At 44.0% G+C, this 457,200-nt stretch overlaps 2 protein-coding genes and 3 pseudogenes across 6 annotated transcripts; 3 read left to right on the plus strand and 2 right to left on the minus strand.

The window, feature by feature from the left end:
- Positions 1-73,690: 73,690 nt before the first annotated feature.
- Positions 73,691-414,318, plus strand: Bach2 (BTB domain and CNC homolog 2). Of its 5 annotated transcripts, none has more exons than XM_051161111.1 (7): positions 73,691-73,869; positions 152,340-152,449; positions 251,870-252,018; positions 333,070-333,324; positions 398,002-399,591; positions 410,493-410,699; positions 413,788-414,318. In XM_051161111.1, the coding sequence occupies exons 4-7, from the start codon at positions 333,082-333,084 to the stop codon at positions 414,265-414,267; spliced, it is 2,520 nt and encodes an 839-aa protein (XP_051017068.1). In that variant the 5' UTR covers positions 73,691-73,869; positions 152,340-152,449; positions 251,870-252,018; positions 333,070-333,081; the 3' UTR covers positions 414,268-414,318. The 5 variants fall into 5 exon arrangements, with proteins under 5 accessions (XP_051017068.1, XP_051017083.1, XP_051017075.1 ...); XM_051161126.1 differs by lacking the exon at positions 73,691-73,869 and adding an exon at positions 82,223-82,362; XM_051161118.1 differs by lacking the exon at positions 73,691-73,869 and adding an exon at positions 143,924-144,074.
- LOC127202514 (60S ribosomal protein L19-like) lies at positions 369,719-370,261 on the plus strand (annotated as a pseudogene).
- On the minus strand, positions 395,837-396,097 carry LOC127202525 (non-histone chromosomal protein HMG-17-like; annotated as a pseudogene).
- A 14,210-nt stretch (positions 414,319-428,528) lies between the features above and the next one.
- Positions 428,529-435,131, minus strand: Gja10 (gap junction protein alpha 10). Its single transcript, XM_051166209.1, has 2 exons — positions 433,692-435,131; positions 428,529-428,567 (listed from the first exon to the last, which is right to left on the minus strand). The coding sequence occupies exons 1-2, from the start codon at positions 435,129-435,131 to the stop codon at positions 428,529-428,531; spliced, it is 1,479 nt and encodes a 492-aa protein (XP_051022166.1).
- A 1,400-nt stretch (positions 435,132-436,531) lies between these two features.
- Positions 436,532-437,111, plus strand: LOC127198276 (60S ribosomal protein L17-like; annotated as a pseudogene).
- The last annotated feature ends 20,089 nt before the right edge of the window (positions 437,112-457,200 follow it).

Below are 457,200 nucleotides of genomic sequence, written 5' to 3' on the forward strand. Positions count from 1 at the left end.
TTTGAAAAATGTTTTAGAAGGAAAATGGTAGGTGGTGATGAAAAAATAGAATGGGTTTCCATGTGTGGTCCAGGAAGCAGCCTTGCTAGAATGAAAAAAAAAAAAAAAAAAGAGTTTTGGTTGTATGAGCAGTTAAAGATTAGAAGCTGGGAAGCTTGTTTTGGAGTAGGACAGGGTAGGGTGTAAGAGCACAACTTGGAAAAGTATGGGACAGAATGAGTCCATCCACTCACTTTGGGGTACCCCACTACTTCCCTGGGCTTTCCCATAGGACATCTAGAGCGTTCTTGACTTGCCTGTTAAGCAGAAGGAAACAGGGGGAAATGGCGTTGATGATGCTGAGATAGCAACCATGACTGTATAAAACACTGTGACAAAAAGAAATTATAGAAGTGGTTTATGTTGTCCCGTGGCTTCAGAGTGAAAGTCTACAACGCCAGGGGAGGCACGGCAGCAGGCAGTTGGAGCAGGAAGCTGAAAGAGCTCGTCTTCAGCTGCAAACACAAAGCAGGCAGAGCAAAGTAGAGGTGGGGTGAGAGTATAAACTTCGCCTTCAATGACATGCTTCCTCCAACGAGGCTCCGCCCCTTAAAGGTTTCAATAACCACCACCACCACCCCGTCCGCTGCACCCCCAAACAGCGCCACCAAGTGGGAACAAAGTGGTCAAACCTGAGCCTATGGGGAGACATTCACGTTCAAACTACCAGTGGCTAACCTCCACCAATTACAGCGCGTTCGGGATTCCCCACACCTGGGCGTTGGTATTCTAGCTCCAGGATCTATTGGTGCAGGTTCGTTAGGGTGGAGAAGGGGAACCGACACACACTACACGGTGGAGAATGATGGGGAGTAACCCACAGAAGACACTTGGTTTTGCCGTGGGAAAATTGTCCTTCCCGTAACTATACGGCTTGTGTGGACTTTCCCAGCGGGTTGAAGTGGAGTTCCCTCTGGCTTTTGGGAGGTCCCTTGGCCATCTGTCAGCGTGTGGTCAGTGTGGACAATGGGCATTACAGCAGATTCGACTGCGACTCCTGCCTTGGGTTCTTTATGTTATCCTTTGCCTTGCGTGATCTTTTTTTTTTTTTTTTTCTTTCTTTCTTTCTTTCCTTTTTTTTTAATGCTCGCCCTTGCTGCTGAATTGGATGTTACAGTTTCCCAGACAAAGATCTCTATCCTTCACATGCCAGACTTGACTTCATTTACAAAGAACTGGGTTCAAAGCAAAGCAAAGTGAAGCGCTCGCACACTCCTTCCTTGTCACGAACAGTAGCAATAATAGCTGAGATTTCTTGAATTTCTGGCACAGGTATTACCACAGGCATTTGTTAGGTTTGACCTCACTTAACCCTCATGACCACCCTGGGAATGGCTTCCATGCTTTCGCAGACGAGGAAACTGGCCTGAGAACTTTTCCTCAGAGATGCCGTGTTAGTAACTGGCAGGACAAAAAATGCCAAGCACGGTTTGATGCCCACACTCTCAACCACAACACAAGTTATTTTCTTAGGCTTCCTACCTGGGTGTTTTGACTGTGAAAAGCGGGCTGGAAGGAAGCAGCTGTTTTCTGTCTTGCTCAGGCTCTACCTAACTGCCCTTGACGCCTTTGCATTTTATCCAGGCAGAACAGAGCAGTTGGTGTACGCGCCGTGTGAATAAGGTTTAGCTGACTCTGGCAAAATACTGAAATCCAGTTATGTCCCGGATGGCATGTAAAGTTCCTTCCTGCGGCGGCAGAAGCCGAGAGCGTGTAGGACTCGTTTCTAAGTGTTCCCTTACACACGGCCTCTCCAACTCCACCCTCTATGGCCACCAGCTGGAGCCAGCTATATCCACACAGGGGACTATGGAACATGAGGGCTGTGTACGGAAAAATGGGTTGTATTTAAGAAACAAAACCAAAGCTGGAGAGGTGGTTCAGTGGTTAAGAGCGCTGTCTACTCTTCCAGAGGTCCTGAGTGAAATTCCCAGCAACCACATGGTGGCTCACAACCATCGGTAATGTGATCTAATGCCCTCTTCCTCTGGCATACAGATGTACATGCAAATAGAGCACTCGTATACAATAAATAAATAAAATCTTTTTAAAAAAAAAATCAAAATAAAACAGCAGAAATGTAAGGCATCTGGAATTATCTGGGACTCCGAGAAACTTTAAGCAGCTTATATGGTTGCTCTGCGTTCTTTTGTTTGTTTGTTTTGTTTTGTTTTACTCTTTGAAATGATAATATGCAGGGTGCCTCTGCCTACTTCATATAGAAGACTTAAGACTCCATGAAGAGCTGGGTGGTTGTGGCACCTGCCTTTAATCCCAGTACTCGGGAGGCTCGAGACCAGCCTGGTCTACAAAGCGAGTCCAGGACAACCAGGGCTACACAGAGAAACCCTGTTTATAAAAAAAAACAAAAAACAAAAAACAACAAAAAAAAAAAAAACAAAAACCTCCATGAAGAGTGTAGGAAGGTGAGAGCGAAGAGGCAGGGTACCAGGGATCCAGGCACTACCTGGCTTTTGTTCCCTCGCTTTAGTCCTGGCGGTAACCTCACACATACCATCTATTCCAATTCCTCTTTTCTTTTGTTTTTTTGTTTTGTTTTGTTTTTCAAGGCAAGGTCTCTCTGTGCAGCCTTGGCTGTCCTGGACTTGATTTGTAGACCAGGCTGGCCTCGAACTCACAGTGATCCGCCTGCCTCTGCCTGCCAAGTGCTAGTATTAAAGGTGTGCACCACCACACCTGGCTCCAATTCCTCTTTATAGGACACAAAACTAAAGCAAAGAGAGGTCAGATGGCCTCTGCAGGGCTTGTTTCCTGACCCCTGTTCTCACACCCTTTCTTTCCCCGAGTTCTCCAAGTAGCTTCCTATCACAGGAGCTGCCTCGGAGTGGGATGGACACAACTTCAGACACCTAGCACCTTTCACCAGGGTTCTGTGTCTGTGTTGGGGAGACCAGTCTTGCTTAGATGCCAGCCAGAACTTGGAAAACCTAGCCCCTCAACCATTAAGTACTCAGTGCACACCCCAGTGAGTAAATATAGTCATCCACAGACAAATGAGAAGGAAGGAAACAACAGGTGCTTTGAGAGTCTTACAGAATGTCTTTGTACCTGCGCCATGGAAAAGCCACTTCTAGGGCAACAGGAAGGACATTTATTGTTTTCACTTAACATTTATTAAGTAAACTGTGCCGCAAAGCAGGCTTTTCCATCCAAACCCTTTCTGGCTGTGTTGTAGAAGCTTTTCAGGTGCCTCCCATTTCTTCCTCTTACTTACAAAGATGCTTATTGAACCACAAGAGGTAAGTAAACATAGGCAAAGCGCTCAGAAAAGACCCAGTCAATAGTCCAAGGGCTGGCTCTGATAGAAGGGATCAAATGCCCGACCTTCAGAGGATCACAGAAGATTCCAGTACAAGGCTTAACTCAGGACCAGATAGAAAAGGAGAGACAAAGGCTCCAGAGTAACAAGAAATTATTTTTCCAGTGGTGCATGTTTATGTGTGTGTATACTGACAGAGGCACCCGATCCTCCTGGAGTTGGAGTTCCAGGCAGCGGTAAGCCACCAGACCCTCTGCTAGAGCAGGCCTCCCTCCTAATGGCTGAGTAATCTCTCCAGTCACAAGAGTTACAAGAAATACGTTGGTGTGGTCCAGATGCCTGGGGATCTTACAAGAACACAGATTCCACCACCAGTCTTTGAATGGGTGTGACAGTTTTCATTTCTGACAAGCTTTTGGGTGATGCTTATTCCAGGCTGAGGACCACACTTTTGAGTAGCAACTGCATTCCTCACGCATTCATCTTTAGCTGATGTGGAGTTAGGTGGGCTGGGCTAGAACAAAGGAAAAGAAAATGTGGCTGAAATTTGCTCCTCAGTGAAGAAGTTACTAGTGTTACCTCAGTCACTAAAAAAAGAGACACCTGGAAATCCTAACTAACATTAAAGTCTTAAGTGCTGGGACTACAGGTGGGAGTCAGCATGCCCAGCTTCTTCTCACTGTCAGGTGGGGTGAGGCACCATGCCCAGCTTCCCACTGTCAGGTGGGGTGAGGCACCATGCCCAGCTTCCCACTGTCAGGTGAGGTGAGGCACCATGCCCAGCTTCTCATTGTCCATTTGAAGGGACAGCTCCGGTTTTAAGATGTCGGGTTAAAAAATAATTCGAACCACTAACTTTTATATTGCACTTTGGACCAAGTGAAGAGGGCTGAATTCAAAGGAACTTATTAGTTCTAGACCCAAAACACCATAATTATCTCAGATGCAACCCAGTCACAAAGACAGCGGACACGTAATTGTTTTCTTTTTATTGAAGTTCAGTTTACCGTGTGCAGTTCAATGAGTTTTGACAAACACATAGTCATGTAACGGCCAAAATGAAGAACAATTCCGGACTTCCAAGTGTTTCTTTCATGTTTTTCTTAAAGGCACTCAAAGCATAAAGCAAATAAGTGCATGTGTGCAGGTAAGGGGCCCTCTGCATCTCAATACCAGCTGTAGCTTGCAGGATGATGTCCCCCCTTCTAATCATACACCCTCAGGAAGCCAAATAATGGCTTTAAGCCACCATGACTTTGCTATCTCCAAATCCTCATATAAATGGTATTTATATACTGTTTATTTGATTTTTTGTTGTTGTTTTAGTGTTTTTCATGTTAACTGCTATGTTTGAAACTCATCCATCTTGTTGTATCTTTAAGTTTGTTTTTACCACAAGGAAATACTCTATTGTTCGCCTATATAACAACTAGTTTATCCGTTTGCCAGCCAGTATACGTTGGGGTTGTATCCAAGTTGGGACAATTACAAAGAAAACTCCTGGGAGCATCCATAGGACTTGGGAGTCAAGTGTTAAGTATATACCAAACTCATACAAAAATGCCAAACTGGTTTTCTGAAACTACCTGCATCACTTTACACTGCCACCAGCAATGGAGCGTTTGGATTTCCTTACACTTTCTCCAGCACTTTGTATTGTCAGTTACTTTAATTTTAGCTCATCTCTCTCTCTCTGTCTCTCTCTCTCTCTCTCTCTCTCTCTCTCTCTCTCTCTCTCTCTCTCTCTCTGTGTGTGTGTGTGTGTGTGTTCTTATTTAATCTACATTAGTGGCTAATTGTTTTGCCTATACTTTTTATACAACCTGTCGGCCAATTGTATGTCTTCTTTGACTCAGAATTATTTGCAAAGGTATACTTTAAAGATTGGTGAAGTAAAGTCAAGGAAATGAAGAAAGAAGTCCCCTGTGTTTCTTCCACAGGGCCCCTGAAGTAATGTGTTTCCAAGGACAGACTAAGAGGTGTTATTACAAAGTCAGAAAGACTTATGCAGGGCCAGTGAGATGTTCAGCAGGCGGAGGTGCTCGCTGCATGCTTGGCTACCTGGGTTCGATTCCAGGCCCCATGTGGTAAAAGAAAAACCATCTTCTACAATGTGCCTTTGAACCTCTGCACACATGCTGCAGCATGTGAATTCCACCTCCAGAAAATGTGGAAACATTGTAGATGGAAGAGCAAAGGCTATGAATTTCTATAGTTTTGTGCATTTGGTATGATGGATGAACTAAGTCCTAAATATTTTAAAAATCCTTTAAATTAATTTATAATAAAAAAAAATATAAATGTGGAGCCACACACTCATTATGAAGAGGATTTGGTACTGTAGTCAGGAGTGCTAGCTGGGTCTAGTGTTACTGGAGAAAAATAATAGTGAAATACCATCACCTATGAGAGTTTTGAGATCAGTACATTGTGACTTTCTGAAGGAAGTGGAACTGAAGGCATTTAGAAACCCCAATGTGTCTGCCCTGTCGCTCAGGTGATGCACACACAGACTCACACTCTGTCTCTGTCACATGTAGGAACACAATTGAGCTCTTTGAGTGTCAATATCATCCTATATAACATTAAAATGATAACAGCCACCAGAAGAGCTTGTTGATGTAGCACATGAGTGGTACCTGGGATATGCAAAGTGCTCAGTAAACACATCATCACTATGTAGACACATAACCCCAAGTTAAATTAATGCTGAGCATTGAAAAATATACATATAATAAAAGCAAAATATTGCATGCATACATGTGAAAGATTCTGATTTTTTTAAAAAAAATAAGTGTGCTAGCATGAAAGCCCAGTTCTGTTATCCTGCGCACACACACACACACACACACACACACACACACACGCACACACACGGGGGGGGGGGGGGAGACAGACAGACAGACACAGAGACACAGAGACAGAGACATGGAGAAACACAGGGACAATACTAATAATTGTAATAAGGTCTAACTTCTTTCTCAAAACATGCTCACAAGGACTTACTTCTACAAAAGCACCCCATATATATTCTCCGTGACTTGTCCTCTTTTCTAAAGGGGACCTTTCACCTCCTCCAGGACCAAGAAAACAAGCCTGAAGATGTCCCCTGGCTTATTCATGCTCAGTCCAGCTAGCGGGTCAGGTGTCCCTAGGCACAGCCCTGGAAGGCCCTGGATTTCCTGGGGGTCCTGTCCATGTTGCTCACGGAGACATCTTTTTCCACTAAGGGCATAACCTTTTCCCCAAAGAGGTATGCTCATCACAGGAAGCAGTTACAGACGTGTGTGTAACCTACAGATGTCACCGTCAAGATGCTCAAGAGCCAAGAGGCTGCCCAGTTCCCTCAAGTATGTAACTCCTCTTTCTTGATTTTACATTCCCCCACCCTGGCTTCTTCCTTCTGATTCTGTTGGGGTCCTCTCTCTGCCCAATCCCACTGTTCCCCATAGAGGATGCAGACTAGAAAGCTACCCCTTATTCAGTGAGATGCCTCAAGCCCTGGGATTTTGGCAATGACAGGAGATCACAGGTGCATGTGTGCAGGTGTGAGCCACCCTAAAGCTCTAAGAGCAGCTGTGGCCTTCAGGGTGAGGTCCCCATTCCTCCTACAACTGTGAGAAGCCAATAACAGACACAGGGGTGAGTCAGTGCGCAATTATTCCTAAACAGCAAACACCAACTTTTCAGTGAATTCCAAAAATCTGGAGTCATATGAGTCCAAAGGGGAAGGTTGTGAGAGTCAGGAGAGGGGGTAGGAGGCAGTGAAAGAAAAAAAAAAAAAATAGAAGCAACAGAAATAGGCCTGCAGTGTTCTGCCTGCTCATTAGACCAGGACTGAGCTGGTGCTCATATGGCCTGAATAACTGATACTTTTTATAAGTAACTGAAGAGCTATAAAAAGCTTACCATTTAAGAAAACAACAAACAGCTGTGGTGAATGAGCAAGAGAAATCCAAAAGAGCAAGCAAGCTTTGTCTGGGTGGTGGTGGTGGGGGGGTGGTCAAGCTGTCTCATGAGGAAGTGCTAAAGCATTGCCGCTGCAGGGCCACACCTCTCCCTCCACTCACCCCCTCCCTTACCAAAGTGAAAGAACAAATGCTCATCAATAGAATGCTCAGCTGATATTTCCTGAAAACAGCACTTGTTAACACAGGAGACCTAACCATGTGTTAAGCCATGTACGCTTGAGGTCTTCCAGTGCAGTGCAGACTAAACCCCGTTCCCTCCTCTTCCCCCCCCCCCCACCCCCAGGCCAGCTTCCACAGCATTCTGGATGAGCCTCACTGACCTGGGACCTCTGGGATTAGTTTATGTGTACCCTGAGACGTCCCCCAGTTGCCCTTTCCTTTAACAGGAAGTGCCATCTGCAGGGACCACAGCTGGCAATGTGGGTAGCGCTAACCCTTCCACCGCCCTCAGTTAGTCATTGGTGAATTCGATGATGAGGAAACTATCAGTGAGAAGGAGCATAGTAAAGGGATCCAATACTTCAGCTCTGACCTCTAATGTCAACTCCAGGGCTTACTGTTCACGACCTGAGTGTTAATCCCTCTGCACCTCAGCTTCCTCAGTAGTAAATTTAGAAAGTCAGTGTTTCCTTCCTCTGGCCTTCAGCTGAATCTCAGCTTAGCTTGAGGACAATCTTGAGTGGCCCACAGACATCTCCTCTCATTTCTAACCTTTGGGTAACACATCATAAATACCAGTTGGGATAGAAAGTGAGCAAGAAAATGACAGGTCTGTTGTTACCGAGCAAAGGCTTCTTGGTTATTGATTAAGAGCCATAGGAAAAGAAAGGACAGGACACTGCAGAGAGAGAGAATGGAATGGGGAGGGTCGGTAGCATATTCACAAAGGTGACTCTTCTTCCAAATAATTTTGGACTTGATCTTTTACTTTTTTATTATTATTAGTCTTTCATATATTACATTCTGACTGCAGTTTCCCCTCCCCCACTCACTCACTCCCCATCCATTCTCTGTTTCCCTTCAGAAAAGAGCAGGCCTCCCAGGGATATAAACCAAGCATGGCATAGCAAGTTACAACAAGACTAGTCACACACCCTCTTACCAAGGCTCGACAAGGCACCCCAACAGGAGGAAAAGGCTCCCAAGAGCAGGCAAAAGAGTCAGAGACACTCCCTCTCCCACTGTTAAGAGTCCAACATGAACACCAAGCTACACACAACCATAACACCTATGCAGAGGGCCCAGCTCAGCCTCATTCAAGATCGCTGACTGTTGCCTCAGTTTCTGGAGCCCCTATGAGCCCCATTCTGTCTACCCTGTGAGCCATGTTCTTGTGGGGTTCTCCAGTCCCTCTGACTCCTACAATCCTTCCTCCCCTTCTTCCGCAGGACTCCCTGAGCTTAGCCAAATGTTTGGCTGTGGGTCTCTGCATCTGCTCCTATCAGTGCTGGGCGAAGCATCTCAGATAACGTTTGGGCTATCCTTTCAAATGCATTTCTTCCCATAATTCCCTTGAACATTCCTCAAGGGGGTGGGGCTCAAAACAACAGTACACACCATTATAATGAAGCCTGGGTCTTTTGAAAGTGCTGACTGTTCATAAACTCACAGGCATGGTAGTTGGAAAGCACTCTGGCAAGCCTCTGATACAGTAAGAATCCAACTGCAGCTTCAAGATATTTAATCACAAACGGATGCTCTGGCCAGTCCCAGTTGATACATCTACAACACAATTCCTAAGGGAACACTGTGGCAGACAAGATGAAAAGAGTGTTAGAGACAGAGGACCAGGCTGTCTGCTGCAAGACTGTGTCTTCTCTTTATGACAGAAAAGCTGCACCCAACAACATGGCTGCCTAAACAGGACACCACCAGTTGACAAATCAACATGGACAGGGGAAATCTCACAAGGCCCCACCCTAGATGAAGAACTACAGGAAATGACAGCTGAGAAAGAGATAATCTTACCCCAGGAGGAGCCCCTAATTGCTTATTCAGTACCAAGTGGGCTATCCTAAAAACATACACACAAAGAAAACTAAATGAATTCAGCAGGTTCTAACTATATATTTATATTATGTGTGTGTGTGTGTGTCTGTGTATGTGTTATGCCAACTTGACACAAGCTAAAGTCATCTGAGAGGAGGGGACCTCAATTAAGAAAAGATCTGGCTGTAGGCAAGGCTGTAAAGCATGATCTTAATCAGTGATTGGTGTGGGAGGGCCCAGCCCATTGTGGGTGGTGTCACCCCTGCGCTGGTGGACCTGGGTCTATAAGAAAGCAGGCTGAGCAAGCCATGGGAAGCAAGCCAGTAAGCAGCACCCCTCTATGGCCTCTGCATCAGCTCCTGCCTCCAGCTTCCTGCCCTGACTTCCTTCAATGGTGTAAGTATAAGTCAAATAAACCCTTTCCTTCCCAACTTCATCATAGTAAAGTAACCCTAATTAGAGAGAGAGAGAGAGAGAGAGAGAGAGAGAGAGAGAGAGAGAGAGAGAGAGAACGTGTAACTGATAATTAAAGATCTCAGTCCAACCAAGTACAGTCGAGATTAACCATCATGATGAGAGATCAGGTTGATTGTTTGCATGGCTGTGTGGCTACACCACAGCATTCCATTCGTGTCACCTCTGGGCAAAGATACGTGTTATAGAAAGGCCTTCTTATCCCAGGTGAATTGGGTAAGCCTTCCAGTGGATTCCACACACTGTCATCGCTGAACACAAACCTTCTTTGTGCTATGCGGCCATCCTCTCAACCCTTGTCATAATTGAGCCATAGATGGAGACCAGACAAAGGTCTGAGGACTGTGGATTTGGGCACAAGGAAACTTTTGAACATTTTTTTTAACAGTCCTGGCTTAAATGTACAGCCCTGCTCCACTCAGACACAGAGGGAACCACCAAAAGATCCTGACACTGATGAAGGCAGAGAGACCATTCTGAGTTGTGAGCATTTCCGGTCCCAAGATGCCCTCCATGCCCAAGAATGTTACTCCAAGAGGGAAGATCACTACTCCTCAAACCCATTCTCTTCTGGTTTCTGCAGCAGTTCTGTGTTCTCTCCTTCAGCATTTCTAGCACATTCCTCCCAAGCCTAACCTGATACAGGAGACTTGGCCTTTGATAATTAAATATTTCCCCTCCAGGACCTTGATTCTTCCTCTGTACATATACTTTGTTTCAAAAGGAACACAATTAGAATCTTCCCCCTTTCCAGCAGAGCCTTGTTCTTTGCTGACCCAACGGGTGGCTCGTTCCATGATTTATTCTCTCCCCCTCCATCCCCCACCCCCAGCGCGTTCGAAGGGCAAATAGGTGAGGAACAAGAGGGAAGTGCTTCCGTGAGGACATTTTTTACTGGAACCTCTCCTATTGCAAAGCTCTTCTGCCAGATTCCATTAGGAAATTGCAAGCAGATGCATACATCCAAGTGCTCTCTCCTCTGCTACTCATCACATGCAGACATCAGACTGCAGAGAAGGGCTGGGCTGACGGCCTGCCATGGTTTCGGTGCACAGCAGACATGCAGGCCAGTATGCATCTCCAGCGTGCAGCTTGCGTGCACACGGACACCACGTATCACATATCCTCCCTCACCTATGCCACTACCAGACAGCGGAGAGCGGAGTGACAATCGATATGTTGTGTGTGCTTCCAAACGTCAAGTGAAGGCTGTGACAAGATGGGCAGGCTGCCCCAAGAATATGAAAAGGACAGAAATACCTAAGGATTGATTAAGGGGCCAGGCCAAATTCCAGGCTTGAACTCAATCACAAATTATGCTAAGAGCTCCCAAGGGAGAGCTCCAATTGGCTTTTTTTTTTTTTTTTTTTTTTTTTTTTTTAGCCATACGTTTTATTCTTCTGATCCGGGATATCATGCTTGCCTGAAAGATGACGGGAGACTTAAAACCAAAGCAAGAAGTGAAATCTGGAAGGCCTGCTTTCCCATCTGAACGCTTTCAATTTTTTCCGAGATATCTCCCACCATCTTTAAAATGAGTCGACTTTATTATTCCACTTTGTCATTCTAACCCCTAATGAAGAAAATCCAGGTCGGAAGATAGACTTGTCTAAGGCGAGCCCAAAGGGAGGTGTGGCCAGTCTTTAAGACGGTGTCCTTTAAGGTGTTTTCCTGTTCTTCCCCGCCCCCCCCCGCCCCTTCGTGTGTGTGTGTGTGTGTGTGTGTGTGTGTGTGTGTGTGTGTGTGTGTGTACAAAGACATATCCTTAATCACTAGCATATTGTATAAAAGAAAACATATAGACCTTCAAGACCTCAGAATATATAGCCACAGCTCCAATCTTCATTACCAGAAATAACCAGAGGAAATGAGAAACAGGTGCGGGAAGGCTTTCCTGAGCCATGCCAGGACTTCGTTTTAACTCAGTGTATGCATGGCCCTGCTCCTGCCTCCCTGTCTCACTGACCATATATTCAGAGGTCAAACCACTAAAATCAAGCAAATACACTCAGTTTTCTTTTGATTTAACCTCTGCAGTAGGAAATCACGTTTCTCTTGAAATGACATGAGCTTCAGGGGTCCGACTTAATCAAAGACAATGTTAAGACTATCAGGATGGGCAGAGGAAACCTGAAAGGGGTTCTTTATTTCTTCAATGGATATATTGTATCTTACAGAGAAGGGCATACACAGTCTGATGGCTTTGGGGTGAGCCGGTAGTGTCTGACCATATCTTTTGTTAATGACTGGGAACTGGAGAGAGGTAGACCTTTCCACATCCGGGTAGACCTAAGGACACAGCTCTTCTCCCTTCCGTAAACAACCCACATTGCTTCTCTTAAGTTCTTTAGGCAGCTGTTTTAATCCTTTGAAATTTTAGAACTGCCCAGGAATTTAAAAGTGATCATTAGCATATGCTTTGAATATATGCCAGAGACTACTGGTCACACAGGAAGAGGAAGACCCGTTCATGACAGAGCATTCTACTTGAAGCAGGGTCTCTCTTGGTTAGTTTACGGCCTGTCTTTAGGAGTATCACACGTGCTTTGCGTAGATGGGGGGGGGGGGGGGAGTGGGAGGACGGGAAGGGAGTGGGGGGGGTGGGGGTGTCAGGAAATGAGTTTAAGCCCTGCTTCTGCCTCTTCCTGGTTGCTAACCTTTGACAAGTCATTTAACCTCTGGATAACTCAATTTCCCTATCTGTGAAACGAAGCATTGAAATAGATCATTTCCAAGGTCACTTTCTGCTATAAAACTTTATGATGTCTAAGTCTCTGGATCTGCTGGAAAGGGCTGTGCTACTATGGATTTGTTGCACTTAGCTCCCCAGGGAGCTAGAAAGACTTTAAAGTGATACATAATTACGACAGAAAAGTAAGAGGATAGCCATGTTCCTAATGAATGAACTTGCTCAAAATTAATTTCTGTGCAAGGAAATCTTTGGCTATGGTGGATCCCCATAAAAGCTGCTCCCACACAGAAAAACCAGAGCTATCATTTTAGAATTTCAGCTCACTTCCTCCCATCAGTTTACCATGTGGATGCTCCAAGAACACAGCCTTTCTCTTACTGAACCTCTGTTCTAATCAGGAGACAGGAACAATGCCTCTGACAATTTGTGTAAGTTTGATTTTGCTCCCACTAACTACACACATACACATACACATACATACACACACACACACACACACACACACACTACAATACAACACACTACACACACCCTCACACACCACACACACTCATACACCACACATACATACCACACCACACACACACACACACACACACACACACACACACACACAGGACACACATATATAAGCCTCAACATACACACACTACACATGTACACCAAACACACACCACACTACACACACACCATACTACACACACACTCACACACCACACATACCACACACAGCACACACATAAACAAGCCATAACAAACACACACACACCATACAAAACGCGTACACACACCATGTTGGCAGCAGCTCCCACACTAACACACAGATCTCGTGGATAGATGAGGCATGGGTCCTTACTGAAAGGGTGGGTTATTGCACTTGCTGCTCAGATATTTCCAGTGCCAAATGTTCCGTTGTGTCCAGAGTCAAGGATAAAGAGTTTCAACTACAGGCCGGACACCTTCCTAAGGCCCAGAACTCCATTCATTGTTGCCTGCTTTCTGCCGTTCTGTCTTCTTGACCGTGCTGCCCCAAGTGTCTTTTGACTGTTAGTGCTCACCCCGGTTTATATAATGGACTCTACCTGCAGGAGCTGTGCTGACATCCACACTCATTCACTCTGCTACCCTGGGAGTGTGGGGCACGTGGCCGTGCTTGGCTTCTCTCAAAAAATAACTGAAATAACTCATGTTGCCAATCATTTCCCACCCCACCTGTGTTGCTAATTTCCCAGTGCCCTGTCTGCATCACTGATCTCAGTGTGGCATTTTCTTGCATTCATGCCATTGTGTTGACATGGCATCTACCCAGATGATGTAAAAATACATTTGCTGGGTCGAATTCTCTGTTTGAGGTTATTAACATTCTCTCTCTCTCTCTCTCTCTCTCTCTCTCTCTCTCTCTCTCTCTCTCTCTCTCTCTCTCGTGGGCTGAAAAACAAGACAGACTTTCAAGGGGATTGCTTGAATTGCTTGGATACTCTTCACTGTTTCTAGCTAACGGTACTGTTATGTCCAGTCTTCTTCCCCCACTACATGCAGACTCTGAAGTCCCAACCCTTGTACCTGAGAGCATGCCTTCATTTAGAAACAGGCATGCTAAAGATGTGTTGGGTTAAGATAGGAAGATCATGCTAAAGTGGCGAGCCCCTCGCCCAGTGCGGTTGGTGTCCTTGTTAAAAGAGAACACTCAGAGATGCACACAAGAAGGAAAATATCATGGGCCAAAGCAGCCACTACCATGCTCCTAGAAGCCAAGAAGCACAGAACCCAGCCAGCATCCCATCAGAGGAAGAGAGAGCCCACCCAGACTCCTCAGCTCCAGAGTTCTGAGTCAAGAAGTCTCTGTGGGGGCACCCGTGACAGACCTAGTCACATCATACAATGGCCACATTTGGAAACTTTCTTCTAGGCTTTTCTTTAAATAACTAAGAACAGGACGACGGAGATGGCTTACGGACTAAACATACTTGCCACGTGCACATGGACACACCAAAAACAACAACAATGCCTCCCACTCCCCACAAACATATGTCCAAATCCAGACACAGAGCTTTGTGTGGAGTTGGTCCTACTGGACAGCTGTTAGGAATGCCCCATAGGCCATGCTGTCATAGTCAACGTCAGCAAGGCCGGTGTTTTCTTACACTCCATTTTGAGTTAGTGAAAGACATAGGGAGGGGGGAAAAGCACACTTACACACTCATTGGTTTAGGCGCTGTCATGATTCCTTTCAAGCAGCTGCCAATAGATTTTAGTCATGTTCTGGCAAAGGGTTCTTCCCTCCCCCCGCCCCCCAGACCACAAACACTACATAGTTGCTGACTGACTCACCACCTTGAGTAATCTAATTCCTTGACCAGTACACGCCTGCTGCTGGCTCACAGCACAGCGTCTGCTTGTGGGTTTTGTTTTGATGGCTTCCCCGGGTCTCCTTAAATACTTTCTAAGGGTCGAGTTAAAGACTTACTATGAATCCTTTGGGAGTCAGTGGCGTGTGAACTGGCTAGTCATCAAGAACCAAAATGCTAAGTTTCATTAAGCCTTCTCATGCGTTAAGCAAGGCTCGATGTGCCCTTAATGCTGGGGCAGGGGGCAGGAGTGGGGATCAAATGTAAACTAGAAACTTTGCCCTCTGGAGATGTAAGCCTCTTTGCTGAAGAATCCAAGAGGGGGGAAAAAAGGAGAGAAACAGAATGGGGTTCTGGGGAAAGATGTCAGTGGAGCAGAGCCTGCCCATGTCTCCAGACAGACTCTGGGAACTGAGCATGTGCACCAGACATCTGGGTGCCTGAAGGAAGAGCAGAACAAAGCTACAACCAAATGGTTACTTCTATCAAAGACTAAATAAAGCAAATAGACCTTTGAGCTTACTTTTGCATGTATGTGTGACTAAGACACATTCCCTATTGACATATTAGAATCACAAGATTTCTTATTGGTCTGTCTGTCTGTCTGTCTGTCTGTCTGTCTGTCTGTCTCTCTCTCTCTCTCTCTCTCTCTCTCTCTCTCTCTCGTGTGTGTGTGTGTGTGTGTGTGTGTGTGTGTGTGTGTCTGTGTCTCTGTGTGTATCTATGTGTCTGTGTGTCTGTGTGAGTGCACCTGTGTGTACATGCATGTGGAGACCAGAGATCAATCTTTGCTGCTGCTCCCCACTGTGATAAAATACCATGGCCAAAAGCAGCTTATAGACTACAGTATTTATTTTGGTCCCAGAGGGTAAGACACCATTGTGATGGGGCAGTCACCGCAGGAAGCTGAAAAATCACATTTCCATCCACATACATGAAGCAAAGAGAGTGAGCTATGAGTGGGGCAGAGCTACAAATTCTCACAGCCCTTCCCTAATCTCTACTTCCTCCAGCAAGACTCTACTTCCGAAAGGCCCCATCACTTCCTCAAGCAGCACCACCAATGGGGTCCAAGTGTTCAAACATGTGACTCCAGAGGGGACATTTCTGTTAAAGCACCACACACAAGAGCCATCAACCATGAGTTTTGACAGTGTCTATCACTAAAATGGAAACTCATCAAGTAGGCTAGGCTGGTGTTGTGGGACAAGACTTTTTCTGGGGAGACAGAACACACACACTACTCCCCTCCCCATGTAGGAAGCCTGCCACAGACCAAACTACAGAGATCACCGAAGTCCAATTTAGTGAGTCATGAGTTTTATTGGGATTACTTAAAGGAACACGGGTGAGAGGTTACTTACAAGAACAGAAATAACTCAAAGACAGCTGTGTCACCAAAGCTCACCCTAGCATGGGTGACAAACTTACAAAATCTGGGACCAAGAACACATTGCCTAGCCTGCAGGCATCTCAACAGGTTGAGCAATGTCCTTTCCAAGTGACTCTGTTGGTCTCTGTTTCTTCAAGGAAGCTGGTCTGATCTCAGTCTCTTCTTTAAGCCACCATGTGCTTGCTGGAAATCGAACTCAGGATCTCTGGAAGAACAGTCACTGCTCTTAAGTACTGAGCCATTTCTTCAGGCCTCAGTCTTTTTTTTGTAGCTTGTCTTGTGTGAGAGTCTTTGCTTAGTCTTGGGAGTGAGGGACCTAGTTAGTGGACTTGATTAGTTTTAAGGAACTTCCTGAAGCCATTTTGAATTATATTCTGGCTAAGGAATTATATTCTGGCTATAGGATGGAATATTCCAGTCTTGGAGGGAAGGGATACACAACAGCTGGCTAGCAAGGGAGCTTCAGGATCCACCTGTATCCATCTTCCCAGAACTGGGGTTATAAGAGCATAACAGCATTCCATCATACCCAACTTTTTGTTGTTGTTGTTTTTGAGACAGAGTCTGGCCTAGAGGTTGACATGCAGACCTCCAACTCACCACCATCTGTCTGCCCCTGTACCCTGAGTGCTGGAATTAAAGGCCTGAGTCACCACATATATACCTGACTAAATGTGGATTCTAGAGATCAGATTCAGGTCTTCACACTTTATACACACTTCCCAAGCTGAGTATCTCCCAGCCAGATTCCTTGTTCTTTAACCAGGAAATGCATTATTCCTTAGGGATGGTAGATGGAGGCATTTTGTATATTGCATCATTTTCTTATAATGACAATTTCATTAGTGTCTGGCCAGCTTTCTCTGAGTTCCTCTCTTTCTTGTAGCCACTTTCTGATTTTCTTTCTTCCACGAGTAGATGCTAAATACTGTCATGACAGTTAATCTTGGTTGTCAAACGAACAAATCTAGAACCAACTAAAAGGCAGGGTGCTGGGCATTTTCAAGAATCATCTTAGATTATCTGAAGTGGGAAAACCACTCCTAAATGCGGGGAGCCCCTCCTGGTGGCCGACCAGATGCAAAGAATGTGGAGAAGGAAATACTACTATTTATTTATTTATTTATTTATTTATTTTTGCCTGCTTGCCTTCATTCTTGCTGGCAAGTCCATATATCCTGTTGCTGCCCTTGTTCTGATCCATCACTGATATTAGAAGCAGATTCTGCAGGGTTCCCAGGTAAAATGAAGATCAGCAGTCTTTCAGGATCCCTCAAAGCCTTCAGCACCAGACTGTGACCACTGTGCCATCCAGTCTCATGGACTAAGCAATGATAGGGTTCTTGGCTTCTCCAGTGTGAGGCAGCCATTGCTGGACTATCAGACCATGTCGTGTAAGCCAGTCTACTAAATCCAATTTTAATAAATGTTCCTTCTGTCCATTCCGTTTCCTTTAGAGAGCTATGGCTAACACAGTATGGAAACAGGAAAGGGAGAAATGGAAGAAAAGTTCTAAGAATTCATTTCGACCATGTGATCCTATCCTCTAACCTTACTGAATAATAATGTTAGGTCTTAAGCTTCTGCCCTGGATGGGGAGCCCTCCACAGAGGCTGAGGAGTGGCCATTTAATCACATTATTCATGATTTACATCTTTAAGGCAATATGCAACTCTCATTAAAAACAGCTCCATTTTCAAAACAGCTCTAAGAACAGACATGCCAAAACTATAAAGATGAAAGACCCCAGGTGATTTGATACAGTGCTAGAAGACCAAAGGCTCTTCACTCTGTCCTCTTTGTTCACTCTATCTACCAAGGCAGCTCACACTGAAGAAGCCATCTGCACAGAAAACGCTGCCTTTAACTCAGACCAGACCCCTCCCTACTTCCCCATCTGCAGAGCAAGGTTAATGCCACCAATGAAGAGAGGGAAGCCAAGACCACAGGTACAACACACACATCAGACATCCTCGCCTTCAAGAAAGAGGTCCACAGTGAGTCCAACACCTTCAAATAACCAGAGCAATCTTGAGAAAGAAGGACAAAGGCATCATATTTTGTGATTTCAATTTATATCTGAAAGTTGTAGTAGTCAAAGCATTTTACTGGCATAAAAATAGATACATATGTTAATGGAACTATATAAAATCCCAACTATATAAAGTTGATGGATCATCAACAAGGCCATCAAGAATATACAACAGAGAAAGGATTCCGCCCCCCCCCTTCTTTCTCTTTCTTATAACCCAGAATGTGTTCAAACTCACGATCCTCTTTCCTTTTACTAAGATAACAGGTGTGAGCTGGGTGTGATGGCAGAGGCAGGCAGATCTCTGAGTTCAAGGCCATCCTAGTCTACAAAGCAAGTCTAGGACAGCTAGAGCTACCCAGAGAAAGCTGTCTCAAAAAAAAAAAAAAAAAAAAAAAGGATTCAAGTGTGTGCTGCCACTCCTGGATGAAACAGAACCACTCCCAATAGACCTTCTGCACTACTGCAAAGGAGACAGGCAACACCAATGGACATGCAGCTTGTGGACTGAAAGGAAATGTTTGCAAAGTTAAAGTAGTGAGCATAAACTACATGAAAAATGTGCATGATTCAAATAACAACAGTAACAACAACAAAAAATTCTCCAAGTAACCCAACTAGAAATAAGCAAATCATCTATCTGAAGAGAGATTTTTAAAAAAATGAACTGAAAAGCATCCAACAGGTATATAAAAATGCTCATTAATATTAACCACAGGGGCTGCGTCTCAAAGCCAAGTGTCCACCTCACATCCATTAAGACAGCTCTTACAACAGGTGAGCAGTGCTGGACAAGGGGAAGATGAGAGGGACCTTTGTGCTGCTAGGAGGAATGGAGATTGGTTCAGTCATTGTGGGAAACCCCATGGAGGCAGAACCACCATACAACCAAGCTCTTCCAGATACACACCTAAAGGAATCCCTTTCCTGGGATACGGCCAAAAGAAATTAAATAAGCACATGATAGAGATCTCCATGTTCCACGTTCATTACAGCCATCTCTTCAGTGTCCATGAAAGGATAAATAGATGAGGAAACTGTGGTGTGGGGGTAGGATAGATCTCAGTGGGAGAGCTCTGCCTAGCATCCCAACACATGCAAGAGCCTCAGGCCAAGCCATAGTACCACACATAGAACTATGGCATTTTCTACATGTCAGATGTTATAATATATACTCCAATGCTATTCAGCCTTAAAAGGGGAGGTTTTGTTATTCATAACACCATTAACGGACTTGAACTGGGAGGGTCTATACAAAGTGAATTAAGTTAGACATACTTAACTGCAAGATCTCATACATGGTACCTAAAAACATCAAATATACAATGACAGAGAGAGTAGGACAGTAGGTTACAAGGGGTGCAGAAGGGTGGGAGAAAAGGTGGGGAAAATGAAGATCAAAGGATATAAAGTTAAATATAAATAGAAAATATAAGATGAATTCATTTAGGGATCTAATGCACAGTGTAAGGGCCATGGATAATAATATCATAGATGGGAAATTTGCTGTGAGAGTATATTATTGATGATCCTGCCACAAAAATAGCAACATAAGGTGCCAGGTCAGAAGTCTGCTTGACTATGGTAATGGAATTACTGTGCACATCAACACATCACGTCCACTGTAAATGCATACAATAGAAAAGAAACTGTGTTGCCGGAGAAGAGCACTTAATCGGGATTTGATCCAGGCAAATGACTGTAGTTCTAAGGCCCACTTTCCTTATTTGTCAAGTGAGATGATGCTAAAACCTTGCCTATATGATTCTTATTGAAGAAAAGCAAACGAGTTCACTCATGCTGAGAGCTTCACTCTGGCCTCTGCTTGAGTGTTGGCTCTCCTCAGCCAAGCCTTCTGCCAGCATGGGTGAGAGCAAACCAGCACAGATGTCTAGGGAGCCACACTGCCATGGGGTCTGCCTAGGCTCCTGGTTCCAATGGCATTTTCAACTCCACACTCTCAAAAGATTCAGTTTCAGGAATAGATGGCTTCCATTTTGTTTTGCAAAATCTATGGTCTAGATCCACAGCAAATATTATGTCGTTGAAAACAGGTCACTCTCCTTGTATTCCTACTGTGCTGAACTGCATGGTTGGAAATCATCCCCTCCCAGTCTGGGGACTCTGGGAAGAGAGCTAACCACTTAACACCTCCTGTCTCTCTCCAGAGAGAGGCACTATAACAACAGTGCTCCACAGGGTAATTGGAAGTTACAGAGGCAAGTCTTGTGAACATACCCAAGACGAAATCATCATATAAACTAAGAAAAAGCCAACTCCAGCTCAACTTGTGAGCAAGGAACAAGCAGCAAAGCATCTGGCAAGTCATTGGTGTTTACAACAAGCTGGGGTGAAAGAGACAAGTAGTGTGTCAGTGTGTCATCCTGGTGGAAAGAGTGTCTGATGGAGCCTTGGAAGAATATCTCACAAGAAAAGGAAGAAACAGCAGCAAGAACTAATCTCGGAGTCTCATCTGTCTCGGGCTGGGCATGCCAGTTCTTAATCACTAACTACATTTTCCTGTAATTTACATCATCTGAGTATGTTCACTTTTGTATATTGCCAGAGGGTTAGATAAATCACACACATCTACACTCACGTGATGAGAAATGCTTTTACCTGTTTCAAGGCATCCAGGTTAGTTAGTTCCTCAGACGGGCCTTCAGAGAATGTTGAAGCTCTGTGGGTTTTAGAAATGTATATTTGGAAGATGAACTTAGAGAAATGCATCCTGAATTGCCACACTGTCTTCACCAAGGTAACATTCCAGAAATAATTTTGTTCACCATTCAGAAACATTTTATTTTCCTCTCGGAAGGTCTGGCGGGACCCGTTATTAAGACCTTAAACTTTCTATCCTGCCTGCTTGGTTTTTTCAGAACTTAAAATTTTGAACACGTGACTTGCTGCCCAGAGTCTTTATTCATCTAGGGAACACTTACTAAGTGCCTCTATCTCAAAGCCTTGTGCAGAGAGGGGCTGATTCGGCTGGCGTCTATTCATCTGCAAACAACATTAAGGGCCAGCCAAACACCAAACACTGAAGCAGCCAATTAAAATAAAGCAGAGCCCAATTATGGACAAGCCAAGGAGCCAGGCAAAGGAACTAAGGCAAAGTGAGAACTGCAGCACGCTACAGGAGTGCAGAGCTGACCCCTCCTTCTGACATGTGCCGCAAAGGCAGAGGCAAGATCACATTACCTCCTGGGAAAGATGGTCCTGGGACGCTGGCCCAGTGTGACATCACAAGAGCTGAGCTCCTGTGCCCAGCACAAAACAGCCCAGCAAGAGCTTACCTACACTCCCGTGGACCTCTCTTTTTTGTTCCCCTAAGAACTTCAGACTTCTTTTAGCTCTGGAGAGAAAGGCCTTTGTCTGCAGCTGGCCACATTTCCTTTATTATTCTTCTCATTTCATTTCCTTTTTGTTTTTTCCATGTCTGCTGGTGTCTGAGACTTTCTTTTCTGCCTCTGCTCTGAGGTTTCTGTCCCTTCATCCCAGAGGAGTGGGTGGGGGGTGGCTGCTCCAAGTGACACCTCACAAGCCACCACCCACCTTCACAGTGTGAAGAGTGGCAACATATTTACAATTGGTATTTTTAACCGTAGCAAAAGACTCCATTTAAAGACAGACTCCATTTAAAGACAGCCGGCTGAAAGTGTTCCTGCCCCTTCTTTTTGGTTTAGTGTTTAAACAAATCTTCCTGTGTCTACCAGGGCGCCTCAAACTCCCAAACTCAACTGATCTCCTGCCTCAGCCTCCTGAGAGCTGAGACTAAGGCTTGAGCCTCTCACCTGCCTTTATCTCTTTCTATTCACACATGCAATGCAAATGAAAGGAGTAAGACAATCATATGATCATAAGTGGCTCCTGCCTCCAAATGCCTGTGTTTCTAGGGAATTGAGGAGACAGACAGATATGCTGGAGAGGGCGCATGTCAATGGGACACATTGCTCATGAACATCTCCCATGGGTGCTGTGGCTTTGGGACAGTTTGTCTCTGATGAGGTGAGACAAGGATGCCATTGCTAGAACTCTTCCCACAGGTCTGGGAATGGAACCTAGCCATGTCCGATAGTTTATACTCCAGTGTAATCTTTTTATTGAACACCTGTATTTCAGAAGGTCTCAATGTGGAGTGTGGGCCTTGGAGATCAGGAGGGTGGGCTCAGATGAGATTGTATTGCTCCAACTATGCGCTGTGTGGACACTCTGAGCCCTGGACTGGGGTGTGGAGCAGAAAAGCACAAACTGGAGTCTGACAGACAGCACGCAAACTCAGGCTCTAGTCTTTGAGCCAGCCACTTGACTGTTCTGTGCCTTGCTCCTGTCTGTGATGGAAGACATGGCAGAAGCTGTCTCATGGAAGTCTGGTGGTAGACCGAGTCAGTTTTTTTTTTCCCCTCAGAGCTCTTTGTACTGTGTTTGGCAGGCAATAAGCACTGCTATGTCTATTTACCAGTATGGCTCCCAAGAATCTAGAGAATTTCCAGTTAAAGGCAGAATGGTATTTTTGGTCTGTATTTGATTGATGAAACACTGGCATATCTGGGGATGCGAATGTAGCTCATTTGCTAAAATGCTTACCTACCATACATGAAGCCCTGAGTTTGGTCCTCAGCACCCCATATGTCTGGGCATGGTATTGTGTGTCTACACTGGTACTTGTGAGGTAGATGCAGGAGGAAGTTCAAGATCACCTTCAGCTACATAGCAAGTTCAAAGCCAGCCTAGGTCTCAGGTGACTCTGTCTGAAACTAACAACAAACAAAACAACCAGCATTTATTTTAATACATACATAATGCCGCATCCAGGAGACCTGTCTGGGAAAAGTCATCATCTCATGGTAACGCTGCCAGCCTAGGATGTGTGCAGTGAGGAGGGAGCCGGTGGGCTACTACAAGGCGGAAATAGAGTTGTCCCGATAGTAGTGGAGCTGCTTTGTGATCTGTGCCTTTCAGGACTTGGGTGTCTGAGCTTCAAAAGGCAGCTCTTTGCAAACAGACAGACTTTCCCCCCAGATTCCGGGGTTCACAGAAATCCACAGTTCACCAAGGCAGTTTGCTCAACTCTAATTAGGAAGCTGATTGCTGGTTGGCCCTGCACAAAGGACTTTTAATTAGAGCTGAGAACGCTTAGAAAAATCCACTTGGCAAGTCAACTCCCTCCCTCTATCTCTTTTTTAACATCTCGCCAAGATCACAAGGAAAGGGGGGAGCTTAATTACAGTTGGTGTGTATATCTTTAAGAAAAAAAATACATTAAGTGCTTTAAAATAGGCTCTCTTGGCTCTGTGATCACAAGGATTTTACTCACTTCTTATCCCTGATTGGTCTCATTCTCAGTTACAGATGAATCAGACACATTTTGAGCAGCTTTAAGATATGCTTTTCATCCGAAGCCAAGTAGGCAAATGGCAGTGAATTCCCAAGCTCTTCCAGATGATCTCATAGGTTCCTCTGGCTCCACTTTGGGCCGTTTTCACTCTAGGATGCTGTTATCTTCAGCGCTCCCCTCCTGCTGGAGTCCAAGGGGAGGCTGCAGCGCAGGCCAGGCAAGGCTTTCCATTGTCTAGACAGCAAGTGGAAGCCCTGAAGTATGTGCATATGGCAGCTGTCAATCAACAAAGACTAGGTAGAGCCTTATAAAATGGAGCGAGCCAGGATAGTGGGCCTGGGCACTGTGGCAGCAAGGAGAGAGCCCGGGAGATGGATGCTGCTCTTAGGACCCTCATGAGAGCACACTCATTGCCTAAGGCACTGCCAACCTCTCATTAAGTCTCCTGGCCTGACAACAGGAGGCCCGGATGGCCCAGAAAGCCATTTGAACTTGGCATTGGCAGCTAAGGACTTTTAAATTATGTATGTGAAATATCTGATAGTACACGGGGCAGCTGAACTCAGTGTCGTGTATGATGAGGGTGATTCTAGAAAGCTCCAGCCAGCCACTTGGTTGTGCGAGCTCTCCCAGAAAAGACAAGCTTTTTCTGCCCCCTTCACCACTAACTTCCCTCTTCCCCAATGCTGCACCCCCAGTGCTAAAAATTCTTTTGTCTAATCTCAGGGACATGAGGCTCTGCTACTCAATTGCCTTCTTTATTTCCCCCTCCTCCTTCTCCTCCTCTTTCTCTTCCTCCTCCTCTTCCTCCCCCTCTTCTTCCTCTTCAGCTTACTATTATGTTTGAGGCAAAAAAAAAAAAAAAAAAAAAAAAATTAGAAGAAGTTGTCACTTCCTTCAGAAAGGAGTATGTCAATCATTCTTGAACCGGGTCCAGCTCTTTCACACATCTTAGGCGCAGCGCTTCTGTGCAAACTCTTGGGCTTGGCTCTGTGGAATGAGGTTACAATGCAGGACCATCTCTCCCATGGTCCACAGAGATGTTAAAGTCCTCTGCCACCTGATGGAGGGCAGCTGACTGAGGCCTCAGGTGTCTGGCTTTTTGAAAGAGTTCCCACTACACTGGATTCTCTGTGGCATGGTTTTTTGCTCTGCAAGCACCTTCCTCGGGTCACTCTGCTTCAGTAGCAGCAGCACAACAAACAGAGGGAATTACTCTGTGGTGACAGTCACTAGACTGAAAACCTCTTAAGAGTAAAGACAATATTGGAGGGAGAGCAGCAGTCTAATTCAAGCCAGGTGACTGTCCCAGATCCGTGGCTGATTTACTGCAGTGTGTGTGTGTGTTTCTCCTTTACATGGTTCTTGCCCCCATCTTAAGAGAGGTCAAACATCTATTTATCATGTATGGTTCTTTGTGCTATTAAGAATAATAAGGTTTATGAGCTCTTCCCTCCCAACTGCCAACGATGAACCCCAGAATTCAGCAGCCGCTCCTCGGATGCTCTGGAAAGGAAGTATCATTACCCCTTTACAGATGGAGAACTGCAGAAGCCCAGGGAGAGTCTGTTTTGCCTAAAGGTGAAAGTGTTTTAATCCTAGACTTTTATTTTTATCTCTTTAAATGTCTTCCTGAGGGTGGTAATGAGCTTGGAGAACTCATCAGGAGAAAATCCTGTCTGAAGCCTTGTTTATAAAAACTATTTCAATAAAATCCACCATCAGATTGTCTGGGGTGGGTCTTTAAACCAAGTGGCTTCCTTAATGAGCACACTCATCAGGATGGCAGGGCCTCGTTACCGCCTTCTCCCACACGTGGTCCAGGCAGGCGGTAAGGCTGGTACAAATTCATTAGTGCTAAAGACCATAGCACTAGAACGTTTGGGGCTAGAATCTGGTTCATTTCTCATTTGTTTAATTACCTTAAAGGTTAGGTGGAGACGTGTTTGTGGCAACTAACAATGTGACTTCAGAGAGCAAAGGCTATAGAGTAGCCCCTTGTTACCGCAGAGGCCACTGGGAGTTGACAGCTCATCCGATGTAGCCTCCTAATTGGCTGTTCTTGCGCCTCTGCTACCCTGCTCCAGATGCCTCTCTCCCACACTTAAGCTGCACAGAGCACTGAACTTTGAAAGAAGGAAATCCGAGAGGAGCGTTATTATCCAGAGCCCTGGCCACAGTATCCTTCATGAATCCTGTTACCATCATGTGTCCAACACTCTCTGTAACACAGCACTTTGGTTACTAACAACAGATGAATTATGGGTGCCTGACCAAACTGGAGCCACAGTATGGCTAGGTAGTCAAAATGTTGCCTCAATCAAAGGTGGTAAAGTTCTTCTCAGTCATAAAGACCCAACATTGTGTACACCCCTGCCCAGGTGTTTGTGCTCAGGAACGCGCGCGCATGCATGCATGCATGCACACACATATACGCACATGCGCGCGCACACACACACACACACGCGTGCACGCGCGCGTGCACGCGCAGACACGCAGGCATGCACTGGTTCAGCTGTCCCTGTGCTTTTGCAGAACCGGAAGAGTGTAAAGAATACGGGCCTCACTGTTGCCTACATTGCCTCAGGGTCAAGACCACACTACACCTTTTTCTTTCCTCTGTGAAATTGCACGGGACATAGGAAGCATTGAGAAAAAAAATGACGCCATCCATGATACGCTCACTGGGATGTAGGTGTAAGGGCCTAGGCCTTCAGTTACATGTGGTTTTCCATTAGAGAGCGCATATTCAATTAGATGCTACATTTCTCTTCCATTTGAGGTTATTTCTTGAGCCTCCTCCCATGTCACAGAGTGGTCTTCAAGACCGTGGCTCCCGTCAAGTGCATGGATTTCATTGTATGACTGTACTATGACATCACATCCTCTTCCTGTTGGGCTTCAGGTAACATTCTGCTTCATGGTTGTCATAGGAGAATTCTACAGTGTGCACTCTTCCACTTTGCCAACCTGGGTATTTTTGGAGGGATAGAGTTTTCAAATGAAACTAAGTTTCTTAAAGTTTTGAGAATTTTCTGTATATTTGCAAAAAGTGCAGCACCGAGTTATATCCTGAAAGCTATGTTCCACAAATCCATCAGACTGAATCTCTGCTACACTGAACTTCAAAAATTTAGAGTTTCGGGATTATCATCAAGTTTGGAACAGTTTTAAAGCACCTTAATTTTAGAACAGTTTCTAATGTCCCACAAGTTCCCTTCTATTTATTCATTTTAGTCATTTCCCACTCATATACTTGTCTCTAAAAGCTTTTCTACCTGAATTTACCTTTTCTGGAGTTTTTTATTTTATTTTATTTTTTATTTTATGAGACAGGGTCTCAATATGCAGTACTCGCTATGGAACTCACTATATCGACCAGGCTGGTCTCAAACTAACAGAAATCCCCCTGCCTGTGCCTCCTGAGTGCTAGGATTAAAGGCGTGTGTCACCCTCCTGATTTTGCTATAGATTTCATAGACATGAACGAATATATTCTGTAGCTAGTTTCTTTTCACTTACTATAGTGTTTCTGATGGTTATCTACATCTTAGCCTGCATCCATATGAGATTTGTTTGTTATTGCTAAAAGGTCTTCCTTAGTACAGGTGTGTTGAAGTTTGTTATCTCTGGATTGTCTGGAGGGTAAAGTCATTATGAACATCACTGCTCTGCTGTGATAGCAGCATAATGCACTGCATTTCACAGGGCAGGTCACACTCAGTAGTGTCACATGTGTTACCCTGCTGCATTCTCAAGGTTTTGAAATGTCTGTCAACCCCTGACATGGCCCAGAAAACATCTTCAACAAAATCACAGAAGAAAACTTCCCCAACCTAAAGAAAAACATGCTCATGAACATACAAGAAGCCTACAGAATGCCAAATGGTTTGGACCAGAAAAGAAAATCCTCCAGCCCCATAATAAGGAAAACACTAAATGTACAGAACAAAGAAAGAATATTAAAAGCTGCAAGAGAAAAAGGCCAAGTTATATATAAAGGCAAATCTATCAGAATTACACCTGACTTCTCAACAGAGACTATGAAAGTTAGGAGGGCCTGGATGGATGTCATGCAAACACTAAGAAACCACAGATGTCAACCCAGACTGCTATACTCAGAAAAACTTTCAATCACCATAGATGGAGAAAACAAGATTTTCTATGACAAAACCATGTTTAAACAGAAGATACTAGAAGGAAAACTACAACCCAAAGAGGCTAACTACACCCAGAAAAACACAGGAAATAAATAACCCACATCTACAAAACCAAAAGAAAGGAAGCATGCACATGCTCTCTCTCGCTCTCTCTCTCTCTCTCTCTCTCTCTCTCTCTCTCTCTCTCTCTCTGTGTGTGTGTGTCTCTCTCTCTGTCTCTCTCTCTCTCTCTCTCTCTCTCTCTCTCTCTCTCTCTGTCTGTCTCTGTCTCTCTCTCTCTCTCTGTCTCTCTCTCTCTCTCTCTCTCTCTCTCTCTCTCTCTCTCTCTCTCTCTCTCTCTGTCTCTCTCTCTCTCCCTCCCTCTCCTACCGCCAAACAAACAAACAAACAAAAAATAAGAACTAACAACCACTGGTCATTAATATCTCTCAACATCAATAGCCTCAACTCCCCAATGCAGAGGCACAGACTAACAGAATAGATATGAAAACAGGACCCATCATTCTGCTGCATACAAGAAACACACCTCAGCAATAAAGATAGACATTACCTCAGAGTAAAGGGCTGGCAAAAGGTATTCCAAGCAAATGGACCCAAGAAACAAGATGGAGTAGCCATTCTAGTATCTAATAAAGTAGATTTATTAGTTTAATAGTTTAACCAAAACTAATCAAAAGAGACAGGGAAGGGCACTTCATACTCATCAAAGGAAAAACATATCAAGAAGATGTCTCAACCCTGAACATCTCTGTCCCAAACTCAAGAGCACCCACATTCATAAATGAAACATTAGTAAAGCTTAACTCACATATTGAACCCCACACAATAATAGTGGCAGACTTCAGTACCCCATTCTCATCAATAGATAGATCACCAAGACAGAAACTAAATGAAGAAATAATGAAACCAATAGACATCATGAATTAAATGGACTTAACAGATATCTACAGAACGTTTCACCTGAACACAAAAGAATATACCTTCTTCTCAGCACCTCATGGAACCTTCTCCAAAATTGACCATATACTGGGTCACAAAGCAAACAGCAACAGATACAAGAAGATTGAAATAACCCCTTGAATCCTATCACATCACTATGGACTAAACCTGGAACTCAACAACAACAGAAACAACAGAAAGCTTAAAAACTCATGGAAACCAAACATCTCCCTACTCTATGACCTCTGGGTTAGGGACAGAATAAAAAAAGAAATTAAAGACTTGCTATAATCCAGTGAAAATGAAGGCACAACATATCAAAACTTAGGAGACACAACAAAAACAGTCCTAAGAAGAAAGTTCATAGTACTAAGTGCCTTCATAAAGAAATTGGGGAGATCTCATACTAGTAACTTAACAGCACACCTGAAAGCTCTAGAACAAAAAGGAAGCAGACACACCCAAGAGAAGTAGATGGCTGGAAATCACCAAACTCAGGGCTGAAATCAATAAATTAGAAATAAAGAGAACAATTCAAAGAATCAACAAAACCAAGAGCTGGTTCTTTGAGAAAATAAACAAGATAGACAAACTCGTAGCCAAACAAACTAAAGGCAGAGGGAGAGTACTCAAATCAATAAAATCAGAAATGAAAAGGGAGACATAATGACAAAACCCAAAGAATCATTAGGTATTGCTTCAAAAGCCAATAGGCCACAAAATTTGAAAATCTAAATGAAATGGGCAATTATCTTAATAGTTACCAACTACCAAAATTGAATCAAGATCAGGTAAACAAATAAATAGTCCTATATCTCCTAAGGAAATAGAAGCAGTCATCAAAAGTCTCCAAAACAAAACAAAAAACAAACAAACAAACAAAAAAAAAAAAAAAAAACAAAACCCAGGGTTGGAAGGATTAAGCACAGAATTCTGCCAGACCTTCAAAGAAGAGCTAATACCAATTCTCTTCAAACTATTCCACAAACTAGAAACAGAAGGAACATTACCAAACTCATTCTATGAGGCCACAATCACTTTACAAAGCAAGGCACACAAAGACCCAACAAAGAAAGAAAACTTTGGACTAATTTTCCTTATGAACATTGATGCAAAAATACTCAATAAAATACTAGCAAACCAAATCCAAGAACACATCAAAAATATTATTCACCATGACCAAGTAGACTTCATCCCAGGAATGCAGGATGGTTCAATAGACAGACATCCATCAATGTAGTCCATCATATAAACAAACTGAAAGAAAAAACACATGATCACCTCCTTAGATGCTAAAAAAGCATCTGACAGAATCCAACACCCATTCATGCTAAAAGTCTTGGAGAAAGGCAATATACAGTATGCCTATAGCCAACATAAAACTAAATGGAGAGAAACTTAAATCAATTCCACTAAAATCACAGAAATGACAAGGCTGCCCATTTTCTCCATATCTCTTCAATTTACTACTTGAAGTCCTAGCTGGAGCAATAAGACAACTAAAGGAGATCAAAAGGATACAAATTGGAAAGGAAGAAGTCAAAGTATCACTATTCACAGATGATATTATAGAATACATAAATGACCCCCAAGAATTCTACCAAGGAACTCCTACAGCTGATAAACACCTTCGGCAAAACGGCTGAATACAAAATCAATTTTAAAAAGTCAATAGTGCTCCTTTATACAATAGACAAACAGGCTGAGAAAGAAATCTGAGAAACAATACCCTTCACAATAGCCATAAAAAACATAAAGTATCTTGGTGTAACTCAAACCAAGTAAGTGAAAGACCTGTAAGAAAAAAAAAAAAACTTCAAGTCTCTGAAGAAAGAAATTGAAGAAGATATCAGAAGATGGAAAGATCTCCCATGCTTATGGATTGGTAGAATTAACATAATAAGATGGCCATCTTACCAAAAGCAATCTATAGATTCAATGCAGTTCCCATCAAAATATTAACACACTTCTTTATACACCTTGAAAGAACAATTCTCAACTTCATTTGGAAAACAAAAACCCTGAATAACTAAGACAATTTTATACAATGAAAGATCTTCTGGAGATATCTCCATTCTTAATCTCAAGTTGTACTATAGAACAACAGTAATAAAAACAGCATGGTACTGGCATGAAAACAGATAGGTGAATCAATGGAATCTAACCAAAGACCCAGAAATAAACCCATACATCTACAGACAATTGATTTTTTGATGATGAAGCCAAAACCATACAATAGAAAAAAGATAGTATCTTCAACAAATGGTGCTGGTCTAATTGGATGTCTACTTGTAGAAAAATGCAAATAGACCCTTATTTATCACTCTGCACAAAACTAAAGCCCAGTGGTTTAAATATTTCAACATAAACCAGACACACTAAATCTGCTAGAAGAAAAAGTGGGGAAGAACCTTGAACTCATTGGCACAGGAGACAACTTCTTGAACAGGACACTAATAGCCCAGGCTCTAAGATCAACAATTAAAAAATGGCACCTCATGCAACTGAAAAGCATCTGTAAGGCAAAGGAAACAGTCAACAAAATAAAATGACAGCCTACAGACTGAGTAAAGATCTTCACTAACTCTACATCTGACGTAGGGCTGATATCCGAAATATGTAAAGAGCTCAAGAAATTGGCTGGGTGGTGGTGGTACACTCCTTTAATCCCAGCACTTGGGAGGCAGAGGCAGGTGGATCACTGTGAGTTCAAGGCCAGACTGGTCCACAAAAACAAGTTCAGGACAGTCAAGCAGTCAAGGCTACACAGAGAAAACTTGTCTCGAAAAACAAACAAAAGAAAGAAAGAAAGAAATTAGATACTACCAAACCAAATAGTCCTATTAAAAAATGGGGTACAGAAGTAAACAGAAAATTCTCAACAGAGGCATATCAAATGGTTGAGAAACACTTAAAGAAATGCTCAACATCCCTAGTCATCAGTGAAATGCAAATCAAAACGCCTCTGAGATTCCATCTTACACCTATCAAAATGGCTAAGATCAAAAATTCAAAGTGACAGCACATTCTGGGGAGGATGTGGGGAAAAGGGAACACTCCTCCATTGAGGGTGGGAACTCAAACTTGTACAACCACTTTGGAAATCAATCTGGTGCTTTCTCACAAAATTGGGAATAATTCTACCTCAAGGGCCAGCCATACCACTCCTGGGCATATACCCTAAAAATGGTCCACCATACAACAAGGACGTTTGCTCAATTATATTCAGAGCAGCGTTATTCATTATAGCCAGAATCCGAAAACAACCTAGATGTCTCTTAACTGAAAACTGGATAAAGAAACTGTGGTACATTTATACAATGGAATACTACTCAGCTATTAAAAACAAGGAAATCTTGAAATATGCAGGCAAATAGTTGGAACTAGAAATGATAATCCTAAGTGAGATAATCCAGACCCAGAAAGACACCACTCATGGCTTATACTCACTTACAAGCAGATGTTAGCCACAGAGTACAGGATAACCACACTACAATATACAGACCTAAAGAAACTAATTAACAAAGAAGACCCTAAGGAGAATGTGTAATTCTCATTTCAGAAGGACAAATAGAACAGACATTGGAAGTTACTGAAGAGAAGGAACAGGATGGGAGCCTACCATAGAGATCCTCTGAAAGACTCCACCTAGTAGGAGATCCAAGCAGATGCTGAGACTCACAGCCAACCTTCAGGGGAGAGCACAGGGAGTCTTATGGAAGAGTTGAGGAATAAAAGGACCTGAAGGGCTCAGGAGCTCCACAAGGAGACTAATGGAGCCAACAAATCTGAGCAGGGGAGGAGGTACTGCAGAGACCGATGCACCAACCAAGGACTCTGCATGGTGCGGACCAAACCCTCTGCTCAGATGTAGTCGATAGGCAGCCCAGTCTCCTTGTGGGTCCCATATATGGGGAGTAGGAGCTACTTCTGACATGGACACTGGTCGCTACATGGTGATCACTTCCCTCTGGCAGAGCAACCTTGCAAGGCCACAGAGGAAGAGGATACAGGCAACTCCAGATGAGACTTGATAGGCTGAGGTCAGATATTAGGGGAGGAGGGCTCCCTCTTTTTCAGGACTAGGGGAGGGAGGGGTATGATGGAGAGAGGGTAAGGCCAGTAGGTGATGAGGGAGGGCAGAATGTAAAGTGAACAAATTAAAAATATAGAACATTTTTTAAAAATGTATGCACTTTACATGCCAACTGTAGCCCCCCTCCCTTCCTCTCTTTTTCTCCTTATTCCCCTCCCCTAGTCCTCAGAGAGGGGGATTTCTTATCCCCTGCCAATTGGCCCCAGCTTATCAAGTCTCATCAGGACTGCCTGCATCCTCTTCCTCTGTGGCCCTGGTAAGGCTGCCCCTCCAGAGGGAAGTGACCAAAGAGGGGGCATCAGAGTCCATGGCAGAGACAGCCCCTGCTTTTCTTACTAGGGGACCCCTATGGAGACTGAGCTGGCTATGGGCTACACCTGAGCTGGGGAGCCCAGGTCCTTGGTTGGTACATTGGTCTCTGCCAGCACCCTTGGGCCCAGATTTGTTGGCTCCATTGATCTTCTTGTGGCGCTCCTGTCCCCTGTGGGTGGGTCCTTCTATCCTCTCACTCTTCTGTAAGACTCCCTGTCCTCCACCTGAGTCTTAGCATCTGCTTTGATTCCTGCTGGGTGGAGTCCTTCTGTTCATATTGTCTCTTTCTTCAACTTTCCCACTTTTCTTTGGTGTTAAATTTGTAAATATTTGCCTTTACCAACTATACTTAATTTTCTAATTCACAAATTGCTACATTAATATTTACCTTCACTTGTGCTTGTTTTTTGTGTATTTGTTGCTCAGTCATACAGTTATTGGTTTTCAATTCCTTTGCCTTAATAAAGAGCATATAGGTGACTCTCTGCATACTACCTAGTGTTGGTATGAACAAATTCCAAGAATGCTCACACATAATATCCTGAGTTGTATACTTTTCTTAAATGCATACTTTTTTTTAATTAAAAAATTTAAAGGCCTTAAATTTTCCAAGTGGTTTGTGATATTTTGTTCAAGCTTTTATAATTTGATCCTAACTTTGTTGCAGTTTGGACAAAAGCTTCATCTCTGGCCTTATATATTATTTATTTTGCAAGAGTTTTACATTATACTTCAAGAAAAGCTTGTTGCTGTTGTTGCTGCTGCTGCTGCTGCTGCTGCTGCTGCTGTTGCTGCTTGGGAATGCAATTCACCATTTGCCTTGTAATCACCTCTAATAATTGCAAATTGTCATGTCTTTTTCCTATGTATTGATTGTCAAAGTCTGGTGCTTGTGTCTCCAGAATTGTTTTTCTGTTGATTTCTCATGCCAGTTCTTGTTCTAAAGCTCAGGGCTTTTCTTTCACTGCTTGACGCCCATCACTATATGATCTTCTTTCTGCATTTATCTGCTGTCAACATTGATAAAATGGCTTCTTTATCTTAAGTACTGCTTTATAAGGAATCATACTTTTTCTAAATTGTAGTACAATTCTTTTTTTCTTTTTCTTTTTTACTTATATTTGCTTGAAAATAATGTTTGGCCATCATCGTATTCTTTTAACAACTTAGCATTAATTTCAACATTTGCTGGCATTTAAAAATATTTATTTTTATGAGTATGTCTATATGTGTGTGTCTATTTGCACCATGTGTCTATTTGCACCGAGTTCAAGGAGGTCAACAGAAGGCATTGGCTCCCCTGGAACAGAAGGTACTAGTGGTTATGAGCCACCATATGGGTGTTGGGAACTAGAGCCAGGTCTTCTGCAAGAGCAGTAAGTGCCCTTACCCACTAAGCCATCTCTCCAGCACCTGGCTTTTTTTTTTTTTTTTTTTTTTTTTTTTTCTGATTTCTCCTGGAATTCATGTTCACTGTACCATTCTAGCAACTATAGTGAACACACACAAAACCATCCCGCATTCGGTACCAGACTTGCATATCATTTTTTCTGTTTGTTTCTAATTTCTCCCGGTCCCCGCCCCCAGCCCACACCCTTTAAATTTATTGGATGTGTTCAAAGAAACCTGGAAGCGCCTCTAAGGGCCAGCAGGCCACAGAGCAATTAAGCCGGAAACCCCTCATTCCCCACACCAGAGAAGACGAGACAGAGCCATCACAAAACAGCTCACAGCTCTGTTTCTTTTCTTGGAACCAAAAACAGCAAATCACATCTCACATTCCCATCTTGTCCACTGTGGGAACTCAGAAATTAGATCACCAGGACTCAAAGCAGGGCGCTAGAGCTGCCTGGGGGCGGGGCACAAACCCTGTGTCAGGAGTTCAGAGAAAGTGAGAGCAGTAGTTGTCACAAAAGAGGTGGGGTGGGGTGGGTGGGGGGGGGGGGAGGAGGAGGAGGAGGAGGAGGAGGAGGAGGAGAGAGAGAGAGAGAGAGAGAGAGAGAGAGAGAGAGAGAGAGAGAGAGAGAGAGAGAGAGAGAAGTGAGCCAAGAAACCAGACAGGGCTTGGCTGCAGCCCAAGGTCCCAGCCAAAACAGCTGAGTCCTTCCAGACTTCCCTGGAGGTCGGAGAAAGGCTGAGCCTGAGGGAGGTCTCCAGTCAAGTTCTGCCTGAAAAGTAAAGTCCAGAGTTCAAGCGAAACTGCGCACTAGGTCAAAGGGTCTGAAATTAGGCTCCGCCTGGAAAGGTTAAGAGAAAGGTTTCACCTGGAGGGAGGAAAAGGGCTAGCAGGCACTGGATCGCCACTATCAAGTGCAAGCTAGTTTAAAGAGAGTTGCTCCCGGTTTCCTATCTTTGCTACAAGACAAAGGGTGAAATTCGATCTCTTGAAGCATTGGAAAGATCAAGGAGACTTTCCTAACACTGGACTTGTGCAACAGGGAACAGTCTGCAGGGCAAGGTGTCGAATTTCCACCCCTCAGTGATCCCTGTAGAGAGAAGCAGGCTTGGGGTGGGGGTTGAGGGGGGGCGGGGGAGGGCCAGCCCTGGCAGACCCAGACCACAGCAAACCAGGAGTTCCGGGGAGCATACCAAGCCACTGCTGGAACTCCCTGAAGAGCAGTGGTCTTTTCTGGGCTTGATGCTGGAAAGCCAAGAGGAGCACAGCCTTTTCACAGGCACACCAGGCTGCTTTACGAAAGTCCGCAGTGGCCAGCAGGGCTGATTCTGAAAATAGTAAGTCTGCTCAAAGTAGCCAAGCTTTTCAGGTGTGTGATTATACAAGCCCTCCTTTTTGTTTAGGCTGGCCTGCATGGGGTTTGCTGTGTATCGGTATACGCTCTGCCATACATATAGTAATAACTGAGAAAGAGACGGATGTATCGTAAGTCAGAATGATAACCATACAGAGGAAAAGTATCTGTCCAGTAATATTTATCTAGTGCTCACTAAATGCTCAACACCTGCAAGAAGCTTTGCACGTGTCTTATTTAATCTGTTTGGATGGAAGCAGCATCTGACTTTGAACTTGGGAGATGGGCAGAAAGAGAACAAACAGGACGGGGACCTGGAAGAAGAAAAGAGGCAGGAAACCCAGGGACAGCAGGAAGTGTCACTCTTGTCCACTGGAGTGCTGAGGGCACAGGGGACATGCTGGGCATAATTCTGGACTAGCAGGTTGACACTAATTTACTGTGACTTTGGACTTCTCAGACAAGGAATTTGCACTAGTGACAACAAGGTCTTCTAAGCAAAGAAATAAGTGACCCCCAAATCTATTGTGAGGTGGCTTATACTTTTCTGGAAGAAAATATTGCTTTTGCAAAATATTGTAAAGCGGCAAAGAATATTTCAAAGATCAGTATAAAAAGAGGAGGAAAAATGTTTTCCATTTCTTCTGTGTGTAAGAAACCTTGCTTGTATGTATGTGTGCATGCCTGGTGTACAAGGAGGCCAGAGAAGGTGTTGGAGTCTGTGGAACTCGGATTACAAAGAGCCGCGAGCTGTTCTGTGGATGCTGGGAATCGAACTTGTGTCTGTCCCACTGGAAGACCAGCCAGTGTTCTAACCTTACTGTCTTTCCAGCTCTGACCATTCTTAAGTTTAATAGGAAAACCCCTTTGGGTCAGAGTCCAGGTGATTATGTAGAGTAAAGACAATAGAGAAACAAACAAACAAACAATCATCATCATCACTATCATGTAATAGGATAATACAAATTCTATAATACTTAACTGATGAGAAGAGGGAAATGGCAAGATGGCTGTATTCAGAGGCGTCTGGGACTGCAATTGATAAGAAACGGATAGAGATCCATCAGAATGCTTGCCAGCCATGTAGAGCAAACTAAGATTGGCTTGGAGAAAAGCGAGCCCAGAATATGGTGCTGTATTTTCTGGGGGAGGGGGCAGGGCAAAGCCTTGGGGCATGACTTTGCAGTTACTTTGTCAGGTCTGGGACTTCAATCTGGGAGAAGAGTGTGAGCTGATGCAGGCAGGGGGACAGTGATACGTGATCAGCTTGCATGAAGGACAAGAAAGACACCGAGAGATGGACCACCTTGACCACAGACACTGAGAGGAAGAAGAAGCAGAGGGCTGTCAAAGCCATGGGCTGGGGTTCTCCAGAAGCCAAGTGCACAACTACCAGGTGATCCAGCAAGTGTCTTGTAGCTTAAAGAGGAGACTTCCTGACCAGTGTTTGTAACAGCATTGATGTGACGGCCTAAAGACAAAGAGAAACCAAATGATGAATGAACAAAACATGATAGAACAGAATATTTTTCTACCTCAAAAATGAACTTCTGATCCATGCTGTAATGTGGTTGAGAATTGAAAGATTCGTCTGAGTGAAAATAAGGCAAACAAAGGCAAATACTGTATATGTGTGTGCATTACAACTGTGTGGGTTCACTACCATAGCAAGGGTGCACTAACACTGTGCAGATGCACTAACACTGTGGGTGTGCACTAACACTGTGTGGGTACACTAACACTGTGTGGGTGCACTTCTGTCAAGATGCCAGAAACAGGCAAAATCACAGCGCCAGGGTTGTGTTGGGGATTACCAAGGCCACAGGGGATGGAAGAGTACAGAGTTTAATGTTTGTAACAGAGGAGATGAGTGCATAGCATCCTGAAGGTGCTTAATGCTGCTATGTTGAGCACTGAGATTGGTAAACGCTAGCTTTCACAGTAGGAATTTTTACCATGATTTTTTTTTTAAAACCACGCACTTGATGCCAAGTCCTCGGTACAGACTTGCTCCCAGACAAGGCCTTGTCAGAAGAAGGCTAGCATGATGTTCTAAGACCTGTGAGCAGACGGGTTTGCCTAGAACCAACTAGGATGTCAACCTTGAAGACGGGAATGAGTTAGCTAGGAGAGCTGAGGAGAAGAGAGAGGCAGAGGGATTTCTGGCTGCTAGATTAAGAAAGAAGAGGTCTTGGGAAACTGAGTAGTTCCCGAATCTTAGCCTCTCTCCCTTCACAAAGCACAGCATCAGCTACAGTAGTTTCCACGTTCTAACAAATCGGGTAGTTTCTTTTTAGCACACCCTGACATTACCTTTCTCCACTCCTGTGGTAAACAGAGCCAACCACTCACAAACTCAGCCACCACGTGCTTCTCCACTACAGAAACAAGTGGGCAGGCGTGACCCAGGGGTGACTCTGCTTATCTGAGGGAAAGGACAGTCATGTTTGATCTTTGCCAGCAATGTTACTGAATACAATTGTAAGGTCTGTAAAAAAAGAAAAAAAACAACAACTTTTTTTTTGTTATTGCAGTGTTTCCTGTTGCATCACTATATGTTTTGACAAAGAGGCAAATGTCAACCTCCCAGTTGATCAATATAAAAGCCAATTTCCAACCTGTTTTTCAGGATCTTCTGAGTCACCTCCTATGTTTTCATAACCTTTCTATTCCAACAGCAGTTCTCAATTTCAACTTATTTTAAATCTTTATACAAAATACGAAAGGAAATACTTATATCAAGATTAAAAATTCCTACCATCCCTTGTTGCTCTCCATAGCCCTTCAATGCAGCTTAGGTGTGCTTGCTGTCAAGGGGAACATCCTAACCTCAAATGGCATTAAAATAGTGAACCTCATTGTCACAGTGCACAGCATCTTTTCTAAGAACTGAGAGAAGAGGCCCTGTTTACCCAGGAGGAAAAAATGTCTCATGCCAGACTTGTGCTATCTCGAAGAGCTGTCTTGGTTACCTGCTGTAGTGAGGCTCCCAGCAGCCCAGGAGAAGCAGCCCTGACAAAGGTAGTTGGCGCTGAACACAGCTGAAGTTTATGAGTGCCACCTCTGCCTTCGTCGGCCCCAAGAAAATCCTTGCTGTGTTGAATCAGTCTAGATCCACCTGGCAGCTAAAGATTGGTAATATCCCTTCCCAAGGCTAACATACATAGAACTTTAGGGATCCTATAGGAAATTTACTTCAACTTTGCACACTTCAGGTACATGCAGGCTTGGACAATCATCCCACAAATATTTACTGAGAAGTTCATACTGTGCTAGACACTGTAGAAAATGTTAAAGAAAGCTATAAAGTCTGAAGTCAGGAGCCCCTCCCGATTTAGAAGCTCATGATTTTAACAAGAAAAAAAAAAGCAAGATAAGTTAATGATTGGAGTAAAATAAAGAGAAAGAAAAGAGTAGGTCAGGCAATTTTTCTGTTGGTGTGAAAAAAAAAATACTTGAGAAAAAAAAAAAAAAGAAAGGCTTTTTTTCTGTTCGTAGTTTCTGAGGTTTCAACCCACTCTTAGCTGGATTCATTACTCCACAGAGATGCTGTTCTCCATTTGCCAAGGGGTAGGAGCATATTATGGACCAACTGGCATCTGAGTCTTGTCAAAATCTGAGGCCAGAGCTGATGTGTTCAGGAAGGACAGACTCTCTCATCCAGAAAAGTCCATGGTGGTGTCCGTAATGCCTCTTGTCTCTTTTTGCTGACTACCCTGGTCAAAAACTTACCAGTGCACCTCTGCCTCTCCTATGTGCTCAGTTCTTCCTTGTCAGATGCGCAGCCATCGTTCCTTGCTCTTTCCTTAAATGTTCTTTTCCATTTTTTTCAGTGACTTTAATAAGAACTTTGTATGTCTCTGGTCCATGCAAAATTATCACTGTTATATTGTTAACAAGTCCCATTGATGGAGCAATTTTGGTGGAATCTGAGACTAGCCCCAGCCTTTGCTCAATGCTATAGGTTCTTACCAGTGTACAGGGTTTCAACTACATGCTGACAACATAGAGATTTTAAATTTCATCTCTGCCACTTAGCGCTGGGAAACCCCCACCACTTCTATGCCTTAGTTTTGACCTCTATAAAGTAGGATTTGCCACTCATAGGGTTACTGTTAGAAATGATTAATGCAAAAGATATGTCAGACATTTTTAAAAAGCAAGAACTATCATTGCTATGTGAGCTAATAGGATTCAGTCATAAGCTGTCTGACATATAAATACTGTGTGCATGTAGCCAGATTATGTATGCTATTTTTAAATAAAAAGCAAGAACTTAAAATGGCCACCACTTACAAAGCTGAATTGTGGCATTTCTTTTTAATGACATCGCAGAATCCATTATGGGAGTTGAGTGACTCTCTTCTGTTATTCGTGAGGTCACACTCACAGGCATTAAAAACGACACCCAAACCAGTCATGATATGCTTGCATTCCTAACTCCAGGAATGGCAGCACGCCCTCCTTAATCAAGGCACTGCTCTGTATGCTGGTACTCCAGATAGGATGAAGATGTGAGTGTGTGAGCCCTCGGGAGATTATGACACGGTTCCTCCCACCAAGCCTTGTTCTTTTTATGATCAATCACGGATCTATTGGTCTATGTCTTACCTTCCATCTAGGCCCAGGGTTTTATACCCTGGGCATGAAGCTTCCTTTCAGGTAACCAAAAGCTTAAAAAAGATACGTCTGCAAGAAAAAAAAATTAGCAAATACTATGGTGGTTTTTTTTCCCTACTACACGCTAAGATAACTCAGGTTAGAATTCAGTGAACCAAAGCATTTCCCCCAGAATAGTCACTGACAAACAAAGATCAGGCCCCTGACAGCACCAAGAAAGCAAACAGCCACAGAAACAAACAGTCTGGGACAAGACCAACACAAGCACACATAGAAACCAGAAAGGGCTAGCTCTCCTCCTGTGGTCCTACAAAAGAGACTGGCCTGCCCTCAGAGGCTATTCTCTTTGGACAAAAGGCAAGTTCAAACTTTTCACCAACTCCTTTGATCTTCATAGAAGTTCCGGGATAAACACTTTAGGTTGTTGGTGTCTGTCTTCCTTACTTTGCCTGTTTGTGTGATAAAATATGCTGACAAAGTCAACTGACTGGAGAAAGGGCTATCCTGGCTCACAGCGCCAAATACAACCCATGCCAGCAGGGATGCCACGGAGCAGGAGCTCAGAGTGGCTAGTCCTATCACATCCACAGTCAGGAAACAGATGCGATGAGTGAGTGCATGCAGCTGCTCAGCTCCCCCAGCACAGGGTCCAATCCAGTAATGGTACCACCCGTGCGGGGGTGGGGGGGATGGAGTCTTCCTATTAATCCCTGTGGTGGCAATGTACCTACAGGCACACTCGGAGGCCTGCCTGCTAGGTGATTTTAAATTTTGCTGAGATGACAATTGACACTAACCATCACACATCTATGTATATGTGGGCACAAAGGACTCTAGTGATGTTCCCAGAGCTTGGAGCAAAGCAAGCAAAACAGGCACGCCAACTGCTCCAACCACAAGGAACCTCTGAGATGATTGCCTCTCTGTATGTTACACAGCACAAGAGCATATCATGATATGTGACTTGTGGGCCTTTTCAGGCTGGTCAGCACATAGGTGACATTTTGAGCACAAGAACCTTCAGTCATCCTGAGCTAGTCAGTCTGGAGAAGAAAGAGAAGTCTTCTGTACATCTTGGTGTTCCTCGTTTCTCCTGGCTTGAGTCTGTTTGTTTAACGGGCTCTCAGATGGGGATCTTCCAGGAACCTCCATATTTGTTTCTCCCTTGGCATTTCACTGAAGAATATACAAATTGCAACACTGTTTCCTCTCAGGACCATATCTTTCCTGAAAATAAATAACTTTTTCTAAGTTAGATAAGGTTTTAATGGAAAAAGAAGAAAGGAGAGAGAGGGAGAGGGAGAGGGAGAGGGAGAGAGAGAGAGAGAGAGAGAGAGAGAGAGAGAGTAGGAGAGGGAGAGAGAGAGAGAGAGAGAGAGAGAGAGAGAGAGAGAGAGAGAGAGAGAGAGAGAGAAAAGAAGACACAAAAACAGAGACAAAAGAACAGAGACAAGAACACACACAAATATTTAAGAAACTTGGCTCATGCAATCCTAGATGGCAAAAAAAGTTACATGATCTGTGCAACCCACAGATCAGGGAAAGCCAGTCGTGTGATTCAGATCACACGCACAGCCTGATAACCAGTGATAATATCCCGGGGCAAACAGAGATGGTCATGTCGGCTCCAGAAGAAAGCTTGAGTCCCCCGTCCTTACTTTTTCTTTTCTTTTTTTTTTTTTTCAGGCTACCTGCTAGACTGGATGGTGCCCACCCACATTGGAGAGGTTGGTTGCCTTTGCTCTGTCCATCAATTCAAATGCTAGTCACGTCTGGAAACACCCTCAACAGACACCAGGAGGAATGTTTCAGCAGCTGGTTAGGCATCACTTGCCCACGCAAGTTGATACTATCACAGATTCACCCTTTGTCAACTTGGCACCTGTACGTTTCTTCTTAAGCCACACTTAATCTCAGAATAATGACAGTAATTCCACCTAGTGTGATCCAACTATCCTGAATACAGGGAAAATGCCCTAATCTTCCCCCAGAAAAGATGAGGTCCTTGACTGATGCTTACTTTTGTCTTGATAGCTCATAATTTAAACACTGTTGCACCAAGTTAACAATACATAAATACTGATTGGTATAAAGCCAATCTACTTTATGTTGCATGATAAGGCATTAAGAGAGGGAAATGAACAAAATCATTTGCTTGTGGTAGGTGTTCACACGCGTGTAATTATAGCAAAATAAGGAGGAAATATTCTTGATCACCAACAGTAGATAGAATTCACTATCTTCTACTACTCAGTCTGTATTTCCTTTGCCTTAAGCTAGTGTCTCTGCTGAATGTGGTTCTTTGGTAGGGTAAGTCAAGTCTTCGTTTGTGCAGGATCTGCGCCATGGCTGGTATTCCCTAGATTAGGGTGCAGTTTCCCATTGGCCCGAATCACAGGGCATGACCATATGAAGAGCCACAGTTAAGGAGCTTCTTGTACTCTTCTTTTGTCTCCACTGTAGAACAGTAGTCCAACTTCCCCTTAAGCAGTTCGGCTAATTCACCCCAGCAGTGCTGTAGCCCTCCTCTTCTGTTGACACAGAGACATAAGGAGCCCAAAGCATCTGGGTGCAGGCCTGACTTCCAGTTTAGTAGATTTGTTGTTGTTGTTGTTGCTGTTGTTGTTGTTAAGTCTTATGGTAGAAGCATTCTTCAGTCTAAAACAGAGTCCTGTCTAGGCTAGAGGAATGTAAAATGTCAGCAGCTCGAACAAGAATTCTGTTAGTGGTCACTAGGGAACAGGGACATTTAACCTTGTATTTTCAGGAACATTTTACCTTATATTTTCAGGAGATCATGGCTAATAAACAGTACCATTTATGGATGGACACTGATTCAGAACACATACGGCCTTCTGGAGAACCTTGTGCCAGACGTAATAGGTACTGTACTGTGACTGAATCCTTAAAACACCATTCAGTAATGTCATCAAGTCAGCTGCTTCAGTCTGAAGAGTGTGGGAAAGCTGGTCAGTTCCATAGCCCTTTGCTGCCCTTCCTTGGTCATGAAGTGAGTTGCTTAATAAGAAGCAATGCTATATGGAATATTCTAACAAGACAATTCTGTAACTCATGGGTACTTGTTTTGGCTGAAAGTAGGAAACCAATTCCATTTTAAATGAGAAACAGCTCTAACTCACAAAGACTCATCAGAATTTAAAATTTAGATGTCTCTAGTTTCATTAAGTTTTTTTTTTCACACATATCTCCACCACAACTGGTGGGACCCCACTATTTTCCAACCAGTGCCCCACTTTTACAGAGACACCTATGAGACCTAGAGTTTCATTTCCTTTATAACTACCCAGTCACAGGATAAGATTCTATGTCTGCTTTTCAGCCATTTAAGTCCTCCAGATATAAGATAAGAGTCTCCTTCAGAACACACATGGAAACTTCCAGATGTTTTATGAAGCACTTTACCTGAAAAAACTAAACCTGGATTAATTCACTAAGCTTTTCAGGCACAGACAGTAGGTACAACCAACAAACATTGTCATAGTCCCTAAAATCTAAGAATGTTCAAAGATATTATGTTAGTAACTATTGTCAATTTGACAGTATCTAGGAGGCTCAACTAGGAGGCAAGCCTCTGGTATATCTGTAAGGGGTGGCAGCACAGCATGGGAGAGGATGCGGAGATGACTCAGTCAGTAAAGCACCCATTTCACAAGCACAAAACAGAAGCAGGAGATGATGGAATAGAGAAACGCATTACCTAGAGTGGGTGAAGAATAGATTGGAGTTACTTGCAAATAATTAGAATTTTATTTGGAAACCTATAATATTCATACAGGAAAGCACATTCCTGTATAAGCAGGAACATGTCTGAATGTGTCACCTATTCAAAGACCAAAGACGTTGACACATTCTTCCGGTGCTCCGTTTAAAATCACATGTTTGCAAAGGAAAGATGTCACAGTAGTAGTGCACACATATCCCTAGCACTTGGGGAGCTGGAGCAGGATAGCAGATTTAAGGTGAGCTTGGGCTACATAGGAAAATCTGTCTCAAAAATAACAAAGGAAAGCAAAAGAAGATGATGGGCAAAGTGCATCTGGGCATGCTCTGTTCTATACTGTAGGGTTCTTACCATGTAGTATTTAGAAGAGAAGAATGGGTCTAAGAGGTTCAGTGACCTTGAAAGATTCTTTGCAAGTTTTTCCAAAGAGTTTTAGCCAAAAGGAAAAGTGCAGCTTTGAGGATGCACTGATCCAAGTAATGACCCCAATGGTGCTTGCCTCACTCTGTGACCACCATCTCCTACATAGCAGTGATTAGGAGTGTCCTATGGAGATGCACCCTACATGCCACAGGCTATCTGCTACAGGAAACACATGCTCACTCTCATCTTTGAATGATGAGATTAGATTCAAGAGCCAATTCCAGAAACTGCAAAAGCAACTGAGGAAAAAACATTCTTAAAGTTCTGGTATGTTAGAACCACTCCCCGTACCGAAACTTTTATCAGTCAGGACTCTCCAGAATTACAGAAATGTGTGTGTGTGTGTGTGTGTGTGTGTGTGTGTGTGTGTGTATGTCTGTGTCTATGTCTGTGTGTGTGTGTGTGTATGTCTGTGTGTGTGTGTGTGTGTGTGTCTGGGTGTCTGTGTGTGTGTCTGTATGTCTGTGTCTATGTCTGTGTGTGTGTGTGTGTGTGTGTGTGTGTGTCTGGGTGTCTGTGTGTGTGTCTGTATGTCTGTGTCTATGTCTGTGTGTCTGTGTGTGTGTCTGTCTGTGTGTGTCTGTGTCTGTGTGTGTCTGTGTGTGTGAGAGAGAGACAGAGACAGAGACAGAGTCTGAAGGCCTGAGAACTAGAAGCGCTGACATCTAAGGGCAGGAAGAGGTGCATGGTCATCCCCAGACAGAGCAAGTCCACCATTCTTGACCTCATCTCATTTCTGGTGCTCACTCACTCTGCCTAGGAACATCTTCTTTTCCTGGTTTTCGAATGTTCATTTCTTTTGTGAACCTCCTCAGAGACACACCCTCAAAACAGTGCTTTACCAGCTTTCTGGGCAAGCTATAGCTCCGTCAAGTTGGGGTATAGAACTAGCCCATGCTGCCCTTCCCTGGGATGATGGTTGGAAATACCATGCCTCTATTGATGCAGGATTCCCTGCAGTTCCTATGTGGTCCCCTCAACTCAGACATCATAAGGTTGATGAAGATATGTGCAAAGATGTCTTTTTCAAAGTGCCAAATTACAGAAATCTGAACAAGACTATGGCCATGGGGATGCTCTCCTAGGCCCAGGCCTGACTCTGCCACACTTAGTCCCACTGTGTCTAAAATTGTGGTACATTTGCAAAAACACTCTGGGAAGTTAAGCATTTGGTAAATGATTTTTTCCCCCAATGTGTGAAAGCTGAAGATCTGAGAACTGAAACTTTCTCTGAAATAAAGGGTGAGTGAACTCACCTTTCAGCATCATGGCTTGGCTAGCAAGGCTCATTCTATGCTTCTCAGCATACAGGGAAGCAAACAGTAAACATGAACACAGGACTAGGCACATAGGACCAGGGCCAGAGCACCATACTCCTCAGTGCCAAGATGTCTCTACTATATAAAAAGGAAACCAGTAAGATCCTAACTTCTAAAGCCAAGAATCACATTGAGAAGGTACTAACCAACACAAAGACCTAGGAACTCAGGAAGTGGAGTCAGACTCCCTTAGACCCCAAACTGTGGAGCTGGTGCTTAATTAAAAAACGTTAATTAGCAAGCCAAACACAGGCTCAGTAGCAGCGCTCTTAGGAAAGTGGAGAAGGATGGAGAGGTTAAAGATGGGGTAAAAGTCAGACCATTTCCTTAGTAGAATGATGGGAGACTTGCTTGCCTGTGGGCTGATTGTGTGGAAAATTGTGATTCATTGCTAAGAGAGGAAGGGCTTTCCAAAGCGTGAATGGAGCAGTTAGAGAACATGAGGATCTGTAGGGGTTGGGAGTCGATCTGCGCGCACCAGGAGATGAAAATGTGGAGCTGAGCGCTGACCCAATGGTGTGACTGTTCTCCAGAAGCGGCTGCTGGTTTGCTTAGCTGATACTGGCGCCTTGCCTGCGCAGCTCTCCCTTCCAAACTGGCTCTCAAGAAAGTCTGCACACTTCCGCACAAGAGTCAGGAGCCTCCAGAAGTCAAGTCATGGTGATCCCAGCCCACCCTCTTCTCCAATCAACAGGGGTGCAGTTGCCAAGGTTCTCCCGGACACATCTGGTGACTTAGTCACAGCTCATAGAATGTGTGATAGCCCCACTGCCCTTACCACTACTACCAACCTAAAAGAAAATGCAAAGGCAAGCCAGAAAATTATGTAAAATGCAGGACCCTGCAGAGCAACGGGCTTGCTCTTGGTTCAGGCGTCATGAAACCTCATCAACTGGTTGGTAAGGCAGGAGAGTAGAGATGGGTACTGAGTCACGAAGGCATCTTTTACAAAGATGTCCGGCCGATTGCACTGCACATTAAAAAGGAACTTAGATGCATGAAAAATTAATAGAAAGTTGTATGAATAATGAATACGTGGTGCTGTGCAAAACAACCATACATTAAGCCCAAGTTAGAGAATGCATTGCTGAAATGGGTGCTACAGGTTATGCGACTTTAGTCTTCTCTGAGGAGAGAGCAGGAGCGAGAGAGACGGCAAATCAAACTTGGGCCAAGGCAGGACACCGAGCAGTACGGCTGCCTGTGCCGACAGAGCTCTGCGCATAGGGACTGCTCCAACTGCTTTGTCCTCAGGACCTGTTGTGTGGCCCTGAACCTCTGGACTTAGACTACAGCCGATTCAAATCCTCTGGACCAACCCGGCTTCCCGAGAGCAGCAGATCCCTCGGGATGCCACCCAAACTAGTTCTGCTCAGCCCCTGTGGAACCCTGCTGTCAAGGATCCCCCACAGAGGGTCAAATGTGTGGGGGATCAAGAATAAGACAGTGTTTATCCAACCTCTACCTCCAACTCCTTCCTCATTTTTCTCGCCAAGCTTGCTTTTAATGTCCAAAGAAAAAGTTTGTATTCCGGCCCTCTCTACGCTCCTGAGGCTGTGTCCTGTGTTTTCTTTCTCATCCTGTAACTGGTCCAATACTCAGTTCACACACACACACACACACACACACACACACACACAGAGAGAGAGAGAGAGAGAGAGAGAGAGAGAGGAGGAGAGAGGGAGAGAGAGAGGGAGAGAGGAGAGAGAGGAGAGGAGAGGCGGAGAGAGGAGAGGAGGAGAGAGAGAGGAGAGAGAGAGAGAGGTGCCACATATCTTTGACTTGGAAAGTTGTATTATGATATTTTGTTTCTGCAAAAGAAACAAAAATAACAAAGACCATCCCCTGGCAGAGACAGAGCCTGGTAGGTAGCACAGGAGATGGTGCAAGCATTCCCAGCCTGCTTCCCTGTTTGGCTTCTTTGATGCAGTTCAGTTTTGCTCTAAAGAATGGTAATGAAATCTGTACTCACAAACCAAGCCTTCCTGCGTAGCACTACCTCGGGACTTTTCTGTGTAGTGTAGCTGTGTGTGGCACGACCTGTTTCTGAGTGTGTGCGAGCATGTGTGCTAGAAGGAAGGCATGCTACCCTCGGCGTGCTTGCAAAGCTGATCCCAAAGGATAAAAGAAGACATGGCTCTAATTAAAAGAGACACTACAATCTTCAGGCCGCCTTATCTAACAGCCCCGTGCTTGTTCCCAGTATAAGAGCTGGGGTAATAACTTTATTTAGTGCTTTGATTTTTCTCTCCCCCTGGATTGCCAGTGGAAAGTCAAAGATGCTGATTTACAAACAGAGGTTTCTTTAGGACTATTTTTAGAACAATGCTGTACCAGATTTATGGGAGGGGGCCTGGAGTCACTTTTGAGCAGAGTAGCATTTCACTGCATAATAATGAAGTACTAATTGCTCTTTGTCATCACTTTTTATGCAAATTGCCCTGGAGCATTTGCCCAATATGCATTTTACATTTTAACAAAGAAAGTGGAGTCTTGATGAACAAGAATCCTATACCCAAGCAAAAATTAAAAAAAAAAAAAAAAATCAGCTATAAAATAGACTACTTGAGGTACAGTCTAAGACAGACATTGTTCTAACTTACCATTCTTCTACAGTCTATTTGACCGATAGGAATCCTTTGAACCCCAAATAATAGTTTATGTATCAAGCAAAAATAAAATTTGTGCACAAAACTTGCACACTTTGCTTCCCAAACAGTATTGTCTTCCTAGCAGAACTTAAATGGACCAGGTGAACGTATAGATGGCGGAGGAATCCAAGTGTGTTGAACCTGTTAAAGGCTCCCACAATCTAAGCCTAACTTCAGGATTCGAAACACACCTTGGATAGCGTGTCCAGACTCCAGTCTGCTTACCACCACTGGCCACCCTCGAGTTGGCAGTGAGAGAAATGTGACATAAACGTGGGGATCTACAGAGGGAAGCTAAGCTTCAAGCCCAGCCTTGGAGGTTATCAGGAAGATACATTTGTCAAGGTAAGAGGCTAGGACATATTTTATTTAACAGTCTGTTAGCTTAATCTATACCATGTAAATATTTAAACATAAGCTGTGTGGCCCTCCGTTTGCACAACGCCCTAGGCCTCACTGAAGCTAGTGAGCTCCTCAAAAGCAGCCCCCCCCCCCCACTTCTGACTCACAAGTGTCAGTGGCATGTTTCTTCTGAAAACAAGGTAAAATGCAAAGACCAGGGCCTCTGCTTTTCAGTATCTCCACACTTTGAAAACAGAAACATCCAGCGTGTGATTTCTTTTTCTTTTTCTTTCTTTCTTTCTTTTCTTTTCTTTTCTTTTTTTTTTTTTTTTTTTTTTTTTTTGAGTTGGCACCACTCAGAAGAGCAGTGAAGACTTCTGCCCAGATGCGCAGCAATGGACCATCACCTTGTGGAAATGACCTTTCTAAGGTGCTGTTTCCAAAGACAGATAAACCCCAGGATGACAATTACCGTGGGAGAGAAGCCCGCATAGCTCGACTTCAAAGCCATTTACAGCTTTAAAGTAGCTGTTCAGGCTCCCTTCTTCAAGGTTGGATTGTAAGGTGTTACCTACCTGCTCCTCGAGAGCGCACCTCCCACTGCAGAATAGGAATAGCTTTTACCTCGGGAGTTGTTGGATCAGTGTGGGCTGGGAGATTGGCACTCCTGGTCCCAGACTCCCTCCATTAGACAGCCTGGTTAGGAGATGAAATCGTGGCAACCATGAGCTTCTGGGCCCAGGAAATGTACTGTGAAGGGCGTAATGAATTACTTATGCCGTGTAGTGTATGTATAAATCATATTAAGGCATGCTGAATAGTACATTATCATGCTTCTATTTTGCATTATAAAAGTAACTAATGTAAGCTGCAAAGTGTACTTTTAATCCATTATTCATTTCTAAAAGTAGTCGGACCACGATTCAAGTACCGTAAAAAGCTACCGGTATAAGCAACTACGCTTTTCACTTCACGAGGCTGAAATAGCACGTTCTTCAAGTCGATTTTAAATTGTGAAGTATTTATCAAAACTTACATGAAATCTTTGCATTCCTAGTTCAGGAGCAGGGGTCTTGATAAACCATAACTTTTTTCCTTCAAGGAGATTATTGTTTTCAAATCTAGAAAGCCATGCTCTCCCTTTCATTCCGTGAAGAGTCTCTGTTTGTTTTATCTCACTCTTAGTGTTTACACTGGATCAAATATCTATTTTTAGTGACCTTTCTCCTTCAGGCTCAGCTCTGTATCTTCTGATTTTCCACCATGTCTGCACCAGGGTGCTCAGTTCCTCTCCCAACAATGTTTGCCTGGTGCACAAGCAAGGACTGGGAGCAAGGTTCCCCAAATTACCCCACAGACACTGTCCTTTAGAGGCCCTGGCAGTCATAGCTTAACAGGGGAGGCTCATAGTAGAGAGGCCAAAATAAACTGACACAAAAGCCCCATAGACTACAAGTGACAAGCCAAACAAACGTTGCAGCCTCAGTTGCAAAGGGTTGAACTCCTTAATGTCTGTCATTAAAAAAACATTGAGAAAAGTCCGACAACCTCACAAAGATATATGCAGAAAATTTGTGAGAATAGGAACAGACCCAAAACCTAAAACAGGCATGTCGACTCACTCAGACGAGAGCAATTCAAATTAAGGATATGTGGTACTGCCCATATATCAAAACTGGCAAAAAAAAAAAAAAAAAAAAAAAAAAGTCAAAGCTCGATAACATAGTTGCTGGCAAGGTTGTAGGGTTAATATCTCTTGAACATTCTATCAGGGCTATTGCTGAGAACTTAGCCTTCTCCCATGGATGGCAGTAGGACACTCCCTATCCGTGTTAGTGCTTTGACCAATATAACACCATTTGGGGGACACACTGCGCTTATGAAATGATGTCTGCACTAACTTGTTATGGTGTGACTGTGGAAGGTCCCCTGCAAGTCATGCTGATGGCTTGGATACTAGTTAGTGGTCATCTCAGGAGACAGTAGAAACTTGAAGGGAAACATTGTCGCTGGCTTCTCTTTTCTCTCCCACGGGAAGAACATCTTTTTGCTGGGTCTTACTACAGGCCCACAGAGATGCCCTAGGCTACCCTGCGCTGAGGCTTCTGAAGCCCTGGGCCAGAATGAACCCTCCTTTCCTGTGAGTTGTTCTCTCAGGTGCTTGTCACAGTGACGAAAACATAAAAGTTACCCACAACAGAACTATGTGTAATAACAAGAGTTTGAATACCACTCAGGTACCTATTAACAGGTATAAAGTTTAACGTCATGTTGCCTACACTTGACTAAGCTTCATTGAATATTTGGCTGAATGTTTTCCTGGGTGTTTGCAGACCAGGCAAACATTTAAATAGGTCAAATTTTGAATACATCAAGCTGGCCTTCGTTGTGGGGCTAGGGAGTGGGGGCTACATCCAGTCAGTTGAAGGCCTGAACAAAAAGATAGACTCTTTCCCAAAAAGGAAAGGATTTCTCCTGCCTGAGCTCTGCAAACTAGGACATTCAAGTTTTTTTTTTCTTGCCTTCTGATCTGACCCAAATCACCGGGTCTTCCTTGTTTCCATGCATGCTGGCCTCTAGAACAGAGCTGCACCGTCTCCAGAGCATAGACACACTCAGCATATCGTAGAAGTCAGTCATGGTGTTCCTTACCGGAAAGCTGTTCCCAGTGTGTTCCGTTCGTTCCCACTGTGTGTTCATCCCATTGACTTGGTCTCTAAAGAACTCTGACTAACACAACAGGGAGCCGATAAGTCAACACAATATGCACACAATGAATAGTACTTAGCTACAGGAAAGCAGATGGAGGAGATTTTTGACCACTGATGTGGAAAGATCTTCAGGATGCAATAGCTGTAAGGTACAGGGCAGGACATGCTGTTTGCTAACCTTTGCATAAAGGGGAAAGAGGATAAAGTCATATATTTGTAATTGAATTTATCTGCCCTAAGAGACATTTTTACTTATTTCTATTTTTGAAATTCAAATATAATTACATTGTTTCTCCCCCTTCCTATTCCTCCTTCAAACCTTTCCCATGCGCTCTCTCTCAGATTTATAACCCTTATCTTTAAATTGTTATTATATATATTCATAAATATATAAATATAGCCTGTTCAGTCTGTATAATGCTACTTGTGTGTATATAATTATAGGGATGGCCATTTGGGATTCAATAACAATTGAAGGCTCTTTCCTCAGGAAGACTATTTCTCCCACTCTGGGCATCCTAGTTGCCTGCGGTTCTTCTTCTAGGGTTCCCCTCCATGTTAGCATGTCTATTGGTGTTGTCCTTGTTCAGGGCTTGTTAGGCAGCCATGTTGATGAGACTTCGCAGGTGTAGCTTCTCTGACATTTCTCAACCTCACAGCCAAGCCCTTGTTCCTCTGATGCTTACAGTCTTTCTGCCCCCTCTTCCACTATGATTCTTGAGCCTTAGGCACAGAAGTTGTATTGCAGATGTACCAGTTAGGATGGACACTACGTCGTCATTTGGTCTTTGCATCTTGATCAGTTATGATTTCCTGTAGAGATCTTTGTCTGCTGCAAGGAGATCTTTCTTCGCAGAGGGATGAGACATATAAGAACACTATGGTAGAGTGCTTGCTTAGCACGCCAGACCCTGGGTTCCATCCCCAGTGCCGAAACAAAACAAAAATCAAACCAGGCACCTGGAGTGTCCGTAGCCCTTTAGGCAACTGTACCCATATCTTTCTAATCTGAAGATAGCAATTTTACATGTCCTCCAGAAAGAGGGAAATGCCTTCTACCTCAAGCTAGGTTTTTTATTCTCTGAAACTAAAGAATCTGTATTTCTCATTTTAAGACAACAGTTCCTATGGGAACAAAGTATCAGTTTCTCTTAGCAACCAACCGCTGCAGCTATTGCAACACTGATAAACTCGGTTTCAACAGGAAACTCCTTTCAGTAAGCTTCATTGCTACCATCATAGAAATAAAAACTGAAAGTCCTAAGCAGGATATAAAATTGCATCACACAAATTATGAAAACGGCAGCAGTAGCCTATGAACAAAACAAAAAGACTTCAAAGCAACAATTAAAAACAGTAACTCGCCATCTTTGTTTTCTAAATTTTTGTTTTGTGAGTAACTGACAGTGCAGAGAAAGAAAATACTAGACTGCAGTTAAGTGTAGGAGAATGAGTGTACTATGCATTGCGGGAAAGGCAGGTTTTGAAAGCCCTTGTATGCCCAGCACCAGCTTCATACCCATCTCTCTAAGGGCCAAACACTTCCCATTGGGTTGCAACTCTTCCCAAGAAAAAGTGAAGTTTAAAGTTTAAATTCACTTAAACAACACATTCCACAACCGATAATTTTAGTTCCCCATTATCATATGCAATGTGTTGACTCAATATTTAAATCAACCACTGGAAACTGTGGGGAAAAAAAAAAAGCACCACACAGACTTTTCAAAACCAGGTGTCTGGAACACTCTACACAAAAAGGCTCAGGGAACATCACGGAAGAACAGGTGGAAAGTCTGTAAGAGTCAGAGGACAAGGACATGAGCTTTGAGACAGACTCTTCTAGAAAACGAAAGAGAACAAGAAGTGGGAGGAGAGGCAAGAAGGGGTAGATCCAGGAGGAGTTTGGGGAAGGAGTGGGGAGTAACTGTGATCCAGACACACTGTGTGAAACTCTCAAAGAACCAAGGAAAACATTATATTTCTGAGAGAAAAGGTTTGGGTCACAGTCTCATCTGCCCATTAGTGTTAAAGTTGCTTCCCCTGGGTCTATATTTTTCTCCACAGTTGAGTGCTCCTGAGATGCCACCTTCTATATTCATGTGTTGGCGTCTTAGGAAGCATTTAGCACAAGGTGTAGAACCTTCGCCAAGATCACCGGTGCCAAGTGGTAAAACTGGGATTTGGACAGTTTTTGTCCTCCACAGTCTACCTCGCTCATTTCACACCGCTCACCTCGTTATGTTAACCTTTGCTGTGGGTCCCATCCGTATTTTTCACATCTTTAGACGTCATTCTGTGCCATCTGTGCCACCCTATGTGACTCATCTCTGCAGCAAAGCTCACTCCCCTCACGTGCGCAGGCTGATTCTCTCAGAACGTGCTTGTCTCCCATCCCTCTGGAGGCTTGCCTCTCATTCCCTGACAGAAGCGATGCTTGCTTTGGCGTGTGCCATGGTGGCAGATCTTCCTCTGATGGTGGGAAAGCTGTCACTAACACAGGAAGACAGACAAAGAACAATTCCTGAGTTACTATGTTTCATAGTCGTATTCAAAAGTCAATACGCCTAGGCAGATGTGGTGCATGTCTGCAATCTTAGCCCCTACAAGGCTGAGGTAGAAAGGTCACAGTATGGAAAAGTACACACACACACACACACATCATCATCATCATCATCATCATCATCATCATCATTATCCCATGTGTTGACAAATCAAAGGAGAAAACCAGCAGGCTTTGGCTGAGACTGTCCTTCTTTGGTGAAAATGAATTCTGATCAATGATCAAATGAACTCTGGTAAGCAAATGTGAAAAGACATCATTGAGACATTGCTTCTTAATGACAAACAGAATTTCACAATTTGTGACAGCAATGTCTTTTCAAGAGGGTCATTATTAAAACCATATATTAATTTATTATCAGGAGAAGGCAGCCCAGTGATTGTAGGATGCTGAGTTCTGATGTGAGCTTCAAGTGGGAGAGGTATTCATATTATGGTGGATTCTTCAACCACGCCTTTCTTTAGACATATTTAATGGGTTAAGAAAACAGGTATAGCCGGGCGGTGGTGGCACACGCCTTTAGTCCCAGCACTTGGGAGGCAGAGGCAGGTGGATCACTGTGAGTTCGAGGCCAGCCTGGTCTACAAAGTTAGTCCAGGACAGCCAAGGCTACACAGAGAAACCCTGTCTCGAAAAACCAACAAACAACAACAACAAAGAAAACAGGTATAAACAAATCAGGATGCAGAAAGCTTGAAGTGGAGCATAACGGAGTATGTTTCAAAGGTGTTTTCACTTTTCAAATGATCACTTATGTAAATAGACTTTATTTGTTTTGTTGTTGTTGTTGTTGGGTTTTTTGTTTGTTTGTTTTGGTTTTGGTTTTGGTTTTTCGAGACAGAATTTCTCTGTTTAGTCATGGCTGTCCTGGACTAGCTTTGTGGACCAGGCTGGCCTCAAACTGGCAGCGATCCGCCTGCCTCTGCCTCCCAAGTGCTGGGATTAAAAGTGTGTGCCACTACGCCTAGCCTGTAAATAGACTTTAAAGTAACATTCCAGCCACATTGTGGATGTCACTGGCTCTGACACTGATGTTCTCACTCCTGGTCTGGGTGTTGGTGTGTTCACCTTGAGAACATTCACTGAGCCGTGAATTTCTGACCTGTACTCTTTATATACATTGTATTTGGGGGTTTGGGGAAAGCCTCCCTAAATACTATATTCATAATCTACTGTGTATACAAATTTCTGTAAATATTAGGCTGCTATGTCTTTTGATGGCATGTTATAAAACTGAGATGAAGGAGAGAAAAAGAACAAGACAGGGCCTACCTCTGAAACCTCAGGAACAAGCGCAACATATGGAGCAGGAATGAAGAACTGAGCCAGGGAAGATGAAACAGCACTTTGCCAATAAAAAGTTGTGACGCCATGTTTAGGGTAAGGTCAGAAATGTCTATTATAATTAGTCTTCTTCTAAAAGAAGGATTCATGACATGAAGCAAGGTCGTTTTCCCCTCAAGACTGGCTTTCCACTGCTAAGGGCAGTAGTGTAAAGTCATAAATGCCAGTTTTAAATACTGAATGGGCCAATTTTAGCTACACAGCACTAGGCATATTAACCTATCTGAACCTTAATTTGTTCATCTGTACAAGAGAGATATTAAGATCTACCCTGTGGAGTTGTTATGAAAATTAAGCAAACAACACACTTGACGTTCCAGGCTACTGCCCAGATCAATGGTAAGAGCAGCCATCATTATTATTCCAAAATATGAGGGGTGTGTGTGTGTGTGTGTGTGTGTGTGTATGTATGTGTGTGTGTGTGTGTGTGTGTGTGTGTGTGTGTGTGTGTGTGTGTGTGTGTGTGTGTGTGTGTGTCATTTGGAATCACTTAAATTGTCTAAAAGCAAAATTTAATGTTTTGGTGAAACTTTTTTTTTCTGCAGGTTGCACAAAAATCCTTCAGGAGCAGTAGTGATGTCTGCATGTGAGAGACTGAGACTGCTGAACCTTCTAGACTTTAGTACAATGGGAAGCTTGGCGATAAAAGCTCCTAAGTGATATTGTGTGTTAATGTGTAAATGCTAAGTAGTTAATACAACCCCTGTCTCACCCTTGGCCGACTCAGCCTTCAATTTCTTTCGCCACAGTTGCCTGAGTAGGCTTTATCGCCTTTGACCTGGGGAATAGAGCAGGCCAACAGAGCAGCCCATTGGGCAGATTGGTTTCACTTGAAAGTGTTTCTAAAAGCAAGCACTAGCATTACTTTCCCATCCAAATCAAAATGCAGTGATCTAGCTGTATTTAGACAGGGCTCGGGTCTAGATTTTGATTTCTGGATGTCTAAGTATGAGGTTTAGCCCACTCTGCATCTTGCTTAGCATCCATTAGATCTGCATCTACAGAACGCTTTGTTAATATGAAACTTATCCATATAAAAACTCCTTTTTCAAATAACCTGGAACCCACAAGCCCAAAGACGCTCAGAGTGGAGCCACCACAGGCATCCCCGTGCGCCCGGCTGCTTTCATAGCTGAAACTGTTGAACTGGAACCAAATTCACCACTGCCAAGCTTGCTGTGGCAAGTCTGGTAAATGAAACTGGTCTTGTTTTTAATTTCATTTCCTTTTTTATTGAAAAAAAAATCTGTTATTTGCTTTTCTAAATTACACTAAAAGGTAAGTTCACTGCCTCGATGCCAACTCTTACCTGTTTGCACAGGGTAAAACAGGATGTATTGTTAAAACTAGTGTGGTACAGGTGCCCAGTGTGACCATTCGAGCTGCCCAAGGAGGACCGGAGGACCATCAGAATGAGCCATCTGGAATTCACTTACCCAGAGCTGAAGAAAGCTTTTAGATGCTTACACACCTGTCTGCTTCCAGGCAGGAAGAGAACAGTGGGAATTCTGTTTGCACCTAAAAGAGGAAATCGTTGAGAAGCTGACTTAGCCTTTGATTCCAGCGAATACTCAATGCTAACATTTTCTGGTTTCTAACCTTGACTCTATTGTGGATGCTCATTTTCATCCCCAGGAAGCCTTTGTGCCTCAATTTCACCATCACGGAATAGGAATAATGCAAGCATGCTTTGTTTCCCATAGTCGATGTATCCTTGAGCACTTCTGTGAATTGAAAATTGGAAAATAAAATTGCAAACTTTGAATATAATAGAAAAGTATTTTCAGAAGTTTCCAGATGAATCTTTTTGTCAAAGAAAGAATTCTCTCTCTCTCTCTCTCTCTCTCTCTCTCTCTCTCTCTCTCTCTCTTTTAAGTTTTAGGCTTAGCAGTTAAGAGTTCTTACTGCTCTTGCAGAGGACCAGAATTCATTCCCCAAAATCTAGGTCAGACTCACCAGTATCTGTAGCTCTATCTCTAGGACATCTGACACCATCTTCTGGCCTCCAAGAAGGGTACCTGCACTAACATGCACAAAGCTACACACACACACACACACACACACACACACACACACACACACACACACGATTAAAATAAATCTTAACATATAAATTCAGTTTTTTGTAATGTTATGATGGCAAATGTTATCAAACAGACAAGCTTTGAAACCATTTAGGATTCACACCTCCAAGGGTGGCTGTGAGAGGGTTTCCAGAAGAGGCTAAAGTGGAAAAGGAAGAAGCATCCTGAATGTGGGTGTGCCATCCCGAAGGACTGAATAAGGAGAGAGCTGCTGTGTACCTGCATTCATCTTGCTGTGCTTCCTGACTTCGGACAGGATGCAACCAGTTATCGGAGGCGCTGCCGGGATGCCATGATGTCTGTCTCCCCTCAGATCGTGGGTCAACCCTCCCCATCTTTAAGTCACTTTTGTCACTTATTTTGTCACACCACTGAGACAATGGGTGGCACGAGTCTATCCTTTTAAATTGGGACACATTTAAAGAGAGAGTGTATGTTGACTTTGCACGTGTAAGCTGGGCCCAGGCTCCTGAGTCTTGCTGCAGTGTTAAGGTAGGGGAGTGAGGGTGGGCGGCAGGGCTGAGTTGTTGCAGGATGATTCTTGAGACATTACAATCACTTTCAGTTGTTGAGGGGACCTGGGGAAGGAAGAGCAGCAGCCTAAGCTGGAGAGATGGGAGGCCAGAGAGGAAGAAGAGCTTGGGTAGGAAGAAAGTTCAGTTTTCAAACGGATGCAGAAATTGCCATGGCCACGAGGCTACATGAAAAGCGTGATGGGCACATGGTGAATGAAGGGGGTGTGACAAACAGCTGAGAAAGGCCTGAGAGGGGGGCAAGGCAGGTGTCTGTGCTGTGAGGCCTTCCTACTTGGGAATGTGATGCTGGAGTTTTAGGGTTTTTTTCTGAGCATGAGCCAGTAAGAAGGTTTTTTAATAGAGGGATGAGTGTCACTATTCAACCCTTTGAGAAAAACCTTCCTTCTGCAGTGTGAGGACAGATCTGGGTGGCAGGAATGGAGGCACAGACTGAAACATCCAGGAAGTGAACGCACAGACTGCATCAAGGTAAGGACGGTAGGAGTGTGTGTGCAGGGAGGAGGGGGGCGCAGGGTAGAAAATGGTGGCAGTGGCGAGATTCAAGCTAATGTGTGCAGCTGAAATAGTAGGTAAGGTTGAAAGATGGAATGTGGAGGAGGGAAGGAAGTAGAGAACCGGGGTCCACCCCTAAGCATTAGCGTGAGGACAGAACACCTTTCTCTCCTCCTGGAAGGACAGAATCTCAGTGTTATGGTGTTTTTGATGTACCTTAGTTCACACTTCTCCCTCCCCAGCTCCTCCCTACCACCTGACTTCTAGAGTTCCCATTTTAAAGTCCTGTAATGGAGTGAACCCAGGCCTCCCCTTCTTGCTCACTTCTGAAGTTCAAGGGCTGGAAATTTTAAGGATCCCTTGTCTCCCTTTCTGTTGGATCCCATCATCAAATCATTTCCCAAGTGCTGAGGGGATGCCCCTGCCAGGTGAGCCATCTGTCCTCCTTCTTTTCCACCCTGACCACCTTCGTTAGTAAGCCCACCTGGCCAGACCCTACCAGCATCTCCTGTCTTGTTTCCTGATCTCTCCACCCATCCTGTGCCTACCTGAAGATTCATTCTCCTGAAATGAGAAGTCCCAGCATTCCATACCACTGTTCAGACACTGTCAATGTTAGTGAAGAAGACATCAGGTATAAACACGATATCTGGTGTTCAAGGTTGTCTGTCCCTGAACATTGGCCTACTCAAGGAGTATGGTCTACAGAAGCAGCAAGATGCCCTGGCCACTGGGAAGAGCAGGAGGAAGAGAATGGATACTGCTTGGATATGGGCACACTGAAACAGGGAACGTGGGGCCTTCTCCAGAATGCCTCCACAGAACTCCCATCCAGATTCAGATCCAGGATACAGCATGAGGGTGAACATGGGATGTTTTGCCTGATTAAACACTCCCCTTCCTTTAAGATGGATCTCTGTCAGTCTTGAATTCCCTTCCCTTTACCCAGTAATGAGTCCATGGCATAGAATATAACCCAGTGGTACCAAGCTGAGATCTTCTGGGGCAGGGGTGGGATGGGGGTTTAGCTATGAGCTCTGTAGAAGAAATAGCATCTCCCTCGAGGGTATGGAGAGCCCATAGATGCCTGCAGCCACCTTGTTTGGGCATACCAGGCATGTCCTTGAACACAGCAGTAACAAAGAGGAAAAATGAAACAACACCAACACAGAGCTCTGGACATTGCTGGTCATAGCCCATGGCAAGGGCTACACTCGCCATCTCTATCACCCTGAGCCAATGCTTCATTTCAGCCAAACCTGACATTTGTCCAAGAAGCAGTCTGTGTCCAGCACCATCCAACCTAGCCCCATGCCTCTACTCAAGCCAGAGAGGACCAGCTGTGGTTTGCTTATACCCCCTTCTTCAGAGAGGGTCCTGGGGTCTTGGCTCCTCTCTGTGCCCTGAGCTCTGGGAAGCACCATGACAATGTCACTATCCTGTCATTTTAGTAATCACACTGCCACCCAGTTTTCCAGTGGATTACTTCAGCCCTATGTAGACCTATCTGGAGAGAGAGAGAGAGAGAGAGAGAGAGAGAGAGAGAGAGAGAGAGAGAGAGAGTGTGTTCAGAGGTCAGTGTCAGGCTCTGTTCCTCAGGAGACATCCACCTTCTTTTCTGCATGTGGAATCTCTCATTAGGACTGGAAGGTTCCACATTATACTAGACCAGCTGGCCAGGAAGTTCCGGGTATCCTCCTCTCTTTACCCCCCTCCCCAGTACTGAGGTTATAAACGTATCATCACACCAGTGTATGGATACTGAGGATCAAAGTCAGATCCCCAAGCTGTGTGGTAAGTAGTTTAGTGACTGACCTACCTCCCCAGCCACCATAAAACATTTTGAAACTTCATCAGAACAAAATGTGACACCACTCTACCACAGAGGTGGACACAAAGGCTATAAAGTGTCACCTCATTTATTCAGATCACAAGCAGGAACGCTGTGCTGCATAGGCACCACTTCACAAGGCTTGAGTTAGTAAGGTTTGGATTATCTGATATTTCCACAATGGAATGATAAGGACTAGCCATTCATCAGGAGAGTTGTAACTGCCTTGAGCCGTGCATGGTTTTGAATAAACTAATAATAGACTGAATGATTTTGTTACATTCTACTCTACATCTGGCCAGCTTCTCTCTACGCCTTCCTTGAGAGAACACAGGATGCCTTTGGATACGCTGCCTCTCTCCTGCCATTATTACTACTGTTTTAGAATACTAAACGTGACACTCATGGCCTAGTGGCATTAATGCACCTTTCAAAAGAGCCCAGTTTTTTCCTTGGAAGTAATTTCAGCAGTGATAGGCTACAACTGGGCAATTTCTGATAAGCAATTAGCACATATCAAATCAAGCCGTATTATCCAAGGCTTTGTGCTGCCGCCACAGATCTAGCAGGGGTTAGCCATTAAAAACACCATTGAAAACTTCTGCTATTATTATGGAAGCAGTGGGCAATATTCAAATGGCGACAACTGAACCGTTTAAACAAATGTATTTTTAATCACAAAATGTCACTCTTTTCAGACCCGTGTTTCCTATTAATGTGCTGGAGATAATATTAATAAGATTGGGGTAGTGTCCTAAGAGGAGCTGACGTCTTATTCTGAAGGACAGCTGTGGAGACCTCAGCAATGCTGAAGCTGTGGATCGAGCATCTCTGGTGTGGTGGATCCTGGCCCTGCCTAAGTCAGTCAGCAAACCATCAAACAGAGACACACGCTGAGATGACAGTGCAAATGGCTCCTCCTCTCCCACTCTACCTTTCATATTCTGAAATGAAAAGAAGAAAGAGAATGCGCTTCTGGATTTGTAGTGGTGGGTGTGTTGGGGGGGGGGTCCCAGTTCATATTTCACAGACTAGCTCATTTGTGAAGTATGGATAGATTTGAAGTATCACTGTGTTTGCCCACCATAGCACTCCAGAAGATAAAATACTCACACGGTAAGTGCTAAGGGAAAAGATTTACAACACAGCCACAATGCGCTCCCACCATCACCAGCAACAACAACTTGGTGACAGTTGGCTGCACTTCCAACCCATCCAAGGCAGCCAGTCACTGCCTGAGTAACCAGCTATGCTGGACAACAACTGACCATCAAAACTATTCTTTTTTAAACTGAACCGGAGAGGATATAATGATTTAGATATAGCAAATAAACAATAGAGACTGACACTGAAAAGGTGTATGGAGCCAACATGACAAGTCAGCCTTAAAAAAGGGCCATGGTCACCACTAGAGTCTTTAGGAAACAAAAATTACAGGAGTCTCTTTATTTGTCCCAAGAGAATGCTTCAGGTTAGCTTCCACAGGGAGTGCATGAGATGGCCATACTCTCAGATCACACTCTAGTTTCCCTGGGGTTCCAGGGAACAAGCTCATCTGTGTGTATGTGTGTGTGTGTGTGTGTGTGTGTGTGAGAGAGAGAGAGAGAGAGAGAGAGAGAGAGAGAGAGAGAGAGAGAGAGAGAGAGAGAGAGAGAGAGAGAGAGAGAGAGAGAGAGAGAGAATTCCTGAGGGGAAACAGCCATAAGCTGACAAGATATCCAAGAGAGAGCCTTTGAAAAAAACCACGTAAGCTTAGAGCTTGAGAGAGAAGGATAGTTTGGTAGTTTGAACTGTCCCTGGAAGCTATGCGCCTTCTTTTTCAGTCACTACCCCTGGGAAGAGCAAATAGCTCTTCTCTTGGTAATAGGCGTCTCTTTCAGTCACATGTCTACTGGGAGTGAACAGATGACCTGGGGTGCATCAGAGGTCGGGGCTTCTAAGCACCACAAAGGAGAAGCCTCTGCAAATGTCCCCCAGGGCTGGGGTGGCAACCAGAATCACAAATGCCAAAGACAAAGAAGATGGAAGACCAACCTCCTCCATACACCCTGAGATGGGCCAGAGGTAAGGTCCAGCAGGTGGAGGCTGCTAATCTACTGATCTGGAGACAAATCCCACAGGGCGACTTACCCAGGAGTGCCAGCTCATGGGACAGTGGACATCAGGACTTCCTGCATAGTCATACAAGCTCGCCTCTGTGAGAAGAGTGGAACAGGGACACTCAGAGAAAAGCAAAGGCTACACTGTCCCCAGGAGACAGGCCAGGATTATCATCAGCTTTCAAATCTGGTTCCAATTGAGCCCACTGGCTTCTTTGCAGTAATCCCATCACACATGTCTTGCAGTGTCTTGAGTAAGCATCCCATTCTTGAAGCAGAAACATGAACTAATTAAACACCAAAAGACAAAACAAAACAAACAAACCCAACAACAACAACAGCAACACCCAAGGCAGAAATAAACCCATCATACTTTGACGTCCAGCAAGCTAACAGGTTGATGGAGTTTTCTGTTTTGTGTCCCAACCTCCAGTCCTGCCCGTGAGCCTGTCCTGGTAACTGAAAGGCTTACGCTAGAGAGAATGGTGTGTGCTGGACTGCTCACCTCCAGTTTGCATTTTATGAATGGGCTATGGATTAAGAAAAGTCAATTTAATTAAACATCTACAATGCTCCAGAGGCTTTGCTGGTCGCTGTTGCACTTGTCATCTCATTGGCTCACTTATGAATGACTTCCCATTATAGAGTTCTAATGGCAATTTTATCAATGAAGAAACTGAAGCTCGGAGAAGTGACATGACAGTCACTGGAAATTGCAGGCGGAGATTGGAACGCGGGTTTTTAATGAAGGCACGGCTGCTGTGAGCTACACCAGGCCACCCCTAACTCAAGAGAGAAGAATTCTCACTTAATTATCTTGTACTTAGACATGACTTGAGGTAAACTTTAAGGAGAAACACCAAGGGAATGCTCCTGGGACTGGAAGAGAAGAGATAAAAGGTTTAAAAAAAAAAAAAAAAAAAAAAAAAGGCTTGTCCGTGAGTAGAGTACCAACCCAGCATTTCTGAGGCCTCTGGTCTGTGTTTGACCCCATCAGGGCATCCACGCCGCCACTCCCACGCATTCAAAGGTGAACAGAGCAGAAGCTCACACAAAGCAGAGGGAGCCATAGAAGATTCACCAAGGTGGAGAACAAGAGTTGCTTGCTGCGTCTCCTTGCCTGTGCTCTCTACCATGGAAGCCAATCTGTTTCTTACTTACCAACACACTGCATAGCATAGTAATAATAATAAAAAGAAAGGCACAGTCCCAAACAGAAAGAAGTGGGCCACCAAGTCTGTCAACTCTGGAAAGTGGTTCGGCATTTTGTCAGCCTACAGCAAAGCTTCTTTTCTTAGTTTTAGGAACCTTCACATGGCACAATTTACTATTTTCCTCACAGCCACCAGTGCCATTTGCATCCATTTAGTATTGTGGACCAGGACTAGGCATTTGTGGGCAGAGGATGGCTTTACTGGTCTGGACAGCACTGCATGCTGGTTCTGAGCATGGGATCTGGAACTCGACTTCGTGAGTTCAAATCCTGCTTCTGATACTTGATGGGGTACCTGTAGGGAAACATTTCTTTCCATGACACCAGCTTTCCTATTTCTCAGGTTGATTACAGTGACTATGCCTCCTGGTTTGCTTCTGCCCGGGTTTGAAAGGACCTCTCAAAGCTCAGTGCTTCGACGTTTAGGGATGTAAGCCCTGTAAGAAGAAAGTGATTTGTGATTAAGGAAATTAAGACTGGAATAGTTTTGTTATCATGTGCTTGCTCCCTCTCCCTCCTACTTTGCTTTGCCTTATCAGCATTCCACCGCAGGGTGACCCAGCACTAAGACCGCCACCAGGTCCAGCTCCTGGTCTTGAACTTCGCAGCCCCCCAGAACACGGTGAGGTGAGATTCTGTTCCTAAGCAACTACCAAGGAGGTCTACAAAAGCAGCACAGAAGGGGGACGATTGCCCCGGAAGCACCTGCTGTCTGCTGCATGAGACCCAGTGCTGCGGGCACCAGCAACCCACTTAAACAGGAACGTGGTGGAGCATAGTCAGCCCCACAAAGGAAGATACTGCAGAAAAAGCAGCTAGAAGAATGAGCTCGTGAACCTGTTCCTAGTGACTCTGTGCACATGCTCTCGCCTTTGACCTGTAGGGCCTGGGTGCTGAACTCAGGTTGCCAGGTTTTTATAGTTAGCGCTTTCACCCATCCAGCCACCTCAGTGTCCCTAGCATTCATGGATTTAGAAGACCTAATAATTGTTGAATCTAGACTGGCTTATAGACTTTATATATCCTCTGTTAAAACCCCAAAGGCATTTTTGTGAGAAATGAAAAAAAAAAAAAATCATGCTGAAATTCATATGGCACACCATGTAGCTAATAAAATCTTGAAAACAAGACAAATTTGGAGGCCCTGGTCTTTCTGATTTCAAATTTATTGCAAAAACAATAGTAACCCAAACAGTATTGTGCTGGTGAAAATATAGACATGTCTAAACCAGGACTACCTAGGGATTAGCTCTCACAAATGGCGGCAATTTTTTTTTTTTTTTTTTTTTGACCAGCTTGGTAGTGCCATTTAATGTGGGCAGAGCTGTCTTTTCAACAAATGTCACTGGGAAAACACATATAAAAGAAGGAAGTAGGACCTTTACCTTACATTGTACACAAAAAAATAACTAAAATTAAAAGAGAAAACCCTAAATATAAGCGCTAAAGCTAACATAACATAAAAGAAAACTTCCTTGGTGTAGAAGTGGGCAGTGTGATTTTTCTTGGGTGTGACTCCAAAAGTATAGTAAAAATAGATACGTGAAATAGATAGATGAGGCTACACCTAAACTTTAAACTTCCATTTAAAGATGCAGTCGACATATAGTGGAAAGGAAAGCTATAGGGTGGCAGAAATACTTGCAAGTCATGGCAAGAATTGGCATCTGGAGCATAAAGAACTTCTGCAGTTCAGCAACACAGCCCCCTATTCAATATGTGAGGAAAGGGCTCGAAAAGATGTTTCTCCAAGGAAAGCACAGGAGCAGCCTGCAAGTTCATAAAAGATGTTCACTGTCACTGACACCAGGGAAGTTCAAATCAAAGCCACGGCACAGTACGGCCTGTTCTAGCTTCATTTCTGTTGCTGTAGTAAGATATCCAGACAAGAAGAAAATGAGGAGACCAAGGCTTGACTTCAGTTTACAAATCTGGATTCTAGACCACTGTGCGAGGGAAGCCACAGTAGGAGAACTTGGGGCTGTTGGCTGTGTGACATCCACAATCAGGAACAGAGAGAAATGAATGCATGCTTGCTAACTTGCTCGCTTGCTTTCTCGCTTGCTTATGCTCAATTCAGTTTCTCTACCCTTAGCCAGTTCAGGACACCTTGCCTCATGAATGGCGCCATCCACAGTGGGTTGAGTCTTCCCACATCAATTAACGCAAGTCAACCTCCCGGATATGTTCGTAGGCCAACCTGAATTAGACTATCTCTCAGTGAGATTTTCACAGGTGATTCAAAGTGTGTCAAACTGACAAAGTTAACCACCGCAGCACCTGATAACCATAGGATGGCTACATACACACACACACACACACACACACACACACACACACACACACACACATACTGCCGTTCAGCAGCAGTGTGGGCTCTAGACTCAACGGATATGACAGCTAATTGCAACCTCTATATTTGTTTGTTTGTTTGTTTGTTTGTTTGTTTTACTTCTTTGACCCCAAGGCTTCATGTGTACTTGGTGCATCATACCAATTAAGCTAATCCTAAGCCCTGATCTTGATCTTGTTCCAGTAAGAGGCAGCTGGGGCAGTTGGTGAAGATCAATAGGGTATCTGTATTGGATGGCAGTGGTACAGCAATGCCAGCTTTTTTATTTATCAGGTGGTTGTGTATGTAGTGTTGTTGCTTGAACAAATGTGCACTGGTGCACTTAGGAGTTGGTGGGGACATCAATGTTGATAACATTCAACAAAGGCCACTAAAGGCCCGATTCTGGGCAAGCCACAAGGCCTTGGATCTCTCCTATACACGAACCTTGATGCCAAAGATGGCACTCCGTTGGCCGGTGGGAGTGGGTGGGCCTACCTTGAGGTGAAACATTAGGAAAATACAGAAGAAGGCCAGCTCTCATTCTCTGAGTATGTAGCACACAGCTACAATCCAGGCCCTGGAGAGTTGGAGGCAGGAGGATCACTATTTTGACCCTGCGCTCTGTGCTAACACCCTGCTTCTCTCTTCTACTCACTCTGGGATGAAAGCTGCAGGTGGCCACACGTCAGCTGTGCTGCCCAGCACATGGCTGTTAGCACTGTTAGGGTTGGGTGCTCTTGTGTAATTATATCACATAAACAATTCTTAAAAATAGATTAGAAACTGTAAGTGTGTTCTCACTGACTCTTTGGGGGAAATTGCTATAGGGCCAGTGAACTCAACTTTCGGTATCCTGTAAGAAGTCCGAAGCTGGGTTGGGAAAATAGTTCAATTTCAAGTGTCTTTTTATTACAGAAAATCAGTAAGGCTTTCTTCTCTATCATAGACTTGAAAAATGTCGGACACTTCTGTCTATGACCAAACCCTTACATATTTCTTTAAAGACATCATGTAATGAGCCTTAAAGCCAGTCAGTTGGTGGAAATCATCTTTTTAAGGTGGACAGCATGAGGAGATGAACACTTGGTTAACTTATTGTATGAAAGATCCGGGCATCACAAGTGGAGAAGGAATAAAATTGTCACTGCTTTTAAACTGGAACAAAAGGAAACTGGTCTGTTGCTGTCATTATTTTGTTTGCCTTAATTTGAACCCAGCACCTCCTTTCCTGTTTGGTCGGTAGAAAGCAAACGAGCTCTCACTCTGTCTCTCGCATATGTCCTGCGTTGTTTTTGTTTTTGTTTTTTTGATTGACCCTGTGACCCAGTCAGTGCTCAAGCCCCACTTTGCACAGTGGGTAGTGGGTGAGTTGGATGACTCTGTTGCATGCTAACAGTACGTTCAGTGTTCACACTCTTCGAGCCTTCCTCCTACCCCGGACCACTTCGTAATACAGGGTTCTCAACCAGCTCCCTACGTCCTCCTCAATCCACAAGGCTGCTGCTGTTTCCGGCTCTATTCTCTCACCCGCGCCCCTCTTCCCCTGCTCAGGAGCCCCCTTCAGTTCCAGGCCTCAGCAATCCCGGCCTCTTCTCCCATGCGCACCTCCACTCTACACAAGGGCATCTTACTGAGCGGCTCCTCCTGTTGGATCTTCTTTTCTCCTGGATGTTCTTCCCAGGCCTTCTCCATCCAAACGCCCTCCTCCCGGCCTTCCTCAGCTTTCCAGTTCTGCCCTCCTGCTTGCCCTGCTCACACGAGTCTCATCGATATCTTGTCCTTTACACCCGTTCCTTCACGTCCAGATTTTCCTTCAAGTTCCAGATTTGAATTCTCAACATGGTTTCTTCATTATTATTTTATACGTATGCATATGATGTGTGTATGTATGCCCGTGAGCGTACGCATGCCATAGTGTGTGTAGGTAGATCAACTGCCGGGAGTCGGTCCTCTCCTACTTTGTCAAGGCAGGTCTGCCTCACTGGTTCTGCCATGCTTTGTACTCCAGGCTAAGTGGTTCTGGAACTTCTGGTTGGCTGATCCTCCTGTGTCTACCTCCCATCTCAATTTAGGAGAGCTGGGATTACAGGTGCGTACCACCACATCTTCCTTTTTTTTAAGATGAGGGTTCTGTGGACCAAGTCCCGTCATCAGGCTTGCACAGCTGTTGCTTTTGTTCACTGAGTCGAAGTCCCACTTCTGATCCTTGTTCCCTGACTCTACTCTCTGATGAATGGCCTTTACCCTCCTCCCACATCCTGGTTGAGAGTCTTCTAGTTATGTCTCCTGTCCTTCTGCCTTCCTGTTTTTCCTTCCTTCCACATGCAAGTGAGCCCCCAACCATAGCCCTCTCCCATCTGCCTGCCCTGGCTCTTTGCCCTGATAACTACTTTGGTTTACGTTCCGGAGCGCCAGATGTCATCTCTTCCAGCTCCCTGCCATTATGAACACTTCTTTGGGAAAAAAAATGTAAGGAGAATATTATGCTATGAATGAAAGTAAGTCTTAAAACGGCTAGTCCATGCCTACCTCCAGGTCTGCATCCTGGTAGGATATGACTTCTAATAATCACAATCCATGATTTCAGCTCTAACGGGGGAGCCTTCTGACATCTTTGACAAATCCTCCCGTCTTTTAAAAACCAGCTCTGTTATCACCACCCATCCCAAACTCTCCAAAGCAGGATCAGGAAACAGCTGCCTTTTGTCCAATTCAGACCTTGCCATGGTGTGCTGTTCACTGCTGTCTTCCCACTGGTCCATTAGACAAGAGACAAGAGGCTACCAGCCAAATCTCACAAGAACCAGAAGTCAAATTTGTGTTTTATCTTAATGACACCAGAAAATACAGTGTTCTGTAATTTGGAGTGTACACATTATTGGTCACAGTGCTGGGGAAACAGAACAGTGAGAAGTCACTCTCCTAGACTGCACTGTGTCCATAAAGACCCATTAAAGACCCTTCAACCGCAGACGCCCTGTCACATTTCTTGGCACTATGTCTCTCTTTCCCTCAACTGTAACACCCTACCTTCCTCCATTGTCTGCTGGCAGAGCCCACTTCTTATCCGCTGTGGAAACAGATGCACTCAGACAAGGGCTTGCCAGACTTTGGAGAACCACATTCCTTACTCCTTCCAAGCCGATTGTAATTGTCTTCCCACCTCGCCAGGGATGTACTGCTTTTATATTTATGTGAGGTCCACTCTGACTCAAGAATTTTGCCCCAAAAATTATCCCTCTGTCTTGACAACCACAGTTTCCACCACCACCACTACCACCACCACTCAAGGGTTTATTGGCCCATAATAAGCTCTGATTTCTCCCCTAGCTGTGTCCAAGTTTTCCTATCTCCTTTCACAACAAAATGTCCTAACACTGTTCTTCACTCTTCCACTCAAGCCAGGCTTGGTCCTTACTTCCTACCCCTCTGCTGAAGATGCAAAGGATTCCACAGTGACATATACACCACAGCCCACATCAGCAGCATCGCTCAGCTGGTCGTGCCATATTTTCTAAATTGTGCTTGGTTAGTAGGATACTGGACTCCTCTCGCCCTATGGCTGCTGCTCCTCAGTCTCATTGGTTGGATCTTCCTCATTGTCTTTATCTTTACAACCTCCAAATAGTGGATTGCTCCAGAACCTAATCCTCAAGCCCCCCCCCACCACACCGCCTCCTCCCTCCCTCTCTCTCCCTCTGTCTCTCCCTTCCCCCCCTCTCACACACACACACACACACACACACACACACACACACACACACACAGACAGATATAATTAAGACATCTCTCTTCAATTTTAATGCTCATATCTTATTACTTTCTCAACTTTTCCACTGAGCTGCCTGGTAGGTATCCCAAACCACCTGTACCCACTCACTCCAGTAGCATCCCTCACTAAATGGAATCTCCACCGACTAAGCTGCAAATCCAGAATTCCCTGAGTCCTTTTCTTTCACACTCCACAGTTGGATCCCCAGGAGATCCTGTGCAATTCCTTTGTAAATAAATCTAGATTCCAACTGTGGCCATTACTCTAGTCCCTTCTCCAGCCCAACCACCTCCTGCCTGCTCTCTCTGCTTCCATTGCCGACTTCCCTTTGCTCAGCAAACAGAGTGGCTCTCTAGAGTCAAGGCCACGTAGTGTTTGTTCCCTACAGAAGCTCTTGTACATGTTTTTGCATTTTGCTTCCAGCATGCCAGGATCCATACTCAGCCCTTGCCAGGAGGTTGGGTAGGCACTTCCCCAAAGAGTGTTTGCCACAAAGGGGACGGCAATCAGATAAGAGACCAAAGGCTTGTCCCAGCTCTGAGACTTTGCCTCATCGTGCTCCTCCTGGCTCTCACGCCTGCTACTCTCCTCTCTGTTCTCAGGCACCGTAGCTTCTTAGGTGCCTTTATTCTATGGAAGCGCGCCAAGTCTACTGTAGGACTTCGCATCACTCTTGAGAGCCGAGAAGCTTTTCTCCCAAGACAGTGGTAGGGGTTGCCCTCTTGTGTAGTTCATGCCTCCACTTGAAAGTTCCTTCATTCAGGAGCCTTGTCTGACACAGCCGTCTAACCCAAGAAGAGCACCAACGCCATCACTACCCCAGCCATTGTATCATACAACCTGACTACACAGCATGGAGTCTGGCTCCTTGTCTTTCTCTGTCCCCATCCCAGTCTTATCACAAAGCTTGGTGGCTCAACAACTGCTGAACAAATCACATCCTCACCTCCTCAAATGCCACCATTCTCCCAAGCGTCACCTGTGCATTGCTGAGGTAAGGTTTTACAGCTTGGATACACTGCATACTAACATCTGGTTTTGAGATAAGCAGAGTAAGGAATTGTCTCAGTGGGAGTTGAGCTCCTCTCAGCAGAGCTCCCTTAGGTAACTTGGCTCCTCCTGGCTTCGGATATGGTGCTGGGTTCCTAGCTCCCACCTCTTTCAGTGTTGACAGATGACCCTGGTGTGCCTTATTCAAGGTATAGCATTTAAAATACTGCCTCCTGTTTTGCCTTAGGGGAACCCACCCTAATGTCTTAACGCCATCAAGCCCCTCGGAGTGCCTTCTTCAGTCCTTTGCTTGCTACTTTTCTTACTTTTTCCTTTTTAAAGCATATCGTATCATGCTTAGAAAAAGTTCATTTTCAGGGTCAAACACACAGGTAATTGTGGAGGGAGAAGAAAAGTTTATCCAAAATGGTTGAATGGTCTAGGCATGGAAAATAAATTGACCTCTACTCAGGTTACTGGCAGACATACACAGGGAGAAAATCTTGCATCTGTTTCCCATTGTAAATGGCTAAAGGGCACAACCCAGAGATTGGCCCGCCGGCAGGATGAAGGTGCTGAGGTTGCTGACAGCCTGACCTCGGTTAGCAGTCTTGGGGGAAACTCATCCAGTTCTTGGCTTACCGTTACTATTTTATGCCAATTTCTGAGTATGGCTTCTGGAGTTTAATTCAAAGAACTTACTTATAGCCACTGAAAATAAGAATAGAACAACTAACTCCTTTCTTCTTCTGTCTCCCTGAAATACAAAGATTTTGTCTTCTTCACAGCCATAGAAGATAAAAAGATATAAGATTGCAGAACTGGACAGAACTCTGAAGATGCCTTCTGATAAATGAGTTACCACTGCAACCTCTTGCCTGTGTGTGTGTGTGTGTGTGTGTGTGTGTGTGTGTGTGTGTGTTTAATTTTCCATCTTTCGGCAGGTAGACTAAACAAAAGCACCTATTAGCTGCTGTCCTAACTCTCGGAAACCTGAAAGGAGGGGATAAGATCAGTTTGCAGCAGTAACCCCCTGCTCGCCTTCCTAACACTAGTGCCCCAGTCACACTTATCCCGCAGCAGACATGGCCACTTGGAGAGAAATGCCTTTAAATATTCTCGCCGGGAAGGTTTGGCTTGGCTCGTGGAAGGAAATATTTATTGATGCTATTAAAATGCATAACGCTTTTTAACGAATAGGTGTTTGAAAGAAAGAGGAGCGTCAGCAAACTACCCATGGCTGTATGAAACCGGCAGGTTGGGCACGAACTTCCCGTCCAGACCGATTGTTTCTTGGGGCACAAGCTCAGAAACCGAGAGACCAAAAGCTCTGAGACTTCGCCACATCTGAAAGCCAGGTTAGCACATAAAGTCAGAGTCCGGGTACCCATGAAGGCGGGACAGCAGTTGGAAAAATAAAATAATAACTCACGCATCGCCATCCTGCAACTGGCCCTTGCTAAGTTTTACACAGAGACATTGCAAATGGAGGCTTTCAAAAGCAAGCACTCAAGCGAGGGCGGGCGGCTGGAGCAACACTTTTGGATGATATCACAAGACTCCCAGGGCGAGGCTTCCTCACCATATACCAGTGCCCATTTTACAGGGGGATTTATGATCCTTCTCTCAGTAGAGCCAGCCAAAGTTTTATAATCGTCATTAAAAACCAGCACCACGTGTAATAATATGAAACACTGCCCTACACAGTGGGGCAAGTTATTAGTGTTTAGGGAAACATGGCACTTTCCTGGCCTTGGCTAGGGGTAAAGTTGCAGGTACCAGCACCAACACAACTGTATTGTACTGCAAATGTACGTTCAGCCTAAGTCCTAATTACTGTCTTTAAATGTTCAACTACCACCACCAAAGCCTCTGACATCAAACCCACGATGGCTTAAGGGACAACAGCACCCTGACTGCATTCAGAGGGACAAGCAAGGGGCAGCTTCTGGGACACAGCGGGAGATTAAGTTAAGGATGGAAGGCGGCTCTTCTTTTAGACCAGGAAATAGATAGTTTGTGGGGGTTGGAGGCCCCCCTCACTGGGGTAGGCCTTTAAAAGACACTTGGGTGGGGAGCCGCTCTGTCAAGGCCCATTTCCCGTAAAAGGGAGCCGGTTCAGCTTTCCAAGGGATCCTTGGTTCATCTTGTCCTGCTCCTTCAGGGAGGCTGTTGTCAGGCCCGGAATGTCAGGTTCCAAGTTGGCTTCTCCCTTTAATGAAGTGCCCACCGCTCTGGCGACCTCTCCACGTGCCCCAGTGAGCTGCTCCGCTAGTAGTAATCCCACTAGCCCCGCAAACCCTGACTTCGAAGGCTGGCGCAGAGCTAGGCGGAGCAAGGCAATCGTCCGGGTGGGGAAGACTGGGCTCCGCGGGCCGCGCGGCCCGCACAAAGCCGGGAGACCGGCGTCCGCGGCGGCGAGAGGCGCGCCCCCCTCCCCGAGCCAGTCGGCGAAGCGCGCGCGCGCCCGCCCAGGCCCGAGCCCCGGGAGCGCCATTCGCGGAACGGCTTACGCCAGTCACCCGTCGTACGGCGCCCCAGCGGCCGGGGAGGTGCGCTGCCCCGCTCCCGTAAAGTTATTGTGAATGGGGAGCGGGTGACGTCAGCGCCGAATGTCAACAATGTAGCGATTGAGAGTGTGGGCGTTCCGGGAGAGCGCGAGCCGCGCGGCGCAGCCAGCAGCCCCGCCGCCGCCTCAGCAGCAGCCCCGCGGCCGCCGCGCACCGGGCTGCGGTCGACCCTGCGCCCCGCTTCGCCCGCCGCCCCTCCCTCGCGGCCCGCCCCCGTCGTCGCCCCCGTCGCGCGCGCCGCTCCCCTCCCCTCCCCCCTTCCCGGACTCGGGGGGCTGCGAGCGAGCTGCCATGTGATGCGCATCCCCTCAGCCTGCTCTCGGTGACCCCAGGACCGCCCACCACGCCGGCGGCCGGGAGGGGGCTGCGGGCTGGGAAGACGCAGGCTAGACCGGCTCAGGAGGACGAAAGTTCCCGGGAAGGTGAGTGCCTGACCGGGCCGCGAGCCGCAGCGACGCAGCCGGGGCAAGTTTGCGCGGGGAGCGGGCGCGCGGGGCAGCGGGCGGCGTGGGGCCGCGGCGGGCAGCGAGTCCGGAGGGCGTACGGCCGCTCCCCGCCCACGGCCGCCTTATGGCATTTTCTAGGAACGGGAAGGGGGTGGGAGCCGAGCGGAGGACGCGGCGGCGGGGCGCGCTCTCCCGCCTGCCTGTTTACGGCGGGCGAGGCGGCATTGTATTTTGCTCGCGTCGCCGGGTGTTTTGGAACAGCAGGGGGAGGAGGAGCCGAGGGTAATAAGTCAGTCGGAGGGCGGGAGGGCGGGTGGAGAGAGGAGCGCAGCCCGAGCCTCAGCAGCTGTCAGACCCACGGCCCTGCCTCCGGCCCCAGCCGGCGCTCGGGCCAGCCGGGGTGGTCGGGTCCCAGCCCACCGCTCCGGCGCGCGGCAGCTTCGGGAAGACGGCAGCTCCGCGACCCTGTGCCCAGCTGTCAGCCGCCGCCGGGTGGCTCGGACGACCGCGCTGGGCGCTAGAAAGAGGCAACCGGGGTTCTTGGGCGCAGACGTGCCCAGTGGAGTTCATGGCTTCCGAGAAGGCACCTTGCACCCCCTCCCCTCTCTCTCTCTCAAACACACGTCCACACCTGTACGCTAGTCTCCGAATCCTTAGGGCTCCACCCAAGAGGCGAGTTTAAGGAAGGGACAACTCGCTGCACCTCCCCGCGCCGCGGCCCTCGGAGGTTCTCGCAGTTCGCTCACCCACAGGGTGTTCGGGAGACGAGCGGCACGGAGAGGGCAGCGGGCGGCGCTCATGGACTACCCCAGGTGCCCGCGAGAGAGGGGACTCGACCCAGCATCTGGGCGACCTCAGGCTGGGCGAGGATTTGCAGGAACTTAGAGGAAGCCGGCAGAGTGGTGTGTATCTGAAGGGCACACTCGCCCCTGGGGTCCTGGGTACATTAGCGTCTCCCCAACGTGTTCTTGCACACATGTAAGTTTGGCAACTTGGGCGAAGTTCCCGCCAGGCTGTGTCCAGGTGGTTTTACGTGTGACCAAACTAGGCTCTCCTTGCATTCCGCGTGTCCAGTCACTGCTGTCACTGCTTGAGCGTCCCACCCCCTCCCTACCTGCCCCCCCCCCCGACCCAGCTGCGACTTGCGGCGGGCTCGTGGGCGGCCAGGCGATGTGTTCCTGGATTTTCACCTTCGCTGTCTAGTGTTGTAGTCTCTCACTCTGTTAATTTCATCTGCTGAGTGTATTTAACTAAAAAGGGTAATTACTTTAGATAAAAACCCTTCCCTGCCTAGTGGGAATCTTGGCGGAGATGATGCCTAATGAGATTTTTTTCTTTTCTTTTTGCTTTTGTCTGTTTAAGAGTAAAATTAGAGATGTTAACGCTGATAACGGTTTTCTCAGATCATTAAAATGTAACATGTAGGAAATTGTCGTGCTGCGCCGCTAAAGCTAGAGCTGACTGGAAAAGCTGGGCTTGAGCCGCCCTTTGCCACACCTCTAGTAGAGATGGCTATTTCCGCAAGTCAGCGGGGCGGCTTGCTTAAAATGTGAGGTCATACCATCCTGAGTCTCCAGCAGCTCACCAGTGGACCGCCCTTTCCATTCTTGCAGGTAATAAACGTGGTGGTGGGGGGAAAAGACATCTTGTTAGTCTTGCTAACTCAGTGTTCCAACCAAAATACTCAGGTGAAAGATCTGTCAGTGCCCCTGCTGTAATTCAGTTTTCCAGGTGCTTACACTCACCACAAAACTTTGAATGGCTTCTGGTGTTCTGCTCTTTAAAATTATTGATTACCCACGTTGGCGCTATTTGCCATTTTTGAAACGCAGAGTCATTCAAATGAAGGCGGGTAGGTACCAGAAATGGGATATGCAACCACAAAATGAAGTAGTTGGGTTGCTATTTACATTTTGTATTTTACTAGGCTTCGGGTATGCCGCGTGGTAATGTAAACGCTTCGGTGGTGCATCCTCCTGAGGTCTGTTTGTTCTGCAAGTGGGTTGAAATGTCAGTTCATAGGGATGGGTTTTCCTCAGGCATGTGAGGTCTAAGTCCTAGCTAGATTGTAAGCACTCCTGTTAGTTCTTCGGGCTTTGTATGTTGTAGCTCAGAATCTGCCAGGGAAGAGGAGGGAGGCAGAGTGTGTCGGAGGGAATAAAATATCCCTTTACTTTCACTGCTACCAGTGCCTGGGAGGAAGCCATGTATTCTCTTTCTATTGAATTATGCCCTTTGACTCAGAGTCTTCAGGCAATTCCCTTCCAGCCACTCACCTCTGGCTGCTGTGTGAGGGGCTTAATTATTTGCAACCTGCCTTGAAATCCCAGGATGAAAGGCACTGAATAAGTGCAAAGTATTGTTATTCAGATATGAAATTTAATGATCCATTACAGTTCATCAGGAAAATGCACTTTGCCGTGATGGGAGGAAGCGTTTCCACCTGATGGAGGATAATAATAAGTGCTTAAAAGTAGGTTCGGATTACAGATGAGACAATTAACTCCAGCCATGTGCTCTTCAATTTGTTGCAATTCATTTTGTGATCAAAGTGAGTTACAGAGAGCCAGATGGTCAGGTTCAAATCTCTCTCAAGCCAGCCCTGCACTTCTGTGCCCACCGTCAGCACAGCCGATGAGACTTAGTAATTCATTAGTGATTGTGAACTATCCCTCAGAATTTGTAATCAAGGCTCCTTCGATGCCAACAGAAGGGCCCGGGCCAATCAGTTTTGTTGGGAGCAGTTTAATTTTCCTTGGATTAGCTCCTGCTTAGCATCTCTGCTATGGGCCCGGCCTTAACAAGGAAGAAAGGGACCCTTGATCTCTCAAGCTCTGCTTTGGGGCTCCACTGCTCTGGGTTTTAAACCTTAAGGTGTCTGGTTTGCTTCAAATGCTGGCATGGCCCTTGAATGAGTGAGCCAATGCTCACAGCACCTTGTTGTCTCTCTGAGGGGGAGGGAGGTGTGGTAGGATGGTGCAGGTACCGTGAAGAGCAGCCTCAGAGGCAGGCAGCAGAGGATCAGGGCATTTACACACTGCTCTGCCCTGCTTTGCTCAGACTTTCTCACACCTGCTTTAGAACCCTGTCTCTGCCGTCTCCAAATCTTGCATCATAAACAAAGGGGCTTCGTTTCCACTTTCCACTGCCTCCCTTAAACTGTGTATCATCTGGTCCTGATGCTGAGAGGGCATAGTGTAGGAGTGTGGGGTGCCAGTTGCCTGGAAGTCCTTGTCTGCTGTTGCCAGCAGGAGTGGGAATGCTGCGGCTGGCTTTGCACTGCCAGGTCTTTTGCCTGGTCCAGATTGTTATGTGTGGGATTCCCTATTCTAAAGTGTTGATGAGAATGGCTGTAAAAACCTGGGCTGGGTCAGAGAGATGGCTTGGTGGAGAAAGAAGGGCTCTAGGCCACCAAGTCTGACCAGCCTGAGTAGCTTGAGTTTGGCGAGAACCGATTTCTGAAAGTTGTACTGCGTGTGTGTGTGTGTGTGTGTGTGTGTGTGTGTGTGTGTGTGAGAGAGAGAGAGAGAGAGAGAGAGAAAGAGAGAGAGAGAGAGAATGAATAAACATGATCTTTTTTTTTAAGCTGCAGGTGGCCTATTTCACACCCCGAAGTATACTAAAACATCTTACTGTTTAATATTTTTCAGACTTACTTATTCTCTGAAGTCTGATCTGACACATAGTAGATAACTTGTACATGTGTACCAAATGCGTAGTACAATGGTCAAGAAACCAGAAAGGCTAGCGAAAAATAAAGGTGTAAATTAGCCTCGGATCTCAGTCAGGGACTACTACCCCCCCCCCTTTTTTTTTTAATGGAAAACTCAATCTGAAAGGTTAAGTGCTTCGTTCAGGGCACAGTGTTACCCATTGTTTTGAGCTGCCCAGCTTCTTCCTGTTGTTGCTGACCAAAGTAGAGCTGCTTGTTGTTGAGTGCCTGGAGACGTCCATACATGCTTGCGCTGAGACCACCGAGCAAAGCAATAGGTCTGCTTTGCTGATGGCTCATGGTACACTAGGTAGTACTAAGCTCTTTACATGTGACATAGGTGTGGTGCTGGTTCCTTGGGGTTGGCAAGTTCCCATCCGAACTTTATCTGGAGAATGCCTGCTTGTAGAGCCTTAACCTGCTGCTCACGGCTGCAGGGAGCTAAGGGTAGCTGTGAGTGCAGCCCAACACTTCACTGTAAAGTTACTTACAACCGTGGGAGCATGTTGTTGTTGTTGTTGTTGTTAGAACTCCACTGTGAGGTTCTCAGTGGTGAACAGGGTGAACAGTGTGGTGTTGGGATGTCAAGAGGTGAGACTTGGCCTGGAGATCCTTTCCGCATCTGAAATACACAGTCCTGCCCCAAGTCAGTGACTAGATTGCACTGTGGCAAGATGAGCAGCTGCAGCCTAGAGAGGACTTCGCTTCATCTACATGGACCAGAGATGAAACGTGTCGAACTCCCTCAGTATAGGCAGCAAACCCTCTTGCTTTCCATCCGAGTGGTGCAGTCAGTGACATCAGGCCCTACCAGAGGCAAAGTTCAGAAAGGAGTCAGGGCTGATGGCAAACACTGGAATGTCTGTGAGGGGACTGGAGTTGCTTTAGGGAAAGCAATATTTGAGAGAGAAAATTCTGTCCTCTCAGTGATAGCACATGGCAGGATATTTAATACATATTAAAATTCTATGTAAATGTTTATTAAAAAATTGGAAACAATGTGAACTAAATATTTTGTAAACTCAGTAAGGTTGCTCAGAATATTGCTAACTCATTTTTCTTTTCTTTTTTTTTTTTTTTTTCTTCTTGGTTTTGTCTAGGAAATATTTAAAAGAAAAGTTATTTGTCAATATTTTCCTCTGAGTTTTCAAAATTAAAAGAAATTTTGTTCTTTTCACATGTCAGTCTACTTAAAGCTGAATTTTAGCCTTATGATGAATGGACTGCTCCCTTAAAGAGGAAAATAGTCTCAGAGTCTTTATGCCACTGTCTTTTCAAGGGCCACTTCATCTCTAAAGAATATATAGATGGATCTCACTAGTGGTACCACTTCAAGACTCTGGCAAAGTTTCTCTTTGTTTGTCTTTGAGCCTCACCCCCACCTTTTTTTTTTTTTCACCAAAATAATGAATGTCCCCAATCAGAAAGCATTTCACGTACTAGTTCATTCTAGTCCCTGGAATTACAGCCAAGATGCCTCTCGGTCTTCCCCAGTGACTTCATAATCACTGCTTTTCCAGAATATTCCCCCGGCTAACGCCTCCTTTGTTCCTTAGCCTGATCCCGAATTGTCATTTGGTTTCAAGACGTGTCATTTTTTTCCCTGACTTTTTGTTTCCTTCCTGAGGACTTCAGGGACACATCGACACTGTACAGCGAGCCATTGCTCCTGGCCAGCTCCCTTGTGGCCCTGTGTCAGCTTTCATCTCCTTTCCCAAGCATTAGCCCAACCCTCCACCTCGCCTTATTCTTCTTGAGGCTGCAGCTAATATAGGCCGACTTCAGGTCATTTCAGAAGGAGGCGTTGGCATGTGCACATCTCTCTCACTGTGGTCCACTTCCCCTGTGTCTTCTTTCTCTCTCTCTCCTGCCACTTCAAGCAGGTACTTCAGGAGTTTGCTGAGGACTCAACTGAGTCTAAGCTGTGGGAGGATGGGGCCTTCATGGCTCCAGTAGTGATTTCCATTCCACCAATATGAGAATCGAGTGAACAAATGAACATGCGTGTTCACTAATTTTCCAAGTGTCCCAGAAGCCATAGATTTTCCGCCCCTCTTTAGTGTTTTGAGACAGGGGTTCTCTGTGTAGTTCTGGCTGTCCTGGAACTCATTCTGTACCCGGGACCAGCCCCAAACTCAGAAACCCACCCATACACAGTTAAGTGTCTCTCACTGTGGCTGGTGACCCAGTCCTGGTCCTGGCCCTTAAGAAGCACGCGATGTAGTTGGAAGGATGCCCTTACCTAGTTGGTGCAGATAGCTCATTTTAACTTGTGTAAAGGGAAGGATACAGAGTGCGGATTTCACTTAGCCAGGTTAGAGATGTTCCCCATCTCCAGATAGGAGTTTTAGACAAGGCCATTTTAAAAGTGGGGCTTGCTATTTTTCTCCAGCCTCCTAATGCTTTTAATTCACAACTGTCTTTGGCCCTTTGGAGTATTGTGTAACCCATGATATAACCCCTGGGGCCATCTTGGCAAATGATAGTCTTGTCTACAGAGTCCAGAATTGATTTATTTACCCGTGTCTTTAGAACTGGACAAAAAAACAGAATTGCTAATTGCCCAAAGTACATTCATGTTCATACTTGGAAAAGAAATACAAGGTAGCATGGTTACTTTGAGCATTTTAACATCGTTTGACAATCTTTGAATGATCAGAAGCTACTCGGACATTTCCTTCCAGGCGAATGTCTTGTGTTAGACCTATGCAAAGATGGCTAGTGAAAATGTGCACCCAGCATCTGATGAGAAAGCCCTGATCTCCAGTGCAGTAGAGAAGGGAGGGGGAGGTAGGATTTGCAACCAAATATGATTTTAAACCTTCCTTGGAAGCTCAACTTAATAGGAATGTTAAGTACCTATTTAAGACAGATCAACTATCATGCATGATAAAACTCCTCTTTTTCTCCATGTGTGTATGTGTGTGTGTGTATTTGTGTGTGTGTGTGTGTGTGTGTGTGTGTGTGTGTGTGTGTGTGTGTGTGTGAATTGTGTTGGCTCAATCATTCTAGCAACCCAGAGCAGAATCCCAGCTGGCACCAGGAACTGAGTAGGAAGGCAGGCACTGGACACTACATACCTGATGCAATCAGGGGCCACCATGCTGTGTCCACCTCTCCACTTCTTCATCTATGGTGGGACCTCCGTAGCTGGTATCAGGATGGACATGTGGGCAACTCACTGTGAAGCACTGGCTGTTTTCCTGACATCTGTCCAAGAGATAAACTTGGGAAAGAGCTTCGCTGGGAACCTGAATGTGTATCTGCAGTCACGCTCACGGTTCCCTTTCTAATGGCTGTGTTCCTTAGATCTTACTTAGTAAGCATTTAAGGACCAGAAAGCCAAAGTGATGACTTGGGAAGCCAGAGATAAAGAGGAAGAGCAGGAATCCTGTCTCTCCATCCCCAGGGTTTATCTGTGTTCCTCCCATCCTCTTGATAGGTGAAGAATTTGCCATTTGAGGTTTTTGAAAAGGGAAGGGAAAAAAACCCCACACAATAAAAGCAATGATTCTTTTAATCCTGGGAACACTCCTCCCTGGAGGAGGAATTGCATTCACAACCAGTTCCATTAGCCTTCCTGATTGGGAATGTTAGCTAGCAGTGACAGAGAAAGTAGTAACCTTTGTCCTCATTCTAAGCAGCTTCAGGAAAAGATTATCTTGCCAGATTAGCATGTTGCAACTTTCAACTGGAGATCTGAATGGGTCTGAAGGACTCTGCTTGGCAGGCGTCCCAATTACCTGGTGTTTACGAGGGTCATTGCTCAGAATGCTTACTCAACCCCACTCTGCCTGGGCTGGACACCAGAGTGGCATTTCAGTCAAGAGGCATTCTTGGGGCTGCTTGAACAAGAAGCGCTTGGGTAAGGCTCAGTTTGGGAAGTGATAAAGCCTATGAATGTACCGTGCTCATTTCTTTTAGCATTCAGTTCAAAATTTGGAGCTAGCTAAATGCGGAGATGCTCAGCGTGTCAGTGTTGGAGGTTTTAAGTGATTAAAAAAATCAAGCAGATGAGTGCAGAAAGATTTCTATGCAAACAATGATGAGCTTAAATTAAAGCTGCTGATTTAGTGTGAGAATTACTTGCATTGATTTGTAGAATATCTATATGGGTTCAAGATTCCATATTATGCAAATGAAAAAACCCTGAAGAGTCAAACTGAAGGAAAAAAAAAAAAAAAAGAAATTATCTGTGAAAGATATTATTACCATTCAGTGAGAGGGAAATGTAGACACATTTCACATTAACCCTTCCTTTCCACACATCCCCTGAGATGACAAGAATCAGGGAATCTGACAGTCCTTGTCAGAATTCTAAGGAGGCTAGGCAGGCTTGCTGTCAGTGCAGCCACCTCCATGTCACACTGTTGCCTTTTGGCCACCTGGTGTGTTAGCTAGCTCCTGCCCTCTGACCTTAAGCCAATATCAGAAAAAGGCTGTATAAATAGAATTTTATGAGGCAATGTCTAACCCAACACACCTAGTGCATTACTTTTCTGAGATGGCAGCATTTGAGCAGGCGACAGACAAGCAAGATAGAAGCATGGAACCTGCCGCAGTGGCGACCCGCTGATGGGAGTGCCCGGGTGAGCAGGAGCGGTCTCTCTATGGGCCCAGCACCGGGGCAGGACGTAGAGACAGCAGACTAGAGGACATGAAACTACAGTAAAATGAAGATATAAAACACAGATGATTTTTCACGATACATTTGTCTGTGAGTGTCACTGGATTCCAACACTTTCAGCCTGCCACAGGTATGTCGTGTGGCATTTAAACTGCTCTTCAGGGGAAAACAACATGGTCAGGGATTTTGGATTTCTGTCAGCTAGTGGCAAAAATCCTGTGAAATTATCCCTGAAATCTTGAATATTATGGTGTGGGGAGGCAGCAAAGCCAACCTCTTCTGTCTTCCTATACACCCCCCTGCTGCCAGCCCTGTTTCATTGATAAAAATGGGCTGAGGAATTTATTTCACAATTAGTTCACCCCATATTGTTAGTACAGTGGTTTTGTCTGGACATTAGGAGAGGCTGTTGGGCTAAGAGAACCATGCTTATCTTGGATAAAGTCATTGCCTGGTAAACAACTCCTGGGGGATGACATCTGAACAGCTTTCCACCCCTCCAGCAACCATGCTATGTTGGGTTGGTGGCGCCATCTAGTGCCAGCGTCTGGAACTGTGCTGGACTCTGTCTTCCTCATCCTTGAGGTGGGACTCTTCAGAGCTGGGTGTGCAGTGGTTTTTCTGCGGAAGGGCACCATCCAGCGGAGGGTGCTCTCTTGTTCTTACCTTCTTCTGTTTCTCAGTATAAATAGATCTCCATGCCATCCTTTCCGAAGACTCCATAGCTCTCGGCACCCTTCCTTCTCTTTCTTTCCTCCACCCTCACCTCCACCTCCACTTCCCTTTCCTCCTCCCTCCCCCCTCCCCCTTTCCTCAACCTCCTTTTAGTCACCAGCTTTTCTCTTCTTTGTTCTCCTCCCTTTGTCCTCTTCCTCCTGAGACTAAAAGTGTTTGAGAAGCTCTAGTAGGCATAACCGGCAATGCCTTTCTTGCCCTTTTTGAAAGTTTTCATATTTATTCTGCCCAGAAATCTCTTGGAAGACTTTGTCCTTCGTTCTCTGCTAATTAGGCATTTTCCCAGAGTCTGTCAGGAGTGGGGGCTGGGGACTCTCTTGATGAGTTTTGGAACTGTTGTTGTATCACCTCCCACTTTTAAGGTACAAATGGGCTGAGCACACATACTTTAAGCTGTAAGTGTTCTCACGGGCTACCCTGCGATGCTCCGTCACGGACACGGACATGTTGCACTTCGCACTGAGACACTGTGCTCTGAGTTCCAGACGCCAGGTTTTCCCACACGGACTCTGTGTTAAATGAGTAGGGCAGAATTGAAGGCACGTGGGTCAGATTAGGGTGGGGGGTCTCGGTCTCCCCATCAACCCTTCAATTCCCACACAGGTCAAACAGCTCACAGTGTGCCTTTGACTGCAAGTCTCTTCGGAAAAAACAGGAACTGTGCTTCGGTTACCAGTTCTTGTGGTCGATATGGCAGCTATTTTGATTTGTCAGAGCAGAGGAAAAGCAGTTAAATCTAGTTAAAATTAAAGCCAGTTAAAATTAACTGGCTCATGAGATTTGAATGCAGCTGTTCCACACATTGAAACACTGAGAGTGAGTTGTTTTTTTAATTTTTTTATTACCACTACTGATTATTATTGGTCATTACTTCTTTTTGAGCCAGGGTGTAGATTATCTGTTTGTTTGTTTGTGTCTAATGTAGGAAAATAATAACTGGGTGGCGGCAGGTGGGGTGTGGAGGGGTTAGGGGTGGTAGAGATTCTCCTGTGCCCCAGTTTTGCTTTGCCCTGTAGTGTGTGTATCTCTGCATGCAGGAGTATTGAGCAGTCAGCAGTTGCCACCAGCGGCTTGCTGACTCATGTGCCCTGGCTCTAGTGCTCTTTTGGCCTCTCTGCAGTGTTCAGGCCCCAGGTGGCCTGGCCAGGGTGGAGGCGGCCGCCTTTGGGTCTCTGCTCACTGTGTGCCGGTTGGGATTCTTCTTCCCTGTACCCAACACAGCCTTCTGGAGGATAGGAAAGTAGGTAAATGTCTGCCTTTGCAGGGACAGCATAGAGAACAACAGCGTTTCTGGAAATGCAGAAGAAAAAAAAAAATCAATTTTTTTTTTTTTTTTTTTTTTTTTACTTTCTTGTTTTGGGAATCTTCAAGCCCAGACCTTAGAGAGCTGACAAAAGAGAAAGGAGCGCTGCGGCTATTTCCTTCATAGCACCCCAAGGACTGTTCATAAAACTGAGGTCGGCTCTCTTGGCATCACCGAGACCTGGCCCACTTGTCCCTTGTGGGCAGCAGAGTGCAGAAGCAAGGGGTAGGGCAGAAAGGGGTGTGACTAGCAAGCCTCCCTTCCCTAGGTGACCACAGCCTTTGTTTTCATTTGTTGCTGGCTAGTGACATAAAAACAAAAGCAGAGCACCTAGCCTCGGGTCAGGAGGATGCTGCGGGACGCTGACTCGTTTGTTTATGTAGCTTAGTTTGGGTGCTTCAACGGAAAGTGTGAAATGCTGTTTTTCTGAGGGCTCTACATAAACTTCCTTCTGTGGACAGGAGTTGATCAGAATATCCTAGACTCCCAGACAATGAGGCGAACTGAGCTGAGCTGGCACAAGGAAAGCTTTGCAGGGCCTGAGACAGACAGCCTTGTAGGTGGCTTGGCAAAGGTTCCTGAGGGCTCTCCTACCCATAATGAGGAAAAGCCACCAGTGACTGTAGCTGTGGTGTTGATGAACGTTGACGGACGTTCTTGGCTTCCGCCGATAAGGGTGACTCAACAGTATCAATAGGATTGTGACTTCTAATAATAACACAGTGTGAGCCCTTCAAAACATGTGGCTTTAGCCTTGCTCTCAGTGAAAGGTTGGAAAATGTTAGTTTGAGCTTTTTCCCCTGACCTCTTTATGTCACCAGAGTATGAAATTGTGTTTTCGTAGGTGAGATGATGACCCCATTGTTTTTTCATCTTACTGTTTTTAGTTTCATTATGACTAAGAAACCAAAGTAGATTATTTCATCGCTCAGAAATCTGTGCACTAAGCATCGCCTCCAGGGCTGTGTTTTGAGGGAAATGTGGCTGAAAAGCAAATCCTCCCAGAATGCAGAAAGGAAAAAACTGAACAGACCACAGGCCGGGAGCTGGTCGCCTCCTACACAGTCTATTGTGAAGGGCCGTGGGCTCGCTGAGTAGCATGATTGCCCTGTGAGTCATTGTCAAAGGATTCCAACAAGGGGGGCTGGCCGGGGGGGGGGGGGTCACAGAAAATGACACTCAGCCACCCTAGAGAGGAAGCACGCTGCTTGTTTCCATGGCCAGGGGCAGCCACCATGCCCTGCTGGGTTGGTCTGTCTGTGAGACATCCCTGTTTCTCCCGTTGGTTTGGTTTGGTCTCCTGCAGGCTGTCAGGGGAGCGCCAAGACTTGTCCTTTCTGGAGTTAGCACCATGGTCTCTGGGCTCAGGAAGAGCCTGCCTGCTCACAGTCCTGCACCTTTCGGTGCTCTAAACATCCCTCCTTCAGAGTGCTGCCGCCCTTTGACACGAACCCTCCCGCACAGCACTCATTCCGCACAGCACTCATCGTAGGAGTTTTAAAAGAAGTAAATAAATAAATAACTGTGTGGGTGTGCGCATGTGAGATGGTTGTGACCCCGCCTGGCCTGGCAGGGGTACTGGGCCCTGTCTTCTACAGACTTGCTCTTAATCTCTGAGCCATCTCACCAGCTCTTCACAGTGTTGTTGTTGTTTTTAAATCACTAAATAAAGTTTGGTGTCAGGCTTGCCCCTTTCAAACTTCTTTTACAATAGCTCTTTTGTCTTACACTGTCTTGTTGGTATTTTGGAGTTGTATTTTATACTCTTAGCTCTTCTCTGTGTTGCCCTAATAGGGATGTTCAGTAAACGCCAGAGTGGATGAATAGACTCACTGGGTCTCCAGCTCTGAATCTCACCTGCTGTGCTTTTCTGTCCATAGAAAAAGCACAGACTCCTCAGCAAGATATTTAAAGCTCTTAAAAACCTGTCCCTAGCACGAGACTTCAGGCATATTCTTATTTTGCATGGCTTCCCAATAGCAAGTTATATCTTGGTTCTGAAATTTTAAGAATTTATTCTAAAAACTACATTTTGAGCAAATAAATCCTGATAACGCTGCAGGCCCACTCTTCTTGCCGGGCTCTGTCAGGCAGGACTCTGTGTAAATGGCACTCTGCCTAGAGAAGGTTGTGACTTGTGTTGAGGATGACATATGTGTCCCATGACAGCAGTGTGTGAGCCTGGTGAACCAGAGTGGCTAGAAGAGATCAGTGTGGTGGGAGCTGGACAGAGAGAGGGCTCAGCAAAGGCTGAAGGGAAGGAACACGTTAAAAAGTAGAGCTGGAAAGCAACTCCTCAAGATGGTGTGGTGTTTGCTGGCTGGTGCTAATTCTGTGTTTGTCTTTATGTTCCAGCTTCGGGTTCACACCCTGCTGTTCCTTGTTGACAGTTGGCACCACCCTGTCCTTGCCTTTTTTTTCCTTCCTTCCTTCCTTCCTTCCTTCCTTCCTTCCTTCCTTCCTTCCTTCATTCCTTCCTTAAGAAAAGGACTCACTCTGTAGCCATGGCCTGCCTGAAACTTGCTATGTGAACTAACTTGGTCTAGAAGGTACAGAGATCTTCCTGGTCCTCCCTCCTGAGCATTGGGGTTAAAGGCATCAATCACCATACCCAGCATGTGTTTTTCTTGACTAGTCATAAATTAGGCCTTTCCAAAGTACAGTGCTTAGAAGGATATGGAGGATTCTAAGTGTAAACCTAGGCTTCTTTCTTTCTTTCTTTCCTTTGGTTTCTCAAGACAGAGTTTCTCTATGTAGCCCTGGCTATCCTGGAACTAGCGCTGTAGACCATGCTGGCCTTGAACTCAGAGATCTATCTACCTCTGCCTTCCTAGTGCTGGGATTAAAGGTCTGTGTCATCACTGCCTGGCTGCTAATTCTTATAACAGTACCAAAAGTTAAAGATATACAAGGAGTCTTTCAAATTATTATTTGGAAAAAAAAGTGAATGCTCACTTGTGACAATATGAAGAATGAGAAAACAAACCCAAAACACTAGACAATACTGTGCCATTGTATTGGATAGGCCTAGCATATGTAAAAAGCAAACACATGAAGAAGAGATAAACCTGTTTTTTAGGATCCCAAGCGGGACAGGAATGGTCTTGTGAGAGAACAGGTGAGGTTAATCCACTAGAAGACCAACCACCTCGTGCGGGAGCTTGATTGTTGCCAGCTGAAAAGATCCCGTGAACAGACTCTGGGAGGAGATATATAAATGAGCCCAGAACTAGAGGTGGGGCTTTTTGGAGACTTCGGATAGTTTTGGCTGTTCATCTGCTCCACTTCGAGGCTTCAGGGCTCTGGGCTCCTGCTGAGGTTCCAGGTTCTGGTTACTCCAGGTTCCAGCAGAAGAAATCCTGCTGATAACACCAGGAGACTCATTCCTTGGAATTCTTACGGTTTTGTTATTGTGTCCATTAATCCTCTTTTACTATTGTTTTGGTTAGTCGGGTTATAAGTGACGTACACTTGGTTAATAAGTTGTAATAAAATATATTGGTTAAGAAAATTGAGCCTACAAACACATGAATTAATAAGAAAAAGACTGATAATCCAGTATCATTTCACAAAATAAAAAAGCTAAATGGCTAGTAAATGAATAAAGAGATGCTTGGCCTTATTGATAGTCAGGCACATGCAAATTAAATACATAATAGCGTATCATTACATGCTGTCTGGATTGGCAGACATTTAAAAATCAAATGGTACCATGTGTTGGTGGGGCTGTGGGTGGGGCTCTTGAATGTAGTTGGTAAGAGTATATAACTTGGCACAATTATGCTGGGCAAATAACTTACAACTCAGCAGTCTCACTCCTACATGTGCAGCCAAGGGAAAACTCTTAACCCCTGCGCTTGAGGAGGCATCGACAAGCATGTTCTCACTGAAATTAGACTGGATTTCTACATTTGCTGTGTCTGTGTATTGATGTACTGTTTGGAGCAGGAAGTGAACGAATGGGTCTGGAGGTTGTGTAGGAACAGCATTGCCTTGTGGAGAACAGCAAGGTCAGACTTGCGCTGTGCTACTCCTTAGTGCTCAGTGTCCTCATCGATAGGTCAGAAAAATGGCAGCCACAGGGTGGTGGGATGGTCAAGTGGTTTGTGCTGTTCCGAGGAGGCATGTACTATGGTCTCTGTGTTCATTGAACTAATAAAAATGCGTGATTGGGTGAATCCCAGGAACATACTGTTGAATGAAAAGAACAAGGAAGAGAGTAGTATGTGTAGCACGGGTCTATCCATGGGGAGTCCAGCGCAACGGAAACTAAGTGCAGCATTTTTGGATACATGAGTGGGCAAAACTGTAACAGGAATCACCATTGTCATCCGCACATACATACACACTCAGACACACTGGCATTCACACTCACACACACATTCACATACTCAAACACATATTCTCACACACTCATACACACATACTTGCACACACACTCACATTCTCTCTCTCTCTCTCTCGTCTGTCTGTCTCTCTCTGTCTCTCTCTCTCTCTCGTGTCTGTCTGTCTCTCTGTCTCTCTCTCTCGTGTCTGTCTGTCTCTCTCTCTGTCTCTGTCTGTCTGTCTGTCTGTCTCTCTCTCTCTCTCTCTCTCTCACACACACACACACTCAACACTCACGTTCATACACCCCAGAAGTGATAGCAAGCTATGATGCAGTGAAGTCTTATCAAGGATGTTATTTTTTAAATGTGTATATTTTTGTGCATATTTTATAATGTGTATATCTGTATGCATGTAACCTTCTAGATAATAAAATTTTGAAGTCTTTGTGAATTGTTATTTTCTGAAATTATTTTAGGTCTAGTCTGTTGTTTCAAACTTGAAGACAGCGAGATGACCTCAGCTGCAATGACTGTAACTCTTACATTTGGGTTATAACAATGTATTCAAGTACAAATTAGGGGCACTTCTGTGGTTCCTCCACAGCATCAGAGAGTATCAGTGAAACCGGGCTTTTACATAAGGCAGTGTCCCCTTAGGGCCACAGAAGAGCGTTGTCCCATTTGGACCAGAGTGGTCAGTGTTCCCAGATCCACGTGTCCTCTGATGGCATTACCTGGCGCTCTCAGACATGCTGCCTCAGCCCCGTAGTCTTCATTTGGTCTCTGTGGTGATCACATCTTTGTTACCACTGGAGAAAGGAACTGTGTCTAGGATGGCTTCTAACTCTTAAGGCTTTTATTTATTAAGCTACATGTGTAACTGAAAATACCAGTTCCCATGGTGACAGTATCATTTTAGTATTAGTGCTGCCAAATGGATTACTTCTGTATGGATTTCCTCCCTTTTCCCCCCACATAAAAGTTAGGTTCCTTATGTGGGCAGCTGTTGGAATTAAAATGTGTGCAGTGCCACTGTATTGCCTTCTTTTTAATATGTAGGATCAAATTTTTGCATTAAGGCTTAATGTCTGTCAAGTGTTTCTCCTGTATTTACTAGAAATCCCAAAGTAGACTAGTGCTCCACATATATATATCTTAATACTCAAGAAAAACACGTAAACCATAAAACATCTCAGCCCTGTGTGGTAGCACACACTTGATCCTGGGACATGGAAGGCTGAGGCGGGTGGATTGCTGTAAGTTCAAGGCTAGCCTGGGCTGCAGAGCGAGTCACTGCCTCAAACAAGCAAGCAAACAAATCTCCTGCTCCACTGATGTCATAGCCCTGTCAGCACAGGGAGAGGCGGAGTCAGAGTGTCTTACAGTGGTTACCCACGTTCTTCTGATTCTGCCGGTTGCAGAGCAGGCGATTGAAATAGCCATTTCCTCCCCTTCAGAAGGTCATCTCCCTCCTTAAATATTCCGCCAGCTCTCCATTGGACTGACGAAGTTCAGTCAGAATCCATGACTCATTTCATCTTTCCCCTTGGTATGATTAGTCACTTACTCCTTTGATGTCCACAGCAATGTGATAGTCATAAAATTCCAAAATAAAACGTTTCTTAAATGACTTAAAATTACATCTACAGTGTGCTTTACTGTATGGCTAAAGCGGAGCCAATGTCTCAAGCACACATGTGCACTGGGGATAGATAATCACGAGCTCTTTGTTTGAACGCATTTCCACGTGGGTTTTACGCCTTTGAAGTTGGCTTCGATAATGTTTTGTGTGTGTGTATGGATGCGATAAAGGGCTTTGTAAGGTGGCAAGGAGCCACAGACATTTTAATAATATTTATGAATCATAAACATGTTTTAAAAACATTCTTTTAGCGTTAGAAACAGAGCTTTATTTTTAAACTCTGATCTACCAAGTTAGCGTTTTCCACCTACTTGGGGAGCAGAGACCTTCGCAGGCTTCACAATTAGGTGCGCGAGGGCCTCAGCAGCAGCATTGCTGTCTTCTTTGATGCCTGCTTAGCCTGTTTTGCTTCCTTGGCAGCCCTGGTAGCCTGCTCTCGCCGAGCTTTCCTAACTTCTGGTTTCTGATGCACCTTCGCCCATCACATCAGCAAGGGACGCACCAGTGATGGCCCGCTGGAATTTGACTGCACGACGGGTTCTTTTCTTTTGAATTTCTTCCGACTGTCCCTTCTTGTGTTTTCTTCTGTAGAGGACAGTCCAATTTATCTAACGAGGATTCCTCTTGGAAAGGAATGCCGACTCGTAATTTTACATTAAGAAACTGGAAAACTTTCGGTCCTAGCGTAGCGCCGCTGGTTTCTGGGGTAGATCTTGTAGCCGCTGAAACTGCCGAGCTAGGCTTTAGCTGCAGGCCCGCCTGAGGGAAGATGGCCTAGGAGCTTAAAAACATACTTTAGTTGAGTTTTTTTTTCCAAACAATGTATTTTGATCTTGTTTTCCCCTCCCCCAATTCCTCCCAGATCTACCTTACTTACCTACCCACCCAATTTTGTGTTCTTTCTTACTCTTAAAAAATTAAAAATTAAAAAAAAAAAAAAGAAATACACACAATGAAGGCCACAAAATAAAAATCAAGTAAACAAATAAACAAAAAAAAAATCAAGTAAACAAAGAATTAAGACAAAAAAAAAAAAAAAAGCGCAAATTGAGACAGAAAGTTCTACAAGAATACAATTGAGTTCTCTTTGGGTTGGCCCTCCACTCCTAGGCATAGGGCCTGCCCTGAGGTGTGGTTAATACACCCAGTGAGGCTCCATTGGAGAAGACTGATTTTTTCCCCTTTGCCTATGGTGTCAGTTTGTAGATAGCTTCCTGGTTAGGGGTCAGGCCATGTCCAAGTCCCGTCTCAGTGCTGGGACCCTGTCTGCTTGAACCTATGTAGACCCTCTGCACGATGCCACAGTCTCTGAAGTTTATACGTGCACCAGTCCTGTTGTGTCTAGAAGACAGTTCCCTTGGACTCATCCACACCTCTGGCCCTTACAAACAATTACATTTAATTTTAGATGATTTAATTTTTTTTTTTTAAATCAAATGTTGTTGGTAGAGAGGGAGGGCCTGGAGGTAGTAAGGACATATGTATAGACATATGACAGTTTCAAAGAGCGAATCTTTTAAAATTCCTAAAATCTAATTTCTACATCAACAAGAGTCTTCAGTTTAGATTGCTAAGTCTCACCACTCCCTGCCATACTTGTAACTGGCTACAAGATGGAAGGCTAGACTTTGTCAGATTCGTACTTGTTCATTCTGTTTATCCTGTGTGCAGAACTCTAGGCTAAGTACCCTGGGAAGGACACACATGATGACAAACACAATCCCAGTTGCCACGGGGTTTGTAGCTCTATGGCTTCCTAGGTGACTTTGACTCTGATAAAATAAGTTTATAGTTTATATATTTATCTTTGGAAAGTACATCATCTTATCAGGTTTTGGATGACTAAGTCACATGGAATACTGGGTGGCCTTATGAGATTAAAGTTGAACTTGAAAGATGTTAGAAAGACAGACACCTTAATGGACGAGGCCATCATGCCTATCAACTGTGGTGAGTTACACTAACTGGAGAGAATGTGACATTAGCTTAGGACATTCCCTTAACCAACGATATGCTTGTGCTTGTACGCAGTGCAGTTCCCTGTGTTGGAGGTGATGTGTCTCTACCGTGGTTTTAGACACTGGGGATACTGGTTACAGCTCAGACCACACTTTTAATATCCATTGGTCGTTTTTGGTTTTGTTTTTCATTCTAAGTTGTGGTAAGAATTTTAACTATCTCATTTTTTTTTTTTTTAAGTATAAAAATGAGAGTGCCCTGGGAGGTAAAAACAGTTCTCAAGTCACGTTTGAAGAGCAGGTGTGCTCTCCCACGATTTACATTGCAGGTGCATTTGAATTTGGTTGTTTAAAGGGACAATACCACTACATATTTAAGTAGAGCAAAGGAAACCTTAAAGGGCACCTGTAAAGCAGCCATTTGCTCCCTCTCTTCACTTACAGGACTCCTGAGTCTACGGTCACTTCCTCAGAAGACTCGGGCTGCTGTTCACCCAGCCTTGTTCTGTGTAGGGCGCTGTGCTGCTGACACAGGGCTGCTGGCCTTATCTTGGGTCCATACTGAGTGTAGGGGTTAGGAGGGGCACCCCTGCTTTTGGACCTGCCGACAGACATGAAATGGACATGTCAGGCAAGACTGGCAGCTCCCAGGAATCCCACTTGGCCACAGCCCTCTCCCTAAGCATGGCTGCCTCACCCCAGCCTGAAGAAGTTGACGCCAGAGCCAGGCACTTGCGTGGCTGTGTGGGTGTATTTAGAGGGGTCTCCCTTTAGCTCAGCCTCAGGGCTTAGTGATAGAATCTGAATTGCACAGGTTGTTCATCACGAGTTGAAGATTTTCCCCCTTCACACCGATGATGCTTCTGATAGAACCTTGGCTCTGTCAGAGGACGCCTGCGTAGTTTGTGGCAGGCTGAGCTGCAGCTGGGGATGTGCGGGGGTTGCCTGCTTCCTCCTTGGCTGCCGCAGGTGGTCAGGCGGGGGTGGGATAAGGGTACAGCGCCCACTTCCGCCAGCCTGTCCTGTGAGCCCTGGTACCCGTGCCTGAACCCGGGCACATCCACCAGATTCTCTATTGCCTCGTTATCTTTCACTGTTTTTGATCTGCCTGTTACAGGTCTATGACTAAGGTTGTGGTTAAAAATTCCCTTTTTAGGTATAAAAAAATCTTAACAAATTCTCTGTGTGGCAAGCTTTTCTTCTTTTTTTCTTCTTCTTTTGTTCTTTTGTGTTGACTTTTTTTGGATTTTGCAAAAACAAATCTTAAACAAAAACCTTAGTATCCTATAAAAGTTAGGTAAAGGTTAGGTTGATAATGTGTCCTTTCATTAGAACAGTGACAGTCAGGGCAAGACTGTGTGTGATGGAGGTAGAAGCCGTTATTTAAAGTAGACGTAGGAAAACCCATTTCAGAACACTCACAGTCATTAGCTTTAGTGGCCCTCTAGCCATAGCCCTGCCTCTCATCCACACAGTTGTGGCTGGAGGGCAGCAAATAATCGAGCCAGCGGCCTGGGAGGGTTTATGGTACCTGGAAGGGCCTGCATGCTTAAGCCTCCCTGTGTGGTTGGCACTTTCCAGGTTGCCTCATGGTCCCTGAGGACCTGGACAAAGCTGCCAGGCCTCTGAGACATCACGCACCTACTGGTGCTTCGTTGTGCGCCAGTAATGAATGAAGCGCAGGCCTCCCAGCCTTGCTCTCGTTGGCACTTTGGTTGCTTGCCACACTTGACAATCTAAAGATGAGCTTGGGTCAGGAATAGGCAGTAAGTGTTTTAAGGAAGTTCAGAGTCAGGAGAAAGCCAGCATGGTTTGATTAATCAGAGGAGAGCCCCAGGTTGGTTATGGATTGGATGGAGCTATGGCCGTGGTTAGGATTTGGATGTGGTTGCCAAGCGAAGGGTTTCTGTACTGGGCAGGCCACCTGGGGAGGGCTGGTGACAAAGGGAGGATGGGCTCAAAGGTTCAAGAGACCTGCACTGGCCAGCCTTGTTGGAGTTGTCTTAAGTGTGACACCCAGCGCTCAACATGCTGGCATGGCTCCAGGTTCTTTGCACATTATTACTGACCTTCTCTTCACAGAAACCTTAAGAGGAGACTACTACAGAGTGTGCTGCTCATTCTGAGGAGGCCATGGCACACAGCAGTCAGCGCTGGCGTTGTGGTTCAAAGCAGGGCCATTAGGTTCCAAAGCCAGAGCTCGTAGCCACTCTGCCATCTTTCTCCTAGATGCTAGGCCGTGCGAGTTGCTGGCTCAGAGCTGCGGATGGTGGGAAGGCTGGAGTGACAGTAGTAGTGATGGCCGAGCACACTGGGCAGCTGGAGAAGAGGAGGCATCAGACAGAAGAGGGCACTGGGTATTTTGAGCTGGTGGGTAGTGAGAGCCAGGGAATCAGTAGGTTTCAGTGAATGATTGGGATTGAACATGTGGAAGACAGACAGACAGACAGACACAGAGAGAGAGAGAGAGAGCACAGAGAATGCCTGGGATTTTGGTGCCTGAGTGCCTGGGTGGACTCTGATGCCGTGGAAATGAATGTGGTCTATAGAGAAGCTCTTTCTTCTGGGATGGCAGCACCTCAGCAGGAAATGAAAGCTTTGGAATGTGTTAAGTGTCAAGTCAGATACTCAACGCAGGAACAGTGCTTTGTTGGACAGTTGGGATTAAAGGGGAGGGGTTAGGGTGCAGATGCTTTGGTGGTTCTCTATGAAGCCAGAATGGGTGGTCCAGGAACAGATGATGGTGAGTGGGAGTAAGAGAGGAAATGATAATGTATACATTTCTAGATACCACAAAGTACCATGGAGAACATGGAGTGAACAGGGCATGAGACTTGGCAGTGGGGCAGGCCACTTGTGCCCTACACAGTAAGCCTGAATAGAACGAGGAGACTGGAATATTAAGTTTTTCCTTGTTGTAGCTGGCCCCTTCCCAGGTACTAGCCGTACAGGTAGTTCAAGGTCACAGGTAAGGATCTGGGAGCACGCTGCTTAGTTGCCTGGTCTGGCAGTTTGTTGCACCAACCCAACTCACCTAATACCCTTTGGTCTTCTAATGCAAAGTTGAACGGCCCGTCTTACACCTGTGGGGTTCCTAGTTTCTGACAGTTGTTGCTAGCTAGTTTTATGTCAACCTGACCCAAACTCGAGTCATTTTGAAAGAGGGAACCTCAATTGAGAAAAATGTCCCTGCCAGATTGACCTGTGGGCAAGCTTTTGATGAGTTTTCTTAATGGACTATTGATACAGGCTGGCCTAGCTTTCTGTGGGCGGTGCCATTCCTGAGCTATAGGAAAGCAGGCCAGGCAAGTCATGAGGAGCAAGCCAGTAAACAGCATTCCTCCATGGCCTCTGCATCTGTTTCTGCTTCCAGGTTCCTCCGGTTATTTCCTGCCCTGACCTCCCTGGATGGCAGACACAGGCTGTGAGATATTAATAAACCCTTTTCTCCCCAAGTTGCTTTTGGTCATGGCGTTGTATCACAGCAGTAAGAGACCTTGAAGCACCTTGGAAATGTTTAAGTTACTGCCACCTACTGAAGGCATCATTTGCAACCAAGTTGATACTGATGTAGGTGAAGGAAGCCAGGTGAAGCCCACACCATCCCGGGGAACTGTGCTCACAGGGTCCCGTGCTCACTCACCCAGTAACCCTTCTTGGCTATAGTTCAATTGTGTGTCTTAGGCACACACTAGTTGTTAACGGAATCTAAACTGTACTGCAGCGCCCCACACACAGGGGGCTTCTCTTCCTTCAGGGGCTCATTTCTCATGTACGAACGAGATGATTGAATATGCCGCAGACCTTTTAGAGCCCTGCTGCTGCTGCTGCTGCTGCTGCTGCAAGAATGCAAGGTTCCCTTTCTTTAGTGTCACAACCGACTTATACAGCATCACACACTGTTACACGGACTTCTATTTAAGCTGCCAGAACTGGAAATCCATCTTCCTTTATCATTAGTTATAGTTGATGGATTGTCTGTGTTTACTAATAATCATTTTTTAAAAACCAAGTTTTTTTAAAAAAGTTGTTCCCTTTAGTATTGTTTGCTATAAAATTTTTTTTTTTTAATTTGAGGTTATAATAACATAATTTCTGCCTTCCTTCTACCTCCAAAACCTCCCACATACCCCTCCTTGCTCTCTTTTAAAATCATGGCCTCCTTTTTCATTAATTGTGGTTGGTGGTTGGTGTGTGTGTGTGTGTGTGTGTGTGTGTGTGTGTGTGTGCACATAAACACACCCTGCTTAGTCTCTATAATGTTACTTACATGTCTCTTTTCAGGGCTTTAAGTTTTTTTTGGAGAATTTCATACATGAGTACTTACCATTTTCATCCTTTCTTTCCTGCCTTCAGCCTATAAGCCCCCACCTCCTCACCCCCCCCACTTCCTCCACTTCCCCACTCCCCCACCCCCTACCGCCCTACCCTAACCCCAACCCTTGCTTCATGACCTCTTCTTTAATTAGTCTTTCAGGTACACACACGCACATGCGCACACACGCACACACAGAATGCTGTGCATTTGGTGCTGCTCATATGTATACATGTTTAGGGCTGAGCACTTGGGAATGGGTAGCCCATCAGGGGCGTGTCCCTGGAGAAGACCGAGTCTCTCAGAAGCCATTACTTACCTTTAAGGCTTCATCGAGCTGCGGGACTGAGATGGTATCTGTTCACAGGGTAGAGAAGCTGCACCCAGAAGAATTGTAGTCTCCTGAATAAGGCCTGTACATTGACAACTGGTTTTTTATTTGTTTGTTTGTTTTGTTTTTATTAAGAGATTGTTTCATCTAGAATAACCCAGCCTCTCCTCAAACTTAGTATATGGTCAAAGATGATCTTGAGCTTCCTGTCTTTCTTTCTCTATCTCTGAAACACTAGGACTGTAGGCCTGTGCCGCTGCACAGAGTTCACGCAGTGCCAAAGCGCAAACCCAGGGCTTCATGTGTGCTAGGCCAACACTCTGTGTCTGAGCTACATCCTCACCTTAACTTTTGACTATTGGCATATTTGGTTCTCTATTGCCCCAGCTAGTTAGTGTTCCTGGTAACTAGCTTGTAATATTCTGCTTCTGGGAGACATGTCCCCACCTAAGAAAACTTGGGAGATCGCAGTTGCCTTCCCCCTGCATTGAAGAAGCTCACAGTCTAGTTTTCACCCTGTCTCACAGAGCCTCACATGCTGTTCCTGCCGCTTGTCTTCTGTCCGTGTTAGCTCCTTTCCCGTGAAGAAAACCTGCGATGATTTGTTTCTGCGGTTCCAGCAGCCCGTGGCCCCTCTATTGGCAGCTGCTCTGCTCTCAGGGAGGGCTAGGCGTAGGCACTCTCCTGCCCTTCCACTCTTTAACTGTGCATACAGTTTGTTGCTCCTCACAGTTTCGTCGTTCATCTCAAATGGCTAGAAATCTTTTCAGATTACCAGACTCGCTTTCTAATCTGCTTAGTATATTTTAAAATAACTCCTTAAACATTCTCCAAGGGTATTGAACAGCATTCAGTCTTCTATTAAAAAGCTTCTGAGCCTTGCTGTCATCAACATTGACTTTCATTGTTTAGAGTTGTTGCATTGCTCTGTCTGGGGTTAGGGATCCAGCCATTTTGTTTTGTATTTCCAGCGTGCCACAGACTTAATAAAATTACAAAGTGTAACAATGAAATCCTAGTAAAATGAAATTGAAAAAAACATTAAGGGGCCAAAGAGATGGCTCACTGAAAAGTGTTTTGTGTATAGTGTGAGGACTGCCCACCATCCATGTCGAAAATCCAGATGCAGTGCTGTGCACTGCAACCCAACAACGTGAGCGATGGAGGCTAGCCAGCCAGGCCAGCTGCGTGAGAATCTAGTGAGAGACTCTGTCCCCTAGAAGAAGATGGAGAGCCAGCCACATGTCTCAGGAGTAAAGGGGCCTGCTGCCAAGCCTGGTGACCTGAGTTTAGTCCCGGGAAACCTACATGACAGGAAAAGCAAAACAAACAAAAAAACCCAACAGGTTCCAGAAAGTGGCACATGTAACAGCTTCCTCCCCCTGTACACAAAATAAACACATATGCAATAAAAATTTGAAAACATAAGGCGGAGAGTCATTGCGAAGACAAACGATGTTGATTTCTGGTCTCCACAGGTACACATCTATGTGCATATGCATGCATTCAGCATCGTTACAACATAAATCTAATTAGGATTTTATTAGTGTATTGAGCAGACATCAAGCACCTCTAGGAAACTGCCAGAATAGCCTGAGAATGCTGGCTCCCAGCACCGGTGCTTGTAGGGCAGAGAGGGTTTGCACACCGTGTGTGTGTGTGTGTGTGTGTGTGTGTGTGTGTGTGCGTGTGCGTGTGCGCGTGCGCGTGCGCGTGCGCGTGCGTGTGCGTGTGTGTGTGTGTGTGTGTGTGTGTGTGTGTGTGTGTGTAAGGCACTTTGTCTGGATAGAAGACAGGCAGTCCAGGAGCCTGAAGGTGATATTGTCAACTTCAGAATCTACCTGCAAAGCAGGTTTTGAGTGAACTCTTGCCTTTCTGTTTCTTACATATGTGAAAGTTAAGTGCAGAAAAAAAAATCCTGTGTGCTTAAAGTTGGTATTTAAATGACAAGACAAGCATATATGTGGTGTAGTATTTGAAGGAACGCAGAGAGGCGCCCTGCCCCCTGCTTCCCTGTCGTTTCTTTCCCATTCTTGATAGATACGGATATGGATGTGAGGTAATTTCTTTCTTCTGAGATGCCATTTTAAACAATACAATTTTTTTACTTAGTCTTTTGTCACATTTTCTTTTTCAACAGATACAAATCTGTTGCAAGAGCTGCATAACATCCTGTATTACAATTATGTCATAATTTACTGCTCCCAGTGTATGGGCTGAGGGGCATTCCTAGCAACGCTGCTGTCATTCATATACATATATGTATGTATGTATGTATGTGCATGTATATATGTGTGTATGTATGTATTGGAAATCCTTAGAGTATTTCCCACTCTGAGAGGCAGAGTGGTCTCATTATTTTGATTAGAATTTCCTAGCCCGTCCACTCTGCTGTACCTCTTTGTCTCCTTCCAGGTCTTTTGTATCTTTCTGTCTGCTGTTGCGGGACAAACCATGACAAGTCTCACTTCGTTAGCACAAGACTTCGTGTGTGGTGTATTTAGTGATTGGAGTATGCATGGTTAGATACTTCGAGTGGGGTGGGGGAGACTGGAAGAGAGTGAAGAGAGTGGGGAGATTATTCTGCTTGAGATGGTTTAGTGTTCTCTCTCTCTCTCTCTCTCTCTCTCTCTCTCTCTCTCTCTCTCTCTCTCTCTCTCTCCCTCTCCCTAACCATTTTTTCTTTAAATCAGCTTACTTACAGGAAATCTGCCTCTATTTGTGTGTAATGTAGAAAGCCCAGAGGGCGGGGCCTCTGCCTGGCTGCTGTGGCGTGTTCTGTAACTAACAATCAACACTGATGAAAACCTGTGTGCTCACACTGGTATATGTTTTTTGTTTGTTTGTTTTTTAAATTGGGGTGAAGCCGTATGCCATGTAAGTGACCCTCTTTAAGTGTGTGATTCAGTGGCATTTAGTACACTCACAATTTGGTGTGACTATCACCTTTATCTGGTTTCAAAACATTTTTATTGTATCGATGGAAACCCCATACTGGTAAGCCTTCACCCGCCCACCCCCATTTCCCTCATGGTCCAAGTTCCGAAAGCTGCTTTCTGCTTCTATGATTTGACCTTTTCTGGATATTTCATATAAATAAAATCTTACAGCTTGTGACTCTATGGGCCTAGCTTCTTTCCTTTCCTTTTATTTTTAAGAGAGGGTCGCATACTCAGTGTATGGCCAGGGCTGGTCTTGAACCTAGAGTTACGGTTGCGCTAGCTTAGTACTTCTGAAGTTCGCCCATACCAAGTACTTCAGTTTTTTGTATTGATGGATAATATTCTATTATATATTGGTTTACTTAGCCCCAGTTAGTGGGTATTTGTGTTGTTTCTACCTTTGGCCTGTTGTATAATTGTGTATGTATATTTAGTCCTAGGGTTAGTTGTATAGATGAAATCTGAGAGATGAGACAAAAGGAAGCTGAGAAGAGCTTACCAACAAACAGGTTCTGGGGACTTCTAGATTTTTCCTCCCTGTAACTGCCTACTTTATATGTTGTAATAAATAGAAGGAGGTGTTATGCACTTGGGGGCTCTCAGCATTCTCTATAGACAGGGAGGCCCCCTTACACTCCAGTATCACTGCTTCTCATTGGGAAAATGCTGGAAAGTTGGCCGCAAACTAAGCTGCTTTGGGTAGTAAAGATTTTCATCTTGTTCTTTTGACGTCTTGGATTTATCAGTATAGACACATCCCAGTAGTTAACAGATGGCATGGAAGTTAGGAGGTTGCATCCCCAGGAAGTGTCTACAGCGTAGAATCCTTTCTGTGGAGCTGGACCCTGGAGATGACCCTTTCACGCCTCTTCTGCATGCTTTTGGGCGCTGTCTCTCTGGGTTCCTGTGTTGAGGACATGGGGAGTGTTGAGGGGAAAGCATGAGAGAAGCAGCTCTTTTCCTCTCAGCATTTCCACTGTGCAGTCTACTCTGAGGCTGAAGTGGGTCCTTTGAGGAAAGGCTAAGAGTTGTGCTGGGTGAGGGTGCTGGTGTCCATGATGAAAAGAGCCTGTTTAGTCAGAAGCAGAGCATGGACTTGGCTAGCCTTTGTGTCTCAGCCTGTGTCTGTGCATCCTGAAAACAACTGCAGGTTGCTTGTGTAAAGTTTGTGCACAAATGTTCAGTAAAGCATTGCCATCAGCTGAGTTATAAAAGCATTTAAGAATGTTTGTAGCACTTAAAATTTAAACTTGTAGGTCAAACACATAGTTATTTATTTGGCGAATTAATTCCATGAGTGCCATTTAAATGGAACTCCCACCTCCTGCTTGGTCTCCCAGGAGTCACTGGTCAGCAGTTGGAGAGGCAGTGACTAAGCCAGGGTCTAACCAGGCAGGGACCAGGAAACCCCCAGGGCCAGTTCTCTGGGGCCTTTGGAAAGAGGTGTCTGAATTCTGAGTGTGTACACCTCATGCCTCTTCACCTTCCTTGCAGACTCAAAACATAGCCACTCCAGAATTTGTGAGAACAGAGTCAACATCGGGTTGGAAACAACAATACAAGGCTGCCTTTGTTGGTCTGGATATGTATCCGGGAGGGGGGCTCACATTTTAGGTTTTCAATGCTAGAGAAATGCATTTACAATCTGAAAACCTGATGCTTATCAAAGAAAGCCACTCTTTTAAAATGCTTCCTTTTTCCTTCTTAAACAAGTTCAACTGTGGAGGAAACATGGAGGACTAGTGTAAGACACTTACATGTTCACCAGTTGCTAACATTCATTATGTCGTGTCATTATGCAAAGGTTTACACTTTACATGCACATGGTGGCTAGAGAAGAGCCCTTCAAGACACAATCTGCAGCTAAGTTGCAGATGCATTAAATTTTTGCTTTAAATACTTCAGAATAATACATTTCATATATTACCATAATGCTATTATGAAATAGGTCCAGGTCAGAAGGAAAAAGTAAAAAAAAATGCTATAATTAAACTAAAAAAAAGTGTGGGGATTATAGTGAGGTCATTAGCCCTCCCATTCATTCCCAAAAGGGTTAAGTTTTTTATCTGTCAATGAACTACTCAACTGATAAAGATTTTTATCAAATATTTACCTCACGTGAGGAACTTTTCCTGGTGTCGTGGCATCATTCAGTACTTTGGTCAGGATTCTTATAATTCATTTTGTAAATATTTTCCTTCAGGGTCCTCGGTCTTGAATGGTACAGGTCCATTCCACCGAGATGAGACAGATGCCTGCGAGCAAATGATCAGGGTACCTTGCTGCAGCCATCTTACCAAGAAGAGGTGGCAGTCAGATATGGCAGTCCAAGTCTTATTAATGGGGCCACTGGAGGAAACTTGGGGACCTAGCCTGTCATTGTTTTTTAGGTTGGCTCATATACCTGGACAATATTTTGAGAAATAATTTTAATAACTTGCTAAATGTTAAGCTTGGTGTCATCACCTACTTTTTTTTTTTTTCAGACTTAAGCTTCAGGAAGGATTACTGTTGTTTTAAAGCTGACATCAAGGATAAAGTAAAGTGAATGGTATATTTAAGAATCACTAATTTGTGTAGTTTATAACAAAGGCATACATTTCCCCCAAACTCCTTATCTCATAGAACACTGGGCAAATTAAAAGCTTTCTTTGGACCTTTTCTATGAAAACATCCATCTTTGATCGGATTTGATACTTTATGAAAAGAACTTTAAGAATTCATATTTCAAGCCAAGTGGTGGTGATGCACACCTTTAATCCCAGCACTCAGGAGGCAGAGGCAAGCAGATCTCTGAGTTTGAGGCCAGCCTGGCCTAGAGAGTGAGTCCAGGATAGCCAGCGCTACACAGAGAAACCCTGTCTCAAAACAAAACAAAAGACTTTATCTTCCAAATCTGGGAAAAAACCATTTTCACTAACCTTTGGGATGGCAGGCATACAAGGTGCCACTATGAATAATCACATCTTTCATCATGTCAAGAAGCAGAGAATGTTTTTCATCATCTGACTGAAATGAGAAGGTTCCTTTTAGTCAGTGGTTGTGTATGCTAGTGCAATAAAGTGGGCCAGCTGGCCAGACACTCATCAGTAGTGAGGTGTATCCCAGAGTCTGAAACTCTATTTTATTTTTATTTCCTTCATCTTTTTTTTTTCTTTCAGAATTCAGTGGCCGTGGACATTTCTAATTTTAAATTCCTGTTTTGCACATCAAGTTTACAAGCTATGACATTTAGGATAATTTTTGTCCTCTGCTCTATAAACAAATTCAAAAATCATTGAATGTAAAATGCACGTGTAGTTTCTTGTGCATCAAAGGCACGCCTTTTCCTTTTCCCTGGCTTAATTGGCTCCTGTTTCTAATTTGTGTTAGAGCTCTGTGTGAAACGTGAACTCTAGTTTATGCAAGTCCTAAGAGCGAGTGCAAGTGCCTGCGATAATAGCCCTTGAGCTGTCTTTGTGGCGATCCTCTGTTGAGTTCTGGAAATATTCTCCAGCAATGCCAAGTGCTCACTTTTCACATGTAAATCGCAGATGTCACTACTTGAACTTGGCCACCAGTGTATGCATGTAATGTGTATTGGCGGCATAATAGTTTTTGGCTACTCCGTGAAAAACACCCCACCACCACCACCATCCCCTCTGTTCTGTCTGTTTCAGTGCTGGGGGTTGAGACCCAGAGCTTTGCACATTCAGGTAACAGCGCTGTTACTGAGAGCCCCAGCCCCTGATCTGAAGTTCTGTGTGTAAGAAACAAATTTTCTCATGTTAACCTCAAGGTGGGAGGTTGGGTTTGTTCATCATTTATTCTGTCAGTAAGTAAACATTAAGTGCCTACTTTCTGTCAGTGTTGTTCAGAGAGGGACAAAAGAAGACTGCTACTCTGGAATTGTGTGGAAGATTCCATGAACAGGCACAGACAGAGGGAAAAAAAAATCCTTCGATATCCTAGGGTACCCAGTGTGCGGTGTGAGGATAAGAAGCTCAGGACGACATCACTGAGCAAATAAAGCCCAAGTGAGCAGTGAAAGGATGTAAAGGAGAGTCACCCAGCCAGCAGCACAGAGCTGATAGAAAAAGAATTCAAGGCAAAAGGCACACAGAGCCACAGAAGCAGAAAACAACCAGGTGTCACAGTGTGTGAGTTCTGGAGGGGTGTATGACTAGAGCTTGGGGCCGCAGAATAGTGGAGAGACATGACATAATTCCAGGGAAGTTGTCCTTTATGTTTTATTCAGTGGCAGGCTATTTCAGGAATTTTCTTTAATAAAACATTTACTTACATGCTTTTTTTTAAAATCATAATCAGGTAATTTATATATTGACACAACATCTACATGAAATGTGTGCTTGAAGATCAGATTGCAAGTTAGAAATCATTGTAAGTTAAAGCTCTTTCCGTCTTTGATAGTTTGGTAAGCAGGAGACAAAGCTGTGTTCTTTATTTCAGGACCTTGAGCTAAGAAGTTCCATAATTAAACTTGTGGCTTAGGAATAGTGTAATTGCAGCGGGATGGTGATGCCATGAAGGGCCAGAGGAGCAGCCACTGTGCCTCCTTTGCAGGTACACGGAGCAGCAATAGTCAGTGGCCATGACAATTGTTCTGAGGCCCAGCTGAACAGAATCCTCAAACCTTATGGGCCGAACACAGACACAGAGAGAGGAAATAACTGAGAACAGCGACCAGGGTCTCTGGTTTAGGCAATTTGGTGGGTGATGTCATCAGGATATGGGTGTGCAATAGGTCGTGAGACTGATGTGGGTGGCGGAACAGAACAGAGGTCAGTGATAAAAGCGTTAGGAAATGGACATTTAATGACAAGGCAGATGCAGAGAAGCCTTAGAAGGAGTGATGTGAAGGGGAAGAGGAAAAATCCAGTCAAATGTTGATAAAAGAAACCGAAGAAGGTACAGGTAAATACAAATATCCAATGCTCATATATCCCACGAATTGATATTGTTAAAATATCAGCACTATCCAGAGTAATATGTGGATTCCGTACAACTCCTATCAAAATCCTAATAATACTCTTCACTGAATTAGAAACAATTCTAAGATTCCTATGAAAGTACAAAAGACATCAAATTGCTAAACCAATTCCAAGAAAGATGAAGTTGGAGACGCCACATTCCCACATGTGGTCAACTGATACTTGATAAGGATGTCAAGAGCACACAGCGGGGGTGAGGGTTGGGGATGGGGATAGGGAGGGTGTCTCCTCACCAAATGGTTCTGAGGAGAGTGGTATTCTATAGCAACATGACTTTTATCATTCTCTGTACACAGAACTCAACCGGAAACACATTAAAGACCAACACATTAAAGACCAGAAACTTAGGCAACAAACAAAAGCAAGCAGACAACACACACATGCGTGCACACACACATGTGCACATATACACATGTACACACACACACACACACACACACACACACACACACACACACACACACACACACACCACTAATCCACTGTTGAGAATATTTTGCCATGCTGGTCATTGTTATGGTTCATAGGCGTCATGCCTGGGTAGCACTACTGATTGTTTTCTTCCTTGGAAACCTGCATAGCACTCTCAGATATGATGAGCGCTGGTCTTCTGGGAGGAGGCATCTAGGTCAGTTCCAGTGTGATCCCTCAAGTTTTGTGTCTGAAGCATGTGGTGTTTACAGCAACAGACTAGTTATATGTCAACTTGACATAAGCAAGAGTCGTATGAGAAGAGAGAGAATTAATTGAAAAAAATACCTCCACGTGATTGATGTGAGAGGGCCCAGCTCACTGTGGGCACTGCCACCCCAGGGTTGGTTCCGGGCCCTATCAGAAAGCAGCCATAGCAGGCCATGAGATGCAAGCCTGTAAGCATCACCCCTCTATGACCTCTGCTCCTGCTTCCAGGTTCCTGCCCTCTGGGAGCTCCTGTCCTGACTTCCTTCAGTGATGAACAGTGATGTGGAAGTGTAAAGCCAAATAAAATCTTCCCTCCCCAACTTGCTTTGGTCATGGTGTTTTATCGCAGCAACGTAACAGTTAATACCAGTACCATGCTGTTTTTATTATTATTATTATAGCTCTGTAACATAGTTTGAAATCTAGAATGGTAATCCTTCCAACATCATTGTTTTTGCTTAGGATTGCTTTGGCTATTTTAAGTCTTTTGTTCTTCCACGTGAATTAAATTTTTTTTCTTCAGAGATTTAAAGTTTTTATTGTAGAGGTCTTTCACTTCCTCAATTAGGTTTATTCCTAGATTTTTTTTTTTTTAAGTTATTGTATCGGACTGTTCCCATGGTCTCTTTCTCAGCATGCTTGTAATTGGCTTTTGTAAGTTTATGTGCTGGTTAGAATGTCAATCTGACAGATGAGTGTCACCTGGGAAAAGGGAACCTCAGTCAAATAATTGCTGTCCTCTTTTTGGCCTATGGACATGTGTGTGGAGGTATTTTCTTAATTGCTTATTGATGCAGGAGGGCTACTGTGGGCAGTGCCAGCTCGTGGCAGATGGGCCCGGACTGCATAAGAAAAGGAGCCAAGCGAGACATGCGCAGCCTCCTCCTGGTTCCTGCAGCTGCCTGTGCTTGCCATCCTTCCCCCACTCCCCTTGGTGATGGTTTTGGTCAGTACTTTATAACAGGAACAGAAACCCAACTGTTGATTTGTATCCTGCCACATGGCTAAAAGAGGTTGATGATTTCTAGAAGTTTTGGGGTCTCTTATGTATTACGTATCACCTGCAAATAGGGATGTTGGCTTGTTCGTTTTCTACCTATATCCCTGTAATTTACCTCTCTTGTCTTGTTGGTCTAGCTAGAGCTTCAGACACAGTATTGAAGAGGAGTGGGAACAGCACACAGCCCTGTCTCAGTCCTGGTTTTAGTAGGATTATTTTGAGTTTTTCTCCATTTAGGATAGCAGTTCTCAACCTGTGGATCATGACCTCTTTGGGGATTACGTATCAGATATTTACGTTATGATTCATAACAGTAGCAAACTACAGTTATGAAGTAGCAACAGTAATTTTATGGATGGAGGTCACCACAACATGAGGAACTGTATTAAAGAAAGGGTCCTGGTTTTAGGAAGATCGAGAACCACTGATTTAGGATGATATTGGCTGTGGTTACCCTCCAGGCCTGTTCTCTCCAGGACTTTGATCATGAAAGCATTTTGGATTTTGCCAAAGGACCTTTCTGTATCTATTGAGTTGATCAGGTGATTTTTGTCTTTAAGCCCATTTATATAATTTATTACATTTTTTGACTTATGTATATTGAACCATTACTATATCTCTGGGAAAAAGCCAATTTGATCCCGGTGGATGATCTGTCTGGCATATGCCTATATTTGGTGCAAGCATTTTATTGAGAATTTGTCCAGCTGTGTCCACTAAGGACCCTGGCCTCCAGTGTCTGTTGTTGTTGTATCTTTACCTGGTTTTGGAATTTAGAGTAATGCCAGCTTTGCAGAAGGCTCCTTCTGTTTCTGTTATTTGGAAATGTAATTTAAGAAGAGTTGGTTGTAGATTTTCTTTGAAGGTTTGGTAGAAGTCTGTGAGTCCATCCAGGCCTGGGCTGATTATTGTTTATTATTATTTTATCATTGCTTCAGTCATCTTGCTATGGCTCTGTTTAAATTGTTGGTCTCGTCTTTGTTTAACTCCAGTGGCTTGAATGAATTTAGAAAGTTATCCATCTCTTTTAGGTTTTCCAACTTAATGGAGTCTAAGTTTTTTTAAAAAAAATAGTTACTTATAGTATCCTGATTTTCTTTGTTATCTACTGTAATTTTTACCTGTTCATCCCAGACTCTGTTAATTTTGGGTCTCTTCTTTCTTTTTATTGTTTAAGTGGCCTAAAGGTCTGTTGATCCTGTTAACCTGTTCAAAGGCTCAGCTCTTCAATCATTGAATCATTGTATTATTTCTTTGTTTCTATTTAATTAATTACTGTTCTGATTTCTATTATTTCTCGTTATCTACTAGGTTTGGGTTTGGTTTATTCTTGTTTTTCCAAATCTTTGAGTTGCATCATTAAGCCATTTATTTGTGTTCTTTATGATTTTTAATGTAGGCACTTAGAGCTATACATTTTCCTATACAACTCTTTGAGTATGTCCCAGAAGTTTTGTTGTGCTATGTTTTTAATTTCACTTAATTCTGTGATTTTTTTTAACTTCTTTCATGATTTCTTCTCTTTGACCTATTCATCATTCAGTAGTGTGTCATTTAAGATCCATGAATTTGTGTAATTTCTAGAGATCCCCTTCTATTGACTTTAAGCTTTATTTAATCGTGGTCAAATAGGATACACAGAATTATTTCACTGTTTCTGTATTTGTTTTGTGTGTGTCCCTGTATATGATCTATTTTAGAGACTTACATGGTATAATAATGAAACATACATTCTTTGGTGTTTGGGTGGAATATTCTGTGGATAATTTGTTAGGCCCATTTGATGTGATGTCATTTAATTCTGTTGCTTATTTTTTGTCCAGAAAACCTATTAGGGAAAGTTGAAATTTGAAATCACCTACTATTGCTGAATTAGGGTTAGTTTACATCTTGAAATCCAGTGGTCCAGTTTTTGTGAGGTTGGGTGCATCAGAGTTTGTGCATATGTGTCTAGTAATGTCTTCCTGGGTAACTGTTTGCTTTGTTGGGATGAAGTGTCCCTTCCTCTCTCCTGATAAGTTTGGTTTGGAGTCTATTGTGTCAGGTGTTAAGGTAGTGATGCCTGCTTGTTTCCTGGTTCCATTTGCTCAGGTACTTTTTTCATCCTTTCACTCTAACGTGGTACCTCTGAGGTAAGGTGAGTTTCCTGATGTTTTGATTATGAGCCTAGCCTTTAATGGCTGAACCACCTCTCCAGCACAAAATGAGTTTCTTACAGACATCAAAAGATGAATTTTATTTTTTAATTCAGTTCAACTGTGTCTTTGATAGGGAATTGAGGCCATTAATATTTAAAGTTATTATTGGAAGGTGTGCCTTGATTGATGGTACTCTTTTCTCTCTGTGCTCTTGGCCCTACTTTGTGTTTCTTTAATTACTAACTCACTTGCTTACTCTCTGTGGACGTTTGGCTATGCTTATTCCTCTCTTCACTCTGAAGTGTGACTTTCGGTGTTCACTATAGGGATGGCTCAGTAAACATTAATTCTTTTAGCTTATTTATACCACAGGAAGTTTTTCTTTCATCTTTTATTATAGTGGACAGTTTTTTTCTGGATAAGGTCATCTGGGTTAGCAACTGCAGACTTTTAGAACTCGGAGTTCCATTGCTCCAGGATTTCTGATTTTGAATTTGCATTGAGAAGTGAGCTGTTATGGTGATGGGCTTTTCTGCGTATGTTCCTTCTGGTTTTCTTGCAGCTTTCTGGAACCTCTCTTCCTTCTCTGTACCCCGTGCTTCTGTGCTGTAAGGGGGTTCTTTTCTGGTCCTGCCTGGTGGTCTATGTGCTTCTTGTTCTGCACAGATTTGTCTTCCCTTATCTGGAGTCAGCTTTCTTCTGTGAACCTGAAGAGCTAATCTGTGCCATTCCCCTGGTGCTCTTCTTCCTCTATACTCACAATTTACAGATTTTTCATGGTGTTCCCATGTTTCCTGCATAATTCCTTGGTATGATTTAAACTTGTTTTTGTATTCTTTGCTCATGAGGTTCCTGTAATTTCAAGGCAGGATACTTCTGTGTCCTACTTTGTTCCGTTCTACTGGTGAGACTTTCCCCCAAGTTTTCTACTTAAGTTGCTGAGTTTTTCAATTCCATCTTCATTTCAGATTGATTTTCTTTAGTTAGCTAAATAATCCTTACTAGAAAGCATCTCTGTAGGACTAGTGGGTTGGCAAGAGGTGGATTGTCTTGGCCTATCTTACTGTTTGCGTTTTGGAGACATGACCTGGTCGTATGGACTTCTTTCATTGGTTATGTGTCTCATATGAGAGTCCAGTCTGGCATTATTGAGTGGAAGTTTGCCTCTTTCCCTCACTAGGCTAAGGCTGATACACAGGCTGAAGTGGGTCCCTGACAGTATGGGGAGTGCAGGGGCCAATGCAAATCTAAGGCAGTGTACTGCCTGGGTGGGTGTAGAAGCTGTCTGGCTGTGGCTAGGCCTGGGGTGTGGTGATGGTGTGGGCAGGGAAAGTTCTGAGGAACTCTCTAAGCAGGGTAGTGCATAGGCTGGGCACACTTAGCTGAACCTAGGTATGTGGGGACAGTGCAGGTGAGCGAGGTTCTGAGGAACTTACCAGACTGGACTGCTGTGTGACCTGCCCACACCATGCATTTTTTTTTTTAATGAATAAATCGAAATGAAAATAAATAAATCCTGATGGCTGCGGAAAGGCAGTAGCAGACAGAATGAAGTCCAATTTGAAAAGAAAGTGTTGTGTGGCCACTGATCATAAGAAAAATATAAAATAATGAAAATCTAAGAAGATAGAAAAACTCCATAGTGACTGTTGCACCACTCACTGTCCTAGAGAAGTACTTTGTACATCTATGGGGAAACACACGAGAGGACGTGCTAGGAGCTGGAGTGTCACTGCTCCCAGTACTGGAGTGTCAAGAGTCTGAGATCCCTCATCTTCACAGTCTTGACATATTAATGGAGTCAAATGGAAACATGGGTTGGTTATGGAGTATATGCTATATACATCCTCAGGAGACTACTTTGAGCTTGAAGTATAATAGCTCCTTGGCTTTCTAAAGACGTATGCAAAATACATGTAAATGGGGGATAATGAACTGACAGGAGGGCTCTGCACACGGTTAGACTCTGTCACACAGTTCTTACCTTCCTTCAAATCCTCTAAGATGTTGGGTTTAATGGCATTGCTTTATTATTAATATCATATTTGTGGTTATAGTTTTTATTGATCGGCAAAAGTCTAAGAGGACATATTTCTAAAATACAGGTTGAGCATCTTTATTCCATTTTTTTTTTAATTTCCAAGAATTTCAATCTTTCTGAAAGCTGGCATGATGCTGCAAGTGGGAAGTTCCACACTTGACACCATGTGGCAGGTCGAAATGCAGTTAGAGAAGACACACACGCACACACACACACACACGCACACGCACACACACACACACGCACACACACACGCACACATGCACACACACGTACACACACACACACACAAATGTGTGTATATATATATGCACATATATAATGTGTGTGTATGACCCTTTCCTTTTAAGAAATGTGTGTTATTTCTTAATATATTATATATTAATAGATATATTGTTTATTTTAAAGGATCATATATGTATACACACATACATATATTAAGAAAGAATATTATATAATATATGGTTGGAACAAAAAGTATATGTATGCAAATAACTCTCTCTAATGCAATTTAAAAAGAAAATCTCAAATACAAAATACTGTGATGGGGGCTAGAGAGATAGCTCAGTAGTTAAGAGCAAATACTGCTCTTTCAGAGGACTTGGGTGTGGTTCCCAGCACCCTTGTTGTGTGAGTCACAAATGCCTGTAAGTCTAACATCCTCTTCTGGCCTCCTCAGGCACCAACACACATGCAGCACCCACACACTCAGACACATAAATAAAAATAAATCATATATGCAGCAACAAACAAAACCATGTACCTGGTTTCTCGGGCATTTCACATGATGCGGTGGTTCTCAGCTTTCCTAGTGCTGCAGCCCATTAATGCAGTCCCTCATGTGGTGGTAATCCCCCTCAACCACAAATCATTTCATTGCTATTTTAGAACTTTAATTTTCTACTGTTATAATTCATAATGTAAACACCTGATATGCAACCCCTATGGAGGTCGCTCCCCACGGGTTGAGAACTACTGGAGGGGTACTCAGCTCAAGTAAGCTACACATTGAAAATACAACATACAGAAAGGAGGATATAAGACAATGCTTTTCCCCCTTGTTTTGAGCTCTTCACTTTCTTGCAGCCATTTAAATGCAAAGACATGCCAAGTGATCATGGCAAGAGATTAAAGCCCTCGAAAGTCTCCTTCTCTGCCTGAGTTTGAAGGGTGCCATACCAGCCCTACACAGATTGCCTTAGCACTATGCCCTCAGAGCCAGCAGCCTTCCTTGTCTTTTTAGCACACTCTATCACTTAATGTTTAGTGACTAGTTCAGAATAATTTTTCGAAGGTCTGGGAAGGCTCACACCCATTATTTTTCATGAACAAATTATTCTGTATACTTGCGTCTCTCTGCTAGGAGCATTTGCTTCTAGTCACAACTGGTAGTCATCAACAGTTTGCCAAGATCTGTATAAAATATTGGCATTAGAATCTGTTGGTTTCTTTCTATGTATCTTTCTAGCACGCATTGATTTTTTTGTTTAATTTTTAATCTCCATTTGTTCTGTTTGTTAAGATGTTAGCTGGTCAAGATTTGCCACTAAATTATCTGAATTCCGATTTTTATAAGGGAATGAAAATATCTTGAAAGCTGCTTTTAAGATACTAACCAGATAAGAGCCACCTTGTGTAACCTTTACAGAAGGCCTTTTGTAAAGAAGATATCTTTGTGCAGAAATTACTTTTAAAAATCATGGAGTAGGACTGGTGACACAGCAGGGTGCAGAGGTGCTTGCCACAAAGCTTGACACTCTGAGTTCAGTCCCCAGGACCCATGTGGTGAAAGGGCTGATTCCCACACGTTGCCCTTTGACTTCCATATACATGCATGTGTGTGCATGCACATATACACAATAAATAGATTTATTTTACAATTTAACAAAATTGGTACAGCAGTGGTATACTTACTTATGTCTATGTGTATAAATCCATATATATATACATATATATATGATATATTTGACCATAAAGAAATCCTTTTTTAATGACTAAGGTTTCCATGTTAAGCAATTTCAGGTCAAATCAGAAACATACCTGGTACTTAACTGATTTACCTCTATTTTGCATACACTTGGATGCTTCAAAACATCTGAGGGGGCCTTTAACTTAGTAGCTTGGATAAAAAGACAAACTTAAATACATAAAGAAGAAAATCCTAGAGACAGCCAGAGGCCAGAACTTAGTATTTAATTTCGTGAGGAGTGTTGCACTTTACATCCTGGAAGTATTTGAGTTGAGCAGGACCTTAGGCAGCCTCAGGCTCAACACCCATCAATCACAGATCCCTCCTCTTAGGTTTCTTACTCCCTATATAGGAAATACATGTAATAGATGACATTATCATTTCAGATGACAAAGGTGCACTCATTTAAATAAAAAGTAGCTCCTCCCCCCAGTTGTTTATACTCTGTTCCCCTTGTTTCCTGTAGAGGACTTTGTTACCCACTCCTCTCTGCTCTGTCCAGTTTAATTGAAGGAGCATCAGGTTATGAAGTTGTTCTCCGGGAGCTTTTGACTAAAGCCTCATGTGATGAGACCTTGGCTAGCTTGGCCCTAGGAAAATGATTTGGCTGGTCTTTAGCAGCCCTGTACTTAGCATCTATTGAATTCGTAAGCTGGTGATCCATGGTGGGCAGAGGGAATAGCACCTCACATTTAAACATAGCCAATGTGACTGTATTAGTTTGGACCCATTCTTGACCTTGTAAGAACTACTAGAAGTCTGTTTCCAGCATCCATCGTTTTCGTTTTAAACCACTATGTTTTGAGGTTCATTTTTTTATTATAATTTTTTATTAATTCATTTATATTACATCTTAATTGTTATCCCATCCCTTGTATCCTCCCTCCCATTCCTCCCTCCCACTTTCACCCTATTCCCCTCCCCTATGACTGTAACTGAGGGGGACCTCCTCCCCCAGAATAGGGAATCATTGTTTTAATCATCGCGAATACAGACCTGTGCGGTTGTAGTCACTGACTTTTGCATTTCAGAGTCTGACTTGTTTGTTTGCCTAGGGAAGATGTATGACACCTTTTTTCTGATTGCTGCAATGTTGTTGTTGTTGTTTCAAGGCAGGGCTTCTCTGTGTAGCCTTTGCCGCCTTAGAACTTGCTTTGTAGACCAGCCTTGAACTCACAGAGATCTGCACACCTCTGCCTCCCTCAGTGCTGGGACTAGAGGCGTGCACCACCATGACCGACTGTAAATTTTAGTTTTAAGGAAAGAAATAAAAGGGGAAATTAAGATGAGTAGGAAGTTTAGGTTTTACTAAGATCTTACATATCTTTCCACACTTGGAGGAATTTTGATAAGGAGACTGGAGCTGTCCTATGTCAGGTTTGCTTTAAAAGGAAGAGCTGACTAGAAGCACAGTGGATGACTCTGTATTGTTCAGTAGAATGAGCACACCTGGCCACTCTCAAGTTGGTTCCTCATGTTTCGATGTCATTCTTATGTGTTCAGACCTGTTTTAGTTTTGCTGCTAGGACCATGGCTGAAAGCTTGATGCTCAGCCAGGACCCTTGAGCACACAAGTGGATTCTAAATACTTACTTTGTTCCCGGGCTCACCTCTTCCCTCCTTTCCGCTCCCCTGACCTCTTTCCTCCTTTCCTGCTCCCACCCTTTCTTCCCCCTTCCCTCATTTCTCTATGGATTGAACTTTCCCAACGTGTGAGACACCTCTCTCTCTCAGAGTCTATCCTGTGTCTCCATCGTCATTTTCCAAATGTTCACTTCCAGGTCATTTTGGAGAAGTTCACAAGTGATAGAACCAAGTTAGCTTTCTTTCTAAAGGCTCCTGCTTGAGGAGGTTTACCACGTTACAGGAGCAGGTAACAAAGGAAAAAGCTGGAACTTTGTTAGCTCTACTTGGGACTGAGCCCCTTGTGAGTCTAAAGGGGCCCAGTTCTAGAACTGAAAGGTTCTCTCCTTTTTATATGACTAGCAAAGTTGCATTGATTAAGATGTGTCAAACAGGTGCTGGGCATGTGCAGAGCTATTTCATGATTTTCAGAGAACTGAATGGCTATTTTTAAGTGTTTCTATATTATGCTCAGCCAGGCTACTGGATAAAAAAGTACAAAGGACTAAAAATACTTACAGTTTCTGTCTGTAATGTCTGTTTTAAAAGAAACCAGCTTCTGTAATTCCTTCCCATTCGTAAGAAAAGAATACCATAGCTTTGGCGTGACTGAAAGTGGTTTCCCAGTGCCTACGACAGATCACCATCAAAAGGGCGTTAACTGGATTGTAAGTCATCAACATCTGAAGAGCAAACTGAAGAATGCAAGCAGGTGATTACAATTGGACCACTACTGTATCATTGCGACTGTTCAACGCTTGGGTTTTGTTTGTTTCATTGGTTTGTTTTGGTTTGTGTTTGGGTTGGTTGGTTTGAGGCAGGGTCTCTTTATGAAGTCATGTCAGTCCAGGAACTCACTAAGCAGACCAAGCTATGTCTCTCCCAGGTGTGTTGTTCAAACCCATGATCCCGCCAAGTTGTTTACCTTTCTGATCTCTGTGTTCCCATTTGGGACACTGAGGAAATAAATAGTAGCGCCTGCCTCCTAAGGCAGCTCTGAGGTTTAGCTTGGAGTAGAGCCAATACATGGTAGATACCCAGTGTAGATACCCATTTTTATGTTTTAAATTTATTTTACTTTTTGAAAATTCTGGTTAAATAAGCACAATATGTATTCTCTTTTTAAGTGTATCATTCAGTAGTGGTAGTTACATTTAAATTGTTGTGTAATGGATCTGTAGAATTTCCATTTTACATCCCTGAAATGTTTCTTATTGTTATTATTTTAAATATCATTTTCTGCCACAGTCAGTTATGCAGTTCTCTGGAGGTGGACTCCACTGAGCAGGGTTTTTAACTGCTCAGTGATGTTTGAAGGAGCCAACAGCAGCCCTCCCTCATTTCTTGAATGAATGAATAAGAACAATGACATAGTGAATGTGCTTTTGAGAAATTATTTCTTACTTAACAAGTAAATCTATTTTTAAACAGTTGTAAGTGGAATAGTTTAAGTGGAAGACTGACTGCCTTCATAAGTCACTTCATAAGTGATTTCTGTTTTGATTTGAAACAGCTTTACTATGTAGACAAGGCTAGCATCAAAGTTCACAATCCTCCTGCTTCAGCCCTTTGAGTGTGGGTTTTGCAGCTGTGGTCCACATCTGGCCAGGGTGGTCCATAGGCAACTGTTTCTTTTCTTTTTCTTAGATTCGTTTTTATTTAGGTGTATGTATGTGCGCATGAGCGCGCACATGTGTGTGTGTGTGTGTGTGTGTGTGTATGCCATGTGTGAGGTGCCTGAGGAGGCCAGAAGAGGGTGTTGGATCTCCTGGAGCTGGAGTTAAAGGTGGTTGTGAGTCACAAGATACGGGTGACAGGAATTGAACTTGAGTCCTGCACAAGAGCCAAAAGCACCCTTGAACTGCTGAGCAATCTCACCATCCACCAACCCCCATTTGCTGTTAAAATATTTATGTGTGCTATTTCTTAATTATTATAAAATCTTGCTTTTCTAGTTCAAATTTTCTTTATCTGGAGAGAGAACGTATAGTGTGGATGGCAAAAGGAAAGAGAAGATGCCAGCCAAAATGCCCAGAATTTGGAAAATGTTCGCTTGAGGTTCAAACCTTGTTCTGCTCAGTCAGCCCTGGCCCCCAGACTTCTATTTTCATAGTGAACACATGAATCATCTTGTTCTTCCACTTAGATCAGAAGTTCAGGTATTCATCTGCACTTGCTAGAATTAATGGAACACTAGTTTCCTCATGGAGATCTGATCTGATCCGGCCCAGCCAAGCTCGGTCTAGGTATGGGTCTGGGTCTAAGTCTAGGTGTAGATCTAGGTGTAGGTCTGGGTGTGGGTCTGGGTGTAGGTCTGGGTTTGGGTCTGGGTGTAGGTCTGGTCTGGGTCTGGGTGTAGGTCTAGGTCTAGTCAGACAGGTCTGGTCCTCTGCTGTCCAGTCCTGTCTGGCCCAGTCTGGTCTGGCCTGGTCCCTTTGTGGGTCTTTTTAAAATTGTGTCTTTGACTTAAAAACCTCCCATCTGTAATAAATTACTATCAAGTTCTGTGGGTTTTTAAAAATGTTAAATTTTTGATAGGGTTTATTTTGCTCATGGGCAGAGTACTTAAATAGTTTTTGTTTGTTTGATTGATATTTATTTGTTTTTTGTTTTGTTTTGTTTTTTGCTAAACCTTAGGTTTTATTTTATGACAAATTAGTGTGGTAAACGGAGCTTCTTTCTTTTTGTTTAAATATTACCATTAGGAAGTAAGCGTAGACTGTGGGCTTTGCATAGACTCACTTCCTTCTGCAGGGAAAAGGGCGGGTGGGACCTTGGAGGGTGTGCTGGAGACAGGAAGCCTGTGGCCTGCCAGAGTCTCAACGGGCCCACACAGCACGGTGCCTGGCAGTCGTGGCGGGCCAGCCTGCAGCACTCCTTTCACTGGATGGTTGGCAAACCCTTGCTCAGCTCCGTGGCCTATAGTTACTCATCCTCTGACCGTGTTGCTTTCACCTTTTCCACTGCGACTTCTGGAAAGAGTGACTGTACCTACTCATTTGTTCCTGAGCCTCACGATGGGGCTTATCAGTGAACAAGAGACACCATAATCTTTTGAAAGATCGCTCTTGTGTTCTGAGATTGTTCCTGGGCCAGTGAGATGGTCGGTGGTAAGGCCAATGACCTGTGTTGGATCACCAGGTCTTACATGGCGGATGGAGAGAACCAGCTTCCTCAAGTTGTCCTCTCACCTCCATAGCCATGTGCACACATGTACACAGCGACATACATGAATATAAATACATAGTGAGAATTTAAAAATATTTTTACATTTAGACTCTAATAGCAAGAAGATACATGTTTACAAAATACTTAAATATTGCACATAAAATATAAAATGTATGTATTTTTATGTACAAGTATAAACGTCTCTAATGTTTCAACTCTCCTGTTTGATTCTGTATCTAAAGAGGAATAGAAACCAAAGAACTGGCATGGCCTGGGCCCTGAGGCCTGGGTCCTGCTGAAGTTGCCACCACCTGCCCCAGGTGATCCCTGCTGCACAGAGAAGACAGCCCCCTCCTCGGGGGCGTATTGGAGTTGATGACGTGGCTCCAGGCCAGGCTCCGTGGTCTTACTTAGCCACTACCTTCCTTTCATAGACCAGGAGCCCAGAGCTTCACATTGCTGTCTTTCTTTTGTTGTTGTTGTTTTCTGTGATGCCACACTGCTCCCACCCTCCTTTTTCACTTGTCTGATTCTTGCTCATCCCTCACTTCCTCTGAGGAGCCCTTCCCATGATCCCCACCCTCAGCGGGCACCACCCTGCTGTTCAGGCTTTCTCTTCTCCTTTCTCTTCTAGTTCTTCTCAGAATGTTAAGTTTATTCTCACCAGTGAGTTTGTTTCTGTAATGGTTTTCTCCCATGATGCTGTGAGCTGTGTCAGGGAGCATGCCTGGCTAGTCTGGGTACACAGTATCAGTTTCTAGCAAAGAGAAGACACTCAAGGAAAAGGAATGATGTGGGAACTCTTCATGCTCTTCATTGGGTGAAAAGTGCAACCGGTCAGTTACAACAGTGTAGAAATCTTTGTCTTGTTTTGGGCTAGGATCCTGCTACATAGCCCAGGATGGCCTCCAACTTATTTTTCTGTTTCTGTGCTACCATGCATGGCTAGGATTTCTGATCTTTATCAGGAGTTTTAGATACTTAAAACTGTAGTAGATCATATAAATATTTATTCAGAGTTGGGCGAGCATTGTGGTGCGGTATTTTAGGTGCACAGGAGGATCTTGGCTTTGCAGACATCTCAAGTGCAGACTATGTCACTTGTGGCTTTGTTTTTCTCAATTGGCAAATGAACAGTCTGACCAGATCTAACTCGCATAGGCTTCTTGGTTATAAACCCAGTGCTGGATATTGCTGTGGGGTGCAAAGAAGAATAGAGTTAGCTCTTGTCTCTTATGTAGCCATTCATGTAACAATGTTTACTGAATAACAGTATGTGCCTGCTCTGGGACCTAGAATATGTCTATAACATACTCTAGCCTTAACTCTAAGAAAAATGTGTCTTATGTGTAATGAGGATAGGAGAAAACCCCCAAAGTATGGTACAGAATGCTGTAGAGGTGAAAACTTAAGTAATGCTGACATTGGAAAGTATCTCAGATAAAATAGTTAAATGTTCCCAAATAATGGGGAGAACTTTGACAGTTGGAGCTCTGAAAGAAATTCTGGGTCTGGGAACCACTTGAGGGAAGGCACGGAACTTGCCAAATACTTCGAACAGCAGCAGCCTCTTTCCTGGCAGCACAGGGAAGTGGTGGTGCATGGGAAGCATCGACTGAGAATAGGCTATTGGCCGTTAGGGTGAGTCAACCCCTAAGTTTGGATAACGATGCTTTTGATTACCTTTAAAAAATGAAGTGTGTGTGTGTATGTGTGTGTGTGTGTGTGTGTGTGTTGTCATCTGCAAATGGGATTATTTGACTTCTTCCTTTTCTCTTTGTATCCCTTTACTTTCCTCCCCTTGCCTTTATCCTTCAGCGAGTGCTTTGAGCAGTATACTGAAGACAGGTGGGAATAGTGAGCAGCCCTGTCTCATTCCTGATTTTAATGGGGCTGCTTTGGGCTTTTCTCTATTTAGGATGATGGTGGCTGTGGGTTTGGCACATACAGCCTTTAGTCTTGAAGTGCACTGTCCTCAGTCTTATTGTCTCTGGAACTTCTGTCATGAAGACACGGTGGACTTTTTTCAAGAGCATTTTCTGTGACTAGTGAGGTAATCATGTGACTTTTGCCTTCAAAAATCCATTTATGCATTTATTACATTTATTGACTTATGTGCATTGAACCATCCTTGTATCTTCACAGGATAAAGACAACTTGGTCAATGTGGATAATCTTTTTGATGTATGTCTGTATTCTGTTTGCAAGTATTTTATTAAGAAGTTTTAGGTCTCTGTTCATTAGGGATATTGACCTTAGTTTTCTCTTGTTGTTGTCATGTCTTTACCTGGTTTTGTTATTAGAGTAAACAGGCTTCATAGAAGTTTGGGGATGCTCCTTCTGTTGTATTGCACAATTTAAGAAGTATTTGCTACAAATCTTTGAAAGTCTGGTAGAATTCTGTCCTGACTCTTACCTAGTTGGGGAGAAGTCAGTCGGCAGGCCCAGTATGGTTCCAGACAGTGGCATCTATGGCACAGACAGCTTCTGTGAGGCTCACCTTACAGCTTATGCACATGGAATGTATGTGTGTAAATGTGTATGTAACAGGAAAGTGTGTGTGTGTGTGTGTGTGTGTGTGTATGAGTGAATGTTTATACATGAGTATATATGCACGAGCATGTGTATGTGTATATGAAGTATGTGTTTGCACATGGGCGTATGTATGAACACAGGTATATATGTATACATGTGTCTGCCTAGGCATGTGTGTGTACACATGGATGTGTATGTGTACATGTGTTCACATGTGTGTACATGAGTGTGGTGTGGCTGTTCTAGTAGATGGGCAGTATACGCAAATAGAGGCTAAGATAATACTTTATTTTCCTGGAACAAGACTTGTGGTCTCAAGCTAGAATACCACCAAAACCTAACACAATCATCCAAGAGATTTTTGCTACTGTCATTATTGACTGTTGACTTTTTTCCCAGTCTGTTGAGATTTCATTGAGTCATGCCAAATTATTGTTTAGAAGTCAAGTGGAATTATTGACACCACAGAGACCATAACTACTTAGTTAAGAATCGACTATTAATGACCTGTGGAGATAGCTCAGTGGGTAAAGGTGCCCACACCAAGCCTGATTATCTGAGTTCCATTCTAGAATCCATATGGTGGAAGGAGAGAACCAACTCCTGTAAGTTGTCCTCTGAGCTACACACACGCACACACACACACACACACACACACACACACACACACACACACGTGAGGGGGGGGGGAGAGAGGGAGAGAGAGAATAAATAAATATAGTACAATTTTAAAAGAGAATTGAATAGAATAGAATTTAATAACCGTAAAAACATTTTAAAGACCTCTTCATTTATGTGTATGTATACGTCTGTGTCTGTGTGAGTTTATATGTACCATGTGAGTGCATGTACCTGCAAAGTCCAGAAGGCATGCGATCCTCTGAGAGCAGAGTTACAGGTAGTTGTAAGTCACCTGACATTGGTGCTGAGGATTTAATCTCAGTCTTCTTCAAGAGCAGTAAGTGCTCTTAACTGCTGACCTACCTCTCCAGTCCCAACTATGGAGAATTCTAAAGATAATCCTTATGCCCAGTTCTACTCTTTGAAACCATAAGACTCTTAAATGTTAGGCAGATTAAGTGTTTATTTAGACTCTGAAAATTAGGTCCCACATAATCTACTGGTAATGTTTCCTGGTTATTTGTTTAGATCCAATTGGTGAGTTCGCAATTATATCTAAATACAATGCTCATGGTGCTGGAGAATCACCCAGGGCTTGGCACACAGTAGGCCAACAGACCAGTCCTGAGCTACATCCCAGCCCCATGTGGATTTTTAAGTACTAAAAAGGATTTCTTGGTACAGCCACGTTTTGAAAGACAGTTTGAGCACTTTTTACATAGTTTAACATGGGTAGAACACAGGGCTAGGGTCATGAGATGATTCGATATGTTACTGTAGTGATGATGCAATGACGTGCTGTCTTTGGTACAATCTGTAGACCTATGAAACACAGAAAACAGACCCCAGTGTTAACTGTAGAATATAACTAATAATTGTATGCTAGTATAGGCTCATTAGTTATAACAAAGGTATTATACTCACACAAGATGTTATTTAAATGGGAAAGCCAAAAGACGAGGAACTTTCTGACCATTTTTTTCTATAAGCCTAAAACTAGACTGAAATCAAGGTTTATTACTTGAAAATTTAAAAAATAAACCCCTAAAATTAAACAGAAGTAAGATAACTCAAAACATGTGGCTCAAAAATGAAAGAACATCCCCAAACACAATAAAAACCTAAGATAGCTCCCATGGTATATAACATCCATAATTTGTATTTCAGTTTAACATTTTTTTTGTCTATCCTACATCTATTTCGTCATTATCTAATAACTAACACAGGATTGGCAATTCCCTGCAGTACATTTTGAGTGGTAAGTAGAAGAGCTTCCTTCTACATGCTACATGCTACCTCTGTCCCACCCACCTGGCCTCCAGGGCTAGGCCCTGCCTTGCTTTCCATATAGCAGGCCTTGGTACTAGTAGCCACCATGATAAACATTTTATTTTCTAATGTATCTTGTATCTAGTGTATATTTGCTAGAAAGGAAATGAAATCCCACGGGAAGGAGGAGATTCCTATGTTATAGTCTGACTTCAGCCTGCCTATTGACAACCAGGCTATCATGAATGTGCACAATTGCCTGTCCCCACCTGCCCCCACCTGCCTGCGTGAGGTGATAGTTGGTGCCACTCTGTGCCACTGAAGTGGTTTTATCTGTTGTAGATGCCACTAACCCAGCAGAACAGTGGCTGCCATGGAGAAGAATTACCTCACTGTTTTAATCCCTGAAATGATACACTGTCGTCATAGCATTGTTACTGTATACATAATGTTACATTGTGTGTCCATTATATGGGAAGCATGGGTTCATATAGTTAGTGTCTAGTTCTTTATGGAGGTGTGATAGGATTCAACCACATTAAGCCCTTGGCTTTGGAAATAGTGTATTTTAGTGGTTTCCCAAATAGCTTCTCACGTATGTTTGATGGAAGGCAGTATTGACTTTTGGCTTCTGTCTTTTCGCCTGAAGATATTTGTGGTGCAGGAGAGAGGCACATAGTTCCTTGCAGGGCAAAGTTCATATGGTGACTGGTCACTCCAACTCCTTTACAAAGCCAGCGCCTGCACGCTAAGAAGCAAGAACCGTTCTGTATGCCATGGCTTTGACAGGCAGTACTTGCTTACTTTGTGATGAAACTGAAGATATTTGAAGTTACATTTTCTCTTATTTAGCTCAACAATCTCGTATAGTTCTGTTACAATTATTTATCTGTGTGTGTTCCCTTAATATAATAAATCAGACAGCTGGGTACTTAGATATTAATATAATATTATGGACTTAATCCTTTGCCAAACCAAAATATGTTTAGCATTTGGAAGTTAATTATCACATAAATATTTTTTAATTCTTATTTAAGTTAGCACATAGTGAAAGTATAAAATGTAATATGAATCTGTACAGCTTCACAATGCCTTTCTACCTGTGTAGAAGTTCGTTGAAATGTATAGAGTTTGGGTCTGGTTAATTTGAGTCTGTTATATGTATTTTCAAGTTTTTATAGTAAAGCTAATTATATACTTTAAATTAAAATTTTTGATTACAACTAGTTTACCTCTTTAGGGCATAGAATATACTACATGTGGTTAGAATTGCTCTACAACCTACTTCATATTCTTTTGTGAGGCAAAATAAATTCTCAAAACACACAGTATCTTTTGATTGACTCCAACATAATATTAAACTATTTTGGACTTAGGCCATAATTAGTATATTCTGAATTTTTTAAGTGATTGTATACTTGTGACCTATAAGTTGAATTTTTTGAAAGTATTTAACTCGGTATATTATATTTATTCACACTTATTTCCAGATTTCCTATAGAATTTTGAAAATACTTCCTCTGCTTTTTTCATTTTCTGTACTGTTTGCATTTGTCGTTACTTTGCTTAGCAGGACTGAAACAGCGGTAAAGGTTTGCTCTGCCGTTTGTATCCACGTGCCCCATACCCCCTGATACTGCTTATTGACAACGTTTGGGAAAAGTATATCCGTACTGAACACATACAGGCTTTGTGGTCGTTCCTTGGACAGGACGGCACAACTACTCATGTTGTTTTTACATTATATTAGTGTTATAAGGACTCTGCAGAGCATTTAAAGTACACAGGAGGATTTGTGGGCTACATGCAGTTGCTGTGCCATTTTATATAAGGGATTTGAGCCTTCTTGCATCCAGACATTCACGAGTCTCCGCAGACACTCAAGGACCACTATATTTGTTTTTCTAGTGCCACTGTTTGACTAATTAACATACCATAGTTTCAATTAAAAAAAAAAAACTCTGTGTGTGTGTGTGTACACTTATCTTCCTTTCTCTAAGAGATCATGAGTGCCAGTGCTGAGGCTGGGGAATATATAAAAACAAACACGACCTTTGATCTTTCCAGAGATAACCATCATCTCTTAGTCATATAGATAAAATGTCTTACTCATATCTAACCATAGATATAAACATGTGTACTTTGCCAGAAATTGTTGAAATACTTATACACAAACACATATCATTTTAGAGCAAGCCCCCCCCCCCCCCCGCAAAAAGAGCCATATAATGCTTCCAAGTGGTACATGTGTTCCTTTGATTCTTCATGAGGACCTGTCAGTCACTCTAGAACCAGCCCCTGGCTCAGGCTCTGCCATGACATTTCCAGTTGATCCTTTCTTGTTTTCTTTTCTAGTTGCCCTTTACACAGAAAGTTCATCATGTCTCCTCAGCTGCTAATGTGATTTACTTTGTGTGTCTAGGAAGTCAAGATTGTTGCTGATTTTATTGTTTAGAGGGGACTGACTTCTTGGTCTGAAGCCAGGTGTGTTCCCAGCTGATAGAAAACCAAATCCACCAAACCCCATTGCAAAGATTGCCGGGTTTATGGCTCAGAGGCATTTTATAGGTCAGCTTAAGTAGTTGTTAGGCCTCTCCAGGCACACCTCAGATGTTCTGATTGTCTATTGATTGTAATCCAAAGATTACTTTAGCATTGATCTACAAACACAGATGCCTTTTGGTCAGAAGATTTTGTTACAGCAACCAATCTGCTGCCTGTGCTTGAAAATCAGCATCTGAATTAGTGATTACGGTTCTGATTCTATGTTAGAATGTGTAATCCTTCTTAATTTTCAAAGTAGGGAAGTACAGCATGTGCTTTTTTGACTCAGGCCCACAATGAGTAGTTATTAAACACAAATGAGAAGGCGATACCGTATGAGCTCCTTGCATGGCAATGTTACAATGCTTCTTCCAAGATGAAATATGTCACCATTTCTTACAGGTGAGAAGAGGCTACCTTGTCATAGACAAATGAGATCTAAATAATAATGTGTTGACAACAAGTAAGCAGTTGTCCAGCTAGCCTGGAAGATTTTAGCACCACTGGTTGGCAAGCTGTCAGGAGCCTCTCAAGACCAAGGCTTAATTTCTTAGGTTCCTGTCTAGTGCCTGACCTCTTTTATGCCTGTACCACACTTGCTCCAGCTTTTATTCAATGTGAAATACCCAGACCAGAGGAAGAGAGAACTTCAGCAATCACCTTATCAAGATGAATTATTTTCTTGTAGATAATTGATAAAAGTAGAACTCATTCAAGTAGTTTTAAAGCAATTTAGTTGGACATCAGCAGTTATGCTATTGTGTCTATGTATAAGTGTGTAAATACTCCAAGAAACTTAATATTTTATCAAAAGGCACAACTCTAAAAATGAAACCTACTGACTAGTTTCTATGGCAACCACTCCTGAAATGTATCTGGCTGGTGTGTGTCTTTCCATAATTTTCTTTGCATGTCTTATGGAGTTCCTTGAATTTTTCTTTCCTATGATGGATAGATGGGTAGATAATTAAGTGACAGAGAGATAGAGATATATTTTCCTTAGGAAGAATTTAAGACTATTATAAAATTTCCTATAGGTTCATATAGAATATTATTTTCTTCTTAACATAAGTAAATTTGACTAAGGAATATATCCATTGTTTTCATTTGGTTTGAACTAGTAATAAGGCCTGTTAAGTATTATTTTATAAAACAGCAAAACATGGTTTTGTTTTATGAGAGTTATATGTGAGGTATGTTGACCTCTAGAGTGACCAATGGCTTTTTAAATTCAGACTCGTTTGCTGTCCCTACAGGACCTTGTTTAGTGTTCCACTTTAGCCCCTGTCCATGGTCATCTTTCTTCCCCTCTCTCTCCCAGTGTTTGAGTCTCTGTTTCAATGGAGCTCTAATCTGGACTTAAATAACCTTCTTTGTAGCCTGTCTTCCTTGTCAGAGGGTATGTGGCCAGAACACACAGTAGAAGTCACAACCATTTATTCATAGATCTTGATGTTTCCTAACAGGTTCATTCAGAAAAGTTGTCAACATAACCACTAGCAAGAAGGGACTGTGTTTATATTTTGTTGTTGTTGTTTTTTTTTTTTCCTTTAATGAATTTTGGGGTTGTTCTGAGAAACATGTCTGCTCTCTCAAACTCTGTCATGTTACAAAACTAATAGATATGGCCAGATGTTCTTGCGATGTGAAACACATGTTCAGTGAGAGTAGTGGTGTCACAGCAAGCTTACAGCATTAATCTGGTTAAATCCAGAGGGAACCATTCTATAAGGTATATAATGTGGCAGAAAATAGAGATATCCTAAGGAAATAAACCATAGTGGGTCCAACAGCCGGGGAATTTCGTGCAGCCTACAGAGATGACAGAGAAGCCAGGATGTCTCTGAGCCTGTTAGAGACACCTGGTCATAACAACACGTTGTGGGAATGAATATGTAACTTTGGAGCCCCCTTTTGTATGTACTTTCAACTCCTATTAGGCCTTAAAAACAAGATCCTTGATGCTCCTGAGTGAGGGAGAGTAGCTTTGCGTAGTCTCCTCGCGCCCTCTTATTAGGCCACGTCGTCTCCAGTTTTAATAGTTGGCCCCAATCCCTTCAAGTGACAATTTTTTTTTTTCCGTCCAGTGAGCTGACCCTGGTGATTTGCTTAGCCTGGCTATCCAGGAGTGCATCCTTCGGCACCTGCCCACCAGGCCTGGGATGGCAGCTGTGCAGTATTGAACTGCCTTTTCGCATGTGGGTTCTGGGGGCGCACGCTCTGATCCTAATGCTTATACAGCAAGCACTTTCCCAACCATGCCTTCTCTCCAGCCCTTTTGTGTCTTCTCTGGGTGACTTAATGATCATGGCCACTTTTATAAATCAACTGTATTAACTAAGACTTTTTCAATTGAAAAAAAAAAAAAAAAAAGGTCTTAAGCACAAACTGCTTAAGAATTTGTTATAATACTTGTCGCTGAGCCAAGCAGCTGCCTGTAGCCATGGTTGTCCTCTTTGGTGGATAGGAGCAGTATTTCACAAAGCAAGCAAGCCAATGATAAACAAACAGAGATCAGAGGAGGCAGTGGAAGTTTTGGAAGGTGAAGTCACTGGCCCAAGGTCACTTAGCCAGCAAGTGGCAAAGTCAGGCCAGCTTCCAAGGCCATTCCGAGTCTGCCATGAATGACATGACCTCTGTGTAAATGTGCATGGGGCTTCTGGCACCTGACAGCATCAGGCTGTGGGACTGTTGGCCAAGATGGGTTCCTTCATTGCTTCTAGTCCTCAGCACCTACCGGGATCACCTTCAGCAAGCCTGGCTTGCGATGAACTAAATGTACCTTGCTGTCTTTCTTCCTAGACTGTTAAGAATGTCCTATGAACAGCTTCATTCATCTGACATTTTTATTGCCTTCTACTTCAAAGAGTGACCTTTTTCTGACCTGGCCTCTAATTCTGGAGAAATCTTGACTAGAGTCCTGTGAACAGACAAGAGCGTTTCCAGGCTGTTTTGTGCACAGCTCTGACCTTCCCAGAAATGTTTCTTGATGGTGGCGGTGAGCAAGTTCGCGCGCTGGTCATCAGTGCAGGCAGCAGGCAGTAGACATAGATGCATCTGTGCTCTCACTGTCACCTCTGAGTCTTGCTGTGTGAACTCTCAGGGAGCGTGCTGTATGGGTGACAGCCTAGACTCTGCTCTCGATCTGTTTATGAGGAAATTACAGTGTTTTTCAGCACTCACAGAACCGGTGACTGAAGCTCTGACCCTTGATGTGTTTAGTCTTTACATGTGCTCATCTCTACATCAAAAACAGAGGAAGCCACAGGAAATGGCTGCCTGTATTTCCAGGAAACTGAACTACATCACCAGCTGCCGATCTGCACAGCCCAGAATACCCTGGTGCAGGCATCGGGTGGCTGATGAAGATGGAGATAAGGGGCGGGACTGTTCTCATCCTGTCACTCAGCCGCTGGTGAAAGCAAGCCCTCTGGCTTAAGGAAAACGCACATAAGCCACTTTGAGCACTCAGTGTTTGAATGTATAAATGCTGTGTAAAATGTGTGTGTCCTTTGCCTGGCCCACACAGCTCTGGTAGCACTGTCCCATCACATGGGATGGAAGTGACCCAGGAAGAATTCTCACATGAACCTGTGGGTGGAGTTGGGACCTCTATAAACAATAAGCTTACACTGACCACCACCATTTTAAAAATTGTCTATGTTAATAGCGGTGACGGTAACTGCTGGTCTCTATTAAATGTTGACTGTGGCATTCAAGGATTTGCTAAGGACCCTATGAGCCTTCATTAATCACACAAACTCTCCCAAAGACTTGCTTTGTCATTCCAATATTCAGATTTAATACTTGAAACTCTTAGAGCTTAAATACTTTGTCCAGAATCCCATGGGCATTGCAAACCCCAAATTTAAACCTAAATATATGCTGTTCCCAGCCAGCAGTCTCAGTGGTCTATGTATGCACAGGCAGATAGAGGCCCACAGAGCTCTCAGGGGCAGGCTGAGGAGACATAGAGAAGAGGTTCTGGGGCAGGTCTCACCTCATCAGTTCAAAATAGGAATAAAAGAAAAAAAATAAGAGAATTTCACATTGCTCTGTAAGCGGAACCAAATGTTTCTTACAAGCATACAATTCCCCATGCTTCAGACCAAAGCGAGGCAACGGAACAGCAGTGAACAGAAACACTTGAGGCTCCGTGATAGCTATCTAGTGACTAATAATCTCTCGGCAAAATGGTTTCATTTGGATCCAGAAATACAGCCTGTTAAATAGGCAGCAAGAAGAAAAGTGTGTCTAAGAATTAGAGACAACAAAAGGACAGTTAAGGATTTGGTAGAGACTGGGTTTGAACTTTCTGGCAGCTGTTGTGAAGCATAGACATGTGGAAATTGACCTTTGTTTTTGTTTTAGAGACAGGGCCTTCCTACACAGCTCAGGCTGAGCTCCAGCTTGCTAGAGGCCCCATTGCAGTCTCAGGCTCACACACTCCGGTCTTAGCCTCCGCAATGCTATGATTACAGGTTTATGCCATCATGCCTGGCTGATTTGCAGGTTTTAAAGGAAAAAGAAACTGTTAAAATTTTGGGAAAATAGCATGCATACTGGCATAGATATTGTAGGTATTCAAGTTGGTTTGAAGTTGTTGGCTTGAAGCTGTTGGGTGTACTTCTTATAACACTCTTATTTTCAGGATTAAAAAAAAAATCTCACATAGCGTAAAAAAAAAAAACATATGTCTTATAGATTGGTTATTTGGTTCCTATATGTTGGTTTTTTTTTTTTTTCCAAGACAGGGTTTCTCTGTGTAGCCTTGGCTGTCCTGGACCCTCTTTGTAGACCAGGCTGGCCTCAGACTCACAGCGATCCACCTGCCTCTGCCTCCCTAGTACTGGGATTATAGGCATGCACCACCACACCCGGCTCCTACATATTGTTTTAATTTCCCTGTCACCCTAGGCTTGGTGTTTATCTCACGGACATTTTCCCAATAACATTTCTACTAATTGAGAAACAGGGAAGATAAATTACACAAGGGCGTTTTAGTCCGTCCCCCCCCACAGTAGATGGGAATTGCTCAAAGGAGCCCTGCGCACTGGCCTACACAGCCGTGCTGTCCCTGGGTCACAGGTTACAGTAGGAGATGAGGGACATCTTCAGGGATGGACTCTAGGAAACTGGTACCTTGTGAGGATGGGGGAGCTGATGACTAAAGCACACTGCTCTGATTGTTTGGAGTTCAGCCTTAATCAGTGTTTCCCTCTCCTTCAATGGTAAAGAGTTGAAATTCTTAGAAGGTATACTTGTTTATTTGTGCCCTTGGAAGGATTATGTTATAGTTAGATTCCCCCTACCCCGCACCCCCCCTCCAGTTTGAATCTGTGTCTGCTGAAGGCTGGAAGATCAGTTTATTTCCTCCTGTTGAGAAAATAATAATGTCTGGTTTTCACTAGAATTCTCTTCATCACCAAGGCTCTCTTAAATATGGTCTAATTAGCTAAAAGGGAGGAAATCTGGCAAAATAACCTCTCTTTGAAAACTAGACTTAGAATATATGGTGATTTGCTGTATTTTTGGAACAGAAGCAACTAGAAGCCTTTTATTATTGGCTGTAATAGCAAGTGGCATCTCTTATTATGTTTGGCTGCTGACATATCAAATTGCGCTTCAGTTGGTTGTTGTAACATGAAATAGTAGAATATGAGTAGACTCAAAATGAGACTTGCAGCCCTGGGACATGAAATAGTTGACATTAAGGGGTTGCCATGGCAACCTGTCAGGATGTAGCTTTATAATCTTTTGGATTAGGTTCTGGCCCAGGGTCACTGTGTTGGAATTGGATGGTGGGGAGGGGGGTTGGTAGCAGGATGCAAACGTTGTATCTTTACTTGATAGCATTTAAATTTGCTGTTTGGTCATGTTGCCAAGGTCAAGCAGAAATGACACTGAAAGAACATTTAAATTACCGCAGAGCCGAGACAAGGTCACATCTGCCAGTGAAAAGACTCAGAGTGTCTGAGGTTTGGGAGCTGAAAGACAGGATTTCCTGTCCTTGGCCAGTGGACAAAAAGTACATATGTGAGTATATATGTATCTGTGAAAGGTTATAGCTAATGAAAAACTGAGAAATTAAGCCCTTTTATAATTGCCTTATAGAAACAGGACTGAACATCCTTAAGCAAACTGTTTGGCCACAAAGCTGTTTTCTGAGGCTCAGCTGAAAACGCCCTGCTCTGCTGGGTGGGGAATTTGGATGAGAGCAACACTTGGGCAGATTAGGCACCATCACATACCTCACTTCTCACACTGGCCTTGTCCAGGAGGGCTGCATCTTGGTATAGTCATGCACCTCTGAGTGTGACCTCACCAGGGACAGGGGCCATGTGGAGGAGGGAAAGTTCTGATTCTAAGCTGGACCCCAGTTCTGCCAGTAACAGTGTGATCTTGAAGAAAACACAGTTCTACTCTGGGTGTCACCTAGGAAATAAAGGGACTGCATTTCCTTTGGGACTACTGGTATTATTTATTAGTTTGTAGGCATAACCGAGTGTCCACATTCTCTTTTGCTCACTGGCAGCACTGTCTTTCATGGTTGGTGGGACCTCCTGATAACTAAATGAAAGAGCAAAAGATTTCCTCCCCACCCCTGTCATGTTTCAGGTTTTTAAAGTGTGGTTTCTAAGGCAAAAGTTGCTGTATGGTGAGGCTAAGGATAAAATCCACACTGGAAATGGCCTGGAACAGTAACTGACCTCCTACTGTCAGCATACTCACTCTAGTTCCTCTATGGAGACAGTGCTTTGTACACATGATGCCATCTCTTCCTTACCCCATGGTCACATGCACGCATGGCATGCATAGAATTGGGCACTTGCCCTTTACTAGATGTGATCCCACATTGCATGCGTGACCCCCAGAGCACCTTCTCATGACCTCTCTGCCGCTGGTGTGATGCAGCAGTCAGTCATTTGGACAGTAGTGACCAAGGGCCCCACTCCAGCCCAGTCAGGATCGAAGAAGCTGCTGCGTAGACTTGGGCTTGCAAACCAGCAGCCAGAAGCATTAACTAGAAGCCAGGTTCTGTGGCTGCACAGTTGGCTGTAGCCCCTTAGCCAGCACAAGACGGATGGTTGCTTTCATACTTCTGGAGTGACAATCCGATTGTTCTTCTTTGCCAGGCCCATATCTACCATCACACCTAGTTTCCTTGCCCTGATGTAAGTCTCTAAGCCGTGAGTTCACTTAAAGGCCTTTTAAAGATCTGGTAAGAGCAGATTATGAAGATGAGAACAGATTTGTTATTTTCAAGCTCATACAGGGATTTCCCATTCCCAAGTGTCCCAGTTAAGATTTGCTGAGCAAGATCACTAACCTCAAGGTAAACTAGCACACTCTTTCCTCTGTGAGCTAGCCTGCACTACGACAGCCTGGAGCATGATTCCATAGCTGCGTGCACATTGTGACCACCTGGGTTATCTTTAAAACCACAGGGACCTGTCTCTGACTTCAGACCCCCGGAAGTTTTCGTGTGACATACACAGTAGGCACTTTAAAGATCTCCAGGTGATTCTCCTGAGCCACCAAGTTTGGAGCAGTGGTTTGAGAATTTGGCATGGAAAGTTTACCGCTGTTTCCACCTGAGGCGGTACTGGAGTTGCTCTGTGGACAGGCCTTGGTTTGCACTCTGATGGAGTGTTGCCACCACCCCTCCCTTGTGTGTTTGAGGCCGCATGAATAATCTGCACTTAATTCTGCTCATTTCACTGTGTCTCTAAACTCCACCTCAAGTGATGGTTTCAAACCAGTAGCAGTCTTGGGGAGATATCGATGGCATGTCTGTGAATCACAGAGTCAGAATTCTCATCCTAGTTTGACTTATTTTCTCTATGATGTACGTTTCTGTATCAGTTGTTTCGCCCTTGACCCATTGCTATGTCGTTATTATACGCTGTGGTGTTTTTCTAAGGGCAAAGCAAAACCTTTTCCATATAACTTGTGGTTCTTTTCCACAAATATTAGATCGCCATACCCGCTGTTGGATGGCAACAGTTGTTGTGTACTGGTGCCCAAAAGTTGATGATATCTTACAGGTAACAACATGGTCAAGAGTTGGAAACGAGGTAAGAAATAAGTAAGTCAGTTTATCCTCAGGAGATTAGCGCATTCCAGTTAACGTGATCAACTGGAAAATATAGTTGCGTTATGAAGCCATACTAAAGCAGAGGGTACATTTCTTGCGTCTCCCGCAGATGGCCTTGGTTAGCTTAGAACTCCTTATTGCCCTGGGTGGATCTGAAATGGAAAGAGGTGTCTGCTGAGTACAGGTGGAACTTGTGGTGAAGGCTGGGGAGGTAAAGGGAGCATTGCAGCTACTGGGCTAGGAGATTGAGATCGCAGATAATAAGGAAGGATTTCTGAGGTGCAGAGGTGGTTACTAAGTCAGGTTTAACACCACCAATATCTTGGAAGACATAAAAATGGGAGGCATATGAAGAGTTTCCACTTTTCTTTGTGCAACTGCTGATGTCCATTGTCTGTAGCTGTCCTGGTGTTGATGTCCAGTTGTCTGTAGCTGTCCTGGTGTTGATGTCCAGTTGTCTGTAGCTGTACTGATGCTGATGTCCAGTTGTCTGTACCTGTACTGGTGTTGATGTCTAGTTGTCTATAGCTGTACTGGCACTGATGTCCAGTTGTCTGTAGTTGTACTGGTGTTGATGTCCAGTTGTCTGTAGCTGTACAGGTGTTGATGTCCAGTTGTCTGTAGCTGTACTGGTGTTGATGTCTAGTTGTCTGTAGCTGTACTGGTGTTGATGTCTAGTTGTCTGTAGCTGTACTGGCGCTTATGTCCAGTTGTCTGTAGCTATACTGATGCTGATGTCCAGCTGTCTGTAGCTATACTGGCGCCAATGTCCAGTTGTCAGTTGTCTGTAGCTTCATTGATACTGATGTCCAGTTGTCTGTAACTGTACTGGTGTTTTGGACCACAGAACAAGGCTGTAGTGTAGGGCTGCTGATTAGGATTTATCTTGAGGCTAAGCTTTTAAAAATGAACTCTGCTCCTAAGTTTTGAATTGTTCTCATCCTGATGTCTGTGGCTCGGTGCCGCAATACCTGGGGAAAAGGAAGGGAAGGAAGTTTGAAGCTTCCCCTTTGAAAAGAAGAGTCAGAGCCAGCAGGGAGCTGTCATGGTCATGGTTGTTCTCTTTGTTCAAGGAATTAGAACTTGTGAGCAAACGGCTCCACCCCTCGTTTTGTGAGCTGTTTTCCTCCCATATTTCCTAATTTTTCCCATGACGTTTTTGCCTGTTTCTTCACAAGATTATGAGGCCTCAAAGACCCCATTGTTTCCCAGGAGTGTGAGCTAGAGTGCATGGCTGGTCTGGCTGCCTAGGGTCTGAATGTGGGTGGTGCACCCCGCTGGGCCACACTGAGTGGAGAATGAGTCAAGCATACTTCTGGTGGGAGCAAAACACTGTTCACCCTGATAGAAGATGCTGCTTCCTTGCTGTCATTCATAAACTGCAATCTGATAGGCAGGGACAGTTCCTTAATGAAAAAAATCAAATGGATAAAGGCTTATGCAAACTTTGCTTTGCCTCCAAATACATTGAAGTTTTCATTCCTGTAATGCACTCAACACTATTGATAGCCTGCCTGGATTCAAGTGAGTTCTTGGGGAGGCAGACCGTAATCTGTGTGACCAGTCCCACTTTATGTTAAATTCTAAGGACTTGGGTATGTATTTAATGAACAGTAATATATCTGTGGAAGACACTGCATTTATAGGACTGATGGAATCTTGTTGCCATTTTCAGCCCACCTTACAGACCCCTCACTGTTCTTACCGTTAGCAATGGAGCACCTGCAGTCAGTGTGGAGTCTGCCGTGCCCCTCTCTCTTTGCAACTCCACATCCGGTGAGGTGTGGCGCATCTTGTGTGGAGCATCTCGTGTGGAGCACCTCCAGGCAGCTCCACGGGGGTCACGGAGGTAGAAGAGTTACACTGTGGGAATTGGCAAACACAAGTCAGAGGCCTCTGTCCTCAGAGCTGACTTCAAATGTCTAGAAGCGTACCACTGCCTGAAGTGAAATTAGAAAGAGAATTAAGAGGGTGTCTCCAGGGAGAGTACTTATGATGCTTCTACTCAGAACAACACGAGCATTTTACAAAATGAGTCCAACCCTGTGGCCCTTTCTGCCTGAAACTCTCTGGCTGTTCCTCACTTAGAGTAAGAGCCTCACTGAGACCTTAAGGCTGCCAGTGACCTGCAGTCCCTTGGCTTTCTTTCCTTATTGCCGCCCCTCTCCTCAAGGTTCTCATCTCCAAACACGCCTGGTCTCATCACAGTTTCTGTGGACCGCATAGACGTGTTCCTCTTTTTGGAGGAAGGAGGGCCTGAGACTGCTGGGACTTCCTGGGATGTACTTCCTGGTCTAGGCTGGCCTTGAACTCACAATCATGCTCTTTTGTGTTCTGGGCACTTGCATTGTAGATATGCATAACCACACCCAGCCCAACATGTTCTCGTAAGTCCTTTTCTTGAAGCCAGTGCTACTCACATCTCAGGGTCCGTTAGAATTACCTGGAGGGCCCAGACTGGTGCTTCTGACCGGGGACAGGTTTCCTGGTCATGATGGTTGGTGATCCTTGGGAGACTGTGCTCTACGTGATAGCTTCTTGGTTTACCCATCTTGTGCCTCCTCAACGAGGCCCACTCTGGTTATCCTATTTGAAACTGCAGCCACCTCCCACACACTTCTAGTTCCTCTGACTCCAGTGTGTTTTTTCATTGCTCTTGTCACCTAGTAACAAAACAGGAGCTATTGTGAACCTTATCTGTGTTTATTGTCTGTCCTCGGTAGGCTACAAATTCCCTAAAGATAGGAATTTTGTCCATTTCTTCGACGATGTGTCCCAAGTTTCTCAGAGTATGCCTGGTACATAATGAGTAAGTAGATGGTTAACGAATTAACCAATGAGAAACGCCAAGACGTGAATAATATATCTCACATGTTGGCCCCAGCTCCTTTCAGCCTAAGTCATTGGTTGCTCTCCAGATGCTGCCCGGAGCATCATTTCTCAGCTTCTCTGCTTCTGTGGCATGAGAATTGGTTTTTCCTCTTGTCTGATGGTTGGGCCTAACCTGCTGATCCTCATGTAGTGGTCCACCAACGGCTCTTCTTAAATTTGTATTTTAACTTCAAAGTGCTCACTAAGCCAATGGCCTTCAACCTCTGGCCTGCTTTAGCTCCCCGCAGAGATTTGAAAGGCTCTGTAAAGGTTTAATTTGCATTTCACCTCAGTGCTTTAAAAAATGCCTTTGTGACTGTAACTTTAAAACCACACACTTAATGCATTGCCAAATTTGAAATGCAATGAAACTACCAATACATTGAATTAGATGGAATTAGATGATCAAGTCAACTTGAAAATAGTGCTTTTCTGCTAATTTGATGTTTATATCTGCACTTCTTACAAGTTGTTCTAGGTTGGGGCGGGAAGAGTTTATTTCATCTTACAGTCCACCACTGAAGGGAATCAAGGGAGACACTCAAGACAAGAACCTGGAGGAGAGACCACATAGGACCGCTGCTTATAGGCCATCTGGAAGCATCTACACAGCTAGCTTCCTTCGGTAATTCACAACTGCCTGCCCAGGGGTGGCATTGTTCACAGTGGCCTAGACCCTTCTCCATCAATTAGCAATCAACAAGATGCCTCACAGAAACACCCACTGGCCAGTGTGAAGGGTACAATTCCTCAATGGGGAGTTCCTCTTCCAGGGTGTGTCAAGTTGACAGCTAGGATTAGCTAGCACATGAGTTGCCATTGATGAGGAAGTTCCATGGCCATGTTTTTTAGACTCTAGCCTGATCATGTTTATAAACTGAGCGCCTGAGTTGTTCAGGCCACACGTACTCAGCAAGCGGGTTACCTGGCACAGACTTCAGGGCCTCTGTGGGCTGCAGTCTCCTGTGTGGGTCATCAATGCACATGTTGTTCCGGGGTCAGTGTAGTCATTCCACGTTTCCAACATTCCTTGTTTTAAGGATAAAAAGTAGTTGTCGGAATACACATTCAATTGATTACACTAGTTATTATACTTTGAAATAAGATCTGACTTGATTTTTCAAAAAAAGCTTTTGGACGAGCTTGAAGCAGATTATCAAATTATAATAAAGTGAAAGGCTACAAAACCATTATAGTTACCAGTGCAGCTTGCTGCTCACATCCATTCATCTCCAGACTACAGGTGCAGGCATTTCTCACCGTGTTTGAAATAGCAAGGCATTCGGTTCTCTTTGTGTCAAGTTGGATTCTGAGCAAGCAGTAAGAGAGCAGAGAGCTGGGGCTCCATCTGGAATTTTCTCTCAAGCTTTTATCATATGGTTCAGATAGTGAATGGTCTCTGTAGTTTCCTGTACTTGGAATTTTCTTAATTCAGCATAGCTGAATACAAATGTGAAATCAATTCCTGGATCACTTCGAAGCCATTTGATGTGGACTCTGCTGCCTCAAAGATCTACTCCTAACCAAAGCAGGGGTCTACTGAATACTCTGTGGGGAAAAAAATCTAAGCCCTATTTTAGGGAGCATCTCTTAGACATTGTAAACATGCTGTTTAGCTCCCACCTCATATTTGAGCCCCTGAGAAGTAATTGTTATGGCCACGTGTTGTGTGTACACCTGTAACCTCAGCACTTGGGAAGCAGAAACAGGGAGATTATGGGTTTGAAGCCAGGCTGAGCTTCATAGTGGTATTTAAGTCAGTGTAGATCCACAGAGTAGAGACCCTGTCTCAAAAAAACAGCACAAGGTGCAGATGTGTCCCAAAGCTTTGCTTCCTCTGGTGCCTAGCACTGCCTAACCAGTGAGCAATACGCAGCATGCGTTTAATAAAGAGCAGTGCTTTTTTTTCAACTGCACAGGTATGCAAAACTCACCTTAAGCACATATTCAGTGACATTTCACTGCAAGCACACTTTCTAGCATTAAAACATGCACACACAAATAACAATAACAACAGCAACAACAACCATATTGGACAACTCTGTGAGCCCTTTCATCTCTAAGTGACTAATCCTCTTTTTTTTTTTTTTTTTTTTTTTCCTGTTCTTTCTAGAAATTCCCTTTGGCTCTGACTCTTTTCATTCTGCCCTGTTTTTCCTGCTCTGACTGTAAGCTCTGTCCTCTTTATCTTTGGCATGGATTGTGCCAGCAGCTTAGCGCCGTTCCCCAGACCCGTGCGCCCTCTCCTTCACCTGGCTCTTGTGCTGTCAGTTTATGAGAAAGCATGTGTATCCTTTCACCTGTACTCTCTACAAGAGCTGTGTCTGTGCTGCCCAGTACAGTCACCACTGTACTGTCTAGGTGGCTCTAAAGCCTTTGAATTATGACTAGTTCACACCGGAAGATGCTATATGTGAACAGTCTACACTGTTTCAAGTGCCGGTGTAAAATGTAAAATATCTCACTAGTAATTTGAATGTGAAGAACATGTTAAAATAACATTTTATATGTGTTGGGCTCATCTTCTGGATAATTCCCTAAAGCTTTCTGAATTAAAAGATTTTTTTTTCTGCCATTCTCTAAAAACTGTTTGAAACAGAATTTTAATGTTTATTAGCTACTGCAACATATATTTAAGATCATGAAAGTGGGGATCAGCAAGGGAGTGGGTTCAAGAAGTTTGCACAGGTAGTGGCCTTGCTGACACCCTTGTTAGACTGAATTCAGAACTCCCCTGGAGGATCCTCTCTAGCCCACTATGTGATAAAAATCTGACATTCTGGTTAGTCACCCTTTAATGACAGCCTTCCCTTTGTTCTTGGTATGTAAAAACCAGCTTTTTAAATAAGATGTGACAAGTAATAATCCCTAGCTAATGATCTTTGAATGCAGCAAAATGGGCTGCAATTCTTAGAGAAATAGGTAGTTTTTCTGTGTATCAGATATCCCAGTATACAGCTCAAAGATTATAGAGTACTTCAAGCCCTATAAAGGAGAAAGTCTAGGAAAATCCTGTAAATTCCAACAGCATGTGCCATTTTCTCATGCTGTTGAAGCACAGGGCTGGGGAGTAGCCATGTTGGCAGAGTACTGTCTAGCACAAACAAAGCTCTAGCCTTGATCTGCAGCACCACATAAGCTGGGTATAGTAGCACATTCTTGTATCGGCTGCCTCAGTGGTGCACGCGAGAGGAGAAGACTGTCCTTCCTGTATAGTGAGTTGGAGGCCAGCCTGAGAGCTGTCTCCACTCACCCTGAAAAAAATTGCCGAAGGAAGAAAGCATCATTCTGTCAATTCTCAGTTGCCCAAAAATGGCTGCATGTTCTTATTCTAAAGTGCCATCTCTGTCTCCCTGTTTCGTCTCTATAGGGAGCAAGAGCCACCAGGAAACTAAACAATAGATGTTGACTGCCTAAGAGCAGGAGAGATTGCATCCTGCAGTGAGTCAGGGGTATGTCATCCTGTGTGAGACTGACGTCGAGCAGATTGAATGCTGAGACAAGCACACGTTCGCTTGTGCATGTGTGTGTGTGTGTATGTGCGTGTGCACACATGTGCGATTTAAAGCCTTGCAGTTAGTATGTGAAGTGACTATGAAGGGCAGCACAGCAAACCCTGGATCTGTCAAGAATGTACCTATTTTTAACATGCTGGATCAAATGTCAGCACTCAGAGGAGATGGGGAAGGGGGTAGAGGATGTGGGGGGTAAGACTGACTTGTAGAGATTCTGACGATGTAAAGGAGCCTCTGGCGTGTTTACAGTTCAGCTGTGCATTCTTAATGGCTCCACCGCTGCCAGGCCAGGTAACATTTTCTTTGCATGTGATGAATGACAGAGAATTCTTTTTGCAAGGGAACTAAACGAGCTGGGGGGGGAGGGGGGAGGAAGAGAAGACGACTGGGAAAGAGAGGAAAAGAAACACACAGCTCCGGAGGGATACAGCCCTTGCTTTGCAGTTGCCTATGTGGATAGAAACCAGATGGCATGCTGGAACACCCGCTTGGCTATCTGAGGAGCCAAACATATGGCTAATGGTGGGGAGAGAGCGCCTCAGCGCCAGAGCTTTGCTGATGTTTCATATTACAGATTGTAACAGTGTGTCATTACATTGCAAACCTAAGTGCTTAATACCCACTGCAGGCGCTGGCCATACACTTACAAGAAGGACTTTTAACTCTTTGCTGGCTCTGAGTGGAGAAGTGACATCATAGATAAGGCTGAAAATGTCTGGTGTGGAGAATTATGCAGTGGAAACAACATTGTTACAAAAAGTGGGGAGCCTTTGCTCCACTGAATTCAGCTATTTTGTACAAGTCTCTATAACCCTCTCTCCCTGTTTGTGATACACACACACACACACACACACACACACACACACACTCATACACACGAGAGAGAGAGAGAGAGAGAGAGAGAGAGAGAGAGAGAGAGAGAGAGAGAGAGAGAGAGAGAAACTAGAGTTGAAATCCAGGCTGTGTCACCCACTCTGGTAGGTTAAACAGCTCCTTCACCTGGAAGCCACACCACTGCACTTAGAGGTGGCACATTTCAAGTTTCTGTTTGGGAAGCTTTGGGCAACAGCAGGTCTGTGTTATCTGAGGAGCTGCTGAGCCCATTCATCTGCTTTTCACAGCCCGCTTCCTTTTATTTTTAGCCAGATCCGTCAGGCCTGACAGGCGGGTAATTCGAGCCAGAGGAAGGGCAGCGCTCCAGGTCCTTTCCACAAAGCAATTCTTCTCCTCCCTCCTGGGAGGGCTCCAGACTTGGCCTGCTCCAGGCAGATGGATTTGTTGAGTCATGTGAGATCATTTACACAAAAACACAGTGAGTGGGGCAGTGGAAATAGGGAGAAAGAAAGAAAGAAAGGGGGGAAGGAAGAAAGAAAGAAAGAGAGAGAGAGAAAGAAAGAAAGAAAGAAAGAAAGAAAGAAAGAAAGAAAGAAAGAAAGCCAGGCAAGCCAAAGTAGAAAGGAGGGAGAGCCCGGGGACGCTCTGGGCCTGCAGTATGCTGCCCAGTGCAGGAATTCTGCAGCAGGCAGCTGGACTGAGGAATGCCTTAGAGTCACTTGTATATAAGGTAATGTCTAGTTTACAGCTTGGGCGGAGCCAGACTAGACACTCTCCTCTTTTCAGCAGAGGAAAGGAGTCCGGGAAACTTACTGTTTTTAAAAGCAGCACTCAGTAACAAAGACCACACTGTGGCTGCGCTGGTTCCAGTAGCGGTAACTGGCCATTGGGCTGGTTTAGAGAAAATGAGTTTGCTCTGTGATGTAATACAAGTTTGCTTTGTCCTGACGCCAGCATGACTGAGGAAGCAGAGGAGGGAGAAGAGGAAAATTGGAACAGGACTTTTGGTTAATGGTTTCCAGAGATCATTGAGAGCACTTGAGTGGTGGGAGGAAAGTGGATATTGTGGAGAATTGCTGCGAGGTATACCATAATTACGGTAGGTGAAACCGAGTCATTACTATGGTTTCCATGCTCACGCTGACTTGAACAACACATCTGAAATGCCGAGGAAGGCATCATTTTCACTGCCGTGGCATTTGCTTTCCTTTAGCATTTGGACAGTAAGAAAAGCCGGATTCTTGATTGTGGGAAACAGTTAGCGTCACGAATCAGTTTTGCTTACTATTTGTACCACAAGCCTTTAAAACTGTCCATTTAAACTGTCCCTGTTCGTTCATAAAGTCTGAGCTCCCTTATATACAATAGTGCAGGAATTTTCCTTGTTCTGCAGAGTTGGCTTCATAAGAGGAATATGTACATCCTGTAAAAAAAGCTCTCTTTGAGGAGAATAGGAAACACACAGAAGCCTGAAAAGGAAAATTAGAAATGAGGGGCATTTCATAGAAAGTATCCCTAGCCCTGCAGTGTTGACTCCACTGTGTAGCTACCCCTTCTTTTTAGCCACCCTAGAATTATAGGTCAACTTCACCGTGGTTGCTCATATTTTGTTCACATTTTAAAAGTTGGAACATTTTGCCAGTGTTTTGAGATGGAAATACATTTAAGTTGCCTGTGTGGCTTTAGTAATTCTGGGAACGGCGCTCATGCGTTCCTGCTGCTACCCATCACCAGTGAGCTGGAGTAGTCAGCGTTCAGATACAACCTCACCTTGAATAAACACAGCACTCAGAATGTTGCTGATCAAACGCTCTGTGGTTCACACCCCCTCCCCCTGCCTTCAAGCTGCTTCAGGGATCTCACTGTGATGAGTTACAGGCCAACTTTGGATATTTTGCTTAAAAAAAAAAAAAAAGCTAGTACATTTTTTTTTTGTGGTTAAAATGCATTTTGGGAAATTGAGATGTAATATGAATAAATTAATAAAATATAAAAAAATCAAAAATCAAAACAAACAAACAAAAATATGCATTTTGGGAATCCCAAACTACATACAGAAACATTATCATTATCATTATTTTGAAGTGGCTTTGTTTTGACCCTACTTTTTAATCTCTGAGTCTTCCCTCTATATGATAGCACCTGTTTCAGCGTCACTGTTCGTTTGGACGAGGTATGTTATGGAGTCTGTTCTATAGGTGGGAGAGTAGGGATCTGAGCAGCATATCAGTCTTCCACACATTCATAAATATCCCCAATGGGGCCAAGTCAACCCTGTCACCCTGGCAGAGAAATACTGTTGTGTGCCCCCACCACCATGTGTGTGTAAGTATGTGTGTGTGTGTGTGTGTATATGTATGTATAGGTGTTTGTGTGTGTATAGGTGTGTGTGTGTATGTGTGTGTATGTGTGTGTATGTGTGTGTGTGCAGGTGTGTGTAGGTGTGTGTGTAGGTGTGTATGTGTATGTAGGCGTGTGCTCTGCTGAAGGCCAACCCCAGATCCTCATACATACTATATCAGTAACTTTTCTTTGGCTGTGATTAAATACCATGACCAAGGCAACTTATACTAGAGTTTATTTTGGCTCATGTTTCCAAGGTGTTAGAGTCTGTAATGACAAGGATGGCATGGCAGCAGGAGCAGGAAACTGAGACCTTATACCTTGAACCCCAAGCATGAAGCAGTGAGATCTAACCGGAAGTGATGGAGGCTTTTTAATTTCAAAGCCTGCCCCAGTGATGTACTTCCTCCAGCAAGGCTGCACTGCCTAAATGTCTCTAAAACAGTGCAACAGACTGGGGACCAAGTGTCCAAATGCTTAAGACCGTGGGAGCCATTTCTTGTTCATACCACAGTACATGTCTGATGTATGCTTCACCACTGAGCTTGCAAGGCAAGGCAAAGGGGCAAGAAACAGAGCCAAGGCATAGTCACACCACTGTGTCACCAGTCCCACTGCGGGGCTGACTGCATCCTCCAACAACTGCTCAAGGGACTGGCGGGTGCCTGCTTCTCCTGTGGGAAGCTACACATTCCTTCCTAAGGGAACCTTTGCCTCTTATCCCAGCAGCATTAGCCTTCTATCATCCAGTTGTAAATCATAGCAAAGTAAATATAAGACTGTTTCCTTTCCACAGAACAGAGAGTGGGCACAGAGATGACTTGCTTCATTGGAATAGTCGCCTGGAAGGCTGGTGCGAAGAGTGGGTTGACAGCCAGCCCCTAGCTATCTGTCAGCTCTTCTTCACCTGACATTGTCATTAGGAGGAAGAGTTAAAGAGGAATATAGCTGATACGACAAAGAGTATATTTCTGGGTCTGTCCTGAACAGCAGCCAAGTAGGCACATGTGGGACATAAAGTATGGCAGAATTGAGTTTTAGGAAACCCTCGAACTGGACATTTCCAGCAGATGAGTATATACTCAGTAGACACGAGCTGACCCAGTGTTTGATGACCTTTCTCATCACATGCACATAAATCTTAGGTATGTTCAATAAAGTAAAAAAAAAATTGAGTATATGAGCTCTCGAGGTGCTGAAAGACCCTGATGCCACTGGCTGTCGTGTATAGGGACTGCTGTCAGTGCTCGATTCTGGTGCTCAGCAGTGGAGTCGTGTGCTAAGGGCAAGAATTTCCTCTAAAGAAGCATGTCTGGATAAATCTGTGATTCCATTGCCAGCATGGTTGGTGACAAACTATTTTGATTTTGAAAGTGGTTCAGACCCTGAAAGCACTTGGGCTGTGGTCAAACCAAACCTTATCTTTGTGGAATAGTTTAACAAGCCAGCATGAGGTGTTGACTCAGAGAGGACAGGCCATGCTAAGATGGAACAGGTAATGAAAAAGCATAGAACCTGCGCCCCAGGAAAACTGAGCTGAGCTAACAACAGATCATCTCTGAGGTTGCCTTGCACCCAAGCCCATCATGCTGGGTAGAGGAGCCTTTTCTGGGAATCCCAGAGGCACAAGACAGTAGAACCATTCTAGGCTTCCAAGGCGGGCAGATTTAAGCTGTACATACCACCTCCTGTTAAGGCGACTGCCTCTCTGTACAACTTGTTTTCCAGGTCTGCTTGAGAGGAAAATGGGTCCTGTACTTGTGACCTTTGATGGAAGAGTGAGCTGGCTTCTCTGAAGAGGTGCTTCCTAATAATTTTTCTTGACAGCACTCCCTCTTTAGTGGGGCCTTTGGAAGTAACCCACTAGGCTGCTACTCCAGATGCCCACCAAGGCGCAGATAATGGACTTGCCGGAAATAGTCAATCCCCCGAGAGAGAAGGAAGCACTAGCATTCTACCATCACACGTTGGTTGACGTTTCCTGGGGAGACACGAACACGAGTCACTGACAGTAGACTAGAGGATGACTCCACCCACGTCTAGCTTTGTGAGTAGTGAGCTGATTGAGGTCACTCACATGAGTGTAGGTGAAGGGTTGTGTGGTGGTTTGAATGAGAATGGCCCCCATAGGCTTGTACATGTGAGTGCTTGTTGGTTGAACTGCTTGGGAAGGATTAGGAAATGTGGCCTGTTCTGTTTTCATTTCTCTGTCTCTGTCTGTCTCTCTGTCTCTGTCTCTGTGTCCTTGTCTATCTGTCTTTCTGTCTGTTTCTCTCTCTCTCTCTCTCTCTCTCTCTCTCTCTCTCTCTCTCTCTCTCTCTCTCTCTCTCTCTCTCTCCCTCCTCCTCCTCTCTCCGCTCTCTCTCTCTCTCTCTCTCGCGCTCTCTCCTCCTCTCCCTCTCTCCTCCGCTCGCTCCTCTCTCCTCCTCTCTCTCTCTCCTCTCTCTCTCTCTCTCTCTCCCCCTGGTGCCTGGGATCACGATGTGAGGTCCCAGCTACCATTCCAGTGCTGTCCTTACCTGCCAACTACCATGCACCCACCTCGATGGCCATGGGCTCTAACCCTCTGAAATCATAAGCCCCAAGTAAACTTTCTTCTATCCATTGCCTTAGTCATGATGTCTCTTCACAGCAACAGAAAAGTAACTAAGACAGGTTAATTACAGAAGCATGGATGTCTCAAACATACCTGCATCACCAGAAAGCCCACCCAGCTTGAGCGCTGACTAACGGAAGCTTCATCCTGGAGCTCCCTGCATGACTTAACTGTTGCTCAGCCTGCCCGAAAGTCTCCTCTCCCAGAAGTTGTTACTGCTTATGTAGCCTCTGAGAAGACCCTTGTGACTCTTGTGAGTTTTAGGAACTTCCTAAGACCTAGGAGTTTTGTTTCTTCTTGAGTCTTGTAAGTGTCATTTACCTACTGAGTCCGTAAGGAGCCTCCTCTCAGATAGCAGTAATGCAATCTGAAGGAAATTGCTAGATAACACACCTGGTAATCTGGGTGTGGTTGGTAAACCTTCATCTTAGATGAGTGAAATTCAGATTTCCCATCCAAAATAGTCACATGGAGAGTTTCTTAGTATGTCTGACAGCCACCAGTGACACACTTTTCAGTGGCATGTGCCATTGACAAACAAATAATTAAATCCCAACTCCCGTGTATCAATAGGGTGATGGGATCTCTTTCATTCATAAAAAGCACTATGTTCCAAGTAGTATGAGAACAGTGCTCTACTGGCTGACATGGCACCATTCTTCTTAGGCGGAGACGCTTTGGTAGTTTATTCTTATTTTTCATGTAGTCTCAAAATATATTCTGGCCAAATGAGAAATAAATATAGATGTTAACATTATAACATTAGAAGATGACAGAATGAAGGAAAATGAGCTCAGCTGATGCCAGATAAGAGAAAAACTGGCTTAAGCATTGTGATTAAATTTAACTCAACTATTTAGTGTCTATTGTACGAGGTAGTGTCAGCAAGTGCTGGGGGTTTGACAGCTACACAGACCAGACAAGTTATTTTCTCTTGAAATGCTTATAATCCAATAGGATGATTGAAAGTGATTGCCTATTTGCAATTTTATGCGGAATACAGTTGTGCCAAGCAGGGGATGGGGGACAGAAGAGAGAAGAGCTACCTTAACGCCAGTGCTGTTTATCAGGCACTTTTCCCTCATGTTATGGCATTTGGTTCTTAGGACAGTCGTGAGCAGTATGAGAACTTACCCCATTTTTGAGGAAGATGGAACTAAGATTTAATCTCATATTCCACTCACATTTCAAAAGATAGCTGAAGGTCAGATCAACTGTATTGTCCACAGCTCTAATTTTCTTTGTTGCTGTGAGGAAATACTGTAGCCAAACACAGCGTGAGGGAGAAAAAGGGTTGTTCACCTTACAGTTCTGTGTCCCAGTTCATCATGGAGGGAAGTTTGCTATTCCACATAATATTACTTCCAACCAAAGAACTCACCTTACCGCCAAGGAAATACAGCAGAACCATGAAGGAAGTTGCTCGCTCGCTGGCTCACAGGCTAGCTGATACACAGATAGATTTCTTACACAGTCTGACATCAATTAACAATAGAAACAGTCCCCCAACAAACGCCCTCAGTCTTAGCTAGGCAATCCCTCAATCAAGCGCTCTTTTCAGGTGACCCTAACCTATGCCACGTTGATTGTTAAAGCTCACCGGGACACCACCAAGCCCTACTTCCGTTGCTCCCCTCAGAGACTTCTACACCCCACAAAGCCACAGCAGCACAGCCCTGGAAAAGCAAGCAGGCAGGCTAAGCATGTCCACCCCGGAAATGTAAAGGGATGGAGTAGCCTCCAGCTGACCTCAAAGGTGGTGGGTGGGAGATGATGTACGCTAGCCCTCTGTATCCCACTCCTAAATCTCAAAGTGTAGCACACGTCTCTAACATTGAGTGGGGAAGATGTGTTATACGAGCCATTTCCTGACTTTCTTGAAGCTTATGAGCTTTGGGCACATGTGCCATGCTCCTTCTTGGCTGGGATGAGCACCAAGTGGCAGACTCGGTAGATCATCACTGTCTTCATGGCCTGGCCATTCGTTCATATCATTCCTTCTATATTCTCATTTTAGCAGTCACTAAATCATGAGAAGCAGTTGGGACAGGCAACCTCTTTAGAGGCAGATCGGCTTTTGGTAGTGGAAATGTTGAGTCTAAACATTGGTTATCTGGCAGTTTTACCTTCCAGTTACCTGGATGTCTCCAGCATATGTACCAGGAAAGATTATGTGAAAGTACTGTTCCTCTCTCTGCCCAGTGGCATCCAGACCAGATCCTTCGTTACTCTCAGGCATCCCTTCATTGTAACTATTGTTTCCTTGTCTATGTGACAGCTTTCTAGTTAAAACCCAGAATATTAATTTCTAATCACATCCCTTACCCCTGGGGGGAAAAGGCCATGGTAACAGTTGTGGGGAGGTGCTCCTGTCTTTGTGGCTTTGCATGAGTGCAGGGATGGACACTGTTCAGCCAGAGCTGTGGTACTGTGTGCTTGCTGCCTCAGTATGAGCTCAGTGAGGACACTGCCACTCCAAAGAACCAGAGCTTCACACCCAGAAGCACCTGCAGAGTCCTCAGGCAGCCCAGCCTTGCCTCTCTGCCTCTTCAGGAACATTGTAATAAGCATCCTCAGAAGAAGAGTGGTGGGGAAGGGTCTTTGTTTTATCCTCTGGGTACTTAGTCCCAGCACCATGTTCCTTAGAGTGGAAGGGAAATTGGAGAATTTATGAAATGCATTGGCTTCACGTTCATTTAGTCTTGGGCAATGGTTCCAGATGAAGGCTGTCAGGATTTGACTGAAGAAACATTTGAATTACTCTGATGCTAAAAACAGAACTCAGGAAACTAGGGTTTTTACTCATCTGTTCTTCTGATTGTCCAAGCTCCTAAGTCTGGTTTTTGTTATGTTTTGTTGTTGTTGTTGTTGGTGGTGGTGGTGTTGGTGGTGGTGGTGGTGGTTTTGTTTTGGTTTGTTTTAGCATTTCTCCCAGACTCCGCTCTGTCTTTTCTCTCTGAAGTCTGTTCATCTTTTTACTTCTTCAGCTACTCTTACCTAAAAGTCCTTGGTCTGTCTTACGCCTAGTCCATTGTTTGCACGCAGCTGACCATAGTGTAAGGAATAGCATGGCCAGAGTGTAGTGTAGGGATAAGGATGGGCAAGAGAACCCATGCTGGTGTCAGAGCACATGCCTTTGAAAGCCAGTGAGTGACGACAGCCTTAGCATCGTGAAGAGTGGAATGCTTGCTTGTTTTAGCCTATATCCCTTTGGAGTTCCTCAGCTACCCAGCCTTGAGATAAGGCTTCTAGAATAAACAAATGGGGAGGGAGAGAAGCACTGGAGAGGGGAGAAAAGCCCAAGTCAGCATATTCCATTCAGGGCTGTATCAGCAGCATTTTCAAGGGCCAAGACATGGCACACAAAAACACAGCCCTTGACACCCTTAAACTCCCCTTAGAGTTAGGAGAGTGGAATCAAGCTGGCTTATTCTGTTCTTGTCATACCTCAAAGAACCTTAGCAGTGATCCAGGGAAAACAGATGTCTCACTGTAGGTGGAGGTTGTTGGTCAATAGTGGTGAAACAGGTAGACCCAGTCTTCACCTTTCTCCAACTCCCACTTGCTGATGCTCAAGACGCCCAAACCATGAGAATACATAACCCTAGAAATGCCATGGGATGTGGGATTCTCATCAGGAACCCAAGTCTCCTAGTCTCCAACTTGGCTGGTGGGGGGCAATTTGGCCATATCGCCAGTGCTATGTTATTTGCTTACCTGATCCTTAGTTTTCACTTAATTTGGATCTTTCAACCCTACCTCTACCTGTATACCTCCTTCATTCCTACCCTCACCCATTCCCTCCTTCCTTTTCTCTCTCCCTCCCTGAAACTGGGGCTTAAACATAGTGCTTTTAGCATCCTGAGCAGGCTCTCTACTCCTCCCTCGACCCCCGAGCTACAGCCCTGTCCCCTGCTTTCTTCTTTTATTTTCCATGTCCCCAGTCCTGCATGCTTATCATACCTCCTTCTACTCACCTTGAGTGATTACACTTCATTAGCCTTTTAGCTGTGTAAGGTTGAACACAGACTTTATTACCCACAGGATCAATTCTGTTAGATCAGCTGAATAGTTAAACACATGACATAGGGGATTGGTTTGCTCAAAGCACCCTTTAAAACTATACTTAGTTTTGTTCAATACTAGAGGATTTCAACTTCTTAAAAGATAAAAAGAAAATATTTAGAACTTGAGAGACGACACCCTTGAATCTGCTGTGATAATCTGTGGCAGCTTCTGTCTTAATGCTTTGTACTTAAGAAGGGCAGGTTGTGTTTTCACGCTGTAGGTTTTTCTGTGCTGCTTCCTAGCCATGTTGGTTGCAGGACAGCCGGATTTTTCCATGTTTCAAAGGAGGTGGGAAATATTTGATAGAACAAGGCGGTGTTTCTGCTTGCTGCCCACAAGTGAACTGACCCAGTTTCTAAAAGTGTCGTCTATTCTCCAAGGTATTTTTTGGTTAAGAGTGGTCATTGACCAGTGTACACCTGTGCATGTATTTTATTGACAGACGTTGGTTTTGTTTTTTAATCTATGATTTTTGTGCAGGCTTTAATTCCGTAGTATCTCAAAATGAAGTCACTTATAGCCTAGAATCTACTGCTTATTATAACATGACCAAAAAGAGTTTTTACAGCCTTATATCTAGGTAGGTACACTATCTCTTAGATTAAATATCAAAAAGCTCAGTGTACCCTGTAGCGACTAAAAAGCTTTGTGGCATTCCCAATAACAGCTTAAACAAATCTGTAGCCCTGGGGCTGCAGGGACATCTCAGTGCTTACAGCGCTTGTTGTACAAGCATGAAAATCTCAGTTCGAACCCCATAACTCATGTTAAGAGCTAGGCATGGCAGCGCTTGACAGTGCACACCTTGAACCTCAGCTGTGGACAGCAGAAATAGGAGGACCCAGGGGACGGGGAGCTGGCCAGCCAGTCTAGCCCATAGGTGAGCTACAGGTTCAGTTACAAAGAACAAAAACAAAAACAAAAACAAAAAACCTGTCTCAATAATAAGGTGGAGAATACTTTAAGACGCCAAATCCACATGTACATGCATGGGCAGGAGCACCTATGTGTACACACATGTCCTCAATTCTTCCCACCCAACACACACACACAAACTAAAAAAAATTTAAACCCTGCTATTACAATATTTCTTTTTTTTTTTTTTAATTAAAACCATCAAAGACATTGTGTAACAATTACCCAAGTTGTTTTTCAGATGGCGTGTACCATCCTTGACTCCCTGAGTGAGAGTAAAGACCTCTCTGTCATTAGTATTTCCCTCAAAGAAGTGTTAGCCTGGCTCGGCTGGGAATGGTGTGCATGTGAAGGACATAAGAACCCTGGGGTAGGGACAAGGAGGGACAGGACAGTTAGCTTACTGAGAATTGTGTGTTCAGGTTCTAGGGGATCAGGGGCCATAAAAGCTGGGTTAGTTAGGTAGCTGGCCAAACATCTTTGTCTTCCGGTTAGGACCTTGTGCTTATTTCCTGTGTACCAGTGTGAATAATAAAGTGGCATCTCTGCAAGGCACAGGGACAAGCTTTCCAGGTATGTGATAAGCTGGTGTATTATGTACATGTATTAAGTAAGAAACGACATATATAGAATTTCTACTGTAAAGCTCAGAAATCCATGAACCACTGCTTCTGGTAATTCAATTATTTCTCACAACTTTCATTCACTTTTTACTCAATTAGATACTGAAATTCTATGCCTTTGAAGCCACTGTTTTCCAGACGTTGTAACATTGTATACCTGTGAGATGTCTGTGTAGACACACCCCGCAGAGCTGGGATGCTGGGATCCATCCTGCACTATTGCTAAGGTGTTTTACTACTGAGGCTGATGTGACACTTCCTTTGGCATCTCTGTGATGGCAGTCGCATCACCTTCTTTCCTGATTTATAAAACAAACAAAAAAACAAAACAAAAGTAACATGATGTTCACTGAATAGTAATGTGTGTGGATTAAGAATTTATCCTTTGAAAACAGGTCATTTTTATAGCAATAGATAGTGTCAGTATGGGGACTGCAGCATTGCACTTCGAATCTGGCCTCAGCAAATGTGATGTTCTCCAGGAGACTAAGACTGAGGACTAAGAGCAGAAGGTGGCTCTGGCAGGCCATTGAAATATGAGGACTTCTTGCTTTCCATGTACGTTGTTCTAGTTTTAAATATTGTGATGTTCATTGTGGAATCACTGTGGCTCTAGTGAAGTCTCTAATTCCATTTTTCATAGAAAGATTCAAACATAGGCTGGGAAAAATGATGCACTGTAGATGAGTGTAAGGAACCTTACAGTGTGCTTCTGTCCTCTCCTAGCTCCGAATGAGACTCTTTTTTAAAATATATTTTATTAATTTATTCATATTACATCTCAATTGTTCTCCCATCCCTTGTAACCTCCCATTCCTCCCTCCCTCCCATTTCCCCCTTACTCCCCTCCCCTATGACTGTGACTGAGGGGAACCTCCTCCCCCTGTATATGCTCATAGGGTATCAAGTCTCTTCTTGGTAGCCTGCTATCCTTCCTCTGAGTGCTGCCAGGTCTCTCCATCCAGAGGATATGGTCAAATATGGGGCACCAGAGTTCGTGTGAAAGTCAGTCCCTACTCTCCACTCAACTGTGGAGAATGTCCTGTTCATTGGCTAGATCTGGGTTTGAAGTTTATTGCACATATTGTCCTTGGCTAGTGCCATAGTTTGAGCAGAACCCCTGGGCCCAGATCCGCCCATCATAATGTTCTTCTTGTAGGTTTCTAGGACCCTCTGGTTCCTTCTATTTCCCCATTCTCCCTTGCTTCTCTCACCTAGAGTCCCAATAGGAAGGGAAAAGCCACATATCTACAAGGGCAGAAGCATTTTACTCTTGTTTTTATTAAACATTTGACAAACCAAAAGCCCAGCTGTATTCCAAAATTTAACTAAAGTAATTTAAAAACTCTGTAAAGAACCAATAGTACAATACAAAACACAGATATTTATTCAGTGTTTTGCGATGCTAGGGCCAGAGGTACTGGGTACCTTTATCCATTTGGCTGATGGCAAACTGACTTCTTAAAATCCTCGATGCAGTGTTATCCGCCAAGGAGGTTCTACATTGCAATCCTGGTGATGACGCAGTAGACTCTGACCTCTGCCCACCGGCTCCTCTGTTCCTCAGAGGCGGTGGGGAAAGGCGATAAGGCCTGGTACACAATACTGCTCTCACTCACCAGTTTCTCACCTTCCTTAAAGATATCCAAGTACCAGCTAGAAATTCCTAAGTCAGTGGCTTTGCTCACCAGTGTCTCAGGTCCTATCACTTAGTAAATGTTCATAATTCCGTTATTTCAAAGACTATCCTTGTCCCTATGGCTCTGCACACCCCACGCCTCAAGACAGGATGACCTAGACTTGCATTATTCAATATGGTAGCCGTTAACCATGTTAGCTTCAAAAACAGTCCCCGTTCTCGCTAGTTGTTTCTTGCTTTATGCCTTTACCTCTGTGACAATGCTATGAAGCCAGAATGTAAGCCGCAGCTCTGTGTGCTGCCTTCATTGCTTTCCCTGTTGCCCTGAGCACTGAGTGCGCAGTTGGCACACGTGGCTGCCCTTTGGAGTAGTGTGAGAGACTATAGTTATGACAGAGAGTTCTACTGGATGCAGGGCTTCACTGAGCTTCCCTGGGCCTAATGGGTTTCTTGCTTGTGTTTACAATGCAGCTGTTGTCTGCTTCAGGAAGTGAGGATTCTGGAACAAGAAGGACTTTCAGGAGCTGCTTCACACTGTGACATGTCTGATCCCTTGTGCCTGTCCCTGCAGCATGAACAAGGTAAGGGATACTTTGAATATGCTTTTGAAATTTTCTGTATCATGATTTTCTTGAACATATATGTCGGTTTATGACCTGAGGAGGTTGCTTTTCCTGCCACTAAAGTTTCAGGCGTTGGGTAGTCCTATAATGCCCACAAGCCATCTTTTAGGCAGGGTGCAGGAGCTACTGGCCACTACATGACTTATGGTCCTCTAGAGTATCCCTTGCAGTTCTCAGTGGTATTTGAGAGGAGAAAGATTGACTGTTTGTATGACTATGCTGACATGTATGTTGAAGAATTAGGCTGTGGTGCCAAACTTTCTGAGATGACTGTCAGTTTTGCCAGACCTCAGGCAAATGACCTAACTTCTTGATGCCTCTTTTTCCCATGTGAAAAATGCTAATAATTGTGGATGAAATGTGCTATCTCCTGCCACTTGCCTTGAATAGTGTCTGTCTATATTATAGGCCTCTTAGAAACATTTGCCTTTGTTTTGATGTTGGGATACTGTTAGCCCATAGACATAGCTGCAAGAGAGTCTAGCAAGTATGGACAATATTTCCACTTGTTCTGATTGATTTGCTGAACAATGATTGATTTACTAGATGGACATGTTAGGAATAAGTGATAAGTAAGGTTTGGATTGAGCTTCTAGCAGGTGGCTGACTATTTCAGGTTTGAGCTTTCTAATGAGGTATGTACCAGATGCCCCCAGACGTACAGAAGAAACTTCCAGATCTGTGATTGTCTTAGGTTTCTATTGCCGGGATAAACACTGTGACCAAAAGCAACTCGGGGAAGAGAATGTTTATTTGGCTTATAGGTTATGATCCATCATCAGGGGAAGCCAAGGCAGGAACTGAACCAGAAACCACAGAGGAATGCTGTTTCCTGGCTTGCTTTCATGGCTTGCTCAGCTCGCTTGCTTATACAACCCAGAACCACCTGCTCATGTACTGCCCACAGTGGTCTGGACCCTCCCAAGCCAACCATTGATCAAGAAAGTGCCCTACCGACTAGCATATAGGCAATCTGATCCAGGCAGTTCCTCAACTGAGATTCTTCTTCCCAGATACCTGTAGCTTGTATTCAAGTTAGTTGACAAAACCGAACCAAGCCAAACCAGGATAGGGACCTAGGAAGGACAGTACAGAGGAAGTCAAATTCTGAGATGGAACCAGGATGGTAAATGGCAGTTCCCTGGTTAGATAGTGTAGAACTAGGAACTACAGGTAGAGGGAAAAGCCTGTGCTTGGGCACAAAGGCAAATGAGAAAGTCTGGTATGTTTGGCATGCCTGCAGGAAAGTCATCTTTCCAGGACACTTGGCACTCTGGCAAGGGAGCTCTGCAGTGGGTGACTGTCTTCTGCATTTTAGGATTTTTGGTGGTATCCCTTTCCTCCCATTCAAGAGACAACAACAAAAGTTGTTCTCTGGTATTTATTTCCCCATGACCATTGGCAAAAATCACCTCCGGTTGACAACTATAGCAGTAGTGGCCAGTGGCCATGTCTGAGCTCGGTGATGGAGGGAAGGCCAGCTCTTGAGCCACAAACCCATGTGAAACAAAAGAGAGAGGCTTAAAACAAAAAACAAAAGCAAAAGGCAGATGTGTCATGACATAATCTATGGGTTGTGGCAGAGTTATACAACACTTAGGTGTGTTTTGGTCTTAACCACAGAGAGGCTGTGTAACCTGCTGAGTTCCCAGTCTAAAACTATCCCCTGGTGATTTTTCTCAGGCCAGTCTTTGGACCTTTTTAAGTGTGGAAGCGCTAAGGCCCTTCAGTGTTTGTACCCTAATAGGAGGCTGTGGCTGAAGAGGCCAGAAAAATAGAACAAAACACCACCAACAACAGAACCAAGCAATTATGTTGAACAACTTTACACTTGACTGAGCTGAGTCAAAGAAAGAGGAAGCCTTCTGTCAGATGCCAACTGCTGCTCCCACAGGTCCCTGTCTGGGTTTAAATACTTACCTCAGGCTAAGAAGTCAGCTTTGGGAATTGAAAGATAGACAGTGGTTCTGTCCCACAGTCATGGCTGGGGACAGAAGTCTAACACCACAAACCTCGGCTTCTGTTATTTTGAGGCTGGTATACCAGAAAGTCAAAACAGTGCTTGGGAAACTTCTGATCCATATGCGCAGTGCCATCAGCCAGCTCCAAGTCGCCTCCAGCGCCTCTCAGCTACTGATGTCATTGTCTTGCTCTTAGCGCACACTTAAGAAGCAGACTCTTGGGAACCAGTAGGTGTGTCTGTGCTTGGGAAGTTACTGTGTCACTCAGGGAATGCTTTATTTTATATCATTTTAATTGGAAGTAATGATTCAGCTGGGTGTGTCACTTTTGTTGGTCAGCATTTATTTCTTTCTTTCTTTCCTTCTTTTTTTTTTTTATGGCTTTCTTGGCATAAGACAAAGAATGGGTTGTTCTCTAGGGGAGGAACAGCTCTTCTCAGTACAATAAAACTAGAGTCATTGCTTCATGAGGCATGTACCGATGCTGGGAGCGTGGTCATGGGTGTGGCCGCCGTTCTAAATGGATTTGTTCCTAGAAAGCTGGGAGCCATTTCAACTGCACCTCCCTATTCTCTAGTACTGTCCTTCCTTCCTAAGTACCAGCTGGGGAGATTTCGGTTGGAGAGAGGCTAGGCGGCAGCAGGGAGCCACAGACCTCTAGGTTCTTACTCCTTTTGAGGCATGAGGGGGAGACTAGTTGACAGATTTCTTTGTGGCCTCTCAGGGCTAGTCCGTCTAGAGCATAGTAATGGCTCCCATGGCACAAAGGGATTGCTGGTTTGTTTTAGTAATTTAGCCTAATAGCCAATGAGTTAGCATCTACCAAGAAGGGCTGTCGTTTTTCAGTCCCCCCACCCACCTTCTTACCTGTGGCCTTGCTAGTTCCTCAATGCATTAGTGAGGGCAGGAAGGGGAGCGAACGAGGTATTTCTAGGTGCCAGGCTCATTGTGAGTAAACTGCCATTTCCTGGGGTTCGTGTGCGTGGCCTATGTGCACTGGATACACATTCTGCAAGGTTTGCCTCATACTGGCTCACCTTCCCAGCGTTGCGAACAGGCTTTAGTGGCTGCACAACCTGAGCCGTATGCATTACACACGTTGTGAGGTGCACATTTTCTGGGGCACCCATTCTACACCCCACCCCTGTCCCTTAGACCAGAAGACCATCTTGCCAACTTCTTTATGCATTTGTGCAAAACTGGCTTTCCAATCTTTATGATGACTGGCAAACTTCACAAGTGGGGATTAGCTTTTTAATTTTGTGGAAAGCCTTTATCCTTTCTACTTTCTGGAATCATTCTTATTGATATTTATAAACATGTACTGCATCTAACATTATATACTTATTCAGTCGCACGAATGAATGTTTGGATTTATTTATAATTCTGTGTATGCTGCTATGCTATAAAGAAGGAAATGTGGTTTGCAATATAACAAAACAAACAAGCCGGGGGCGGGGCAGAAACACACCAGAAAAAATGCAGGGGAAATCAGGGTCCTCAGAGGAGAGTAGTGCAGGGTGCTGCCTGTCACTGTTCTGGGCCTTGGAAGATCATAAAACACACCCACAGTGATAGGGTCTGCTCTTGTGGCAATCTCAGGATGATGGCTTACCACTCTCTCACAGTTACCACTTTCATGAAGGTATGCCACGTGGTTTCTTCTATGGTTTTATGAGTACATCCCATCCAGTTGTTTTTCCTGATGTGTCACACACACACACACACACACACACACACACACACACACACACACACACACACACTGACCTTTTCCGTTCTGCACTCTACCGGTGATACAGTCTTCTTCCAGACCCTCGGTCATGTTCCAGGAAGGCCAGATTTGCTTTGATGGCTTTGCAGAGTGCAGAGTACCATAGCATGCCAAGCAGTTTAGGATCTGATCTCTATTGTGTGTAAGTGCCATTGCTGGGTGGATTAACTCCCCTCCCCCTCCTCGAGTTCTTCACTGAATGTTCTTAGCCCGCCTCTTCTGTACCAGCAGTACAGGCAGTTTCACACGGACACTCAGGCCAATATCTCTACAATTAACTAAAACAAAAAATCTGCTTCATTTCTGCCTTTACTTATAGTCTTTCTTTCTTTGCACGTACTGTGAAGCAGTGAAGTCTAGGTCTCCCCCCCGCCCCCCCCCCCCCCCGGTTTATCCACCCAGCCCTTAGTGTAGACGTGGCTCCAATTTATCAATTATGACCATCAGCTCCTCCTGCACTCACCAGATCCTCACACACATCCTGAGCACCGTGTACTGTACTTGCAATAAATCAATCAGAAAAAAAGAACACGGTGTCTGAACTTCCACTCTGCCAGAGGTGAAGGAAGAGAACCATCCCATCCAGGGCTTCAAACAGGAACCTGGTGTTAAATGCTTTTCCAGATTAACCGTCTCCCACTGGAGGAGCAAACGAACAAGCTCCTGGGTGCAGCACACAGAGTGGGGCAGTAGTAAAGCACTGTCCTCCTTCCCCTTTTAGGACAGTCTCAGCGCTCACCAATGCCCAACCTCTATTTAATCAGCACTAACTGTCATTTTCCTGAAGGCAGTGGCTAATCCTCAGTGGGTCAAAAACTGAAGGACTAATAGCTTTAAAAAATGCTAGTGACGTGAAAGAAAAGCTAAGTAGACATTAAGTGATCTTGAAATAATGAAGGCATTAATTCCTGGCACAGAAATTAAAAGCAGAAATGTTCATCTATGTAAAGCCTCAGATTTTCTTTACATCAAAAGATACTATGAACTATGAGCTAGTACAAAAGAGATGCTGAAGGGCTGTGTGTGTGCGCGCATGTGTGTGTGCATGTGTGTGTGTGCGTGTGTGTGTGCATGTATGTCTGTGTGTGTGTGTGTGTATATGTGTGTGAATGTGTGAGTATGGGTGAATGTTTGTGTGTCGGTGTCTGTTTGTGTGCTTATGTAGTGTGCACGTATGTGATAGATAGTTTATTGGTTAAGAGCGCTTACAAATCAGAAAAACAAATGATAAGATGAAACAGTTGCTTTAATAGAAAGTAAGAAAAAAGTGAGCAGAAATATAAAATACATAAAGGAAAAAAAATTTAAATGTAAACAATTTTAATCTTAACAGTAATTGAGGAAAAATGCAAATAAATTACAATTGATAAGAATGTGAAGTTTTACTCACTAGACGTAAGGAATTAAGGATACATACTGAAAGAACTTATTTTTTTCCCAGGGAATTATTGTGTGCTGAAGACTAAATCACATACCTTCTGACTCAGAAATCCTATTTATACAATATTAATTCAAAGAAAACTGCTTTGGATGTATGTAATAATTTTGCCATGATATTCAACAAAATATTAATATTTTCTAAGGTAGTAAATATGGTGCAGCCATACAATAAAACTTCCACAAAGCCATAGAGGAGTACTTAATGACCTAAAAATGTAACTTGAGAAGAAGGCAAGTTGCATAACACTATGGATTTTGTCATAATTGCACTTTTTAGAACATGTATACTTGCCCACAAGAAAGGCTTCTGGTGTATGTCAGCATGTTATAGCAGGATGCTTTCACATGTGTATTTTACATTTTTCCAGCAATGTGTGTTTCCTTATGCTAAAATAATATTTTTAAAAATGCTAAATTATGTTTAAGATATAATTTACATTTTAAAAATATACATGATAAAAGACAGGAAGATACTGCCCAGAACTCTGACAAAGTAGAGTTCATGACATATATCTATTTTTTCTCTTTTTTTTTTTTTCCTTTTCCAGATTGTCTGTATTTCCAACTTTTCTGTAAGTATTTGTACATTTCATTACTGGCCAGAAAAAAATGGCCGATATTTAAAAAGAAACACTGTTTAAATTTAAATCGAGGTCTGATGGGAAAAGGACATTTAGAGGGCACATAAAAAAGGGGAAAGTAGTTGTTCAGCTTTGAGTTGGGCATTGCCCACTTGGCACACTACTACTGCTCCTGTGCTGGTTTGGGATTAATTCTAAGTGAGAGGTAGATGCCCTTGGTCGAGATGAGGTCCTATGGTTCAGTGACTCGTTTTTTTGAAAGTAGATGTTACAGCTTTAGTGTCATGTAATTTCTTCATTAACCTCTTCAAAGACACTGCTGATAAGGTTTTCACACTGAGATTTGAGAACTCTTGGGGAGACTCTGAGACACCTTCAACCCTTTCAAAAAAACAAAAATTAAAGCAAAAGATCAATTTAAAAAAATAACAAAATGAAACAAAAAAAATCCACAGAAAAAGCAGGAACTTTGTTTTGTGTTGGCTAACTACTCTTGGGCATAGGGCTGCCCTAGAGTGTGGTTGATATACCCAGAGACTGGTTTTCCCTTTGCCTTTAGACATCAATTGCAAATATCTTCTTCTTTTTTAGATGTGGGACCCTGTGTCCACTTCCCCTGTCAGTGCTAGGATCCTAGCTAGGTTTGAACCAGGTCTTGTATGTTCTTCCTCAGTCTCTGTAAGTTTGTATGTGCATTAGTCCTCTTGCTTCTGGAAGACAGTCTCTCCTTAGAGTCACCACTTCTGGCTCTTACAGTCTTTCTACTTCCTTATCTACATAGATCCCTGAGCTTTGAAGAGGGTAGGTTGATGAATACATAGTATTTAGGACTAAGTGCTCCCAAGTCTCCTGACTCTCTGCTCATTGCACAGTTCTGGGTTTCTGTGTTAATTCTCATCATTGCAAGAAGAAGCTTCTCTGATGAGAGTTGAGCAAGGCACTTATCTATTAGTATAACAGAATGTCATTAGAGATTATTTTATGTCTTGTTACTTTAGCAGAATAATAGTATTAGACATTCCCTATGCCTGTGGCCCAGCTAGTCTCAGGTTCCTGACCACTTTAGCAGTGTTAGGAATGGGTTCCATCTCATGGAGTAAGCTAAAAGCCAATTTTAAAAGTAATTGGTTACTCTCATAGCATCTGTGCCACCATTGCATCAGTGTATCTTGTAGGCAGGTCAGTATTGTAGGTCACAGGGTTTGTAGCTGGGCTATTTTGATGCGTAATTTTCTTTTGGTACTGTACAGAGTACTGGTCAGTAGAGGTGAAGTCTCTAGATAGGCACCAGATTGCCTTTTCTATATTTGATGACATAATAAGTGAGGTCCAGGCAAAAAGGCCTTATCATCAGGTTGTGGAAAGTAACCATTAGCCTTGGCAATCGCCTTTGATGTTTGGGGTGGAGGTGGGGTAGGGCAGGGGTTCTGTTGGGCTCCTTTAGCCAATGACTCTGGAGGATGTAACTCATTCCTGGTACTGGAGGTTTTATTTGGTGGCATAAGATGTCTGACGCATTGTTAAAAAAAAAAAAAAGAAGAACTGTGTCTAGATAATAATTGGCTTTAAGCTGCATGCAGATGACTCTAGAATATGTTCATTTTAGAGGATTGTTTGCTACATTTTATAGTATTGTCTCTCCATGTTTGCTCCTTCCCTCTTTTCTGTGGAGCCAGAGTGAGTAGTACTTGTGCATCCTTGAGTGTGCAGTTCTCCTCTGACTCCCGGAGCAGCCACAGTAGTACAGTCGCTGCTGCTTTGTCTGAGTGGCAGTCTGCAGGTCTTGGGGTAGATACCGAAAGCCTGAACTGGTTGGACTTCTGAAGAGTGACTGTGATGGTGTGGCCTGCTGACTCTGAGGCACCGATGCGCTGCCTGCAGTGTCGCACGGACCCAGGAAAGCCTTAGTGAGGGAATCATGTGCCTGACTTAATAGTGCCAGTGAGGATGAAAGAGCATCCTGATAGGCAGGAGGCACAGTGTGGTTTCAGATTAGCAAAGCGGCTGGAGACAAGAAGAGCAATGTGTTGACATAATAGTGATGAGAGGACTCAGGGTGAATTGGGATAGATCTTTGACTCACGTCTTCAGGTCTCACTGGAAGGCAAGAGGAGCTCCATCACGTCTTTATTCAGCCAAGTGGTGCTTTTACACACGTCGTAATAGCTCGTCTGGGGAGCTTGTTCTGCTTTCCATATTTCTTGAGGATTAAGAGCAGTGCCTAGAATGTTCTTCATTAGAAACAGGCTTTGCTACCCCAGTAGTAACCAGTTGTTCTGTGCCAGTCTCATGTGGTAATTGAATGCTAACTGGGTAGTTTCTTACCTGCACCCCTATCTGTACCCCCAGCTATGTGCAGAGGCCCTTTGGAAGCTTGCTGTGTGCAACAATCACTTTTGTCAGGACATGGGCTACTGAACCTGTAACAAAGGCCAATAATCTCGGCTCTTACAAATAAAAAAACAAAAAACAAAACATCTGCTTCTGTCTCCTGTCCTCAGTCCTGGGTCCTGCCCTTTTCTTCTCAATTACTCAGCGGTAATGGACATGATTGGATTACATCCTATTTAGTTAATTGGAGATTGGGAACATCATTGTTTAGTTGCTTAGTTATTATGTAGATGTCCATCTTTAGAACATTGGCTCACTTGTCTGGTTGTGCAAACAGTATCATCTCTAACTGTGGGATAGTTTATATGAAGGGAAACACCTAACAAAGAGATTGCTTCCAATGCTGGTTTTGAACCCCAGACCCTAGCGCTTTAGACCTTCTCTTTCCTCTCCCTTTCTGGCCATTGGGGCCTTAACACTTTGTGGCCATCAGGGACTTACAGTGTGCCGCCATTAGCTGTCATTCTTCCTGGAGTTGTCGTCCTTATGTGTCTTAGTTCTGTTAGGGTTGCTCTCACAGAACTCTGCTTTGGAGCAAGTATATATCACTGACTCCGTTTTTAAAACCCTCATACTGTGTGATTAGATTAATACATGCACTGTACTAGAATGAGAGGTGCCTCATTAGAATACATAGACTGTGTTTTGTTAAAAAAAAAAAAAAAAAAAACTTCAGTGTTTAGAAGACATTTGTAAACAAACATAAGTGGCAATGCCAACCCATAAATGAAAACATTTAGACTTGATTCATCATGGCTTCTGTCCTCCTCTCGTTTGTCTGTCTGGGTTTTTCTTCTTTAAAATGTAACAGCACCGTAACTTCTTTCTACTTAAATGCAGAAGCATTATCTTGAGAGTCCAGGCCCAATTAGGCAGAAATCTAAGCAATTAATTAAAAGATCCAACCTAGCCAGGGAGGGAAGGTGTCAACACATGTCATAGTGGTCAGGAACACCGGTTAATTAGAGCAAGGGGAAATTGTGGTAAATTATGGAGGGGGTAGTGCATGGCAAAACTCACAGTGTGTGCCTCTGTTAATCTTCAGCCTAACCCATAAACAATTTGTTGTGACAGCTCTGGGATGAGATTATGGCATTTTGGGTGAGGTCTGATTATGGCCAAAAATAGGCAATGGTGTAGTGAAGAAAAAGAGTATTTAACAGTTGAAATTTTGTGAGAGACTGATGCCGTTTCATTGTACTAATTCCCCTAAAGGCACATTAGTGACGCTGCTAACTACAGACCTTAATAGACTTTAATAATGTGTATTTTAGAGGCCTGATACACAACGGGATAATGCATAAAACATTCATTATGGAAAATTGCTACCTTTTTATTTAATGAGAAAGCTGCTGAAACAAAACTGCGTCTGCTGCCACAGCACCAGGCTCCTGGGCATGAGGGTGCTGAAGAGTGGCTACCACCTACCTACATTTCCTGTGTTCTAGTCAAGTTGCAATCTTCTGTACTTACTCATGCCATGGATGGAAAGGGGCTTTTAAAACATTCCTATTTGAGATCAAACCCTGGATCAAATCATGGCTCCATTTGTCATTGCCTGGGCAACTTGTGCAAGTTACTCAACGTGAAGCTGCATGAAGTGTGGTCTGTCCCACAGGCTGTGGGGCTAAGTTAAAGGCCAGCATGACAGACAGAGGCCACTATGACGACTTTCTACCATCGTCTCTTTGTATACCTCTTGTTTCTGTGCTTGGCTGTTGCGGGGAAGTAGGAAGGGTGCCGAGACGAAAGCACAACTGAAGAGGCTGTGATGAGCAGCAGGAAGTCGACCGTTGAGTTGGATTTCAGTGGGATTTTAACGCACAGCAGCTGAGGGTTGTGCTGCTGAAGGACGGAGAGGAGCCCAGAGCGTATGCTTGGAGAACAGTGGGGCACTTATCTCTTGTAATGCGATGACACCATCAGAATGGCAAAGTGCAAAGAGTCAGCACATGAACTGGCCTGGCAGTACCTGTTAATAGTGCAGGACTGTTAGACCACAGCCCAGCATCCACTGGATCATGATTCTGTCTTACCCGATATCAGGGCTACTGGCCTCAGCCTCCCAGAATAGATCCAGACCTTGGGAACCCCCACAGAAACAGGGAGAGGAGCTAATTGGGCGAATGAGGGGAAACCTAGTGTGCTTTTAATAAGCTGCCCTTCAATCAAGGGGTCTCTCAGAAAGGAGCAAGGCCTTCTTTTTCCCTTTTGCTCCTTGAAAAGGCTGTGCATCCTAACTCCCTTAGTCTCCATCCACACTCCTGGCTCTCTGTCTGCCTCTGGTGTAATGTCACAGACACTAATCATGTCAGACTGTGTGACACTGACAGCCCTGACATTCACAACAAAGAGAGAAGAAAGGAAGAGAAGAGAGATCATGAGGGGGAAGGGAGAGAAAACAGCAGGGGGATTTTTTTTTTTAAAAAACACGTAAAACCCACAGCTGCAGAATCACCACCATTCTGGGCAGATCACATCCAGAGAAAATGAAGGAAGGTTTAAGGTGAATCCTGGTGGAGATTTGTTTATATTGGGCCACACTGATTTTGAGTTACTATTTCCCCTCTTCTGATTTCAGTTCATAGCCTGTATTATAATTGCTGTGGCTATGATATTCTTCCCTTCACTTAAAAAAGGAAGCATTTAAATTTCTCTCCCATCTTTACCCAGTTTTCCCTTATGGCGAAGTAGACCTAAAGGAGACCTGTAGTAGGGAGTGTAAGCTCTCTGAACTGTTTAATTTTCTTACCAGATTCTGTAGTTTAATCTGAACAATAATCACCTCAGGAAAGAAGTCTGGCTGACAAAGGTGAATGAATGAGGACCTCCAGTGTCATCCTCAGTGGCCTCTCAGCACTTGCTGATATGGTTATTCAAGAGCTGCCAAGGCTACTGCTCCCTGGCTGCTGGGAGTGCCCCCCACCCCCTCCCTCTGCCCCTGTGCACCTCTCCATTTGGAATCTTGTTGGCTGGCAAGGGGGCTCCAGTCTTTGCTTTGCAACAGTCATGACCTGGAAACCTGGGGCTGTGTGTGTTAAATCCAGATGCTGTGATCTAAATTGAGCTCTGAGCTCAGGCAGAACCAGCCCTGGTTTCCTATAAACAGAGAATCCAGCTGCCAACTCAGCTTTTCAGGGATTTTGAACCAATATCGCTTAGCCAGAATGTCTGTCCTTTCCTGTTTTTATGCAAGAGAGAGAAAATAATAATAGAAAGCACACCCACAGCCCGTGGCAGTTACTTTGTTATAAATAGTGTGCATTTCAATCTATGCTTAAGGACCAAGTCACTTTTTTCAGGTTGCTTTAAATGTGTTTACAACCCTATTCTTATCCTTAGCACCCAATCAAAACCTTTCAGAGTGAGGCAGCTTAGAAGAAATGCTCCTTACTATGCAGTAGAAAGGTTTATTTACAGTTCTTGGGGAAAATGTACTTCTGCAATCAGAAGAGTATGAATTTGTATTCTAGTGAGAATTTGGGGAAATTACCCCCAAAATATCTTTCCTGTAACGTTAAGTTTTCTTTGGAGTTTATTTTGCTCTGAGATGTCACATTGGTGGCATTTGCACTGTTCTCTGATGTGTCCCTGTTTGCTTTCACTTACATGCAGTTAAAGGACTTTCAATCCTATACAGGGTAACGCTTGCTGCAATAACCAATAGCTGTGAATTTGGAAGACCTGACAGAATAAAAGCTTCCTTTCTGGTCCAGTATTAGGGAGGTACCGGATCAGTAGTGAACTTTTATTCTGAAGTGATGGTCTGCTCAGACTGTGGTAATAGAGCACCCCAGGCTGGGTGGCTTGAATATAACTGTGTTATCACTCTTTTGGAGAGATTAGAAGTTCAAGGCTGAGATGTGGGCAGGGGCTGTTTACTTCGGAGGGTCCTGAGCCAGGGGTATAGCCCAGGCTTCTCTCTCTGCTGCCTCTGATTTGATCCTCAATTCATCTTTTCAAGTATCTGCCCCACACTCCTGTCTTTTTTTTTTTTTTTTTTAAGACAGGATCTCACTGTGTAGTTCTGGCTGGCCTGGAACTTGGAACTTGCTGTGTAGATCAGGCTGGCCTTGAATTCACGAAGATCTCCCTGCCTCTGTCCCCTGAGTGCTGGACTTACAAGAGTGTGCCAACATACCAAGTCCTAGATTTCACCTTTATGAGACCACCAGTCATACTTGATTAAGGAGCCTTCTCTATTCCAGTTGATGGCAGTCCCACTTTCAAAGAGGTCACACTGTGGTTTAGGATTTGACATATGAATTTGGAGCAGAAAGGGATGATAATTCAACCCATGACACCATCGCTGATTGAGGCATGTAATTATCTTTATCTTAATGATGGGCAGAGATGAGGAGAACGAATGAGCCTTCGATTCTTAATCCTGAGAGATCAAAGCACAGCAACATCTTTTCTTCTCATTCCTTGGTCAGAGATAATCCCCCAGCTCTACCCAAAGGCAAGGCAGCCTGGGAAATGTAGTGTAATGGCTGGCCGAAGGGTGGTTATGCTAGATGGCTGCAGATACATCCCCCATGCAATCTAGTTGCCTCATCTTCCTAGGAAAATATGTCTGTGCTTCCTTTGCTCCTGAGCACACTGTCAAAGAGCACTGTAAGGGTATGAAAACCTCCAAGCTTGGGAGTGCCATTGGGCATGTATACCTAAAGATGACTCCAGTCATCAGTATGCAAATGAGTATGTACATTTGCTTATGGATTTGTTCCTTTTAGAGTCTGACATGTTCTGAAGGGAATTTCATCCATACTATGGATGAGATTCTCTCCTTATGAAACTAGTAAAATGCAAGTTAATGGAGCTTTATTCTTTGCTTTAAAATGTAGCTTGTAAACTAATTTCTTATAGTACATTAACCCTTTAACTTCATGTTCAGTTATTACTGAAAACTGACATATGTCCAAGAGGGAAAGAAGGACACTGTGACTACAGAGGAAAACTGTAATTTGTTGTGCTTATCTTGAATGGCTGGACTTTAGTATTTCATGACAAGAGTCTGGTCTCTCCTGTCAGGTTAGTCAGTATTTTGAAAGTGGAACGTTGATTTTATCCATGACTAAGTACTTGCTTTGGATGTTCCTTTTCAATTACAGAAAGAAGTCACAAATTCTCTGCATTTAGAATTGCGAACCATTATTTAGATTTGCCAATTGAATAGGGTTTATTCTAAAAAATAAAAATGCAAACTTAAGACTCAAGAACAGTTTCCACTGCAAATTTTTGGTTTCTCAAAGTAATTTACTTATGAAACATTTCCCTGAAGAAAAAGGGTGAGCAATTTGATAAAGATAAGCAGGTGACATCTGAAAACTCAGTAGTTAGTGTGAAAACGCTAACACTAAACCATGCTGTTTAAGATTTTAGTCATGAACTTTCATGTCAAGAAACCGCGATCTTGCTGTGTTATTGTTCTATTAAAAACACGACTTTAATGACTTCTAACCCACCAATGTACTATAGATTTTCTTTTGGGAATGAGTGAATGAATGAATGAATGAATGATGATTGTGGAGAGTAGCCTAAGGTAAACTTGGCTTTTGTAGATATTTAATAAACAACATTATTTGGGGGGGGGGGGTTGGAGACAGAGTTTCTCTGTGTAGCCTTGGCTGTCCTAGTCTCACTTTTGTAGACTAGGCTGGCCTCGAACTCACAGTGATCCACCTGCCTCTGCCTCTTGAGTGCCGGGATCAAAGGCATGCACCACCACACCCAGCTAAACAGCATTATTTTAAGAGTTGTGAAGTGGATGCTATTATTCTTGCTTTCAAATGAAACGGCCTCAGAGATTCTGGTATAATAAGCTTAATATCCCAAGTCTACATAAAACAGATCCAGAATTAACCCCCAAACCTATAAATTCTTTTCTGCCACACCAACTCTAAAGAATATCTGTTAAATTGAATTTAAAGTATATTTGCTAGTGGAAGAGTCCAGGACATGTCAGTTCTTAAAAGACTAATCCACCTACATTGATGTAGCCAGTTGATGGAATAGTGTCCATCCATTGGTCTCTAGGACGCCTGCTTGCTGACTTCAGTAGACTCTTCCATGTGCATAGACAGTCACTGGTTCAGAATACTCATTAGCTAACCATCACATAACTCAGTCACAGCTCTTTAGAATTCTAGTTAGAGTTTTGTAAGATGGAGTCTCGCTCATTCCTTTTCTGAAAGTACCCAGGTTAAGTAGGTTTTTACATATTTGCTGAAACAACACGGACAAGGCAGCCTGAGTCACAGTGGGTCCTGGACCAAGAACAAGATAAAGACAACCTGCTGGCTTTCCAGTGAGGAGCTCAGCTAGCACCAGGGGATAGAAGTGCATTCCTTTCCAGTATTCTCCTTTCACCCTCCCTAGCAGCATGATAACCCTGGATTCTGATGGTCGTTGCTGGCTGTAGGTGTCTTTCGGTTTCAACCAGGTTACTCTACTCATGGCTTCTACTGAGTGGCTGTGGGCAAGTCATATCCTGTGTTGGAAATGTGATGTCTCCAGATGGAAAATGAAGCAGTGGAATTAGATCAGAGTCCTTAGCCTCATGTTTAAAATGGCAAGATGCAAAGCACTTACTGTTGGTAGGCATTTGGAGAGAGAAGGGCTCATAGATCATATCAGATTGTCCACAGAGCTTCTACACACAAAGAATTCAATAAGTCAGGTCAACCCTGAAGTCTATGGGGGTCTATCATTCTACCTGTCCTTTAACTGTGTCTTTTCTGTTGCTGTGAGGAGATGAAGGCAACTTAGAGAAGAGATTATAGGGAGCTCACCATTTCAGAGGGTGGTCCCTGATCATCACAGTGGGAAGCATGGCAGCAGGCAGGCATAGTGCTGGAGCTGAGAGAGAGAGAGACCCTGGGAATAGTGTGGGCTTTTCAAACTTCAGAGCCCAACCCCAGTGACACACCTCTTCAAAGGTCGCACCCTTAATCCTTTTCAAACAGATCCACCAACAGAGCTCAAAACCCTTCAGATCTATGAACCTAGGGGTGCCTTTCTCATTTGGGCCACTACCTACTGCATTAAGCACAGAGTTTCATACTCAGGAGGTGAGGAAATATTGTGTTCAGTCTTCTTTCTGCAGTGACACGGAACGATGCTTAGAGTGTTTTTAGTGTAGACCTCTGCCTCTTTCTGCCCTAAAATGAGTGTCCCCTATAGTTAATGTTCAGTAAATGCTTTCAGATAATAGTAAGTCAGTTAGAATCAAGTCACATTTGGGTGATGAATGAACAGGTTTTCAGACCTGAAGGCTTTTTGTAGTTACATGCAATGGCAGTACAGGTCCACTTAAAAAAAAAAAAAAAAAAAAAGCAGTGTCTTAGGGGTATCAGACACTGGAAGATCAGTGCTAGTGTTAACAGCATTTCCTACCCTGCAGTAGTCAGGGCCTCCATGTGAAGAGGCTTCAGTGGTGAGGTGAGGTGTCTTAGTTGACATCCCTGCCTTTCCTACGGTGTAGTATGCATGCTGTCCTGCATGAGAGCCTTCTCACGTGTCATACGTCAGCAGTTCAGCCGACCTGGAGCAAGAGCCCAATTGCTCAGCAAATGAATACACAGGATGGGTGAAGAGAAGCCCTCTAGTGTGCTCTACCCCTTGTGAGGGAAGAATAAGAATTAAGTAGCACACCTTCCCAGTGTTCAGCTTGATGCTCAGGAGCCCACTCAAGGTGACACTCACATATTCACTTTACTGAAGCATTCTACTGTTCTCTAGAAAACTGCAGCTTAAACTCAAACGGACACAGCATCCCTTGGCTGTTTAGATGCACCTTTAAGAAAAGTGGTGTTAGCCTGTACTGATATCTCCAAGAAGTGCATTTTTTTATGTTTTTTTTTCTTCCTGTTGGCAGTGTTTGAAAAAGTTTGCTCTCATCTCCTTCATAGAAATTCTTTGTGTGTGTTCTATACCTGTTTGTCTTTGCAACTTCTACTTAAAATCTCAGCACCTTGGCTTAGTCTTCCTAGGAAAGTGTAAGAGAAAACCATGTAGACCACAGTGACGTCATTTGTGCTGCACAAACACCATCAAAATCATTCTTGAGGCAGGAATGCTGTCTTTATAGTTATTTAATATGAACTCATGATCATTATTAACTTTTCAGGGTTCTCTGAGGCAGTCTGGTAGTTAGAAGCACTTACATCAAGATTTTCAGTAGGAATAGAAAAAAGCATCTCCTATTACTAACTATATCCTAGGATCCCACTTACTAGAGTAAGTTTGCAAATCACCAGTGTCTGTTTTGATTATGCTTGAGTATACAATATGGCATGTCTTTTTTTTTACCATGTGTATTTACATATGTACTTTTAATAGACACAAATAAATCAATGCCTAGGTACCAAATCCTTAACACCCTCAAAATTTGAATCACAAGGAAAAGCACAGAAAATGTCCTCTGAAACTGAAAGTACCATGATAACATAAAATGGCTGACATAGCTGTCTATGTAAAAAGTGCCAGAAGTTAGGGAATCATACTTAGATAAATCCATGCATAGAAAAATAAAAATACATATAAATTAAATGACATTTTACAAGTTGCAGCATGTTAATAGTGTCATTAGCAAACAGTTGGCTTCTGTTGTGTGTGCCAGTCACCAAAAGGAGCTTGGGGGATGGGCTACTGAAAATTTTAAGGTTATCCCAGATAATTACAGACCTATCATCATAGATCGTTATAGGCTTAATGGTACTAACCTATGACCTATGGGAGTCCTTGTCAGCATCTCCTGAGGTGATGTTTTCTAGACTCCTGACGTCAGCCAGGAGCTTCCTTGCACTTCTAAGTACAGGATCTCAGCAAGCCCTCCACCCCAACCTCAGTTTTCAGTGTACACAAACAACACCTCAAAGATCTACTGTGAGAATTAATTGTGAAAATGCCTGGATAGATCCTGAGTGAGCTGTAGTGGGCAGGTGCTCAGCAAATGGCCTAATTTATAGAGCACAACTGAGCCCAGCACTATATCTGCATGGGCGAGTGTATTTCTTAGTACAGTTTGATCCCCAACATTTTACTTTACCCGCCATTCTGGCATCTGTTTTGGCAAAATGGCCTATACCCATGTGAACACATACGAATGACTCTGTGTGTGCAAGACTGAACCCTCAGGTTACGGTTGCCCAGCCTCCCCCAGAGCCTGATGGGAGCCCCTCAGCCAGTTTTTCTGCTTTACTCCAGCTGCTCCCAGTCCTTGTTAGAGATTTACACTTTGAGTGAAAATGCTTTAATTTCTTTTTTAGATCAAACAACAAAGACAATGTGTGTGTGCATGTGTGCGTGTGTGTGTGTTTGTGTGTGTGTGATACACAAGTGCTACTGCTAGTGAGATGAATATGAATCCCACTCATGTATTTCTCAGATGCTGTTGACCCCGGTCTATTTTTACTTTGACAGATTCTTCCGGTTAGGAGGTGCTTTCCACAGACAGATTCTATTGTGCAATCGAAAATTAAGTATATTTGCCTCTAGGTTTCTCCACATCTCTCAAGTGGCCACACCCAAGCCTTCAGACTCTGTGCTCTCCACAGACTTGAGGTGATATTTAAGTAAAGGGTCTCAGCTCCCCTCCAATGGTGATTTTCTTCCCTCCAGAAGAACTGGCAGGTTTTGTTTGTTCTTAATGTAAAAGTAGGCCAACTATGTATATATGGAGCCAACTCAAGTTAAAAATGGTGTAACTGTATCTATTGCCTTGATGTCACACTTAATTACCACCACCCCCTTCCGCCAGCAGGCCATTAGTGGGGACAGTTTGCATCACGAGAGTTACACAGGTCTAGGTGCTCATCTCAGCTTCACCACAGAGGTCCCTAAGCTGCCCCTTAGCCCATCATCCCCAAAATACCGACAGCGACACCATGCACCGAACCCGCAGCACCCTGCTGCTCTCAGGCAGAGCACTGGGTAAGGTAGCAGCTGGAGTCGGGAGGAGTGGACAGAGGACTGGGTGGGGTCATAGTTCTGAAAAACTTGGTTCTGTGTTTCAGTGTAATGAGCAACTGGGATTGCACGTTTGCCCTCCTGCCTACTTTGTGACAGCCTTGAAAAGGACTATTAATTTCTGCCATTTTCGGTATATCTTAAGTTTCTAGTAAGAAAACTACCTCTCAGTTGTCATTTCTATCCTTTTATAACCATTATACTAAAGCAAATCAAAAGCTGTTGTGTGTAGATAACAAAGTAAGTTGAGAGTAAGTTCAAAAAGTAGAGTAAGTATTCCGTCAGAGGGCTGTCAGGCCTTGGGCACCTGGAGAAGACGGTGGACGGGAGCCCGGCTGGTTATGGCTTTGGGGCTGTGTGCTTCCTTAGAGCCGAGTTTGCTTATGCCTTCTTTATTTTACTTTCTGTTCTAGGGGTAAGACAGCCATGAGTCCAATGGTTACATTAAGTAAACTGTACTGCTAGCTCGTGTTTCAAGCACTGAGGTGGGCTAGTGTAGCAGTCTTTTCCTTTCTGTTTTAAATATAACAGAGCAGCAATCTCCGGAGATATTTGTTGCTAAAAAAGAAGAAGAAGAAGAAAAAAAGGCCATTAATACATCATGGTTTAAAAGGTGGAGGGAAGGATGTGTCATACAAGGAATTTTCAAAGTTGGTTACCACAGTGACAAAGAGCCAAGTGCATTTGTGTAGTTGTCAAAATAATAGTGTTCTGTCTGCATTTTTAACATTGAGCCACACGGTGCACAGGCTCCGCTTTTGCTTACAGGAAGTTTACAGTGCAAGCCAGAAGATACTAATGCTTACAGACATGAAGACAAGTACATTGTAATATTTACAAACATGAGTGGTCTTACCTCATGCCAGGTAATCCATCAGCAGATAACACTTCATTTATGGACATTTTTAAAATTTAAATAACTTCATTCTTTCTTTTGCCATCAAAGTAGTATATGTTTATTTTAGAAAAAGAGGAAAGTGAAATTTATGTTAAAAAAAAAAAAGAGTGGGGGAAATCACATAATTTTATCACCTAGAGAAAATTATATAGTGTTATAATTTTTGGCATATTTAATGTGTCTTTTAAAATATATTTTATGTAATTGAGATCTATATGCATAATTCCGCTGTGTGCTTTCTTCACAGCATGTTTCTGTGTTGAGAATTTTTAGAACACCATTCTCGTGGTTTTATACGTTAGAATAATTTAAAGGTTGACATCTAGCTTTCAGTTCCCTGTAACAATCATGTACTGTACAGACGTCAAAGGATCATTCTGAGCGTGTGCAAGCCCTTCAGACCTGCTTCCGATACAGAGCTATTGTTCACCTAAAGTGGAAGCTCAGTCCTCGGCATATTTCCTCAGGCTGGGTGGCTGCACCGCTTTCTCTGCCCCCATTGGCTTATCAGGCCCGGAGCACACACACACTTGTTTATAGCAGTCTTCCTGATAGGCAGTCTCGGCATGGGCCTTGGAAAATTGCCCAGCTGCATACCATTCATACCCGCACTTCCAGCTTCTGGTAACTAATCAGGTGCTCTTAACTCCTTCAGGCTCTACAAAAATCACTGTATAGGACCCTGACCACTGGGATAGCCACTGGCTATTTGCCTGCGTGTTTATGTTCATGCACACAACTGAAAGGAGCTACAATGACTCTAGTATATGAAAGCATCTTATAGAGGCTCCCATCCTCTTGACCCTCTTAGCCTTACCATAAGTTCCAGCTTCTTCTTTCTACTCCTTCAAGCTTCAGGTCTGTGTCCTGCAGCTCCTCAGCAGCCTTCCATGGAATGGTAGAGACCATTCCTGGTCTCCTGCAGAATGGGTGTGCCCTGGCTAGGACTTAAAAAAAAAAAAAAAAAAAGGTCAGTTGGAGGAAAGAAAGCCTCAGCTTCCCAAAGCTTCACCTGCTTGTGTGCTCCTCCCGAGCGCATGCGCCTCTAATTGCTGCTTCTGTCTTATGCCTGGTCTAAGTCATAGGGAACAGGGAATGGGGAGGGGAGGGGAGTTACAGAGCAGTGGGGGCAGTCTCAGATTGTGTAGGAATCTTGGGTGAGATCCAGAACCCTTTCCAGAATTCTGTTTCCTTGCCAGAGGCTGCCTTATTTTCTTCAAAGCACTAAACAACAGCCCCTGTGCCCAGGAATCTAAAGAGGAAATTTGCACACGCATGGTCATGGCACTTTAGGAAGGAGGAGCAACTGAGGAAGAGCAAATGTCTTGTGCACCTCACCTGTTTATAACTCCAAGCAGGAGTTAATCAGGCTATCCCGCTTGGCACTTTCTGAAATATTATCTTGTTCACTCTGAATACCGCAGCTGTGGGTCATGGTATTTGGGTTCATGTAACACATCCTATGAGCTGCTTAGAACACCAGAAAGGCAGCAGTGAGGACAAGAAATAGTGGGACAGCCTATGAGAGTAAAGAATGAGTTGGCAGCCTTCATCGTGGGCCTGAGAAGCACAGAGAGATCTCTTCTGTCACCCTTGTGGCTAAGGATGCTTATTCATTTCCCCTCAGACCACCCTGAATTTAGTCTCTCATGAGCACCATAGGAACTCCCATGGGGCACCATAAAGTATGTGCCTGCTGGCTGCATGCAGGATGTGAGGCTTGGGGTATGAGAGCCAGCCAGCACTCATTAACTAGCTTGGCTTATTAAATCTTGACAGTTAACAGAACTCAATCAAACATCCTGGATTATAGACAGCTCTCAGAGCCCCAGAGCAGTCTCCGGCAGTGATGGAGTATTCCGAGTTGACCATCACAGTAGCCCTTTCTGGACTCACCTCCTGCATGCACTGGGGCTTGCCAGGTGCAACGCACTGCTTTTCCCAGTGACAATAGAGAGAGTGAGCATTTCTCACCTGGAGTTCACTGTTCCTGTCAGGAACAGGCTGTTGTTATTGTTAAAACTTCTTGTTCCATTAAGTATATGCATGATAAGAAGAGATCTGTATGTTATTAGGAGTGTCAGAATTTCACAGACCGTGATTCACATAGTAGGTGCATAGTCAACAACTTTTGGGAAAGCAGAGTTAAGGCACAAAGTCCAGTGAGTGACTTTACAGAATTATATAGCCGCAAACATAAATGTCAACATCAGCCATTAAAATTCGCTATAAGCAATCTCACGTAGCCATGTGGGGCTGAGCACCCATCTGATGCTCGTACTGAAGAGGCCGGAAGCTTGTAAGTTCAAGGCCAGTTAGGGCTGCATAGCAAGACTCCACCTTAATACAATAAAATGGAGCAGATGATAGGGAATAAATGTTCCTCTGAATTAGTGAATGTGTGCACGCCTCCTGCGTGACTGCTGCCTTGGGGAAGATTAGCCACCCGTGTGAGATATGTCACCTTTCCTGGCAGCGGTTTAATTACATGCTATGTAAAGGCGGGGGCTTCTTGGCCTGGTCCTTCTAGGGCCGTGTGTTTGTCTGAGTCTTAGAACTACTGTTTAATTTACCCTCTGCATTAAAACACTTTCAAATTTTCAGTCCCATCTCTGTGTGGAACCTGGAGCCCAATGGGGAAGTCAGTGTCTTAGCCCCAGTCAAAGCCAAGATAAGGCGTGATGAGAGAAAATTACTGTGTGATCAAGCAGAGGCTGAAGCAGGTCAGCAAGGAAAGCTCTACAGAGAGGCTGTCATTTGAGCTTTGCCTTCAAGAATACAGAGGACTTTTCCAAGCAGAGACAAGAGAGACAGCGTTAGACAATGGAGAAAGCAAGCCATATTCAGGGACTGACAAGACATTCATGTTTCTACCTGACTTCAGAGAGAAAAAAAAAAGGTGTTTGGTTCAGAGATGAGCACATGAGTGAGAGTTGTAGAGCAGTGAGCTTCATCTGTAGAACAGAGGGATGTGCTCAGTGTTGGCCCAAGAGGCTCCTTAAGTGAGCTCTGCCTCAGTACCCACTGGCCACCCATCACGTTCCCATCCTCAAGGAAGCTCTTTGAAGGACAGCTTGTTGGTTTAACAAGAGCCCCCACGGTTCATGAGTGCTGGTCCAAAGCTCCAGCCTGGAGATGCCAATTTTGGGAGAGGCATATCTGATACTACTAGTTGGACCTTTGGCCACTGCGGACCACAAGAGCTGTGAGACCTGCGGGAAATTTGTTGTTCTTCTGCCATTTATTCACTAAGGACTTCAGGCAAAGTGTTTTGTTTTGTTTTGTTTTGTTTTGTTTTGTTAATGATCATTAAAAGTAAATTACCAAAAAAATCATTTTTCATATGTGTGATACTACTGTGTATACTTTTAAATTCCCATTCAAGAAACAAAGCATAAGCTGGCCACAGGGCCTGGTACCTTAGGGTCCTGATGTTTGGGAGGCAAAGACAAGAGGGTTACTTGAACCTAAAAGATGGAGGGCAGCTTGGAGAATCAGCTGGACACCATCTGAAAATAACAACAAAAGCCCTACTTTCCCCTGGACCACTGTCTTCCTTGTCCATTCCTCCTCCCACCTTAGCTGCCCCTATAGCCTTCTGCATTTTCCTTGCATGCACACAATGAGGTGTTGTGTGAGTCAAAACATATCCCCGGCAGTCAGAGGCCGGCAGCTCACGCGCAACACTCGCTGATGTCCCCGCGCACAGGCAGCATAAGGTCACCAGTACTTATTTGTTTTTACCAAAGTGGAAATGTATTCCATAAGATGTTCTCAAGGTACAGTCCCAAGGTTATACCTCGAGGGAAGTGGAATTGCTCTAATGGTACAAAAGATACATGTGAATATTTACATTTTATGCTTCCTTTGTGAAATTCGAATACATTTTGCTCTTACATTTTTGTGTGTAATTCTGCCGGTTGTGGTACATTTTAATAAGAATCATCAGCATCATAAAATGTTGAACTTAACATTTCAGAGGTTGTTTCGATAAAAGCATGTAGTTTTTGTACCTTAGAAATTATTAAAGTTTAAGGTGCAGTAAGACTTTTGACAGCTCCTGTTATATTCTTTTAAAAAAAATTTCTTTTTATAAAAAAAGTAATGACGGTGGAGGATGGATCTCAGTGTGGAGCCCTTGTCTAATATTCATAGGACCGCCCCCCCCCAATACTGCAAGAAGCACAAAGCAGACAGCATAGCATTGCCACCTCTTCAGCTGGTAAAGCTTGGCAACATCCTTTTTGATGACTGCATAGTGTTCTGTAGAGTGCGTGTTAGTTTGTGCTTACCATTGTTCTACTGGTGGGTGTGTACCTTGGCGCAGGCATTTTAGCCACTGCCAACATGGAAATCATACCCATGTGGGTCCATGTCTTTATATACGGCATTATTGTTTGTATGCCATACGTTGCTAGGATAGGATTGCAGGATTGGAAAATTTAATGAGATTTTAATCTCAAAAAATGACGCTACAGATGGATTTGCCTGGATAATAAGAATATCTTATTAGATTTTAGAGAATTGCATTGAAAAGCTTTCACATACACTGATCCTAACAGGGTCTTTGAGGTAGGTAGAGCAGATGCCACTATTCCCGTATTGGTGATGAAAAAATGGAAGCACAGGATGCTGAATGGACCTTCCAGATACTGGCTAGACAGTGCTTGACTCAACCCTGAGCCAAGTGTCCTCCAGAAGCCACCCCTTGTCGTCTTTCTCTGCCTACATGTTTGCTTTGTTAGGTTGGTCAGAGAAAAGTCTAGAACCCATTAAGAAAAGGGTTTGGGTTCTTCCACCAGGAGGAGGCAGTAGTCAAAATACATTTGTTGCCTTAAATGTCAACAGGTAACATACACACACACACACACACACACACACACACACACACCAGCCTCTTCTAAGTGGCAGGCCTGAGTTTCTTTCATTTGTGGTACCCCAGTTGTAGTTCTGGTTGGTTGGTTGGTTGGTTGGTTGATATTGATATTGGTTTGATATTGAAATATTTACTAAGATTTGACATATGCACTTCAGTGGTAGATTTCCTTGCGTGTGTGTCTGTGAGAGAGGAATAGACTTATGGGAATACTAGAGTGAGTTCCAGTAGTTGGGCAATAATATACATTATTGCTTTAGCTCCCTCAAAGAACTTCCCATGTTCCAAGCTCAGCCTACTCTTACCCTGTCTGTGCAAGTTGGAGCCATTCATGTAGTCCTGTAGCCCGGGGTTTCCTCGTCTGTAAAGCAGGGATAACATGTCTACCTATTGAGGGCGCCTTAAGGAGTTATAATTGAAATCAATTAGCCTGGCATGTATCTCTCAGACTATGCCAGAGTCCAATGGCTACAGGAACACATAGCATAAAAGCATACTTTTAAAAAATGTCTTCATCTGTACCACTGACAGAATGGCACTGGGAAGCTCTGCATTTTGTACCCAAAGAAAGTAGCTCCTTAAATAGTTAAGCTGTAGAAATTCTCAGGCAGTTTTTGAGTGACACGTATTTAAACCACAGTGAATGCTTTGGCTTCTGCAAGGGTTTGCTTGAGAGGAACAGTGAAAAGAATTTTAGTTTCTCTTCCTCCACATGAGCATTCTTTGCTTAGCTGTTTCTTTAGGAGGTGGGATGAAGTGGGCACTTGAAACCAATGGTGTAAGGGGAGCGGCAGGAAGCATCAGCATTTACTCACAGTTGCTAAAACCCATCCTGATAAATGGGGCTCAGGAGACATCTGTGAACTAACACTTCTCGCTCAAAATGTTAAGAATCAGGGATTCGGCCCTCTGCTTGTGACCTGATGCCGAGTGCAGGGTGATGTGTGATGTGTGGATGGAGCTATGTTACTACCCACAGTGCCATTTTAAATAATGGTAAGGATTCAGGTGAGTGGTTCAAGCCAGATGGCACTTCACTCTTCCTGGAGTTTGTAACAAGGTGCAGCTAGCTTTGCATTTCCCCAGGAAGAAGGGGGAGGAGTTTGGGGTTGGTGTCACACCCTGCACATAATGTAAACACAGATTGTACGTTTTCCCTCCTGTGAAGAGCAGTGACAGAGAGTTTGACTTTGATTGACTAAATCCACTACCATCCTGGCCTACAAGCATGTGGAGAAGAGGGCCATCCAGGAACTGTCATGAACAAAAGTGGAAATTTCCTGACACACACTCCACACCCTCCCCCCAGCACCCCTCAATGCCTTTGGCCTTCCTTCAGATTTTCAGGAAAGGAGGAGATGTCTCGAGGCAGCTAACTAAAATGACTAGAAACTTACGGTTCACGAGACTCTGCAGAGTCACGAGCCAGGATGCGGCACAGAACGACAGGTATGAGCCCTCATAGTGCTGAAAGTGAGGGCAGAAAAGGCCTGAGGCAGTTGAGCATGGCCTCCACTGTACTCTATACAACGCCACAACCTGTGTTGGATGGCTGGGCCTTCAGTGACCTTATTTCCATTATTGTTTAACACGTCGCCAGAGGCATCAGGAGCTACCCCAGGGTGTAGTCAGAGGCCCCGAGCCCTAACGAGAACCCCATCCCCTCCTGCATAAGCATCTGGTAATGTTAACCCTTGGAATCTGGTGTCCTTATTTATATAAATAGGGAGTGGTAACTTGTTCCCGGGGTTGTGGGTCCCAGTGTGGTGGTGTGGAAAGCCCAGGGAAGATTTGCAGTAGATGCTCAAAACGATAGCTGTGCTACACCATCTCTGCACTCGGGTGGCCTGCTACGCTGTTGAAAAGACAGACGTACATAAGATAACAGTGTGTGTATAAAATGTAATGACTGCAGTGGGTGGATGAGGAGTGCAGACCAGTTTGTGAGTCCTTGGGATTCACAGGTTTTTTAAAAGAAATAATTTTTAGGTAGGCAACAATTTTTTTTTCCAAGGAGAAAAGCAGCATAAAATATGCTTCTTCCAATACTGAAATGCTAATATACTAATAATGTAGAGATTCAGTCTGCTCAGGGCCCGTGGCCAGGCAGAAAGCATGGTGTCAGGACAGCATCTAAGGGGGAGGAGGCCGTCCATGAGCCATGGGTCAGCCCTGAAGATGCGCATGCTGGAAAGAATGCAGTTGCTTTTGTGCTCTGCCCGCTACACACATTTAATACATAGATGGCATATCATTTCTTAAGTTAAATATTTATAGTTTGTGTGGTTGGTCTATGGGTTTTTTTCAATTGTTATAAATCTAAAAAAAAAAAAAGGCAAGGAAGGAAGGAAGAAACTCTCCTGTTTGTATAATAGCACAACTCAAACCCACACTCAGAGTCAGCTGTGTTATCAACACCCATTTCATGGAGAGTTCGTGGCTACGCAGCACAGAAACCCTTTGAGGGCAGGGCCACTATCACAATAGTTTGGTTTTAGACTTTGTGTAGATAATTTTAACCTTTGGACTGTCAGGAACCAAATCCCGCCCCCCACCTCTCTGTCTGTCTCTCTGTCTGTCTCTGTCTCTGTCTCTCTGTTTCTGTTTCTGTTTCTGTCTCTGTCTGTCTGTCTGTCTGTCTGTCTGTCTCTCTCTCTCTCTCTCTCTGTGTGTGTGTGTGTGTGTGTGTGTGTGTGTGTGCTGTGTCATTTAAGGCACGGTCTCTCTATAACCCACACTTGCATAAAGTTCACTCTGTACCCCAGCCTATTCTCCAGCTCACAGCATTCCCTCTGCCTCAACCTCCTAAACCCTGGGGCCACAGGCGAGCCTCCATGCTCAGCCTGGGAAGCAAACTCTGGAGGAGGAACTTTTGGTCATTCTTACAGTTTTTATATAGCAACAGTTACAATGTATCTGAGAAGACAGCAAAGAGTTTCACTCTCTCCAGCATAGGTCAGCCCATCTGTTCTGTTCAAAAATAAAGAAAACTCTTTTTCAAAAGAAGAGAGTATTTTTTCTCAGTTAAATGTTTTTAATGTAAGAGTTCAAGTCTTTTAAACATTTGTTATGAGTATTTTTCTGTATCATTTAACCATCCAGTTGCCTTTCTTTAATGTGCAGACAAGAACACAATAATTCTGCTATCTGCTTCTACATCCTATTGACAGTTTCTTATTTATTCTAGTGTGTTAGAAAAATCATTGTATGAAAGAGGACTTAAGGAGTAAGAAAAATGCAAATATTCATTTCAAAGTTTAGATACAAGGATAGTACTTCCTAGATGGCCTGTTGTCCAGTGCAAAGCAATGTAGTACTGTAATGTGCATGTAAGAGGGATAGAACAGGCAGGAAGGTCCCCGGCGTGTCTTCAGAAACCCCAGTGCCTTTCTCCTACTGTGTGTGTGTGTGTGTGTGTGTGTGTGTGTGTGTGTGTGTGTGTGTTTGTGTGTGTACACCTCTAAGTGACACTGTGTACTTCGGCACGTTTTCCTTTCTTTCTACATCATTATATGTGTGTTGCTATTTCAACACTTGTATGAGTAGAGTCCTGTTAGTTATATTGTGGCCTAGTCACTATAAAATGTTCTATTCTGAGTGTCAATACATTGACCTGTGTGATTTTTAGTTCATTCCGTATACCATACGGTCTATCCATTTCCATATGGCATTTTTTATTATACTCTATTTATACTATAATTGCATGGCTGAATGAGTATGTTTTATAATGTATATGTTAACCCTACTGGCCTCTTTATAATAAAAAGAAATTATAGATCATTTGGGGGTTTTCTGTTTAAATCATGTCATTTACAAGTTTGGGTAGACTCGTCTTTCTAATTCCTGTAGGTTTTGGCTCCTTTTTATTGTCTTATTTAGCTTGCGGGAGCATCTAGACTTTAACAACGTTTCATTGGCTTTAGAGGCAGTGGTCTAAGTTTTACCCTGGAGTAAGATGCTTCTGACAGAATCCTGTCAAGATCCCTTTATCCAATTAAATATTTCTTTCTATTTCTTTTTTATTGTTTGATTTACAAACACGTATTGTATTGAACATATTATCTATATCTTGTGATATAGAAATGATTCATATGGAAATAATTTTAACTTGGGCATGTTTTTCCTTTCTTTGCAAATCATTAGTTTTAAATTACTAATATTTTGTTTGGGAGTTTGTATTTATGTTCACCTAAGTCTGTCCTGTGCTCAGTTTTCCCTGAAGCCCTGTGAACTTTGGATTTTATATATTTTGAAGATAATTTACTAGGAACATACTATTGTTATGTTTCCTGAGGAATTAAATGTTGTTATTGGCATCTCATTATCTTTTAAAAATCTTTCTCAAAATTAATTTTGTATTCATCTGACTTAGCTAATCTAGATTTGCAGGTTAATATTTGTTATTTGTCCTTCCCTTTTGTAAGTTATGTGATTGGATTTTGTGATTTTTTTTTAAACTAGCTTTGTTACAGTATAATTTTTATGTAATGAAACTCACACATTCTAAGCATACAGTTTGATGACTTTTCACTAGTATGTACCCATCATGCAGCCATAACCACAATAAAGATACACATCATTTCCATAACAGCCAACTGTTCCTCATGCCCTTTAGCCGTTCGCTTCCTTCCTTTCACCCTGATCTGTTTTTGTCTCTGTAGTTTCATGTTTTCTTGAACGTCATATAAATGGATTCGTACAGTATGTAGACTGTGCTGTGTGCCTTGCACTTAGCACCATGCTTTTGAGTCATCCGTGCTGCTAGATTTTCAGTATTTCGTTTGGCCACATGGTTATGGTTCTGTTGTATGTGTGCACAAGGATTTGTTCATCTAGCACTGGCTGGACATTTCAGTCATTCCCTTAGGGTGTTGTAAGTCAAGCTACTGTGAATATGGACTTTTGGCTCTTTGTGTGAACATAGCTCATTTTTAAAATTTAACCAAAACTGCAGTTGATCTCTATTGCTGAGTGGACCTCACTGACAGCACTCAACATGTGCCCTCCTTCTGGCTGGCTGGCTTCCCTCCCTCCCTCCCTCCCTCCCTCCCTCCCTCCCTCCCTCCCTCCCTCCTTCTTCCTGATTCCTATCTTGGTTTTCTTTGGATACTTTATGTTTCTTTCCTGTTTCATTTAGGTTGGGTTGGATTTTCTTGGTTTTGTTCTCATAAGTCTGTGCCCTTTCTTTTAGGACTTACCCTAAGATACACTGGCATCCTGTTTAACTTACGCCTCACACTAAGTGTGTCTTCACTCCCCCCTCCCCCCACCAACAGTTCAGGAATCTTAGACTTCCTTAGTTGTGATTACTTGCTTTGGTTGTGTAATTTTTAGCTTTGTCGATTGCTTAGACGTTGCTCAGTGTTCTTCTTCACCACCTGTGGCTGTGTAGGGTCAGACATACATTGACTTGTCGTCCCTACTCTCAGCACAGCTCATTGCTGTTGGCTGTCCATCCTATAGAAGTTCCTTGGGTGACAATGCTCTTTGATTAGATTTTCTCATATTTTGTTTGCTCTCAAATACGTTTCTATTTGGTGTTGGTTGTGAAAGCTATCTTTGCCAGCTATAGGTGTAGATAGGATGATTTGCTCCCAGTTACTTAAAGACATTTCCCCAGAGTTTCTCTTCTTTCCTGAAATCAGCCATCAGCCCGACACCACTCCACTCACTTGTGGCTAATCTGCCTTTTTCCTCTGGCAAGTGACATCTCAAGTGCTAGCATTCTAAGTTCCAGCAGCTTCTGTCTGGGTGAGGCTTTCTTTTATTTAGTAGCCATTTGGCTTCCCAGATTTAGAGATTCTGGAAATTTAGAGAAAAGATCGCCTGTCACACTGTCCTCTCACAGGTTCCAGCCTCAGTCTCTCTCAGCCTTTCTTTCATATAGTGTCTCTTTGCTGTTTGTTTACAGGTTTATGTATACTGTCTCCATATCTATCAAATCACCAACTCCATTTTCAAGCACATTTAATTTGGTATCAAACTCACTCACTGATTGTCCTATAATTATTACATTGTTTTAATGTCTAGATTTATTTTACTTTATAAAAATAAGACTAGCCTTATTTTTTTTTTTTTTTACATTTGAAGTCTTTTTCCTAACCTGTGTGTTTTTCACTTTGCCCCCGAGTCTGTCTAATATCCTCAGCCTTTGAGAAGCTGAGTCCACAGTTTGTTCTGCCTCCCTCCTACTCAGAGTAGCTAGCTTCTTGTATGTCTTTTGTGCGATTTTTTTTTTTAATTGTGAGCCGAATTACTGGGACCTCTGTGAATGACAACCACTTGGGATTTGGAAAAGCTCATTATTCTGGGGACACATTGCACCTGCTTCTGCTAGACACTCCTCAGCCTCCTCCTGTTCATAAATTATATTTGTCCATATATCTATTCTCATCTCAAGGGAGGTGAGTATGAGTTCGAGTTTTCTAAGTGTACTTTTTTTCCTCCTCGTTCTTCCATCCTTTGCCATTGTGTATGGTCCAAGGGAGATTTTTCTAATTTAATTCACGTTTTGCTTACCTACTATAGGTATTGGTTTTGCTCTGACAGCCAGGTGTAGACGTTAAGCTGTCTTTGAATGCACAGCTGCCTTCTCTGTTATCTGCCTCGCCACCAGCAGCCATTAGCTTCTGCCTCCTGGCTTCAGGACTAAACTTAGGCCTGTGCTCTAGCTCTCTTGCCCTTTCTGACAGTAGTTATTTTCTTACGGTCTAGCCATGGTGTGCAGTATGTTCACTCCGGCATTTTGGGGTGTCTTCATGAGCTTAGCACATTCTGACAACCAGAAGTCCTCTTTACTTCAGAACTGAAGCTATCCAAACGGGAAGTAACAATGAGTTAGATCGTGTTTGCTGTTACACTTTACTACACTGAAGAAGGTGGCTTGACACCACAGGAGAATAATATGTACTTAAGGGAAACCAACGCTGCCCTGACTGGAAATCTGAATTCCGAACTGTCTCACAACCTGCAGTTCAGCCACTCAGAAAGTTTCAGCTTTTACAGCATTTTGGGTCTGGGATTTCTCCAATTAGAGATGCTTAAATGTCCAAGATGACGCAGATGTCCCCAAGCCTGAAAAGCTCCAAAATCTGATACACTCCTGGTCTCAGGCATTTGAAATTGGTTCCATAAATATTAATATTTACTTTCAGAGGACTTTGTCTTCTTTTTTGATCCACTGAAGTAGGTTTTTTTTTTTTTTTTTTTTTTTTTAATCCTTAAGAGCTGGAGAGCTGGCTCAGCAGCTAAGAGCACTTGTTCTTCCAGAGGACCAGGGTTTGGTTCCCAGAACCCACAGGGCAGCCACAACTATCTGTACCTCTGGTTTCAGGGGAACTGATGCCCTCTTCTGACCTTGAGTGTGCACAGACATATATCCAGGCAAAACACCCATGTACATAAAATAAAAAAGTAAGTGTTACTAAATTCGTTAAGAGTAAGCCACTCACTCATTCACTTGCTTTCCAAGAAGTGCTGATCAAGTCCCTTATCTTTGGGTGGTGGGGAGCAGATAAATCACTGACTAATGATGTTGACCCTTGTTGAGCTTAGTTCTAGGTAAGGAGATAGCTAACAAGAGTATGCCACATGTAATGGATTCAGTTGGGAGAAGTTGAACACTTAGGAAGACTGGGAGTTATTCTCTTCACGTTTTAAAGAGCATCTCTAAGACTTTTTGGAGCTCTGTTTATTATTAAAGGTTCATCCACACTATTACGTAAACATTGCATCTCTACACCATAGTTAACTCTCATTTGAGGGTAGAGATTAATGTGTCCATTTGTAGAAATTAATAGATTGAAATGATGAGTGGTTTTTATAGCTCTTTGGGCATCTCTACTCAAAATGCCATAAGGTGCTGAGAAGATGGCTCCGTGGGCAAACTGTTCGCTACACATGCATGAGGGCCGAAATTTAGCTTCCCAGAACGCAGTAAAAAAAGTAGGCATGTCCAATCTACCCCTGAGGGCTGAAGTTCATTATTTAGCCAGCCTAGACAAGCTGAGAAGCTTCAGGCTCAATGGGTGACCCTGTCTCAGAAAGAGGGTAGAAAGAGATTGAGAAAAGACACCCAATATTGACTTCAAGTACACTACACACACACACACACACACACACACACACACACACACACACACACACACACACACACACACTGAATAAATTTTGATTACATTAAAACTCCAACTGATAACAAAATTAAAGGTTTCTTAGGTTTCAACATCTAGCATTAAATAGGAAAATACTCATTTCTACCCACCAACCCCCATAAATAAACCCAGAGACAAACAAAACATTCACCAACAACTAAATACCGTAAGGGACTAATTGTTACACTCCACTCACTAGATTGGGTCTGGAAGTCCCCACTGGTGAAGAAATAATAGGCTATTCATTCCTTTAGTACAAAAACTGACCAACAGGTCAGAAGTAAGCAATGGAGAACAAAGGGAGCAGCGGGTCCTTTACAGACTGCGGCAGCGGACACTGCGGTGACGAGCAGCAGGCATGGTTTCTAAAGCAGCACCGTTAACCTGGAGACCACAGCCCTGCAGGCCAGTAGCAAAGGACTGTTTATAGCCCAGTTCTCATGAGAGCACAACTGTGCTCTGTAGGGCACATCAGCTGAGGGGACAGAGGGTTTATTGTTGAACAATGGCAGTGGCTGCCCGCAGGAAGTAGGGTGAATGTCTGGGTTAGTGACACTAGTGACTTCATCGATCTGACCTGAGTAAAGTATCTGACAAGACCCTGAATGAGAAGAGTTACTGAAGGTCGTTCATGAGAGCGGAGCTTCTGCTGCTTTTTTTTTTTTTTTTCAGTATGAAAGCATTGCCCTAGACATTTCCATGTTTAATGCCTATACTGAGATTTTTTTGCTCCGGGGAGCAAACTTGACAGGGGCAAAATATCCACCTTCCTGTAAGGACAAAGGGCTTCCGAGAAACCGCCAGTCCCTGCAGAGGATTTTAATTGTAAAAACTAACACATGCTTGTTTGGAAAAGGTTCAGAAAACCTTTTTGTTGTTGTTGTTTTTATATTACGGATAGTCTGAGAGAAAGCAGCTGTTAGCGTTTGTGTTATTTATCTGTGTTTCCCAACCTGTGTGCCAAGGTGCTCTGGGACAGCACATTAGGCCTAAGAGCGGCTCTGGGCTTGGCAGCAGGCATTTCCATTATAGGGGAACGCCTTACAACAGCACAGCAGTAGTAGTTGGAAGCAGTTATGCTTTAATACCAAACCACACACATTCCTTTTGATGACCTCATTTGCTGCTAAAGTGAGTTTTTCAAGGCGCTTGTTGAACAGGAAGCGAGGGTGTTAGGGTCTAAGCTGATGCCATAGTCTGAAGTTCTTCAATACTAACAGATTAATACAAGGTTACTTAATAGGAAAATAAAAATAGTACTTTTTGCTATATGCGTTTCCAACAGCAACTAAGTCATTAGTACATAAATGGTTATTGTATTGTTTGGGTTCAAACAACATAGCAAACAAATACCACCATTAAGGATTTGTATTTGTCTGTAGACGCTGTCAGATAATCACAAGGCCTTGAAGAGCTTCAAGCATTATTTTTGCGAACTTGTAATATATGTCCCACCCCCATGAACTTCCACATAGCAGTTTTAAGTTTATTGTTTGTTTTGCTTAACATACTATGGAATTATCTTTGCATTCCAGTAGTATAGATTATTATTTAAACTTTGTAATAAACAGTTTTCTGTTGTTTGAATTTCCATATTTTTAAGCCAGTCCTCTAAGGACATAGATTTGTCACAACTTTCCTTTCACCAGAGGTCTGGTCAGTCTCTCTGCACAGCCTGCTTGTTTTTCTAGTCAGTAGCTATGATTCCCAGGATCAATGAGCAGGAACTTCCTAATGCCTGTAGTATCCATGTGGAGGGTGAGAGAGCCAAGCTGCCCCTGACAAGAGATTATGTTGATTTCTTTCCCTTGACAGTATTTGAGACTACCTCAGCAAGAAGAAGGAATGCATTTGGGGAATTCAGTCATTGGAACTCAGAGCTGTGAACCAGCCAAGGGTGTTCCTCTTTCCCAACCTTGGAGCAAATCCAACTCCAGTGAGAAATCTGGCTAAGCCTTGGCTGGCCAGAAGTGCCTGGGAGGCTCCACTGTAGAAACTGCAGCAGAAGCTAGGGTTTGCTGAGTGATGCTACATAGGGAAGAGGAAAGCCGTTGCTAGGAAACTTCCTGAGCTTTTGGCTCACTACAAGGCATTTCAAACATTATCCTCCTCAACAGGTTACACTGTGGAGAGTAGGGATGTAGCTCAGTTGGCACAGTGCTGGCCCAGCACGCACAAAGCTCTTCATTTGCCCCCAGTGCCAAATGATCTAAGAGGAACATGCCTGTAATCAGAGGCAGCGGGATCAGAAAGCCATGATCTGGGCCCTAGGGGGTAGCTTAGCTGTATGTTGCTAGCCATCCATGTAACTGTGAGAACTGAGTTCAGGTGTCCATGGCCCTTGTTAAAAGCTGGGCACGACAGCATGAGTCTATAGCTTCCGTACCAAGGGCAGAGAAAGGTAGACCCCTGGAGCTTACTGTCCGGGTGGTGTAGCTAACTCGGCAAGCAGCAGATTTACTAAGAGACCTTGTCTTTACACAGAAAACTACAAAAGCAAAGCAACTGAGGAAGTCACTTGACATTATTAAACTCTCGCTTTCACACACACACACACACACACACACACACACACACACACACACACGCACACAGCCATGGGTACACACACATACATATGCACAGAGAGAGAGACACACAGAGGCATACACACAGAGACACATACATTCTGAGAGACAGATGGACAAGCATAGACAAACACATATATACAGACAGACAGACAGACAGAGGAGGAGTATCCAAGGTCATTTTCAAGGCCAACCTGGGCTATAGAAGACCCTGCCCCACTATACAAGCAAATGTGGCGTTTTAAAATATCATCTCAGAGAAGTTGACCTCATAGGTGGAGGAGGTTGTATCCCACCTCTTTCTGTGACTTGTACTCAGGGGAAAACAGCACAACTTTTCTGGGGCTTTGAAGAATATGAAAGTTATGTCAGGTTTTGTCACGTGACTGGCGTAATTTTCTTTGTTATTATTAAAACTCCAGGTGTTCTAACAGAACACTAGTTTGTGTTTAGATTTCTGAGGTGACTGGCTGCAGTTACAAGAATTTCATGTGACATGGCCAGAGCATGCCTCCTTCAAGACAAAGGAATGGGTGGCATTTTGGATATGTGGCTAGTTCCTTTACCACCTTGGGTTGTAAGCACAGAAAACCACGGTTGTTCTTGGCTCTCTCTTCCTTAGGAAATAAAAGCGCACACATATGCAACGATCTCTGATCGCTGCTTTTTTATTTTGTTGTTGTTGTTGTTGAGATAAGTAGGAACTTGTTTTCTTTTAACTTTCATTGTTATTTTCAGACTGTTGTCCAATTAACACATAATCTGATAGATAAGAACATTGTAAATTAAGTAAATCCAACACTAATGTTCACTCAATCACTCAGCCAGCATTAAGGAGCTGTGCCAGCTTATAAACATTTACAGGGCTGCAGAGATGAACAAAACATGTGTAGTCACTGCCCATAAGAACTTTAGAAGCCTGCAATAGAGTCCAGGAAATCAGCAGAGTGCTTTATTGGAGGGTGAGCAGGTGCCTGGGAGCAGTCGCCAGCCTGGGGCTCAGAAGACATCGGAGCACTTCCAGCCTAGAAGGCCACGTAGGATACATCCCTTTGGCCAGACGTTCCATTTCTTCCAATGCATCATTTTCATTTTGTAACTGCCACCCCAGGGTGGTCGGTCCCATTGCTGAGTGTGTGGTACTGTCACAGGGCTCCAGTGTGCTCCATCATGTCTGTGCTTGGAACTGTGGTCCACTGCCTGCTGTCTGCTGTGGGTGGTGAGGGGAAAGTGAGATGTCAAACACTCTCACTCACTCCCCCAACACAGTTACAACTGATAGGACTCAGTGTACCTTACCTGGACTTGACTTAATTAAATTGAAAATTCCTTATTGTTTAACAGTTGCATATCTCTTGTCTTTCATCCCTCCTGCTGCTGGAATCTTCAGTAAATCCTCTCCCTACTTTTATGTCTTTTTTTTTTCTTGGTGTTTGTGCACAAGTGTGTACACATGTATGTGTGCATGCGTGTGTGTGTGTGTGTGTGTGTGTGTGTGTGTGTTTTGAGCCAGAATTTGGATGCCCTTTCTCAATTATTTAGCTATACCCAGTCATGATATGTCACATACTCACATATTCAGACACATGCAAATATCATTGTTTATATTTACTTAAATTCCTGCATTAATTATACTTGATTCTTGGAAAATCATGCGTAGTGATACCAGTTTTCTTGTTTGCAAGATGTGGTTAAAAATAAGTCTAATTTCCCTAATGGATTAAATACAATGTGAAATGTTTGTGTTTTGTTAGAAATAGTAACATTATTATAGTCATTGATTGGAGTTGAAAATACATGTTACTGGTCATGGTCATTATATCTGCAAAAGACTAAAATTTTCATAGCAGTGACATCTTAGGTGGCATTCCACCTAAGATCCAAACTTTCATTGCAATGATTTTGATGTTGCAGTCCTTAAAAAAAAAAAAAAAGACTATTTTGTTCTTCCAGGTTTGGCTCATCCTATTGTAAAAGGGCTACATGATAGCTTGGCTTCTTCTGAAGAAAGTGTGAGAGCAAAAATTCTTTTTTAATAGCCAACAAAAGTGTCAAGATGGCAGCCCCCTGCTGTCTGCATAGCGTTCATGTGTCTCTGGAGCAAGAGTGCAGCATTGAGGTCTGACCAAAACTGCATGGCTTCTGGACGCCACACAGAAGTTTCTAATAAAAAGGCTGTGTTTGTCTTAGGTATACTGAGACTCTGTTTTTGAAAACTCTACACTACAAAATTCCCATTGAATTTATTTTTGGCTTGAGTCTGCTCTACTAGTAAAAATAAAACTATTTTTGAAATGTCACTTCTAGTACTTATAGCCACAGTTGAGAGGGATTCATGGAAAACAGTTCACAGTGGTAACTGCATTGAATGCCCAGATCACTGCAGAACTGTGCTTTAAATAAAGCTTTGCAAGAAGGCTGAATTTCAGCTATGTCACAGGGTCAGGATCACATGGTTCTTTCCCGCAACCCCCCACACTCATACACAAAGGGGCTCATCCCCACTTGCTTGTATATAGTAAGCACTTGGCTTCTCTAATCTGGGCATTTGCCCAGTGTGTGTGCACTGGTTGCCCTTTGTGAATTGTCTGTGGCCTCCTGTGCACCCATAGGCACTGCATAAGTGTCTGTATGAAGGGTTCTCAAGAGACAATGGACTGTTCTTTTAGGGAGTTGTATGGTTCCATGGCAACTCCCTTTCTAACACTTTGAATATTATCCACGTATATTTTTCAGAAACTGAAAACAAGCTTATGTTTAATTTAGAGAATCTTTACGTTTTGAAGAAGCAATAGTTGGCCATCAGATGCCAAAAACCAAGGTGTTTTGAAAAACAATGATGGTTTCTTCCGTGCTTGGCACTAAAGACCAGCATTCCATTCAGTTCACCTTTTATTGTCAATTTAAGTTTTACTCTGAGTTTTAGATTTCTCTTTTTAATGTTTTTTGAATTTTTCTTTATCTATTTGCTTTACATCCTTGTCTTCGCCCTGTCCCTCCTACCTCTCAGTTCCACCCTCTCTCAACAATTTCTTATGCTGCTTAGGATAAAAGAGATAAATCTATACACACTTTTAGAAAACTATAAATGTTGGGTGTGTTTTCCTTGCCTGTCAGTTTTGTACTGTTGGCTCACTCAATCAAATTTGCTTTCATTATCCACTCTCTTTTTTTTTTCTCCATATGACTACAAGATCCGTGGCTCTCAGCCAGTTACGATAGTAGACACGAGAGTTATGCACCTATCTTGAAGGGAGGATGGTCTCCACACTCGGTGCCCTGGCTTTGTAATAGCTGAGGTTTGGGAAGAGACATAGGCTTCCTTCCTGAGTTCGAAAGACAATGGCCACTTCCTAATTCTCTAGGGTGACTCGGGCTAAGTCTATGTGCTCTCTGAAGTCTGTGACGTTGAGCGTTTTGCCTTGTTACAGTTGTCTATTTTATCTTACCACGCCTTTCTCTCTTTTTAAATATCCTTATGCGCATTTTTACTGTTTCTGAAACCCAGATTCGGTGTTCTTAGGACCAGATCAACTGTGTGCCGTCCTGCCTATTCCTTGCACATGGGCCAGTAGTCCTGAGCCTTGACCTGATTTGCCATGGTCCATGCCTTGCATTCTGCTAGACTGCATTCTTGATTTCCCAGTGGGGACAACGCTCTGCCTTCTCACTGGGTAATTAGTTATCTCATTTCAAAAGGGAAGTGTCTGAGATGACTTTGTCACATGTGCACGTCTGCTTTGGAGGATGTGAGCCCACTTAGTTACTTGTTTATCCATGTGTTAAATGCATGGTTAGTCACAATGGAAAGTCTTAAGTATTTGAAGGGCAGAACATGGCTAATTTGACCATTTATACTCAGCCAGTGAGATGATGAGTTATCTTATTAGCGATAAAAAGCTAGAATAGAGGTGATTGTGTTTGGCTCCATGAAGCGGTGGTGGTGTTCTCTCTTCCCAGGGCACATCGCTGTGCGTTTCTGGGGCCTCTGTGGCACTTTTCCTTGCAGCGTTCTTAGCTAAGTCTCTTGCTGAGTGAGCAGAGCTCCTCCCAGCCACAGAGAGCAGAGACTCACTGTTGTCACAGCCCAGACCGGAGAAGGGCAAGTGTCAGGCAGTGCTCTTCACTGTGGGGCTGGAATCATGTCCCTCAGCAGCACCCTTCGTGTCTTATTGCACTACCATTTCCCACGCCCAGCCCTGGGCAAAGCCACACCTCCTTGGCCTCCTAAATGACTTCCTTTTGCTACTGGCTCCCAGAGCTCCTAGGGTCCCTGCCTCCCATCTCTTTCCTCAGCCTTCTTCTTCTCTATGGGGTGAGTTCAATGACGTCACTACACGTGTCCAAACGAAACGGTCTTTTAATATCTATCATGCACATATGTACAAAGGTGCTGTAGAACATGTCTATGTCTAAACCTTTATATGAACGAAGCAGTATGTCGTATTTTAAAATTAAAGGAAGTACATGTTCTGGGCCTGGCGGTAAGGCCCGGGAGATCGAGGCAGGAAGATTGCATGTTTAAAGCTTTTCTGGTCTACAGAGTGAGTTCAAGGCCAGCCTGATCATCTTGCCAGACCCTGCCTCAAAATAAAAAAATGAAGAGAAGGCTGGACATGTAGCTTAGTGGTAGACACTTAGCCAGCATGCATGAGACTGCAGGTTTGGTCCCTGGTACTGAATTTAAAAAAAAAGGGGGGGGCAGCAAAGACAAATATTCCTATCTGGTTAAGATGGTGGTGGTCCAAAACAAACTAAAAAAAAATGTAGGCCTTATGGGAAGATGCTTTTAAATAGTGGTCTCTTGGAATTGGGGGTAATTGGGGGAAGATGGCTGAACAAAGCAATGAAGAAGGGGGAAGGACTAGAGATGCGGCTGTGGCAGACAAAGGAGCATGCCATTGAGGAGGGCCAGCCTGAGACATGGAGCCGCTGCTGCCGCCACAGCAAGCACGATGGCCGTGCCCAAGGTACCTGTGGGGCAGTCAGCACCAAGGGCAGGGTGGCATGCAGCAGCCTGGAGCTCTTATAGGAACTGCCCCAGGACTCATGGCCCAGCCACCCGACCACCCTGACCCTGGGCAACAGCAGGATATCTGAGAGGCGTCTCAGTGATCTTCCAGGGCTTTTGAACCAGGTGAAGGACTGGTTGCACTAAGTATTTGCCTGTAAAGCTGTTTGGACAAAATAGTAATATTGTGTGGCACACGGCAGATTCTAACACCACTTTAATAAATGAAATTGCAATAGAGAGATGGGAGAGGTGGTGGAAGGAGTGGTACTCGATGCAGAGAGGAGCAGAGCGAGAGATGTTTTGGTGGAACATGGTGGTGGAGAAGGGAGTGAGCGTGCTGTTGCCAAGTAAGGCTGGTCCTCAGGCTACTGGGAGGCAGCCATCAGCCCGCATCATCCAGTTGCCACCAGATAGGCCAGGGCTGCCCTCAGCCCACAAAGACACCTGGGGTGGAGAATGGTTAATTTTCTAGATTAAGCCTCCTTGAAAGACTTCGGTGGTCCATGCTGCCACTGGAGGCTGTGTTGGTGTCCATGGTCCGTGCTGCCACAGAAGCTGTGTCTATGTCCATGGTCTGTGATGTCCATGATCCAAACTGCTCATATTAATGACCATGACCTATGGGCAAAGAAGCTTCTTTTTGCAGTGGCATCCATGATGGCAGACTCATAAATAAGAATGAGAGACACTGAAGGCTTCTGTAACTACCCTACCCCCACCCAAAAACAGAAGTGGTCCAGACAGGGTGCTATTGAAGAGAGTCCTTAAAATTGTGATAAAATTGATGACTTCTGGTGGGGGTGGGGATGGAAAAAGACTCTCCTTTCTTTAAGGTGCTGGCCACTGTGACTTTGACCATGCTCCAGGGAGTATATGGACTTGGTGTTTTTAGCTTTTTTTGGGGGGGAGAGGCAGGGGGAGCAAAAGTGTGAGCGTGGACCTGGGAGGAATGGGAGGTGAGCGCAATCAGGTTGCCTTCCATGAAATCCCCAAATAATTGATAAAAATATTATGTTGGGGGAGGGGGAAGAGGAAAGGTAGAAAGATAAAATCAAGTATTAATTTATCCTGGCATAATCCCCCAGTCCTGGATAAAAAAGAGGGGTAGGGAGGAAAAGAGGAAGGGAGCAAGAGGTGGTGAGGGGTGTTGTTCGTTTGAGTTGGCTCTTGTCTAGTGCTTTAGATTCACCTCCTGTCTCTTCTCCAGTGGGGCAGCTACGAACGGGCTGTCCTGCTTGTCCGGTACATGCTCCCTTCCTGCCTACTCCCTTCCCCAGAGGCTACGAGGCCCTTTCGTAAGGCCTCCCCGCGCCTCGTCTAGCCTAGGTGCCCTGCTTGCTTTCATGACATCACATACCTATGCAGTCTGATGCTTGTTAGAGTTTGGTTTCAATTGAATGGATATGGCATTAACATCCCTCCCACAATTAATCTCTACGTCCTTTAGACCAGCGGATCCTTGTCTGTTTTTCCAGTGGCTAGTACGGAAGTACCCAAGGAGGAAGTGTTGTTCAATGTGTAGCTGTCGGGTGGTCTTCTCCACATGTGTCTGGGGCCACAGGATGGCCAGGAGGGACTTCCTACTAGGACAGTCCTCTAAATGACCCTGGCCATTGATCCCTGCAGGTGAATTTGCAGTTATTCTCAGCAAACAGAGAGCCAAAAGATAGAAAACCTCGGGCCTCGCCAGTGCTGTTGAGCTGCTAAATAAGCCGGTCATGGGATGGTTCTGCCCCCTGACACCACCACTCAGGGAAATAATAAAGCCTCCTGTTTGGTCAGGTCAGGTTTGGAGTCTTCTCTCATAATAACGTTCTCTGGTGCAGACTGTCACACGTGAATGACAAATGAGTAAATGAGTAACTTCATCTCACTTGGCCAGTTTCCGGATTCCTCAAGTCCCCGTGTGATATAGTTTTCTCTTACTTTCTACAAAGTTGGGCCTTGGTGAGCATGACGCTCAGCACTGAACCCGTCTACTTTGAGAGTCACTTCCTTCACTAAATGCCCTGTAACCCGAAGCTGAACTCCTATTCTTCACCTCTCGCCCTTTGGCTCTGCACTTAGTTCATAACTTCTTGGGGGCAAGTTCCTCTGTAAGGAGCTTTGAGAGTCAGGTGAAGTCATGCCAGCAGTTTCCTGTTTGTGAGCCTCTGAGCTGGTGACAAGTGCAGTCAGCTTTGACAGGTCTGTAGGTGTTGCCAGATGTGGCTCTGATTCACCCCCTCTGCTAGTTAATTCCCCGGAGCTCTTCCTCTCCCCAGCCACCATCCCTCGCCTTCTCCTTGGGGATGAGGAGAAGCCGTGCCACCTCTCCTTGTGAGGGAATGAGCTGCTCACAGCTCGCCCACTTCAGGCCCCACCTGTTTTTCCAGGGCTTAGGTGGAATGCATTTTGGTGCCTTTTTTTTTTTTTTTTTTTTTTTTTTTTTTTTTTTTTTCTTTCTCCATTAGTATGGAATAGCTGATGCTATATAGGAGAACTAATTTGTTTCTGAGCATTTTCTCTGTGAAAGACTTTGATGTTCTCCTGTTTATTGCTTCTATGGATATCCCCACAGCTCAGTATAACATAACCTAAGAAATGCAGGCCTTTCAGCAAATACCACATGAAATACAAAGGCTTCAGCCTTCCCTCTCTACTTACTTGATTTCCAAGCCCTTTGGCAATTGGAACTAGAGACAACCACCTCCTTTTACAAAATGCTCGCTTGGTGATTAACCCTGGAGGCAATCAGGTGGGTATCAAATCCATGGTGGTGATGAGGGCCCTGGAGGCAATCAGGTGGGTATCAAATCCATGGTGGTGATGGGGGGGGTTGCTTTTGCCCATGCCACGTGGAACAAACACTAAATTTGTAATGTAAAAATTAAAGTTATTAAACCAAAATAGGACCATGCTTTTGGCCCACCATCTTGCACCATTTACAGGCTCTCTGAGATCCGGATTTGAGCCTTGCTACCTCGGAAGGTGGGTAGGACACAGATGCAGTAAAAGTGCCAAGCAAAACTGTTAGTGTTAGAAGGCACCAAACAAGTTCTCATTCACACTACTTGGTCCCCCACATCTCAAAAGAAAATGCAGGGGATGATTATTGGTTTGGCCTCACAGATACCAGGATGTGTTATTCTGCTATATCTTAAATGTTTAAAAATATTCCTTCCCTGACCTCTAAATTGTCACTTTTTAAGAAATACTGTGGTTGTTCCCATTCGGGGAACTTTGTTGGAGTCCAGGAAAGGGGTTTTACACCGCTCTCAAATCTCGTCCACAGCTATAGTTTATGGAATGGGAATCTACTTATCAAGTTCATCTGTGAATGGAACAGACAAAAAACTTCTACTTCACGGGGCTTATACTCAGTTGGGGGTGGCAATCACAAGATAAGCAAGAAACAAACAAATGATGGCATCTTAACACTTGACCATTGCTATGGCGAGAAAGGAGAAAACATGGCATGCAGGAAGAGGGCCAGGGTGGAGACGTGCAGAGGCTCATTCTGCACCAGCCGTCCTGGGTTTCCTGGCTCATCGCTGTCAGTTTGACAGACTCCTGTGCTAGCTTCTTATTGTATATATGAATCTGACTAAATGAAAGGGGGTCTGCAAGAGACTGGTCCTGACGGCTGGATGCTTGCAGAGCAGCACAGAGACGCTCCAGCCTTTCTCTGGCATTCCCAGGTTATCTGTTCACTGAGTTTCCTTTTCTGGAAGCCATGTTTATTGAATAGCAGAGGAGCTGGTCCCTGACACCTCCTGACAAGTGTTCACAGTTAAACACAACCAGCTTCCTTTCTTACAAGACCGAGAGATTCGTCTGGAATGTTTCTTTTTAAAAGTTCTAAGAAGGCTCCCTTCATTGGCTCTCCAGCGCACATCAGTGATGGATTTTGTAGTTCTGCTGTTGGGCCAACCATATGGGAGAACCTCTCATTGTGTGTACTTCGCCCCTCTTAAACATGTGCTGTGTTTTGGGGGTAGTGGCTTAGGCTGTTATGTGTTAGGCACGGAGCTTATTAGACACACATAAATTGCAGATCACTGACAGTCTGCTTTTTGAATAGCATTGTGTTTGTGAAACCAGCTTTATTGCGCAGTGCCCCTTCCTTTGTGTTTACCATGTGTTGGGACGTGTGAATGATCCTCTCCTATACTGTGGAATTCTGTGTATTGTGTCTTCTCCCTGGCAGCTTGTCCACCCTCTCCTCCTCCTCCTCCTCCTCCTCCTCCTCCTCCTCCTCCTCCTCCTCCTCCTCCTCCTCCTCCTCTTCCTCCTCTGCACTCCACTTTGGTTTTCTTCTGGCTCTCTGTAGACTGGAGGATTGCCACAGGCCTCTCTGCATTGTCAGGGCCCTGTCTAGATGACTTCATACCTCTGGTGAATTACTGACGGATTAAGTGCCACTCAGAAGGTAGAGCTGGAGGAAGACCATCTGAAGAAACACGTGGCTGCGGACACATGCTTCTCCAGCAGTGGCCAGTTGCTCTCATTACCCAATAGATAGAGAAGGTGGGTTGGCGCATGGAGAGGCTGCAATACCTAGGGAGAGCATGCTCAGAGGGAATGGGTGTCTGTCTTGGCTCATTGCAAGCTCCTCAGACTGAGCCTGCCCCTCATTGTTCTAAATTGTGCAATATACGTCTCTCACACTCTGGCATTAGACCATGTTAGTCAGCTGCTACAACAAAGCTTATGAAGAGAAAATGTACACTCTGACTCACAGTTTTAGTCCATTGTCAGTGTGGACCTGCTAGCGTGTCATAATATGAGCACGTGGTAGGGGGAAAACCACTCACCACTGGCTGCAGGCCAAGCGGAGAAGATAGAGGCCAGGGCCCTGCAGTGCCCTTCAAAGGGGCATCCCAGTAACCTAAAAGCTTTCCACCAGGTCCTACTTCCTAAAGGTCTACTGCCCTCCCAGTGATGCCTCCCTGGGAGACAAGGGAGCTCAGAGGAACACTTGAGACCCAAATCGCAGCAGTGAGGTTGAAAATGCCACCTACACTCTTTAGGTCTCAGTTTCTCTCATCTGTACTGGCTGAGTCTTCAGATGGCCTACAAGGCTGCCTCCTGATTTGATGTTCTTAGAGTCCCATGGGATGCCTTCCTAGAGCAGTTTGTTTAACATGAGTGGTCCCTTCCACATCTTTGCCTTTTGCCTTTCTAATTCTCTCCATGAATTAGTTCTCATCGCTTAACTATCACCTTCCCAGCATGCTTTGTAGCCCCCATTTGCCTACTGGGGGTCATCCTGTCGGCGGAGCCCGTGACTCCACACCGCCAAAGGCAAATGCATTCCACCCTTGAGCCCGACTGAAATCTCTCTTGGGACTTGGGAAAAGTAGAGCACGTTATGAAATCCTCATTCTTAAAAGCAACAGAGAATGATACGGTCCTGGTAAGCTGTGTAAGCTTTAGTGGCCAAAACTGAATTAGATGTGTACCCGTGCAGCCAACAGAAAGTGCGCGGTTGTTTTTCTCAGACGCTTATCCTCGCTCAGATGCAGCCATTTGACTTTCCGCGTAAATTGCACAGTCGGCACTATGATTTTCCCCAAAAGTTGTCAAGTGAAGCATGAGAAGAAAAGCATTGTTTTCTCTGGATTCTACAACACAGGAGGACAGTGACATTTTCTCAGTGCCTGGGAATTCTTAACAACCATGGTATACTGACACAGACCCAGCATGGAATGTCAGCTCAAACAGTTTGGACCCGCACAAGGAAGATCTGGATCTTGAAGATCAGTCCTGAAGTTATCACAATCTTAAGTGTGTCTGTTAGTATTTTCTTTCCAACTGTTACCGGTTACTTTCTAAACAGTGTAACTTAGTTATGACAACAACTGGGGATACAGTAATAGAATGACTTGAAACTGAGGGAATCGGGCATTGCATTGCTTATTGATAGAGAATAAAATGTAGCCAAGGCGGTCCGATGTATTTTGAAGACTAAGTACTTAGAAGCAGGATTATTCCTATTGGGAAAGAATCTGTTGGGTGTAAAATGCCTTGCCCAAAGTCACATAGTAAGTGAAACACTGGATAAGTGTTGCATGATGTGTGAGTCATGTCCATCACTGTAACTGACACCTGCATTTTATATGAAATGTCCATAATCTGGAAACTATACTATTTAGAATAATCTTGGTAAGTATGAATATACTCTTAGTAAATAGAATATGGAAGTAATTTCTCCTTTGTCTTTCTCAGTGGCATTTTAAATCATGTATGTATATAATCATGAGATTCCATTCATTCTTAAAGTCGTCCAAGAAAGAGTATTTCCTGTCTTCCCTTGTTAATGTATCTTAGTGTTTAAGTAGAGTTGATGTGTGAACCCTTACTTATCTAATTTAAATCTCAGGTGTTGTAGCTTGCTACTTTCTTCCACTTTCTATAGGATATTAAAGGCAGCTGATTGTCGTTATCCATGATGCTAGTCACCAAGTTCTCTGTGTATTTGAAATGTTGGCATTATAACGGACAGCAAGCATACTTCCAGCTATCAGTGGATTTCCCTGTAGAGAAGCAGGACCAGCTTGTGCTGACTATAAATGTCATGGCGACACTTGACTTTGATGAATGAACGGTACTAATGTGATTCAGGTGGACTGAATGGAAAGCATTCATGTGTCGCTTCACTCAGCGTTTATTAGGGGTCCACTTTGTGATGCCGGGCCACATTCCCAGGTGCAAATGTGCCCACTGTGGAGTCCTTTTATTTCCAGGTGAAGAACTCCGAAGAGTGAATCTTGGGTACCTTCGTTAGGCATGTAAAGGCACTGTTCTGATCTTCAGAGGCGCCTGTGACATTTCCCATCTCTGAATATGAGGCATTTCTTCAGCTTTCCCCTTACTAGCATCTGTAGTTGGCAACAAAACTCAACAACCCACGAGACTGGGCCCTGTGTCAGCACTGTGCGGCATTACCCGTGTCTCTCTGGGTACATTTAGACATGAGCGAGGATGCGCTCAGTGTAGGACTGCAAGAGGCTTATCACAAGAAATAAATTACAAAGCCTTGCAGCGTGAAAATGATCTGCCAGCATCCTCTGGCTCCTTTCTTTATCCTGGGTAGCAGAGACAGAAAAGAGAAAGAGATTTATTCTGAAGCTATTTGAAGCTGACCAAGCAATTTACAATAGATGGAATGCTGATTTATTACTGCAAAGAACATAATAGTGTTCTTGTTTTTTTTTTTTTTTTTAATGTCATTAGTAGGTTTATTGTTTAAAGTGTAAATTGTATTCTGTAATTTGGTTGAGATGTTGAAGTCGCCCAGTAGAGATTTAGCACAAAAAAAGGAACAAAGTAGCCAGAAAAATATGAGGTTAATTGAACAAGATTGGCTGATCAGTGATTTGTCAGAGCTCTAAAGACAGGAAAAAAAATACAAGAGGGTGCAGATGTTTGCTTAAAATAGAAACTGGACAAGAATGAGAAGAATCAAGAATGTGTTCTGCCTCTGACGTGAGTAGGGCATGGCGCTAGTTACCTGGGGAAAGTAACAGAAAATAACGCCTTGTCCCAGGACTCTCACAACACAGTGTAAATAAGGTAGTACAAAAATTTATTAAATAGATAGCAGGATCGGATCCAGGTTGCCAAAGGGGCCTCTGAAGGAGGAAAAGATGACAGTTACAGCCTGTTTGTCAGTTTTTGTTGTAAATAGTGTATTTTATTTAATAGAAAGAGGGATATGAAGGAGAGATAAACATGTTTTTTGTTTAGATCACAAGTGGGGCATGGGGAAAGGACTTGTGAGAGAACAGGTGATGTTTATCCCCTTAGAAGTCAAACCACCATGTAGGGGAGATTGGTTATTAACCAGCTGAAAAACATCCTTGAACAAATTCTGAGAGGAGGTATAAATGTGAGCCAAAAACAAGAGGTGGGGCCTTTGGAGACTGGGGATAGTTTTGGCTGTTCACCACTCCACTTTGAGACACTCCTGGAGAGAACCACTCAAAGGAAGGCTTCAGGGATCCGGCTCCTGCTGAGGTTCTGGGTTCTGGTTGCTCCAGGTTCCAGCAGAAGAAATCCTGCTGATTACGCCAGGAGAATCATTCCTCAGAACTGATATCCTTACGGTTTTGTTATTGTGTTCTTTAATCCTCTTTTCCTATTGTTTTGGTTAGTCAGGTTATAAGTGAGGTACTCTCGGTTAATAAGTTCATAATAAAATACATTTGCTGAGAAAATTGAGCCTACAAGTTTTCAAAGATGCCCAAGAGACAAGAGCACTGGTGTGGACCTATAATGCCAGGCACTTGGGATGCTGCGGCACGGGCATTACAAGTTCGCAGCCAGCCCAGACTACATAGCAAGACTCTGTCTCAAACAAAATAAAAACGCCTTAGGTTCCTGTGGCCACAGTTAAAATGATAAAGCAATTCCAAGTGGGTGGAATGCCAAAAGATGGAAATATCTGTCTTGCACAGGGGACTGGATAGACCCTTTGATGTAGCTGCTGCAGCGAGGGGACCTTAGCTACTTGCCTTGTTGCTCTGGGGTGATTGTTGAAGAACATCCTGCTTCTTTGTTTGCTTCCCTCTGTTTTGCTTGAGACAGTCTTGATGTCTTGGTTGGTCTCATGTGGGCCACCCTCTTATCCCACCCCCTCTTGTGCTGGCATTACAGGTGTGTGTCACTGTCCCCGCTGCCCTCCTACTCTTAAAAGTACCACGGATGAGATATGATAGATATTGAATTACGTTCAGAATTTTAGACTCACCAAGATAGGAAAATGTTTTCTTCAAGGTTGCCAAATACAAAAAGCCAAAACACTATGAAAGTAACATGAATATAATTCCTGATTGTTCTGTGGTTCCTCTTGTTGTATGTAGCTTATTTTATATATGTGTAATAATATAAATGTATACATAAAAAGGTAGTAAATTAAAAAAAAAAAGACTCTGGAAGTTACAGGGATCAGAAAGGAAATCCCACGAAGCACCCAAAACTTAGAAAATTCACAAGGCTCAGCCAAGATTATACAAACAATAACAATGGCTGCGGGTGTGGACTCTCCCATCTGCCCATCTGTCTCCAAAGCATGCGGGGAGCTCAGGGGTGCAGCTTCTGTGACTTGTCACCTGGGCTGGGGGTGGGATTTTTCAGAGATATAGCTGTTATTACATTGCCCATGCTCCTGTGAGTAGCCCCGATAAATGCACTGGTTCACACACACAAGTACTTCAGTTCAATAGTAAATTATAGATCTACTGTGGTTGCCATGCAAACAAGCTACTCCGCTTTCCTGCTTTCAGAAAATTGACTGCCACCCCAGCACCCACTGCTTTGGCACTTAGGTCCTGGTTCCTGAGGTCTGACCCCATTGAAGGCTGCACACAGTGGTGGTGCTTAGCATGTGTGCTCCAGTACTCCACACTGGTACAGACGAACCTTCTTAGCACCATACGGGGTGTTATGTCTTGTGCTCCCACCTTTCCAAGGTCCAGAGCTACATCTTAATATAACGGTTTTTTCTGTGTCTCCCACTCACTTTTCCAAGGAGGGCTCCATGTTAGCGTCTGCCCCTCAGTAGATCTAAACTGATGCAGTCATCCTAGTAACAGAGCAGTGCCCCATAGTGGCTGAAGAGACTAGAGGGGAAATTGGGGTTATATTGTAGACAACTTTGAAAACTGCATCAAGGGATTTGGCCTTGAATTCTGGAGGGGGTGAGGCTCTGTTGGGGGTTTGTTTGATGTAAAATAAACAGCGTTTGGTTTTTCTGGTAGTGGATTAAGGTAATCAAAGCAAGGACACCAGATAGGAAGACGTAGCTGTCCAGTAAAGGTGTAAAGTAGAGCAGTGTGTGCATGCTCATCAGCACTGGTTGGGTATAAGAGACTGGTGAGGAAGGTGTGGCCCACTGCAGGGGGCCAATTGGAAAAGCCTCTGCCTCTGGCTGACACTGACATGGTCCAAGTGATGAGAGAGGGAGAGAAGACCTTGCAACGGGAAAAAGTATTTCAGTGCTTGGCAGACAATGCCCATGTCTTGGTGTCTGTGAGTTGCTCATAGGTGGTGAGACTATCTTCTCTAAAGTGGCCTAGACCCGTTTTTGTCTAATTCCATACCAGGAGAGAGGCTGTGGCGCAGACCCTACCATCATGTGTTCCTCCACATCCTAACCCAGACAGTGTTTCCAGGGCAGGACTGAGAGCCTGGTGAGGGCTGTGTGCTAAAAAGAAACATGTGTGGCTTGGTATCTGACAGGGTAGGATAACCAGACACGCGGCTATGCACGCCCTTTAGTACATGTCCTTAAATACAGGCTGGGACAGGGGACGCTAACTAGGCTTTTCAGTTAGCTTCATGAATGCATTGTCTTCATTGTCTTTACTCATCCAGCGCTGCCAGGACCCCTTCAGTGTCCAGAGTCATCTTGCTGGCCGTCTCAGAGGTGAGGACCCCTAGACAACCCACTCTGGGAGCACTCGAGTATTTGTGTGTAAAGTGAGGAAAAACGACTCAGAGATCTCGACGGCCGTCCCAGCCTAGAATTTCATAGACTTCAGTACACAAACTATAATCTGGTTGCATTCTTTTAAGCAAGTTATTGACTTCTTTATCAAAAAGCAATGCTTATTAAATATTTTAAAGAACCAGGTGGTGAAAAATTAAAATTATTTTTGTGTGTTTTGAGACAAGGTCTCACCCTGTATCCCACAGAGATCTGGGACTCATGGGTAGCCCACGTGGGCTTCATACACGTGGCAATCCATTTGCCCCAGCCTCCCGTGTGCTAGGGTTACAGCTGTGTGCCACTATACTTGGCTTTAAAACATTCCCATTTCTCCAACCCAGTTAACTACTGTATACACCCCACATTCATCTCACAATCTAGAAAGATCCTGGAACAAAGGCTGGCCTACTGCATCCCCATATTCTGCTGGTGTCTTTTGCGAGCAGTTTTCCATGTCACTTGCTATCCTTGCAGAACACTGTGGCAGGTATTTGGCAGGTACCTGTTTGAAACATCACGTGTGGCTGCACCATGATCTCATATGGGGCATCCAGGTGTTTCAACTTACTCCTCTACTATGAACAGCAAATGTCATGAAGCCACTGTGGATAGCATCTTCCTGCACCTTCTCCTCCCCCCGCCCCCCACATATCCTGCAGATGGAATGTCTGCACCAAAAGGCATATATATTGTTAAGGCATTTGGTAGTATACTACGAAACTTCCAAGGTGGATCTGTTGATCTCCTCCCCTCAAGGCTCATGAGGCTTTGACAGCTTGCTTCCTGATGGGACCAGCTGTCCTTCCTTCTCGGGTGACAAATGAAATGGGGCTAGAGGGCAGGCAGTTCTTCTCCCAGTCAGGTGGATCTGGCTTTATTGTTATCCTTGAATGTAATATCTCCCTGGGAGGGCATGGTGCCTCTCAGTTCTTGGCTGCTGGATGCCCTGCTCCCACTGAACTGGTAAGCCTTAAATGTCTGAGCTGCTCCTTGAAGTGTGGGCCCCTCAGAAGTAGCCTGTCTGCGCTTGTGTCTTAAATTGGGCAATCTCACGCATCTGCCTCTCATCCGATTTTGCAACAAGATGTCACCATTACCTCTGTCACTGATTTAATGCATTAATTTGGCACACAGGTGGCAATATCATTGCAGATGAAAATTCATGCTGCTTTAATGGGGGTGTTCTGTACATTTTTTTTGAAGCCTCGTTTTATGAAAGGTGTCTTAGAGATTCAAACTTTGCAGCAGCAGAACCTGGATAAAAAGCTGTGCCATCGTGATGACCTCACAGCCTCCTACCTCGAGCTGCAAGTGCCGAGGAGAAAGCCGCCTGTACTTTTTAGCAAGATGAGTACTGTCTTTTCTCAAAGCAACTGTCTGGGCCATGGTTTGTTGCTGAGGCAGGTTGATCTAGCCACGTGTTGCTGTTTCCAGGGATGGAGAGGCGTAGACCCCTTACAGCAGTGGTTCTCAACCTGAGGGTCGCGACTCCTTTTAGGGGTCATATATCCGGTATCCTGCATATCAGATATATATGGTTCATAGCAGTAGCAAGACTACAGTTAGGAAGTAGTAATGAAATACTTTTATGGTTGGGGGGGTGGTCAACCATAATATGAGAAATTGAATCAGAGGGTTGCAGCGTTAGGGCAGTTGAAAAATGCCGGCTTCCAGGGAGGTTGTGGGTTGTTCTGGCGCCTCTGGCCATGAAGTTACCTTTGCAGCACCCTCCCCCCCCCCCAACCTCACCCCACCCCCACTTTGACTGGGATCTGGACACAGAGCTCACTGCCGGCAAGTGCGGAAGGAGCGGCTGCTGCAGTGTGCAATGTGCAGCGTGTGGGGAGGCTTATGGTGTCGTGATGTGACAAGCTGCAAACAGCAGATCAGCGAAGAATGTGAGATAATTTAATTGAGGGGCTTGGGAGAGAGGACCGCTGAAGAACAGAGCAGGGACATGGCAGGGAGAGGGCATCTGAGCAGGGATAAATCACAAGATGGCATTCGGGACAGTGTAAGAAGCCTGCTTCCTCACTTCTCTGGCAGTTAAGGCCAAGTTCCTACCCCCACGTGCTTTACAAAAAGGGAAATAATTTATTTTTATTACAGCCCGGTTCTTCTTACAGCATTTTTTTAATATCGCATAGAACAAGTCACTCATTTCTATGTGAGAAACTAACTTCCTCTTTTCTCTGGGTTTGGTATTTACTATTTCTGCTGTATTCTACCCTTTCGGGAAAATTCTTTCTCCTTCTCCCCCCACCCTCCTGCCCTCAGAAGGAGAAATCAAGCAGGGGTGTGGCCTATGAGTTACCTGTTGGAGCTGTTAAAAACATTTTAATCTTTTTTCTTCTGTTGTTATTGGCTCTGTGGTAAAGTGAACAACTTTTTTCAGTTGTTTACCTTTTGAGTCAGTTTTATACATATTCCTTTTTGTTCACTCCTAGGCTGTGGGACAGGTGGTGCCTAGCCTCGGTATCTTTCCTAGGTGCTTGAACTCAAAAACGTCTCTAGTTTGTCTAGAAATATTAAGATACTTGTTTATTCAGTTTGAAATAATTTACCTATTATTCACTTCTCAGTTTTCTATCTATTTCTATGTTGAGACCACCCACCCCTACTGTATGTGGGGGAGGGTATGGAGTATGTGAGTAGGGTGTGGACTCTTTGGGAATGCTAGGCTAGCCACGACCCCCCGCCCCAGCCACATCCCCAGCTTCTGTACCCTTATGTGTGTGTCATCGCCTTGCTACAAAGTGCAAATCCAAAGTTCTAGGTCCTGGAGCAGCGGAAGCCATCCAACTCTTCTTTCTTCATATGTTATTCTACAGACGTTTCATTACATCTCAAAAGCAGCCTATTGCTCCATGTAAACAATCAGCTTAATCCTGGGGGCAGACGTGTAACCTAGAGCTGCCCCTGGTGCCACAGCATTAACTCTGTCTTGTCATGGGTCTTCTTTGATCACACACGACGGCCTAAGAGTGATGCCTCAGCTAGTGATACCAGACATTACCATTCTCTCAGTGTCTCTCGCCTCTGTCATTTCTTCTTCCTCAGATCTGTGTGTCTCTGTGCAGAGCCACTAGTGTATTTTGGTAGGATGCCATCTTGTTTTCTTGAAGTCACCATTCCTTGCCACTGAGCCTGCCTGAAGATCCTAATCAGTCCGTATATTCTGTGCCACTGTGTGTTGGAAATATGTGTAATTTGCTTTTTATTTTACAGGAGGTCACAGTTAAGAGATTGCTTTCAGAGTTTGAACTTTCAAGCAGTACTGAGACTGTTAAAGGCTACAGGGACTTTTGAAAGTACATTAAATGCATTTTGCATTATGATGTGGCCATGAGCCTGCAGAGGCCATGGGGCCAAGTGTGGTGGTTTGAATGAAAAATATTCTCATGTTCCCAGTTGGGGCTTGGAGAGGTAATGGAACTTTTAGGATGTGGAGCCACTGAGGCCAGGCAACCAGGCCGATGTTGCAAGTCCCTGTAAAAAGGTACACAGCAAGAGGCTGTTGTAAGAATCTGAGCAGTGACAGGCAACTCCAGCAGGCATCCTTCAATTATTCTGAGAAGGCATTGCTCTTCTTTTCGCTTCTGTACTTCAAAAGTTCTTTGTGTGAGCTAGTTTGCAAGACACTAACAGTACACTAGTTTTATAAACACTTCCCTCCCCCAACTTCCCAGCCCCCACACCTTCCTAAGCTTGTCTCCAAATGCTTTGTATCACCCAAGCACTTACACAAGATTGCAGACATTTTCATCTAAGCTGGTAGCAGTTAATTACCCATCTTTGTCTGTGTTTCAGCACTTAATACTATTTTGACAGAGGTTGAATTCTCTGTCTTTCTGGAATTTTTAAAGTGCTCTTATGAGTAATTTGAGAAATTCCAAGTATAGATCAGATGAGCTGTTCTTTCCTATGCTGAAAAATAAAAAACCTTTGAGAGAGGACCCACTGTGTGTCAGCCAGTGAGCTCTCATCTCTCCCACACATAGTGTCGGCTTTCGTCTCTTTTGAGTCTGTACCTTAAGTCATGCTATAGCTCCAGGGTATGTGTGTGGGGTTTTGGGGGGTTGGTTGGGGGGACAGGGTCCATATAATGCTTCGAGGAAGAAAGTTGTGATGTTTGTGTGTGTGAGAGAGAGAGAGGGAGAAGGAGGGGAGAGAGAGAGAGAGAGAGAGAGAGAGAGAGAGAGAGAGAGAGAGAGAGAGAGACTCTCTTAAGCTACAAGGTCACGGTATCTGTGAGGTAAAAATCCTGTCTGGTATTAGAAGAGTCTCTTTGCAATCCAGGAGGGTCTTACAGAGATGCTTCAACTTGAGTTTCTTTCTGTCTCTTTTCAAAAACTCAGGTGAATGAGCAAGTAGGGTGTGTTGGGAGCTACTGACTTACGCTCACTTGGGGTGCGCGGAAGAAAGAGGTTTTAGGTTCTCTTCAGTGGGGGGCCCCCTACTCACCCAGAGCAGCCATACTCTGGAAGGGGTTCCCAGACTCCACAGCCTGGACCTGCCGGGGGCAGTCACGCCTCCTGCTCCCACCCCTTTCTGTAGCAGTCCTGCCTCAGCTTCTCTGGCCCCAGGGACAGCTGTCTCTCACTTTCCAGGTTTCTCTTGGCACCCCAAGGTTCCTTTTCCCCCTTCCCTCTTCTTCTCTCCTTGCATTCTTCTCACAAGCGTCGAGCTCCTGCCAAGTATACAGCGCTGTATAAATTCCCAGAACTGGAATTACATAAGTAGATCCTATCTGTGATGTGCAGTTGACAGCTGTGGCTTTCCCTACAGGCAAGTCAAAGGTGCATTTTTTTTCTTCTTATACAAAGGTAAAGGTTACTTCTAGATGACTCATTCTTTTATTCCTATCTGGATGGCCTACAAAGTAGTAGGGCCTGTCTGCCATGAAGAGTTTTCAGGACAGATTTTACCCAGCAACTGTTTGTTAAGAGCTTCATGTGACAAGCTGTTTTTTGTGTTGTTGTTGTTTTTTGGTTTTTTGTTGTTGTTGTTGTTGTTGTTGTTTGTTTTTCCTGGCAACCAGAAATTTAATAAAAAAAAAAGCAGGTGAGGCAGGGTCCCTGTGACCTTCTGACAGGGTGGAGTCCTGTGCAGTGTGTGCCAATGCCATAGCCAGCCTCCACCACCAGATGCTGAGACATCAGAGATGATAAATGCTGGGGAAAGCAGTCTTGAGCAACAGACAGGCCTTGGTTCGTAGTAGGTGTTTAACAGCTATTTCTTGGATGCAACCCTTGAGTGGGGCCTGTTCAAATCCCCAAAGAGACAAGGAAAGCAGTGGCCCAGAGGAGAGCCACATCTGCGTATGAGAAAGTACAGAGAGTAGAGGAAGTGTAGTTCATCAGAGCGGCCTCTGGAGACTCAGAGGGAAATTCTAGAGACATCCTTCCAGAAAGGCTGCAAAGGGGGGGGGGGGTGAGAGTGGGAACACTAAGGGCATGAAGGCTCTGGCCTCCTCCTGTTGGCTGGTCAACAGAGTAGGAAGCTTGGTTCATTTCTAAGCAGGGAGCTATATAGGGCCTCTGCCTTCCTGTTAGGCCTCTTGTTAGGAGGAGGGAAGTCGCTAGAAGCCTGAGGGGGAGTTGCACAGGACTCGGAATGTAGCAGCTGTGACAGTAGCTATGAAAGGAGGGAAGAGGTTAGAGAGGCATGGCACTGAGGGAGCGTATCCGTGTCAAGGGACAGGCTGCTTGGTAAAGGATTCACACTTGGCCATTTTGCTAGTTACGCCAGCTTCAGCAAGTACCTTATATACCCCAGGCTGTGCATCTGTAAGGCAGACATAGTCGTACTGGCCTGTTAGGCCTTCTCTGAGAATTCTGGGAGATGATTGTCGTCAAGCCCTTGTCATGTGGCAACACATGGCGTCTATTAGAAGTACAGCACAAGCAGATCTTTACACACAACCCATTACAACGTTATGGAGGGGGGAGGGGGAAGCTGTCATCATCCCTATTTCAAGAAAAGAAACCAAGGCACGCAGACGGGAAATAACTTTTCCAAAGTGGAAGAGAAGATTTGACCAAGGGTTCAGGAAGCTCCCAGGTGCCTTCTTAACTGCACGCTGTCCTGCATCTGCTGTTTTCAGTGAGTGTTAGTGTTTCTTTATTGTACTATCACCTTGTTCCTGATCTGCGTCAGGTACTACAGTGAACGGGATACCTGAGTCTGCAACAAAAGAGCACAGGGCTATAGATAAGTGAGCTGCCCCCACACAAACTCATATCTACATTTTTAACTAATCAGCAACTAGCTGTCCGACAGAGGAATGAGAAGTTTCAAATGGGTAACTTTTTAAGTAAGAATATCTTAAGTTGTGCACTGTGGGTGTCTGATTATATTTCTTATGTCGGTGGCATGGCTTCTTGGCCTGTTGTTTTTTTTATTCTCGGTGTTCTTCCTTATTATCACAGCCACTCTGGCTTTTTGAAATTGCAGAAAATAAAAGAGAAAAAGGCAAAAGAAAAGGCAAATCCCTTACCAAACACTGACCACTGTTGGCTTTACTGCTTGCTTTTTCCCCCTCTGTGTATCAGGAAAATGCATGTGAATATAATCAGGGAGGTCTGCCTGACTGACCAACATTACCATCCATAAGGATGGGCACCATCCCATAGTTAGGTCTGCGGAAGGTTCTCTAGCCATGTGCACTCTCTCCCTCTCCATTTCTTTCAACCAGCCAAGTGCCATCTGGAAAAAGACTTGCTATCCTAGAACCAGCACTGTCAGTGAGAGTTGGGTTCTTGCGGAGATTACGGGACAAAATTACTATGAAATGTGCATGATATAATCCAACAGAACTGTAGCCGTTAGGCCTTGGATGAAGCCATGAGAAGCAATTTTTATAAGTGTGCTTTTCAGAGCACTACAGGGAGTGGTTAAGTAGTGGCGATGCATGCATATCAAAGGATAACACCAGATTTTTGTGTGTAAGTCACATGGATGTTTCTCACACTGGATCAGATATTCGGTGACAGCGTCATATGCTAAGTCACAGGTTCTGTCTCGGATGGGGAGAAGTGTTAAGTGATTGAGAGTGTTGTCATGGTGATGAATTTGAGGATGAACACAAAACATTCAAAAATTTTCTCTACTCCAAAAGCATTTACTAATCAATTACTTTGAGCAAAATGTAATTTTAAATATATATAAATATAACTAAATTGATTAATTAGGTATGCTAATTTAATTACAGTACTAAGAGTTTACAAACTAAAGTCATAAGAGGTTTTGTGTTTCTTTCTTCTGTTTGTTTTGTTTGATTTTGGGTCATTACCCACCCGGGACAAGGTTTCTTTGTGTAGCCCTGGCTGTCCTAGAACTAGCTCTGTAGACCAGGCTGGGCTGGCCTCAATCTCACAGAGACCCATCTGCCTCTGCCTTCTGGGTGCTGGGACTAAAAGCATGTGCCACCACTGCTGGGTTTTTTGTGTTTCTATTTTTTTTTTTTTTTTGCCTTTGTTTTCTTATTAGTAAAAATGGCAGACACAACATTTTTCTTATATTAAATGTCTACAAATAGAACTGATGAATCAAGAGCTTGCAGAATTTTGAGGTCTTTAGTATAAATTGCCAGGTCATATCAACCAGGAGTACTTTCATTACATGTTGGGAAATTATTCAATTATCATCCTCTTGTGACTGACTCTTAATTAATTCTGAGGGACTCTTCAGCACGATCATTCTATTGCCATCTGGGATGTTTGCTCTCTCCCCGTCCTTCCCTCTTCCCTCCTCACGCCCTCTGTCAGTGTGAAACACAAGATAGAAGATGTAATGTTTATTCCATGGCTCAAACCTACTGAAGGGCCTGGTCTCCGTGAAGCTGCCCTTGGACGTGTTACGCTGTGAGCCCCTGTGAGTGGCACTGAGTCTTCAGAAAGCATCACTAAGTCTTGTGAGATAGAGAATCCACAGAACCTCGTAACTGCAGTTGCCTGGAGCTGTGCCCTTTTCTTTTTTAAGTTGGTTTCCGCGCTGATCATCACGTCCTACAGCTTTACAAGTGAGGAGACTTGCGAAGGCTTCACTGGCTAAGAGACTGCTGGTTGTCTACAAGTCACCTTCTCCAGATGGAATTTCTCTCATGGTTGAGTTAGTGATCAGAAGACCATGCTGTTGCTAACTATAAGGCATTTGCTATGTCTTGTCTGTCGTCTGTCTGAGTTATGACTGATAAGCTGTACAGAGGAGTGTTTATGGCAGTTCTAGAAAGTCTTAAGAGGGAGAGGCCACGTTGTCCTTCACTGTTTATATTAGTCAGTGCTCTAGAGGAGCAGAATGGATAGAAAGAATATGAATACATACATACATACATACATACATATATATATATATATATATATATATATATACACATATACATGAGAGAGAGAGGGAAAGAGAGAGAGAGAGAGAGAGAGAGAGAGAGAGAGAGAGAGAGAGAGAGAGAGAGAGATTGGTTTGCAGGCTGTGGTCCAGCTAATCTAACGATGGCTGTCACCAACAGAAATTCCAATGACTCAGTAGTTGTTTGGCCCATGAGGCTGGATGTTTCTTCCGGTGTTCAGTGTGTCCGAAGAAATAGGCTCTAATGCCAGTGAAGTGAGAGCGAGAGCAAGCAGGCAGAGAGCAAAAGCTTTCTCGTTTGTCCTTCACGTAGGCTGCCACAAGAAGGTGTGGCCCAGATTAAGGTAGGTCTTCTTACCCCAAATGATGCGGTTAGCTAAACTCCCCCACAGGTGTGCCTGGTACCTTAGGGTTTTAGTGAATTCTGAGAATGGCCATCACACTGCCTCCTCCCCCTTACTCCTCCCACATATGATGCTGCTGAAGGACCAGGACCATTTTGATCTTGGAGAAGACTATATCCTAGGGCTAGTAGAAGGAAAAGTAGGAAGAATGTGGAGGCCCCCCCTCCCCCCAGTAGATGAGGAGGCCTCTGGCTCTCTTGTCTTATTTAAACTTCAGTCTGGGGAGTAGGTGGAGCCTGTCTTACTCCATCTGAAGCCATGATCTTAGTGCTGTTTTGTAGCCTTCTGTTTTCAAGCTTCCTTTTCTATATTCATTGTCTTTCTCTCACCTCATTAGCTGTCAGCTACTTCTTAGCAGAGTTAAAAGATGCCTTGCCCCACTCATGGAAACACAGCTGGTAGTGATGGAAACGAAGATGGGGAAGCCAGGTGAACACAGCCTGAGACCTTAAGGTGTGTCAGCCTCACTTGCAAATTCCTTGGGAGGCCTTCATTTGGTGAATACCCCACCCCCGCCCTGCTCCTTTCTAGAAAACACAGTAAGTGGGGTTAAATGAAGAACTGCAAATGATTGCGCAGGGGGCTGATAGTGCAGCAGTGTGTCTTCCAAAACCTAGAACAAGGGTCAACGCTTTCACCACAACAAAGGGCTATATGTGCTTAAGGACATAGGTATGCTCGCTGTGATTTAAACGAGATGTAGCGTACACATGCATTGAAGTGCATTGAAGGAGTCGCCTGGTACTCAGTATGTACTGTCCTGATATATAAGTTCAAACAATAACTTGAAAATAAGCTCACCTCCCCTTGGTGGGGAGGCCTGGTGGCACTCAAAGAAAGAATAAGCAGGCTACCAAGATAAGACTCGGTAGCCTATGACCATAGAGTGGGGAGGTGGTCCCCCTCGGTCATAAACCTAGGGGGAGGGGAATAGGGCGAAAGTGGGAGGGAGGGAGGAACCGGAGGATAGAAATGATGGGATAACAATTGAGTTGTAATCTGAATAAATTAATAAAATTAAAATAAAAATTTTTAAATAAAAAAAAGAAAATAAGCCAATAATTTTTTTATTTTTATGTTTTTATTTGTTTATTAAAAGTTTTGTACAAAGTATTATGGTCATATCCCTTTGCCTTCCCCAACTACTCCCCGGCCCTCTCCTACCTTCCTACAGATCCAACTTCATGTCCTTTCTCTTTATTAAAAAAAACAAAAGAAGAGAAAATACTCACACACACAGACACACACACACACAAACATGGACAAATTATCTTGGACAACTACTTCTGAGCATGGGCCTGCCCTGGAGTATGGCTGACTATTAATTCCTAATTCAAAAATCATTAATTCTTAATGTGAAAAACACCAATAATATTATGTATTCTGTGAGTAAGCAGGTTTGGCAGCATGTCCTGAGCTGTGAGGGAAGCCTTAGTGCTAAGGACAGGCCCACATGCAGGCCTGTTCAGCCTGGAGGACTCTGTCACCATGGGTAGCAACAGGCAGCGGTAGCACTGATCTTTCCTCACCGAAGGCATTTCTGATCACATATTAAGTTTTTCCTCTTTTCTTTTCCCTGGACATGCGGAGAGACGATGCCCAGTGAACAGACTCTTTTGACCTGGTACCCAGTCAGGCCTCCACAGCTGCACCTCAGTGAAGTCATCTTAAGAGGAAGCAAAAAAGCAGAGCGGGCATATCCTGTTCACTCACCTTGCTGCTGTCCGTGTATGAGTAGAAGAGGAGGATGAAGTACAAAGAATGGAATTCCTTCCAGAATGTTCTTCTCTAGGCTAGCCTCCTGGAAACCTGCAGATGAGTCTCCCCATCCCCAGTTCCATTGTTTTGGTGCTTGGCCCTGAGCTGACATTGTGGTCAGTTACACACATGCTCTTCACTGTGCCCTGCTCAGGTGTGTGTGTGCCTCATTTCTTGATATGATGAGGAGAGCTGGTTTGGTTTTTTCTGGGACAGAAGTGGATTTGGGGGAGCAGGGACCATAGGGAGCCTTCTCAGTTGGATCTGCTCTGGCTTCCTAGAAAGTATTCTTCAGAATGTTGAACACAGTCACCTCAGTAACAAATGTCAGCCCTTCTCCAAGCTATGGTAGGGAATATTCAAGGACTTCAAGGAGATTGGCTTTTGGTTCATATTTTTCTTCCTACAGTGGAAGTTGTTCCTACACTTCTGGTGATTTAGACTGACTCTCACTGTCTGTTCCTGTTTCTTCCATTTGCCTTTTTTGAATAAACCTAGACTGAGCATTTAGGTATGAGAGAGCACACCCAGGACTTCCAGTGTCCATTCATGTGTGTGTGTGTGTGTGTGTGTGTGTGTGTGTGTGTGTGTGTGTGTGTGTGTGTACAGAGAAGTCCTAGCACTGGAGAGCATTGAGGCTGGGGGAACTTAGAAAAGCCAGCACCACCCTTACGTTTTACAGTTGCAAACTTGGGGGTCTCACAGAGCTGAAACTACTTCCTTGTCAACACCTCCAAAGGTCTGAGCCTAGACCCACCCTCTGCAGCTGCCCCCACCTTGCCAGGCTTCCCTCTCCAGCAGGCAAAGCTTATTAGGAGTCTGGACATCAAGACCTTCATCATTTAAAAGTGTCTTGGAATAAATCATCCTGGTTGGAAAGAGCACCAGAGAATTGGAGAAGCCCACTGGCTTCTCAGAGGTAATTCACTTTAAACTGTTCTCAGTAAAAGGCCACATGAAAATGTCCAACAAATCATAGGGAAATGAGTTCATGGAGTTATTTAACCACTACCTTGAAGAGGAAACTATCTGCCCAGAGATAGAAGCATGGAGAAGATGTATAGCAAATAGTTAAAGACTTGGAAAAGAGAGTCTGGAGCTTGTTTTTGGCTCTCGTCGTCTTTTCTGGGAAAGAACACAGAAATGGTCTGATTTTCAATTTTCATAGAATTTGCCTCTGTGGAGCTCCAGCTAACCAATTTATGGCATCTTTGAACAGATGAAAACCATTGCATCTCACTCAAGCACACTTGCTCTTCTAGTCCTCGCTCCACTAGAAGCCGCGCAGAGCCCTGCTTGGGTTTGCAAAGAGCTTGCTGACCTGGTGCTCAACAGTTGGCTGCTGTCGCAATGCTAGCTTTGCCTGCCTGCCGCAGAGCGAGTATTCCTCAGGCGGCCAGTCTTGGCAAGATGGCAGATGGGACCAAGGCGAGCCGTCCCTCGTTCTGTCAGTGGCACATGTTCTCTTCCTGGCTTCTCTTGAGAGGGTATTTTGTACACTGGTGCCATATAATGACTCAGCATTCAAGAAGCAGTTCACTTGTAAAATAGGCTCTGTTCCTCTTAAACTCCCTCTCTTGGTGGAGATCTGTTCTAGATGCTAGCACATTAGCACATGTGTTAACTCTATTTGAGGCCTACGGCTTATTGCTCATTATTTTAGGTCTTGACTGTTGTTGCCCACTATTATTTCTTCTTCTTCTTCTTCTTCTTCTTCTTCTTCTTCTTCTTCTTCTTCTTCTTCTTTTTCTGTTCTCCTGGTGCCTTTTTTAAAAAATGTCAAACTATAGGTTATTACAATAGAGCATCCCTGTTAAGATTAGATGGCAGGTATATATCATATGTTAATTGTTAATGTTACTAGCATGACCTTCTCCTTCCCTGATATTTCTTCTTTTTCTTTTCTTTTTTTTTTTGAGACAGAATTTTTTCTGTGAAGCCTTGGCTGTCCTGAACTGAATTTTTAGACCAGGCTGGCCTCGACCTCACAAAGATCTGCCTGCCTTTGCCTCCCAAGTGGTAAGATTACAGGCGTGTGCCACTGCACCGGGCTCCCTGGTATTTCTTGTATCATGTATGTAATGCATTTAATAGTAATGGAAAGAAGGAATTAAGGGGGAGACATTTCTAGAATGCCTTCTAATGCAAGGGATGCTGTGTATTACAAATATCAGTGAACAATATTGAAAACACAGGAGGTTATAAGCTGGTATTCCCATGTGGTAGATGTGGTGGTCAAGGTTGAAAAGAATCTGATCTCTTGTTACGGGTACTACTGCTACTGCTGCAGTTGGCCTAGAACTTGGTACTTGACTCCAAAGCCAGGCCCTTTCCACACTATTTATGTGTAGAAGAAGGCACCCTCAAAGTTTGCAAAAAGAAGCCTTAGCCCTCAGCATCAGCAAGCAGCAGGCCAGAACTCCAGCCCAGGATGATACCAGCAAAGCTGGCTGCTCTCAGGAAGGAGACCCTGGTTAGTGAGTAACTTCTGTTTCTGACCTTGGAGACCTTCAGGAAGCTTGGACAAAGCGTTGAAAGAAAGAGCAGGAAAGAGACAGTAGAAAGCAAGGAGTGGCTGAGCTGCATAGGAATTGTGTGCTGGCAAAAGCAGCAGTGAGAGGCCACAGCGGAGGAGGACCACAGACTCAGGGGCAAGGAAAAGAGAGGGAGTGGCAGAAACCCTCACTATCAGCAGCCCGCTCACCACGAGGCATGACTGAGTGCACCATGTGTGGCCAGAAAATGCTTGGTAGGTTGGGGAAAGCATGAGAAGACGGCTGATGGAGACACCGTCTGGCTCCATGTAATCTTGATGATAGGCTATAATGATCTATTTGGAAGGTTGTTTGGGATCAGAAGCCTGATTAACATCGAGCATGCAGTAAATCTTGGAGGGTGGAGACTACCCTGAGGTCCTTGATGCAGAAGTGTCATCCCCTAGACGCCTAGTACAGATGGAAGGATGGATAGACGTGCAGAGGTGACGGAGAAGGAGTGGCTTCTCTGTGTTTATGAAGGATGCAGAGAGAATGCTTTGGTTAGCTCTGTTAGGTGGGAGGACTGTGATAGCAACAGGCAAGGAGTGTTTGTCAGCTGGAACTGATGTACTGCTTAGAAGAAGAAAGAAGGGATGGTCTTAGTAGCCTTTAAAGATGGCTACAGCATGCTGCCACGGAGGGGATACAGCTGCTCTACACTGGGGGAGGAGTCGAGGCGCTGTTGTGGAAACCTCAGGACCACAGTTAAGCTCTGGATCCACTCATTCCATATTCCACACTATTTCTCCATGTCTCTGTCTACCACGTGTCTCAGCAACCAGTTGTTAAAATACCCAGGGCCCCAGAGATGTGGGAGCCTGCTCCTGCTAAGTCAATGAGAAGGAGCTGCCCCCAGGCCTCTTCCCATTGTCTGCCTGGACCAAAGCATGTGTGTCAGTTACTTGCAGCAGCTTTGGCTTATCCAGACCATGTGTCTAAGCTCACCCTGTAGGCCACTGGTAGGGAAATGGTTCCTGTACAGGCTGTGTACTCTCCCAGGCAGCGCCTGCCCCTGCTGCAGCATTATTAATCATCTCAGCCAAGCAACCTCAGATCCCTGACCACCTGAACTTGACATCCCATGAGCCCAGTTTTTCCTGCCCTATTCAATCCTGCCCATCCATCATTTTGTAAGGTGTCTGATTATCTCTTTCAGGCCCAGGCTATGACCCCCAAGTAGGGGTCACAGCACATTGTATTTAGGAGACAGTGACAGGTGGATCATTGCAAGTTTGAAGCCAGCCTGGTCTATGGAATGGCTTCTAGGCAAGCCAGCACTACACAGTGAGACACTCTCTCAAAATCTAATAAATAAATATACAAATATCAAGAATTCATCCTTAAATAGGACACTCTTATGCATCAACATAAAGTATCTGCTTTATATTATAGAAATATTTCTAATTAACTCGAATTTAAAAGAGAAAGCATATGGTGATTCATTTCTGTGGAGGAATTATTTTCTTGCTCCCCTCCCTTTTCATGTACTGAATTACTTCCCAAATCCAGAGTTTACCCAGAGTTTGTGGCTGAACATTGGGAGGGTGTTTGGCAGTGTTATAAACTTCCGGGCAGCAGATGGCCTCAGTTCTGGGTTTATTCAATTCCAGTGTGTCTGTATCTAGAGGGACCATTTACCTCCTTGTTTAGTTTACTCTTGCACTTCCTTTAGGCTCCCTCCCTATTTAGGGAAGGACACAGATTGAACAGAAATCTTTATTCACTGTAGCTGCTCTAGTAGTCATGGTGCACAGGGATGACACAATCTTTAAGGAGCCATGAAACATTTAGTTGAGAAGACAAGACGTTTAACAAACTTGCCCTTGAACGGCCATCAGAGCACAGAGTGCAGTGAGCGGGGGTCCTAGGGAGCAGCACTTCCTGTTTTCCAAGGGTGAGCAGAACAGCCTTCCTCCTGGAAATACGACTCGATGACTGTGGAAGGCTACTGGACAGTGGGAAGGGCTGCAGGCTGTGTGCGTAGTGGAAGGTTGTGAGCACACTGTGTTGTTAGCTCTGGAAAGCCACTGTGTCCTGAAAGGTTGATGAGGGGTACCAGAGAACTACAGGCAGCCTGAACCCATGATGTAACCGTAGGTAGCATGGAGGGAAAACCTGCACAGAAATGGCAGCTGTGCAGATGGAGTTGGAGGTAGACTTCGAGCGTGTATTCAAGGGAGTAATCTGTGGGACCTTGGTGAAAACAGAATGTGAAGATTGGTGTGTCCAAGACACAAGAACTAGAGCGAGAAGTCAGAAAGCACCCACCCAACCCCCACGGCACCTCATCTGTGTATCTGAAGAGATGGGTGCTGCCAGAAGGGAGCAAGTATGGCCGATATATAACCACCTAGTCTAGTCCGTCTGTCAGATTGGGAAACTCTGTTTAGGAGCCCTGGACAACTCTGTAGCATGCATTGTTGGGGGGGGGGGGCGGGAAATGGATGAAAAACAGGTCAGGTTGACCTACATAACATTACACTTACACACACACACATATACACTGCTGCCTGCCCCCCCTGCAAACAAGGCTACCCAGAAGAAGAGCATGGTTTATTTTCTTTGACTAGGTGATGTGTCTTTCCACCTGCCACTTCCGTGCATTCATTCATTCCTGCTGCCCGATTCCCACTGCCACATGTTTTCCTTTCCTTTGCATTAGCTAGCACCATCATAAACAAAACGAGGCTGGATGTGCTGATGCACAGCATTGGCTAGGGCAGTGGCCTCTCAGCACGACTACATTGGCAGGAGGGAGAAAGCCGTCTTTTCATGCAGTTTTGGAGAGCAATCACTTTCCTTGGCTGGCATACCAGTGATGGGCTTGAGGTTTTTAGTTGCAAGCAAAGGCAGCTGGCTCTGTGTATGTGCCCTTGACATTTTCTTTCCGTGGCAGCTGGCCCATTGACCTCATCATGTGAGTTTCTTGTTCCTTCAGTGGAGCCAGGACCACAAACGCTGTTTTCCGTAGTCACACTGCAGATGATCTTTGTTTTTAAGAGTTACATAATGTTTTAAACTTTAGTTTAATCTTCAAGAATGGCCATCAATTTGAAAGGTGGGTCCATGTGAAGAAAAGAGGACTGAATTCCCCATTAAAAAAAAAAAAAGTGCAGGTTAAAAGCCACCTTCACTTCTACAGGAACTTATCTGCCCATGCCGAAGTATTCACTGAGGCTCAGGCAGGCCTGGGGGCACAGGCAGACGAGCTCCTTGGGTACCTATGGACCATGGCTAAGAGGGGAGTGCCTAGGAAGTAGGGGAGGCCAGTGAAATGCCTGGTCAGTGTCTCTTGGGGTGAGCTCTAAATCCACTTTACTGTCAATCATGAACAAATCTTGCACTGGCCAGATTTGCAGGGAGTGGCGGGCTCCGACCAGGAAGCACATTTGCTGTGTTTAATGAAAGTCTGAGTTGCCTAGGCCTTTTACTCCTTCCTGGGGAGGAGGACACTGCCCAGTGGGAACTGTTGAAGGCCACAACCTCCACCACACAGCCAGCAGCTGAGCTGTGCCACGGGGCTGGCCGTAAAACGTCTTCCACATAAGGCCGAAGTTGCCATCCGCCTGCCTTCCTCTTTTACTCTAATTATCTCAAGTGACTTGAGTTAGTTAAATCACACTGCATTCTTTCTGGTGATTTTTTTTTTTTAAACTGTAAATCATTTCTGAGCAAGCAAGTCCTATCTCCCCAGACTCCCTGAAGCCATTGTCAGGAATGGATTGCTGCTTCTGAAAGGAAGAGGGAAATGAGTTATGTTGGGGGGCAGGGCCTGTTGTGGTGGCACCGTGTCTGCTGAGGAGGTTTAACAGCCAACACTTCTCCTCTTTATTCACACCTGCTGCCTGAGGCTTGCCAGGGGGAGAAGTGCTGTTGAAGGGAAAATGGCTGCCCTGACCTCAAAATGAGGCTGGAGAGAATTTCAGCCTTTTTTTCCACCCCCAAAAGTGAGGTCCACACTCTTCTGATGCCTGAAGCCACGAACCCCCAGCACCAGAAATAGACACTTACAGGATGGCATTTGCAAGTCAGACAGCATGCGTGCTCCTTCTTTGGAGCAACTCTGGTGTATATGGGCTGGAAAAGAGGGAAAGTGTGTTACTTTTTTTAATCCAACAACTTACAACTGTGTCAACACATAAGACGGTCTGTCAAAGCTTTCCTCCGCTGTTGCTGCTATGAATTAATTTTTGAGAGCCACTTGTGAGCAGTAAACACTTTTGCAGCATGAACAACCCCGTACAGTAGAAGTTGTCAACAGCTTGCTGTCCCCCCCACCTCCCCATGGGGGGGATCAAAGCAGAGCAACACACACACACACACACACACACACACACACACACACACACACACACACACACACACACACACGGGAAGCTGGCTGAAATACAAGGAACAGAAAGCCGCCGCCACTCCCACTGCTTATCTCTTGACCGTTTCCTTTCTTCCCTTGACCACTGAGGCTGTTTTACTTGCAGGGAAACTAGAGGATCCAGAATTTGTGGACCGAGTCCGCCTGTGCCTCTAGACATTGGGCCCCTTCTTGCTGTTTTAGAATTGGCTCTCAAATTTGTGGGCCACCTCACTTTTGTCCTTAATCGATTAAAGGGCCACCGCATGGAGCAAGATTACAGAGACACTTAATGTGTGCCCAGCACTAACTTGAAAGCCCACAGGATCTTCTACATTCTGTTGCTGTGGCGTTGAATGCCTTGCTGAACTTCCCCTCCGGAGTTAAAACAGTCGCTCACCTGCCTTAACACCCGATACAGCTCTGTGTGTGTGTGTTGGTGTGTGTGTGTGTTTAAGTAGATTTGTGTGTCTTTTTGTTTAAGGCTCCCCATTCTTTCTCCCCTCTCCACCCACCATCTGGATGTTGAGGTGAATAGCCAGACCATTCCAACGCTGTCCCTCTAGCCTGTTCTGTGAATGGCAGCAGCTCCCAGAGCACAGCCATGATGAGCATCCATGACTGTGACCCACATTTTAAGATCTGTCCAGAGTTGCCCATCCCTTGCAAACCTCTAAATCCCTTTCATATATAGCACACCATTCTAGAAGCTATGGTAGGTGTGTTAGATAGCACAGCTCCCAAAGTATATGTTTCCTGTGTTTATGTTAAACCTGCTAGATACGTCACCCTTGTGGTTTTTGTCCTAAAATTCCTTTCTTCAGGTTTCACACCAGGGGCCACTTCTTCAAGTGCTGTAACATGTATTGTACGAGACATGTTCACCCTGTCTGTGTCTCACAAATCACAAAGCAGAGCCTAGTGACTGCCTCTCTCATTGTGTCCTTGTCGCCTCCTCACTCAGCACAGTGCACTCATTGTGCACACAAAATGCTCCAGAAACAGGAGGGGTCTGAGAGGTGTGAGGACCCAGGGGTTAGAAGGTCTTCACACCTTCAGCATCACTTTAGAAGAAATACATTTCCAGGAGCCCTCAGTGAATGCTCCCCAACACTCGCTGGTGACACACGGTGTGTGTGCCAGATGTGAGCCTGTAGCAGGTGACTCTGTGACGTAGCAGGATTGGCTTCTCTGAGGGCAATAAGGCCTGAGTACGTGGGCTACATGTGCTACTGGTGTCAAACCAGCACACAACACCTGGCTCTTGTTTTTGTCAAATGATGTTGGCAGGGGACCAGTTCAATATGCAATGGAAGCCGAGCAAGATGACGCACACCTGTAATCCCAGCACTCAGAGAGGCAAAGGCAGGTGGATCTCTGTGAGTTCAAGGCCAGCCTGGTCTACAAATCAAGTCCATGACAGCCAAGGCTACATAGAGAAACCGTGTCTTGACAAACCAAACCAAACAAAACCAAAAACAAATGAACAAACAAACCCTGCAGTGGAAGGTTAGGTCTGTCCACTTTTCTAAAAGGTGAGCATCTGGAGGGGTGTGGTCTTCAGAGGCAACTGTCTGTTCCTCCTCTGTGTCTGACTTAGTTCACTCCGTTCCTGCCTATAGAGGAGGGAAGAAGGTGGAGACATGTTAGAGCCTTCAGAGAGTTAACTGAGAGTGTTTCAAAGTAAGAACCATCCTGAAGTGTGTGCACCATAAAAGACAAATGCCGACTGCTTGCATGACAGGCAGCATCCTCTGAGAAGGATGTGGGGGCTGATCCCAGCACTGTGAGCATTCACAGCTGCATTAATTTGCCTAATCACTGGATTGCTCTACCCGCTGTCTATAAATAAACACACCAACTAATCTTTTGATTATCCTCTTTTAAAAAAAACATTTAATTTTCCCTTCCCCCTTCTTTTCCCATCTCATGGCTTTTCATTGTGATTAAGCTGAATTTATAAATTTTGAGTTTTCACAGCTTCTACAGTAACTAGTACATTAAACAACTTAAAAGTCACAGTTCACAAGTGGAGAAATGCAGGTGGCCAATAGCTGTATAAAAAGGATATTGGGCTTTGTGCTTATTTATAGGAAATTTGAGGTGAAAAATCAATTAGTTGTCATTTTTCAAGTATCACATAATCACAGATTAAAATTATTGGGAAAGCTCCAGCAATTGCAGAGGTGTAAGAAAACCCATACTACGGTGAAGCCAGTTAGAATTTATGTTGAATATTCTGATATCATATAGCAAAATGGTGTGTGTGTGTGTGTGTGTGTGTGTGTGTGTTGTTGTGCATAGCCTGATTCCTCAAACCCCCAAGTGGTGGTGGGGAGTAGTCACCACCAAGCACAGACAGTTACAGGCAGATTACAGAAGGCGGTGTGCTTACAGCTCCAGGAGACAGGCCCTCCTCAAGTTTTCATGCAAGAGACAGACTCTGCGCAACAGAGCCTGTTGACAAGCATGTTGACAAGCTCCCTGGTGTTGTTCATAATGCTGGTCCACAAATCATACTCGACTCCCAAGATTAAACTGTGCTCATGTGTGTAGACAGATGCTTAGAAGTGTGTGTACAAAGGTTCCCTAAAGATGGCTTTCTTTTTGTGTGTGTCAAGGGGCGGGGGTGGTGAGGGAGGTGGGGTAAGCCTCTCAACTGTGTGGCCTAGTTTGGTGGTGCCCATGTCGTCCTCACCCTCCTCCCCAATCCCCTTCCTCTTCTTCATTCTCTGTGCTGAAAATACAGGCACAGCGTTTTTAAAATAATGAGTACCCTAACTAAAATAGCCTTATTTGAGCAGGAAAAATAATACAGTATTATGAAAATACTATAATGAAATCTATTACTTTGTTTGATAACTTAAAAACTAAGAAAAAAATCACAAATGTAAACAAAACACAGTTTTGGAAGTTGACCTCAGTTGTATTCCTTGTTGTTGTTGTCGTTGTTGTTTTGTTTGTTTGTTTGTTTGTTTTCCTCAATTCACTGATAGTTTCAAAGTTTATTCTGATTATTTTCGTTCTCTACCCCAGAGCCACCCAGATCCCCCTACCTCGGTACCCACCCAAGTTCCTTCTCATTTCACTGTCTCTCTCTCTCTCCTCCTCCTCCTCCTCTCTCTGTCTCCTCCCTCCAAACCCATGGAGTCCAACCTGTGTCAAGTAAACATTAAGGGGTCACTTCTATAGTTTGTTACAGGTCTACTTCTTAAACATTGCATGGAGGGCAGAGCACCTAGACCTGTCATTGTTATGGACATCAGAATTACACAGATTACCAAGCCTGGCCTCAGAAATTCTGATTTGATCATCCTTACATGAAGAAGTAAGGCTTTTCCAAACAGTCCCTTGGGTGATTCTAACACACACTAATCCAGCCTACAGATTCTTCGCCCATCAGCTTTGGGATAGGCATGTCATTAGAGGCTTTCCTCCCTCACGGTGCACACTCTCCCGTCATCATCCTCCGGAGGAAGGGGTGGGTGGTGGATTTTGACCTGTCTGCAGATGCTCTGTCCAATTGTGATGCACTCATTTCCCCGAGCTGTTGTAACAAATCATGAACTTGGTGTCTTGAAACAGCATGTTCACTCCATTCTGAAGGCCAGAGATCTAAAACTAAGGAGTAAACAGGATGCTGTCTCTAGAGGCTTCAGAGCAGACTCTTTCCTCGTCTCTTCCAGCTTTGGGGTGGGTAGGCTCTGGGCATTTACTGGCCATGGCGACCTGATTCACATACCCGACTCCATCTTCACATGACCTTGTCGTCTCAGGGCATTTGTAATTGGATTTAGGCCACACAGGTAAGCCAGGACAATTTGCTCTTGAGATCCACAGTTACATCTTCAGCTCCCCCACCCCACCCCCATTTTCAGATGAGGCCACAATCACATATTCTAGCAGTTAAGACACAGACGCATAGTCTCGCTAAGGGGAACACGGCCCAGTTCCACCCACTTCACCTTGCGGCTCAGCAACCCTGAACAATGCAGTGCAGATTCCACGCCTCATATCTTTCTTAGGTAAGGTTTGGGGATTTTGTTTCCCTTTTTGGAGATGTAGCTATAAAAGATTCTCCATGAGGAGAGTATCAACTCCATGAGTTGGTATCCGAGTTTCTGTCTTACTAACATCACTCTCTTGTGGAGGCTGAGGTGCCTGGGCAGCTTGATGCAGGGTCCTCTGACCACCAGCTGACCTACCCAGCACCCAGATGTGCCGCACTTTTGCCAGTGCTCTGCAGAGGATGGGATCCACCATTCCTTTCTCACCTAAGCTCTTTCCTGAAGTGAGGAAATTATAGATGTGTTTACAGAGCTTCAAATTAATGCTTTAGTGGACATTTTAGAAAAAGTATCCCCATAAAGTTAATTGGCTGTGTTCGCCTGGACTTTTGAGCAAGGTCAGAGCCATCGAGATGAAAGAAAAAAGGTTCATAGAAGCCTTGTCATGCATCCATCTTACTTCTGTAGACCTTTAGAGGTGAGTGCGCTGCACTGGACAATGAGAGCAGCACAGTCTGCCCCTCTGGGGTCTGGGGTGAGGAGTATTTTACTGCCAACATCCATGTGCCAGTACAAGCCCCAAGTTTCTCACCCGAGGTCTTTACAGTCGAGGATAAGGTTTCTCAAAAGTACTTTGCCAGTGTCTAGTCATGCACAACCCTGGGCATTCCCCAGGGAAGTGCTGTGAGTCACAGCGCCACAAAGATAATGCAGTGGGCCATAGGATGCTTGGCCAAGACTTGAGTCACTTCGCAGAATATACAAAGGAGAACTAAGCTAGAGAAAGGAAACCCTCTTCATACGTGACAGGTGTCTGCTGCTTCCCCGTAATTCACCTTACAATGCACAGGTCTAGCCTTTGTTACTTGGAAGGTCTGTGTAAACTGAGCTCCAGCCAAAGTTATCTCAATAATATGTAGGTAGCCTCATGCCAAAAGAGAAATAGTTAACTATTAACATGTCATGTGAGTGAAAATATTTGATCTCTTCTTTTCTGAAAATATGTAAACCTGCTTAATTCAGGGTATGTGAAACATGTGTGTGTGTGCTTTTAATTAAAAACATTTTAATGAAATAAGAAAGTAATGACTGCCGAGCATGGTTGTACATGCCTTTAATACCAGCACTCGAGAGGCAGAGGCAGGTGGATCACTGTGAATTCGAGGCCAGCCTGGTCTACAAAGTGAGTCCAGGACAACAGAGAAGCCCTGTCTCAAAAAAAAAAAAAGAAAAAAGAAAAAAGAAAAAGAAAGAAAGAAAGGAATGACTATTGAGAAGAATTTAGAAAAATTTTAAAAACAGAAAAAAAAAAAAAAAAACCCAAGAGGAAGAAATTCCAGTTCACTTGCAGTCCCAGTGATGTGAAGGCAGAGCCTTTCTATACTGACCTGACTGGGGCTCAGTTGTTTGCTTGGTAGTAGGAAGACATCTTTTAAAACACTCATGTTACATAGTCTATATAATGTGCTGCATTTAAAGGTACGAGCAAACAGTTATCTGACAGCCTAGTTACTGGGCCCAAAGCCTCATCTTAGACTTGGGGTCTGCTGATTGGAAGCCTGGGTCACTTGTCACACACATTAGCAGAGATTCCTACTTTCAGTCTTTTTAAGTGGAAGACTTTTTTGTTTTTGTTTTTCGAGACAGGGCTTCTCTGTGTAGCCTTGGCTTTGTAGGCCAGGCTGGACTTGAACTCACATCGATCCACCTGCCTCTGCCTCCCGAACGCTGGGGTTAAAGGTATGCACCACCACATCCAGCTTAAATGGAAGACTTTTAAAAACCCTTGCAACATAATATGACTGCAAAATCATTTTTTAATGATTTCTTAATCTTTCACAGTTGCCTTGTTTCTAATTCAGTAGCAGGTTTCTTTCAATTAATTACTTATGTCGTTCATATCCTTTACTTCACTACATTTTCATTAAAAATTACTCTCACACTCATATTGTCCTGGCCCACATAATAATTCATCAAACTCTGAAATTATAATAACAAGTAAAGCTGACATTTTTAAGTGTGTGGCTCACCCATAGGCAGCCGGTGGCCAGCCTGAGGGCAGCCTGCAGCATCCATCCATGGAGCAAGTCCATGTAAGTGTGTTCCATGTGGTGCGGAGAGCACTGAGTCATGCTGGAGAAGTTTGACATGGGAGTGTCGGCTAAGAGACTTTCCACTCCACGAAGCTCACAACCGAGAGCCTATTTCAGAGGCAAACAGTCATCTCATGGAAGAAGGGCTCTGCTGAACACAGGAGCCTACTTTAGGACAGTAAGATCTGCAGCGAGGGCCCACTTCTCTAAGGAGGCTAACAGGCAAACGTTTAGCATCTTCAGAAGAGCCAGCAAATGTGAATTGCAGACTTTGTGTTTGGTGTTCTGTTTTGCTAGGGATAAATAGTTGATAGTGTGATTCCTTTGGCTTCTTCGGACATTGTGTTGTTGCTTCACCTCACTCTTTCTTCCAATTTTACCCCCTTCCCCCCCCCCGTTCTGTTTTCCCCCATCAGATCACTTGCGTCTTGCTCTTACACTCTTACCCACATTCTGTGTCTGCTTCCTTCTTTCTTCCTAAAGCCCATCCGCGCCCCCGTCTGTACAGCATACCACTGGATGCGCTCACAGTTTGGAGCAAAGGAGGCAGGCGGTTCTGTTCCTGTTCTGGGGATAACAGAACAGATCCAAAGCTCTTTGCTGCCTGAGAGTGTAGGTCACTGTGGCCGTATTATTGTGGCTTTCATGTTAAATCACGGCTGTCTTCCTGGTCCCCTCTCCGTTCTGAGGGTGGGTGAGGCCTTTTTGGATAACCAGAGTGATGGCATCCTTCCTGTTCATCTCAGTATCTGGCAAGTGAGGAGTCAGTGAGGCAGGCCATACAGCTACCAGAGGTGTTACCGTGTCAGAATCAGCCTGTGTTCCTGTCACTCCAGAATCTCCAAGCATCTCTGTGTTCAGTGTCTCCAGGCCAGAGAAAACATCACTTATCTAGTCAGACACAGATTGCAGTAAAATAGCACAAAGGAAGATGAGCATCTGATTCTGACACATTTACTGTTTGATGAGCACAGCATATTTTTTTTTCTCACACGCAAGTGTGCAAGTTTTAAGCACAGGCTTCAAAATCATCTGGATATGCCCCAGCCAGTAGTTTTGAAAGTGAACATTATATGCTAAGAGATTGTTAGTGCTGGTTAACTAAGAAGTGTAAATGTTTATTCCACTTAAAATATTTTCAAAGAGCCGTCAGTAAATGTCAATTCCATCTTTGCATCAACTGTTTGCAGTTGTCATGTGACATCAAATTCTGAACACTTTCTCTAAATAACCAGCCATTTTAGAAATACTAGTATACGTATAGATAGTTGTTTCTGCAGCTAATTTCTCTTCTACTATATTCAAATTTCAGGATCTTAAATTTAAATTGACTCAGTAAACTGGCATCACATATCAAATGGAAAGTTGAGCTGTTGTTAAATGTTTCTCTGTAATGTGCATGCATGGTAGCTTAAATAATGAGACGTTGGACATTATTGTTTAAATTGCTTTGGAGAATGTATGAATCATTCTCATTGTTGGGTCTTATTAAATCTCTATATCTTGCTTGTTGATTGAAACTAACATAATTGGGGAAAGGCAGTCCAGACAGGATCTACTGGAGGCCCGAAGAATCATGATGCAATTGTCAAAACTGAATGGAGCCAAATGTGCATGGCAGGTAAAAATACAGACATTTCCCACAGCATGTAGAGAAAAGTTCCCACTTGGGAGTGTCACAGCAAATCTTATATACAGATGAGTGTGGGTAAGGAGAAAGCCCTGGCTGAGTGTGTGTGCTGACATGAGCTGGCCACTTCAAGGACCCAGAGTCTTAGACCGTGGAGGAAAGCTTTCCCCCGGGAGTGAGGTCCAGAGGGCAAAGCCTTCCTCTGGAGTACGCTTTTGACAATGTGTGTAGAATATGCTCATTGTAGATTTCTCCCCTTGGGTGTTTTGGGCCTGAAAAAGACTACTCCCCTACAGAGACTGTTCCTACCAAGATTAACTAAGCCTGCTTCTTTGGTCCCGCTGTCTGTAAAGATCCTGCTTCCTTCTTGATCTGTATGTAATAACCCCATCTCCTTGTCCGGCTGTATACAGTAACCCCCTGCCTCTCCACTCGCCTCTATACAATAAACATGCTCAGCTTCCTTTTGGGATGCTGAGGTTTCTTCAGCAGAGTGTTCAGCCCACTGACTCCCAGTGTGTCTGTCTTTTCTTCGCTCTGTGACTGATGCAGGCAGGCAGGTCCGTTCTGAAGCCATGCTGGATGTGGCTGATGAAGCTCTTCCACTGTATTGAAATCATATTACATATATTAAATGTTAGTATATTTGAGACATTTGCTATGTATCTGAGACTAGACTCTCATACTTTGTATGTATTATTTCTTTTAATCTTTATAAAACTCTCCTTGCTAACCTGTGCCCACTTTATAGTACTTGATTCAAGTTTGTTAGGCAAAGTTTTCTAGAGATCTTAGAGGCTGCAGAGGGCTGAACTTAGAGCAAACAGTTTAGGCTCCAGCACCCACACTATTTGCTGTGCTCAGCAGCTCCTGTTTGCTCTGCTATGAAGAGCGCGTTCTGGCTTCACTCTGCTTTATTTCAGGTATTTAGAGTCACTGTTGGCTTCGCAGCAGCTTTTCCTAAGAAGCCTCTCGGTCTTCCTATAACTAAGGCTTTTTCATTCACCAAGTGCACGACTGAATTAATGATAGCTTATGGCCATTAATGGGTTAATTGTTGGTCTTGTGCACTCATCAGTGTCTGCCATATGGGACAGTGGGTATATATGGATTGAAGGAAAGTATTGATCAAAATTCTTACCTGTGAGGCTAGATCTTTCAAAGAAATAACTTCTCCCCGTGGGCCCAGTGATGCACCTGGAGATATTAACAGGGACTACTGAAAAGCCACTTTAATCACAGATTAAATATTCACACTTGTTCTTAAAGGAATTGTCTACACGTGGAATATCATGATTCTTTTATCTCTGTGTAATTCACAGAGCAAAGGCGAATCATCCATGTGAGACCGCTGCCCCATCCCTCAGCAACCCTCAGTATCCCTCACTGACACTCCTGAGAATGTTCACGGGAGGCGGCTCCACTTTACAGCGTAAGAGCCTACATGTGAACTGCTTTAGGAATTTTAACTTTTAGCAGCTTTCCGCACTGTTGGGTTGAAGTGTACTTAAACACGTCTACCCCCAAAATGAAATCACGATGAATCCTAAAAGAACCCTGATAGAAAATAATAAACTAAACGCTGCAGAGTACGTTAATGTACAAACAGCAACAACAACAAAAAAGCAAAGAGGAGAAAAACTAAACAATAAAAGATAAAATTTATTCTTGCTTCCCTTGGGGAAAATGGGGAGATATGTGTGGATACAAAATTCAGGTAAAGCTTAGGAAGCTAAGCTAAGAAGGCAGCAGTCAGCTCAATGCTTACACCTGAAGGGGGGCTGGCCAGGGCACAGAAAAGCAGTGAGTGAATCTCAAGAACAAAGAACAGTGCTCTCATAAGAACTGGGTTCCAGGGGAGGAATGCCATAGGCAGGCTAGAGACAGAGCAGGCCTCCCATCCGCAGCACCCTTGGAAGCCACGTTAGAAGTGAGGGGGGGGGTGAAGAAAATTTAAAAAAAAAAGAAGAAGAAGAAGTGATGGGGGCAGTTGCTCAGTGAAAAAGTTACTACATGACTTAAGGTTTCCTGGAGACCCACGGGTTGCGAGCCACTGCTTATAGAAAGAGAAGGAATGGAATAGTACAGTATCCGTGAGGAGAGGGGCCGAAACGAAGACCTTGGGGACTTTAAGCAGTGGGAATTTAGTAAGGGTTTCAAGTAAGACAGAAACAGAAGCTGAAGGACATTTTAAAGATGACTGTACTGTTCTGTGAGAAGGGCTTTTTATAGAGACAAAGCAAAAGAGAGAGACTCTTGGGGGAATTGTGCAGGAGTCTGGGGCATGAGTGGTGGTGGCCAAGATGGATATTGGGCGAATGCCATTATTCCCATAGTGTGGTTTGTGGGTTCACTGTATCCATCCCCCAGACCTTTCAAGGAAGAATACAAAGCCAGATGACTTTCCTGGCTAGCCCAGATGTGGTTTGCCTTCTCCACAGTCCTGCCACATGCCTTCTTATGTGCATGCTGCGGAGGATGAGAAGTCTGGTGTCTCAGCATGAGTCAGGCAGCGGCACCTGGCTGTGATGCTCACTACCGCACACTGACAGTGCAGCAGATACCAGTGTCACTTCAGAATGTCTTTTTATGAAGCAGCAACAATTGTACTATTTTGGTTAAATTTCCACCCTTGGGCTGGTGTCTTTTTATATTCAGTGAGACCAAATGGAAAGTACCCATGACGCTCTTCTGCCACATCTAGAAGATGATCGCTGTCTCAAGAGCATGGCTCGCACATGCAGTGAGTTGTTTGCATCAGCAGGAAGATAGATTGCCTTTACACCGAGCATCTTGGCTCATGAGAACAAACATAGACAAGCGCTGCTCGTGTAGACTTAGGTACTGGCTTGACAAATCCTTATTAATGAGTTTACAAAATGAATGAAGTAATTTTGATGCTTGAAGGCAAACAACTTACAGAATGTGCTGGCAATGGGAGGACTCAAGATTAAAACAAAAACTGAGATTTTGGAAAACATGCCACTGGCACAGTGAACTTGACAATTTCCTAATTCATAAAGTCAGCTTTCTGACAAAATTGCTGGTGCTGTTAATTAATGCGGATCATCTAAGGCTGGCGATGTGATACGTAAACATTTGGAAGCTATGCAAATGACCAGTAATGTATATTGTGCAGAGGTAACCATCTACTCCGTGTGCAAAACATACCAAAAGATTGTAATCTAATAGAAACACAAATACAGGATGTCTTGTTCCACATTTTAGAACCATCACCGGTTGCCTTCTAGATCAGAATCAAAGATATATTGAAGTATTATTTAAGCATGTCTAACTTCTCCTATCTGAAACATTAGTTGTCAAAGGTAGCAAATATTTTAGCTATTTCTAAATATATATCTGTGAAAAACTAAATTTTCTTCATATCCTTGAATCAAATCATTATGTAGCCGCAAACTGAGTGCAGTAGCAGGCACAAGAGTCCAGCAATTCTCTAATAAGACAGGTGGCAAAGAGGTTTCTAGAACTACAAATCAAAGTCACTTGTCTTATCTAGTTGGATACAGTTGTTTTTCATAAAATGTTACATTTACCTAGAATAGTGTATTCCAAATGCAGTGGGTCCTATTTTTAAATTTTTCTGTTTTAATTCTAATTGTGGGTAAGTACCACCCTATATGACTCACAAAGTTAAGAACTGTTTTGTGCCTTCATTGGTTTGCAAAAATATGAAAGTTTTATTAGGCAGAAGTGTTCTAGAAATGTTGAACTAAGAAGTGGCTCAGCTTGTGATGTGTTACAGAGGTGGAGCTGGTGAAAGTATGTTATTGCCCTGTTTGTTTGGTCTTCACATATGTCTCCCAAGGAGCTATGATTAAAATGAAAAACAAACAAACAAATAAGTCAATTTGAGAGAAGCAGGTTTGGGTGGAAGGAGTGGAAAAAATAATTTGTAGACCATGTTGTACTTGAGATGCGAGATGAGTATAGTAGATCATAAGCTAAGTAGAAACTTGGATTTTGAAGTTTCTATTTAATTCCTGATATCGCTAAGTTGCCAGTAGATAAACCTCATAAAACTAAGAACTGTTTGGGATAAGGGAAAGAGGTCAGATGAGACCTAGTAAACATGGCAGTCCTTAGCATCCAGGTGATAAAAGCCAGGAGCCTGCCTTGAGTATGGCTGAAGATGAAGGACTCTAAGACACAAAGACAAGCAGAGGAGGACCAGCAAGCCACAGAGCGTGGAAAGGAGTGCAGGCGTGGCACATGACACGTGGCACCACTGACAGGAGTGGGAAGCTCAGCCAAGGATGAGAAGCTACATCCGAAGAGAAAACTTGAGCATGGACTTGTCAAGGCAGAGCCCTTGGGAGACCCTGACACAAAGCAGGTTTTCTGATGACAAAAATCCTGCCTAAGCAGGTCAGGCAGGGAAGAAGGAAACAAGCATATACATAGTCTTTTGAAAATTTTCCTTCAGAGCAAGAAGAAGGGAGCACTGAGCATCTGGGGGAAACTGGGAGGGAGGGACAGAGACTGAAGGTATATTTAGGAAGAAATTGCCTAACTGAGGGAGCAAGGGTAGGATATAGAGCTCTGTGCTCAGTAGTTAATTCTAGAGAGACACAGGAGGGGGAGCATCGGAGAGGCCCAGGAATGGACGGGTCATTTCCACACCCCCAGTGAAAGAGCCAACTACAGCTGACAGAGCGCAGAAGGCTCTTAACTCGTTGCCTGTTGTCAGCAACACAGTTTGCAGACCAAAGGAGAAAGGTTTGGTTTAGCTCATAGTTCGGATTCAAGGTCTCAGGGCAATATCTTCATGATAGTACCGGAAGTCACTCAGCAGGGGTAATGTCACTCAGCAGGGGTGGCATCACTCAGCAGGGGCGAATGTGAAGAATCCAGCCAATTGGCTCTGCCAAGATAACAGTAAATCCATCGGCTCACAACCCATCTCATCCATTCATGAGGGTGGGATTTGATTACCAAAGAGCCTACCCGATTCTCGCCCCTCCCCCTTCAATGTTGCACATAAGGATTATTCCAATCTGAGCTTCAGTTCAATCAGGAGAACAGCCAGAGCCTAAATTCTAGGCTTGTTTGCTGCTCAGTTTTTACTTGCTTGGGCCTGGTGAGGTGACAGATGACATCCCTTCCTCTTAGCGGTGCAGGAGAGCCCGCTGATAGCCAGTTTGTGCCTTGGCCTCCTCTCTCTGATCCTGTCAGGCTGCTTCCCAAATACCTGAAGGGAAACGGAGGTTAGACACAAAGGGCCTTGGGTTTTTTTTTTTGTTTTTGTTTTTGGTTGTTCCCTTTTAGCAATAAGTCTCTGATCAACACTTCCCACCTTCCCTTATATGTCTGTCAAGAGAAGAGATTGCTCTGGAGTTTGAGTGTCTAAATTTTCCACAGATGACCCTAGGGATTAGCGGTTGTATGCGCTATGTTTCATTCTTAGAAAATAATGTTCATCTGAAATATTATTATCAATGATAACGAGTACCAACCATGCCATTCCGTGCTGGCTAGTTTTATGTCAGCTTGACACAAGCTAGAGTCATCAAAGAAGAGGGAACTGCAGTTGAGAAAATGTATGCGTAAGATCAGGCTGTAAGAAGACAAGTTGGTAGGGCATTTTCTTAATTACTGATTGACGGGGGAGGGCCCAGCCCATTGTAAGTGCTGCTATCCCTGGACTGATGGTCCCAGGTTGTATAAGAAAGCAGGCTGAGCCAGCCATGAGGAGCAAGCCATTAAGCAGCACCCCTCCATGGCCTCAGCATCACTTCCTGCCTCCAGGTTCCTGTCCTGCTGAGTTCCTGTCCTAGCTTCCTTCAGTGATGAACAGTGATGTGGAAGTTGCTTTTGGTCCTGATGTTTAATCACAGCAGTAGTAGCCCTGACTAAGACACCTTCTGTAGCTCAGGTTAGTGATACATGACTACCTCTGCGTCATCTCAAGACATGTCCCAGGTGAGGGGGTGGTTTAAGAAAAAAAGGAAGTGAACTGTGTCTGGTTTCATTATGAGCAGGACTTGTGCACATCCTCGGGTCCCATGGACAGGACATTGCGTAGGACCGAGATCCTGAAGTCAGCTCCCTCATTAAACACCCTTCAGGTTTAGAGACCTCTCAGTAGGAGAGAGAAGTAAAAAACAATAAATATTTATCCGGCGTTTTCCTCTCAGAACGTGCTGAGCAGATTCCCACAGTGTACACACGGAGCCAGCTCCTAAAGGGTATTGTTTCCTGAGTTCATTTTCACCCTGACTGCCCACTGCTTTGTAAGCCTAGTGTGGCTTCCTCACAGAAAGTTAGGTCCTTTGAGTAAAATTCTCTTTCATGTGCTCCTTTGCCAGTGAGTGGTAAACAGAGAAAGAAAGAGAAACAAAAAAACAAAAAACAAGGGCTTAGACCTGAGCAAGTTGACATTTGGTGATAGAAATGTGTCCAGACATTCTGTTTATCATGCAGCTCTTCCAGAAAGAAAGGCACAGATAGCATGTGGGAAATGGAGAGAAATAGCTTTGAGTGGAAGGGCTTTGGAGGGTCTCACATCCTCAAGGGCAATCCACACCAGTGTTGTGATGGAGCCACCCAATACGCTGAGATTGTGGTCAGTGTTTAAAAATGGAGGCTCTGATGGACCATTCTGTCTGCTCCTCAGTGTTAAGGTTACTCTGTGTTAATATCACATTTTGATGTATACATTGCTTATAATGTGATACTAAATTGTAACTATTTGTTTTATTTTAAAGCTTAAACTTTTCCAAAGACAATAGCCTGATACAATAGTAGCAAAATGACTCAACGTGTCTTGAGTGACATTTGAAGAAACTCACACACAGGAGACATGGGTAGAAAGAAAACATGTTGCCATGCTTGGTCACTCCTGCATATGGAATACTGTAGGTGTCACTCTTGTTGTCTCTTCCCCGGAGGAAAAAACAGTGTTTTTAGGCTAGCACAAGGCAGATTTGCCTCTGAGAAAACTCTATAATGATGTATGCAAGACATTGTATATAAAGGCTTCCAAGATGAACTTGGCTGTCTGGGAGGTAGTATCACTCTACACATTGGGAATGCTCAGTCAGAGCCAACCATTTGCTGTTCAGTTCTTAATAAAGAGTGTACCAGACAGCTCCCCGATGCTCTGGTTTTGGGTAGGATTTATTCTTGGAAGTACAGGCTTCCTTTTCATTAACTGGGGCATCCATGTCTTGCTGCTTGTGCCTCTCAAGGATAATTTTGTGGGATAAATATCATTCAGCCACTTTAGCCATTTGATGAAACTTCAGCTTCAAACCAGAGCTCTTCTCAAGTCCTGTCTTTGTCTCAGGAAGGGAGAGGAAAATGCGTGAGCATTGGCGGAGGCCACAAGCCCCCGTCTGTTTACTTTTCCTTTCTGAAATCTGTTGTTCCAGTAGGGAACAGTGAGAGGAACAGAAAGCATAAAGGTTGTTGCAGAGGCTGTTAACCCTGGGAGAAACTGTCACTGTGGTCCAGGGGACAACCTGAGGTAGGCTGGAGCTAATTACTTCAAAGCTTTGAGTCCCAGATTTAGGATGTAAAGTCTAAATGTAGGGCTTCCAAAGCATGTTTTGATGACTAAAGTTAGGAAAATTGCCCTTTCCGTGTCTTCTGTCCTTAGTCAATGGTATAACAGTAGAACTGCCACCCTCTATAAATAGATAAAAGAATTGCAAAGCAGGAAGCAACAAATGTTTGAAATCACTTTGGGAAATTCCACAAAGTGGGTGTGTCACGTGGGTTTTAAGATGGATCCCTTATGCCCAGCTACTTAATTACTGCTTGTGGGTCAGCCTTAGCATTGATGTTCTGTTTTCATGCCTGCTTTGCCCTTTGCTCACCATGCACAGCTGCTCTTGGTTCGGTCCCCGCTGGTCCCGTCAAGTTGTTAGAGGAGCTGCCGCCGAATGTGTTAGTGTGTATGGAGGGGAAGAACCCAGGCACGAAGGCAGCAGCGGTTTTAAGCTTGAACTTTGCTTCTGTGGCCCATAGCAAGACACTGATACATTTGGCCACCAGCACCACCAAACAGGCAGAGGTCTGGATCAGCCCCGTTCAGCATAGCGTTCACCGTGAAGGAGGCTTTGCTGGCTAAGCATCTTACTGCTTTGAGAGGGTCAGTGTCTGTAGCCTGTCATAGCCTGCCCACTGGTGTCCACCCTTGTCCGCCCCTGCCCCAGCCCTTGTGCACATGGCCTTGTACATGTCTGCTTCTAACGTCTGTAGGCCTTGGGCACAAACCCAGTTGATTGGCCCCTGTGTCACATGATTAAATATTAAAATGTTACAAATAACTCTAACAAACCGATTATCTGAGATATGTCTATCTATACTACTCATGCATTTTGAGTTCTAACTGGAGACATGGTGGCATGGGAACCAATATACAACAGCTCTTCCTCCCCTCCTTTCTTTCCCGTTCCCACAGCCAGCTGTCCTGCGTGCCGGAGGACTCCCAGGCTACTCACCCGTCACATCTCTGGTGGCAGATGCTTGCCCTAGGGGAAGGACTTTGGAGGAAGGTATCTACAGACCTTTGAGTCTTTCTTAAGACCCCTGGGAGAAAATTCTGGGTGGAGAGGAGTCAAGATTCAAGGAGGGCAAAGGACAAGGGACCGTCTGGTCTCGCTGAAGTAGAGCGAGGCCCTTCTTGCCTGGGCATAGGGGCCTTGCTACTTGTGGCCATTTCTCTGAGTCTCCTCTTCCACCAGGGCAGCACTTGTACAGCTTTTTGCCTTCACTTGAAAGACCAGAGTGAATTGGCCCATCTTGCAAGAAGGCAACCGGGCCCTAAGATAGGTGTCGGTGCTGTGGGGGGCTGCAGAAACAGGTGAGGCCAGTGTGTTTGTAAATTTTCTTGCCCAGAGACCTCATGTGCCTATCCTTCAGGCTTTGCCACGTTCTCTGCTGCACGGGCCACCTGTCCCACATCTCTGACACAAGGCCTGGATGAGGAACCTGACAGTTCAGTGACTGCCACCCAGCTTCTCCTTTGTCTCCTCCAGACCAAGAAATCTCACAAAAGCATGAGGAAATAATATCAGCAGACCTTTGAGAGCCAGGAGTTTTTGTAGGTGCCGAGGAAAGGTCAGAATGCAGTTCTCTCCCCGCTACCGTCCCATTGACACAGCACTCAGCCCATTTACCTACTCCCGTCTGGAAGAGTGGAAACTAATTCATGCCTGCTTCGGTTAATAGTTACTGGAGCTGAATGTTTTCGGAACAGGGTTTTAGATACCTACGTAGAAAGCAATCACACTTCGCCATCAAGCGCCCTGCCAATAGAAGTTCACTTAACTCTCCAAGAACTCTGAAAGGGATATTACCAAGAAATGCGATTCAGATTTCCCCAAGTTGACAGAGAAGCATGAAATCTGTTTCTGACAGATGTTCCCTCTGATCCCCAAGTGTAAGCATATTTGCACGAAGGTGGTGAGGCAGCCTGTTTACACAATGAAGTACTGAAAAAAGCAAACAAGAAAAGCATCACCCAGAGTAGTCATTGTGATCAAAGAGCCGACGATTATTAGGGTGTAAGGGGAACTGATGACTCAACCTAGCACCACCGCGGTCTCCAGATTTCAGTTTCGTAACAGACTTTCTTTTCAGGAATATTCTTCATTTACACACAAATCCGATTTTCTTTCTAAAATGTTTTTTCGATTTTCGTCACACCGAAATTCTAGGATCCCTTCAAAAGATGACTCTGATACCCAGATTACACTCAAATGAGCATCCTGTGGATGGATGCATCTTAGCAGGGAGAGTGCGCTGGGGTTTATTCCTGGGATGCTGTGCCTGAGGGAAGAGATGGTCTCCCAAGTGCAGCCCGTGGCTTGATCGGCTCCTACCCAGCCCCAATTAGTCAGAGACAGCTCAGAAACTCTCAGGCTGAGTGTGGTAGAAATAACTCTCTGAATCAATCAAACTGTGATATTTTGATCCTTTCATATGCCTGGGTATTCTGGGCAGCTGCTTTCTCAAGTCGGTGACTCACAGATCAAAGATGCAAAGCAGCTCTCAATGGTGGCTGGCTGGAGCAGAGTGTGTCTGCTATGAAGTAATTACCATTTGTATCAGGCTTAGTCGGTGTCTGTGAAAATAACCACCATTGCCCTTCAAAATAAGGTGCTTTGGGACAGAACCCCAGGTTTCTGGGAAGAGGAAGTAGCTCAGCAGAAGCACACACGGAGTCTCTGGGACAAATCTGGATGGCTCTACCTGGAGTCCAGAGTACATTTTCTCAAGGAAGGAAACTGAAATTCTTTCACCTGAGAATGATAAGGCCAGACCTCTGGTTCCCTCACCTGTGGGTGCCCATATAAACAGACAAGTGAACTGTGACCTCAGCTCTCCCTATAACAGCATTCTTTGGGAAAGAGGCTCCTGTCTCCCTGTGATTCACCCCTCTAGTCACCATGGGAGCTGTCAGCAGAGAGGAATGCTTCCTGACCTGTGTCTAGAGGAGGGGCACCACCTGCTGAGGGGAGGGACCAGCGGTATGAGCCCTTTGTATTTATTTACAGTGCAGCTTAAAGCTCTGGGTTACTGGACTAGAGTTGTCCTGTGCTTCAGAATACTAAAAATTACTTAAGACTCTAACCCACCCCCCGAAATTGTACATGTGACAAACTGTTTGAACAGCCAAGATCAGCAAATGTATAGGGTCAAACGACACCTTGCGTGAGCCAAAGGAGTGCTCAGACAGTGAATGTGTTTGCTGCCCAAGCCTAAAGACCTCAGCCCCATCCCTGGAGCCCATGGAAGGAGAGAACTGACTCCAAGAAATTGTCCTTCGATCTCCACGCACATGCCTACACTTACATACAGACGCATGCCCTCCCACAAGCATGCACTAGCTGAAAAGTTAGCATCCAACCATTAATTTTATTTCTATATATTAACAATGAAATACTGAAAGTGAAATTTTCATTTACAATAGCATCAGAAGTAATAAGATACTTAGGAACGAATTTAGGAGGAAAAAAAAAAAAAAAAAAAGCCAGGCATAATGGGGACACTTACTCTCAGGGATCGGGAGGCAGAGGCAGGTAGACCTCAAGTCTGAGTGCACATTAGAGAGATTCAGACCAGATTGAGGAATATAGTGAGGCCCCCATGCCCAAGAATAAATAAACAAAAATATAAGGGAAAGAACACAACATATTAACACCAAAATCTATAGCAACACCATGGAAATTATGAAAACTTAAATAAATGGAAAAGCATCTACTATTCATACATCAGAAGACACACCAAGATAACAGTGCTACCCAAACTGTACATATTCAAAGCAGTCACCATCAAAATTTCAGTTGGCTTTTTTGCAGCAATTGACAGGCTGGTTTTAGAATCCATATGGAAATGCAAAGGGCCCAGAATAGCTCGATCTTAAAGAACAAAGTTGGAGGGCTTGTTCTTCCTTATTTTAGTACACACTACAGAGCCACTTCAACAGACAGCACAGTACTCTGCCTTACTCCACACACAACTGCTAACCCAGTACAGCCAAGTGCAGAAACTCTAGCTCTCCTAGAAGAAAACAGACTATCTGGGCGGGGTGTATATGTAGAGAAAGGATGGTCTCAAGCTACAGGCCAGCTACATAGCAAGCAAGTTCTGGGTCAGTCTGGGCATGAAACACCGTCTTCAAAACCAACAGGAGAAAAGAAAAACAAATAAGTAAGGGGTATTATATAAAAATTTAAAACTTCTGTGCTTTTAAAGAAAACCATTAAGAAAGAAAAAAAAAGACAAATCCAATGAATGAGATAACAAAGGCTTAGTATCTAGAGTGCGTGAATAATTTTTATAATTCAACACAAATAATTCAATTAAATAACAAAGAATTAAAATGGTTCTCAAAAATACATGCAGATACCAATACATGCATGAAAAGACACTCAGCATTGTTAACAATTAGGAAAATATAAATCAAAAACACAATGAGATATCACATTACCCCCAGTGAGATAGATAGTCCAGAAAATACCACAATGCTCGTGGGGGTGTGGAGACCCTACCGATGGGGCTCTAAGAGAGTGCAATCCTATGGAAAACAGTTTGAAAGTTACTCACAATGATACAGAAACAGTGTATGTCCCAGTAAATTAGTCAAGGGAAATAGAAGGGTAAATTAGTCAAGATTTTCCAGGGAAATAGAAGGGGTATGCATGCATACATGTGTAAGGAAGAATAAAGAGTACATGTGTTTTTAAAGAGCTGGCTTGCATGGTTAATGTGGAGGGTAATGTTATTAACATGTCAGAGTCTAGGATCACTTAGGAGACAAGCCTGTGGGGATGCCTCTGGGAGCTTTGCTAGATTAGGTTAGCCATAGTAGGCATCTGAAGAATTAGCTTAATAGGTTAATTGAGGTAGGAAGACACCCACCTCCTCAGGTAGGAGCTGCACATTCCCTGGGCTTGGTGTCCCAGACTGCATAAAATGGAAAAAGCTATCTGAATACCAACAGTCATCATCTGTTTCCTGACTGCAAACTCAGTGCGACCAGCTGCCTCAAGCTTCCGTCCCTAGGCTCTGCCTATCATGATAGGCTGTAGCCTTGACCTTTGAACCAAAGGAAACCCTTTGAGCCTTACGTTGCTTTTATAGGAATATTTTTTTAATCACGGGAACAGGAAAAGTAGCTAGGAAATTAAGACAATTATGGAAGCTAGCAAGTCTAAGCTATGGGGTTGGACCAGGGAAAGTTGCTGTAGCACTTCGAGTGTAAAGACAGTCTGCTGTCCCTCTTCCTCAGAAAGATCAGCTTTTGTTTTCCTTTAAGGCTTTCAGCTGATTGAATGAGTCCAAATTCTAGATGGCAATATGCTTTACCTAAAGACTGCATTAGCAATGTCCAGATCATTTGAAGAATGTGTCCTCACCGCTCTCAGAATATGTTCACCCTCTACGTTGTGGCTTAGCAAGCTAACACAACAAAGTAGCCACTGACCTCAACAACCCTACTCTTGACCATACATTAGAGAATCTGAAACACATGTCCAGTTTGTGATTATGTATAAATGTTCACAGCAATGTTATTCACCTAGGCAAAGAGCAGAAACAACACAAATGTTCATTGATTGATAGTATTCACATAGGCAAACCATGGAAACCACACCAATATCCATTCTGTTAGCTTTTAGTTACTCTGCCAAATACTTAGAAAAACTTAGAGAGAGATTTATTTTGGCCACTTGTTGCTTCTGGGCCTGTGGTTAGGCAGAACATTGTGGTGAAAAGACATTATGGGAGAAAGAGAGAAAGAGGTCACGCATGGTTCTGGCAATCTGTTCCCTCTGTGGCCCTGCTCCTACAGTTTCTACTAACCCCTAGTGATCCATCCCTTCAGCTGTAAACCCATCGATGAGTCAATCCACTGATGAGGTTAGAACCCTCATGATCCAATCACCTCTGAACAGTGCTACACTGGAGACCATCCCTTCAACACATGAACCTTTGGGGGGGTGGCAATCTAGACCTAAACTATAATACACTGTATTAGGTACTTTTCTATTTCTGTGATAATACACTATGACCAAGGAAACTTATAGAAGGAGTTTATTTGGACTTACGGCTCCAGAGGGTTAAGAGTCCATCATGGCAAAGAAGCGGGGAAGCAAGCAGTACACATAGCAGCTGGAGCAGGAAGCTGAGTGCTCACACCTTGACCAGCAAGCACAAAGCAGAGAGAGCGAACTAGAAATAGCTCACCTCAGTGACATACTCCTCCAATGCTTTCTAAGCCTCCATAAGTAGCATGGATCAAGCATTCAAATGCTTAAGGGTATAGGGTTGTTTCTAATTTAAACGAGAATGATATGCCATCACACCTGCGTTCAGCAGATTCTCAGTTGTCTATCAAAGGTGATGAAGGATTGCCACACGCTGCACCCTAAGTGAACTTTGAAAGCACCATGATAAGTAAAAGTAAGCCAAGCACAAGAGGCCACATAGCATATGGCCCCATTTATATGAAAGGGGCAGGATAGGCAAGCATGTAGGGACAGAAACTAGCTTACTGTTTGCTAAAGGCTGGGCAAGGGGTAAGAAAAGATAACTTGTGGCTATAGAGTTCATTTTAGGTGTTATAGATATTAGATATTTGATATTAAGTAATAGTAAGGATTTCACACTCCGGATATGCTTTAAAAAACGAATGGATCATATATGTCACCATTGTGAATTTTACAGCACACAAATTGTATCTCAATAAACCTATTGAAAAACACAGAAAACTGGACATAAATAGGCTTGGCTTTCTGGAGTAGTAGGGCTTTTCTTCTAAAAGGCATGAGATTCATCTGTGGAGAACTGAAAAGGAAATAAGTGGGCAGCACCATTGACTGGCCGCCCTCCGATCTTAGAAGCTTGGGTGTATGTCCTGCAAGTTGACATTGGCTTCCTTGCTTCTTTTCATCTCCAGAAATTGAGCTTTCATTGATTACCTGGCCAGCTGGGTCACTGGTCTCCCAGTTGGCTGGTCCTCTGTCTGCTTCACCACCTTGCTTCTAGAGAAGAAACCCTAGCCTAGACTGAACAGAGATAGCCATACTTGGTGGTCACAGGGAGCAGGTGGCCTACTCTCAAGGAGCAGCCTGTGAAAGGCTAAATGATATTTTAGAGCAGAGAACACAAGAATTGAACTCAAAGAGGGAGGTTGTTAACTATTTTTTTCTCAATTCAGTTTAGGTTTTTTTGTTTGTTTGGTTGGTTGGTTTTTTTTTTTTTTTTTTTTACGGTGAAAAGATCAACAAGGAAAGTAACAGGAGGTTGGGTAGGACCTAAGATGGTGTTGGCGAGGCGGAACCTAAGACTATCAGGCAGACCAGGACACCACAGACTGTCCAGAGGAGCAGGTGTTGCCAAAGCTGTCACCTTGGTGCAGCCATGTTAACAAAATATGCTTGATCAGAAGCCAGATGATGCTCCTTAGGCCAAACCAGTGCTGAGGAAACAGGTACCACAGGAAATCACCACGGGCTGCCCCGGGGACTTAGGTCCAGCGCTGGGCCCTGGAACAATGTGCACTCTTGTTCTTTTACGGGAGATTTTAATCTGGAGTTCACAGCTGCATAGAGGAGCCCTAATAGACCTGAAAAGGTCCTTGAACCTTTGATTACCACATGGAGAGGTTTTGTGTGTGTTAATTTTTTTTTTCAGAGGAAGAAGTCATCAGGTTGTAAAAGGACCTTTGAAAGGAGAAATGTTAAACATTATTTAGAGTGCCAGGCTAATTTTCTGGCTGTGTGATACATTACACTGAGTGGTCTGGCACTCCCAATTTTTGGAATAAAAATGAATTCTTAGTGCATGATCTCACTGCCTGCGGGCAGCTTGATTCTGCCCTGGCATTTGATAGGACTTGTTAGAGGATTAGGTAAGGCAGGATGTTGGTACATTGAGGTCATTAAACCAAGAAAGGAAGAAAAATAGTCTACTTGCTAAGTACATTGTGGAGTTGAAGTAAACGCTGAGTGGCTGAGAGATACTCTTTATGTTCTTTGTCAACACTTTGAAACCCTGCTCAGAAACAAATGAGTGACAAAAACAGCCCCGTCTAGATGCAGCATGTTGGGGAAACAAGTTGTCTTTCCCAAAAAATGCCCTTTCAGTCATCCTTTGCTAGCGGAAACCTGGAAAGCTGGGATGTCCTGGGCTCCTTGTTGCTTGTGTATGTGGCCATAACCAATATATGACCTAGGGAAATACCCAAAGCTCCTCTTCCACATGGAGACCAGCATTCCCACAGCCCTGGTGTCAAACATGAATAAAACAGCAAAGAATGTGGCACTGAGAACCTGATCTCTAGGGAAGATTGTGTATAAAAGGAAGCACAACCATCAAAGTGTCTTTTCCTTCATGTTCTCGCCCTAAGGCTTTGGTCTTATTTTTTGGTTTTGATCGCTATAAAATATTCATTCCCTTGCATTATATCAGATAGACAGTAGTGATGGTTACACAACCCAAAAACATGTTCCTATTACCACTAAAGCGTTTATCTAAAGTGTTTAAAGTGGTAAAACTTAAGCTATAGACACCTTGTTATAACAAAGCTTAGATAGGATAGTACAAAGGGAAGATCTACTTACCTTATGTGAAAAAGAAGTCTATGCATGAGAACTACACATTCAGAATCTCTCTAACCCAGAGAGACCCCGAGGACCCTACAAGCCAGAGGAGAAGCAGAAAAGGACAGGCCAGTTTCAGTGGCAATGGTAGGGAGCCGGGTGAGAAATCACAGGGGATAAAATAGAGGCAAGGAGGAGTAGGTGGATGCAAGATGCAATTGGAAGGTAGAATAGACAGCCTTCATTGAGGGCCTCGATGTTAGTAAGGAGCAAAGGTAACTCATGGGTTTTCTGCGGGAGCCCTTGGGTCCAAGTAATGTCTTCCGTTGCAGTGGTGCATCACGTGTCCTTGAGATGCCACGTGCCTCACTTGCCTTTAAGACTCTTGGCAAGACTTCTTACAGCCCTCCATGCTTCAGCTGCCATACTTGTGTGCACCCAGCAGCTTCTCACAGGCTCCGCCCAGGAGCACACTGACTTGTGATTGTGGGAGCAGCACCCGCACCCGAGTAGCCTGGGTGGCCCAAAGGCGGCTCAAACGCTGCAGGTGAAGCTGAGAGACATGTGCAGCTCTGTAGAAAGGGACAGGACTTTGCAGGGTTTGGATGGCTTCTAGAAGAAAGAGGGCAGAGACCTTAGTAGACTACAGATCTTAAAAAGAGGCAGAAAGATCTCCACAAGTACTGGTCAGGAGGAAGTTAAGACATCATTGCTGTCCACCCAAGATCCAAGAAAGCTTTCTCCACTAAGTTAACAGAAGCCCCCAAGAGGCATGCCCACTTGCAGCGCACAATGCCCTTGGCCTCTGGCTATGTGACCCTTGAAGTCACTTGAGCACTAGTACCCCATAATGCCTTTTGAGAACTGACTGCAGACATTTTCTGCATGGGCATTGTTGGGGCTGCCTTTCAGACACTGGGTCTCAGGATGAGATGGCTCCTAGGGATTTTTCACTGTGATATCCAGAAACCATGGGCCAACACCATATGCTTACAGTCACTCCTAGAGAGAACTCTCATAAGATGAGATTGCTTCTTTAAAAGAAGCTGCAGTGGCATGGGGTGGCATCTATCCGTTGTCATGCTTGGCAATGCATGAGCCTGACAAACTAAGCAATCGGTTGTGTGCAGACTCCCACAGCACCTGCCGCTTTGCCACCTTGCTTTCCTGTTTTACTGCTAATGCACAGGGGAAGTAAACATCCTTCCTTTGAGGAGAAGAATGTACTCTCCCCAAGTGGTAATGGAGATCAGGGTTGTATAGGAAAGGGGTGGCTGCTTCCTTGGGCAAGCCTGGATAGGCTCCTTGTCCAGCAATGGGAACCTTAGGTAAGGCACGTTGGCTATCTGAGCCAGGCCTCTTTCGTCCTCCAAATGTGCTAATAACACCTGTAAAATTCCCAGCTTGGTCTCCAATAGAAGTTTTCAGTAAAGGGAAATCACGGTGGTAATGCTGATGCCGTGCCCTCAAGCTGGGGTCTGTTAGTTACAGAGCCCTTGGAAGGCTAGAATTTAGTTCAAGTTAGGTAGTTTTGACACATTTCTTCTTAGTTATTTCTCTTTTCTAATAATTCTCTATTCCAAATTGCTAGTGACAGGTAATTCAGGTTGCAGCTTCTTTTATGATAGAATGGATAAGATCTGAATTTTTCTGTATCTGGAAACATAAGCCCAATCCCTGGTTGTTAGCCGGTGTAAATTCAGGCTCGGCAAGAGGTAGACTGATGTTCCAAATACTGTGTCCCAGCACCTGACATGTGTAAGTGGCAGCCCCTAGGGATATGTGCCTGTGTGTGAGTCTGTGTGTGTGTGTGTGCGTGTGCCTATGGTTGTCCGTGTTGTACATGTGTCTGTCTACATGACTCTGTCATGGGTGTGTGTGTGTGTGCCTGTGGCTGTCCGTGTTGTACATGTGTCTGTCTACATGACTGTCGTGTGTGTGTGTGTGTGTGTGTATGCCTGTGGTTGTCCGTGTTGTACATGTGTCTGTCTATATGACTCTGTCTCCTGTGTGTGTGTTGTGTGTGTGTGTGTGTGTGTGTGTGTATGCACCTGTGGTTGTTCGTATTGTACATGTGTCTGTCTATATGACTCTGTCTCCTCTCTGTGTGTGTGTGTGTGTGTGTGTGTGTGTGTATGCCTGTGGTTGTCCATGTTGTACATGTGTCTGTTTATATGACTCTGTTTTGTGTGTGTGTGTGTGTATGCACCTGTGGTTATCCGTGTTGTACATGTGTCTGTCTATATGACTCTGTCTCGTGTGTGTGTGTGTGTGTGTGTGTGTGTGTGTGTGTGTGTGTGTATGCCTGTGGTTGTCTGTGTTGTACATGTGCCTGTCTGTATGACTCTGTCTCCTGTGTGTGTGTGTGTTTGTGTATGCGCCTATGGTTGTCCATGTTATACATGTGTCTGTCTATATGACTCTGTCTCCTGTGTGTGTGTGTGTGTGTAATTTTACTTCATTTTTTTCCCCATCCTACTGAAATAGCTTTATTTCCTCCCCTTTTTTTTCTGTGTGGCAGCACAGAGCACATTTCCTTGTGTTGCCTTCCCAGGCTAGTAGAAGAAGACCCAAAAGCCACAAGATCTGTAATCCAGCCATCTTCTCCCAAGCAGATGTTTAAATTCTGTTTGAAAATTAACTTCTAAATTCATATCTCTAGTTTCCAAAATTTAGCACCAAGTTGACACATCACTTTTTAAAGCTTTTCTGGCTTCAAAATGGTAGCCTCATTCAGTCTTTCTTGATCTAAGGATGGGCGGGCTCTGGGAACACTCTAAGCATGTTTGCCAGTGAACCTGTAACTAACACGTTAGCAGAAACATTCTGATATAGGACCTGTATATAATCTGAGACTTGACCTTGCATAGTAGAAAGGAGTCTTTACATGTAACCTTTCTCTTTGGAATTAATCTTTGAACTTTGGTTTTCTGACCACTATCCATTCCCTTGGCACTTGATCCAGTAGCAGGAAATGTGTCGGCCTGCCCCTGTGGAAATGGGGGTGAGTCTTGGTATTAGCCCTAAAAAAAAATCAGTAAACTGATTTTGGACACAAAGTGGTATCCTGAAACCAGAAAACTCACCTTGGCCTACTAGAACCTTCCATGTAGTATCTCTGGTGAGGAAGCTCCTGCTGTCTAAAGTAGTGAATCCTTCCCTTCATAAGATAACTTTGGTAGGGCTGGAGAGATGGCTCAGTGGTTAAGAGCACTGCCTGCTCTTCCAGAGGTCCTGAGTTCCGTTCCCAGCAACTGCATGGTGGCTCAGAACCATCTAATGTGATCTGATGCCCTCTTCTGCCCTGCAGGTGTGCGTGCAGGCAGAACACTGTATACATAATAATAAATAAATTTTTTTTAAAAAAAGATAACTTTGGTAAAGGGGAGAAAATGGACTTGAAAACAATTATTCCCAAAGCGTGGTGCTGCCATACTTGGTTGTTAGCCACTGTGCATTCCGGCTCTGCGCGAGCCTGAACTGATGCTCTGAGCACTCCATTTTCTGCTCCTTGTGTGACCCTGCATCCTAGGAAGGTGGGAAAAGGCCATTAGGGGAGGAGATTAACAGCAGGAGGACATTAGAGGAGCAGGGCTGTAAGTGAGCACCGAGCTACCTTTCTGTTTGGAAGAAATGGTTCTGCTAGTATGCAATCTGTGGTGTGGGTGAGAGTGCCCCACCTGTAGCCTCCTGGGGAAAGTAACTCATCACATCCTATTAAAGCCACTAAGATGCTCTTAGCTAAGAGTTGAGCTGTCCAGGATAAGGAATGTAGTCAGCCTCACCCATACAACTTTCCAGAAAAACCAAATTGTTTCACAGCTAATTGGTACAAATGTTCCCTTGCCCACTGTTTAGAGCTGGAGACCCACTTGAACATTTCCATGACTGTTTATGTAATTAAATGCCCTTTACTTTTCCCACCTTAAGAATGCAGGTCCTGCAGAGCCTTTCTTTTAAGTAAATTTAAGATTGTGCAAGAGGGAATTATGTACAGATAATTTCCCACACTTGTAGTATGCCACTTTATTTGGAAATGAATGACTAGAAACCATTCACATATCTACTTCTAAACTTCCCCCCAGCTTCCCTTAACAGTAAGTATGAAGAAATGAAAAAGGACGGCTGTCATGCTTGGCGTAGCTGTACCATTGCACATCACCCACTTTTTCCTAAGAACCGTCCAGCGAGCCACGCCATGTGTGAGGTCCTCAGAAATCAGTCTAGCTAGAAAATGCCATCAAGACAGGAAGCCCTCATGGTTCTCTGATCCACCACAGAAGAGTTTACAGAGCTTACTGGCTGCATAGGGGTGTTACGTGTTATTGTGTTGGTCCCTGGGCCTGAAAGACTCCCCAAAAATTGCAGTGTCCTATAGCTGCATTGTCCACTAGCCACATCCAGCTATTTAACTTAATTTAAAATCAGTTCCTTAGCCTTACCAGCTAGACTCCAGCTACCTGGTAGCCACACTGAGGCTGCTGTGCTGTGCTGTGCTGTGTTGTGCTGTGCTGTGCTGTGCTAATGCTGAGGTTTCTGTCATCATAGAGAACTAAAGAAGTGGCCCCAGGACTTTTAAGAAGATCCTTTGTGACCATAGCATATACTTAACACAAAAGCCCTTTACATATCTGCTTGAGACTGGTACTCAAATACTAGTCAGACTGTTAGCAAAATACCACTCAGCCATATACACATGTTTGGTTATACCAGTTGTTAAAGTAGTAAAGTGTCTAAGTTAACAAAAACTCTGGCTCTCCACTGTTCTGACTGAGGCTTTAGAGGCACAGGTCATTTCCCTAAGGTTCCTAGCCCCTTCTTCAGCCCAAGAAAATGAGTAAGCTAATGTCTGTCCCATCCTGAAGGGTGACAGGGCCCTCAGGGTGTTGCCCCAGCACTGTGGGCACCAGATTGGTGGCTGGTACTTTCGGTTTCTTGGTGCCTTGAATTTGAGGAGGGGCCACTTCCTAAGACTCGTTCTAAAGGCTCATGTGTCACTGTCATGGCTATGTATCCAATGATAGAACCATCAGCCTCAAGAAGACCTTAAAAATCATTTCATGTCCTCCAAGAATTCAGGACCCAAAGAGTCACTCAGTTAATTCGTGGCAAACTGAGAAATACAACTTAACCTGGTATGTATGTATGTATGTATGTATGTATGTATGTATGTATGTGTGTATGATGTATGTATGTATGTATGCATGCATGCATTCACTCATTTATTATCTCCCTCTTTCTGTGTCTTTCCTTCACTGTAAAATGGGGATTAATAATCTAATGCCTGTCAACATTGTTAATAAAAAGTAAGATGATCTTTAACATTAAATGTATATCTTATAACTTATAAAACTAAAAATCCAATCCACATATATGTGTATATTCACATATATACAAATGTATTTTCCACCTCATTTAATCCTAAGTAGAACCCTTTGTGAAGAGTTAGGCTCAGAGGCTGAGCACCTGACCCACGTAGCAAAGCCACTGTGACACAGAGGGCTATGTCTCTCAGGACTTAGGAACTATGAACTCTTGTAAATGTATGGTAACAGAACCATGTGGCATTGCTAGTTTTTGGCCTGTGGCATTTTGCAGTTCAGAAGTTAGTGATACTGAAAGTTATTGCTTTACCCAAGTGATGCAATTTTTTTACACTTTGATAATCTGCCAGTTGCACAGACTTTGGTTCAGCATGGGCGGCTTTGAAGTATATTTTTAAAATGAGAGAATCCAGATTTGTAATTAGCTTTGCAAATGCTAGTTGTACAGTTTCAGTGTCTGAAGAGCTTCTGCTAAGTGTTCCTGTTACAAGTGGCAATTTTGTTTCTTATTCCCTCCCTGTCCCCAAGCAATTAGGAGAAACAAAGTCTGCTCTTTGCGGATCATTTCCTCACCACTTTATTTTTTTTTATACCCTATAAATTTGGTGAACTCACAAAATTAACTATATACCTGATCATGGCAAAAGAAATGTTTTATAAGCCATTCTATTCACTTAGACTCCTAAGTATCAGGAGAATGCTTCCCAGATTAGAAAGGAAGTCACAATGAACAAATAGTCCACTTCTTGATACGACTTTGCTCTTTTGGTCCTTTTTTGTTTTAATTGTTGTAATAGGACAGCTAGGACTTTGATGGAAGATTACTAAAAGAGATGACTTTAGTTCACTCTCAAAATACAATAAAAAGTGCTCACACCTGATTTCTCAAATCTTAGCTATGTTAATTGTATATGCTGAACGCAGAGGTTGATTTTATGGATAAGACTACTGTTGTGCCCTTCCAGAAACAGTGGGGGGAGGAAGAGAGGTGGTCCTCCCCAGGGAGGAGCACACCAGTTGGTTTTCAAGTGCCATATGGACAACCCTGAAAACTTATGTACAGGTAGCATTAGACAGACTGAACGGGTTATATTTAGGAATATATGTATATATACACATGTACACATGCAATAACATTTAGTGAAAAAAGAGGCCATGCATTTGAAGGAGTTTTAGAGTGTGCCTGGAGGGAGGAAAGAGAAGGAAGAAATGTTTTCATTAAATTATAATCTCAAAAATAAAAGATAAAATTAATGATTTTTTTTTTTTTTAGAAAAAAAATTAAAAGGAGCATGGGCTGTGCCTCCAAAGGACCCAGTTTCCAGCACCTACTTGGTGGCTCACAGTTATCTGTACTCCAGTCTCAGGGGATCTGACACCATCTTTTGGCTTCCATAAGCAATTCACACAACTGGAATACATGCACATGATATATAGATATATATTCAATAAAGCACTTAAAAACATAAAATAAAAATATATAAAACCTCAAAAAATTAAAGAAAAAACTTTTCAGGACACCTTTGAAATTCATATCACCAACCTGGTCATTGTTTTTCTAGGATCCCAAGGAACGGTCAGAAACTGAGACAACCTGATACTCCCGTGACCCTTCAGCGTCACCTCCAGTGAAAGTGGAGGGAAACACCAATAATTCCTTATTTAAAGTATTATAACATTACAGAGATCTTTGAAAGTATGTTTTTAATAACTGTAGCAACTTGGGGAAATGCTCACTCTCGAGCAACTCACATTTTATTTCACAATTAAATAAAAAATTATGAAAAAAATCTCCAAATATATTTGTATATCTGATCATAATACTTACTGGTCCATAATACAGGGGTGTGTGTGTGTGTGTGTGTGTGTGTGTGTGTGTGTGTGTGTGTGTGTGTAAGCTTCTTTGATAGAAAATCCTGGCCTGAATTAATGTGAGGTATTATTTTGTCCCAATTAATGAGTGACCCTCTATTTTTGCATAAAAACATAGCACTTCCTTAGCTGTGGGGTACTTAACTTAGATAATAAGAGTAGTTGTGTGCCTATAAGAATAATATAGTGACAGTTACATCCTATACTCCCAAATCAAAAATAAATCAGAATGGCGCATTATATCTAACCCCAGGAATTACACTGAAGGGGCTAGGAGCCTAAACAGCAGACCACCCCTAGTCATTTATTGGTCAAGATTATCATTGCTCATTGTTGGTTGTTTTTTTTTTCCCCTTATGCTCTACCTATGTTCTGCAGCAAACATTAGCTCGTCATCAGAGAAGAGAAAACAAATAGTTCTGAAAATCTGCTATGAGGATACAAGGTTGGGCTAGAGCCAACCAAATCAGACTGCTTTGAAAATGAACACATTTGAAGCATCACTGTCACTCAGAATCCACAAGTTTGTCATTTTCTTCTAGAATCCCTGCTAGTTAGGACAACCCCTTACTGAGTTTGTTGAAGAAAGCCTTCTGAGATGGAGCAGGAGATAATGGGATGGTTGGATACTGGCCGCCTCCAAGATGTCTGCTCAAGATGACACCTGATAAGGAGAGCTTGTCCACCTGAGTAGAGCCCAGATACTGGCACCCAGGGGATTTGTCATGCTCTGTCTGTATGGTTCGGTTGAGAAGAACACCAGAACCACAGTGGAGTACTGTATCATTCGTTCATGGGTTGGAGTAGAGGTTGTGAGGCACAGGCAGGGGAAACAGCACGTGCAACACTTACTCCAGTAATGCGCTTTTCCTTTGGGTCTAGGTGAACACTCACTGATCTATCACAAGGCTGCCTCACCGAGCTTTGGGGTCCATGTCTGAATGGATTGCTGTAGCCTCCTCATCTCTTCCTCTGCCCAGCTACCGGCATCCTAAGACTCGAAGCCAGGACAGGATCTGGGGAAATTATATGTAAGTTTTTACTAAGATTTCTTTGCTTTAACTGAACAAGGGTAAGTGTGAAATGACAATACCAATAACCAAAACACACAAAAGCTACCTTTCTTTTAACGAAACATCACAAGAATTGTAACTGATACAAGAAACAAGGCCTGGGGCCCTCGTTAATAGTGCCTCCCTAGCTCGGTAGTTCTCAAGCATTAGCTTGCATGGAATCACACCGGCTGTTCTGAGCCAGTAGATCTGGTGCCAAGCCAGCAATCTGTTTTACTAGCAGTTTCCAAGTGACAATGATGTAGTTGCTCCAAGGCCCTCACTTTGAGAATCACTGCTTTAACTCAAGTGTGTTGGCGGGGTGGGGGCGGGGGGACGACAGGGGAGGGGTGAATGGTGAAGGGAGGACACTCTATGCTTTAATATAAAGTACAATGAGGTATAGAACCTGTACTTACCATACTGACGTGTGTCTCAGAAGACAGCTTTGGGGTCTGCCCCGGCAGCTTCATCTCAAAAGTTCCGCCATTATCACATGCTGGCTTTCCTCCTATAATGCTGCCCGTTCTTTGCCCTTGGTCTTTAGGTCAGAATAATGGTGCAGCTATTAACTTGGAGCAGTGGTCACAGTCCCTTGGCAGGTGTGCGTATCAGGATTGATACGTCAAAAGGGAAAGTCCTCCCCAGACCCCCAACCCCTGGGTTGGAGAATCTGTTGCTCCTTTTCAAAGTGAATCTTCATAGTACCATCGCTCCCTGCTACACCAGATGCAACTGGATTTACAAAAGACACAAGGTGGGAGGCACATCTCCAGTAAATAACCCGTCAACAACACTCAGGTTTTATGGGTTTCCAAGGACTGCCTTACTTTGGGGTCAGCTCATTACTGTGTTAGCTTCCAAAAGGCTAACTATGTCAATGCCAAAAGCAAAGACAGTTTACTCTATATTGATTAAAAATAAAAGCAAGAGTTTGGCTAAAGACAGTTGGGTATGAGTAAGTGGACGTCTGTGAGCGTGTTGTGTGTTGCTGAGCTTTCGATGTAGACATGTTAAGTATTTTTTTTCTTTTATTTCATTAAATAAATGTAAAGATAAAATTGTAATGATGGTACCATCCTGTCCGGGAAACATCTGAGAAATTGCTGAGCCTTTTAAATTCGTGGTAAAGCACCATGATTTATAACGTTTTACTTGGGTGTGGCACATGTCGCCACTCACTTGAGATTTGCAGTTATTTTATTCTTGCTCATCAGAATTGAGAATGGTTACTGTTAATAAGATAATTGCCACCCGACTGTGTCATGCTAAATGAAATAGGTTGGTGTTGTTGCTCATGCGAGGTGCCTGGCGTTGTCAAATCATACAATTCATAAGTAGAACCGTGGTTGCCGTCAGTGGGGGCAGAGGGCTGGGGTTTGTTGTTTAATGGGTACAGCATATGGATTGGAAAGGTTATGCTTTGGTAGCTGATGTTGTTCTCTGTACAGTGATGTCTGTGCTCTCAATATCACCAAGCTGCGCATTTGAAAATGAGCACACCTGTATTTTCTGTTGTATTTTAACATGATTTTTAAAGTCAACTCAACAGCAGAGCTCACTCCTCCTTCCAAGAATGCTGACTCTTGAAAGCAAAGCTACGGTTTGGGGGTGTGCAGTGGCACCTTACACTGCCCTCTCGTCGTGCTACTTTTTTCTCTTCCCCCAAACATAGTCGGCAGGAATGGGGGGGGCAGGAGAGGGGTTGGGGGGGTGGAGGCTCAGCTGCAGGGATGGAATCCTTGGTGGAGTGAAACATGTGACTAACTGAAGCCATCAAAGGAGTTTGCCATTGACCTGTGACAGTGTCTACCAAACTCTGTGTGGCGTAGTGGATGTTGTTGCCTTGCTGGGGTGAAAGGAGGGGTGCAGCGAGGCTGCTCCAGATCCCAGGGAGGTTGCTGGGCCAGTGCAGCCCAGAGCAGTATCATGGGGTTGTATGTCTGACTGTTGCTCCTAATGGGTCTGTCTTGACTGGCGGAGGTGGGCATGTAGGACAAGCCAGGGAAGACAGACCTGCCTCCACCCAGTCACTGTACTGTGAAGAGAAGGCTGGGCATTATTAGACCCATCAGTCACAGAACAGGTCAGGGAGTGACCAGCCTGTAGTCCCATGGGAAGCACTGGATTTGTCCACCCAACTCTGCTTTTCTTGTATCTTCTTGTTTCTAGAAAGCTGGCCTGGGAGCGCAGCTAGCAGATTCTCATTAGAACTAGCAGCGTGCTTTTTTTTTTCAGATCCGTGGTTGTCTTTAGACTTTATCCCTGGTACTGACCATACATAAAGACCCATGGACAGATACAGCTGGACAGTTTCTAGTTTTGTTAAAGGCAAGTACAAGTGGGGGAGGGGGATGGCTCAAAAGCCAATGTTCTAAATTACCGAATGATCCCCCTAAGCTGCTATGGTTATTTGTGTGTATGCACACATGCCCATACACGTGGAACTTTGGCTTAAGGAAATGGTATAACCAGAATAAAGACTCAATGAAACCCTTGGGATTCAAGGACAGCACATACCAGTCAGTCCCTGATTCTCACACCACATTTTCTTCAAACCTTCTTGGAAATCAACTCTATGTTTCACTTAGGCCATGGCAAATCGACAAAGGGTTTTGACTCAAATGCTATTGGGGAGACAGGGGTGGGGTGGGGGAACAACAAAACCAAAGTTTTATCATAGAAAGGAAAACCCAGCAACTCTAAGGGAGAAGAAACCAAGGGTGAATTCAGTTCTGAGATCCACGTGGACCTGCAGCACCTGACCTTGAGTGAGGTGGTGTGATGTCATGCCCCCCATGAGTGCTGGTGACGTCATTGCAGGGGCACATTGACACACTTCCCCAGAAGAGACCAGCAAACAGGATACTAGACAAAATGACACAGAGAAAAACTTCTGGAGCTCTCCTTGTTGGCCCTCCTGTTTCTTAGGGTCAGGTGTGCCTCATTCCCGATGCTGGCGTGTTTACTGAAGGCTTTGCTACCTGGAAGGTCCCTCAATGAGCTAGCCTTCCAGCTCCCCACCCCAGCCCTTACACACAAGCACACATGCACGCACACATGCGTGTACACACACACACTCGTGCCCCAACATCCCACTTCCCTTTTCAGAGATCAAGGCTCGGAAAACAAGGTAGATCTGGTTTTCTGTGAGGGTAGGGTGGACCCTGGAGGGTGTTGGCAACTTTGGCCTCTTATGTGCTGAATCTCTGAGAATAGTTAAATGTGTTATGGTTCAATGTGGAAACTGCTTTGGAGGGACCTTCAGAAAAAAGGCACCTGCTGCTTGTCATTAACCAGAACACTGAAGCAAGCATATCCTTGTCCTCTGGCCCAAGGTCTCCCTGCACCATCATAGACATGGGCATAGGATAGAGAACAGCAGCATGTGCTTTCACTCACATTCTTGAGGAACTGTGTCACTTCCGGAATCAAGGGTGAGATGTTTTAGGAATAATCTGTCAGCTGTGATAGCATGGCTTTCAGGAGTGACTCCACGGACCTGTGTGTTTGGCTTCCGCGGTCATCGGGGACCATCACACAGGTTTGGAGCCAGTACTGTGGGTTTGTTTTTAGAAGAATGTTTGATTTGATCATTTTAGAGCAGACTCTGTCCACAATTACATTCTATTCACAAGACGATCGAAACCAATTTTTTTTTTTTTGCATGCATGCTAATAGTAAGGGGAGGTGATATTGCAAACATGGGAATATGGGTTAATACATTAATCAGAACCTCCGGAGTCTTTCCTCTGGGTCTCCAACTAGGCTGAGCTGTATTGCAGTGCACAGTCCCCTACCAAGTCATAGCCTTAGCCACATAAATGCTTTATCGGCTTTTATTCCAATGGCCTCCGGCCTGCTGAGCGCTAAAGAAGTGACTTTGTGGGTGCACCTGTCACTAGTGAAATGACACTTCTCCCTACTGTAGGGGAATTCATGGTTCCTTTTTGTGGGTTCTTAGTCTCATTAATAAAAGATGTTTAAAGTGGACTCAGAGGCCAGCAAGGTGGCTCAGCAGTAGAAGACACTTGCCACCCGGCGGCCTCAGTTTGATCACTGGGACCTGTGTGGAAGGAAAGAGCTGACTCCTGAAAGCTGCCCTCTGACCACCACACCTGTACTACGGCACGCGCGCACAGCACACACACACACACATGCACACAGACACACACACACACACACACACACACCCCAAATAAATGAATAGGACTTTTTTTTAAAAAAACAGACTCAGAAGGAAGCCCAAGGACCATTTTACTAGAATTGAGAGAAAAACTGGGTGGGCAAGCTACAACTCTGTGAAACCACTGGGAGGGGACGATGGGGAAGAGAGAAGTCCTTGTTCAGCCATTGGCATTGCATGGCAGTGGGGTACAGAGGATGTCAGAGAAAGTAGGCCGGGCTAGAGGGTCAGTGAAAGCATCCTCCAGACAGCTAAACAACGAGCAGGCCAAAGGGCTGGGGGAAAGCCCCCAGGGTGTTGGGCCACAAGGTACATAGCCTTTTGTAGGGCATTTTCTTAGCACTCGCCTGCCATTGCCACATTTGTATCTCACAGGCTTTTGGGGGGGGTGGGGGGTGGGGGCACTTGTTTTCTTTCTGAGATGAAACCCAGGTGAGGAAGGGCTTCCAGTCTTTCTGCATCACCTGACTCCATTCATATGTTAATCTCGGTGTAACTATCTTATCACACCGGCTCCTACCAGCTCACTGAGCCCCGGAAGGGCAGCTTGCCCTTCTAGGAACCCCATTCAGCCAATCACAAGAGGGCCTGGTGTCTACAGCAGTCCTGGCAGAAAGTGCAAAGAAAGGGTATGTTGAGTTGTGTTGCTGCTCTTCTTCCCCAGGCCATTCTCCGTGAGGCTCTACAAGCTAGCTGGGTTATTGAAGCCCTCAGCTGCTGATTGGAAACTGTTGTGTCTAGAAGATTTTCCCGTGTTCTATACCTGATTGGCACCAAGTCAGATAATTATGTGAGCCCTGTGTATTAACTATTCTAGTTTCTAGAAAAAGTCAGACTCCAGAGAATTGTTTTCTTGTGGCAAAGCAGAGGTAACTTTGTATCCCCTCTTGCAAAAGTAAAGTCATGGTTCACTAAATAGCCGATACACACTGAAAAGCATGGCAGCCAGTTTTATCACTCGGGTCTCAGTGAGTACTTCCACAGCTTGGACACACTGAACATGTGCTCCATCACGGATGGAATTGTCTATAAAATCACATAAAAGACCAATACTGGGGAGGCAGAGGCAGGTGGACCTCTGTGAGTTTGAAGCCAGGACAACCAAGCTACACACGGAAACCCTGCCTGGAAAAAACAAAAAGAAAAGTCACATAAAAGAATAAAAACAAATGTCCCTTCTAATCTAGCTACAAAGATACAACTTAGCTATACTATATGTCCTGTGTATTTTTCCAAATTGTTTTCAACCAACAACTCTAAATTCATGAGGAACACTTTGCAGGGACTATACTGCGAAGCTTGGTGTCAGTTGAAAATAGCATCACTATATATATCATTTTATAGGACGAAGATCTCCTTTTTTGTTTCCCTCCAAGTTCTATTGCTCAGTCTGACACAGACACATGTGTGGGCGTACAAATACCTTTATCAGGTAGAAGCTTCTTTCAACTATCATTCTCTTTCCTACATCTTAATTAAAATTTAAAAAAGAAATGCATAGGATGGACTTGCAAAGCCTTTGCAGCTCCTAGGATCATAAAAGAAAGATTGGCTTCCGTACAATGATCTTAGTGTTATGCCCATCGACAGCATCTGCTTGCTTTAAAAGTGTAGTACACAGTAAGCCAAGTAGATGGGGGAACAGGAAGGCTGACCTACTAGCCTCTTGCCCCACTCCTCATCCACAACCCAAACAACATGTGCTCCAGTAAAGCTCCAGTTCCATCCAAGTGTCTGCCTTCTCCTCTTCTGAACCAGCCTCCCTGCCACCCCACACCCAAAGCAATGTCTGTCCAAACCGCTGGGCTCTGATGCATGGCTCTTGGTGTCTGTTAGTCCTTACCACCCTATAGGGTGGGCTCCTTCTTAGGGTTGGGGTGACTCCTCACTTAGCCAGTATTAGGGAGAGACTAAAACACCGAGAAGACCCAGGTGAGACACGAGGGGTTGCTTAAGGCTCGTGAGTAGTGCCATCCACGTTCCTCGTCTTAGAGTAGGAAATGCTTAGTTAGGAGCCGCTGGGAGCGATTTGGCTTACAAAATGGGTCTTTGGAGATTTTTATCATTCCCTGTATACGACGATAAGTTCCTTGAAAAGGCTGACTTCTTTGCATCCCCTCAGATCCTCTATGTCCTTTGTGGAACAAAGACTCTCTATGGGTTGGTGTGGATTTTTCTGTGGCTGTCGGTGGTAGGGGAACGAATGCGTGCATTCCACTTGATCTGTTGTGCCACCTACACCCGCAGTTGATGGCACTTCTGTAAATATCCTCAATTGTGTTTGACATCCGATTGGGTACAGGTGCGGGGAAGTGGCATACAGTATCTTGCTCCCCTCGGGGTGGAGGAGATGCGAATACTGATAATGAGAATTTGCCTCCTTCATTTTCGATTTGGTCACTTTGCTTCACTGAGTCAGAGCACCTGCTGCTAGGATGGGCACACCGCGACACCTGAAACAGTCCCTCAGATCGCCGCTGACAGTGTATATGAGTTTCTCATTACATTAACAGCTGCTATTTGTCGTATAATTTCAGGAGCATACTAAAGGTGCGTTAGCTTTGTCATTGACATTGAGATTAACTTTCTCTAACCCAGACTAGTGAAAACTAAAATGTTCCTCACCACATACAAGTTTTGCTTTCACTGTGCTCAGACCCTCCCATCTGTCACAGCACAGTCATTTGGTGTCTGATTTGGGGGCGGTGTGGTTGTTTCTCAGTGGTGTATGACCCACTTTTTCATAATACTTAATTGCCTGTGTTTTTACTATACAAGTCAGAATCTGACAAGAGTGGACTAAGGCCCCAAAAGGATTTTCTGAGACTTCTCGTCAGCTCTAGGGGCACCGTTATCAGAAGAAGGTCTTATCCCCGCAGGGTGTGCGTTCACTACCATAGAGCGATGAGCTGGCTCCTCTGGTTTCTGGATAATGAGCAAGTGCACAGGTAATGACAGCTTCCTCGTGGTTGGTTCCTTTTGTGTGTGAGTTGTTTTGCTGAGCTAGACTTTTAAAATATTAATACCAGCAATGCTTCTCTGCCGTGGTCGGGGAAGGGCTCAGAAAGGTCAGCATCTTCATGGGTACTTTGGGACCTTAACAACTTTTCCTTTAAAATCTGAAGAGATCGGAACCAAAAACATACCTGTATTTTTTCCGTACCCCCAGCAGACATCTCTATGGTTGTCGGTTGTTTTGTTTTTACGCTATCGAGATAGCGTCTCTGTAAGCACTGGAGACCTCAGTCTGCGGTGACAGCCGTGTGATTGTTCAAGCTTCATCGGCTTCTGGCTGGGGAGTGACAACCTGTGGTGAAAGCGGACAGAAAACGCATAGGAGAGCAGGGCCGGGGAGGGAGTAGTGTGTCTTGCTAGCCACTGGCCACTGAGGACTAAAAGCAGATGGAAGCCAAGTGCTGTTGGCTGAAGTTTGGCAAAAGCCATTCCTCAAAGACTGGTGTATAACTGTTTATCCTTCTGACATGACGGTTGTTAAGTGGAAGATTTTTTTTTTAATATCGTTGTTTCAAAACAAAATTTTGAAGGTGTCACTTGTCCCGATGTCACCTATCCTGATTCACAGGAGATGTTTTGGCGAACATTTATTTACCAGAGTCTGTCTGACATGTGGCTCGTGGAAGACTCGTCTGCACACATACCACCTTTGAGCATGCCCAGAGATAAGTCAACCTTGTTTTCCATGAAAGTCCTGATACAGAAAAAGAACTAAAGTACAAACAGTAACTGGAAAAAGTGTCACACATGTTAGCCACTTTGCATCCCTTGTTAGGACAAACCCTGGGCTGGGTTTTTTTACATTCGTGAAGTTGTGCGGTAGGTGGAGCAGTGTGGGTGGTTCAGAAAAAGTAGCGGTTAGAATAAGATTTTCCATTGATTGCCCTTTGTGCATGGCTAAAAATAAGATTCATACAAATCAGAATGTGTAGTGCAAGCAGAATCACTCTGTTAATTCTGATGACTGGCTTGCCCACATCTTTGCATCCGTCTGGTAAGTGGTATATTAGGAAATAAATGTCTCCATTTAAATAGCAAAGGCAACCAGGTTTTTTTTTTTCTATTTGCCTGCACATGATAGTTTGTCATTTTCCTCTTCTAAAGGAAGAAAAGCATAATTCACACTTGTGCGAATTGTGTTGGTGACGGGAGTGGTGAGATCCGTGAATATCTCTAAAGAGTACTGACTGGCCTTGTTTGCCAGGTTGTTTTGCGGTGTCCATCTTCAAGGCTTATTGCTAGAAAGTTATTTCTTGTTAGCTCACAGAATACTGAAGAAAGAGTCACTTAGAGTGGACACTGAATGTGGTAGGGAGCAAGGAACAATGTACAAATGTTTATGGGGTGGTGCTCCCCGTAAACACAGGTGCTGGAGAAGCAGTTGGCCAAGTAAAAACTCCCCTTCATCTGGCCTCAGAAGTCTCCTGCAACCACAGTAAGTGATAACGTCTTAGTTTGTGGCTAGACGAAACACCAAAGAGAAGTGGCGTCAGTGTTCACAGGGAAATTTGTACCTTAGTGATCCCAGAGCTGGTGCTGTCCCAATCCACCGACTGAAGAGCTGTGGCATTTCCAGAGAAGGAGTGTCTGCAGGCGCGCAGAGCCTCTTGGTTTGATGCAGTCTGTGAAACAGATGAGTCAAGAGGGCAGTCTTGTTCAGAAGCCTCAGCAACGAAAGCGGCAAAGCGCGCGCCCCCTCCACTGTGGCAGCCCTCCCCGTCCTCAGGCTGAAGGGAGATAAGAGCTCTGGGAGAAGACAGACCCCTGCCCAAAGCTTAGCCGGGAGACCTGTGTTTGACCTGGACCTGTCTGCTTCACCTCCCTAGACCTGAGCATCTCTATCTGAAAATGGGAGAAGGTGCCGGACCTGCCCCATCGGGTGCCTGTAGGATTTGATGAGGTAATGATGTAAGAGGCAGAGCCAGAGCTGTGTGCAGTGGGTGCTGCTGCTGTCATTCTCACTCCTGCTCCTGCATCTCAAGGATGTGCTGGAGCATGTCGGGGCATTTGAGGTTCTCCTGTATGCTTGTAGTAGAAACTTTAGGATTTAACTCACAAAGGGTCAACCTCTGGCTCCGTGTATCTCATTCAGAGAGTGAGGGCATTTATAGAGCAGTTTGGATTTTGATAGTCTACTCAGGCTGCCCGTCAGGCTGTTTTATTTTGTAATGACGTGGACACGGTGCGCACTCCTTCCTTTGTAGATTAGCACTGGCATACCTAGTTATTTTTATCCTCACAGTATGCTTTTTATTTAAACATGGATATTCCAGTGCTAACATCTGTGCTTGTTGGTTGTAGAACCTGCTGGTATACAACAGGAAAGTGGCTGCAGTAATGTGGTAATCAGTGAAGCTTTTAGATATTTCAGGTAGGAACTAGCAAAACTTTAGGGGCAATTAGCTTCCCTGGTGGTGCCACTTCCTAGAGAAGACATCTCATATACAGTGATGTTGGTTACTGATCAATCATTAAGATGACCAAACGCTACCAGGCAGAAGACAGTTGGTGTTGAGTTTATTTTTATCCATTTTTGTTAATTATTTTCTGTTTCGTGTAATGTATACTTGCCCTTCTCGGTCATTTTCTTCCCAACAAAGTTTTCTATTACAAGTTAAATATATTAAATATTTCATAATACAAGGGTAGAGCTAAAAGCACCAGCAAACTTATTGGCTAACCTTTAGAAGCCTTGGAATTTGGACAGCAAGGGTTCCGATCAGACTTTCCCTCAGCATCCTCTATGACCTTCTGGGATCCTGGTTCTCATTTATCAAATTAAAAGAGAAATTGTGACAGTGCCTTGACTTTGTCTCACCTGGGACCTGACAAAAGTGATGAATGACACCAATAAGCTCAGAAATTACAACCCAGCCCAGAAGCCGCAGCAATGGTCTGCTGTTAGCAGTGGCTGGGTTGTTTTTTGTTTGATGTTGTTGTTGTTGTTGTTTTGTTTTGTTTTTCTTTAACTTCAGAATCCGTTTTCATGTTCATTCTACCATCCCAGGTACCAAGGGTGATTGTCGTATCAGCAGATTTTCTGGGGCTTAGTGTTGGTACCTGGCAGTCTGTGGTAGAGACATTCCTCGGGATGACGACCAGGACCATTTGCTTGTTCTTATAGCCACACCCTGTGTCTCACAGCATATTCAGGCTGATTTGCATGTTTGTTTTGTTTTGTTGGGGTTGGGGTTTGTTGTTGTTGTTGGTGGTGGTGGTGGTGGTGGTGGTGGTAGTGTTTTCTTGAGTAAAATGGAAGAATCCTTTTCCTCAGAGCAAATCCTTCCAGGTGACTTTCAGAGTACCTGGTACCACAATATAGCTTCAGCATGCACACACACACACACACACACACACACACACACACATAAGTACACCATTATCTTCGCCAGCCTCATTGCACTTTGCCACTGAAGCTTCTATGAAAACCACAGACAGGAAAAGGTAATGAATTAGGCTCTGGTTGTGATTTCTTCCCACACCTTTGTGAGGCATGACATCGATGATGAAATTCCTCCCATGCACCCACTGTGCTTCTTCCTACATAACAGTCATTGTAACCTGTCCTTCATGTGCAATTTGAGGGTAGTGGCCAGCCTGGGCTCATTATTCCTTTGCTTGAATAATATAAAGCACTTGCAATGGAGATTTACTCTAATGATGTATTTTAAGTGCATGTCCGCATTGCTAGTTTAATGCACTCAGTCATGAAATGCTTTAGAGTTTACGGCTAATGGATAAATCCTCAGAAAAACTGAAATTTTCAATAAGATTGACATTTGGAGTGCGAAATATAAATCTAATGAGAGCATTTCAAGCAAGGTTTGTAATTAGGGCTGAATAGAGTAAATTTGCACATGCTCACTGCAGAAGGGCACAGTGGAAGGTGAAATTGCATGTTCCGCAGTGCATGAGCGATGAAGGCCAATGTAGCAGTGTCAGGCCGTGACACCCGAGTATAAATGATACTGTCACCAAGTGCTGCGCAGGGTACCAAGGGAATTCCACTCTAGTAAATTACATTACTTAGACAGACCTGAAGGCATTGTGTTGGAATGAGGGGGAGAAAAGGAGAAGGCTGTCAGCACAAAGCAGAAGACATTGCCGTATAACCCACCGCAGGACTGACGTCACTGGCCTGTGTGGGACCTGGAAAGGTGAACGTTCTGGTCTCTTAATTAGCTTACAGAAGTGACAGACACACACAGTTGACTGTAAGGGAATGAGTATAGGTTGGTTTCTGTGACATGGTCAGTGTTGGTTTTCCTTACTATTTACAGTTCGGTGGTAATAGGAGATCAATGTACATTTGCTTTTATTTTATCTTCTCTATTGTGAGAATCTAACCCTTGGGCCTCAGTAATATAATACGGAGATGTAACAAGAATAAATTAATAATAAAAAAAAAAAAAGAAAGAAAAAAAAAAAAGAAGTGCCTGCCCATCTTCTGGACAGATGGAATTTAAAAAAAAAAAAAAAAAAAAAAAATACGGTTCTTCAAACCCCACGGTAATGAAAACATGTGGCAGCCATGGTCAGGTGGAAGGCGCCTGTCATCCCAGCTACTGGAGAGACCGAGGCAGGAGGATTGCAGTTAAGAACTCTTTTTCCTCACACTCATTTCCTTTTGTCCCCCTGCAGTGAAATGGGACAGATTGATCGGTTTGCTCTGTCTTAGCAGTTGTAGGCAGGAACTGGAGAAGAACATAAGCAACCATTATGATGCTGCTGCCCTTTTATCTGGCTGGATTCCGGATGCCAGCCCTTGAAGGAGCCAATCCCAGGCACTCAGGGATCCATCACTCACTTCTTAGCTACAAAGGGAATGCCTCAGAAAGAAATAGTCTGGAACATCAGGGTTGACTTTATTTGTTTGTTTGTTTATTTATTTATTTATTTTGAGACAGGGTTTCTCTGTGTAGCCTTGGCTGTCCTGGACTCACTTTGTAGACCAGGCTGGCGTCAAACTCACATTGATCCACCTGCCTCTGCCTCCCAAGTGCTGGGATTAAAGGCGTGCGCCACCACCACCCAGCCAGGGTTGGCTTTCTTTTTTTTTTTTTTTTTTTTTTTTTTTTTTATTAATTTATTCTTGTTACATCTCAATGTTTATCCCATCCCTTGTATCCTCCCATTCCTCCCCCCCCCCCATTTTCCCATTATTCCCCTCCCCTATGACTGTTCCTGAGGGGGCAGGGTTGGCTTTCTTAAGCATGTGTCACACCTCGTCCTTCTCGAAAATACTCCTGAGCAGCCTCCTGAAGACAAGCTGCCTGAAGAACACCCAAGGCTCTGCTGGGCATCTCCTCACAGCTTACGTGGCAGCTTTTCAGCCATCTTCCTAAAACAAGGCATCTTAGACATCAGAATTGGTACTTAGATTTGGGTCTTAGTCTTTCCGAAATAGAACCGTATCCTCGTCAGCATCATAATTTCATCTGTGTCTTGTATCTGTAGTTGTAGACTTTACTCATTTAATCACACGACTTAGTAAAGCCAGCGTGCTTGGAAAACTCGGCTTGAGGGTGGAAAGGAGAGAAACTCAATTAAATGCAAGATGGCATTTTCTATTTTATTCAGGTATATCCACCTTAAATGTATCCCAAGGGGCTCTGATGCAGCTCAGTGGTAGACCGCTCACACAGGCCAGGTAAGGCCTGCGATCCAAGACTCCCACAAAATGCCGTGTGAAGGCCAAGCTCACAGACTGCGTTCTCATTAAGTGTACGGGAACTCAGTCTCGCCTGCACAGGCACGTCCCCGCTCCCATCGTGTTTCACGTCAGCTCGTATTCCTTCCATCCATTACATCAGCAGGGAACTGTGTGTACGCTGATGTTTACTACATCATTACATACGGGGCTTTTTTCCCCCGCTTCCTGGCTTCTGCTATCAGACTCCCAACCCTGAGCTCTTGTGAGCTGAACCCTGGTGAAAGAGCTTTGGCAGCCCCGGAGACGTTTTAGCTTCCCTCCATTCTGAAGAGCTTCCTTTGTTCCTACTGCCCTACCCATGTCTTGACTCTTCTCTCTTCTTTTTTTCTTGCATTAAAATTGGGAAGAGAGCAGGGGGAGCTCCTGAGGAGGAGTAGGTCTGTGGAGGATTGAGAGCACTCATTCAGAAGCTATTCTTAGTTCCCAGAAACATAATGAAGCTGGGTTTTGCGCCCTGCAGAAGCTCCCATTAGTGGTCGCACTACCTGCCGCCTGATTCTGTTCTCCCCAAGGACGCCTGCTGGTTTCTTCCTAATGTTCTGAATGGACCATCTTCTAAGTCAGGCACAGCTATGAGTCCTGTCGCAGGGATGGTTCAAGAATCCTCCGTTGTCCTCTGAAGTCCACCTTAGCAGACACTTACTGTTAGACCTGGATTTATCACCGGAAGTCAACCCGTTGGCATCAGCATGGTACCCACGTTGTCATAACAGTGTTTGCAGCTGATACCTGCTGCCTTGCCCTGCTCTGTCCTGGATTCTCAGTGCTGCAGATGGGGGGGGGGGGGGGAGTGCAGACAACAGAATCCCAGCACCAGAGATCCCATAGACTCATCCCGGGAGATGATGAAGTCATTGTTCACATGTGACATAAGGACATAAGCACTTAAACAATAAGACCTCTTGTGAAGTGTGGTAAATACGCGCTGCAAACATCATGAAGTTCTCTGTCTCCTGGCAGCAGTTTTTGCACGGGTCCCAATTCCTGTTACCTTCTTAACAGCCCTTTAGGAAAGGAAAACCACTTGTCTCACCCTAGCATTCAAGCTATTTGTGTTGTAAGGAAGCCTAAAGAGCAGTCCTTTATATAATGCACACACTACAATGTATAGAAATCACAGTGTTCCACTGAGAGCTGCACACACACACACACACACACACACACACACACACACACACACACACACACACACACACACACACACACACACACACACCTGAAGTGGAAACTCCATCTGTTTGGTGGAAAAGGCCTTCTTTCTTTGAAACTTATTTTTGCAGTGTGTGTGTGTGTGTGTGTGTGTGTGTATGTGTGTGTGTGTTGTGCACACACATACACATGTCACTGAACACATGTACAGAAATCAGAGGACAACTTGCAGGAACCAGCTCCTGCAGGAGTCAGTTCTGTCCTTCTCCCATTTAGGTTCGTGGGGATTGAACTCGGGTTGTTAGGGTCCCTTATTGAGCCATCTCACCTACCCCTCTTCTTTCTCTTAATAATATGTATTTCTTCCCAATGAAAAGGGAGTCCTTTAGGTTGCTTAGATTCATAATGATGTTTTAAGGCTTGGTGGTAATTCTCTGAATGCTCTGGCACCGCTGGCACATGGGAAGAGAAGAGTCCTGCTTTGAATTTACTTTAGTGTGAACCCATTTTTTTGCTTTAGTTTTTGCTTATGTCTTTGCACTGAGCTTTTAAGGGAAGCTTGGTCTATAGACACATTCCCTGTTAGCGCATGCCAGGACCTGTGGCAGAACCCTGGGATTGTCTCAGTTTGGATGCTTAGCATATGACTTTCTGTGACAGTAGCGGGTACATAAGCTGAGTGGCCAGAGGTGTCCTGTAGCAGTATTAAATGTAGAACTGAACTGTAAAAATTGCCGAGTGTTTGTAGATGGCTATATACAGCAACATTGCCGAATCCTCCTAATTGAAGAAATGTTTCATCTCTATCTCTGTTGACAGGAAAGATTGCCTCCTGATAATTGCTTTGCTTTAGTGTCTGATAATATGCCAGGAATGAGCGCATTCTGTGTTAGGTCATCTTTAATTATGCATGTACCACCTGTCAGCTCTAAATCAGTTATCAGTTAGATCCTTGTGGAGTCGCTCTGGGGAGGGTCGGAGGGGAGCCAAGGTGATCTCTTCGAGAACCAACAAAAAATAGTAGTAAACATCTCTCATCACCTGCAGCTCCCTGAAAGCGCCTCAGGGGCATGGTTCTTGAGGAGAAACAAGCCGCTGGTACATCTGAGAAAATCCCAAGTCTTACCCAAGCAAGATAAATTACAGCGAAGACAAATGACAGGAGAGGATGGAAGTGCCTACCCCCTGTCGCCATCTGTTGCATTTCCTTTTTACTCCTTCTCATCGTTGTAAACGAGCCAGGGAAAAAGGCTCAGAAACATTTTTATAAGCTATGTGAGGACAGGAAATATGTTAATGATGTTAGATTTCATACATTTGGGGGATTTTTTTTTCAGTAGTTGGTTGGCTTTTTTTAGAAGGACAAATGTGGGTTGGAAGAAATGCTTGTTACCCTCTGTCAGCTTTTGGTAGTTTTATTCTCACTTTTCAGGGTTGTTTGGGACTTTCTGGTGGGATGTTTAGGGTTCTTTACTGAAAGTTCTAGTCTCTCTCCGAAAGGATGGGCTTTGATGAGGTGTTTTCCTTTGTTCACCTTTCAGAGGCTTAAAGGAAAACTGCGCCATACTCCTTCACATAGCTGGGCTGGATGGATGGCAGAGTGGCAGGCAGAGACGGGGCAGGTGCGAGGAGACAGCTGAATGGGCTTTCTCCCGCAGGGCAGCGCTCAGCGTGCAAAGGGAAGGCTCCAAGCCTGTCTCCTCTCCAAGCTGAAAACAAAATGGTCCCAAGATGGGTTTGCCCTAGACACGCTTTTCGAAGATCCTACAGTGCTCCATTTCAAACACAGCTGAGTGCGAGCACAGGGAAGTAAACCAGGTCAGTGAATGGAGAGAGAAAATTGTCCCCTGGTTCCCCCAGAACACCAGGTCATGACCCTGAGTACCTTTTCACCAAGGTACATGACCAAGTACCTTGGATGCTTTTTTTTTTTCCCTGATCAGAAGGTTCACTGAAGTGGGCATGCATCCAGGAAATGCAGAGCAGCTCTAGAACTGCTTACTGTCACGTCCAGTGTTTGCCACTTTGCATGCGATTGAGTGACTAAAGGTTACACAGGACTGCCAGCTCCTCTGCACGATGCACACTGCTTTTACAAGTGACTGCCGTGTGCCAGTCCCAGACAGAAGAAGATCACAAAGTTAAGTCCAGGAGAACTGAAGGAAAGAACCAAGAAGCAAAAACGGTGCCACCATATTTTCTCCTCCCCACTCATCTTTGCCAAACCCTTTCCATCTGCCTGGGGAAATCATGTGCTCTCTCCACCTGCCTGACTCCTATTTTGAATGTTATCTCCTCTAAGAAGCATCTTTGGATGTATTCTTTTATAATCTCATACATGTGTATAATTCTCCTTTGATCAAAGTCCCCCTATCATCCTCTCTTGCTGCCTTCTCCCATCACCAAATCCCTTCTTCTCAAGGCCCCCTCCTACTCTCACGCTTTTGTGTGCGCGTGTGAGACCCACTGCATTTAGCAGTGAATGAAAGTGGGATCGTTTGCTTGCACAGGAACAATGTACCAGTGGTTACCCACGGCTGAGTGTGATTGCCACCTCCCTGTAACCTTTAACATAACTATTTGGAGCAGTCTGACACTTTGTCCACTTAGAAAAGCAACAGTAGCAAATTTCCCCATGGAGACTATGACCTTCATAGCCATGGAATTTGACCAGGTTTATAGAACTAAGTAGGAACTCCTCCTGTCGGGAAGGCCTCAAATCCACTCAGAAACTAGTTAGCTATTCCCATAACAATTATGGCGTTATTGCAGTAGGGGGCACATCTTGCCCAGCATGCTGGTAATACAGTTCACAGGTTCATAGCTAGCTAAGACCATTAATTTTCCTCCCCTAGCTATTGCTAGCCAGCAAAGGGGAAGCTTCCAGTTCATCTCCAGCTGATTTCCCGTGTGTGTGTGTGTGTGTGTGTGTGTGTGTGTGTGTGTGTGTGTGTGAGATATCAAAATGCATGGCATCTTCAGCATAGGGTCTTAACATTAAGTTCTGGTGGGCACCCAAGAGGAATGGCAAGACCCTGTATTGTTCTGGGCACCTGTGGGATCTCTGACTAACAAGCCATAAGAAGATATCCCACACCTCCCGCTGGGGTTTTGTTTAATAACCACTGTCTTGATCAGCATATTTTTTTTCTCTTCCTTTCTGGGAAATCTGCTGCCCACACCAAGCCCCTAGCCGACTGCCTGCCTCCTTCAGTGTTCATCATAGTATTCTGCAAGGTCTCTTTTATGTAGGTAGCATCATAATTGTGGCCAGAGGAGCTCCAGAGACAGAGCAGTAATGATTTCGGTGGGGGCCGCGGTACTCAGATCGCATTAAGGATATTATGACCATACATTAGAGAAGGGCATTTACACACGTGAGAGCTGCATGCGGTGCACACTGAAAGAGCGATGGGATGTTAGCCTGGAGAGGAGAGGAAGGAGGGAGGCCATGATGGCTGCATTTAACTGGGCGAAAGACTGTTGCTCAGGAAGCCGTAGAGATGGGCATTTTACAGGGGAGATTTTGGTTCAATACAAGAGCCGGTTACCAAGAAGAGACTTGATACCCTATGAGCATATACAGGGGGAGGTAATCCCCCTCAGGAACAGTTATAGGGGAGGAGAACAGTGGGAAAATGGGAGGGAGGGAAGAATGGGAGGATACAAGGGATGGGATAACCACTGAGATGTAACAAGAATAAATTAATTTAAAAAAATTTTAAAAAAGATTGTTTTGGGCATAAAGCTAGTCTACTCTGGAACCTGTGACTTTCTTTGGTAACAGTGGCTTCTACTGCTAGAAAAGGAGTTATCTTTTAGCATTGTTTATGTGCTCTGAGAATATAATATTAAAATTACTGCACTGTGGTGAGAGAGGCACAGATCAGATAACTCTGGCATTGTTAGGACTGAGAGCCCCTGTTCCATGCAACCTCACACCCTCTGTGGGGAGACACTCCTGACTTCCATGTGGTACCTGGTTGGTCCAGTGTTTGAGATGGGATAGAAGACTTTCTTTGCTGGAGAGGCTGTACAGTGAGACACAATAGCACCTGATCCAGCCCCAGTGCACATGCCTCCTGGCCTCTTGCTTGCTGTACCCAGGAGTGGCTCCTCAACACTTGAAAAAATACCTAATATTTTTCACCTCTTGGGAGTTGCCATGAGGTTTAATAAAGGTTAAGGAGCCACCTCAAAACTGATCTGTCCCTGGTACGGTAGACGGAATCCCCGCTTTGCGGGTTGCTGTGATCCGGATGATAAAGTAGAAAATGATATAGAAAAATTCTCAGCTTGGACATGGATATCGCTCTATGGGAAGCATACGGCCGGCCCTGGTTCAGTCCTCAGCCCTATAGAAAAAGAACAAGAGGCTCCCGGCACCACACCTGCTGCGGAGTAGGGGACTGGAAGTGGTGGCTCCTCCTCTGCTGGGAGCTGAGGAGCTGGTGCCAATGTACCGCCCCACCCACCAGTCCAGATGTGCCCTGGTTTTTGTCTTAGACCTGCAGCAGGTCACCTCGCCTTTCTCCCATCTTCTCAGCAGGGCACGCTCACTACTTTTCTTCCCCCACAACCCTCCTAGTTCGAGCTCATCCTAATCCTTCTCTCCTGGCCTCATCATCTTTCCCTGTAAGATTGTTCTGATGAGCCCAGCATGTCCAGGGATGTTCTCAGTAATACTTTCATCCTATTATATTAATTTTTAAACTGTGTGTGTAATCAAAGGCGGGTCCTCTAGAAGAGCAGCAAATGCTCTTCACCACTGAGCCATCTCTTCTACACCTACATTTTTGTCTTATTTTGTGTTTCTGTGTGTGTCCTTCTCTCTCTCTCTCTCTCTTCCTCCCTCCCTCCTTCTACCTCCCCCTCTCTCGGTGGGGTGTGTGTGGGTGTGGGTGTACATGTGGAGGTCACAGGACAACTCGTAGGAGTTGGTTTTCTCTGGGACTGTGTGGGACCTGGGGCTAGAACTAAGGTCACAAGAGTTAGCATCAGGCGTCTTTCCACACTGAGCCATCTTACAGCTAACCTTTTTATTCTAAGCAAGGGTTTGTTTTTTTGTTTTGTTTTGTTTTCTTTCTTTCTTTCTTTCTTTTTCTTTTTCTTTTTTTTTTTTTGTAGCTTTGGGAGGAGGGGAAAAATGAATCTTTTTGTGTTCCTCCAGACTTTCTTAAAGTTCTTTTTTCCTATATTGACATTTTCCCCTCCTCTCATCCCTTGAGCTTGTAGTCATTAATTGCCAGACAGTCAGCAACTGATTGTCTTTATGACGTTGCTGAAGTTAGGAGAGTGTCATTCACAGAGAGCCTAACCCATATATTAACTCAGACACAGCAAATTGCTAAATATATGCCTTTAAACAAAGGGCTTCCAAATGACAGTTTGACTTTCTTGTTCACAACCCCTCCTGTCGAAAAGGGATGACTGAAACAAAAAGGCAATGGGCAAGGGCGGATGAGTATCTACCACAGAACTGAGCTGAAGTAGAGCGCTGCCCTCCCAGTGCACACAGCCACTCCAGCTAACGTCCACAGCCTTTACCTGGGCCTGGTGGGGAGGTCCGGGACTAATAGGAAGGCGGTGGGCTTCTGCGAGGCTCCAGGCTCAGTCAGTCCACAACCTGAGTATCCACACCATGGTTCATTCATCTTCGTATTCCCACCAGACCCTTGTTCCTCCCAGGGTCTAGTTCAGTGAACGCCAGAGTAGATGTAAAAGTGGGAGTGACAGAAGGGAGGAGCAAAGAAGGAAAGATGATGGCTGTGTTAGATACAGCGCCCGGTGTCTAAGTGAGACCAAGTCCACGGGGCTTGAGGACTTGTGCAAGCCTTGAGGAGCGTCAGTACGTGTTGAAGTATGAACAGCATCTAGGGGAGACAGTGATGACTGCGCCCCCCCCCCCGTCCGTGTACAGGTGGAAGAGAAGCCACACACCCTGAAGTGCATCTGTAGAGAGGCCGCTCTCCAAAGCTTTCAGTACTAGTCTTGTGTTGCTTTTTATTTAGCAGAACGTTACTTTATGCTGACAGTCATTTCTAAATTTTGAATTAGAAGGTAACATTTGTTCCCTTCCTAGGGAAGAAAGACAGCGAGCTATTTCTCTGAATCTTGGAACATGATACTCTTTCGGGAGACATTGACCTGATAGGAAGACGGTGGCTCTCAATCCTGGCATCGTTATCCCCCTTTTACAACTTAGTGTCCCCATCCCCCAGTTAGAACACCTCTGTGAATGGTGCAGGACAGATTCCTGCCTTCCCTATAGACTTGGCTTTCCCAACAACCTCATGAGATGTCTGCAGAAGCTCCCTGCAAACAAGGATGCCAAATATATATGGAATTTTACTACAAAATGTAAAGACATTAGCTTTGTTTTTCTCACAACATTTGCATGTTTGTAAAGCCTCCAGGCAACACTTGAGGTCAGTTGCTATGTGCAGTTTAGCCAATGAGCAAATCCATGTGAGAGAAGCTTCTGGCCTCCTCAAAAGAAAAGGAACTCCTCTTTTTATTTTTTCAAAATGTTCTAGCCTTTGTCTTGTTCATAGATAGGCATTTGTTTGGGTTTTGTTTGTTTGTTTGTGTTTGCTTTTGTTTTTGTTTTTCATAAGCTGATGCAAAGATGTTTGAACTTCCGACTCACTCTCCTGTTTCCCCAGTATTCTGTTCTGGCCCTTGGTCACCACGCTCCTTACCCAGGGCTTGGGGAATTCAGTCCCCACCCACAGAGTCCATCTAGCAGAGGACCTCAGACAGATTCCAATAGGTGTGACATGGATGCAAATGGTAGGTACCAGGATTTGATAGGCAGAGCGGGGAGTATGGATGTACTTGGTAGAAGTAGCCAACATTTTAGACAGAACAATAAGGTGGCACTGGTGTAATAGTCCTGTATCTGCCTTACTTTTCCTAATCATTTCCAGGGCCCTTGAAGGCAGGGCCTCTCTGATTAACCACTGTGTTCTGTGGAGTCTTAGTAAATGGTTGCCTAACCAATTATGTTCTCTACCATGCTTGAGTTTTTGTTTTGTTTCGTTTTATGTTTTCGAGACAAGTTTCTCTGTGTAGGCTTGGCTGTCCTGGAACTCTCTTTGTAGACCAGGCTGGCCTCGCACTCACAGAGATCCTACCTCCCTCTGCCTCCACAGTACTGGGATTAAAGGCGTGCGCCACCATCGCCTGCCTTCCATGCTTGATTTTATCTTAAAATTATTATGACTTTTTAATATATTTAAATGGAGTCTGGCTAGTTTTCAGTATTTTTTTTAACTCATGGCAGGGGGAAATGCTAACTTGGGGGAAGTTCTCAAGCACCGTAAAGAAAATGAAGTGATTTTGCTTATGCTTTGCACAAGATCAGCATAGAGTTGTCCGAGAGCCTTGCAGATTCCTTGCTTACATCCTCCTATGTGGCCCTAGTGCCAAGAATTAAGCCTAACATTTAAAGGGTGCTTAATAGATAGTTGTTGGGTGCTAGTGAGAGGGCTCAGAGGGCAACAGTCTGAGTTCAGTGCCTGTCCATACCCGGAAGAAGGGAAGGATTGATTCCCTCAAGGTGCCCTTTGACCTCCATACATCTGCCGTGGTATTGGTATATAAAATGCAGTGGTAAATTTTAATACCCTTGTTGAATGCCTCAATAAACACTTCCTGAGCTTCTCCTTTGTGCTAAGTCCATGTTAGATTCTGGAGACTGGCGATGATAAGTAACAGATCTGCACCTCCTCCGAGTACTTCCTTCTACAAGAACCAATGTGGAAGACTAGGGACCCATCCTCTAGTCACCATGCAGTGTGGGAAGGCAATGCAGAAAACTCATGTTCATTGTGTCAGTGTTGTTAACCAGACATCAGAGCATATACTTATAATCCCATAAGGAGGCTGAGACAGAAGGGTTACAAGTTTAAGGCTAGCCTTGGCTACATAGCAAGACCATGTTTCAAAAATCCAGTGGCTGTGGGGCTATCTCAGTGTTAGAGGACTTGTCTCCCAATTGCAAACTACTGAGTTTGATCCTCAGCAATTGTCCAAAGAAAGAGGGGAAAGGAGAGAAGGAAGAAGGGAAATGTTACATTATGTCTCTGAAACAAGAAGAAACAATCAGCTTTGGTCACTCTACTGTTAGCCTTTGCCTGAGTTTTTTCATTATCTGGGCAATAGGGGAGCCTGATAGTCGCCAAGATACAAATGGTGCTAAAGTTAGCATTAAAAAGCTACACATCAGACTTCAGGTCAAAGGAGTTCCCATGTGCATTAGTCAGGTTCTCTAGAAAAAACAAAGTTAATAGAATAAGTGTATATCACAGGGGATTTATTAGATCAGCTTACACAAGATGGATTGGGTAGTATATGCTTTCTAGAGAGCCTAAGGAACCAACTGGTAGCTGCTCACCCCAGCCTGGATGCCTGGAGGATCCTTGGTCCATGGGAAAGGCTGAAGAAACCAGGTGATGACAGCATTAGTAACAGGAGTGGCCGAAGTGCACTGACCGTCAAGAAGCAAAGGCAGGCAGGCAAGCAGCATGGATCTTTCCTCAGACCTCTTTGCATCTGAGGTGCTGCCACTCCAGAGGGATGGTCGCTATCCCTTAAATAATCATTCCTGGAAGTGCCATCTCTGAACTCCCGAGAGGCATGTCTCTTAGTTCATTTCAGACCAATTTGTCAGTCATGACTAACCATCAAACTGTGTAAGAAAGAAAGATTGCTACCTTAAAATTGTCCTTGCTAGTACATGTCCAGTTCCCTGGGCAGTTTCTCTCCTTCCTCCTTACACAGTGATGTTCATGAGCTACTAGCAACTGTCACCTACATGCTGAGCACTTGCCTGTGTTTTATCTCCAGACTCTGTTCTGTAACACCTGTACCAAAATGTCATTTGTAACCTATACTGACTTGTTACTGCACCCCACATTCCTCCTAGTAACACTCTCTCCCAATACTCATTCACCAAATGAACTCAGAATCATCCCATCCTCAGTGCTGTACAACCCAGGTAGTGTCCAAAGCGTCAGTGTGGGTGCTCCCTGGTCTCAGGATAGGATTCCCTGTAGATACATGTGACCTACACACATCTTCCTGTGTGCCACCTGTGATACCAGCACAGTGCAAAACACTACATAAAGATTATTTAGGGAATGATAACAAGGAGGAAAGGCTGCATGGGTTCAGTATAGACACAGGCCCTTTGGGAATTTGGGGTCTGCACTTAGCTGGATGCAGAACCTGCAGACCCGGATCTACCACTTTAAGTCTCATAGCCTCATCTCCTCAGAGGTCCACAGCTCAGTGCCCATAGAGACACATAGCCGGTCTCGTCTCTGCTCCCATTCTCCTGTCTGTTCTTCACGATGGTGTTAATGTGGACTTTCTAACACACAATTAAGAGCTTACACATTCAGAGGTCCTTAGTGTAGCTTGTAATCTTTACAATTCCCCACCCCCCACAACCCACCAGCATCCAGACCCTGCTCATCTCTACTTTCATCTGCCAACGCACCTTCACTCATTTCTCTGTTCTGCAACCTGGCGTGTTTGCTGCCTGGACTCATACATGTGTTTATTAAGTGAGCCAATAAACCAGAGCTTGGGGTGGGAGGGGACCTGCACAGGAAACGCATGAGAAAAGGCTGAGCTGGGGAAAGCACATGTGGTCAAGGGAGCAGAACACAGTCCAGTCAGGTAGTTTAGTCTTAGGAGTGAAAGAAAGAACCGGACCTCCCTCTGCCTCCCTAACCCAGGGAGGAAGGGCGCTTCCCTTTGGCCTTACTAGATGCTTCCCTGAGGTTTCACCCTGCAGCCTGTGGTTTGCCGGCTTCATTCCCTGGCTGCTCTCAGTGCCATCTCTTGGCCCTTGCAGCTCGGCCACCTGGCACACTTGGCAGGCTGCCTGTCCTGTAGGTCTTCCCTAACCTGCCCCCTTGCGCACAGTCTTTCTGAAAATGTAATAATTTTAGCCACGTGCTCGTGCTCCTTGTTCTCAGATTACACACCCTCCCTTAATGCACAAGAGCTCTTATTTTCTGGTGCCTTTCCCCAGGGCCACCACTCCAAGCATCGTGTGTGTGTGTGTGTGTGTGTGTGTGTGTGTGTGTGTGTGTGTGTGTGTAAAATACCTTTCCAGAACCATAGTATGCGTAGTGTGTGCCTGTCACGAGAGCATACAGCAGAATGTGTAAGCTCAATGCAACCGAACAAAGGAGCTGACCGCGGCTTCACAGTGAACTTCAGCCTGGCTATCCTCTCCTGCCTTGCATCGCCCCTCACAGCAGCCAGTACAGTCACCATCCCTGGTTCAGGTGGGCATTACCTCAGTCCTGCCCTCCTGGCATCAACCTCCCCGCCCTCCACATGCTCCACATGCCACCGTGGTGTGATCTGGTGGACATGTCACTTTGATCAAGTCATCTGCTGTCATTAGTGAGTCCTTGCCCTGGTGTGGAAGTTGCTCCCTCTCTGCTTCTCAGCAGGTTCAGTCCCGTGGAACTGTACAGATGACTCCGCCCTCCATCTCTGCTACCCAGCAATGAGCACTTCCTTTCTGGAGTGGCCTGCCTTTCTTTCCTCCATTCCACTCTCACGTCCACTGTGACTGTTTTCCCTGGGCTGAGGGTGCATACACAGAAAAGCAGACAGCAGAAAGGAGTAGAGCTGTTTTTGGAGAGATTACCATAATCTACCTGTTCTTTGTAACCTACCTGAGTCTGGTTTATATTCCCAAGACAACAATACTTGGCTCGTAAAATTCTGATCATTCTACACGATGCATTCGGACATAAAGTCACATATTGCCTTGTGTTGTCATACAGATGCTTCCTACACATGTGACCTGCCACCGCAGTCTATCCTGCGTGTTTGATACCAGCATTATCAGTTACTGTTCGTTGTCTAGCAAAATACCCCCACACTCTGTGGCCTAAAACAAAGGCTATCTATTATTTCTTACAGTTTCAGTGGTTCATTGGACAGTTCTTCTGGTTTGCACAAACTTGAGTTAAGCTGAATAATCCAGGATTGGTGTAGGCGAGCAATGACTCACAGCTCTACCACCTGTTTTGGTGTTTAAAAAAAAAAATACTGGAACATAGCCATGCCACATTGACTATGGAGCCTTTATCTTGTGACAACAGAATCAAGTCACTGTAATGACAATGACCACATGGCCTACAGCTTAACATATACACTATTTGGTCCCTTAAGAAAACATTCGCTAAGAAAGAAAACATTGCTGAGCCCTGCTCTGGTATGGGTAGATGGAAGACGCCTTACCTGGGGTGGCTTACCTGTCCCTGTGGTGTCTCAGCTCTAGGAGACTAGCCTGGTAGTTTTTATATGGCATAGCCAGAGAGAGCAAGTACCTAATATGCCCATATCTCCAAGTTTACTTGTTAGCATATAGGCGGGAAGCCTCTAGGTTGCTTAGCAACCTGAAATCATCACCTAATAAGACAAGCCAAATATCTTCTCTCTCTCTCTCTCTCTCTCTCTCTCTCTCTCTCTCTCTCTCTCTCTCTCTCTCTCTCTCTTCCTTCCTGGGTTCGTTTCCTCTGTACCCCTGGGTTACCCTCCTCCTTCCTCCCCCCCCTTACACAATAAATCTTATACACCATACATGTTGCATAGTATCTATATTTTTCAATATTACAACACTACTTCCATCACATTTTCTATTATTCTTGGTAAAAGTAAGTTCCATGGCCAGCCCCAGAATCAGTGTTGGGGGCACTGCCCTCCAGCTTGTCTTACAAGGGGAATAATTGCATCTGTTTTAGGAAGCCGACTACAAAGCTGAACCATTTCCCAGCCACCATGACTCACCACCTCCATGCCCATTTCCTAGAGTGAAACAAATTGACAAACCCACCAAACATACTTGCAGAACTGAATTCAAGACACTGATAGGGCTTAGAAGTACAGCGCTCGCCTCATAGTAGCAAGACCCTGGACTTGGTTCCTAGTACCAATAGAAACATGCATGTACACATGATGTGGAGCCCAGAAGAAGCCCTGGGTGTGTGAGGTCCTATGTGAATCTATGTTGTTGATGTGGACATGGGGGTATGTCAAGAACCCTAACCTGAGACACAGGCGTAAATGGTCAAATCTTCCCTTCTGGTCCACATGAGAATGTTGATAGTGTGTGCAGAAAACTTCCATGACAGTTTTCTCCTCTCCAGATGTTTACAGCTTGAAGGCTACTTCCCTGCCAAGTCTGCTCCTACCCAGACTACCCAAACCTGTCTCCTTGATCTAGCTGTACACCATAACCCCTGCCTTCTTGTTTATCTATATGTGATAAAGTTGACTCTTTGGCTGTATGCAACAAACCAGACGCCTGTGTTCACCCTTACATAATAAACATGCTGAGCTTCTAGGGTGCTTCCATTTCTCCATCAAAGGGCCCAGACCACTTGAACCCAGCTTTTCTCATTGTCTGCCTGCCTGGCTGCCTGCCTGCCTGTCTGTCTGTCTGTCTGCCTGCCTGCCTGCCTGCCTGCCTGTCTACCTGTCTGTCTGTCTGCCTGCCTGCCTATCTGTCTGTCGTTTGTCTATTTTCTTACCACCCCAGTCAGGTCCAACCCTAGAACTGTGCTAGCATGGCATGGAATTTGGAGGGAAGCAGCACAGGTATAGTTATTGTGTGACCGTTATGTGTCAAGGACAGCCATAGGCTGCAGATGCAGGCACAGACAGAGCACATGTTCCCATCCTTCTGGTACCTGTAGCCCAACTGAGCTTTGTGTCTTGGTCATCCAGTTGTGAAGTGAGATTTCTCTAGGATTCTCTCAAGCAATCCCACAAGGAGTTTCACCACTCACCTATATAACTCATCCATCCATAATGATGTGTGACGGTTGATTGTCAAGTTGATTAGATTAAAATAAACACATGAGAGGTTAGTAAAGTGGGCCTCTGGGTGTATCTTTGAAGATGTTTATAGAGATGGATGAGGTCTCCGACCTAATCAGTGGTTTTATCCATTGATACAGTCTTAAGTTTAAGGAGATTAATGGAAATTTGTGGCCCTTCCTTGCCAGTTAGAGGAAGCAGGTCACTAAGCGAATGCTCTTTGGAACTCTGTCTTGTCCTAGTCCCTTTCTGAGTTCCCTCTGTTTTCTGGATGCCGTGGCGTAAGCTGTACCGCCATGCCCTCTCCTCAGTGATGGACTAGAGCTTCTGAACCTGTGAGCTGAAATAGACCTTTCCTGCTCTAAGTCGTTTCTGTCAGACATTTTGGTACAGTGTAGTCACATAACTAATCCAGTCTGCCATATTCATGCTATCCTACCACACACAATTACCTGGACTTTTCAGATGCTGTGTCATGAGGCTCTTCCTTGCCAGTCACCTTACATGTTATCAGCCAGATTATGCTTTCAGCAGGGTACCACTAGCTCAGATGTTTTTCTAGATGAGTTTCCCTTGTGGGGGCACACTCTACACTGTGCATCCGTATGTACCTGCCTTCCTCACCATGTGGGTTTTCTCCAAATAGCTGGTAAGATGCTACCCCTCTGATGAAACAGACCCAAATACCACTCCCCGTGCTGGTTCCCTGGTTGTCCCTCCTGCACGCTCTTTCTTCCTCTGCAGTCACAGGCCTCAGGGTTCAGAGTGCAGTGCACTGGGCTGTAGCGTGTACTATTTGCTATTGGATTGATCCTCACTCATCTCTTTTACGAGTTGTACTCTGCTTGAGATTACAGGCCAGGCCGTCGTTCATTTTGACTTCCTTCGTAATTCCTTGAACAAGGAAGACTTCTAGTAAAGTCTTGGCTTCATTGCTAAGGATAGAGCTCGGGACATAAGTAGCAAGCACTTTCCTGCTGATCTACATCTCAGTTCCATTTCATGAGTGATGAACAACACTTGCATGGCATGTTTCCCATTTCTAAACTTTTATTTGCCTTGCTTAAAAGAGTTAATTGAGTTAAGTGTATTTCCTATTCATTCATAAAGAAAAATCCATTATCTATAATAAGCTATCAATTATATACTTTATCTGAAACGACGTTTCCTAAAAGCAATAAGATATAGGATATTAAATCTAATTCAGATAGCTGTAGGTGTCTCTTTATACATTTATAAAACATCTAAATACATCTGTCATTAGAATCTCAAAACAGCTGTATTGAGAGGTTGGGTAGATGATAATATCTTCATCTTACAAGAAAATAGTTAATGTAAAATACCCTATAATATTTACACATGAACAAATATATATACATGTTTATATATATTAAGTTAATAAATTATGTATATAATATATATTCTAAAGTATTGGCTTCACTGCTAAGGATAGAGCTCTGGACATGGGAATCAAGCACTTTACTGCTGATCTACACCTCAGTTCCATTTTATGAATAATGAATAACTGACATTTGCATGGCATGTTTGCCATTTCTAAAACTGTATTTGTCATATTTCTGAGCTCATTGAGTTAAATGTAATATATATATATACATATATATTCAAATATATATTCAAAATGTAGGGCTCCAATCTTATAGTCGAGACATAGCTTCCTTCCTAAAACCACCTGTGGGTATCAAAACACCTGTCAGCTCTAAGACTAATATCAACATGAACCTTATTTCTATAGTGATATGAACATGAACTGGACCTTCAGTTTGTTCTCCTGGCTGCTCATCCAATTGCTTATTTACTATAATGTGATATGGTATTGCATGCAGATGAAGAGAGATTAGAATGATTGTTAGGTACAGATGTTTTCTGGGGGGGGTAGTTAGGCAAATTCTCACACCATTATCAAGTGATTTCCCCACCATCATTAACTTCAAAGTAATAGAAGGCTTTCCATATCTAACATTGTGCTTAACTCAATGCCTGCTTGAGGATTTGTAGACACATTCTCTAAAGTGGACACTTAGGGAACAAAGCTTTGTGTTAAGTTTAGGTATTTCTTATACTTCAAAAATGAATGTGCACACTTTGGCTTATGTAACTATTAGGCTAATGTTCAGGGACAGGCCTATGTACCATTAGTTGTATTTTTGTTTTACACAGTTTTCTGGGTGAAAGAAGGGGTTTTCAAGTGGAGGAGGTTCCCCAAGCTGTAGGATCTAGAATACGCAGATGCCTAGAAAGAACCATTTAAAGAAGAAAAGATCTGCTTTTTAGCTTCTGGCTGTGGAGATTTTCCTGCAGAGACCATGGTGACATGGAGCATCCTGGCAGTGCAGCAGCAGGTTCCAGAGATGTCATACCTCATGGCAGACAGGAAGTGGGCTGGGCGTGGGAGGCAGGAATAAGCCACAGCACCTAAGAGCACACGTCCAGCGATCCACTTCTTCCTGCTGGTTTCATATGCTGAAGTCTCCTAACCTCCCAAAGTAGTACCACCAGTTGAGACCCAAACCCTTACTGTCACAACTACTCTTCTGTTGCTGGGCTATGATACTATGACCAGGGTAACTTAGAAGAAACAGTTTATTCGGGGTTTACAGTTTTAGATAGTCAGCCCATGACTGTCATGGCAGGGAGCATGAAATGGTGCTAGGATAGTAGCTTATATCTTGTCCTACAAACATGAGGCAGGAATGGTGCTAGGATAGTAGCTTATATCTTGTCCTACAAACATGAGGCAGAGAGAGACAGCCATCTGGCAATAGTGTTGGTTTCTGAAGCCTGAAAGCCAGCCTCCAGTGACACATACCCTATAACAAAGCTGCAACTCCCAGGCTTTCCTGAACAGTTCCACCAACTATGGACTGAGTATTCAATGTACAAACCAATGAGGCTCATTCTCATCCAAAGAACCACACTTACCTTCTTCCAAAACGCCCAGACAACTTTCGGATCATGCTCATATACATTCCTAAACCACTGTTTGCTGTGATGTGTGTAATTTGAAACTGTTATATTAGCCCTCATGAGATTTAGCTAACTGGTCCTTGCATAATATGAGTGCTCTGGCCTCATTATTATTATGGATGGCATGGCATACACATATTCTGTTACTTTCTTTTACAATATTTTTCATTTATTCTTTGACAATTTTATACATGGATACATTGTATCTTGATCATAACCAATGAAAATCCCCCTTCCCGCTCACTTCAGAACCCCCAAATATGGCTCCCTTCTACCTCCATGTCCTCTTTTTGAGTTTTAAGTATTTTATTAGGGTTTTTCTGAGAGTTTTATACAATGAGTTTTGACTGTATTCACCCTCCCTCCCTCCCCTAACTCTTCCTGGACCCATCCCCCCCTTCTCTTCTTATCACTTTTTGTCCTCTCCCCCACCCTCCTCCCCACACCCCCCAAGCCTCCCACACCCCCCACCTCCCGTCAGGGCCAATTTGTGCTGCCCAAATATTCCTGGATGTGTGGCCTTCCACTAGAGCACAGTCATCTTATTAGAGGCTACATTCCTAGAGAAAACTGACCCTGCCTCTTTCGGCTTGTCATGGAACCTGGTGCACACGTACCCTCTCCATGCTGGGATGTGGGCTAGCTTGGGCTTGCGCAGGGCTTGCACATGACCTCCCAACCACTGTGAATTCATCTGTGCAGTTTTTCTGCTGTTTCAAAGAAGACACCTGATTCCCTGTACTCATCCCCATCACCTGTGACTCTAAGTCTTTTTGTCCCTTCTTCGGCAATAATTGCTAAGTCTTTGGAGAAGTAGGTGCAGTATATCACATCCACTCAGGGCCATACGCTCTTCAGTCTCTGTACTTTGGACAGTTGTTGGTCACCATCTACTGTAATCAACAGCTTCTCTGATGAAGGGTGACATACTCCTTAATCTGTGGGAATAATAAGTCACTGGGATTTGATTTAACACTTTTTCCACTTAGCAGGATAATTGTAGATGGTTTTCTCCTAGAGTCTATGATCTTGTCTAGCCCCAGGTCCTTGTCCCCAATAATGGTGTCAGGTATGGGTTTCATCTGGTGGAGCAGGCCCCCAAAAGAAAAGAGTTGGTTAACTCCCACAGCACTTATGCTGCTACTTCATGCGTGGGCATGTCTTTGCAGTCCAGTCATTACTGTAGTTCACAGGGCTCACGGCCAGGTACAAATGAGACTTGTCTTCCTCAGTAGTATGCTGCGTACCTTCCGGCACTGTGAAAGCTACCCGTAGGGATGGAGATTTCAGGGAGGCGCCAGCTTCATCTTCCTATGTCTGTTGTTCAAAAATGTGGAATGTTCTGCAATGGGCTCTTAACATCACCTTCAGGATGGTAATCAAAGAGCATTGGCATTAGCCTATACTGTGGGGGTCTTTGAGACCTCACCAGCCAACTCCAAAATAAGTAACTATTTCTGGCACCTAGCTTTTTCTTTGTTTTTAATCTCGTGTTTAGTGGGAGCATCATCGCCCCATTGTATAATAGCTCCATCTTAGCTCTTTTTAGCTATGTGCAGAGATATATTTTAGGGAGCTTCTAAATTGGTTTCCATATAACCTTTTTTTTTTTTTTTTTAAGTCCTTATTGTTGTTTATTCCTTCCAGTTTCCCTCTTCCACCATGCCATCTCCACCCCAATTCATCCCTTCCTGCTGCGTAATTCCTGTTTAACCCTTTCTGGCCTTCTGACCTCTCCAGACGCTCCAAGTTAAACACACATATCTAAAACTTCAAAGCTAGGATCCACATTTGAGAGAGAAAATGTGCTGTTTGTTTTTCTGGGCCTGGGTTGTTTCATTTAGTAAATATTTTATAGTCTATTCATTTTCTTACAGATCTTAGAAGTTCATAATTTTTTGAGCAGCTGAATGGAATTCCATTCTATAAGCATAGCACATTTCCGTTATCTCTTCATTTCTAACTGTTGTGGAAAGAGTAGCAAAGAACACAAAGGTGCAAGTACCTCTGTGGTGAGAGATGGAGCACTGTGACCACATGCCCAGAAGTGCTGTGTTTCTCTGTTTTTCAGGAGCATTCACTGCTGATTTCCACAGTAGATGCACCAATTACACTCTCAGCAAAAGTGGATACAGGTTCTCCGTTCTCCACATCCTCACCAGCAGTTGTTACCTGTGTTCTCAGCCATCAGTGTTCTCACTAGAGTAAAACAAAGTCTCAAAGAAATTTTAATTTGCTTCCTTGATGGTTAATAATATTGAAAACTTTCTAAACTGCTTATAGGCCATCCGTATTTCTTCTGTTGAAAGCTCTGTTTTGTTCCATAGCCTATTTTTTTTTTTTTTTTTTAGTTGTTTGGTTTTTTGATGCTTAATTTCTTGACTTCTTCTTATATTCCAGTTTACTAATCCTCTGCTGGATGTATAGTTGGCAACGATTTTCTCCCGTTCTATAAGCCTTTTCTTCACTTCACTGACAATTTATTTTGCTGTACAAATGGTTTTCTTTTTTTTTTTTTTTTTTTTTTTTTTTTAATATCCATGAGATCCTATTTTTCAATTATCGGTCTTTTCTTGAATTAATGGAGTTTTTTGTTTTTTTGTTTTTTTGTTTTTTTTTAATCCTAGCCAGGCAGTGGTGGTGGTGGCATATACCTTTAATCCCAGAAGACAGAGCCAGGTGAATATCTGAGTTCAAGGCCAGCCTGGTCTACAGAGCAAGTTCCAGGACAGCCAGGGCTACACAGAGAAACCTTGACTTGAAAAACAAAACAAACAAAAATCCTAACCTATGCCCATATCTTCAACTGTGTTCCTTCCATTTTTCCCCTGGCCATTTCAGAGTTTCAGGTCTCATGTTGAACTTCTTAATCTTTCAGAGATTGGTTTGTGTTCAGGGTGAGGGGTAAGGATCTAATTTCATTCTCCTACATGTAGATATCGGTTTCCCAAATCCCATTTGTTTTTGTTTGTTTGTTTGTTTGTTTGTTCTTCAGTTCTCTCACACATTATATCCCAATAGCAGTTTCCCTCATAGACTGGGTACTAGGTATCCTTTTTCCTTAGGCTGCTATGAATGTGGTACCCCTGACTGCTTCCTCAGTACATTTCCAAGTGGCTACTGATTTTTGTTGTTGTTTTTTGTTTTTTTGTTTTGTTTTGGTTTGGTTTTTTTGTTTGTTTGTTTGTTTGTTTTGTTTTTTGTATATTCATCTTGTGTCCTCTATTTGCTGAACTGATTCATCAGTCCTAAGAGTTCTCTGGTAGACTCATTTCGGTCTCTCACATATAGAACTGTTATCATTTGCAAATAGACATGTGCTGGCTTTCCTATCTGTTTCCCTTTTTATTACTATAGCTAAGACTTCAGGTTATATATTGAATAAGAGTGGAGAAGGCTAGCGCCCTTGTCTTGTACATGATTTTAGTAGCACTGCCTTTACCTCTCACTCCATTTAAAATAATGCCGCCTGCTGGTCTGTCCGGTATAGCTTTTATTATGTTGAGGTATGGTCCTCCAGGTCTGAGTTTCTTCAGGACTTTGAACATGAAAAGACGCTGAGTGTGGTCAAAGTCTGTGTGTCAGTTGAGCTGACCAAGTGAATTCTGTCCCTGAGTCCATTTGTGAAATCTATAGCATTTATTGATTGACATATATTGAACCAACTCTGAATCTGGAACGAGGCCAGCCCGATCATGGTGAATGACCTTTTTGCTGTGTTCTGGAGCAGGCTTTGCAATGTTTTGTTGAGGATATTTGTATCTATGTTCATCAGGGAAACTGGCTGTGACTTTCTTTTTGTAGCATCTTCACCTGGTTTTGGATACTATCTTTGAAAAAGAGTTTGAAAGCCTTCCTTCCTCTTCTGTTTAATGGTTTGATAAGCATTAGTGTTAGGTCTTAACATCAATTAATCCGTCTGGGCCTAGACTTTTTAGTTGGGATGTTTTTAATTTATTCCTTCAATCTCATTGCTGTTGTAGATTTGTTTATATTGTTTGTTTTATTTTCATAGGTTATATGCGTCTAGGAATCTGCCTGTTTCTTTTAGAATTTTTGATTTAGTGGAATGTCTGTTTTCAACGTAAGGCAAAATGATTTTCTGAATTTCACTGGTATGTGTTATAATGGATTCCTTTATGTATCTTACCTAGACTCCCATTGTGTGTGTGTGTGTGTGTGTGTGTGTGTGTGTGTGTGTGTATCTGTGTCTGTGTCTGTGTGTTTGGTATCTTTATTTTTTAATTTTTATATACTGCATTTTGCTCATATTCTTCCTCTCCCCCAAGTCTTGCTATAGCTTACCCACCCAACTTCATGTTCTTTCTCTCTCTCTCTCTCCCTTCCTCTCTCCCCACTCTCTCTCAAAAGAGAGAGAAGGGGGGGGAGAAAGAAAAGAAAACAAGAACAAAAAAGACAGAAAGGGCCAAACAAAACCCCACACATATTTTTTTTAAAAAGAAAAAGACCAGCGAAACCAATTTGTGCTGCCTGTTTACTCTTGGGTGTTGGGTCTTCTACTGGTGCATGGTGAACCTATCAGGGCTCCACCCTTAAGGAGAACTACCTCTCCAGCTCAGAAGCCATCTGCTGAAGCTCCTTGGCTAGGGGCGGGAACTCATGCCCTACTAGCTGATGCTGCTTCGAGTTGAGCACTCTGGTCCTGAAGACACTGGCTCTTCAGACCATCCAACTTCTGGCTCTTATAAAGATGTCCCATTCTCTTTTTTTTTTTTTGATTCTAGTACTTTTTTAAAAAATCATTTAGAGAGAGAGAGAGAGAGAGACAGAGTGAGTCAGTCAAGGGGACATCTTCTGGAGATGGCTCTCTCTTTCCACCATGTAAGTCCCAGGGGTAGAACTCGGGTCATCAGGTTTGTTTGCATACCTCGTCTGTTGAGCCACTTCAGTGCCCACTAGGATGTGTTTTTCTATGGGATGGTGAAAAGGATGTGTATCTTGCCCATGTTTGGTGGAATGTTCTAAGATGTCTGTTTTGTTCCATTTAATTCCTGTTTCTTTCTAATTTTTTCCAGGAAGACCTGTTGTTTGGTGAAAGTAAAGTATTGAAGCCACCCACTACTGGTGTACTAGTTAAACTTTACATCTAAGAGTATTTGTTTTTATGAAATAGGGTATACTAGTGCTCAGCACATCTGTGTTTAGATTTGTAATGCGTTATTGATGCGTTGTCCCCTAAATCAGTATCAAGTTTATCTTTTCTCCATAGTTTTGGTTTGAAGTCTTTTGTGTCAGGTATTAGAACAATGGCACCTGCTTGTTTCCAGGTATGTCTACTTGGAATACTTTTTTTTTTTTTATCTTCTCACCCTAGTGTCTGACTTTTCTGGTGAGATGCATAGAAGCAGCAAATGGATGGATCTTGCTTTTGCATTCAGTTGACTGGCCTGTATCTTTTGTCTAGAGAATTGAGACCACTAATAAGAGTTGTTTTAGAAAGGTGTGTACTTACTTTTGTCGTTTTGTTGATTTTTTTTTTAAATGTTGGGCTTTCTTTTCTTATTCCTCTCCTGTTTAACTACTATTCTACCATTGGTTATTTGGTCCCATGAGCTCATGGATAGATTTGTCTTTCTATTTAGTTTGAAGAATTCCTTTGAGTATCTTCTGTGGAGCTGACATATTGGTTATAAGTTCCTTTCATCTGTTTTTATTATTGAAAGTTTTTACTTTCTATCATAGCCTCCTCTTGATAGATATCTTTGCTGGGTATAATAATCTGGTTGATACCTTTTAGAACTTGAAAAACACCATTCCAAGCCTTCTGACCCATAGAATCTCAGCTGAATGCTGTGCTGTTATTCTTGTGGCCTGCATTCATGTGTTACTCAACATTTCTTGCTGTTTTCAATGCACTTACTTTGTTCTCTATCCTTACGGTTTTAATTATAATATGACTAGGGTGGTTCTTTTCTGGTTGTCTCTGTTTGGTCCTAATGCCTCCCTTATCAGGTTAACATCTTTTTCTAACTGTGGGAATTTTTTATGATTCTGTTGAAAATGTTTTTATGTCTTTAGAACAATGTTATTCTTGTATGCTTATAACTATAGACTCATTATTTTCAGAGTGCTGCATATACCATGAAACTCTCATGTGCACCTTCTTATCATTTGATGTTTTTTCTTACTTAATTGTATCATCACTCCACCTTGTTGTCAAGCTCAGATGGTCTGTAATTTCCTTGATCCATTTTATTAGTGAGACTTTCCACAGTTTTCATTCGACTTACTATGCTTTTAATTTCCATCGTTTCAGGATAGTTTTTCCTCAGTATCTTTGTTCTGTGTGTTCAACTCCTCTTGCATATCTCGCACTGCCACCCTTATTGCATTCAGTTGTTTATATACTCATTCAGGAGCTTGTCTTCTTTCGTTTCTTTGACAATCATTCTTAAGAGTTGTCTGTCTAGAGTTTCCTCTAATTCTCTCACTAGGTCTGTTATTGAAGAATTAGTTGGTTTTGAGGAGTTATGTTGCTGTGATTTTGTGTGTGTGTGTGTGTGTGTGTGTGTGTGTGTGTGTGTGTGTGTTTCTTATTACTGTTTTGGGAGTCATACATCTGAGGTTATTTTGTTGCTTGAGGTTTTTTCCCTATTAGATATTTTCTTTCAGATGTAGTATTATCAGAATTTAGGTGGGACTTGAATTGGTACAGTGACGTGTGTAGTTCAGAAATTAGTTCCTCCATTCAAGGGCTCATGGATCTGGCACAACTTCTGTGTAGACTCTGGGAGAGTATTAGCTGCAAGAACAACCGTGTATGCTGGGTGTTACTGCTAAATATAAATGCCGTATTAGCCAGTTAACAACAGTAACTCCTTTAGAAACTGTTGGAAAATGAACAACAGTCTGGAGTACAGTGCGGTTTTAGTTAATAAGCCTGGAATTGAGAGGGCAGTAGAGTGGATGAGGACAGAGACCAGATCAAAATGGCAGTGGCAGAAATATCAAGGTGAATGAAGTACCTGGGAGGGACAGTTGAAATGGTACCAGAGGCCACAGACTTTAGAGGTTGTTAAAGCTATGGAGGGCCCATCCTGGTCTATGAAGCAAGCTCTAGAACAGCAAAGACTAACAGAGAAACCCTGTCAAAAAAATAAAACAAAACAAAACAAAAAGTTAAAAAAAAAAGCTATGGAAGGCTATAATTAAGAGGTACAAAGAGGAAACAAGTGATAGAAAGAAATAAGTTGTAGAAATAAGAGAGGAAGAACATGAGCTATGAGTGGCTGTAAAGAAGGTCTGTCAGCCTGAGTGAAGAGACATACGTGCAGTGTGAAAACCTAACTGAGCAATATACACACAAAATCAAAACCACCGTGAGATGTATGTGCAAGGGTAAAGGGTAAGCAATATAAAATAAGAAAGAGGGGCTAGGGTGCTAGTTCAGTGGTTAAGAGCACTGGGTGCTCTTCCAGAAGACCAGGCTTCAATTCCAGCATCCACCATGACAGCCCCCAACCAGCTGTAATTCCAGTTCCAGGAGATCCAATGATCTCTTTTGGCCTCTATGGGCACCATGCGCATACATAATGCATAGACACACATGGAGCCAAATCATCCTTGCACATAAAATAAAACTAAATTGTAGGAGCCAAAGGAGTCAAGGGCACCAGGAGAACACAACCCACAGAATCAACTAAGCAGGGCTCCTGGGGGCTCACAGAGATGGAAGTGATAATTGTAGACCCTGCTTGGGTCTGTGCTAGGACCTCTGCCTTTGTTACGATTGTTAGCTTGGTGTTTTGTGGGGAAATAGTGGGAGTGGGGCTGTCTCTGACTCTTTTGCCTGCTCTTGGGACCCTTCTCCTCCTACTGGGTTGCCTCACCTAGCCTTGCTGTGAGCGTTTGTGCCTAGTCCCACTGTACCTTGTTAGGCTGTGTTGGGTTGCTGCCCTTGGGAGGCATGCTCTTTTCTGAAGGGAAATGAAGAAGGAGTGAATCTGGGAGAGCAGGGTGGTGGGAAGTAAACTGGGAGGAGTGGAGGAAGAGGAAGCTGCAATTGGGATGTATTGTCTGAGAGAAGAATAAGTACATAATAGATAAATCTTTTAAAAAGCAAAATTAAAAATAACAGAATACTTAGGGAGTGAGTTGCTGACCCATCTATGCAGAAAGGTGAGGATCTCTGATCACTGTGGCTCTGGCAGGTTGCAAATGGTGCAGGGGGGGAGGGGAGTGGGGGGGGTGTTGCACAAGAGTAGTGTGAACCATTGCTCTCTACAGCTCTTTTGTTCTGTGAGGTTCTAGCACTGGTGATGGGAGGCGTAGGTCCTTTCCTGGTAGCTCTGCAGTCCTCTGCAGGCTCTGTCGGTCCTGCAGGCTGCCTGGGTGAGAAGCAGTTTCTCCTACTCTCCCTCAGCAGCCTGATTCAGCAATGTGGTGCCAATCAAGAGGGCTTGAAGATGGGTTTCTGTGTCACTTCTTGAAGACCAGAATGTTTGGCGTTTCAAAGATATTGGGCCTGAAAATACCCATGTCTTTCCTACATGATCACTTTTTCTCTTTGTACGAAGTCTTTCCTACTTTCATAGAAAATTTTTTCTTTTTTTTTTTTTTTTTTTTTTGTTGATATTATAATTATAACATTTCTCCATTCCCTTCCCACTCTTTCTTTACATTTATGGTCTCTTTTTCACTAATTATTATTACATATATTTCTAAATATATGTATTGCTAAATATAACCTGTTTGGTCTGTATAATGTTACTTGTATGTATATTTCCAGGCCTGACCATAAGGCACTGAACAACCAACTAGTGTGCTCTTCCCTAGGGCCCCTCTCCTACTCCCAGTTTTTGTCAGTTCCCTATAGTTCTTTGTGTAGGGTTGAGACCTTATAGGCTTTTCCCTGTCCACTTTAGCATGTTTGTTGGTGTTGGGCAGTCATGCTGGCGAGACTTTATGAGTGTAGCTTCTGTCATGGCTAGGAGGCACAGCTTCTGCCACATGATATTCTACCTTATTCAGACTAGAAACAGTTGGCCTCACAATTATGGATTGAAACCAACCATATATGCCAAAATATATCTTTCTTTCTTTAATCATTCCTCTCAGGAAATTTCCACAGTCTGATCATCACTAATTTAGTTTCATTTGTACCCTAAACTGCTACCTTACCCCTCCCTGGCCCTGTACTTCCATTGTTTCCTCTCTGCAGTTTTGTCCTCAACACAGTAGCTAATGTGAGTTTTCCCCAAGCAACAATGAGATTTCACTCCCTTGGGTGCTACAGAGCCACCCAGGGTCCTAAACTGGCTGCACCATATGGTTCCAACTGATGCAAAGAAAATGTCATCTTCTGGGGTGTTTCACTGGTTAACCTTTGGACTCTCAAACAAAGGCCATCAAATATCAAAATGAACTGCCATGAGTCAAAATCAGCAAAAACAACTGATGACATATTGATTACCCCTTACCTTCTGAGGGATACTACGTCCTTGAATTAAAAGATTAAGATATAGAATGGTTCTGCATTAACAAAATAAGTTTAAGATGGAATAAAAAAAAAAAAACAGGAAGCAGTGAACCATCAATCACGAGGCATCATTCGATATCAAGGAAAACTTTGAATAATGAAAATAATAATCATCAATAAATATAGTGGGTGTGCTTGCTTGTAGTGCATAAATTAGTAAACTGGAGGAAATCTCTGAGATATGGTAGGCAAAGTCTAATGCCTGGGCAAGCCCAGTCGTACCCCCACATACAAAACAATGAGGTGTGGAATCAATGTTGGGACAGATTTTTGCCGAGACTTTTCTAAGGTGTGGAAAGTTGATCCACAGGCACAAGAAGTAAGTGGACGCATTTTTTTTTTTTAAATGGAATTTACAACCTTGTGTTCTGTGGTCAAACTGAAGGCTGAGTTCTCTCAATCAGAGCTACAAAGGAAGAAAAAAAGGGGGAGCCGCACATACAGAGCAACCAACAGAGAACCCAAAGGCAAACTCCTGAGCACTGACAATTAGCTGGAAGATAATAAAACATTTACAGCGTTCCAAGAGAAATAATGTTAACCTGCAAGTGTGTGTGTGTGTGTGTGTGTGTGTGTGTGTGTGTGTGTGTGTGAAAACTAACCTTCAAAAAATTAGAGTGAAATGTTCCTTTCAGAAAACCAAAGCCTAAGCATGTTTGTCACCCATAGACCCATCGTGAAGAACCTCAGACAGTACATTTCAGAAAGACAAAGGGAGAGTAAAGAAAGGGCTGAAAAACAGAAATATATAAGTAAAGAAAACTGCAAACATGTAGATACCTATTTAAAAAGTTTGCCTAAAATAGTATAGTACAGGGATTTTTATCAGTAAGCTAAAATATCCAGCAAAACTCCAAATGCACAAGGAAGGAGCTGATTAGATGTCCCTGGAGATGTTCAGAGTGGCATGGTAGAGATGACCGAGATAATCAGAGCAAACACTCAAAAGTCCTTTTAGTATTGTGTGGGAATTAAAATTCTGATCTTAAATGTCAACAGTCACTGCTAAAATTAAGAGTAATATCTAACTTCCAAACCATTTTTTAAATTTATTTTATTTATGTGTGTGAGTGTTCTGTTTGTCTGTCTGTCTGTATGCATGCCTGGTGCTGGCAGAGGCCAGAAGAGGGCATTGGATTACCTGGAACTAAAGATACAGATGATTGTGAGCCCAGGGTCCTCCGCAAGAGCAGCAAGTGCTGTTAACCAAGACGTCTCACCCGCTCCTCAAGGCATACTTTTAAAGTTAAGAACAGGAGAGGTAGCATCATCTTGTTTTTAATCAGAGGAAATAAGAAGCAAAAGCACAATTGTAGAAAACAAAAGCAAATATATAAGCAATCACAACATATATAAATAAATTAAGCTTTCTGACTAAAACAAATGCGGTGAGATTAGCAGGGTTTCTTCCTTATTTTTAGAAAGAAACTTTGGTTGAATGTAGTATCACATGGTAGCAAGCTAAACAGGAAGTAGTTAGGATTTCTAAGACCCTGTTAGCTTCTTAGCTGGGCGTGTTAGAGACAGGACTTTTCTAACATGGACAAAGTCAAATCAGAAGTAGAGGGCTGGGAAACAATTCCAACAAAGACTAATCAAAAGGAATCTATAATTTCTTTATTGATACAAGTCATAATAGACTCAAAGACACAAAACATTGTAAGGCTAGAGCTCTTACATATGGCTGGAAATACATAAAATGTATAAAACTACATATATCTTTGGAAACGTATGCTATTTCTAAAATGGCCTCAAATATGAAAAAAAAATTCAATACAGCTTTAGTGAAATTTCATGTTTTTCTTCAAGATACTACTTGATAGGTCAAACTAGTACAAGTGGATGAAATTAAGGTGGTGGAACTAGACAGTTCACAGACACAGGAAACTTTGCACCAAGCACCTAAAACATGTGAATCAATTTTGCAAGGAAGAAATTTTTTTTAAAGTTGGCTTCATACAAAGTGAAAAACAAGTCTCTACATATTTCCAAGAATCACAATTAAGACAATCATAGTCAATGACAATTAAGTTACAATTCAATAGCTAAACAATCAGCCCCCCAAATTCCCCTTAAATGTGGAAATTTTCAAATATTTCTGAATAACTCATTACATGGAATTTTTTAAATACTAAGAATTGAATGATGGTGAAAATATTACATTTCAAAACTTGTAGGATACAGTAAAAGTTAGACTTGACAAGCTCTGAGGTGGTAAAGGAGAGAACAGTGAAATTACCAATTAAGATGTTGTATCAAGTGAGTCTACAGAGCCCAAAAGATGGTTCTATGAACAAGTTCATAATACAGGGATCAATCAGACTATTTTTGTAAAAAATAATAAGAAGAATAATTTTGGCTTTGTAGGTCATAATTTCACCACTGATCAGCTCTGCCATGACAGTAAACATGGTGCAGCCACAGTGATATGTAAATGACAGGGCATGGTTCTGTTCTAATGGTTCCAAATACAAAAACTAGTGATGGGTCATACTTTGTATTCAGACTATAATTTTCTAGTAATTGAACTAGTTATATGACTGAGAGAAAATAGTGAGAAAGTTGAATAAAGTTGCTGGATATAAGATCAATATAGAAAAAGAATTGCCTTTTCATTTGTCAGTAACATAGAAAAGTAACTTTTCCAAAAGTGGTTCATTAAGGCACACAAGATGATAACCTACCTGAAATTCTACCACTGTGGAGGCAAGAGGGTCACAGTGGTATCAAGGCCAGCCTGGGCTACATAAAAAGAATCTACCTCTAAAAAATATTTAGCAATGATAGTCACAACAAAAATAAGTAACAATATTCAGGCAGAGTCTAAAGAAACTAAACATATTACTTGATCTGCCCCGAGCCAATTGTTCTCAAAAGCTTGATTTCCAGATCCTTTTATGCTCTAAAAATAGCTAAGGACTCCAAAGAGCTTTTTCTTAGTCAGGCTTTATCAGACTATACTTACCTTATTATAAACTAAAGCAAAACATTTTAAAATAGCTACAAATTTAAAAATAATGAACCTACATATACTAAAATCTTTGACACATCTTTACAAGAACTATACTTTCAAAATAATTAATGAAAATATTTTTTAACAATTTTCATCTCTCTTTAGTGTCAGCATTAAGAAAGGTACTTGGGTTCTAATAGATCTTTCAATATGGAGTCTATGTTGTTTTATTTTCATTATATAAAAAACTGCATCTGGAGAAGGGGAGCATACTTTAATGGCCTTTTCAAATAATTACAGGTATTTCTCTTTTGATACTGTATCAGTCTTTGGCAGGCCATAACTCCTTAACGGTTACTTGTGACATGGGACCTAAAACCGTATCAGTGAGCTTGCCATATTCCATCGTATTAAATCCATTGTTCAGCGTGACACTCTGGATGCATCTTGTATCCAAGCACAGTTGTGTGAAGACAATTGACTATTTGGAAAATGCTGGGTTTCTGAGTTAAGTAGACCTGCAAGATGATGACAGTTTTATAATGTCAAATCTTTCACTTATTAACATTATCATAAAAAAAAACCCTTTCATGTTCTGATAAACTGTCAAGCTAACAGTAGCAAGTGTACATTTTCCAAAACTCTGATTTTCATTTGAAAGCTTAAGTTTTATCGTTGGCAGAAAATACTGTCACCTGTTTTTCTGTGACAGCTCACTCACCTTGCTCATTGTCAAAGTATCTGCCAAATCCCCACATCTGGATAACCTTAGTGTGTCAGCCATTCTTTCTAGTAAAAATTACATTCTTTCGGGGGGAAAAATGCGTCCTAAGCATGTTAAACTTACAATTTGGCTGAGTGTGGTGGTGAACACCTTTAATCCTAGCAGAGGCAGGCAGAACTTGTGAGTTCAAGCTAGTCTGGTCTACATAATTGCAAACCAGCTAAGTTACATAATGAGACCTCGTCTCAGGGATGGTGATGATGATGGGGATGGCAATGGCGATGATGATGATGATGATGATGATGATGATGGGATAAACTTAAAATTGAAACCACCACATACATGTTCTTCTATGAGCTAACAGTCATATTTCAGTGTGCAGTGAGCCCGTATGTTACACAGAACATTAAGATGGTATGTACTCAAGGGTTTTCAGATGAATAATTTTTATGGATGAACAAGTTCATCTTTTTTAAGTAAAACTGACATCTTTATGGTTTGCTGTGAGTGTGTGGTGGTAAAGAATTAGCACAGTTTGATGCCGCTGCCAGCTTCCTGCTATAGGCGCCAACATTATACCAGCCATTGCCTTTGTGCTGTTGATGGAAATGCCAATGCTGTGGGAGATCAACGAAGCGTCTTATAGTGCAAGTTAGGCATCATTACTCTGAAATTTAAAAAAAAACAAAAAACAAAAAACAAAATCTGAACCCTTTGGGGGTACTGAAATGACACCACAAGAACAAAAGTCTCCATACCAAGTGCAAAGTCCCAAAGTGTAGATGTACAAAAATACCGTATGAAATTACTTCATGTGTCAGAGGCACTGGCTGGGTGATTACAAGCACTGGCTGCTCTTCCAGAGGGTCCTGGTTCAATTCCCAGCACCCAAATGGTATCTCATAACTGCCCATAACTCCAGTTTTACGGGACCTGATGCCCACTTCTGACCTCCGTGAGCACCTGGCACACACATGATGCACATACATACATGCAAGCAAAATACTCATACACATAAAAAAGAGAATTATCTTTAGGCTATATGTGCATGAGGTATATATGAGACATAAAATATCTTCCTTCAGATTTGGGTCCTGTCCCAAGATAGTTAGCTTTCTTGGGACATTGTGTATTTGCAATTATTCCAAACTCTGAAGAAGTCTGAAATCTCAAATTCTTTTAGTCCCTAGCATTTTGCATAAATGACACTTGGCATACATTATTAAAACAGTATTGTATTAATTGGCATCCTGAAAAAGCGAAAGAACGTAGGGATGCACATAGATCCGTTGTCGCAGACATCCACGTGGTTCTTTCCATGTGTCACCTGGTTCTAAAGAAGTGTCCTGACCTCAGGTATGTCACCCATAGTCCTACACTGGCATCCCGCCACATCACTTTATTCTGTCTTTATGGCAGAACTTGTTACCACTGAGTAGTTTTCCAATTTGTGTGTGTGTTTGTTTGTTTGGGTGTCTATTGTCTGTCTCAAGACCTGAGATACAGGTCCGTCCTGGACATCACAATAGCTGTTTCTGAAACCTGAAACACTCAGTCAATTGTCCATGGACTAGTTAAGCCAGCCTCAAGGGATGTGTAAGGATCACATAATCAGCATTTCGCCTTCAGATGGGTTCATGGCTAAAAATAGCTAGTTTCACTCCTTCTGGTTTCTCTGGATCACAGCAGAGGGAACTTCTGATCTCAGTGACTCCTGCAAGTTGGGTATTATTTACGATGGCTATAGAAAAAGCACCTGGGGAACAAGAGCTGTTTCCAGTTCGAAGAGGTAGTGTTTGGTGTGAAAACTGAACTCACCCCCTTCAGCTTCCTGCCAGGCGAAACAGCAAAGAGATGGATGTGCGCCGAGACACTGCTGACGACGCCTCAGAGGGCCAGGGTTTCAGGAGCTGCCTGCCAAATGATCAGGCAGTAGTCATTCAGAAAGTGTTTGTTAGAGGGAATTTTTTTAAGAATTAAAACTGAAACTGAATTTGCAACAAATGAGCAGCAGATTTTTCAGAATTAATTTTTTGTACATTTTAGAAATGTTTGCTTCAGTCTTCAATTCCCAAGAAACCATTGCATTTCTTCGGTCTTTTGCACAGAAATTCTTAGGATCTTTCCCAAGAACTGGCAATGAGGTTCATATTTCATTCACCCCCAAAAACACTTCTTGGTGGGGTAAATGTTGAGAGCATGTGATAGGTTATGTGCTGGTTTGAAGACAGGAACCACAGCCTCATCTGAGCTCTTATCCTCTTACTCCATGACTGAATGCCTGGGAGTCACATGGAAGCCAGCAATAGAATTTGGGGTGTGCATCAAGCCACGAACTGTCTAGACCATGCCATGTTTGTTTCAGGTGTTCAGTATTTGAAATCTTTGCTAGTGGGCTGGAGAGATGGCTCAGAGGTTAAGAGCACTGGCTGTTCTTCCAAAGGTCCTGAGTTCAATTCCCAGCAACCACATGGTGGTTCACAGCCATCTATACTGAGATCTGGTGCCCTCTGCAGGCAGAACAATGTATACATAATAAATAAATCTTAAAAAGGAAGGAAGGAAGGAAGGAAGGAAGAAAGAAAGAAAGAAAAAAGAAAGCTTTAATAACAAGAGTGGATTTACACCAGAGGCTAACCTACTAGCCACCAACTCTCCAGGGTTGTGAGTTATTCCTGAGTTCTCTTAACTTGAACTGAAGTACAGGCCCAAGCTAAGTTTTGAGGAGTTCTAGAGAAACCCAGGGCTAGCCTTACCTACAAGGGATACTGGTGTGGTTTCTGAAAGCTGCACTGACCTTCCCTGTCACAAGTATCAGTTAACTTAACTTGCCTTTAGATACAATAGAAACTAGCCTAGGAATGTCAAAAGAGGTTATTATGAGCCAGACCCAAGTTTTTAAAAACTGAATGGAACACCCTAAAGTTCCAGCTCCACCAGGGAAACCATAGAAGTGCAAAAAGAAGTGCTTTTGAAAAATGAAAATTCAAAATATGGGGTTCGAGCTGCAGAACAACAGTAGAGAGCAGAGTGGGGAGGGAGTAGTGACTGCGAACTAGAGTTCACAACCTCGGCCTCGCGAGAGTGAGCTGTACCAATGCCAGATAGCGCTAGCTGAGGCTGGACTCTCAACAGCTAGGAGAAAGGAGTCTGCCTTGTAGCATGGAAGAGGGAGAGAGGCGGGGGGGAGGGAGAGGGAGAGAGAGATCTCTGATTAACTTTCTCAATGCATCATGGAAATGAAGTGCTCACTGGTCAGGGCCTGAGCTTGATCTTGGCTAATACCTGTTCAGGGTTCAATTCACCCTTTGTTTCATTCTTGTTCTTGCAGTGTGCAACGTCACACTCTCCCCTTACACACACTAAGTGAGGTGTTTGCAGTGTGCAAATGGATCATCTAACGTGCTAGTCGTTACAACCTTCTGGAAAGTCCATATTCCCTAGAGGGCATCTTTGCACTTGGGCACATCCTCATCAGCAAGACAGGGTCCATAGTGTGTGAGATACATGTAACGGATATGTGGGAAATGTTTTGGGGGCTCACTACCTCCCATTCCTCTCCCCAACCCTAGAGTACAGTCACCACACCGAGTCACCTCTACAACACATTTCACAGGTGTCTCCCCTCATCATGACCAGATGCCTTGTGGCTTTGATCTGCTGTGACGTTATTGCTCTTGTTCGCTCTTTTTGCCCTTAATATCTGCTGAGATTTCCTGCCATGGCTTAAGCAGTGTGTAGTCTCCAAAGGGGGCTTCAGGGAAGGCATAAGACTGCGAAGGCCATCCTGAGGCACATAGGGGGCTGTTGATAGCATGGTGGGTAGTGCTTGGGATGATATTCTCAGAACTTAGTTACCTGATATGCAGAGTCTCCCAATCACCACTAATAATCTCGCTCCTGTGCCTGACTTCAGGCCAAGCAGGGAAGCCTCTGCTCACTCCACTTCCACATGCTCATGTATGTGAGCTGGTTCGTGAGGCTGTTTCCTTAGCCCTGTGTGTGGAGAAAGCGCCTAAAGGGCCCACGGGGCCTGTTCTCCTGTAGCATCCTCCCACAGACCTTTCTCTGTGGGCAGCACCCCAAGCCCCCTCCCCCCGGAAAAGACTGAGCTTCCACACAGCTCCTCGTCTGAATAGGACTTCTCTGTCTTCTCACGGGGGAGGGGGGGGCGTATGCTAACCTTAAGAAGGGGACTGTGCTTAAGGATTTGCAAATGTTGTGCAATTCTTCTCCCTCTCCACAGCTTCCATTTCTGCCGTTTAACATTTGCTCAGGCATTTTGCGCTGCCACAGTGCTTGGTGGCACACTGAAAGATCCCCGTGACAGTGCCTCATGGTGTGGCTTCTAACTAAGCTCCAGAGGCCCGTTTGTGTTTGTGACCTCGCACCTGGCTGAGTGAGTGGCATGTGGTAAACATAAGTACTTCCGAAATATATAAATGCCTGGGGCTCCTCCTGTCTTTCCAAAGTCCCACACAGTTTGGCACTTTATTCAGTGTGTCCTTTGTGGCACCTCAAGCTCTTACCAGTAGCTAATGGTCACTCTAAGTCAGAGCTTTAACCCTCTGAGGCATGGGTGGAACACTTTGGAAGGCTCCGGCTACTCAAACTTCATTGTGGGGTCTTCACTGGTCATTTTGAGGACTACACAGAGACACAGTGGAGTTTCTGTGATCATGGAGAGCAGAAATAAGCCAAGTATCGATGGTCCTTAGAGAAAAGAGGCCTGAAAGACTACAGAAATGGAGATCAGAGAAGTCAAAGGAGCTCAAGACATTACATATGAGCCAATTTCAATGCCTTGTGATTAGGGAAAAAAAAAAGTAGAGGCACACAGAACAATGTGTTCTTGAGAGAAAAACTAATTGCAAAATGTGTGGGAAAGGCATCTTCTCAGAGGCTGCACTGGCGTCACCATCTTCTCAGTGTCCCTTTAATGTGGTTATATGCCTATGGGCCTGAAAAGCTATTGGTTTGGGTAATATGATATTTGAAATAATGAAAAGAACATGACAGACCCACTGACCTGCTTTTGACTTCTAAGGAATCCAGCTTGGCTGTCCTGGCTTCCATGAAGCAGGGGTGCAGGGCAAGCCCTGTTATCTTAGTGGACGGGTGCCTGCAGGAGAGAAGGCACTGCACATAAAACCTCCGCAGATGTTGGGATTGTGATCTTACCCCTTCTTGATTTCAAACACGTTGTGATCATCGCTCTTCTCACTCCTTCCCAGGACTTGTTCTGAGGGCTCTCCGCCTTCACTACACACTCACAAGATGTTCGCTCAGAAAACTACCTAGCTGCAAGGCTACTTCAAACAGCTTCTATGGCCAGTTCTGAAGCCAAGTGGGGGGGGGGGGGACTAAATTGGCTATCTATGCAGAAAGAAAATAAACTTCTGGGTGCTCTCATTCCTGAATGTGTTCCCCTCTTGTCCACAATTTCTGCTAGACTCAGATTATGTCAACGTGTTAACGTCCTCCTTCCTGCCACAAGCTTGCTAATTCATTCACCCAGCCCACATGAGCTCACTCCCTGGGTGATCTCATCCAGTCCTGTGGCTTTTATATATATATATCTCATCTCTATACTAAAGGCTCCCACTTTATCTCTCTAGAATCAACCCTGTCCTAGATCTCAGGCTGTTCCCTTGTCCTTACGGTCCCTTCGTGGGGCCCTGGACAGACTGCTGAAGCTCAGCACATCCCAGGCAGTTTCCTCTTACTCCCACCCCTGATCCTCCCTGGGCTTTCCCGCTCAGCAAAGCCACCTCGGTCCATCTGCTCACATACTTGGAACTTCTCAGAGCCATCCTTAACTCTTATTCCTTGACTTCCCTCATCTAACTCACTAGATATCTTACCAGCCCTACTTTCCAAATACATGTGGAATGTAGCCTCTCTGCCACCTTTCCCCTGGCTCCTCCTCCCTCTTCTGATCTATCAGCTGGACCACTCACAACTACTACCCAGGAGCATCCTCCCATCCCTCCCTGCCAAGCCATTTTCTACATGAAAGTCAAAGTGATTATTTTAAAACATAAATTAAATGCTATGTAACTTGCCTGCCATGGTTATACATAGTCTCTCCACTACACACAAATCCCCACCCTACACTTTCCTGACCACCCGTGTAGCCTCTGACCGCTCTGGCCACTTAGGTTCATGTTAATATAGTGTCAAGTCCACTTATACTATAGAGATGTTGAACTACCTACTGATTTTACTGGGAAGCTAGCTCACTGAGCAGAATCTGCTGGAGAGATTTTCTATGACCAAGATACCAAATGCAAGGCCGCGTCCCATATCCATCAACTCCCTCGCCGTGCCTTACAGTTTTTATCTATAGCACATTCTATTGTAGAACTATTTATATGTTGGCGTTCCTCCTGAAGGTAGGCTCTCCTTGAGATGTGCCCCTTCGCCTTTGCTCCTAAAGAAGTGCATGACATCAGACACTGAATGTTCTAGAAAAATAAGATTCTGCTTGCCCTGGGGAGCTCGCCCGCCCGAGGTGGCAGGGTCAGGTGAATAAGCAGCTCTGCTTGGCTGTGCTTGGGGTGGGGAAGCTCCAGCCACAATCCCCTAACTGTGCCTGCAGGAGTTGGAAAGGGAGCCAAGAAAGCTGACATCTGAGATTATTCCTGACAGATGAGCTAGTGTGTTCAAGGTAGAGGAGAGTGGGAAGGGCACGTTAGGCGTGGGAATAGCAGGTGCAACAGCGTGGAGCTAGGATAGGCAACATGCGGTGACCCACAAGTATGACCAGCGTGTGGGAGAGCTGTTTGACGTGAGCTGCCAGAAGGCAGCAGCTTAGTTTATTCTTGGCACTGGGCATGCTCCCTTGGAATGTTCCCTTTTAGTAAGTGGTATCCCATTCAAATGATCACTCACGCTGAAGTTCTCAGAGTGACCCTGGCTAAGTATTATTTTCCATTCACTTAACACTGCGCTTCAGGTCTGTCAGCTAAAGCCATCGGCCTTCTAAATAGGTGCCAACCCAGCCTCTACTCGCCAATCTTTCTGCACCTTCCCTACCCCAAGCTACAGTTGCTCAACTACCCGAGAGCAAAAGTTTCCAGATGACTCTTCCTGCTTCTTAGGACCCCCATGTGACATTCCGCTCAAAAGCTAGCACTGGCATTGTCAACTGTTTTTAAGTTAAAGGCCAGTATCAGCTAAGTGGGTACCTAGCAAAGACCCTGTGCGTGTGTTGGGGAGTGCACCTGAGACAGTGAGAAAAGGTAGAATCTGCACATCAAGGCCTGTGTCTGTTATATCAGTATGTCTTTTTCTTCTTCTCCTCCCCTCCCTTGCTTTCTTCCTCTCCTCGCCTCCTCCTCCTCCTTCTCCTCCTCCTCCTCCTTTGCTCAGTTTGGCAAGACTTTCAGTAGCCACCGCACCTAGCTTTTGTCTTTAGGACTCTGTGGTATTATGGTATGTGGCATTGTGCCCGCATGGGCCAGTTCCGTTGACAGTGGAAAGTGAGGCCCCCTCCTGTTTGTCTTCATTCTCTTACTTGCCTTTACTATGCCTGCACACAGTCAATAAGCTGCAGATGTCAGTGAGAAGTTTAATCCTCGCTCAACCGCAGACTCACTGCTTGGTTCCTGTGGCGGTTTTCCCTAGGATATGGATTGATTTTATATGGTGTATGTAAACCAGATGGTTAGTAACCATTTCTTACATAAAACCAGTAGAAGACAAGAGAGTCGAGGCCTAATTGAAAGAAGTAGGTCACCGGCAACATGCCACTGAGTGGTGGTAGATAAGGGTCTAGTGTGTGTATGTGTCTCCTTGTCCCCCTGTCCCCTCTCCTCCTGTCCCCTCCCCTCCTGTCCCCTCCCCTTTCATTCCCGTCTCTCATTACTGGCCACCATAAGATAAGAATCTTTGTCCTACTTCCACCCCATGCCCTGCTGCCGTCATGTCATCCCTCACCACAGACCTAGAAGCAATGAAGCTAAGTGACCACAGCCTGAATCTCTTGAAAGTGTGAGCCAAAATATAACTCTCCTCCTTTGGCTTGTTTTATCTTAAGTATTTTTTTCACAGTGACAGAAACACAACTAATATTATAAATGCAAAAAGCATGGTATTTGAAAAGTTTAGCTTTCTTGATCAATAAAAATCATGGAAGTAACATTTTAAATATAATGTAGATATTAAAAAGGAATCATGAAGCCCATTCCACTCAAATTTCTACAAATAAAAATTTTAAGCCTAAATGAAATGCATACTTTTATGAGAATATATGATTTAGTCCTCTAATGTGTAAAGAGAAAGTCTATAAGACTAACCACTGTGGGGAAACATGGTTTTAGGGTTGTTGGTTGGTTGGTTGGTTTGTTTGTTTCTAATCACTGAGACAAAATATCTGATAGAAGTAACTTAAGGGACAGAGTTTGTTTCGGCTTGTGGCTTCATCACTGTGGAGAGCCTTGGGGATGGGGCTGCACGGTTCTGTCCATGGTGACAGGTGTTTGCAGCACAGCTTGTCCACACCTTGAAAGACCGGAAAGCAGAGCATTAGGGTCTGTAACTTTCAGAACTCAAGCAACCCATTTCTACCAGCCAGGCCACAGGTTCCAAAGGCTCCACAACTTCCAAAACAAAGCCATCAGTGAGATACCACACGTTCACATGCAAAACCAACAACCTCCTGAAACAGAGCCACTGCTGGGGACCATGTGTTCACATGCAAAACTAAAAATCACTAATGAAAATTCAAAATAGTAGCAAAGCATAATGGCACTTTATAAGAACAGCGTCACAAGCAAATGAATTTTATTCCAGGAGTGAAGGATATTACAATAGGCAATCTATTAATATAATTCATCATACTAAAATCTATTTTATAATTTACCAAATTTATCTTATATAACAAACATTGTACTGCCTTTATCAGTTCTTTAAATGTATTGATGTAATTTAACATCCACTTTTTATCCAAAAAAAAGCTTTAAAATTAAAAGTAATAATTCCTTAATTATAGTGAAAATTATGGAATTTTTGTTTCTTTAAAAACATAAAAATGTTATAATATGTTTTTGTTTTAGTCCCAGGTGTAGGTATACAGAGCTTCCTTGCAGCATCTGATTATGATCTGCCTAATGCTCTAGCAGAGGTGTGGCTTTGCAAGCTGCAGATAGTTTCTGCAATTGTGTGACATTTGGAATTCTGGAAACTTTTCAGAGGGTATATAAATGCAAGGGCCCCGAGAGTCCAGGTTGGTGGTTATTCGTCTTTTGGGGGGAGGGTTGGTTGCAGTTTGTTAATAGTCATGCTCAAAGAAGAAATTCAAGGATCTCTCTCTTTCCTCTTTATCTTTCTTTCTCTCCTATCTAGAGACAGAGGGAGAAACCAGGGGGATAAAGGGTGGGAAAATGAAGAACCCACAAAATAGCCAAGACCAGCTACACTTGACACAACAAATAAACATTGGAGGGCTAGATCGAATCTCACTACATAGCTCAGGGTGACCTTAAACTTGGACTTCTCCCTTGCCTCTCAAGGCTGGGCTTAAAGACCTGTGCTGTCACACTCGTCCTATTTGAGTTTAACACTATTCTGAGTATGCTACCCATACAGGACAAAAGAAAGAAACCAGGAGTGGAAAGAATCCTAAGGCAGTGGTTAAACTGACATTATTTGTATATGATTTGAATTGCTTGGATTGCATGCTTATTTCTATGAAGCAACTTACAACGAGTTCATAGAATATCCTTTGTGTGGTTAATAGTTGGTTTGAAGATTTGATAAATAAAAACACCCTAGTTACAATAGCAGGGAAGTTCAAGCACTATATATATATGTGTGTGTGTGTGTGTGTGTGTGTGTGTGTGTGTGTGTGTATGTATGAATATGCTATGTGTATAAGAATTGAATGTAAGGATCTGTGAGATATATATGTGAATAAAAAATATAAACTCTCTTGGATACTGAAGTTAAAAACAAAATGTAGACGAATGGAGAAGCAAGTCCTATTCTTAAATAGAGAACTGCAGTGCTATAAATTTAAAATAATCCTAGTAAAAATACAAGCAAAAAGACTATTTTATAATCAAACAAAATGATACCTGAGTCCCTATGGAAAAAATTTTAACCAAGAATACTCTGGGAAAATAGGAATTATTCTTTGGGTATTAGGATGTATTATATTTGAATAGGGGCATTAATAGGCAAATCAGTGGTGTAGAAAAAGCCTCAATTTCATTTTAAATTTTAGTCTACGTGGGGAGGCATTTCGCATCAGTAACATGAAACTGGGCTGTGCAATAATGTGTGCTTAGACAACCAAAGAGCTGTCAGAGGGAAACACTTGGTGGTTCCAACTTATAGCAGATTGAGTCTAAGTAAACCTAAGCATAGCTTTTAAAACTTAACCTTAAAAACACCAAAAGAATTTGGGGAGAACTTGTTAATATCTTCAGGTGCAGGGGGCCTTCCAAAGGGTGATACAATAACCAAAAGCTATAAAGAAAAAAAACTCGTGACATGAATTCAGTTCCATGGAAACCAGAGATATTTGAGAGGAAGATAGGTACAATGTTAAGCAAAGGCAAATGACAAGTAGAGAGAACATTTTTGCAACTAATACATAAAAAGAGCTAACTCCCCAGTAGAGAACCTTTACAAGGAAATAAGAAAGAGAAAAGCAGTACAATAGAAAAAAAAAAAAAAGGTAAGGTTATGTTATATGGTGGTGGTGCACACTTTGAATCTCAGCACTTGGGAGGCAGAGGCAGGCAGATCTTCACGTTGAAAGCCAGCCTGGTCTACAGAATGAGTTCCAGGACAGTCGGAGCTACACAGAGAAACATTGTCAAGGAAAAAAAGAAAGTTATAAAGCCATGAAGGAGAACACAACCACAGGATCAACTAAGCAGCGTCCATAGGGGCTCGCAGAGCCTGAGCGGAGCTTGCGTGGGTCTACACTAGGCCCTCTGCATTTGTCCTGTGGTTGCTTGGCTTGGGGTTTTGTGGGAGTGAAGGTGTCTGTATCTCTTTAGCCTGCACTCGGGACCCTTCTTGGCTTCCTGACATGGCTCATCCAGACTTGATATGAGGGTTTGTGTATAGTCCTATTGCAGTCTTGTTATGCCAGATTCAGTTGCTATCATAGGAGGTCTGCTTGCCCTTTTCTGAAGGGAAACAGAGGAGCAGTGGATCCAGGAGAGAGGGGAGTGAGGGGTACGGGGACCTGAGAGGAGTGGAGGGAAAGGAGGCTGCCGTTGGGTTGGGTTGTATGAGAGAAGAGTAAATTTTTTAACTGTAAGGTTATTACCAGACAGTTTATATACAATATAAACAACTGCTCAGGAGCATACAGAGTATAATCAGCTTATTTATTTTTTAAAAAATGAATGCATATCAAATCTATAATACATTAGTTTTAACAGGAAGAGATTTTTTTATAATTTAACAGTATGATCTATTAGCAAGACTATGGATAAAGAAGTGCTAATAAGTACCACGTCTTAGAGTATAATCCACGATCCCGTGTACACCCAGGACAGGAAATAGCAACAAGCTCTGAACACTGGTGCCGATTTCTCTCTTTCTTTCTTTCTTTCTTTCTTTTCTTTTCTTTTCTTTATGTGTAGATCTCACTGAGTAGCTCAGCCTGGCATAGAACTTACAAGCCTCCTCTGTCAGCTTCCCGAGTGCTGAGATCTCAAGCATATAGCACCTCACCTGTCTCTGCTTCCATCTTAAACGTTTATCGTACACTGTGGCCTTAATGTGCACCCTGAGGTGTAATAGCAAAGCTAATGTGAGTGTCTTTATCCTTCACAATTATACTGATAGAAGAGCCACTGTTACTGTGGATCTTAGCAGCCTCAATATATTAATTTCTTTAGCTCATCGAGGATTCACACTTTTTCACTTAAAGTAAGCACTTGCAGTTTCTTTGTCCTTCTGAATATCTGCCAATTAAAAAATCAGCTACATAATTATAGTGAAATTATATAAAATAGGAAAGAAACTTTAACACATGGAATAATACTCAAATTATATTTGTGTGCATGTATGTATGTACAAGTTCAAATGAGTGTACAAGTACATATGCACATACATACACACAAGTGTGAAGGCCAGAGGATAACACTGCATGTCAATCACTCCTTTTGTTGTTTTTGTTTTTGTTTTTGTTTTTTGAGACAGGGTCTCTCACTGAACCTGGAACATGCTGGTTTTGCTACACTGGCCAGCCAGCAATCCCCAGGATCCTCTGTCCCCACCTCCCCACCCCTGGGGTTGCAGGTACAAGTCACTGTATCTGTCTTATTTACATGGCTTTTAGGATGCAAGCTCAGATCTTCATGGTTCTCCAGCAAACACTTTACTGACAGAGCTATCTCCTTGGCTCACAAATCATATTTTTAAATGAAATACCAAGGTATGTGAGAGTGCTACAATGCATAAGCTTTTGCCTAAAAAAAAAGGAAGATTTCTCTCTAGATATGTGTATTGTTATGTAAATGGGCATAAAATTTCTCTAGAACCACACACAGGAAGCTTCTGTTGCTCTTGGAAAATAGTATATTGACTGGGAAGTTAAGAAGTGGGTGGCAATATGAATGAATGAATGTAAGTGAGAACTGATGTGTGTGTGTGTGCAGGTACACATGTCTGTGCATATGTGTGGAAGCCAGAGGGCAGGCTCAGACAGCATCTCTCAGCGCCATCCCTGACCACCTTCCCCCTGTACCCAGCAGGGTCTCTCACTGGTCTGGAACTTGCCAAGTAAGCCAGGTGGGGCTGTCCAGCAAGCAACAAGGATCTGCCTATCCACCTCTGCAGCCCAGGGACTATAAACACACACCACCAAACCTGAACTCAGGTCCTTATGCGCGCCACCAAATGATCTGTCTCCAGCTCACAGACAGGGAAGTTTTAGAGCTCCTTCACTTTTAAAATTTTTCATTGAGCATATATAATTGCATATAATGATGGTTCCATTGTGGCATCTCCATGAATGCCTTTGGCACACTTTGATCCCGTTGAGTCCTTCACTATCCTTTTGTGTCCTTCTTTCTCCTAATCCTTTTTCCTCTTTCCTGATAGTCACCCTCCTCTTCCCATGTCTGTTCCCCCTAAATTCCATACTGAGAGAGAATATGTGATATTTATCTTTATGAACCTGGCTTCATTTTCCTTAACATGATATTATCTAGTACTATCTATTATCTAGTACTGTCCCAAGTATTGCATTGTGGATGGGTGGATGGCTGGGAAGGTGGATGGATGGATGGATGGATGGATGGATGGATAAATGAATAGATGGATAAATGAATAGATAGATGGATGGATAGATGGATAAATGAATAGATGGATGGATGGATGGATGGATGGATAAATGGATAGATGGATAAATGAATAGATGGATGGATAGATGGATGGATGGATAGATGGATAAATGAATAGATGGATGGATGGATGGATGGGTAGATGGATGGATGGATGGATGGATGGATGGATAAATGGATAGATGGATAAATGAATAGATGGATGGATGGATAGATGGATAAATGAATAGATGGATGGATGGATAGATGGATGGATAGATGAGCTGGATGGATAAATGGATGGATGGATGGTTGGATGGATGGATAGATGGCTTGGATGGATAATGCTATCTCGATAGCTAGATCATCGCTAGCTCACGGCTACAGACGATACCCCGATCCACAATTTTGTATACATTCATCTGTTGAAGGCTACTCAGGCTGATTCTCAGATGAGGGCAGCTGTGAATAATGCCACAGTAAGAATTGTTCTGCATGGGTCTCTACGCTACTCTGACTTTGATTCCTTTCTGTGTATACCAGGAGTGGTATAGATGGATTGTGTGGCAATCTTAGTGAGGTTTTAATGCATGGTAGCTGTCCTAGTTTCTATGGAGTACAGGTTCCTTTTTCCTCAGCTGTCATTTGTTATTTGTTATCTTGATGCTGGCCATTCTTACTAGGGTAGAGGAAATCTTAGTGTAGTTTGATTTTTACTTTTTTCCCTGCGGTTAAAGATGTTGGACACATTCCCATGTGTCTATTGCCCACTAGTATTTCTTCTTCAGAAATGTATCCGTTCAGCTCATTTGCCCATTTATGGCTTGGGTCCCATGATACGAAACCTCTGTCAGATGAATGGCTGGAAATTTCCTCCATTTCTTGTAAGGTACGGCTTTAGTCTGATGACTTTCCTTTGTTGTGCAGAAGCTTTTTTATTTCATGCAATCCCATTTGTCAGTCCTTGCCCTTATTTCCTGAGCTACTGGTGGCCTGTTTAAAAAAAAAAATACCACATGTGCCTGTGTGTTCAAGCATCTTTCCATGTTTTCCTGTAGGAGTTTCAAAGTTCCCGCTCTCACATCACTGTCCTTAACTATGACTATTTTGAGCTGAGTTTCATAGTCTCAGTCTTCTGCCCATGAATGGTCACTTGTGAAGGGGAAGCTGCCCTTGTCAGTATGTTCTTGTCACCTTGTTGAGAATCAGATGTCCACATCCACAGGGGTTGATTTCTGGGTCCTTCTCCATAGTTCTCACTCTGTTACTATGATGAGATATCCCGACCAAAAGCACTTAGGGGAGGAAAGCTGTCCACCGCTGAGCTCTTGGAGAGGAGGTGGACATGCACTGAGGTTGCCTTGGCCTGGGCAGCCATTCAGCTGGCAGAAAATATGAGCCCAGTGTGTTAATACCATAGCTGAAGTCAAAGAAGAGAAACGGGTTTCTTATCCCCTAGGGGAGCCTCCTTTGTGTTTTATAGTTCTGTAAAGGAGAGGCTTTGTCACAGTGACTGTCCCCTCCCCCCGCCACTGTGAAGCCGCAATGTCGTTCTTAAGATGGGCTTTTTTAGATGTCTCCTTGTTTCTCAGGTTCGTGCTGAGGAGCTTGCACAGCCCCTGTCTCTCCTTGGGCAGTAGTGTGGGTTTGTTTTTCAATTGACAGGTCAGCAAGTTTAAAAATGAACCACAGGTGCAGGGTGTGGTGTGTGGCGCCCCATCGGTTCTGCATCCGTGTCACCCAGGAGGTATAATTAATCTCATGGTTCTCACCACCATTGAAGTTGTTTTTCTAATTTAATGACATAATTATCATGTTGTCCCCAGCTTACTCTGTGTGTGGCATGTTGTAGGCGCTCGAGGAGTATATCTCAACTGACAGAATCAAAAAGGCAGTTAGCTACCTTAACCATTTTGAAGCTCAACCCTTTAAAGTCACATTAATCTCTGTTAGATAGGCTAAGAGCAGTGGCTGCCTTTGGTATGCAACGAGTCCTTGGAGAGTGATGCTCATAGTCTGTGACATGGTAAGTAAGGTGTGGATATATGTGTTTTTGCCTCAAAAGAAAAAAAAAAAAAAACCCATGAATCAGTCTTAAACTCTAGCACATATTATGCCTCCTGAACTATTTATGGAAGCGTATGCTCGTTTCTGCCAAGGACTTTGATATGCATTGCAAAAATAATGGATGAGTACATAGAATGGCAGAGATGTGTAATGAAATGTGTGTTAATTGTAGATTGTAAATAGAGAATATGTATGGTTGAGTGTTCCTTCATGGAAGTTCTGGAGACCAGAGTATTTCAAACTTCATTTTTAATTTTGGGATATTTGCATATGTATAATGAACCACATTAGCTATGGGATTCTACTACAACAATTCATTTGTGCCTCGTGCATACTTTATACATGTAGACAAAAGTCACCTTAGCCTTATTTTTATTTTATACATGAGACAAAATTTTATGGGATTCAGTTTTCTTCTTGTAGTGTTATATCAGACTAAAACAAAACTAAATATATTTTAGAGTTTGAGGGAATAACTTGCAGTAGTTAGCTATAAAAATTATTTGATTGTTTTTATAAACGATGTCATAAATAAATTTTTTTAAATCAAAGCACAAAACAACTCAGGACCTTGCAGCTATGCCACCAAAGTCCACTTGACATTTTACCCACAGTCCTCAGATCTCCACTTCCACTGCCTGAAACAAACAGCATCATCTGGTGGAGACGCTGATAAGTCCAGCAGACAGAGCATTGTGATGCATGTATGGTGGGGAGGGGGGCTCTTTTACTGCAGGATGGGGCGTGAGGATTTGAAAGACAGCTTTAAAGGGCCAGAGGAAATGTATAGTTACTGTACCATCAAGCAGCATGGTCTTACACATCACAAGAAGAAAGCTGGTTAGGAACCATTAAAAACAGTTCTCTGTTTATATAGTCATGTGCATGACAGAAAGAGTGATCGTTTTTATTGTCACTCTAAGAAAAACCTGAAGAACTACAGTTCTGTGATATCATCAGAAATTGACTACCTCAACCTATACCCAGCTACACCTGTAGAATGGAGCAGAAGTCACCAGGCTTAAGTTCAGGGCAGAACTGTTTCCGTGGGTTCACTCATACCTCTCCTCCTCCTATATTTTTCTCTCATGCAATATAGTGGGAACCTAGAACTCCAGACACACGTGCTCCCCTCTTTGGGTTCCTGAAAGTTCTTGTGCACATTGCTTACTACCTTTGGGTATAACTCCCACAAACTTTAAGCAACCTGACTCAGTCAGATGCTCTGCAAGTCTCTGCTACCACCAGAATGCACCTAACCATCATGAAATCCTGAATCCGGACTTTTGATATAAGATGAGGAGACTCGGTCCCATCTAGATAAAACCCACATCTGCAAGCGTATTTAGTCAAAGTGAGTTTTTCTTCTGCTTCTCCCTGCTATCTGAACATGAATTTGATACTTAGGCATTCACAGCCATAAAGCCAAGATGTCTTATAAACCTCTACTAAAGCTATCAAGAAGAAAGAACAGAGAGTGATTTGAATATGTGTGCAACTGTGCATTTAGATCTCTTGCACTAATCCCTGCGAAAATTCCCTTACACTGATTATGAAGAAAGCTATCGATTTACAGCCAGGTTCCCCCCACCCCACCCCACCCCCAGAGAACGAAAGAAGAGAGGAATTGACAGATGCGTCTTTTTCCATTCTTGGTGTGTAATGGAACTCAAAGGCATGAGCAGTTTAGTGTATCACAGTACACAAACCACCCAGAGCCAATAACTAGATAAACTTTGAACCTCTTTATGTGCCGTTCGCTCAACTGTGTTGCCAAAGTCAGAGTTTAAACTTCAACTGGATGTGTCCCTTGGCTTACTGTAATTACCTGAAGGGGATTACAAGATACACGTATATTTGGATTCGTAGTCACACTATGTACATTATATTCCAAATGTGATTATATCATGAGCCTTTACTGTAGTGTACATGCATGTTTGCATATTTGGGCATGGACCCCTATATATTGTTTCCAGTCGGGCTACATAAAGAAAAAAGCTAATTGTCAAGGACTTGACTTTACTAATGTCCTCAGGCTGAAGATGTTTTAGGTGAGAACATGGACAAGCCATCTGATTTGGTCCATTATTATATTTTTCAATTATCTTTCATATTCAAAGAGAGACATTAATATAGCTGAGGATGACATAGCAAATTACCACAGCTCTCTAACCCTTTAAATTGCCAACACTGTTGTAATCTGTAATTATAGAAATCAGTGTGAGAATTGTGGCAGTGCATAATTATCTTCCTGATACTTTATTGCTGAATGAATTATTAATCAGAATCAGTCTTGTATAGTATTTGCAGCAACTCAGAAGAATAATGTATAATTAAATTTCATTATTCCTATTTTTGTGTTAATGTTTTATGATGTTGTAATTGATAATTAATTGGCCAAAACTCATACAATACTTGGAAGTTTCAGGTGGCTGGAAAATGATCAGTGTGCTCAGTTCATTAACCAAGTAATAATCACTCTGTAAAGACCATGGGGTCTGTTCCAATCCATATGAGAGAGCTTTTAAAGGTGATATCTTAATATTAAGCTTTTCATGTTTCCTTAAAAGGAAGCAGTAACTGTGACCATGTACAAATGAGGAAGACAGCTTAATAACTTTCAAATCGGGTCAGTTTTAAGTAATCAAGCAGAAGTTGTGAATTTCAGACTAATGCAATAGGTAGTTTGTCATGTCTCCTTCTCTGTCTGTTTCCATTCTAATTAAACCCTCAGTCTCTGTAGAGCTGTAATGTGAGGAAGGGTTAACACTGCGTAGCCTTAAGCCATTTCCTTCTGATCTTGGTGAGTATAACCCATCATGTGGCACATCCTTAAAAAGAAAGTCTGGTTTCATCTTTTCCGATTGTTCAAAACACTATATGGTTCTCCTCCTCACAGACACATAGATTTAGACTCTGAGGGGATTATCAGCTTCTCCTTGGCTGGCATTTCACTAAAGATTCCTGGAGTGAGTTTCTTTTGGTATCCTTTGCAGCCTAGGTAACCAGGAAAAGCTTGGAATCTCAGCATGCCTTCCACTCAGCCTGACTTCTGTTGAAAAGATGCATTGTTGGGCATTCTGTGTGAAGTTCTCTGGGCTCTCTGATTAGATTTTTAAGAGGCCATGCTTCTTTCTGGTTTTCAAAGTATCTGCTTTAGAAAAATGCTGGGTTTTTTTTTAATGCAGATGATCATTTTTTTGTATTCTGAGGAATTCTGAAGCATTGCATTAGGGAACTTAACAGTGTATGCCTTGTTTGTTTGGGTTTTTTTTTTTTTTTTTTTTTTTTTTTTGGTTTTTTTTTTTTGGTTTTTGTTTTGTTTTGTTTTTGTTTTGTTTTTTTAGTCAATCCTTTTCTGAGCAGATTAGAAAACAATAGTGGGGAGGAACAAAGAGGGTGGGTGACTGTTTCTGGGGTTGCTGTAAAAATGCTACTCCACATTCCCAAGGAGATCACGACTGGATTTTTTTTTTTAATGTTGGTCGCACTTGGTTCTGATGCCTTACATTATTCAAGAGGAATCTGTCATCAGACTGCATGAGGAACACAGTTGCTAGACGGTCTTTGTGCTTATTGATTCTTGGAGTGAAGATCAGAAAAACATCCTCAAATCATCTCCTCAGCACTCCATAGCCATGTGTGGCCCCAGGGTATCAACATTGCAAGGCATCACCCCTCAGTGGTGATGGGTACTCTGAACTCTCAGCTGAGGACCTGTGCCACAGTCACCCGCTCAGAGCTGGCACTGTTAAGGGAAAGCTTTTTGGCAATTTGAGGTGGAAGTCTGTGTTTGTAAATGGGTGTGGTCAGTTTCCTCTTTCAAAAGCTATTGGCAGAATTGAACAGCCAAACTATATTATAGAACGATCCAACTTGTATGCAACCAATGGAGAAAGATGCTCTGTGGTCCATGAGTAGGTGAGCCCTTCCCTTATGTGACCTTATGGTACTTTGCAGTAGGAAGGAGTCTGGAGTGTGCAAGCTAGACACTAGAGGTATATAATAAGGATGTCAGGGACAATTCACTGAGTGAGCAGTGTATGAACAAAGGCCTGAAGATGATCAGAGTCTGAGCAGGCACTTTCCATTCCAAGGTGACCTCTCAGTAGATTTATGTGCTCCTCTTCCCACATAGGAGGAGACTCAGAACATGTAAACAAGCCGCTAGGACCACCTAGCTCTAGGAATTCACAGGTGGGAGTTCCCAGTAGTATTTTGGGGGAGGGGCTTTAGATCAACTGCTATAGGGGTAAAATGCAGGCTTCTAACCACACTATTTACCTTAAATACATATGTGCAATTTGAGAACTATTGTAATTCAAAGAGATAGGAAATATCTACAGAGTCTGAAGCAGGCAGGAGGCAGTGCTAAAAGTAGGAATTACACGTTACTGGGAATGAAGCATGCATTTTAAAAGTTGGCACAGTAGAAAAACTAACTTTATTGACTACTTACTGAGTATTGAATAAGTAAACTAATGAACTAATGAGCAAATGAGCAAAGTTTTAATCCTCAGAACCCTATCAAATAGATGCTATCACATTTTTTAAAGAGTGGAAAAAAGAGGCAAGGAAAAGCTAAGGTGGCCTGTCTGAGGTTTTGCAGCAAATGAGACAGTCAGAACTAAAATCCAAGCAGTCTGGCTCCAGCCTGTGCCTACAACCATCCCCTCTCTATACTGTGCACACATGCTGTACTTAGTAAACCCTGCACTCCACCTCAGGTGCTCTCCCAGCCACTGTACGTGTTTGTGCATTACATCATCCACTCTGTCCAGCAACTGGATGCTGATGAAGAAGTGTCCTTACCCAGAGTTCTGATGGTTTTCTGAGATGACCGCATGATCAGCATTTAGATTCAGGCTGAGAGGCCCCAGAGAAAGCACACACTTCTCTGCTAATGTTGTATAAAAACAACAGAGAGAAAGAGGAACATTCAAGGCACATGCATGCAACAAATAGAAAGGGGTGAATATTTTAGGAACTGTTATTAGATACATATCTATACAAGTTCCCCATCTGCCAGGCACGCCTTTAACATCAGAGAGAAATATGTCAGGAGTAGGTGTCCATAAGAGAAGACTTTCTAAAAAAAAAAGAGAGAGAGAGAGAGAGAGAAGACTTTCTTGGTATAAGTGTGTGTAGATTTAGTCAAACAGTAATGAGGATGGTTCCTGATGTAAGCCGAGTAGTCCTTTCTATCCAGAATGCTCTTAGATCCATTGCCTTCTGTGACCTTCATGGTCCCTGGGGAACATTATGGAAGGCAGGCTACAGTGATGTCATTGCCAAAGCTGCCAGGAAGCATGAGAGGGCACACTTTGTCCCATCCTTGCAGCCTTGAATGGAAATTAAGCAAACTGGCCTTTACCCAAGTTAAAAAGAAAATGTGTGCAAATGAAATAAGCACCGTTCTTCACGTGATCCCATTTGCCTTCATGTGAGAGATGCTCCATAGGTACAGAATTACAAGTTTATAGAATGCGCAAATTATATAACTTTCTCAAGACGATAGTTTGGGCCTGAGGATATTGTAGTTCAGTAACGTGGCAGTTGCCTAGTACAAAGGACCTTGCATGTGATCCCAGCACCCCAAAGAAAAAGCAGATTTTTTTTTTACTTGAGCATGTACTACAAAAATAAGTAGCATCCTAACACTCTGCTGTGTGATCTAAGATAGTCTTACTCTGTAGATAGTGAGAACAGGAGTTACAGTTGTTAATTACTGTAGCATCATCTGTCATCCAGGAAGTGAGCAAGCAGGAATCAAAGGCGAACCCTTGGTGTAGGGTAGGGAAGGAAGAAGTGGGAAATGGGTGCTGTGTGGATTCAAAAACCTAAGCCACCTCGCGCTGTTGGCATACCCAAATGCCTCTGAGGTCCTCATTCCTGACCATTCAGGAGAAGATTGTTTTCTACCCCTGTAACCAGGCAAATTTGGACTTTTTGTAAAGAGTAAGAGAACTGGGGGGTGGCTCAGTGCTTAGGAGCAGTTACTGCTCTTGCAGGACACTTTGGTTTGATTCCCAGTACCCACATCAAGTGCCTTACAACTCACTGGAAGTCCAGTTCCGCGGGGGATCTGATCGCCTTTTCTCTTTCCAGAGGTACCTTCATGAGCAGGGTGCACAGGAATCCATGCAGGCAAGCACATTTAAGCACAAATAAAAAGAAGTATCTTTTGTTTGTTTGTTTGTTTGTTTTTGTTTTTTCAAGACAGAGTTTCTCTGTGTAGCCCAGACTGTCCTGGACTCGCTTTGTAGACCAAGCTGGCCTCGAACTCACAGCGATCTGCCTGCCTCTGCCTCCCAAGTGCTGGGATTAAAGGGGTGGGCCACCCAGAACAACAACAAAAAGAAATATCTTTGAATGGTCCTTTCTTTGATACGTTTTGCTTTACCCAGAAGATACTCTGTGTGACATGGCACCTTCTACATTAACAGCATGCTCTGGGGCATGAAGTGTTTCTGTCACTTTTGGTATTAATAATCCTTACTCTGAGAAGCTGCCAAGGGTAGGGCAAGCCACCTAGGAAACTCCATGTACATTCTGTCCTGTCATGTCCCTGCTCCCATGTCTAGCAACCCGCTTTGCTGACCTCTGCCTTTCCCACTTCCTCTGGGGAGAGCCTTTCACCTGTGTTCATCTTCCACCTCCGTTTGACCTTCTATGTGGTGGCGGATGGCCCAAGTCCTTGTACTGGCCAGGCTTCACCTTGGGAGTTCAGTCACTTCTAAGTGGAACAGAAGGAGTAAGGGAGACAGACTTCAGTGGAAATCCACAAGCCTTTCTGAGAACACTGCCTGAAAGAGCTTTCATTAGATGCTGCCTAATTCGGTATGCTGCGCCTTTATTTCTTTAGTTAGCAGGTGAGTCGGGTACAGTTGAGCCTCCTCCATTCAGCTTGTAGAGAAGACAATGTTTCAGAAAAAGACATGTCTAAAAGACCCAATGTGGGGGGGGGGGTAAAAAAAAAAAAAAGAAATTCTCTTTTATTCAGAATCTCTTCATGGGCCAGACAGATGGTCCAGCAGGTAAAAGTGCTTGCCATCCCCAAATCCCACAAAGGAAGGAGAGAACTGATTCTTGAAGTTTATCTGTTGCCTTCCACATGCTTGCTGTGTTACACACTCACGTGCGTGCTCACATGCCGTACACACTGCTGTTATTGATCAATTACGTCAAAACTAAAACTGTAAAGGGCCTTCTCTGTAAAGGCTGTATTTCAGCCTGGAAGCATCAGCAGACATAACAAGAGGGAATGGCCACCTAGCTGCATACAGGCAGACCTTTCTGCTTACTAAGCGTCTAGAGGTGGTCCTGCACACAAAGAAGGACTTGGCATCAGTGACGTACTCTCTAGCATCCTAATCTTGGGAAGTTTACTCTCTCTTTGGTAAGTCTCACATGTTAGCATCTGCACGCACTAACTAACCTGCACTAGCTACAGTGGCATTACTGATACTGCCTCTGACATTCAGATGCAAAACTCCAGTGTAGTATGGTCACTGGCCTGACGGCTAAACTTTTGGCGTTCATTATCATGGCAAATTGTTTGAAACTGACTCAATAAAAAACAAAATTGTTCTTCATTATAGCATCTCAGTGTTCTAACTTTCTCTCCTCTTCTCCCTTGTCTGGCTCCTCAGCACATCTGAAGCCCACTTATAGCTGAGTTTAGTTTCTCTCTTCTGCCTTAATGCTGGCAGTCATGATGAAGCGCACAGTCCCCCTTTTCCACGTTTGACTATCTGTTGTCTTTTCTTAATCTCTGATTCTGTTGTGAGTCTTTGACTCGGTTCCTTTTTGAGACAGAATAATTTCTGCTAGGTTCTGGGAACTCCCCTCCCACCCGATGGAGCCGGTCTGGGGAGGAGAGGAGAGTGCCCCTTCCTCCCCCCCCCCACCCCCCTACCCCCTTTCCCCCCACCCCTTCCCCCCACCCCTTCCCCCTCTCCCCCTCCCGCTGAACTGAGCACTCAGTACAGATCTACAGCGCCTTCTATTAAAATGTAAAGTGATCCGTTGAGTCATCCTCCCTGTGGTTTGACTCAGGCGCTTTATGGTGCACTTTGCATGTCATTTCTCTGTAATGATTTCCCCATGGAGAAGGGTGTCTGATAGAATCCAGGCAGACTGAAGACTGCTCTGAGTCAAATGGATCTTTTATTCTTTTAGCATTAACCCTTATCTCTCAGTTTCCCATCCTCAAATTTTCCCTGAAGGAACCTTAATGAAGTAAACAGGCTCCACCACCCTCATTCAGCTTCCTAATCGCTGTTCACGGATTCTTCTCACGTTAACAGTGTGAAGCTCTAGGGGAATATTGTGCTGGCTAGAAGGGGACATTGAGAGAGAATATTTCACACAGATGCCCTGATAAAGAAAAATGTAGAAAAGAGATGACATTTCTCTGTCCTCTACGAGGCGGATGCTAATGGGAAGCAGAAATTGATGTATGAGAAATGAATATAAATGGAGAACATAGAAAAATGACACCAGAGGCAACCCGAATGTAACAATTTGGAAAAGAAGACTAGCCAATAATAGGAAGTGCCCTGACCCAGAAGAGTAGATAAGAGTGTCACCTGCGGGCTGGAGAGATGGCTCAGCCATTAAAGGCTAGGCTCACAACGAAAAATTTAAGAGTGTCACCTGTACCATTAGATGGAAGGATTGCCACAAAAGAATGAGAGGAGGAGGAGAGAGAACCATTAAGGGAAACAACAGGGTAGACAGCTGTTTAACCTACTGTTTCCTTCCCAGTTCCACACTCCTCTCCCCACTGTCCTCTCTCCCACGCCCACACCATCACCCAGCTGTCACTGATAGTGGCCACTCATGTTGGGCTGCCTGGCCTGAAGACCTACGTGTCAATTTCAGTGTGCACATTCATTTGACAGTAATAGTTTATGTCCCGTCTTACCGTTCAATTCAAGCTGGGACCTTCTCCCTGGCTTCCTAGACATGCTGTTTCGCCTGGTATCACTGAGCAGACCTGCAGAAGGACAAGAGAACCCACATTCTTTTAGATGAGACCCTGCCTCCCAGAGCACTAATTCAGATGGGCAGAGAGCCTCTGTCCCCCTGGGCTCTGTGCTTTACTAGATGTGGTTCATTTTTCTTTGGGCTGACTTTGTTTGTAGACAGGGAGGTTCACATGGCCAGTGAGAGGCTCTGTCTCTCTTCAGCCCCCTCCAGAGTTACATAATAGTATTTTCCACCCAACCAGTTACATTGTTTTCAACGTATCTTTACTTCCTTCTAGAACTGTGTTTAGAAATGCTTGTTTCACGACTTTCCAAAGCTCTTGTACTTTTATAGAAACACATATAATCTAACTAGGAATACTTTGTGTTCACGTGTTTCTTCAAGTTATAAATAAGAAAAAGAAGAGATGCACAAATTGGTTTTGCTTTTGTAAGAAAGGAAAGTGAGGGATCTCTGAAAATAGATTATTGTGGGATAGATACTGGGGATCCTGGTCCTTTCTATTTGAGGGGAGACTTTGTTTTTGTAAAATTGATTGTAAATACAAAAAAAAAGAATAATGATGCTTCATGCTAGATGGCTGAATCTCAAGCATTTATTTCTCAGTGGCACAGGTTGGAAATTTGGAAGCAGGGTACCCGCAGGTCAGGTTCTTAAAGGGGCTCTTGCTGGTTTAGACACCCATTATCTGATTGTGTCCTTGTGTGGCAGGAAGTGAGTGAGAGAATGATCCCTTCAGGTGGGGCTAACCCTCTTCATGAAGACTCCACCATCACAACATGATCTCATCACCTCCCACAGCCCTGCCCCCAAGATCATCAATGCAGATAGTTTATCTCATAAACTATGTATCACTGGATGTTTAAGATTTGTTCGTTTTAACACAGCAATGGAATTGGGATGCACGTTATGATTTTATATTGCTTCTGTGGGCAAACATTCAGCATTAGGTTTGTGACATTAATCTGTATGCTACACGTGGCTCTGATTCACTGTATTACTCCATGATATAAATATATAAATGCTGTATACCTCAGTGCTACTGACAGACAGGCATTGCATTGTTTCCACTAGAGGGTTATTATAAACAATGTTGCTGTGGATGCCCTTATAAAATGTTCCATTAAGGGATCCAAGAGTATCTCCACTGTACCCCAGGAATGCAATAATCCATGTATGCCTTCCACTTCACTAGACAATGCAAGATGGTTTCCAGAGATGTTAAACCAACTATCACCAACAAACAAGAATTCCTGTTGCTTCACACCATCATCAACTTCATCTCCTCAGACTTTCTACCTCCCAAGCCAATGGTTCTGTTCGGTCCTATTTATCCTCTTCAGATGGATTCGTTACAGTCTGCCTCTCCCATTGTAGTATTTTTCTCCGTCTGTATCAGGCTTTGCCTTTCCATTCAGATTATATTTAAATATGAAAAGTTACAATGAGTTGCTACTATCTTATTGGATGCTTTGGAGTTTAAAATCTTTCATATTTTGATCCGTGCAAAAGTAACAAACGGAACAATCACCAAAGATGCAGAGCTTCTTGTGGTTTCTCTGTGTTCAGATCTGACTGGATTTCTCAACTGTGCAATTAAAAAACCAAACGAACAAACAAACACTATTGTTGCAAAGGTGACAGTGAGTTGAAGCTCCTCCTGAAAGGTCAAGGCAAGTGGACATTTACACTGACCTAGGGAACCTTTAAGAACCATTAAGGACTTGATGATATAATTGTAGAGCTCCAGTCCTAACGATGGTAGCTCCCTTGATGCTAAGCAGAAGACAGACAGATGGGGAGGCTGAGTAAACAAAGCAGACAAACATTCTAGCTTCTCCAAGACAGGCCCTCCCTTTAGCTGTCTGAGGCATTAGTGACACTAAGCGACAAGCACTCCCTTTTCCATTAGGAAATGCTGACATTGAACTGCTTTTCTACTTTCGGTAGGAAGTTTGATGTTCTTAGAATGTGTTTTCAACCCAAAAGAAACATTGGAGCCATTTCAATAGTCTCCACACTCTCAAGTCTCTATAGATTTGGTAACTTTCTCCTCTGAAAACTAACCCTTACAGATTTATAGCGAATAACATTTTAAATGCTTGATAAAAGCAGAAATTCACTCGGCAATTACTAAATAATTTAGTGTTTGATTCGCAGAAGTATTTACTTAATGCACTGTTTCTGGGAGTAATGTGGGGGAGCCACCAAGTGAAATGGCTTATAATTTACTCCTTTCCTTCACCCACAAGGCATATTCATTTTTTTTTTCATCCCAAGCATTCTAGACATGACAGGTTGTCTGTAAAATTTAACGTTCTATTTTTTTTGTGAATTGCAGCTCTTCAGATTTCCCACTGTGGATTTTTTTTAACTTTGTGAATTATACTTTTAACACTAGAACTGTTAGACACTTTACTATCTGAATATGATCTGGTAATGAATGAAGAGCAGATACGTTAATAAGTGAGTCTGCATTCATTAATACTGCATTTTTGACTGATAAGGGTTGTGGACCATGTAGCTTCCTTCGAAGGGATGAGCGTGCTATGATGATATAGTAGCAATTAGCTTTTCCTGCCGAACCATATGAGGAAAAGGTTGGGGGGTGTGTGTTATGCACATGTGCAGCTGGGGTTTTTGGCATGCAGAAAGAATGAGATCAGCCAAAACCCAAATCAGAACCTTTGGAAGGCTTCCTCGCAATCTGACTTCAGCTAGTGTCTGCACGCTTTAACACATTGTCTACTGCTTAGAGTAAAGGCTGGCTGTCAGACTCCTGTGTGCTATTCTGGGATCCTTGCTCCCCACACTGTAAAGTAGTTCATTCTTAGATCCTGCGATCCCTGCTGATTTGTTGCATTAGGCGGCAAGTGTTGCTTAATTAACATTAGGAATGGGCGGTGAGACTGAAAGCAGAGTGCTCAGTACCAGTACCGCAGTGATAGAAGAGCCAAAGGCACAGATGAGCGGTCACAGAAAACATGAAGATGAGGGGTGAAGCAAAGGGCGGCAGAAACTAGTGTGTTCCCTTAATGCTTGAAGAGACCAGGGGAGGGATGGGTAGGGGGGTGTAAAGAATAAGAGGAGGACTAGGAATAACAATAGCAGAAAGAATTCTCCAAGAACATCCAGGAAATCACTACATAAAAGCCTAGCATCCATTTCAGGGTAATGGGTTTCAGTGTTTGCCTAGTGTGTTGGCTAGTTTCTGTGTCAGCTTGGCACAGGCCAGAGTAATTTTGGAAGGAAAACCTCAGTTGAGAAAATGTCCCCCATCAGACTGCCTTGTGAGCTGTGAGGCATTTTCTTGATTGATGATTGATATGGATGGGCCCATCCCTCAGTGGTGGGTGGTCCTGGATGGTATTTTGTTTGTTTGTTTGTTTTGTTTTTGTTTTTTGTTTTTTTTGTTGTTGTTGTTGTCGTTGTTTTTTTGAGACAGGGTTTCTCTGTGTAGTCTTGGCTGTTCTGGACTCCCTTTGTAGACCAGGCTGGCCTCAAACTCACAGCGATCTGCCTGCCTCTGCCTCCTGAGTGCTGGGATTAAAGGCGTGCACCACCACGCCCGGCTCTGGATGGTATTTTTTTAAAGCAGGCTGAGGTACAAAGCTGTGAGGAACAAAGCAGTAAGCAGCACTTCACCATGGCCTCGGCTTCAGTTCCTGCCTTGACTTCCCTCAGTGATGGACTGTGGTGTGGAAGTGAAGTAAACCCTGTCTTCCTCAAGTTTGCTTTTGGTCATGGTATTTCATCACAGCAATTTCAAGAAACAAAAAACAAAAACATCTAGCATGTGGAAAGCCCTGGAGTCAATCCCCAGCACCACCCCAAGTAGATTTCAGCCATAGTGTTTGATAAATAGAATTAATAGTGTTTAAATGTCTTCAAACCTTACCTGATGGTTTAGCCAGAAGAGCAGATATCCATGTTAATATGTTATTATATCTTACTCTGTCAACTGGGACTCCATATATGGCTATATCCCTGTTCTTTCAAAAGCCAGCCCTCTGAGGAAAAGGTCGGGTCCTCAAGACACACACACCCCACCCTCCATCCCCACCACTCCCACCTCCACCCCTGCCTGTGTTGGAGCTCTGCATCCTTGCTTGTATTGTATACTGGAATATAATAACCCACCTTCTGCCTTATTGGCTGCAGCTCCTAGTGGAACATAACTTTGTTCCTCTCCAAAGTGACCAGGACCCTACTCAGGCCTCAGCGGAGTTTTCTTGGCCATGTATTCTTTAGTTCATCTTCGCTTGCCCAGGTTTGTTCACAGAACAAACTTCCAGGTGACGAGCTGAAGCACTAACAGCACCGCTTGTCCGTGTTGCACCCAGGTGTCCTCTGCACTTGAGTTCCCGTTTCCTAAAAGAAACTTTAACTGTTGCCCTCCCTAGGAGTATCATGGTGCATCCTGACAGGAGCCTTTATGCACTGTCTACTTTATTTGATGCAACTTCTGCAACAATAAAATTGTCTTCAAAAAGCCAAAGAAAGACCCTTTCTGTCCACTAAGGCGCAATATCCGACTCTGTACAATCGCTTAGCTCTGTTTTCCTCACAGCCTCCTGGACGGCCGTAGGGTTGTAGCACTGCAAGATCACAGCTGGACTTGTGGGCCTTGCTTTACATTTTGTAACCCTAGAATCAGATACAAAATGAAACGGTCCAAATCCACAGAGCGGGTCAGTGGCATGGCTGCAGCAGAGGCCACTGCTTTCTACTGCACCTCACTGTCACTGCCCTCTGTATTTTCTTCCATTTCATATGTCACTCACTTTACAGCTTTGTATTCTGCAAAGCAAGCCTGTCTTTAACTACAACCAGTGTAGTTACAATGATATAGATTACTCATAAATAGATACGAAAAGTGGCATAGCCTCTGTTAATCCCCTTCTTCTGGTAACTTTGGTGGGTCATCTATTTCCTGCAACTTTACTTGTTCAACCAGGTTTTGCCTGTTGCCTTCTACATATAACCTGTTACAATTTTTAAATTCAATAAATCCTGTACATTAATAGAAAAAAAACTAGATGCATTAGGACCAATAATTTGAGAATGGAGAAAAGAAATCAGGGTTGAAACTTTATATGGTAGATAAGAAAATCCTGGGAACATTCCAACTAGAGGATAGTAGAGAGACTGGAGAGGTGGCTCAGCAGCTAAAAGCACTTGCTGCTCTTAACAGAGGGCCTGAGTTGGTTCCCAGCATCTGTATCGGTTGATCATAACTGCCTGTTACACTAGCTCCATGAGATCCAAAGCCCTCTCCTAGTCTTGTGGGCACCTGCACTTATATGCACATTCCCACATGTCTTAGTTAAGGTTTCTATTGCTATGATGAAACACCATGATCAAAAAGCAAGTTGGGGAGGAAAGTGTTTATTTAGCTAACACCTACGTGTTGTTGTCCATCATCAAAGGAAGCCAGGACAGGAACTCAAATAGGACAGGTACCTGGAGGCAAGAACTGATGCAGAGATCATGGAGGGGTGCTACTTACTGGCTTACTCTCAACCTGCTTTGTTCTAGAACCCAGGACCACCAGCCGAGGGATGGCCCAACTCACAATGGGCTGGGCCCTCCCCCTCAATTACTAATTAAGAAAGTGCCCTGCAGCTGGATCTTATGGAGACATTTTCTCAATTGAGATTCCCTTCTTTCAGATGACTCTAGCTTGTGTCAACTTGACATAAAATTAGCTAAGACCCCAACATGCAGACATACACATATACATGTAATTAAAAATAAAATAAACCCTTTTAAAAAGAAGCTAGTAGAAAACACTTGTGGTTTTTTTACTCCGTAATAAAAAATTACCAGCAGTTTCCTAGTGTTAGGCAGACACCAAGAGACCTTGATTTTATTCCATGATTTAGGATTGTTTTAACTGAATTGTGTCTCATAATGTTATTCTTCTCATTTCATTTTTTAACTGGTTGTAAATAAACAACTTCAAAAATACTTAATTTTTTTACTTGAATGCCAAGGAACTAATGTGTTTTCCTCACAAAACCTTTTTTTAATTAGGTATTGAAAAACACATTTTATAACAGAGTGTAGCTTGCACTATATTGTTAGCAATGTGATAAGTTATTGCTTTAGAATACTAGAGAAATTATAACTAATAAATTGAGTGCCATTGAGATGGCTGGAAGGAGAGGGTGGTAGTTTTGATCCCTCCCACGTGTATGCTGTGGCACGTTCTCACACATAAATACACACACGCAACAACAACAAGTGTTTAAAGCAATTTTAAAAAATAAATCCAGAAATTTTTCTTCTAGCCAAAACTAGGCAATGGGTATTTTATTTACACTTCCATCTCAACAACTATTAAAATAAAATACATGGAATGATGCCTCTCAATGCATTAGAGACCTGGGCAAGCAGCTCAGTTGGCAAAGTGCCTGCCATGCAAGCACTAAGGCCTGAGCTTGACTTGCTGAGCCTGTGTTAAAAAGCTCCATGATGGGCTGAAGGTGTGGTTCAGTTGGTAAAGTGCTGACAGCATGCACAAAATAGTATGTTTGCTTCCTAGCACTCTGTAAAATTAGGCATAGTATTATGGTATTGCATGCCTGTAATCCAAGCACTTGACAGGTCAAAGCAGAAGGAACAAAAGCCTGCAATACATAAGAGACTTAACAACAACAAAGCCATATAAAGTGGCACATGCTTGTAATCTCAGTGCTGGAATGCAAAGACAGGCAGAGCCCTGGGGCTTACTGGCCAGACAAATCCGTGAGCCCCAGGCCAATGAGAGACCCTACACACACACACACACACACACACACACACACACACACACGCACGCACGCACGCACGCACGCATGCTTAACCTTATATGGCTCCTGATGAACAATGCCTGAGGTTGTCCTCTGGCCTCTGTAAACATGAGCATGCATGCACATGAGCATGAACACACATTGTAATGACATTTGACATTAGATATTAGGCAGCAAAGAATAGTAGTCCACCCCAATGACAGTGAAGGTCTGACCCCAGCACACTGCTCTGAGGGTTTCCAGACCATGGAGCAAAGAGAAAGCAAGGCACTTTGATTCTGAAGTCAAGTGGACAGAGCTCAGCGTCTGGATACGTGGTGGTGGCCAGACAGAAAGCAGGGGAGCAGAGCAAAGAGAACCCCAAAGGTTGCAGAAAATTTCCCTTCAGTGTTCTTCAGAGGCCTGATGAGCACGTGTTTGCAAGCAGACATCTCAGACATGGGGAAAGTCTTGCCCAGAACCATCAGAAGGAGCTCAGAGTTCAGAAAGTCTTAGATTAATGCCTGCTCTTCATAGCCAGACTGGAAGACCCAACTTCAAGCAGACATAAAGTACAGTGCTCACAGCTGTCATGAATAGGTAGTGAGGACTATGGAGCCCCAGACAAAATGCTCTTTTTCATAAAATCTCAAATGCAAAATCTGAAAGGTTCAAACTACTCCCAAGAACCTTATCTTGTCTTGCAATAAAGCTCAGAATTATACATCATAACACAAAATATCCATCATCAGCAAAATTGAGTCCAAAATTTAACGGACAGTGTCTGGCATCCAGTCAAGTATATTCGATACTACAAAGGAAGAAGGATTGTGGCAGGAGGATTTAAGCCAAAACCAATACAAATACCAAACACCAGGCAGTAGGGATAGTGATTTCCTTTCGTGTTAAGTCAGAAGGTTAAAAATCTTAAGCAGAGACATGGAAGATATTTTAAAACACCCATCTTAGTCATTTGTATAATAGCTGAGGTCACAGTAGTGAGATAAAAATTACATTACCTTTGAAAAAGATTGATGACAGACATGGCAGAAGAAAGGACTACTGAAATTGAGATCATCCAGGTTGGAATGTGAGAAAAAGAGAAAAAAAGGATAACAATTTCAATTTATTTGATTTTTTTGGGTTTTTTTGTTTAGTTGGTTTTGGTTTTTTCGAGACAGGATTTCTCTGTGTAACAGCCCTGTCTGTCCTGGACTCACTTTGTAGCTGAAGCTGACCTTGACCTCACAGTGATCCACTCGCCTCTGCCTCCCTGAGTGCTGAGATTACAGGAGTGAACCACCATGCTTGGCTACAAAACATTTTTAAGTGAGCAGGGCATTTCTGAACTGGTAGACAACTTTTAATTGACAAGTCTTGGGCCATGCTAAGGAAAGTAGTGGATAGAGAGCAAAAATATTTAGCAAAAACACTTGAGTAATTGAAGGTGGAAGTGTCTTCAGATTTGAAAACTCCACACCCACAGACCCAGGCTGGGATTCTGAGAGCAGGTTCTTTTTTTTTTTTTTTTTTTTTTTTTTTTTTTTTTTTTTTCTTCTTCTTCTTCTTCTTCTTTTCTTTTCTTTTTATTAATTTATTCTTGTTACATCTCAATGTTTATCCCATCCCTTGTATCCTCCCATTCCTCCCTCCCCCCCCCCATTTTCCCATTATTCCCCTCCCCTATGACTGTTCCTGAGGGGGATTACCTCCCCCTGTATATTGAGAGCAGGTTCTTAATGGAAGCAATCCAAGTGAAAAGATGTGAAATAGGAAGAAACTTCATCATCACAGCAAAAGCATCTGTGAACCACCTGTTGCTAACACAGTACATCCCGGTGAGATGGGAACTGTTTCTCCCTTAATGTCAGCAAAGCAAGGAGTTCATTTCTTTTCACCTCTGCTCTGTGTTAGACAAGAGGCGCTGGCAACGAATTCCAGAACAAAAATACATTAAAGCATCCAGGTTAAAAAGGAGTTAACACTTTTGTTTACAGATCACATGCTCTTCACTGTAGAAAATTTTGTAGACACTTCAAGAAAAGGCTATGGGAATTTGTAAGCAAGTTGGGCAAGGTTTCAGGATGTAAAGTCAAGACACAAAATCATTTTTTGATACTAGGGATGTAAGTTAGTGGTAGAATTCATGCCTAGAATTCCAGCAAGAGGCCCTGAGTTTGACCACCAGTACTGAAAATATTGTCAAAGAAGAGTCAACAGTTAATACTTTAAAATAATATTTGAATACTTAGGTATAAATCTTTGAAAATACATTAATACTCACACAGCACAAAGAAAATATCTTGCTTTTGACACCAAAAGCATAATTTTTTTAAGTTACAAAATTGGGTTTTATCAAGTGAAAACTTTGACAATAACAATTAGAAGAAGGCAAACAATAGACGACTGGAGAAAATATTAACATAAGGGACTGTGGAGAGCAGTAAGAGCTCTCAAAAATTCCACAAGAAACAGACAACCTGATTCAAAATGGGAGGAGTCCAGCATGGCCTCATGTATCTTCCCAGCACATGTGAGGCAGAGGTAGAGAAATCTAGAGTTGAAAGGTAGTCAGGCTAAAGCCAGACCCCGCCTCAAGAATTAAACATAAGAAGTAAATGGTATTTGACCACGTCCCCTGGAGGGGGAGACCTGGTGGCACTTAGAGGAAGGATAGCAGGCTACCAAGAAGAGACTTGATACCCTATGAGCATATACAGGGGAAGGAGGTCCCCCTCAGTCACAGTCACAGGGGAGGAGAATAGGGTGAAAGCGGGAGGGACGGAGGAATGAGAGGATACAAGGGATGGGATAACAATTGAGATTGAGATGTAATATGAATGAATTAATAAAAAAAGAAGTAAATGGGCAAAGAATCCGATTGGCAGTGACCAACAGGCACAGAAAAGCGCTTGGCATCTTCAGCCATTACAGAAGACTAGCCAAAACCACAAGCAGGTATCACAGTGCAGCTACAAGGATACACAGAGTTACAGAGACTGGTCAAGCCAATTGCTGGCAAAGATGTCAGGAGCCAAATGCTCACACACTCCTAGGGAAAGGTAAGATGCATGGTACAACCATGTGAGAAAACAACTTAAACTTGCGCGTGCGCTGCAATCCATCCACTCTCAGGGGATCCTTACCCGGGAGACACTCGAGTACCTGCCCATATAAACATAGGCACTGATGTTCACAGAATCTTTATTTATAGTGATCCCAAATTGGAAACAACCCAAATACACATCGGTAGATATGAGCGGCTTAAAATTTGAACTATATACATACAGTAAATACAATTCAGTAGTAGCATAACAAATTTTTTAAAATTAATTTTTAGTTAGCATGCAAAATAAAAAAGATTTTTCCTGTGGTATTTACTTTTTAATATTTTTATTGAAAATGTCATAGTATGTATCTTTATCATACTCACTGTCACTCTTTCTAGTAACTCCTTGCAAATCCACTTCTAGTCCCCTCCCTCCCAAACTATGTGTGTTATCTCTCCCACCTGCCCCCCCCCCCACTTTTAGCTAGCTCACCAAATTCAATTTCTGCTGCCCATTGTCTCATGCTGTATGGCCATCTACTGGAACTTCCAGTGGGCTTACCAGAGGCCACACCATTAAAGAAAACTGCTTTTCCCTATCCAAGAACTCATCAACTGCCCATAGCTCCTTTATGTGTGGGGGCTTATGAACCCCTTCTTTCTCTATGCTAGAGTTTTGCCTGGCTTGGTCTTGTGCAGGCAACCACAGCTGCTGTGAGTTCATGAGGATGTTGGTCCTGCCATGCCCTGAAGACACTGGTTTGCCCTGATTCTCCCCAACTTCTGTCCCTTAGAATCTTTCCATCCCCCTTCCGCAGTCATCCCTGAGTTTTTCAGGGGACGTAACCTAGTTACCACATTTGTTCTGAGCACTCCATGACTCTTCTTCTCTGTAGTACTTGGATCAATTGTCAGTTTCTGTATTTAGCCACCATTCACTGTACAAAGAAACTTCTCTGATGAGGTCTGAGCACTGCGCTGCAGTATAGGTAGAGAGATGAGAATTTCGGATGCAGTTCATTTGGCACAGTAACAGTAGTAGGTTCACCCTGGAGCCTAGGAGTTCTCTAACAGTACCAGGCAATTGTTTTCCCCCTGAACAAAAGGACTTACTTAAATTCAAAGGCAGAAAGTGGTTGGCTACTCCATAATATTTGTGCCACTGTTGCACCCATGGGTGTATCTCGCCATGCCAGCTATTATTTTAATTCACAGGGCTCTCAGATTGTTGATGACATTTTCTTCCAGCAACCTACAAAGCACCTTCCAGTACTATGAAAGCTAGGCAGCTGGGAGAAAACTTTATGGTTCAGTACCAAGTTGATTTCCTCATGTCCTGTGACAAATCTGTGTGGTGTTGTCAGCAATAAGGTTTTACCATCAAGCTCTGGTGAGCAGTCAAGACCAGTAACAATATCCTGTATTGTTTTAGGGGTATCTGGGACACCTCTAGCCAACATCTTGAGGGAGGATGTCCCACCGCTGATACTAGGCTTTTTATTTGCCATCTTATAGCTTCAAGGAGGATCATGGTCTCCTAGTGGGGTACCTCCAGTTAAATATGTTTATATGTTTATATATTTAGGAAGCCATATAAAACGGATTTTCATGTGACTTTTTAAAACATCCTTAGTGTTAGTTATCCCCACCTCCTCTACCCCACCCTTCCATCCCTCTCCTTACTAAACTTCCCTCCTTAATACAGTGGTATTTCCATACATTTATGTCATATACTTTGCTCGTGTTTGGTCTCACTGCCCTCACCTTCCTTCCTTCCCCACCACTTGTTGGTCACTTTCTTGCCCCCAAAGAGTCTCTCTTCTGTTTCCATGTTATGTATGTATGTATGTATGTATGTATGTATTACATATGTGTATTTAATTCTAGATTCTGCATATGAAAGAAAATGGGATTTTTACCTTCCCCTATTGTTTTATCTTGTTCCCTTTTAATATATACCCATTCTAATTTCATACTGAAATATAGATTCTGCATATATGAGAAAATATGCGACGTTTGTCTTTCCAAGTCTGACGAATTTCACTTTCTAGTTCCACACGTTTTCTTTAAAGCTGAATAAAACTCTATTGTTATGTGTACCACATTTTCTTTATTCATTAGTTTGTATATTGGATCTAGGCTTGCCATTTCCCAACTACTTCAGTAGTGCTTTGGTAAGCACAGACGTGTGAGTGTCTCTGCAGCTTGCCAACAAAGGCTCCTTCAGGTGTATACCCAAGAGTTGTACCTTTGGATCATACAGGTAGTCCAGGTTTAGCTTTCTTCACGCACCACTGTGCTGGTTTCCACTAGTTTACATTCTTAGCAAAAGGATGTACGGAGGAACAAACCTTTTCTATATCCAACAGCATGAAGAGAAGATAAAAATAATTATTCTGAGTAAGATCATTCAGACAGCATAATACATTATTTCATTCATTGTAACTCCAAAAGAGGCAAACATGTTGTCAGAAAGCTGAGCAGTGGCTGCAGGGCTGCTCAGAGGTGTAAAGGCTGCAGCAGACTCTGGATGATGGTGGTTCGTCTTGATTGCATGGATGGCTTCTCAGTTGTGTACATAAGTCAAAACGGCAATCGCATACTCCAAGTAATGCAGTATCCAACACTAAAGCTGTTTTGAGGATTTTGTTGTTGGTGGTGGTGGTGGTGGTGTTTGTTGGTGTTGGTGTTGGTGGTGTTGTGTTGTTTGGGGGCTTTTGTTGTTTTGTTTCTTGAAACAGGGTTTCTGTGGGTAGTCTTGGCTGTCGTGGACTGACTTTGTAGACCAGGCTGGCCTCGAACTCACAAAGATCTAGCTGCCTGTGCCTTCCTGAGTGCTGGGATTATAGGTGTGTGCCCCCATGCCCAGCACCACCCTGAACATTTCCAATCTCATCTGTTTTCAAAAGTAAGAATAAAGACAGGAGAAGGACTTGCTAGTGGGATTTGTGCTAGTGGCAAGCATTTCTGAAAACCCAGCCTTTGATTGGGTTTTGAGCAGTGCATTTGAAAATTACTCCCAGGGTGCTTTTTAAAGCAAAGATGTTTTTGTAAAGATAATCTTACCTTGTATCTTCTCTCATGGTTCTTATTGCAATATTGTTTCCTTAAAGATGCTCATTGAATCCTCTGGGATAATGATAGTACAATTCCATATATGAGACCAGAGTGACCACTTCGTTGTATTGCTCACACCCTGCCATGTAGGGTAGAGGATGGGTAGAATAACAGGCTGCATCTGCACTCTGGTGCGCATATAGTCGAGGGCATTCATTAAATCACATCTCATGATTAAATATTTAGTCTACTTAACATTGTTGCCAAATTTCATCTTAGGAACTTGCATGTACTTCATCAAAACAGCATTTCAAAATACTTCAAAGTGATTTGTTCCCTTTTAACACAAATCTCAGGTCATAATCCAACAATTTATACACACAAGTTCCATTTTACCCTCCTAACGAAGTCAAAACTGTCCAGTGCTAAGGCGCTCCGTTAAAAGGCATGGGGTTGGATGCTCCAGTGGAGCCATTGGGTAGCATGCAGTTCTTATAGGAAAAAAAAAAATGCAGGGTAGAGACATGCAGTGAGTGGGAGCAAAGCAATAGGTTGCAGCCTTCCAGATGACTCTGTTATGCCAACCCAGAATGACTGCGCCACTTAGCGATCCTGTTCCTCTCTGCCAGGCTCATGGCAGGGGCACTAGGAGGCATGGCGGTCTTCTCTACCTTCTCTACCACTCTAAGGGACACTGACCCAGCCTTTCTTTCTTCCAGGGTTTGAACGGCATGTCTGTGGATGAGAAGTCTGACTCCCCCATGTATGTGTATGAGTCCACAGTCCATTGTGCCAACATCCTCCTGGGCCTCAATGACCAACGGAAGAAGGACATTCTCTGTGATGTGACACTGATTGTGGAGAGGAAGGAGTTCCGAGCCCACCGGGCTGTGCTGGCTGCCTGCAGTGAATACTTCTGGCAAGCGCTCGTCGGACAGACAAAAGATGACTTGGTGGTCAGCTTGCCTGAAGAGGTACAGTTACTTGGTGTGTTTGTGGGGTTGTTACAGGAGGTTTATTGACTTAATTAAAAAAGAAAACTGGCAAAGAAAGAGGTGGAAATTACATTTGCACTGTGGCACATGATGTCCACGTCACGCACATATGTTGGCTTGCAGCATAATCAGTTTCTATTTGATACACTTGAAGCCCCAGATGCACGAATACAAAGTGAGTGTGCTTCTTTAAGGGAACTGAGCCTCACCTGGGGCCCAAGCCCTCACAGTTTCTGGTTCACTTAAACTTCGGGTTTTGAATAGACTGATGCAGTCCTCTAAGTAGGATTTGAATCACTGCTATTTCTTCTCTCTTTCAAATGGATCACTAGATTTCCCCTGAGAATAAAACAGCGAAAGAATTCACAGGACCTTACTTACTTAGGAGAAAAGCAAAGCAACCAGCAATTCTCGCCATTAATGCAGTGAGATTCTAAGAAGTGTAAATTTGCTTTTCTCATCAGTATTGAAAATATCCCCCACTCGGGTTTCTTAGCTGCTTCGGTGAGGACAGTCATTTTGGTACTTTGGGGACGTGAATAGCTGGGCCTGTTCCGTGCAGAGATGACAGTCAGGTGGTTTGAGAGGCAGGGACCCGAAAGATGGGCTTCACAATGGCGAACCATTAAGCTGGCCACTCTTCAGATTACCCCGTGTTCTCAGAGGACTGACTGGGGATGATTCCAGCATCCTTGAGCTCTGTGTGCAGCACAGAGTGCAACTCCAGAGCCTCCAGCAACCATTTGCAAGCTGTGCACTGCAACAACCTGCAGAGCCGCAGCTCACATCCACGACCTTGTAAATGAGATCTGGGGTCAGTTTGTAGCTTCTTCTCAGCAGAGAAGTCAAAGACCAAAGACATAAAGCGTTGAAGATTACAACTACACCTGAGTTCTAGGATCACAAACGCAGGTGCCTCAGAGACGCAGCAATAGTATTAATGAGCCAGTGGTTACATGTAAAACTGGGAGCAGTACAGAGCACCCATACTACCAAAACTCACTGGAATCTAACATGAAAGAAACAGACGAAAAGGGGCTGGAGATGCCGCTCAGGGGTAGAGCACCTGCCTCGCGTGTTCAACCCCCAGCACTAAAAACAAGGTGTGTGGGGTGGAAGAGACACCACACTCCAATTTCTCATTAGACAGCACTTGTGACTACCTGCACAGGGCAGAAGAATGGCCAGCTGATGAGCTAGCTACTTAAGTTTGAAATATTTTCACACTAGGCACCCTCTCACAGTCACTATCGGCTCCTCCGTTCCCCTTTCTCACACTTCCGTGTGAGAAGGATGAGAGTAAATCATTCAAAGATGAAGTAGCCAGGGTCGGGTCTCGGGGCAGACTGTTTGGTAGCTAGTAACAAGAACAGACAGAGCAGTGCAACGGCCACTGAGGCGTGGTCCCGAGTCGGGTGGCCGTTCCCCGCCTACTCCGAAAGGAGGCACAGCAATCAGTAAGTTGCCACTAGGATTGATTGAGATAATAAATATAAAGCTGTGAGCCCATGCCCTCCATCATTCAGCAGCAGATGTCGGTCAGACACAGGTCTGTCTTCTCTGGATGGGAATAAGAACACCTTCCTTACTTATTCCAACCCTTGAATTCTCTGGAAATAGTTACAAAACTATTATTCAAAGTAGTCTCGGAGGAGGTGACGTGCAATGTTATTTGCCATTGTTTTATCTTTGAGAGTCGTTTCATATGTGTATTATGAATTTCCAAAATTCAGATGTTAAAATATATACACAGGTGAAAATCATACTTTATGTAATGACTATGTTAGCCCTACCTCATATTTTCTAGAATATAAGACCCTAAGCCCAAGCCTGTTCCCAGTTATGACTTGGATCTTGGTCTACTTAATCTCTCTGAGCCATGCTATTTGTTTGTTTGTTTTATTTGTTTTGTTGGGGTTGTTTGTTGGTTTTATGGTTTTTGGCTTTGTTTTCTGACACAGGGTTTCTCTATATAGCCCCCACTGTCTTAGATTAGTCTGGCCTCAAACTCATAGAGATCTGCCTGCCTCTGCCTACTGAGTTCTGAGCCAGGTTCTTACTTTTAAGAATGCCTAAAAACTGAAGCCTCTAAATTATATATCAAAATATAATGCCTGACCAGTAAAATGTAATGGAAGCCAGGGTATAAACAAATGTTACAAAGTCTGAAGTTTCTTCTCAAATCAAATGCTTGATACAAATGCTCACACCTATACAAAGTAAGAGCCATGGGCATCCAGTAAAAACCTACTTGACCTTTTTGGTTGCATTAAGAGTTAAGAGTAAATTGGCTATGTATTGGTCTTGTTGCTTCTAGCCCTATAAAGTGAATGCTGTCCATAAAGTCCCTATACCATCTACACCAATGTGTTGCTCAGCTTTCTGTCTCTGGAAAAATACTAAAAAATACAACTTGAGGCAGAAGAATTCTTTTGGCTCACTGAATCAGTCCATAATCACTTAGTTCTGCATTTCTGGCCCTTGGGTGACACTGCGCACCATGGTAGAAGGGCATAGTGGAGTAAAGTTGCTCACTTCATAATGGTCAGGAAGCAGAAAGGGTAGACAAAGGACCAAGAAATATACACCCTCCAAGGTGGCCCCAGTGACATTCTTCCTCTAACTAGGCCCTGCCTGCTATAGTTTCCATTCCCCTGCTATAGTCCACTCAGCTGAGTCTCCATCTACCCATGGGTTAATTCATTGATGAGTTTAGACCCTCGTGATCCCTCTGGACATCACTGCATCAGAGACCACACCTTCAATTGTGCTTTGGGGCCATATCAGACTTAAACTATTAAAACCGTCTCATTGGTGTTTCTGGAATCTTTGGGTGTAAGGAGACACGGGTATTTCCCCTTAATTAACATGAATTTATGTTAATAGCAACACAGCTCTTGTGTCTTTCTGGTGTGCCTTAGTCACTTTTTTATTGCTGTGAAGAGGCAGCATGACAAAGGTAGCTCTTATGGATGAAATCGTTTAATTGGGGGCTTGCTTACAGTTTTAGGCATTTAGTCCATTATTATCATCATGGTAGCATGTAGGCAGGCACTGGAGCTAGAGCTGAGAGCTACATTGTGATCAATAGGCCATAGGCCATGGAGTAGGGAGGAACTGAAACCTCAGCGCCCACCTCTGGTGACATACTTCCTCCAACAAGTCCATACCTCCCAATCCTTCTAATCCTTTCAAATACTGCCACTCTCTGGTGACTAAGCACTCGAAGACATGAGCCCATGGAAGCCATTCTTATTCAAACCACCACACAGTAGGGCCTGTAAATGTGCTCCAGTGGCATTTTCCTTCGAGAATCTCTGATTATTCCAAAGCCTGCCTTGGAGAGCCTTCTCCTCTGCTCGGAACACATGTCCATGGTTCCATGTGCTAGACATCATCGTCTTACTGCTTGCTGAGTGCACACTGAAGAGTCCCTGTAGGCTCACACTTAGCTCAGTGAATCTGAGTGAAAAGGCAAATAAATATACACCACTCTAAAAAGTAACTGCTGGGAATTAACTGGTATTTGAGTCCTATAAGAAGAAGAATTAGATTCGTTCCCTAGAACTTCTCCTAATTCTGTCACTGAATTTGAATAAACTTCTAGCCTTCCCTCGCCCTTGCTCACACTTGCCACACCTCCACACACCAGACAGCCAACACTGTTGTGTCTCAGTCTGAGAATTCTCCCTTGAATTAGGAAAGTTCCTGAAGCACACTGCAACCCTGCCCCTCCCCTCTTCTATCAACTTAAGCCAAACTCAGCTCTTATCTCCAACTGCCATCCAGGCCTACATAGCCCTGACTCATGATTGCCAGCAAATAAGAGCAATTCACAGTTTCTAAACTCAAGACACACACACGGGGAGGGGGTGTGGGGGACGGAGTAGTTCTGTTCCGTAATGGAATAGATCATATATCGATGTGACTGTGTTTTGTGCTGACAGAAGAAACCATGGCTCGTGTTCCAGACATCGCAGGCAAGGCCTCTCACTACCCGTTAGAATAAGGATAGCTCAGCAGGCAGCTCCTCAACTGTGGTCGTGGAGAGCATTTTGGGCTGGATGTTCAACCATGCTGGAAGAGGCCACACAGTCCTGAGGTTCAGTCCATGTCTGTGGCGTGCAGGGGATATGAATGGCTGTGTGTCCTTGGAAGGGGTGTGTACACCACCCTTTTAGAGAAATCTGCTGGGCTCCCTCAAGGAATGGCGATGAGCTGCTGCCTGCCAATTACTCTCTTAGTACCGCCACCTTCTTTTTTTTTTTTTTTTAATTAATCTTGTATCTTGTGTCCTTCAAGCTCAAACAGAGAGAGGATGATTTGGGAGGTAGAAATGAATATAGCCTTTCAGGTGGACTAAGGTTTTTCTCAAAGATTTGGTTTTTTTTTAATTTATGTGTATGCTGCATATACATCTACGTGAGTTTATATGCACCATATGCATGCTGGTGTGCACAGAGGCCAGACATGCCGGGTCCCCTGGAAGTGGAGTTTTAGGCAGTTGTGAGCCACTTGATGTGGGTACTGAAAACTGAGCCCGGGTCCTTTGGGAGAATAGCTAATGCTTGTAACTGCTGAGCCATCTCTAGTCTCATAACCATATGTTTAGCTGTTACAAATATTTTAGACTTGTGCTAGTCTGTTAACTATTTTATTCACTTTGCATCTCGATCATAGCCCCGTCTCTCCTCTCCTCCCAGTCACCTCCTCCCTCCTCTCCTCCCAGTCCTACCCTCCCTCCCTCTTCTCCCTATCCTCCCTCCCCTACTCCTCAGAAAAGAGGAGCCCCTTCCCACCATCAACCAACCCCAGCACATCAAGTCACATCAGGACTGAGCACATCTTCTTCCTGTGTGGCCTGGCAAGGAGTAGGAGGGGGAGGTGATCAAAAAGCAGGCAACAGAGTCCATGTCAGAGATAGCTCCCCAACCCCTGCTCCCCTTACTAAAGGACGCACATGCCTGTTATCTACATTTGTGTAGGGAGTCTAGGTCCAATCCATGCATGGTCCTTAGTTGATGTTTCAGTCTCCACAAAGCCCCCTTGACCCTGGTTAGTTGGCTCTGTTAGTCTTCTTGTGGGGCTCCTGTCTTTTCCAGGTCCTTCTATCCTTCCTCCAACTCTTCCACCAGACTCCCTGCGCTCTGCCTAATGTTTGGCTGTGAGTGTCAGCATCTATTTCAATCCACTGTTGAGTGGAACCTCTCAAAGGACAGCTATGCTAAGCTTCTGTCTGCAAACATAGCAGAATATCATTAATAGTGTCAGGGGTTGGTTCTCTCCCAGGGCGTGGGTCTCAGTTTGGCTCGGGCATTGGTTGGACATTTCCCTAAATTTCTGTTCTATCTTTATCCCTGCACATCTTGTAGGCAGGGTAAATTTTGGGTCAAGGTTTTTTGTGGGTGGGTTGGTGTTCCCTTCCCTCCACTAAGAGTCCTATGTAGTTAGAGGGTGTTCTCTTCTGTCTACATGATGCCTGCTACTAGGAATCTCAGCTAGGGTCACCCCCATATCCTCCCAGAAGCCTACTGTCATAGGTCTCCAACTTGTCACAGAGATGCCTCCACCCACGGTTTTTCTTCTCTCTGCCAGCTCCCTGTCCTTTGACACACACCCCTCTCCCCTCAGGTCTGATCTCCACCCTCATTCCTTTCCACACTCCATACCCTACTGTATTGCTTCTCTTCAACCATCTCCACTGTTAACTCTTACCCCTCAAAAACTCGGGACAATTTTTTTCTCTCCTTATCAAAAAAGAAAAAAAGAGGAAAAGATCTGGGCATGGTAGAGCACACCTTTAATTTCAGCATGCTTTAATTTCATGAGGCAGAGGTAAGCAGATTTCTGTGAGTTCAACGCTAAGGCAGGTAGGCCTAAATAGTGAGACCCTGTCTCAAAAGAGATAAAACTGTGACCCAAAAGGACTATGGAGAAAAGATACCTGTTGAGTCCCGTCCCAGGGTGTGCTCAGGCTCATCCCTGGTGGTGATGCCAAGCACAGAGGCCACATCGAGCTCATGATGCCTTCCCCTCAGGCAGCTTTTATAGAACTATAAAAGTTATTAATATCTCTAGGGTAGTTTAGGACCCCCAAAGAAGCAGTAAGACACCCATAGCTATGTTTGGATGGTGCTTGCCACGTGTAATGCCATGAAAGGCTTAGAACTAAAGCACACGGTGCGATCAACCTTCAGCCTATGTGAGGCTGTAGAGGAAGAGGAAGTTCTGAGGGACATAGTGGGCACCACAAGGGAGAAAGGCAAAACATTCACCTGCCCCTGAGCACAGAGCCAGCTCTTCCAACTCCCCAGGTCACCACCACTTTTCCTGAAAAACCATAAAAGCAAGATTTACAGACTGGGAAGCCACTGGACAGAGCACAAGCTGGACTTCGTGTCCGTCCAGGTGTGACGGCTTGGGCGGTCAACCTCCTTGGACCATTTCCTCATAGGTTTATCCATTCCTTAAGCAAACATCTGTCCAGGTCCTATTGTGCACCAGGAAGAACTATTCTGGCACTGGGTGAACCTCACTCACAACCTAGCAGGGAGACAGTTAGTAGATATTAAATGTACTTTGTCAGATGCCATTGCAGAAAATGAAACGAGAGGGGCGGGGGGACACAGAATGCCACGTCACAGGTATTGAGATTTTTAAGCAGGAAAGTCAAGATGAAAGATCAGCCATGTTGACACCTGGAGAGTGGGTGGCCGAGTGAGTGAGGAGTTAGTGAGTGGCTGAGTGAGCGGGGGAAGCATGGGGAATAACGAGGAAGAGTCCGATAGCTGAAACAGTTCCAAGTGCCTGGCACAGAACCAGTAAGAGGAAAAGGTGGAATGGTGCCACACTACTTGTCTGTCAGAGAGGTGATGAAGCCAGCTGTCATCCTGCAAAACACCTGACCTCCGCACAGGGAAGCCGCTGCAGAGTTTCACAAGAGACTGCTGATGACTGTGTGCATGTACATAGACTGAAAGAGGACAAGGGGAGACCAGAGTAGAAGTAGACACTGGCATAGCTAAAACACGACGTGGGGACTCTGCCGGTAGCAGGGAGGGATGTCAGTACCAGGTTCTGTCTAAACATGGAGCTTGGGGATTTCCGTATAGTTGGATATAAGATAGGAGATAAGGAAAGGAGGAAAGGAGAAATAGGTAACTCCGCAGGTAATGAAAGGATAGTGCTACTGTTAGCTGAGATCAGTCGAGACTGGTGAGCAAGTTTGTAGATGCAGAGGGTTGGTCAGGATAGAGAGTCCCCTGTATATGTATGAAGTTTGAGATGCCTGTTGACATTCAAGTAGATGTGTGTAGTGGCCAGTTTTATGTGCCCATGAAATTGATGGGCAAAGTCTAACCTGGAGTTAGGAGTTTGAACATCAGAGTATTGAAGGCCACCCTGCTATGTTGATGCTGCTTATAATTTCACTGAGCACTTGGCAGGCAGATGCAGTAGAAGCAAAAAGCAAACCCACCTGTGTTCCACAGAAAAAGAAAGGCTAATTTCACCTGGCTGTAAGGTTGTTCAAGTTAAAGCAAGCAGAGAACTGGCCCAGGAGCTGGGGGGAAATAGTTTTTCTGTTAAGTAGGAAGACTCCAGCATGCTTGCACACACGGCCATCAGTGCTTAGCGCACCCGCTTTTCCATCCTTTCCTAGAGAGAGAGAGAGAAGAAAGAAAGAAAGAAAGAAAGAAAGAAAGAAAGAAAGAAAGAAAGGCTACAACTGGTAATCAAATAGATAGGCCATGTCGCTAAGCATAGCCAGTGGCATGACAAAGAACTAATTTGTCTGTCCTGGTCTGAGACTGCTAAAAGTAGGTCTTCACTCTTCTCGCCTTTTCCCATCAGTGTAGCTGGTGTCCAAGACCTTCCTGAAGCTGAAGCCCGAAACCCTGAGTCGCTGTTGGAGGACAACCATCTGGCTCAAATCACTAATCTATTTTTTTACTATTTCATATGCATATACAATGTGTTCTAGTTGTATTCACCTCATTATCCTCTAATCCCTCTTCTTTTCCCTGTGAACATAACTAGTTCCCAAATAGCTACACCCTCGAAGACAATACCTCCCCACTCCACCACAGCAGCAACCCTTAACAGTCATTACCTCCTCAGAAAGAGTGGAGCCTCATAAAGCCTCCTCTAGTCACGATGAAACATTGGAGAGGCCACTCCTGTGCAGGTTTCCATTGGCCATGTGGTATCCGATGGCAACGCTTCCTAACATGCTTCTTCCTCCTCCGTTGGCCATGTCCTATCCAATGGCAACACTTCCTCATCCCCCATTGGCCATGTGGTATCCAATGTCAACACTTCCTAACATGCTTCCTTGTCCTTCATTAGCCATGTGGTATCTGGATGACAATACTTTCTAACATGCTTCCTCTAGCACTTATATTCTTTCTGCTCCCTCTTCCCCTACATCCCTTGAGTCTCCAGGGGTTAGGTTAGATGTCCCATTAAAAGCTATGCAGTTGTTTGTCACTTACCCTCCACTTTTGACCACATGAGAATACTGCATTAGCAGATGCCTTCTGCAAAATGGAGCCTCTCTTTTTCCTCAGATCACATTCTGACATGAATAAGATTTACACTTCTGTGTGAAGCCATTAAAATCTAGTATTTTTTTTAGGCAAGGTAGAGCAGACCTGTAGCCATCATTTAAGCCCAGCTAGGCAATAGTGAGACGTCCGTCTCAAAAAAGAAAGGAAGAAAGAACTTGATGTTTGCTTTGTAATTAAAATGGAGCTAACCAATTCCAATACTCAAGCTAGTGGAAAATTTCCAGAAGAAAAAAAGAAAAATTGATTGTTTTCTTTTTTTAATATCCCTGGGTGCACAGGAGAGGATGGAATCTACTGACCAAGGGACAGACTCAACTTTGCAAAGTATACCCTTCTCGGAGGTGGGGTGCATGTGGCTGATCAGTCTGTGAAGTCTGACCCTGTGTTTTAGCTCTCTGTTTCTTGAAATTTCCTAAGTTTTTGCTGGAAGGAGAGAAAAGTCTGGCTAGAAACTGGGGTGAGATGCTTGGGTTGGGGAGCAGGAAAAGATTATGGAAATGGGAGGCAAGCTGTTCAGAAAAGGAAAGAACTGTAAGACTCTGAAAAAGGTACCAATGCAAGTCTGAGTTTCGTTTTTGTCAGCAAGAAGATGCCTTGCATGTTCACAGGAGATGGTAGCAGAAGAGCCTAGGGGACAGTGGGTACATCATAACCTAGAACATAGGCAGAGTGCACAAGATGCAGACAGATCGTGACTCCTTAACTATTTCAGGGTTTATAGTCCTCAGAGAATAATTTCATTTAATGACCTCAATTTCAGTATGAGTGTGCAGAGAGTTGCAATGCTAGATCCCAGTTTGACAGGCAGGTTGCCACTCAGATTAATGGAACGTGATATGTTCAACTTCTTGGAAGGCTGGTGCTATAGAAACAGTAGGTGTTATTATTCCCATAAAAGGAAAGAACAGTCCTCTCTGGTGAGATGGTTCTTAGCTCAGAATCCTCATTAAAAGCTGTGGTGCAATTTTCCAAGTTGCATTAGTGAGACTTGGCAGCGGATGAAAAAAAAAAAAAAAAAAAAAGCAAATAAATAAGAAGGCAAACTATTCCGAGCAACGACTTACAGGCAAGTAGGAAGCTTCTGAGTGCTAGAATCAAGCACTGATAATTCCGAAATGCCTGAAGGCAGAGTTTATTTATAGTAAGGCAAAGGTGACTTCCAGCCCTGAAACTGGGGCCTTGGTCTCAATGGGGGTGAAGCAGGAGGGGGTGATTCTCTTTCTCTGGAGGCTGGAGGATGATGCTGAGAGCAGGGAGGGAAGTCCAGGGTGGACAGCCACCACGGCAACTGCTAATTTTAAATGAGATACATAAGCTGTTTTCAAACCTGTTGCTTTTTTTTTTTTAATCCTGAGGCCAGTGAATCCTATTTAAAGAAACATTCAGAAACATGTTCTTCTTTCAGCATAGTGGCAGGCCTTGAATATACCAGAAACCAAGACCCATATAAAAAGTATTTTTAAGTGACCTGATTTCAGAGGCATTTGTAAAGATTCTTTTCATTATACTTGTTGAACCTTGATATAAAATGACCACTTTGATCAGCATATGATATGAATTTGTAACGTGGCCTTTAACCATAGAGCTGTTCAGATTAATTTGTAAAATAATTAGTGTATTTGTTCCTTTTTAAACCTTTCTTTATGTACGAACAAAATATCCCTTACATTTCTTCCTTTCTCCTATAATGGAGACTCTTAGCTGTTTCAATTAAAGGTAATAACAGCTTTTAAGACAAAGTTCAGAGCTATAAAGTTCCTCGCTTGATCAGTAATCATAACTATTATTTTGTCATATTTAATCATAGGACCCAAGCCTCTAACAGAGTATTTAATTAAACTTTTAATTCATGATAAGAAGTTAAATAGCACTTGAGAGAGTTTTTAAAAATTATTTCACTTCGCAACCAGATTTTAAAAAAAAAAAAAAAGTGTGATAAAGAGACAGAATGGCTGGCAGCCAGGGAATTGTGGGTCATGACAACAAGAGCTGGCAACAAGCCACTGTCCAATTAGCGTGGCTTCATGGCTGCCGAGTAATCACTCCTGAGTGGATGAGTGAGTCACTCATGATGCAATGGCACTCGATCCAGTACTTCTTAGAATAGCTGTCTTATTCCCTAGTATTGCCTGTCCTACCTTGCCAATGAAAGTGCCGGCCATTTAGCCTAAAAGCCGAGTGGAAGAGAAGATTATATTATGTATCTTATTTCTCTTTTCTTCCTGAAAACTGAGATTGCAGTTAAATGGGGAAAGCATGGAATGATTTTTGAAGGGAGACACAAGAAAGCACAATTTCTACACAGAAATACTCAAGGTTGGAGTCCTGGAGCCAGCTTTTGTTCTACCTTTTCTTTGGCAATTTTAACATCTGGCACAAGTTGGAGGATATCAGTAGAGTTACCTAATAATCTTAATGGATTCACATTCCATTCAAAACTTGGAATGTCACCAGACTGCTTCAGGTTTCGGCTCCGTTGTAAGGATGTTCACGGCATTTCTGGTGGGTGACTAGTCATAAACAGAAAGGCTTTGAAAGGCATCCTTCCTATGGTACGAACACCTGGGATCTTGGTCAGATGGGTGTGGTGTAAGCCAGGAAATTAATTGAGGAATTTCTAAATAAACTGTATGATATCCAAGCATGGAGTGATGCGTGGTTGTCAGTTTAAAAAGAAAGCGATTTCAGTTCTTAGGAACACAGGAGGACCATAGACTATGTGCACTCATAGGCTAATGCCAAGCATTTCAGTTATTTGTCTTAGTTCTTAACCAAATCCTGGCCACAGAAAGGATTGGGTTGGTTTGGTTTGAGAATTGGAGCAGTTGTGTATTGGCACTCTTGGTTTCCTTCTGTCCCCATTAACTAGGTACACGTAGTAAAATTCATCACTTTGCCATAGAATTCTGAAGTATGTTGACAGCCTCTCTAACTGACATTGCACCACTCTGAAGGTAGCTAGCAATACTGTGTACTTATACTGACTGAGATGGACTTGCACCACAGCCTGGGGGAGGCTGGGTGTGAAAAAAGTTAATTCATTCAGCACCCTAGGTGGGTTGGAGCCAAGCCTCCAACACGAGCACATTTTTTGACTGACTGGCAGCAAAGAGAAATACTGACAACTGTTCCTAACCAAGCCAAAACGTTGGCCCGAGGGTGAAGGAAAGTGCTGGGCTATAGCCAATGGAAGGCTCACGAGTTTAGAGAAAATCTAAAAGGGATGGAGGTCAGCCACAAGCTTCCACCTTGTTAAAGTAACCACTCTTTAATTTTATATTTTCCTTATAAAAGATGGTACTAAATATCACTACTACTCATGTTTCCATTTTTCTTCTAAGCCATTTTTTTCTTTCCATTGATTTTTTTTTATTATTCTTTATATACAAAACCAAATGATATATTATTCTCCCTAAAAGTAAGAGAGATGGCAGTCTGCCTGAAAGCAGCATCAGCAGACAGAGCTGAATGGAACAGAGCAGATTCACACGCACAGCGGCTATGCTGGTGTGTCAGGCCATGTGGCTATGCTGGTGTGTGAGGCCATGTGGCTGCACTGGTGTGTCCAGCCAGGCTGTACGGACAAGTCAAAGGGAATGTGTGTGGGTCATGAACCCAGCAGGCACATGGCCTGGGTTGAGTCCTCAACAGCACCAAAGCGAGTGGGTGGGTGGGTGCATGCGTGCCTACGTGAGCGTGAAGGGTGTGTCTAAAGCGCTCCTCTGGTGTCTTATAAATTCTTATTTTGCTCATTTCTGAAAGAGAAGGGTGGAGAAGGAGGAACATTGCTAAAAGGGAAGGACATGAGCTGCTAGCCGGCCTCAAGGTCCTCACTGTGACCATGGGAAGGGAGCTAACATTTGCGCGGTCATTCTTTCTTGCCAAGTTCTTTGGACTGCATGGGGAAAGTCTTTGTGTCTCTTGCATTTTCAAGTGGACCTACAAACTAAACTGCCTGCAAATAAGATGACAGAAAGATTACAAACATGTCCCACCAATATTTGGGATGAGATAAAATCCTATCTTCAAAAAATACAGATATTTCGACTCCTCCCTTTCTTAAGTTTATCCCCCTTATCTCTTTCAGCTGTCTTATTGCTCTAGCTGGGACTTCAACTAAACCAAACACTAAGCCACAAAGTAAGCAGAGAGGTTGTTTTGTTCCTGATTTTACTGGAAAGGCTTGAGTTTGTCTGTTTACAATGATGTCAGCTATGGACTCCCTATGAAATACCTGTATTATGCTGAGACATGTACCCATATTCTCTCTGAGACTTTTATCATGAAGGGGTGTTGGATTTTGTCAAAGGCCTTCTATGCATCTGATGTGTGGCTTCTGCCCCTTAGTCTATTCAGGTGCTGGACTATGTTGATTGACTTACATATGTCGAACATCTCTGCATTTCTAGGATGAATGCCACTCGATCGTGACTGATAATCTTTTGCTTTGCAAGTATTTTCAAAAGATTTTTCATCTCTGTTCATCAGAAATATTGGCTGATTTTTTTTTTTTTTTTTTTTTTTTTTTTTTTTTTTGGTCTAGTCTTGTCGGGTTTTGGTATCTGGGTAACAATGGCTTTATAAAAAGAATTTGAAAATGTTCCTTTTTAAAATTTATTTAGTCACTTTACAGCCCGATTCCAGCCCCCTCCCTCGTCTCCTCCCAGTCCCACCATCACACCCCCAATCCCTGCGACCTTTAATGCAAGTTCTTCATGTTGTGGTGGCCCCCAATCACAAAATTATGTTTGTTGCTACTTCTTAACTGCAATTTTGCTACTGTTATGTACCATAATGTGAATATTTGTAATTTATGATGTGTAGGTGATGCCTGAAAAAGGGTCATTGGACCTCGAAGGGGTCTCGACACACATGTTGAGAACCACTGATTTAGAGTTACTTATTTCATCTTAGTTTAACTTTGGTAGGCTGTATATATCTAGAAATTCATTTCTTTTATTTTCCAACTTGATACAAGATATATTTTTTAAAAATACATTTTTATGATTCTGCTACTTTTTTCCATATCTTTCACAATGTCTCCCTTTATCATCTCTTTCATTTTTTGGTTTGGCCAAAAGTTTATCAATCTCCTTAATCTTTTCAAAGTACTAACTTGTTGTTTCATTGATTTTTTTTCCTATTGTTTTCTTCAATTTTGTTTCATTAATTTCAACCATAATTTTAATTATCTCTTCCTGCCTGTTCTTTTTTAGTGTTCTTGTTTTCCTAGGACCATCGGGTACATCATTAAGTTATTAGTTTAAGGTATCTGAATTTTTTTCATGTAGGCACATAATGCTAAAACTTTACTCTTATGACTGCTTTCATTGTGTCCCATGGATTTTGGTACATTTTGGTTTGTTTTATAATTTAAAAATTACAAGAATTTTTTAACTCCTTCATTTCCTCCTCTATCCAATTTTGGTTCCATTTTATATTGTTCAACTTCCATAAATTTGTATTCTTTCTGATTTTCTTTTGTTATTGATATTCCTCTTTAATCCATAGTGATCAGATAGAATGCAGGATGTGATTTCAATTTTCCTGTGTTTGTTGAGGCTTACTTTGTGTCCTAATACTTGGCATATACTGGAGATAATTTCATGGGCTGCTGAGCAAAACATATATTCCTTATTGTTTGAGTGGGATGTTCTTTGGGGTCTGTTAGGCCCATTTGTTATGATGTTATTTAGCTCTAAAGTCTCTCTAACTTTTTTCCAAATGAAATGTCTATTGATGAGCTAGGGTTATTGAAATCACCCACTACCACTGTGTTGAAGTAGGTCAGTCTTCATTTGTAAGTTTAATAGTGTTTCTTTTGTGAAATTGGGCGCGCCTGTGTTTGATACATGTTTAGGGTTGTAATATCCCGCTGTTGGATTTTTTCCTTTAGTGAGTATTAAGTGTCCCTCCTTACCTCTTTTGACTGGTTTTGGTTTGAATTCAATTTTGACAGACAGTAAAACAACTACACCTGTTTGCTTCCTGGTTCCATTTGTGTAGAATACTCTTTTCCACCTTGTACTCTGAGGTATTGTCTATTGTGGATCATGAGGTGTGTTTCTTAAAGGCAACAAAAAGATGGATCCCATTTCTGATCCAATCTGTTAGTCCAGGTCTCTTTGCTGGCTATTTGAAGCCATTAATATTGAGTTATCGTTAAACAATGTTAATTAATTGCCAATAGAGACATGAAAGTGTATGTATACAAAGAATAAATAAATGAAATTTAAAAGTCAAAACTACTATGGCAAATACTAGTATAACACCAAGGCAACTTACAGTACACATCCTTCGTCTGTCTCTCCCTTCCTGTTTTCTTCCTTAACCCCTTCAGTCACAAGGGGAAAGTCAGACTGTCCAAAGAAGTATCCAAGGCAGATGTGAGGGAAGTCTGACTTCAGCTTCTGCCACTACCTCCCCCCCACACCCCCGCCCCGCCGCCAGCTATGATCAGGGTTGATTCAGCTGATATGGCTGGCTAGAGAGTGGCCACACACACACACACACACACACAGAGGTCCACATGTGTCCCTCCCAAAGCTGCACATTCATTCTAAGAGGACTCCATTCCCTGATAGCGGACCATTCTATAGTCAAGGGTATATGAGTAGGTACACTCTCCTGATAGAACCTCCAAAGAAGCTCCAAGGATCTGACTATCTTCATGCTAAACCAGGCATTGATTAATTTCTGCATCACCCCTAATGGTTTAACTGGTGTCAGGTGTCTTGTGGTATAAATGTTTATGAAATGCACATCATCTCCAGTATATAACTTGATCTCTTAACACTTTTAGAAGTAATTTCCAATTGAAAAAAGTGAGGAAGAAGAAAAAACCAAACACTATGAAAAAGCAACAAGACAAATCTAGAGACATTCTGCGAAACAAGCAGCCTGATTCCCACAGTAAATCAGAGGCATAGAAATGGGTCTGGCCAGATTAAACAGTATGTAAGAGCCTCAGACATTAGAAACAGTAACTAGTGCTATGGTGATGGCTGGGTTGGACATAGAAGTTATAAAAGGCATTATGGGAGCACTGGAAAAAACTCAAATATGATCTGAATATTAGATAAGAGGTCATGAGGGGACAGGGGGTTCAATGAAGAGCAATAACATGTTCAGTATGAGCTCGGTCAGATTAAAAACTGCAGGTCTGAGTGGGTGCTGTGTGTGCACAAGGGAGGACCCAGAAAGACATGCTAAGTGTCAACAGTGGTGAAATGCTGAATAGTGGGGAAACAATAGATGGCTTTTTTTTTTATCTGCATTTTCTCACACCCTACCATCCCACTGTTTTGTTTGTGTAGAGATAACATAAGGTTATTAGAAGAAAAGGAAGACCAGGTGAGATATGAGACATAACACTGGGAACATAGAGATGCAATGTGGCTTCCTGTTCTCAAAGGCCCTACTGCTCGTGGGTTTTGTTCCAAAGGCATCAGTGTGCCACCATCTTTCCTGGACCCTTCTTGCTGCTTGCAGTTCTCAAGGTGCCTAAAACACCAGCTTTGGAGCTCAGCTAAATACGCTTGTGTTCACAGACTCAGTAGTTGAATGAAAATCAACCTAAGAGGCAAAGCTAGACTTCTTGTACTCCCTTCTAACACACAAGTGTAAGAGATGCTGTAACCCAGCAGGCAGAGTACCACCTAGTACCCCAAAGGCCTTGGGTGTAAAACCTCATTACCTTCTACACCTGGGGTGATGGCCCACAAGCTTGTCACCATGGCCTCTCCAGTGGTAGGGCAGGAGTTGAAGGTCAGCCAGCTCCTGGCTTACCTGTGCTACATGAGACCCTATCTTAAAACTACTCCCACAGCAGAGAACAGTGGGGCATTATTCTTTCTTGGTCTGTGAGAGGGCTCCGCATCTGTGGGATTTCTTGGTGAGTAGAAGTGCTTGCTGCCGAGTCTGATGGCCTGAGATCAATCCCGGGACCCACATTGTGGAAGGAGACAAACAAGTCCTGCAGGTTTTCTTCTGATGTATGAACATGCATGGAAATAAATAAATGTAAAAAAATAAATTTTTAGTGTACAGCCTTGGTTAAACTTTACCTACAGCATTGAAACCTTTGCCCCTTGTATATATGTCTTCTGTTCTCATAGTCTCTCTCTCTTTCTCTCCCTCTCTCTCTCTCTCTCTCTCTCTCTCTCTCTCTCTCTCTCTATCTATTTCTCTCTCTCTCTTCCTCTATAAGTAGGGGCCTTTGCTTCAGGCTCTGACCCAGATAAGCAAGTTCTAGCCTTCAGGTGAAAGGTTGTGTAGCTGTGAAGAAGGCAGGGAAAGTTTGAGGAGCACCCACCTGACTTGCTCCCTGGCATACCCATCCTGAGATTAATGGAAGGTTCTATACATGTCTTTCCTTCAGACAGTTACTCCATAGGCTTGCTCCAGGCTCTGGGTGTGTGCGGAACATCTCCAGTAGTTGCTGCTTCAAAGATGTGTCCATCTCTACAGTCATCATTTCAAAATAAGAGGCTATTCCACCCTTAGCTGTGCTTTGTTGAAGAAAGACACAGTAAAGCTGCCACCATCTGCCACAGGTCCTGGAAGCCTAGAGTGCTAGAGTCTTTGAGGTTCACCCTGCCTTCCTCCCTCTCTGTTTGTGCCAGAATCCAATCTAGGAACGATGTGCTATGGGTCCATGTCTCCTGTGTGTTACACTTCCATTTGAAGAAACAAGGAACAGTAATATACACTTCCAATATAAAAATACATTCATGAATATACTGATGCATGTATGTGTGGGTTATATGTACACAGGCGCCTTTTATAATAATGATAGAAAAAAAGATATCAAAAAAGCTACTGGGAAAGGCCACTGCAGAGAGCAAGTAGGTTCTGAGAGTGTGCTGTCACGAGAATAAACCAATGCAGCTTTGCATTTGCTGTTGAGCTGCAGCCATTTTTAAATGTTTTACAAAGTAAAGCTATTGAAATATGTAATAGTTGATAATCAGCAAACTTGAAATTTTAAGACAAATAGAAAAATTAAATCACTTTTATTTTATTTTATTTTTATTAATTAACAACAGAGAAACAAAATAGGTTGACTTTTTAAATTCAGAGCAATTAGTTAACATATTTCATTTGTGGAGCATTCTTTGTGGTAACTAGACTGAACTCTTAAAAAGCATCATTGTCACAAAGTCAGGATGATGAGAAGTTTTGTCCTAGATTAGAGGGGATGAGCAAAAACAAATGCAGTGTGTCATCTGACCTACACTGAGGCCATGCGAGACCTGAAGGGCGTCCCCAGAGCAGCCAGAGACAGAGCAGAAGCTGTAAATGAAAGCTTTCACTGTGCTGTCAGCATTGCTTTTCCTTGGGTAATACAAAATATTCTTGTTCTCAGATGATGGTGAAGTGCTTGGAGGTAAAGTGTCACAGTGTCAGGATTTTACTCTCAGATGGTTGGGGAAGAAGGTGGTGAGATTTATATGTCATCTTACATGTATAAATAGATATTTATAAAGAAAGGAGGGCATAAAGTTTGGCAAAATTTAGCAATTTAGCATAAATCCATCTCCTTCCAGAATCCAAGATTCAGCCCAGATAAATATAGATGGATGTACATCTCTTTCATCTTTTCTGCAAATCAGAATTTTCCCGTTTAACAACAACAACAACAACAAAATAAGTTGGGAAAAACAGATAATAGATGTGGGTTGTGATTGTTTGTTTGTTGGTTGGTTTGTGTCGTGAGCCAAGTCAAGTAGCTCATGACTGTTGCCTTGGCTACTTGAGACGCTGAGACAGAAAGACCTCTTGAGCCGAGGGATTTGGGGTTAGCCTAGGCAACAGAGTAAGATTGCTGTCATGAAGGAGAGGAGAGAAGAGAAGGGGGCAAGAGGGAGGCAGGGTAGGGAGGAGAAGAGGAAAGGGGGGATGGGGAAATGGAGGTAGGAAACCAAAGAGGAGGAGGAGAGGTAAGGGAAACGAGAGGAGGGGAGAAGAAGAGAAGTTTCTACTGAGTACCTGTCCCACCCTCAGCTGAGTTTGAGGCTGAGTATTTGGCCACAGGGAAACCCAGTACTCTCATGGACCTATATAGCAGGTAAGGCAAATAAAATGTGATCGTTTAAAGTACAATAAGTGCTAGAAGCAAAATAAAACAGAATATTACAGACAGAAATTAAGGGAGAAGTGGTATTAGCTGCTATTTCTAGGGAAGGCAGCCTCTTCGGCCTGATGTTAGATAAGCCACCTAGCCACACATGTATAGACTAGGTCCCTATCTCTCAGTCTGCACAAAGAAAAATCAACTTCAAATGGGTCAGAGACCTTAATATAACACCTAAGACTCTGGGGAAAAATAGGGAAAGCCCTTCAAGATATAGGCATAGACAAGAGCTTCCTGAAAGGACTCCAGATGTTGAGGAAATAAGGACGGGTGACAGCTCAGTAAATAAAGCGCTTGCCATATCCTGTTACTGTTTTCCTCGTGCGGAGAGACACAATGACCAAAGCAGCTTGTAAGAAAGACATTTAACTGGGATCTGGCATATAATTTTAGTCCATGACCAGCATAGCAGTAGGCAGGCAGGCAGGTAGACAAAGAGGGGGCGGGGCGGGGGGCCGTGGTGGGGCACAAGCTGAGCATGGCATAGGCTTTTGAAACCTCAGAGCCTACCCTGAGTGACACAGGTCCTCCAGCAAAGCCACACCTCCCAATTCTTCTTAAACCAACTAGGGGCCAAACATTCAAATAAAGGAGCCTACGAAGGTGGCATTCTCATTCAAACCACCACAGCACGCAAGCATGAATCCCCAAGACCCACATAAAACCGTGTGTGTGTGTGTGTGTGTGTGTGTGTGTGTGTGTGTGTGTGTGTGTGTGTGCAATCCCAGTGCTCTTACAGGGAAATAGGAAGCAGAGATAAGAGAATTCCCAGAAGTTCACAGGCCAGCTAGCCTGGCATACGCATGGTAGCAGGGAGCAAGACACTATCTCAAACAAAACAGAAGGCGAGAACTGACACCCAAGATTCTCCTCTGAGCTCCATATATGCAGGGTGGCACATAGAGAGGGGGGGGATGGGGGAGGGAGGGAGGGGAAGGAGGAAGAGGAAGAAGAGAAGAGAGAGGAGGAAGGGAAGGAGAGAAAGAAGAATGAGGAGTAGAGAGGAAGGAAGGAAGGAAGGAAGGAAGGAAGGAAGGAAGGAAGGAAGGAAGGAAGAAAAATGGGGACGTAATCTTAACTTCTCTTTTTAAATGGCAGCCTTAAATACAGCGTTGTGACTTGCCCAACAAGGGGTCAGGACAAAACAATACAAGTAGTGTCTCCTGTGACAGTGCAGGAGAAAGAATGCAAGGAGAGAATACAGGATAACCGTCAATTAGACAGTAAGATGAGACTTGCCACTAAGTGAGATGGGAAAATCTATACAGGAAGCTGGGGAGCGGGGGGTGGGAGGGGGGTTGGGGGGTGGAGGAGAGACTGACAGTTGGGTGGACTTCCTGAAAAGGACTCTAGTTGCTTAGGAAGTAAGGCCAACCAATGACAGGCTCTTGGCAACGTAAGTAGGCAAACAGTGGAAACAAACAAAGCCGCCCACCCAAGGGATGAGGTAGGTTTCAGGTTCAGCTGCCTATCTCACAATAGGGTAATTAGGAGTGCCTTATAAAATCTTGTAGTGGGATTTTTCAGTTTACAAATTAATTTATTAAAAGTTGATATCTGCCAGCTCAGATGAACAAAAAAAAAGTTAACTTCCAGGTTGCATTGACCTTTGCCTTGGGCTCCTACTCGCCCACAGAGAGCTTACGAAGGGGGCTCACCTTGCTCTTGGCGCTGTTGGGGGTTTCAGTGGGAGAAAGAGAACTGATAGCTAGGACGTGGCCCTGTTCATAGTGACATGAGACGCAGAGTTAGTGGCTGCATAGCCCTGCAAGCTTCAGCCAGAGTATAGCCCTGGTTCCCAGACATTTTTTGCCAGTGACCTCTGACGTGTCACTGAATTTCACAGGCTGCCTTTCTTTTTTTTTAAAGCCAATTTTCCCTTTGTTCTTTGCCCTGAAAAGTGGCTCCATGAGAGACATGCATTCTAAGCATATTTTGTTCCTCAAGAGCAGGCCCTGGCAGCTTCTACACTATTCATTAGCATTCTTTTGCCTCTTCTGCTCGACCTCCAAGATTCCTACAGTCTGCTCTTAAAATAATGCCGACTTATTTATTCAGATCCTTGCCTCACCCCCTCATCGCCCCCCCCCCCAAAATGCTGAAGGCTTTTCATGAGAATTCTTCAGGAATAGCTGAAGTTCTGCGGATTTCAGTGTACGCTTAGAATAGAGACTTGACAACATGAGCCCGTGGGAGGTGCCTATGGTACACACTGTGGCCTTTCAACCCTCTGCCAGGAGAGCCTTGTTTCTGCAGCTGTTTATTACTACGTATAGTCTCAGGCTACCACAATGAAAAGGTTCGAGAAATCTGAACATCTTGAAGCCAGATAAAAGACTTCTGAGTCCAAGCATGGTGATAAACACATGTAATACCAGCGCTTATAAGGCTGAAGTAGCAGCATCAAAAGTTCTGGGCCAAATAGAAAGAAAAAGAGTTTTTTGTTGGGGTTGGTTGTTGTTGTTGTTGTTGTTGTTGTTGTTGTTGTTTTAGGAAACCATGATTATCTAGCCAGCCAAGCATATTTCCGTGCTCTGTCTTAGAGAACTGATGGGTCAGCCTTGGTACTAATGTGATCATCTGTGATCAAAAGCCAGTTGTCAAAACAAGGCCCCTCCTCTGCCTATTGTAATATGAGGCCTCAGCTGATCACTTGCTTCAATTTTATGTCGAGGGTTTGCATTCAAATCCATAATTTAGACCTATCTAGAATTTGCAACCCAGGTCAGGGGCAGGCTGTTGGCTCAGAACAGACAACTAAACAGAAGACGAGAGATCTTAGGATTCCAGAAACGTCCCTGTAACCTTTATTTCATGTAGAGCTGTGTTCTCTGAGCTCTGCCTTTTCTTCATTGGGATCTATTGGCTATCAGCGCTTGTTTTAGACTGTGCACTTCACCCTCGCCTTGCTCGCTTCCCGGCCTTCCCTTCTCTGTTCTTCCTACATTAAATCTGGTTTCTTTTCCTTTTGCTACCAAAGATTTCAGTCCTGCCTGGCTCTATTCTAAAATGTGTCCAAAGGTGATTAACGTGGATGAGGTGACTGAGTGATTAAGGTGAAAGGCTGCCAAGAGATTATTTAAAAGGAAAGGCTTTGGGCTTTTTTTTTTTTTCCTCCTGCCACTTCAAGGTATATAGAATCTTGGGGTGTGTACAGCATTTACGATATTTTTAAATGGCTCAGTCATTATGTCAAGCCCAGGAAAATACAAGCTAGGGCCTGCTGCTCACTGTGGCCTGTGTGACTGACTACACTTGCTCACCCAGCAGGGCTAAATAGAAGGTTTGTTCAAGGAGGGAAGCTAATGCTTGAAAATAATGCCTTACAAATGTCTTGAAACTGAGACAACTCAGTCTGCATTATTTGATTTTAAGGGTCTGACTAGAAATGATGACCTTTGGAGACACAGGAAATCACTGACGCCCTGGCTTTCTTCACACCACCTGGCAGCGTATATCCTATCAAGGCTCCTGTGTTCTCTGCACATTTTTTTTTTAAATCTTAGCCGACTGGTTGGACTGGGTCAGCATTCCAGCCTAACATAGTTTGATAGAGGTGTCTTTCACATGCTTATGGGGGAATTAGGGAAGTTATTTTGTCTACTCGCTAGCCAGTATCTTTACCCATGGTATCCAGAGTAAATGAAAATATTATCAAGTATTTCCTTATTCCAATCCCTTAGTGTGTGAGCTATTTAAGGACTACTCTACTGTTCCGATTCTTGAGTAATGAGCTGAGGGACATCAAAGGTTGGAGAGTAACAAGGCAAGTCAGCAACATAAAATGGGCCCCATAGGGGTTTTTTGTGTGTATGGATTTTGTGTTCCTTAGGGGCATTGTTTGTCTTATTGATTTGCTGTTCAGTTGTTTGTTTTGATTTTCTCTTTTGTGTTGTTGTTGTTGTTGTTTGAAAGAGAAAGAAGAAACAAAGTTGAATGAGTAGGGAAGTGGAGAATATTTGGGAGGAGTTGGAGGAAGGGAAAACATGATCAAAATGCATTGTATAAAAATTTTTTAATTAGACAGGAGGAGGGGATCCTCTGTACATTTAAATAAAATAAATAAGAGCTATAGCTCTGTAGAAGAGTGCCTGCCTAGCGTGCACAGGGCCCTGGGCTCCATTGCCTGCATGCAGTGAGAACTATAACAATACTAATATAAGGTATGTTAGAGTGTGGCCTCCCAGCCAGTCTGGGATTGTAATAATGGCATAGGTGGCCCTGCAGAATTGGCATCAACTCTTGCAGCAGTGAGTGTTTACCAGCGTTCAAAAGGACTCCTTCCATTTACACTAACTATGATTGCTAGAAATGCCTTCCCTTGTTTGTAACAGAGAGCTTCCTCTGTGTTTTCAGTCGCTGTTTTATTTATGGCCCCGGTGTGGACAAGAACAACTCAAGTCTCATCTTTGCATGATAGCTCATTAGGTCCCTGAAAAGAGCCTCACATGGGTCTCCATAAGTCCCCTTCTCTTGGGTCCTTGCCCCGAGGACCACCTGAGTTGTGGATTCAGTGATTGCCATGATTCTTGTGAGTCTGGATGGCTCCTCACAAGTAGTTCTGGGACCAAATGCAGGAGTGTCACTATGCTCTGAGCAGTGAAACTTTCATTCCCAGCCTCAAGTTATGTATCTCTTAATGTACCCTAGGACTGTGTAATATTTTCCAGAAAGTATCAGAGTTAGGACTCCCTTGTCCTGTTGAGTTTTCTTATCCCACTACAGGATTTTACATTGATTTTGTACAATTGAGTCAGTGTGTGTGCCTAATCCATCATCCTGTGGTCCTCATTGGGGATCTCCACTCTGCCTGCCTGAGTAGCTCACTCATGCTATGCGTGTGTTCTCTAAGTCCAAGATAGACACTAGTAAGCAAGACAAGGGGAGCTGGGTCACAGTGACAGCACTTCTCCCAGGGTGAAGTTGACCCCAGTCCACCAACCGGTTGATGATGGTTTGATTTTACTGTCATCCTCGGGCCTCATTTTTCATATTATTTAGAGCGACTCAGAAGGTGTTAGTAGCCAGGTTGAATTCCCAGGATGCTTCTACTGTGTCATCTCAGCAGTACTGCCATCAAAACTGTAGTTATTTTGGCATGGCTTGTTCCCAGTCAAGCTTGAGTCATCTGCCACTTTCCTGTCTAGGTTCTGAGTGGTTGCTACCAAGCTCAGAAAGGTCAAGCATAATTCAGATGGACTTCCTGCCGAAGATTTGGGTTTTATTTGTTGAAAGCATCATGGGGACGTTTACAGTAATGTGTACCGAGGCATCATGGGAATGTTTACAGTAATGTGTACTGAGGCATCATGGGAACGTTTACAGTATTGTGTACTGAAGGGAATGACAGGGCTTCTTCTGTTGTGAATATCATTATAAAAAATTTAAAGAAAGTGAAAAGAAATCGTTCATGAAGTCCTACGGTGATGCATAGAAAGACTGACTATAATTAAAAAGCAGAAATGGAAGCTGGATTTCAGGGCAAAGGATTAAAAACCGAGTTTCAGGATCCAGTAGAGAGCAAGTTGACAAAGAACTTCTCTGGACGCACTGTCTTCAGACCAGGCTGTGCGGCCCTAAGAGAAGCAGCCCTCCCCTGGCTCCCCATCCTGGACTGGGATCAGCATTCCACAAAAGAAAAGCAGACTGAAAACACACCAGAAAGAGCCATCCTCACCAACCTCCCCCAGTCCACAGTTCAGCACCCCCACAGGCAAAGAACTAGGGTCTTGTCACCTCCAACATTTGTCTCCCCAGCTTTGGCCCATCTTCTCGCTTCTTTCCCAGGGGCGATGTCTGCGAATCAGCAGCCACAGCCCTCATCCCTCCAGCTCCTTTACTATTTCCAAACAGTTGTGTTTTGCTTCTTCAGATTCTCCCCTCCAACATCTCAAATGACTGAATCCTGGAAGACACTGCTGTAAGCTCTTTTCGGCTCCCTTCCTGCCAGCCCCAGCGTCTGCCTGCACATGACAACCATTAACAGCTGTTGGGAGGCCTTTCAACTGCCTAGCTTCTTCCTGTAGTGTTTCAATGCCGGTTTTCTAGGGCTTGGCGATACAGGAGAAGGAAGAAAAAAAATGGCAGAAGAGTTACATAAAATCCCTATCATTTCAAGAGTCAGGTTTCCCTCCCTTTTTTCAAGAAAATGAAGATTTTTGACAAAGACTGCAGAGATGCTGGAAGCTCAGCCCCTAGGTTGTCCTTCAGATGGTGTCACGTGCTGGCCCCAGAGTCAACCCTACATTGCTCTCTGGGACTCTGCAGGGATTGCTGGATGTTTGTTTATTGTTGATGTGAGAATCTTAGCACCCTGTCCTTCCCTGACCATCTCCTCACAAAGTCTAGAGTTCTGAACTAAACAGAGGGGACATGAGCTGTCATCACTGAGCCTAGAAGCTGTAGGCTGGGCCTCCAATGCCACCCATCAACCAGACTCCCATCCACCTTCTCCAGGGAAGAGAGTCCTTGGGAGGCAGGGGCTCCTCGGTTGGATGCTTCCTTCTAAAAATGTGGGGCACAATAGACATTCGGGGAGTCCCCTACTCTTTGTCAGCTTTGCTCCATCTGCTCTTACTGCCTCGGGAATACTCCAGGAGCTGCTGATAAGAGCTCAGAACCTCATGCCCAACTTCTCTCTCCAGACTGCCTATTCCTCACTGCAGGGGAGTCATACACATTCTCCTCGCATGTGTTACATGGGAATATAGGACAGGCCATGGTCAAAACCCTTCACCCCCAGGCCTCAGTAAGAGTACTTGTCCAGGCTCCTAATCCGAGGATTTTCAAAACTATGAATATATAGAGCACAATTTTAGCTTATCTATAAGAACATTTTTAAAAAAATTACTGTGGCCAGTCGGTGGTTTAATCCCAGCACTTGGGAGTCAGAGGCAGGCAGATCTCTGTGAGTTCAAAGCCAGCCCGGTCTACAGAGCAAGCTTCAGGACAGTCAAGGCTACACAGAGAAACCTGTCTTGAAAAAACTAAACAAAATTTAAAAATGTGTTTATTTACATGTATATTTGAACTCATAGCTATACCTATGTGCACGCCGAAGTTCTAGCACTTGGGAGATTGAAGCAGGAGGGTTGCTGTGAGCTCAAGATGAGCTTGCGCCACATAATGAGTTACAGCCTGGGCCACAGAGTAAAAGATCTTTTCTCAGAAGAGAAAACCAAGCTAGTGTAACTCATATGTTAAACCTGAGTTTGCAACCATTTTTCCTTGTAAGTTAGAAGCTCTTACACAGAAGGGACAGGGATGATGTAAGAGGGTATCTGTAGCCTCATTTCTGCTGCTCTAGTTTAGAGGAGAGAAAGGCAGGGCAGAACAAGCTAATAGAAGCAGGACAAGTTAATAGAGCCCTATCAGAAAGACTCTTTCATGCCAGGCTGAGAGAGACAGGTGGTATAGTATAGGCCCTTTAATGATCAACTGGGCAGAATGCATAAAAGGTAATAGAGGAAAACAAGAGGGTGGCAGTATTGTTGCAGGCAGTAAGGAAAAGTTCCAAGGCCATGGAACGGCATGTTAAAGAAGAGGAACACAGAGTTAACTTTTAAAGATGGGAGGAAAATAGCAAAGCCCGAAAATGGTTTCTGTGTCCTCAGTCGACCAGCCTGGCTGTGCTCACTGACCCTCTCAGGGTGTAGCTCATCAGCATGGAGCAGGAGGCACCTCTGTAAAGACAGGAACAACACTTCATGATGGTAGCCATCTGCTTGTGAAGCTGTCGAGCACTTGAAACGCAGCAGTATGACTGAGAAACCACATTTTCTTTTCCATTTTTCTTAAGTGTAGTTAAATGCCACTCCTAGCTCATGACTGCCATACTGGACTAGAGCATGAGCTCAGACTTTGTCCCTGATTTGTGGGCCATTCTGTCCTAGAGTCTCTAGCACAATGCCTAGCATATAGTGGGTACTCAATAAATACTTGTCGAACGAGTGAATTTTTTTTTTTTTAAACACCATGAAAGCTGGGTGCAGTGGTGCATGCCTGTAATCTCGGGAGTTGGGAGGCAGAAGCAAGCACATCTCTATGAGTTCGAGGCCAGCCTGGTCTGCAGAGAGAATCTAGGACAGCCAGCACTACACAAGGAAACCCTCTCTCGAAAACCAAACGAGAGAGAGAGAGAGAGAGAGAGAGAGAGAGAGAGAGAGAGAGAGAGAGAGAGAGAAACAGAGACAGAGACAGAGACAGAGACAGAGAGACGGAGAACACCATGAAATCTAGGCACGGATTGGGCCCCATTCAGATCGGTTTGTTGATTTGGAGAGAACTCTGAAAGGATGAGAAGGGGATTTCCCAGACATATTTGGGATATTCCCCAGATGTTTAAACTGATGCACTTAGAAGCCTCAGGCAGGCAAAATCAAGCTATGGGGGACAGATGAGAACTGGCTGAGTGGCAGCCAGCGTCTGTTCTGCAGTCCCTACGGCCATGTTCTTCATCTCTGATCTTATGTGCCCACCCCCAAACATGCAAGAGGAATAGCCAAAACAGGAACACACAGTTAGAAGCAACTGGGAGAAGAGAACATGTTGGGACCACCCTGTTACGCTGGACAGTGCAAAATCAGAGTGTAAATCCAGGTAGGCAGGCATTGCGCTTGCCCAGAATGGCTGCCTCCAAAAGGAGAATAGGACTCTTCACACATCTGTCCCCAACCTGCTGAGAAGAGCAGATACCAGAGAAATAGCTCTGTGGTCTATCAAATGGTTGTCACGTATGTATTATAATTTGTACAAGCCAGAGTATATCTAAACATGGACCTGAAAAGCCTGAATAGTGAAGTATAATTCTGAAATTTGTCTGGAGTTGGGGGTGGGAGATGCTTCTAGATTCTATCTGCATCCAAACACAAAATCTAACCAGTCTGGGGGAAAAAAGACTTTTCTCTCTTTTTTAAAATATACTATATATATAATTTGTTTATTTTTATTTTATGCACATTGATGTTTTGTCTGTGTGCATATCTACATGAGGGTGTCAGATGCCCTAGAACAGGAGTTACAGGCAGGCAGTTGTGAGCTGCCATGTGGGTGCTAGGAATTGAACCCTGGTCCTCTAGAAGAGAAGCCAGTGCTCTTAACTGCTAAGCCATCTCTCCAGCTTGACTTTCATCTCTTAAAAAAAGAAAAGGCCTCTGGGAAATCTAACTCTACCCTCTCCCTGGTAACTTAACTTGGGGCTCTGAGCTTGCTGCCGGGAGGTCCTGTTCCTGTGTCTTCCCAGGGTATTGCTGAGCTTTGAGAGTCATAGGCTCCTCCTCCACCTCCAGTTGCTGGGTACCACCTCTCCTGTACAATGAGGTCCTCCCCTTAACTTCTTACCTTCACTTCCTCTGACCACCATCTTAGCAGTACACTGAGACTCCATGAGCTGACTTCCTTAGACGCTATTTCCCATGCACCACTAAGAAACTCTTTCCCATAAACCATCACTTTCCTTCCAGCCTGGTACACCTTTCTTAGTGCCAACAGCAGTAGAGTTGGTTACAGACCTTCTGCTTGCTAGCTGACCATTGCAAAGTCCTGCCTCACCCTGTCAGGCCGGAGCAGAATACCTCGGTTTGTCCCTTTGCTCCAGGTGACAGGGACTTGAGGAAGGGCAGTGTCAAAGACACTTACTGCTCCCCCAACCTATGATTGGTTCACTTATGTATTTATTTATTTAGATTCAGGATCCCTCTTTTTTATTTTCACTTTTTATTTAGGCGGTGCACTTTTTATTCATGTATCGGGTATGATCGATTACGTCCTCCACCCCACCCCTCTTTCTCTACCTTCCCACCAATACATTGCCCTCCAAAGTCCGTGCCCATTTTTACTTAAACACAATAAATCTAGTTGATGTTGCCCATAGCACATGGGTGTAGAGTCACACCCTGTGGCATGGACAGCAAACTAGCGGGCACTCTGCCCCCATAGGAAAGTAACTGCCCCTTCTCCAGCACCCATCAACTGTGGGTAGCTCCTCAGCTAAGGCTGGGGCCTCGGGAGCCCCTCCTCCTCTCTCCTGGGGTCTTTAACTGGCTGGATCTTGTACAAGTCTTAGGCAGACGACCATAGGTGCTATGAATTCATGTCATGCCCAGGAGACAGCATTTTACACGACCCCTTCTAATCCTCCAGCTGAGGCTTGGGAGGGGAGAATTGATGGGCATGCCCCCTCTACAGCTGAGCATCCACCATAACTTATTGAACCCTTTGAATAGTTTGAATAGTCATTAGCCTCTTATTAACCGCTCCCCACTTAAGTGCAAGATCTTTTTGTGTAATCATGACTGGCCTCAGACTCATAACCCTGCCTCAGCATCCCCGGTGCTGACAATGCAAGTGGGAGCCACCATACCCAGCCCAACCTATGGGTTTTTTTTTAAGGAGTTAAGAGGGAGAATAACAAATCCTCACTTATAACCACATTTCTTCAACTTCCTCTGATGCTCTTGTAATTTAGTTTCTTAGGAGCTCAACATAGCTATTACAGGAAGGGAACCCTACATTCAGGGAGTTCTTAGGAGTCATGTGTCACCATAGGGTGTTGAATATTCTCCCTCAGCATGAGCGTGTTCCTCTCAATGTAAGACGGAAGTCACTGGCGATCAGATTGATTATCGTTGTATCTAGTCTCACTTGGCTGTCTTCCATCTGACATTTTTGACATATTCTTTTCTTTCCAAACATTAACAACTAAGCTAGCTTCAAGTGAAACCATTTTCATCTTCAAATCCTACTCAGATTCAAGTATCTCTTTGTCATCAATACAAAAAAAAGCCTGCTCTGACTTCACTCAGTGGTTTAAAAAAAATGCTGAAAGTTGATGGATGTCTACCCAGTTGCATGACACCTGACAGCGATGCAAACCAAGGGTGAAATACTACATACAATGAACCTGCACAAGAGATAAGCAGGATGAAAATAACTCACGGTAAAATCTGCTAATTGGAGCTACAATGGTCTTGATCACAGTAGTAAAATAAGCCAGAGCACATGCACTCAGCACTCATGAGGGGGCACGGCCCCATGTTGATCTGGACATCCAGGTGTGGTTTTCAGTTTTCATTTTACCCAGGCTGTGGGTGGGTAAAATAGTCAGTGTAAAAATATTCCAGTTGCATGGCTGTAGGAAGAATCTTCGCTTTACGTATCCACTGCCCGAGATTTTCCCATGCCTTTGGCTTATGCAAATGTGGGCTGCAGTTTTGGTGACCTGGTGGTATCTAAAGAACGGAAAACAGAATAGACGGTTTGGATAATTTTTAGTCCAGGAGTTCAAAGTTGGATGGCTCAACACAGACTGTGCTTTTTCTTGGAGACAGGTTATGAATAAGCTCCCAGATCTTGGCATTGGTCTAGTTTTCTTCTATATTTTGTTTTGTCTTCTAGTTTGCAGTGAACAAATACGTATCATCATGGTAAACAGGAGGAGATGAACTCCATATTCTGTGTAAAGTGAAAGGCCCCCAAAGTCCAAAGGAGACGTCGATACTGCTAGTGAGAGAGTGAGAGAGTACCCTGGGAGCAAAGTGCAGGTAGATACGATCTTAGCCAGTAAGAAAAGGCCATTTAGGATCAAGTGCCCCTCCACCACACCCTGTAGCACCTTCTCGATATTCTGTCATTCACGCCAGTTATGGCACTGGCTTATGATTAAACTACCCATATTTGTCCTCTCTGCCCATTTAGACTGTTCAATCTCCATGCACGATTTCTCTGAGATGGTTGCAGTGTTTTTCAGTCAGCAAATCCATTACTTAAAATAAGTAACATGAAAGCCATTTGGTTAATGTCAAATTCGTGGACATTTTAGCAGTGTTCTAGAGAAAGGAAAAGGCACAGTGTGTGTGTGTGTGTGTGTGTGTGTGTGTGTGTGTGTGTGTGTGTGTGTAATGAGAATGAGAGAAAAAAGGAAAACAGACCACCAAGACTAGAGACCTAGAATACCAACAAACATGGTATTGTCAGTGCCAGCTCACATATGCTTTTTCAGTGACACCTGACTTCCATGGACATACTTATTTTGTATGGCATTCCAGCTAAAGAGCCTGTCTCCTCTGTATATCAGGGATACACAGGCTTCCCCTCGGGCATCAGGGCAGCCGTGATTTATCTCTGGAGATTGGTATAAATGAGCTAGAAGAACCCCCACCAACCGCCTAGGAGTTCACAATTGGAGAACAAAGGCCAGTTGCTCCCAGGAGCTTTCCTGGGCACTCGCCTGCCATTCACTTTCAAGGGAGCTTATTCACACACTGGGAGCTGTTTCTAAGTCAGAACAGCATGTAGTTTATAAAAATGTATTCAGACTCTGGCTCTTTTTCCCTGTACCACCCACACAAGCATACAGAGAAAATTCTCTCACCTTTTTATTTCAACTACCTATTTATCTCCTTCCCTCTACCCTTTAAAGTCTTACGTTAATACTCCTGTGTTTACATTATGTGTTTTTAAAGCCATCACAATCCGGCCAGTTAATTTAGGTCACAGTGGAGCTTGCTCTGGCGCGTGGCAGACAGCCTTGAACAGAACCTGGGAAGCCTTCGTTGGTGCACTGCAGACTCTCCCCTCTCTCTCCAAGCTTCAGTTTCCCCACTATAATTATGAGCAAGAAGCCTATGGTTAATTGCAAATGCATGAATGGGAGATATTCTTGAACTTATCTGCATTCACTGCTTGCTGGTGGTTTCTCTGCTGAGGTCTCCATCCATGTTGTTACAGAGCTTTTGGCAATGCTTCCACAGTTGCTTGTGAATTTTTATGATCTGTTGCATGTTACTCATGCAGTTTCCTGCCCTGTAATGGTATCCGTTTTCCAGACACAGAAGACTACAGACTGAAACCCAGGAGCCTGCATTAGCATAAAATGTCCCAGTTCTGTCAGTTTGATTAATTTGTCTCTTTGTCTCCACTCTATATGATAAGTGCTATTAATGGTCGCAGCACTTCATATGTCAAAGTCTTTCTTCCTAATGACTTGAAAATGTGGTTTATTTCCCCCCTTTCTGTACTATTGTTCTCATTTAGCATTCCACTCAGTATAGATTTATGCCATGCTCTTTCATTGTCTCACTGGTTGCAGCACTGGAGTGATTACATATGGTGCAGAGTGCGTAAAGATGTGATCCCAGGGGCAGCAGCTGCTGATGCAAGCTGAAAATAGACCCAGCGTATGCTCAGCACTTTTCCCAGAGGCCTTTTATTTATTAGTAACAGCTTCGGTACAGGACAGCTCGGGTCCTCATTCAGTGAGATGACTTTTTGCCTCTTCAAATGCTGCCGTGACTTTGCTCTATTTACCGACACTGCTGTGTAATATTTTTAACCGCCTTGTATCTCACCAGTGACTTAGCCTAACGTAAATTGTAATATAATCTCAATATATAATGAACTCAAGAAAAGGCAGGCTCCATTTGAAGTAATAGGAGTGTGACGGCTCTAAGGTTTAAATTAAATAACCCTATTTGTAGGACAGCATTTTCCATGCTACACTGCTTCACAATGAGTCTCTATTCTTTGATTGTGGTTCTCACACCTTCTCTAGTGTCTGCTCTCTGATGAGGGCAGGGCAGAGGAGCTGCATGGCCAGGCTGAAGCTCTTTCATAAGAAAGGAACATGAAGGAACGGAGTTTTTGTCGAGATCAGTCATTGCACTGGAACCAGCATCATTAGTGATTGAAATGGGTACTTATCAATGCAGGGCAGTCAATCCAAGTGCTCAGACTGCACAGTGAGCTCAGCACATCTGTGATACAAATGTAATGGCAGAATCTAGGACCACAGTAGCAGCTGTTCCTATGCACATGTTTGTCAATTTATACAACTTGAAAAAAAATCCTAGTAAAACACATTTTCCCCAAGAATTCTTCATTTGCAATGTCATTCTTCTCTATGAGAAACAATCTCTGAACAGAATTAAGGGCTAGCTCATTTTCCATGCTATCAGAAAGCATCAGTACAGCAGTTCCTCTGTGCGTGATCCATTTTTCTAAGCTGCAAAAGTGAAAAGATAACAACATCTAGGTTTACAGACAGATTGCAAGCTGAGAGTGTAACTTCTGGCCAGGAACTGTAATATACTAAGTCTTGAAGAAAAGCAGGTCTGTAAACAGGGAGCAGAGCTCTTTGTGACGAGGAAGTGGAAAACGCAAAGCAAAATCCCAAGCAAACTAAGGTTTGCTTTTCCTGTTTAATGTGGTTTTTCCCTACTCTAGAGCCCATGGGCAGAAGGCAGGATGATTCACCGCCGCCCCCCCCCCCGAGTCTGTTCTTACCTGAGGTAGGGTACCATGGGTTTATTTCAGATTTTATTAATGTCATGATCAAGCGGGGCTAAACACATGATTTCCTGCTGGGTTGGCATGAAAAATTAAGTTGTTGACTCAGGATAGAGAAATAGAGTACGATCATTTCATTTGAGCAAGTGTGGGATCTCTAATCTTGAGAGTGTATCATTCAAACCGTTCATACAATGACCAGACCAGCAAGGCTTGAGTACAAGAAAAGCCCCTTCTGCCGTCCACATGCTCAGCTGCACGAGGAAGCGTAAGATCGTAGCGTTTTATCAGCCGTGGCCATTGTGGCTTATAGATCTTTTTCTGGTTTATGGGAGGTTTGACGCTGGTGATAGCTTGAGCCACTGTGACGGGAGCAGCACCCAGTGCCCTGCCGTGGAGATGCCCTCCAAGGCAAAAGTAGTATGTCAGAAGAGGGCCGAGGACAGAGAAGGCCTGGCCTGTGTCCGATGTGCCGTCTCTCTAGCTTTTTGTTCACTCCAGTCCTGCTTTACAAAGATGGTTCAAAGCTTGCTCTCCTGGCTCTTCCCTCTCCGTGACACGGTGACTTTATGGTGGAGTTGACTCTCTGTCTAGTCACCTCAGAACAGAGGGTGATCTTGCTTACTATAGACGTGACATTGGAGTGTGACAACATGAATTAAGGATGGAGTTTAAAAATCAACTCTTAATTTCCTAACTTCTGTGATTCTAAAATAGAATCAGCATGTTCTATCTGAGAGAAGGAGGGTGAGCCTTTATTTGTGTGTCTATTGATAAAACACTGTTGGACCAATTAAAATGGTCTTGGTTTTCTCCTCTGGTATATACATTGTATCATTGGGGAAAAAATATAGAAAAACGTTTCACATCTTGCCAAATTTTTCACTGGAATTTCTGAGAGCTGACATTCCCTTCTGCTATTAGATCTGAAGTGGGGATAAAAGCCCTTCGATCTGATAAGTGGGACTCCACCCCCCCCCAAACCTTCGCATTTCCACGAAGAGACATATCTCCATATGTACAAAGCTCCCCCAGTAAATGACATAGACTCTGAAAGTTGTTGGAGCCAATTATTTAGCAAGTGGTTGGTCAAGCAAAGATAGAAGGGATATATGTGTCCTTGCAGACAGGAGCCAAGCCAAGTAAGAAGGAACAAATCAGTCTCATGCACGCCTCCTGTATGCCAAGGCAATGGAGAAGATTTAAGCAAAGTCATAAAGACTTTGGTGACAAAGGAATTGTAGAAGAATGAGGGAGGGATGTAGCTCTTTTTGTTTTGTTTTGTTTTGTTTTTCAAATGAATACTATATTTTGCAGGAATATTTCAGTGTAAGAAAGAAAAGGTAAAAATGTAAGAAAAAGATGAAGTTGCAAATGTCTATCAGAAAAGACAATGACAAGGATTGCAGTCACTAACTAGAAGCATCCATATCAACCAAGTTTAATTCCAGGATAGTTCTGAACAAGTAGAAATATCCTGGTCATTTTGTCCCTGTATTCTATTAGCAATTCCTGCCTTTTCAAATTCCTTCAAAAATAATAATAATAATAAGAAGAAGAAGAAGAAGAAGAAGGAGAAGGAGAAGGAGAAGGAGAAGGAGAAGGAGAAGAAGGAGAAGATCTTTTGTATCCAAAGCTTTGTTTGGCTGGCTCTTTGTATAAGGTCTGCCTTGCCCCAGAAAACATCATCTCAAAGCCCCAAATCAACAGGATGCAGTGGTACCCGGAGCCAATATTGAGTCTGGCCTGAAATCACTGTAAACTCATCCCGCTTGGCTACAGCTGTGACTACACTCTACACTCTGTTTTCTATTACTGACTCTTGCAGTAAAACATACATCCACCCTACTTCCACACTTCAGATTTCAAGTGGAGGAGAGCTACTTGAAGGCCAGCTCTCAGAACTGACTTGCTGAACCTCGCAAGACTTACCAAACATAGACTGGCACAGTAGCATGTACCTGAAGTCCTAGCTCTTGGGAGACAGAGGAGATCACTTGAGTCTAGAAATTCTACAGTAACCTTAGCACCATAGCATTAGTATATATGCCTGTCTTTTGAAAAATATTTTTAACTAAAAAAAAATGATAATACTTGCATCCTTTGGGATGCAACTAAGCCTCGAGCATTTGTTTTTAAGATTTATTGTATCCTTAGTTGTGTGTACACACTGTCTATGTGCATGCATGTGCATTCCTGTGTGCATACATGTGTGAGTGCGCATGCATGTGCTCACATACATAGGTGCCCATGGAGGCCAGAAGAGGAATATGTATCCCCTGCTCCTGGGAATTACAGGAAGTTGTGAGCTGCCTGATATGGGTGCTAGGAACTAAACTTGGATCCTCCCTCGGAGCAGTTGAGCCATCTCTCCAATCCCTAAGCACTCTTAAAGTACTTTTGTGAACAAGCTGATGCTCATATACCTCAAGTTTTGGTTTCACCATGTTCCACTAAAAAGAAAAAAAAGTCAGCTGGATGTAGTGGCACATGCCTGTAATCCCAGTACTTAGGGAGGCAGAGGCAGGTAGCTCTCTGTGAGTTCGAGGTCAGCCTGGTCTACAAAGAGAGTCCAAGATAACCAAGGCTACACAGAGAAATCCTGTTTACTAAAACAAAAACAAAAGAAGTTGTATATGCTTAGGTAAGATTTATTAGCAAGGCCATCACGTGGTAAGATAGTAGTACTTTTTCTTCATAACAGCCTTGACTCAGCGCCTTTCACTTGTCAGCAAAGAAAGATGTTACTTGAGAGCACAGCATAATGCATGGGAATTAAGGATGCCAGGGGAGTTTGCCTCCTGTGGTATGTGAGAAGCATAGAGTCTTAGTCATAAAGATACCTGAGTAAACACTAAGAAAAGAGTCCATTGTTTGCTTTTTGTATCCCCCCATGTCTCTAATACAGTGATGACAGTATTAATGACTGATGATGGTGATGGTGGTGGTGGTGATGATGATGGTGATGCAGCTTTTATTGAACATTCACTGTGTGTTGGGTGCTGCTACACATATGTGGGATATTTAGCACATGGACTCTATGGACCACATGCCGAACGAGAAAACTGAGGCAAACAAGGTTTAGTTAACTTGATACAACATCAACTCCTAAACAGAGGACATTGGGTGCCATCCCAGAGAGCCTGGCTCCGTAGCCCATGTTCTGAACACTCACGTCAGTGATGAAAATGAGCAAAAATGAAGTAGTCTGTGCTTTTAACAAACTGGGAACATGAAGCCCGTGGCCTCCAGCCTGGCACCTGTAGATTCAGAACCTAGAGGAATGGCTGCCCCTGTCACTCAAGGTTTCCCAGAACCACAACAGGAGACATCATGAAACTGAACTGGGAGTTTTTTTATACAAGGAAGAACAGGGAAAAATGGAGCCATGAGTATGCTCAGGCTACAGAGAGGCTTGCCTCTAGTGTCCTCTGCTATGGTAAAGAAGGCCTCGTTGGACCCCAGTGAGACCAACAAAATCGCCGATGCCAACTCCTGTCAGCAAATCAGGAAGCTGACCACCCGGAAGACTGTGACTCGATGCCAGAAAAACGCCTTGGCCTGACGGGAGGACAAGCATATGGGCATAAGGAAGCACAAGGGGACTGCCAACACTCGGATGTCTGAGAAGGTGACCTGGATGAGAAGGAGGAGGAGGAGGATTCTGTGCTGGCTCCTGAGGAGATACTGTGAATCTAAGAAGACTGACCGCCATATGCATCACAGCCTGTACCTGAAGGTCAAAGGGAATGTGTTAAAAACCAAGAGCATTCTCATGGAGCGCATCCACAAGCTGAAGGCAGACAAGGCCCGCCAGAAGCTCCTGGCTGACCCGATGAGGCTCGCAGGTCTAAGGCCAAGGAAGCACATCTCCAGGCCAAGGAGGAGGAGATCATCAAGGTTGTCCAAGGAGGAAGAGACCAAGAAATGAAGCTTTTGTGCCTGTACACAGTGGCCTGGCTGTGGCCTCAAGGGCATCAGTCATTAAATTAAACAAGCCTTAAAAAAAAAAGTTGAAGAGATGAGATTTACAATGATAAGAGAAGACACCTGAAATTGGGATACATTGTCTCTCCGTTTCTCTTTCATTTTACCCACTAATGCCTCTCTTCAATTTAGGGTTACTAAACAGATAAGAGTCTGCTCTTGTCTGGGTCCTCAGAAGACACGTGACACCTCAGAAATGTTCTAGTAATCATCGTGCAAGCAGGACCACCACCTGCAGAGCTGCCAGTGTCCTGGTCCCTGAAACCTGTGCAGGTGGCACCCTACATGGCTAGGGATAGGCAGCTGTGATGAAGAGGCTCCTGAGATGGGGAGATCACTCTGGCTAACCCATTGGATTTAGTAGGCATCTCTTGGAAAGGGAGGCACGAGAGCTTCAAAGCCCAGTTTGAAGTTTGATGTCCACATAGCAGGTGGTGGAAGAAGGTTCTAGAAGCACAGATTGCCCCAGTGTTACAAAGAAGATCCACAGACTGGGCCCAGGAGGAGAGCTGCCTCTCCTCTGCCTTTTCCTCATGCCTAACAATAGCTGCCTCTAGCACATGCATCTCGCTCTGTACAAGCTCATCTGAATTCCATTCATTCATCAGTATTTTTTTTTTTAATTAAGACCAGGCATGGTGATACATGGTGGCTTTAATCTTATCACCTGGGAGACAGAGGCAGGTGGATCTCCCTAAGTTCAACGTCTACCTGGTTTACATAGCATCCTGCACCAGCCAGAGCTGTTCAGTGAAAACCTGTCTCAAGAAAATAAAAATAAGAGCACCCCAAGTTTTATAGGAGCTTTTGCTCAGTTGTTTTTGCAGAAGTACCCATAGCACAGAGTGAATGACTGATGTCAATGCTGGTCCTCCAAAAATAAGTTCTAGACTATAGGACCATACGCTGTCTCCCATCACTTAAGACTCTCAGACCTTGCCTGCTTTGGCTGTTTGGGAATCTGCACATTTCATGTTATAGAAATATAACAGGAATATATACTTTACATGGTAAAGTAGCCTAAATGGTTCCCAGCTGGAGCTCATTTCCACAAGCGCGGTGTCCAGGTTGTGACTGGGGTGGTTTAGAAGCAGTGTGCAGTTGCGTTAGCCATTCTAGGCCCTGCACTGGCCACCAGGTTGACCTTGTTCTTACTAACTGCCCACTCTTCGTCCCTGTGGCCTCGCTAAGCCCTCTGCTTCTCTCTTACACAGTTGCTGTTGTGTCCTAGCCACAGCGAGAGCTCTCCTGGACTTCCGTGACTGGCTCGTCCTTGCCTGGACTGGTCCCCAAGTGAAGTCAGTGTGATCTTCCTGGTGCCCTCCTGCTAGGCACACTGCAGCATCCCCCCCCCACACACACACTGCCTGCCAACCTCTTCTGTGGCTGAGCACGGTCTCTCCAGTGTCTCCCTCTGCTCCTTCCTCTCCAGCATCATTGCTCCTCCTCCCCACCCCCATACCCCCCCACCCCCGCTACTGCATACCAAGCCCTGTGGCCCAGACCCTCTTGTCTCTTCGCACATTCCTCTCTGCCAGCTCCAGCAGCCTGTGTGTCACTCCCTCCTCGGTGTTACATGCCATTCCCCATCAGCAGCTTTATATCTTTTATTGCATCCTACCTCTTGTTTGTTCGTTGTATCTGCTGGCTTGTCCTGGACCCTCACTAGCCAGGTACCCTTTTCTCATTTGTTGTTCTGTTGCCCCCTTCCCCCATCCTGCCCTCCAAGCATCTGGCTTCTGTGGAACCACGGATGCATTTGGTAAAAGAACAGAGTGGTCTACGTACTCTGCTTTGTGAAGCTGGTGATCACCAGCATTCTCCCTTTAGGGGAAAATCCTAGCCGCACAGCCTCAGCCTGGATGAGCGACACCTCAGCCTATAAACCTAATCCAGATGCGCGCGCATGTGTGTGCGTGTGTGTGTGTGTGTGTGTGTGTGTGTGTGTGTGTGTGTGTGTGACATTTGCTCCACAATATCACTCTGCCTTGTGGTGACAGCGAACTAGGACAACTCCAGAGTGACTGTCTTAAAGTGCTGTTAGTTGTTCGTCAAGTTGGCATCTCATAAAGTCCTCCTCTGGCACAAGCTAATCACAGAAGCAGCCTTTAGTAAAGACCAGAGTTCAGTTATCAGTTAAAAATTATCTGCTTGGTAATGGGCAGACAGCAGGCACAATGTCCTTCCCCACCGCCAGAAGCGCTCAGCATTCGAATGTCACATCTATGTCTGAGTCGCTTTGCCTGCCCAACCTCATCCCTCGGCTTTTCCTTGTGACCCACATTAAGGATTTTCTTGTGTTCTCTTGCTCCCTCTCCTGGCCTGGCCTGTTTTCAGCAAGATCATGCTCTGGGAATCTGCACTACCAAGTTGGTGGGGGGTGGGGGGTGGGGGGAGAGGCGGGGAGGGTCTGAGCAGAGGAACAAAGCCACCATCCAGCTCAGCACAGTCTGTTAGAAGATTCACAGGAAACCAAAAACAACATCTTTTTTTCATATTTGCAGTGTAGCTTGACTAAGTGAGGTGGGGTGGTTACTGGCACCGAGAAGAAGTGAACCTGGCATCCTTTCTAAGGAATGAAATGCTTCCCAGAAAAAAGAGGGGAGGGAGGCATTGCCCCACCCCCCAAAAAATAAGCATAAGCACTCGATACTACATTTTTGAAAACGTCTCCCTGAGGATGTACAGACCATGTATGAATGTGCTGATCCATTAGTAGAGCCAGCCGCCTCAGTCTCGGGGCTAGTGCAGTAGTAGCCTCTCTGACACTCTACATCTTCCATGGCCCAGGTGAATTCTTCCAGTGTCTGGCCTGTGACACAGTGAGGAGCAAACCATACCTTTTCCCCCACCAGAAGCCCGAATGTGAATGGTCTCCGGAGCCTGGCCACGTGGTGCCTTCCTTCAGGCACACAAGCCTGGGGACAGGGCACTACAAAGCAGGATGGCATTATGGCCCCGATCGCCTGGCCATTCAGCATCCTCTGAAAGCTGACCCTGCTCACCTTCTTCTTGTGCAAGTGGCTTCGTGGGCATCTTGTAACCCTGCCTGCTTCCCATGTGCTGCCTCTCCCCGCTGATCTTCCTGCTAACTGTGCCATCCTTCATACTGCACCGTAGAGAAGCTTGGTTGTACTTTTTCACTGCTGACCTAGGATGGCTTGCCCAAACCTAAAGTTTTCTAACTTAGCAGATTAAGAAAAAAATGTAGTTCAACGTACACACTCCTCTCTCTCCACCTCCACTTTCACACCAGCTTTGCAGGCTGCTGCCGGTGACCTGCGGCTCTGACGGAGTATGTCCTGTCTGAGCACCCCTTGCGCGCAATGCCAGGCTCTCCCAAGGAGTCATAGCCTTTGTACTGTGTTGTCTCCTTTGGCACACCTATTTGGTGTTTGGGCGGGTGGAGGGTGCCGGTTTTCTTTAGCTAAAGGAGGATATTCGTTCTACTGTTTGTGGAAGGTCTTTTCCTAGAAAACCGTGAGGTTGGTCTCTTGTATTTACAAGCTCAGGATCGCGGTGTTTGGAGAGCAGAGGCTGATTTGCGCCAACTCTGTGTTCTCACATCTCCCAGCCTGCTTCCAGCCTGTTGCAGCAGACATCTGAGTAATGGATGGCAGGGCGATTCTACACCTGTCTCCTGTATTGTCTGCACAGTCTAAGCTCCTCCAGGGTAGAATTATTCTTTGCTTCTGTCAAGTTTACCTTATGATCCAACCTAATAAATGTTCAAGTCACATTTTGTGGTGGTTAATTAGTAATATCTTATTTATGCAAGTTACCTAATTTATTTGAGATTCATGCACCCCCCCAAAAAAATACAAAATGAGCATTTTTTTTATGAGCTGGTGGTTTCCTGTCATTTAACCTTTGTCCAATACAGTACTATTTGATTTGAAATGAAAATGTGACCTTTTGTTGATATGTGGTATTATTGTCTCCTAAAAACTACAGAATGACCTTCACCAGGCATATTTCTAACAAATTTTTATTATAGTCCATGCAGAAGGCACGTGAAAATTTTAAGTTGAATTCCTTTTCTAGAGAGATATCATAGAATATTCAGATAATATGAAAGACCACTGAAAAACAGTACTCTTTTGATGGTCAGTAAGAAGTGTCTGTTGTCCAGGTCAAGAAAGGAAGGAGCTAATTGAATTAACATCTCCTTTGTAAAGATTTGCCCTGCCTTTTCCTTCCCTGCTGCTGGACAGCCCATCCCTGTTCTCCAGAGCTCTCATAGGTCCCACTGTGCATAGGCCTATTGGAGAAGGAAAGCCCAGAATGCAACCAAAGCAGTGGGCACTGCTGCAGTGCATGCTGGAAGTCAAATAAGGGTTGAGCATGTACTCAGAGAAGACAACTAGAAACCGCAAAATTACTAGATTGGGGGAATTTTGGAAGTCATACAAGAGAGATAAATATAAAGTAGCCCCTTCTCAACAGATTGTGTTAGGAGCATTCACTCAGATTCCCCAGCCTTCCTCTGGTTGACACTGCAGAGAGATCAAGGAGGTACAGGGAGAGGGACGATAATGAAATCAGCAAGAGGGAGCATGCATGAACAAGCGAGAAACTGGCTGTGGCTTACACTTTCCCTGCAATGCACTTTCCCAACCTAGAACTTGTTAAGTCTTGGTCTTCCATACTCATTACAGAAGAAGAAAAAAAAGGAGAAAGCGGTCCAGACACCTGCTAGCTTAGCTGAGGTTTTCAAAGCTGTTCCACCTGGAAGACTGCTCTTTTAAAAATTGTCCTGAGTGAGCCTGCGGGTCCTGCCATCTACAAACCAAATACTTTCTACAGAATAGCACAACTTGGGGGCATAATTTTCTTTGTGGTTTCTTAGGTTTCTGATTTTCAACTTCAGTAGCTACAATTCCATCAAATACTGGAACACCTCTGAGGACTGTGGGCTTCTCAGTCTGCATCTTTAACAAACAGCATGTTCAGAAATGGCTTGATTCACCCAAAATGAGACCACCTGGTGTTCTTGAGGTTTGGCATTTCTCAAAACACAAAAGTCATTTTGGGAGTATTTGGATATCCTTATTTATAATTTTTTTAAAAGGTATTTTCCCAGTTAGGAGCTATGAGTAAAGACATCTTGCATAATAATGTTCAAAATAGATGGCCCCAGACCAACCTCCAAGATACACTCTGGATGCACCTGTGAATTCTTTCCCCTTCTCGGCACCTCTAACGTCACTGTGAAAATTATGTGTCAGCCCCACAGAAACTGGATCTGACCAACCACTGTTGGAAATGCCTACCTCTCATGCCTTAGCTCTGCTGCTACCAGAGATGACACAGATGACAAAACTAGAGCCCTTCTTCATGGCCCAGCAACCTGAAGTCCTGCAGTCACTACACCTCCCAGTAAAGGCTTACCCCGGTCCCTGTTAATGGTTATTTGTAAGCTCTATAGGCCTGGAATCCCCAGATAAAGCTGTAGGAGATCTCAAGACAAGGGCTCAGCAGACCTGGGCAAATATGGCAGTGTGGCTGTGCTGGTAGAAGTTGACTCCCACTCCATTCTCACACACAAAACTCAGCGAGGCAGACTGAGAGAGGGCTGGCTGGATGCCAGGCCTGGCCTGTGCCCTGATCTGATCCAAGGGTGTGGCTACCGTGTTGTCAGAACACCTTCAGCCCAGCAAAGTTTTAGCTTCTAACTGCCTAGCCTACGGCTTTAGGACAACCATTGACCAATTGACATTTGACTCTGTTGAAGTCCTCTCAGAACACAGATGGTGCCTGCATCTGGGATAGCTGCCCTCCATGACCCAGCCCATGGTAGAAACAGGCAGAGAACAGAAAATCAGTCCCTTTGGGGAGAAATATGACTGTGTGTGTGTGTGTGTGTGTGTGTGTGTGTGTGTGTGTGTGTGTGTGTGATTTTATACCAACTTGTTGTACAGCCTTAGGTAACACAGTCAGCTACTTTTATGTGGTGGTCAGTAAAGGACACAAGTGAAGGAATATGAAGACTGCAGAAGCACCACAGCAGCTGCTGTAGAAACCCCACCGGGAAAGCCAGCCATGCCTTCGTTCTTCCTGCAAGCCCCAGCTTGCGTTGCAAAGGCAAGGGCTCAGCTTGTCTCTCAAAAACCTTTCCAAGCAGGTTGTCTGCGTTTCCTCAACATGTCCATGTTCACTCCTATTTTGTAAACAAAGGGAGAAAATGAGCAATTTAGGGATAACGTCCCCATTTGACTAGTGGTCCTTCCTTGGTGCACTGGGTCCTTGTGGCTAACTGGGGAAAGGGTGACATCGGAACTGTTTTTGCTTCCAGAGGCCCAAGAAGGGCAATAACACTTTGAGTAAGAGACATGTGACCTGCCAGGTTTTCAACTTTTAGATGGAAATTGTGACTTCATTTCTTGCATGGAAAAAAAAAATGTTCCCTGACCAGGCAAGACATGTGTCTTCAAATATGTGGCGAATTAACATGTGAGAGAAGGATCCAGGCTGCTTGCCACAGTGGCCCGGGCTAAAACTAGCTCAGCTCAATTCAGCTCTTCGTTATTAAGAACCTGTGGTGCATGCTTTAAATTGAAAATGGTGAGGAATAAGAGAGGTAAGTCTCCGGCCCAGCCCATAGCTCCAGTGATGGCAGAAGCTGACAAGTGTGGCATTGATGTGAACTTGGCAAATGTGTGAAAAGTGGTCAGAGAAACCCAGGAAAGAGGAAAGACAGCAATATTTATACTCTCTATCTATGAGTAGAGCCAAAGGAATTTTTTAAGTTACTGTGTTTTATGTGTCCGTGCTTGTGTGCATGTGTACAAGTGTCCACAGAGACCAGGAGAGCATGTAAGGTCTCTTAGAGCTGGAGTCTGGATGCTAGGAACAGAACTCAGGTCCTCTGGGAGAGCAGCAAGCTCTTCTCTGTGCCATCTCACCAGCTCCAACAAGGACAGACTTTGAAAGTTTAGGTAACCCAGATGACCTAGCGAAGAAAATGACATCACACTGGAATATGTTTTCCAACTTAAAACCAAAACAAAGGAATCAATGGAAAGAGAAGAGCAGTATTGTGTGTTTGAGGATTAAATGAGTCCCAAGGTGTGACAACAGGGGCCCTTAGGGGTTATGGAGGAAATGAGAAGAGTAACACTGGCGGGATGTAGTTCACGGTGGATCACATGGTTGGCTTGATTATGGGTGCCATGCTCTTGATGCCATTTACAAAATTAAAGCAGAGGAGAGGCATCCTCCTGAACGCCACCCATGTGGACAGCCACTGGAATTTTCCTCAGTCAGTAGAACACGGGAGTAGTCACTGGTCCATGAGGCATGGAAGAGTTTCGCTGTGTGTACCTCCCACGTTGATCGGTTCTTTCATCTGTCAGTGGATGTCTGAGTGGCTTCTGCCTCTTGGCTTTTGCAGTTAGTGTCTCTGTGACCTAAGTGTGCAGATTCTATTTAATACTCTGTTTTTATTCTTTTGGATGCCTATCCAGAAACGTGGCTACCGAGTCATACGGCAGTTCTTATCTTCATCTTTATAGGAATTGTCATACCGCTTTCCTTTTTTGATCATTTTATAATCCTATCAACTGTTTACAAGGATTCAGTTTCTCCACATTTATCAGCCCTTGTTACTCTCAAAAACAGCCATGCTAATGGGTTAATACTTCACATGGTTTTGAGTCCCATCTTTCTAATGTGTGGTTTTTATTTTCATATGCTTGTTGGATATTTGTCTATCCTTGAAGAAATGCCAATTTGAAGTCTTCATTCATTTTAAATCAGATCACTAAGGAAAAATTTTGTTGTTGGCTTATAGGAATTCTTTTTTAGTATGGACAACCCCATCTCAGGTGAATGATTTTTATAGATTTCCCCCCACTCCTTTTGTGAACTTGTGTTGGCCAGTTGTGTCTCGTTGGGCAATGTTCTTATGGCGGCCTCTGCTGAAGAGTTTTGCTTTGGTTCCTGTGCTTCAATGTCATATCCAGGAAATCCTTACCAGACCCAGTGTCCCGAAGGGTCCCTTCCATTTACCTCTAAGTTTTATGGTTTGAGGTTTAAGACATTTTGAAAGTGTTTTTAAGGACAGAATGGTAGAAGGTATACATACACAGAGAAACAAGAAAGTTAAGAATACCCACAACAAAATTCAGACAAAAATACCTTGTTCCTACAAAGATGGGTAATTACTCCAGCACTTGTAGCACTGAGGATAGCAGAGAACTCAGAATTAACTTCTCATATCTGTTCAGGAAGGTAACCATTAGACCATAAAGTAAGCTAAGGGTCAGGACTAGACTCCCTGGGTCTGTGGACAGTGAGAAAGCACCTATACTCCCAATCTAGATCAATTAAACACCAAACTACAGAAAGTAACTAGACATGATTGTATCACAACCTGTCATCATTATGGATCCCAGAATAGCATCTAAAACTACAGATTAGAAAGTTTTGTACTTTTTTTAAAGGGGTGAGGAATCCACAAAAAAAAAAAAAAAAAAAAAACTGAAGAACTGTTTCTATAATAGGATTATTTCTGAATATCTAGACAAGTATATCATATACTATTAGGTCAAATTTTTGATTGTGCAAGGTTAAGATGAGCATGTGGCTGAGCAGCAACACGTGCTGGAAAGCACAGGAGTGAGAGATGTTAACTGTGAGGAATAAATCTTCATCCACATTCCTCAGAAATGTGACTGAGAGTGGGCGAGGTGCCAGTCCACACTCTACAGCGGTGCTCCATGCTCGATGCTCACAGGCCTGACTCAAGCCAAGGCTCCTGCTAAGAGTGCAATGGATAACAGCAGGAGGGAGACAAGAGACTCAGAACTGGTTAGATTTCAGAGGCAGAGTTTCCGGCCTAACGTGAAGGACTCTAATGAGGGACTCTGCCTCTCATCACAGGGGCTCTCAACAATACTCACTATTTTCTGTGCAATGGACCAAGTGATTGACAGTTTGAAATGATTAGAAGGGTTGATAGGGTAAAAACAGGCCTTGATTCAAGAAAGTTCTGCTCTAGGGAGATCACTGAGTTTCTGAGTGGGGAGGAGGTCAGTTAACATGGAAATTAGGTGCTTTTTTAAAATATCTTTAAAAAAATAGATCTTTGGGGGTGGTTTTTCAATTGAAACTGTAAACCCTGGTGCACGTTTTACTAGTTCATTTCTAGTGAGTGGGATGCTTCTCGCTTTCATTTTACGCTGCAAAGTATAAAATGCTACTATTTTATTTCTATTTTAGGATCTGTACTTATATTGAAATCGCATTCTAAAAATTGTTCCATGAAACTCCCTTGCATAATTTTTGAGGAGGGAGCGCTTCTATTTTCATTGTGTGCTGTTAGGGTAAATATGAATGTATTTATACCTGATATAACTTCTGCCTGTCGTTTACTTGGGAAACGTAACTCCCTTTACCTGAGAGAGAAAAATAACAAGTGCCTCCCCATGGAAGGGGTGAGCTAAGGAATAGAGTCACGCAGTTGAAAAAGGCTCCTCGGCCCAGGAGGTTGGCAGTTGTCAGGAAAGACGACAGTGCATGCTTGCTTCCCCCTCACTTCCTACCAGCCGTGAAACAACCAAACAACTACAAAAAGGGGATCCGCAGCCCCATGGTTCTGGGCCAGCCGACACTGACAGAGGCGATACCTGGCACTCCCTCTAGACACCAGCTTTCCCGGGCTGCCTTTCTAACCTGGGGCAAAGCACTGGCACCATCTACCAAAAAGCCATTTATTCTCTGATAGTTTCTTGCGTTACTTTTCCTGCTGCTGTGACAAAATACCCTGACAACAGTGACTCAAGGGAGGAAAGGCTTGACCTGACGTTCACGGGTCCAGTCCATACTGGCAGGGACGCCACGGTACCCAGAGCCTTGGCAGGGATGCCACGGTACCCAGAGCCTGAGGGTGCAGGTGCCCATGCTCAAGCTGCGTCTTCAGTAAAGGATCACAGAGAAGTGAATGCTTGCACTCAGCCCACTTTCCCTTTTTGTGCGTTTCGAGGCACCTGGGTTATGGGATGGTATTTGCCACATTTAGGGTGGGTCATTCCAACTCGATGCTACCCACTAGAATCCTTTGCAGGCTGTTTCTTTGATAACGCTAGGTCCTGTCACTTTAATCATGACAAGCCCCTTCCAGATTCTAAAGTCTGATGTTGCTAGGCTCTCCGGGTGAGAAGAGTCATTCTAGCTGTGCTCCAGTAGGTAACCCTCCCACCCAGCATCCAGACAAACCTATTAGATTCAGTGGGCCACACAGAGAAGGACATGGAGGTGAAAGGGGATGAGGAAGGGCTCAGTGGAATTGCGAGGAGGGTAAGAAGTAGTAATAAGCATGAATTTAATCAAAACATATACGTGCATGAAATCGTCAAAGAATAATTTTGTAAAGAAATTTTTGAGAGTTTCCTTGAGCAAGAAAGGAACATAGCGGTTACCTCCAGTCTAGGAGATAGGTCCAGAATCTAAATCATACAAATAACAATAAAAACCAAGTGTGTAATTCACCCCTCTTCATAGCCAAAGAGGTACCACATTCAGTCAGCCAGGTGTCCTTAAATAGACTTGAATACTGGTGAATGCTGTGGAGAATACATGGAAACTTACAATAACATGTTTCCATGTTATATGGGGTTTCTATTCTGCCTCACTTCAGACTTTAAAAAAAAAAAAAAGAGGTAATGGGAAGAGAGCTTGGAAGTTGAGCTCTGCAGTCGGAAGACTTGAATTAAGCCATATGACCTCAGTAGCAAGGCGACTTTAGTAGTCACATGACTTCAATAAGTCCCTGCTGGCCTTTGTCTTTTTTGCCTGCAAAATGGATGATTAAGTTGGGAAATTTGAAAATAATGAGTTTTTGTTATTGTTGTTGTTGTTTGTTTGTTTGTTTTAACTGAAGGACTGGAAAAGAAGGAATTGTTTGCACCGCTGTTGAGAAATAAGAATAGAAAGGGAGAGACAGGCCACCAGTGAGCCGAGGATAAGTCACCTCCAGAGCATGTAAGCGGCTGTGAGGGAGAGACAGGCCACCAGGAAACTGTGCTTCTCATACTCCCTATTGGCCGGATCCAGAATCAGCCAGTAAAGAATATTTGATGAATCTATAAGCACTCTGCATAAAGAGGAAAGTAACCTGTAGTAGGAGTCTGGACAAGCCCCATTCTGATTGGCCTATCAATCAGAAATGAAATAAAGGTTCACACAAGCTACAGAAGTATCCAGGTACCTGCAAAAGAACTGCTCAGAAAGGGTGTCAAGAGTGAGAGCAGGGATGAAGGGGGCTGAAGAGATGGCTCAGTGGTTAACAGTACTGTCTTTTCTTCCAGAGACCTGGGGTGCATTCCCAGCACCCACATTGCAGCTTTCAACTGTTTTTAACTCCACTTCCAGGAGATCCAATGTGCTCTGGCCACTGTAAGCACTAGGCACACATGGGGCGAACAGACATACATGCAAGTAAAACATCTACAGACATTTTTAGAAAGTGGCAGTGGGCTGCGTGAATGAAAGAGCATTCATGAGCCCAGGTTACTGAATGGGCCTCTCTGTGTGGGGTCTACAATACAGAGGAGCTTGTTAATAGGGATGTTGCTTAGGTAATTCTCTTTTGATTGATAGGTTTCAATTCTGTAACCTTTTGTCTGCTGCACGGATCCCTTCCCATAATGCACAATTACGCATAGGCATAAGATGGTAAGTAGAGGTGTCTTCCTAAGACTTCACTTAGAAGGTACTGCATGCCTTATTGCCCATGCATTCCAAACCAGTTCAGGCAAGAACAGCCCCCCCCCCCATACATGGGCATAACTAGACATGTAGTATGCACTTAGAATCCTAACACTCAGTAGGTGAGAGACAGGAAGATCAGGTCATTCTTAGCTAAATAGCAAGCTTGAGGTCAGCCTGGGATATATGAGACCTTGTCTTAAAATGAAAATCATTTAGGCACTATTTAGTGCCTTAGTGGCACACACCTGTAGTCCCCGCTAAGACAACTTGAGTCCAGGAGTAGGAGGCCAACCTAGGGAGCCAGGCTTAGGCTGGACCAGGAGCTAAGAGCTTGAATCCTGATTTGAAAGTTGGAGGCAGAGAAAAGACTGGACCTCACAGTCTTTTGAAACCTCAAAGCTTGCCCCAGGTGACATACTTCTTCCAAAATGGCCACACCTCCTAATCCTTCCCATAATAGTTTCACCAACTAGGAACCAGGCATTCATATACATAAGTCTATGGAGGCCATTCTTATTCAAACCACCACATTCTACTCCCTGGCCCCCATAGGCTTGTAGCCATACCGTGAGGAAATGTATTTAGTCCAGCTCCAAAGTCCTCATACTTTTCCACAGTCTCAACACTGTTTAGAAGCCCATTGTCTTTTCTGAGACTCAAGGCAATGTCTTAACCATAATCCTCTGTTCAAAAAGCAAATTACATACAGCCAACATACAGTGGCACAAAACGCGCATTACCATTATTCCAAAAGGGAGGAACGGGGCTAAGTGAGGAAATACTGAACCAAAGCAAGGCCAACACCCAGCAGGGTAAATCCTGCTGGCAAATCCAAATGCTGTAACTTCATGCCTAATGTCCAACCGCTTAGATGGCTTCACTTCAGATCTCCTGCTCCCTCCGCTTTGCTAACTCAGCACAGTTCTCTCTTTCATGCTGATTGCATACCCTGTCATCAGCTCTCCTTGGCCAGCATCCCATGGTCCTGGCATCTCCAGCATCTTAGAGTCTCCAACACAATCCAGGCTTCATCTTTGCAGTTTCATGTAATGGCATCTCCGGGCCCTCCAGGCAGAGACTCCCCTGACACACCCCTGACCTCAGTGGCTTTCCGTAATGTCTGAGGAAGATTCCACAACCTCTGTATACCTCTCCTCCAGACTAAATCCTTGTGGCCAGTGCTACTGCTGCCTGCTTGGGCTGGGATCTGGCCAGCTTCTTGAGTTGTATTTGCCTAAGATTTTTCTTATAGTTTCCTTTCAGGTGGAGGAAATCCTTGGGCCTTTTTCTTTCACAGGTTGCAGGATTAGCTGGGGGGCGGGGGTCTCACCACCCCCTTCATTCTACTTAGCATCAGGCTTTTCTTTAAGTTTCTCACGCTTGTTTGTTTGTTTGTTTGTTTGTTTGTTTGTTTTTTGAGACACGGTTTCTCTGTGTATCCCTGGCTGTCCTGGACTCCCTTTGTAGACCTGGCTGGCCTTGAACTCACAGAGATCTGCCTGCCTTTCCCTCCCAAGTGTTGGAATTAAAGGCATGCGCCATCATGCCCAGCTAGTTTCTAATCTCTTTGAGCACAATATGTGGCTCTAACATTGCAATCATTTTCTTGTGTTCTTTTTCTCCTCAAACTGTATGTTTTTTTATTTTTATTTTTTCCCTGCTTGCTCACTGTAGTTCTACATAAGAGTGATCCCAAATAACTCTGTGACTCATTCAATTGTAAGATGTATTGAAACCTTTCTGCCAACACCATTAATCCAAAAACTCATATTTAGCCTCAGGCAGATTCTTAGGACAAGGGCAAAAGGCAGCCATATTCTTTGTCAAAACACTTTAGGAATAATCTCCATCCCAGTTGCTAATATTTTGCTCCTCTGAAACCTCTTGAGCTGGCTCTCCACAGTCCACATGGCTCTCGGTATTCCTGTCGTCCAAGCTTGTACTAGGATGGTCCATTAAGCCCCACGTACAGCATTTAAATGCTTTTCTATTCCAAAGCCCAGAGTCTTACCCACTGCCCATTACAGCAGTACCTGGTTGCTGGTACCAACTTCTTAGTTATTTTTTCTATTGCTGCAAAGAGACACCATGACTAAAGCAGCTTATAAAAGAAAGCATTTTAAGGCTTTGCTTACAGTTTCAGAGGGTAGCCCATGACCATCCCAGAGGGAAGCAGACAGCAGCCAGGCAGGCATGGTGCTATGGCAGTAGCTAAGTGCTCATCTCCTCATCCAGAAGTTAGAAGCAGAAGGAGAGATGGGGGCAGAGGGGAAGAAAGAAAATTCCTGGTGTGGGCTTCTGAAACGTAAAGCCTACCTCCCGTGACATACCACCTCCAACAAGGCCACACCTTGTAATTCTTCTCAAAATCATTCTGTCAATTAGTGATCAAGCATTCAAATATGTGGGCCTATGGGAGCCATTTTCATTCAAGCCACCACACTTTGTCTAAATTACGATCAGAAGTTTTGCTGAAATGATAAGGTTGATTACCTTAATAAATTCATCCTGGTAGCAAGGTTAATTAGTCTAACACGTACAGCCTCAGTGTTTTGTACCTGAATAGCATAATGTACTGGGGAGAAAGTGAGACAAGTTTAACTATAGGAAATTATGATTAGATGTGACAAATGACAACAAATGTTGGTGAGGCTGTGGAAGCGTAATCGGGCGCAGCCACTGTGAAAATCAACATAAACACCTCTTACAAGCCTGAAGAAGTAGAACTGCCAGCTAAACCATTCTTGGACATCGTCCTAAAAGACACTGTGTTCTGTCATTTTTATATCCTACCATGTTCGTGTTCATTGCTTCACTAGTCACAGCAATGAAATGGAGCCAGCCTAGATGCCCATCAACAGATGAATGGATAAAGAGGTGATATAGATACACAGCGAAACATTACGCGGCCGGAAGAAAAATGAAACTTACAGGAAAATGACTAGAACTAGAAACTGTTAGAGCAAGTGAGGCAACCCAGACTCAGATAGCACGTGCTGTCTCATATGCAGGGTCTCTATTTTAATTTTTTTATGTGTGGGTATATGTGTGAAGAATAGATAGGATCATGAAACTATGAATGGGACCGTGAGGGAGAGAAGAGTTCTCAAGAAAGTCAGGGAGGAAAAGAAGGCGGCAGCAAAACACGTGTGACATGCAGAACAGAAGGCTCAAGCTGGGGGGGGGGGCGGAAGGGAGAAGAAAAGAATCAAGAAAGACAAAGGGGTCCACACAGTGTGCATGCTCTTAATCCCAGCACTCGGGAGTCAGAGGCAGACAGAGGTCTATGTGTTCAAGGCCAGCCTGGTCTACAAAGCCAAGGCTATAACACAAAGAAACCCTGTCTCGAATAAACCAAGCAAGGGAGGAAGGAAGGAGGGAGGGAGGGAGGTGGAATAAAGGGAGCTGGAGAGATGGCTCAGCAGTTAAGAGCACTGGCTGAAGGCCCCAAGAGCAGGAGAGCTGACCCTGCCTCCTGATAAGGGGGGCAGGGGGTGGGGGGCACTGGATGGCCTAGCTGGAGAGGTCACCCTCATGGTGCAGATAAGGGAGAGCCAGAGGGCAAGCTGACCGGCTCAGCTACACCCAGGCCCAGATCCCTAGCTCTGAGTTGGCCCACCCCAAAATCTATATCATCTGTGAATGGTTGGGACATATGAAAGAGCCAGTCTTGCTGATCCAAAACTACAGGATCTCCATGACATAGGGCAACAAAAGGATAACTGAGAAGCTATCCAATATTGACTCCAATATTGAGGGTGTAACAGAAGCCAGAGATCTGGAACCAGACCAATGATGCATTGCAATGAACATTTGCAAATGAAGATGTGTAGACAGAGGGGTATATCCTGTGGAACACACTGTGACATATTATGGCTTCCATGATGAGATTTTTCTATGCACTGTGTGTGTGTGTGTGTGTGTGTGTGTGTGTGTGTGTGCGCGCGCGCGCGTGTGTGTGTGTGTGTGTGTGTTTGAGGGGGAGAAGGTTGCAAGGGCAAAGGGCAGATATGAGGAGATGGGGAGATGAACTGGACTGGGGTGCATGATGTGAAACTCACAAAGAATCAATAAAAGTTTTCTGAGAGAGAGGAGTGGGGAGGGAAGGAGGGAGGGGGAGAGAGGGACAGAGAGAGAGAGAGAGAGAGAGAGAGAGAGAGAGAGAGAGAGAGAGAGAGAGAGAGAATATGCTGGCTGCTGTTTTAGAGGATCAGGGCCTGATTCCCAGCACCCAGTGGTGCCCACTCCCATCCCAGTGGGTCAATGCCCTCTTCTGGCCTCCATAGGCATTGCATGTGTGTGGAGCACAGACTTAGAAGCAGGCAAAACACCTACATATGTAAAATAAATAAACTTAGGAAAGAAAACATATGAAGGTATGATAACTAAACCCATTACTTTGTGTGCTAATTTTTTAATAAAATAAAAATATCATCATTTGTATGAAAAGTAGTATTAATGCATTATCTTTATTTGTTTTGTGGTACCAGGGGTACTTACACATAGTAAGCAAGTGCCCTATCACTAAGCTGTACCACGGCCCTGAATGAATGATCTCAAAAGAGGAATTTGAGCTGGACATGGTGGTATATACCTTTAATCCCAGCACTTGGTAGTTGTGAGTTGTGAAGCCAGTCTGGTCTACAAAGCAAGTCCAGGACAGCCAAGGCTACACAGAGAAACCCTGTCTTTGAAAGAAAGAAAGAAAGAAAGAAAGAAAGAAAGAAAGAAAGAAAGAAAGAAAGGGGGCACATTTAATATGTTTTTAAACTAATAGAAAATAGTTAAGACTACATTTTGTTTGTTTCTTTTACATTTTTGTCTGGTCACGTTAGTCTTAGTTGAGTAAGCTAAAAATAAGTGAAGCAGGTATTAGGGACAAAAAAGTCGAGAGAGACATGAGTGGTAGACAACCCAGACCACAGAGCTATCAGCTATGCCTAGGATAAACACCTTCTGTCTGTCCTGTGCTGTGGGGGAAGAAAGTGCGCACTCACTAGTGCTGCTTTACCTGACAAGTGCTTTGCTGGGCAAACACATCCCGCAGGGGTGGTCAGCAGCCTGGGTTTAAGTCCAGAAACAAATGGCCATGACACTTGCATCTTCCTGCAGTGGCAAGGTCACTCTGACAAACCTGAGGGTGTAGGTTTCCATGCCAGTCCTCCCAGCCAGCCATCCTCACACCTCCCACCTCATCTGATCAGCCTTCAAATGAGCTCCCTGCCACAGACATCTGTATATGCTCCAAATCCCACCAAGGAAGCTAGGTGGCTCAAGGAGAGAAGGATGGTCCTATCCCCATAAAAATACCCAAGCTCCATTTAAAAAACTTTAATACATGTGAGCATGCCTCTGTCTGTGTGTGTGTGTGTGTGTGTGTGTGTTCTGTGTGTGCACACCATCTCTCCAGCCCTTCAACCCCTGTTTTAAATATATAATATTTATATTTGATAATTTCACACTGTATACAATATATTTTTTATCATATCCACTCCCCGTTTTTCTCCTCCAGCTTCCTCCATGACCTCTCCCGACGTCATATCTTTTTCTTTATTTGTTTTGACTAAGCCCCTGAGTCCAACTAATGCTGCCCCAGCCCATGGATATGGAGCCCTCCTCTGGAGCATAAGCAACATAGGCCACACCTCCAAAAAACAGTGATTCCCCTTTCCTCAGCTGTGCGCGGGGCCTCATGACCCCTCTCTGCCACCCACACTAGAATTACTGAGCAGCTGAATCTCCTATTGGTCTTATGTAACCCCAGCTGCCTGCTGTGAATTCCTGAGGGCAGTGGCCATGTCATGAAGACAGCATTTTAGAGTACTTCTACCATTTTTCCTACCCTCTCTTTCATGTTGTCTACTGAGCCTTGAGATGGGTTGATGTAAATATCTCATTGAGAGCTGAATATTCATACTTACTTGCAACACTTTGACTGTTATGAGTCTTTGCTTTGCTCACTGGTAAAAGATGCTTCTCTGACCATACATACTTAGAAGGCAGTTTGGTAGTATGTCCACTTAGTAAAATAATAGCACTAGGACACACATACACACACAAACACACACATACTACCTCCCCAGCAATAGTTTATGGTACCAGACATGAAAATTATCTCCTGTGAAGCACACCGCAAATACAATCAGAAAACAGTTTATGATCCCCATGAAAGTCATAGGACCCTCATTTTATATATATATATATTGAAAGGTCAACTGTGTTTCTTATTATAAGCTCTGCCCAGTAGCAAAATGGGTTCCTTGGAAAGTAATAAGCCATCCCTCAAATTGTACTCACCCTTGACTACTTGAGTGTTCATTAGCCCGTCTCCCTTTTGTAAGTCAGAACCCCAAGGAATAAAGAGTTAAGGGTCAGAGTTCTGATATGGCATTGTCAGTGTGTTGACTCCTGTCAGTGTGAGTTTGGTGCCCTGGTCTTAGTACTTTCAGAGCTAACACCTACAGGTTGGTGTCACCGCCTCATGTGTAACAATTATTGGCTAAGGTCAGTAGCCAGCAGGACACAGAAAGCAGGAAAATACTAGTTTGTGCATCCTTCCTGGTCTCAGTCCCATATGGAGTGCTCTGTCTGTTCTGATGCGTGATCTAATACCATCTGTGTTGTATGTGCTGTGCACTCCAGGCCCAGGTAGCAACATAGTTAAGCATGATGAGAAAATGCCCTCCGAAGTCATCCATCCAGAGTATGCCAGTCAAAGGCAAGACTGTTATTGCAAGTTCTTCCTAACAACACACTTACTTAGTGTCTTTCTATCGTGTCTTTAGGACACTCCTAAATGACCTGTGGGCTTTAGCCTAGATATGTGGGCTCTCTTCACAGCCATGGGACAAGGCGTGTTAACAGCCACATGGAATGGAACTAGTTTTCCATTTCTAACCATTTCATTCCAAGTTACAATCATTACTTTTTTAAATACAATTTTATGGATCATTGGAGTTGTGAACAGTTCTCTGCCTCCCTGCCTCCCTTCTTATTTTTTCCCATTATCAGAGACTTACTGCTTAAGAACAAAGAGTAAATAACAGTATAGACGTGGCCACAGCTTTGCCTGGATATACAGCTACCTGGATATTTGCCATTTGATACAATGAGTGGATTTAAGTGTTTCCTCAAAATAGGCAGATTGTGTAAGCATCTTTGGGAACATGAAGGCTAATCCACAGTATATTCAGCCTTTGCTGGTTTTAGCACTGTCCAGACAGAGGGATGGACACTTGCTTTGTCGTGCACATTTGGACCTATGACCATTGCCTGAGGTTCCTCCCCAGGGGCAGTTATAAATGTCCGCCTTGTATGAATGCAGCCTTGCCCCACAGTCTAAGTAGACAAGGATCTAACCGCATCCTGGTGCCCCAGTATGTGTGTTCAAGGGACCTGTAGACCGGCTGGCTGTCTCTTCTCATGTATTTGTCTGCCTTTCTCAGCTGACAGTTTATCACGTGCTCTTGTGATGGTACTTCCGGGGCTGACTTGCTTACACTCTTACTCAGTAATCAACTCTTCACTGTTGTACCTCCTCTACACATCTAAACCTCAGGCCACAGCCATGTGCTCGTCCTTCGCTCTCAGCCCTTAGTGCAAGAGGAAGACTGACACCCGTGTCCTGGGTTTATATCCTGACTGTTTACTTACTAGACTCTACAACCTTGGATGGATTTCCTTACCTTCCTGCTGCTCCATTTCCTGTGTACAAGGTAGAAGCCATCATGCCTGCATTTACAATATACTATGGAGACAACCAGCACAGACTTGTCATGAATGGCAGCTGTGACTCACTCGGCAGAGCCTTGCGCACAGAAGGGAAGCACCATCTTATGTGGCAAAGCAGGATTCATATTCCTGTGGAAGAAGAGTGAGTTAGAAGCCTTTCTGGTGCAGACTCCGCTATCTTGGACTTCGATTATTACTTACAAGGCAATCTCTGTTCAGTCTCATTGATTTTAATGGACACATTAGTTTGTATGGCTGTATCATGTACAAAATAATGTTTTGAGGTGTGGCCACACTATGGAATGCCTAAATCAAGCTCGCCAACAAATACATTGCCTCATTAGTTATCATCCCATGATTATAGCACGTGTGCTTTCTCATCATTTGTCAGGAGCTTTCTATTTCATTGTAGTTAGGGATCCTCTGACTGCGATCCTGCAATCCCTTCTGCCCTCTAGCCCCCCATCCCCAGTTTATTTTCTGCTTCTGTGAGGTCAGTGATAGACTGTACCTGTAAGTGAACTAATGTGATGATGCCTTTCTGTGCCTGGCTTAGTTCACTTGAGTAATTTCCTACGTGTTCATCTGTGTAGTTACAAATAGCAGCTTGTGTGTTTTTTATGCTACACTGTATTCAATTGTGTACATAGTCTGTACTTTATCCATTATAGAGATTTAGCTACTGAGAATCGGTGCTGCAGTAAATATGGGGGTACAAATATAATCTGTTTCCTTTGGAAATATACCCAGCAGTGGGGTTTCATTTTTAACCTTTCAGGGAACTCTCGTTGGCTCTTCTTCTCCACAGCCTCACATCCTGACAAGAGTGAGGTGGTGCCCTGCTGTAGCTTCAGATCGCAGGTCCCTGATTATGAGTGGTCCTGGGTATTTTTTCATAAATCTGTGGACTATTTGTATGTCTTCCTTTTGAAAAATACCTATTTGGGGTTTTGCCCCTTTTTTAATTGAAATTTTTCTTTCTATTGAATTTTTTTTATATACAATTTTTTTTAGATAGGGCTCATTATGTAGCCCTGGAACTCCTTATGTAGACCAGGCTGGCCTCAAACTCCCAAAGATCTGCCTGCCTCTGCCTCTTGAATGCTGGAGTTAAAGGGTATACCATGAAAGCTGTCTACACACACACACACACACACACACACACACACACACACACACACACACACACGGCCCTCACTAAATGTAGAGTTTGCAAATATCTTCCCACATCTTGTGGGTTCTCTCTGTACTCTGTTATCTACTTTGCCATGTAGTAACTTTTTTATTCTGATATAAGCCCATTTATCTATTTTTGCTTTTGTTTCTTCATACCCCAGTATGAAGATCTTAGATCATATCCAAAGCCATCATAGTCCATCTAGACCAACAGAATGGAATTCCATGCATACGCCATGCTTTCTTTTAGAATCTTTGTGCTTCGAGATCCCACATTTAACTCTCATAAACTTTGAGGGGGGCATTTGTATCCGGTACAAGACGAGGATCTGTTTTCATTCTGTATAGCCACACGGCTTTGCCAGCAGCACTTACAGAAGTGATTTCCTTTCCCTCCTTAGCACCTTTGTCTAATCAGCTGTCTGTAAGAGGATGGGTTTCCTTCTGGGCTCACCCTTCCATTCTCCCAGTCTGGTTCTGTGTAATGCCATGCCAATGCTGCTTGGGTTAATACAGTTTGTGTTATATTTGTAAGGTAGGTAGTATAATACTTCTTGCTTTGATAGTTTTCTTGTAGCTTTTTTTGGTTATTCGGGATCTTTTCTGGTTCCATGCTGCTGCTGAAATTCTCTCCCAGTGAAAGACATAAAGCAATGTCTACTCCTCCCCCCAAAGTCTTCATGACAAACTGAAACATGATTCCCCAGAAGTTCATTCTAAAGAGCCATTGAGTTTATGGCTTTCTTACATAGTAAAAGGGAGAGGTTCCTTACAGAGGTGTGGGCCTTCCCCAACTAGCTGTACCTGAAAAGCCTTACTCAGCAATGCTGCGGGCTCCCATAGCCCCAGCTAGTTTTTCCTGGATGATAAGATGCATATACGCTAGCCCTTCCCCCAAGCCACAGGCAGAGTGACCAGGTGGGAGGAAGCAGTTGGATGTAGCTGGACACTCAGGCAAGAATCTCCTTGCTGTGCTGGAGTGGAAACCACCAAGCAGCTCACCTGAGAATGAACATTTGTAAGGGAACACAGCTGAATGCCCCAAGATGGCAGTTTCTTGGCATAGAGGCCAGCCACTCACAACTCATAACAAAAGGAGAAGAGTTAAGAGGCTGAGCCAGATTTGAAAGCACCATCTATTACCATAGAAGTGTCCTAAAGTATATAAATATGCATATTTTAAACATTTGAATGGGATTACCCTCCATTCTAGTTAGGTTTCTATGACTGTGATTTAAAAAAAAAAAAACCATGACCAAAAGCAACTTGGGGAGGAAAAGTGTTTCACCTTACAACTTACAGTCTATCATGAGGCAACTAAAGCAGAGACTGTGGAGAAATGCTTGTTCGTGTTGCTTTCGTATACCACCAGCAGCCACCTACCCAGGAGTGGCACCACCCCACCCCAGCAGGCTGAGCCCTCTTACATCAATCAAGAAAATTCTCAAAGACCTACCTACAAGCTAAACTGATAGAATCATTTCTTTTTTATTTTTATTTTATTTATTATATATGAGTGCTTTATCTATAGAAGAGGGCATCAGATCACATTACAGATGGTTATGAGCCACCACATGGTTGCTGGGAATTGAACTCAGGACCTCTGAAAGAGCAAGCAGTACTCTTAACCACTGAGCCATCTCTCCAGCCTTTTTGTTGTTGTTGTTGTTGTTGTTGTTATTGTTTTGTTTTGTTTTTTGTCTTTCAAGACAGGGTTTCTCTGTATAGTCTTGGCTGTCCTGGACTCACTTTGTAGACCAGGCTGGCCTAGAACTCACAGAGATCTGCCTGCCTCTGCCTCCCTGAGTGCTAGGGTAGAAGCATTTCTTTAATTGATATTCCCTTTTCCTAGGTAAAGCTAGCTTAGGTCAAGTTGACAAAGGAGCAACCAAAACACCCTATACCAGGGGAACAGGTCTCCAGCTAGAAACCACATGCTAGCAAATACAAACCCTGGGAATGGGTTACCATTTTCAGTTGTCACCCAGACATTAATAGCTGTTGTCGTTGATCTTGACTACCACCCAGAACTTGATGGTAGGACTCTATTGCTAATGACACCACTTACTTGAGTCATAAACATGGAAGTTTGGTCACTACTAACTAGCTTTCATAGTGCTGAAAGGTGCTATGTACACTAAAACTCGTCATCAATCTCACCTAACTATGAATCCTGAAAGCTACAGTAATGACCTGCCTGGCCAGTTATACCCACTGGTACAATAGTGTTATGGGAATAACTAACCACTTTCTGATTGTATTTAGGACCCAGTCCATGAGAGGGAACTCATACCTGGTACTCCTAATGGAAACAAGAACCTGTGGCTAGATACCCCATAGGCCCTAAAGGAGAACCTACTAATATTAGTCTACTAAGTGGACATAGAATTAATATGACCCCCTAATAACTTACTCCTGTGTCCATAGATCAGTGCATCTCTCAACTCGCACCAGAGAAGCTTCTTGTAATAGATGGTAATTAATTTAGAGACACACAACTGGTCGACATGCAAAACATAAGAGACTTCAGAGTTCTAAGCCCTAAATCGGACTTGTGTATCATGTCCCTCCCTCTAAGGCTGAAGGATCTTTGTGGGAAAGGGGGTGGGAAGAGGCTAAGAGCCCCATGTGATGAATGACTTCAAGGAAACAGTGTTTCCCAGACACGAGGACAATTGCACTTTGAACTCGCGGCATGCGCAAAACACGTACAAGCCCAAAGCGGACAAATTCCAAGCATGGAAGTGGGAGGTGGCCACAAAGTCCCACCCTGAGCTGAGGACTGGCATCTGATGACAGAAGAGTCACATACATACATACATCATACATACATACATTTGTTTGTTTGTTTGTTTGTTGAGACAGGGGTTCTCTCTGTAGCCTTGGCCGCCCTGGACTCGCTTTGTAGACCAGGCTGGCCACCACTCCTGGATGAGTCACATTTCTTTAATGATGATGTGCTCGCTAGTAAGTCCGCCATTCTTCCTGGCCTTTATACATGCACCACACTCAAGACAACAAAAATTGGACTTGATGGGGTTGTGGTGGTGGTGGTCATGGTGTGATTTTTTTCAGAGATTTTTTTTTTTTAAGAACAAGAAATTTGGTGGGTAGGAAGGTAGTAGGGGAATATCTAGAACAGTGAGTGATTCCTAACCTGTGGGTCCCAACCCCTTTAGGGTCACATATCAGATATCCTGCATTTCAGGATATTTACATTACAATTTATAACAGTAGCAGAATTTACAGTTATGAAGTAGCAATGAAACAGTTTTATGTCTGGGGGTCATCACAACATGAGGAACTGTATTAAAGGGCCGCAGCTTTGGAAAGGTTGAGAACCACTTGTCTAGGAGGAGTTGGAGGAAGAGGTGAATATGATCAAATAGCATTGTATGAAATTCTCAAAGAACTAATAAAAAAAAAAAGCTTGTAAAAAACAGGCAGAACCAGGCCAAATGTGGTGATAAATAGCCATATAATTCTAAAACTTGGAAGACAGAAGCAGGAAAATTAATAGTTTAAAGATAGTGTGGGCTATAGAGTGAGACCACCTATCTGGAAACATAGAGAAAAAGAGAATAAGGATGTTGCCCAGGCTGACCTTTATCTAATTCCAAACAAGCCTCCTGCCTCAGCTTTTCAAGTAGCTGGAAGTATAAGCTACATGCCACCAAAATTACAAGGTTTAAACTTGAATAATATCACTCATATTTTCAAATAGCTTGCATTGGATTGTAGATTTGTTTGGATAATATGAATGTTTTATCAATCTTAATTCTTCCAGCACACTTAGACAAGACATCCTTCTGTTTGTCTCCAGTTTCTTTCTTCGGTGTTTCATAGGTCTCACTGTAGACTTCTTTCACATCGTTGTTTAGATTTATTCCTAAGTGTTTGTGTAGCTATTGTAAGTGGGGTTGCTGCTTAAAACAATTCACTGCTAGTATATAGAAATGCTCCTAGCTTTTGTGTGTTTGATTTTTGTGTCTAATAACTTTTAGTTCATGGTCACAAATGGTGGAATCTTCACAGTTACCTATATTTTAAAATTATGTCATCCAAAAGTAGTAACAATTTAACTTCTCCCTTTCTTACCTTTTTTAAAAACTGTATCCAGCATTATTAAAGATATTTTTCCTATACAATCATGGTATTTCAGGCAGGACATGGGCAGACAATCACTAACAGTATACAAGAACTTCCAAACTCCCTTCTTGCATAGACTACCAAAATCAGAAAGCCACTATAAGACCCAATGAAATCTCCATTCAATGCTTTGAAAAATGGAAAGTAGTTTAGAACGAGGGTTGACATTTCACATTAATGATGTTGTTTAACAACTTTTCACAAGCCGACACTGACTTTCAGGAAAGGAAATGAAAATGGCAGAATTATCAATCTGAAGATTCACAATCTTTTATAAAAGGAACCACTGCTCTTCTGAGGACACTCAATAGCGTCACTACAACGTCCAGATTGCCAATAGACTGGAAAAACAATTTTGGGGGTCAGGTTCCAACAGGTCTCTGGTTTTAAGGGAGTTAAGTCGATGTTGATGGTATGTAGGAGGATTCAAAATGAATTTTAGTTTTCCCACATCACAAGGCATTTTGTGCCATGGTGGCCACATATGTCAACACCAGGATGTCTCTTGGGAGCCAACAAAAGTCTCCCAAAATTTATCATGGAAAAATATTTTCCATCATCAATCCAGCTTGGGAGACATTTTGTTAGTGACACACATCACCCTTCCCCCACAACAATGAAGTGTTCTCTGTGTTAACATCATAGCTTTAAAAAAGCAAAACAAAATTCTGCTTTTATAAAACTTGATAAAAAAAAAATAGTATTTCAAACTGTACAGTCACCAGAAGAACACAGTTAACAAAAATGCACACACGTCACTTGGCATCTCCAGCACTTTCGGCTTTCTGTGCCTGGTCTGTTTTGGCGTCTCCATTTTCCGCGGCATTATTTGCATCCTTACCGGCATCAGCTTTCCCCTTCTTCCCCTTGGGTACCTTCTCTACCTTCTTAGGCTGGGTCCCTGGCTCTGGAGGAGCAGGTTTAGCAGATAACCTTGCAGGTCTTCTCTGTGGTTCGTCCTTCACCTTGGCTTCATCTTTTTAGCATCCCCTTTGGCCTTTCTTTTGGGCATCACAGCAATGGGGGACATCGATACAGAGGAGGAGAGTACAGGGCACGTGGGTTTGGTCCATCAGGGTCACCCTCGCTGCTTCTTCACACTGCTCCCCTTTCTTGCCTTTTATTTAATTCCTCTCTCTCTCTCTCTCTCTCTCTCTCTCTCTATATATATATATATATATATATATATATATATATATATATGATTTTCTCTATACATGTCTTATTCCAAATCAGCTTTGACTGGTGGCTGAATTCCTTTGAGCTCCCTGTCTGACAGAACATTTTTATCTGGATTATTGTTAAGTACCTCCATAATATCAACACTTAAATCCCATTCAGCGTGTGCCTGAGTATTCTTCCTGGCCATAAAGCCTGTAGCTGTATCAGACGGACTCCCTGGAGAATCCAGGGCGCTTCCTCTCTGTCTGGCTACAAGACTGGAGAGGACACGCATGGCGCATTGAATCTTGTGCAGTGGAGATGGGCCTTTTAATGAGCTTGGGCTCTGAGTGCTGCAGGACGTTTAAGACACACAGAAGTCTGCCCGTCAGCTTACTACACCATATCCCTCGGTAACCTCTCCCCCAAAGAAACTTTTGATCACCGCCACTGTAGCTTCAGCAAGCACCCATGGCTGCTGCTCTTGTTTGATGTGTTCACATGATTTGTAGATCTGCCTTCCTTTCCCCTGGGATCAGCAACAACATTTATAAGGCTCTATGGGATGTCAAATGTTATGTGCAGGGTAAGGAAGCCTACCTTGAGCCCCGGCTGGGGGGTTAGATGTTTCTATCTAAAAAAAAAAAAAAAAACAACCAGCCACAGGCAACGTACTTTTAATTACCTAAGTCATGTACATATCTATGTGGAGACTATGCATAAGTACCATATTTTCACATATCTGAACAACACGCTGGAGAAGCAGCAAGTGACATTAGGTTTACCCACAGATATTAGACACCCACATGGCAAAATTGCTGCTAATTATTAGGGAAGGGATGCCCATGTCCTTTGCTACTTGGAGGCGACAACCATTAAAACGACAGCCAGATTGTGTAGACCTGTACCCCCACCCCCACCCCTACTCTTTTTGAACCATGAGGTAATTTCTTGTTGACAGTTCTCATCATCCTCTTTGGTGTCATTCTAAGATCAGGTATGACATGATGGTTAAAAATCCCAAGTAGGGCCAGGCATCGTGGTGCATGCCTTTAATCCCAGCACTTGGGAGGTAGAGGCAGGCTGACCTCTGTGAATTTGACGATAGTCTGGGCTACATAGCACGTTCCAGGACAGCCAGAGCTACAGAGTGAAACCCTGTCTAGAGTGGAGGTGAGGGAAGAGAGAATCCCAAGGAAGAGCTGTGAAGGATGAGCAAAACAGGGATTTTCAATGTTTCTTTTAACGTTTTGTAAGGAAAAACTGTTTTTAAAACTCCACAGACTCATGAGTTTTGACAGGGCCATCCTGCCATTTTTGTGGTTGACAAGAAAATGATAATGCTTTCAGAGAAAGAGAGAGAACTGCAAGAAGAGTCAGGGCACCCTCTCTTGTGTAGAATTGCTCTCGGCAGGACTGACTGGGATGGAAATTAACAGGCTTCCCATTGTTCTGTGCTTTTTTGCCGGGACATTTCATTAGTGTAAACAATGGCCCCTCTGCCATCTTGCTTCACCACTTGACCCTGGTGATTCTCCATTCTGCTGGTCCGGTGAAGTGCGGAGGTGCCAGGCACGAGACGGGTCCTAATTAAAGGAAGCAGAGGCCTTGCTGACCCTGTACGAGATTAACTGTTCCTTTGCAGTTTTTATTCTAGGGCATTAGCACTGTCTGGTTATCTTGCTTTGGTTGAGAAATTCAGGACAATAGCAGTGCTGAGTGGTGACGCTGGCAGTTTCCCTGTTTGTTTTGCAGGTCACGGCCAGGGGCTTTGGGCCACTGCTGCAGTTTGCCTACACTGCCAAGCTGTTACTCAGCAGAGAGAACATCCGTGAGGTCATCCGCTGCGCCGAGTTTCTGCGCATGCACAATCTGGAGGACTCCTGCTTCCGCTTCCTGCAGACGCAGCTCCTGAACAACGAAGATGGCCTGTTCGTGTGCCGGAAGGACAGCGCGTGCCAGCGCCCCCAAGAGGACCATGGGAACTCTGCGGGGGAAGAGGAGGAGGAAGAAGAGACAATGGATGCAGAGACAGCAAGAATGGCTTGCCCCACTGACCAGATGCTCCCGGACCCCGTCAGCTTTGAGGCCACTGCCGTTCCAGTAGCAGAGAAGGAAGAAGCCTTGCTACCTGAGTCTGAGGTACCCGCAGACACCAAGGAAAGCTCGGGAAAGGACGCGTTGACTCAGTACCCTAGATATAAGAAGTACCAGCTTGCATGTACCAAGAATGTCTACGGTGCACCCTCTCACAGTACCTCAGGGTTTGCAAGCACATTCAGTGAAGACAGTCCTGGCAATAGCCTCAAACCGGGGCTCTCCATGGGACAGATTAAAAGTGAGCCACCCAACGAAGAGACGGAGGACGAGAGCATCACACTCTGCCTGTCCGGAGATGAAACTGACATCAAAGACAGACCAGGGAATGTTGAGACGGACCGAAAACAGCCCAGCCCTACCCCTATCCCCAGCACCCCGACTGGAGCCGCCTGCCTGGACAGATCCAGGAGTGTGTCCTCGCCTTCCTGTCTCCGGTCTCTGTTCAGTATCACAAAAGGTGTGGAGTCGTCTGGCCTGCCCAGTACATCTCAGCAGCACTTTGTCAGGAGTTCAGCATGCCCTTTTAACAAGGGGATCTCTCAGGGTGACCTTAAAACTGATTACACCCCTTTCACAGGGAATTACGGACAGCCCCATGTGGGCCAGAAGGATGTGTCGAACTTCACAATGGGGTCGCCACTCAGGGGGCCTGGGCCGGAGGCTCTCTGTAAGCAGGAAGGAGAGCTGGACCGGAGGACTGTCATCTTCTCCTCTAGCACATGTGACCAAGTGAGCACCCCACTGCATTCGTATTCTGGGGTGAGCAATTTGGACAAAGACCTCTGTGAGCCGGTGCCAAAAAGTCTATGGGTAGGAGCTGGCCAGTCCCTCCCCAGCTCCCAGGCCTACTCCCACAGTGGACTGATGGCTGACCACTTGCCAGGAAGGATACGGCCCAACACCAGCTGCCCGGTGCCAATCAAAGTCTGCCCTCGCTCTCCTCCGCTGGAGACCAGAACCAGGACCTCCAGCTCCTGTTCCTCCTATTCCTACGCGGAGGATGGGAGCGGGGGCTCCCCCTGCAGCCTCCCTCTCTGTGAGTTCTCCTCCTCACCCTGCTCCCAGGGAGCCAGATTCCTTGCCGCAGAACATCAGGAGCCAGGCCTGATGGGAGATGGAATGTACAACCAAGTCCGGCCCCAAATTAAATGTGAGCAGTCGTATGGAACCAATTCCAGTGACGAATCTGGATCCTTCTCGGAAGCAGACAGTGAGTCGTGTCCTGTGCAGGACAGGGGCCAGGAGGTAGGGAATCCACCTAAGTTCAAGCATATGACCTACTCTCTCAGTCCTTTGCCTCAATTTTTTCCTCTCCCCAAACTCCACCCTCAGATTGTTCTTACGTGTTGCCTTAGCTAGGGTTTCTAAGGCTGTGACGAAACATCATGACCAAAAAAGCAAGTTGGGGAGGTACGGGTTTAGTCAGCTTACCCTTCCACACTGCTATTCATCACCAAAGGAAGTCAGGGCACAGACCTGGAGGCGGGAGCTGAGGCTTGAGAGGCCATGGAAGGGCTTACTGACTTGCTCTTCATGGCTTGCTCAGCCTGCTTTCTTACAGAACCCAGGACCACCAGCCAGGGGATAGCACCTCCCACCATAGGCTGGACTCACCCACATCAATCACTAATTAAGAAAATGCCCTACAGCCAGATATTATGGAGATTCCCTCCTTCCTTTGATCCCAGCACTAGGAAGTCAGAGGCAAGCAGACGTCTATGAGTTCGAGGCCAGCATGGTCTACAAAGTGAGTTCTAGGACAGCCAGGGCTACACAGAGAAACCTTGTCTTGAAAAGAGAAAGGAAGGAAGGAAAGAGAGAGGAAGAAGATTCTCATTTTAGATAGCTCTAGTTTGTGTGTCACGTTGACATAAGACCAGCCAGCACGTGTGTCATTTTTAAAGGTGACAGTAAATTGTCTGGGAACAGAAAGCAGACTGTCTCTCTTCCTTGGAGACAGAATGCTGCAATGTGATTCCAAATTAACCACTTCCCTCTTAGAAAGCACTTTATAGCCAAGCTGGATGCCAGTGCTCGCTGAGCGGGGACAAGCTCGACGCAGTGCGTGTAAGGGGTGCAGGTGCGGCTCCCACTTTTTTCCTCCGCTGGCATCACTCCCCTCTCTTCTACCGACTTCAGACGAATACCCTCATGTTTGCTCTTTACCCATTCGCTATGAAGGAGAGTGTAGAAGGTCTTTTAAACTGATTAATCAGAACTAAAGAAGTCCCCACAAACAGGTGCTTTTCCTGCACCTTCTAAGTATTTCTTGTCAACAGAAGACTCCAGGGTGACCCTGTGTCTGTCACAGTGCAGATGACAGAAGGCTTGGCACCCATCCTAGACATGAGATCTCTGCAGAAGTGCCCTAGTCAGCACACATAACTGTGTCAGGGCTTGTTTCCCAAGGTCCCACAAATGATAAGAAGCCATTTATTTGGTGGATAGTGTTTTTGTCTCGCCCGAAAGCATTGTGCTTTGTAGATTTAAAAAAAAAGTATATAGAGACTGCATCTGTGGGTCGCTGTTTCCAGGAATGAAAGTGGGGACAGCACTGGCTACATCAGTAGCAAGACTCACATGACTTTAAGAAAGAAGAATGGGCATCCCAGAGGCCCCCAGTTCCCTAGTGATTTGAATGTTCCCTAGACAAACCTAAGCATGTCTAGGTCATGACCTGGCACCCACTGCACTGTCTTGCTGATTGACAAAGAACCAGCCAAAGACTGCCACTGTGTGTCACATGCATCTCAGGAGCAGAAGTCAGCAAACCCAGTGATAGGTCTTCCCCTGTGTATGAAAAACACAGAAACAAGGAGCACGGGTTGGAAGTGTTAACTCCATGGTAGTGCACTTGGCTGCCAGGACCTGGCCCTAGAAATCCATAAAATCCATGGGAAAAAAAATGAAAAGAGAGCAAGAAAGGAGGTAGCTGCTCATGAGGCCAGTGTGCTCAGTCCCTATCTGCTCTTCTTAGATATCCACCTCTTCCTCTGCAAAGATTAACTCTACCAGATGGCAGAAGTGCCGTGAGACGCTGCAAGCTGAGGTAGCCACAGAGCCACGTGCGCCACAGAGCCACGTGGGCTGTATTCCATAGCCACAAGACGGGTAGGCAGAAAGCAGTGAGCTTTTAACTTCAGGCACTGAAAATGGGCTCCAGAGCTAGCTGCAGACACACCCTGGGCTCACTTCCTCTTCTCTTCTAGTCTGCTTGGTCCCCGCTTTCCTGTTAGTGTCTGGCAGAAAATAGAGAAAGACAGAAAACCACCCACCGAAAAAAAGGGTTTAATTTAAGAAATAGAAATTCTGAAGGGAATCTTAACGGGAAGCGTTCCTGTTTGTCTCTTACCCCTTTACTCTGGGATGGGGCTGCTACCAACGCCCAAGGCATGCGGCCAGCCCCGGTCCCAGCCTGAAGAGGAGTGAGGCTTCCTAAAACCAAGGCCAGCCTGAGTCCCCTCCTCTTGTCCCTAGCACTGTCCTTAAGTGTGCCTCCTGCAGAGAGCTAGTCACTCAGTCAGCTCCATCCCAAAGCTGATCTTACCAAGGGCAGGTGGAGTAAGGACAAACCATCTGAGTCCTTGTTCTGTCCTGAAAAGAGCCCTACTTTTAGCCCAAAAAAGTATGTTTCTTAGGAACCGTCCGTTTTCAGACACCCAATGCCAGCCACAAGAGCATGTGGTTTTGTTGTTGTTTTGTTTGTTTCTGCTTTGCGATTGGGCTCTGTCACTCTCCACCTTACAACTGAAAACTGGGACAGAGTTAGGGGGAGGATTTATTCAACCTGTAAAAGAAATACCCACTAACAGGACTGGTCTCCCCTCAAAATACCCTTGCGTTTAATTTTTATTTGTACTTCTCAAAACAAACTCTTTCATAAGCAGTTACACTTTCATAAGCAGTAAGAGGCACCTTTGTCACATCTCACTGCTATTTCATGGGTCTCGCTCTGCTCCTCTTGGTAGGAAGATAATAGCAAAACTGAGGCATTCCTCTCCTGCCCCCAGGTAGAGAAACTTATTTTCCCAGAGCCACTCAGACCATCAGCATGATGGCCCTTGTGGGAGTTAGCAACTTGCTTCAGGAGTTACTTGGCCCAGGTAGATGTTCTGCCTCAAAAGTACACTGAATTCCCAATAAGTTTTAACTTGTTTTCTTGAACCAATCCATAAAAAAATGCCAGCATCTATCTTGGATTCTTAGGTGGGGCTTAGGTGTTTTCTCCGAAGTAAACCACAAGAGACAACAGAGAGAGAGATCAAGCCTGAGGCTCCTCTCCCACCACCATCGAAGCTGCAGCTTCTCCCTGTCTTCTGTAAGAAATGCTGGACCAAAATAAATAAATAAATTATATATCTTACCTTCTGTAAAATCCATCACCGTGCTATATAACTCTCCTAGCTCATAAAACACAGACTTCTTCCATCCTCTTTAACTCACCCTTCCCTAGCTTTGAAAAAGCTTAAATTATTGGGTTGGGGATGGCTCAGTAGTTCCAAGAACTGGCTGATAATTCAGAGGAACCCAGGTTCAATTCCCAGCACCCACACACATGGAGGCTCACAGCATTCTATAACCCTGGCCTCTGCAAGCACTGCACATACACGGTCCATGGGCCAGACATACAAGCAGGCAAAACAACATAAAAAAAAAAAGTAAATAACAAACATTTAGATGAATATAATTCCCATGCCATTCACCTTATTAGGATGAGAACTTCAGTGTTTTTAATATTTTCATGGTGTTGTGCAACTGTCTTCAGTCTGTGGCTCTAGCACATTTTCTTGGCCTCAGGAGGAGTGCTGTCCCCAGGAGCGGGTCCCCCTCATGGCTTCGTTCCCTCCTTCCCAGCAACCACCAATCTGCCACTGTCCTGTACTATGTGCTTTCTATATATGGCATTTGACTTTTCTTTTTCACATAGGATAGCATTCTCAAATTTTATGCCTTCCATAGATACACCCCCTGGGGTATTATTTTGATATGTCAGAGCTGCACCCTTCTAACTGATGATGTGTTTTGTTAAGCCATTCCGCATTTTATTGATCCATGCTTGCTTGGAGTTTTGGTTGGTTCCACTTTCTGGATATTTTGAAGGATGGTGCTATGAGCATCTGCATGCGAGGTTTCTGAGGACAGCCTTCCAGTTCACTCACTACATAATCTCTGAGTGGAATTACTGGATCATGTGATGACTCTCTCTGTGTCTTTTTTGAGGAACTTGCCCAGCCATTTCCCAAAGCAGCCATACCATTTCTGCATTCCCTCCATCAGGGTGGGAAGAATCCACTTTTTCTTCCCATTGCCAATACTTCTCTGTGTGTCCACCTAGTGGGTAGGACATGCATCTCCATATGTTTACAAGTTTGTTTTTAGGTTTTGAAAACTGTACAAAGTCACAATCATTTTCCAAATGGTGCATGCCCTAGTAATTTCTCAAAAGCATTTGTAGTTGATCGTGGGCTACTAAAGAAACGCTGGGAAGATGGTTTGTTTCCCTGTCAAAGGCACTGATTAGTTGGACTTGCTTTATTGACATGCTTCACTTGGAGAAGAATAAAAATATATGAAAGTGCCCAGGCATAGTGGCATATGCCTTGCAATCCCAGTATTTAGGAGGTGAAGGCAAGAGGGTCACAAGTTCAAGGCCAGCCTGAACTATATTTGTTTAAACAAAACAAAAAAGGTGAAAAAGTGTGTGCCTCTGTGTGGGTGTATCTATCTCTGTATGGGTGTGTGTGTGTGTGTGAGAAAGAGAGAGAGAGAGAGAGAGAGAGAGAGAGAGAGAGAGAGAGAGAGAGAGAGAGAACCAGTGAAATGGTACAGAAAAGCTGGCTACAGTGGTGCATGCCTTTAATCCCAGCACTCGGGAGACAGAGGCAGGCAAACCTCTGAGTTCGAGTCCAGCCTGGTCTACAGAGTGAGTTAAGAACAGCCAGGACTACACAGAGCAACCCTGTCTCAAAAAAGTAAAAAATAAAAAAATACAGAAGTAAGTCTTCTCACCAGAATGCTGACGTGGATATTCTATTTGGTTGTAGTCATTGTTTCTTTTCTTCTTTTTCATATTTTTTAAACCACTGTTCTATTATTCTTTGGCAATGTTCCCATGAATATAGTATACTTAAGTCCTTTTTTTTTTTTTTTTGAGACAAGATTTCTCTACATAGCCCGACTGTCCTAGAATTCTATAGACCAGACTGGTCTCTAACTAACTCACAGAGACCTGCCTCTGCCTCCCCCCACCCCCAAGAGCTAGGACTAAAGGTGCATGCCACTATACCATATTTTGGTCATTTTCAACACCAGTTGCCCTCTCTCCTCCTTCTTCTCCCCCTCCCATTGAACTCCTTCTTCTTCCCAACTGACTTGATTACTTCCTGTGTAAGGTTTTTACAATCATTTCTGTGGTTTAGGTGAATCAAGCATGGTTGTACAAGTGTCTTCAATTGGTCTGCTTAATAAAAAGAAGACTTGGGACTAGAGAGATGGCTCAGTGGTTAAGAGCACTGTCTGCTCTTCCAAAGGACCTGGGTTCAATTCCCAGCCACAACATGGCAGCTCACAACTGTCTGTAATTCCAGTTCCAATGGCTCTGACACTCTCACGCTAAAATAAAATAAATAAATAAATAAAAAGAAGACTTTGAATGGCTGCATAAAAGTCAGCTGTATTCCTAATTAAAACAGTGTTTTCATGTTGTCTAGACCTTTCTCAGTGTTTGGAATTCCTAATGTTACATGCCTGGAAGGGGAAACCATATGACAAGGAAAGATGGGTCTCACCTCACCCACACGGCAAATCCTTTCTCTGTCTACTACCTAATTTTATTCTTCATAGCAACTCCAGAAGTTAAGTGGAGCAAGGATTATCTCTGACTCACAGAACTTCAAGAAGTTCAGGACAGAATGAGTTACTGGGACCACAGGGCTAAGCAATTGTAGTCTTCTAAGTGAGTCCCAGGTGTCCTGGGAACAACAAGTTGAAGGACAGCGGTGCGGGAACATCTCTTGGTCTTGGAGAGCCAATACACTGTCATGGCCTCCAGGGCGCCCACTCAATCTGGCCCTGTGTGCCTATGGCTTCAGCTCATATCTGATAAGAACCAACTATAGAAGCGGAAAGGTTTCACAGTCCGTTCCTCTTCTGTAACTTGTAGAGAAAACGGATTCTTGTTTGTTGGCTTTTTCTTCAAAATCTACTCCTCCACCGTCCTTATCCAATAGTCTTCACCAAAAAAAAAAAGAAAGAAAGAAAAACAGAAGCAGCAGGCAGGCAACTAAAATGTATATTCATCAGCTTGGTGAGGCAAGATGGGCAGGGTGTCACTTTCACAGTTCCTTGAAAACCATGCAGAGCAAAAGTTGTAGAGAAATGGGAACTTTCCCTCTTTTGTCTCTTATTTGAATTCTGTATAGGAAATTGTGTTTCCAGCTCTGTTGTAATGGAGATGGAAGAATGGCTTAGGCTACAGGATGTAGACAGTTGTTAGCAGGCAGCTTTCTGTTCGATCAGAAGGATGCAGTGCATCCGGGGCCTGCCTGCAGCCTGTCCAGCCTCCCTGGTCCAGGCTCTTTCTGGCCACACAGATGTGCTGGGAAGGCAGACTTGGGTGTCATGCACCATTCAGAAGGTCCTCTGCCCTTTGCCATCCCAGTTACACAACAGGAATCCATTTCACAGACTGTGAAAGAGCTGGGACTCCCACAAAACCTAACCTTCCTCCTCTGTTCTTTTGTTGGGGACCAATGTAAGTCCCAAATGGAAAAAAAATGGCCTCTAACCCTGCATTTACTGAGGGTTCCAGAGGCAGGGGAAGAGTCAGCACTTTGACAAGACTGGAACGTATTGTGCAAACCATAGCAGTGGCCTGTAGTGCTTTGGCCCTTGGCCTGCTGACTCAGTAGCTATTCATCAGTCTCTGAGCACCAAAGCAGTTCACAAATGAAACAGAATCATCACCTACCAATCCCACAGGCACGTCTACTGTGCAGCCTCCCTGCCCAGAGAGTCCACTGGATGTAACTGCAAGCCACTCAGACAGGTAGCAGTGAGCACTGGCAGAATGGTTCGCTGTATCATATTGTCTGTGCTGTGCTGTCTCTGGGGACCCAGAGCATAAACACCTCTGCTGAGAAGTGCAGTCTGGAAGGTTAGGCTATGCAGAAGCAGCAACCAGAACAGCAAGCCCTGCGAGCCTTGTGTAGGTTGTATTAATCTTCTGGAAGAAAGAGAAGAGCTGTCACCCCTCTCAGCACTGTTAAGCTTTCTGAGGCCCCTCACATTACCTGGCCTTCAGCCCTGTGTGGAGGCCATTTGTGCACATAAAAACTTAGGAGCCCCTTCCTAACCAAAGGCCCTGGGGCTGCTCCTCATCTCCAGGAATGCCCACTGCTGTGGAAACAGCAATGGGATATGACTAAGCCTCTGTGCCCCTTTGGGAGACAAGCCAGGTGCTGTGTGGCTAGCAGACCTAAAACCAAAGCCCACCACAGAATGGGAGGTTCACTCTCTTCTGATAGAAAAGAAAGTCTCTGCCTGACTATTTTCTTCTCCGGTGACCCTCTTTTTAAAAAGCAGCTTGATTGCAACAGCCCTGATGAAACCCCGTGTGGAGTTTGCGTTTGCCTCAAGGACCTTGACACGGCCATACTGTTGATTTTCCCTTTCTCCTGCCAACCCTCCATCCTATCTGCCTGTTTCATGTTTGCTGTCCAGATCGTTTGAAATACAGTAGTGCTTGGTGCAGAAGCCCTTTTGACTTGCCCTGGAATCTGCCCTGTTGGCCTATCTTCTTCCTGAAAGTAAGTAAATACAGTGTGGAGCTGAGGTAGGATGGCTCTACTGTTGGCGAAGGAGACATCCCGTGGGCCCCAAGAGTACACAGCCTTCATGATGCCCACACACCATGTCTTCAACTGATGACCTCCGTGGTACCGAGGCACCGTCTGGGATCTGCGTGTCTGTGTGTTATCCAAAGCTTATAAAGGGCAAACAAACTGTCTTCCGTAGCATTGTAAGCCTAGGAGAGACACAGCCCCACAGGCAAAGGTCTTTCTGCGTGCCTGAGAAGGAGCTATTTGTCCTGGCTGCCTGTCTTTAGCACTCAGAGCAGGGCAGAGCCCACAGTGGTGTCATGCGTTCCACTGCAGTTTCATGTTCTTGGCCCAAGGTTTTAAGGTATCATGGGACCACATTCACCACATGGGATTCAAATCAGAGCACCCTCTGGAAGCCTTCGGCAGGTGCCACATGGAGTACGCTCATGACTTGCAAGTAGCCCGACAAATCATCTTTCACTCGACCACAAGAAAGGCAGATGATCAGGAGGGGCCTCGGGACACTCTGATGCAACCAACAAATATTCCTGAGCTTAGGGTGGACTAGCCATATCCTTGGCCTCTTGAAGAACACAGACTCAGTGCTGCGCCCTCTGAATACTAGCAAGAAGTTGCTTTCTTCGCTAAAATGTTTCAATCAGTTAAAAGCGGCCCACGTGGTTTTTCTTTCCTGAGCACACCCTGCACTTGCCCAGGGAGCCTTTTGTGAGGGCCTGTCTGAACTGTGATGGTACTGGAACAACGAAATACACTTTGGATTTTAAATTTTCATCAATATGTTCTTATTAATAACATGTAAATTACAGGTTAGAAATATTTTATATATTGGGATAAATAGCATGGTCTTAAAATTAAATTTACCTGGAGTTCTTATTTTGTTTGTTTTGATTTTACGTCATTAAATGTGGCCGCTGTCAATTTTTTGTTTTCTTGCAGGAGCGGGTGTTGGTTTGGGTTTTCTTAAAAATGAGCTCTCAGAGTTTAGCCTTGCTGGCCTCTGCCTCTCAAGTGCTGGAATTAAAAGCGTGACCCACCACACCAGACATATACTTGCAAATGTAGCCTTCCTGGCTGACGTTAGTATTAAAGGTTAGCCTCACACATGACATTTAGGCTTATAGTGCCATCTGCTGGCCCATACCAAAAAAAAATTGAATGCAAGAAAAATTAAGCAAACTGAACTGGGCATAGTAGCCCAGGCTGGGCCCTAACTCCCTATGTAGTGGAGGATAGCCTTGAGCTCCTGACCCTCCTGCCTCCACCTCCCCCCAAGTGCTAGGATTGCCGAGACGGTAGCTTTCTAGGAGCTGCAGAAACAGAGCGGACTGCAGAAATCCAGGCCATCAGGACTGCCTTAGCAGGGGCAGGGGGGCAGCGGTTAGATGCTGCAGACCTGAGTCCCAAGCCCCAACGAGACTGATGAAGTCCTAGAGATAGAGAGCCCAGGTTAGCTCTCGCCTTCTGCAGTAGGCCTGAATTAATTGTTTTAAAGAAGAGGAGGGTTCTCCTGTAGTCCAGGCTGGCCTCAAACTCAGTTGGTAGCTAAGGAATGACCTTGAATTTCTAATTTTCATGCCTCCATTTCCAGGTTTATAGGCATCAGGCCTCTGTAGACTCTATTCTTAAAAAATAATGCATACCAAAACCAAATAACACAGAGAAGACATCCCCAAAGGCGTGTCACCTCTCTTTGTTGGTGGTGGTGGTGGTTTGTGCTGTATGGTTGCTTTGCCTGAGCATCTGCCTGTGTATGCACCACGTGAATGCCCAGTGCTCACAGAGGCCAGAAAAGGGTTGAATTCCCTGAAACTGGAGCTACAGATGCCCGTGAGCTGCCGTGTGGGTGCTGGGAATCAAACCTGGGTCCTCTGGAAGAACAACCAGTACTCTTAACCACTGAGCCATCTCTCCAGCTGCGGTTGTCCTCTCTTTAGGAAAGGCTTACCTTAACTTGTCAAGGACTTGAAAGTCCGACTCTTGCCCAAATCTTAATGGCTTACAACAGCAGTGACCACTTAGCATCCCTCGCATGTCCTGGGCGTCGGGAACTGAGCTGAGCCCTCTGAGCATCTCTGGCTGAAGTCAGGTGTTGGCTGGGGCTACAGTCCCCTGAAGGGCCCACTAGCGGGATGGCAAGGTGCCTCATCAGGTAAAGGTGCCTGCCACTGAGCATGCATCCTAAGTCTGATTCCCAGTCAGTCAGGTAAAGGTGCCTGCTCCTGATTCCCAGGACCCAACTAGTGAAAGGAGAGGACTGAGTTCAAAGTAAATAAAATATAATAAACAATGAGTGTGCTTCCAAGGTGGCCCATTCACGGAACTGGCAGGACAGTGGCTGTGAGCTGGAGGCACCAGGATTGCCCCCACAGAGCAGTAACAGGAGTAAGTAGAAGTCTCGGTGCCCGTCAGGGCTCACCCTGAAGAGGCAGCCTCAAGAGGAACACTCAGAATGAGAACTTTACCATTTGTACATGCTTTTTGTGTATTTTATTTTATTTTTGATGTGCATGTGTACGTATGCATGTGTGTGTATGAGTGTGTGTGTGTGTGTGTGTGTGTGTGTGTGTGTGTGTGTGTTTTGAGACAAGACCTCACTATGTAGCCCAGACTGACTTCAGACTTACCGTGTAGCTCATGCTGTGCTCAGACTCGTGGCGTGTTGGGATTAGAGTTACACACCACCACGCTGGTTTCTTGTGTTTGTGTGCTTTGTTTGATTATGCTTGTCTTGCTTGTATTTGAAACAAGAAAGTAGTAATCATTACTTGCTTTCAGTGGTTCCCATATGCTTTGGTTGTCTTAAAAGGAAGTTTGGGGACTGGAGCTGCTCTCCCAGGGGACCCAAATTCAGCTCCCAGCTCCTGCATGGAGAGTCACAACCATCCAGCACCATCATCTGGCCTCTGTGGGCACTGCACACACATGGTGCACAGAGAGGCATGCAAGCAAAACACCCCATATACATAAATTTTTAAATAAAATGGAAAAATAAGCAAGTGACGCTTCACTGGGGTTCTGCAGTGGAGGGTATGCACTGCTCTTACAAATGACCCAAGTGCAGTTTCCAGCACCCACATTAGGCATCTCACAACTGTCTGTAAGTCCAGCTCCAGGGCCTCTTACAACTTCTTGTAGCCTCAGTGGGCACCTGCGTGTATGTGCACATATCAACATGCGCACATATCACACAATTTAAAAATAAAATAATTTTTAAGGAGGGTTTACAATTTTTGTGATGCTTCAACACTTGGCCAGCATTTCAGTCCAGCTGCTATAATCCGGGTCTGTTGTCCTTGGTTTCAGGTGAAGCTTCCTTTTCCTGTGGATCAGATCACGGACCTTCCTAGGAATGACTTCCAGATGATGATTAAAATGCACAAGCTAACCTCAGAACAGCTGGAGTTCATTCACGACATCCGCAGGCGCAGTAAGAACCGCATTGCAGCCCAACGCTGTCGCAAAAGGAAACTGGACTGTATTCAGAATTTAGAATGTGAAATAAGAAAGCTGGTGAGTGGCTAAACAGGTATTTGGTGACTTGAAGTGACCAAGACTGATGTCAAGTTGCATTGCTTACAGCTGTAGAAGACATAGAGGGACAAATCACCCATCCGGGAAATTTGGGTTTATCCTCAACAGAAGCCATAGATTTGCATCTGAAATGAATATGGATATACAAATGTGTCGTCTTGGGTCATAGCCTTCAGATTTCATGTGGAATTGTCCCCCTTTTATTTTTCCATTTGTATGTCGATAGGGGATGCCGACTGCATGCATGTACAAACCAAGTCTTCTTCTAAGCCAGCTCTCTACCCATATGCCTGAGTTTAATAGCTAGCGTCCTGGTCCATGTAATCATTTGCTTCTGATCAAATAGTAAAACTCTAAGCTATGTACCAGGAAAATACCTAAAACACCTTATGGGCTTGTTCAGTTGAGAAGGCAAGACAACACTGCTCGTTCTCCATCGACGTCTTCCAAGCCTTAAGTCATACACCGTGTGCTCTGCTTTGCTTTCTAACACCCTGACCAGGGGCAGCTTGAGGCCATCTGGCTTATGCATCCCCATCGCAGCCAATCGTGAAGGGAGGTCAGGTCAGGAACTGATGCCAAGGCCATGAGTGAACGCTCTTCCTGGCTTGTTCTCTATGGCTTGCTCAGCCTTCTCTTTTATACCCCTCAGGACTGCCAGCCCAGGGCTGGCTCCACCACAGCAGGCTGGGCCCTCCTATGTCAATCATTAGTCAATAAAATGCTCCCACAATCTGAGGAAAGCAATTCTTCGATTGACATTCCCTCTTCCCAGATTACTCTAGCTTGTGTTGACTTATTTAGAAAGAAGGAAGGAAGGAAGGAAGGAAGGAAAGAAAGAAAGAAAGAAAGAAAGAAAGAAAGAAAGAAAGAAAGAGCAGAACACTGCATCTCAGAGCTAAACAAGAGGTTCATGTGTTCGTTGTGCACATCTGTGGCTTAGAGATTCATAGTAGGGGTTTTGGTTTCTTACAAGGCTGCCTTCCTATGTAGACCAGGCTAACCTTAAATGCAGTCCTCTTGCCTCTGCCTCCCAGGTGTGGGTGTCATAGGCATGTACCACCAGCGTTCCATATTTTTAACCAAGGCATCACCGATATATTCTTCCTTTTCTCTTAACCTACAAAATGTACAGGAACACAGGGGGTCATGCCTAGACCAAAGGGTTGTAACAAAACAGCCTGTGATTCCTTTCCTAGGACACACTGGCCCTCACTTTTAGACCTCTAGGATCAACGGGGAGGGCGTCAGGTAGATGGGCCCATCACTTGTGTCTCAGTGGAGGGGATGGCCTGAGTGGTCCGAGGCAGCCGGCCCAGTCTGCCACTGCAGAGTTCCCAACAGGCCTTGTACGTAATCACCCCCCCCCCCCCCCGCCACGACGTCTCCCAAATGCTCACCACCCTAATTTGCAGATGCACATAATGTATTTCTCTCAAGCTGCACTTGTACATCTGTTTATTTTTCATTTTTAAAACATGTTTTCTAGCTAAATTTATAAATATTTTAGCAGGTGTCCCTTCCCCATGTACATCTCTCTCTATCACACATACCCACGCTGCCTGCCAGATTGCGTTCACATGAGGCCATGCACAGCTCCTGTGTCAGAGACATGCTCCTCTCTCCCTCCCCTTCAGTCCCCCCCACCCCCAATCCTTGCCTGGCCTGGCCTGCAAGATTCCCAGTCTCTCCACACCGCTTTAGACACCCTGTTTCCTTAGCCGCTGTATCGTGTGAGCCTCGTGAAGCCTCCCCACAGCTCTTCATGCAAACACTGATGGTGAAACCTTAATTAGGCTCCTCTCTGAGACTAAGCTCATCACTCAAAGGGTGACAAATCCAGGAAATGCAAGCACCTGCGTGGGCTTTTGCGTGACGGGAAGAATGTCTTAGAACCTTGGGCTAGTGTGTTGAAGCATGGGCTCCCCAGTTTCGGTCTCTAGCCCCTCCATCCAGTGTCCAGGGATGACGACCCCTGCTCAGGATTCAGCTCACGACTCCCAGTTCCCTGCAGAGGATGTACTGTGTTCAAGTGTGCTGTGCTGTAAACGCTGGACCGTCTGACGGTCAGGTCTAACCGTATGAAGTTGCTGATACACAGTCTCGACTGCTTGCTTGGTTTATCTGTGAAGAGACTTTCTTCTTCATAGTCGTTTTAGATTCCTAGCAAAATTAAATGAATATTCTAGAGTTTCCAAGTGCCCCTGACTCTGGACATCCCCAACAAGAGTGATGGGTGAGCCTATGTTGACATATCATTTTCATCCAACACCCCCCGCTTTGCTTTACCCAGAGCTCACACTCATTATTGAGCATTATATAGATTTTCACAGGATGCTGTCAGTGCTGTGTGTACACAGTAGATTCACTGGCCTAAAATCCACTGTCCTCTACTACACTCAGCCATCCCTCAAACCCTAGCAGCTACTGCTGTTTTTACGGTGCACACAGATATTTGTCTTTTTCAAAATATCACTCAGTTGACTTTTACCCCTCAAAAATGGTAACCTACCTTTAATCCCAGCACTCAGGAGGCACAGGTGAGTGGATTTCTGAGTTCAAGGCCAGGCCTGATCTACAGAGTGACTTCCAGGACAGCTGGGGCTACACACAGAGAAACTGTCTCATGAGAAAAGACTAGTAACCTAATACATTACAGGAAGATTTCCATCTGTAAGGTTTGAAACAAAGAGATTTCCATACAAGCCCCAAACTGTAGGAAAGCAGAGTGCCACTGGACTCACTGCAGCTTTGCTGCTGGTGGTGACTCAGCTGGTTTCTTCCCAGGCCTCAGAGGAAGGGACACCACACACTGGGAAAGGCGTGTCAGCCCTCAAGTGGTAAGGCTCAGCTGTGAGTGGGACAGAGTCTCGAGTGCGTGCATGTGTCTCAATATGCCCTGGACTATGCCTTTTTTACTTCCTAGATGCTGGCCCAGGCTTCCCAGAGTCACGTTACAATGCAGGATCTCAAGACAAAGGTTCGAGAGCCCTCAGAAATGAGGCTCTGTGTCCTCTTACACAGGCTTGATGAAGCCATCTCATTTTTCTTTTTTTCTCCTCAACAGGTGTGCGAGAAAGAAAAGTTGTTGTCTGAGAGGAATCAACTGAAAGCATGTATGGGGGAACTGCTGGACAACTTCTCCTGCCTCTCGCAGGAGGTATGTCGGGACATCCAGAGCCCAGAGCAGATCCAGGCCCTGCACCGGTACTGCCCTGTCCTCGTACCCATGGAGCTTCCTGGAGCCAGTGTGAACCCCCCTCCTTTGGGAGCCGAGCAGAGCCTTGCACCCTCCCAGTGTGCAGTAGGAGGAAATGTCCCCTGCTGTCTGGAGCCAGGGGCAGCTCCCCCTGGCCTCCCCTGGGTGCCCAGCAACACCTCTGAGAATTGTACCTCTGGGAGGAGGTTGGAAGGTACTGACCCTGGGACCTTCTCAGAGAGAGGACCTCCTCTCGAAGCCAGGAGCCAGTCAGTGACGGTAGACTTCTGCCAGGAAATGACTGAGAAGTGTACAACAGACGAACAGCCGCGGAAAGATTATGCCTAGCCAGTATGACGGACTCTGCCCCGTCCCCAGCCTCCACAACCTCTCCACATCCGGGCGTTCTTCCACCAGCCGGAGGCGCTGTTCATCTGTGTCTTGAAGAACCAAGAGCCAATTTGGTGCACACTACAGCAGTCTTAGCAGCAATACTGTTCCGAAGTATCCCCTCCTCTCTCTAAGCAGGAGTGTTAGTTACCTTCACAATGGTGCTACCCCTTGCCCGGGCAAGGAAGACAACAGTGCTGACACTGTCTGTCTGTGGGCTAATTGCAAACTTCACAGGGATAGACTACACCTCTAGAACCCAACCACGGATTTTTTTTCTCAGTGGCCCATGTCACAAACCCTATCTCAGGAATTTCTTCTGAATGTTCAATTTTTTTCATTGAAGACAGCTTCTATACACATCAAAGTTTTATAGCTATGCTGTACATAGTATATATAATATATATGAAATCTATATCCATATGCAAACATCCTGCATGCCTCATTTTTCCCATCCTAAAACTGGAAACTTCATTTATCATTTCTAAGCAGGTTCCAACATTCCTCTTTTTGTCTCTGATGCCAGAACTGGTCTTGTAACTGTCAACATGGTCATTTTTCTTGCTTCACAGTTCAATTTCAACCTGTACTTATTTACAGACAAAAGTCAATGTTGGAAGCATTTTCTCAGACCTTTTACTTTGGTTGGTTTGGTTCCGACACCGCCGAGTTGGTGTCACATGAGCATTGTGGGTCTCTTCTCTCCTGTGTCTCTCCCTTGTCTTCACGGATGCTGTACAGCTACGGTCAACTTCGCCACTTGCACTGAGTTTTGAGTCAAACCTATTTTCTTAAATGAAGTTGTAACTTCAGTATAACTCAAGTATATTGTATATTCTTTGCTTTTAGTTACAAAGTAAAACATGTTAGCTAATTAAAAAGCACTCAGGTGATAATTATGTAGGAAAAAAAAAAAAAAAACCAATCTTGCCAAATAATGAACCCATCCTCGGATGTGTAGACAGGAATCAGCTTGAATATTTTTGTAGCTCACTTCCTCCCCACCTTTCCCTAAGTCAAGCTGAAGTGCAGATAACTCGGAGCTGACACTGGATGTTCAAGTCCTACAAGGGGGAAGAGTTTGGATGGCTCGCAGGACTGCGTGTCACAACAACGGGAGGCTGCAGCTTGTGGTAGAGCTCCGTGGGTACTGGTGAGGGGAAACCACCCAGGGAGGAACCCCATTCATTGCAGCAGCCCATTCTGGCCTCCGCTTCCCGCCTGTGCTCACAAATGGCATGTGCTAGGACCTCCTTCTTTGAAGGGCACAGCTGACCAGCCACCCAGCTTTCCTGCCCAGGCCTGGCCTCCAGGACATTTTATTACCTGTGGGGATTTGAATCACAGCCTCAGCTTTAAATGGTAGCCCCACCCCCTGGATTAACTGAGTTCACTGAGAGTAGGAAAAAAAAAAAAAAAAACATGGCAGGATGGAGCCTGAGAGCCACAGGGTCACAGGCTAGTGCATTCGTTTTCCCTTTCCTTCTTCAAACGCTCCCTATACTCTGGGGTTTGCCCCTCCCCTCCCCCAGTCTCCTGTCTGAAAGCTGCTTCATTCAAGGCATTGGACAGATACCCCTAAGAGACCTTTGCCCTCCTCCTATCCCCTCCCTCCCACCTCCCACACACACCTTTCCCTCCCCCAGATAGTAATCTGCTTCCCTTACTAAGAACTAGTTGGCTTGCACATCTGGAGAGCAGCTTCCTTGGCCCTTTGGGTCTCCTGGCCCCAAGGCGTGTTTACAGGAAGGCATGCCTGAGGAGTCCACTGCCTCCTCGCAGGGGTCTGCCTCCTCTCACTCCAGCTGTGCAAGGTTGTCCAGAAAAGCCTGATGTTGGGATGGGGTAGAGGGGAATGGGGGAGACACGACGGTTGCGTCTGTTTCTTCATCTGTGCCATTGTTTTGGGCAATATTAAAGCTGCATGTAAAAGGGGAAATTAGTGTGTGACTAGTAGGCAAAGGTGAAACCCTAGTATCATATGTTCTAGAATCATTAACTTCTTTCTGTAACTGTAGTAGCGCTCAGTGTTTAAATATGTACGAATGCCAGAAGTTGTTGGTTCATGCAGTAGAATTTAAGGGGGAAGTTACTTCTTTTAAAATAGGTCCACTTTTAAAACATGCCTCTGGGTTGTGTGTGTGTGTGTGTGTGTGTGTGTGTGTCCCCACACGCATGCATGCGGGTTTTGATAAAGCTGTGTTGAAGCTGCCATCTTTGTACACCGTTGGCATTTCTTGGTCTAGCGTAACAGTTCCCTACTTCACCAGGAGGCTTGTCTTCGTGAAAGCTTGTAAAGCTAGCATTCAGCTCAATGTGAATCACATGACGCTCACAGATGCCTGTTGTGCTGCAGGAGTCAGCAGACAGTATTTCTTTTAACTCTTTTCTTGTCTTTTTAAGTGACTTTCTTTGGAAGAAACAAAAAGGCCTGTTTTCTGCTCAGGCCATCACCAGGCAGAGCAGCCTCTCAGCTCGTATGCTGTCCCAGCTCCTTTTCAGCGGGCGGTGTTGCCACATTCCACAGTATACTCCCCAAGTTTCTGTTGCCAGTAGCTCAGACCTTTGTGGCAGCCATTTCCGGGGGGGAGGGGTCTGGGAGCCAGGTCTCCTCATTTCTCTTCACCCTAACTCAGCCCTCATCTTCCTCCCATCAGCCTCTCCTTCATTTTTCTTATCTTCTTCCACCCAATCTCTGCCATGGAAACTAGTATTTTTAGGTTACTCTAAAAACTTCTATTTCTTTGGGATTTTGTTTGTTTGTTTGTTTGTGAGGGGTGGGGTGTTTTGGTTGGTTGGTTGGTTGGTTGGTTGGTTGGTTGGTTGGTTGGTTGGTTGATTTTGGTTTTTTGAGACAGAGTTTCTCTGTGTAGCCTTGGCTGTCCTGGATTTGATTTGTAGACCAAGCCGACCTCAAACTCACAGAGATCTGCCTGCCTCTGTCTCCCTGAGTGCTGGGATCATAGATGTGTGCCAGCGGTCCTGGCTTCTTTGGTACTTTTAACAAGTAATTTAATCCAGTATCCACCAGGAACAGCCACTGGCTTTGTGTACATATTCATGGGATATGTCTGTGTCTGTTACTGTTCCAAACCAATCAGAACTGTTTCTGAGTTGATTCAAAGGGAGGGCTTACTGGGGACTGGAATCTAAATTCTTCTCGTAGAATTCAGAAATCCCCAATCTGTCCTTCCCTAGGATCCCTCTGTCAGCCTCATTCCCTCTATAGAAAAAAAAGGAAGAAACCAGAGGAGAGTGTTTGCATTTTTAGGGGACATTTAGTTGTGTGTTTGAAGGTCTTTTCTTTCGATGATAAAGGACACTCCAATCATAGCAGTGTAGGAGGACCCCAGTGATAGCCTGGTTGGGTCTCCCAAAGGCTGGGGGTGTGAATGGGTCATAGTGTGACCCAGGCCTCCCTTGGAGCAGCCTTTGTCCTCTGCGTCTCTGACCAGCCTCCTTCAGGTTGCCCAGGGGGTAGGAAGGTGTGTGTGTGTGTGTGTGTGTGTGTGTGTGTGTGTGTGTGTGTGTGTGTGTGTTTCTCTGCGTTACCTGGGGGTGCCTTGAATGAAGTCGAACTTCATGACTTACTGATTCTGGAACAAAGCAGTTTCAAACATTTTTCTAAAGCTGGCAAAGTGACCAGGCCATCAGCTATTTCTCTTCCAGGCTCCCTAACAATGACTCAGGCGTCAGGGCGATGCTGCAGTAGGAAACGTTGTCTTTATGTCATACAAGTAATTTATTTACTGTCTTTCTCAAAGTATGCTGCTTTTTAACATGCACTATAATTAATTTTGGATGTAATCCGTGCATTGCTTCTTCGAGAGAGTTTTAAAACCGGCTAGTAACTAGTGTGCTGACCGCCTCTGTTCCTTAGAGGGGTGCCAGAGCAACCACAGGGCCTGAATGGAGGACTGGCTACAGCCTACGCTTTTCTCTAGTTTTAATACTTTATGATTACCACTGAAGAAGAAAAAGACAAAGCAGACAAAGGTTTGAAAGTATAAACCTTTTCAGAAATCACCAAGTCATGCCCCGGGGGCTGCTCAGTGGAACAAAGTAGTCCTCCAAAATGAGTTGATCTGTTGAACTTCTTAGAGTCTATTTGATTGCGTATTCCTGATGAGTTTTAACTGCTCCATGGTTGCTTGCAGTGTCGGGGGACCTCAGATCTAGAAGAGAACAAGATTCAAGAATGTTCCTCAGATATCTCTCTCTCTCTCTCTCTCTCTCTCTCTCTCTCTCTCTCTCTCTCTCTCTCTCACACACACACACACACACACACACACACACGCACACACACACACACGCACACACGCACACACGCACACACGCACACCCAGACTACAGAAAAGGATTATTTTAAAAGAATAAAGCTCTTTGTTGTATCATTAGTATTTACTTGAGGATTTTGTTGCAGATTCCATTTCTGGCAAGTCAGTCCACAATGCCTTGTGGGGTTGGTATTCATAAAAGAAGTCTGTGCATGGAGATATTTTGTGTTCAAAATGTATAATACTGCCCGAGCCATCTCACGACCCAAGTGTCAAAGACTGATGCTGTAGCATAGGAAATATTTGTGCATAAATAGTGTGTGCAAATAGTACTTGTACATTGAAGAGACTTGTCGTAGCAGATCAAAGGTAAATTATTCAACTGATGGTGCAAAAACATTACTTGCAAAGTAATTGTATAGTATTTTCCTACACTCCACCCTGGGAGATCATATTTATAACAAGTGAATTATTAGTGCATTTTAATTGTAATATGAAATGATGCTGCCATTTTGTGAAGAATATCCACTTGGTTGCAGAGGCCAACTTTTATAGCTTTGGTTTAATGTTGTGGCATGGTGTATGCATTTCTCTATCAAGCGATGGATAAACTCTTGGCTTTCATTTTCATTCCAGTTTATTGACCTCAGATAAAACAATGGCTATTCATGGAAGTGTATCAAGACCACTCATTTCAGGTAGACTCACACTCAGTGCCAAATGCTCCCATGGGAATAATCAAACATGTATATCAAGAAAGAGTGAAGGGACTTGGACAAAAATGGGATTTCCTATAGATGGGTGCTAAATCTTCTACCAAACATGTCTCTGGGGGCAAGGTTGGCCTCCATTTGGGTCCTAACAATGAATTTTGTCTGTGGCTACGCTGGGATGCCCATTCACACTCTGACACAAGAGCCTGGCACTTGAATTATCAGGAAGATGGCAGATGCACTTGGGAGCTTCGGGTACTCATTAGACACAGTGAGCCATTCAAGGCAAGAGGGCCTGAGGGAATTTGTTCCAGAACCAGTCTGATGCAAGTGCACCTCTAATTTATGCCTTACAAACTCCAGAGGCCATATGCAAAACAGGGTCTTCTCAGTGTATGCAAGGGGCTGCAGCCCCTCTTCTCCTCCTCCCCAGCTCGAACAATACGGACAGTTTCCACACATATCTACCTGTATAACCCTCCGTACCTCTCATAACTGGTCAACGACTGTAACAGGTTACATCAGGTGTTTTTCTACATACTTTTTACACAGATTCTATGCGATTAATGTAACTTAATTCAACGCATCATTTTATTGTACAAGTTCTAACGCTTGGCCTTATTTTTTCCTAAGTGATCGTGGTTTTCCTTGTGGTTTTTCTTGTGGTTTTTCTTGTAAAGATATTGAGATGGCTGTTGATGCTTATTCTCTGTAACTAAGAATTTTTACCTTTTTGGGAAAAAGCATTGCTATGGATTAATGAATTGAGACTTCATTTACTCGTTGTAAATACACAGTATCGTGCAAAAAAAAAAAAAGAAGAAATCACTCAATTGAATTGCTAGTGTTAACTGAATTTTGTCTAGACGCCATTTCTGTTGATGAAATAAAGACATATCATTCTGCATTGTAAAAGCTTCTAATCCCTGTGTTACATTTTGCAAAGCAGACAGCCTCAAGAGATGTTTTCTCCACAAAAAAGCCATTTCTTATCCTCTAGTTTGAACCCTTCCCTGCACCCTAGTTAATAGTGTGACTAGAAAATTTAAATTTTTAAGAATGCTTTTATCTAATTTGTTGTGATTCCCATTGCACATGAGATCAGATACCAAACATTAGAACCACTTCCACTTTCGTTATTCTACTTTCGGCATTCCACTGTAGCTATGCAGATGTCGCTGTGGGGAAAGACTGTCCATGAATCTACAGTTATATCAAAAAGGGTTGACCAAAAAAAAGGCCAGGTGTGGTGGCACCTACCCAGGCTCAGTTACTCTAGAGGCGGAAACAGGACCAGCTGAACTACACAGCTAAGACCAGGGTGGGAACATAGTGAAGCTCACATCTCAACAACTTAAGCGAAAATAAATGAGAGCATAGCAGCAAACAAACACCTCATGTGATGAGATACAGCGGGCAGAAGCTGAGTATTGTGGTCAGGGACTAAGCATAAGCTGGAAAGATATATTCAGTGTCTTTGATTCTTATGTAGTGGGAAACGGACACATTGAATTGTGGACAGACAAACACTAAGTTCATTCTGCAAGAAGAGAGAAAGACTACCAGAAGAGGGCAGGAGTGACCTGCTGTGAGTGATGCCTTTACCAGATACCTTTGCAGTCCTAGGTTCAACAAGTAATGCCCCATCTGCCAGATGGGAAAACTGAAATTAAAAGCTCCAGAATTCTCCCTTGGAGACTGCAATAGGTCCTTAGTGAGTTAAGGAGAGCTTCCTTATATAGACTGTACTGAGTCGGCGTGGTTAGATACATTTTAAATGTAAGAGGCAGATTACCTCTGCCTAAAGGTAAGATATTGCAGCCCTTTCTGGGCAAAACTTGGCAAGCGTCTTCATCTCCAGCCTTGGCCATTTGCTTCTGTGGCAGAAGAAGCCTTGCCAGCTCTTTCATCCTGCAGAAGCACCCAAAGCTCTGGCGTGCCCCTGGCATGCAGCCTGCCTCAAATGTGCTTCTCACAGGTAAGTGGTATCTGATTCTGGACATGATGAAGATGTCCTCTTCCTGGCAATTCTTACTTGCATTTGGGAATGAAGTTCTTTGAAACTCCTCTAGAATCTCTGACCCAAGATCCTACCCCTGGGGAAGGATGCATAAACAAGGTTCTATTTGAGCTTTCTTTAACAGCAGCTGGTGATGGTGTCCTGAGCAGGGATGAGCTCCCGGTGTCCTCCACCAAGTGAACACCTTTGCCTTCCTTTTGTAAATAAGCATGATGCAATCAAGGCCTAGAGAGATGAAGAGAGCCACACTTCTATAAGCAAGCATCCTTCCCTTCAGTTTCCTCAATAGCACTATATCTCCTGTCCCCCCAAGTACCTCATTCTCCTACAGGTCCTGATGCAAAACAAAAACAAAACAAAACTACCACGGACCAGCCTGGTTCTCTCATGGCTAATTTTTACTCATCACCCATAGACAAGTGCCTCCCCAAAGCAAGGAGCCTTGTCCCAAAGCAGTGGCTGAAAACTTTATGACACCTGTGCTGGCAGTCACTGGAGGTACTGTATTTCCCACTGGGCCCTTAAACTTTGTCTTTAGTTTTTATTCATGCTGCAAATTGAAAACTGTGTGAAGGAGAACTCGTGATAAGCCAGCTACCAGGCAGGACGATGAGAAGGGACTATGGACCTGGAAGTGGAGGGTCAGGGATCATTGCTGCCTTAGGGTTTCTACTGTTTTGGTCCAACACCACAGCCAAAGAACCCTGGGGAAGAGAGGGTTCACTGTGCTTACGCGTCCACATCACTGTTTTACATGGCGGGAACTCGAGGCAGGAACCTGCAGACAGGAGCTGATGCAGAGACGGCAAAGGAGGGCGCCTTCCAGGCTTGCTCCTCGTGACCTGCTTAGTCTGCTTCCTTACAGAACGCAGGACCACCAGCTCAGGGGTGGCACAGCCCACAGTAAGCCGGCCCCCCCCCCCCCGCCACATTAATCATCGATCAAGAAAATGTGCCACAAGCTTGCCCACAAAGCCAGTCTGGTGGAGGCATTTTCTCAGTTGAGGTTTTCTCTTTCAGTTTGACTCTAGCTTGTGCTAAATTGACATAAAACTAGACAGCACAGTGTCTCTGCATAAGCATATTAGCTCAACCAATGCTGTGCATCCACTATTTTTGTTTGTTTGGTTGGTTTGGTTTAGTTTTTCAAGACAGGGTTTCTCTGTGTAGCCTTGGCTGTCCTGGACTCACTTTGTAGACCAGCCTGGCCTCGAACACACAGCGATCCACTAGCCTCTGCCTCCCAAGTGCTGGGATTAAAGGCATCCACTATTAAGAGTATATAAACCCTTATCCTTAAAGCCTTCACAAGCTGGCTGAGCAGGGATGTAAACAAATAAATCATTTTTCAAAGCTTCTGACTCTCCCAGACCACAGCGCATGGCTCCCTGGGGGGTCCTGGCTCTTAGACAACTTAGTCTGGGTTTGGACTCCAGTTAACATTTCTCATTGGGGGATCTCATTGGAGGAAATTACGTAATCTTTTTGAACCCTTTTGTCTGATGTGTAAGATGGAGATGAACCATAATGACTTCCCACAGTTGTTATGAGGAATAGGAGATGCTCCTTGAGAACCTGGAGTGGAGTAAGTACTTTAAGAGGTTGGGCTGGAGAGATGGCTCAGTGGTTAGAAGCACTGGCTGCTTTTCCAAAGGATCCTGGTTCTACCAACATGGTGGTGGCTCACAGCCATCTCTATAGACCAAAGAGGTCCAACAGCCTCTTCAGGCCTCAGGCAGCACTACATGCGTGTGGTGCGCAGACACACAGACAGGCCAACTACTCATACACTCAAAATAAAAAAATAAAAACGAAAGGTTGGTCTTGGCCTTTTCATCTCCCTGGCCTTCACTGGCTCGCCTACAAACTCACTGTCTCTAGGTCTTGAGCCAATGTGATGACTCTATGGCAAGGGCACCTACCCACCAAGTATGGCACCCTGAAATCAACACCTGGAACTCACACAGTAGGAGAACTAACTTCTGCAAGTTGCCCTCTGACCTGCACACAGGCTGTGGCATGTGCATACACACACACACTAAGATAATTAAAAAGAAGACTGGTGTCTGGGCGTGGTATTGCACACCTCTAATCCCAGCACTCAGGCAGCAGAAGTTCAAGGCCAGCTTGGTCTACAAAGCGAGTCCAGGACAGCCAAGGCTACACAGAGAAACCCTGTATCAAAAAAACCAAAAAGAAAGAGGAGGAGGAGGAAGAGGGAGATGGAGAAGGAGGAGGAGAAGGAGAAGAAGGAGAAGGAGAAGGAGAAGGAGAAGGAGAAGGAGAAGAAGAAGAAGAAGAAGAAGAAGAAGAAGAAGAAGAAGAAGAAGAAGAAGAAGGCTGGCTCTTCATGTTGCACATCACTGCCACCCCTGCAGGATGGATTAGAGGAGTTTGGGTACTGTTTGGACTAGGAGCACAGAACAACTGCAGCCAATGAAAGGCGGCCCTTTGCAGTCTTTCAGCAGTTGCCCAGCCTCTGTCTGAATCCTTAGCCAGGAATGGTGGCACATGCCTTTAATCCCAGCACTTGGGAGGAAGAGGCAGGTGGATGGATCTCTGTGAGTTCAAGGCCAGCCTGATCTACAAAGAAAGTCAAAGACAGCCAAGGCTACACAGAGAAACCCTGTCTCAAAAAGTTTTTGCAAAACCCATGTCTGACGGTCAGAAAATTTTTCTAGGAACAGAGTGTAGCTGGTTCAACATCTGCCTGCCATGCACAAATCCTTGAATTCAATTTCACTGTAAAGAAAGGGAAAAAAGAGGAGTGTTCTAACTTGCTTTATATTGCTATGATAAAACACTGACAGAAGCACTTGGAAAAGAAAGGATTTATTTCATCTTATACTTCTAGGTCAATAGTCCATTACTGCGGAAAGCCAGGGCAGGACTCAAAGCAGAAACCATGTAGGACTGTTATTTACGGGCTCAATTCTTCTGACCTGCTCAGCTATCTTCCTTATACAGCCCTGGACCAGAGTCTGAGGACCAGAGTTAAAATCCCAACACCCATATAGCAAAACAAGTGTGGTCTCCATGCACACCTGTGACCCCCAACACTGAGTTGCGGGCAGAGACAAGGAGGTCTCTGAGGCTTGGTGGCTGCCACCCTACCTGAGAAACACAAGTTATGAGTTCATTAAAAGAGCCTGCCCTGGGCTGGAGAGATGGCTCAGCAGTTAAGAACACTGGCTTTTCTTCCAGAGGTCCTGACTTCAAGTCCCAGCAACTATATATATATATATATAAAATGAGATCTGGCGCCCTCTTCTGGCCTGCAGGAAGAACACTGTATACATAATAAATAAATACTTTTAATTTAAAAAGAAAAAAAAAAGACCCTGCCCTGAAGGAGTCAGGTGGAGAATGACAAGAGGACACCTGATGCACTAGCCCAGCCTGTGCACATGCGTATACCCGCCCACCACGCACAATGTAAACAGATCATCCAATCATTAAATGGGCAGAGAAATACAAATAAGTGACCAATAGATTTGTTTTTTAATGTTCAACATCCTTAGCCGTCAGTAAAATACAAACGAAAACTACATTGAGGTTTTATCTCACCATAGCCAAGAAAACACACATTTTCTGATCAGGATGGGTGGTGGAGGGTTCTTAAATACTTAAATATTTAAAAAGAGTGGGAATTTAAACCAGTCAACCCACTACGGAATTAAGATGTGCCTCAAAAAACAAAAATGAAAACTATAAGACCCACCATTAATCAAGAAAACACTCCAAAGATTTGCCCACAGGCCAATCTGATGGAGGAAGTTCCTCAAGTGAAATTCTCTTGCCCAGAGGACCCATGTCAGCAGCACAGTGGGTACTTGCACATTCATATGTATTCCCAAAATCTCTGTAATACTCAAGAGAAGAATCGGTACAAAAATGTGATGTAGGTACACAGTTAAATTTTATTTTGTCATAAGGAACAAAATTACGTTATTTACAGAAAAGCGAACAGAACTAGAGATTGTTGTATTAAGCAAAATAAGCCAGACTCAGAAAGATAAATACCATGTTTTGGCTCATTTTCAGAATCTTGCTTTAAACATGCACACACACACACACACACACACACACACACACACACACACGGCACAAAAATGTGAAAAATGAAAGGAGAACATTTGTGTGGAAGAGGAGGACCAGTGGGAAGGAGGAGAGCAAACAAGCAAGGATGATGCGGAGTCAGAGGAAAGTCATTACTTTACGAGCTAAGCACATAACATTTATGAGAAGGTTTTATATGAAAATGTCATGGGAAAACTACTATTTTGTACACCCACAAAAACGGTCATTAAAAGTCATAAGATAAATAAAATTCTACCTGAACTGATATTACCAGTTACTGTAAACACGGGGACTGAAACAAGCAAAGGTGCGAAGTTCTGAGAAGCAGGTGCTGAAATTATTGTCATGATAAATAATGAAGCCTGCTGTCAAGGCAGGTACATGTGGTAATTACAAGTGCTTGGGAAACTGAGGCAGGGAGACCATTTGAGGCCAAGAGTTGAAGACTAGCCTGGGCAACATACTGAAATCATGCTGAAGGGAGAAATAAAGGGAAGGATGGAGGGAAAGGAAGGAAGGAATAAAGGAGTGTTAATTTCGGTTGCTATGATAAAACACTGATCCAGACCAACCTAGGGACGATTGGGTTTATTTTAGCTTACAGGTTACAGTCACATACATCCTGGGGCCCCTTCACAAGAGTGGCACTGCCCACAGTGGGCTTGGCCCTTTCACATCATTAACCAAGAAAATTCTCTAAAGCTTTACCTATCGGCCAATCTGATAGAGGCAATTCCTCCACTGAAACTCTCTCTTTTCTGAGGTGTCTAAATTTGTGTTAAGTTGACAAAACAAACAAACAAAAAACTAACAAGCTCTGAGTATGGTGGTGCATGCCTTTAATCCCAGAACTTGGGAGATTGAGGAGTGAGTTCAAGGCCAGCCTGGTCTACCTAGCTGATTCCAGGCTAGCCAGGGCTACATAGTAAGATCCTGCCTTAAAAATAAACAGGAGCTGGTGAGTTGTCTCAGCAGTTAAGAGCACTGGATGCTCTTCGAGAGGTCTGGGGTTTCAATTCACAGCACCCACATGGCAGCCCAAAACTGCAACTCACACTCTTACACAGAGACACATGCAGGTAAAGTACCAATGCACAATAAAATAAGTTATAAAAAGAAAAGTAAGTTATTTTTTTAAAAAAAAAAAACCCTAACAAGCACAGAAAGAAGGGAATGAGGAAAGGATGGGTAAATACTGAGTACAGTGAGACACTGAAGAAAGAGGTGAAAGGAAGAAAGGAGGGAGGGAGAAAGGGAAAAGGACGGGAGGGAGGGAGGAAAGGAAAGGAGAGATCAGACACTTGCAAAGCAGGTGCAGGGTAAGTGGAACTGTGTGTGAGCCATACAGCACATGAACACATTGTGAATATTTTATCTCACGGGGTATCTTGGTTGGGTTTTCTATTGCTGTGATGAAACACCAACAGGCAACTTGGGGAGGTTTATTTGGCTTACACGTCCATATCATTATTCATCACGAAGGAAGTCAGAACAGGACCTCAAACAGGTCAGGGACTTGCAGGAGCTGGTGCGGAGGTCATTGGAGGGGTGCTGCTTACTGGCTTGGTCCTCACGGCTTGCTCAGCCTGATTTGTTATAGAACCCAGAACCACCAGCCCAGACCTGGGTTCTCCCACATTAATCACAAATTAGGAAAACACTCTATAGACCTGCCTATAACCCGATCTTATGGGGGTGTTTTCCCAACTGAGGTACCCTGTGACTTTAGCTTGTATCAAGTTAACATAAAACCGTCCAGCACACGAGACATAGATGATACACAGCTTCATGACTTTGAGCCATATTGATTCTTCTTATGATGAAGTATTTATTATAGGCTACGTGGCCAGGGTTTAATGGCAATCTGGCCATGTGGTAGAAGGTGACCTGCCATGCCTCTTTGCCCTGTGGGGGCCAAGTGCCTTTTGAAGCTCCTCTCCTGGATGTCTCATGACCACAAGGAGAGTGAAAACAAAGTAGTGCCTCTTGGTAACCCCTGGAAACAAGTTTTGGGCCACAGTCAGCATTTATTATCACCGACAATGAATGGTGTCAGCAGGCTTATAACCAGATCGTGGATGTATGTTCCCTTGTTTAAGTCATTGATGAATTTCTGTAGCATTTATAAATTAACATTGCATTTGCTTCATGCTCACAAAATGAACTGCTGACAAAAATCACATGAGAAGTTTCTTGTCAGCCTCTCCCTTACAGAGATGAGGTACACTCAAGCTCAGGTTGAGTTTGGCACCTCCAGCTTGCTCTGGATTCATGTTGGAGACCCCTGTCAGCTGCTGTAGAACTGGATTTTCTCTTTGGGCATCTCACTGAGCTCCTGAGATTAGGAAAGAAGAGTGGAACTCTAAGCCTCAGGGCAGAGACTATGAGCCAACGATGTCTCTAGATTTTTCTCCTCGCACAATTTCTCCCCGGTGATCTTCAGACCTGCCACAAACGACACAACCGGGCAGGGAGCTGAGAGGCTGACTCCAGTCCCCGGAACAGTCTCCAGCAGAGGTGAACCCTGCCTGCAGGATGCGTTAGTCACATGCTGTAACTATAACAAATACTCAAGGTAGTTAACTTACAAGGTGGAAGAGATCGTTTTGCCTTGCACGTTTGGAGGTTCCAGCCCATGATCAGTTGGACTCATCACTTTTGGGGCTGCAGTGAGGCAGCCTGTCATTGGGGGAGCATGCGCATGGCAAAGCTTATCCTTTAGCCCGTATGCAAAAGAAAAGAGAAAGGAGACAGGCACGGTGGCCACGCCTCTAGTCCCAGCACCTGAGAAGTAGAGGCTGGTGGATCTCTGTGAGTTTAAGGGCAGACTGCTCTACGTAGAGAGTCTCAGGACAGCCAGGGCTAAATAGAGGGACACTGTCTCAAGGAAGAAAAGAAAGAAAAGGCTGCAGCCTCACATTTCCTTCCAGGACACAGCTGCAGTGACTTAAGAGTTCTCACTGGGACCTCCTACCACAATCTCGATGGGGCAGCTCTGGGACATTTAACCGGGGCCTTGGAAGACACCCAGTTCCAAACACACACCCAGGCGGACAGTGTGGAGCTCTTCCAGTTTGAGATGACAAAGGCATAGCTTTCGTCCTGTGGGTGGCAACTGCTCTTGGTGCATTATTTTTTCATGATGGATGAGAGTTCTAGAAGCATATTCTGAAAGAGATTTCAAAAAATAGACTCAAAAGGCTTGTGAAATCAGTTCTGCTCAAACACGTGGAGGCCTCTGTCACAAACAGCAGGGACCCGAGGCTGCACAGAGATGTTGTCCATAGGGAAGATCGGAATCCCACCTGCAACTGCCCCCCTCTTCCTCCGCTTCCCACTGTCGTCTGTCCAAATTCAGGACCTAAAACAAAGGCTGTTATAACTATTCTTCAATTAGCTAGATCTTCACGGTGGGGGTGGGAGGGGGGAGGGGAAGAAGTGTTAGGTCCAAAAGAAACTCAGGACAAATGGCTGTGGTGCCTGTTAGTGTACCGATGCTCATCCTGGCTCCAGGCTTCCTCAACATCATAAACACCTGTGGCTCTTCTTAGCTCTTCTCAGCCCATGCCTACCCTGAACTTCTCCGGGTCATGGGATTCTCTTCCCCAGCTACCCGTTCCCTTAGAATCCCTCTGTGCCCTTTCTTGGTCCCACTCTTTCTCTTCCCTTCTTGGCCCTCTTTCATGGTCTCATTTGCCTGCACTCCTCTCTTCTTCTCCCCCTCCCTCCCCCTCCCTTCCCCTCCTACTTCTCCTCCCCTCTCTGTTTGTCTGTCTCTCTCCCTCCCTCCCTCCCTGTCTATCTCTCTGTCTGTCTGTCTCTGCATTTCTCTCTACCTCTCTTTGTTTATCTGTGTCTCTCTCTGTCTCTCTGTGTGTGTTTCCATCTCTCTGTCTCTGTCTGTCTGTCTGTCTGTCTGTCTGTCTGTCTCTCTCTCTCTCTCTCTCTCTCTCTCTCTCTCTCTCTCTCTCTCTCCCTCCCTCCTCTTATGGCCTGGCAATATTCCTTATACTTTCTCTCTCTACTCTGTACTGTTTCAGATGCCTCTGGCTGTACTCTTCCCGTCAACCATATCTGGGAGCAGTTATGTCCTCAGTTTACACATCTGGTGCCAAAATCCTTAGTCTATACAGAAAGTAATTAAAATATAGAATGTTCTATTTAGGGCTGGAAAGACGGCTCAGTGTGGTAAACGGCACTTGCTGTTCTTCAGAGGACCAGAATTCAGTCCCCAGCACCCATGTGGGGTGGCTCACAACCATCTATAACTGCAGCTTCAGGGGCTGGGGCAAAGCTTTAGAGGTTTTTTTTTTTAATCATTGTAAATATTATTGTGTTTATATTATATTATTTTATTTTGGGGATTTTTGAGGCAGGGTTTCTCTGTGTAGCCTTGGCTCCCCTAGACTTGCTTTGTAGACCAGACTAGCCTCTAATTCACAGAGATCCACCTGCCTCTGCCTCTCCACATACTGGGATCACAGGTGTGTGCCACTATGCTCAGCTTTGTTTATTTTTAAACTAATTTCTTAGGTTAGCATCCAGAGAATTTGAATTCATCATGGCATCTTGGCATGTGTGTGGCACTATACTTTGTTTTCGCTTGTTTCTCTGCCCCATTCCCCTCCCCAGCTTTAGCTGGTTCCCTGTCTCCTCCCAGTGAGCCCCCTTCTGCTTTCCTGGGACCTGTGCAGCAGCAGCACCCTCTCTAATGCCTGCTTCCCTTTGTGAATTCTTCCTTTTCTTCTGTGAGCCCTATTCTAGTTTCATGACCTACAAACACATATATAAATATGCACATATATTCATGTATATGTAAATTCAAATCTAGATTCTGCATGTGAGAGAAAATGTAGCATTTAGCTTTCTGAGTCTGTCTTATTTCATTTAATTTCACAAGTTGCACTTGTTTTCCAGAATAAGTTCATGATTTTATTTTTCTTTACACCAGTATGTACGTAGACCACGTATTATATAGTCATCTATCTGTGATGGACATCGAGACATCACCTTGTGATGCACCAGAGGTGAGCTGACACTGGGGCCATGTCTTTGGACATCTGTAACTATGAGGTAAATGGAACTCTTTTCCTTGTAAAGTGAGCCTCTCTAATGTATTTCATAACTGTAACGAAAACTGACCAATGCAATGCCTGACTGGACTTCCATGTCCTTTGTGGGGGTCTTGGTGGTGGTATTGCGGAGCCGGTGCATGCCAGGCAAGTGCTCTGTCATTAAGCTGTATTCGTACCCTGTGTCCTGTGTTTATGATGCATTTCCTCAGGTCAAGCCATTTGGAGCTTTTTTTTTTTTTTTTGTATGTGAATACAAAGAAATCCATACAGGAAAGAATAAAAGACAAAGAGATGTGCTTCTCGTTCATCTGTCCTCTAAACCTCTCAGCTTTGCGGTCCTCCTCCAGGAGACAAGCTGAAGGATGAACGCACCTGATACACACAAAGCCTCCCGTGGAAGGAGATGCAAGGAAGGTGACCAAAGGTGTCCTGCTGACTTTCCCAGTGCGGATGAGAAGAGGGACTCGCTGACAATTACTCTGAAGTAATGATTTTAGCCTGGGCTGCACATTGCATTCACCACAGACAAAATACTGCTGATTGTCTATGCTCCTCTCATGGGGATTCTTTTTTAATTGGAGTCCTGAGCATGACATCGTTAAAGCTCCCAGATGACTGGAATCTATGGTCACAACTAAGACTCCTGTTCTAATTTGGCTTAGAGTTTCAAGCATGTATACATTGATCCTAAGCATGGCCACTAAGAAGTGAGTACTGGGGCAGGAGAGATGGCTCAGAGGTTAACAGCACTGGCTGCTCTTCCAGAGGTCCTGAGTTCAATTCCCAGAAACCACATGGTGGCTCATAACCATCTATATAATGAGATTTGGTGCCCTCTTCTGGTGTGCAGGAGTACATGCAGGCAGAACATTCTATTTGTAGTAAATAAATCTTTAGGAAAAAAAAAAAGAAATGAGTAGTGGTTTGAGAGAAGATATTAATAAAGGTCTAAATGGGAGAGACCTAGTCTAGTCTGCTTTAGAATAGTAAAAGGATTCAGTAAACACAAAGGAAGTTTGAACTGGGTTGGAGGATGCCTTTGTTAGCACAAAGAGTGAAACAAAAAAGAAACATGGATGTGAGTTCCAGCAAATGAACCCACTTGGGATCCCCCCCGCCCTTACCCCCAAACTTGGAGAGAGTTTCATTTTCATGGAAACAAAGGCAAACCCAGACTGTTCAGAGCAGTTGTTAAAACACCCGTCATCTTTGTTTCTAAATTACAAAGAAACCAAAGTACATATCCCCTGCACTTCATGATACCCATGGAAATACTACGCTCACAATGGCTTCTCAGAGGACATAATTAAACCAGTGCAATGCTGGCTTTGGTCTTGGTGAACTGTCTCACCAAATATTTGCGTATGGCCGTTACCGCCGGAGGTATTAAATCAACAGCGTACGGCCTCCTCAGTTGAGAGAAGCTCAGGCCGGCAGATGTCTGCTCTGAGTCATTCTCGACACTTCGACAGAGAGCTTTCTCTTTGTGTATGTGTGTGAGTTTGTGTTTGTGGGTGTGTTTGAGATGAGTGTGTGTTCGTGCACAGCGTGAAGGTTAGAGCCTCATATAGAACATATTTTTCTATCACTCTCTACCTTATTTTTTGAGAGGGGCTCTCTCACTAAACCCAGAGCTCTCTGATTTGGCAGGACTAGCTGGCCAGCAAACACCGAAGAGCCTATTGTCTCCGCCTCCCCAGAGCTGAGATTACAAATGTATTTTTCCACTCTAGCTTTTTATGTGGGTGTTGGGAGTTGGAACTCTGTGGGTACTTTGCCAGCAGTCATCTACCTAGCACTCCACCAACACACACACACACACACACACACACACACACACACACACGTACGCCCATGTATACACATGCACATACTTTTTTTCGAATTACTTAATTACAGAACCTATCCAGTGATAAATCAAGGATGGACAGACATTATTAGTTGGTTAAAAAAAAAAAAAAAAAAAAAAAGCAAATCTGATATTGTGGCTGGCTGCAGCTACTGGTAACCACTGACTGTTATGAACACACAGACATTCAGGAGAAGATTGATTACTATGCATCTGATTCCCCAGTGAAGTTTGTCTTTAATGGAGGTAGTATTAATACTGCAGGCTTTAACGCTCTTAGACTCATCTCTTAAGTAATTCTTGACGTCCTTTCTAACAGGGACACACAAATTGCTACCATAATGCATGTTTGTTCCAACTGAGCCATCTCTTCAGCTCTGCTTCGTGTCCTTTGTTCATTCTGCATTCCCTTAACGGAAGGTCTTCATTTCTCTGGACATCCCTGTTTCTGCAACCCTCATACTACCCTGTGCTCCGGCTACCCACAGCTGCTCCTCCAGAGAGCCTGACTGACAGGGTTCACCTGTGCTGTGTTCCTAATGGCTCTGAAGAACCATCTTTCAAGATTCAGTTCAAAGTAACTTCACCCGCGAAGCATCCCCAATCTGCAATTTTAGAGCCAGCTGCTTCTTCCTCAGCCCACGGGCCCCTTTGTTATGGCAGCTTTCAGCAGCACAGCACTTGCACCTGTCTCTCACGCTCGCAACTCTACTTTGAGACTTTTAATGGAAAAGATGGTAGTTTAACCATACCCATCACTTACCATCATGATTAATGTAATTTTCTTTTTGAAATTTCTTTGCATTGGTGTTCTGACTGCATGCATGTCTATGTGAGGGTGTCAGATCTTGGAGTTACAGACAGTTGTGAGCTGCCATGTGGGTGCTGGGAATTGAACCGGGGTTCTCTGAAAGAGCAGTCAGTTCTCTTAAGTGCTGAACTATATCTCCAGCCCCATAGTGTAATTTTTCTATACATTAATTGTATTAACTGTATGAATTATTATTTATCATTATTTAATCATATTATTATTCAATTAAATTATTATTCAATTATTAATTGAATAGAATGAATGAATTTTACTTTCCATAACTTAATCTCTCTCATAAACCACCTCTTTTTTCTTTTTTTAAAATAATTTATTTAATATTATTTTATGTACATTGGTGTGGAGGTGTCAGATCCCTTCTAACTGGAATTACAGACAGGTGTGAGCTGCCACGTGGGTGCTGGGAATTGAACCCAGGTCTTTTCTAAGAGCAGACAGTGCTCTTAACCACTGAGCCATCTCTATACATATTCATACACCCCCTGTAGGGTGAAAGGGGAAGAGTGAGGAAGTGGATCAAAACAGCTACCTTTACCTACCATTGATGCTCTGTGCCCAGTGGCTGACGGCAGAGGTGAGGGGCTATTTTCCCCGTGCGGAAAATCCAAGCATGAGCTATTCAGAGACCGTGAGCTTCCTGCGTCACTATGCCGTTGTCCCTTTTCTGACATCAGCCTCGATAGAAAGCTGGCCTTGCGACTGCCTGGGCCTAGTCTGTCTGTCCAAACCCCACTCTCTCTTGCACTGCCGTCACTGCCTTGCAAGTGACTGTGACGATCTGTAAGAGGTTTGCCTGAAGCTTCTCGGCCCTGGGACGGCTCCCAGGCTTCTAATGTAGCTGATGGACAGTGTTGAAAAGCTGTCATTGTACCTAACCAGGACTGAGATGTTACATTCTTGGGGCCAAAGCAGGAGGGGCATGGTTGCTGTCCTGGGTGCTGAATTCTGGCACTGACATCGTGGGGACATGGGCTGTGGACATGGAGCCGCCGTCCACTGTTCTCAACTTTCTCAGCCCAGTCTCTTTTGCTACAGGAAACATCCACCTCAAGTTGCCTGGAGTGTGGAATTTGCCACATGCTTTTAGACCTTGGTATATTGACTCGGATGACCTGCTGTTTATTGTTGGCTTGAAGGAGTGAGATTTTTTCAGGTAAAGAGCAAACCACACACTGCTGGGCCCCTGCATGGTTCGCTGAATGGAATGGAGGGCCTGTTTCGTTCTCGGTGCTCCCACCGCTGGATTTGCCGTCAAGTGCTCTCATGATTTTCCTGATGCCAAGATGAAATATTTCCAAGATATTGAGTAACAAGGAGATGGCGGCGATGGTGTGCATGAAGAGCATGAAAATAGTCTTCTCTGTGGGCCTGGACACAAAGCAGTCCACCGCATTGGGGCAAGGGGCTTGGGAGCATTTGTAAAGGGGGCGCATCTGAAATCCATAGAGGATATACTGGCCTATCATGAACCCCACTTCTAACATAGACCTGGTCAAGATATGCAAGACATAAGTACGCAGCAGGCATCCTTTTAAAGGGACTTTGTGAATCCTCTTCTGCTCCTCGAGTCTCCTCAGCTCCCTCTCTACCCTTTGTTGCTCGTCCAGGTCAAGGTCTGGATTCTCCATCTGGGCTCTAAGATGTGACTTCTTCTTCTGCCTTTGTTTCTCAAAGTCCCTGAGTCTGTAAAGTGCATGGCCCATATACACCAAAGAAGGTGAAGACACAAAGATGATCTGCAAAACCCAGAATCTGATCAAGGAGATAGGGAAAGCGTCATCATAACAGATATTGTTACAACCTGGCTGCTGGGTGTTGCAGGCAAAAGAGGACTGCTCGTCATCCCACACGTCCTCAGCAGCGACACCAAGTACCAGCATTCGGAAGATGAACAGGATAGTCAGCCAGATTTTCCCCACGATGGTAGAGTGGGAGTGAACTTCCTCTAGGATGCCGCCCAGTAAGTTCCAATCTCCCATGGTTAGAAATCCACGTCTGAAATGTACAGATAACAAGGAGGCTAATAAAACTGAGGGGTGTTACTCGTAAAGGTGCATGCTCAGAAACATCACAGATCCTTTGCTTAAGTCAACACAAATCCTGACATCTACCTTATACTTGAAGAAGCTGGAATTTTCCAAGGAATATCAGTTTCTGAACAAAACCCCCTATAATCTAACTCAATTTACTTCTTACCATTTTCTCCGCCACCTGTATTTCCCTTTCGTTCCAGAATACCTGTTACTTTCCATATTTGCACAGTGCATTCCACAGTCTTGCTTACTTTTCTAGTCATTTGAGAAGCCCATTTTTTTTTTTCTCTATGCAGTCCAACTCCTACTTACCTTTTCCTTCCCTGAGTTTCTACAATCATCCATTTGGCCTTTGGCCTAGAAGAATTTTGTGATATTTGCATTTTCTGCCTCACTTCCTGGAGAGGTGCACACTCCCCCTGCCCACCCCCCCCCACCCCCCGCAAGTACAGACTCTCCATGGCATGGTGACCGCTCTACACAGAAGGTACCAATACAATCCTGTGAGTATTTCACTGTATTATCAACAGGGAAAAGCAAAATAGGCTCTCAGCTTACACCACTCATGGCTGCCATTGTGAGATAAAGCATACATAAAAAGAAGCCAGCGGAGTAAATCCTTGGAAACTGTTTCAAGTCAGGGGAATGGTAATGTTTAGGCAGACACAGAAACAGTGCCAGTAAGGCACATCTGGGAAGCCATGTCTTTGTGGAACTCTTTTATGGTTTTTCAAGACAGGATTTCTCTGTGTAACAGCCCAAGCTGTCCTGGAATTTGCTTTGTTTACCAGGCTGGTCTCCATCTCACAGAGATCTGCCTGCCTCTGCCTCCCTAGTGCTGGGATTAAAGGTGTGCACTACTACATCTGCCTGATGTCTTCATGGAAGTTTTGCAAACTTGAAAAAGTTAATATAAACTGTTTATCTAGAAAGCTTAGAGTCTAGGAAAGAATGAAGGCATAAGTGGCATACACAAATTACTTTGTTTATCCTGAAAAAACAATGCTTTTCAAGGTTCATGAGGTTAAAATGCTTAGTAACTGTGTTAGGGTTTCTACTGTTGTGATAAAAACACCATGACCAAAAACAAGCTAGGAAGGAAAGGGTTTATTCAGCTTACACTTCCAGATCACAGTCCATCACTGGAAAAAGTGAGGGCAGGAACTCAAGCAGGGCTGGAACCTGAATGCAGGAGCTGATGCAAAGGCCACAGAAAGGTGCTACTTACTGGCTTCCTTTTCATGGCTTGCTCAGCCTGCTTTTTTATAGAACCCAGGACTACCAGCCTGCAGATGGCACCGCCCACAATGGGCTGAGCCCTAACCCCTCAATCACTAACTAAGAAAATGCTTCCTGTAAGCGCCGGAGGGGACCTGCGAAGATACTCACTTGACCCGGAAAACCCTACAAAATCATGCAAATCAAGAGGTTCAAATCTTCGTGTTCACTTTAAGAACACCCGGGAAACTGCCCAGGCCATCAAGGGTATGCATATCCGAAAAGCCACCAAGTATCTGAAAGATGTCACTTTAAAGAAGCAGTGTGTGCCATTCCGGCGGTATAATGGTGGAGTTGGGAGGTGCGCCCAGGCCAAACAGTGGGGCTGGACTCAGGGTCGGTGGCCAAAAAAAAGTGCTGAATTTTTGCTGCACATGCTGAAAAATGCGGAAAGTAATGCTGAACTTAAGGGTTTAGATGTAGATTCCCTGGTCATTGAACACATCCAGGTGAATAAGGCACCTAGGATGCGCCGACGAACTTACAGAGCCCATGGCCGGATTAACCCATACATGAGCTCCCCCTGCCACATCGAGATGATCCTCACTGAAAAGGAGCAGATTGTTCCAAAGCCCGAGGAGGAGGTGGCCAGAAGAAGAAGATATCCCAGAAGAAACTGAAGAAACAAAACTGATGGCACGGGAATAAATTTCTGCATAAAATAAATGCAGATAAAAGTAAAGGTCTTTCGGTGGTCTTTATTTACAAGCAAATTGTCTCAGAGATTACATGTTAGATAAATAAACCCTGTTGGGAGAGATGTGTTGTTAAAAAAAAAAAAAAAAAAAAAAAAAAAAAAGAAAATGCCTTATAGGCAGATCCTGTGGAAGCATTTTCTTAATTGAGATCCCCCCCCTCAGATAACTGTAGTTTGTGTGTCAATTTTTTAAAAAGATTTATTTATTACATATACAGTGTTCTGCCTGCATGTACACCTGCACACCAGAAGAGGGCACCAGATCTCATTATAGAAGGTTGTGAGCCACCAGGTGGTTGCTGGGAATTGAACTCAGGACCTCTGGAAGAGCAGCCAGTGTTCTTAACTGCTGAGCCATCTCTCCAGCCCCTGTGTGTCAATTTGACACAAGACTAGCCAGCACAGTAACCTAAAGATTTATCATATGTGGAAGGCTTCCAGATTTAAAAAAAAAAAAAAAAAAGGAATATAAGTAAGTTAAAATAGACAATGACATAATTTTTTATTTTAAAATTCATCTATTAAATAATATTCTCTGAAGCTTTCCACTACCTAGGCACTGGATCAGAAGCCACAAACTCAACAATCCTGGTATATCTGGTCCATCACAGTAACTGACCACTAAGGGCTCCTACTAACACATAAGGTGGACCAAGACTGAAAAGACAAAATGAATATGAACCAGAAAAATTACAGAAGAAAAATATGCTTCTTAAAAATTTTTCATAATCATCTCCAAACACAAAATACATCTCAGATGAAATAAAACAATAAATGTAAGCCAGGTGTGGTGGCACATGCCTTTAATTCCAGCACTCAGGAGGCAGAGGCAAGTGGATCTCTCGAGTTTGAGGCCAGCCTGGTCTACAGAAAGAGTTCCAATACAACCAGAGCTACACAGAGAAATCTTGTCTCAAAAAACAGAAAGAAAAAATTAAATGTAAAAGACTAGATAATAAAAGCCTTGCAATAATAGCTGGGCATATTGCTGTTCCCGTAGTCTCAGAAACTAGAGAACAGAGGCAGATGCCTTCTGAAACCAAGAGTTTGAGGTTAGCCTGGGAAAATAATGAGACTCTTTCTTGGCAGGGGGGGGGGGGGGGGGTGGGGTGGGGTGGGGAGGGGGACGAGAAGCTCTGGACATGGTGTCCCATACCCACAATCCAGCATGTGGAAGCCTGAGAGGCAGGGGACTAAGAGTTTTAAGCCACCTTCAAATGCAAATGAATGTTTTAGCAGGGGATTTGGCTCAGTTGGTTAAGTGCTTGCCTAGCATGTATGAAGTTCTGGGCTCAATCCCCAGTACCACTACATGAAACTGTGGCGGGGCACACTGCTAATCCCATGACTTGGAAAGTAAAGCCAAGAGGATCCGAGGTTCAAGATCACCCTTGGCTACACAGTGAGTTCAAGACAAGCCTGGGCTATATGTGATCCTGTCTCCAGCAGCAGCAGCAGCAGCAGCAGTAAAACAGAGTATGTAATATTAGAATAGGAAATGGATTTTGTTGTTTTAAAAAACAAAATCCTAAAATGTTTGATTTTACAAATAAGGATTCAGGAGTCAGATACTGGGGTGAAAACCTGCTAGCTCAGAGAGGCAGAGAAAGCATCCCGCTGACCTTCCTACTCAGCTGACATCCCAGAAGGAAAACGCCCCTTCCACGATGTCTTAAATAGCCTCTTCCGCAATGTTCATCTTCTTTGTTCACTTGTGTTCACTCCTTGTGGGATGGCTACTTGCTCTGCCTCTTAACCTGTGGTTGACTTTATTTAGCTCTCAGATTAAAGGTGTGTGCTAGGGCCGAGCACTGCTTGCTTACAGTAAACAGAAAGCTCTAGGACCAGAGGTTTGAGCCATACCACAATTAGACATGGATTTTTCCAGTTCACCATCTCAGGGCTCACAATGTGATCAAATATCCTGCAACAGGCTTCCGAAGAACATCAATCTTAGAAATTGCATTTAGTGATAAAGATCTTTTTATTCAAATGGCAAAGTGGAAAAGTCCAGAAGGCATGTGGATCTAAAGAAAAACCAATCACTCACTCACTCAATTAATCAATCAAACACAAAACCCCAAAACAAAGCACGAGTGGGCAACATGCACGCACAGGCGCGCGTGCGCGTGCGCACACACACACACACACACACACACACACACACACACACACACACACACACACACCTGAATTTAGAGGCTTTGAGGGAGGCCCAGGAATTTGAGGCTAGCTTGAGAAACATAGCAATACTCCTAATTTAAAAAGAACTCAGGCATGGTTATAATTATCATGCATGCCTATAATTCACATACTTGAGAGGCCTGGAGTAGGGGATGCTGTGGGACACATATTGAGACTGAGATTTCACGTGAAAAACCAACAGGAATTTTAAAACTCATTATTGTAAAGATCCCTGTACCTCTCCCCCCCCCATATAAATTAATCCATAGGTCAATGTATGCCTTTCAGTCACTAAATAAAATAAAATGCCATAAATATACACATATACACACATGTATGTAATATATATTTATATTTTTATATATGAGTGTGGGAAGAAAATCCCTCAAGTGTCATGTGAGAAACATAGAGGGAGAATTAGAAGGGAGAAGGAAGAGGCAGAAATGGCTAAATTGAATAGGAAGGGACAACAGATTTCTAAGAAAATATGATTGGGGCCGGAAAGATGGCTCAGTGGTTATGGTTCTCAGCACCCACATGGTAAGTTTCCACCACTCACTACACTCGTTCCAAGAGCTCCACCTTCCTCTTCGGACCGCTGCAGGCACCAAGCATGGGAGTGGTGCACAGACATCCATCCAAGCCAAACACACATACAAATAAAACAAAGAAGCCCTTTTTTTATACAAGAAAATATGATTGATTTCATCTAATAAAAACATAAGACGGGTGCAATGACACATGCCTGTAATCTCAGCACTCAGAGAGGCAGAGGCAGGTGGATCTTTGTGAGTTGGAGGCCAGCCGGGTCTACAAAGCGAGTTCAGGACAGCCATGGCTACACAGAGAAGCCCTTTGTCAAAAAACAAAAACAAAAACAAACAAACAAACAAACAAAAACAACAACAAAAACTATGTAAACTTTACCTGTTTTTATAGGAATGAAAGAATAAAATGTTAAATAGAATTGTCTTAGTTAGGGTTTCTACTGATACAATGAAACACTATGACCAAAAAAGCAAGTTGAGGAAGAAAGGGTTTGTTTGGTTTACACTTCCACATCCCTGTTCATCATCCAAAAAAGCCAGGGCAGAAACTCAAACAGCAGGAACCTGGAGAAAAGGATGCTGCAGAGGCTGTGGAGGGATCCTGCTTACTGGCTTTCTTGCCTTACCTTCCTTGCCTGCTTTATTATAGAACCCAAGACCACCAGCCCAGGGACGGCCCCACTCACAATAAGCTGGGCCCTCCCCCACCAATCACTAATTAAGAAAATGCCTTACAGGCCTGCCTATAGACCAGGCTGGCTTCAGACTAACAGAGATCCCCTGGCCTCTGCCTCCCAAGTCCTGGGATTAAAAAGTGTAAACCGCTACTGTCCTGTGTGGAGGCATTTTCTTATTCTTAGATGTCCTCAGCTTGTGTCAAGTTGACATAAAACTAGAGAGCTCAGGAACAGAGAAAGTAATAGATGTTTCTCGTAATACAACCCAAGCTGGCCTCACAGAAACAAAGTCTCTTGCCTTAACTGCCCAAGTGTTAGGCTTTCAGGAGTGGACCGTAGTACCCAGTCTACCTCACAAAATTTGGAAAAACAATGACGCCTTTGTTTGTTTGTTTGTTTTTTGGCTTTGGGGGGTTTTGTTTTATTTCTTTGGTTGGGTGGTGTAGCCTTGGCTGTCCTGGATTCCCTTTGTAGACCAGGCTGGCCTCAAACTCACAACGATCCACCTGCCTCTGCCTCCTGAGTGCTGGGGATTAAAAGTGTGCACCACCACGCCCAAAGCTCCCTTTTATATTTTATTCTATATATTTGTGAGTTATTTGAAATGTAAATTTAAATAGTCATATCTCATTCATTTAGGCAATCATTTCTTAAGCTTGATCCTATCTTAAAGAGTGAAGGTGTTTTTGCATAATTATTCTTCTAAAAATGTTTAAGATATTCTGTTTGATTTGTAGTTTTAGTCTCTATTTTGACACCCTAAAATATATATATACTTATTTTAGCTACTTTTTATTTTAAATGTGGAAATTACTTTTAAATAGCAAAGAAATTGTTTCTGAGGTTCCTAGGAAACAACCAAGAACCGACACCAGCAATGAAAACCTAAAAAGAACTTTCTGCTGACTACAGTTAACTGGCTGCAGACCCTTAAACCATTCAGGCTTATTTTATTAGCAAATGCTGTTTAAGAAGCTAACAATCCTTGCCAGCATTTGGGTTCAGATCTTTTGTTTTTAACCCAAGAGGGACTTCTTATACATTTCTCATAATTATCACAACCTGTGCATTTATCACTTACCTTACAGTTAGATCAGAAAATTCTAGTTGAGTTTGCAGAACCTTCAAGTTGCACCGTGTATGGCTGTTTAACAAACCAGCTGCTGCACCTGCTGTGACTGCTGCGGCTGCTGTGGCCGTTGCGGCTGCTGCTGTGGCTGCTGTGGCTGCTGTGGCAGAGGCTACTGCTGCTATTATAGAGACTCTGGTCAGGTGGCTGTGGGGCTCTAATTCAAAATGAACCCAGCAGTTTGATCAATGTAACCTAACCTAATTGCCATTCCCATCCCCCAATTAAAAGGGTCCTTTTGTCAACTCGCAACTTTCATGTAGAGTTTGTTTAGTTGATTCCATACTAGGACAGCTTCTGGTGGGTCCCATTTGGAAACAAAAAGTAAAGCAAATACTAGCTTTCCATTTTTTGTTTGCGAATAACTTGAACTGAGTTGGGTACATTTCTGTAGTCCATTGATTGCTCTGGAAATCAGCACTTACAGATCAATAAGTCCTGTCCAGTTTCATGAACAGCAGCCTGGGGTGAATCTAGCAAAAAAGAATGGAGTGACAACCAAACCTAAAGGGTTCGTGCAAATTATGCCATGCTAAAATAAGAAACATCTCCATAGCAGAATAAACACTTAGGCCAGAGGGGAGCTGTGCCACTATGTACAGCGCAGTCTAGCGAGAGTCCATTAGACTACGGTACATGGCTCGGGAAATCCTTTTCTCTCTAGAGAGACAACTGGAAAGCTAATTGTATCCTCAGAACCCACACCCGATTTTAGAAGAGAACCAGAATTGCAAAGAGGTCGAGTAACCTGCAGAAAACCAGAGACTAATTTCTCTGCTTCATAATCCACCGCAGCTTTTACCAGTCATGTTGTAGGAGCGAACCATTTTACTGCCACAGTAAAAGGCACTGTTTGGTCTCACAGAAACCCAGGACAAAAGGTTAACTGAGGTGCCTAGCTAACGTAGCAGAGTGGATGCTGGCTGCCAGGCTCTCAGTGAGTACCTGTTACACGGTCCTGGCTCTTCATCACTTCTTTCCCCATCCCCTTTCTAAGCCTCTCCAGTGCCTGGCCTTTGCTTCTCTCCTGTATTAATCAGGGTTCTCTAGAGTTCCATGTACATCTATTTATTTATCTATTCATCTCTATGTATGTATCTATATAGACATATAGAGAATATATAAATATCTAATGTATATATTCATATATAGATTCATCTATATCTATCTAATCTATATATTCTATAGATAGATTATATATACACATATGTATATGAGAGAGAGAGAGAGAGAGAGAGAGAGAGAGAGAGAGACTGCAAGCTGCAGTCCAGCTATTCAACAATGGCTGGCTGTGAACAGAAAGACCAAAAATCCAGTATTTGCTCAGTCCACAAGGCTGGATGTCTCAGCTGGTCTTCAGCATTAGCTGGAATCCCAAAGAAGCAGGCTCCAATGCTAGTAAAGGAATGGCTGTGCTTGCAAGGCAGCAAGTGAAAGCTCCCTTCTTCCATGTCCTTATATAGGCTTCCAGCAGAAAGTGTGGTCCAGATTAAAGGTGTGTCTTCCTGCCTCAAGATCTGGATCAAAGGCCTGAGTCTTGCTACCTACAAGGTCCAGACTAGAAGTAGATTCACCCACTTCAAGCCAAGCAAAAGTAATCTCTCACAGATGCACCCTGCACTTCTGGGTTGTAATTCATTCCAGATGTAGTCCAAGTTGACACCAAGAATAGCCATCCCAGCTTCTCTTTTCCTATAAAACCCAGGCACTTTGGCCGCATGCTTTCTTGGCCTCTTGATCCTTGGCTCCTCTTTTCATCTATTTGCCCTATCTCCTCTTCCCTCTTTCTTCTCTTTCTCCCTTGCTCTCCTCCCCCGCTCTCTCTTCTCATGGCCTGGTTTATTCTTCTGGCCATGTCCAGTCTGGATCTTTGTAGATGCCTCCAGCTGTGCTCTCCCCTCACCTCTACAATAAAAACCTTCTCCTCACCCACACCTAGGATCAGTCATGTCCTCGTTTTCATTCAAGCACTAGAACCAGATGATGGCTTTAAGCCATAGCTCTGGGGCACATTTCTCAGCATGGCCTTTTCTATGTAGAAGTAAATGTAAAACCACTGGTATTTCCTAGGTACTACCTGCCTATCCCATTTTTGGATTTTTGTTTTGTTTTGTTTTGGTTTGGTTTGGTTTTTTGAGACAAGGTTTCTTGGTGTAGCCTTGGCTGTCCTGGAACTCTCTTTGTAGACCAGGCTGGCCTTGAACTCACAGAGAGCTGCTAGCCTCTGCCTCCCTGAGTGCTGGGATCAAAGATGTGCACCACCGCACGAGGCTGAAAATAGTTTTTCATACAGGATACCCTGATTACGTTTTCCCTTTCTTCTACTCTTCCAAATTTCTCCCTACACCCCCTCCCACTCAGATCTACTCCCTTTCTGTGTCTCATTAGACAAAAAATGGGCTTCCTGGGAATAGTCATATAATAAATATGATATGATATAATAAAAACGAACATGTCAGAATAGCAAGAAACAAATAGAAAGAAAGAAAATCGCCACCCTCCAACACACAAAAGGCACAAGAAATAGATATAGATGCAGAGACCCATCATCTTGTGAAGACCTATGCAGGCCCTGCGAATGCTGCATCAGTCTCTGAGTTCATATGTGCATCAATCTTGTTGTGTTTAGAAAGCCTTGCTTTCTTCGTACGGCCCACCCTTTCTGGCTATTACACTCTTTCTGCCTCCTCTTCTGCAGGGTCCCCTGAGCCATGAAGGAAAGGATGTGATGGAGACATCCCACTTAGTCTGGGTAGTTCAAAGCCCCCCACTCTCTGCATATTGTCTGCCTGTGGCTCTCTGTATCTGTTCCCATTTGTGGAGGAGGAAGCTTTGAGGAGTCAAATTTACCTAGCCTCAAGAACAGATTGACTGTCAGAACAAACTGAAGTCAAAGCATAGAATGTATGCATTCGTGTACTTGTGTAGTAATAGGTCCACTGTCCAAGGAGCTTTTAATATATAATTACAAATTTCACAAGCAAAGCAATAAGCTCCATGCAGTTAGTGAATATTTTCAGTATTGAAACATAAAAGTTATGGTGGCACGTGCCTTTAATCTGAGCAATAGGGCGGCAGAGCCAGGCCAGCCTCTGAGTTTAATGCCATCCTAGTCTGTATAGTGAGTTCAAGGTCAGCTAGTGCTACACATGAGACTATATCTCAATAATAAATAAAATTAAGTTATTTATGTGTTAGTTAATTGGGAAGAAACACAAGTAGTTCCTAGTATAAACAGTCTCAAGGCAAGATTACTGTATGAATAAGAAGGAGGTAAGAAGGATACTTGGGCAGTGTACTTTTTGTGTATATACTCCAGAAAAATAAATGTTCGGGCTGGAGAGATGGCTCAGAGGTTAAGAGCACTGACTGTTCATCCAGAGGTCCTGAGTTCAATTCCCAGGCACCACATGGTGGCTCACAACCATCTATGATGATGTCTGGTGCCCTTTTCTGGCCTGCAGGTGTATGTGCAGGCTGAACATTGTATAAATTAATAAAATTTTTTAAATGTTCAAATTATTAAAAGAAAATAAAAATTAACTATATATCTATTTAATTAACTAAATTTTTTATTATGATCATAAAGCATCATTATATCCCTTTTGCTCTCACAGATAAATCAATCTAACTAGTTCATTCTTGAAGGCTTTTAATAAGTGGGTGAATAGCATAAAGACAAAACAAAGACTGAGAGGAGACCACATCCTCATAACCTCACAGCAATAATAAAAAATAACATCCTGAGAAGGTCAGTGTGGCGGCTTTTATGACAATGGCCCCTATTGATGCAGATGTTTGAATACTGGGTCCCCAGTTAGTGGAACTGTTTGGGAAGGATTAGGAGGTGTGGCCTTGGTAGAAGAGATGTCAGTGGGGGTACACTACAGCCCATCCCAATGTCTCTGCCTTGTAGTTACGTCTCAAGATGTGAAGTCTCAGCAGCTGTTCTAGTGCCGTGTCTGCCTACCTGCTGCCATGCTCCCTGCCATGATAGCCATGGACTTTAAGCCTCTGAAATCATGAGCCCCAAATAAATTCTTTCTTCTGTAAGTTGTGTTGGTCATGGCATCTTATCATAGTAATAGGAAAGTAACCACAACAGCCAGCGAGGAGGTGGCCGCTCTGGGAAGGAGAAACACAGCTGAAAGGAGGACACTGGTGTGTGAGAGCTACTGCCACAGAGATCTGCGTGTCTCACGTTTCCCGCTTCACTTCCACCAACAGTGGTGCTGAATCTGTGAGAGCTTCAGGCAAGCAAGCCCCAGAAAGTGAGAAAGGAGGAGCAGCAGTATTGGAGACCACAAACATCTAAGGGTGGAGAAAAGCAAAAGATGCAGAAAGACAGCCAGTGCGACAGGTCAGTCGCTAGAAGCACTGGGCTAGGAAGCCTGGCCTACTGACTTTGATCCCCAGAACACACATGGAGGAAAGAGAGAACCAGCTCCTGAAAACCATCCTCTGACCTCCACACATGCTGCGGCATGGATTTGCCCGAACCCAAATACACAGTGGTAGGGCACATGCATCGTAACAAGAAATAAAAGGCAAGTGAAGACAAGGAATGTTTCTAGTTCATAGCACCAATATTTGGGTCTGGGAGTGACCTAGTTGTAGAGATCGTGTTTAGCAAGTGATGTCCTAGGTTCAGGGAAAGGAGGAGGAGAAGAGAAGAAAGAAGGAAGAAAGAAGAAGAAAGAATCAATATACATGCTACTTTACCCATAACTGTGACAGATACTCCTTGAGAACAGAAGGGGTTACAGGCTTCCTGTGCAGCTGTTTAACATTTCTGGTGGTAGAAGATGACATTTCAAAGACCGAGTCACTATAACAAAGGGCAAGCGCGGCAGAAGAGAAAGGTGTTTCTGAAAGCTCGCTTGTGTCAGGTCTTCACGAGGGGAACCTTGTTCAGCGGAACCTACAGTGAGAAAATAGGGAGTTGCAGAGTAACTTACATAAACTGGGCTAACCTAGTAAGTTCTCCTCCCAACAGATAAAAATCTCTTAAATCAAGGAGTCTCCTCGCCAGTAACAGAAAGACAGAACTGCAAAAATCTTGGTGACCAAGACTAATGTTTTTCAAAATATTCTTGCAACACCGTCTTCATTACCAAACGGTGGCTTGAATAGTAAGTCTCTCCCGCAGTCTCTGCTGTTTGAATACGTGGTGGTGTTTGCATAGGCTTGGAAGGGGTGGAGGTATAGCACTAGGTCAGCCTTTGAGAGCTTAAGGCCCACCCTGCTCCCAGTTTGCTCTCTTTGCTTCGCACTTTGCTCTCGGCTTGATTGTCCCTCCACCAGGCCAGCCTGCTGCCTTGCCTCCCAGCTATGATGGACTCCTATCTTTAGGGAATTGCAAGTCCAAATATACTCTTCTTTCTAAGACTCACTTCTGGACATGGTGTTTTACCAGAGCAATGGAAAATTAACTAACACAAGGCATTAATGTATCATTATTTCTAACTTAGGGGCTGGGGCTGTGATTAAGCAGTGAAGAGCACTCAGCAGTTAAGGGGGGACTTGGGTTTGGTTTCCAGCACACACCTGGTGGCTCACAAACTGTGCTGAAATTCCGGGTTTGGGAGTTGGATAGCCATCTCTGGCCTCTACGGGCACTCGCTGAACATGGAGTGCAATCTCATGCATGGATACCGAATACTTACACAGATAAAATAAAAATAAATAAAAAAATTTTAAGAGTTCCAATTTGCCAACAGTGGTGGCAAATTTAATTCCAACACTCAGAAGACAAAGTCCAGCCTGGTCTACAGAGTGAGTTCTAGGATAGTCAGGGCACAGAGAAACCTTGTCTTGAAAAACCAAAAGGAGAAGGAGAAGGAAGAGGAGGAGGAGAAGGAAGAAGAGGAGAAAGTGGTGTTAGGGTCCAGGAATAGCAGCACACTGACCACTCAAACACCAGACTCAGATCGATAGAAATTTATTGAATGCCAAATAAAAACTGACCAGTCAGGGACACAATCTGGGCTCAGGAGCCAGGGCAGTGGCCCTGAGGAAAAGCCACAACCAAACAGGAAAAATTATTTCTACTCCAGGTTCATTATGTTCATCCAAGTAAGAAGAATTAATTTTTTGTTTTGTGTTCATTGTATCAAAGTAGCTGGACAAAGCATTTTAAGCTGGTTGGCTGGGATTTTAGGGTAGGGCAGCTCTTGGGGACTTTCCAGCTCTCTGGAAGAAAGGAACACAGGGGCCAGGTGTGGTGGCGCATGCCTTTAATCCCAGCACTCAGGAGGCAGAGGCAAGCGGATCAACGTGAGTTCGAGGCCAGGCTGGTCTACAAAAGGAGTCCAGGATAGCCAAGGCTACACAGAGAAACCCTGTCTCAAATAAATAAATAAATAAATAAATAAAAATTAAAAAACAAAAACAAAAACAAAACAAAACAAAAAAACAAAAACAAAAACCACACACACACACAGCATGGTGTGGCAGTTTAACTATAACAACATATTTAACTCAAGCAGAACATACATGTATCATCTTTTTTTTTTAAAGATTTATTATGTAAACAGTGCTCTACCTGCATGTACACCTGTATAATAGAAGGCACCCAGATCTCATTATAGATGGTTGTGAGCCACCATGTGGTTGCTGGGAATTGAACTCAGGACTTTTGGAAGAACAGTCAGTGCTCTTAACCTCTGAGACATCTCTGAAGCCCCTATCATCTTTTTTTTTAAATCTAAGCAGCAAGTACTAAATTATTGATTTGTAAGTAATGGCTATTCTTTTCTCAGGAAGGTAGAGCCTGAGAACTTGAACTTTATTTTACCCTATGATCAAAATGGAAACTTACCTGGGCATGGTGACCCATTGCCTCTAATCCCAGCACTTGGGAGGCAGAGGCAGGGGGGATCGCTGTGAGTTCGAGGCCAGCCTGGTCTACAAAGGGAGTCCAGGACAGCTAAGGCTACACAGAGAAATCCTGTCTTTAGGAAAGAAAGAAAGAAAGAAATAAAGGAAGAAAGAAAGAAACTTAAAGGCAAAATGACTTCTATTATGCTAAAGGCGAAGGCGGGTATTAATGGAGGAACTGCAGTTATGCTAAGAACTAAAGTAGGACTCAATGGAGGGGCTGTAGTTATGCAAAAGGTTAAGCAGGTTTCAAAAGAAGAAGAAAAAAAGGAGGAGGAAGAAGAAGAAAAGAAGAGAAAAAAGAAGAGAAGAAGAGGAAGAAGGAAGAGGAGGAGGAGGAGGAAGAAGAACAAGAACAAGAACAAGAAGAACAAGAACAAGAAGAACAAGAAAGAAAAGAAAGAAGAGAAAGAAGAGAAGAAGAGGGAAGAAGAACAAGAAGAACAAGAACAAGAAGAACAAGAACAAGAAGAAGAAGAAGAAGAAGAAGAAGAAGAAGAAGAAGAAGAAGAAGAAGAAGAAATAATTTAAAAGCTGGGGCACAGTGGTGTATGCCTTTAATCCCAGCACTTGACAGACAGAAGCAGGTGGATCTCTGTAAGTTTTCAAGGCCAGCCTGGTCTACAGAGGGAGTTCCAGGACAGCCAGCGCTATAAAGAGAAACCGTGTCTCAAACAACAACAAAAAAGTGTAGAGGAATTTTAATTTGAAACTTGGCTGCTTTGACAAGAAATCACATCCAAAGGCCTAAAAGGTCTGTGCTCCCACTGGAATACAGATTTGCCTTTAATCCCAATAGACAGATGTAAGCAAATCTCTGTAATTCAAGGCCAGCTTGGTACAGAGCAAATTTCAGGTAAAGAAAAGCTTAGGTCCAGCTGTGGTGGTACACGCCTTTAATACTAGCACTCAGGTATCAGAGGCAAGCAGATCTCTGAGTTCTAGTCAGTGCTGTTCATGTAGTTCAGTTGAGTCAGTGAGCTGAGAGGCAGCTCAGTGGAGTTAAATTCAAAGAATTCAGAGGCAGTTTAACCAGGAGTTTTACAGAAACAGGTTGAAGCAAGAATAAACTAGACACAGGTGAATGAGCCAGAGAATGAGAAGGAGCCAGAAGATTAGAACATATAACCAAAATTAGTATGAGGCCAAGAATAACAATTCAGGCAGAGGCTGAAAGAAGCCAGATTGAATCAGTCAGCTTGGAGAGGCGTTTGAGCCAAAACAGCTGAGTTGAAGCAGCCAGCCAGAGCTCAGAAAAACTAGAAAGGGTGAATTTATGCAGCAGTAAGTCTCAGAGGCTGAAAGCATTCTAGGCCTAGATTAGATTATACAGAGACTAGAAGCTTCTAGGACTAGGCCTAGGGTAGCAATGGAGGTAGTAAGCCTCCAAGATGATAATGTCAGGTGAATAAATGTTACTTTTACAAAAAAAGGGTTCCCATTTAAGTGCCAAGTGTGGTGACACAGGCCTCTAATCTCTGCATTCAGGAAGCCAAGGAACCATAGGATTAAGTCCAGTTTGGTCTGTGAAGCATGGACATGTGTCAAAAACATTTCTGATTTAGCAACCTCAGGCCTCAGTGGTGGTGTAGACTCCACTACCCTGGTGTGCACACCAGGGTTCCACATCCTAAACAGCCCTGTGAGTACTCTCCCTCTGGATGCCACGATACTCAGTTGTCACTCGTCCACTTTGATCTTCACCCTGGCAGGTATTCCTTGGTTGGGAGGCAGCTTAGAAGGTAGATGCTGCAGCCCCTGCATTTCCTGGCCTGAAAAAGTATCCTGAGCTTGGCAGAAAGCAGCTTCTTGCAGAAGGACCTCCAGTGGGTTCCAGAGCACTCAGGTACAGCCTTGGATTCCCTGTTCTGTTGTCCTCAAGAGCTCTTCAAATAACAGTATCCAGAATGCCTTCAAGCCTAGCACTCAGGAGGCAGAGGCAGGTGGATTGCTGTGAGTTCAAGGCCAGCCTGGTCTACAAAGCAAGTCCAGGACAGCCGAGGCTATACAGAGAAACCCTGTCTCAAAAAACAGAAGAAGAAGAAGAAGAAGAAGAGAAGAAGAAGAAGAAGAGGAAGAAGAGAAGAAGAAGAGAAGGAGGAGGAGAAGGAGAAGGAGAAGGAGAAGGAGAAGGAGAAGGAGAAGGAGAAGGAGAAGGAGAAGGAGAAGGAGAAGGAGAAGGGAGAAGGGAGAAAGGAGAAAGGAGAAAGGAGAGGAGGAGGTAGAAGTGGGCTCTAAAGAGATGCTAGACTTGGGAGCAAGGGGGATTTGGAGGCTCTACGAAGGACAAAGCACTTGAAGTTTCAGAAAAAAAGACTCATATTCTTTCAGGATTCATGGTTCCCAGATTCTGCTTGTCAGATTCATGGCTGCCAAATTCATGGTTACAGAATTCATGGTTGCCAGATTCATGGTTCCTGGTTCTGGGCTGACAGATGTCCCCCAGGCACTCCTCCCCCTGGATGGAGTTTGATGATGCCAAGAGGCCACACACCGGCCACAGGGTGCCAGATTCCAAGCTCTGGAGTCCTTGGGAAGAGAAAGAAAAGGAGACCAAGGATGCCCCAGTCTGAGAAACACCAGCATCCTGGCAAGGACCTCTTTTGTAAGGCTTAGAGAACCTCTAGCCAAGCAGGCCTGCAGTGGCTCTTTAGTTACCTGAGCAGGGACCAGGAGGTCCTGGAGAAGCAAAGCCGACAGCAGGCAGCTGGGTCACCAAGTCCCTGGAGTCAGGTGTGAGGTCGTGGGTGCCTGAAGTCCTGTGTGTCCTGTCCCTTGACTGTATTTCTTGGCTTACACCCTAAACACAAGCTCCTTGTACAGTTCCCACCCAGGCTCCTTCTTTGCACACTTCTTCAGTTGGGGGATCCCAGAGCCCATGTCCCTACTAGCTCCACAGACCTGCACCCCTTCCTCAGCCTTAGCCAACATGGCCGTGTTTTCTTAGGGGTGGAATTGAACTTTGGATATTAAAAAGACAGCCTTTGTCCCTTGTCCAGTATAACAAGACTGGCCTTGTAAAAACTCTAGGCAAACCCTTGCTCTAAGTCCTGAGCAGTGTGGTGAGGATAGTCAGTTGTACCCTGGAGGTCACAGCTTGTGCATAACCCTGCCCTTGTTAATCCCAATGATAAGACATGTGTCCGGGTTTATAAAACAGACAGAATCCCTCAGACTCAAGCCAACAGAATGGAAAATCCAAAGTGTACCTACAAAGTTTCCCTACTTCCTCCAACCCAGACCCAGTTTGAAATCTTCTGGATTCTAACGATGATGGTAGAAAAGAAGGTTCCAAGATTACACACACACACACACACACACACACACACACACACACTGGCAGACATTCATGACCAGAAAACAAAAATAATAGCTTAAAAAGTCTTTGGGGCCAGAAAGATGGCTCAGTGGTTAAGAGCACTGTCTGCTCTTCCAGAGGTCCTGAGTTCAATTCCCAGCAACCACATGTTTGCTATGATGTGATCTGATGCCTTCTTCTGTCATGTAGGTGTACAAGCAGATAGAAAACTCATACATAAAATAAAATATTTTTTAAAAATCATAGTTTCATGGACAAAGTGTAAAGACAAGAACAGCAAGCAGGTGTTGCCAGTCCTGAGTGGGTCAAGAAGACACGTGTTAATTTGGTATCATCACACTCCTGAAAAGATTCAATCACTTGTTTCACAAACTCCCCTCTTTAAAATATGTTAGCATGAATGTTATGTCATTTAATGATATTCATCTTTGAAACCTATGGCCAGAATATGACTTCAGGTGCTTGTTCAAAGGCAGTTTTGTAGAGCAGGAAATCACAGCCTACTTTTGCCTATAAAAAATGTTTTAGGAAAATGACAATTTTACAGATTTTATAAATGTTTGAGACAGAGTCAAAACTATCTCCTATTTAAGGAACTCCATTGCTTCATAAACAAAGCACTTCTTTCTTACCATTTTCAGCCAGTTCCTTTTTCAAAGCCAAGATGTGAACTGCTAACATTACTAAGCTCTGGGTCATAGCTCTGGAATTATGAAATGATGAGAAGTGAGTTATTAACACATTGTTTGCATTTGCCAATGTACCTACCAGGGAGGGATCTCCTTAAGTCATCATAGTATATTCACGTGATGTCACATTTCCAGGTCTACAAAATAACTGACAAACAGCACTTAGGAGGTTGCCGCAGGAAGATTGCAGGCTTGAGGCTGGGCTAGGCAACACAAAGACTTGAAGGCAGTTTAGACTGCATAGGAAGACCCTGTAACAAAAACTGAAGAAGAAGGAGAGGAGGAAGGGAAGAAAGGAGAAAGGGAGTTAGGGAAGGAGAGAGGGTGTGTGTGTGCGTACTAATACAGAACATTCTCGAGGATCAGGAGTTGAAGGTTATCTTCAACTACATTGCAAATGAGACTGGAGAGGTGGGTTAGCAACTAAGAGCACTTGCTGCTTCAGCACAGGGCCTCAGTTTAGTTCCCAGTGCCCATGTGACAGCTTATAGCCATCCAGAACAGGAGTTCCAGAGAAACCAGCTCTCTCTTCTGCCCTCCACAGTCACCAGGCATACACACAACACACTGAAATGCACGAAAGAAAAAAAAAATTCACGTGCATAAAATAAAAACAAAAGAGCATTCCCCCAAATAGGTTTTTAATGTATGTTAGGTAAAGATACATGTACATATTCGTGTTTGCAAATGTGTGGGCACATATGTATGCAGGTACATGTGTGTATGTGCATGTAGAAGCCAGAGATTGACATGAATTGTCTTCTTTGATGGCTCTCTGCCTTATACATTATATGTTGAAGCAAAGTCTCTTACCTGAACTCAGGGTCTCTTACCTTACTTCAGGGATCTCCTGTCTCTGCCTCTTGAGCACTGAAATTACAGGTGGGCCACCATACCCAGCATTTATGTGGGTTCCGGGGATCCAAAGTACATACTTATGTGGAAAGCACTTTACTTGCTAAGCCAACTCCCCAGGCACAAGTTACATTATTAAGAGGCAAATTTATACTATCTTTCCTGTAAGAACTATGAATACATTTCTATTTGTATAATTACTGAGCTAGGGTATAGCTCAGTGGTAGATGACTTAATTAGCACCAGGAACTCATTCTCTACCACGATGAGGTAAAAATACCAAACAGATAATTAGGAACATGTTAAGTCAACCTTGTGCCCAACCACTCTACTGATTAGCATTTATAGTGATGGAAAGGTATTTTCCATGCTCCTGGAGGATAAAGGTAATCGTCAATATTACCCAGCTACAAACCCTGCCACTTGCAACAGTGGCATTCCTCCAAGACATACTTGTGAGCACCTGCCCTTACTTACCAGCTCAAGGTCACCTGATACGGCCATAAGGAATTAAATCAGGCTGGCCTCCAGTGTTGGAGGGCCCACACACAGCAAAACTTAATCTGTGGCAATTTTATTGAGAGAAATCAGACTTTTCTATACCTTTATCAGAAACAGGATGTAATGGCAATTGCCAGTATCAATACAGTTGTCATTGCCAGGAAACAGTGATATTTGCAAGTGTACACAAGATTAATGTCTAAGACCAATTGTCCTGTCAAGCTTCTGTGCTTCCTTTTCTTCTGAGAGAACATACCGAGAAACACAAACTGGCCTGAACACTTCAGTGACTGAGGGAGTGCATCAGTCTCAGGAACTGGAAGGCACATTGTGCCCCAGGAGCCGTGGACTCTAACCTGAAAAACCTATGGCACATGCCTCTCAAGGAGGCTAGGCCAGGCTAGTTCCATGATTCCCTGTACATGTTGGTGCAGTAGTGGCACAAATGTTATAGGAGTAACCAACCATTTTGCACTTGGATTTAGGTTTACTCCATGAGACCAAGTGGCCAAGAAACTGAGACTACATAGTTCATAGGCCTCGGGGACAACCTACTACTATGATTCTGCTAAGGGCAATAAAATGACTCCTCCTGACATGTGCTATACCCATAGATCATTGCATTGTCCAAACCTCATCAGAGAAACTTCTTGCAGTAGAAGGCAACTAACAGAACCCACAACTGGACAATGTGCAGAGAATGAGTCTTTGGAGCACTTAGCCCTAAATGGGACATCTTCATCAAACACTTTGCCTCAAGGATTAGGGATCCATGTCCCAAGAGGAGGCAGAAAGACTCTTAAAGAGCTAGAGGTGATAGGTGACTCCAAGGAAACAGTGTCATCCAGACACAACAGGGACTGTTGGTGTTCAAGCCAGAGGAGGTCCTACCCTAACCAAAGAGCTATTTGAAATTTGCTGCTCCCCAAGACCAGCTCCAGGAACAGTGGAGAGAAGAGAGGTGGATCCATGGTCGGGAGGATGGAGCAGGTGGTGAATGCTGGTTAAGGGAAACCAAGTGTTGGCTGAACAACTAGCTAGAGGAACTAGTTGTTGAGGAGAGGTTGAGGAATGAAGGAAAAAGAAATACTCGGAGACTCAGCATATGCGATACAAGCTGAAGGTCTTAAAGCCCAGGAGAACTTTTCTTCTGGCTGTCTGTCTCTACCTCTGTGTCGCTTGCTGTCTGTCTGACTCCTTGCTCGCTTACTTGCTTGCTGTCTATCTAACTAAGTATCTTCTTGCTTGCTGTTGCCCATCTTTCTAATTTTCTTGCTTGCTCTTGTTCATCTTTCTTTCTTCTTGCTGTTGTTCATTTTTCTAGCTTCTTGCTGTTGTCCACCTTTCTAATTTTCTTCTTTCTTGCTGTTACTCATCTTCCTGTCTCTCTTGCCATTCCCCATCTATCAGCCTCTCTTGCTGTTCCCAATCTCACTCTAGCTTACTCTCTCGTCTATTGCTTGCCTCCTCTCCTTGGGCAGACCTCAGTATTTTATTGAAATGAAGTTCAATTATTTTCATTACAGATTACATCATGATTTTCCCCCGTCTTTACAATCACTAGGGCAATCAAAAATCAATAGAGTAACAAGGAAATACAAAACGTTCTGTAACCTACAACAAAACATACAACAAAAAAATCAGTCCATTTCCAAACATGTCCAGCATAATCTGCTCGCTATCTTTTAAACAATACACAGGAAAGTTTAATCATAAATTTCCCTGGGCTAAAGCCAATGTGTTTACAAGATGGTCATAGAAACATAGCTTGAGATAGATATTCTCCAAAGAAAAAACTTAACCTATTTCCAGTCCCAAACCAACAAGTGTGTTATCCAAGCCTAGGCTAACTGCCAAGGGGTCCTCAATTGTAAAATATCTGTAAAGCATGATGTTCCAAGCCCACCTTCTATTGCTCTCAAAGCACATTCTAAGGAAACATTTCTACGGGTAACAGTATCTAGCTAGGTGCTGTTATGCCCAGGTCTTAACTTCCTTACATGCAGTTTCTGCTTGGGTGCTCACAGTCAGAGGCCAAAACTCTATCATTGTCTCAAGCCTTTGGCCAGATGTCCTCTTTCAACATTCTCTGTGGGAAAAAGTTTTTCCAGTATGAATTTCCTTAGGGGAGAGAGAGAGAGAGAGAGAGAGAGAGAGAGAGAGAGAGAGAGAGAGAGAGAGAGAGAGAGAGAGAAACCCAGTTTCAGGAGAAATAGCAGATTTCTAAGCAACATTACATCTGGATCATACGTAATATTTGGGGGCAGTGGTAATCAGCCGGAGATCTTTGGAACTTTGTCAAGCAAGGCCTCAGCAGCTGTTCTGGATGTCTAGAGATCATGCTGGACAGTGGGAGGTCTCTGGACCTTTGTCAAGCAAAGCCTCTACAACTTGTCCTCATGTCTGTGACAGAAATTAATACCTGCTGGGAAAAGGAACAACAGTTTTCTTTAATAGAGTGTCACTGGGGTAGGCTTCATGCCTAGTAGTAGCTGGGAATATAAAACGAACTCCCTGTTTGTGCCTGTGAGCCTTTTGCTTTGTATCGTCTTGGACTGCTCTTTCTTTTTACTGGTTTCTTGTTGAAGTTCAGTGGCTATGGATGTGGGATCCAGGAGGAATTGGGATGGGGAAACTATTTAAAAATATGCTAGCCGGGCGTGGCCAAGGCTACACAGAGAAACCTTGTCTCGAAAAAGAAAAACAAACAAAAAAATAAAATAAAAATAAAAATATGCTGTATGAAAAAAAGTAGTAGCAGTAGTAGTAGTAGTAGTAGTAGTAGTAGTAGTAGTAATAATAATAATAATAATAATAATAATAATAATAATAATAATGAGAGGGGCTGGAAAGATGGCTCAGCGACTAAGAGCCCTGACTGCTCTTCCAGAGGTCCTGAATTCAAAATTCCCAGCAACCACATGGTGGCTCACAACCATCTATAATGTGATCTGATGCCCTCTCCTGGCCCTGCAGGTGTACATGCAGGCAGAACATTGTATACATAATAAATAAATCTTTTAAAAAATGATAGGGGGAAACGATTTAAAAATATGCTGCATGAAAAAAAAAACTTAACAACAACAACAACTCCACGCGCCCTTCCATTACAGGATTTCTCTGTGTAGCCTTGGCTGTGCTGGACTTGCTTTGTAGACCAGGCTGGCCTCGAACTCACAGATTGTCCTGCCTCTGCCTCCCTGAGTCCTGGGATCACAGGCGTGCGCCACAGTGCCCAGTTTAGTATCACCAAAATTCC

Source organism: Acomys russatus, chromosome 2 (genome assembly GCF_903995435.1).
Source record: "Acomys russatus chromosome 2, mAcoRus1.1, whole genome shotgun sequence".
NCBI lineage: Eukaryota > Metazoa > Chordata > Mammalia > Rodentia > Muridae > Acomys > Acomys russatus.

Excerpts from the sequence above, each read along its gene's own strand:
- Gja10 (XM_051166209.1), bottom strand. The coding sequence starts at position 435,131 with ATGGGAGATTGGAACTTACTGGGCGGCATCCTAGAGGAAGTTCACTCC. Across the intron at positions 428,568-433,691 it reads CTGGGCACAGAGCATCAATG|AATATGCTTCTAGAACTCTC; the intron begins GTAGGTAAAGGT and ends AATCTCTTTCAG.
- Bach2 (XM_051161111.1), top strand. The coding sequence starts at position 333,082 with ATGTCTGTGGATGAGAAGTCTGACTCCCCCATGTATGTGTATGAGTCC. Across the intron at positions 333,325-398,001 it reads TGGTCAGCTTGCCTGAAGAG|GTCACGGCCAGGGGCTTTGG; the intron begins GTACAGTTACTT and ends TTTGTTTTGCAG. Across the intron at positions 410,700-413,787 it reads AATGTGAAATAAGAAAGCTG|GTGTGCGAGAAAGAAAAGTT; the intron begins GTGAGTGGCTAA and ends TCTCCTCAACAG.